The sequence below is a fragment of the Schistocerca gregaria genome, chromosome 1, assembly GCF_023897955.1.
Source record: "Schistocerca gregaria isolate iqSchGreg1 chromosome 1, iqSchGreg1.2, whole genome shotgun sequence".
Taxonomy (NCBI): Eukaryota; Metazoa; Arthropoda; class Insecta; order Orthoptera; family Acrididae; genus Schistocerca; species Schistocerca gregaria.
The window spans coordinates 160,826,198-161,345,356 of record NC_064920.1 but is presented as its reverse complement, the minus strand read 5'-3'; the positions used below and the strand labels follow the sequence as shown (position 1 = coordinate 161,345,356).

The window sequence follows — 519,159 nt, the reverse complement described above, 5'->3', positions numbered from 1 at the left end:
TACATCAGTTTACTGCTTGAACATTAAGCTATTTTTCGACATAATCACCATTTCTGTTGATTCATTTTTGTAGACGCTGTGGCAGTTTTTGTATGCCCATGTCATACCAGCTCGCCGCCATGCTGTTCAGAAAGTTGAGAATTAAGGCACGTGAAGGTTAATTAACTAATCTCTGTAAATTAGTTATTATCTTCTTAGACATGGACGTTATATAAATATCTTTGCAAGAATTGCTCGAAAGTAGCCCCTTTAATTTATTTTATGATCATTACATGCAGGCATAGAAGTAAGGACGTACATGACATAAAATATTACTAAAGAATCATCGATAAAGTAAGTTAACGCCTAGTATGTCTACAGATATGACTTGTTCCTGTGTGAAAGTCACAAGTATCAGTAATGTATCCAATGTATATTTATTCCGTTTTAGATACTTGAAAATGCCATAAGGCCGAAATATTTCAATTGTACATGAAGTAAAGAGAGTGGTAGCTGCAGGTATCTCGAAATTATTCAAAAAAGATGTTCTGTAAGTTCTCTCTGAAGCGCTGTACTGCTAGAGCTCCCGACCCAGGCGATCTATGAAGGCATCCGATTACCATTTTTGAACAGTCTTTCATGCTTGACTTCAACCAGAGTAATTCACATTCGGGGTCCATGATAACCTCACTAGATATTATGGAGTTCTTTGTTGCAATAAATACGCTATCGTCATTGGCGGCTAACCTATCCCTATGATAAATGTTCTAATCTGAACTTAAAATTTCGTTGCTGTTCACGTCCGATTCCATCAGAACCAAATCGTGGATCCGCACCTGGTTGTCACTGGGAAATGCAAGGTTTATTCATTGGAGGGAGTGGGAAGGAAGGCTGCGAGACACTGAAAGATGGCTACTGATTCCGCTGTGATGTGCATACACAAACTCTGAGTCTGAGATATCATAGCCGGCCGCGGTGGTCTCGCGGTTCTAGGCGCGCAGTCCGGAACCGTGCGACTGCTACGGTCGCAGGTTCGAATCCGGCCTCGGGCATGGATGTGTGTGATGTCCTTAGGTTAGTTAGGTTTAAATAGTTCTAAGTTCTAGGGGACTGATGACCACAGCAGTTGAGTCCCATAGTGCTCAGAGCCATTTTTTGAGATATCATACGCAAACTCTGAGTCTGAGATATTATTATCAGGTAGCGAGCGAACAGTTGAGAGTAGTTGGACGCAGCCTTCGGTGGAGAGAGGCTGCGCAATAGATGAAGTCACAGGCTGGTGTGATCGTGCTAGTAGCGCCGGAAGCGACTTTGGTATTAATTGAGGATTTTTGATAATCGGCGATTTTGCTACCCGTAATTGTTGCTTGCTTGAGCACTGGATGGATTTTGTCAGATTTGAGTATGCATACATTCAGAGTAATATTCGTATCTTTGTTGTGACCAGATACATGATTATTGATTATAGACATTCAGGAATACTTAAAAGCTGTTGCTAATCAGAATAGTGACGTGAAGCAAAGGCCTTGGTAAAGTCTGTTAATGTTTAAATTGTCAATTTGCAGAACATAGCAAATTAAAAGTATTTATTGGTCTTTTCATTTTTACACCACTTAAGGTTTGTTAAAAAAACCTCCTGACCATCTAATTTATATATTAAAAATGGCAGTAGTTGTATCACTAGTTGTGACTGTGCATTGCACTCTGCATGGATTGCAATATTTCTCTGAATTATTTTCGCATTTTCTGCAAGCAGAATATTCACGCAATTGCAGCGGCAAGACGAGGTAAGTTGTCCGTTGCGTGCAGAAGCACTATTTTTTTTCAATCATAATACTGATAATGCCAGAGATGGAGTTTTATACATTTCCACACGTCTTTCACGAAAACAATAGTAAGTACAAACTCATGAACTAAACAAATTTTCACCACTATCTGATCAAGTAGCCGATCATTCACATATAATGCGAAATTGACCTCTAGATATCATGAGGGGCAGTTGTGCAAAGGAAGATGGGGAGTATTGTGTTGTTAGTAGCAGGAGAAAGGGTCGCTCAGGGGAGTTCAGTGATCTCAAACGTGTTTTAGTCATTGGCCATCACCTGAGTAATAAATCTATGGGAGAGATTTCAATCCTTATAAAGCCACCCAAGCTGACTGTAGGTGATGTTCATTGCGAAGTGGCAACGCGAAGGAAGAACCACAGTTAAATCAAGACCACACCGACCTATTATACTGAAGCAAAGGGGCCTTCGACCATTGCGAAAGTTGCTTGTAAAAAATCGTACTAAATCAGCGGAAGGAATCTGTGGTATCGATAGCTACGATGCCACGGCGTAGGTACAAGTTCTTAGGTTGGCACTACGACACCGAAACCGACGACAGCGCCCTCTAGCCGGCGCTGTGCAGCTCTACGAGCGCCGCTCCAGATTCACCCCAGTTGATCGCAAGTTGACGACCAATAACTACCTTCTACTTCATAGAGGGCGAGCCACTACAGATTTTGTCTGAGTAGCTTTTGTGAGCTTTGATACATCCGGCTTCGCACCTACGTGCTCCTCAGTACAAAGTTAGGTATTCACGTTATTATGTATTCAAGTTAATATTATTATGACATAGTAAAACCACTTTTACCTTAACAGCAGTACCAAGAGATTTTTACCTCACCTGCTCCTACTCGCTTCCTACAGTCGGCCTACCCTTCAGTTAACAGTAGCAGAGCCACAAAACTGGCGACGAGGATGAGATCCAGTTCTTTTATCCCGCCTGGAAGGTGGCTCGTGGCTCTGCTCTGAAGGGTAGGCCGAATGTAGGAAGCGAATAAGATCAGGTGAGGTAAAAATCTCTTGGTACTGCTTGGGGTTAAAAAGAATGGGATATAATGGGTCGAGTAGGTCCTCATAAGCCACAATTTTTACCAAGTGAGGTGGTGTAAAGAGCGAGCCACTGGACGGTAGATGACTGGGTACGATTGATTTTCAGTGATGAATCACGTTATGCCCTGTGGCAATCTGATAGAAGGGTTTGGATTTGGCGAATTCCTGGAGAACGTTACATTTCATCATCTGTAGTGCCAACAGTTAAGCACAGAGGAGGTGCTATTACGGTGCAGGGATCTTTTTCGTGATTAGGGAGTGATCCTGTTATTGCTCTTAAGCAAATACTAAATGCGGAAGGGTATGACACGTTTTACAGCATTATGTGCTGCTTACAGTAGAGGAAAAGAGACAATGATTATAGGTATCAGCATGACACAGCACCCTGCCATAAAGCAGCACCTGTGAGGCAAAGGTTTGTAGACAATATCATTCCTGAAATGCACTGGGCTGCCCAGAGTGCCGACCTGTACCCTATGGAACACTTTTGGGATAAGCTAGAACGTAGACTTCGCTCCATACCCTAATGTCCAACATCAGTGTTATCTCTGGTTTCGGGTCTTGAGGAAGAGTGTTCTGCCATTCCTCCACAGGCATTCAGACAACTCACTGGAAGTCTACCCAGCAGAGTTCAATCTGTCATAAAGGTGAAGGGTGGAAACACCCCTTATTAATGTCCACTAATGGGTGTCCAAGTAATTCTCATCAGACAGTATACAGTAATGTGAGGCAAAATTTGATAGCTCAAAGTAGCAACATTTGTGACTTCATTCTGGGCAGGAATGTGATGGGGCATTGTCATGGAGCTTGGATGGCTTTCTAGGAAAACCTCTGTAATATCGTTGGGAGGTTTTGGATGGTATGCTCCTGTGATAGTTTGCCCCTTACGAACATAGTTTGCTAGCACCACACCACAGTGATATCAAAAACCACTCAGTGTCACAGCGTCCGATGATGGTTGATTCAGTCTTTGCCTTCTTCGGCGGTGGTGTATCCACCTGTTTCCAATTCTCGCTTAGCCCCTTTTTCTTGGGGTCATAGTGACTACTGCATCAAAGAGAGCAGGAGCCCCTTGTTCTCGAGCCAACTCTTACTCTCATAATAGTTCAGTATACCCTATCCTTTAGTCTACTGTTTGTATCGACAATCAAGTACCTTTATGTTCTGATTTATAATAAATCTCATTGCAATATTTAATCCGCATATCATTTCGTAGACAGATGCAGAATCCCATTTCCTGTCGTTTATTATGATAAAATTTTTTGCTGAGTAGATTACAATTTTTATTAAATTATTGCGAATGTGCACTTCTTATTTTACCAACTAGCAGGATCGACCATCAGTTCCCTTCGTTACCGTTGTGCACATAATTAAATAGGTGGTAGGTAAGGAGGGGGTCGAGTGCATGTCTAGTTCTTATGGAGAATTCTCCAGAATTTAAGAGGTATAAACTCTTCTCCACCCCAGCACCTCGCACAGCTTCTGCCAGATGGTTTTGAACAGTCCCTGGTGGTTCGAATCTATACACGAGAGCAAAACTTGCAGTCGCGCTACCGCGTACAATGGGGATGCAGCCACATCCGGGAGTATCAGCAGCATTAAAGGATGTCAGGACCTGAAGCTCATCGCTCTGTGAACTGTAGTTTAAGACCGCGAAATTTGTGGGAATAACGCCCCAAGGAAAGGGCTGGTATCATTGACGCCCTTTTGCCACTTAAGAGGCATTTTCTTGTCGATCATGAGTTGTTGTGAGTTTGAAATGTTTTCCTGGGCGCGATTTCAACGCTGGGTGTCGCTGTTACGAGTTACCTCGCAGAGGCTTTAGACGAAGAGGTGAAATATGAGCAAGAGGAGGTGTGACGAACGTCCTATCGTGTGACACTCCGAACTCTGGACTTTTTTTTCGCATGTATCGACACCTTGCTATTTGAAACTTCGCCTGGCCCGTGGGTAACATTGCAGGGCACCGTGCACTTGCACAACTACATAAGAATATTGTGGACAACTTTGAGACGAATTTCAAACTTCTGTGTCGGAATGGAAGACAACTATAGAGTTTAGAGAAAGAGATCCTTTAAATGTGTTGCACAGTGTGGAAGGTTACAAGCCGTCTTACTTACCTCCTTCCATTTATACGATATTTATCTGCCCCAACTCACAACTGGCGATAGGCAGGACACTTTTGTTGCATCTTCTTAAGGGTCATTATGTTACTTTATTAGGGGAAAACGTATTTCATAAAATTACAGTGCTCGTCGGCAAAGGGGCTAATACACTACTGGCCATTAAAATTGCTACACCAAAAAGAAATGCAGATAAACGGGTATTCATTGGACAAATATATTATACTAGAACTGACATTACATTTTCACGCAATTTGGGTCCATAGATCCTCAGAAATCAGTACCCAGAACAATCACCTCTGGCCGTAATAACGGCCTTGATACGCCTGGGCATTGTTTCAAACAGAGCTTGGATGGCGTGTACAGGTACAGCTGCCCATGCAACTTCAACACGATATCACAGTTCATCAAGAGTAGTGACTGGCGTATTGTGACGAGCCAGTTGCTCAGCCACCATTGGCCAGACGTTTTCAATTGGTGAGAGATCTGGAAAATGTGCTGGCCAGGGCAGCAGTCGAACATTTTCTGTATCCAGAAAGGCCTGTACAGGACCTGCAACATGCACTCGTGCATCATCCTGCTAAAATGTAGGGTTTCGCGGGAATCGAATGAAGGGTAGATCCACGGGTCGTTACACATCTAACATGTAACGTCCACTGTTCAAAGTGCCGTCAATGCGAACAAGAGGTGACGGAGACGTGTAACCAGTGGCGTCCCATACCATCACGCTAGGTGATACGCCAGTATGGCGATGACGAATATACGCTTCCAATGTGCGTTCACCGCGATGTCGCCAAACACGGATGCGATCATCATGATGCTGTCAACAGAACCTGGATTCATCCGAAAAAATGACGTTTTGCCATTCGTACACCCAGGTTCGTCGTTGAGTACACCATCGCAGGTGCTCCTGTCTGTGATGCAGCGTCAAGGGTAACCGAAGCCATGGTCTCCGAGCTAATAGTCCATGCTGCTGCAAACGTCGTCGAACTGTTCGTGCAGATGGTTGTTGTCTTGCAAACGTCCCCAACTGTTGACTCAGGGATCGAGACGTGGCTGCACAATCTGTTACAGCCATGCGGATAAGATGCCTGTCATCTCGACTGCTAGTGATATGAGGCCATTGGGATCCAGCACGGCGTTCCGTATTACCCTCCTGAACCCACCGATTCAATATTGTGCTAACAGTCATTGGATCTCGACCAACGCGAGCAGCAATGTCGCGATACGGTAAACCGCAATCGCGATAGGCTACAATCCGACCTTTATCAAAGTCGGCAACGTGATAGTACGCGTTTCTCCTCCTTACACGAGGCATCACAACAACGTTTCACCAGGCAACGCCGGTCAACTATGTATGAGAAATCGGTTGGAAAGTTTCCTCATGTCAGCACGTTGTAGGTGTCGCCAACGGCGCCAGCCTTATGTGAATGCTCTGGAAAGGTAATCATTTGCACAGTATTGTCACAGTATCTTCTTCCTGTCGGTTAAATTTCGCGTCTGTAGCACGGCATCTTCGTCGTGTAGCAAATTTAATGGCCTGTAGTGTAGTTCAAGCTTGTGAATGCGTGTGAAAGGCACAGCCCGCACACTGCTCTGAATGCAGCAGGTGTGTCGTGGGCACTCATAGCTTTGTGCTGGGCTGTAAGTGTCAAGGGGCCATCGACGGAAGCTCACGGAATCTACAGATCCTTTTCAAGAAGTCGGGCTTAGTGGTATGTAGCACGACTCGCCTCTTGAGATGACAGAGGGCAACAGCTTCAATGCTTGTTGGGACATCACAATTTATCGTGAAAACAGAAGTGTTAACCTACGCTCTGATCCGCCGATCGTTGGCAGACGTCAGACGGGAATTTCTAGTACAAACTAGAGTGAAAGATATGCTCTGACTGGCCCGTGGATGACGACATTCGAGGGTGGGGATTCGTTAAACGTGGCATTGACACGCTATTGGCGGGAAAGAGTTACATTTTTTTCTGATTGGCGCTTGCAGACAGATTGGCGCAAACTGCCGCGTCCGTTGCTGGGGGAAGAAAGTGAGACACTCTTGTTTTGATGGTGGACGGAGACAGGTCGCTGGCTGGAGACGTCGTGGATGTTGGAGGCATCCAAGTCCTGACAACCGAGGTTCAGATTCTCCACTACGACCACGGCCCTCCAACTTACTGCCACAGCAGACTGGTGAGAGTATACAGCAGTTCGTACTGATGGCGATTAATGTTTAGTCAGGAAGCATACCGTTGCTCCTGTAAACCCGATTCATGCCTTAGTATCGTTTGATGTCGTATTCAATCGACCACTGGAGTTTCTAACCTAATCGTTGGGCTGTAGTGGATTAATGATTCAATGTGCAGCTAGGATACAGTAGCCAACCCTCCGCTTGCTTATTTTGTTAGTTTCCGTCAGCAATTAACTTTTTTTTGTAGAATGTTTGAAGCAAATACTCCAAGTGGTTGTTAATATAATGAATAAACGGTTATTTGAAGGAGCACGTGGTTCCCTTCAATTCACTGAATTATTCTACTGACTGAATGGATAGTTATATAGAAGTATTATTGCAATTTCCCATATTATGATTTTATGTTAGGGCATTCCAAGATAGCCATTCCGTTGCATAATTTACCGTTAACATAGGGTCTCAAGGGGAGTGTGACGGAGTCTGGGTAGGTACATTACTCTGACAGGTTTCACAGTCGGAGACTCCAGGACATATTTCAAGTGTACAATGTTTTCTAAATCGTTGCTCTCGCCAGTGGCAAAGCTCATGCTGTAATTTGATTTTGGGTCCAGAGGTATCTACAGCTGATTATATTCATCAGGAGTTGTGCCTAGATTATGGACCTTCCGTAACGAGTGGAAGAAAGACTGGGCAAAGAGTGTCCGTACACATGTACATGAGGAAGAGCGGTGTCGGTTCTAGGCGCGCAGTCCGGAACCGTGGGACTGCCACGGTCGCAGGTTCGAATCCTGCCTCGGGCATGGATGTGTGTGATGTCCTTAGGTTAGTTAGGTTTAAGTAGTTCTAAGTTCTAGGGGACTAATGACCACAGCAGTTGAGTCCCATAGTGCTCAGAGCCATTTGAACCATTTTTGAAGAGCGGTGTGGCAGGTCCATTATTAAGACCAGTCGTGCCGCAAGTGTTACACGATCGACGGTTGGCACCGAAAAGTTCAGACGTCGTAAATTGTGTCCAAGATGGGAACCGACAACGCTTGCCCACCAACTCAAGAGCAAAGAATGTCAATCGGGCCAGCGTTTATGGACTACCGAGGTTATTTGCTTTCCCGCATTGTTACGGGTAACGAGACTGGGATGTTCTATACCGTCACTGTATCAAAGCAGTAGCCAATGCGGTCGAACCAGTCAACTTCATCGAAACCAAAAATATTAAGGCATTTCCCGTACTTGATGAAAACTGCTGGGGACCATTTTGTGGGACGAAAAGAAAGCTCTTCTGGCATACATGGAACGTAGCTCTACATGACATATCCTGCGAAACCCTGATTATCCAGAATCGACGACAGAGGTAACTGGGATAGAGACCCGTGAAAATAAGCGTTCAAATGGTTCAAATGGCTCTGCGCACTATGGGACTTAACTTCTGGGGTCATCAGTCTCCTATAACTTAGAACTACTTAAACCTAACTAACCTAAGGACATCACACACATCCATGCCCGAGGCAGGATTCGAGCCTGTGACCGTAGCAGCAGCGCGGTTCCGGACTGAAGTGCCTAGAAGCGCACGGCCACAGCGGCCGGCAAGTATTGGGTTTAAATAGGACGTGAGGCAAGGATGCATTCTATCTCTCCTTATTGTTCAATTTGTTCATTGAAGAATTAATAATGGAAACTATACAATGGTTCAGGAGCGGGTGTAAAATTCAAGGTAAAAAAATTGGCATAACGAGATTCGTTGATGATATTGCTATTCTCAGCGATACTGAGGAAGAATTATAGAATCTGTTAAATGGGATGAACAGTTTAATAAATGTTATTTTGGAAGCAAAATAACACAAAATGAAACAAAGAAGATATAAGAGTAAGAATCGGACGAGCACAGATGAAGAGCACCTTCGTCGTTAAAAGAACATAGGTCTTAATCTGAGGAAGAAAGACCTGAGATGTATGTCTGGAGCACGGCACTGTGTGGCAGTGAATCATTAACTGTGGCAGAACCACAAAAGAAGAAAGTCAGAGCATTTGAAATGTGGTGTTAAAGAAGAGTCTGAGAATTAACAGTGCTGATAAGATAAGAAATAAGGAAGTGCACCGCAGAACTGGCGAGGAAAGGAATATGTGAACGACACTTGCTAGAAGAAGGGGCGAGATGATAAGACATGCGATAATAAATCAGGGAATTCTTTCATTGTAGTAGACGGAGCTGTAGAGGGTAAAAAGTCTGGAGGAGAAGACAGAGACTGGAATCTACCAAATAACTAATCTAAGATGCTGCCTACAAGTGCTAGTGTTAGATGGAGAGGTTGGCAAAGAAGTCGTAATGGACCACAAAGAACCAGTCAGAAGACTTATGGAAGATCGGGGGTTACGGTAGTATTAGTGTTGAACGTTAGAACCTGGAAAGCGTGAAGTACACTTAGTTCACCCAGTTGTTGTCATAAAATCCTTCCATGGCATATTCCGCCAGAGTTGGAGCGCGAATCAAAATATCTGTTGTTTTCAGAGGTTAGTGCAGAGAGTTGCAGCATGAAGGTCGCTTCACACTTGCCGGAACAGAGCGTATAATCAAAAAATTTCACAATACATTCCAAATGGTGACACTCACGCGGGCCATCAACAGAATGGGATGGAACGTCAACGTTACTGTTTGTCGGGAAGAAAGTTTTGAAGTTGTGTTGGCTAGAGAAGTTTTAGCATACCTGGACAGAAAAGAAGTCTTACTGTGTACAAACAAGAACATAAATTGGTCAACTAATATTCATTAAATAATCGTTTTTTACTGTGAATCTGGCCATCAATGTCTTAAGACAAGGGTTAGAGAACAAGCTATTTGGTGTATCTTGTGCACAGATGATACTGTATTATGTAGCACCAACAAGGATGAAATAGAAATGATAGTGGAAAGTTGGACGGAGACTTCGGCAGACAGAGGAATGAGATTATCTCAATACAACAGTCAAGTAACAGAAGACAAACACAGTAATTGCTCTGATGTACTTGAAGAACGACCAGGCGTAATCGGACAGAACGAAGAAAATGGAGTGCACGTGCACATTAGAACAACAAGAAGAAATAATTCTGTTGAATGGACAAAACATGAAGGAAGTCGACATTTTTAACTATGTGTCAGTCTAATATTCTTTTGGCGTCTGAATTATGAGTTAATGGCTTTAGCCTTTTTTTTATTTTATTTTTATTTTTTTTAAAACTAAAGTGGTTGTGCCCTTTAGGCATAAGACAGTGTGGCATATTAAGCCGATAACTAAGTTCAAGAATTTGTACTGTAATGTTTGGTCAGATAAATAAAGTTATATGTGTTCGAACGTAACTGACAGCCGCTCATTTTTGCCCCTCTCCACAATTTCAACTACCTGGCCTGTCCTGCGGGTTTAGCAGGGCGTTTCAACTACCAACAGGAAACAGAGAAAACTATGTACTAATGAAGAAACGATGATATATGTGCCAGTGACGCATTACAAACAGGTGTCTGATAAGACAGCATCGTATTTTCGTAACAACGAAGTTAACTTATGTTTCCGGACAGACAAACCTCTTAAAATACTACCACGCAACAACACTGACAATAACAAGAATACATTTGCAAATTCGGGAGTATACCAAATTAAGTGCAGTAATTGCGAATAAGTTTTCAAAAGGCAGACGAGACGAGATTTTGAGACTAGATTTAAAGAACGCTCACATCTTCATAGCAATAAGATAGGTTTCTGTGCACACTCGGTTTAACGTAAACCCTCTATGGAATGACCGCGATGAAATCTTAAAATTTTACGTAGAGCACATAAGTGGTGCACATTAGAAATATTGGAAGAGCTTGAAATTCAGCGCACTACATAGTGAATCCTATAAATGTGCTGAACGATCATAATGGCTTCTCCCAGTGCTCCTTATTCGGTTGTACAGAGCAGTGCTGCCCTAACGTCATTTTATTTTATTGCAGGTTCATTTTAAAAACTTTTAATGTCAATTGTTTCATTCTCTTAATCATAAAGACGGGGTCGCACAAATTAATTGCATTCCAAACAGATTGCACGCTTAAAATGTAAGACTTGAAAATGAACATTTATATTATACAACTTCTTCTTTGCTATGACTGTGGATCACAACATAGGTACATTTATATACAATGATAGAATCAGTCTACAGACTGAAACAGACCGTCGTTCTAATATAACTCTAAGCACGGTTCAATAGAAACTCTTTCTCGTAGCACTGTTCGAAGACAAAATTCACAAGCGTGCAGTCAAACGCAGATTGTAACTTGAAGGTTTTAAACTGGTTATCTGCAACTCTGTTTTCGCCGCACGCTGTGCACTTCTCGCTGCGTACTGTGGACTAGGCAGGAACTGGATCGTAAGCTGGCGATAGAAACTGACTCGTCTCCGTGTGTTGGTCTACCTCAAGACAGGCCGACAACGACGTCGCGGAGAACTTTAGTGAGAGCGTCTTGCTACCTTTACTTTCGTCTCCGTGGCCATCGATCGCTCTGGTAGCAAGGAGCACCTTTGTGGTGTCGATAGCAGCCTCCAGCGCTATGGCAATCGACTGTACTACGACATCGTTTTTAGTAATGACTCTTTCGTCCAAATTATTTTCATTAATTAAACATGAATTATAAATTATACTTCATGGTGATTCTACCAGTGTCTAGTGATGGCAATTCACATGCGGTAATAGCGCGTAGAGGGCAGGCAGGTTGGATGTACCGAGAGTCGCCGTCAATTGTTTCGTGCAGTAGAAGAAGAAACCTGAAGACTAATGGATTGGTGTATAAGTCAGTAGTGAGATCTGTAATGCTGTACGGAGCAGAGATATGGACATGAACTAAGGCACATTGTAAGGCAATGGATGTGGCTGAAGATAAATGTTAAAAAGAGCTTGTGTCACCACCAGAGCCGTTACGATCAGAAATGAGATAAGAGGCAGCATTAAAATGCTGGAGATGTCAGAGATGGTTCGAGAGAGAAGACTGTGATAGTATGGACACGTCGTGACATGGTAGTGGAAGGTGACGGAGGAAAAGGAAGGTCAGGAAGAAAATGGATGTAAACGAGGACTTGTCGGAGAAACATCTAAAGGAAAGGACTTTCCAAGGAAGACGCTGAGAAAGCCAGCTCTTCAGAAGGCGGAAAATACAGTCGTTTTTAACATTACTTGGTACTTGGAAATAAGAAACCACAATGGATAAGGTAAACAGGCTCTATTCGTGATTATTCGTCGATGTGTTTGTGACTGTACATTTTCGCTAGAAAACAAATGTTTGGACGACAATTGCCCTGTTGCGTCATTTTCACCAGTTTACCGGACAAATTTTATCATGAACTTCCTGTATGAAGTTCATTTTTGCCATTATTGTATTTTATCACTGTTAGTTCCTTAATTCTGCCACTATATTCCAACTTTTATTTGTTATAGATGGGGCAAGAAGAGCAAAATACAATTATCAGAAAATGGGAGGAGTTATAAGATAAACTTAGAAAGAAAACTAACAAGTGCATAGTAAATCAAATCAAATAATTAGCTGTTAGTGTTTTCACAAAAGGAATAATGGTCATAGTTCTTACCAACACAGGGTTTGAACTGAGTGTAGCTTCGAAAAATTTCTTTCTTAGACTATGAGGAAAAGAGGAGGGATAAACCTAACCAGTATGTGACATTAATTAATAGGAACCATGCAGACAAGCTGAAGATCCATGTAGAAACGAAATTGCGTGGAAGGATAGTGGAATATTCCTTTCTTGTAGTTGAAGATCTGTAGAATATATTTTGAGATTTGAATTTTTACAGAAGGATGCACAGATCAACTTTTCGGCTGAAGTGTTGAAAGATATGTGTTCAGGAAAAGTAATGGAGGTTACTCCCAGGCTATGAAGGTTCTGTGAAGATTAAGATGCAAGTAGGCCTCTATATCCAGTACACATGGAAAAATGAATAAACTGTGTGTGAAGTAGGCGATCCGAGGCAAAGTAAAAGAATGAGATTATCTAAATACAGTACATGCAACCAATACGATGCGCACTTTGTAGCTGCTCAGATGTATTTGAAGAACGACCCGCCCTAATCGGAGAGTAGGAACTTCATTTTTAAGTGAAGCGCTATGAAACCTTTTGCCATTGTAATATTCTCTGCCATGGACAAAGAGTTTGAAACTTCCTGGCATATTAAAACTGTGTGCCCGACCGAGACTCGAACTCGGGTCCTTTGCCTTTCGCGGGCAAGTGCTCTACCATCTGAGCTACCGAAGCACGACTCACGCCCGGTTCTTACAGCTTTACTTCCGCCAGTACCTCGTCTCGTACCTTCCAAACTTTACAGAAGCTCTCCTGCGAACCTTGCAGAACTAGCACTCCTGAAAGAAAGGATACTGCGGAGACATGGCTTAGCCACAGCCTGGGGGATGTTTCCAGAATGAGATTTTCACTCTGCAGCGGAGTGTGCGCTGATATGAAACTTCCTGGTAGAGCACTTGCCCGCGAAAGGCAAAGGTCACGAGTTGGAGTCTCGGTCCGGTACACAGTTTTAATCTGCCAGGAAGTTTCATATCAGCGCACACTCCGCTGCAGAGTGAAAATCTCATTCTGACAAAGAGTTTGTTTAACAGTTTTTGGGTCACAATCGCTGTATGTGTGAAGAATATTCACATTAGTGGTTTCGGCACGTACTTGGCATCTTCTGATGTGTTTATTCCACTAATAACTTTCGTAAAGATGAATAAAGAACAACATGAAGTCATTTAATATATTTCAATGACTCGTGATTTGATGAAAAGAGTAAAATAAGAATATCGCCATGTGCTATTATACTGAGCGTGAAGGGTATAAATGCAGTTATTGTGGTTATTGGTACCTTAATTACCCACTTCAGTGTGTTAGCAGCTATTTCTCTGCATCTAACAGTTTTGCTGCAAACACGTCACAAGGCTTACTACCTTATGTTTTCTGCACGATCCTCACTGTACCGCTAAGTGGGCTATGTTTGTTAAGATGCACTAAACATTCTGCGTCCGCGTGTTGGCACTAACTTAAACAGCTAACCTGCTGCCCAGGCGGAAACAAGCATTAATGTCTTGCTCTTGCCACACGTACTTGGATGGCTCAAAGGGCTCTGAACACTATGGGACTTAACTGCTGAGGTCATCAGTCCCCTAGAACTGAGAACGATTTAAACCTAACTAACCTAAGGACATCACACACATCCAGGCTCGAGGCAGGATTCGAACCTGCGACCGTAGCGCCTAGAACCGCTCGGCTACAGAGGCCGGCTACTTGGAGGTACGAACGAACCTAGAAATATATTACTCCTAATGGCTATAATTATTAGTCTGCAAGTGAAGTAAGTACTGATGTAATGTGGTTCAGTGCATTGCCCTCAGTCAGCAATAAAAATATTTGCCCTTATATCCCTAGCACGATAGTTGGGTTTGGGAGAGAGGCAGGGGGGAAAGCACAGGCAAGGTGGGGGATAAAAGCATACTTTACGTCTGCTTCATGTTTCTGTGGTCAGATGTTTCTTAAAAAAAAAAAGATAGGTAACAATGCAATTCTATGAAAGGTAGGAGTGCTAGTTCTGCAAGGTTCGCAGGAGAGCTTCTGTAAAAGTTTGGAAGGTAGGAGACGAGGTACTGGCACAAGTAAAGCTGTGAGGAGGGATCGTGAGTCGTGTTTGGGTAGCTCAGTTGGTAGAGCACTTGCCCGCGAAAGGCAAAGGTCCCGAGTTCGAGTCTCGGTCCGGCACACAGTTTTAATCTGCCAGGAAGTCTCATATCAGCGCACACTCCGCTGCAGAGTGAAAATCTCATTCTGGACTTCATGATGTTCAACGTACCTAACGTTTATGTAGTTGGACGAAGATGTTTAGTGGAGAAAGCATAGTGAGGATTTGCAACTACCTGCTGAAACCGTCAATGTGAATATTTTTTATATATCTAAGCCAGGGGTTCACAAACCACAAACTATTCTGTTGTACCCCCCTTCGGAAACATAAATTATTGTACTCCCCCCTCCCCATTTTGCTTCCCTTTCTCAGCACTTCTCGTGCTTGGCACTAAAGGGCCGTGGTATTGCAACTTATCATGTACAATAATTATTATTATTATTATCATTAGAGAATGAAAGATCGCGATGTTCAAATAACGGCAGAACAATATTCAGCATTCAAATCACAATTTAAAAACTTTGTATTCAAATTCATCATCCAAAAAGGAAACACACCTGAGTAACAAATGCACACGGTTCTAAATTCGGAAATTTTTTTATATTTTCACATTTATTGGGCTGTGTGTGTTTCTTCATCAGAAGAAATAGATCCAATCTTGGTTGGATCTTTGAACAGCAATTGCAGACCGCCTTCCAGCTGCAGTCATGATGAATGCCAGTAACTGATGCGAAAGGTAATAACACATCTTCTGCCTTTCTTGCTAAACTGGGATACTCGTTCAGAAACTGTGGCCATAAATTTTGAAAAGACTTTTTACATTCACTTAGAAGTGTTCTATCACCTGAGAGTTCTATTAGCTCCTGTTCTATTGTTGACAAATGGTCTGTTATGATCGTATCGAACGTATTGTGGATCGAGTCATACACAGATAAAGCCTCTGGGAAATTTTTCTCGCATTGTTGACGAAAATTTTCGAGATGTACTACGCTAATTCTATTACGATTACCTCCATCCAATTCATTTTCCTCCACAATATCAACCAGACAAGAAAACGTCTCGCACTTACCTTTCTCCATCTGATCCAGTTTTTCTGAAACGAAAGCACTTTCATACTAAGGAAGATGATATTACTATTTCAGCCTTGAAGTGATATATTAAAATCATTCAGTTTCTCAAAAATGTCGGCCAGGTAGAACAATATTACAAGTCATTTTTTATCCAGAAACTGAGCCGCAGTTGTGGGACTGCTACTCAATTGGAGAAGACGAAGTTCATCCTTCAGCTCCACAACGCGGCCAAGAACATTATCACGAGACGTCCAAGCTACCTCCAAGCGCAACAGAAATAAACCATGAATGGAACCCATCTCCTCGAAAAAAAGTAATAATAATAACCTTTTGTTTCAAGATCGTGCCTTCTACTAAATTTCCACCACTGACTGCATCATTCAGCACTGCATTCACTACCGGTTGTACTACTTAATAAGCTAATGCCTCCCTCTGTATCACGCAATGTGTGAATATTACAGAAGGAGAAACAACACACACTGTTGTCATGAGCTCCTTTTTATTTCTAGTAAATACTGCCATCCCATCGGCACAAAAAACCAAAATAGTTTGTCCATGCCAGATTGTTGTCAACAAAAAAGGAATTCACAAGAAAGAAAGCATCCTCGCTTGTAGTCCTCCGTTCCATGCATTTACAAAACGGAAAGTTTTCGTGCATTTCATTTTCATAACAGTAACGTACAAAACAAAGAAGCTGGAAAGATTTCCGATATCAGTACTGTCATCAAATGGCTCTGAGCACTATGAGACTTAACTTCTGAGGTCATCAGTACCCTAGATCTTGAACTACTGAAACCTAACTAACCTAAGGATATCACACACATCCATGCCCGAGGCAGGATTCGAACCTGCGACCGTAGCGGCCTCGCGGCTCCAGACTGTAGCGCCTAGAACCGCTCGGCCACTCGGCCAGCGTACTGTCATCAAACTGCAGAGCTAATTTTGGGCTTATGGAGACGAGGTGACTATTTGTTCTTGATGTCAGTAACTATTACGTCGATACAACGAGCCACGCTATCATGTAACAGTGGTGTCGATTACAGACTTCCGCCAGACCTTTACCCTTGCTTGATTTTGCACATTTTGGCGGCTACAAAAGGACGTAATTTCTCGACAATAATGTGTGGTGATTTGAATATTGCAATGAAATAGGATCAGCCACTTATCCACTGGAAGGGCGGAACTTCTACCACTTTATTTTAAATTCGCTCTAGAATTAAACTGCTACTCACTACCTGTGAGCTGACACTGGAAGCCTGTTTGAAATCGGGTGGACAGTCAAAATGGCAGTGAATAACAATCTGTTCTTGTAGTTGGCATTGCAAGGAAATGGCGGTCGCATTCTCAAGCGGCTTAATGTCATTATCGGTTGTTAAATGTTCGGTAAGTACACTACTGGCCATTAAAATTGCTACACCACGAAGATGACGTGCTACAGACGCGAAATTTAACCGACAGGACGAAGATGCTGTGATATGAAAATGATTAGCTTTTCGGAGCATTCACAGAAGGTTGACGCCTGTGGCGACACCTACAACGTGCTGACATGAGGAAAGTTTCCAACCGATTTCTCATACTCAAACAGCAGTTGACCGGCGTTGCCTGGTGAAAAGTCATTGCGATGCCTCGTGTAAGGAGGAGAAATGCGTACCATCACGTTTACGACTTTGATAAAGGTCGGAATGTAGCCTATCGCGATTGCGGTTTATCGTATCGCGTCATTGCAGCTCGCGTTGATCGAGATCCAATGACTGTTAGCACAATATAGAATCGATGGGTTCAGGAGGGTAATACGGAACGCCGGTCTGGATCCCAACGGCCTCATATCACTAGCAGTCGAGATGACAGGCATCTTATCCGCATGGCTGTAACGGATCGTCCAACCACGTCTCGACCCCTGAGTCAACAGATGGGGACATTTGTAAGACAACAACCATCTACAAGAACAGTTCGACAAAGTTTGCAGCAGCATGGACTATCAGTTCGGAGACCATGGCTTCGGTTACCCTTGACGCTGCACTACAGACAGGAGCGCCTGCGATTGTGTCTCAACGAACCTGAGTGCACGAATGACAAAACGTCATTTGTTCGGATGAATCCAGGATTTGTTTACAGCATCATCATGGTCGTATCCGTGTTTGGCGACATCGCGGTGAACGCACATTGGAAGCGTGTATTCGTCATCGCCATACTGGCGTATCACCCGGCGTGATGGTATGGGGTGCCATTGGCTACACGTCTCGGTCACCTCTTGTTCGCACTGACGGCACTTTGAACAGTGGACGTTACATTTCAGATGTATTACGACCAGTGGCTCTACCCTTCATTCGATCCCTGCGAAACCATACATTTCCGCAGGATAATGCACGACCGCATGTTGCATGTGCTGTACGGGCCTTTCTGGATAGAGAAAGTGTTCGACTGCTGCCCTGGCCGGCACATTCTCTAGATCTCTCACCAATTGAAAACGTCTGGTCAATGGTGGCCGAGCAATTGGCTCGTTACAATACGCCAATCACTACTCTTTATGAACTGTGGTATCGTGTTGAAACTGCATGGGCAGCTGTACCTGTACACGCCATCCAAGCTCTGTTTGACTCAATGCCCAGGCGTATCAAGGCCGTTATTACGGCGAGAAGTGGTTGTTCTGGGTACTGATTTCTCTGGATCTATGCACCCAAATTGCGTGAAAATGTAATCACATGTCAGTTCTACTATAACATATTTGACCAATGAATGTCTGTTTATCATCTGCATTTCTTCTTGGTGTAGCAATTTTAATGGCCAGTAGTGTAGCTAAGGCAGCGGGTGATGGGTGACAGGAGCCATGTGATGAAATACGATTCATGACGTTTCTCAACATTCCTGCTGACAGCATCGACTGTCTGTTCTGGTGAAATAAGACAGCTACCCAAGATCGGCTAGCTTCCTAACTTTGTTCTTAGGAATAAGAATCTGACGCTAGCAGTATGTGTTCACAGGAAGTCTTATTATTACGTAATATGTAATATAAATGTTTCGCTGAATGCCGATGCCCTCTATTACTCACTGCGCCCCCAGAAGGAGGGGGAGGGCAGCTCCGCACTTTGCGGACGGCAGATCTAAGCCACGGTGGCGTAACAAATTACTATACGAACGTTTACAAATGTTGCATACTTCCAGTTGGTAATATGTCAATTTCTTAAAAACCGATGCCCAGTCAGTTGATTAAAAATGGGCCAATAGATCAAAAACAAAGTGTGAAATCAAGCAGATGTTATATTGGCTGAAAATTAGTGATTCGAAAAGCCCAGATTGTAGTCCTCCATTAATTGTTTCGAAAGCAGGATGAGGAAAAGTCCATTTAGTTTTGGATGATTTATTAATTAACAAAGTATTGGTTCTAGCCAAAATACGTAAAATTTGGAAGAGCAACTTCGCAAAAGGTAAATATTTGGCGAGTATAGACTTAAAATAATCACAGTGGAAAATTCACAAGACAAAACAATCACGCAGATATAGAGCGTTCATATTTACAGGAAAGAGCTATCAATTATGACTTTATCAATTCTGAGTCTTGCCATTTCGACTAAGCGTGAGTGTTATGCATCTATAGCAGCCTTAGATAAACTGTTGGCCTCCGAATTGTTGCACAGAGTACGTGTGCACAAGTCCCGAATTTCCTTAGCGTCGTTGAAAGACGGAAACTCCAGAGGACGAATCTATCTGCTACTAAGTGCACTGAGCCATGAACTGATTGGTCCTTTCGTGCTAGAAGTTTGTCCTGCGGAAATTAGAGCTACTTCGGTAACTATGTCTCCTGCTGTTGTTGATGCTGATGTTGTTTGTCTTGTTTCAGAAGACGAATCAGTGTAGCGTCAATGATGCAAGATGGTATCCTTTTTCACTCGTCGCCAATTTTGTATCCACAAGGTAGCATAATCATCGACGGAGTAAGAAGCAACAAAGTGGAAGAGGATCCGAGCAGGCACGGAGGTCGACGTAAAGAAGAAACGACAAGTGTCCCAGGTGTGACCCTCACAATGACAACAAGGGACGGACAACTGAACGACAAGCAAACAGATTCCAAAGAGCGACCAAGCGTGAGAACAGGACAATGCGGTAACGTAGGACAGACAACCGGAGTCAGATACACACAACAGAAGCGAATACCAGTCTGATGGATCATCGGCCGTGCAGCCGTTTCATCGCGGCCTCGACGAGAACCACCGGCAGGAACATTCACGTAAGGAATTACACGTGTCGCTATCTTCCCAAGTGCACCGTGTCACACACAACTACTGCCGCCGGCTGTCGGCCACTAGGAACCCCCTGAGTGCGAGGTCGCAATTTCAGTATTTAGGGACGTTAATTTGAAAGTATTGTGTCAACAATTATGACACGAAAAATATTAGCTGCTAATGACTCACCATTTGCATCCGGAGGGCGACAGAAGATGAGTGTCCGGGAGGTGCAAAGATCAACCTCCTATGGGATGTATGTCTTACACGTCACAAAATGGACATCGTCGACATTCGAGAAAACCATTAACTTACGTCATGAACAACGAATGCAAAATGGGGCGCCACAGGGATTACAAAGGTTCGCACCATCAGGATCGAAGGCGAACTCCTTGGGAGTTACAAACCGTCCGGAACGTTCAGCTAGGTATTCACTCTCAAAGAATGCGTATGGAGTCATGTTGTGATGAAATGATGAGAACTAAAGGAATGAGATAGCATGCAACCTAATACGAAACGCTCTGTCGTGAAGGTTATCGTGAAACTATCATTTAAGGCGTAGCTGCAGATAGTACGATAATTATGTTTTTAAGCACGAAAAAAAAAACCATAAGAGACTGAATTTGTCCAGTGGTTTCAGGTGGTATGAGTTGCAATGTCACACACCTTTCGGAAGGGACAGTTTGCTCTAAAGGAGTATGATTGTTTACACGCTGACCAGAAATCAAGCAAAAGCAAGTTATTTTAACCAGTTATTGGCCATTAGCATTGCTCATACCACTGCTGTAGTTCTCTTTCGACCTACTTCCTCATTCTTGCTCGCTGTGACGAATATATACCCTACTGCTAATGCAAAATCGCGTACACGAGAAAGAATCGTATTGACCAGAGCACGTACAATTTCTCGTAGAATAATAAATAACTTTCCGGCCAATTTATCACCCATAATAACAGTCGGCATAATTGTACACAAATGTGTTAAATCTCTGATGTTAGTTGCTCTTGATACAATTCTCTTAGTACCTCTAACTTCCAGCGTTCGTTTTATATGCATTTCCTCTTCAAATCCCGATTGGTAAGAGTTAAAAACAAAGTCCTTACTCAACGACGGGATAAGTTTGTCTATGTCATCTACAAGTTTTCTGGCTGCTTCCACAGTTCAACGTGCATCTTAAAGTTGATGCTTTGTTTGAAATTTCGTTGTCTTATTTCTTCCAATTCTGTAGCACTATTCGAAGTTATACATCCATGAAATGACTGTAATCTATGCCACGCGCAATTTGAAGTGCATTACTTAGTAGGACGCTGCCGTGTACATCGTCTGAATTGTATCGAGCATCCTTGAAAGGCGCAAACACAAGTTTCTGTAAGAATAGCGCCTTGTCTTCCCTTGATTATCCATAGTTTTTCTCATGCTCTACGCGGTCTCATTGCTACTGAGTTATTTGAAACCTGTTCATCATTGTTTTTTTACTATGCTCCGGATGATCTTCCATGAACGTAATTATGTTTAGTACGTGCTCCTTTGACAGCCTTTGTCCTTTAGTACGTCTCACTGGAGACGGGATTTGTGGCACGCTGTCCGGCTTAATAAGTCACAGCTGCAAAATACTAACGCGAATTCTTTACAGACGACGTGAAAAACTGGTAGAAGCCGACCTCAGGGAAGATCAGTTTGGATTTCGTAGAAATATTGGTACACGAGAGGCAATACTGACCTTACGACTCACCTTAGAAGAAAGAATAAGGAAAGGCAAACCTACGTTCCTAGCATTTGTAGACTTAGAGAAAGCCTTTGACAATGCTGACTGGAATACTCTCTTTCAAATTCTGAAGGTGGCAGGGGTAAAATACAGGGAGCGAAAGGCTATTTTCAATTTGTACAGAAACCAGATGGCAGTTACAAGAGTCGAGGGACAAGAAAGGGAAGCAGTGGGGGGAAGGGAGTGAGACAGGGTTGTAGCCTATACCCGACGTTATTCAATCTGTATATTGAGTAAGCAGTAAAGGAAACAAAAGAAAAGTTCTGAGTAGGCATTAAAATCCATGGAGAAGATATAAAGACTTTGAGGTTCGCCGATGACATTGTAATTCTGTCAGAGACAGCAAAGGACTTGGAAGAGCAGTTGAACGGAATGGACAGTGTCTTGAAAGTAGGGTATAAGATGAACATCAACAAAAGCAAAACGAGGATAATGGAATGTAGTCGAATTAAGTCGGGTGATGCTGAGGGAATTAGATTAGGAAATGAGACACTAAAAGTAGTAAAGGAGTTTTGCTATTTGGGGAGAAAAATAACTGATGATGGTCGAAGTAGAGAGGATATAAAATGTAGACCGGCAATGGCAAGTAAAGCGTTTCTAAAGAAGAGAAATTTGTTGACATCGAGTATAGATTTGAGTGTCAGGAAATCGTTTCTGAAAGTATTTGTATGGAATGTAGCCATGTATGGAAGTGAAACGTGGACGATAAATAGTTTGGACAAGAAGAGAATAGAAGCTTTCAAAATGTGGTGCTACAGAAGAATGCTGAAGATTAGATAGGTAGATCACATAACTAATGAGGAGGTATTGAATAGAACTGGGGGAAAGAGGAGTTTGTGGCACAACTTGACAAGAAGAAGGGATCGTTTGGTAGGACGTGTTCAGAGGCATCAATGGATCACCAATTCAGTATTGGAGGGCAGCGCGGAGGGTAAAAATCGTTGAAGGAGACCAAGAGATGAGTACAGTAAGCAAATTCAGAAGGATGTAGGTTGCAGTAGGTAGTGGGAGATGAAGAAGCTTGCACAGGATAGAGTAGCAGGGAGAGCTGCATCAAACCAGTCTCAGGACTGAAGACCACAACAACAACAGTCCGGCAGGGATGATGAACTACGTGGCTCGACATCAGTATCAAAATCGCTTTCACTGGTTAACTACCTATCGTCATCATAGTATTGCCCGCATAGTCGAGCGTTTATGACGCCACATAGTCCACTGACTCATCTTGATAACGCGGTAATATTTCATCCGCCACTTTTTTCTCACTCTGCGCCCGAGGCAGGATTCGAACTTGGGACCGTAGCAGCAGCGCGGCGTCGGACTGAAGCGCCGAGAACCGCTCGGTCACAGCGGCTGGCCGCTGTAAGAGTCCCACGTTTGACAACCAAAATATGTCCTGCTGTAAAATGAAATGGCACTCCAGACCACCGCTCCTGGTTGTAGCGTCGTGTGATGAGCGACCTCAGGTTGGTACCCCACTACTGTACACAGCTTCTCCAGGCACGACCTCACTGGTAATCTGGGCTCAGTTCGTAGCGGGACTCATCACTGAAGACAATTTTACTCCAGTCAGTGTGATTCTACGCTGTCGCTTTGCAGGGGATATGGATAACTCTTCTCCCCATCCTTTCCCAATTTAAACTTGTATATTGACAGAACGTTAAACCCTAATTTTTCGTTGAAATGATTCCACGTTTATTTCCAGTAACATCAATGGTAAACTGCACCTACATCTACATGACTGCAGTTCACACTTAAGTGCTCGGTGTAGGCTTCATCGAACCACCTTCAGACTATTTCTCCACCGATCCACCAATGAATAGCACACGTGAAAACAGAACAATTAAATCTTTCTGTGCGGGCTCTGATTTCTCGCGTTCCATCATTTTTCTGATTTTACTAGTTCTCCCTTTGTAGGTGGCGTCAACAAAATATTTTCGCATTCAGAGGAGGAAGTTGACGATTGAAATTGCGAGACAAACTCAAGTTCATTGCAGCCAAAACGCCTCTGTTTTGATGATTGACACCCCAACTCCCATATCAAACGGTAACAGTCTCTACTATATTTCGCGACAATGCAAAACGAGCTGCCCTTCTATTAATATTTTCGATGTCCTCTGTCAATCCTCTCTGGTGAGGATCCTATATCACGCAGCAGTACTCTAGAAGAGGATGGGCAGGTGTAATGGATACTGTCTCCTAAGTGCATCTGTTGCATCTTCTGACTCTTCCACCAACAAAACACAGCCTTTGGTTTGCGTTCTCCACAACATGATCTTTATGATCGATCCTTTTTAAACTGTCTGTAATTGTAATCCCAAGTTATTTAGGTCTGTTGACAGTTCTGTGGAGTGGAGATGTGATATTCAGGTTAGTAGTGACAAGTTACTATCTAGTAGTCTGTAGACAAATTTGTTGTAATGCTACGTACTTGTTAACAGTATGTATGCATTTTGCCGTTCAATGCACAATTTATTCTGTGTTCTGAACTGCTTTTGTATTCATGACCTGTGTGTTTCGTATTCCTTTGTACACTTTATACGTCCAAGGTGAGAATTGTGCAATTACCCTGCAGAAAGAAAGTAAAGTGAAGCGATCTTACTTGTTTGTAACATAGTTCTCAACAGACGTTATTAGCTTGCTTACAGTTTTGAAATCGCAGTAGACCTAAGAATGTGAATCTAAAAGATTTGTAACTTGGACTCAACAGATTCCTGTTAGTACTCATCTGGAAGACCTCACACATTGTATTGTTTAGAGTCAATTGCCACTTTTCGCATTTTGGTTACATTCCTCTAAATCATTTTGAAATTGGTATTGATCTAGTGATGACTATACTAGGCCTTAAACACCATAATCATCTGCGAACTGTGATCTTTCTGACACGAAATCACGAATCCAGCCGCACAACTGAGACGATACTCCATAGGTAAGGAATCTGGTTAGAAGTCGCTTGTGAGGAACGGTGTAAAGACTCTTAAGGAAATTTAGAAATAATGAATTAGTATGAGACCCTCTGCCAATAGCAGTCATTACTTTGTGGTGAGTAAAGAACCAATTGTGCTTCACAAGAACGATATTTTCTGTTACTGTGCTATGTGTCAACAGATCGTTTTCCCTGATGTAATTCTTAACATTCGAACACAGAATATGTTCCAAAATGCTACTGCAAACTGACGTTAGTAACATGAGTCTGTAATTTAACACTTCTGTTTCCTTTTTTATGTAATGGTATGATCTATACAACTTTACAATGTTTAGGAACACATCCTTCTTCGAGTGAGCGCTTGTATATGATTGCTAAGTAAGGAGCTATTACAGCGGCATACCCTGAAATGAAATGAAATCTGGACTGGAAGACAAGCCTTTATTGAGTAAGTTGTGCCGCTACACTACTTCTACACTATCTACTTCTAAGTTTCTCATATTGGCAGCTGTTCTTGGATTGAATTCTGTAATATTTACTTCTTCTTCTTTGGTGAAGGAATTTAGGAGACCCATGCTTACTTAGTAACTCTGCTTTATTGGCACTTTTATTGCTAACGTTACCATTTCTATTGCACAATGATGCTATTGATTGTGTTGTTGCTGGTGTACTTTACATAGAATCAGAATATCTTTGAGCTTTCTGCCTAATTTCGAGACAGTTTCTTGTGGGAACTACTAAAGGCCTCTCGTACTGAGGGCCGCGCTAAATTTGTAGCTTCTGCGAAACATGGCGAATCTTGGAGATGCTGCTTTCTTTTAAATGTGGCATGCTTTTATCGTTGCATCTGCAACAGTGTTCTGACCTTTATTGTGCACCAAAGGGGATCAACTACGTCTCTTGTGAATTTATTTGGTATAAATCCCTCAGTTTCTCTGAATTTGAGACACATCTGGTCTATGCTATTTTTGAAGGAAGTGGAGATTTTCTCTAGTAAGACGTCAAGTAAATTTTTATCTCGTTATTCAAATAGACATACTTCGTGATTATTTTCGGTGGATTTGGATGTTACAGTATTCAGTCTTACTACAAGGACCTTTCAGTCCTGTATCGATCATGATGTTCCATATTTGCCCAGGTATATTATCACAACCATTTACGCTTCAAGTAAGCTTCTGAACTAACTGCTCAAAAAATGACGTTTTCTGTCTAACACCGACTTTAAACGTTTATTTACACCAAAATTTACCCGCAACTACCTCTTAGCAACTGTCTACTATAAATTCACAGCAAGAAAAATTACTTCCAAATGCAACAAACATGCCACCACCAACAGAATTTAATACATCCTTTCTATACATCATCAGGTCCTTGACAAAAATTTCGGATGATCTTCTCCAGCTTTAGCCAGATTTCACTCCCTATTGTGATTTTTGCTTCAGTGCTTGCTATGACCACTTGGAGCTCTCGTTCTCTCTCAACACAGCTATTATAATATCAACCATAACACCAACGTTCCCTAGACCTACCTTCGTCTTGTGTCTGACTTGCACCCTTTGGGGCTGAACCATTGTTTTTTACATTTCCGCATTCTCTAATCTAAAAACGACCCAATCCACTCTACACAGCACCTGCTACCCCGGTAGCCGCCTCCTGTGCATATCGGCCTCTTGATCTATTAAGCAGAATCCAGTACCCCACCAACCTAAGATGCACGTCGAGGAACTGAAGTCTACTCTGTCCCAGAACCATCTGAGGCACTGATTCAAACCCTCCTCTCCGCTTTGTACCAGAGATTCACAGTTGACCCTGTAATGATGCAACAGATGGTTAACTCTGCATTGATATATAAGCAAGACTGTCTTTGTCACTTCCGACAGCCCCCAGAAACCACAGAATATCTCCTCTGATGTAAAGCAACACACATCATTAGTAGTAATATGAGCCGCCACCTGCAGTTGGCTGCATCCTGTTCTCTTTCTGGCATCTGGAAGCACCCAATCCAAATTCTGGATGACCTCCTCCCCTGCAATATGCACACTGGACTTCTTCCCCTACTTGGTAGCCACATCCCTAAGGGGCTCCATCACACACCGAACTTTGGAGCCCACAACTACCAGTAAAGCCATGCTCTGAAAATACCTGGACATGCAGGTCGAGATGTTTCCTCTGAAACATGGAATATGGCTGCAGCTTTCTCAGGATCTTTATCAGCCACAGACATAGCCTGAAACTTGTTTTTCAGAGAAATTGGGCAGGTCTTTCGATCAGTTCCATGGGAAGTCTTTCACTACTTGCATACCTTCAAAAATCTCTCATTCGATCAATAATGGAGGATCAGCCTCAATGTAGGCAGTAACCACATCAAAACAGTCGACTGAACAAGGGCACATGAGACATGTTGGATGGCCCTTAGGTTCCCACGTTCAGCACCTCATAGTGATGGCCATTGGCAACAGCCTCAAGCTACGTGACCGAAGTCAGCACCGTCTAGAGCTGTGAGTATAGTGTCACCAACTTAGTTTACATCTGAACATTACATTCGCAGCCATGTATGAGGCAGCAGGTAAATAAATATTCTTCTTCGTCGTTTACAAGAGTCTGAAAACTATTTTTGTGGTCAGCCAGGAAGCGACGGAGAACATACTGACCAAAATCTCCAGCTTGCAAGTCCACATTACCCACTGTATTCACTGAAAGAAACTGTTCCTACTTACTATTTACACAGCAGGATCAGGAAACTATCACTACAAATAAAAGTTTAGAGTTTTGAATTACTGATGTATTCAGTAAATGTTCACACGCACAATATACAGGGTGTTACAAAAAGGTACGGCCAAACTTTCAGGAAACATTCCTCACACACAAAGAAAGAAAAGATGTTATGTGGACATGTGTCCGTAAACGCTTTATTTCCATGTTAGAGCTCATTTTAGTTTCGTCAGTGTGTGATCAAATTATTAATTTTCACAATCAACATGTGTGGGCTGACGAGAATCTGTACGCAATTGCGCAATCACGTCATCAACACAGATTTTCTGTGAACGTTTCGGTAGGAATTGTTGGTGATGTCTTGATTGGGCCCCGTATTCTTCCACCTACGCTCAATGGAGCACGCTATCATGATTTCAAACGGGATACTCTACCTGCGCTACTAGAAATTGTGCCTTTACAAGTACGACACAACATCTGGTTCATGCACGATGGAGCTCCTGCACATTTCAGTCGAAGTCTTCGTGCGCTTCTCAACAACAGATTCGATGATCGATGGATTGGTAGAGGCGGACAAATTCCATGGCCTCCACGCTCTCCTGACCTCAACCCTCTTGACTTTCATTTATGGGGGCATTTGAAAGCTCTTGTCTGCGCAACCCCGGTACCAAATGTAAAGACTCTTCGTGTTCGTATTGTGGACGGCTGTGATACAATACGCCATTCTCTAGGGCTGCATCAGCGCATCAGGGATTCCATGCGACGGAGGGTGGATGCATGTATCCTCGCTAACGGAGGACATTTTGAACATTTCCTGTAACAAAGTGTTTGAAGTCACGCTGGTACAATCTGTTGCTATGTGTTTCCATTCCGTGATTAATGTGATTTGAAGAGAAGTAAGCGTTTTCGGACACATGTCCACATAACATATTTTCTTTCTTTGTGTGTGAGGAATGTTTCCTGAAAGTTTGGCCGCACCTTTTTGTAACACCCTGTATAATAATTTCTCAAATGATAGTAATAATATCCCTATCAGAAACAGCACTATTAACAGTTCAGAGGCGACATCTACAGAAAGTTCCAGGTAAAATGGTCTATCGCTATGACTTCTAATCACCAAAAGTTAATCGCTCGCCTCAAAAGTGGAAAATACCTGCAAACGTGCCACTTGCCACGCGGTTTTGTCAACGTTATGGGCAGTACATAGTAAGTTACTTACATGAAATCTAAGCGATCCAGGACGGTGTACATCTACATCTACATCTACATCTACATGACTACTCTGCAATTCACATTTAAGTGCTTGGCAGAGGGTTCATCGAACCACAATCATACTATCTCTCTACTATTCCACTCCCGAACAGCGAGCGGGAAAAACGAACACCTAAACCTTTCTGTTCGAGCTCTGATTTCTCTTATTTTATTTTGATGATCATTCCTACCTATGTAGGTTGGGCTCAACAAAATATTTTCGCATTCGGAAGAGAAAGTTGGTGACTGAAATTTCGTAAAAAGGTCTCGCCGCGACGAAAAACGTCTATGCTGTAATGACTTCCATCCCAACTCGTGTATCATATCTGCCACACTCTCTCCCCTATAACGTGATAATACAAAACGAGCTGCCCTTTTTTGCACCCTTTCGATGTCCTCCGTCAATCCCACCTGGTAAGGATCCCACACCGCGCAGCAATATTCTAACAGAGGACGAACGAGTGTAGTGTAAGCTGTCTCTTTAGTGGACTTGTTGCATCTTCTAAGTGTCCTGCCAATGAAACGTAACCTTTGGCTCGCCTTCCCGACAATATTATCTATGTGGTCCTTCCAACTGAAGTTGTTCGTAATTTTAACACCCAGGTACTTAGTTGAATTGACAGCCTTGAGAACTGTACTATTTATCGAGTAATCGAATTCCAACGGATTTCTTTTGGAACTCATGTGGATCATCTCACACTTTTCGTTATTTAGCGTCAACTGCCACCTGACACACCATACAGCAATCTTTTCTAAATCGCTTTGCAACTGATACTGGTCTTCGGATGACCTTACTAGACGGTAAATTACAGCATCATCTGCGAACAGTCTAAGAGAACTGCTCAGATTGTCACCCAGGTCATTTATATTGATCAGGAACAGTAGAGGTCCCAGGACGCTTCCCTGGGAAACACCTGATATCACTTCAGTTTTACTCGATGATTTGCCGTCTATTACTACGAACTGCGACCTTCCTGACAGGAAATCACGAATCCAGTCGCACAACTGAGACGGTACCCCAAAGCTCCGCAGCTTGATTAGAAGTCGCTTGTGAGGAACGGTGTCAAAAGCTTTCCGGAAATCTAGAAATACGGAATCGACTTGAGATCCCCTGTCGATAGCGGCCATTACTTCGTGCGAATAAAGAGCTAGCTGCGTTGCACAAGAGCGATGTTTTCTGAAGCCATGCTGATTACGTGTCAATAGATCGTTCCCTTCGAGGTGATTCATAATGTTTGAATACAGTATATGTTCCAAAACCCTACTGCAAACCGACGTCAATGATGTAGGTCTGTAGTTAAATGGATTACTCCTACTACCCTTCTTGAACACTGGTGCGACCTGCGCAATTTTCCAATCTGTAGGTACAGATCTATCGGTGAGCGAGCGGTTGTATATGAGTGTTGAGTAGGGAGCTATAGTATCAGCGTAATCTGAAAGGAACCTAATCGGTATACAATCTGGACCTGAAGACTTGCCCGTATCAAGTGATTTGAGTTGCTTCACAACCCCTAAGGTATCTACTTCTAAGAAACTCATGCTAGCAGATGTTCGTGTTTCAAATTCTGGAATATTCCATTCGTCTTCCCTGGTGAAGGAATTTCGGAAAACTGCGTTCAATAACTCCACTTTAGCGGCACAGTCGTCGATAACAGTACCATCGGCACTGCGCAGCGAAGGTATTGACTGCGTCTTGCCGCTTGTGTACTTTACATACGACCAGAATTTCTTCGGATTTTCTACCAAATTTCGAGACAATGTTTCGTTGTGGAACCTATTAAAGGCATCTCGCATCGAAGTACGTGCCAAATTTCGCGCGTCTGTAAATTTTAGCCCATCTTCGGGATTTCGCGTTCTTCTGAACTTCGCATGCTTTTTCCGTTGCCTCTGCAACAGCGTTCGGACATTTTTTGGGTACCACGGGGGATCCGTTCCATCTCTTACCAATTTATGAGGTATGAATCTCTCAATTGCTGTTGCTACTATATCTTTGAATTTGAGCCACATCTCGTCTACATTCGCATAGTCAGTTCGGAAGGAATGGAAATTGTCTTTTAGGAAGGCTTCTAGTGACACTTTATCCGCTTTTTTAAATAAAATTATTTTGCGTTTGTTTCTGATGGATTTGGAAGAAATGGTATTGAGCCTAGCTACAATGACCTTGTGATCACTAATCCCTGTATCAGTCATGATGCTCTCTATCAGCTCTGGATTGTTTGTGGCTAAGAGGTCAAGTGTGTTTTCGCAACCATTTACAATTCGCGTGGGTTCGTGGACTAACTGCTTGAAATAATTTTCGGAGAAAGCATTTAGGACAATCTCGGAAGACGTTTTCTGCCTACCACCGGCTTTGAACAAGTATTTTTGCCAACATACCGAGGGTAGGTTGAAGTCCCCACCAACTATAACCGTATGAGTGGGGTATTTATTTGTTACGAGACTCAAACTTTCTCTGAACTGTTCCGCAACTGTATCATCGGAGTCTGGGGGTCGGTAGAAGGAGCCAATTATTAACTTAATTCGGCTGTTAAGTATAACCTCCACCCACACCAATTCGCATGGAGTATCTACTTCGACTTCACTACAAGATAAACCACTACTGACAGACAGAAACACTCCACCACCAATTCTGCCTAATCTATCTTTCCTGAACACCGTCTGAGACTTCGTAAAAATTTCTGCAGAACTTATTTCAGGCTTCAGCCAGCTTTCTGTACCTATAACGATATCAGCTTCTGTGCTTTCTATTAGCGCTTGAAGCTCAGGGACTTTTCCAGCGCAACTACAACAATTTACAACTATAATTCCGACTGTTCCTTGATCCAAGCACGTCCTGTAATTGCCAAGCACCCTTTGACATTGCAGCCCATCCCGCACTTTCCCGAGGCCTTCTAACCTAAAAAAAACCGCCCAGTCCACGCCACACAGCCTCCGCTACCCGTGTAGCCGCCAGCTGAGTGTAGTGAACTCCTGACCTATTCAGCGGAACCCGAAACCCCACCACCCTATGGCGCAAGTCAAGGAATCTGCAGCCAATACGGTCGCAAAACCGTCTGAGCCTCTGATTCAGACCCTCCACCCGGCTCTGCACCAAAGGTCCGCAGTCGGTTCTGTCAACGATGCTGCAGATGGTGAGCTCTGCCTTCATCTCGTAAGCAAGACCGGCAGCCTTCACCAAATCAGATAGCCGCTGGAATCCAGAGAGAATTTCCTCAGATCCAAAGCGACACACGTCATTAGTGCCGACATGTGCAACCACCTGCAGCTGGCTGCACCCTGTGCTCTTCATGGCATCCGGAAGGACCCTTTCCACATCAGGAATGACTCCTCCCGGAATGCACACGGAGTGCACACTGGATTTCTTCCCCTCCTTAGCCGCCGTTTCCCTAAGGGGCCCCATTACGCGCCTAACATTGGAGCTCCCAACTACCAGTAAGCCCACCCTCCGCGATTGCCCGGACCTTGAAGGCTGAGAATGATCCTCTGAAACAGGGCAGGCAGCTGCATCTGGCTCAGCCAGAGACAGTGCCTGAAACCGGTTTGTCAGACGCACCGGGGAGGCTTTCTGATCAGCCTCCGGGGACGCCTTTCGCTGCCTGCCACGCCTTGGAACGACCTCCCAATCAACCACAGGCGAGGGCTCAGCCCCACTGCGGGCAGCAACCGGGGCAACCACAGCGGCAGACCGATCTGGGGACAGACGGGACGAGGTTGACATCCCCGTGATACCCAAGTCCGGCTCCCCACAGTGGTGCCCATTGGCAACAGCCTCAAGCTGCGCGACCGAAGTCAGCGCCGATTGCAGCTGTGAGCGAAGGGATGCCAAGTCAGCCCTCATCCGAACACAGCAGTCGCAGTCCCTGTCCATTCTAATCGATGTTGAACAACAGTTACTGAAACACGAGTCCGTGCCTAGATAACGCAAGCGAAACACGCAAAGAATGTATCAACTAACCTGTACAAATGCCTAACGACTGCGCTACAATCTGCTGATTTACGATTACAGTAACTAAAACTCGAAATTGCACCTCCTATATGTTACTCACACGCAATTTAAATAAGAATCTACGAAGTAAACACTAAAGCGCGATGCTACAACTGTCAAATACTATAATACGCCCGAAATATATGAATTAAACAATGCAAGTACCCAAAAACACGCAAAGAAATTAATTAAACTATCTAACAAATAAGTAAGCTAGGGTTATACGACTTGCTGCTGCAGCTGCTTATCCCACGGCGGCAGGGAGCACAATGGTGTGACCAACCGACACTGGCTGTTCAAAACAAAAACAGAAGACAGACGACTACGCGAATTTACACTATTCAGGTACTAAGGCGCGATGCTACAACCCTCAAATACTATAATACCCCCGAAATATACGAATTAAACAATGCAAGTACCCAAAAACACGCAAAGAAATTAATTAAACTATAACAAATAAGTAAGCTAGGGTTATGCGACTTGCTGCTGCAGCTGCTTATCCAACGGCGGCAGGGAGCACGAGTTCACTTCCTTCTTTTACCGAAATCATTTTTGGTAGCGGCCTGGCTGTGACATCATCTGAGGCACAGTTGCACGCAGGCGTAAGACTGACTCAGACAGATTGCTATATTAGTGCGAAATTTCTCTCTCACTGCATTCACTGACAACGTATGGAAAAGACATTTTAATTTTTATTACACGCTTGTATTATGGTGCAGTCTTTTGTATGCTACGCACAGGCGCATTATGTTGTCGTAGCGCTGGTAGTGGTGAACTGGGGTAAGCCACGGCGCATTCGCTCGCATCTGTATCTCTCACAATGATAAAGCATTTATTTCGCCACACCTGTTTATACTAAAGACGGTGCAAAACTACACGACACAAATGTGTGAGGAATTTACGATTAAACCACAAAAGCACACAGACAGATTTAAATAACTAACTCGCTCCTAAAATGTTTACCGTACACAAATGATCTGGCCTGGAGCTGTTGACGCAGAGGAGGGTGCCTGACGGTTCTACAGCCGCCACTGGCTGTTCAAAATAGAACAGGCGACAGTGGAGAGACAGACGGCGTGAAAGTACACTACACAGTCACTGAAATACGTTACTATATCCTGTAAACACACAAACACGCAGTACATTTACGGTTAAACTAAAAAAGCACTTGAAACTGACATACATGTCCTCAGATTAATTGCTGTTAAACGTAATTGTATATTTCACTTATGTAACAATGTGCAGATACACATCACATACACTGTCAAGTTCTTAAACTGGAAGAACTATGTCTATGGAGGATGTCATACACCAAGTTACAGAACAAGTTGTTAAGAGTTTGATGATACTGAAACTGATCAAAAATAATTACTTACCTCCATAATGAATACATATCAGTCTAATCCATTAGTTCCCAACCAGTGATCTGCGAGAGCTAAAATATGGTCCAAGAAAGATTTAAAATTTCAAACTTTTATTCGGTTTAAGTTATTAATTCGACGTTACAAGGGCAGTGCAGCACCATGTGCAGAGTGGGTAATGAAGAGCACAGCTGGCTAGCAGGGAGGGAAAGTGATTTATGTCACAATATGGGAACAAGCCCATCAGTCAATCGTACTGTGCACTTTCTTTTGCCCTTCTCGGTGGTGTCACTGATTCTACTTGGATGTTTAGTGGTTTGACAGCATCAGTAGTTCAACGGACTGTTAATCTTCAACATTATTATCAATTTATGACTTATGCAACAACTGAGGGAGGTGATGTAGTGGTTAGCACCCGTATCCCTCCATCCTGATTTAGGTTTTCCATGATTTCCCTAAATCGCTTCAGCAAATGCCAGAATGGTTCCTTTGAAAGGGCACGGCCGACTTCCTTCCCTACCCTTCCCTAATCTGATGGGATCGATGACCTTGCTGTTTGTTCCTCTCCCCCCGAATCAACCAACCAAGCAACTAATGAGAAAGATGTAAGTACACATTTTTCTACATAAGACTATTTTAATCAGGACTAGGTATTATAAAAGGGAATGTAGGCGTCTATATATCTACATATGTGCATATTACAAAAGGTTAACAACAATGAGGTACATTTTGTTGACCACCTAATTTGAATATCACATCACGCATTGATATACAGTTAAAGATAGTAAAAATACATTTATTTATGTCTTATTCTATTATTTATTTGTTTTAATGTGAAAAATACATTATTTTTACACTTTTCCTTGTCATGCTTATATTCAAATGCATTTCTGTTTTATTTTCAGAAAATGGCACCTAAGAAAAAATATGACAGTAGTTATATTCAGTTTGGATTTAATTTGACAGAAAGTAATGGAGAAAATGGCACTTTGAAACAGTCCATCCTAATTCTTCTGTCTGACCACCAGAATTCTTTAAGGGAAATAAAATCATTTGAGATATTGAAATTGATACCACAATCAAAAATGACTCACACAACACAAGACACACTTGTGAAACCTTTTTTTTTTACAGTTGTCGAAGAGAAATAGAAAGAAATAAAAGAATTATCTCTGTTGAACAACAAGGTAAAAACTCGAATGAAACTAATGTCAGCTCATACCAAGGAGCAACTCGTTTTGAAAACTAAAAAATTGCCATACTTTGCCTTGCATTGCAATGAATTGACCAATGATTCTGTTATCAGTTACTCACGATTGTCCACTTTTTATATGATGACAACATAGTCAAAGGAGAATTATTGATTTCATGATAACTGAAAATGACATGAACATCATGGAAATTATAACAGAATATTTTCAGAAACATAACATTACGTGAGAAAAGATCATCAGTTTCTGTATCGATGCCTCTTCAGCTGTGTTAGAACCGCACTCCAGTCTAGAGACCTTAATAAAACAGAAGAATCCTGTGGAATAAACAACACACTGTATCATTTGCCACCAGGCGCTACCTTCCAAGACTATTCCTGAATGCCCAAATAATACAATGCAGTTGGTCATAAATGTGGTTAACATTCTCAAATGCAGTGCCTTAAATAAACGCATTTAAAAAAAACCTTATACTGAAATAGGTCCAGTCACAAGACCATTTTATTTCATATGGAAGATTCTTGACTGTCGAAATGTAACATGCTTGGAAGATTATACAATGTCAGAGGAAAGGCTGAGTTGTTGCGAAGTGAGAAAAAAATAAGAAAGTTAAGAGCATTTTTCTGACTTGACATCTCTGATGCATTTGGCTAACTTCTGGATATTTTCACACACATGAATAAGTTGAGCTTTCAATTACAAGGTTCCTTAAAGATACATTAAAAAGGCATTGCATTTATGTTTTTCTTTGAAGATAAATTTGGAGGCTTTGTTTGCAAAGTTCAGTTATGGATAGATAAGAAAATAAGCAAAAGCAATTATTCTGTTTTCACAATATTAAAATAACTGGTTGATGATAAAATGAATGAAGCAATTAGGGAAAACATACAAGAAAACTTCAAGAGTCATCTGCAAATATTGGCTGATGAATTCAGTCATTCATTCAGTAAAAGAAACTGCAGTTGGCCAAAAACTGACTCGTAACCTTCTTAGCACTAATACTTGAGAAGTTTCAGTAGAAGTCCAGGAAGAATCTTGTTTTTAGGGTTCCATATCTCAATCATTAAAAACAGAATGCTAATAGGATCATTTTGATGTCCATCTGTCTGTCCAACTGTAAAAAAAAACATATTTTCAAAAATGGTTGGATGTATGAAGTTGTAATTTATGTTACATACTGAGGTCTGTGGACCCATATCGGTATAAAACATTGAAGATTCTGAATGAATGCAATCAAAAGATATGACGACTTACATCTCATATTTTATTATTAACAAACATACTCATCAAAACCTATAGGGTACTTACTTCCTGTTGGCCTAGAATTGTGCAATTTGGCAAGAAGTAATGTTTCACACTACCAAAGGAAAACTATCCGAAAATTGTTAGTTTGTAATTATCTCACACAAAAAATTTCTTTTGTTATTTTATATTTGACATGAAACTTGAAAGTAAAACAATCATTAGTTCTCCATTCAGGCTGACTGAGTCAAGCATCAGGCAGGTATTGACTAGATTGTTTACATGATGTATTTCATAATTATCCAACATCAGAGGTTGATAAGCTATTACTGTATGTAAATATGGTGTTTCATATACAACTTGAAATGCCATATCTGTGAGCAGTAGGCCTAAGTCTGCAAATGTTTCTTTCACATACGAAACACAGTATCTATGTACAGTAATCGGTACTAGACATCTAATGATGTATAAATTCCAAAATGTGCCATCTGAGAAATCAAGTGTTGCCCTGCCAATGTTTGACTTTTAGCATTGCTACCCAGTCTGTCTGATTGAACAACTGCTGATTATTACAATAATAGCCGCCTGTCTCCTACATGACTTTATGTCACATATATATTATTGAAATTTAAACATTCTCGAAATCTTGAAAGCCCTGGTACCGATATCTTGCCAGTATCAATGTCGATAACAGGCAAAAATACTTGACATTTTCGATTCCTGGAAGGGACGAACTGTCTATGTACACAATTCAATATGTATGGAACCCTCAGTGTAGGAGTCCCACTCGCACCTGGCCAATTTTTTCTCACTAAATTCCAAAATGACAGAAACTGTATGGAAGCATTTGAATCTGATTCACTTGAGCCGTTATGACGTAAAAAAGCAATTTAATGCACTGAAATTCGAGAAAACAAACTGTCTTATGCTTTTCTCTACAACTTATTGATGTAAACAACGGTTTTCTGCTTTGCTAGTAATTAAACACATGTCCAGTAATCAACTGACATTAAGTGATGATAACCCTCTGGTTTTCAGCTATAATATTTGTCCCAGGGTTGCCAACTTTGTACAGAAGATGCAAGCTCAAAACTCGCATTTAGGCAAACTGATTTTAATTTTCTATTAAAAGTTGTGTTTTCTATTATAATAGCACTGCTGATGCATATTACTTTTGAGTTTAATGAATATGTTAAAAGTTTTGATTAAAGTCAGTTTTCCTCTTGTAACAATTTGTTTTTCTTGAACCTTGTGATCCCTGCTAACAACAAAGAAATCGAATCGGTCCTAGTTATGAAATGTTTGGGAGCCACTTATATAAGTAATATTAGAATTCATCATATGAAGCCTAAGGAACTGGACATTGCCTATCTATGAGAGACAAATGGTTAATATCATAGTTCATCAAAAAGTATCCCAAAATCAGTAATCCAAAAGTAACCACTGAAATACTCAAAAGCAAAGTATAAGTAAAGAGAGATGAGTGAGAATCAGACGACTATCGTGAGTAGGTGACTAAGAAGAAGGTATTAGTCATACTTATTGGAAGAATTAGTCAACGCACATTAAAGTAATGGTGAGAACTTATGATATAGGATTATTCAGAGTGATAAAAACAGGGCTAACATCTTTGGATCTTGTGGAATGGACACAATGATGTGCAAGAAGAATATGGGTCTGCTAGCAAAACATTTAATACCAATACCATTACAAAGAGGTACATCAGTTGTCGCCTAGTGGTTCATGAATTCGCCCAGAACCGAGAATTCTCCATGTCATTGAAGGAGTTATGACATATATTGACACACTGAGGGTAAACATACACCAAATGCAAGAAATGTAATTCTAGAAAGCAAGTGTGTCCTTCAAAGGATTAATGGCGCTAGTCACAGTGATCTTAATGCTAAGAAGCGTTGTAGAACACTGAAGGGTCCTCCCACAGTCTCCTTGTTTGAATTCAACTGATGAGAAAGGTGGTTCAAAAGTTAAAATACTAGGGTCGCATTTGAGAGAGTAGCCATTCAAATCCCCATTAGACCATATAGGTTACTGTTTCTTTGAGAAGGAAATTGTCAGTTTTCTTTCCTTATTCAAGACTGGGATCTATCTCTAACAATCTAAACATTGATCTGAAATTAAAATCAATATTCCTTCGTCTCGGTGCCTCTCAATGTAGTTGTTTTAAAGGGTTCATAATATATAATTCGACAGCTATCCAACAGAGGGTGCTAATATGAAAGCTGCAGAAAAATCACCAGTCAAACCATTGCACAAAGTTGGGAACTACCATAAGGTACTAGAAGACGTCACTTCACTGAGGCTAGAAAACTTTCTTGTCACAGAAAATGTAGACTACCACGAGAAATACCACATGTTTTAGGCAAGGCTACTTAACATCATTTCCCATCTACCAACTGATACCTCAAATATTAAGGAACATAGATGACAAAAAAAGTGTGGCTGTTTGTTGCTGAAACTGTCACATTCATTTCAGAATAATTGATGAACTATTACTTAACTGGAAACTTATAGTTTCAGAATAATAGGTAAAAGTATTTCACAGTTGTATCTACAAGACTGATATCAAGTTACACAAACTGTACAAAAAGCTTCTGAAATTAGTAAGAAGTATAATTATAGAACAGGTGTTGTGTTCTGTGCCCCAAGGGTCATTTCTGAGGCCTTTATTCTTAAAATTGTACAGGGCGTTTCAAAAATACTTTTAGAAATTTTGGGAACTGGTTCCTTACACCAAAACTAGAAAAAAGGTACATATGAATGTAAGTCAGAAAATCCTTCTTTTTTGAGCTATTGGTAAAAGTTTACATTCAATGGCTTTTCAGGTACAGCCCAACAATTTGACTTTTATATGCACCTGTTTGACTCATTGTATCCCAGATGGGGTTGTGTTGCTAGGGAGACTTGTATACATTCGTCACTTGTCTGTCTTCAATGTGTCCATTGTGTTCATGTACTGCAGGTAGTGAGCTAGCTGAATGTGCTGTGGTCAGACTAGCGAGACATTCATTTCATGAGTAAGCAGACATGACTTTAATGTGTGGCTGCAAGAATGATTCTAGATATGAGACTGCACCGCTGTAGGCCTATTGGACAGTGCTTCTGGATCAGAAAGAGCCTAGTCATCCACCTCTGTTGCTCTATACCATCACATTACCAAGAGAGGGTCCGTAGTACCACAAACTATGGATCATGGAGGACTGCAAGGTGTTTGTATGCCTCACCAACAAAAGCTTATTTTACAGGCTGTCGAAGAACAGCCAGGTATTGGTGTAAGACAAGTGCCTTTGGCGTACAATGCACCTCAGTGTTCAACATGGAGGACACTTCATGAGCAGCTCATATTTCCATATCACCCTCAACATGTGCAGGGCTTTATGCCTCCTGATCACCTACCACAAGAGAACTTTTGTTAATGGATTGTTGCACAAACTGCTATTCCATTGTTTATCTCTTCAGTTTTGTTTACAGATGAGGCAACATTTGGAAAAGCTGGAATAACAAATTTCCACAGTCAATAAATAAGTACCGATAATGGTGGCAGTGGAGGGGATGATACCATCCACTAATAATATTGTAATATAATCCTGTCCCATTGCATTCACTCATATTGTTGCACAGGATATTCTGTCTTCTGTATCTTTATTGCTCTCTTTGTTTTAATGATGTATGGTGAATGTTGTGCAAGGGCTTTGAAATTTTTCCTGTAAGTGGGCTTACACAAAAGAGAAAACAAATAAATGAAATTAGAAAATGCTTTACATTTCATAATACCAACAGAAACAAAATGTCTACATCATGTACAGTAAATAACATAAATAGGTTAAACAATGTTATTAAAATATATTTTAATAGTGTAAAAGTTATGTCTGAAAGAACAGACACTACACATTCTTATAAGTATGCAGATTTAACACATCGTAATACAAAAGCTAGGATATTAAACTGCTGTGTATAAAATGTTACAGTATATGAACACACCACAAAGTCTAAATGTATATTTGTCAATATAACACTTTTTTACAGTCACTGTGTTGCTGAATCCTCTCTCTTCTTGTCTCTTACAATCCTGTAAATTGTAAACTGTTATTTAATCAAAGTTCGGACCCTCAAGATTAAATAAGAGCTTCAAGGTCAGTTCACATTGGCCATCACATAATCTACCATCACAACAGAGTGTATTAACACTGTCCATCATGTCATGCCATGTCTGCCATCACATCAGGGTGCATTAACACTGTCTGTCATGTCATATCATGTCATGTCATATCAATTCACTTTGCCCATCAGCAAACAGTGAAAGTGAAGTAAGAGTTATCCTCTGTGATGCAACAACTCAGAGCATGAAACTTCTTGGCAGATTAAAACTGTGTGCCTGACCGAGACTCGAACTCGGGACCTTTGCCTTTCGCAGGCAAGTGCTCTACCATCTGAGCTACCGAAGCACGACTCACGCCTGGCACTCACAGCTTTACTTCTGCCAGTATCTGTCTCCTACGTTCCAAACTTTACAGAAGCTCTCCTGCGAACCTTGCAGAACCCGAGTTCAAGGCTCGGTCGGGCACACAGTTTTAATCTGCCAGGAAGTTTCATGTCAGCGCACACTCTGCTGCAGAGTGAAAATCTCATTCTGGAACTCAGAGCATAGTAATGTAATTGATGAACTAAAAACGACAAATTTTATTAATCACATTAAATGAATTTGCAATTGAGATAACATCTACCATCAGCTGTAGAATGGAAGACAACAATGAAAATTTGTGCCGGACTGGGAGTCGAACTCGAATTTCCTCCTTATAGCGAGCTGTTGCCTTATCATTTGGCTATCCGTGCACGACTCCCAGCCAGGCCCAAACTTCCATAAGTTGTCAATCATGCATCTTCAATCTGTACTCATACACCCATTATGTATATTCCTGCACAGCTCAGACATTGTTCTTGATACTGGCTTGCCCGGTATCAGTAGATAAATACTTTGAATGCATGCATGTCTAAAGGAACTTTATATTGTAATCAGAATCACACAGGCACTGTAGTAGCGTAATTTTATTAATGTCCACAGCAAACTTCGCTGAATATGTTCTTGATAAGTTTTGTGTGGTGAAATGCTTAGAAGTGCAACAACATGTAGTAGCAGGAGAAGGAGTCATTGTTTTATACATCAGTAGATCTCTTTTACAAGTATGTTGGACATATCTTGGTATTACAATTTAAGAGCAACAGAAGTAAAGTAATTCACATATAAGGTTGGGTTAGCTTATGTTAGGTTAGGTTAGGTTAGCTTAGCTTAGCTTAGCTTAACTTAGGGCATTTATAGACTTACAGGTGTAGTATAATAAGGATGGGACAGATAGCCACCTGTGGCCTAATAAGAGGAACCATCCTACCATTTGCCTGAAGTAATTTAGGGAAACCACAGAAAAGCTAAATCAGGATGACTGGATGAAGACTGGAACCTTCACCCTACCAGATACAACCCCACTGTTTAAGACTGCTGCCTCATTCGGATTACCTCTAGTTTGCTATAGTGTTTTACAAATAATTAATTTAATAGTGCAAAAGGTTAGTCCTACACTATTCGTTCACTTCTCATTCTCAGTCACTGCACACTACACACACTTTACTTCCACACACTATCAGCTGATGACAGGACCATTTTGTGCAACACAACTTTTCATTTGCTAGACTAAAAAATTGAGTCAGCATCCCTCTATAATGAGTGACATACTGATATCAGAAAGAGGATGCATTACTTAGCTTTGGGAGTAACTTTTTTCAGGGAAGGAGAAAAGAAGGGAAATATATAATTTCTAAGTGGGATGTTAGATGTTTTATTACTATTGTTATCAGTTATTTGTGTTGTATTTCTTTACCTACTCTGTGTTATTTGAAGGAATCCTCCAGTAAGAAGAATGGATTCCTTTACAGATTTTTTAACTGGTTTTTTTATATAAGTTTGTTTTAGCAAATTTATTTAACCTCCTATATTAATTTATTGTAGTTTTATTACTTGATGGAAAATGTTTTTTGAGTCTTATATTTATTATTTCTTGGAAAATGTAAGTTCAGTTTAGAATTTGTTTCAGTGCCACAGACAGAGCTGGTTGTGCAGTAATTATTAGTGGTCTTTTTTGCTGTGTACAGCTGATTGCTAAATGTACTTACACAGTGTGGTTAAAATCCCCATTGATTTGAACAAGTCTTCAAAATGAGCTCAACTACTATTATAGATTATCATCGTTACAGCCATTTCGTGCAGTCTGAAAACTGTGCTCGTATTTCCTGCATTTGTTGCCCAGAAAAGAATACAATAGCTAAGAACTGATTGTACACAATTTTGTGAATAGTGTGTCACTAAAAGACATTAGCTGTTTCACTCTGATCATAGGACTCATGCTAATAACGTTCTGTTTGCAAGTATGCTTGTGTGTTCACACTGCTTCAGCTGAGAATCAATATTCATTCCTAGAAAGTCTGCATTTGTTACATTATGGGATTTTTACCCTGTAGCGGAGTGTGCACTGATATGAAACTTCCTCACAGATTAAAACTGTGTGCTGGACCGAGACTCGAACTCGAGACCTTTAACTTTTGCAGGCTAGTGCTCTACCATCTGAGCTACCCAAGCACGACTCATGCCCAGTCCTCACAGCTTTACTTCTGCCAGTACCTCGTCTCCTTCCTTCGAAACTTTACAGAAGCTCTCTTGCGAACCTTGCAGAACTAGCACTCCTGAAAGAAAGGATACTGCGGAGACATGCCTTAGCCACAGCCTAGGGGATGTTTCCAGAATGCGATCTTCACTCTGCAGTGGACTGTGTGCTAATATGAAACTTCCTGGCAGATTAAAACGGTGTGCCAGACTGAGACTCGAACTCGTTACTTTTGCCTTTCGCGAGCAAGTGCTCTACCACTTGCCCGCACTTGCCACCACTTGAACTTGCACTTGCCCACGAGTGGAAAAGGTACCGATTTCGAGTCTCTGTCCAGCACACAGTTTTAATCTTCCAGGAAGTTTCGTTTGTTACATTGTCTGTGGGTGTGCCTTCTACATTTAATATGACAATGTCGTTTTCTCTCTTCAAACTAAATTAGTTTCATCTGTTTTCTTTATGCTCAATGTTACTTTATTGTTTATTGACGAATTGTAAACTTCCTTGGGCATATAATTTGCTTTATCTGGTCTTGCTTTCTCAGTGACTATCAAGGCCAGTTCACACTGACTATCACAGCACCATCATGTCACAGCATTGTCATATCAGGGTATATTCGACTGTCCATCACATCATGTCAAATCAGTTCAGATCATGAGATCTCAACTTGCATGGGTGTTCTCAACTGTTTTCTGTCTAGAAAGAAAACGAGAAAAAAAAACAAAGAACGAATTGCAAAAATGTTGAATACCAACTGATATTGACCACAAAAACCAAGACCTAATGAAAGCACGATGAAAAAAATATGTCTATGAGGAGGAAATGAGCATGGTGGTCACATGATCAACAATAGACAATGCCACCATCCATCAAAACGTTGTTCCTGAAAAACCTTGATGGTGTCATGATGTGAAGTGATGACTAGGATGAATGATACCATTTTATATTAGCATATTTTGGTACTGATAGGGGGTTTATTAAAAGTAATTATTTTAGATATGTGTTAACTCTGCTCTTTGTACCCTATCTGCTGGGTTTATTAAAAGTAATTATTTTAGATATGTTGTAACTGTACTCTTTGTACGCTATCTGCTAGGTATGATAAGTGACCTATTGTTAGCACTCTCCCCCTATTATTAATGCTTCTGTGATGCATTCATTTTTGTCAAGAGAACTGAGTGTCACTTTTGTGAATTCCACTACGGTAATTTTCTGTTTCTTCTGTGTTAGCTTTCTTTTGTTGAGGAACACCTCATGCCTGTTTTAAATTCTCTGGAAATAATCCTGATGTGAAGGATTCGATTATTATGTTCGTTCAGGGAGCTTGTATTCTTCCTATACATTGTTCCATTAGACACATTAGTACCTCATCCAAGTCTACTGAATTTTTACTTTTTAGTTTTTGTACGGGTTTACAGACTTTGTGCTCCACTCTACAGTTGGTAGTAACATTATTGTACGTAGCACATAATTATTTACAGGTGATACACTTGCTTTGGGTTTCTGGGTAGTATAGATCATCTGTTATTTTATCGTGCTTTCTTCTCTGTATGTTATTATTCCTCTGTGTGTCTCTCCCTGTTTCCTTTCTTTATGAGATCTGTGACTGATTTGCTTTTATTCTGTGCATATTATTTTATAATTAAATGACCTTTTTGTAGCAATTAGCATCTTCCTATAAATGTTTTATACCTATGACAAAAATTTAGTAATTCTGACTCACTATGACTCTTTCCCATCAAATGGAGGTACTTGAAAGTTTGGGAGGACTTCTTAGTAACCACCATTAAGCATTTATTTTTGTGAGACACTGATACTGATTTGGGTACTTTTGGAAATGTCTTTTCGAAGTTCAGTTTAAATAATGTTGAGAATTTAGAGTATCTCACATCTGCATTTCTTGCTTTATGCACTTCATCCCAGTGTCAGTTTGCTGGTTTCGAAACATAACATTTATTTGCTAGTGAAACTGTACATAGCAACATATTAAATAATATTTATAAGGGAAAAATAAAGCCTGTTTATCTTTTCTATTAGTTTCTTCTTACATAAATAATGTCATAAACAACTGCATTTTTCTCCTTCATTATAACTGACTTTTTCACTTAGGTTGTTATTTAATGAAAGTTGCTTCAACAATTTATATTCTTATTTATATACAGTATGGAATCAGCTCTGCTCTGTTATTGTAAAAAGTAAATAATTTTTTGCTTTCAGATATCTGATCTCACTTGTGGATGAACACTGAGTGGAAAAAATATTCAAGTTGTCATGGAACATTTGCAGTTTGTGTCAAAAACAAAGCACAATATTAAGAAGAGATTAAGAAGGGAAAATGCATGAAATCCCCTAATGTAACATAAGTGAGTGTGGTGAAAATATGTTAACTTCTGATGTTAGCAGACGGTGATACCGTGAATACATTCTTCTCAAGAAACACTGATGTGACAAGACACAACATGATGGTCTGTTGACAGCCTGTGTGAACGCTGGCATTTGAACCCCATTGTGGAATGTTTTGATGTTATGAGACATGTCTCCCAGCCTGAATTAGGCCTATTCCCACTAGCTGTCACGTCATATCACATCAGAATACAGTCTGTCAGGGTGTGTTCCCACTGTTTGTCATGCCATAACAATTTGCTTAGCCCAGTACTGAATGGTGATGAGTTACCATCTGTGATACAAAAAGTATGAAAAGTTTATTAATGGTCAAAGCAAACTTGATAACGTTCATTCTTGATCAATATTGTGCTGAGAAGTAAAACAACATTGCAAAGTATCGACCTTTATCTGCTAGCGAAAATACGTACAAAGATATCAAAGAATATTTATGAAGGAATAAACAGAGTCTGTTTAACTTATCCATTGTGTTTTCTTCTCACATAACTTAACTAATTTTTTTCACTTAGAATGTTATGTCATGAAAATTGCTTCATCCATCTATATTTTGATTTATGTTTAATTTATTCATTTCTTTCGAGTTCTGTGGATCCTTGATGTGAGTGTATGGTTAGGATGTAGAATGTGTCACATTCTTGCAGTAATAACCAAAATCTAAACCCTGATGGGGCCTACAATTTAAATCAAATGTAAACAGATACATGAGATTCGAGTGTTCCAGTAACAGCGTAGATTGTGGTTTTAATAGTGGTTACATGATCGTATTATAAAGCTTAACTTCTAATTCATATAAAAAGCATTCTTTCAATAATTGATATACCAATGCTACATAGGCCAGATTTTATATATATGCTTAAAATGAAATGCATTTCACTAATTATGTTTATGTGTTGTATCATCATCATGATATTCACTGATTGTTTTGTAAATTTTATGATTGTTGTTCACAAGTACACTAGTGAAAAGATGTACAGATATGGCATGGTGAGGATCTCTGCTTGAATAAATTTCTGAAAGAGCCTCTCATGTGCACTTTATCCATAATTTATCCATAATTCTGATGACTCTCTTCCATGTAATATACACCTTATTTACTCGTGTCTGTTTCCCCAATACACAATACAATATGTTGTGTCTAAGGTATGCAGTTACAAACAGATTAAACTAATCAAATTCAGTTTTTTAAATAGGTGTTCTCTAGACAGCAGTTGGGTTCTTTGCCAATCATAATTGTTTTCTTGTCTGCAAATAGGGTGAAGTGTGCTTTTTGAGTTGTACACAATGGCAGATCATTAATAAAGATTAGGAAAAGTAAGGAACCAAGTATCAAGCCTTGTGGTACTCCATATTTCTCTGTGATCCAGTTGGAGCAGGCAGGCAGATGCCTTCTGACTTCTGTTATCTACATATGACTCGAGACCCAGCCTACTTTACCATTTAAGCCTTAGTGCTCAGTCTTCATGAGTATCTTTTGTCATCTACACAGGTCCAATGCTTTAGACACATCACAAAGGAGTCCAACAGATGACATTTTATTATTTATGGATTGGCTGACTCTTAAGAAAATAGCATGTTCAGTTGTAATGGCATTTTGTAATCCAAACTGATGTTTATCAAAAGTGTTGTGTTTATTAAGATGGTCTATGATTCTCTTAAACATAAGTTCATGCCAGAACTTGGCAGGTAGCTGGAGATTTCAGCTTTATCATCTTTTTTGAATAGTGATTTAACAAATACATATTTAACTTGATTTATAAACTCATTAAATATGTGACAGTTAACATTAAGGACAAATTTGCAGCAGTGCTTCAGTATTTTGATGAATATATTAATCCATGCCAGTGGAATTTTTATTTTTCATTTCGCTTAGTACAGTCACAATCTCATTGGTTGTAATATAGGTTACACACATCTGACTGATTTTGTTCTGCACTGCTTATTATAGAAGCTTCATGGCTTCAACTATAGACCCCTTACAACCAATTTGATCCATTACTATCAAAAAATGGTTGTTTAAGATATTGACAAGTATATCATCTTCATCTACGATTCTTCCATTATTGCACACTTTGATACTGTCTGTATTTTCTGAATTTTTTTCTGTTTTCCTTCTGACCACCTTTCATTTATTATATTATATTATATTATTTTTTATTATTTATTTTTATTATTTATTTTATTATTTTATTATTTGGACTGTTAACTTAAGATTTAGTGAACATGCTCTTGGATTTTTAAGTGCATTCTTTAATATGCCACAGCATAATTTGTAGTGCTCCCTCTCAAGAGATTTGCTGTAATTTCTGAGTGAAACATAAAATATTCTCTTTGTTTTAGAAGGTTTCAATTCTCTTATTTAGCAATTACCGTTTGTAATCACTCTGGTTGGTACATAATGAAAGTCTCTTAGGAAATACAGCTTCAAAAAGAGTAACAAATTGATTCAGCAATAGGTTAAATTTCTCACTGACATTTTTAGCCTGATACACTCTAGCTCATTTTAAATGCTGTGAATGTCTGCTAGAGGTTTGGAGATTCTCAGTGTTTATAACTGTAAAAGATTTGTTGAGAAAACTACTCTTATTAGCGGGCCTTAAAATCATGCATTTTTAACAGGTGACTATTATGTACAGTTTGGGCATCAATTTTGTTCTATTAATGTAAAACCGAAACAATTTTTCGTTTCCAGATACCTGCCTTCGCTTCTGGTAGAATACTCAATGGAAAAAAATGTCCAAGTCTTTATGGAACATTTGCAGTTTCCGACGAAAGCAAAGCATAGTAATAAAGTAAATATGAAGAAGAAACAAAAGCACGAGTCCACTACTATAATCGAGCGTTTGAGGGAAAAATTGGTTACCTCCTTATATTAGCAGATGACAACACAGTCAAAACTTTTTTCTCGAAAATCTTCACGTTACGTGACGTTACATGACGGTACGTTGACGGCCTACGTGAATGTTAACATTTGAAAAGCATTGTCAAATATTTTGACGTGACGTGACGGCCAGGGTGAATTGATCGTCACGGTTTCGCGATAAACCCAATACTTTAATATTCAAAACTGCTATTGAAATGATTGCTACGGATATAATAAATTCTGTTTATAGGCACAAAGTAGGTATTTCTATTTTATGGTTATAACAACACCACGCCGGTGTTGTTAGTTATAAGCAAAGGGTTTTGGTACTCATATAATATCATAGATACAATATTATCCTGATTTTTTTTACATCGACTATCGATACATCAGTCACGTTGACAAACCAATAGTGTTGAAAACTTTTGAGGTGCTTTACCATTGTTGATCTTCTTAAATTGTATATTAGCCAGCACAAATTTATTTCAGAATTGCAGGCCACAAACTCCGTAACATTGTAAACTGGGACCCTCATTTATCTACAGCAGTGCCAACACAACATCCGGTACTGACAACTCGTAAGCTGCGTGGTGTGTGGGGGGACAACACACAGCTTCTGTTCAGGGGCAGACTGCTACTTCCTTTTGCCGGACGTGCGCTTCGCACAGCTGTTTGGCTGTTAACCAGCTGCGAGTACTGGGTACGCAAACTCGAAGATGGGACTTAAACCAAGAAAATCGTCGTCAAAAAATCCACCAATCTTTAGTCATGAATTTTTCATTCAGAATCACGCAGATATTGTATCTTGCGTTGCAATGGTGTTCATTATTGGTCTTATGATACAGGTAAGTTGCGCTGATTCAAAGTGTTCTTGCTTGTGTTGTAGGTCAGTATGGTATCAGCATTTTACACTCTTTTGATTGAACTGTTATACACATTAAGCGTTGTTGGCATAAATATTTTGACTTTTGTCCATAAAATCTCTGACAGTCGCTGTACATATGTAGCTAGGCACCGATGAAGAATGTTGCAGTAAACAAATGTTGAGCAATTACACTGTTGCATCTCAATTTAAATTATTTAGAACCATGGGAACACAATGAAAAGCCGATGGTTTTTTTATTTATTTATATAAGAGACATTCAGTTGTCATATATTTTATGCATATCAGAAATACCAAAATTATTTCTTTCTTTGTTATAGGTGACATCACCGTTTGCCTATATGTTCATTGCTGTTCATCATAATGTAACGCAGGAGACCGAAACCCCACCTGGTGAAATACCTGTGGTGCATTATACGTATGGCTTGAAAGATTTGTGTGCTGTTTTCTTTTACTTCCTTATCTGCATTGTAATGCATGCTATTATACAAGAATATGTACTGGACAAAATAAGCCGCAAATTACACCTGTCTAAAGTGAAACACAGGGAATTCAATGAGTCAGGGCAATTGATAATATTCTATCTCCTCTCAGTGCTGTGGGGTGGAGATGTGATATTCAGGTTAGTAGTGACAAATTACTATCTAATACTCTGTAGCCAAAATTGTTGTAATGTTACACTCTTGTTGACAGTAGGTATGCATATTGCCCTTCAATGTAAAATTTATTCTTAAGTGCATTGTGTGTTTGGACTTGGTTTTACTACCAGCTGGCTATTTGCTTGTCATTGTTCTGGGAAGTTCACTTTCGAGGAAAATGTGATATGGTTAATGTTTGTCATTGATTATATATGCTTCTCTTATTCCCAAACTGTTGCTTTATTAACTTTTAGCTATTAGTCATATATGTGCTGTAACTGACTGAACCCAGTTAATTTCTTATGTGTATTTGTTACATTGTAGACATGTTGGAAAATTCAGTAGTTTGTTTTCATTACTGTTAGTAGTGATGAGAGGAATGTTGCATTAAATATATAATGGGGTATTTATTCATAATGCCATTTATTATTATATGGAAGGTGGTGTCAAGCTAGGATGATACACCTGTGGCAACCATTCATTGGTCTTCAGATTAAAAATGCAGGTAAATTTGAAGAAAATATTTTATGAACAAGACATTCTAACCGTGCTGAACTATGGCTCTGAGACTGAATGTTCAAAAAAAGTTGATGGTGCAGTGGAATGCAGGAAGCAGGAGAAGCATGCCACACTGTTCTGACAGACACATCCAGAGAGTCTCTGGAATCAGCTGGCAGGGAGCAGCCCAAGATCATGCCAGCTAATGAGAACTGCTGCAAGCCTACCTCAACATGTTTCAAACTTGAAGAGGCCTCATTGTTTTGTGTCAGAAATGGGTGTTCTGTGACTAGATAGAATTTGTCAGTGGGATATATTTTAAATGAACTTAGTGGGGACGGTGGTGTTATGAAGTCTGTATTGTAATCGAGCCTCATGGGTAAATTGCCAGAAATGTGCATTATTCAATATAAATGTTGCTCAAAGTACAGAATAACCAAGGTATTAGCACCACTATATTGACTGTATTCTCAAATCTGGAGCACCAATACTCCAAAAGTAAGATAATGGATTCACATTTGAAAAACGTGAGTGGATTTTCTCCATTTAGCAAAATATATGCGTCACATCATTACTGTTCTATCAGAAGATGCTCAAAATGGAACAAATGTGTGCTCAAGCTAAACTTTTTTTTAAATTTTATCATGTTTAAAGATTCGATGTTTGAAAAATTGGTTATTTTACTTTGAACGCCTTCCCATTTTTTTATACTTTAGCTGAAAATTCTTTTTTTTTTTTTTTTTAGGGAGGAGTATTTCATGAACATATCCTTGCTGTGGGATGGATACCCACACAACACAATGGTATTCATGTTCAAGTTTTTTTACATTATACAACTTTCCTACTGGCTCCACTGTTTTCCAGAGCTATACCTGCAAAAAACAAAAAGAGAAGATATGCCAGCCCGTATTAGACTGGCAAGCATTTCTCTTGTTTACATTCTTGCAGCATACTTACTAAAGTAAGTTTTTAAATGAAATAATATTTATTTTTATTTGTGTGTGATTTCTGTCTAATTTCTAATGACCACTGTTGTTGATTTCAGCTTCTCTCGTGTTGGAATTTGTCTGTTAGTTCTACATTACAGTTCTGAGGGCATGTCACATGCTGCCAAACTCTTGCATTTCATTGACAAAAGTGAAAATGACAACACAGGTAACTGTTATTTCTTAGTGTTCACTTTTGCGTCACTAATATAATTTGTTGGATTTTAATAACACGTGCCTTATTCTTACAGTTGGTTTCATGGTTGCAAATGTGATGTTTGTTATTGTGAGACTGGGTTCCATAATTCTATCGGTCCTGACCTTCTGGTATGGCCTGGCACTCAGTGACAATCAAGGACTCGATATTGCGACAGGAAATTTCAACATACCAGTGATAAGGCAAGTATAAAACAATGTAAGACATATTAAAGATTTGTACTTGGGATGTGAAGAGCTCGTGTCTGTTAGAGAGATAGAAGTGGGTGGTATTTGGAAAACCAGTAAATACATTACGTCTACTGTAAGTGTTGTTTTTTTTCCTTATTTTATTGCAAAGTAAATTTGATTATCATTTATTGTTCTTGTTTCTATGTTCAATTCCTTTTTTGTACTTACATTGTGGTTTAGAACACTATTGACACATTTGAATCTGAAGCAGTTGGGATAAGTCTGTAGAACGTTACATTTGAGACTATTTGCTTCACCATCGAATCTGTTGACACCTACATCAAAAACCTCTCCAATGCTTTTCTCTCCTCCTAATTCAGAAACAAATCTTCCAGGTAGGGTCCTTCACTCATCCTCTGATTAACACAGCTCCTGCTTCCTAAAAGCTTGGCAGCATTGCCCCCACACCCAGCCATTGAAAATCTCTGTGCATTACTCCACCAAGGCTATAACTTTCTAGAGGTGAAATGAGTTTCTCTCTCCATGATACGTATGTCAGACTCCACCCACTCTCATCTTCCTAGCCACAGCAACATTCTGCTCAAGCCTTGTGCTTTTGCATTAAAGGAGACCACTCACTGAAAAGCAGAAGTGGTGAGTCGTTGGTAGGCACACAAGATGAAAGGAAACTTTCTAGCTTCCAGAGTGATATTTTTTCAAGGTAGAGTAAAATGCGGCTCCAGGGGGAAGAGGGACTGGCAGCAGAAAAGGGGTGTGTAGTGGCTTGAAGGGAGACAGCCAGTTTGCTTACTAGTAATGTGGGATGGAGGGGTGGCAAGTACACAGGCTAGATATGTGATGCATAGTTTTCGGAGCCAGTGGAGAGCGCCACATGCTGAAGGTGATATGAGGATTGAATTGGTTGGTGAACAGGACAGACGAAGTGGAAACTGTTGAGTGGATGCTGTAAGGATAGTGTATTACCAGAGGTGGAGGACAGTATGATTAGTGGAACAAAGAAAGTGTTGCAAGGTTAACTCCCATCTGCATAGTTCAGAGAAGTGGGCGGCAGAGGAAGAATCCAGATGGCTGGGGGTGTGAAACAAACATTGAAACTGAGCATCTTGCACCCAATTGCGCGTTGTGCCTCTGGATGGTCAGCTTTGTTCTTGGCAACAGTTGGCAGTGGACATTCATCCTGGTGGGCAGCTGGCTGGCAGTCATACCGACAAAGCAGAGTGGTGTTTGCAGCAGAGTTGATATATGACACGGCTGCTTTTAAAGACAGCCTGGCCTCTGTTGGAGTCTGGAGGACATTGGGAGAGGTAGGTGTGATAGTGGCAAGGCCATCGACAACAGATGTGTTGTCAACAAGATCAGAAATTGGTTCAGTCGGAGCACTATAGCCAGCTAGAAAGAGACATCCAAGATTGTTGGATGTGTGGATTTTGGGGAGGTTGTAGATGATGGATGTGTGGGGTGTCGTTGCTGTGAGAAGGGAAATGGACTTGGGAGAGGCTCTGAGAAGGGCTAAGGATTTCAGTAGAAGGTGGCAGGTGGGTTATGCTGGGCTTCTGGGATGGGATCACTGTGGCAGCACTTGTAGTCGGCGAAGCCAGCCTGTTAGCGGAGGCCTTCTGCGAAGAAGTCACTGTCTCATCACGATAGTAGACTGCATGGAGGATGCCTTTATCATCTTTGCCACTGTTGAACACGATTTCTCCAAACGTCCTTCAGACTCCAAACCCACCACCTCATTCCTTACACAGTCTAAATGCTGCCACCACCACTACCATAAATCAGCTACAAACGAGCAACCCCTCTCCCTCCGAATCACCCTATGTCACCTTCAACTGGAACAGGTGAACCATATGCCATATCAGGACTTTGATTATCTGTTATTGTGCCCTGAAGTGTGGGACATCCTACTGAAGACCCTTCCTCTTGAAGTGATGTTCCATCATATACCCAATCTACAGAACATTTCAATCCATCCCTATGCTGCTCCCACTACCAACCCGTTGCCACAGGTGCCAAATCCCCATTTTACACCATGGTGCAATACCTGCCCAATAAATCCACCCTGAACTTCCTAATCCAGTCCTGTCACATTCATATCTCTCCCCCCCCCCCCCAACCCTCCCCTCCTCCTTCTCAGCCAGAGGCTGGGCCACCTGTGAAAGCAGCCATGTTGTACACTAACTCTGCTGTTAACACTTCTCAATTTTTTTATGAACTGCCAAATTATTGCCAAGAACACATTTGACCACCCAGTGGTACAACATGCAGGCGATCACAATATTCCAGTTTCAGTGGCTGCTTCACAAGCTGAGCCATCTGCATCTTTTCCTGCACTACCAGCCTCTCTGAATTGCACAGTAGGGAGCTGTTCATGCAATTCATCCTTCGCTCACATAATTGTCGTGGCCTCAATCTTTGACAAACAAGTGTCGCCACAGCCTCCACCCAACAGTTTGTTTCTTCCATCCTGTCACCCTCTTGCTTTGGTTGATTTACAAAGTCCTGCTCTTCATTTGGAGAAACCCCCTCAGTAAATTATGAACAAGTTCTGTTTTAAGTCAAAACAGTGAATGCTACCCAGTCCCTAGTGTTGCCCTCGTGTAAAAAAAACTTCAAAGATATGCCTGTTACTGTAATACCCCATGGGAGTTTGAATGTGGTACGGTATTCCATTTTCTTCACCAGGGCTTAATGGTGCATATGGTTGAAGAACTGTGCAAACACTTGAAGATGTGAGAGGTCCACTTTGTACTTGGTGTATGTTGAGGGCCTGTCAGACATCCAGGTTGATAAGAATTGTCATCCTTGCTTTTGAAGGTGTTCGCATCCTGAGAAATCAAAACCACGGTGTATCATTGTAAAGTGAAGTCATATTTCCCACTCCAATGTGGTGCTTTAAATACCAGCAGTTCGTTGAGCATATGTCTTCCAGTTGTACAGAGGACCTAATTTGTGCAGATTGTATTTGGCAACTACATGAAAACACGCCATGTGGGCTGTTACCTTTCTGTTTTACTTGCATAGACGGCAGCCCTATCTGATCCTACTACCACAACCTTAAGGTCTCTGATACTCTCTCACATTTTGAAGCTTAGGAAAGGTACAATCACTTGTATCCTGTATCAGTGGCATTGACTTCTGCCACAATTGTGATAGGCCATCGGCAGTACCTTGAGTATTTACTCTCTGCTTTCCCTCCACATAGACCTCTGGTAGTCACACATGTAAATGAGCCCATAGGGGAAGTACGCTTTCCTCTCTTGCAGTTCCAGCAGTGCAACCTTCTGGGACCATCACATCTGGCTAAGCAGCAGCTTCATCTCTTGGTGACAGGGTTCATGGTATGAAACTTTCTTGGAAGAAATTTGCAGATCAGCAACGCAGCATTAGCCAGTGGCTGAAGGAACTGCTGGTGGCGGTTTCTGGGACTGTCCCCTCTTCATTTACTATCCCCACAGCAGATAAGTCCTCCCAATAGTCCCCACCCTTTAAAGTAGTTTGAAAAAAGAAGAAATCACAGCATGAGGCTACTCTGGTGATTGAGGAGGTGCCAGGTCGCCCATCCCCTTCCCTCCGCATCATCACCGTCCAAAGCCCTATTCATCAATGCTGTTCCACTGCCACAGATGACAGACAGTGAACCTGCGGTGAGCTTCCCTATGGCACCTTTACACCTAACCAGGTCACCCTCAACAAAATAATTAAGTGGAACTGCAATTTCTATTAGTCACCTATAAACAAAAACAAATGTATCTGGCTCTGTGATTGTGTTGCTCTCCAAGAAAAGCATATTTCACTGATGATTGTTCTCCAACTCTTAGAGGTTACCATAGATTCTGTCTTTCTTCCCTAACCCCTCCTTTCTGTTGAGGATTTCAGTGCATATAACATACTGTGCGGGCATACCGTATTTCCTGGAAGGGGCCTTCCGATTGACCAACACCTTTCAAATCTTTCTCTGATACCCTTTCGTACTGCCCATGAAACTTTTTTGGTTATCAACATTACAATCTTTTCCCCAATCTTGACACTTCATTACAATGGTCGCTATATGATTATCTTCGTGACAGTTATTATTTTCTGGTGACCTGGCACTTCCGTGTCACCGCCTGACAGACCAATTTGTGTGTTGGACTCTGTCATCACTCTTGTCCCCTCTCTGACACAATGCCTTGATTAGTTTGTTGGAGACTTTTCTGATGCAATCACCAGTGCTGCTATAACTGCTATCCCCCTTTCTATAGGATCTCTGCATAGAAGGCCAGTACCATGGTGGACCAAAGACACTGCAACACGTATTTAAGGCTATTGAAAGGCCCTCCCAATTTCTCATGGTACACCCTGCAGAGACTGTCCTCAACACCTTAAACTGGCTCTGTGCAAAGACTTGCCACATAATTAAATGCTGTAAGAAGGAATGGTGGGCTAAGTTATGTCGTCTACCGGGTCACCACAGAACAACTGTTCCAGTTCTCCTTTGTGCTGGTATTTCTACAGATGCACTGGTTCGGGCTGGATGCCTCGCAATTCTTGTTTTTTATACTTTCTTGCACTAAGTGAACTGGTTGAGACCATACAAAAACAACCAGTTTGATTTCAGTTGCCTGAGACAGCAGTCGGTGTTTTTTTTTTTTTTTTTTTTTTTTTTTTGTGTGTGTGTGTGTGTGTGTGTGTGTGTGTGTGTGTGTGTGTGTGTGTGTGTGTGTGTGTGTGTAGGCCTTAACGGCCGAAAGCTATAATTATGAGAGTGTTTTTGTGCTGTCTGTCGGCGACTCAGCATCTCCACTATATGGTGAGTAGCAACTTTCCTCCTCATTATATTACAATAATCAATTAGGTGGTTAAGATACTTTACCCACTCGTTTTGCAGATATAGGCAGCTCTTTTACTGTAAGCCTCTTCATTGTTTTCTTTTTTCCGTTGCTTTCTCACCGTAGCAAGCCATATTAATTAATTATTTGTGTGTTTATATATCATAAAAATGTAGCTTGGCAGTATTAAAATGATGCTCCTTGTAATGGCTAGTAGATATTCATTTTGGATGTCTTTCTATGTTATCAGGATAGCAGCATTGGTAGCAGTTTGCACGCTACAGGCCTGGCTGATGTGGAACTTCATCACACAGCAGCTGAAGAAGCTGCGAGAACAGGCTGCACTGCAGGCCCCTGCACGAAAACCCAAGCAGGACAAGCGAGCCGCCAGCAAGAAGAAGAAGGAGGAGCGTAAGTTAAAACCAATTCTTTGACATGTATGATCAAAACGTGACAGGAGTTTTTGTTTTTCATCAAGAATCTTTATTTATTCATCATCAGTGTCAACTTTATTGCCATTCAGAATATTCCTCTTCGGATGTAATGCACTTGCACCAGCACTTCCTCCATTCTTGGAAGCACCTCTGACTCACTTTTCATTATGGTGTTCAGCTTCTTCAGTGATTCTGTTTTGATTTGATTAGTGATGGCAAAACAATGTCCTTTCATGGTTCTTTTCAGCCTTGGCAATCGAAGGACGTGGCACCGGGCCATGTCTGGTGAATACGGTGCCTGAGGCAACATAACGGTTTTGTTTTCTGCCAAAAAAATCACGAACCAGCATTGAACTGTGAACAGGAGCATTATTGTGATGCAATTTCCACAGGAGATTCTGCCACAGTTCTCTCCATTTTATTCAGATTGCTTCACACAAGCAGTGCGTAACTTCCTGGTAGTATTCCATATTGACTGTACGACCCTAAGGCAGGAATTCATGATGCACTATTCCATTGCAATCAAAGAAAACAGTGAGAATAATCTTCACATGTGATCAAACTTCCCAAATTTCTTTCGCTCTTGATTCTTCAGGTGGTTTCCATTTATACGGATGGGCCTTAATTTCAATATCATACTCGAATACACAGGTTTCGTCACCTGTTATAACCTTCTTTAGAAGTTTTGGATCATTGTTGACCTTAATTAAGCAAATTCCTGTGTGGGTGTCTTCACAACATTGTTTTTGGTCAAAATTCAACAACTTCAGAACAAACTTTGCTGCAACATTCTTTCATGCCCAAAACTTGCAAAATATTTGATTGGCCTGAGACAGACGATACGGTGACATCAGCTACCTCTCTGATGATGATTCAGTCATTTTTCCAGAACCATTTTCTTTACTACTTTCACATTGTCTGCAGCAATAAATTGATGTGCTAGGGCATCCAGGACAGTTGTAGTTTTCAATGTTTTCTCTACCTCTTTGAAGTGTATACACCACTTGTAAATTCTTGTTTTACTCATAGTAGTCGCCAAAAGCACAGTCAATGTTTTTAATGTGGTGTTACACTTTATTCCATTTTACTAGCACTTTATTGCATTTTTCTAGCAAAATTCAATACATTTCTTTGATCCATCTTTTTTGAGAGTAAAAATTCACTGAGCACTTGAAAACACATGTAACATTTTCGACCGTCAATAAAAGCTGAAAATTCAAAACATTTGAAGATACAAACATGCATCAGAAACATGTTTAACAACAGGATAAAAAAAAATTAAAAAATGGGATGTTTAAAGCCCACAAGATTTTAAAAAAAATCCTGTTAAATTTTGATCACATGGTGTACATGCTGAAATATTTTATGTTTTCATTACTACTACTCCTCTGTCCCTATTGGGTGAGATGTTAAAGTGCTCAAGACAAAGAATCCCTATCAGCCCATCAGGTTTTTTGCTGTGTCCTTAAACCATTATCTGGTTAAATGCTTCTTTCAACTATAACATTTTAAATCTAGCCTTCCTTCCTCCTCACCTGCACATGAAATACTTCGTATGTTGTCTTATTAACAGACTTATTTCAGAAACTACTTCTGCAGCTGTATCCTTCCAAAAATATATAATGACAGCATGATGACATAACTATGATGTTCTAAATACTATTTTGTTATTGAAGAACCAATATTGCATAACTGACCCTGAGTTGATATGCTGCATGAATGTGTAAGCACATGCATCCAAGGCACACTGTTCTTGCTTGTTCTTATAGCTCAATGTGACAAAGCAGTTCTTAAGTCAAGAAAATTGACAGTGTTCCACAAGGCGATCTTTTCATCAGAAACAAAATCATTGCTCATTTGAAAGTAAGAACTTGTTTTTGAGATGAACTGATAGCTACCAACCACAGCACCACTACCAGTCTTATGCAGGTATTCTGGCATTTTGCTGGTGTTGCAACCTCCCTATAGAAACCAGCAGCCTCATGGAAGTTCTCACACTTCATTTACACAATTTTTTGCCCTTTCTCGATTGTGTAGAATTTAAACTCACATTTACCTTATTTGGCTAGTGTAGGTTTCTTACAGCTTTGTTTTCATTGTAAAGAATTGGTCAATTGGTCATTCACCAAGTGTGCTGAATCAAATATGCTAACCAATTGGATTCCAGAAAATCAGAAAAACATGTTACATGGTTTTATTTCTACAATAGTGATTTGCATGTGTCTTAGACTTTTTATTTGCCATCATGGTAGGTTTTAATGTGTTGGTTGTGATCGTACAACTTTCATTTCAGTATAACATTAGAGAAAAGGATAAATTGCTACTGATCTCATAAGAGTTTGTTTCATGGCAGACAGACACAATGATAGATTTCAGTGTTATAAACTGGACATTCAGATTTCCATTTAATATACTTCCTCACTGGCACAGAGTCTTTTGTAAAGGTGCAAATTTCTTTTGGTATGCAGGATGGGAACCATCTAACGACGCTTTGGTGTTTGTATCTTTTGTGAAGCCATGTTTCATAATATTTGACATAAAATTCTATACATATTTAATAAATTAGATAACTTTAGAATATTGTATTAATAAGAATTATTAAATTCATAATTTAGTACAGAGTTTGGCCAATTATGGTCCTTTGTGCAGAAAGTTCTCAGCCCTGCTTCAGAAAATACTGTTCAAAATAAATAATTCAGTACTCAGCCATGGAGCTCAACTACCATTTATCTGGATAAATTGATATTAACTGCCCAAAATAGTAAGGAGATTACATAGTATCTTTCCAAGATGTCCTGCCAATGATGGTATAGCTGCTTACAGGGATGTGTCATACCATTTCTTAGAAAAGGAGGTCTTAACAGATAAACATACAGATATTCATATAACAAAGACAATTAAAAAATCCATTTAATATAATTACAGATTAATAGTTTTAGCAACCTTTCGTATACTGTGAAATCTTGCTTTTTGCCAAATTTCATAATTCTAGATCAACGGGAAATACTCCATAGGTTTTAATGAGTGGATCAGTGAGTATATGTGACATAAATGGCTGTATTTTTTATTGCATTGACTTAGAAGCTTCAAATTTTTACTCGTGCAGGGGAATGATTATCTTAATGTGTGACGTAAATTTGTTATCCCTTCCCATTCATGAGAAAAAGGGTTTTCGATGCACGGACAGACCAAAAAGTGATAGAAGAGTTCTATTGTTATGGATTGAGGTACCAAACCCTAAAAAGAGTAAAAAATAAATGTGTACTTCCATGTTCAGAGCATTTTGCTCCTAAAGCTGAAACCATTGAAGATAGAAAAATGCAGTTATTTTATGAATGTGGAGTGAGAGCACATTACATTGTGACAGCACATACATCGTTATCTTAAAACTTACATCCATAAGGCTTAGGCATACTTTTTAGCTTTATCCCTGCCTCATTTTATTTTTATTTTTCGTATTCATTTATATTGAACATTTTGAAACAAGTAAGGAAGTTCTTTTAACATTTCATTCGTTGTTTACAGACAAACGCAAAGAGGAAGATGATGAACTGCCAGAAGTGGATCAAAATACTAAGAAGTCTCTACGATCCAGAGCTACTGCAGTGAAGTCCAAATGATACAGACACTGTGGTAGAGATAAATCATGAACATCACATTCCATCTTGTTGATAGCAGAAGTTTGCACACATTTTCATACCATCATACATCTTCATTTGGTTGTCAGTGAGAGTTTGCACAGTTTGTGAAAGTTAACAGGTCAAAAAAAAAAGAGCTCAGTTATTTCCATGGAATCAAGCAAAGGCAGTCCTTCATTGTTACAGATGCTGTATGTCTTTCACTCCTTTTCATTCAGAATGAAGTCACTGTCTTTTCACTTTTTTCTGCTGTAATCAGTTTACTTTTCTGTCAGTGGCCATGTATATTTGCTGGAGGAGCATGAGAGACCTGGTTGATTATGGTCATCATTAAACTTGTTCATTAGCAGTGAAAACTGAATTGAATATGAATTCATTAAGTGCTAGATGTATCTTTAATGAACACATGGAACATAACTCTAAGCATGTGTGTGAAAATTGTTTTGTGTGGAATTCAAGGAGCTTGCTTTTATCTGACACATCTAACTGTTCACTATATAGGTTTTTGGACAAAATTGTTTTTCTGATTGCTACATTTTCAGATAGATTTATCTCAAAAGTTTAAAAAAAATTAAAAACATTAATGAAATTTTGATGTTAATGCTTGATGCTCAGATCCCTGGATTCTGTGTCTTACTAGCTACATTGTCAACTATAGAAAGTAGCAGTAATGCTTTTGTTATCAAATGTAATGAAATGCTGAGGCATAGCTGGGTGTAGTTCCTTTTGCTCTCTCCCCGCAATGTCATGTTTAAATGTTTTTATGAGCTATTATATAGTTCATATACTGCAACTGTGGACTGTGACATTATAGTACATTTTTCATTGGAAATTAATTGAAGCAAATGTAGAACACTAGCAGGGTGAGTAAAGCTCCCGTGTTCGAGCTAAGGTAATGTAATGTCGTTGTGTTTTTATGAATTGCGTGTATGTTAGATTCCTGATATTGATAACCTTTTTAATGCTTTTAAATGAAATTTTTCACGAATGGTTTCTATTAAACATTGTCTTCATTGGTGTGAATGGAATTGCAAGATACATATCTGAAAATTGTCTTTATATGGCAATGGTGCAATAATGTTTCATGTTGTGAACATGTCTTAAAATTCTGTTATATTGATTGAAGTTTCATTGTATCTATACAGATTCAGGCTCTCTTGACAAGCTGAATAAAGATGCTACTGTGTGAATAAACTGGTTATGATTTTTAACCATTATAATGACTGTTAATAAAATTCAGAATGAAATATTTTGTTCTTGACCATCCTATTATCACATTTTAAATGACATTGCTAAGCTCAATGCTTTATGAGACACATTTAACATTGATGGGTCCAGTATGTAGCAGCCTGTGAAAACATACCACATTTAACAAAATTCAGTAGATTAGAATGGTATTGGTTTAACAAGTGTAATAGTAAAAAAACAACCCTGGGTAATACTAGTACTTAGCCAGCGCTAACATAGTAACAGTAATTAGTAAAAGTGAAATTACTCAGTCAGCAGGAGAATATTACCATCACTACTTAGTGAGACCCAACAATATGCCAAATGAGTATGTCATAATTAATGATGATTCAAATAATTAATTTATTCATGGCTCTGACTTTCAAGTGTGACTCGTAAATTTTCTAGCAAGCAAACTTTTCTGTAAGACTGTTACGGTTATTGGGTCATTATACCTAAAATGTTGGATTTTGGAAAAAAGTTAGATGAATTAAGAGAGAACACATGAAACGTCCCCTTTGAAAAATTTATACACGACTGTGCTTAAACTGACAAACAATATTTTTAGCGCAACGCAATCTGACTTTCAAAAATCCCTACAAAAGAATGGCCCTGACTAACATTAACCTATACGTTTCACAAATCACTTACCTCACAAAAATCTTCGTTACTCAAGCTACTGCAATACAGCGAGCGCCACTACTGCCAGCTAACTAAAAGTTTCAAACTACGGAAGTCACTAACTAATGATAGGCACAGTTAGCAAATGAAAGATTTTAATAGAGAACAAACAATGTATTTACCTTTATAGTCATATAAATCAGTTCATGACACCAATTCTTACAAATTTCAAAACTCCACCATATCTCTCCCCACGTCCACCACTGCTGGCGGCTCACCTCAAACTGCGCAACGCTACGCGCTGTTAGCATCCAGCTGCCGCTGCCCAACACTACAATGGCGAGTCTTATAACAATGCCAACCAGCCACAGACTGCATACGGCACAGCCAGTGATTTTTCATACAGAGCGCTACGTGGCGTTACCAATAAGAAAACGTATACAGCCTACTTACACACAAAAGTAACACTTAAAAGCCTTCTGGCCACTATAATCATAGTAGGATAGATCTGGTAAAACGTAAATAATTAAGGAGTAAAGGAGACCACTCACCCAAAAGCAGAAGCATTGAGTTGTTGACAGGCCATACAAAAATAATTTCTTTTTTATTATTATTTTTCTAACATTTGGAATGAATACTTTCTCAAGCTAGAGTACAGGTAAAGAAAAGCAACAAACACGCAGACGTACATAGTGTTTGCAGTTGACAACGTGTAGCGGTACAGGTGCGTGTGAGTTTGTGCTCTACCTTGAGAAAGGATTCATTCTGAAAGCTAGCCAGTTTTGTTTCTTTTTTTTTGTGTGTGCCTGCTGATGACTCAACACTTCTGCTTTTTGGTGTGTGATCTCCTTTACTCCTAAACATTTTATATTCATATATGCCTTTTATTTTTATAAGGCGTAAGGTAGCCAGAATTCAGCAGAACTGTGAAGGGCATGACTGTAGAATTTTGTGTACAAACAGATGTTCATTCATTCACTCACTATTCATTCATACACCATTTTCTCCATATTCCATTGTGAAGGAAGGCCTTCAGATATGTGGAAGAGTCAAAATACTCATTAACAGGCAGAAACAGTTGCTGGAGGCTGCTTCTGTAAAGTACACTCACAGCAAACTGTGATCTGTGCTAATCTACTCACGTCAATAATTATGGGAATTAATGAGAGATTAGGTTATGAGTTTATTCACACCAGAATAATCAGTTACCTTGAAATAGCCACTGTTCCTCCTCTTATACTACTCAGTCAGGGTTTTTATGTAATACTTGGAGCATTTGCATAACTTTACAGTCCTGATATCAAAAAATATCAATTTGAACAGCGGGAAACGGGTAGGATCGTTGCTTACAGGCTTTTTGAGACATGGTCTTGGAGGATAGCCCTAAAGATTTTATGGACAGAGAAAATTGTGTATAAAGAACTCTTCAACCAAAAGGGAGCAGAGACTGTTGTGGGGAACCATCAAGGACTGGAGGGTGTGATGGCTGGGTACCTTTACAGACATTACCCCTTCATATGATATATGCCAAAGATGGAGAACAATAATTAAAAAAAAATACATTAGAGCTGTGCAGAGTTTATATCCCTGATTCCAGTTATTCTGATCAGTTGCAGAAAGACCTATTAATGAGAGATTCTTGTACTTTGTTTCTGATTGTTTGGGGATTTTCAAGCTTCAGCCTGTTCAAAGTACATACAGACATAACATTGTACACTGATATAGCTGAGTGAGGTACTGGCCTCAGTTTTAGGAGGATTATCTCATGCTGTGTCCGACCGTCCTAATTTAAGTCTTCTGATATTTTCCTAAATCATTTGTCAGATGCTGAGAGAGGTGAAATAGTATTCAGCTTGTTTGTTTGATTGTGGTAGTATGAGTTGTGGACTTTTTCACTGATTAGTGCAGCTTCTGCTCGAACACAAGGATTCAGCACTAAATTAATTTCTGTAAATAAATACCACACTTCTCAGGTACACACATGCAAATATATTATTCCAGTTCAATACAAGGTTCTTAATACAAATACTATTGGCTTTGTAACAGAATTGCAAACATTACTATAACCTTACAGTTCAACATCAGAATTAGGAGAATCAATTTGGCAGTTCAGAATAATATGGCAATACAATCTTCATGTGTCTTCCAAAGTCTATTGCGTCACTGTTCATCTTTGGCTTTAGTTGAGAGCCAATGTTTTCCTCCAACCTGGGTCATCAGTACTGAGAGAGTACAGAAGTGCCCCCACATGTGCTACTTCGCACCAAGTTACTGTGATCACTGTCCCATCTTGAGGAAGGCCCTTGTCATCTGTCTTGCCACACGAAATTAAATAATAAATTTGCACAGCAGTTGCACTGTCCACAAGTCATTATACTGTTTTAATCATTCGTTTGCATAGAGTTACACATCGCTGTGGCATGGTGCATGTTTCAAATAGTCTTTTGTCTGGATAATGGTACATCTGGATACGGTCACCGACCTGGTGTAGCAAGATACGTGATTCATATGATCAATTGACACATTTCCATTGATCCGCAGTCCAACCCCTATGATCCTACATCTGCTGTAATCTCAACTAATGATGATGTTGGGTCACCATGAGAAAACCTAGGTGTTGTCTACCATGGTGCCCACATTCAACAAGGTGCACTGAACGGCGTCCCCCAAAAACACTTGTGCCTGCGTCAACATTGTACTCAGTCATCATATCTGCCACGGATTGCTGCCTGTTGTACTTTACAGAGCAAACAAGCCTCTGACCAAGTTCTGTGATGAGTCATGGATGTCCAGTATCTTGTCACCTCCTTGCAACTTTACCATTTGTCTACCACATTCAGTAGATGCTCATGACTGTAGCAGACCAATTTCTCCTTTTCCGAGATTATTATTCCCAGGTGCTGGGCCATAACAATCTGTGCTTTGTCAAAGTTGCTTGAGTCAGTGGATTTATCCATTTGTGACCTATATTGTCACAAGAATGATTCCTCATTTGTCTGTACTCCGCTTATATATTTTCCTTATTGCGCTACATGCACCCGCATTTCCATCAGGCAGCATTCAGTCTCGCTGTTGGCAGTGCTCATAATGTTTTCTCTCTATATGTATATTGATATTGATTGTTGAATCTGTTTTATAAAAACTTTTCACTTTGCCAAGCCTAGAAGTTCTATCCTGTCAGTATAAAAAGAAATCACTGCTTTAATCTTGGATATTTATCTCATGTCCTTGATAACATTGTGGATTCTTGTTACCCATAAGCATAGTTTTTAGAGAAAGATGACCATTTGTGCCAGTGGTGCACTTTTTTATTTGTCACAGCTATCTCATATATATATATATATATATATATATATATATTCTGCAGTTTTTCTGTTTCCAAGAGGGAATACATTTGTGGACTAAATGGTACTCCCTCTTTTACCGTCCATTTGATGTTATGAAGTGATGGCCTTGCTTTATATACAGTCTCTATTTCTTTTTTAATACCCCGTTATTTTGCTGCTGAAAGTATACTCATAATTAAGAAAATTGTAGCACTAATAATGAATTATTTTCTGTACCACAATCTTTAAGACTGTTCACAGTGTAAAAAAGGAAGACTGGTAGAATTATTCATGGGCTAGTGCTCACAGTAGTATATGGATTACTTCACAGGATCTAAATTTTACTAAAATATCTTGATTTGTGCATAAGGTTATTCAAAGATTTATTCACTAAGCTCTTATTCTGCAAAGACGTGTTTTGTGTCAGCATATTGCTAAATTTGTGTTTCCATTTAAGTGCAGTTCTCAGTCAGATATTTAGGGAAGGACTAAGATAGCCAGCAGTGTCCATAAACTAACCACTCTTTGAGGTTCATGAAAAAACATTGTGTCATGTTAAGCTGTATCTACATCTACATCCATACTCCGCAAGCCACCTGACGGTATGTGGCGGAGGGTACCCTGAGTACCTCTATCGGTTCTCCCTTCTATTCCAGTCTCGTATTGTACGTGGAAATAAGGATTGTCGGTATGCTTCTGTGTGGGCTCTAATCTCTCTGATTTTATCCTCATGGTCTCTTCGCGAGATATACGTAGGAGGGAGCAATATACTGCTTGACTCTTCGGTGAAGGTATGTTCTCGAAACTTGTAACAAAAGCCCGTACCGAGCTACTGAGCGTCTCTCGTGCAGAGTCTTCCACTGGAGTTTATCTATCATCTCCGTAACGCTTTCGCAATTACTAAATGATCCTGTAACGAAGCGCGCTGCTCTCCGTTGGATCTTCTCTATCTCTTCTATCAACCCTACCTGGTGCGGATCCCACACTGCTGAGCAGTATTCAAGCATTGGGCGAACAAGCGTACTGTAACCTACTTCCTTTGTTGTTGGATTGCATTTCCTTAGGATTCTTCCAATGAATCTCAGTCTGGCATCTGCTTTACCGGCGATCAACTTTATATGATCATTCCATTTTAAATCACTCCTAATGCGTACTACCAGATAATTTATGGAATTAACTGCTTCCAGTTGCTGACCTGCTATTTTGTAGCTAAATGATAAGGGACCTATCTTTCTATGTATTCACATCACATTACACTTGTCTACATTGAGATTCAATTGCCATTCCGTGCACCATGCGTCAATTCGCTGCAGAATCCTCCTGCATTTCAGTACAATTTTCCATTGTTGCAACCTCTCGATACACCACAGCATCATCTGCAAAAAGCCTCCGTGAACTTCCGATGTCATCCACCAGGTCATTTATGTATATTGTGAATAGCAACGGTCCTATGACACTCCCCTGCGGCACACCTGAAATCACTCTTACTTCGGAAGACTTCTCTTCATTGAGAATGACATGCTGCGTTCTGTTATCTAGGAACTCCTCAATCCAATCACACAATTGATCTGATAGTCCGTATGCTCTTACTTTGTTCATTAAACGACTGTGGGGAACTGTGTCAAACGCCTTGCGGAAGTCAAGAAACACGGCATCTACCTGTGAACCCGTGTCTAAGGCCCTCTGAGTCTCGTGGACGAATAGCGTGAGCTGGGTTTCACATGACCGTCTTTTTCAAAACCCATGCTGATTCCTACAGAGTAGATTTCTAGTCTCCAGAAAAGACATTATACTCGAACATAATACGTGTTCCAAAATTCTACAACATATCGACTTTAGAGATATAGGTCTATAGTTCTGCACATCTGTTCGACGTCCCTTCTTGAAAACGAGGATGACCTGTGCCCTTTTCCAATCCTTTGGAACGCTTCGCTCTTCTAGAGACCTACAGTACACCGCTGCAAGAAGGGGGGCAAGTTCCTTCGCGTACTCTGTGTAAAATCGAACTGGTATCCCATCAGGACCAGCGGCCTTTCCTCTTTAGAGCGATTTTAATTGTTTCTCTATCCCTCTGTCGTCTACTTCGATATCTACCATTTTGTCAACTGTGTGACAATCTAGAGAAGGAAGCACAGTGCAGTCTTCCTCTGTGAAACAGCTTTGGAAGAAGACATTTAGTATTTCGGCCTTTAGTCTGTCATACTCTGTTTCAGTACCATTTTGGTCACAGAGTGTCTCGACATTTTGTTTTGATCCACCTACCGCTTTGACATAGGACCAAAATTTCTTAGGATTTTCTGCCAAGTCAGTACATAGAACTTTACTTTCGAATTCATTGAAAGCCTCTCGCATAGCCCTCCTCACACTGCATTTCGCTTCGCGTAATTTTTGTTTGTCTGCAAGGCTTTGGCTATGTTTATGTTTGCTGTGAAGTTCCCTTTGCTTCCGCAGCAGTTTTCTAACTCGGTTGTTGTACCACGGTGGCTCTTTCCCATCTCTTACGATCTTGCTTGGCACATACTCATCTAATGCATATTGTACCATGGTTTTGAACTTTGTCCACTGATCCTCAACACTATCTGCACATGAGACAAAACTTTTGTGTTGAGCTGTCAGGTACTCTGTAATCTGCTTTTTGTCACTTTTGCTAAACAGAAAAATCTTCCTACCTTTTTCAATATAGGCAAAACTGTGGTGGCACAGTGTGAAAATCTGAGAGGTCCATGGCATGCTGGTACACAAAAAAGCTTAGTGAGTCTGCAACACTCCATTTGTGGAGAGGTGTTTCATATATTGGTTCTTACTGTATGTTATTTGCATTTTGCACATAGTATTCAAATAATACAGAAGTAACATGGCATAGTGAACATACCTGGATGACAGTATGCATATCGGGCTTATTCTCATGTAAGAGGCCAACTACAGTCAGTGTGAGGTAGTCTGGAAGTTGATGTACAGTAGTGTTGTTTCATGGCTGTGGATAAGACTTGAAGAATGGGGATACTTTCAGCAGCAGTAGTACACACCAAGCTGACCATGTCTGTTAAATTTCAGGTGCACAATAAATCATAAAAATTTAGAGGCTGCCAATTCAACCAAATACCTAGCTATTACAACTACAAACAAATGAAATTGGAAAAATCATATAGCTTATGTTGTTGGGAAGGCAAACCAAAGACCATGTTTTATTGAGGATTGATGGAGGACATAAAAAAAGTCCAAAGAAGGGCAGCTCATTTTGTATTAACATGAAATAGTGGAGAGAGTGTCATGAATATGATAAGTGAGGTGGGTTTGGCACTAATTAAGGCAAAGGCATTTGGCACTGCAGTGTGATTGTTTCACGAAATTTCAGTCACCAACTTTCTCTTCAAAATGTGAAGATATTTTACTGCTGTCAACTTACATAGGGGGAAATAGTCATCATATAAGAGAAACGAGAGCTCACACAGAAAAATTTAAATGTTCAAGTTTCCCATGCACTGTTAGAAAATGGAATGGTAGAGACATAGTCTGAAAGTGGTTTGAAGATCCCTTTGCCTGGCACTTATGTGTGAATTGCAGAGTAATCATGTAGATGTAGATGATGCAACCCTGAACTTCTGTCCATCAGTTCCTGTCCTGACCAGAACCTCATGGCAACCTTTGGGCCAATCATCATCTCCCATCATCATCATCATCATAATCAGTGTTCTGCCAAAAAGCAGATTTTCATTAGGTAACTCTCCATGCTCTCCTGTCTTCTGCCATCCTCTTCAAGTCTGCATAAGTTCCACTTCCCTTTATGTCTTCTATCATCTTGTATCTCCTTCCTCTCAGTCTCTTCCCACGAACTAGGCCTTCCAAAGTGTCTGTTAGCAAGCTCTCCCTTTTCAATGAATGTTCCATCCAATTCTTCTTCCTTTCTCTTAGAACATGTAGGATTCTTCTCTTCTCACCAACACTTTCATTATTCAGTCTTTCCATCCAGCTTAACCACCCCATGCTCCTGCACATCCATCTGAAATACTTCTAGCCTTTTCTCATCCTCTTGTGTCAGTGTCCATATTTCTGCCCCATAAAGTGCCACACTCTAGACAAAACAACACCAAAGTCTTTTCCTCACACCTTTATCCATTGTGCCACACAATAATCTCCTCTTGCTATTGAATGCCTCCTTTGCTACAGCAATGCATATTTTCACCACCTTATGGCATTTCAAGTCTTCAGTCATCATACTTCCAACATGTTTAAATGCTCTTACATGGCTAGTAATAACTTATCTTAATACTTGCCAGTCTCCTTCGTTTGGTAATCACCATACTCTTTGTTTCTGCTGTATTTATTGTTATCATCCCATATTCCACACATTTCATTTAGATCTTTCAGCACTTTATTTACAGTTTGTTTACTTTTTGCTGCTAATACCACATTATCAGCACTTTTCTATGGGACTATAAATCACTGGCTTTGAGAGACTCCACTGCTTCATGACAGATGCATTACTCTCTCAGAAAGCCACTATGTGACTCAGCAAATGTGTATCTTGGTGCAATGACTGACTGGTTCTGTGAATGTTGTGATAGTATCGTAATGACAGATAAGATACTGTTGAATGTGGAGAGTGCTTCTTGACATCTGTTCATTTGCATGTTTTTGGAGAAGGGAAATCAATTCCGTAAAAATCAACTGGATTCTGCAAAAAGAGTGCTTTTGAAAATACAGCTCACTCTGTTTGTCCATGAACCAGAATGTTGCAGACAATGGCAGCCAGATTGAAGCCATGTTCCTTTATGTCTGCAAGTTATTCAGTACAGTTGCATGCTGTTGTTTAGATGACGAAATAAAAGCTTACCAAGTTCCAGATTGATTTGTGACTTATTAAAGTCTTCCTAATAAACTGAACTCAACATGCTATTCTCAAAAGCACAACATTGACAGATGTAAAATAAGTACCCCAAGGGGTGTTATAGGGCAATTCTAGCCTTTTTTTTTTTTTGTAGTTGTAATAGCTAGGTATTTGGTTGAACTGGCAGCCTCTAAATTTGTATGGTTTATTGTGCACCTGAATTTTAACAGACATGGTCAGCTTCATGTGTACTGTTGCTGAAAGTTTCCCCATTCTTTAAGTCTTATCCACAGCCATGAAACAACACTACTGTACATTCAATTTCCAGACTTAATTGCCTAATGGGCAATGTCAGAACCTCTGCAAGGCTATATATAGATGATGCTGAAATACCAGAAGTCTATAGCAGAATGCAGGAAGACCCACAATAAACCAGAGACTGGTGCTGAGACTGGAAACTGACCCTGGATATAGATAAATGTAACAAGTTGAACGTGAACTAGCAAATTGATCAGTTGCTGTTTGATTATACTAGTGACAAACCTCTGAAAATAGTAATAATGGTAAAATATCTAGAAGTAACCATCCATAGCAACCTAAATTGGAATGACTACATAAAACTAGTTTCAGGAAAAGCAGATGCCTAGCTGAGATTCATTTGAATAATTTTAGGAAATATAATTATAATAAAGAAGTGGCTTATAAAAAAATAATTTGGTCATTAATTTGAGATCCTTATTAAGGCAGATTAATGGAAGAGAGAGCAAAGATCAAATTAAAAGTTGTGCATTTCTCCTTGGATTCATTTAGTAAGAGTGAGAGCAGCATGTAGATGCTCAGCAAACTCGAGTGGTAGGTGCTACATGTAAGGCAAAGTCCATCACAGAGTGGCTTACTGTTAAAATTTTGAGAGTGCACATTCCAAGTTAGATATGGCAACATATTTCTTTCTCCCACTTCTGTCGTGAACATGGTTACAATGAGAAAAATCAGGAAAATTGGAACTCATACAAAGTTTTTCCTTCATTCTTTTTCACAAACAGCTCTCACAAGTGGAAGTGGATTGGGGAGGGGAGGGTGGCTGAGTGGTGGTAAAATACCTTCTAACACACTCTTTACAGTGGCTTACAAAGTTTAGATGTAGATGTAGGAACATGTTATAAGCCATACCTATATAGTGAAAACACTCAGCATGGTGGTGCCTATGCTCTTATCTGCCTTGTGTAATGCCAGATGAAACAGCACTACCTGACACAAGTACTTGTAGCATCGGTACATCTAAAGTGTCATTGAGTGATGTGGCACAGCAGCTAGCACACAGGACTCACATTCAAGAAGACGATGGTTCAAATCTGTGTCCGGCCATCCTGATTTAGATTTTTCATGGTTTCCCTAAATCACTCCAGGAAAATGCTGGGATGAATCCTTTGAAAGGCCATGGCTTTCTTCCTTTCCCATCCTTGAAAGAATCAGAGTTTGCGTTCTTTCTCTGATGAGCTGATGGGATTTTAAACACTGATCTGTCCTTCCTTCCTTCTAAAGTGTTCAGTCCACTCCCTTGAAATAAATATGCTTGATTGTTGCATCTCTTCCCTATGAGCAACTTTGACGGGACAGCACATGTTATTAAGTGCCCCTCTGTTTGGATTTCTCCACAGAAAAAGCCACATAAGACTTGACAAATTAACTTCTGGCAGAATTAAAAGAAGAAAAATAATTAAGGTGGGGGCTCTATGACTTTCCCAATGCCTTTGATTTTGTGGACCATAAAACTTTACTAGTCAAACTAAAATATTATGGCATTGATTAAAGCCCTCTTATATAGATGGTATCTTACGTTTACAACAGGAATGAAACTAAACTTAACAAGGAAACCCTTGAGTGTGAGGTTGCAAGAACCCAATGCTATTTACAGCATTCGGTGCCCCACGCATTGTCTACCATGCAACCACAATTTTGGCTGCTAACGCCCACAGGTGACGGGACTGGAGGTATCCCATAGTGAGCGCAGCATGAGGTTATGGAGTGTAGCTGAAATGCTTAGTTGATGAGTAACTCACAACAGTAGTACAGAGCTAGTGGTGTTGATACAAAATGCAGCACTATCAACGATAAACAAACAAAACATTGTATTATATAGACAACTGCAGTTGCTGAAGTTGGCATTTCATCAGAAAGGAACCCAAGGAATTTTGCAGCAAGATGAGTCAATGGAAAGTGTGATGTCATGTATCTTTGACTGTGCAGACAATGTACATAAGGAGTACAATGAGGATGACATGCAAGTGAAAGTGCTACTGAAACATGTGCTGAGCCATTGTAAAGGATAATCATTGTCCAAGGGGTCTGTGCTAAACATAATTACTTACTTGGAAGATCAACTAAGTCTACAGAAATGTGGCCATGTAGTCCATAAGAGAGAGGAAAAAAAACTGGTGTTTTATTTCAAGGATGCTCAATAGAGTAGCATAGTAGCATACTATGTTATGCACATCAAATTGCATGTGACATAGATTACAATGGATGGTTGCATAACTTCAAACAGTGCTACAGAATTGGAAGATGTAACATAACAAAATTTCAAACAAAGCATCAATTGACAGTGCACAACAAACTGCAGAGTCAGTCCAAAAATTTGTTGATGAGATAAACAAACTGATCCCATTGTTCAGTAAGGAATTTCTTTCTGACTTTGACCAATTGGGATTTGAAGAGAAAATGCATATTAAATGAACCCTCGAAGTTAAAGGTACCAAGGAAGTTGTATCAAGATCAACTAACATTTCTGTATCCAGCTACTAGTGCATATGAATGATAGCACGCCAAATGTAGTGTCAACGTGCAAGTGCAATTAAATCAACCATCAACTGTCTCAGTGTGGGCCAGCCACTAGAAGCCTGTAGGAAGCATGCACATGGCATGGTTCTGTCACACCAGGTACTGGTGACTCATGTCTGTACATATGCAGAGCATTGCTGACTCACTCTCACAATATTCTTTTGGTTTGTATTGCTCAAATCAGTTGTTGTGTGTATCAGCTTCTGTTGCACCTTGTGTATGACTCCTTTGTCTTGTTACATGTGGAGTCATGACAGGCTTATTTCAGTTATTGTTCAGAAAAATCCATATTTGTGTTACTTGGATTGGTTTTGTGTAGTACTTGGCTACTACAAGCTCGCTGTTAATGTTGTTAAAGTTTCTTATGATAAGAAAGGGAAAGAAGAGTCAGCAATGACACAAAAATAACAAAACAAACAAGCAAAATGTCAATTAATGTAAACAGACAGATAAAAAATATACTTGCCAAGCATTGGCAGGGAAACACACACGCAAAAGGATTTAACTCCTGGCAGAAGAGTTGAAGGGGAAGGATAAGTGATGAAGGAAAAGGACTGGAGAGGCTTAGGGAAAAGGGTACAGTTCAGAAAAGTCACCTAGACCCCTGGGCCAAGGGAGAATTATCAGACTGGATGAGAAGGAAAGACTGGTTGATAAGCAAAATGTTAAGGTTGAATAAGTCAATGGCGTACAAATTACAGCAGGAAGGACAAAATATTGAGAGGCAGGGGTGTAAGTATCCACTCCAAAAGAAGAAGAAGCTGAGTGCACAGAAGAAATATCCCATTGACTACATGAATAAATGTGTCATTTGGCAGGAATTTTTTGTGGTATGATAAATTCAATGAAATACCATATCTGTGGAAACCACACAGCTTTTGTAGCACAGAACTTGATTTCAGGGCTAGCATGACATGTCCAAGAAGCTTTTATGTGTCTGTAATTTTTTTTCTAAGTTGCCAGAATGATTCATTCATTTCTTCGGGGATGTGGAATGAATCAAAGTACACATTAACAAAAGACAAAGAAATTATAGGCTCTTAATCTCTATACTATATTAAGAATAACTGTCACTATTGTGTTAAATTTTATTGATACTTGTGCTATGTAAATCCAATCAAACAAATTTGTAAGAAAGTTACTACCCTGAAAAAAGCTATCGCTACCTTAGAGCTGTTGTTTATCTGCTATTAACAGCTTCATGTTTAGTTGTATCTGCTTTTAGCAGCTTAATGTTTACATGATTACAGAAAGAAAATATTGAAAGAAAATATTAACCTACATGTGTAGATATTGAGTTCTATTTACATCATATCTCTACCTGTTATACAGCTTTACAATGGACAATGCTGTTTGCCATGTAGCTAACAGAACTTTGCAATCCACACATCTAAACAAATCAGTTAGTCAGTTGTGTGACTATGGCCTCGGGTAGACCATTTGCCGAGTACAAGTCTTTCGATTTGACGCCACTTCGGCGACTTGCGAATCGATGGGGATGAAATGATGATGATTAGGAAAACACAACACCCAGTTCCTGAGCGGAGAAAATTTCCGACCCAGCCGGGGATCGAACCTGAGCCCTCGACATTCTGTTGAGCTGACCACTCAGCTACCGGGGAAGGGGGGGGGGGGGACAATAGTCAAATAATTTGTTGAAAGACAGGTTATGAGTTAAGTTTCCAATTTCCTTTTGACTAAGATTCCCAATATCTTGCTTTATGTTATGTGTGAACTTGGTGAATATCTTCACAACAAAATAAGTGACTGTGTTGGGAAGCCTAGACAAGGAGACAATGTCTACATAAAATTAATTTTTGTGCCTTGTATTCTGAGTGCCTGCATCACAGTTTGGCTGAAACAATTTTTGTTCTTAGTGACAAAAACTGTTAAGGTTAGCTGTATTGGGAAGCATGTATAAGAATTCCAAGATGCTTAAAAAGGCTTCTGTGATATTACTGCTTACTTCTGGTGAATAAACATTGGATTTATTTTGGGTGCACTGCCCCAGAAGATAATTTCATGAGACAATAGGAAATGGAAATATGCAAAGTAAGCCAGCATTCTTGTCTTTAAATCAGCAGAATGAGGGATGCTTGTAAGGGAGGGGCCATGTGGGAACATGGGAGTAGCCACTGATGCATGGTGCATTTACTCAATGCAAGTGCAGTGGACGTTAGATGTAAGTTTTTTTACTTTTTGACAGTATGTTCAATGAGTTTTCTTGTCTGAGTTGGAAAAAAAAGTATTTTGTGCAAAGCTGTATGTGGATTCAATTTGTTGCCTACATAATTGGTGACCCTGGGAAAAATAAGAAAAGCTCTCACAACTGAATATTGTGCAAGAGTTTCACCAAAGATGGAGGAAGCTCACAAAATTCTGCAATCAACAAATGACAAGATATGACAGCCAAAGCAAGAGATTGGGCTTTTAGAGCTTGCAGTGCTGAAGAATGATAGGGAATCCATGAATTTGCAAACTTTGGTAGTAGCAGCCACACCACGAGCATACTGACATGCCAAAGATTTTTCACGCACGAATGCACCATTATCAACAACGCCACAGTTGCAGTTAAGAGAGCCTCCATTCATGCCTAATCAACTAGACATATGTTTTGCGATAATAGAGAATATCTTTGAGCAACAACGCATAACTGAAGACTGCAAAAAATTCACTCTCACAATTAGCAACCTGGATCAGAGGGCAACAGCGACAGTTTCTGATATGATCATACATCCACCCCTTCAACAATCATACACCACACCTAAAATGGCATTGATCGCTCACTGCATGAAATTACCTGAACAGTGACCCAAGTGATGTATCAGGTGAAACACGGGGACAGAAGTCCATCTGAATTCTGGAGACATTTACACACTCTAGTTGACATAAGCATGATACCCAATGAACTGTTACTGCAAGTCCGGCGACAGCAGCTTCCTCACCAAGTTCAACTGATGTTGATTGCTTATAAAGGACAGTCTCTTGACAAGCAACAGCAAATAGTGACAGAGCTTTCAGTACTCTGCAGTCAATGCTTGTAGCATCTGTAGTAACATCATCTGCCACCTATGCAACAGAACACAATGATGACTCACCAGAACGGTTAGAAGAACTGAAGTTAAGCTGTGCAGCCACAGTTTACATACAAAAATCAGGCATCGCTGAGAGTATCAGGAAACTGTAAAACACAATGGAAAATATGACTACTCGGCTACATAACTTGGAGCTGCAGACGTCCCCCAGGTCCATCAGTAACAAGAAGAGGTACACTCCAAACTGGATCAAGCTCACACTGACAGTTTTTACTGGTATCACAGACAGTTTGAGCCACAAGATACAAGAAGATGCACCAAACCTTGTGGGTACCTAGATGGTGAAGGCAGCCCGCTCTAGGTGCCACGGGCTGCTACACTCAGGAACAGCACCATATACAAACGAGGAACCATATGACAGTTGCAGGCAGCAACATGCACAGTCAAGGTAAGGTACTTGAGGGCTTCCTGTATGCTATACCTTTATGCCACTCTGCGTCACCCTTGATTATAAGCTAACATCGTACAGATTATAAGCGGTTGATAGGCTCTCAGGCCTCAACTTCCTGATAGATACTGGCTCAGAAGTGAGCACCTTGCCGGCCCAGAGCTTTGTTAAGGAGGACATGTGGGAGCCTTTGAAATTGATAGCAGTTAACAATTCAAGTATATACACATACTGTTATAAAGAGCTCATGATATATATTAGTTATCTGTCCATTACAAGTGGAATTTTGTAGTGGAAGATTTTTCACAGCAGATCTTAGACGCAGATTTCTTGTCTCATTTTGCAGTCACCATGGACTTAGCAAATAACTCTCTTACTACCGGGTCATATTGAGGCTTGATAAAAGGTTTTTGGTGCAGTGCAGTAGGGGCTGTTTTAGGAGTAGTCAGTAGCTCAGCTATACAATCTCCCCAACAAGAAGCCATAATGACTCCAGTAGTTAAACATAATACAGTGCATTATATACACACCACCCCAGGTCTACCAGTATCAAGACCCATCTGCAGACTAGCCGCAGAGAGATTAGCGGAGACAAAAGCAATATATTTTAGGAGATGCTCCAGGCTGGAGTATTTAGAAGGTCTGACAGTTCTTGGGGGATCCCTTCTCCACATAGTACTCAAGGAAGACAGCACATGGTGTCCCTGTGGTGACTACCACCGATTGAACATGAGAACAATCCTGGACAAGTACCCCATACCAAACATTCAAGAGTTTACCTATGATCTATCAGGTGTGAAAGTATTCTCAGTACTGGATTGTCATAAGGTATACAATCAGGTTCCTGTGCCTCCAGTTGATGTGGCAAAGATGGTGGTTTTGAATTTCTGTTTATGCCATTCAGACTCAAAAATGTGGTCTAATCCTTGCAGAGGTTCATTGATGAAGTGCTCCAAGGATTACCTTTCTGTTATGCATATCTGGATTATATTTTCCTATTCTCAGAGGATATGCAGTCACATCATAGACATATTCAGGAGGTATGACAGAGTCTTGATATATATGGAGCAGTGTCAAATGAACGCAAATATGTCATGGGCAAGAGTCAAGTAACTTTTCTCGGCTACGTAGTCTCAGCCGACGGTATACAGCCATTATCGGAGACAACTTAGACGTTATCTCGGTATGGTCATTTACCAATTACACTCAAACATAGACACTGATAACGAATCCACTGGCTGGAAAGAATACCACAGGAAAGAAAAACCTACAATGGACACCAGAAATAACCAAAGCTTTTGGCAACTTACAAAGAAGCTTAGAGGAGGCACTGTTACTCGCACACCCCATACCTGCAGCACCGTTGAGTATTGTAGTAGACACCAGCCGGGTCGCAACTGGTGCAGCCTTGCAACAATAGGTCAATGGACATTGGCAACCTCTTAGTTTCTTCTCAAAGAAGCTGCAACACTGACAGACAAAATGGGATGCATATGACAGAGAGTTGTTGGCTATATATGAAAGCATCAAACATTTCCGCCCATATATTGAAGCCAGGCCAGTAACAATTTCCACTGATCATAAACCTGTAGTGTCAGTTTTCAGCAACATCAGCTATAAGTGCTTGACAAGGCAGTTCTGGAACTTAAGAGTTTGCTAGTCAATTCACCATGAATATAAGGCACATCAGAGGTGCGGAGAATCTGTTTGCAGATTACTTTCCCCGTGTTTGCGGCGTGACCAGCACAATAAACTATGAAGAACTCATGACATTGCAGGAAGTGGATCTGGATCTACAGAAGTTATTGATAGACCACTCAACAGGGTTACACTTACAGCTGATACTCATGCCAGGAATAAGGCTTATGTTATGCTGTGATATATCATGGCAGAAGCCACGTCCATACATTCTGTGACAATTTCGTTAGGCAGCGTTTGACAGTGTTCATGGCCTGGTATGTCCAGAAGCAAATGCCATGATCAAGTTACTGACAGCACTTTCCATTCAGCCACCAATTAAAAAGGACACCAGGGAATGAACTCGCACATGCCTACAATGCCAGCGCTGCAAAGTAGGATGACATGTTCACGTGGAAAATGGGTATTTCACAGGACCACCAACAAGATTTGTCCAGGTCCATCTGGACTTACTTGGTCCACTCACAGTTTTGAATGGCTATAAATATTTGTTAACAGTGACAGACAGATGCACGAGATGGACGGAGGTCATTCCAATCACCTGACATAGCGGCAGAAATGGTTGCAAACGCATTTGTCTCTCAATGGCTAGCTTGCTTTGGGTGCCACCTTCATATCACAACAGATCAAGGCTACCAGTTTGAGTCTAGTCTGTCCAACAAGCTAGCTAATTTGTGTGGGTTCCAGCACCACCATACAACGAGCTACCGCTAGCAATGGTATAGTGGAGAGGTGGCATAGGACGTTGAAGGCAGCTCTCGTGCATCATCAGAGAAACTGGACAGAAGCATTATCATTGGTTTTCCTTGGATTATGGACCACATATTAGACGAGCATTGGTGCCTCAATGGTGGAAATGATGTATGGGGAACCACTGAGAATCCTGGCAGATTACTTAACTGGAGCCGCATCAGCATTGCCAGTAAAACTCTCACCACCGATACGTGAAATCCTTGAGCATGTGAAAACAGTGAGAAGGCCTATGGTATCCAGAGATTATGAGTGACCGGTTTTCATGCATAAGGCTTTGGCAGACTGTACATGTTATGATCCACACAGATTCAGCCAGAGCAACACTAGAACCTCCATGTACTGGACCTTATTGAATAGTATGACACAACACCCATACTATGGACATCTCACAGAATGACAAAACTATTAGAGAGCCCATAGAGAGGATAAAACCAGCAATGAGTCTTACGATAACGGGAGTATGATGACACTCAACATGATGAGAAGGACGAAAATTTGGAACTCATTACACAGGATATGGCATAAGAACCCATGGCAAGAGGATATGGAACCACAACGCAACAGCCCACACTGGCTCCCTCATCCTTGCAGCAACAAGTTGTCCATATGAGAGCAGGGAGGCAAGTTAAGTTTAAGTACTTATTTATCCCAGATCCCAGGTGCTCCACACTTTAAGGGAGGGACTGTGTGGGAACGTGAGAGTAGCCAGTGATACATGCTGTGTTTCATCCATGGATGTGCAATGGATGTTAGATATAACGTTTTTACTCTTTGACAATATGTTCAATGAGTTTTCCTGTCCGAGTTGGAAAAATAAAGTATTTTGTGCAGAGCTGTATGTGGGTTTAATTTGTTGCATACACGTACACTGTATTCTCAGTTATCTTGCAGTCAGCTTGTTCACAGACCCATGTTGACTGGATCATTTTAGCTTTTAATTGTCATATTTTTCACCCATGCCAGTTTTCACTATTAATTCTGATGGAATCATGTGGTTTTACTCTGAGTGACTTGTGTGTCAATTTGAAGTTCTAGACCTGCATATTTTACTGTTTGTGTTGCGCATCTGCATAATCTTTCATTGAATGTATCAATACCTATTTGTAATCTGATATTTTGTAAACTTTTGAACATGTGCAAGTGCTGTGGTAAACAATTGTAGGCATAAACTTATTTGTGCTCTCTTAAAACTTTTGAGAACAGTTGTTCTATCCTCATTCAAACAGTTGTTGTCTAATGTTGTTGTAAATTACATGAGAAATAAGTATTTTTGAAAATTTTTGGACGCATATAAATCTGTATTTTCATAAGTTAAAGGTAGAAGTGCTTTGGATACATAACTTACTTTGTGGCAACTTGGCATTTGTGGTTCACAGTTCTGCCAAAGAATACACCACCCCTGAGTTTCATTGTATACTGATACAAATAAATATGTGTATTTCAGAATTTTCTGAAGCCACCATTGTCCCTTGCACAAACTATGAACACTTTGTTGTTCATCGGCTTTTGTGGTTTAGCTGCTTTAGCAGATATTCTAACTAAAATATCCCTCAGAGATTGACAGTACAGTGTCAACAGCAGATACCACACAAAGAATATGTTGCAGGAAAAGTTACGCTAGCACCTTAGAAACAGCAACAGCAATTCCAGTCTCTTCTATGGAAGTAAGTGAGGAAGAAACAGCATCAGCTGCAGTGTCTAATTAAGTGAGCCAAAGGAAAAAAGGAACACTAATAATGGAAATTACATCAACAACAGCAGAAGCAACAGGAGTTATCCGTCCCGTTAACAAGAGAAGAGTCTCACCACCAACCCATATAAAGGATTTTTTAAATTATTAATTGGTATGAAGAAAACACTGAGGTAGGAAATCTTCAAGAAGCTGTACTTAGACAGATAAAAGAAAATGAAAAAATTATTTAATGCATTGGAATATAAATGGTCTGAAGACAGATAGTATCAAAATCAAAGAACTGCAAATTATTGCAAATCAAAGTGAAAATATCAAAGTTGTCTGTTTAAATGAGCATTGCTTAACTAGTGACGACATAAAATTTTAAAATAAACTGGAACATGTAGCAAGAAGCTTTTGCAGAAAATATAGATCCCATGGGGCCTCATGCATACTTCTCGATAACCTCATAACATATGAAATAGAGACAGATTTTGATTATTTAAATGAGGAGTGCTCCTTTGAAAGTTTTTCTGTTGAACTAAAAGACATGAACGCAGTAGTCTTATCAATTTACAGAATTCTGGGAAATGCAGCAACTAAAACTTTCTTGTTCAAACTTCAGTGTTTTCTTGATAAACTTAAGAAAGAAAGGAGGAAAAATATTATCATAGCAGCTGATTTTAATGTATATGTGATAAGTCGAGACAGTGCTTCAAAACAGGTTGTTGACATAATTCAGAACTCTAGTTTTAAACTACATTTTTGTGAAATCACTAGAGAAAATGCCAAGTCAGCTACTTGTATAGACAAAATCTTAATGAATTATGTGTTCGACAGTGAAAACAAGTTGCGTTTAGCGTTAGGAATTTCTAACCATTCTGCATTGTTTATTCAGATGACAGAAAAAAATAAACCAAATGTTAAGAAAAGTTTCATGAAAGAGACTTCAGAAAAATAACTTGAATCTATACTGTGACAAGACATGGCCCATAAATGGCCCATAAATAACAGTGTGTCAAGTACTGTGAACTTTGATAATTTTCTAGAGGTATTCAATGAATCATTCCAACCTAGGTTCTGGCATCAAAAAGTTAAAAGTAAACTACACTGGATTACTCCAAGCTTAAAAGTATCTAGTGCTCAAAAATGAGAACTACATAAAGAAATGAAACACAATAAAAACCCTAAATTTGTTAACTATGTGAGATGTTAGGAAGTTGTATTTAAAAGTGCTGTTAAAGCTGCCAAAAGAATGTTAAATGATAAATTCATTTTAGGACGTAAGAATAAGCTAAAGCAGTATGGTCTGTTATAAAATCAGAATTAGGTAAAACAGTTAACCACTAGAAAATTTAAAAAAAAATCAAACAAAACAACAATACTATTTCAAACCTGCTCAAACAGCTCAATTTTTTCATAAGTTTCTCATAAATGTAACAAACTCCAATCTAAATGTGACTACTTATCAAAACAGTGTGAATTTCTGTGGCCTGGACCAGAATAGTGATCCCCTTGTGACATTTAGTAAAGTCTCAGCCAAAGATGTAAAAAAAAATTCCTTAAGAAACAAAACCACTGCAGTGTGGGATGAAACACCCACCAAAGTAATTAAACTTGTATATGATAAAATGGCACACCCTCTGTCCTTAATAATCAATTAGTCATTTGAGCAAGCCAACTTCCCTGATGTGCTTAAGTATACAAAGGTAAAACCATTACACAAAAAAGGATCAAGATAGGATATGGGAAATTACTGTCCCATTTCTATCCTCTTAATGCTATCCAAAGTATTTGAAAAAATAGCTGCAATACAGATAACAAATTTTATTGTGAAACATGGTGTTATTCTTAAAAACCAATATGGGTTTGAAACAGGGAGAGGCATCATGAGAGCTATTAATGAATTCATTAAAAAAAATCTGCTCATCACTAGCCAAAAGCAACAAAGCAGCAGGTATCTTCTGCAACCTTACAAACGCATTTGATTCTTTGAATCACTCCACATTGCTTCATAAACTAGACATATATGGCATTAGACAAAATGCTCTGCAGTGTCTCAGGTAATATCTGACAAACAGGAAGCAACGGGTAATCTAACATTTAATACCATAAATTATGCATCTCAGTGGGATACAATATCACAAGCAGTCCTTCAAGGCTCAATCTTAGGGTCAATATTGTTCCTCTTGTACAGAAATTAATTAACCTCTTAACATTAGCGCAGGTAATGATGAACATGCTAGTTGCTACTGTTGTATGTGTGTGCACTCATTTCTTAGTGTTAATTTCATATTGAGTGTCACACTTTCACCTGAGTATTACATATTAAAGAATTTCCGTGGCATTTTCGTCATTCTGGGTCCAATGTGTGTGTGTGTGTTTGTTATTCAAAATCTAACACTGTGGCACAAGATCTCCATTCTTATGGCCCAGGTGTCGTTATTACCTGTCGTACTTGCATTTACAGTGGAGAGAACCCTGGCCAACAGCATCTGTCGATGAGATAAGTACAGGCTCAAACTACTATAGTTCACTTATTAATGTATCAGGTGTTGTGAGACACAATACTCAGAAATTACTTTGCTACACACATATGTTAATGTCACCACACTTCAAGGCCCACTTTGTTGAAAGACTCTCATTGCTGTCCAAAACAGTATATAAATTGCTTGTCTTTAAAGTTCACTCCTTTACACAGAGTTTGATTTTCAATGAAAATTCATGCAAGTATTGAGTTACAACAATATATAACATGATAGCTTGTACCTATGTCTGACATTCCATCTGTCGCTTATACTAAAAACACAAATTTCTCAAGTTTTAAAATGTCATAAATTTTTCATAAATAGGTTTCTCTTACTGCAGTTTGTTTGTTAGTTTTAACTTATCTTCGTTGACATCACATATACAAATTAATTACATAAGACATTATTATGGTAAAATACATGCATTTGATAGATTTATATTTCATTTTATAGACATACTTTTATCCCTTATGGGAGCTCATTACTTCCTTAGGTAGAGTAGGGAGAAAAACATTCAAGATAGGACAAACATTATGCACTGCTGGCCTAACTATGCTTGGCACCACTTCCTATTTTTGTGAGGAAAGAAAGGAAATATTCATCTACTGGTTCAAAGATTTATAAGAAAATGCTACTCATGGTGGACTAGTTGCCAAAGAACTCTTATTTCAGGGAAATGATGTGTACTTACTAATAATTCATGTACTATCATGGTGTTTCTTCATGTGCTAGTGCTGTTTACTTCAATTCACAGGTACCTTAGTTTTTAATTATGAAGGTGTTTCAACCATTGTAGCCTTATCTTTCTCAAATACCTGGAAATGTCGTTATTTATGCTTTTATGTGATACTATAAAAATTAATTGGTTTTTGTAAAATCACATACTTAAATGTTTATGTGTCCTTTGCTGCAAATAGGTACTGGCAAATGTCATGGAGCTATACTGTGACAGTGCATATTTTCATTTTTCATTTGCCTTATGACCTTAGTATAAATATCCCGTTTCTTCATCTGGTACCTGCTACTCTTGACGTAATTCTCTTCTTGTGCACTGTGATGATGCACTGGTCACTGAAATAAAATAACTTAACTTAAAACTAATTGCATTACATAGCTCGGTGGCTACTGATACATTTGGTCAATGATCCATCCACAGATATTTCCATAGTTTGTTTAACTTTATAGACATTTTTTAATTCTGTTACCCTTTATGATCATTTACACTGCAAAATGAATTATTTGACATTTCCTACGGTATTTCATCACTTATTCTTGGCTTACACGTCTTGTATACTGCTTCATAATGCTTCTTTTTGCTTGTAAATATCTTGTGTATAGCTTACTATTTAATTAAATCTCTCTGTACATGTATCAATAGGTTCCTTAGTTCTTAGACAGCAGATGCAGATGTAATTGCTTAGTATTTCCACTTTCTTTGTATTTAAATAGGTACTTGTACATATCACATTCTTATTTGGTTGCACCTTCTGCCAGTCTGCCACGCACGTGCACAGGTCAATGCCTCCTCTCCTACTTCTGATGTCAGAGTGTATTATTGAGTGTGGACAGCTGAGCCTTAAGCTAGTTTTGTTTATACTTTCACTTCGCATGAAGTGGTGTATTACTTCACATTGCTGTTAATTTTATGCCTACGTGTACAAACCAAAAGAATTACTTATACCTATACACATTACTTTATACTAAAATACACTCCAGAAAAAATTACACTTAGAGCTAAGTACATTATGTACAATTATCTTGTGATAGAAAGAAAAATGCTACCTTGCTTCATCATTCTATAAAAGCTTTTATATCTTTGTGAGGGTGGAGACCCTTGTCTCTCCCTGTTTTCTCATAGACTAATCTGTACATTCTAGGGTAAGGTATTTTTAGTAATTATATATGTTCCAGAATAGAGTAATTGCCACTTATTCAATTTGGCAATTTTTGTCAATCCAGGGTGCATCTGTAAGAAGACTCATTGCCCTTCAAAAAACTGTGTAACACGTTTCAGTTTCTTCTTATAAATTTTCTTTCTATACTCAGCACTACATTCAGCAGTAATCATAGATTGTTTGGTTTTGTCTTGTAGTGAGATTTCTGTAGTGGGTACTTTTGGTACGGGCGATTCTCACTCATTTGTTTGTTTTGTCCGGAACATCAGTTTGTTAGGTGTGAAACCTGTTGAAGAATGTGGAAGGTCATAGACAACTTGCATGAAAGGAGTGACATATCCTGCCCATCGGGTGTATGTTTGAGAGGTACATGTCCTAATAAAATGGTTAAATTCTTTAAAGACTCATTCTACTGGACATCCTTCTGAGTAAAAAAGGTTACTAATACATGTTTTATTCCCTGTGAGGTCATAAATTGTTTCCACTTTTGACCAATGAAATATGATGCATTATCAGTGAGTAGTACCTTTGGTTTACCTATTCTTCTCAAATAGTCTTCCTCAATTCTTTTTCTGATATTTTAGGCTGTTACATTTTTAATGGCATACATTTTGACAGGTTTCGAGAAGATATAGTATAGTGCCACTACGTATCTTACACCTCCTTTACTTCTTGGATATGGACCAGCTATGTCCAGGGATACTATATCTAGAGGTTTTTTTGTGAGTACTGGTTGTAGCTCAGTACATTTTGGCACATTGGACTGTTTTGATTTTTGGCATATTGCACACTTTCTTAATACCTTTTTGGAAAATAATAAAATGTTGCAATTTTTTGGTACATTTGCCTACTCCATAATGTCCTCATACTTGACGTGTGTGTCATATAAATTCGTTCATATAATCTTCAGGAATACACACACACACCACTGATGAGATTCTTCATGTCTCCTACAAAACAAAATGCCCTTGTACTCTTGATACTAATTACTTACCTTTCCACCTTCATCTTGCTTAGAGTTTTGCATGACTTTACTCCATCTCCAATCTTGTTGTTGAGTAAATACAAATTATAGTGATCATGAAGCTCAAGTGTTAACCCTCTCAGACGGTTTACTGCACAACCATATAAGGACTGTGACTATAAGAAGTTTTAACACACAAAGCATAGAAATATTCAATCACTTGTTATCAAGAGAAACTTGGGAAGAAGTTTCTCAGTTGCATGACATGAACAAAAACTTTGAAAAGTTCTCTGATGTCTTCAACTATCATTTTGAAACAGTATTTCCCCTCAAAACACAGGTGGTGAGGAACATAAATGTAAAACATAAATGTAAAAGCAAAGTCATGGATAACAAGAGGCATAAAAGTCTCAAGCAATATGAAAAGAAAATTGATCAGTTACAGAAAAAACCACAATATATCCCTTCTCCTCCCTGGTAGCTGCATGGTCAGCGTGACAGATTTGTCATTCCTCTGGGCCTGGGTTCGATTCCCAGCTGGGTCAGGGAATTTTCTTCGCCTAGAGACTGGGCATTTTGCTGTCCTCTCATCATCATTCTATCATCCTCATCGACTGCAGGCTGCTGATGTGGCATCAAATTGAAAGACCAGCACCTGGCAAACCGTCTGCCCGACAGAGGGCCGTAGCCATATGATTAAATAAAACAAGTTATATCACAAAATACATTCAGGTGTTTAGAAAAGTCATACGTCAGGTAAAAATTATGGCTAATGATAACTTTATAACAGATCCAGAAAATAAAAGCAAAGCAATCAGGACAGTAATAAAGCAGGAAGGAAATAGTAAAAAGGAAAATATCACACTGAACTGTGACAACAAGACAATTACTGACCTGCAGCAGATTGCAAATCTCTTCAGGCAGTACTATGAAGGCAATACAAAGAAACCTAATAATTAATAATAAGAAAGATAGCCCAATTAACCAACAGAATAAAGTAAATTCTGGTCTCCACTCAATCTATCTCTGTGACACATCCCAGAATGAAATCATTCACACAGCAAAAACCTTCAGAAAAACATCCCCAGGAGTTGATATTATTCCAGATTTCATTGTGAAGGAATGTATTATAAACATTGCAACACCCCTTGCTGAGATAATCAACTTGTCCTTCTCAATTGGAATCTTTCCTGAATGTCTTAAAATTGATAATTTGATCCCTATTCATAAAAATGGTGACAAAGCAAATTTGGAAAACTATAGACCAGTCTCATTATTGTCAGTTTTTGCCAAACTCATTGAAACAATCACGTACCGTATAACACATTAATGGAATTTATGGATAAGAACAAAGTTCTTGTTGATGCCCAACATGGTTTTCAGAAAAATAACTCTACAACCATATAAAATTTGCTACAAAATGCTCTAAAAGCACTGGATAATAAACAAAATGCTGCTGGTATTTTCTTAGATCTGAGCAAAACTTTTGAAATTTTGGACCACAGAATCCTGTTGGAAAAACTTCAAAGGCATGGCATTAGAGGCACCACAATGATTCTCTTCATATGACAAATCGGAAACAAAAAGTAGTAATAACATATGATCTAAATGATAACACTAGAACATATTTTTCAGATGCAGGAATAATCAAAACTGGAGACTCTCAAGGATCCATCCTCGGTCCTTTTATTTTCCTTCTGTATATAAATGACTTAGATGAAAGCACAAAATTGCAACTAAATATTTTGTTTGCAGATGACTTAAGTATACTACTTACAGGGGATACACAAACACAGCTACAAGAAAACATAAATAAAGCTGCAGACCAGCTAAATGACTGGTTTGGAGCAAATAAACTAATAATAAACACTTCCAAAACAACTGTGCTTAATTTCTGTTTGAAGGGAGAGGCCTGTGATACTTCTGTGGAAATAAATGCCAGTGGAATTACACCCTCACTGGAGACATATTTTTTAGGCATATGGCTTCAAAACAATTTTAAATGCCAGACACATATAACAAAAATGAATATGACACCGTAAAAAGTATGCTACAGCCTATGCTTACTCGCACACAAAGCAAGCTTCCACACTGTTGGAATTACATACTTTGCCCAGTTCCACAGTATTCTACAGTATGGAATTATGTTCCGGGGTAGCACAGCTGCTAGCTCAGTAACCTTCCAGACCCAAAAAAGAGGTGTAAGAGGAATGCACCATGCAAAACAGACTGACTTATGTAGGCCCCTCTTCCAAAAGTCTTCCATCCTCCCTCTTCCCTGTCTTTTTACTGTAGAAAATTGTAAATACGTGAGGAAAAACATCAAAGAGATAAATAAAAACTGTAATGTCCATGAATGTAATATCAGGCAAAAAGACAAACTTCATGTTCAGTCAGTACGGACAACATCCTATAAAACCTCCAGTGCAAATAGCATAATAGAAATGTACAATAGTCTGCCACATAAAATGAAAGTTATTTCTTCATTTTCTCTGCTTCACAAATCCCTAAGGGCATTCTTATTATATGATGCTTCTTTTCAGTGGTAGAATTCTTAAACCATGTGAAGTACAAGCCAATGATAATCTTTAGAGATTTACTGGACGAATAAATAAATTGAAATAAATAAATAGAAATATAATTTTCATATGCTTACAAAACTTATGGTAATCAGACTGTTGTGTTGTATTTGATTTCTGCATCTTGCTCTATTAATTTACTAAATTCATCTAAACCTTGTAGTAGCCTAGATAGCCATCAACATTTTGACTTCCTTGAATATAAATGATCTTGAAATTGAATTCTTGTAAATAGAGACACGGCCTAGCTAATCTCCGGTGCAATAGTTTACAGATTAAAAGAAATGACAGTGAATGATGGTCACAGTAAACTTTGGTATTTTCACCCCACAAAAAATATTCAAACTTTTTAAATGCCCATATTAAAGCTAAATTTTCCAGTTCTCGCACAGCGTAAGATCTTTCTGCTTTCTATAATGTTTACCTAACAAAACTTATGACTTTGGGTACTCCTTTACCTTCTTGTTATTCTTCTTCTTCTCACATCTGGAACATGCATGCCCCTAGTCCCTAGGATGAAGCATCTGTGCATAGACAAAAATCCTTGGACATGTCAGGGTGGTTAAGAATTTTACATTGACTAATGCCTGCTTAATGTTATTAAAGGCCTCCTGGCACTTATCATTCCATAACCAAGGCCTATTTTTGAATAGCAAGTTGAGTAATGCATCACTGTTCATCAGTTGCTGTGGTATGAATTTACGAAGAAAGGATGCTGGTCCTAAGTAAGCTTTTATTTATTTTTTATTCCTTGGAGCTGAACAATTGCATAAGGCATCAAGCTTTTTCAAATCTTGTAATATACCTTATTCTGACACAACATGACTTGTTCCTTAGCAAAATTAGTTTTTTTAAAAAAAAATTGGTTGATACTCCATATTCTGCAAATCGTTGAAGTACCTGTTCAATCAGCCTGATATGTTCTAGCCAAGTGGGTGTGGCTATTAGCATGTCGTCTGCATAAACAGTGACTTTGCTGAGCAATTCTGGTCCGAAGACCTTATCCAGTGCAAGTTTAAACACACCTGCACTAATGTAAGGTCCAAAAGGTAGAACACAGTATTTGTAACTTCTGCCACCACAAGCAAATGCTGTATAGTTTCAACTTTCTTCATTGGTGTTTAGTGGTAGGACGCCTAGAGGTGGAGTATACTGAAGTGTTTGGTAATGTAAAACTTTAGAGGCTGTTCATCCAAATTGTCTGGCCTTATGCATACTGGTACTATAATTTTATTGATACTTGTACCATCAGGAACTCATCTTACAGATCCATCTGCTTTACTTACTAGTAATATAGGACTACAATAGGGTGAAAATGCAGACTGTATAATTCCCCATTTAATCTTCCCTTACTGCCTCTCATTTTGCCCATGGAATAGGATATGGCATTACACAAAATGTTTCATATGGATACACTTCAAATTTATATTCATAGTCTTTGATTACTCCTGGTTCCTGACTGAAAACATTTGCATACTTAAATAACAAGTTAGAAGGTTCTTGTCATTGCATATCATCTAGTATCTGTGATTCACTTAGTTTCTGCTCTACCATTTTGTAACTAACATCAGTGTTTGCTACTTGTTCAGTATCAAATTTGTTTGTGAAATACACAGTTGGAAAGGAATATTGTACTATTACATTTGACTCTGATTTCTTTTTGTTACTTTTATCAGATGTTTTGACTAAATCAATAGAAAAAACATGATCCTTTACATAAAAGTGGTATTTACCATTACCTATGTCAATCTGTGTTTTATATGTTCTAAACGTGTTCATACCAATAAGGCAATTAACTATAAGTTTGTCAATTATAAGAAAATTGCAGCAGCTATAAGTATGCCTCTGCCCAGTCAATATTAGAAAAAAAATGGCCCCCGATAATTTTGCCAACTTTTCCACAGGCTGAAGCAAGGAATAGGTATCAATGATTGACTGTAAATTAATAGATTTTTAAAATCACTGCAGAGGTGTAATTTTCTGGTAGGTTTTCAGGCTAACTTCAGTGGTGCTGACCATTCACTGGAAGGAAGAGGTCAAATAACACCAAGGGTTTGAAGATGATGTAATTCTGCCTTTACCTGATCTTGTAAATTTATGAGCACTAGGTGGGCCCAAAAAAATGTGCTGAATAGACTTTTAGTCACAATATGAACCTGAATTCAGTTGCACAACCCAGTGCTGGAGAAAACAGAGAGGAGAATTCGGCATGGAGAGCATCTGACTGTTGATATGAAACAATATTATGAAAAGGATAGTTCACTGCATAGTTGAGATGCTGAGTCACAGAGAGGCACAACAAAAAGACTGTCAGAAAATGAACTTTTGGCCAACAAGACCTTTGTTGCCCTCTCCCCTCCCCACCTCAGCCTTCTTCTTACTTCCACCACCCGGTTGCATTTCCCATCATGCACTGCTGCTTGGAGAGCAGTCTCAGCAGCCAGAGAGTGCAATTGTGTGTGTGTGTGTGTGTGTGTGTGTGTGTGTGTGTGTGTGAGTGTGTGTTTTCTATCTCCAATGGAGGCCTTGTTGATATGGAACTTGTGTTTCATCATCAATGAAGAATCCAAACAGTTCAAAAGCACAAAAACCAAACAGATTTTCCATGTAAGAATTGACAGTTGCTAAGAATGTTAATGATAGAACCACAGCCTTGTAACCACAGGTGCAGGAAACTGTCCAAGAATGGGAATCTGTTGATTTTTATAACTCACTAGCCTCTGTGACACGAAGTCAGAAGGGGAGTCCATGTAAGTCTGAGAATTCACCAATGTTGCTGCAGCACCCATATCCAACTGCATTCTAAATGACATGATAAACACACACACTTCAATCTCTAACTTGCTTTGGAACACCATACTGCTGACAAACTGTTCACATCCATGTTTGTTTCGTCCTCACTCTATGTTCCCTTGCAAACTGACTGAAGGCTGGGGGTTGCTAAGGGAATTGATTTCTGAAACTTTGGGCCAGGCTTCTGTCTGACTATCTGGAGCCTGTGAAACATCAAATGACTGAGCTTTGTTCAACACTTCTGTAAGTGCAGGACTTTCACACTGTAGAGCTCACTCTCAAACTTCCCTATCAGAATCAAAACATATGATGGAATCATGAATCATTTGATCTGCATAGAATTCCTTATGAACATTTGTCACAAAATTACAACGAGATCTAAGTCCATGTAGTCCTGCTATCCATGCCTCATTTTGACCGTTTGACCACTTTTGACAGTGGTGAAACTACATATGGGCAGCAATAATGTGAGTATGTTTATACAGTGATAGGTAGAAAATAAAGCACACATCTTATCAAAAGAAAAACTTGAAAGTTCTTGTAAGGGGTGAGTTGACACAACAACCAATACATGCAAGGTGAAATTCATGACAAAAAGAAAAATGGCCTTACACAGCTTGATGTCTGTAACTCAAAATGCCTGCAAATGTTGCCACAGGTATTTCTTGTAAACATTCTGTTCTTCTGTTGCATTTCGTGTGCAGGGAATGACAGTAGATGTGTTGTTGGGGGATGGGGGGGGGGGGGGAGGGCATTGTACATTGTAGTTGTTAAACTCGAAACAGCAGTTGACAACACCTTCTGTTGTTAAAAAAAAAAAGCACTGGCACCATGGAAATTAAACTCAAAGGACTAATGACTGAAGTGGAACACGTGGAGTAAAATCCCATCCTCATCACTCTAATGCCAAGAACACTTTAATTTATTACTTGAACTGTGCATACATATGGGAGGCAATTTACAACACAATGAATGAAAGACTAGGGGCTGGTCAGAGCCTTGCACTCCAGCCTAGAAAGTAATTAATTTCTGGGTACAGCCTTGCACTCCAGCCTAGAAAGTAATTAATTACAACATAACTGCTGTCATAGTAGTAGGCTGGCCTTCAACTTGAGATAAAATAAAGTTCAAACTTCACATGTAAACTATAAAGTGGTGCAGACACAAGTTTCTTAGTTACAGCAGCATTGTTCTGACGTCCCTACATACCCAATAAGTTTTGTAAAAATCATTTATTTACATCCAGGAATGTTCCCTTGTTAGCAACGCACTGGTGTTAAGGACTGATTGTAATTATCCACACTATACAAGCCCAACACAATCTCACTGCTATACATTAATAACGTGATTTCCAATAATTAACATAAAAGGATGGCCCTAAATTGCAAGAAATCTTAACAATAGTTCACATCCAAAAAATATGGATTTAAAGAAATATGAAACTACCTCCAACTATGTTAATTGTCTAAACTCATTTCAATCATTAGTGGAAACCTCATTCTTTTTCACAAGCCACTTACCTCACAGAAAATCTTCATAACACAGCAGTTACAGCAAGTAGCAAAACAGCCAGCTAAATAAAAAGATTATAACTACTACAGACTATATGTACTAGGAGGCATATGATTAACAAAAGAAAGATTTTATTGAAGAGCAAACAATGTATTTAGAAAATTTTACCTTATCTTGCAACACCCAGTTCCAAAAGTCATATAGCTCTCAATAATTCCACTGCCCAAACATTATCAACAACATCCATCCGCATACATTTCCTTTTGTATTTTCTTATAAACACATCACTTTATCTCACTTTACAATGCATCTCCTACCAATACAGAGTCTCCACTAAGAATATCATGTCCATACAATTCCTTATCCACTCACTAACTGCTAGCATGTCCAACCACACAAGCTCTCGCCAAAGGCACAGAGTGCTGTTAGTGATATTAACACAGTCTATAGCACTGCCAACATATGAAGAAGCTACTTACATAGCCCCCCCCCCCCCCCCCTCAAAAAGTTTTACAAAGTGTTTTGGGCAGTGGCCAAGACTATGTTGTTAAAATTTTTGTATTAACAATATCAAAAAGAGCAGATGTACACAAAGATTAAGTAATACGCTGTTGTCAATAAAGTAAAAGTTCTCCTCACAGTACCTAAAGTCATTCCTAATAACTCATCAGAAGAGAAGTTTACTGCAAAAAGGCTGAGCAGTATATGAAAATGCACATATAAGCAGTGCACAGCCATACAGTCTTGAAGAAGCAGTGTTGCCCTCCCCACAGAAACGCAGTGCTGACTCTTGACATGAAGTTTTGAAATAGTGTCATAAGATTGGTAATACCACAACAGAGCAGACCCACAGCAGTATCAGTTGAAGTCTTGAAGAATATTGGTAGAACTAGTGGGTCACCACACAGCAGACCCACTGTAGTCTTAGTAGAGACTATAATAGTAGTGGGCCACCAAAGTTGCAAACCCACTGTAGCAGCCATCTGTTGTGACACTAACACAGTCATATAATCTCTGAGATTTGACACATATAGTACTACCAACAGACAAATGTGTCCATTGAAAAGAATCCTCACTATTTACCTAACTTGGAGAACTGGTGTCTACACAATTACAATTTTACAGAACAAGAATACAATTACAAATGTAAAGAAAACATCATCAAGGTAAAGAACATGATAATACAAATAACATTTGCAGTAATACAGGCTTTACAAAAATAATAGAAATAAGCGTGTATATGAGCATTACAGGAATTATGACATAAGTAAATAAATGATAAATGGGAATATCAGTAAAAGATTAACTTGACACATGACTATTAAAAGAAAACATAACAGAATAAATAATGTCTGAACATCTCCCTAAAGTAAAGAACATGGTACAAAAACAGAGATTAGATTTGAGGATACAATATTCCTCATCATAGTGAATGTAGCCTAGTATTAGAAGGAAAAAATTCTGCCAAATTTATCTTATCAGGTAAACACTAAGAGATAGGGAGAACACAGAGACACAAGGGCACACATAAACATATCAGAGGGATCTGTTTTCAAGTGTAAGTGTGTCAGAGTGTAAGTGTAACATTTGAAACTGAAGTACTTGTGGTGTGCATTTTATACCTCTGCTTCATTTCTCTTAATAATATCCTTCATGCTCATGCTTCCTTTACTTCCAACCAAAACTACTTCATTTCCAACCAAAACTTCATTTAATTCTTGTAGACCTCTCTTACTTCTGCATTTGTTCCCACAAAAATCCTATTTAAACATGCTATCTGTATTTGTACTTTCGAGCAGTGATCATAGTTCCATATTTTTCTTACCTCATTATTTGTTACCAAGAAAATGCTACCTAAGCCTGTTGTTGCTATACCCTATTTATATCTGTTCATTTCCTATTTCAAATAATTGTTTCTCATTATACAATACTCTTTGGTCCTCACAGCAAACTTTCTTATATAGACACTCACTCTTGAGCTAACTTAAATCTACTGAGCTCAGATACATAAAGTAGAGAATGAGGCAATGCAGCAGCACAAAAAAAGTAACACAAACAACAATGACAAAGATGCAAATTGGCAAAACAAGCAGCAGCATATCTATATTAGTAAAGCAAATTCAACAATATAACTAATATTTGGCAATATGCAGCAAACAAGAAAAAGAAATCAGTGGTAAAACTGGCTTAGTGCAGCATAGTAATACAAAATAAAATTCAGTAGGGCACTGCCTGACAAACAGCAGCAGCAAATGCAAATGCAATAACTGTTACCTAAACACGACAAAGCACAAGCAGAAAAAATGTTGCAGTAATGATAGCAATGCAGATAAGGGAAATATATATGTGCATCTATGATCATCAAAACTATGCAAAGTGCCAGCACAAGGAACAAGATCTATACCATCTCCAATGTGAAATGCAATGGTTCTACATCACACCTTAACACACACAAAAAAAAAACAAGTTCTTGAAAAGGAAATTATGTATGCACTTCTCACTATCTCTTCTCCTCCTTATCTTTCTTTCCTTTCCAAATGCTCTTTTTTAAGAATGTGGATCATAAAATTACTATTTAATGGATATGTTAACAGAAAGTGTTCACATTAGCAAACATATTAAATTTTATTTTATAATGCCAATGCTGCGGCACAGCTGGAACCACATATCAAATAAAATAAGCAAATATGTACAAATTAAAGAATAAAAACATCACTCAACAGCCGGTGGCATTTCATAAGTCAAGAAATTCTCTCAACTCTCATAGAGAGACGCTTGTCATGATCAGGTGTGTAAATGTAAGAATATTTCTTGTCAATTCATAAGCATTTCAGTTAGTAGCTCAAAGTTCAAACTTCAAAGTGTAATCACATGTTTACAAGTAGTAGTGTATGTCATGTTTGCTGTGTGTTCTGCATTGAAATGTCAATAGCAAGGTCAATAGCCTCTTATTCCTACAGCTATGCGAGTGCTTGCTGAAGTGCGGTGAGCTTCAAAGTGGCTGAAGCAGCACCAGTAAAGTTGAAAGGCAATGCAGCAATGAGCATATTTCAAGGTGGCTAGCAAGCAGCGCAGCACAGAAAAGCATCACTTCAAGGTCACATATACTCTTTACCAAAATATTTACGACAGCAGTTTCAGCTACAATGACAGTTTTTTCTAAATGTGACAAAGCATAATAGTAACTTGAAGTGAAAAATTTTATAGTAAAGACAGAGTCAGAAAGCAAATTATTTCCCAATAAACGGTTTTCCATGAGAAATATGGTGTAATCCTTTACTTTTCTTAGTATGCTGAGATTTAACATCATCACAATTATCATGCAGTAGACGTTGGATCCTGTAAGGTCCATTGTAAATCAGAAAGGATTTGTGACTCAAATGTATCTTCTAATGTGACAATGAATGGGATTTAATAAGAACTTTTTGACCAATGTGTAGTTTCTTTGCATTTGCCTTACTGTGTAGTTCTCTCCTTTTCTCTGCAGTAGAATTTATATTTTTAAGGGTACAGGGTACTCTTGTGTCTCAATATTATGTTAAAATCAACACCTATTTCTTTCAGGCACTGTTTATAATGTATATGCTATACAAATTTTTTGTTGATACCAGGTAATGCAGCACACGTTCTAGGAAAATTAAAAGTATTTTGAATATTTTTGAACCTTCTTTGGATTATTAAAAAAATTACAAACAAATTGATGCATTTTTTCTCCCAAAATGCTTCCTCAAGCTGAGGTACCATTTAATTCAATGCTGTACATTTGAAGGACACCAAGGTTTACCAGATATGCATGACATGATGGCTGAGGTACTAGACCTATTTAATTCTACCTATTATGTATATTACAAGGATAAAAATATCACATCTTACATTTTAATTTTTATAATTTTTTCCTAATAAAATGTTATTTTTATATAATTTAGTTGTGTCTGTAATAAAGCTTAGGTCTACTACATAATTATGGACTATTGCAAGTTACAGAAAAAATATTAGAGCAACACTTTATAAACTTTAGGAAATATTTGTACCTTAATTCTGAAAAATAAAACATGCAGGAAATTGTGAATGGAGATATGAGTCCAATTAAACTGCGCCTCAGAACATTCCTGAAGCATAGTCTTCATCCTGCAGCATTTCTACATCTTCAAGCTTCCTCTTGGTATTCCTTTTAGCACTTCTTGTTTATTTGGTAACTTGAACAGCGAATCTTTCAGCTTTGTGTACCCATTGTCTCTCACACGCAAGCAATTGATCTTCCATATTAGAGCCACATTTTATGCCTAAATTTCTCAGGACTTGCAACCTTCCTATCACTCCATCATTGAAACGTATCACTGCATCTAGTACACCAACTTTTAATGTATTTAGTCCTACAAAAACATTCATGGGTAATCTTTCCCATATGCAAAGGTTGAAACTTTCATTTGCATTCTGAGTGCCCCAATGAAGACATTTATTAAGCAAAACAGGGTCACTCACGTCTCTAAAAATTGGTTTTATTTCATTCACAACAGATTCAGGTTGGTTGGTTGGATTAAAAGAGGAGGGAAAGGGCCAAATCATGAAGTCATCAGTTCCTTGTTCCTAATAAAACAACGTCACAAGTGAGAGAATAGAACAAAAGAGACTGACAATTCAAAATGGAATAAAAGGATAAATCACAAGAATAATGAAGGGCAATAAACATGTAAATGCACAAAAGGGGTCAAGGAAACCACAGAAATACAAGAAATGGGATGAAGAGATTAAAACAAGAATGCAACACATTAAATCCTTCACCCTAGAAGCACTAGGGTGGAGGACACAGAGGGACAAAGGACATGCACTAAAACTTAAATCAAATGATAAAAGCCACCCTCATGAATAAAACGTAAAACTAAATCAGCCGATGAGGCAACGAGTCCGGTAAACCAAGATTTCGTCGCTGGGCAGTCAAAGAGGGACTTTGTACCAGAATATGGGCCACTGTCAACTGGGCACTGCACTGACACTCAGGTGGTTTTCAAGGTGCAAGAAGTAACTATGGGTGACCCACGTGTGGCCAATGTGGAGCCGGCAGAGTACAACTGATTCCCTGCGAGAGGCTCAAAAGGAAGTCTTCCACACATTCATAGTCTCCTTAATGATACGCAGTTTGTTGTGTGTACTGTTAAGCCATTCCATCTCCCAAAGCCGAAAAGCCCTACAGCATAAATCAGAATACAAGTCAGGTTCAGAGATGCCCATCTCTAGAAGCGGTTTCTGTGTAGCCTGTTTGACCAGCCTGCCGGCAAGTTCATTGCCTGGGATGCCAACGTGTCCTGAGGTTCAAAGAAACACCACGAACAACAGGAATGGTTCAGGGCATAGATGGACTCCTGGATGGATGCTGCCAAATCATAGCGAGGATAGCACTGGTTGATAGCTTGTTGGCTGCTCAAGGAGTCAGTACACAGAAGAAACCATTCCCCAGGGTATGAACAGATATACTGATGTCCACGAGAGATGGCCACCAGCTCTGCAGTGAATACACTGCTGTCATTGTGCAAGGAATGCTGTTCAAAATTGAGTCTGTAGACGTAGGCAAAGCCATCGAGCCGTTGGTGTAAACCAACATGTCAAAAATCGAGAGGAGGTGACAGCAGAGATCGGCAGGAGTAACTGAGTCCTTAGGGTCAGGTGAAAGGTCCAGGTGAATCTGCAGCCTAGGTGTACACCATGGAGGTGTATGCTGATGGACCTCGATGGAAGGTGGTAAAGGGAAGGACTCCTGTCTCCTGTTCAGACAGAAGGGATTGCATGCGAACCACAATCGTTAGCCCTGACCTGGACCACCGATGCTGCAGGTGGAAAAAGCAGACAGTAATTCAGACGCTCAGGAGAACTACAAATGCGTGCAATAACTGGCGAGCGGTTGTGCACCTCGGATCTGCAAGGGAGGGACTCCGGCCTCCACTAGGACACTGGTCACCGGACTTGTTCTAAAAGCTCCTGATGCTAGGCGAATGCCCGAGTGGTACACTGGGTCAAGTACACGCAATGCTGAGGGCGCTGCCAAACCATAAACCAGACTCCCATATTCAAGGCAGGACTGAACAAGGGCTTTGTAGAACTGCAGCAGAGTAGAGTGATCTGCATCCCAGTTGGTGTTGCTGAGACAGATTTTCCGCTTAAGCTGACAAAGGTGAGGTAGCCAAGTTAAGCGGGCGTCGAAAACCAGTCCTAAGAATCAATATGTCCGCTACAGTGAGTAGATCATCATGAAGGTAAGGTTCTGGTTCCAAATGAACTGTATGACGCCAACAGAAGTGCATGACACACGACTTAGCAGCTGAAAACTGGAAGCCGTCGGCACCTTATGGATGGCTCCCTGTTGGCGCCACTCAGCAACATTACTGAAGTAGCAGTACGAAATGCAGAAGTCGTCTGCATACAGAGAGGGTAAGATGGACGCCTTTACAGCTGCCGCTAGACCATTAATGGCCACTAAAAATAATGATACACTCAATACAGAGTCCTGCAGGACCCCTTTCTCCTGGATATGGGGGGAACTGTGGGAGGCATCAACTTGCACATGGAAAGTACGGAGTGACAGGAAATTCTGGATGAAAATCGGGAGTGGGCATTAGAGACCCCACCCGTATAATGTGTCAAGGATACGATGTCGCCAGGTGGTGTCATATACTCTGCATAGATAAAAAAAATACGGCAACAAGGTTTTGTCGTCTGCAAAAGGCTGTTCGGATAGCAGACTCGAAGGACACAAAATTATCAGTGGTAGAGTGCCTGTGGCGGAAGCCACCCTGACATGGAGCCAGTAGCCCACGTGACTCCAGGACCCCACCCAACTGCCAACACACCATACATTCCAGCAGCTTATAGAGAACGTTGGTGAGGCTGATGGGCCGATAGCTATTCACATCAAGCGGGTTTTTACTGCGGTTGAGCACCAGAACGATGGTGCTCTCCCAACATTGCCATGGAAAGATGCCATCGCACCAGATCCAGTTGAAGATGACGAGGAGATGGCACTTGTAGTCAGACGAGACATGTTTAATCATTTGACTGTGGATCTCATCCAGCCCAGGAGCTGTGTTGGGGCAATGTGCAAGGGCGCTGAGGAGGTCTCACTCCATAAATGGGGCGTTATAGGGTTCACTGTGGCATGTAGTGACCGAGAGGACTTTCCTTTCCATCTGCCGTTTGAGGGTGTGAAAGGCTGGGGGATAGTTCTCCGCTGCAGAGACTCGAGCATGGTGCTCAGCAAAGTGCTCGGCAATCATGTTTGCTTTTGTACATAGCACTCCATTGATGGTAACACCAGGGACATGTTGGGATATGGTACCCAAAAAGACGTCTGATCTTCATCCAGACTTTGGAAGGTGACGCATGGCACCCAATGGTCGACACATACCTCTCCCAACACTCCTGTTTCCGTCATTTTATGACCTAGTATATGCAGGCACGGAGCCGCTTAAAGGCTATCAGATGCTCTAGGGAAGGGTGCCGCTTACGTCACAGTAGAGTTGGCCGACGATCTGTAATTCCCTCAGCGACTTCTGGCGACCACCAAGGGACTGTCTTTCGCTGAGGGCACACTAAAGGGCGAGAGATCGTGTTTTCTGCCGCAGAAACGATTATGGTAGTCACCTGCTCAACCATCACATCGATGTTACTATGTGGGGGACAGTCGATGGTGACATCAGTGGTGAAAGTTCCCCAGTCTGCCTTCTTTAAAGCCCATATGGGCAGACTTCCGTGGGCCTGACGCTGGGGCAGTGACAGGAAGTCGTGGAAGTGGTCACTACCACACAGGTCGTCATGTGCTCTCCAGTGGATAGATGGGAAAAATCCTGCACTGCAAATTGATAAATCAATGGCCAAATAATTACCATGAGCCACACTGAAATGTGTGGCGGCCCCAGTATGTAAGAGGCAGAGGTCAAACTGAGACAGTAAAGTTCGACATATCTGCCTCGTCAGGTAAGCACGGTGTCACCCCAAGTGGTTATGGGCGTTAAAATCTCCCAAAAGTAGGAAAGGTTTAGGGAGTTCATCAATCAGTGCAGCTAATACACTCAGGGGTACTGCACCATCTGGAGGAAGATATACATCGCAGACAGTTATTTCCTGCATCATCTGTATTCTGACAACCACAGCTTCAAGAGGGGTTTGAAGGGGCATAGTTTCACTACAGACTGAGTTTAGGACATAAACGCAAAATCCACCTGACACTCGATTATAGTCGCTATGGTTCCTGTAATATCCCTTATAGCTGCAGAGGGCAGGGGTCCGCATTGCCAGGAACCAGGTTTCCTGGAGGGTCATGGAGAAAGCAGGTGTGAAGCTTAGCATTTGCCGTAGCTCAGCCAGGTGGTGGAAAAACTGCTGCAATTCCATTGGAGGATGACACCATCAAGATACTGGGAAGGCATGGAACATTCAATGAGGCAATTTAGACCTGAGGGTCACCTGCTGCCACCGAGTTTTTGCCTGAGTAGTATACATCCATTGTGCCTGAGGGTCCGCTGAGATCCAGGTCCTCAGCAGATGCCATAATCTACACCCCATCCTCAGACGCATAGCTTGTAGGTAGCTATGGTGTGGGTGCCACTGCAAGTTCCTTGTTCTTGGAGGAGGAGGAGGAGGGAGGAGGAGATTAGTGTTTAACATCCTGTCGACAACGAGGTCATTAGAGACAGAGCGCAAGCTCGCGTGAGGGAAGGATGGGAAAGGAAATTGGTGGTGCCCTTTCAAAGGAACCATCCCGGCATTAGCCTGAAGCGATTTAGGGAAATCACGGAAAACCTAAATCAGGATGGCCGGAGACGGGATTGAACCGTCGTCCTCCCGAATGCAAGTCCAGTGTGCCTTGTTCTTGGGAGGTTTTCTTTTTGGATTTCTCTCGCTGCTCCTTGGGTTTCCCTGGCTGGGAGGACTTCACTGAACCAGTCTCTGGGACTGAGGATGAGTGTGAAGCCCTATGACCAGCTGGTTTTGGGCTCTTAAGCGACTGACGGGCGTCATCTTTCCCACTAGCAGAAACCTGGGAAGGGAGTGACCCAAAGGACCCCTTCCTAGCGAGAGGAGTCGAAGAAGCCCTACCCTTCTCTGCCTCAGAAGTGGGGACTGAATTCCCTGATGGTTGGGGGGGAGGTGCTGCTCCTGATGTGGTGGTGCAGGAGCAGCAGGGAGGGAAGTGCCCCCCCCCCCCCCCTCACCATAAACGGCGCAGGTTTAGTCTCCCAATTCTGAGAAGCAACAGAAATTCGAGCAACTGATGGGGTGACTACTGTTCTCGCAGTGGCGGTGTATGAGGAGGTCATAGCCACAGGATGTAGGCACTCAAATTTCCTCTTAGCCTCAGTGTAGGTCAGTTAGTCCAGGGTCTTATATTCCATGATTTTCCTCTCTTTCTATAAAATCCACAGTCTGGCGAGCAAAGTGAATGATGCTCTCCACAATTGACACAGATGGGAGGTGGGGCACATGGGGTATTGGGATGTGATGCACGTTCACAATCTCGACAGGTGGGGCTCGAAGTACTGTGGGAAGACATATGTCTGAACTTCCATCACTTAAAGCACTGCATGGGGGGAGGGATAAATGGCTTGATGTCACAGCGGTAGATCATCACCTTGATCTTCTTGGGCAATCTGCCCAAGATGAAGGCATCGGCGGCAACCTGGTTTCCCACGGACCCCGATGGATGTGCCGTATGAAATGAACATCTTGCCACTCTAAATTCGCGTGCAGCTTGTGGTCAGACTGCAAAAGAAAGTCCCTGCGCAATGTAATACCCTAGACCATATTTAATCTCTTATCAGGCATGATGGTAACAGAAACTTACCTCAACCTGCCACAAGTGAGTAATGCCCATGACTGGGCAGAGGATGCTGTTTTTATCAAAACTGACCCAGAGCGCATTTTGGACAAGCCCTCCACCTCCCCAAACTTGTCCTCCAAATGCTCTACAAAAAACTGTGGCTTCATAGACATGAAAGAGTTTCCATCAACTCTCGTACATACGAGGTACCATGGCAAGTAAGCACCACTACCATCCTTAGGCTGGCATTCCTCCCATGTTGTGGCTGGGGAGGGGAACAGCTTGGGGTCATTTTTCTTAGCACTGAAGTTAGACTTGGCCCACTTACAGACTGCTGGTGGCAGACCACTAGCAAGAGATGACGTACTACGCTTCATGGCATGTCATCCACTGTGATGCCACCCACTTCAACCATGGGCCCTCCCCATGGGCGCCACCCCAGCCACAGCAAAGGCCACCTGGCAGGATGGCCATTGCTGGGAGTCCCGATGCCTCAGGGTGATGGGCATCTACTCCCTGGCATATGTGGTGAGTCAATTGCGCAGGCATCAGCCGAGTGATCCCTGTGTTGTCAGGGGCTACAACCAACAGGGTAAATGGCAGCCCTGCCACAACGGACTGGCTACCGTGCTGGATGTGAGGTGTAAAGAAGTCCATGGTCAATGTTGGCACAGAAAGTGATAGTGCATAGTGCATGGTGGAAAATGCACCCAGGAAGGTGTCCTCACCAAAGAGATGGAGAATGGGTGGGGCTGCAATGTGACGATGAGAAAGTGCACTGAAGATCTCAGTGCACAATGGACACAATGCACCATATAAGGCGCCCTTCCCCAATTGGCTCGCTCTTCAGGAAAAAATCATATAAAGGCCAAAATTTGTGAGACTCGTTTTAGTCACCTCTTACGACAGGCAGCAATACCTCTGGCCTATTCTACAGAAAGAGAATGCTTACAATGGTATATTTGATCACTTTCTTTTGGTTTTTGGTAACAACACCAAGAATCTGCTCCTTTAGGGCAAAGTCCGTTAACAGGGTAGTCATCTGTGGACATGAAAGTAGGTGGCCCATACAGCTTTCTCATTGCTGTAACATCATTAAATGGCCAGTCCATAACAACTCCGAAGAAGATCTATTTCAGTTTCTGTCAATCTGCCTCGGCCAGACAGAGATTTCCCATCATATAGCAACTTTCCTGTCATTTCTCTTTGTAGCATCCTCAATCTAGCAGCCATCCTCTTTTGATCATGTCCACAACAATCCAGTTTTGTTACCAACGTATCACCATAAAAATTGAACTCATTAATTTTTTTCAAAGCTTTAGAGTCCCCATCGCCTACGTACTTTGTATATCTAATGCTATAAATGGGCACCAATCTCTGAAATATTTTTAGAGCTCTATGACACTCCATACCTCCACTATAACCATTATAATTCTTAGAACACTGATGTTCATATGTCCTTCAGTGTTAACATGGTGGGTGTGGAAGTACTTGGATAAGCACTCAACATCAACAACTTCTCCATTCTCCAGAAAAGTAGCACTTACAATACCATTCAAGGAACAATGTCCACAAAGTTCCCATGTCCCAACAAGTGCAACAGCAATGTCCCAGGTTCCACTAATATTTACAGTTTCTTCTACTGCACATTTCATAGATCCTTTAGACACAACCGTCAAGGCACCTAAAAGTATTTTTATATACTTGCTGAACTTACTGAGAGGAGGAAGGTCCATCAAACCACAAAACATTTGAGCAGTCTTTTATCCTTTTCCTATTGCATGCATTGTACACACAAACTTCAAATTCACATCATATGAATTATGCACAATGTTCAAAGTCATTTTTGGGGTAGATTCATTGCAGGATATACAGAGAGCAACTAATTTTGACACTAAACCCTTCCTGCTACTTCATTGTTCAGTTATATCCAGACAGCCTACACCATCACATTGTTTACATTTCGGCATTCCTTTTATTAAAGAAGATAAGATATCAACATCAACAAATTCACTGCAAATAGCATCATTGTTAACAAAAAATTTGAATCACCAAAAGACGTGCCATGTGGGAGTTTCCTCCATGAAGAACTGATACATAGGTTACTTTCAACAGTGTGGCTTGCTTTGTTTGTGAACTAGCTACCAAGGAATTTCCTTTCATTGAATTTCTTGATATGTGGCTTAGTTCGTATTTATTGCACACTAAAGGATATGTACTTCCACAAACATATGTAGCATTTGAGCAACAAACATTCAGTAACACGTGAACAAACTGCTTCAGTGAAACAAAAGTAAATATTAGCGAAGACAATAATTTACAGACACTAGAAACCTGCACTGTTACCAACATATACAATGTATCATACATATCATCGCTGGAAACAGGAAGTTCACAGTTCTTTTCGAAATAATACTGGTTTCTGTAACAGAAATAAAGGGGGTGTGGCTGCATACATGATCGTAACTTTAAATTTTGGTATACATAGGTCATTTTTCATTTGAAACTCTTATCTGTATATATCAATGTAATCAGAAAAGACTATAGAATTCAATAAAGTCATTAAAATTTCGTTTTTTTCACCGTTTATAAGTACCCTGTATCCTTAATAGCCAAATTAATAATGTCTTTATATCAAAGTTTACATGTACTTGGAAAAGGTATAAGCTCTCTGATCATATACAGTGGTTCCTCATTCTTCAGTACAAGGGTAGGTAGTAAAGCAATGGAGTCATCCAGCATTTCATTCAGTACATTTTGAAATAAGTGTACGTATCCATCCCAATAGAGATGCTTCCTGTGACAATAAAGTTTACAAAGTGTATTAATTTCTTCCATAATGTGTTGAGATGGGTTACAATGTGGAGAGTAGAATGAAATAAAAACAGGTTTGATTTTACAATTCCGAATCATGCATGACCAAATAGCAGATCTGAATTGTGGTCCATTATCTGAAATGACCTTGTCAACGTGTCCAACTTCACATAAGAAATTTTTAACAAAGGCGATGGATAAAATGGGTTCCCAGTTTGTTTGGTTAAATTCCTTAAAATGTCAGAATATATTTATTATTATTTTGTTTCCCAAAGATTATAAATTTGAATGTGTATGTAATATGGACCTCCAGTATATTTTAAGGATCTTTTGCTGCAATAAAAACAAAGAATTGCTTTTTAATTAAAATACACATTTATTATGAAATATAAAACCATGAAAGTTCAAAGTAGCACAGTACTAGCGACAGAAGTCACAAACATAGTCCTTTTTCCCTGCCTCCTCACATTCGTTATGAACCCATAAAGAGCCCCTTAGGCATTGCACCTATAATTTGCGATGAACATCATTTGAAAACTTCCTATCACAGAATAGGCAAAGAGCATCGTCTTTATAGGGCTGGAGATCACCAACCGAAAGGTCATATCGAGAATCGCCAGAACCAGTTGAGAGTTCCATGATGTCATTGTCAACACAATCTGAGTCATCACTGTCCATTTCTTCTTGCTTAATCAAAGTTTTTTTTAACTGTCGACTATTCTTACTAATGCCTTTTCCATGACAAGATGCATCACGCCCTCTACTATGAGTTTGCGTTTGGGTTCTAGAACAAGATGGCCGGCCGCGGTGGTCTCGTGGTTCTAGGTGCTCAGTCCGGAGCTGCGTGACTGCTACGGTCACAGGTTCGAATCCTGCCCCGGGCATGGATGTGTGTGATGTCTTTAGGTTAGTTAGGTTTAAGTAGTTCTAAGTTCTAGGGGACTGATGACCACAGATGTTAAGTCCCATAGTGCTCAGAGCCATTTCAACCAATCCAGAACAAGATGGGTGTGATATAAGTCAACTTCCTTTTGATAACTGTTAATTTCCCTCATCCACGGCCACAAAGATTAGCTGCAGCTTTTTTCTCTTCTATGTAAGCTTCTAATTCGTTTTTATATGGAGATCCTGTCACAAGACCAGCAATACACGGTTTTCGCCCACGAGACGATGTTTTCATCTTCTCAGGTTTGAAATGGATATCTCTTGGAGACACACTAAATGCAATTTTAATAGGCTCATGGACATCAATTTCAATAGCATCAAGGTCCTCTTCAGTCTGAACTCTCTTTTCGGGTTCCTGTTGTTGGTTGGTTGGTTGGTTTGTGGGATTAAAGGGACCAGACTACTATGGTCATCGGTCCCTTGTTCCATAAAAACTAAAACCACCCGAAGAGAATAAAAAACGAACAACAGGAAAGACAGCAGACGAAACAGGACAGAGACCAGACAAAACAAATTAAAACACACAGTGTGACGGTGGTTGGCCGACCGTAGAGAAAAAGAGGAAAAGCCGACCACCAAGAACACTTTAAAAACTCAGTTTAAAATCAGAGGCTAAAAGCCAGAATCAACACTAAAAAACAAACACTCAGATTAAAGGATAAAAACCCCCTGCCCGAATAAAACACAAAACCAAGTCCACCATGGCAGAGTCATCTGATAAAAGAGCAGAGAGCGTGTCAGGCATTGCAAAAGTCTGCCTGAGCACGGTTAAAAGGGCGCACTCCGACAGAATATGGACCACCGTCAAGGACGCCCCACAACGACAAAGAGGGGGATCCTCGCGACACAGTAAATAACTGTGCGTGAGTCGGGTGTGGCCAATGCGGAGCCGACAAAGGACGACTGAGTCCCTGCGGTTGGCTCGCATGGATGACCGCCACACAGTCGTCGTGTCCTTGACGGCACGGAGTTTGTTAGGGGTGGTCAGACCCCGCCATTCAGCATCCCAAAACGAGAGAACTTTGCGGCGTAAGACTGCCCGCAAATCAGCCGCCAGGAGGCCAATCTCCAGAGATGGCGCACTGGTGGCCTCTTTCGCCAGGCGGTCAACAGTTTCATTGCCGGGTATACCAACATGGCCTGGGGTCCAAACAAAGACCACAGACCTGCCGCTACGGGCGAGAGTATGCAGGGACTCCTGGATAGCCATCACCAGACGATAACGAGGGAAACACTGGTCGAGAGCCCGTAAATCGCTCAGGGAATCGCTACAGATAACGAAGGACTCACCTGAGCAGGAGCAGATATACTCTAGGGTACGAAAGATGGCGACCAGCTCAGCAGTGTAAACACTGCAGCCAGCCGGCAACGAACGTTGTTCAGAATGGTCCCCTAGAGTTAATGCATAACCGACTAGACCGGCAACCATCGAACCATCGGTGTAGACAACGCCAGAGCCCTGATACGTCCACAGGGCTGGTTTGGAAGGCACCAGTGGCAAGGCATATCCTGCTGTGGAGGATTGGGTCCAGCACCCGCAACGCAGATGGGGATGCTGAGCCATAAGCCAGACTCCCGTAGTCCAGACGGGACTGGATTAACGCCTGGTAAAGCCGTAGGAGAGTAGATCGGTCGGCGCCCCACCTGGAGTGGCTCAGGCATCGCACAGCATTTAAATGCCGCCAACACGCCTGTTTAAGCTGCCGAATATAAGGCAGCCAAGTCAACCGGGCATCAAAAACCATCCCCAAAAACCTATGTGACTCCACCACTTTAAGAAGCTCGCTGTCAAGATAAAGCCGCGGCTCCGGGTGAACAGTGCGTCGCCGGCAGAAATGCATAACGCAGGTCTTGGCTGTGGAAACTGAAAACCATGCGCTACAGCCCAAGACTGCGCCTTGCGGATTGCGTCCTGTAGCTGACGTTCAGAAGCTGCAATGCCAATAGAACTGTAGTAAAGGCAGAAGTCGTCAGTATACAGTGAAGCAGAGACAGTATTTCCCATGGCACCGAGCCCGTAAATAGCTATTAAAAACAGACACACACTGAGAACAGAACCCTGTGGCACACCGTTCTCCTGAACTTGGTAGGAACTATATGAGGCCGCGACGGGCACGCGGAAGGTACGAGACGACAGAAAATTGCGGATATAGATCGGCAGAGGGCCCTGAAGACCCCATCCATGAAGCGTAGAAAGGATGTGATGACGCGATGTCGTATCATACGCCTTCCGCATGTCGAAAAAGACAGCAACCAGATGCTGACGGCGGGCAAAGGCAGTACGGATGGCCGACTCCAGGCTCACCAGATTGTCGGCGGCGGAGCGGCCTCTACGGAACCCACCCTGAGACGGAGCCAGAAGGCCTCGAGATTCCAGTACCCAATTCAAGCGCCGGCTCACCATCCGTTCAAGCAACTTGCAAAGAACGTTGGTGAGGCTAATGGGACGGTAGCTGTCCACCTCCAAAGGGTTCTTCCCTGGTTTTAGAATGGGGACAACAAGACTTTCCCGCCATTGCGACGGAAACTCACCCTCGACCCAAATGCGGTTGTAAAGATCGAGGAGGCGTCGCTGGCAGTCCACTGAAAGGTGTTTCAGCATCTGAGAGTGGATGCTATCTGGCCCAGGAGCCGTATCAGGACAAGCGGCGAGGGCACTTCGAAATTCCCACTCACTGAATGGAACATTGTACAATTCAGGATGGTGAGTGCGAAAAGAAAGACTCCGACGTTCTATCCGCTCCTTAATGGAGCGGAAGCCCAAGGGGCAGTTGGCAGAAGCGGAATTCATTGCAAAGTGCTCTGCCAAGCGGTTTGCAATGACGTCGGAGTCCGTACAAACTGCTCCATTCAGTGAGAGTGCAGGGACACTGACAGGGATCCGATAGCCATAGAGGCGGCGAATCTTGGCCCAGACCTGCGATGGAGTGACATGGAGGCCAGTGGTGGACACATACCGCTCCCAGCACTCCTGCTTGCGTTGGCGGATAATGCAGCGGGCTCGCGCACGCAGCCGTTTGAAGGCGATAAGGTGGTCGATTGAGGGATGTCGCTTGTAACGCTGGAGCGCCCGCCGGCGAGCTTTAATCGCTTCAGCGATCTCAGGCGACCACCAAGGCACAGTCCGCCGCCGAGGGGACCCAGAAGAACGGGGAATGGCAGATTCGGCGGCAGTAACGATGCCGGTGGTGACCGATTGAACCACTGCATCAATGGCATCGTTAGAGAGAGGCTCAATAGCGGCAGTGGAGGAGAACAAGTCCCAGTCAACCTGATTCATAGCCCATCTGCTAGGGCGCCCAGAAGACTGACGCTGTAGCAGTGACAGAAAGACCGGAAAGTGGTCACTACAACACAGGTCGTCATGCACTCTCCATTGGACAGACGGTAAGAGGCTAGGGCTATAGATGGAAAGGTCAGTGGCGGAGTTGTGCCATGCGCCACATTGAAGTGTGTGAAGGCACCATCATTTAAGATCGAGAGATCGAGCTGCGCCAATAAATGCTCAACGATGGTGCCTCGACCTGTTGCTACTGACCCACCCCAGAGATGGTTATGGGCGTTAAAGTCGCCCAGTAACAGGAAAGGTGGAGGCAATTGAGCTATCTGAGCAGCAGGACATGCTGCGCGACATCACCATCCGGTGGAAGGTAAAGACTGCAAACGGTAACAGCCTGTGGCGTCCACACCCGAACAGCGACAGCCTCTAAAGGTGAGTGGAGAGGTACAGACTCGCTGTGAAGAGAGTTCAGGACATAGATGCAGACGCCACCAGACACTGTTTCATAAGCTGCCCGGCTCTTATAATAACCCCGATAGCCACGGAGGACGGGGGTTCGCATTGCTGGAAACCAAGTTTCCTCCAGAGCAATGCAGAGGAAAGGGTGAAGGCTGATAAGTTGGCGGAGCTCAGCTAGATGGTGGAAGAAACCGCTGCAGTTCCACTGGAGGATGGTGTTGTCCATGGCTGAGATAGGCTTGATGGGACTGGGAAGGGAGATTACGTCGCTGGGTCACCTGCTGCCTCCGATTTAGCACCTGTGATAGTGCTTTCCATGGCGTCTGATGGACCGGCGAGATGGAGGTCCTCAGCGGACGCCAGAATCTCCACCGCATCCTCAGACGCAGAGCAGGAAGGTTGCGGTGGGATGGCTGCCACCGCGAGTTCCTTGGGCTGAGAGCTCTTCTTGGGTTTCTCACGCCATTCCTTGGGTCGCACCGGCTGAGAGGGCTTCACCGATTCAGTCTGCGGAACGGAGGAGGATCGTGAAGCCCTACGACCAGCTGATTGCGGGTACTTACAAGGCGTAAGTCGGTCGTCAGGCTTCTCGATGGCGGAAACCTGGGAAGGGAGGGACCCAAGGGACCCCTTGCGAGCGTGAGAAGCCGAAGAAGTTGGACACTTCTCCGGCTTAGAAGTGGGGACGGACGTCCCTGATGGGTGGGATGGTGTTGCTCCTGAGGTAGGTGGCGCAGGAGCAACCCGGTGGGTAGAGCCCCCCACTGGCGAAGGGGCAGGAGGAGTTTTATTACTCGTCGATCCGGCCACAATTGGAGAAACAGACAGGGCTAGCACAGGTGTTGTAGCAGCAGCGTAGGAAGATGTCATTCTCACAGGATGGAGTCGGTCGTATTTCCTCTTGGCCTCAGTATAGGTTAATCGGTCCAGGGTCTTGTATTCCATGATTTTGCGCTTTTTCTGGAAAATTCGGCAGTCTGGCGAGCAAGGTGAATGGTGCTCCCCGCAGTTGACACAGATGGGAGGCGGGGCCCATGGAGTATTGGGATGTGATGGGCGTCCGCAATCTCGACATGTGAGGCTGGAAGTGCAGCGAGAAGACATATGGCCGAACTTCCAGCACTTAAAGCACCGCATCGGGGAGGGATATAGGGCTTAACGTCACATCGGTAGACCATCACCTTGACTTTTTCCGGTAATGTATCTCCTTTGAAGGCCAAGATGAAGGCACCGGTAGCAATCTGATTTTTCTTCGGACCCCGATGAACGCGCCGGATGAAATGTACGCCTCGGCGCTCTAAATTGGCGCGCAGCTCTTCATCAGACTGCAAAAGAAGATCCCTATGGTAAATAACTCCCTGGACCATATTTAAACTCTTATGGGGTGTTATCGTAACGGCAACATCCCCCAACTTGTCACAAGCGAGTAACCGTCGTGACTGGGCAGAGGATGCCGTTTGTATCAGGACTGACCCAGAGCGCATTTTTGACAAGCCCTCCACCTCCCCAAACTTGTCCTCTAAATGCTCGACGAAGAACTGAGGCTTTGTGGAGAGAAAAGACTCCCCATCAACCCTCTTACAAACTAATAAGCGGGGCGAATAACTGCTACTGCCATCCTGAGACTTACGTTCCTCCCACGGTGTGGCCAGTGAGGGGAACGTTTTCGGATCGTATTTCTGAGCGTTAAACTGAGCCCGAGAACGCTTAGAGACTGCTGGCGGCTGGCCACCAGCGAGAGACGATGTACCACGCTTCATTGCGGGTCATCCGCCCTGATGCCACCTACTCCGACCAAGGGCCCTCCCCACGGGCGCCACCCAGCCACGGCAAGAGCCATCTGGCAGGATGGCCGTTGCCGGGAGTCCCGATACCCCAGGAGGATAGGCATCTACTCCTTGGCATACGTGGGGAGTTAACAGCGCAGGCATCAGTAGAGCGATCCCTGTGTTGTCAGGGGGCTACAACCAACAGGGTACATGGCGGCATCACCACAACGGACTGGCTACCGTGCTGGATGTTAGGTAACATGTGGTCCATGGTCGCCTTCGGTGCAGAAAGAGGCACTGCACAGTACAAGGTGTTATCTGCACGCAGAAAAAGAGTCATGCCCAAGAGATGGAGAGCGGACAGGACTGCAGTTCAACGGTGTATAAGCTGGCGAAAGGTCTGATCGCAAGATGGACACAATGCACCTTCCCCAATCGGCTCACTCTTCGGAAAATTTTGAGAGATGGAGGTCAAACCCAACAGGGGACCATCATATAAGGCCGAAAAGTTTGAGACTCCTTTTAGTCGCCTCTTACGACAGGCAGGAATACCGCGGGCCTATTCTAACCCCAGAACCCGCAGGGGGAGTTCCTGTTGTTTTGGTTGGTCGGAAGGTGCAGGAATTGGGACTTCTTCCCCAATGATGAATTCATCATCTTGAAATATGTTTCTTTCTAAGGGATAAATTACTGTTACCCTAAACCCACTTACTGCATTAATGCTGGTTGTACAGTGGAGGTAGGACTTGCCAAAAAGAGACGCTATATCATAGGGGCCGACAGGTTTGCTTTCATGGAGCATCCACTGCCGAATATTCTCACTGTTGTGCACCCATAAAAGTAAGATCCAGAGGTTGCAGTGACAAAATGGTGATGAATTTTTTTTTTGCCACATCAATCACATATATATTCCTTACATGGGAGGAGTGACCATCAAGGATAAGTAGAACAGGCAAAGTCTCTGTTGGCTTTGTTTTTTCAACAAAATGTTACAATCAGTCAGTGAGTATGATTGCTAGAACCCAACCAGATGGGTGGGCTCTCCCAATTGACACAGGAGGAGCACCTTTCATAAGAACGTCTGCCATATTCGTTCTCGGAAATATGAACATCGGGGGAACATAAGAACTTCCCGTACTCTTCAGATGACCATTACTAGAGACCCACGCTCTGCAGCAGTCAGAGAATAAATTTGGCGTTTACCTCTGCTTGTAATTACTTTCAGTATCTTTTTTAACTCTCATCATTTTGCCTACGACTGCAGACACTGACTCTCACATTTTTTTTTTATCCTACACCTGCCTTTTGGGGGTTGGTTTAGGTGCCAGATTAGTCCTAGGCATCTAAAAACGAAAATAAAAACATTTTACAGAGTGCTTATAGTATGGACCCTGGGGTCCACATTATGAACACCAACAAGGGCCATATTACAGTCATGTACACCTTGTAAACTTGCGTAAACAACTTAAAAACAAAATAATACCACACCTTTTAATCTATTTGAAACTGTTGCCATTACTTTCTAGGTTGTATGCATGGTGCTTACACCTAAGTATGTTAATAAAGTGAAATTCGCATACCTCTAAAAATTTTGAACAGGAGCTTGAAAAATATAACTCAACCACTGAACTGACCTGCTTCCAGCGCTCCTACAGGCCAGTGAGGATACAAATAGACTAGTTCCAGCTATCACTACTAGAGTTCAGCTAAATGTTATTAACATATTAAGGGGGGGGGGCAGTTGTTGCAGGGTCCATATTACTGCCACTTCCTCTACAGAACGTCCAGTCGCTTTACGTAATGGTGTGAAAGAAACAAATTTTGAAGTAAGTTCAACAACGACGAAAAGGTACGAAAATGCATTCAATGTTTTAACAAGGGGCCCCAGAAGACCAACTGCAGCTAATTATTTTAATCTAGTAGGAATAATAGGAAACAATGGAGCACTATGTGAGACTGTAGACGGTTCACCTTCGTGACAAAGTTTGCGAATTGACAGACCTCTTCTCTTTTCCATGTTGTTAAAACAGAATGTCGTCTGAAGCATATGATAACATTTTTGTGGACCAAAATGAGTGTAGCTGAAATCAATGTACCAGATAGCTTATTAACAAAATCGTCAGGAATACAAAGAACCCATAGCTTGTCATCAAAGTTGCAACGTTTGAAGAGTAGGTACCGTACGTTATTTCTAACCAGATAATAATGACAAATTTGTGTGTGTCTTTTTATGCCATTTACTGTTAATATCTTTCCAAATCAGATCCTTGTCTTGCTCATGAGCAATGTCCTTTAAATATGCTGTGACGAAGTTTTAGAAAGCTACAATTTGAATGTAAAGAATACTGGAATTTTTCTCAAGGTTAGCTTCTGTTGCTTTGTCAAGGCCGTGAAAGTGCGTCGGCAACAATGTTTTCTGTGCCAGGAATGTAGACTATGGTGAATCGGAGTTCTTGCAGAAATAATGCCCAGTGTTTCAACCTGTCATGATTTAATTTTGAAGACATAAAAAATTGCAGAGCTCGATTATCACTATAAACTTTTATCTGTTTGCCAGAAAGAAAGAAACGAAATTTATCAAATGCCCAAACGATGGTTGAAGCCTCCAGTTCAGTGATGGAATGTTTTTCTCAGATTTTGTTAGCACACGGCTAACAAAAGCGATGGTTTTCTGAACAGTGATGTCATTTTCTATAACTTCTTGAAATAAATGGGCACCAAGACCAACTTTAGAAGAGTCCATGCTAAGACAGAAATCCTGTTACAGATCTGGGTGAGCTAAGATTAGCGCGTTAACTAGCGCTTCTTTCAGAGAATGAAATTCCAGCTGTGCCTGTTTGTCCCAGTTCCAAATAGTGTTTTTGCCAGTGAGAGAACAAAGTTTTGTAGTTACTAAAATTTATTTATACAGGAAACGACGGTAGAAATTCACGAGATCTAGAAAACAGCAAACTTGTCTTTTTGTGGATGGAACAGGAACAGCTCTGATTGCTTCCAACTTTTCAGGATCCGGCTGAATGCCCTCAGAAGAAATAATGTGTCCCAAAATCTTCACCTTTGTCCTACCGAATTCAGATTTTTCCAAGTTAATTGTAAACCCAGATTCAGCAAAAATATGTAACAAACTGTTGCGAATACGATTATGTTCTTTGCAAATGGCTGAAAGCTACTAAAATATCGTCAACGTACGAGGTGATGTGTCGTTTAAAAAACTCAGGTAATATGGAATTTAGCCCACGAATGAATGCTGCAGAAGAAATGTTCAAACTAAGAGGAAGCTTCCAAAACTGACAACAAACACCGAAACAAATTTTCTACATTCTGCATGAAGTTCAATTTTCCAAAAGCTGAATCTAAGATCAACAGAAGACAACACTTTTACGCCACTGAAATTTTGAAGAAGTTCTTCTAACGTTTGCGGCCTGTCTGTTTCAGGAATGATTATGGTATTCATTTGTCTAGAATCTAAGACAAACCTGATCGATCCATTTTTCTTCTCAACAACATGTACTGGGTTACTGTATGAGCTTACCGTTGATTCAATAATGCCGTCGTCGAGTGTAGAGTGTATTTCCGTACTAACACGGTCCCTATAATGTGTCGAAATTACGTATGGTCTGATGCAAAATTTTGTATGCTCACGAACATGAAATTTGTACTGAAATCCTTTAACTGTTCCTGTTTTGTGAGTAAAAACTGTGGAATGTGATTGTAAGATATCAAAAAGGTCCTTCCTATCAGTGTCATTACAGCTCTCAATTGTTTGAATTTTTTCCTGAATTTAAACGTTAGTATCTAATACATCATCAATATCATCTGTCAGTACTTGCAAAGTGATCATTAGTGTCAAATTCCGTCTAAAGTTCCAACCTGTGATCTGACAAAACGTAATAATGCCGATTGATTTCTTCGTCATGGTTTGAAAGCCAAACTTCAAATTTCAAAGCTATTGACTTACCTTCTTTCTCTAAACATATTTCAGTTACGTCAAAGTTTAAAATAGCTTTATACTCATTAAAAAAAATCTGTACCTAATATAATCTCCATCGGCAATAATGGAACAATAAGAAAATTTATAATAAATATGTGGCTTTGACAAAAGAGTTCTAAGTTAGTTTGTTGGCTACGTCTAAACTTTTTCCGAAAATTGCATCTTTTAATTTATTTTTACGTAAAGGAAGTGTGGGCAGTCATTCGATTTGTTGCATTTACTAAAAGCTGTTTCACTTATTACCGACATAGGACTGCCGAAGTCAAGTACTTCCGTAAATTTTATGTCATTTGTTATGATGGGAATTACAAGGTATGCAGTATTGTTCCGTTTCATGTCATGTTCCTGGAGTAAAATGTCCCTAATGTCTTCCATTTTCACATAAGTGATAGTCTTGGTAGGTACGTATTGTCTCATAAGCACATTTTGTAGCTTCCTGCGGTGCGAGTCATTGTCTATCTCTTTGTTGTCACGCGTCGTTACTGGGATTTGGAGGCTTCATTTCTACAATTTCAATTTGTCCAGACGGCTCTGCCCGATTTGAATCACACCAGTTCTGGTTAAATTCAGATATGTTGAAACTTTCCCGTCTCCTGTATACCTCTTTTGTTATTGATAACCTTCCCTTTTACAATAAACTATGAATCCTTTCCTTAGGATTTCTATCTCTTGCTTAATAATAACAAATGAAATCTTCCCTTTGAAATTTATTCTCTTTCTCAATCTTCGCATTCAAATATAATTGCCGCTTTTTAAAAGTTATTTTCGGATTATTTCGACGAAACATAGAACGTGTCGTCGTCGTGTGGCCCTCAGACGTTGTCTGCAATAACCCAGAACTGTTCCTTACCTTTTTTTACTGTTACTGGATCCCCATCTGACTGCTACATCGAACTGCGATATGAATATACTTACCCTGTTTTACTATACTCTGTTAGCTGATGGTGGGCTTTCATAATAAGTGGCTGTATTTTTTACCAAAGCTGACGTTATTCTTTAATAACAAAGCTGACGTTATTCTTTAATTAATTTGACTTAAGTTACGTAATTCATAGTTAAACTTTTTCTTGACAACAATAAAATTTTGCAAAGTTTTACATTGATGGTTTTTGGGATGGATTATAATTAGAAATGCAATATTGCTGGCAAAAGTTAATTATATTCTGAATGAAATGATTTTACAAACGATCAAATGGGACTTACTTTTTACAATAATCTTACAACTAGTCTTGAGTTTCTCAAAAAATTAATTCAATAATATTAGTTTCCCTTATTATAATAGTTAGCTGATGTCTCTGTAAATCCGTTCATAATCTCTCGTAAATCATAGCTAGTGGCTGGCAGGCATACCGCTCCTCTCAGCCTCTCGCTTCAGATCTGCTACCAAATCGCTTACTACTGACTTCCCACGAACGCTAAAGTGCGGTCTCTCCTGCCAACAACGCTTTCTGGTGCAGACAATCCCTGCTACCATTACAAAATGTATCAATGCGCGGTCTTTCCCACTCTTTTCTTAAAATGTATCCATACGTGGTCTCTCCTGCCCTTTTAAAAATTATATCAATTTGCTGTCTCTCTTGTCAACAATACTTTGGTGCAGACATTCCCTGCTACCACAATTATTTCCAACATGGCAAATATTACTTATTCCTACTTAATCCCATTAATAAAATGTAAACATCTTTCATAAATTGTGGTTTGACAATAGACTATAGAAATATACACGTCTTACAATGTTACGACTATAACGTCTCTCGTCGGTAATTTATGTAGTTTCTTTCTTGTCGATTAGGTGGTAGAGAATTTCTCCCGGAATCGTAATTACGGGGTGGACTGTTGCGTCTGAAGTCATTTTGTTTCGCTTGATAATAATTATTCTGGTTCCCATATTGTCTATTTCTACATTTCTCTCTGTCATAGTCATTACCACGCAAATGTGATCTGCCTCTATAATTATTGTTTTTCAGCCAATGTCATACGGGTGGTGTCTGTTTTGGTGGTGATTTGCGTTATAACGGTAGACTTGTCGTGTACTGTTACTGTTTCTGTAGTCACGAAATTGTGACGTATATGAGCCGTAATTGTTGTTGTTTTCCTGTTTTCGCATCATGTGATTGTCCGTGTATACTTCCAGTTCTTGTAATAGTCCCCGATATCATCTTTATAATGTCCAGCCAATAACATGTCTTAAGTGATCACGCAATTTAATTAAGCAAGTGCAAATAAGTTCCGAGAGCCTGTATGGGTTTGACAAATACTGATTCTTGTGTATTTTCAAAATATTTTACAGGGCTGGAAAATTTAGACTGTTCGAAATGCTTCATTAAAATACTGTGTTTTACTTGATCTTGTGTAGCCTGAGACCAATATGCAGAAAGGAAGGCATCATAAAAATCTCCTACACTGTGACAGTCGCGAATAACCGATCGCATTCTTACAGCTGGTTCATTTTCTAAATAGCCACACACAAATTCTAACGTTGCTCTAATGACCAATTGGCAGGGAAACAATGAGAAAATTGATGAAGCCAAATTGGTGGAGGTATGTCATTACTAGAATTCTTGAATGTTTTAAATTATAGTCAAAGTCACAGTGTCGGCGAGTCACAAATCGGTCATTGTTACATCGTGCCAGCGGTTCCATCTGTCGACTAAGATCTCCGAAATACCATGTATTATTACCGTGTGACTTTTCCGTATTTCTAAATCCCTCTTCCCATGTCGGAACGCGAGTATCCTCTGAAATATGTAATTCGTTTATCAGCTGTGCTAACTGATCTTGTACTTCCCGTATTTGTCTTTTGTGTTGCGTATTATTTTTTTTTTTTTTTGAGTCTGTTTGAATTTCCTTATTTCCTCGTACTCCTATGTGTCAGAAAAGGCTACCGGTCTTGCATCATTGAAATCATCATCTAGCTTCGTAGATAAATTTGTTAATTGATCCGAAAGTTCGGCTATTTTTCCGATAATATGCTGATTTCCTCCGTGTGTTTTATCTGAGCCAAGTTTCAGAGTGACCAATTGTGTCGTAATCATATCTATTGTGTCTTGTAAGTTTTCCTAATTTTTTACAAGTTGCGCAACCATATCAGCAGATGCAACAGTGTCAATTTTAGCTTGCAAGTTGTCATAATTTTAGTGTACAGTGGACTGCAGTTCTTTTATTGCTGCTTCTTAATTTTGTAAAAAAACAGGCTGAAAATGCTCACAAATTCTTGTTTTTACGTCTATAGAAATGTTTTGATATTTCGATTCGATTTTGTGTATCTCAGCGATTAAATCTTCACGTGTTTGTTTATTTTCGTCAGTTGTGTCTAACTTTTGAAGTTGTTGCTGTGTTTCTTTCTGATTTTGTTCCATTGCTTCTAACTTTTGAAGCTTTTGGTCTGTTTGATCGAATTTTCGAATTAATTGCAATAACAAGGCGTTAGCGCCTGAAACATTTTCCTCTGTGTTTTTTGTCAGTGCGTTTGTATCGGCAATGTTCGTATTTTGAAAAGCAGAGAATGTCTCTTGACTTCATTGAGATAAGTGTATTGATGCAAGCTGTATTGGTGAATCTACGGTATTTCCAGGATTTTGTTCTGTTATTTCGCATTCCTGAGGCGAACTGTTACCGACTGATCGATCGTCAACAGTTCCCTGTTCACTGATTATTTCAGTTTCTCAAAAAATGGTTCAAATGGCTCTGAGCACTATGGGACTAAACATCTATGGTCATCAGTCCCCTATAACTTAGAACTAATTAAACCTAACTAACCTAAGGACATCACACAACACCCAGGCATCACGAGGCAGGGAAATTCCCTGACCCCGCCGGGAATCGAACCCGGGAATCCGGGCGCGGGAAGCGAGAACGCTACCGCACGACCACGAGCTGCGGCCTTTCAATTTCTACCCGGTTGTTCACCGGCTGGTCCATGTCCCCATTCATCCCTACCAAATTATTACTTTGAACATTTGTCGGATTGTTAGTAGGTGGTGCTAACAAGCTACGCTCGTCGTCACTGTGATTTCTCAATTTGCTTTGCAGCCTAGTCTTACGCTTTTCACTCTCCATGATTATCACACTATTTTACACAGTAACACGAAAAAAATATGAAAAGTAAAAATAAGAAGAAAACCAAAATAGACTGAAAATAATAAACATATGGTTCAAATGACTCTGAGCACTACGGGACTTAACATCTGTGGTCATCAGTTGCCTAGAACTTAGAACGACTTAAACCTAACAAAACATCCATGCCCGAGGCAGGATTCCACCTGCGAACGTAGCAGTCGCGCGGTTCCGGACTGAGCGCTTAGAGCCGCTCGGCCACCGGGGCCGGCAATAAATATATAAGTAGTTGCAAAAGCGACTTCGAGATACTTAGTGCAGTCCCACATTTATGCCACAACTACTTTGCTCATGACAATACAGTACAAAAATAAGAAACAACAACTACAAAGGAAATTTCATACATGCAATTACGCGCTAGCAATAAACAACTATTTCTAACGATGCACTAATTATTAAAACTACAAGGAAGCCAGAAGATTGCAGTGAAGTAGCATCGGCTAAGAGTCGTCAGGTGAAACTAACACTTTAATTTTTTTCTTATTAAAACACTGACCTACAGAATTTTCCCTGACAAAGACAACTCAAATTTAAACTTGTCATTTATTACCCCTAATATAAAGCCCAACGCAATCTGACTGCTAGACATTGATAACATGACTTCCTATAATTAACACAAAAGAGTGGCCCTGAATTGCAAGAAATACTAACAATAATACAAGTTAAAAAATATAAAATTAAAGAAATACGAAACTACCTCCAACTCCGTTAATTGTCTAAACTCATTTCAATCTCGAATCCTGATAATGGAAACCCCATTCTTTTTCATAAGTCACTTACCTCACAGAACATTTTCATAACACAGCAATTACAGCAAGTAGCAACAACAGCCAGCTAAATAAAAGGACTCTAACTGCTACAGACAAATTACTAGGAGGCATATGATTTTGTTGAAGAGCAAACAATGTAATTAGAAAATTTTGCCTTATTCATGTGACATCTAGTTCCAAACATTATCAACAACATCCATCCTTATACATTTCCTTACGTATTTTATTATAAACACACAATTTCATCTCACTTTACAATGCATGTCCTACGAACACAGTGTCTCCGCTAGGAATATCATATCCATACACTTCCCTATCCACTTGTTAACTGCAAATCCGTCCAACCACAGAATCTCTTGCTGAGGGTGCAGAGCGCTGTCAGCGATATTAACTCGGTCCAGAGCGCTGCCAACATACAAACAGGCTACTTACAACTATAACAGATAGTCCTAACATGTCATTTACTGAACACCTAAGAGAAAACTGGAAAAGTATCAATATTAGTAATTTTCACACTGGCGAAAAGATTGTGGATTTGTTTTTTAATGAAAGAGAAATTAAGGAGATGTTAGACTTTTTTGAAAGCGAATTAGGTAACGAACAGTGATTAACCAACAATGAGAGATTATATAGTGAACTCAGATTTCTGTGTAATGCAAAAAGAACTGAAATTATACCCTAATGGAGCCATGTACCAAACAATAGGGGTGGCAAGAACAATTTGTTGCTCAAAAATGTTTCTTCTGAGATTATAAGTTGAACTATCCATTGAAAATAAAGATGTATTGAGAGACGCCCCTCTATTCTTTGTAATGTCTATATCAAATGATCACTTCACTGCAGAGGGGCTATAAAAGCTGCTCATAGGGATCTCAGTTTCTTTTAATCTGAAGCCATATGAAAAGGTAAGTTCCAAAGCAGTTACAAGCAAATTTAGTCCTCATTTGTAGTATTTACCTGAACTGTTATCTCTCTTATAGTTTTTTCATGAATAAACACATAAAGAAATGTCAAAATGGTAGCAAATATGCACAGATAGAATCTACAAATTTAAAAAGGTATCATTATTTGTTTCTGGAGGATTGGATGGGTCATTACATGATATGTTTAACATTATTCTGAGCATAATTTACTATTAATTTTTGTTCATTAATTTACATGTCCTGACTAAATTTGATCTTCATTTCAAATAAAGTATTAGCCGACTTCCTGTAAAGCAAGAGCAATGATCTACTTTTCTTTTCTGAAGATTATGGGTTGACACTAGTTTCATTCAAGAATGCCCTTTAGCATGGACGACCAGGGCTTCATATAAAGGATAGTTAAGGAGTTAATGAGTGTACTGAAATGTGTCAGTGAATGTAGATGAGGAGCAGAAGGAATCTGTATTGGGTTGTATTCAAGATCATTGTAGACTGAAAGAATGCAAGAATGAGAAAACATTCTCTAGAATAGTCAACATATCCTAAGAAGCAAACGGTATTTAATTCTGATTTTATGCAGTCCTCAAAAACTTTAACACTGGCTAAAAATATAAAACCTAGAATTCCCAATATTAAAATTTTTCGCTCTAGTCGGCATGGGTTAACGTCACCCTATAGAGATGACTTTTTTTTTTTTCAGAGTAAATCTAACCAAATAGAAAACATTTAGGAGGTGAGTGTAAAATTCTTCGAAAAAAAAAGAATTTTTGCAGCAAAATAAATAACACCCTAACGACTGTCTATCTGCTAATTTTCGCTTCGTCCAACGTTTGTCTGTCTTTGAGGCTTTAGTTACTATTAAATACGCAGACATAGCTGTCGAACGACGTCGGATCTTTTTCATGCTTCACACTTTTATTCGGCATAATGGGCCTGCCTATCTAAATCATACTGTACGATACTCTTGAACTGTTCTTACTGATGCTCGAAGTTCAAAAGTAACAGATAAGACAGTTGGCGCAACAGCGTCAGTCGTAAATAAAACTAAAACAGCTAAGATAAACATGTCTAAGTGCCGAGTCAGCAGATCCCAGTACGTATCGATTCTGTGTTTAAACACTAAAATGAATGGCAGGTGTTTGAATGTCAGCAGCGAATATTCAGAAGACTCTGAGAGCGTGAATAAGTCGTTTCTGTAAATTGTCGGGAAGGAATACCTTCGTCTCAGTTGATCAGGTTGTCTGCCAGTTGTATTTCAATAGCGTCCTTGACACTGAGTCCCTATAGGATGAGTTTGTGGCTAGTATCTAGACTTTACCGTTATCCATGAAATGGCCAGAGGATATACGACGTACAGTCACCACAGATTTGTTGCGCCGTAGAATGCGGTTGTCTGATTGCTATTCGATGCATCGGTCTTGTACGCTGCCTTTAGTTTGTGCTAACTGTTACCACACTAACAAGAAATTTTATAGGTATCTGCCTTTTGTAAAAGCGGATCATCCTTCGTAGATCTCGGACGGTGGGCGGAAGAAAATCCACTTTATGCTTATTCATTATTTCGTCAGTTTCTGAAGAAACATTTCTCACTCACGGAAGAAATGCTGTAGCATTTACATCTCCTTCTTCTTCCAGTTATACGACAAATGTTAAGGTAATTCTTACACGGCACATTTGAAAAAACTGAGAACTTTTATTTGGCTACTCGTGTTAACTTTTCATTCCACCCAAAAAATATCACTGTGGAATTTGGTCTCACTAGCAGAAGGGGAAAGGGTGTCCATGGGCATTCAGAATCAGAATATCCAGAAAACAAATGAGACAACAACGTGTTATTATTCCTGTATAATGAATGCACTCCTGTCTGCCCCTGGTAGCTGAGTGGTCAGCACAGCGGAATGAATACCTAACGGCCCGGGTTCGATTCCCGGCTGAGTCGGTGATTTTCTCCGCTCAGGGACTGGGTGTTATGTTGTCCTTATCATCATCATTTCATCCCCATCGACACGCAAGTCGCCGAAGTCATGTCAACTCGAAGGACTTGTACCAGGCGAACGGTCTACCCGATGGGAGGCCCTAGCCACACGGCATTTCCATTTCCAATGGACTCCTTAACCAAAGCATGTTTACTTAAATACCGGCTTGGGTGGCCGTGCGGTTCTAGGTGCTTCAGTCTGGAACCGCGTGTCCGCTACGGTCGCAGGTTCGAATCCTGCCTCAGGCATCGATGTGTGTGATGTCCTTAGGTTAAATAGGTTTAAGTAATTCAAAGTTCTAGGGGACTGATGACCTCAGGAGTTAAGTCCCATAGTATCATTTGAACCATTTTACTTCAATTTTTGTTATAATTTCGCAGATGACTCTGGCAGACCGTTCCATTCCGCCATCTGCGCGACAGCTGGATGGTCGTTGGTGCATGAGACCATACTGCAATACATCTCCCCAACGCATGCCACAGCCACACGTGGGCAACGGAATTGAAATCAGGGGTACGGACAGGAGAGTCCATTCGCCGAATGTCTTTTCGTTTCAAGAGCTCCCCGACCTGCGCTGTTCGATGCGGAGTGCATTTTCACCCGTAAATATGACGTCAGGTCCGAATGCACCCACAAAAAGACGCTCATATGGAAGGAGTACAGGGCGTGCTCAAAAAGAAACCGAATTTTTGCTGTATCTGATTTATTGCTTATTGTAAAACATTTTAAGCACTGTCCCCTCCAAAAAAGGTCCCCTCACTGGCAATACACCATTCCCATCGTTCCTCCCAGTTTTGTAACGCCTCCTGGAACACATTTTGTGGGATGGGACGCAGGTTTCTCGTCGCATTGTCCTGTATCTGCCCTGTGGTTTGGAAACGACGTCGTTTCAACGTGTTCTTCAGTGTGAGAAACAGGAGAAAGTGTGCTGGGGCTAGGTCCGGAGAATACGGTATGTGGGGCACAACGGGAATGTGGTGCCGGATAGCTACAGACAAGGAGTGACACGTGGTCTGTTGCATTATAATGATGCAACATTCAACTCTGATTTTCCCAAAATTCAGGCCTCTTCCTGCACACAGCATCCATCATGCACACTAGGTAGACTTCCCCATCTGACCACATGGCACAAATTCATGATGGATAATGCCTTTGCAGTCGAAAAACACAACCATCATCAGCTTGATCTTTGACCGACTCATGCATATTTTTTTGGGCGAGGCTACCCTGTGCCCACCGACGACTGCATCATAACTGTACACCCACGTCTCATCACCTGTCATGATGTTCTCACAGTCATTGTCATTAACAGCGACAAGCAGTTCCTCGCACATTCCTGATCTTCAATCAACAAACGCGGTACGAATTTTGCACTGACACGATGCATCTCAAGTTTTTCACTCAAAATTTGGTGGCATGATCCTTCTCTGAAGCCCACCTCCTCAGCAACATCCCGAACAGTTAAACGACGATTTCAGCGAATAACAGCACGAACGTTATCCACACGATCGTCATCTGTTGATGTGGAAGGACGTTCAGACCGACATTCTGCCCTATTGAAAATGTTTCAACCGCTCGTAGCACTGCTTGGCTAAACATTAGAAATGTCTTTGACATTTCAAACACACACACGTTGTTTCAAGCTCCTTCATTGCACTAATCCGACGACCAGGCTGTACACGTGCTTACTACAGCGGCTGTGGTCCGTTTGTTAATTGTCCGAGCGACACGAGGCAAATGGAAGTTTGTTTTCTAACCCTGCCGCTAGGTGCGCTCAGTAGCTGCAGTGCGCTCTGGTTGGAGCGCTATTTCAAAAGTTTGGTTTCTTTCTGAACACAGCTCGTAGAGTGTCACAATAACGCTGACCAGTGAGTGTGCTGCGCTCACAAAGATCCGGAGATCAGTACGCCAATGCAACATTGTGCTTCCCCATACAATAACACGGGGACCACATAATCGACCATGTTCGACAATATTCCTGGGTGCTTTTTCATGAAGAACACAAACGAGAACCAAATATTATTTTGTGTCGTATTTAACTGTGTTTTCGCTATCTTCAGTCTAACCCTTTCTTCTTTTTGCATTTCAAAAGGAAATGTGATATGCGCCTTACACTAAGGTGGCAGAAGGCACAGGATTGCAAAAGTGTTGCTTGTGCTGGATTTTGTGCACTAACTGATCTCTCGTTTATGTCCCATAGGTGTTCGATGGGATTGACGTCGGGCGATCTGAGTGGCCAAATCATTCACTCGAAATGTCCAAAGTGTCTTCAAACCAGTCGTGAACAACTTTGGCTGAGTCACATGCCGCATTGTCATTCCTCAAAATTCCATCATTGTTTGAGAACACGAAGTTCATGAATGGCAGAAATGGTCTCCAAGTAGCCGAACAGAACCATTTCCAGCCAAAGATCGTTTCAATTCGACCAGAGGACCCAGTCCACAGCCCGGACCGTTATGGAGCCACCGCCAGCTTGCACAGTGCCTTGTTGACAAATTGGATCCATGGCTTCGTGGGATCTGCGCCACACTCGAACCCTACCATCAGCTCTTACCAACGGAAATCGGGTCTCACCTGCGCGAGCCATGCTTTTACAGTCTTCTAGGATCCGATCGATATGCTCACGAATCCAGGAGAGGCGCTGCACGCGATATTGTGCTTCCATGGCCCATTACGGTCAAGTTCGCCGGACTGTCCTAACGGATACGTTCGTCGTACGTCCCATACTGATTTCTTCAGTTATTTCACGCAGTGTTGCTTGTATGTCAGCACTGACAACTCCACGCAACTCTGTCATTAGGTGAAGGCCGTAGGCCACTGCGTTGTCCATGGTGAGAGGCAATGCCTGAAATTTGGCATTCTCGGCGCACTTTTGATACTGTGGATCTCGGAATATTGAATTCCCTAACAACTTCCGGACTGAATTGTCTCATGCGTCTAGCCCCAAATATCACTCCACTTTCTGTTAATTCCCGTCGTGCGGCCGTAATCACGTCGTAAACCTTTTCACACGAATCACCTGAGTAGAAATGAAAGCTCTGTCGATGCAGTGCTCTTTTATACCTCGTGTAATCTATACTGCCCCCATCTGTACACGTGCATATCGCCGTCCCATGACTTTTGCCATCTCAGGGTAATATTCCCCAGAATTTCGCACATACTACCAGAAAATTCATAAGAATACGTTGAATTTTTCGTATGACATAATTGCCCCCCCCCCCTTCCTTAAGACAGAATACGTTGAATTTTTCGTATGACCTAATTGTCCCCCCCCCCCCCCTTCCTTAAGACATGAAGTCGCACGGTATTTTGGGACGGAAAATGAACTTCAGGAACGTTCGAAAGCCGCTATATTACAGAATTTTTAATGTTTAAATCAATGGCGATACACACACGCTCTCTCGAAATTTTAAGGAATTTACAAGAAGATTTACTGCAAATATAGAAAAAATGACATAAAATAACGACGTAGTGTTGCGATGCTGCTATCGTGAAAATTTCTGTATCCCGCCTGGAAGGCGGCGCGCGGATCTGCTCCTGTGATCTGCAAAATAGGCCGAATGAAGGAAGCGAGTAGGAGCAGGTGAGGTAAAGCACTTCGGTACTGCGTGTGAAGCACATTTACTATAGGCAAAAACAAGTTAATAAGTGGTTACATAACTTTGCGATGATGAGCACGTAGGTGCGAAACCATATTCCCGTCGTAAGTAGTACAAAGTCTCAATAGCGAGCCAACACTCTGAAGTTGAAGCGATGTATCCAGGCCGTCTGCTCTTGATGTAACGGGCAGAAAGCCGAGCGGCGCTCGTTGAGCGCTACAGCGTCGGCTAGAGGGCGCTGTGGTCGGCTTAGTTCGTCCACTCATGTACCTGCGCTGTGGCATCGGATCTGTCGATACCATAAAAACCACTGGAGAAATCTTAACAGCTGTTAATCAACCATTGTCGAAATATCTCTTGTACACATTTCATCCGCAACGAGGCGACAAATAGCTACAGTATCACTTGGTATTGTTGTGCCATTTACCTTTTCTTCTCGCCGTTTATGAATTTCTAACTAAACCGTGTAAATCTTAATACTCGCTCTATTTTCAGAGCGCTGTTTCCTTATCTTTACTCTGTATATCACATAGAGTCATTCTTAAACACGAATTCCAACTTTTTTTTGTTGAAATTTTGCTTTGTTGAGAAAGTCTCAAATATCACTTTTTAAGTAAAAATCTGAATGTTAAACCTGAGGCTTATTTACAGAGTTAAGGAGTGTTTGTGATATGGGACTTGCTCAAGAGAGCAGTTCCACCTTCAGTCTTGCCAATATGTTTCAACGAGAAACTTAGTTCTCTTCGCAGCTCTTATGACATCAGTAGATTCTGCGTCCATCATTCAGAGTACTACGAGGGTGAAAGAAATATAATTCGGATTTTTTATTTTACGCTCATGTTTCTAAGCGAAGAGTGGCGCGATCTCTGTTCGTCGTTATTTTGGTTTCAAGCGATTGTATTCCACAGCTCGAATGTGGTACTGCCGTTTCTTCAGTCAGGATCGCAATGTCAGAACAAGAGGTAACGTCATCTATTGCGCAACGCATTATAACCAAGTTTCTCACATCAGAGGACGTAAAACACTGAAATTTTGAGAACACTCGCGGCCAACAACCTGAGAAAGACAAGTGTACGCATGATTCAAACAGTTTTCGCGAGGACGAGAACCAGCTTACACTGTAGCTCACTGACGTCTCTCGAGGACCAGCATGGCTGAGGAACTTATGGAAGACAAATCACCAAAAACAGTTACTGAAATTGCTACTGAGCTTGGCATAAGCTACGGTAACAGATTTCGGAAAGTTTTCGCAAGGTGGGTGCCTCGTGTTCTCACTGCAAGGTACAAATTTCATTACCTAGAGATGTGCGAACGGCTGCTGGCACGCTACCAAACTGAAGGGGAACATTTTTTGCACTGGATGGTGACCTGCGATTGAACGTCAGTGCACCATTACTCCCCGGAATCGAAAAATTCAGTGTGGAATGTCGCAAGAAAAATAGGAATCTCCACCCATCAAAGTCAAAAACCGTCTCTCGAAGGGGGAGGTTCTTTTCACTTTTAGAGGAGTTCTTCTCATCGATTTTCTCCACGAACGTGTTTCTGTGAACGCTGCATACTATTGCCAAATTTTGGGTCAAACGAAACTTGGATACCGTTAGAAAAGGCACGCGTTTCCAATCCGGGAAGTGGTCGTGCTTCATGACAACGCTCGACCCTGTGCAGCTGACCGAACAGAACCGGTGTTTTGAACCGCACTGGAACATTCACCCTACATTCCGAAATTTATCGCCTCGTGATTTTCATTTGTTTAGACCGCAGTCGCAGATCAGAGATTTGACGACGATGGAGCTGTCGGAGAGTCCGTGCGCAACTGGCTGCTCGTTCATTTTACGAAAACCGGATCAAAATCTGCCTAACCGCTGGTAAAAAATGCGTTTCCCGTTCAGCGGACTATACAGAAAAATAAGTTCGGGTACATGAATTTTCATTAAGATTAAATAAACTTATAAAAAGAAATCCGGTTTATATTTGATTCAGCCGGCCGAAGTGACCGAGCGGTTCTTGGCACTACAGTCTGGAACCGCGTGACCACTACGGTCGCACGTTCGAATCCTGCCTCGGGCACTGATGTGTGTGATGTCTTTAGGTTAGTTAGGTTTAAGTAGTTCTAAGTTCTAGGGGACTGATGGCCAAAACTGTTTAGTCCCATAGTGCTCAGAGCCATTTGAACCATATATTTGATTCACTTTCGTAAATGCAGCTACAGCAATCAGAAACTATGTAATAAGAGAAAAGTGAAAGGTACGAAGAGCAAGGAAAGTAATTTTGTGTACCATTGTAATTTAGGACGCTGTATTAGCAGTGCAAACAGATGGACAGTGCGGAGACGTACAATATCAGACGCAACTGTTTGAATGCCGCGGCTTGGATGCTGCGATAAGACGGCGGTGCGTCTGCGCACGAACGCTCGTCCACCTTCCTGAGGCAAAGCTCGTGCGTCGCGTCTCAGTCGATGAAGTTGAGCGCAGTACTTGCGAAGTTGTCGCCTGTGGGACGCCGTAACCCTTCCAGATTGCGAACTGCGCTGCAGGTATGGAAACTGCATTTCACTGATCGCCTTAAAATTGTGTGTTGACATCACATATGAGTCATAAATTGCCTATCAGATATTGGCAGACGTACGTAAATGTCGAGAACGACTATTTGATCGTTGCCCTCTGCAATACCTGTTTATCGGCGTCTAGTTAGACTCATATGTTCGTCTACGTTTGGTGTTCGTACAACCGTTTTACTGCGGTCGTGACATCAATTTCTGTTCTTAATATTCAGTATTTGCAGCAGTTGTTTTGATGTATCAGAACGGAGCGTTATTGGTAGCACTCGTTCATCTGTGCGTTTGTTCTTCACTCACACAAAGTGTTGAGTACTATCGACAAGGGATTTCAAATTGATTCCGTACTTCTAGATTTCCAGAAAGTTTTCGACACCGCGCCTCATAAGTGGCTTGTAATCAAATTCCATGCTTATGTAATGTCGCCTCAATTATGTAGCTGGATTCGAGATTTCCTGCCAGAGAGGTCACAGTTCGTAGTAATTGACAGAAGGGCAACGAGTAAAAGAAGTGATTTCTGGTGTTTCCCAAGTTAGTGTTATAGGCCCTCTGTAGCTCCTTATCTATACAATGTTTTAGGAGACAGTCTGAGAAGTTCTCTTAGATTGTCATCAGATGATGCTTCGTTCTTCGTGTAGTAAAGCCATCAGAAGATCAAAACCAATAGCAAAACGATTTAGATAAGATTAAGATATCTCTATGATGCGAGAATTGGCAGTTGACCCTAAATAATGAAAAGCGCGAGGTCATCCACATGAGTGCTAAAAGGAGTCTATGAAACTTCGGTTACACGATTAATCAATCAAATCTAAAGGGAGTAAACTCAACTAAATACCTAGAAATCACAATTACCAGCAACTTAAAGCGAAAAGAACACACAGAAAATGTTGTGGCCAAGGCGAAGCAAAGACTGCGTTTTATTGGCAGAACACTTGGACGATGCATTAACGGAGTACAACTAGCACGTTCAAAGAATGCAAGCACGTTTTGCACTATCGAGAAATAGTGGAGAGAGTGTCACTGAAATGATACAGGTTTTAGGGTGGAAATCATTGAAATAAAGGCGTTTTCCGCTGTGGCAGGATCTTCTCATTAAATTTCAATCACAAACTTTCTCCTCCCGATGCGAAAATATTTTGTTACCGTCGATCTATATAGGGAGAAATGATCATAATAATAAAATAATGCAAATAAATGCTCGCACGGAAAGATATAGGTGTTAGCTTTTTTTGCGCGCTGTTCGAGAGAATTTTTGTGAAGGTGGTTCGGTGAACCTTCTGCCAGGCAATTTGTCTGGTAGCCATGTAGATGTAGATGTATCGCCACCCACCAGCCACCACGCTATTGATAAGCCAAGAAGCATATAATGTGTAATTAATGGTATTATTGTGCTTTCTGCACTCGCATTCGGCAGAAGCGGCATTCAGATAAGCGCACGACCATTCAGTTGAGATTTTTAGTGATTTCCCTAATCGATGACGACGAATGTTCGGATATTTCCGTTGAAAAGAATGCTATGAAATTTCTTCTCCATCCTCGTTGAATGTGGGCGTGTCTCCAAATCTACTGACCTCGTAAAGTATGTTAACACCGAATACTCCTTAAATCTGTTGCGTGTTCATATGAAGTATGCGAACTGTTTTCTTCGACTGTGATTTTCGTTACCATTTTTCTTAGTCGTCTACCAATATCTGTATACTCTGCGCGTAATTGTAAACTGTGTGAGAAAAGATACTATTTATTGCAGCATATTAAGCTCCTGGCAGAGGGTTCATCGAACCACCTTCAAGCTATTTCTCTACCGTTCCAGTCTCTCGAAAAGCACGGGAAAACGAAACACTTTATCTGTAGTGCGAGTTCTGATTTCTCTTATTTTATTATGATGATCATTTCTCTCTCTGAGGAGAAAGTTGGTAATCAAAATTTCGTGAGAAGGTCCTGCCGCTACGAAAAACGCCTTTGTTTTAATGACTGCCACCACAATTCATACCCGTGGCATTTTCTCCCGTATTTCACGATAATACAAAACGAGCCGCCCTTCTTTGGAATGAACGTCCTACGTCAGTCCTACCCGATGCGGATCCCTCACCACACAGCAATACTCAAAAGAGGTCGGACAAACGTAGTGTAAGCAGTCTCATTAGTTGACCTGTTGTATTTTCTCAGTGTTTTGCCAATAAATCGCACTCTTTGCTTTCCCCGCAACGTTATACATGTGATCGTCCCGTTTTAATGTATTCGAAATTATAGCCCCTAAGTATTTAGTTGAATCTGCAGCTTTTAGATTTATGTGGGTTATCGTGTAACCGAAATGTAGTGGATTCCTTTAGTACTCGTGTGTACTACTTCATATTTTTCATTATTTAAAGTCAATTGCCACATTTAGCACCTTACAGATATCTTGTCTAAATCGTTTTTCAATTGGTTTTCGTTTTCTGATGTTTCTGAAAGACGGCAAATGACAGCATCATCTGCAAATAATCTAAAGGGCTGCTCAGATTGTCTCCTAAATCGTTTATGTAGATCAGGAACACCAGAGGACCCGAACACTTGCTTAGGGGAACACGAAATATTACTTCTGTTTTAGTTGATGACTTTTCGTAAATTGCTACGAACTGTGAATTGTCTAACAGGCAATCACGAATCCAGTCGCACAACTGATATGATGCTCGATAGGAACGCAATTTGAATAGAAATCACTTCTGATGAACGGTGCCACAAGCCTTCTGGAAATATAAAAATATGGGATCAATTGGACATTCCCTGTCGATAGCTCTCATTACTTTGTGAGAATAAAAAGCTAGTCTCGTTTCACAAGATCGATATTTTCTGAATCCGTATTGCCTATTTGTTAATAAATCGTTTCCTTCGAGGTGATTGTTAATGTTCGAGCACAGCGTATGTTCCAAAATGCTACTGCAAATCGGTGCTAGTGATATGGGTCTTTAATTAAGAGGATTACTCCTACTTCCTTTCTTGGGTACTGCTGCGACTTGCGCAACTTGTCAGTCTTTAGGTACGGATCTTTCGACGAGCGAGCAGTTATATATGATGATAAATATGGAGCTATTGTATCACCATACTGTGAAAGGAACCTGACTGGCAGAAAATCTGGACCGGAGGCCTTGCCTTTATTAAATGATTCAAACTGCTTCGCTACCTCTAAGTTACTCCAAGTTACTCATGTTGGCAGTTGTTCTCAGTTGTTCTTGATTCGAGTTCTGGAATATTTACTTCGTCTTCTTTTGTGGGGGAATTTTAGAAAACCCTGTCTAGTAACTCTCTTTTAGTGGCGCTGTCATCAGTAAAATCACGATAGTTATCGCGCAGTGAAGGTACTGGTTGAGTGTTGCTGCTGGTGTACTTTGCACACGACCACACTCTCTTTGCCTTTTCTGCCAGATATAGAGACAGAGTTTCGTTGAGGTAACTAAAAGCTCTCAAATTGAAGTATGAGCTAAATTTCGAGCTTCTGTACAACATCACCTTGGGGATTTATCGTCATTTTAAATTTGGCGTGCTTCTTTTGTTTCTTCCGCAACAGTGTTCTGACCTGTTTTGTGTATCATGTGGGATCAGTGCCATCACTTATTAATTTATTTTGTATGTATCTCTGAATTGCCGTCGATACCTCTTCTTTGATACATGAAATGTATTCTCAGTAACGAATACGAACAACCATCAGATGCATAAGGAAATGGCGACAATGAAAATCCGTGCCGGAGCGGGCTCGAACCCGGATTTCCCGCTCCACACGAGCGGTCGCGTTAACAAAATGGTTGAAATGGCTCTGAGCACTATGGAACTTAACATCTGAGGTCATCAGTCCCCTAGAACTTAGAACTATTTAAACCTAACTAACCTAAGGACATCACACACACCCATGCCCGAGGGAGGATTCGAACCTGCGACTGTGCACGACCGATGGACAGAGACAAACCTCCACACAATGTTATTTCCACAACACAACTTGTTCTCGTACGGGCATTATGTAATTTCGTACACGGGAGGACACTTTAATAGAGGATAGCTGCTTGGCATCGGTGGATAAATACAACACTGCAGAACCTGTGGTGTTAAGAAGAACGAAGCATTCTTCCTTCGGACATACATGTACAGGTTGTGACGCAGGAACGACGACATGGATGTCTGGGTCTGTCTGTGAGACGTGCATGTATAGTATAGTGTTTCCTTACTTTAAACTACATACGATGAGAATTTAACATTAATTATTTTCATTGCGTAGTTAAGACCATTATATGCTGAATACTTTGTAGGAGGTCAAATAAATGTTTGATTTTATTTTAGATGAGCGCCAGGCTCCCTACAAGTTTATAATTTCACGAAATAAAGTCCAGGCGAGAATTGACATATCGGCCCCAAATGGTATCGCTGAAAATATCTGACGTCTCGCAAATTTCAATTACTGAAATACTTAAACTCAAATTAAATAAGGCTTTGAAATGACTTCCTGGCCTCTGCTGTGAAGGGTAATTGCAAAATAACATAATATTTAAATCTTCCGCGTTATGGCGGCTAGTTGTTGCTAGTCAGCGATAATGGCTTCTGGGCGTTGTAGCAGCTGAAAAATACTAATTAATCTCTGTCAAGTGAAACATTAAGATGAGTTGCTTGCATTATCTTGAAATAATAACATGAGCTATTTTTATACATGGATTTTAAGCAATAATTTATGTACACGCCTTAACACCGTCTAGAAAAGAAAACGATATCTACAGGCGTTAAGCGCTACACACAATCTCTATATAACAAAGGAAGCAGAAGAAGATCGATTTGTTTTGTTCATCTTATATATAGTTACACAAATATATATATATATATATATATATTAGTGCGATATTAAATCTCAGCGATAAGGTCTTTTTCTCATCAGAGTATTTACGTTTTTTGTGAATATTAATCGTACATTTCTTCACAAATGTCTCTTAGGTCTTGTTTTATTTTCAGAATGAGATTTTCACTCTGCAGCGGAGTGTGCGCTGATATGAAACTTCCTGACAGATTAAAACTGTGTGTCCGACCGAGACTCGAACTCGGGAGTTCGAGTCTCGGTCGGGCACACAGTTTTAATCTGCCAGGAAGTTTGTTTTATTTTTTTCGCTTTTTTTTATATGCACTGCACACGCACTGTACGTAAAAATCACCTAAGGGGCACTGCTATCGGTTAAGTCGATGGCTGTCGTCAAACGGAAAATCCGGGTTCGAGATCCGGTCCGACACAGATTTTCACTGTCGTCATTGTCTTACACAGCTGGTGGCTGTTCGTATTCGCAACTGCGAATAAGTTTTCATGTATTTCGTAGTGGCTGTAGCCGCCGCAGCTCTTCTTAACAACACAGGCATTGCAAATCCTATTTCTTTGAATTTGAACCACATTTGGTCTACAATGACACAGTCAAATTGGAAAGAATGGAGACTGCTTCCTAGGCCTGTTTCACACGTATGCGGTTCTATTCGCTTAGGTTCGTTTTCGGTAACGCCGACAAGTCTGAAACCGTGCTGCGTTTTCTATTCGGTACCTAATACAAACAGTAGGCATCGAATACTCCCTCGACACGTACAGGTTTCATCAGGTTTTTATACGGTGGGAGCTCATGTACATGGAACAGACAGCAATCAAGGCGGACACTCGATTCAGGTATTTTAAACCCGATAGCGAGTAGATTATCTCTTATCATTACTTTTTTGAAGCTGTTGTCGCAGTTTTTCTGATAAAATGAGCGGTTTGCCAGGTGTTGATGAGTCTGGTTTCGGCAGTGCAAGCTGAACTAGTGCTGTGGGACAAAACTTGTGAAAACTACAAGGATTAGTTTAACGCGCAGGAAGCATGGAAAGACGTTTGTGTTAAAATGTTCAACAAATTTCATGAATTTGATGTCACTAAAAAGAAAGATTTTGATAAGTACCGAAAAATTCATTTTTGTCGAATAAGAGACGTAGTTCATTAGGGCAATTGGGAACTTCCCGCGATTTTGAGGAAATTTAAAAGAAAATGATTTGAAAATGAAGAAAATAAGCAATGAAATTTATTTAAAACAGATATAAATTTGTTATGCAGTACACGGCTGATTACATTCGCTCATAAATGTATCTTGGTGTTGAAGGCGATCCCTTAGCTTCACGCCTAACTCACCAAATGATTTCGTAGACGTCTTGAAGAAATTAAAAATGTGTCTTCGTGCTCTTTTAGCTTCAGGAAAATTGTGTGAATACTCCAAACTCCTGCCGTAAAGTGATGAGAGGGTGCTGCCAGTAAATTATAGTATTCCTCCTTGGTTTGTTAATTCTTCTACAGGGAAATAACTTGGCAACTACTCTGCTTCTCTCCGGGATCACTGCTGAGCCGATATACGAGACAAAACCTAATTTCAAACGTTTATGGGTGAAAGGACTTCATTCGTTCTCCGCTGCAACAGAAAACTAACCAAACCGTATGGAACTGCATACATGTGAAGTAAGTCTTAAGAAGATGTCAAGCGAATTTTTTACTTCCTTTTTTAATAGAAGTACTTTGTGCTAATTTTTGATATATTTTGATGTTACGGTATTCAGTCTAACTAGAACAGCCTTGTGGTCACTAATCCCTGCATCTGTCACGATGATACCTATTTACTCAGAATTATTTGTTGCTAAGGGGTCAAGTATGTTTTCGCAACCGTTTACACTTCCGATGGGCTCTTGAACTAATTGTTCAAAATAATTTTCTGAGAACGCTTTCAGTAAGATTTCAGACGACGTTTTATGCCTAACGCCGGCTTCAAACATGTATTTTCACCGACATATAGAGGGTAGATTGATGCCACCACCAAGTGTAATTGTATGAGTGCGGTACCTATTTGAAAAGACTCGCAAGTTTTCTTTGAACCGTTCAGCAGCTCTAGCGCGTATACCAAGGGGTCGGTAAATGGAACAAGTTATTAATTTATTCTGGTTGTCTTATAATGATTTGAGCTTCAGAACTTTCTAATAGCTCTTGGGGCTCTGGTCCTTTCCCAACACAATTAGACTACAATCATTTTTCTTTTTTTAGTCTCGGTTTTCAGGCTGGTTTTATGATGCCCGCGACGAATTCCTCTACTGTGCCAACCTTTTCATCTCAGAGTAGCACTTGCAACCTAGGCCCTCAATTATTTTCTTGATATACCCCAGACTGTCTTCCTCTACAGTTTTTACCCTCTACAACTCCCTCTAGTATGATGGAGCTTATTCCCTGACGTTTTAATAGATGCCCTTTTATCGTGTCCCTTTTTCTTCTCAGTGTTTTCCATATCTTCCTTTCCTCGCTGGTTCTGTGGATAACCTCTTTACTCCTTACCTTATCAGTCCATCTAATTTTCAACATACTTCTGCAGCATAATATCTCAAATACTTCTATTCCCTTCTGTTCCGGTTTTCGCACAGTCCATGTCTAACGGCCATAGAATTCTGTGCTCGAAACGTACATTCTCAGAAATTTCTTCCTAACATTAAGAGCTATGTTTGATAGCAGTAGGCTTCTTTTGGTCAGATATGCCCTGCAAGTCGAGGAATCTGCAACCTACAAGTTCGCACAGCTGTCTGAGCGTCTGATTCAGACCCTCCACTCGGCTCTCTACCACAGAAACATCCGAAAAAAACTAGTTAATTTGTCATCACCATTAGAGACTTCTCTGCATTCGGCGATCGTTCATGATCATTTATTTCACTTTTTCCACGACTTCATCGGTTGCTGATGTGCGGGAGCGTCTGGGACGTTCGTCGTCTTCAACGTCTTCACTATCTAATTCGAAACGGTAACACTACCGAAAATTAAGGTAACCCACACCCGGGGCAAAGGGGAGGCCCCCTCTCCCCAAACCTCAGGGAAAGGAAGAAATGTAGTAGTCAGGTGCTTTCCTCCAAGGAAATGATTTAAAAGTCGGTGTTACGCAGGTTCTTAACAGACTCAGAACTCGAACTTTTTTATGGCTACTTACAAGTCGCCATTCGCCTTCCAAAACATTAAAAATACGCCATATGCCCCCGGTCTAGCTTGTTCGACCTCCCCCCCCCCCCCCCCCCCCCCCATCGCTACTAACTATCGTATGGAGGCCCTTCCCGTAAACTCTTGTTTTACTCGTGGCATACTTACCAAAAGCAGTATTTAACATTTCTAAATCTTTGCTGCATCCTATTCCGCCCTTATAGCAAAATTTAATTCAAATCGACGACAACTACCAACATGTAACCTCTTTTACAGCTGACAAGATTAAATATCCGATTTGGTAAAAACTGTACAGATACTTTTGAGAAATCTTAGCGACACAAGAACGATAAAACTGCACGAAATAGACTGATGCAAGACACTAAATTACAAAACTGACTTTACCTTCTTAACGCACATCGTCTTTAGATGACGTGACATGCTCCAGATGTTCACCATAAATCTTATAATCGCCACTGTCACCTATTTCTATTTGTTACTAGCTTAGCTCCCGCTGCTTCGCCCGCGTCGACTATATGGAGCGCAGACTGTTTTGTTTTCTTTAATCGAATTTTTATGTTGACAAATTCCAACATCTTCTAAAAGTTTCATGCTAATTAAGGCCGTAGAAGCATGTACTTCTGACGAGAAAGTGATTCTGGTACTTGGAGTCGGAGGTCTTCGTTAATCCTGCCTTTAGAGTTCTTGTGATGATATTTCTATTAAAACTTCCATCCCCTGACTCACATTTCTTTAGAAGTCACATCGAATATCCATAGATTTATCTTTAACTGTGTTTTAATGTAACTAAATATTTTCATAAACAGTTTCATTCCTATTTCGCCCACTTTGAGTTGAATATCCAAAACCTCTGAAACATGTAATTTTTTTTAATTTCTAACCGAGAAGCCAAATAGGTAACTTTGCGTTCCGCCTTGCGTCAAGTTTTCTCACGGGGGAGCCTCGTCAGAGAGGTTCACCGCATGAGCGTCTTGGGAAGTAATTCCAGTGGTGGTTTCCCGTTGCCTTTCACTTATGAGTATGAAATGATAATGAGGACAACACAACACCCAGTCCCTGAGCGGAGAAAAACTTTTTTAACAATGATTTATTTTTAGAAAAGCTGTCACCCGAATAGAGATTAAATTTCCAAAAACGCTGAAACAAGTATTTCTTTATTTCTGACCGAGAAACCAAATATCAATTTTCGTAGTTCTAGCTTCATAATCACCATTATAGCGACATATTTTCAAAAAAAACATTTCATACCCTTAGGGGTGGAATTTCGAAGATTTGCATCTTAAACGACACCTATATAATAAGGTCAACACCCTCTCCAAATTTGAAGTTGCTATCCTCAGCGGTTTGGCTGCGCGATTATGATTCAGTCAGGTCACATCTTTTATACGTAGAGATTGGCACTGTCTTGCATTTATCCATACGTTACATGTGCCTCGATGGGTGTTAGTGGTACCGCGCCAGCAGATACACGTCAGCAGCGTCCACCACTGTGGGACAACCGGCTAATATATATATATATATATATATATATATATATATATATATATATATATATATAATATAAATCGGCTGTATGGATACTACATAAAGTACACATACGATGTGTCAGCTTTTTTCTCACAATCTGCGATATTCAGGGGTGGTTTTGCTGGCAACATTGCGTTCCTAACGTAGATGGTTATTCATCTTGGGGTTGCAGTTCAGATTTCTGACCGTGTTTGCTTTCGAACAGTGACAGGTCATGCACACTCTTACCCCTGTGCTACAGTGTAGTGGCCTATAGCCTTTTCACTTACAAGGGTATTAATCGAAACTAAATTGAATACACACCGACGGAAAAAAGTCGTAAGACTAAAGAGAGTTGGGCAACATAAACGAAAGTTGGTAGGTGTGTTTCTTTCATCTGAAAGACGATGCCTACTCAAATTTCGCGCCGGTCGCATAATAGTGGCGCTAGTAGTACCACTATGAAAATGCAAATCCGGTTTACTTTAAACACACGCTGTAACGGTCGTGAGCATTAGTTACCTTGAGATACGACGTGGTGAGTTGATGTTAGTCAAGAATGCCTTCAAGGCGACAAAGACGCCATTGTGAGTACCTCACTGAGTTTGAACGAGGTAGTGCAACAGGGCTACGAGAAGCTGGATGTTTCTTTTCTGTGATATTCCAGAAAGGCTTGCCGGGAATGTAGCCACGGTACATGACTGCTGGCTTCGGTGGTTGCGAGAATATACGGTCGCAAGAAGACCGGGCTCTGGACGCCCACGTGCCACTACCGAGAGGAAAGATAGGGTGTCGGCTTATGTCGCTGGCGCATCGTACTCCATCTGCAGCAGCAATCTGAGCAACTGTTGGTACCACAGTCAAATAATGAACTGTTACAAATCGGTTACTTCAAGGACACTCCGAGCCAGACGAGCTGTTGCGTCCGTTCCACTGATCCAAAACCACCGCCATTTGCGACCTCAGTGGTGTCAAGTGAGACTTCATTGGAGGGCAAAGTGGAGGTCTTTCTGTTTTCTGATGAAAGCTGGTTCTCCCTCGGTGTCAGTGATGGCCGTGTGTTCGTTAGAAGGAGCCCAGTTGAAGGCCTACAACTAACTTGTCTGACTGCTAGACACACTGGACCTCAACTGGAGTTACTGGTCCGGGGTACGATTACGTATGAGAGCAAAGGCACTATCGTGATTATCTCACGCATAGTGACTGCAAAATTATACCTCAGTTTGGTGTGCTACCAATCCACGGGTTGTATTCTAACAGGATAACGCTCGCCCACATACTACTGTTGTAACTCGAGATGCTCTACAGAGTGTTGACATATTGCCTTGACCTGAACGGTCACCAGTTCTGTCTACAATCGAGCACGGACGGGACATCATCAGACGACAACTCCAGCGTCGTCCACAACCAACATTATCCGTCCTTGTATTGACCTACCAACTGCAAAATGCATGGAACAATATTCCAAAAAATGACAGCCGGCACCTGTACAACACAATACATGCGTATTACACATGATATTAATGTACCAACGTTTCACATTTTCAACGGCTTAAATTGGGCTTACATTAATTTGCGATCTTGCGAGGTGAATCATTCAAATATGTTACCTAAACAAACCTATTCCCGAAATTTCACTACTCAACATTTATTAACTTTTGGTGTTGCGGTTTTTTTCCGTCAGTGAATTAATTTTACGTTTATAAGCTGAACTGTTCAAATACTTTCATATTTTATAAAAATGGCTCTGAGCACTATGGGACTTCTGAGGTCATCAGTCCCCTAGAACTTAGAACTACTTAAACCTAACTAACCTAAGGACATCACACACATCCATGCCCGAGGCAGGACTCGGTTCCAGACTGTAGCGCCTAGAACCCCTGGCCACCCCGGCCGGCTTTCATATTTTATAATTAAAAATTTAACATGGCGAAGAATAATATAAAACGAAAAAAGCAATGATGTCAGCAGAGGAAATCGAACCTGAATCAACAAACTGTCCATGCGTGCACTTAACCAGTAGGTTACGGAGCTGAGATATATACTTCTGCTCGAAAATCCTTTGAGAATTTAAGTGCTATTGGCGAATTTGACCCTCTCACACCTGCCTCCACATTACCTCCATATATCGGCGAATAAAAAAGTTTTGAGTATTTATGATAAAAGATGCACTGATCAGCCAGAACATCATGACCACCTCCCTGATAGCTAGTATGTCCATTTTTTGGCACAGGTAAAAGTGGCGACGCGTCGTGCCATGCAAGCAATGAGGCCTTGGTAGGTCTCTGGAGAGAGTTGGTACCACATCTGCACAAACACAAGTCACCTACATGCCGTAAATTCTGGGGAATGGGTGATAAGGTCTGACGCCACGTTCAATCACGTCCCAAATGTGTTCGACTGGGTTCAGATCTGGGGAATTGAGGGGCCAGCACATCAATTGGAACTCGCCACTGTGTTCCTCGAACCACTCCATCGCACTCCTGGCCTTGTGACTTGTTGAAAAATGCCACTGCCGCCGGGAAACATGAGCGTCATGAAGGGGTGTACGTGGTTTGCAACCAGTGTAAGATCCACCCTGGCAGTCATGGCGTTCAAAATGGTTCAAATGGCTCTAAGAACTATGGGACTTAACAGCTGAGGTCATCAGTCCCCTAGACTTAGAACTACTTAAACCTAACTAACCTAAGGACATCACACACATCCATTCCCGACGCAGGATTCGACCCTGCGACCATAGCAACAGCGCGGTTCCGGACTGAAGCCCCTAGAACAGTCACGGTGTCTAGCACGAGTTCTGCTGGACATATGAATGCCCACGTTAAGGTTCCCCGGAACACAATGGAGTCGCTGCCAGCTTGTCTCAGTCCCGCAGTACAGGTGTCAAGGAGCTGTTCCCCTGGAACCGCATTGACATGATAATGAAGGTAACGGGATTCATAAGATCAAGTAAAACTCTGCCCTGCATCAAAATGCAAGCCGGCTGCTGTGACCGAGTGGTTCTAGGCGCTTCAGTCTGGAACCGCGCTGCTGCAATGGTCGCAGATTCGAATCCTGCATCGGGCTTGGATGTGTGTGATGTACTTAGGTTAGTTAGGTTTAATTAGTTCTAAGTCTAGGGGACTGATGACCTCAGATGTTAAGTCCCATAGTTCTAGAGCCATCTGAACCATTTCCAACATCCAGTGCCAATGGTAACATCCCCATTTCAGTTGTGGTTACTGATATCGTGGTGTTAACATTGGCATATGCGTGTGTCGTCGGCTGCGGGCGTCAATCGTTAGGAGTGTTCGGCGCACTGCGTTTTCAGACACATTTATGCTGTGCCCAGCATTAACGTCAGATGTTAGTTCCGCACAGTTCGCCGCCTGTCCTGCTTTAACGGTCTGCTCAGCCCACAACGTCCGATATCAATCACGAGGAGCGGCGGCCGCCCCCCCCCCCCCCCTTCACCACGAGTTATGGACGTGGTCTCACCTCAGTTTCGCCACGTTTTGAAGACACTCACCACAGCACTGCCCAAACACTCGGAAAGTCGCGCAGCTTTCGAAATGCTCGTGCCGAGCTTCCGGGCGATCACAACCTGCCCTTGCTCGAAGTCAGATAGACCGCCTGTCTTCCCTATTCTGCACACGGACAGCACGCTCACTAATACTACATCCATCTTGTGTGTGCCGCACTAGCGATCATTCCTCGCCAGGTCACGCTGCTATCGAATGACAGGTTTATATCGATAATAGGTCGTTGGGCACAATGGTCTGGCTGATCAGTCTACATGCCTGTTTGCATTTGGTTTTTACCTCTGCAAACAATTTAAAATTTTGTGCATCGCTTTACTTACTTTGGTTCTGCACATTATCTATGATGGATAATGAAAACAAATTCTTTCTTTTGTCAAGTAAGGATATGAAATCTCAAGACAAGCAAAAATTTAATCTTTCCACTGAATACTTTTCTTAAAATTGGACGGTAAGAGTGTCGTAGTGACTGGAACGCCATCTGTCAGCACAGGTAGCAGAATTAGGCGAGCAGTACACCGACAACAAAGACGCTCTCAGCGTGGAATATAGAGAGCAGCGAAAGTGTCGAATTTTATAATTAATAGTTTACCATGGAGAGAAATAAAATAGAATAAAAAAAGTTGGTAGCAGTGAGATTTTAACCCAAGCCATGAATTAGGAGCCTGTGTGGTAAATCACTTTTTTTTCAGGATTTTCTTTCTTTTATGAAGCTCGAGAGGGTGTCGGGGGCAAAGAGGACAGCGGTCGCCTTCCGAGGCCTGGCCATAATGCCCCATTCCCACCCTCTCAGAGACAAGAAAGGAAAGGGGTCTCACAGGATCAAGAGAGATTTGTTTGAACAAATTTATTTAGTTATTTGTCAGTACTTTTTCTTAATTATTTATTTATTTAGCTTTTTTATTTTTTATTATTTTGTTTGTAATCGGGTCTTACTACCGCCACCAGGAGCTTCCGAGTCCTCTTCGCGCAAATTAGTGGAGAGGGGACTCTCTCTAAACCGTTTCCTCAGAGTATCAATCATGTTGCGTGAATCGTGTTGAAGTGCGTCGTCGAGTACTTTGAACGCCCCAATGGGCAGAAGGATCGTCGAATAATTCCCCTAAATAATTCCATAGTCATGTCCGATACAACGCATGGCAGCAGAACGTCTCATGGCACGTCATCATGTGGAACCACAAGTCGAGAGCGCGTTCAGACACAGCTTGCAAAATGTAGTACAGCACCATGACCTTCAGCCAGTTGACGGCGTTCGTCCTGGCGGTAGAAAAGTAAACAGTATCTGGGCATAGTAGTCGGGGTAATACACTCTGGCTGTCGTCGCAACAGGAATACCAGCAGATATAAGATACCAGCAGCTGCCCGTCGCAGCTCATGTCAAGCAGTGTGTGTCTGAATCGACGACTGCGCAGTGCGGGCACAAAGGGTCGTCCATAGCATGGATGGAATGGAGCCGCTGGCGATTTGCTAATCTGTCGTGCACCACCACGTACCACAAGAACGAGTGTACGTGGGCAGATATGCGGTGTGGATGGCGCGACACACGCTTGTCCAGCGGATTGTCAGGTAGTGCTGTTCAACGTTGTTGAGGGGTTTCGTGCCTGGTAGATGTGGTAATAGTCTCTCGTGCTCGGTACGCTCGTCGCCGGTAGATCCTCGATCACGTGGCTCACTTAGACCGGGAAATCCTGGATTTGGGCGAGAGACAGAGCTGTGTGTCCCACGGCGACCGGAGGTCGAAGATCTCGGGGTGCGACAATCTGAAGCAGCGTCCTCATCAAGCTGGTGCTAGCCGCGGTCCACGTGAGTCGGTCGTACAGAGGTATAACGCCCATGCCAGTGGAGGCCCCATGAAAGTAGTGTAGCGGACTTTGAATATGTGACCTGTGCTCACAAAATGGGTCATAGTGACAGTTAGGGGACGAATGCAAAATTATTAAGTTTGGACTTTAGGTAAGTGCTGACGTTAACGCGTCCGGAGAATCAATTCGACGTTGAGGAATTTGCCGTCACCCAGCAGCGCATCTGACCATTGCAGTAGCTGGCGAAATGTGGCTGGCGCAGTTCGGCGAACTCTACTGGAGAACTGCATCCCCAATGCGGTCAGTGTGGGAACTTCTGGAAGGGGATTGCTGCGTGTGGACAAGGCCCCTTCCGACATCCATATACGTCACCTTGCGCATGTAGACGACTGCCTGATATAGCGCCGTAGTGACACAACCGCTGAAGATTTCGTCGTTCGACCGTTCCTTGAGCATCATGTGGTCAGCAAGGTCACGTCGCATATGCAGATCCCTTCCAGTCGTTGGCGAAGGCCGTGCTTGCAGGTTCGAAGGCCACCGCAAATAAGACTCCCTTTCGCACTAACCGCCAAGAGTGATGTGTTCGATCTGGTAGCTATTGACCATAATCCGAGAGCGGGCCCTGTGGATTAAACATAGGCTCACCCCTGCCGACGCCTGCGAGAGGTCTATGTGTTCAAGTACAGCGCTAAGGAAGCCATGGTCGATACGGTCAAATGTGTGATACAAATCGACGGCGACAAGGGCGCCTCGGAGGCGGTAGGCCGCCACCAGCGCCATGACGTCACGGTAGGCGCCAAATGCCCTGTAGATGTTGTTGTCGCCGCCTAAATATGTCTGGTCAGGATGGATCATGTGTCCGATTGTGGCCTGAAGACGCGTGCGAAGGATTCGGGCAAAATGTTTATAATCCGTGTTTAGAAGCGTAAGCAAACAATAATCGTGACAACAGTGAGAACCGCTATAGTATCGTGATGCCTTCCAGGAAATCCATGGGGACGGTGAAATCGTCGTGGAGGACGTCTTGAAACATCTGAATCCACCTGAGCTCCCATCAGGCGACAGAAGGCACGGTAGAATTAATTTGGTAAGCCGTCTGGTCCCGGTGATCGGACACCGTGTTCCAAGGCTGCTGTTAAGTCTTCAACAGTTATGGGAGCCAGGAGGGCGTCGTCCTGGGATACTACTTTGGGGACAGGCAAATCGCACAGGATGCCTTGATACTTTTGGATGGTCCGTGAGTCCTCGACATAAAACGCCCTGTAATACTGGATGAATGCTGCAGCGATGGCACACTGTTTGTTGATTCATCCACCCATTCCTGTTTGGACTGATGTTATAAGCTGGCGCTCACGGTGGCATCTCTGATGACGTTATATGCGGATGCCATTTCGGTGGCTCCGAGACGATTAACCGCTTTCTGCCGGTCACGTGATGTTCCTCAGCACTATGTAATAAAATTCCAGCCTAACCCGACGCCAGCATGCTCTGTCATGGAGACATCCCATGAGCGTCTGTCGAAGGGCCACCTTGGCGCAGTCGAGCCACCAATGTAATCTGGAAGGATGGACGTGCACACTCCGAAGGCAGCGGTTCCGTGTAGCAGCGGTCTCCCGCCGACATGCGTCATCGCACAGGTAGCAAACATTCAGCGTCCATGGACCACAGCTTCAGTATTTGCGTTGATGACGGAGTGTGATCGAACAAATGGTCAGTGAAGGCTGTCGGCCACAGTTCCGCGTCCCTTGTTGTTGCTCAGAGGCTTTGGGAGATGTAGATCCAGTCGAGGCGGCTAGCAGAGTGGTCGGTGAAGTACGTATAGCCACGGCAGTTCCCAACGGGGAGATGCTTCGGAAACTCAAACAGAAATCACTGGAGGAGGGAAACGTTGTTTTCGAGGAACGTGATCCAAACGCTTTAGCTGTGATTTGTGAACTGTACTAATTGCTAGCATGCAAATTGTATATATCGAAGGACACTGCTTATTTGCTTGTCACCAACTGCTTGCGACCCATTTTTGTAAATACGCAAAGTATTGTCACTTTAATTTACTCTAATAAAGTCCATTAATAAGATGACAGTCAAGTCATTTTAATACTACGAGGAGCATTCAGTAAGCACGAGGGCAATCCCAAAAGTAAGGTCTCCTATTTTTTTATAAGTACATAGACCTGTTTATTTCTACAATAGTTTACATCAGTTTAGAGCTTGAACATTTAGCTATTTTTCGACATAATCAACAATCTGTCGATGCATTTTTGTAGACGTTGTGGTAGTTTTTGTATGCCCATGTCATGCCAGCTAGCCGCCATGCTGTTCTTTCACGTCGTCGTGGGAACTGAATCGCTTTCCGACCAGATATTCTTTTCACCTAGGGAACAGGTGATAATCACTGGGCGTCAAGTCAGACTATAGGGTGGGTGGATGATTATGTTCCACTGAAACTGTTGCAGAAGAGCAACGGTTTGCCGCGCGATGTGTGGGCGAGCGTTGTATTGGAGAATGTGTACGCCCTTGCTCAACATTCCTCTCCTCCGGTTCTGAATTGCCCGTTTGAGTTTTTTCAGAGTCACTCAGTACCTGTCAGTGTTAATTGTAGCCCCAGTGAGCGTAAAGTCGACCAACAACACCCCTTTCCGATCCCAAAAAACGGTTGACTTTACCGGCAGACTGTGTTCCGCGGCTTCGGCGAAGAAGGATGCCTCCACTGGCGTGATTGTTGGTTGGTCTCAAGTGTAAAGTGTTATGCCCAGGTTTCGTCCCCCGTGACTATTGAGTCCAGAAATCTGTCCTGATCGGCTGCAAGGCGGTGAAGAATTACGCAGGAAGCAGCGACTCGTTGTCGGATGCGGTCCTCAGCCAGCATGCGTGGCACCCATCTTACGCACACCTTCCAGTATTTCAATGTTTCCGTTAAAATTCTGTGAGTGGTGCTTCGGGAAACCTCAGGAACCAACGTTCAGAGATCATCCAGGGTGATCCGCCGATCTTCACGCACGCTTTACTCAACCTTCAACACTGTCTCCTCAGAAATTGACGGTCTCCCGCTCCTTTGTTCGTCGCGAATTTCGGTCCGACAAGTTGCGAACTCCCTACACCACTTACGAACATTTTTGACATCCATGCACGACTCACCATACACTTCTGTCAATGGGCGACGGGTTTCAATCGGCGCAGTGCCCTTTGCGTTCAAAAACCGAATAACTGCACGCAATTCGCACTTGGCGGTAACACCCAACGGGAGCTCCATTCCGAATGGCTGCCAAGCCAAGACTGAGCCCCTCAGCGCGGCGTGCGCATGTTTACACACAGGGCGTGATGCACTCATCATAACACTGTGACCAACTGCCATACAAACAGAGTTCTGTACTTATAAAAATAACTTTTAGGATTACCGTCGTAATCCAACATATTTTTTCTGAATGCAATTTGGTTTATTCAGGATTCCAGTAAATCATACTATTCCCCAATTTTTTGGACACAAATCAAATCTGTATTTTTCAAAATAATCTTCGTTCAATGTGAAGGCCTTACACCACCTTACTGGAAGAAACCCTACACCCGCATGGTACCACACTATTGGTCGGCGACGGATCCAACCTCTTGAAGCGTCGATAATCTAGCCATCATCCATTTACTGCTTCCCGCGGAGTGCGTCCTTCATTGGACCAAACGGATGGAAGTCGGGAGTTGCGAGATCCGGGCCATAGGGTGGATGAAAAATACAATAAAGTTTTGTGAGCTCCTCTCGGGTGTGAGATCTTGCGTTGTCATGGAGAAGGAGAAGTTAGTTGGCATTTTTGTGGCGACGAACAAGGTCAAGTCGGTTCTTCAGTTTCCTGAGGGTAACACGATACACTTGCACCATGAGGGAGGACATGAAACAGAATAAACCCTTCAGTGTTCCAGAAGGCCGTTGCCATGGCTTTACTGGTTGACAGTGCGGCACTGAACTCTTTCCTTGGAGGAGAGGTGGTGTGGCGCCACTCTATGGATTGCCGTTTTAGTTCGAAGTGATGAACCCACTTTCCATCGCCTGTGATGATGTTCGACAAAAAATTGTCACGATCAGTCTCGTAACGCGCCAGTATCTCCACACAGATGGTCTTTCGTTGCTATTTGTGGTCTCCTGTTGTGCAGCAAAGAACCCAGAGGGCACACACCTTTGAGTACTCCAACTGGTGTACGAGTGTGTCGGCAGTACCAACTCTGATGTACAATTGAGCAGCGAAGTATTTGATTGTGATCCGTCGACCACCTCAAATGAGTGAGTCTGCACATTCTAACATTGCAGGAGTCAAAGCTGTGTTCGGCCGATATACACGTCGGATATAGGACATATTACACGAGCCTGTTGCGATGATCGCAGAAACCTCGCCCAATGGCTCACTGTGCTTTTGTTCATTGTCAGGTCTCTGTAGACATTCTGCAAGCACCTATGAATACCTGTGACGCTCTGCTTTTCCGCCAAAAGAATCTCAATTACAGCTTTCTGCTTGGAACGCACCTCCGTTACAGATGCAGTTTTTAAGTCCACGTACAGGGTCGCCACCTATCGGAACTTGATCAAACCATATTCGACGAAGTCCTACAACAGATTTTGTGTTTTTTAACCGAAGGTGCGTGAGAAAAAATATATTGAACTACATACTGAATGCCCGTTGTATTCATCACCATAAAATTATTATTTTTCAGATAATTGCGATGTAAAGAAAGGTACTATCTGTGTGAAGCCCTGGCCCGATGTAAGAGATGGCCTGATGACGCAAATCAGATCAAGTTAAGTAAATAAAAAAAAATTAAAAAGCGGGAGATTGGCACTGCAGTTCACTTTCCTCCATTTCACGGCTATACTGTGCCCCCCTGTGTCATCGTACCTTTTAGATATTATTCTCGCATCTGGCAGATTTCATTGTTGAGCAACATGGTGTAATTGGATATAACATGTGATTTAGATTCATCAGCAAGCGCTACACGAAGACAATTTTAGAGCCTTGAACACTACCTCACACTGCCCAAAATCCATTTATGACTCAGGTCAAACAGTTCTTCCATTTCAGTATTAAAAATATGTCTTTTAGTTCTTATTTCAAGTTGATCCAACTTAGCATTCGTTTTGTGTGACGAAGCCCCTTTCGCGCTGATAAAGCACCATTCTCCTTACTTTCCAGCCAGGGTACAATGTCACCAGTGACGGTGGAGAAGATTACCGAGCCCTGCAAGTTAGGAGAGGGGCCACACTGGGATGCAGACAAGAAGGTCTTGTACTTCGTCGACATCGGAGGAAATCGGGTGCATAAGTACGACCCGGCGACTCGTACTCTGAAGAGCCTCACTCTCGGTAAGTACTGTTTTACTCCTTTGTACACAACACGCCGATCAGCCAAAACTTTGTGACCACATGCTCAGTAGAGTCTTGGTCCAATTCTGGAACGCAATACAGCAACGATTGTACGAGGTACTGAGTGGACAAGACGTTGGTGGGTTTGCAGAAATGCAGGGTATTGAGGAAACTGGATAGTTTTTTTTATTTTTTTATTTCCTCCGTCTCAGTTGCATTGATATAAAATTCAGGCGTAGTTGTTACCTGGTCCTGGCTGATGCACACGTTTCCAAACCACACGTCTAAACATGATTAAGTACACGTCGTAGAATGATGTGTACAAACAGTATGTGTGTCCATATTGCACGTATTCATATGTTTATAGACATACCTTGCTATTAAATGTAATTATCCAACAATGTTGTGCCAAAAGGCACAAAACGTATTCGGTGGGCAACCAAGTATTCTCACTGATCTCAGCGTGCACGTCCGCTGGTGCCGAATGACACAACCAAACTGACAAATGCTACCTACAGTAGTCAACGGGACACCTCTATTGGTAAAGAAATGTAAATGTCGTGGAACTAAGGCCCCCCGTCGGATAGACCGTTCGCCGGGCGCAGGTCTTTCGATTTGACGTCACTTCGGCGACTTGCGCGTCGATGGGGATGAAATGATGATGGTTAAGACAACACAACACCCAGTCCCGGACAGGAAAAAAATCTCCGACCCAGCCGGGAATCGAACCCGGCCCCTTAGGATTGACATACTGTCGCGCTTACCACTTTTTAAAAAAAATCTTATTTTGTTCGTTGCATCTCCTCGAGGCGGACGTCATAAGACATCCATGTAAGTCCGTCGTTGATCCATTAACTAGGTATTTTTATTACAGAGGACATATAACCCTCTGAGGCGACCACGCTGAGCTACCATGCCAGCGATTTCTCAGCTGCTGGGGCAGACACCTCTATTGGTGCCGCCCTCGTACATACGTGGATGGCACTGTGGTTGTTTGTTGGTTTTCTATGGTGCTGCCCTAACCATTGTCTTTGTTATTGATAAGATTTTAAAAGCAAAGAAGTATCAAATTTACGGTATAGAAAATGTTGACAATTTTGTTTTACAAAATAACGTGGTATCGAAATGAAAATAGGCATTTTACGTTACAGGAAATGTTAATTTTGTTTTCGTAAATAACATAGCGTCAAAATGGAACATACAAAGCCAGGAGGCGACGAAATAGCGCGCCCTCCTGTATACAACCTAAGATTTTTGTGGCAGAGTAAAGTACGAAGCATTACTATCTTGCGTACGGGAAGTCAATCCTAAAGCGTAAAATATGTTGTTCCGTACTGCATGTTGGCCACATACTGTGTAAAATAGAGTAATGAGAAAGATATAAAACATTTACAGCTTCACAAATTACATTATTAGCGTAACCTTTGATACAAAAGCCACAGTAACGCATTAAATAAACATTACACAGCACCACACTGAGCGTCACCCGATACAAGCATCATTCATGGTGCGAAGGCCACATTCAAAGTCAAAACTTATTTCTGCATTGATCATAAAAACCAATAGTCATAGGTAAAGGTGTCATAAGATGTTGATTGTATAGCACTACATAGGACTACATTACAAAAACCATGTTACAAATATTACGCACCACCGTGGGTCGTGCAGGTTTTCGTCGTACACATTTGAACAAGTGTATCAAATGATTACGAATGCCTGCACCCTAAGCGCGATAGTAATACACTAACATATTCTTTTCGCTTAGGAAGGAAATAAACATGAGTACCATTGACACATATAGCACAGCACATTTTTGTGTGACCAGTGCGTACTGTATCATACAATGCCTGTCTGAGCAGAAAGCATATGTTGTCAGTCTTTCTTCGATTTCTACTTTTATTACGGGAAATAACTGTCCGCCATCGTAGCTGAGAGGTCAGCACGCCGGCTTGTCATGTCGGGTGTCGGGTGTCGGGTTTGAGTGGCGGGGGGAGGGGGGGGGGTGTCCGATACCCGGCTTGATAGGAGATTTTCTCCGCTCAGAGACTGGGTGTTTGTGTCGTCTTCGTCACCATCATTTCATCCTCATCGACACCCAGGTCGCTGACGTGGAGTCACCTCAAAAGACTCGCACCAGGCGATCAGTTCTACACGCAGAGCGCCCTCGCCGCACTACATTTCATTTACAGGAAGTAACTGGAATGAAAAACCGACAAACGGTTATTTCAGAAACCGGTTATTTTAAGTCATGTGGATAGAACCAAAAATCGGTTGTTTCAGCAATAGCCACCATCCCTCCTTGCTTCGAGCAGCCGTTCGCCTGGATGACGGCACATCTAAAAGTAAACAAAACTCCTCCCTCACAGGACATGAAGGCCCAAAGGTACCGACTGGCCGCCGTGTCATCCTCAGCCCACAGGCGTCACTGGTTGCGGATATGGAGGGGGCATATGGTCAGCACACTGCTCTCCTGGCCGTATGTCAGTTCCCGACACCGGAACCGCTACTCCTCAGTCAAGTGGCTCCTCAGTTTGCTTCACAAGGGCTGAGAGCAGCCCATTTGCCAACTGCTCGGTAGACTGGATGGTCACCCATCCAAGTGCTAGCCCAGCCCGACAGTTCTTAACTTCGGTGATATGACGGGAACGGGTGCTACCACTGCAGCAAGGCCGTTGGCGTGACGGCGTATTAGGTCACTACAGTTCAGCTAGGGAAATCCGACCACGCAACCGTTTTCGATTGATACGCGTTCCAATCTGTAAGATGCCGTGCCCCACTGCAGTCGAAACTGATGGTGTCGTCCGATTAACATAACATGTGGAGGTCGTTTGCTATGGAATTCCATGTTCAACGATTTGCGCTAAATAGTGTGCTGCGAAACGCCTCTACCTTCTCCAGCACTGTATTCTGTCATTCGGTCTACCCCAGGTCGGCGCCTATCCTGCTTTACAAAGCAGCAAAAATGGTTCAAATGGCTCTAAGCACTATGGAACTTAATTTCTGAGGTCGTCAGTCCCCTAGAACTTAGCACTACTTAAACCTAACTAACCTAAGGACATCACACACATCCATGCCCGAGGCAGGATTCGAACCTGCGACCGTAGCGGTCGCGCGGTTCCAGACTGTAGCGCCTAGAACCGGTCGGCCACTACGGCCGGCAGAAAGCAGCAAGCCGCCGACCTCCACGTTCCGCGATGGGACATGGAAGCCCAACAACTTGTCCCCTACCTGTCGTATCATCGTCGCACAACCACATTTTATAGACGCTCACGAGAGAAGCACGCTAACAACCTTTCAGCTTCCCGGTCTCGAGGTTCTCGTTCCAGGCAATCTGCTCCGTTCGTCAGATTCGTTTGTGGCAGTGTATTGTCCCTCTTGCGAACCATGTCGTGGCTACAATGATTCCCCATTTGTCTCTGTACCGGTAACTTACATGGCCGAGTCACATTAATCTGACCAACGCTTAGGTTCGATGTAAGCCTAAAACGGTTCACGAGCTGCCTTGGTTTAAGTATACAGCACGTGCAAAACGCCACTACCGAAAACCAGCGCCAGGCAACTGTGATGCACCTCGGGCCACAGATGACAGGGGTGAACGATGGCTGTGAAGTGTTGAGCAGCTGACCTCCCAGATGAACCAAGGGGCTACCAACAGTGTCTCTTCGACGACTGTTGGGCGAACGTTGATGCCTGTGGGGCTCAGCAGGAGGCGACCCAAGCTGACGGCTGTTCGTCTGCGACGCACACTGGAATTCGCACGCGAGTACACCAACTGAGTGGCGACTGTTGGTCCTTTCACACGAATTACGCTTCATGCTCCATCGGACAGATGACCGTTGGCGTGTAAGGGCGTGAAACATTTGAAAGCAAACAACCAGGAGGGAGCATTATGCCCTGGGGAATATTTTCGCGGCGTTTCCTGGGTGATCTGATTCTGGAAGGCACAATGGATCAAGTATGGATCTATCCATGGGGACCGTGTCCACTACTACATGCGGATTATTTTTGCCCCGGCACGATGGCATCTACTAGATGGACAATGCAACGTATCACACAGTTTGCAGTGTACGTGTGTGATCCGAAGAGCAGCAGAATGACTATCGTACTACCCTGCCCATCAAACTCTCCGAATTTAAAACCAGTCGGGAATCTATGGGACCACATCGATCGGGCTGTTCGCACCATCGAGGAAAGGCAATGCTCTTCTTGCGAGGGAACACTAATGAGAACATTTAGAGAGCCGGCATTCTGTTGCATTTGCCACACATTGAAGGACCACGAAGGTAAGGTAGGAGAAATTAGGGCTTATACGGAGGCACATAGACAGTCGTTTTACCCTCGTTCTGTCTGCTAGTAGAACATGACTATCAGTGGAACGGGGTACCCTCCACCATAGGGTGGATAGCGGAGTACATGTGCGTCCTTAAGCGCAAACCTAGCGCACCTGGTCGCAACCATGGTGTCGGCATGGCTCCACATCCCTGTCGATAGCTCTGCACCTGTCGCACTGCGCTACAACAGCTGGTTATTCGGGCTTTTGACAAGTGGTCACAACGTGACTGGGCACTGCGTTTTCCTCACTGTGTCACGTGGCCATAACGCAATCAGGCGGCATGCAGCCTCGCGATGGGCGGTGGTCATAATGTTTTGCTCATCAGCGTACTTTCTAGTGGGATATTTTATCAAATTAACAGGACGTATAGAAGAGAACTCTGTGAAGCGCTCACACCTGTTATATTTGTCAATAATTATTCAAATAAGAATTACCACAAATCGTTGGTGTGTAGCGGTCTGCGACACAGGGTCCATTGTTCGACGTGACGGCAGTAATTACATTTATTACAATGAAATGAATGCCCTTAGCTGCATACAGACGTTGATATAAGTCAACGGGGGACAGTTGAAAATGTGTGCCCCGACCTGGACTCGAACCCGGGATCTCCTGCACACATGACAGGTGCTCCATCCATCTGAGCCATCGAGAACACAGAGGATAGTGCGACTGCAGGAACTTTTCTCTGGCATGCCTCCCGTGAGACACATTCGCAACTTATTGTCTATCAGTATATTCATAGAACCCCTGCCCATTATACTCATTACTCGCGGCTTTATCGCCGATTCCTGTAAGAGTTCGGGCACTGTTTGTACTTATTACGCTGTTCATTCCATTCAGCAGATCATGTAATTCCTCTACAATTCCACTTAGAATAACAATGTCATCAACGAATCTGACCGCTCCTAGTAGCTGAGTCATCATCGCTACAGAGTGTCAATCCTAAGGTTCTAGGTTCGATTCCCGGCTGGGTCGCAGATTTTCTCCGCTCAGGGACTGGGTGTTGTCCTAATCATCATCATTTCATTCCCATCGACGCGCAGGTACTGCAGACTTGCACCCGCGCGAACGGTTTACCCGACAGGTGGCTCTAGTCACACGACATTTTTTTTTACAAACAAATCTTAACACTGATATCCTTTCACCTTGAATTTTAGTTCCACTCTTCAACGTTTCTTTTACTTCCATCATTGCTTCTTCGGTGTATAGATTGAACAGTAGGGACGAAAGACTACATCACTGTCTTACATCCTTTTTAATCAGAGCACTTCTCTTATGGTCATCCGCCCTTATTATTCCCTCTTGACTCTTGTACATATTGTATATTACCTTTCTCTCCTTACAGCTTACCCCTATTTTTCTCAGAATCGTTTTACATTGTCGTGAGTTTCTTCCAGGTCAACAAATCCTATTAACATGCCTGAGTTTACTTTAGTCTTGCTCCCATAATTAACCGCAGTGTCAGAATTGCCTCGCTGGTGCCTTTACCATTCCTAAAGCCAAATTGATGCTGATCTGACATCCTCAACAAACAAGCACTATATGACATAAATAGCACGTACAATAAAGGCTTTGTTAACCAGATGTCTTGACTGCTGGTAAATCTTCCAGGTTGTATGGTCTTCAGCCATGAAACATTTTCGTTCCGAACTTTTCGTCGGCAAGTCTAAAAAAAAATGGTTCAAATGGCTCTGAGCACTATGGGACTCAACTGCTGTGGTCATCAGTCCCATAGAACTTAGAACTACTTAAACCTAACTAACCTAAGGACATCACACACATCCATGCCCGAGGCAGGATTCGAACCCGCGACCGTAGCAGTCGCACGGTTCCGGACTGCGCGCCTAGAACCGCGAGACCACCGCGGCCGGCGGCAAGTCTCAGCTGAATCAGGAGCGCCTCTGGTGGTGTCCAGTGCAGCTCTGAGCATAAAGATTAGTAACTACGAGCTAACAACCCGGATGATTTAGCAGCATCTTTAAAGAACATACAGTACAGAGACCTGAAAACTGTGAATCTCCTTCATTTAATGCAAATACCGCGCATGCGCCCAGCCAGAATTGTAGCGCTGCCGCGGGAAGGAATACAAACGGAACTTACATTCTGGGTGTACTTCATGTTTCAACCACACTACTCATTTCAGAATAATAGGAGCACCATAATTAATGATCAGATTCGTCGTGAGCCCTAAACATGAAATTGTCATCGTCGTACTTTCGTGACAAATGCACGTAATTTCACCAATTTTCGAATGTATTAATGTAGATAATGTTTCGAAATCGAAATATCACGAGCCAGTTACTTTCCTGACAATGAATGGACTGTCACAATGCACACAGAGCCGTGGAATTAGAACAACGCCATACCCAAAAATCACTCTTTTTGAAACTGTGTTGTGACAGTTCAACTCCGTCACGGACGCGAGCAGATCCGAACGCCCATCCAACCGGGCTGTCGCAGCTCGAGCTCGCCGCTTTCAGCGTTCAGCAGACGCTTCGGCGATGACGCCTTCTCGTCTGCTCTCAGTCACTGTGTGGCGGCCAGCAGTTTACCCGGCACGTAAAAACGGCAGAAACGACTTTGGCTCCATGGGGGACGTCTTGCTGGGTGTACCGACCTGACGCGAGCTGGAAATCGTTAACGGATCTTCCGCCCGGTATATGGTTCAAATGTCTCTAAGCACTATGGGGCTTAACATCAGAGGTCATCAGTCCCCTAGAACTTAGAACTACTTAAACCTAACTAACCTAAGGACATCACACACATCCATGCCCGTAGCAGGATACGAACCTGCGACCGTAGCAGCAGCGAGGTTCCGAACTGAAGCGCCTAGAACCGCTCGGTCACAAGGCCGGCTCCGCCCGATATATGATGCCTGCTCCGTTTCTCTTGTGTTTATGAAATGTTTGCTTAACTTGCTGGGGAGTTGTACAGTGGCAAGCTAAGGTCCACAGTGTTACTGGCGCTGAGTCACACGAGATGAGTGTGCACATTACAAACTGTGGCCATTTATCAGTAGCTGGAGTTAAGAAACACGTGTTATCTTGTGCTATCTGTTGGATGGCCGTCACTGCGCATTAATTCAAGAACATTCATCAGTATCAGTTGCTTGTAAGATTCATATTGATCGGTATATATTTTGCTGGACCCTTTTATTTAAACTGAGGTTCTGTCACGCCTTACGCTGGGTCGTTTTTGCAGTGATTCGAGTATCGTTAACTTGATATTTAAACTGTACGATACTGTAACTGTTCTCGTTTTAAGCGAGTGTCGGCGTCAGGTTACGTCCTTAATTTTCTTATTGCCTAAATCTTATTTAATAAATCGTGGAAGGGTTGCACAACAAAAAAATGACTGAGCACTATGGGACTTAACATCTATGGTCATCAGTCCCCTAGAACTTAGAACTACTTAAACCTAATTAACCAAAGGACATCACACAACACCCAGTCATCACGAGGCAGAGAAAATCCCTGACCCCTCCGGGAATCGAACCCGGGAACTCGGGCGCGGGAAACAAGAGCGCTACCGCACGATCACGATCTGCGGACGAGTGCACAACATCGTAAATGATATTTTGGTTGTTTAAATTATTGTACATTTTGCAGGTCATTATGTCATAAAATAATTAAGATAGAGCATTTGCATTTTACATCTTTGAGGGTCTTTTTAAACGCTTACTGTAAAATTGTAATTCAATTTCGGTATTAACATTGAGCAATATTGTAACGCACACCTCTCTAACCCAACATCACCACTCCCTCTACCGCACATATATTACCTCTTTCGTACATGAATATTTCTTTATTCTAGCTCTTTTAAAAACTAATCTCACTGACATAACAACTTGTTTTCCCTTGCTAGCCTTGATATACAGTTCTGAGCAACAAGGTCTGTGAAGTTTTCAGGAAGTCGTTATTCCTTAGTATTTTTTGTCGTCTAGCAGAAACTGCAGCTTAATGACACGTTTAAACATATCATCGATGTCATATTTATCGTATGCAGTTCTTCTTCTTTGGGATAACTGAGTCTCATTCTGCTCAGCGTCGTGTCCCTCCTGTCGTTGTTTGTATAACGTCGACTTGCTTAACTTTTAACAATCTGCGTACGTGTCGACTCACCTTTTTCTTCACTTGTGTCATCTCCAATATACAGGGTGCCACCAGGGTGCCACCTAACTATTGCCACCTAGCATAACTCCGAAAGTATGATAATAGCTGAAAAGTTTGTGGGACAGATGTTGCATGGGACAATGAGGCCCATAATATTACATTGGTTTTTTGTTGCTAGGTGGGGTCGCATCAGATATATGAAGGTCAACTTTTTATTTGGTTAATTGGATGATATAGTCTGGTACTTATTTTCGGATAGCGGCTATCGAGACGAATCCAATGATGTGTAACATTAAGGTATTTGAAGGTCAACGAAAGTCACAAAGATGGCATGAACGTCCAGTTAAAGAGGTGTTCGAAGTGACGACCATTGGTATCAGTGCAGTGCTGCAATCTTATCATGGATTGACTGGTATTCCTTATCACTTCGGCACTTATCGAAGCACATGATCTGACAATTCTCTCTCGCATATCGTTCAAATAGTAAATATTTGCCGAATACGGCGTATCCATCTAACGTGCCATTCACATGTAAACAACATTCGACGGTTTCGCAATACAACACTAACACGAACAGTAAGACTAGTATTGTCGAATGAAGCGAATGTCGATGTATTCCTTCGAAGAACAAGTCGAAATGCTTCTCATTTGCGGAGAATGCCAACGAAATTCAGTGATAGCTAGAGACTTATACTTTTAAAGATATCCTCAACTTACTCACCCTACACGTTGTACATTTAAATATGTGTATAATAAACTGAGAGCAGCTGGATCTTTAACGCATCGGAAACATATCTGTCACAGGGAAGTTACTAATGAGGAAACGGAAATTGGTACTCTTTCCACTGTGATTCGAGATCCTTTTGTTAGTTCGCGTCAAATCACAAGGGAATCTGGCATGAGTCAGAGTAGTGTTGTTCGTGTTCTGCATCGCCATAAATATCATCATTACCGTATCAATCTTCATCAAGAATTAACTGGTACCGGTCGTATGCGTTGTATTGAATTCTGCCGATCGGCTCAACTTCAGATTCAGAGGGATGACACATTAATTAATTTGATTTTATTTACTTACGAGGGTACTTTCACGAACCACGGAAACGTTAATTTGCATAACTTGCATTACTGAGCAATTGAAAATTCATGTTGCCTGCGGCAAGTTGCACACCAAAAACCGTGGTCGATGAATGTATGGTGTGGAATTCTGGAGGAGAAAATTATATTTCGTCGAAGGAAATCTTAGTGGTAGAAACATCAGGTCTGTTACTGGAAGAAATACCTTTAGGAACAACGAACAGAATGTGGTATCAACATGATGGGTGTCCGGCACATTTTTCGGTTATGGGTAGAAATGAGTTGAATTGGACGCGGAGGAGATGTGTCGTGGCCGGCTCCCTTGCCAGGTTTGACGCCTCTGGATTTTTTCTTGTGGGGATTCGTAAAACACATTGTTTATAAAGACGTTCCAACTACACCTGAAGATATGCGAAACAGAACTGTCTGAGCATTTGCTTCGGTAAGTGCTGAAGTGATAAGGAATACCACTGAGTCCATGATAAGAAGATTGCAGCAGTGCATTGATACCAATGGTCATCACTTCGAACACCTCCTGTAAATGGACGTTCATGACACCTTTGTGACCTTTGTTGGCATTCAAAGAACTTTCGGTTACATCATTGGATTCGTCTCGATAGCCGCTAGCCATAGCATCCATCAAAAAAAAGTTGACCTTCATATCCCTGAAGCGACCCCACCTAGCAACCAAAAACCAACATCGTATTATGGCCCCCATTTTCCCATGCAACTTTTGTCCCACAAACTTTTCAGCTCCTGTCATACTTTCGGAGTTATTCTAGGTGGCAATTGTTAGCGACTCACCCTGTTTGTTCAAACGGTAACAGCGGCCATTGTGACTGTCTTCTAACACATTTCTGGCGATTACTTTATGTACTTTCTCTCCACAGTGAGAACCCTAAATACTATGAAATGAAACGTGGATTTAAAACGTTTGTAAAAAAAAAAAAATACTGAAGCCACACGGAAGGAGAAGAGGATATTCAATGAAACTAAACTGGTTGAAAGGATATATGTTACTTCTGCGATTACAAAATCGAGTCAAAATTACAAAGAATTTGGCAAAATGAGCCCACTTACCAGTATGACATTGGAGTCCCTCTCTCTTGGACGCATGCACTGATTCGGTTGGGAAAGGTGACACGGAGCCATTGTATGCTCTCCTGAGGCAAGCTGGGCCATAGCTGTTGTAAGTTGTCCTCGATATACTAGATACTGACTGATTGATTGTTGAACTGAGAGGGCTTATGGGACCAAATGGCGAGTTCATCAGTCCCGCGATTCCTAAGTTAGTCACAGAAGAAAGACAGTCCGCAGAAACTGGACGGAAACAGTCGGGGGTGTCAAATTATAAAATAATGAAGTTAAAACACACAGTAAAATGCATAAAGTTGAGACCAACTCTAAAAACTGGAGAAAAGAGGGCAGTCTTTCCATGGGGGATTGGTCATGGGGTCCCAGACCGAGAAGACAAGACGGGAGGCCCAAATCACAACCACTATGCCCCTGATCCAAGAGTAAAGTACAACCTTATACCTGGAAATAAAAACCATTTTCACGAAAGAAAGTGAGCACCTGTTCAACCATTCATGAATCGGCTGCTAATATTAAATTTAAGGAATCGGAAAGGCTGTGCGTAGCACAAAGGGCCAAACAAAGGGAGCATTCCATCAATATGTTGGATACTGTCAGTCTGGCTCCACAACCACATTGTTTCCTCCTATGTAAAGAATTCCCCCCCCCCCCCCCCCACAGTGGGTGAGCCTAGTATGACCAATGCGTAGACAGCATAGAACAGTGAACTCCTTCTGAGAGGAGCAGAAGGAAGCAGGCCAAACTGCAGTAGACTCCTCGATTGTGCAGAGTTTATTACTATGAGCAGTAGCGCACCAGATGTCATTCCATTTTTGGGCAAAGAGAGATCTGATGTAGATCTGCATATCCGCAGCTGGAATCATGAAAGGAAATTGGCCGGCCGTTGTGGCCGTGCGGTTCTAGGCGCTTCAGTCTGGAACCGCGTGACCGCTATGATCGCAGGTTCGAATCCTGCCTCGAGCATGGATGTGTGTGATGTCCTTAGGTTAGTTAGGTTTAAGTAGTTCTAAGTTCTAGGGGCCGGCCGCGGTGGTCTCGCGGTTCTAGGCGCGCAGTCCGGAACCGTGCGACTGCTACGGTCGCAGGTTCGAATCCTGCCTCGGGCATGGATGTGTGTGATGTCCTTAGGTTAGTGATGTTTAATTAGTTCTAAGTTCTAGGGGACTGATGACCACAGCAGTTGAGTCCCATAGTGCTCAGAGCCATTTGAACCATTTTAAGTTCTAGGGGACTGATGACCACAGATGTTAAGTCTCATAGTGCTCAGAGCCATTTGAACCATTTTTGAAATGGGAATCAAGTATTGGCTTCTCTAGCCAGACAGTGAGCCAGTTCATTCCCTGGGATGTCGATATGACTTAGGACTCAGAGAAGGCAACTGAGCAGGAGCCACAGCCAAGGGCAGAGAGAAGGTCATAGATAGCAGAGATCAAACGGTGACGAAAGTAGCATCAGTCGATAGACTGCAGGCTGCTCTTTAAGTCTCAACAAATTAAAACACTGTGGAGGGAGGCCTGAGAAACGTTTTAGAAGCATCATTGAAGAGGTTTGGTGGCACTCAGGATCTCTGGAAGGATGGCACGTACAAGATGCTGGCAAACCGTATGGGCAACAGAGATCTTAGGACCCTGGAGTAGATCAGTCCTAATCTGTGGTCTAAGCACTATCCAAGGGAGGGTATGGGAGAAAAGAAATGGTGCATTCTAGTGAGTGGAGATCCGAACAAAGGGAACTGAGACATGTGCCAACCGGCAATCCTACATTTGGGCGGGTGTCAGGAGGGAGGCATCCCTCATTGGCAAAGAGGACAGGGTATACACGATGGACAAGGAATTTGCGAATGGCGATGGCATAAGAAAATGGCTCCATCTTATTTGTAGAGGGAGGATCCCTGCTTCTGTGAGGAGACTGTCAACAGGACTAGTGAAAAAAGCGCCAATAGCTCAACTCACCCCACAATGGTGAACAGGATCAAGCAGTTTCCAAGTGGAAGGAGCTGCTGAGCCATAAACCTGACTACCAAGCTCTCGTCTTGTCCAGACTAGATTATGGTAAAGATGGAGAAGAGTGGCATGGTCTGCATTCCATGATGTTTGTGCCAGGAGGCAGAGAGCATTAAACTTCTGCATGCATGTATCTTTATGTGGCGAATATGGGGCAGCCATGTCAGCTTTTTTTATCAAAAATAAGGCCCAAGAAACGGGACTGTGCTCCAACATCGAGGAGCTGATTACCTAAATGAAGTTTGGGATGGGGGTGTACTGTGGGTCGACGACAAAAATGCATAACCTGCGATCTGGAGGGAGAAAACTGGAAGCCATGGGAGGTGACCCACGCAGAGGCCCGTCTGATGGCGCCTTGGAGCCGGCGCTCAGCAGATGCTACCGAGTGGAAGCTGCACCCTACGCAGAAATCATCGATGTACAATACTGGGGTAACCAGAGGCCCAACAGAGGTTATAAGCCCATTGATAGCAATGAGCAAGAGCTTGACACTTAGCACATAACAATGTGGGATACCATTCTCCTGAATCCCTGGTGTGCTAAGTGAAGTGCCAAACCAAACCTAGATGAGCCAGTGAGATGAAAACTGATGGATAAAAATCGAAAGGGGACCATGGAAACTGTAGTCATGCAGGGTAACTAAAATGGGATGGTGTCTAACCATGTTGTATGCCTTATGTTGATCAAAGAAGACCGTGACAAGGTGCCAGCAGTTAATAAAACTCTGTCGGGTGGCTGTTTCCAATCTGGGTAAATGGTCAATTGGAGATTGTGCTGCCCAGAAACCATATTGATATGGGAACAAATGGCCCCGAGATTCGAGTATCCAGCATAATCTGAAGCTAACCATCCTCATGAGCAATTTACAAAGTACATTCGTCGGGCTAATTGACGGTAGCTGTCGAGAGTTGTTGGGTTCTTCCCAGGCTTAAGGATGGAGATAACTATACTGTTTCGCCATTAGGACAGAAAAACACCCGTAGGCCAAATGCGGTTGATGACCCTGAGGAGGTTTGCCGCTGGGGAGCGTCCAAGTGTTGGATTATCCAGTTGGGGATGGAATCCATGCCTGTGGCCATGTTTAGTGAAGAGGTAAGAACCTGCAAGAATTCCCATTCAGTGAAGAGTTAATTATGGGGCTTAGTGTGGTGCGGGATGAAACAGAGGGGGGTCTTTTCAACTCTGTGTTTCTGCTGGAGAAAAGTAGCAGGATAGGAATAGCACATCAATGCCATCGCAAAGTGTGTCACAAGGTGTTCTCCAAGGACCATGGATCAGTAAACAGAGCACATTGTAGGTTAAGACCCTGGACAGTTGACTGCAGTTGACTGTCACTGGCGGCAAAGAAGGCTATCGAGCTTGGAGCAAACCTATGATGAAGAGGCATGCGTCCCCAAGGAGGAAACATAGCGCCCCCAGTATTCCTTTTTACTCTGCTTAATAAGGTAACGAGCCTTAGCATGGAGACGCTCAAAAGTGAGGAGGTTGGGCTGTGAAGGGTGTTGTTTAAATCGCTGCAGCGTAAGTCGGTGGTCCTGGACAGCGACGGCAACATCCTTGTTCTCCCACTGTACCAGTCGACGACGAGGTGGACCTGTAGATAATGGTACAGCAGTGTCAGCTACATGAAGGATCGTGGCAGAGACGCCTTGCACCACTGCATCAATGGAATTCGAGAGGGAGGCATCTAAGTGCGCAGCAGGCATATATTAAGGCCAATTGGACCTGCAGATTGCCCAACATGGGGTTCTGTCTGCCTGACGGCAGCATGGGAGCAATAGACTCCCCGGAAAGCGGTCACTGTCGCAAAAGGTCACCAAAGGTGACCAATGTAGCGAAGCCACCAGAACAGTGGAGGAGACGATGAGAGAGATAGCAGCAAAGGTGCCTTGAGTGTCACTGATGTGGGTAGGGGAACTATCAGTGAGGAGACACAAATTGAGGTACGTAATAAGTTGGTGAATTAGAAGACCCCTATGCGTTGAAGTGGCACTCCCCCACAGTGGGTGGTGGGCATTGAAGTCCCCAAGGAGGAGAAACATGGGCGGGAGTTGCTGGATTAAGGCAGACCTTTAAATATAATGAAGTGGCTTGCCTGGACAGAGGTAGACATTGCAAATAGTGAATGTCAGTCACTAATGACAATGGATTGAACCAAAGTGCAGAGCCATCAATGCTACCCCAGGGCCGACAAAGTTCCGACAGAGTGTCCGATAACCATGACATGTTGGAGAGTGGTCATCACAGAAATGAGTTTCCTGAAGAACAAGACAGAATGAAGAATAGGAGGAGCCAAGATGTAGTATTTCCGGTAGTTGACGATATTATCCCACTGGATGATTATGTGGAGAGAGTCCAGGTTAGAGATAAAGAAGATGAGAGGAGTTCATGTCACCTGGCCAGTGGTCATCACCAACAATGATGGGATGACGTGCATAAATGTCAGGTTGCAAAGGGGGAAATGGCACCTCTGTGGCACCAGGGGCGGGGCATGACTTGGGACTTATGTTTCTTCTTCTCTTTCAGAGATAGAATAGGGCAGCCCACAGAGGGAGTACAGGCATCTGCGAGATCTGGAACCAAAGGAGAGTTGGCGACCTTGGGGGGGGGGGGGGGGGCGCAAATGGAGCATCTTATGGCCGAGTGGTGGTAGGAGTTTTCCAGCCTGAGAGACTCTAGGCAGTGGGGTCCCGGGAGGGAGCCCAATCACCAGCAGGTGCTGAAGAAGGAGGGCACTTCTTCGACCAGGCAGGGGGAGCAGTTGTCAGATGGGAGGTCATGGGAACTGCAGGGGAGGAGGAGGGAAGGGGGGGATGGGGCTGGGGCAAGGAAGAGGTAGAATGGGAAAAGGATGTAGCAGAGGCAAAAGTTGAAGATGAGTCTACTGTAAAGTGGGAAGACATATGCCCAAAACGCAATCACCAAAACCACCTAATGGGTGGTGAGACATACAGCTTCACGTCACACCTGTAGCACATAACCTTGACCTTCTCTGGGAGGATATCCCCATTGAAAGCCAAAATAAAGGTGCTGGTATCAGTGTGGTTGTCTCTGCAACCTTTCTGCACACTTCGAACAAAATGAACACCATCTCACTCCAGATTAGCCCAGAGTTTTTCATCAGTTTGCAGGACGAAGTGCCTATGAAAAATTACTCCCTGGACCATATTCAGAGATTGGTGAGGAGTAATAGACACTGATGAGACATTGCCAAGACGATCAGAAGCGCGAAGAGCTGCAGATTGATCAACAGTGAGTCTGAGCATATCTTAGTAAGAGACTCCACCAAACTTGTCCTCTATTATCTCCAGAAAAACAATGGCTTTGTGGCAGTTAATGTGTCCCCATCCATCCTAGTACAGATAAGATAGCGGCGAAAGTGTTTCAACTCAAGATGGCGAGCCTCGTCCAATGGTGTAGCCAGGGAAGGGAAGGTTGCTGGCTCATACAAAACAGCATTCAATGGTCCTTCACCATTCGAAGAGACGACCATTTGAGAATGGCCAGATTTTTGCAGCTTGGTCCTCTTCATGGGCCAAGCATTCACCACAATACCACCAGTTCCAACCAGATGTTCTCTCCATGGGAGCAACCCAGCCACAGCAAGGGCCATCTGGCACAGCAAGGGCCATCTGGCACAGCAGCTGTTGCTGGGAATTCCGACGCTCCAAGAAGACAAGCAATCACTCCTTGGCATACATAGGGAGGGATCAGCTCAGGCATCAGTAGTGTGATCCCAGTGTTGTCAGGGGACTCAGCCATTTGGGTACATAACGGCCTCACCACACAGAATGGCTACATGTGCTGGTGACCTAGCAGGGTGGAAGGGGCTATAGCAGAGAAGGGTCAGGGGAAGGAAGGGGGAATAGGAATCCACACTGCAGATGCTAGGGAGTGAGTTATTTCCCCAGTGGCTCACACTAAAAAGAGAAAATTTAGTAGTGGAGGTCAAACATCAAGTGGGGACCTAAACACCAAAAAGCATGAAAGAACAAGCAGAAGGAACAAAATTGCAAACAATACAGGAAACCATTTAGATAGCCAGGTCGATACAAATCAGAACACCGAGAGAGGGAAAGGGGGGTGACAGGGAAGGAGCGGGGTGAAGAAAATGCACCCAGGGAAGGAAGAATTCTCTGCAATCGCTCAGGGCCCTGTGTACGCCTTGCATGAACTCACAAAAGAATCGTGAGCCCCAGGGGGTGGGGGGGGGGGGGCTGTGTACTGACACTGGGAACAGAAGTGACGTCCGACCTGGTCCTATTCATGTTCTATTGGGGACAGAGGACAGATCTAATAATTTTTCTAGTCGTAAGGGTACCTTTCATCACGTAGATGGTTCACAGAGACATGCGCCATGTGTGGACAAGCTTTGTCCTGTTGAAAAATGGCATCATGATAGTATCATATGTGAAGTAAGACATGACGATGCAGGATGTCCTTGACGTACCTCTGTGACGTCAGAGTTCTCTCAATAATTGCCAGACGTGAACTGAGTTCAAACATGATGGGTCCCCACACCAGGGCTCCAGGAATAACACAGCTGTGCTTCTCCAAAACATTGGAGAAATGTAAACTCTGCACAGACCACTGCCGTCGTCGCCGATAGTCATCGCTGAACACATTGCTACGTCATTCATCATCAATCCACACTTCTTGGTCATGGCACCACTCCAGATGTAGGCCTTTGTGTTGTGATTTTAATGGCAGCCAATGTCCGTGGCTCATGGTCTTGCGGTAGCATTCTCGCTTCCTGCGCACGGGGTACCGGGTTCGATTCCCGGCGGGGTCAGGGATTTTCTCTGCCTCGAGATGACTGGGTGTTGTGTGTCTTTCATCATCATTTCATCCTCATTCACTCGCAATTCGCCATAGTGGTGTTAAAGAACTTGTGGAGCGGCGGACGAACCGCCCTGCGAGGGGTCTCTCGGCCACCAATGCCATACGCTCATTCAATGGCAGCCAACAAATAGGATGATAATTCCCTAGTCAGGCTGCTACCAGTCCCTGACCAATGGTGGGGGATGACACAGATTGCTGCCAGGAGTCCATTACTTGTTCTTGTATGGCAGGCACAGATGTCAAGGGGTTACCATGTGTTTTATGCACAGTGCGACGATTCTCCTTTTGGTGTCAGACTTGGTCGACAGGAATATTGATGACGAGCATGTTTGCCATTCCCATGCAGTCCAATAACAAGCCACTGTCGCTTCTGAATATATCACAAATTTGGACACTGCACGATTTGACTGGCTGGCCAAATGGAGATCAACCAAGAGGCCCCTCCCAAACTGCTGACAACATAGTCTCACACGAGCATGCGATATCTCCTTCAGTGATCACTCATCTGCCACTGTTCATGCACTGTTTAAAGCAGACCAGTGATGGTAACAACACTAAACGTGAACAATGCTAATGCACTCTCATCATTGTCCAACCTGTCACAGTGAATTGCAATTCCAGTAATTTAGATACCTGCCAATGGTGTGTAAAGTAAGAAGATGGATTAAGATCTGACCATACCTTCTGGGTACCTGATTTTTCTCAGGCAGTTTATTTATTGCTGTGACCACATTATTTATGGATGACTCTGCGATTCCCCTTGTCGAGTTACAGAATATCATAAAATTGCAGTACAGATGACACGATTAGATTAGATTCAGTTTTCGTTCCATCATCATCATCATTTAAGACTTATTATACCTTTCAGCGCTCAGTCTGGAGCATAGTCCCCCTTATAAAATTCCTCCATGATCCCCTATTCAGTGATAACACTGGTGCCTCTTCTGATGTTAAGCCTATTACTTCAAAATCATTCTGAACCGAATCCAGGTACCTTCTCCTTGGTCTACCCCGACTCCTAATACCCTCTACTGCTGAACCCATAAGTCTCTTGGGCAACCTTGATTCTCCCATGCGTGTAACATGACCCCACCATCTAAGCCTGTTGGCCCTGACTGATACATCTATAATTCCCAGTTTTTCTTTGATTTCCTCATTGTGGACACACTCCTGCCATTGTTCCCATCTACTAGTACCTGCAATCATCCTAGCTACTTTCATATCCGTAACCTCAACCTTATTGATAAGTTAAGCTGAATCCACCCAGCTTTCGCTCCCGTACAATAAAGTTGGTCGGAAGATTGAACGGTGCACAGATAACGTAGTCTTGGTACTGACTTCCTTCTTGCAGAAGAGAGTAGATCGTAGCTGAGCGCTCACTGCATTAGCTTCGCTACACCTCGCTTCCAGTTATTTCACTATGTTGCTATCCTGTGGGAATATGCATCCTAAGTACTTGAAACCTTCCACCTATTCTTTGTTCCTCCTATTTGGCACTCGATCCGTTTATATCTCTTTCCCACTGACATTACTTTCGTTTTGGAGATGCTAATCTTCATACCATAGTCCTTACATTTCAGATCTAGCTCTGAAATATTACTTTGCAAACTTTCAATTGGATCTGCCATCACAACTAAGTCATCCGCATATGCAAGACTGCTTATTTTGTGTTCACATATCTTGATCTCACCCAGCCAGTCTATTGTTTTCAACATATGACCCATAAATAATACGAACAACAGTGGAGACAAGTTGTAGCCTTGTCATACCCCTGAGACTACTCTGAACCATGAACTCGATTTACTGTCAACTAACTACTGCCTGACTATCTAAAGACCTTTAATTGCTTGCAAAAGTTTGCCTCCTAACCCATAATCTCGTAGAACAGACAATAACTTCCTCCTAGGAACCCGGTCATATGCCTTTTCTAGATCTATAAAGCATACATACAATTCCCTGTTTCACTCGTAACACTTCTCCATTATTTGCTGTAAGCTAAAGATCTGGTCCTGACAACCTCTAATAGGCCTAAACCCACACTGATTTTCATCCAATTTGTCCTCAACTAATACTCGCACTTTCCTTTCAACAATACCTGAGAAGATTTTACCCACAACGCTGATTAAAGAGATACCTCTGTAGTTATTACAATCTTTTCTGTTTCCGTGTTAAAAGATTGGTGTGATTACTGCTTTCGTCAAGTCTAATGGAACCTGTCACGACTCCCACGCCATTTCAATTATCCTGTGTAGCCATTTAAGACTTGACATTCCATTGTATTTGATGAGTTCCGACTTAATTTCACCCACATCAGCCGCTTCATTGCACTGCAACCTATTGACCACTTTCTCCACATCCTCAAATGTGTTCCTATTTCCATCATCATTTCTACCCCATTGTACATCGAAATCGTTCCATACACCCATAAAATGAAATGATTCTCGTGGGTGTGGAACATGTCAGAAAGTATAACATAAAAAACATAAAACACTTGAATATACACTGAAGAGCCAAAGAAACTGGTTAACCTGCCTAATATCTCGTAGGGCCCCCGTAAGCACACAGAATTGCCGGAACACGACGTGGTATGGACTCGACTAATGCCTGAAGTAACGTTGGAGGGAACTGACATCATGAGTCCTGCGGGACTGTCCATAAATCCGTAAGAGTAGAAGGGGGTTGAGATCTCGTCTGAACAGCAGGTTGCAATGCATCCCAGATATGCTCAATAATGTTCATGTCCGGGGAGTTTGTTGGCCAGCGGAAGCGTTTAAACCGAGAAGAGTGTTCCTCGAGCCAGTATGTAACGATTCTGGACGTTTGTGGTGCCGCAGTGTCCTGCTGGAATTGCCCAAGCCCTTCGGAATGCACAGTGGACATGAATGGATACACGGGATCAGAGAGGATGCTTATGTACGTGTCACTGTACGTGTCACCTGTCAGAGAAATGTCAGGGGTCCCATATCACTCCAACTGCATACGCCCCACACTATTACAGAGCCTCCACCACCTTGAACAGTCCCCTGCTGATATGCAGGGTCCATGGTTTCATGAGATTGTTTCTCTACCTGTCCAAGTCCATCCGCTTGATACAATTTGAAACGAAACTTGTCCGACCAAGCAACATGATTCCAATCATAAACAGTCCAATGTCAGTGCTGACGGGCCCAGGCGAGGCGTAAAGTTTTTTGTCGTGCAGTCATCAAAGGTAGACCAGTGGATCTTTGGTTCCAAAAGCCCATATCGATGATGTTTCGTTGAATGGTTCGCACACTGACACTTGTTGATGGCCCAGCACTGAAACCTGCAGCAATCTGCGGAATTATTGCATTTCTGTCACGTCGAACAAGTCTCTTCAATCGTCATTGGTCCCGTTCTTGGAGGATCTCTTTTCCGGCGTCAGCGGTGTCAGATTTGATGTTTTACTGGATCCCTTGATATTCAGAGTACACTCGTGAAGTGGTCGTACCGGACAGTGCCCACTTCATCGCTATCTCGAGATGCTGTGTCCCATCGCTCGTGCGCCAACTATAACACCACGTTCGAATTCACTTAAATCTTATAACCTGCTATTGTAGCAGCAGTAACCGATTTAACAACTGCGCCAGGCACTTGTTGTCTTATATAGACGTTGCCGAGCGCAGCACCGCATTCTGCCTGTTTACATATCTCTTTATTTGAACATGCATGCCTGTATCAGTTTCTTTGGTGCTTCAGTGTAATACTTACTATCCTGATTATTTGTCAGGAGATTGTCAAAGTAAGTACATGCATTACAGTGAACTGGAACTGTTAATATTTGCAGAAATAATGCACTGTCGGAATGAAGCACTGTTATGTACTTTTAATAATTTTAACATACACAAAATAGCTAATCTTGACTGTTGTAATGAAGTACTGTGAAAACTGAAATCTAACAGTCATTTTTACTTAAGCTGGTCTAACAGTCCCTGTTGGGATCATCCATAGATTAGGAGTTACATATTAGAAAGTCTTTCAAACTGTTTAACCATGCTTTATCTGAAACCGAGTTTTTAGTGGTCGCTGGCAATTTGTCAGGATAAAATGTGTGTTCATGAATACTGGATCCCATTTTGGACCAAGGTAAGTGATTGTAGGTCTTTTTTGTAGATTGTTCTTGTTCCTAGAATTAATATTATGTATTGAGCTATTGGTTGGAACTAGAGATATAGTACTTGCAACAAATTTCATAAGGAATAAATATACTGAGAATCAGGGGTTAGAATACAAAGTTCCTTGAAAAGGTTGGTACAAGATGTTCTTGAATTTACACCACAAATAATTTTATTACACACTTTTGCACACTAAAACGTTTTGCTTGGTTTGATAAGTTACGACAGAATATGATCCCATACGACATAATAGATAGAAAATAAGTGGACTATGCAAGTTTTTTTATATTTGTATCTCCTACATCTGACTATTCTCACTGCAATTACAGACTTGTCTAGGCGCTTCAGCAATTCTGTGGTATGTCCTTCCCAACTGAATTTATTGCTGAGTTGTAATCCTAGAAATTTGACACTGTCAACCCCTTCGATCTGTATGTCTTCATATTTCATACACATGCTGGAAGGAAATCTCTTACAGGTTCTGAACTGCGTATAGTGGGTCTTTTCAAAGTTTAATGACAGTGAATTAGCTCTAAACCTTTATTGATGTCAGTGAAAATTTGATTAGCAGCCATTTCTAAGTCTGTACTTGACTTGCTACTTATTACAATGTTTGTATCGTCTGAAAACGAAACAAGCTTAGCATCTGGCAATGTAACAGATGAGTGGTCATGAATTTAGATAAGAAAAAGCAATGGACCCAGGATGGAACCATGAGGAACACCACATGTAATTAATTTCCAATTAGATGAAGACTGACTGCTTACTGCACAGGTATTTCGTAATGACACTCTGTTTTCTGTTAGACAAGACTCAAACTGATTTGCAGCATTGCCCGTAGCACCATAATGTTCTAATTTACTTAAGAGAATGCTGTGACTCAAATGGCTCTGAGCACTATGGGACTTAAATTATGAGGTCATAACTCCAGAATGCTGTGGTTTAGATGTTTAAGGCTTTCAGCAGGTCACAGAAAATGCCAGTAGCCTCTAATTTATTAGCTAATGTATTAAGTACATTCTCACTGAAAGTGTAAATAGCTTTCTCTATATCAGAACCCTTCAGAAATCCAAACTGTGTCTTGGACAATATATTATTTGCAGTCAGATACTTAAGGAGACACTTGAGCACAGCCTTTTCAAATATTTTTGAAAATGCCAGCAAAAGTGAAATTTGTCAATATCTTTATGGTATCTCTTTATCCTCATTGTAAAGACACATAACTTCAGCATATTTTAGCCAGTCTGGAAACATTCCACTGATAAAAGATTGATTACACAAATAACTTAAGATAGAACTCAGCTCACATGAGCACTCTTTGATTAAGTTTGTTGATATGTTATCATACCCAGTAGAATACTTAAATTCTAAGGAGTTTTTGATGCTACTTCTTTGGGAGACATTTTAGTGAACTTATTTTTAAAGACTTGTCTTAGATACTCCATTGCGCTATTCACTAAACCTGGTAATACCAAGCTGTCAGTAATAGAAATAAAGTACTTGTGTAAGAAGTTTGCATTTGTTACTAATGTCTCATTTATTTTCAGAGCTATCTTTTCCTCTTCCTTTTTGGTCCCACCTGCCTCTGTTTTCCCTATATCCCACTTTTTATTTTGTTACCTGATGTAATTACCTTTTTCTCATAATAAAGCTGCTTAAATTTCTGGATTACTTGCTTCAATATTTTGCAGTATTCTTTGTAATGCATTACAATGCAGAGCTATTCCTAGATAGTAGATACAGTTTCCCTTTTTGTCCCACATGATATCTTTATTGCTCGTGTAAACCATGGTTTATTTTCAGACTTCTGTCTGATTTGACTTACCTTTATGGGAAAACAATTTTCAAAAGTGGAAGTAACTTTATTAATGAATGCTTTGCATTTCCGTTTGAGTCAGAAGTATCTCGTTCATGTCTTTGAGCAAGTCCCTGAATTTCTCAATTTTTGATTGACTTATTACCTTCCTGTATTCAGATTTAATACATTTTGTATCCTGGCAAGTTTCAACATTTAACACAAGATGCTATATATCATGATCAAGTAGTCCATTTACTATTGGTTTTTGTGATATGACTTTTTCCCTAGATTTGTTTACAATGGTATTATCATTAGCAGTCTCTGAGCAATTACATATCCTAGTTGCAAGGTTCACAGAAGGAACTGAATTGAATGACAGTGTTATTGATTGCAATGATTGTTCACTGACAGAGCTTTTCAATAAATCCACATTAAAAGCACCAGCAACAATATTTACTTGTTTTTTACTGTGAGATGGGACAACACACTTCCAGATTTTTTATGAAGAGGTGAAAATTTCCAGAAGAGGATCTGTTTATTATAAATGACTTATGAAATACTACTTCAGTTGCACAAGCTTCTAAGTGCTGCTCTGAGCAAAATGTATTAAAACAAATATTCTAAAAATTAAAACAGCTTCTGACAACTGTGGCAACTCCTAGTTTCCCCATATTTTCTCTGCAAAAATAAAAAAACTAACTTGAATCCTGTGACATTTAACATATCTATACCAGTGGTCATTTATGGTCAGAGAGGAAGTATATATCAACTGATTTGCTCAGCTCTAATTCTTCAAAATAATAAGCACTTCATGAAACTTACCCCTTAGTCCTCCGACAATCTGATGCACTAAGGATAACTGACTGAGCACTGGCTGAATGACAACCGGATGAACCTAAATTTGCGCTCAATATTTAAGTATCTTGAGTTTCAGTCAAAGGTTGTGTACATTAAAATTTGATTTCTGGCTAACTGTTTCATCAACGTGAATGTCATTTTCAGTTTGTCTCTGCACATCTTTCGTTTCTGCCCTCCCTACCCAAAAAGACTGCTGTTCTGTCACTTGTAACCTCTAGTACTTCACCACTTGCGATAGTACCCCTCCTTAAGTTATCTGCTATTAGCACAGACAGTTTTCCCTTCCTTTTCCTGATGTAGTGAAGGCCATGCCTAGAATAATCCCACCTAGTGATAGTCAACAGGAACCACATCGATATGAGACCCCAAACAGCTGTTCCCTCTCTAAATTATTGCCTCATAGCTGAATCTATCTTTCCCAAGACCCTCAGTTGAATAATCAGGGTTCCTGTCTATGATGTTGCCTACTCCATCCACTATTACCAGGTGTATTCCCTTGTGAAGTGTCCGCCAAACTGAACTTACATCCTCTGTCACCTGACCTGGACTTGCACTAGTTAAAAAAAAACTAGTGACCTGGTAATCTGACCCTAATCCATCCTGTAACAGTTGGATAACACCTCAACCTAAAGACAAAACTTTCTTCTTCACCTTTTTGCCTGATCTCTTACTTTTCAAAGACTTAGTTGTGTCCTGTCTACTCCTACATCTACTGGTGGCCCATCAGTTTCCAACTGTGACAACAGATCAAACCTGTTTTCCACGTTCACAACAACAATGTCTGAGAAAGTCCTATTCCTATTCTATAACCTGTTGTCACTTCCCACCTCCCTTTTTCCCTTCTCCCCCCCCCCCCCCCCCCCTTAGCCTTTCAAGATCTTGTTTTCCTTTATGTAGTTCTGTCTCAAATGCAACAATCTTCTCCTGTTCCACTATCTTCCTATCTCTACAGCAAATTCTACACAACCAGTGAGCCTTGTTTATTTCCCCAATTCCCATACCACTATAGTCACCCACATGAAAGGAACTGCAACAACTCTCACCCCACCACACCCTGGTACTAACAATCCTACAGCAAGTCGTACACTTCCCACTCATGGCAAACAAATTTTAGCTTTAGTCTAAGTTAAATAAGAATAACTTACTAGACTGCTTAATTTATGTATTAAATTTCTGAGAAAGTTTAGGTCTAAAGTTCGGATACTAATTCAAAACTTCTGGAGAAACAGAAATGGTTAAACTGTATTGTTTACATGTCAAAACAAAAAGTAAACAAGAAGTGAGTGTACCTTATACAAACTTGTCACTTATTTCGGTACTTTTCACTTCAGCTACTTAATAGAGAATCTAATGGATATCGTGTAAGAATACCATAACACCACAAGCTGTTCTTCGTTGAAATAAACACGTAAAGTACAGAATGAGATTTTCACTCTGCAGCGGAGTGTGCGCTGATATGAAACTTCCTGGCAGATTAAAACTGTGTGTCCGACCGAGACTCGAACTCGGGACCTTTGCCTTTCGCAGGCAAGTGCTCTACCAACTGAGCTACCGAGTTCGAGTCTCGGTCGGACACACAGTTTTAATCTACCAGGAAGTTTCATATCAGCGCACACTCCGCTGCAGAGTGAAAATCTCATTCTGGAAACATCCCCCAGGCTGTGGCTAAGCCATGTCTCCGCAATATCCTTTCTTTCAGGAGTGCTAGTTCTGCAAGGTTCGCAGAAGAGCTTCTGTAAAGTTTGGAAGGTAGGAGACGGATACTGGCAGAAGTAAAGCTGTGAGTACCAGGCGTGAGTCTTGCTTCGGTAGCTCAGTTGGTGGGGTCAGGGATTTTCTCTGCCTCGTGATGGCTGGGTTTTGTGTGATGTCCTTTCAGTCTGCCGCCGGCAGTGCTGCGAGGCGGTCACGAGCCAGAGCGCTGCAGGCGAGGCGCGCGCGGTGTGTTTGTGTTTACTTCGGCCGTTGTAAGTGCCGTTTTCCCTTCTAGACCTCCATGGCGCACAACTATCGGAAGAAGACATTACGTTTCAACTTTTGTTCCGACTTTGCCCGACCCAAGGCCCTGGAGGTAGAACGATTTATTCGCGATGAAGTTAAGATACCACCAACGGATCTAATTGGTATCCACTTGTCGATAGTTAGCAGTACCGTCTACGTCAAAATGATCAACGATGCGGCGTGCGACAAGGTGCTTCAAGAGGCAAAACGTGGACTGCGCTTCTGCCATTCCGACGGCAACGTCGGACCCGTTACCGTCGATCACGCAGGTCTCGGCACACGGACGATAAGGATCTTCGAACTGCCGTTCGAACTACCTGCAGACGTCGTCATCGAGGCGCTCCGTCCCTATGGCAACGTTGTGGAACATGTTGCCGAACGATGGGTACAATTTCAGACCTATCCCGTTTTAAACGGTGTTAGACAGGTCCGCATCGAGTTGCAGAAACACGTGCCTTCTTATCTACGTATCGGAGGCTGCCGTGCCATTATAATGTACGACGGCCAACCTCGAACCTGTTCCGGTTGCGGGAAAGAAGGTCACCTACGGTCTGAATGCATTCAACGACGTGTCGCGCAGCTCCCGTTGTCGGAAGCGTCCGTCACACCCACTATGACCGCCCTACCGGTACCTTACGCAGCGGCTCTTGCCACGTCTACAGTTTCGTCCAGTCCGTCGCCCGTTCCTTCCGATCGGCACGTCCCACCGTCCCAGTCACCTATGGACGGTGCGGACACCTGACAACCTTGCCGCCGAACAGGCTCCCGCACCGGACGCTGAGGAGAACAGTACTTCTTCACAACAGCTGTTTGACAATTTCATTGTATCCACCGACGCATTCGAATCAGGTCGACGCTCTTCCTTGCCGTCGTCCGACACTGAGGAACACGTGCGCAAACAACTCTCGCCACGTAGGCGCAAACGCCGTCGCCGTTCACCCACGGGCTCTCAAAGCGTCGCCACCCGCGACGACGAAGACGACACCCAACCAACCGACATTTCCATGCAGAGGTCGGCGGACAACTTTCACGATGATCACGACATTTCGCAGGACGGGACCTCTATGGAGGTCGCCACGCACAATGTAACGATCGGTGCGCCGGTTGAGACGCCTGTCTCCCCGCCGACAACTCCAGATCTCTCTCACCACGACGCAATTCCCATGGACATTGGACGGACCCATGGCATAGGAGCATGGGCCGACGAGATTGAGGAAGATACGCCCCCTCCTCCGGATGAGTTGCCTCCGCCGGACAAGGCTGCCTGTTAACATCAAAAGCGAGGCCCTGCACCTGATGGGACGGGACTTCCTGTCGGTGCCCTCCTCTTACTTGCCTTGGTGATGGTAGATGGGCGTCCACCACCACTGAAACAAACGTATCGGTTTGCGACGCTGAACATCAACATGATCGGCACTGTACCGAAGCTGCAACTCCTATGTGACATGCTTCGGGCCTCTGACGTCGACGTCGCCCTTCTTCAGGAAGTACGCGTTGCCACACTACCACCAGTCTACGGCTACGACTCATACACGTCCACATGTGATCAATCAGGGCGTGGAGTGGCTTTCTACACACGCGAAGGAATCCAACTCAAGGACACGACAATCCTTCCCTGTGGAAGAGGCATGGCTGTTACCATCTTCGACACGCGCGTCATCAATATCTACGCTCCGTCTGGCTCCACGAACCGTCGGCAGCGGTCCACTTTCTTCGAACATGACGTGGCGCCCCTGTTTTCTGGACGCTATGATCGCCTTATCATGGGAGGCGATTTCAACTGTGTCCTCCATCCGCAGGACCAAATGCCTGGTTATTCGCCATGTCCGGCGCTTCTCACCTTAATCGAAGATTTTCACCTAGTGGACGTTTGGGAGAAAATTCATGGCAATACCCCCGGTTTCACCCATTATACAGCACATTCTGCGAGCAGACTGGACCGGTTATATGTCTCTGCCCACCTCGGCAATGACGTCGCCCAAACTGAACGGTGGCCCCTTGCATTCTCGGACCACTGCGCCGTCATTTGCTCCCTGGCTCTGCCACCTCAGTCAGTGTGGCGCAGCAGAGGTTACTGGAAGCTTAGTACCTCCTTCCTTAATGATCCACACTGCCGACAATGTATTGCCACTACGTGGGCGTCTTGCGAAAGACGCCTTCCGCAGTACACATCCACGTTCCATTGGTGGCTCAAATGTGCCAAACCTGCGATCAGAAAGGCCTTCATACAATGTGGCAAGGAAGCAGCAGCATGGCTTCGAGACACCACAAATTTTTACTACGCCGTCCTCCGTGAGCTCGATGCACTCCCTCCATCACCTGACACCTACAGGGAACGACAACGTACCAAAGCTCGTCTCCTCTCTCTTCAACGTGCACGACTGCATGGTGTCGTGGTGCGTTCCCGACGACAAGACCTCCTGCACGACGAAACCCCATCCACAATCCATGCCGCATCCGACCACAGTCGTCGAAGTCGACTCTTCGTCTCCCACATCACGACCTCCGATGGTGTTCACCACACAACACAGGCGGCGGTGGTGTCTGCCTTTGCTGAACATTATCGCCAATTTTATGATGATGAACAGATGGCGACGCCCATTCCTGATGATCTCCGTCCTTCCCCTGACCGGACACTCACCGTAGCGGAGTCAACGTCCATGATGTCTGCAATCACCGCAGAAGAGGTAGTAGATGCGATCAACAGAGGGGCCAAGAACAAATCACCAGGACCAGATGGTCTCCCAGTGGAGTTTTACCGGGCGTTCACCACGTTGATGCTTCCTCGCTGGACGGAAATGATTCAGGAACTCTTTACTCCATCCTTCCCAATTCCACCTGAATTCGTCACTGGCATTCTTCTACCTGTGCCTAAACCGAAGGGAGGGTCTCATGTCTCTGCATATCGCCCCCTTACACTCCTGAATGCAGACTATAAAATCTATGCACTCCTCTTAGCAGCGCGCATGCGCACCGTCTTACCTACGGTCCTTTCACCTGAGCAGACTGCACGTGGTTGCGGGGCCACCTTACAAACAGCCCTAGGAGAATGCCGTGACCTCATTGCACTGGCGTCGGTTTGTCGCCTTCGTGCAGCACTGGTATCCGTCGATTTCACGAGTGCCTTTGATCGCTTTCGACACCCATTCCTCCTCATGGTGGCGACACGTATGGGGTTCCCATTACTTTTTGTCGATGCCATTCGCCGGTTACTACTTCCCGCCGTCTCGATGGTACAAGTCAATGGGAGGCTTGTAGGACCGATTCCTATACGCCGCTCTGTACGTCAAGGATGCCCTTTGTCTTCTTTACTATATGCCATTGCACTTGAGCCCCTCATCACTGGACTTACCTCTAGACTGCAGGGCCTCACTTTGCGTGACTACACTTTTCACTGTTATGGACATCTTTCTGGTAGCATTCTTAATGTCCGTAAATCGACTATGATGCACATTGGGCGCGGCCTCCCGGCTATGGTGCCGAACCCACTCCCAGTCAGTACCACCCTTCGTTACTTGGGTATCGAATTTACGAGCTTCACACACCGCACAGTGGCCCTGGCATACCGGCGGCTTTTGCAGTCGATTCGGCACCATGTCCGCGGTCAAGTGCACCGTAACTTAAACCTACTCCAACGTGTGTCCTATGTCAACATGTATGTAGCCCCTAAACTGGTACACGTCGCCCAGATCCTCCCAATGCCGTTACTCCTTGGCCGCCGCATCCAATCAGCCTTTGCATATTTCGTGTCAGCAGGGGCACTTTTCAAAGTCCGCTACAGCACTTTAACATTGCCTCCTGCAAAAGGTGGCCTCGGACTCGTCAACGTGCGGGCACGATCTTCTGCACTCTTTGTCCACACTCTGTTGCGGCACTGGCAGGGGACGGTTCCGTCGTTAACACTCAGTCTCTTAGATATCCTCCGACCAGTTTCTCTCGATCCACCTATCAATGTGGCACCTATTTCTCCATTACTGTACCACGTCGCCAATTGTTTCATAGAACTCAGCTACGTTCGGGCCGATCTTCCAGTCGCCCATCCTCCCCGTACAAAAGATTATTATCGTTTGTTTATGCTGTCCAACCCTTGCGACCCCATGGTGCTACGGCATCCTGACATTAACTGGCGCACAGTTTGGGAGTGTGTGCATGCACCCTTTTTACCGTCGTCTGTGTCTGCACTCTGGTATGTTTTAGTTTATGGAAAGTTCCCGACTAACAGTCGACTTTATCGCATAGGACTGGCCACCTCCCCACTCTGCCCTGACTGTCAGCTCGAAGACACCGACGAGCACCGTCTTACGTGCCCCCTGAAACAAAACGTATGGCTCCTCATCCAACGAATCGTGGGCTTTTACCTCCGTGCCCCGCCAACGACGGTAACCCCGGATTTCCTGTTGTTGCCCCAGACATTTCACTACCCTCTTGCTAAGCACCATACTCTCATCTGGTTTCGAGGACTGGCTTTAGAATACCTCTTTCAAAATGGTCCCCATACAGTCCTTGACTTCTGGTACAAAGTTGTGACCTCGCATAGCACCCTCACCCGCAAACCATCTTACCGACAAACTTTTGCCGGTTATCTCCGCAGCGTCTTCCTTGACCCCCCTCAAAGCTGGGGTGTACCATGCATACCTGTCACATGATGCAACACCCTTATCCACGTTCCCATGCATCGACCAAACAAATAATAAAAAAATAAATAAATAATAATAATAATAAAATAATTAAAAAAAGCAGAAAGACAGAATATGTTATACTTTGTTGTATTTAATGTTTTTTTCTTTTTAATGTATTTATTTATTTTTTTGCTTAACTAACAGTTATCTGTATATGTTTAAATGGAATGGTACCTTGAAGAACTCTTGCATAGTGAATATATATGTACTTTCAGTTTCTTCAATACAAATTATTACAAAAAAAGAAACAAAAAAAGGATGTTATATTTTGTTGTATTTAATGTTATTCTAATAAAAAAAAAGTTGGTAGAGCATTTGCCTGCGAAAGGCAAAGGTCCCGAGTTCGAGTCTCGGTCGGGCACACAGTTTTAATCTGCCAGGAAGTTTCACGTAAAGTACAGTATACGATAACGTAAACAAGTCCTAGTCCAAAGTTCGCGCCTATGAAATGTTTTCTTTTAGCGGAAAGTACGCTCAAAATGTGAAACATTTAATTGATACCTTACAGTAGGTATTAATTTACTTATTTATGATACTGCCTTGGTGAATTGTTATTACTCAATTAAAAACTTATCTTTATGAGGACTCTGAATGTACATCACCAACAAAAGATGTAGACAATTCTCTTTGAAATGCATCTGCAAAAATAATAATACCACAAATGACTTGAAACCGTGTTAATGCTGAATAGAGTTAGTAATGAGTCGCATGTTAACTGCTTGAAGATGATCATTTCATCTGAAGGAAAACCATGCTGAAAGATTAAAACACTGATTATTTTCTTTACAGAGGGAGTACATTTCATTATTCCAGTTAAAGGAAAGGCCGACAAATTCGTTATAAGCATGGGTCGTAATGTGGTGCTGATGACGTGGGATGGGGAGAGCACCGAACCAGCCGCCCTGGAGGTGATCGCAACGGTGGACGACGAGGACGGAAGTCGGGACAACAAGATCAACGACGCTAAGGCGGACGCTGCCGGCACACTGTGGTCAGGTAAACACTATCATATCGCCCTACTTCGTTTCGCAGTCGTTACAGAAAGTTAATAACTCCGGAATCTTCTAGAAGCCGGCCAGTGAGTGAGTTAACTGCAGTGATATATCGATGAGAATAACAATATGGCCGCCATCAGTGTTGCCATCATACCGTTTCTCGAACGGAAATACACAGTGCCATCTGAAGCAGCCAGACCAAACCATTGCCTGTCGCACCACTCTGCAAGTAACTAACTGGTGGTAACTGCCGTTAATGGTCGGTGCAGTTATTTGTATAATGGCGTCTTGTGATGTTATTCTTATGCTGTCAAGCAAGAGGTACATCACGACGTCTTTTGAATCATTTAAGAGTTACATAATTTCAAATGATACTGAAGACCAGTTTAAACCAAAATTCAATAGATTATAACAATAAAATTCGTAGATTCACATATAAATGATGTTTATCACATATTGATTTTATCAGATTGACTTTGGCTTGAAACATAAAAAAGCGAAAATCACTAAAAAATGCCATAATAAAAGTTGTGCAGAATATGTTTGGTGTGTAGTACATCAGAAACTTGCATGTGGTTAGCAAATTACAAACCTGGAATTGATTTTGCCAAGGCGCAATATTTCAGAAGTTATTGGTGTAGTTTTGGCTATATATTACTTAACAGTAACTTAAACGCCATTTCTTAGCTGAAACATGTATGGGGGTATTTTGACCTCGCACTTCGACAGATTCTTCATACAGTATTTCCAAGCAATTGAAGTAAGTATTGAAGTTCGTATTAAGCTTTGTGGATTTAACTGTAGCTGGTCAAAAGATTCTTAATCTGTCAGTCTTTAATTAACGAAGTTAACTTTCCGAGTGACGGATTAATTTAAGATAATTTTAAAAAGCGTTAACAGACAAATTGTTCAAATGGCTCTAAGTACTATGGGATTTTAACATCTGAGGCCATCAGTTCCCTAGACTTAGAACAACGTAAACCTAACTAACCTAAGGACATCACACACATCCATTCCCGAGGCTGGATCCGAACCTGCGACCGTAGCAGCAGCGCGGTTCCGGACTGAAGCGCTTAGAACCGCTCGGCCACACCGGCCGTCTTTAAGCACTTTCTTGCTTCCCACTGTTGAAGAGCAATTCGAGGATGGCGAATGTACCTTTCAACACAGTCGATCACCTGTTCAAAATGCACAGCCTGTGGTGGACTGGTTGCACGACAGTAACATCCCTGTAATGGACTGGCTTGCATAGAGTGCTGACCTGAATCCTGCAGAACACCTTTGGGGTGTTTTGGAACGCCGACTTCGTGTCAGGCCTCACCGACCGACATCGATATCTCTCGTCAGAGTGCAGCACTCCGTGAAGAAAGGGCTGCCATTCCCCAAGAAACCTTCCAGCACCTGATTGAACGTATGCCAGCGAGAGTGGAAGCTGTCATCAGGGCTAATGGTGGGCCAACACCATATTGAATTCCAGCATTACCGATGGAGGGCGCCACTAACTTATAAGTCATTTTCAGCCAGGTATCTGGATACTTTTGATCACAAAGTGTATTAGCAGATAGCTTTACGGTCACGACTGAATGATAGGGATGGGAAAAACTAACCGGTTAAAACCATTACCTGTATTTTCGTTCTGAGCGACCAATATTTTCGGTATTTGTTGGGTATTTGTTGTAATAGGCTCTTTTTTCTTAGAAATAATCGAATTAAAAAACCTAAATATCAATTAGCCATAGTATCACTGCTCAAAATCTTTCATTTTTAAATAAACATTGTTTTAAAAAAGAGTAATTTTACCCATATAATTTCCATTGGTTTGAAATATTGCATTGTACAGAAAATGGGAAAAGCGATCAGCGCTGTTTTAATAAGAATGCAGTCAGAAACGAGCAACAAAGAATGGTACACGACTGGGTATAGCTTCTCCGAGACGATGTCCCTGTTGGCGTGCGTCGTGGCTTAAGGTACGCGTGTTACGTGCAATGTGCAAAGCTTGCTCTGTGGTGGTCTATACAGTAGTTTCTCTATGTGGTCGCGGATATCCGTCGTATTGCAGAATGGCACCAACCCTAGTCTAGAAATATTTTTACGAAGTTGCGTAGCAATGAAGTACAACGCCTCATTTGCTCTAAAACATCAAAAATTGTCTTCCATTTCTACGAAACAATGTACAAGGAAGGAAACTATGGTAACAGTAATAAATTAGAAACCAAGCAATTCATTCACAGTAGACAATAAAAATAGAAAGTAGCTGATATGCTGTCTGTTTCTAGATAGCAGGACTTTAACTGTTTGTAGCCTTTGAAAACAGACAAATTAAAACGAAAAGTAGAGTTCTTCAACCTCAGTTTTCACGTTTCAGTACTAACTACTCGTAATGTCCAAATAGTGTTATGATCTCCGATTACAACATGACTTCTGAGCCGAGTTTTAAAATATTAGAATCAATACGAAAATATTTATTTATGTATTTATTTTTGTAGTTTTCGACCACCTACCATGTCTCGAGAAAAGCAGCGAATAGTTGGAGTAAGTTGTTTTACTTGCCTACTTAATTTAAATTGTTCAATATTTGTTCGATTTCTACGTTTGTTACAGGAAATAATAGGAATAAAAAACCGAAAATCATTTCAGAAACTGATTATTTTGAGTGGTTTTAGAAGTCAAGTTAAACTGGCTTGCAAAAAAGCGATATACCCGAAAACGTGAGTGCTGAATAAGTCGCCGGCCACAATCGGACGGACAGGTCAGCGTCCACCAGGCGCAATTGCAAAACTGGACATTAGAACAAGATGCTGGAAGTCTGGACTCACGGCCGACCTCAAACTATTTTCAATAGTTTCTCCCAAGGGGAGGGGGGGGGGGGGGGGGGAGGAGTGGCGTGGCTGCCCTTGGGACAGCGATTTACCTGGTACTACGGCAGACTACCATCACTTACAAAGTCAGACAGTATCCAGCGGTGTAGCTGAAATTTAGTGATTCCCTTCAGTACTCACGTGGGTGACTTCATACTACTGTTTCGGGGTCATTATTGGCTTTGCTCCGCCCTTCTTCATTTATAACCATCCCCCCCCCCCCCCAAAAAAAAAAAAACACCAGCTCCATGCCTCTCCTTTTAGGTCAATCCCTCCGTCTGTTGTCTTCCAGAACCGATATACTTCTACTTGGTACCTTTCCTTCAACCACAAGCGTCACCCATCACATCAGTCAAGTGCGCTGTTCCGCAGCACCGATATGCAAAAATATGTTTACAAAGACCAGGCTTGAGGTGAACCGATGGAACAAAGAGAGAGGCCAAACCTGTCCAATACATGTTCTACTACATTCGAAATCAGATTATATCATATTGAAAATCGATACTTGTTGCATATTTCAGTACCGTCTTGCCAAATAGCCGATCTTTGACCATAATTTTTCACTGAAAATGCGAGCAGGACGCAGTTTTATTACAGATTTTCTTGCATTTCTAGAATGCAAGGGATTGTGCTATGAATTACGAATACGTTCAATTTTCTTCAAAAAGTACAATATTCTTAATACACGTCTAAAAAAGATGTCTTCTCTAACTCAAAAAAGTGAAAGTTATTTGTCGACAGACATTTAAAATTATTGATTATTTTTGTTTCAGGGACGTTGGGACCAATAGTAAATAATGAGATCACTCCAGAGAAAGGAATATTATTCAACCTTGCCAAGGACAGAAGCACTAAGACGCACGTAACAAAAATCAGCATTTCAAACGGTTTTGCGTGGAGTCCGGATAACAAAACCATGTACTATATAGATTCTGCCACAGGAAAAATAGATGCCTTCAATTTTGATATTACCGAGAGCAAAATAGGTAAACCACATACATAATTGAAGTTGCTCTAGTGTCCTCAAATTGAGGTTTGTCTGACTAAAGTGTTTCTTTTGCAGGCAATAGAAGAACCGTTTTCAACTTTAAAGAAAATGGCGTGGAAGGACTGCCAGACGGACAAACTATTGACACAGACGGAAACCTATGGGTGGCGTGCTTTGGCGGCAAGCAGGTAGTATTTTCACTTCTGTTTTGTCAGAGACTAACCTTCGTAGCCCATGTCGCCAAAACACGTGTGTGGTGGCTCTAGACTCGAAAGTAGCTCGTTGGAACTCTTTTGGTATAACAAATTTTCGCTGACAGTATAAGACTGTCAAAGCGAGGAGACGTGACGACTTGAAGTTCCTGTTCTCTAGACGTGGAGAGAATGTCTTGGGTCAAATTCGAAACCTCTCTGCAGTGTGTCACGGAATGAGAACATGAGACACTGTCAATTGTGATCCGTCATAGTGTTGCATTCCTCTCATGCCTAGTCCCTAGTCCATACTGATACCATGATTGTCCAGAAAGTAAGTTTCTAACGGTCATGGAATGGTAACCACCGTGAAAATCGGGAAGTTTCTATTCGCAACACGTTAACTGCATCTTCCACCAACTTGTCTACACAGTCCCCCTCCGTAGCGTTGTTCCAACTTTACAATACCTTCGTTATAGAAGGCAGCCGCCTACGCTTTCCGGCAATTCTAAATGCTGGTCTGCAGCACGTTGTCTGTGCCGAAACGTTGTCTTCAAAGCCTGTGGTTCATGTCTGCAGAGATGAACGCCAGAGGGGACCAAGTCCGGGCTGTATGGTGGGTGATCAAACACGTCCCGTCGGAAACGCCGTAGGGACTTCCTCATTGTCCCAGCAGGGGGCGGCTGAGAAGTGTCACGAAGCAGGAAATACATCAATTATGTTATGTGGGTTTGCATGGGAACTGGGAACACACTTGGCAGGAGGCACTATTTTCTGGGCAGTTTTACGTTCTCACTGTCCGCTCAGAACTGCGAAGTGAAACGTGACACGGTCGTCTGATATACTACAGACACTGCTTAACACATCTCTGCAAAGCTTCACCGGATTTCCACTGTGGTTTTCATTTCGCGACCGATCGGAAGTTACTTTCTCCATATTGTGAATGCATAACTAATTCTGTTAAGTTTTCACAACTAAACCACTGAAACAGTTTCGATGGAATTTCGTGTGAAGATAGCTTTAACACCGAGGAAGGGCGTAGGCTGCTTTAGAAAGCGTGTGGTACAGAATATTCATTGAATTGAAGAGTACAACGAGAATTACGGAAGCATGTTTACGCTTAGAAAAAACCTATTTACTCTTTGACTTTTAAACATTATTTTGTAAAAATATATTTATTGTTTGATTTAGTCTACGCAAAACGATTCAAGGTAATGAATACAATGCAAAAGTGTTTTATTCATACTTCCATATTATTATTATAAGCGTGAAAGTAACTGTGTCACCATTTCATGCCTAGAGTGCTGAATCGATTTCGATTAAATTTGATATGGGATATCTTGAATGCCAATGAGGAACAAAGGCTACTTCAGAAATTAAAAGTGACAATAAAAAATGGCAAATCTGTTGTGTGAAGTACATGTTGTACAACGTATAGCTATTAGTCAACCACAATAATATTACACCAGGTGCACCAGGGAGCGAGAACACTGTGGCTGGCTCATCATGAGTTAGCACCTAATTGAGATTGATAGTATAAGCAAAAGTGACTGGAAAGCATTGATAGTGCGATGAAATTTCCAGAGTCATCATTGTACTTGTTTACTGAAACGTCACCGCATGTTTCTGATAGCGGCCAAGTGCAATAATATGGCGGGTGTCTTCATTGCACTTACAATATCTTACTTACTTACCATTGCTCATCACAACAAAACTACTGATATGCGGGCAGTACCGCAGATAACAGCTAGTATCCTAACGCAGAAGTAGATGCATCACTTGTGACTAATGACATTGGTTCAATATGGATACACTGGGTAAACGCTTTTCAATGAAGGTGGCAAGATGTCAGTTTGGCCATGCATTAACCCCATGTTTAAGCATTTAGTCTAGTGGCAGTCAAAGTGGTCTCTACCGCCCACTAATCAGCATTCCAGTTTTCATGGTGGGCAGCATGTGGTAGAGATTGTAAAAAGACTTTCATTAGGTTTTCATAAAATTTTGACATAAGTATTTGGTAAGTAACTATTATTATGTGCTTTCACTTGCTGTAATTCTCAGTTATAAATTTTATAAAGTGAAGTTACGTCCCTACTTCCTCAATCACCATTACTGTGGAACCAGTGTGCAGTTAGAAAATTTTGCTAGTAACAGAGGCACAAAAGTGGGCAGTAGATAATGAAGGTTGACTACCACTGATCTGGACAGTCTCCAGTCTGTTCCGTAATTGGATTTGTTCTGATGATGTTCCTCGCAGTCGGTGTTGCATCCAGGCTTAGGCAAATCATGTCTGCCTTCTGGTATGATTACGCGTAGCTACCATTATTAAATGAAAAGATGCAATGACATCACAGAGTGTTTAGCGCAGTGGGAAGTTTGCAGAAATACACCTATGATATTAATAAACTTAATTAGTTCGAAAATGGAAAAGAGTTTACATTTTTAGTCAGCACCAAAATCTCGTCTAAACGCGCACTACAAAACCTATGTAACTTCAATTTTGTAGGTTCTCGTGCATTCTGTCGCCGTCAACTGTGTATCAAGGACTTTCTGACATTTTCTATTTAAAAATGTGCTATTGTTATTAATGTTTTTTGTTAAAGTTTTGACTATTTGGCGCCCTTTCTGCGGGGCATCCACGCTCTGATCTATATGTCGCACGTAGCAAGCAGCTCCCCACACCACAGACCTAATACAAGCGGCATATGGCACAGTATATGCACTGCTCAGGCTGTCAAGCAGTGGGTACAACCCCCCTCCACAGTTTGGTAACAGCGTAAGCCAATGTTTGTGAAAGTATTGGGATGTCCTAACCACCATAATACTTTAAAAATCTAACTAAAGAAAACACGTGGAGGCGCGATTATGACCTTGTAAACTGCTGTGGGACAGGGACTTCAATCTCACTGTAACCCTTGGAACTATTTGAGAAAGTGGGCTATGTGCAGGCACCGGGTTTTGCCCTCTCTCTTCCCTCCATCCATAAAAACACGAACACAACACTTTGCAGTAAAGAACTCACCACCAGTGAAAGAGACACTTCTGGACAAGCAACTGCAAATCAACTCCCCAGGACGTCAATATGGGATCTCCACATCTACCTCAAGTCCCGAGTACAGGACTGACTTCGACTTTATGGCAGAGGAGATGAAGGGAAGTAGTAAATACTTCGCAATGGTGTCTTCTTTTGCGAAACGGCGCTGGGCCACCGAGCCACTGTTATCAAAATGATGTCGGTTATTGTATTATAACACGACACTGTCACCATCGAACAGACCGTCATGGCCACGAGATGATAGTAGTTGTGGATTCATGTACAGAAGCATAGGCGTAAAACACGCTGTTTCCTTATTGTAATTTCCTTTCTTACGTCGTTTACTCCTCTAGATGAGTGATGTGTGTGTTGTTTACGCAAAGGTGTGGCCAGTACCTGCGTCGTATAGAAAACCAGTGAAAGCAGCAGTGTGAACCAGTCAATCACACCTTATTTTGGACATTATGGACGTAAATCAACAGTTTAAAACGACTTCGCCGATAACACGCATGGAAAAAAGGAAGGTTCGTGTTTAACACTTTGTCGAAGACAGAATGATTAGATAACCTGTTCATGGAAATCATGGGAAACCTAAATCCAGACGTCCAGACGGCGATGCAGGCCTCAACCAGAATGTTACCCCTCTGTAACGCTCAGAAGGTAGTCTACGCGACTATACACTGTGTGACAAAAGACATGAGATAACTACTAATATCGTGTCGGACCATCTTTTGCCCGGCATAGTGCGTTAACTCTACGTGGCATGAACACAACAAGTCAAAGGAATTCCCCTGCAGAAATATTGAGCCATGCTGCCTCTGTTGATACCCATAATAGTGAAAGTGTTGCCGGTGCAAAATTCTGTGCAGGTACGAACCTATCCATTATGTCCAATACATTTTCGATGGGATTCATATTGGGCGATCTGCGTGCCCAAATCATTCGCTCGAATTACGCAGATTGTTCTTCAAACCAATCGCCAACAGTTGGGGCCCGGTGATTTGGCGGGCTGTAAATGGTCTCCAAATAGCCGGACATGACTATTTCCAGTCAATGATCGGTTCGGTTGGGCCAGGAGGCCCCGTCCATTCCATGTAAACACAGCCCACATCACTACAGATCCACGATCAGCTTACATAGGGCCTTGTTGACAACTTGGGTTCGTGGCTTCGGGGGTCGAACCCTACTGTCAGCTCTCATCAACTGAAATCGGTACTCGTCTGACCAAGCCGCGGTTTTACAGTCGTCTGGGGTCGGAGCGATGTGGTCAAGACCCCAGGAGAGGTGCTGCAACTGTCGTTCGGTTAGCAAAGGCACTAAGGCCTTCGAGTCGGTTGTCAGCTGCCGTAGCCCTTTAACTACAGATTCCGACGCACTGTCTTAACGGATTCGTTCGTCGTGCATCCCTCGTTCATTTCTGCTCTTGTTTGACGCAGAGTTGCTTGTCTGTTAGCACTGACACCTCAATGCAAACGCCTCTGGTGAAGGTTGTCGGCCACTGTGAAGTCCGTGGTGAGAAGTAATTCCAGAAATTCTCAGTACACTCTTTACACTGTGGTTCTCGGAATATTAAGTTCCCTAACTTTTCCGAAATGGACTGTCCCGTGCGTCTAGCTCCAACTAAGATTCCGCGTTCAGAGTCTGTTAATTCCCGTTGGGCGGCCATAAAGACATCGGAAAGCTTTTCACAGGACTCATTTGAGTACAAATGACAGATCGTCCAATGCAAGTCCTTTCACACGACTTGTCACCTCAGTGTCTTATCGCCAAAAGTTTTCGAAATACAATCCAGAAGAGAGCAGTTTTAAATGCATTGGTACACAGAGCAAAAACATTTTTTGACGAGGACCACCTGGCTTCCGAAATTAATCATCTGAAGTACGTGTTCCAGAAGAACAGCTGTTGTTAATGCGATATGAAGTCAGCGTTCTTCAAGAAAACATTTACGGGATGAACCATCCATAGCATTCCATCCTTTCTACGGTGCCACATCCATAAAAAAAACAGACCCCTGGGAAGATGAGCTATAAGACCTATTTTCAGACCGCCTAAAAACATGGTGATGCTACGCCCTATTAAGGACAGTCTTGGCCTAAGGATTCCTGTTATTTGTAACATCCCTTGTGAATGCGGAAGCAGTTACATCAGTCCACCAGTACCGTTTCCGACTGTTGTGCAAGGCGTCAACGGCGTATCAAAAATCGCGAACTTGAGAAATCTCTAGTTGCTGAACAAAACCTTAGAAACATACACGAAATACTCTTTAAGGAAACAAAAGTTTCGTCCCAGGTTCCTGCATAGCGGAATTGTGTAATTTAAATGGCTCTAGAAATATGAATATTCGAGGAGAACTTCAGCCAGTGGATATAATCTTAGCGGTGCATGGGAGCTATATCTCGACAGAGGGAAGAAGCAGCAGACATTTGTCGGAATGTTTGCGCTATTACAGGAGCGGTGTCGCCACCACTAGACGCTGACATTATCTGCGACGGCATTACGAAATTACTGACCAATCACAAGCCGTCTATGGGCTACATAAGGCTACCAGAGCAGCAGTGCAGACAGCTGTTTCTGACGAAGACCATTGGGGTGAACATCGGTAACTCGAGGATTCCTCTGATTTGACGCCGCAAGAAATCAGAGGATGTTTATACAGCAGTGCCACCACGAAAGACTTCGTTCTCGTATTAAGTAATTTGTTCCCCTTTAGGACCTGACATCTGTATTCAAAAATTTCTGTAGTGTGGACCGGTTGGTCAAGAACGTCTTAAATACCGTCAACTGCCTACAGTGCCTGTTCACAATAACTACGTACATCCACCGTCTATACCTAAATCTACAAATCTCGTATATGGCTACTCTGTAAATCACACTTACGTGCCTACAGACAGTTCATCGAACCACCTTCACACTCTCTATTATTCCACTTTCGAACAGCATGCGTTATTATGATGACCGTTCTTTGCTATGTAGGTCGGCGTAAACAAAATATTTACGCATTCAAGTTGGTGTCTGAAATGTCGTGAGGTGATCCCGTCGCAACGAGAAACGCCTTTATTTAAATGATATCCACCCCAAATCCTGCATCATGTGAGTGACACTCTCTCCACTATTTCTCGATAGTACAAAACGTGCTGCCCTTCTCTGAATTTTCTCGATGAACTCCGTTAATCCTGTCAGCCAACGATCCGACACAGCTCTGCAGTGCTCCAAAAGAGGACATACAAGCGTAGTGCATACAGTCTTTTAAAGAAATCTGTGTTCTGCCAATAAAAGAGTCCTTGTTTCACCTCCCCCGCAACATTATTTTTGTGATAGTTCCAGTTTAAGTTCTTTGTAATTGTAATTGCTGCGAATCTAGTCGAATGGATAGTATTTAAACTTGTGTGATTTATCGTGTTACCGAAATATAACAGATTACTTTTTATATCCATGTGGAGGACCTCACACTTTCCCTTATTGAGAGACAATTGTCACTTTTGGCTCCAGACAGATATCTTTTCTAAGTCATTTTCGATTTGTTTTCGATCTCCACGGTAAATGACAGCATCATCTGCAAACAGTCTAAGAGGGCTGCACAGACTGTCTCCTAAATCGTTTATATAGATAAGGAGCAGCAGAGGGCCTATAACACTATCTTGGGGATCGCCAGAAATCACCTCTGTTTTTCTCGATGACTTTCCGTCAGTTAATACGAACTGTGACTTCTCTGACAGGAAATCGCGGATCCAGCCACATAGCTAAGACGACATTCCATAAGCACGCAATTTGATTACAAGCCGTTTTTGAGGTACGTTGCCAAAAGCCTTATTGAAACCTAGAAATACGGAATCAGTTTAAAATCCCTTGTCGATAGCACTCTACACCCCATGTAAGTAAAGAGTCAGTTGTGTTTCACAAGAATGTTTGCTAAATCCGTGTTGACCGTCACTAGACCTTTCTCTTCATAATCTTCGAACACAATATATGTTCCAAAATCCTGCTGCATATCGACGTTTATGATACGGGCCTATAATGTATTGGATTACTCCTATTTCCATTCTTTGAAAGGGCACGGCCGATTTCCTTCCGCATCCTTCCCTCACCCGAGCTTGCGCTCCGTGTCTAATGACCTCGTTGTCGACGGGACGTTAAACACTGATCTCCTCCTCCTCCTCCTCCCTATTTCTATTATTGAGTATTGACGTGACCTGCGCAGCTTTACAGACTCGTGTGTGAATTTAAAAGCCAACATGGTACCCAACCCGACGTGGTGGGGTCGTAATACACCCTTTCAGTTGAGCCCTTTGACAACACAGGGATAACACTTCTGAAGCCTGAGCTTTTCAGGAACTTCGACAATGGCCATCGCGCCAGATGACCTTTGCTGCTGCTGTGTGACGCCTGTGAGGAGAGTCCTTTAATGGAGTAGGTAGCATCAGTACGGATGTTTCGCAGATGGCACGCATAAGACTAAACCAGCATAATGGCCTTGCTACGCCGAGGAAACGGACAAGACTGGGAAGAAAATAATTTGTTCAATAGCTGGTGTGTACTATAAGAGACGGAAATAGTTTTACAGTGTCGAAACCATTATTTTTCATTTAACAAATGGAAGACAGATTTGGAGACGTGTACTCATTGCATCACTTTTGTCTAAAGCTTCCTCTGCTGCATAATCTCAAGTACTTCAGACATGTGGAAGACTGGGTGATACACGAGTGACTATTACTCAGCATAAAACTTTGAATATGACACAAGGAGTTATCTTCCACAGAGACCTTACACTCTAGACAGACAAGGAGTCACGAGAATGAGATTTTCACTCTGCAGCGGAGTGTAGAGGTAGAGCACTTGCCCACGAAAAGCAAAGGTTCCGAGTTCGAGTCTCGGTCCGGCACACAGTTTTAACCTGCCAGGAAGTTTCATAAGGAGTTACTAGCTAATATAGAACGGCAATGCGTATATTTTGTCCAGTTTGTACAGAGGGGTCCAAAAGACGACCAAATAGATACAGTAACTTCCATCTTGCATTTGCAGGAAAAGACCTCCCAAAAAAAGTTGAAGTTTTGGTGTGCAGGTGTGACGTGAAACCTTACATCCCACTTTTTCAAAGCCTAATCTACCAGCACTTCCTCCTCTCGTGGCCCAAAAATGTCAGTGCAGCCCAGGAAGTGAACATCAAGCAATCGGTAGGAAAAAACTATAAAATTTCATTTATGTAAGGATATGATAAATTGAATATTTTCAGTTGAAAATGCCACCACACAATGCTATTCTCCCGTTGGCCCTTTACTTATTTTTCCTTCAGTTCCGGCGGTACCAGGCCTCCTTCACTTACGCAGTCGCCAACTGGCAGTTTCCTAATCACACAACTTATTACATTCTTTTTGCATATTAGGGGTTTTCACTCCTAACACCCGCCCTTGGGAGGCATTACCAGTTGGAATGCACACTGAGGCACACTGCCAAGATCTCCACCTAACCTGCTTAGAATTTGCTCTCCGTTGTTTTTTTCTGCACAATCCCGTTTGTTTAATACCCACACAACGAATAGAACCGAAACATTTCGAGGTTAATATTTTCGCACCCATGAGCTTTAAACATACATTAAATCTCCTTGCTAACACAACTGATGAGAGAAATGGGGCGATAACTAGAAGGAAGGTGTTTGTCGTTCCTGGGTTTAGGTTGGATACGACAGTGTTTCCACGTCAGCTCTGTGAAACGTGTCCTCTACCCAGATGCGAGTGTACGTATGAAGGAGAAAGTGCTTGCTTGTATGAGAAAAGTTCTGCAACATCTGAATGTGAACACCGTTCGGCCCTGGGGAGGACGGCTGGGGTGAAGAGAGAGCATGATCCAGCTCCCTCATAGTAAAGGCGGCACTGTAGCACTCACGATTCCAAGGAGAAGAGGTGTCGCCCGAGCCTCCTCCACTCGCTTCCGATGGTTGAAGGCAGGATGATAGTGGCAGGAGCTCGAAATCTCCGCAAGATAGCGGCCCAAGATGTTCGGGATAACAATAGGATCCACTATGACATCATCTGCTACTGTCAGGTCGGATATTGGGGAATGGGCCTTGGTCCAAAAGAGCCGTTGGAGGTTGGCCCACATGATGGAAAAGGGAGTGGAACTTTAAAAGAACTAGTAAATGAAATCCGCTAGCTTTTTTGTTATCCCGAAGGTAACGAGGACGCTGTGCACGCAACTGTTTGTCATCTTAGGGTGACGGTTAAAAACGCTGAGAGCACGTCTCCGTGCGCGAACGACAATGCGGCACGCCTCAGTCCACTAAAGAGGAAATGCGAGCAATACAACCTTCTACTGTGGTAAGGATACAGATCTCAAATATATTCTACCTGGTCATCACAACTGGGGAAATGTTGTTCTCTGAACGTCGCGAAGGGAAGAGTAAAGCCTCTTGTCAGAAAGCTGCCATTTCAATGTGCACGGAGGTGGTGTAGGAGTCAGCAAACGGAGAGTGCAGCTCCAGTGAATATCAGAACGGACCACTGAAGATGATGGGCAAGCTGGACACTGCAGAAGGAGAAGTCCAATTGGGGGTAGGTGTGCGTGGAGTCTGAAAGAAACGTGGGCACTCCCATGTTAAGGCAGACGAGGTTGAGCTGACTGAGAACGTCACCCAAGAGGGCACCTCCCTGACAGGTACTGTGAGATACCCAAAGGAAAAGGTGCACAACCGAGCGAGGTGGCGCAGTGGTTAGACACTGGACTCGCATTCGGGAGGACGACCGTTCAATCCCGCGTCCGGCCATCCTGATTTAGGTTTTCCGTGATTTCCCTAAATCGTTCCAGTCAAATGCTGGGATGGTTCCTTCCCTGTCCTTCCCTAATCCGATGAGACCGATGACCTCGCTGTCTGGTCTCCTTCCCCAAACAACGCAAGGCAAGATGGTGCACATTAAAGTCACAGAGCAGCAGAAAGGAGTGAGGTAGTTGCCCAATAATCTGGAGGGAGTCCACCCTTGTGACACCAAATGATGGTGGGATGTAGACGGTAAAAAGAGAAAAGGTGGCGTCAGGAAGGAAAATGCAGACTGTAAGAGATTGACGTTGTGCAATCAGGAAGATGGATTGTATATGAACGTCATCCCAGATGAGCAGCATGATTCCCCCATGAGATGGAATGCCACCCTCAGGGGAGAGGTCAAAGCAGACCGGGAAGAAATGCAGGAGCTCAAAGTGGACGTGAGGACGCAATTTTGTTTTCTGGAGGCAGAGAACAAATGGACGCTGTGATTCTAAAAGCAGACGCTTTGTTAGACCGAAGGCGGCAAACTTTCCATTGGTTGAGAATCATGACGAGGAAAATGGAGGAGGGAAAAACGAAGTGGTGTCACCTGAGCGTCTGCCTAGTGTGACTTCGAAGACTCACTGCTACAGGGTACAGAGGCTGGAGGATCCAGCTCCATGAAATCTATAGAGGCATTGGCATTCTCCTTCTGTCATTCTGCAGTAGTACACATCTGTCGAGACATAAACAACGGTTGAATTATTCGAACTTTACATGCAAATGGAGCATCTATATTTTTTATTTCCATTTATTTGTATGTAGGGCGAGGAATTTACTATGGATCTTTATATATATGCACAGGGGAGGAAAAGGGTTGGCAGTGCGCACCGGTGACACGAAGGCCGGCTGGGAGAGGGTATTACATGGCGACGCCGTCGAAGAGGATCTCCAAGGCGGTGAAGGAGAAAACCATTTGCCTTTGTTTGACTTCTTGGAGCCTTACCGGTTAAGAGAGGACGACTCAGATATTTGTTGGCTGAAGGGGCATAGGAAGTCTTCGCAGGAGTATTCCTTCTGTCTTGTTCGGCCTGCTGCTTGTGTAGAAGGTGACTTCGCCCTGTGAGGATAAAGTTTTGTGGCTTGTTGCAAAGCTCGAGGAGGAGACAGGGATGCTATGAGGAGACAGAGATACTACGATGACACTGCGCGATTTTACAACCGTGGTGATGAATTTGAGGTTGCATGTCTGCGTATCATGTCCTACGTGGAGCGAGAAGCGGCAAGAACAGTACTATAAGTGCCAGATGGTAGAATGCAGGGTTTCCGACTAGCAAACATCTTGCAAGCTACCACGTAAGGCACTTTTTCCTTCACCCAGATCTCCTGGACAGCCCATTCATAGAGACACACGGGGCAATCTCGGAAAGAGGATGCATAGTTGCCATTACAATTGATATAGAGGGGAGAAGGAGCATTGCCCTTGTGAGCATCCCTACCGCAGGCTACACATTTGGCCAGGTGCTGACAGGACACTTGAGTATGTTTATAAAATGACACTGGTGGCAGCGCACCGCGGTTGGAATGTACACTAAGACTGCGATAACTTCATAAGTTGCTTTTGTCTTGGATGGAAGCACCACTCCATCAAAAGTGAGAAAAAGAATGTTTGTGGGCACTAAGGAGGCATCTACCTTTTTCATAACCGGATGGAATGTAATGACACCCTGATCAGAGAGAAACGTTTGGATGTCTGCCTCAGACCATCGAGCAGTCTAGTGTAAATAACACCACGTGAAGAATACAACGATCAATGAGCCTCGACACAAATAGGATATCTGCGAGGAGAGAAGATCCAAGCAGTAGTGGTGCTTGAGAATCATAAGTAGTCTCCAAAAGCAACGTGCCATTGCATAGATGAGAGCAGGATTTCACAGGGACGGCAGTTGTATCAACACCTTTCTGAATAAGAAACGGATTTACCGTAGCAAATGACTGATCGTCTTCGGTATGTGAAACCTCGAGGAACTGTGGTGCAGCTGGGAGGGTCTTTGTATCATTAGCCTCATTCCGTTTACATTTAGTGGACAGACTATGAAGATTATGATACGCTCAATGCGAGGAAATCCCTCACGATTGCCAGACTCCTTCCAACGGGGGTTCCCTCAGTGGGGGAGCACTCGAATTAAATGATTTTTTATACCTCAGGTCACACCTCCAGAATGCCTGACAATTTGTGAAGGTAGCAGCTCAGGCAGTCACCCTCCCCTGGGCCTGGCCTGTACCAGGGAGTACGAACAAACCCTAGCTGTCGACTCGGGACTGGGAATTACGGGTTACGCATCAAACGTGTGGCCAGCCTACAGGAGCGCACCGGGAGGAGGAAGAAAAAAAAATGAAGCAGAGGAAGAATAGGGGAACGCAAAAAGAAAAAGAAAGAAAAGACATTAGAGACTATTATAGTGTCATGCTATTGAAAATGCAGAAGACATTTCCAAAAACATCCCAGACATGTTCCCAAGGGAGGGGAAAAAGAATAGCAAGACGATAGGCACGGAGCACGGAAGGGGAAAGATGCTTTAAAGGCTGGGGCCCCTTGGTAGCGAAGAAAGAACTCGCCAGAGAGCCCCCTGGAGGAATTCATGCTGGTTGTTGTCCCGTCCCCATGACAATTAACAAGTTTGTTTATTTTTTTATTTCGCTTCTGGACATAACGAGATGGAGTGCTCAGGATAAATGGGACACCCTGCGTTGCTTTGCACTATGTATATCTCGCGGAAAGACGAAAGTAAAATCAGAGAGGTCCAAGTTCAGACAGAAGCTTATCAGCGCTCTTTCTTTTCGCAGACCATTCATTACTGGAACACGAAGAGGGTGACTTGATAATACCGTAACCCGCGTGTACTTCGAGTGCCGTGGTTACCTTTAGCAATCATACACCAGTCACCAGAAGTTTTACAGCTCTCTGCTGGATCGCAATTGGGAGTTTAGTACACACTGTTCAGTGGTAGAGGTCCATCAATATACGACAAGAAGTGCCGATTTTCCTGCGCAACAGTTGGAAAAACTACTGAACTTTTAGTTGTATATGAAAAAGTGAGTTACTCAGGTTGTGCAAAATCCAATGATGTCATTTAACTGCTAAGCAATCGGTTTATTCAACTAATTTATGTTTTTTGCTCGATTAATTCTCTAAGCAGATCACATGTATATATCTTCCAACTACATTTCGATTTCTCAGGTCATGCATACGATTTCTCTATTTCGGAGGTATTTTGACCACTGGTTATGGTTACCCAAGGATCACAGATACAGAACTTATTTAACAATATCAATATTGATGCCAATAACAGTGTGGAACTAAGAAATATATATACGTTAACCATCGTTATATAGACGAAGGCTCATTTGTAATTGTTAATGTGCCTACAGCTAAAAAAAAAAAAAAAAAAAAAAAAAAAAAAAGTCGGTCATGTGTTTCTCAAATTCTAAGCTGTTACGGCTCAGGTAGCAATTCAGGTACAAAACATGTCAAATGTGTCTCTAAACAAACATGAAGTTTGTTTGGCTACAAGTGCCAGATATTGTCTGGATAAATGAAGAACAGATAACTTTAATTCTACCTGCAATGCATGTTATGAAACGAGGTTTTAGGTTAAGATGGATGAAATTTAAATTATTTTGCTCAGCTAAATTTGGAGCTATGTATGTGGTATTCCGTCTTAGTACCTTTCATTACAATTATTTACAATTTTGATGATGGACCGCACTGATCTAATTACCATGCGTGTGCTTTTTCTTTTAAGAGTGGTACGTTATTTCTATTTTGAACTGCAATTTCCTTAACCTTTAAGATAAAGGGAGTCAAAGGACTTGATCCATACAGTGACTATTTCATTTCAACATATTTATTTGCACCATACACTCCTGATAATGGAAAAAAGAACACAATGACACCGGTGTGTCAGACCCACCATACTTGCTCCGGACACTGCGAGAGGGCTGTACAAGAAATGATCACACGCACGGCACACCGGACACACCATGAACCGCGGTGTTGGCCGTCGAATGGCGCTAGCTGCGCAGCATTTGTGCACCGCCGCCGTCAGTGTCAGCCAGTTTGCCTTGGCATACGGAGCTCCATCGCAGTCTTTAACACTGGTAGCATGCCGCGACAGCGTGGACGTAAACCGTACGTGCAGTTGACGGACTTTGAGCGAGGGCGTATAGTGGGCATGTGGGAGGCCGGGTGGACGTACCGCCGAATTGCTCAACACGTGGGGCGTGAGGTCTCCACAGTACACCTATGTTGTCGCCAGTGGTCGGCGGAAGGTGCACGTGCCCGTCGACCTGGGACCGGACCGCAGCGACGCACGGATGCACGCCAAGACCGTAGGATACTACGCAGTGCCGTAGGGGACCGCACCGCCACTTCCCAGCAAATTAGGGACACTGTTGCTCCTGGGGTATCGGCGAGGACCATTCGCAACCGTCTCCATGAAGCTGGGCTACGGTCCCGCACACCGTTAGGCCGTCTTCCGCTCACGCCCCAACATCGTGCAGCCCGCCTCCAGTGGTGTCGCGACAGGCGTGAATGGAGGGACGAATGGAGACGTGTCGTCTTCAGCGAAGAGAGTCGCTTCTGCCTTGGTGTCAATGATGGTCGTATGCGTGTTTGGCGCCGTGCTGGTGAGCGCCACAATCAGGACTGCATACGACCGAGGCACACAGGGCCAACACCCGGCATCATGGTGTGGGGAGCGATCTCCTACACTGGCCGTACACCTCTGGTGATCGTCGAGGGGACACTGAATAGTGCACGGTACATCCAAACCGTCATCGAACCCATCGTTCTACCATCCCTAGACCGGCAAGGGAACTTGCTGTTCCAACAGGACAATGCACGTCCGCATGTATCCCGTGCCACCCAACGTGCTCTAGAAGGTGTAAGTCAACTACCCTGGCCAGCAAGATCTCCGGATCTGTCCCCCATTGAGCATGTTTGGGACTGGATGAAGCGTCGTCTCACGCGGTCTGCACGTCGAGCACGAACGCTGGTCCAGCTGAGGCGCCAGATGGAAATGGCATGGCAAGCTGTTCCACAGGACTACATCCAGCATCTCTACGATCGTCTCCATGGGAGAATAGCAGCCTGCATTGCTGCGAAAGATGGATATACACTGTACTAGTGGCGACATTGTGCATGCTCTGTTGCCTATGTCTATGTGCCTGTGGTTCTGTCAGTGTGATCATGTGATGTATCTGACCCCAGGAATGTGTCAATAAAGTTTCCCCGTCCTGGGACAATGAATTCACGGTGTTCTTATTTCAATTTCCAGCAGTGTAGATAAATCATTAAGAGAATTACAACCATAAATCAGATAACAATTTCTTTAAGAAACGCCATTCAGGCAAACTTCACAAACTGATTGTTATATGAAACCACAAGCGAATTAATCTCTTTGCAAACATTTAAAAAACCGCCACTCGGGCCAAGTAAATCATTTAAAGTAAACTTTAATCAAATAATCAGGAAATCAATTATTATTTCCACACAGATTGAAAACCGCCCCTCCCGGGCGAGATATTACCAAACAACTTTACAAGGTTATAGAGAGTTTGATCAATAATAACCCAGTTATTTCTCCATCAAAATTGACATTCGCCACTAAGATTGAATTGCACCGTAACTTTAGAAAACGGTTTCAATGAAGACACATTCTTCTAGAAATTCCTCAAAATTCTTAAGACAAATATCTAAAACATTTAACCCGGGCAACCTTGGAGAGACACCACAAGTTTTAGAAAACTGCAGCTTGTACAGTAACTGAGGCCCGAGATTGCGAGGCCGCGACTTGGCAACTAACGGTGGAGGCGACTGAGTATTTATCTTCGAATTAAGATGTGGATTCCGTTTGTACTTCCGCCCCGTTCAGAACACCGAAATCTGAACCAAACAGCACACGCGAGCTCAGGCGAAGTCCACCGCCCGTACACCCGCTAGTAATTCAAAAGGGGAGGCTCTGCACTTCGGTGGCCCACTGCTTCCGATCTCTGAAACATAAATCAGAAGCGATTACAGGGAACCAAACAAGCCTTCCTTCACCTTGATACTCAGACTTATACAGAAAACTACTTCGGTAAAATTGATAATAATAAAACTGGTTCCATTCCTTTAAGCAGAACCACGTACACGAATGATGCAAAGGGAACTGGCTCATTAAAACCCAAGCAGCACATGGAGCACCTTATTTGGGCCTGTAAGGTACCACACGGCAATCTTTAGACACGGAATACAGATTGTTCACTAAGGCTGTGCACACGTATCAATGTTTTAGAAACTTGCCATCTGAAGTAAGAATACTATTAAGGGGCGAAGCCCACACTTAATAAGAGGCATGAAATATCACATCACAGTCCTTGCAACGCTTTGCTGCCTCAAGAACAATCATCATTATGTTTCACTAATCGTTGAATTACTTAACTTGATGCCAGCTGCTGGATCGATGTGACGAAGACACAAGAGGTTGCTTAATCCGATGGTAACAGCGTGTTCCCTCACGGAAGCGAGAACACGCATAGCTTCACGAGTTTGCCAAGAAGCCACAGCGCCGGCCCGCTGTTACTGACCCCAGTACGATCAAGCACCAACTGCCTCCCGTACTCAAGCATACGTTGTTGTCCCCTTCTCTCTCCATACTACCCGCTATAACCTGAGCCGGCCCAGGCTCCAAAGACAAACCTGCCAGAGGGAATCGATGGTGCCTAACCAAAGATAGCCCTGGCACCAGTCCCGCCACGGCTCGATGAGGCTTGATAGAGCACGTAAGAAAACTTTAGATCAGTGTATTTATTTCTGGGTGGTCGAAGTTTCAGTCTGTTTTTGAAATATTGACTACAAATGGAGTGCTAGCTGATTGTTTTGGTGGCTGCATAGGCCAGTCATTGTTCCCCTCATATCCTTGCTAACTTTGACTACGTTCATTCATTCCCATAACTTCCTCTGCATTTTACGGATTTTATTGTATGAATTATTATGTAATCTTTTCATACAAGTCTCTGTGTTCACTAACACAAGTGCCACAGATGTTAGAAAACGTTTGAATGTGAAAATTAGTCAAAGTGTACGCATTTCACATAAATGATTGATTAATTAATGTATTATATCCGGTGAATATTTGCAGCTGTTAAAACTGTCATTATATACACGGAAGAGCCAAAGAAACTGGTACACCTGCTTAATATAGTGTAGGTTCTCCGCGAGCACGTAGAAGTGGGATGGACTCGACTAGTGTCTGAAGTAGCGCTGGAGGGAACTGACACCATGAATCCTGCAGGGCTGTCCATAAATCTGTAATAGTACTGGGGGGTAAAGATCTCTTCTGGACATGAGGATGCAAGGAATCTCAGATATGCTCAATTATGTTAATGTCTGGGGAGTTTGGTGGCAAGCAGAAGTGTTTAAACTCAGAAGAGTGTTCCTGGAGCGGCTCTGTAGCAATTCTGGACGTTTGAGGTGTAGTATTGTCCTGCTGGAATTGCCCAAGACAGTCGGAATGCACAATGGACATGAATGGATGCAGGTGATCAGACAGGGTGCTTATGTACGTGTCACCTGTCAAAGTCGTTTCTAGTTGTATCAGGGGTCCCATGTCACAGCAACTGCACACGCCCCACACCATGACAGAACCTCCACCAGCTAGAACGGTCCCCTGATGACATGCAAAATCCATGGATTCATGAGGTTCTCTTGATACCCGTACACGTCCATCCGCTCGATACAGTTTGAAATGAGACTCGTCCGACCAGGCGGCATGTTTCCAGTCATCAACAGTCCAATGTCGGTGTTGACGGGTCTAGGCGAAGCGCAAAGCTTTGTGCCGTGCACTCATCAAGTGTGCACGAGTGGGTCGTCGGTTCCGAAAGCCCACATCGATGTTTTGTTGAATGGTTCACATGCTGACACTTGAGATGGCTCAGCATTGAAATCTGCAGCAATCTGCGGACGAATTGCACTTCTGTCACGTTGAACGGTTCTCTTCAGTCTTCGTTGGTCCCATTCTTGCAGGGTCTTTTTCCGGCAGCAGTGATAACGCAGATTTGATGTTTTACCGGATTCCTGGTATTCGCGGTACACTCGTGAAATGGTCACATGGGAAAATCTCCACTTCATCGCTACCTCGGAGATGCAGTGTCCCCTCGCTCGTTCGCCTCTTATAATACCATGTTCAAAGTCAGTTAAATCTTGATAAACTATCATTGTTCCAGCAGTAACCGATGTTATAACTGTGCCAGACAGCTACTGTCTCATATAGGAGTTGCCGACCGTTTACATATCGCTGTATTTGAATGCTCAAGCCTATAGCATGGCATTTCAGTGCAAACTGAATGAAAAGTCCAGCAGTCCACAGTACCTGTTTTTATTGAGCTCTATTAGAGATTCGTATGCGGGTCTCTAATTGACTTCAATAATAACAGCTACTGCGAACTATTAGACTTTCCATTCAGTTTTACATTCTAATTGTTGTAACACCAGTATACAGGGTATACACACTATTAGCCATTAAAATAGCTACATCAAGAAGAAATGCAGATGATAAACGGGTATTCATTGGACGAATATTTTATACTAGAACTGACCGGTGATTACATTTTGCAGGCCGCGGTGGCCGAGCGGTTCTAGACGCTTTAGTCCGGAACCGCGCGACTGCTACGGTCGCAGGTTCGAATCCTGCCTAGGGCATGGATGTGTGTGATGTCCTTAGGTTAGTTAGGTTTAAGTAGTTCTAAGTTCTAGAGGAATGATGACCTCAGATGTTAAGTCCTATAGTGCTCAGAGCCAGTTTTGATTACATTTTCACTGAATTTGGATGCATAGATCCTGAGAGCAACCACCTCTGGCGGCATTAACGTCCTAGAGTCAAATAGAGCTTGGATGGCGTGTACAAGTATAGCTGCCCATGCAGCTTCAACGTGATACCACAGTTCATCAAGAGTAGTGACTGGCGTATTGTGACGAGCCAGTTGCTCGGCCACCATTGACCAGACGTGCTCAATTGGTGAGAGATCCGGAGAATGTGTGGCCAGGGCAACAGTCGAACATTTTCTGTATCCAGAAAGGACCGTACTGGACCTGTAACATGAGGTCGTGCATTATCCTGCTGAAATGTAGGGTTTCGCAGGGATCGAATGAAGGGTAGAGCCACGGGTCGTAACACATCTGAAATGTAACGTCCACCGTTCAAATTACCGTCAATGCGAACAAGAGGTGACCCAGACATGTAACCAATGGCACTGGGTCACACGCCAGTATGGTGATGACGAATACACGCTTCCAATGTGCGTTCACCGCGATGTCTCCAGACAGGGATGGGACCATCATGATGCTGTAAATAGAACCTGGATTCATCCGAAAAAAATGACGTTTTGCCATTAGTGCACCCAGGTTCGTCGTTGAGTACATCATTGCAGGCGCTCCTGTCTGTGATGCAGCGTCAATGGTAACCGCAGCCATGGTCTCCGAGGTGATAGTCCATACTGCTGCAAACGTCGTCGAACTGTTCGTGTAGATGGTTGTTGTCTTGAAAACGTCCCCATCTGTTGACTCAGGGATCGAGACGTGATTGTACGATCCTTGACAGCCATGGGGATAAGATGCTAGTGATACGAGGTCCTTGGGATCCAGCGCACGGCGTTCCATATTACCCTCCTGCACCCACCGATTCCATATTCTGCGAACAGTCATTGGATCTCGACCAACGCGAGCAGCAATGTCGCGATGCGATAAACCGCAATCGCGATAGGCTACAAACCGACCTTTATCAAAGTCGGAAACGTGATGGTACACATTTCTCCTCCTTACACGAGGCATCACAATAACTTTTCACCAGTCAGCGCCGGTCAACTGCTATTTGTGTATGAGAAATCGGTTGAAAACTTTCCTCACGTCAGCACTTTGTGTCACCACCGGCGCCAGCCTTGTGCGAATGCTCTGAAAAGCTAATCATTCGCTTATCACAGCATCTTCTTCCTCTTGGTTAAATTTCGCGTCTGTAGCAAGTCGTCTTCGTGGTGTAGCAATTTTAATGACCAGTACTGTATAATGTAGCGTATGAATTGATCAATGAGTCATGTGTGACCACCCCAGTTGTGGCTGCCCTAGTTGAAAAATAATCTGTAAAGTATACCTGGTTTACGGTACTACAAAAATACCTTCTGCCACGGCACAGATGGCTGTCAGAATAAAGATGCTCATGTTGTAACCACCGCTGCTTAACATATCATCATACTCCCATTATATCTTCTTTCAATTGGAATGTTATTTTTAAGCGGGGCAAGTACCTGCTTGTAAACACTGGGTAGGAGAACAATGGTAGCCGGTGTTTGCAGGTGATCCAGGTGGACCCACGCACGGGCAGGTTGCTGCGGCGGGTGGAGATCCCGGCGCTGAACGTGACGTCGGTGACGTGGGGCGGCGCCGGCCTCGACGAGCTGTTCGTCACGACGGGCTCCATCGGAATGGACCGCCCCGACGAGCTGCCCATGGCCGGCTACACCTTCCGCGTGACCGGGCTCGGCGCCCGGGGACTCCCCGCCCAGTCCGTCGTCCTCTAAGTGTGTCTTCACTCAGTGTAACAGAGATTGGGGGCTATAAATAAAAAAGCCTCGGTGCAGGCCTATACGCTATAATAAGACCAAACTATTTTATCTCTGTGTTCAATTAATTTCTTTATATATATATATATATATATATGACGGTAGTATCTGTTCCCGAAACAACAGTTACCTTTGATGACCATGCAGCTTTGATAGAATGAAATGATAATTAAATGGACACCCTAGCTCCAAAGAGGCGTTGTTCTTTCGGGAACAGATACTATCGTCATATACAGGGTGTTACAAAAAGGTACGCCCAAACTTTCAGGAAACATTCCTCACACACAAAGAAAGAAAATATGTTATGTGGACATGTGTCCGGGAACGCTTACTTTCCATGTTGGAGCTCATTTTATTACTTCTCTTCATATCACATTAATCATGGAATGGAAACACACAGCAACAGAACGTACCAGCGTGACTTCAAACACTTTGCTACAGGAAATGTTCAAAAAGTCCTCCGTTAGCGAGGATACATGCATCCACCCTCCGTCGCATGGAATCCCTGATGCGCTGATGCAGTCCTGGACAATGGCGTATTGTATTACAGCCGTCAACAATACGAGCACGAAGAGTCTCTACATTTGGTACCGGGGTTGCGTAGACAAGAGTTTTCAAATGCTCCCATATATGAAAGTCAAGAGGGTTGAGGTCAGGAGAGCGTGGAGGCCATGGAATTGGTCCGCCTCTACCAATCCATCGGTCACCGAATCTGTTGTTGAGAAGCGTACGAACACTTCGACTGAAATGTGCAGGAGCTCCATCGTGCGTGAACCACCTGTTGTGTCGTACTTCTTAAGGCACATGTTCTAGCAGCACAGGTAGCGTATCCCGTATGAAATCATGGCGGTGAATCGAGGAAGTACAGTACATACGGACGAAACAAAAATGAGCTCTAACATGGAAATTAAGCGTTTCCGGACACATGTCCACATAACATCTTTTCTTGTCTGTGAGGAATGTTTCCTGAAAGTTTGGCCGTACCTTTTTTTGACACCCTGTATAATTGAAATATGGCTTCCCGGCCACTGATTTTCTTGTGCGAAAGCCCACGCTATGCTCGTACGGGACTTAGTAGATCAATCTGCCACGAGTAATGAGTATGATGGACAAATATCTACTAGGCTCACTACGAGTGTAGTGGTGTGGAAATGTTGGGAATGTGGGTCTCACGGGGAGCCTGCAAGGGATAAGTTCCTGCAGGCGCACTATCCTCTGTGCCCTCGGTGGTTCATATGGATAGCCGACACGGTAGCTCAGCGTGTTCGGTCATAGGGTTACCTGCTCTCTGTAATAAAAAGAACTGAGTCAATATATCAACAGCGAATGTAAATGGATGTCTTACGACGTCCGCCTCGAGCAGATGCAACGAACAATAGCGAACAAAATGATTTATATGTATCAAAAAAAGATGGATACAGCGTCTGCCATGTAAGTAGGAGATCCCGGGTTCGAGTCCCGGTCGGGGCACACATTTTCAAAATGTCTCCAACAAAGTATATCAACACCTTTTTTGCAGCTAGTGTGTCCATTTAACTATCATTTAATTTCTTTTTAAGAAAGTTTCCGTCGAAATGGTCTTATTTACTTTAAACAGTCTCCTAGCGGACAAGATTCATCCAGCAGGTTGCAATGCAGCGAGTGGCCGGGATATGGAAACCTTTTTTAAAAATTTTAAGTTACTGGCTGTCGGTTCGAGGTTATACGGGATTCTTACTTTTGAAAAAAACGATACGACAGTGTGGTTGTGGCGACTTTAGTGTCTGTTATGATGATACGAATGTAAGGATAACACAACACCCATTCCCCAACAAAGAAAATCTCCGACTCGGCTGGGAATCGAGTGGGCCCCTTTGGTCAGCAACCAGCCGCACTGACCCCACAGCTACGCAGGAGGACGATGTTGAAACTTTTTACGCTCACACAAAACATCTCTTCACAAAGAACAGGCCCCCACTTCTCCACGTTGATTACGCAGCGCTGTTCAAGCTCACTGCGACTCTTGGGAGCATGCCTAGGTTCTGTGCGATGTCTACCTTCTTCACGTGTGCATGCACAGGCACTTCGCACAAAAGCAGCGTAATCGGCAGCGGATACACACAGTGCGATGAAATAACTGCTGCTGTTCGCGTTTTCGTCATAGCCTAGAATGGGATTTACCAATGGCCAAACTAGCCTGTAGCAACAGGGCGCCATCATCGTGCGAGTGCGGTCTTCATGGCAGGCGATAGCATGTGGGAATATCTTTTTAACTTCTTTATTTTGGCTTTGGGTTACAAGGACCGAATGCCAGCAGAGCTGATAAAGTGCCAAGAGAACATAATTGCAGAACAGTGAAACGGCACAAAATTACGAAGCTAGCACACAAACACACTCTTAAAGTAAAATAAAAGCGCAATTATACGTACACCAGACAGCCGGCGGCAGTGGTAACAATGACATTGGAGCAGAATTACAAGGAGCACTATATAGTAACATTATGACAAACATGTATATGCTTTTACAGTAGAAGACAAAAACGAAAGTGCGAACATCATACAACATACAGTAGGTACAACAATAGCTGCCGGCTGCTGTCACCGAGCGGTTCTAGACGCTTCAGTCTGGAACCGCTCCACCGCTACGGTCGCAGGTTCGAATCCTGCCTCGGGCATGGATGTGTGTGATATCCTTAGGTTAGTTAGGTTTAAGTAGTTCTAAGTTCTAGGGGACTGATGACCTCAGATGTTAAGTCCCATAGTGCTCAGAGCCATTTGAACAATTTTTTAATAACAATAGCTGAAGACCAAAATTGCAAATATCAAATAACAATACGAGACATGTAGCACACAAACAGACGTACTTAAAGCAAAAAAAACAACACAAAATGACAAACACAATGCAACCAACGGTATGTACGAGGTTTGTCCGGAAAATACGTATAAAAGTTGAATAATGTCTTTATGTTACAAGTTGCAGTCACCGCCAGGTGGGACTACTGCTGTAATCAATCCCATCAACGCTCATTTCGAGTCAGAGCTCTCTGCGTGAAGGTGGGAGCGTGCGGCAGCTTGTTGAAAGTTACCCTTTTTCGCCTGCCGTCGGCATGGAGCTCTCTCTGATTGAGGAAGAGCGCGTCAACATCAAGTTTCTTGCAGAGCTAGGCAAGAATGGCCGTGAGATGTTTGAGTGTTTGAAACAGGTTTACGGAGACAATTCCCTGACGGAACCAACCGTGAACAAGTGGTTAAAATGGTTCCGGGATGGCCGAGGAGAAGTGAACGATGACCCTCGCCCAGGACGCCCGTCGACATCGAGTTCCGATGCAAATGTTGAACGAATTCTGGCAGGTGTTCTTAAAGACCGTAGATTGACAGTCAGAATGATTGCTGACGAGCTGTCAATCCCCAAAACAATCGTTCACGAAATACTGACACAAAAACTTGAAGAAATTGTGTGCGAAAATCGTACCGAAACTCATGACGCCAGAACAAAAAGCAAAGAGGGTTGAGTGCTGTGAGGATTTGTTGGAAGCAGAGGAACGGGGAGACTTTCTCAACCGAGTCATCACTGGAGACGAGTCCTGGTTTTACGAATTCGAAGTGGAGCAAGGAATGGAAACTAGCAGGAGAATCGGGAACAAAAAAGTCGCGAAAATCAAGGTCCAATGTAAAGACAATGTTGATTGTTTTCTTTGATTCTAGGGGCATTGTTCACAACGAATTTGCCCTCCTGGCCAGAGAGTGAACGGAAATTTTTACGTTGAAGTTATGACACGTCTCAGAGCTCGTGTGGCCCGAGTTCGACCGGAGTTGGCAAAAGGGGGCAGGTGGATCCTCCATCACGACAATGCGCCCGCTCACACGTCGCTCGTTGTGCGGGAGTTTTTGGCCCGAAGCTCAATCACCGTGACAGACCACCCGCCTTATTCACCCGATTTAGCCCCGTGTGACTTCTTCATGTCCCCGAAATGCAAAATGGTGCTTCGGGTCGGCACTTAGGAGATGTGGAAGCCACAAGGCGGAAACGACACAGCAACTGAACATCACAACTGAAGACTTTCAGCAATGTTATCAACAGTGGAAACGGCGTTGGCAGAAGTGTATCGCGTCTCAGGGCGAGTACTTTGAAGGAGATCATATTTTAATACCCGAATAATTGTAAAATAAAGTTATTATTCAACTTTTATACGTATTTTCCGGACAAACCTAGTACAATAGTGCTGGCAGAACAGTGACAAAATACACAATAGAGCGGAAGTGAACGTTTATTGTACAAATGGAGGTCTATATGCAAATTAACACCGTGGGGTAACATGGGGCATTTCACAGACTTAACAATCCTCCATCAAAACATGCAATCAATAAAAAATAAAATACAAGCATTAGAAGTTGAGCTCCAATCTTTGAACTGCACAGTAGTTTGTATTACTGAGCACTGGTGTACAGACACAGAAATCCAACATGTAGTATTATCATTGTATGAAAGAGCAAACTCTTACTGCAGAACTACTTCAAGGGGTGGAGGATCATGCATTTATATCAGAAAAGGAACACAGTTCAAATCTAGACATGACCTCAGTACAGTAAGTGAAGACAAACACATTGAAATATCAGCTATTGAATTATCAGGGCTCGATATCACCAAGAAATTAATCATTTTGTGTGTGTATAGATCTCCCAGTGGTAGTGTGGACACTTTTTTCAATAAATTAACAGAAGTTCTAGATAAAGTCTCAAGTACAAAGGTCAACATAATTCTGTGTGGGGACATAAACATCAACACTAATATCATAAATGAATCCAGCAGCACCTTCATAAATATCCTTCAAAGTTTTGGCATGTCCGTATTGGTCAATAGTGCAACAAGGGTTACTACAATGACTGCATCAGTAATTGACCATGTGGCCACAAATATAGACAGGGAAAAATGTGATGTAGCTGTAAAAGATCTCGGACTATCAGACCATCTCTGTCAAATAACAACAGTAAAATCAGGCATCGAATCATTCCCTAAACTACAAGCCTATAAACGACATCTATCAGAAATCAAAATAAAAGATTTTTCAAAAGAACTAGAAAAACAAAGTTGGGATGAAGTGTATAAGGAAACCAATGTGAATATGAAATTCTCCAAATTCTCCACATTGTTTAAATTGAACTTTGAAACAGCATTTCCAAAAGTATGCATGACTGTATCAACATCTCACAAAAACAGATGGATAACAGCAGCTATTAAGAAGTCCTCCCAAACACTTAAACACCTCAGTTCCATGAAAAAGATTCACAATGATCCAGAATTCTTAAATTTCTATCATAGATACAAAAAGATTTATAGGAAGGTGCTGATTGCTGCAAAAAAGTCATTTAATGACAAAATAATATATAATGCAGAGAATAAAAGCAAAGCAGTCTGGGATGTTATAAAAAAGGAAACGGGGAGAGGCAAACAAACGCAGAATAACATACTGCTAAGGGAGGGGGATAAGGTAATAAATGATCCACAACACTTAGCAAACTATATAAACGAGCATTTTTCAAGTATTGCAGAGAAGTTACAGCAAAAATTCCCCAAAACAAATATAACACCTGCAAAAATTGTTGCACTAGATACAATGATGTTACTTCCAACCACAGAGAATGAAGTCAATAAAACTGTTCAAAAGCTAAAAAATAAAAAGTCAGAAGGCTTAGATGATGTACCAATGTGTGTACTGAAACAATGCATAGGGATTATACAAGGCCCATTAACAAATATAATAAATGAATCCTTCACATCAGGGACATTTCCAGAGCAGCTAAAACAGGCAAGAGTTGTACCTTTGCTTAAGAAAGGTAATGCAGAAGACATAGAAAATTACCGGCCCATTTCCCTGCTGTCAGCATTCTCAAAAATAATAGAAGCAATTATGAAAGACAGATTAATGAATTATCTGAATAAATACAATCTTTGAAGCAAATCACAGTTTGGTTTTCGAAGTGGCAAAAATACGGAGTCAGCCATAGTAGAATTCACAAAAGTTGTACTTAATGCTCTTGATAAAGATGAGTGTGTCACAGGCATATGTTTGGATCTTTCTAAGGCTTTTGATACAGTCGACCACAAGATTCTATTAAATAAATTAGAAGCATTAGGAATAAGAGGGGTAGCTAATGACTGGTTTCGATCATACCTAACAGATAGGGTACAAAGAGTAGAGATAACACATACTTCAAATAGATCTAAACATTTAGTAAAATACTTATCAGAACCAAAACATATTAATATAGGGGTTCCACAAGGTAGCATATTAGGACCAATACTATTCCTGATATACATCAATGACTTTCCCAGTAGTGTTACTCATGGTGAGAAAATTCTCTTCGCTGATGACAGCAATATTATAGTCACTGAGAGAACAAGAGAACTCCTTACCGAGAAAGCAAATGAAACTCTCAAGGAAGTTTACGATTGGTCAATAAGCAACAAATTGACATTAAACATAAAGAAAACTAATGCCATGAACTTCAGTTTGAAGAGGAAAAATGACAATGTTAAATGAAATGTAGATGGCACCTCTATAGACTGTGTAACAAATGCAAAATTTCTAGGAATGAATATTGACTCTCAGCTGAAGTGGTGCGAACACACAAAGGTACTTGCAAACAGAATGTCATCAGCATGTTATGCCCTTAGAATTCTATCATCTGTGTGTAACATGCAGTGTCTTTTAGTTACATATTATTCATATGTACACTCAATTCTTAGCTATGGCATTCTTTTTTGGGGAACAAATCCACAAAATATGAACACAATTTTCAAACTCCAGAAAAGAGCCATAAGAATAATAACCAGAAATAGTAGTCGAGCTCATTGTAAAGATCTGTTCAAAACACTGGGAATTTTAACTGCTCCATGTGAACACATTTACCAGTCAGTTGTACACGTCAAAAGTAACATTGGCAATTACTGCACAAACAGCTCTGTCCATGACCATGCAACAAGAGATAGACTCAACTTACATTTACCAAGAAAAAATAAACATAAAACTCAAAACAGCATTTTCTACCAAGGAATAAAACTGTACAATAAATTACCAAAAGAGATTAAAGAAATTTCAAAAATACACTTATTTAAGAAGGCAGCTAAAAAGTACCTGTTATGCAATACATTTTATACATTGAAGGATTACTTAGATAAAGCAGAGTAGGGGTTTGATAAAAAAAATGTTATACAAACAAATAATAATAATAATGATGATTATAAAACATCCAATATTCCACATAACACCTTCACTTTATTATTTTTCTTCTTTTTTCCTTTCTAGAGACACTCTCCCCTCAAGCTATGCATAGCACAATACTAACACCTCTTCCTCTTTCTGAGCTCAACATCTCACTCATTATGAAGGGATGCTGACTCAGTTTTTCAGGATAGCAAATGGGAACTTGCAGTACAGAAAATGGCCCAAGGATCACCTGTGTGTGTGTGTGTGTGTGTGTGTGTGTGTGTGTGTGTGTGTATGTAGTGAGCGAAGTGTTATGAAACAATGTGTGTATAGTGTGTGCAGTGACTGATAGTGAAATATGAGTGAATAGTGTGGCATTACATTATTTAATGAGTTATTTGTAAATAAATTATTGTATACCAGGAGTAAAATCTAATGATTGTCTCTAACTAGAAGTCTGTAAATATATGTGTATACGAATTAGCTTATTGTAAATTGATCTAAGCTTGCAAATACTTTGACATGTCCTATATCCTTGTAAAAAGAGATCTACGGATGAATAAAACTACTACTACTACTACATTAAAACACAAAATTGCGCATCTTACTAAGAACCAGGCTGATGCCATGTGAAAATTAAGACTTCGGCAAATCAAATTAATTTTGAATGCCGGTGGTTTTCCAATTGTCCGTTAGCAAGTTATATCTGTCAAAATGGTGCAGTAAAACAGGGACTCTGGCAGGAAGAAGGTAACCTCTTGCAACCCATTTCTTATACAAGTCTCATTGTGCAGCCGTGTACTTCGAACATGCCAATATGCTGTGTTTAGGATCCGCTATTGCCGTTGTGACTTTATAGCAGTGTCCAGTCACAATAGTCTTCAACTGATACAGATGCGCGGGGTAACACCGTGTCCTAGCATCGTGCGAATGATAGAAATCACTTGACATCTACAAACCTGTACTGGGACGAACCATGGCCGAGAAGAGATGTTCGTTTGTATGGCCGCCAGTTGGTCGCCGTTTGAGTGCTGACAGACATGCCATTCACAGTTCCAAGCGTGAGAAGAGGCCTTCCATATCTTAGATGTGGGATCAGATAAGCAATTGGTGTTGGCCGTAACAGGCATTCTGTAATACTCCTCTTGGCAAGGCGATCAGCAGTTTCATTATGAAGATTGCCACGATGTGCTTTAATCCAGAGTAATTCTACGGCAGTGCGCAATGTCTATGCGTCTCTAACGGCCGCCAAGACGTCCAGAACATATCCATTATTCTGTTTATCAAACGCGGGCTGTTGCAAATTCTGCATGACACTTTGAGAGTTTGTAGGCACCAGGACGAAGTAGAATGTCCAAGTGCAGTAATGAATAGCTTTCCTGATGGCCTGTAGCTTCGCCGTGTAGGCAGAATATTCAGGTACAGGGTGTTTCAAAAATGACCAGTATATTTGAACGGCAATAAAAACTAAACGAGCAGCGATAGAAATACACCGTTTGTTGCAATATGCATGGGACAACAGTACATTTTCAGACGGAGCAACTTTCGAAATTACAGTAGTTACATTTTTCAACAACAGATGGCGCTGCAAGTGATGTGAAAGATATAGAAGACAACGCAGTCTGTGGGTGCGCCATTCTGTACGTCGTCTTTCTGCTGTAAGCGTGTGCTGTTCACAACGTGCAAGTGTGCTGTGGACAACACGGTTTATTCCCTAGAACAGAGGATTTTTCTGGTGTTGGAATTCCACCGCCTAGAACACAGTGTTGTTGCAACAAGACGAAGTTTTCAACAGAGGTTTAATGTAACCAAAGGACCGAAAAGCGATACAATAAAGGATTTGTTTGAAAAATTTCAACGGACTGGGAACGTGACGGATGAACGTGCTGGAAAGGTAGGGCGACCGCGTACGGCAACCACAGAGGGCAACGCGCAGCTAGTGCAGCAGGTGATCCAAAAGCGGCCTCAGGTTTCCGTTCGCCGTGTTGCAGCTGCGGTCCAAATGACGCCAATGTCCACGTATCGTCTCATGCGCCAGAGTTTACACCTCTATCCATACAACAATCAAACGCGGCAACCCCTCAGCGCCGCTACCATTGCTGCACGAGATTTTTGAAATAAAAAGTACGTAGCTAAAGTGTGATTAGGGAAAACGTTGATGACTGTTAATGCATTAGAATATCTTGAAGTTTCATTTACAATATCGTAGCACTGAAACATGCATTACAGAAGTAGGGCCTACTCCGCAAGAGCGTAACAAAGCCAAGGTAATGAGCACGTATGGTCTGAAGCAAACCCACATGTAAGTCCAACGCAATTTCCAGCAGCAATTTAGCATAAATGTGTGGTGTGGTGTAATCAACACACACTTTACTGGACCATTCATTTTTCCAGGACATCTAACAGGCGAGACGTACTTACAATTCCTTCAAGAAGAAAAGGCCCCCGCTTGCTTGGGCGCGCCTCCACATTTCATGAACGCTGTAGCTACACATTTAAATTCCCCAGAAATGCATAGTTGGTGGTGCTACACGTCTGTGGCCATCCAGATCGGCCGATTTATCACCAATGGGTTTTTGTGTATAGGGATGGATGAAAGACATAGCTTATGAGGACGAGTCAATACACATGGTCATTACTTGCTCGCATTATGCATGCAATATACGAAATTAAGAACAACTCTGTGAAACTGAAAAGAGCAAAAAATCTGTTCATACACGTGCAGCTAAGAGTATTGAACATTTATTGTGAATGTATTGTGAAATTGAATGTACACTGTACAACTTCCTTAAAAATAAACGTTGTTTTTTCCGGTTTAAAATGAGTTCACGTGTACTATGGTATTTATTGACACATAGTATTATCTGGCACATTAATACAGTTTTAGTTAATTACCATAATTTTTCTAAAATTAAATTCTCTACAACATCTGTTGAAAACTTTGTGCAGTTGTCTGGGATTTAAAAAACAAATTGGGCTGAGTAGTCAATAACCTAAAAATTTGCGAAATTACTTCTTTGCTTCTCCGGATGTTCTGGAAACGTACTGCACATACACGACTGGGAGATGTTTTATTAGATTCACCAGATCAATAACAAGAAAATAAACGGAAATCGTGCTTTACTTTAAATTCGTACAGTTTTGCGATGGCTTCACATTAGCGAAGTTGCTAGATTTCAGGCTAAGTCTTTTATCAGCCGTAACTCTGTAACTAAACATTTGCGGACCTATGTTTATAAGAATTTTTTTTTAAATTACTTGTAGAATAACATATTAAAATATTTCGAGATCTTCGTGAATTACCCTGTATGCACAATGGTCAAACAGGCATTTCAACAAACTGGAAAAAGAAATAAGCATTATTAAACGAAGTGCTCAGAAAGAAGGCATACATTTTTAGCAGTTACTTCAGTCTGTGTGACATCTGTTGTCTAATCTATGCAGGGTGTTAAAAAAATGTTGATTATTTTGAGAGGTGGTTGCACCCAGCAAAATAAGGAAAAAAGTCCGTAAAGGGGTCTAAATTGCATACCTTAAGAGCTGTGAGCACACGTTCGTCCTCGTTGCTGTGAACCACATCTCTTCTATTGAGCGAGCACTCACAGACCTTAAGGTATTCATAATAGACCCCATATTTTAGTCATTTTTCTTGTTTTCGTGGGTACTACCACCTCTTAAAATATTCGACACATTTTTTGACACCCTCTAAGTTGCACATAACTAGTTTCAGCATTTGCCATCGTCAGATATGTCAAAATGAAACACTATTTACTCTTAAGCTACTTTCAACTAACGTTGTAGAAGTAAGTATAGCTTAATTTTGACAGACATGCTGACGACAAACATCGAAGAAATGGTGGATGGGCGGATGACATACGGGAATAAGCGGATGCGTACAGACAAAAATTGTAACAAATGCAAGAATATAGAGGAGGCCTTTTTCCAGCTTTAGATTCAAAGTGGATGCTGTTGTTGCCGATTAAAAGTAAATAGAGGGCATTACAGATGGAGCACAAACTCGGAGGTAGGAAATCGGCCTCGTCCTGTTAATAGCAATTAGCCCGTAGTTCACTTTACGCAGTTAAGAGTAAATGCGGGTTACCGAGATCTGATGACCCGACGAGCATTTTAAGGGTTTTTGTATGTCCATCCTTCTGACTGACGGTTGAAGGGACTTTTTGCGTTTACTTATGTGATGAAACTGAACATCTGCAGCAGCACTTTCAAGGTTATTTGTCATATAACGACTAATTTCAGTGATCAATGCACCACCTTGAGGTCTCAGCGGGAGCTGGAGAAGGGGAAGGTGATAGGTGGTAAACTCCAATGGTATGCACGTTGGCCACTGATGGGATCGCTGAGTGGAACGTAGCCTACAAGTCATGAGATGCACAAAGTCTGCTTAACACTCCACCCTCCCACAATGTTTAGAGCAGGCATTGGGAATATTGTGTGAATGCACCATTTGTATGTAGACATATATAATTCATTTCACGTGGATTCACGCAAAGTAGCTCAGAACAACTCCAGTCTTAAATATGTGGCGCAACTTAGCGATTACAAAACATTTTTTACACTACCTAGCATTAATGTAGAGCTGAAATAATGGTAAGTTTAACTTTTCGTTCAGCTGAAAGGCACGTGATTTTTAAAAAGAGAACCACGTCTCAGAATTTGCACAATTATTTACTTTGAAAAGGTAATTAAAAACAACAGTTCATAACAGAGGAAATCGCTAAATGCAAAAGATGAGAAATAGACTTTAAACTTGTCTACGATGTAAGCTATGCTGCATTGGAGCGATCTCACGAAACCAAAAGTGGCTTTGTGTCTTACGATGATGTAAGTTGGTAGCCCAACGTCCCATGATCGAATGCCACCAAACGACTTAACTGCTGCAAATTTTGTCGTGGCAAGAACGCGCATACCCTCGAACCCGTGTAAGTTTTGGGTACTGGATGTTTTGTTACTGTTTCAGAATGGAGTCTGCACCTCATACGGTACCGGGCGTAACGTATTTGAAGAAGGTGCATTTGGTACACGAACATCAGATTCTGAAGACCATGACTGAAGGTATGGTTTGAACTTGTCCATCGGTTGCGAGGTCTCTTGGAGTGGCTGGTTAACATTTCCGTAAATATCGTCGGGGAGGCGGGTACCGCTTGCACTCCTTGTACCAACCTGTCATGTGATGCCCAAGAGAGTTTTGAAATTTTAGAGCAAGTGGGTAATTCACGTTGGCAGGTTTTGCGCTTTTCAAGCTTGTTGTAATCATTCATACGATCGTATCTTGGATTTGAATTTGGTAAATACGGCGGACGTCTCTTGTCCGCAGATTCAGTGTACACTCCAATAGCCAACAAGTTTACTGAATTGGAAAGGGCAGATGTAAGGTGATGTTCCGCAGTTACAGGGTGTGATTTATTGAACTATATGAAATAAAATCGTCATAACTTCTGAACGATTTGCGTTAGGACGTTCAAACTGCATGGTAGGCCGCGGGGCATTATGGGAATTGTATGATATGGTTTAGCGATTGTTGTTGTTGTTGATGTCTTCAGTCCTGAGACTGGCTTGATGCAGCTCTCCATGCTACTCTATCCTGTGCAAGGTTCTTCATCTCCCAGTACCTACTGCAACCTACACCCTTCTGAATCTGCTTAGTGTATTCATCTCTTGGTCTCCCTCTACGATTTTTACCCTCCACGCTTCCCTCCAATACTAAATTGGTGATCCCTTGATGCCTCAGAACATGTCCTACCAACCAATCCCTTCTTCTGGTCAAGTTGTGCCACAAACTTATCTTCTCCCCAATCCAATTCAATAATTCCTCATTAGTTATGTGATGTACCCATCTAATCTTCATCATTCTTCTGTAGCACCACATTTCGAAAGCTTCTATTCTCTTCTTGTCCAAACTATTTATCGTCCATGTTTCACTTCCATACATGGCTACACTCCATACAAATACTTTCAGAAATGACTTCCTGACCCTTAAATCTATACTCGATGTTAACAAATTTCTCTTCTTCAGAAACGCTTTCCTTGCCATTGCCAGTCTACATTTTATATCCGCTCTACTTCGACCATCATCAGTTATTTTGCTCCCCAAATAGCAAAACTCCTTTACTACTTTAAGTGCCTCATTTCCTAATCTAATTCCCTCAGCATCACCCGATTTAATTTGACTACATTCCATTATCCTCGTTTTGCTTTTGTTAATGTTCATCTTATATCCTCCTTTCAAGACACTGTCCATTTCGTTCAACTGCTCTTCCAAGTCCTTTGCTGTCTCTGACAGAATTACAATGTCATCGGCGAACCTCAAAGTTTTTACTTCGTCTCCATGAATTTTAATACCTACTCCAAATTTTTCTTTTGTTTCCTTTACTGCTTGCTCAATATACAGATTGAATAACATCGGGGAGAGGCTGCAACCCTGTCTTACTCCCTTCCCAACCACTGCTTCCCTTTCATGTCCCTCGACTCTTATAATTGCCATCTGGTTTCTGTACAAATTGTAAATAGCCTTTGGCTCCCTGTATTTTACCCCTGCCACCTTTAGAATTTGAAAGAGAGTATTCCAGTCTACATTTTCAAAAGCTTTCTCTAAGTCTACAAATGCTAGAAACGTAGGTTTGCCTTTCCTTACTCTAGCTTCTAGGATAAGTCGTAAGGTCAGTATTGCCTCATGTGTTCCAGCATTTCTACGGAATCCAAACTGATCTTCCACGAGGTCGGCTTCTACTAGTTTTTCCATTCGTCTGTAAAGAATTCGTTTTGCAGCTGTGACTTATTAAACTGATAGTTCGGTAATTTTCACATCTGTCAACACCTGCTTTCCAAGGCCCCCGGAGTAGACAACATTCATTTGGATAGGTTAGTCAATAAGCAAAACTGGCGCATCTAGGGGACTGTGAATCCGCATTTGGCGATCGAGAAGTCTCTCCACTCTGAACGGGTGACTGTGTGGTGTGCTATGTCCAGTCACGGAGATCGTTTCGATATTCCAAGATGGCACTGTGACTACCGAAAGGTACTTGTAGGTTTTACAAGATGATTTCATCCCTATTCTACAAAGCGATCCTGATTTCGACAAGATGTGATTCATGCTAGACGGAGCACGACACTATCGAAGCAGGAGAGCGTTTACTGTCCTGGAGGAGCTCTTTGGGGACCGCATTCTGGCTCTGGCATGGGTTCGATTGGCCGCCATATTCTCCGGATCTGAACACATGCGACTCCTTTTGGTGGGCCTATATTAGGGACAAGGTGTACAGCAAGAATTCCAGAACCATTGCTGAGCTAAAAGCAGCCATTCAGGAGGTCGTCGACAGCATCGATGTTCCTACACTTCAGCGGGTCATGCAGAAGTTCGCTATTCGTCTGCTCCACATCATTGCCAACAACGGCAGGCATATCGAAAAAGTCATAACCTAAATCCGTATACCCGTAGTGGCGTTTACATGTTGAATAAAGAGTGTGTACGCAGAAGTTTGTAACTAATATAGTTCAATAATTGTCACTCTGTAAGTTAAAGTACTGCCACTAGATGCCTTCCTAAAAGACAATTTCCATTCCTTCCGAACTGACTATGCGAATGTAGACGAGATGTGGCTCAAATTCAAAGATATAGTAGCAACAGCAATTGAGATACTCATACCTCATAAATTGGAAAGAGATGGAACGGATCCCCCGTGGTACACAAAAAAGGTCCGAACGCTGTTGCAGACGCAACGGAAAAAGCATGCGAAGTTCAGAAGAACGCGAAATCCTGAAGATGGGCTAAAATTTACAGACGCGCGAAATTTGGCACGTACTTCGATGCGAGATGCCTTTAATAGGTTCCACAACGAAACATTGTCTCGAAATTTGTTAGAAAATCCGAAGAAATTCTGGTCGTATGTAAAGTACACAAGCGGCAAGACGCAGTCAATACCTTCGCTCCGCAGTGCCGATGGTACTGTTATCGACGATAAAGCGGAGTTATTGAACGCAGTTTTCCGAAATTCCTTCACCAGGGAAGACGAATGGAATATTCCAGAATTTGAAACACGAACATCTGCTAGCATGAGTTTCTTAGAAGTAGATACCTTAGGGGTTGCGAAGCAACTCAAATTGCTTGATACGGGCCAGTCTTCAGGTCCAGATTGTATACCGATTAGGTTCCTCTCAGATTACGCTGATACTATAGCTCCCTACTTAGCACTCATATACAACCGCTCGCTCACCGATAGATCTGTACCTACAGATTGGAAAATTGCGCAGGTCGCACCAGTGTTCAAGAAGGGTAGTAGGAGTAATCCATTTAACTACAGACCTATATCATTGACGTCGGTTTGCAGTAGGGTTTTGGAGCATATACTGTATTCAAACATTATGAATCACCTCGAAGGGAACGACCTATTGACACGTAATCAGCGTGGCTTCAGAAAACATCGCTCTTGTGCAACGCAGCTAGCTCTTTATTCGCACGAAGTAATGGCCGCTATCGACAGGGGATCTCAAGTTGATTCCGTATTTCTAGATTTCCGGAAAGCTTTTGACACCGTTCCTCACAAGCGACTTCTAATCAAGCTGCGGAGCTATGGGGTATCGTCTCAGTTGTGCGACTGGATTCGTGATTTCCTGTCAGGAAGGTCGCAGTTCGTAGTAATAGACGGTCATCCGAAGACCAGTATCAGCTGCAAAGCGATTTAGAAAAGATTGCTGTATGGTGTGTCAGGTGGCAGTTGACGCTAAATAACGAAAAGTGTGAGATGATCCACATGAGTTCCAAAAGAAATCCGTTGGAATTCGATTACTCGATAAATAGTACAATTCTCAAGGCTGTCAATTCAACTAAGTACCTGGGTGTTAAAATTACGAACAACTTCAGTTGGAAGGACCACATAGATAACATTGTCGGGAAGGCGAGCCAAAGGTTGCGTTTCATTGGCAGGACACTTAGAAGATGCAACAAGTCCACTAAAGAGACAGCTTACACTACACTCGTTCGTCCTCTGTTAGAATATTGCTGCGCGGTGTGGGATCCTTACCAGGTGGGATTGACGGAGGACATCGAAAGGGTGCAAAAAAGGGCAGCTCGTTTTGTATTATCGCGTTATAGGGGAAAGAGTGTGGCAGGTATGATACACGAGTTGGGATGGAAGTCATTACAGCATAGACGTTTTTCGTCGCGGCGAGACCTTTTTACGAAATTTCAGTCACCAACTTTCTCTTCCGAATGCGAAAATATTTTGTTGAGCCCAACCTACATAGGTAGGAATGATCATCAAAATAAAATAAGAGAAATCAGAGCTCGAACAGAAAGGTTCAGGTGTTCGTTTTTCCCGCTCGCTGTTCGGGAGTGGAATAGTAGAGAGATAGTATGATTGTGGTTCGATGAACCCTCTGCGAAGCACTTAAATGTGAATTGCAGAGTAGTCATGTAGATGTAGATGTAGATTTGGTGAGCAAACTAAGTTTAGGCAAGGGTGTGCTAAATTACCAAATCCGTTAGTATCGATTATGAACTGGTATAAAAGTTTGTCTTTGGTAAACACTAAGGATATTATGAAGCTGCTTTTATTAACTGTGTAGCATGTGCTCCTTGGAAGTCAATTAATAAAAGACTCTTGGTTCAAATAAAGATGAATAACTACGAATAATAATAAATGCCGGCCGGGGTGGACGAGCGGTTCTAGGCACTACAGTCTGGAACCGCACGACCGCTGCAGTCGCAGGTTCGAATCCTGCCTCGGCCATGGATGTGTGTGATGTCCTTAGGTTAGTTAGGTTTAAGTAGTTCTAAGTTTTAGGTGACTGATGACCTCAGAAGGTAAGTCCCATACTGCTCAGAGCCATTTTTAATAATAAAAATGTAAAAAGATATTCTAAAGTTTTTGATGAGAAAAAAAAAAGATATGAAATATTTATTATTATGTAAAAATGAATGAATGCATGAAAAAATGGGGAAGAAATGGCTTTAAATATTTATGTTATTTACTCTTTCAGTTACGAACTTTGTTGTAGAACCCCTTATTTACGTGTGGTAATAAAAATTCATTTAGACAGAATTAAGCACATATAAAATTACGTGAACCTTAGCAACCCTCTCATGTTGATAAATTCAAACTAACTGATTAATAACATTTATGACTGAAAATTATTGAAATTAAATTTTTTACGTATTTCGGCCTTGGCACGTATTTTCTAGATGCAGTGGGTTTTTAAAATATTTACTGAATTTATTCCCGGCTTTAGCTACGGAACACAAGACTGTCTCTGTTAGCATAAAATGGTTAAATATTGCCAAGCCGACGTGAATGTTGGATTATCACTGACAAAACACACTTCAGTATACGTTTAAGTTATTTGGTTTAGAAATGGAAAGAACCAACAGATCAACAACTTCAACGTTAATAATCCGCCTATGAATGCACAAATGTAAAACCAGTAACAAATTCAGTCAGCCTCAGAATCGCTGCAAAAGAAAAATATTTCTAATTCACTGCTAATTTTACCTGCTCCCAATTTACGGGTTTGATTAATTTTATGTTGTTGTTGTTGTTGTTGTTGTTGTTGTGGTCTTCAATCCTGAGACTGGTTTGATGCAGCTCTCCATGCTACTCTCTCCTGTGCAAGCTTCTTCATCTCCCAGTACCTACTGCAACCTACATCCTTCTGAATCTGTTAATTTTATAGCAGAACAATTTTTTAAATGCGCCGCCGCTGCAAATCGTTCGGTCGCGGCACAGCCCAGCAACACCAACGATAATCGCTAAAAGTGCAGAAAATTCTTTAAAGAAATATTATAGATGACATGGGCAAGCTAATTTACATTAGTAATACACAATTTTGTTAAATTATAATGTATTTAGACCGTAACAATAATTGAAATTACACACCTTGATGATTTCTCCTCTAATGGCGGCATTCAAGTAATGCTACGTCACAGGTTCCTCTCTCTCTCAGCTGTTGAGGAAGACGGCAAAGAATGCACATTATGTAGTGCTTTTTATATTATTGCTGATTGTGAATGTCTCTTTGTAATCTTACATTATTTTCCTCTGTGGCTATATTTTACATTTTTTCATCGCAGATATTAGCATATTTCGTAATTACACTATGAGTATAGAAATATTACAATCGAGAATATTATTACAGAAAATATTACAATAATAACCAACGTCCTTTACACAAAATTAAATAAATTTTTTTGTTAAACAATTACAGTACATTCGAATTGCTTCATAGCGGCGTACATAGTACAATTAAATGTCATTTCATTTTATTAATATTGTGTGTGCTGCCAGGGAACGTGGGAACGTTACAAGTTATGTTGCCAAGAAAATGCGGCAGCGAATCTATACATCAAAATTTATATTCTTTGAAGCAAAGAATTTAACGCTTCATAGTACAGTGTAATACACAGATAATACCTGGAACTCTCTCTCTCTCTCTCTCTCTCTCTCTCTCTCTCTCTTATACTCTGGTCTGAATAACATGAACGCCGGCCATTGCCTACGTAAGTGTAAACTATTGTAGTAACTTTATGCCAATTGCTTGTTATCTAGTGTAAAATTGTTTTTAATTAAGTATTTAGTGTACCCATTCTTCCAAAGTATATATTTTTGTAAGTCTTCAGATAACTGAGCCAAGTTCAGCGCTGCGAGGTTGGTAGCATTGTCGATAGGCATTAAACACCAGAGCTAACAAAGAATTGCTTTATAGCTTCGTGCACGATATACGGCTGCTAGTACGACATACATGTACTCTGCAAATAAATTACAAATATAGCAATAACAATTGTTTTAAAAAATATTAAGAAATTCAACCAGGACTATAGTTCAGTGATTTCTTTACGGCGCTTCTCGGGCGATGTTCTATTAATATCTTTTGAAGAATTAAAGCGAAAGAACACTAAGCAAAGCTGAATACAATATTCGCAACACGACTGCACGATAATTAATTTCTCATGCTTTTCATGTGTGATAAGTCCCTAAGATAGAAATTCTATTTGTAATATTCTACGTACGTAGTTACGTGGCATACATTTAGATGCTTCACGCTGAATCATAGAAAATGAAATCAGCGTTTGGCGTCATTGGCCGGGAGGCCCCTTACGGGTCAGGTCCGACCTCCTTGGTGCAGGTCTTGTTACACTGGACGCCATAGTAGGCGACCTGCGCCCCGAATGGGGATCAAATGATGATGAAGACAACACAGCACCCAGTCCTGAGTGAAGAAAATCCAATCCAGCCGGGAATCGAACCAGTCACGGCAGTCCGTCATGCTGACCATTCAGCTACCGGGGCGGACAATCATAAATAATAAAAAAGATGTATTGATTGTGAAGAATATCTAAAAGAACCCAATACACATTATTCCATTTACTGATATATAAATACGATCACTACTAAAAAAAATTAATAAAATGGTTCCCTATCTGGGCTTGAACTATTTTATGTATTTACCTGTTTGTACACTCCTGGAAATGGAAAAAAGAACACATTGACACCGGTGTGTCAGACCCACCATACTTGCTCCGGACACTGCGAGAGGGCTGTACAAGCAATGATCACACGCACGGCACAGTGGACACATCAGGAACCGCGGTGTTGGCCGTCGAATGGCGCTAGCTGCTCAGCATTTGTGCACCGCCGCCATCAGTGTCAGCCAGTTTGCCGTGGCATACGGAGCTCCATCGCAGTCTTTAACACTGGTAGCATGCCGCGACAGCGTGGACGTGAACCGTATGTGCAGTTGACGGACTTTGAGCGAGGGCGTATAGTGGGCATGCGGGAGGCCGGGTGGACGTACAGCCGAATTGCTCAACACGTGGGGCGTGAGGTCTCCACAGTACATCGATGTTGTCGCCAGTGGTCGGCGGACGGTGCACGTGCCCGTCGACCTGGGACCGGACCGCAGCGACGCACGGATGCACGCCAAGACCGTAGGATCCAACACAGTGCCGTAGGGGACCGCACCGCCACTTCCCAGCAAATTAGGGACACTGTTGCTCCTGGGGTATCGGCGAGGACCATTCGCAACCGTCTCCATGAAGCTGGGCTACGGTCCCGCACACCGTTAGGCCGTCTTCCGCTCACGCCCCAACATCGTGCAGCCCGCCTCCAGTGGTGTCGCGACAGGCGTGAATGGAGGGACGAATGGAGACGTGTCGTCTTCAGCGAAGAGAGTCGCTTCTGCCTTGGTGCCAATGATGGTCGTATGCGTGTTTGGCGCCCTGCAGGTGAGCGCCACAATCAGGACTGCATACGACCGAGGCACTCAGGGCCAACACCCGGCATCATGGTGTGGGGAGCGATCTCCTACACTGGCCGTACACCTCTGGTGATCGTCGAGGGGACACTGAATAGTGCACGGTACATCCAAACCGTCATCGAACCCATCGTTCTACCATTCCTAGACCTGCAAGGGAACTTGCTGTTCCAACAGGACAATGCACGTCCGCATGTATCCCGTGCCACCCAACGTGCTCTAGAGGGTGTAAGTCAACTACCCTGGCCAGCTACATCTCCGGATCTGTCCCCCATTGAGCATGTTTGGGACTGGATGAATCGTCGTCTCACGCGGTCTGCACGTCCAGCACGAACGCTGGTCCAACTGAGGCGACAGGTGAAAATGGCATGGCAAGCCGTTCCACAGGACTACATCCAGCATCTCTACGATCGTCTCCATGGGAGAATAGCAGCCTGCATTGCTGCGAAAGGTGGATATACACTGTACTAGTGTCGACATTGTGCATGCTCTGTTGCCTGTGTCTATGTGCCTGTGGTTCTGTCAGGGTGATCATGTGATGTATCTGACCCCAGGAATGTGTCAGTAAAGTTTCCCCTTCCTGGGACATTGAATTCACGGTGTTCTTATTTCAGTCTCCAGTATTGTATATGTTTATAACATACAATGTGTACTGTTTGATGAACAATATACACGACTGAGTCTGCATCTACATAGACAGGACAAAATGAAAAATTCAAGTAAACCAATTAGTGGAATTCAATCTTGCGTCAGTGCCTAGAACTAGGGAGATGCGTGAGGCAACAAAAAGTTAATCAAGGTAAGGATACGATTGCATGGTCTCCCAAATTTCATGAAGTCGGGCAATTAGGTATCTGGGGGCCATACATGAAGCTTAACTTACGTAAATGAAAGATAGCTTCTTTGATTATTCTGTATAAATTCTGAGATTTTAAACGCCGTAGTATAGTTTCTGGTGGTTAAAATCAAAACATGTTCAAATGTGTGTGAATTCCTAAGGGACTAAACTGCTGAGGTCATCGGTCCATAGACTTGCACACTACTTAACGTAACTTATGCTAAGAACACCACACACACCCATGCCCGAAGGAGGACTCGAACATCCGGCGGGAAGGGCCGCGCAATCCGTGACATGGCGCCTCAAACGCGGCTAAAATCAATTTTTTAGGTGACACAGTACAGAAGTGTACTTAAGGTGTCTCGGTGTTAAAGTAAAGATAGAGCTTTTAGATAGCAAAAAACAATCTTCTAAGTGAAGTAGTACAAAGTGTGCTGACAGTGCCTTAGTTTTAAAGTGCAGGTAACGTTTGCAGATAGTGTAAATCAACCTCTTAAGTGACTTAGAGCAGAATTGTACTTACGGTGTCTCCTTGCTAAGTCACGAACAGGTTCATGTGAATGAGTTCCATTTGCTGCAAGTGAAAGAGTGAAGATTAATTTAATACAGTCAGTGATTTGGCAGTAGTACTTTACATTTGTGGTATACGTATGTTTTTTGTTTGTGTTTTTTTGCTGTGTGTATTGTGTTTTTGTGGTGGGAATTTGTAAAGTATAGATCATAGGTAGACCACGTAAGAAAGACAAGGCTGAAGGTGAAGCATCATCCGAAGTCGAGATGACGGAAGATATGCAAAAAGGGAATTTAAGAGAATTAACTAAGGAGATTGATTCGGGGATCCAAAATTGGGAAACCGACGCCATGTCAAGAGAAACTGTTCTGCCCGGGTGTAACGCGGAAGCGCTTTAACAGCAGACAAGCGCTGAATCAGCCGGCGCTATAAACAAAATCGAACCGGCCACGGCATCAGCTGACGTAATGTCGCTGCCGTGGCAGGCCAATGACTTTTCGACGTTATTGTTAGCGCAGCTTGACGTGAGGAAAAAAGCAAAGGAAAGTGAGAGAGAGGAGAAACAGAGACAGAAGGAACACAAGAGGGGGGAGAGACAAAAGGAATTTGAGAGGGGACAGAAAGAAAAGGACAGAGATGACAAACTTGTCGAAAGATTTAATAAAGTTTTAGATGATAGAGATCAAGCCATTTGAGTTCATTTCAAGATGGAAATGGATGATCTCAAAGAACAAATGGCGAACTTGATTATTCAATCAAAAGAAATGACAAAAAAGTTCGGTGAAAAGGACAGGAAAGTAAACAGTCTCGACAATACTCAGCAAAAGCTAGACGTAAAGGTTAAAGACACACACTACTACTGTGGATGAGTTGTCGCAAAATATGGAGCAGAAAGTAGAAGGAGAGGTAACGACCGCTGTTGAAAGACTGAATATATGTGGGGAAAATCATGAATTTCCTCCAGAGATGAACGAAATGTCACTACATATTGCAGCTCTGGAGAAAGAGAATAAAAGGGAACAAGACAGTCCTTCGAATGCTAGCTGCATGCACGGTAATGCACACACAGATGAAGAGGCGATTCTAGAAGTCGGTCAAGGGGTGGGCTAATTACGTAGGGGAGGGGGTGTGGGGGAAGGGCGTTTGGGGGAATGGAATATTGTTTAACAAAAGGAGAATTGGAGTCCTCCACCGACAAATTGGTGAAATTTGGTGTTGCTTAAAGTAGTTTTTGGTAACTGTTTTAGAGTTCAGGGTAAAAACGTGTCTACAGAATGTGTGTGCCCAGGAAAATAATACAATTGGCCCAGATGTATGGCGATTTTGAAGTTTTTGTATGGAGTCAGGAATTTAAATGTTGGTAGGCATACCTGGCATGTATATCTTTCTAGATTATTGTAAGTGGTACTCGTATATTAACGTACATCCAAAGTATATTAATAAATAATAAGACGCCCATTTTAAGTTAAATGATATTTATTGATTTAGATAGCTATTTGCCCATTTTTTGGTTAAAATGTGTTTGAAATAAATTGAAACCTATATTGCTACATAATTATAAAAAATAATTGAATCTGTTAAAGTAATGTATTCACTGACTTCTGAAGTCATTTTATCCAGTGTAATATGATACCCCAAGGGGGGGGGGCTATAGCCCCCCATAGCCTCCCCCTTGCCACCACCCCTGCATAATTGCTAGGCGGAATAAACCGTTGTACCGCGAGAGCGCGGATACTGTCAATTCTCGCGCTTAAACAGGCATTGTTGGTGCAGCAGAAGCAGGCGTAATGCCAACTGTTGCGCAAGTTAAGCACGAGGAGTCTCTAATTAAACACCGGCAGTTACAAACACTCGCAGAGGAGAGGAAATCTGTCCATCCTGTGATATTTATTAAGAGTTTCAAAAACGTGTTGTCGGTACCTCGGGCAGAGAAGCAAAGAATACAATTCATAGTTTCATTTATAACCGGAGACGCTATTCTCTTGTCCATGGAAGTTTCGGATAATTGTGAAACATATCCGGGCTATGAAAAAATGTTCGTGTCAAGGTTTTGATCAGCCACTATTTAAGAAAGGTTACATAAGTAGAGGCACAGCCCCGAGCGGTGCCAGGCACGTCAGGGGAATTTGAAAAAATATTTTTACAGGTATCTCAACAAGACAAGGTATTGGAATAAGTCGATGCCGGCACGAGATGTGCTACGCATAATAAAGAGTCGGCTTCCTATACCTATCCGTGAAAAGCTTGTGCACGTGCTGTAAATAGGTTGTTCAGGTTTTTATGTTGGTAACGCCACGTAGCGCTCTGTATGAAAATCACTGACTGTGCTGTGTGCAGTCTGTTGCTGATTGGCATTATTGAAATATTCTCTATTGTAGTGTTGGGCAGTTGGATGTGAACAGCGTGTAGCGTTGCGCAGTTGGAGGTGAGCTGCCAGCAGTGGTGGATGTGGGGAGAGAGATGGGGGAGTTGTGAGAGCGGATGATCTGGACGTGTGTCCGCCAGAAAGAGTAAATTTCTAATACTGGATATCATGAACATACATCTTTTGAACACTATTAAGGTAAATACATTGTTTGTTCTTTATCAAAATCTTTCATTTGCTTAGTATGCCTATCAGTAGTCAGTGCCTTCAGTAGTTTGAATCTTTTATTTAGCTGGCAGTATTGGCGCTCGCTGTGTTGCAGTATATCGAGTAACGAAGATTTTTGTGAGGTAAGTGATTCATGAAAGGTATAGGTTATTGTTAGTCAGGGCCATTCTTTTGTAGGGATTATTGAAAGGCAGATTGCTTTGCGCTAAAAATATTGTGTGTCAGTTTAGTGATGATCAGAATAAGTAAAGAGAGAAATGTCTGAGTACGTTCAGTTTTGCTCAGTTGTTTGAAAATCAAATAACGTAAGGGGTTTGTCAGCACAGTAATTCATAAACTTTTCTAATGGGAGGTTTCAGTGCCAAACACAGACCTAAATCTTTCTATGGCAACGATTGACTCGTTCGACCTAATACAGGAAAACGCAAGGCAGAGTGAGTTCGGTAACGGAAGTCATAATAATAACAATAAGAAAAATGGAAACAATGGAGGGAGCAGTCCAAAGGAGAACGGATATGCACGGGAAAATGATTACGAGACAGACAATAGTTCTGGCAGACAAAATACCCAGGGTAACCAAAGTGGTTACAATAACGCGAACAGGTCACCTCGAAAAATAGTAACAACAACAACTTCAACCGAAAATGACGCAGAGAAAGAAACTATAAATCATCCTTTCCTAACAAAAGTATGAGGACAGTCAATGAGTAGTGGCATAGTTCTGGTACTGCGAATTCGCTAGCGCAACAAGGCAACTCCGCTAGGAATGTACCTGTAAACAATACAAATGCATTTCCTATGCCATCGCATAATGGGACACCGCATTGGGTACCGCCGCCTCAACATGTACAACAGAACTCGCCGCAACAGCAGGAGACGGTGAGAATTGTAGAGGTTGTGGACGAGACACAACCCAGTCATGCGAACGTGTCAAACACAAACAGGCCGATGTAAGCCTTACGCATTTGGCCGGGTACGCAGAGGGTGGTGAGGAAGCTGGGAGGGGGGGGGGGGGGGGGACAAGATGTGCCTATACAGATGTTAAGGTATAATGAAGGTATTGGTTTAAGGCAGGAACTAATTGCTGAGCCTAGAAAGTGTAGCCACCAAAATGTTGAGTTGATGCAAGCTGCGATACAAGCAATGATGAACGGAGTACCACTGAATGTACTGATTGACACGAGTGCAAACCAAAGAGTTTTACAAATGTGCGAATCAGTTGATAAGGCTACCATCAATGCCAGTTCAGAATTGTAGAATACTAGGGACGATAAGTGGTCGCATGTAAATAATCAAAAACCAGGTGTAGCCCTTGTTATACCTGGTAAACGAAGCACTCGAAAGATCATTCCTAGTGTTCAAGAATTTAGCGGTTCCGTGCATTCTTGGTCTTGTTTTACTGCGAGAGAGGAAAGCAAGAATTGATCTTTCTCGTCATTCCTAGTGTTCAAGAATTTAGCGGTTCCGTGCATTCTTGGTCTTGTTTTACTGCGAGAGAGGAAAGCAAGAATTGATCTTTCTCGTACGGTATGCACATTGTTAAATAAGGGTAGAAAGCACTGAACTGGCATTGATTAAGAAGCATAGTACTTACTGTAGACAGATTCGGGTAGCTTTTGTCAGACCCAAGATTCAGCACTTTAGAGATAATTACTCTATGGAGGGTTATCCGAGTTAGGTACAGGAACGTGAAGCAGAAAGAATAGCAATACAACAAGAAATTACTGTAAAGGTCACTGAATCGAGTTACCTCGACCAAATCCAGCAGCGTGAACTAGCTCACCTTCTAGACAAATTTGTTACTTCGTTCTCAGAAAAGCCTGGGCTCATTCATTAAAGATTACGTATATGAAATGCAAGTCAAAGAGCACCAAACGTTTTGCCGTGCCACGTACTCTGTTCCTTGGTCAAAGAAGGAAACCGTATCAAAGGAAATACAAGATAATACTCAGTTGGTAGATTATAGAAACTCCATTGTCACTCCATAGTAGTCCACTGCTGGCTGTAGCGAAGGTTGATGGAAGCAGGCGCCTTGTGCTAGATGCACTCAATATTAATATCATGTGTAGTATAAAGTATGTTTGTAATGTTGTGTGATTCACGTATGACTGTGAAAACGAAGAATCATTCTACATATGGATTTACTATGACACAGCAAACCTGTTTGAATAACGTGCAAAAACACGCAAGATTTGTTATTGTACTGCAAAAGTAAGCAGACTGCATCGTTCACAGTTACCTGTGCTCATTTCCAGTTTTTCTCATAGAGTATAATTAGGTCAGTGTCTATTTGTCATGACTTACAGAATATTCAGAGACTGTGTTTCAGTGTTGTAAACAGACAAGAGAGTTGGGAATCATGATACCGTATCCTTGCACGTATACCCGATGACATAAAAAAATTGAATGAATCAGTTTCAAATAGTATGCATAAATGTGAAAATCACTTGAACTCAGTAGTCCAGATGATCTAATTGTCACACTTTGCAACACGAAGGAAAACTAACTCCTTAAGTAACTCAGAGTTGTGGAAAATGCTGTAACAAAGATATGAACAGTGCGTACAGTATAATCCAAGTGAGATAAGAACTATCCTTGAAGTAGACTTTCTTTCTGTACAATGTAAGAACAAAGTGATTGAAAGCGCATTAAAGGTGTTCTAATAAAAAACTTTTTGTTACGGACGCTTCACATAAGCGTAATGTTATAAAGACTGTTTGTTATCAACACTGAATTTAGTTAAATGGCCTATGACCGTTGCGAGAACATTCTAAGATGTACTGCATCGATTGTGCATGTGAGTATTAAAGGAGTGTGTTTCAGCTACTGCAGAAAGCAACAGCCGCATCAGGACATCTGAACGTTACTACAACAGGTGTGCCAACCACGAAAGACGAACTTACTAATTTCCTGCACGTCTGCATTTAACGATCACCACAGTGGCAATACAGTGTGTATTAGTGGAAACTAGTGCATAAAAGCAGTGTACGGTAGTGTTTCTGTGAAAACTGTACTCACAGCAAGAAACCTACTACCCTAATGTGTTTAAGTACTCGACTAGCGACGTTCGGAACTACACACATAGAAACACTGACAATACTACACGTGGGACATAAGTGTGAATGATCGCTAATGACAACCTCTTTGCAGCGCGTTATTAACTCCCGTCATTGGCTGAAAAGCGTTACTCGGTGGAATATTGTTACATGTACACGCACGGGACACACGGCGGGGAGCGACGACGCAGTCGAACAGCTGGTCGACGCCTAGGGAGGAGCCTTCGCCAGGCCACAACACAGCACGCCCGATCGTCAGTCAACGACCTCGCGCTGCGAAGGGCGCATTTCCTTTCATCGTGCCATCTCACCGGCTACATCTTACATCGGAGGAGTCAACTCGACTATAAAACAAAAATTGTACAAACTTTGTAAATATGCGTTACGATTGTAAATGTCTGTAAAACGTATTCTGAACTGAGCTAATGGCTCAGAGGCATGAAAGTTAAAGAATTTGGTTTAAACAAACAGAAACACAAATAATATGCAAGACCCGTTAATATTTAATGTTTTGATGCAGTAGTCAAATATCGTCAACTATTTTCTGAGAAATCTGTTACTTTTAAAACCACCTTTATCAAAAGACATCAACTTTGACTCACAAATGAGTAGATACAAAGTTCCGGAGAATGTTTCAAATAGGAATAACTAGAAGACACCGGACGGAGTTTTTACACCCCGGTTTTCCGCTCCTGTAATCTAGACAGGCGTGCACAGCTATGAAATTCCGGGGGTTGTGTGTTCATACCATGTGGTTCCTATTTGAAGATCAGTTTACGAGTTAAAGTGAGCTAGTAATCAATGCCCATAACAATAGTGATAATGTATACACACAGAGTGATTTACGAAGATATGCAAATATTTTAATATGTTATTCTAAAAGTTAAACTAAAAAAAAGCAAGTAGTGCCCATCTGTACTGACTTCGTCCTCATAAACTATGTCTTTCATCCATCCTTATACACAAAAATCCATTGGCGATCTGGGTGGCCACAGACATGTAGCACCACGACCAATACATTTCTGGGGAAAATGTTCTTTTAAGTGTGTAGTAACGGCGTTAGTAAAATGTACTGTTGTTATTATGTTCTTTCACTGAATGATACAGAACACTAACTCGTGCCAAGGCTAGGAAACGACTGAAACAACTCACCAAAGGTTGCCAACAATGACATAAACATTTCTACATTCTTAATGGTTCAAATGGTTCAAATGGCTCTGAGCACTATGGGACTCAACTGCTGTGGTCATCAGTCCCATAGAACGTAGAACTACTTAAACCTAACTAACCTAAGGACATGTTTTATTAGTTTCACCAGACCAATAACAACAAAATAAGTGGAAATCGTGCTTTATCTTAACCTCGAACAGTTTTGCGATGGCTTCATATTAGCGAAGTTGCAGGCAAAATCTTTTATTAGCCGTAACTCGGTAACTAAACATTTGCGGAGTTATGGTTATATGAACTGTTTTCTTTAGTTTTACTTGTAGAATAAGATATTAAAATATTTGGATATCGTCACGAATCACCCTGTATATGTATTCTTGTCAAATGATATTTAACATGCAATTTACTATGTCGAATGTAACATGGTTAAAATTTTCGATGCCTAATGAACAATATTCGATGTAACCCAAATAATTACTTATCTATGACGAACAATTTTGATGTCAAATAAACACTCTTTGATGTGAAGTGGTTACCAATGCACATTGGGTACACTGTGAACAGTTACAACACTGAACATGTTTAATGTACAGTGGTAACGGTAAAGGTGAAATGCCTGTTCAAAAAATGTTGATTTTGAAACATCCCAGGAGGCCGTTGCACCGTGTGCTTCAGGGAATGTCAAATAATAAAAGACTCTTGGTTTAAAGAAAGGCCGTCCGGTGTGACCGTGCGGTTCTAGGCGCTACAGTCTGGAACCGCGAGACCGCTACGGTCGCAGGTTCGAATCCTGCTAGGGCATGGATGTGTGTGATGTCCTGATGTTAGTTAGATTTAAGTAGTTCTAAGTTCTAGGGGACTGATGACCACAGATGTTAATTCCCATAGCGCTCAGAGCCATTTTTTTAAACAAAGATTAATAACTACGAATAATAATAAAAATGTAAAAAGATATTCAGCCATTACGTTGCCGAGAAAATGCGGCAGCGAATCTCTGCATAAAAATGTATATTCTTTGAAGCAAAGGACATTATTTAACGCTTCACAGCACAATGAAATTCTTGTATTCTGGTCTAAATAGCACGCACGTCGGCCATTGCCTACGTAAGTGTAATACCTTTATACTAATACTATATTATACTAATAATATAATAAACTACACTCCTGGAAATGGAAAAAAGAACACATTGACACCGGTGTGTCAGACCCACCATACTTGCTCCGGACACTGCGAGAGGGCTGTACAAGCAATGATCACACGCACGGCACAGCGGACACACCAGGAACCGCGGTGTTGGCCGTCGAATGGCGCTAGCTGCGCAGCATTTCTGCACCGCCGCCGTCAGTGTCAGCCAGTTTGCCGTGGCATACGGAGCTCCATCGCAGTCTTTAACACTGGTTGCATGCCGCGACAGCGTGGACGTGAACCGTATGTGCAGTTGACGGACTTTGAGCGAGGGCGTATGGTGGGCATGCGGGAGGCCGGGTGGACGTACCGCCGAATTGCTCAACACGTGGGGCGTGAGGTCTCCACAGTACATCGATGTTGTCGCCAGTGGTCGGCGGAAGGTGCACGTGCCCGTCGACCTGGGACCGGACCGCAGCGACGCACAGATGCACGCCAAGACCGTAGGATCCTACGCAGTGCCGTAGGGGACCGCACCGCCACTTCCCAGCAAATTAGGGACACTGTTGCTCCTGGGGTATCGGCGAGGACCATTCGCAACCGTCTCCATGAAGCTGGGCTACGGTCCCGCACACCGTTAGGCCGTCTTCCGCTCACGCCCCAACATCGTGCAGCCCGCCTCCAGTGGTGTCGCGACAGGCGTGAATGGAGGGACGAATGGAGACGTGTCGTCTTCAGCGATGAGAGTCGCTTCTGCCTTGGTGCCAATGATGGTCGTATGCGTGTTTGGCGCCGTGCAGGTGAGCGCCACAATCAGGACTGCATACGACCGAAGCACACAGGGCCAACACCCGGCATCATGGTGTGGGGAGCGATCACCTACACTGGCTGTACACCTCTGGTGATAGTCGAGGGAACACTGAATAGTGCACGGTACATCCAAACCGTCATCGAACCCATCGTTCTACCATTCCTAGACCGGCAAGGGAACGTGCTGTTCCAACAGGACAATGCACGTCCGCATGTATCCCGTGCCACCCAACGTGCTCTAGAAGGTGTAAGTCAACTACCCTGGCCAGCAAGATCTCCGGATCTGTCCCCCATTGAGCATGTTTGTGACTGGATGAAGCGTTGTCTCACGCGGTCTTCACGTCCAGCACGAACGCTGGTCCAACTGAGGCGCCAGGTGGAAATGGCATGGCAAGCCGTTCCACAGGACTACATCCAGCATCTCTACGATCGTCTCCATGGGAGAATAGCAGCCTGCACTGCTGCGAAAGGTGGATATACACTGTACTGGTGCCGACATTGTGCATGCTCTGTTGCCTGTGTCTATGTGCCTGTGGTTCTGTCAGTGTGATCATGTGATGTATCTGACCGCAGGAATGTGTCAATAAAGTTTCCCCTTCCTGGGACAATGAATTCACGGTGTTCTTATTTCAATTTCCAGGAGTGTATAATACTATACTAATACTTTATACTAATTACATGTTATCAAGTGTAAAGCAGCGAAATCGACAGCATTGTTGCAGTCACTAAATGCCACAGATAAAAAAATTTTCCTTTACAGCTTCCTGCACGATATACGGCTGCGAGTACGATATACACGTACTCTGAAATAAATTTCAAAAATAGCAATAACAGTTGTTTTAAAAATGTTAAGAAATTCAACCAGGACTACAGTTCAGTGATTTCTTTACGCCGCTTCTCGGCCGATGTTTTATTAATTGCTTTTGAAGAATTAAAGAGAAAGAACACTAAGCAAAGAAATTATTAACAGTTGCATATAATATTCACAACGCGACTGCACGATAATTAATTCTCATGCTTTTCGTGTGTGATAAATCCCTGAGATAGAAATTCTATTTGTTATATTCTACGTACGAAGTTACGTGGCATTCATTTAGACGCTTCACGCTGTATCATAAATAATAAAATAAAACCAATTAATAAAACTTTCGGTTTAGAGTAGCACTTGACCATTTCACAGCTTTCACATACTTATATTTTCCATACACTGTATTCAGTGACTGTAGGATTCGGAAATAAATTAGTGGCTGAAGCTATTGAGAGTGGCACTTCAATAAGATTTACGTAGTAAAATTGTTCATGATAAGTTGTGTGTCCGTATAATGGAAGACCTGACAAATGAGTAAGTTTCTCCAGTGCTGGGAGCGCAAAAGGGGCTCAGTACTTATGTGGAGAGTATTCGTGAAGTCTGTATTGTGCTATCGGTGAAATTATCGGAAGCTGAGATGGTACGCATATTCACTGACGGAACGCGTCCGCAGGGTTGCTCCTCTATGATGATACGCAATAAACTGACATCGTTCGCTAATCTGTATGAGACGACGTCAGCAGTTGAAAACATGAGGTTTCAGGACCACGTGAGTTAGCCTTGGAGGGAGACAGCTGCTGGACCGTTGAAAGCGTGCGACCACCGAAAAAGCGGTCGCCTGTTTTCGATGGCGTCAACCTAGTCATTTGCTCCAAATTCTGAACAGGTGTATGCTCTAGTCGATTCTGGCAGTTCGGTATCTTCTGATCAGTTATGTGCACTGGTTGATTCTGGCAATTCCTTTTTTTTTTTTTTTCTTGTTACTGCAAGTACTATATTCAGCATCGTAGTGTGAGAGCGCTTGGCCCAATAACCCATCCATAGAGGAAGTGTTCTACGGCCAATGGTAGTTTACTATCGATAGTTTGGCTGTGTCACTTGAAGGTTAAGAGTGGCAAGTTTTCGTGGCCTCTCTAATTTCTGGTTGTCAGAGGGTTGACTACTTAGGTAACATTCTGGTGTGATTTTTTAACTGAGACTGAATATATGTTAACGTATGTTGGTAAACATTATTTTTTTAATCAGAGAAGGCGGTATAGGTTCCCTTTTGTCAGAATAGCATTCAGTGAAGGATTTGTGGAGTCAATAATGATGTCAGTACGTTTAACTTGGCTCACTCAAGCTAAACTAAGTCTGTTCATGTGCTACGTCTCCTTGAGAAATTTTCTGACGTACTCTCCTATTAATTGGGGGTTACTAATAAGATTCAATTCCGCTTTTAGTTGAACGATCGTTCACCTGTTAGATATGCTCCGCATCGGTTATCGTCGCCGAAAGTGGAGTTACGTAGGTTTGCGGATCAGATTTTGAAGGAGGAGGCATTAGGCACTAGGTGTCTTCCTATGCGTCATCCATTTTCCTGGTACCTAAGGCAGGTGGGCCAGGATACCACCTGGTAATAGACAATCCTGCCTTGAATCAGTAAGTGATGCTGGAATCTTTCCAGTCCCAGATTTATATAATTGTTTTTCTTAGTTTTCAGGAGATTTTAAAAGCGTTATTCATATAACCACGCTTACTATCAAATCCCGTTGGCGGAAGAGGATAATGCTGCTACCGCTTTCTGTGTTGATTACAATCTTTACAAATACAGTCGCGTTCCCTTTGGGCTGACTGTGGGAACTACGGTTCTTTCGCTGTTATTGGACTCAGCCTTGTGGGAGTTTAAGTTTCGTTGCCTCTACAACTATTTTAATGATGTTGTGATGTTCTGCAAGACTTTTGATGAACATCTTTGGCACCTGAGTCAGGATTTAGACCGTTTGAGGGAAGCTGGCTTAACCCTTAAGCCATCTACAGTCAACTTGGTTAATAGTGAGATATCCTTCCTTGGGAACATCATGTCGGGTACAGGGGTAGCGATAGATAAGAGTCGAATTAAAGCTATTTATGATACGAAACCACCTGGGACTGATGACCTTCGCTGTTTAGTCCCCCTTAAACATCCCAACAACAACCACCACCTAGGGACAAGAAGGGCGTTGCCCACGTCTTTGGAATAGTAAACATATTCTGCATGTTCATTGTTAAATTCGTTCAGGTTGCCACACCCTTTAATCAGTTCCGCAAAAAAGCTCAAAGTTTTTGCTGGACTCATTTAGAACACGTAGCGTTCGATTCCCTGAAGAGAGTTTTAGGTAGTGCTCTCGTTTTAGAAATACCGAACTTTTTGCGATCCAAACTGATGCCACGAACAATGGACATGCTGCTGTGTTAGTCCAAGAGGAGGAGTTTGAGCGCAGGCTACTCGCTTATGCTTCACAGTGTCTGTCGCAGTCGGAACAGAAATACTCAGTACATATACACTACTGCCCATTAAAATTGCTACACCAAGAAGACATGCAGATGATAAACGAGTATTCATTGCACAAATACATTATACTAGAATTGACATGTCATTACAGTATCAAGCAGTTTAGGTGCATAGATCCTGAGAAATCAGTACCACCTATGGCCCTAATAACGGCCTTGATACGCCTGGGCATTGAGTCAAACAGAGCTCGGATGGTGTGTACAGGTACAGCTGCCCATTCAACTTCAACACGATACCACAGTTCATCAAGAGTAGTGACTGGCGTATTGTGACGAGCCAGTTTCTCGGCCACCATTGACCAGACGTTTTCAATTGGTGAGAGATCTGGAGAATGTACTGGCCAGGGCAGCAGCCGAACATTTTCTGTATCCAGAAAGGCCCGTACAGGACCTGCAACATGCGGTCGTGCATTATCCTGCTGAAATGTAGGGTTTCCCAGGGATCGAATGAAGGGTAGAGTCACGGGTCGTAACACATCTGAAATGTAACGTCCACTGTTCAAAGTTCCGTCAATGCGAACAAGAGGTGACAGAGACGTGTAACCAATGACACCCCATATCATCACGTCGGGTGATACTCCAGTATGGCGATGACGAATACACGCTTCCTATGTGCGTTCACCGCGATGTCGCCAAACACGGATGCGACCATGATGATGCTGTAAACAGAACCTGGATTCATCCGAAAAAATGACGTTTTGCCATTCGTGCACCCAGATTCGTCGTTGAGTACACCATCTCAGGCGCTCCTTTCTGTGATGCAGCGTCAAGGGTAACCGCAGCCATGGTCTACCGAGCTGATAGTCCATGCTGCTACAAACGTCGTCGAACTGTTCGTGCAGATGGTTGTTGTCTTACAAGCGTCCCCATCTGCTGACTCAGGGATCGAGACGTGGCTGCACGATCCGTTACAGCCATACGGATAAAATGCCTGTCATCTCGATTGCTAGTAATACGAGGCGGTTGGGATCCAGCACTGCGTTCCGTATTACCTTCCTGGACCCACCGATTCCATATTCTGCTAACAGTCATTGGATCTTGACCAACACAAGCAGCAATGTCGCGATACGATAAACCGCAATCGCGATAGGCTACAATCCGACCTTTATCGAAGTCGGAAACGTGATGGTACGCATTTCTCCTCCTTGCACGGGGCATCACAACAACGTTTTACCAAATATAATAAATATATAAATAATTCGAGTTGGAAACCGATAATCAGGCAGTGAACTGGGTGTTGGCTAGGCCTCGAAAGACTGGTCGTATTGCCTGCTGGATGGTCCAGATTTCAGCCTTCAAGACATCTGCATAGCTCTGAAAATCTGATTGCCGGATGTTCCTGGAGGAGCTGTCCATTTTGGGTTCCAATGGAAGCTCAGAAAATCTGATTGCTGACGCCGTGAGTCGGATGTTCCAGGAGGTGCTATCCAATTTGCTTCCAATGGAAACAGGTCATCAGGCACACGAGACCGCCATGATGCATGCTTGCCTGTGTGAGCGTGAATGGTGTGTGTCTCTCTTTTACTAATGAAGTCTGTGGACGAAAACTTAACACAAGTGTCTTATACTTGCGCCTGTCTGCAACCTGAAGTGTCTCTTTTACGATAAGCAGCAATCTGTCATCTCATTCTGGCATCTGATTAACCTATTATTTGTTTTAGATGCTCATTCTTGTTAATTTCGCTCTCGCTGTTATATTCTGCGGTAGCTACTTTTTCCAGCAATTCGTAATCAATAATGTACACTACTGTCCATTAAAATTGCTATACCACGAATATGACGTGCTACAGACGCGAAATTTAACCGACAGGAAGAAGATGCTATGATATGCAAATGATTAGCTTTTCAGAACAATCACAAAAGGTTGGCGCCGGTGGCGACGCCTACAACGTGCTGATGTGAGGAAAGTTTCCAACCTATTTCTCATACACAAATGGCAGTTGACCGGCGTTGCCTGGTGAAACGTTGTTGTGATGCCTCGTGTAAGGAGGAGAAATGTGTACCATCACGTTTCCGACTTTGATAAAGGTCGGATTGTAGCCTATCGCGATTGCGGTTTGTCGTATCGCGACAATGCTGCTCGCGTTGGTCGAGATCTAATGACTGTTGAATCGGTGGGTTCAGGAGTGTAATACGGAACGCAGTGCTGGATCCCAACGACCATGTATCACCAGCAGTCGAGATGACAGGCATGTTATCCGCATGGCTGCTACGGATCGTGCAGCCACGTCTCGATCCTGAGTCAACAGATGGGGACGTTTGCAAGACAACAACCATCTGCACGAACAGTTCGACTACGTTTGCAGCAGCATGGACTATCAGCTCGGAGACCATGGCTGCGGTTACACTTGACGCTGCACCATTTATCTATCCTCTGCAGGTTTCGATAATTGACTAATGATTGCTTGCGATTAACAAAGTAGTACGTATAGGTAAGAATTTGCACATCTGAAGTTCATTACAGGACTAGACAAAGAAATGCTCACCAAGGTGACTGCAGTGAGCTCAGCTAGTGGTCAGCGAGTGACTCATGACGGCAAAAACCAGGCACAGCGCTCTGCCGGAAATACTTTTACGGGGAAAACATCTGCTGGGAGAGGCAGGTTGTTGCCTTCATGTGACCACGACTCGCTGCGCAGTTCGTTTCACCTTCATAAAACGTACTTAAGCATTTTATTTGCAGTCGTAAAAAGCCTCGTCTCCGCTTCTAGAGAAAACGCGTTGACAAACAAATGACAAGTCTGAATTGTGATTACAGCCCAGTGCTTCATAAGCTTCTAAAAGTCTGTCCTGCCGGAAAAAGGATACAAGTTTAAAGTCCTAACGAATAAGAGGTGAAGTACAGATGACTGACACGTCTCTATCTAAATGACTTGGCGGCACTGGTGTCATCGGTGATTTCGTCTGAACACTTAAACCTACGTCATTAACAGATGTGCCTAAACTTGTACTGCATGTGTCGTAAAGACGAACATTAATCTGAAATGAAGTAACTCGGGAACGGCGAACAATAGAAGGCTGCAACAGGTCGCTTCTTTATTGGTGTTTCTCTTGTTTCTGTACGAAAATTTCTTCTGTGCAGCTCATTACGCTGCTTTTACCATTTCTGCGTTAACTACTGAAACTTTCATCCATGTGAACTTCCTTACTGTAGCGAAGACGCTTTCTCGTTCTGCAGACTCCCCAAGTCACCCCTACCCCACGTCCACATTGCATACCCAAATTAAAAGTTTGTTGATGTCTCAGGAGGTATTCTATCAACCCTGCTCTTGTGCTCTTGTTTGTGCCATAAATTACTATTGTCACTGATTCGATTCGGTACCTCATCCACCAGTTATGGCTGAGCGGTTCTAGGCGCTTCAGTCCGGAACCGCGGGACTACTACGGTCGCAGGTTCGAATCTTGCCTCGGGCATGGATGTGTGTGATGTCCTTAGGTTAGTTAGGTTTAAGTAGTTCTAGGGGATTGATGACCTCAGATCTTAAGTCCGATAGTGCTCAGAGCCATTTGAACCATATGAACCACCAGTTATTCGATCTACCCATCTAATCTAGAGCATTTCCTTCATAAAGGACTTCCCAACATATATATTTGCATTCTACGGTAATAGCCTTTTCTTTTTGAGGATAGTCTCTTCTATTGTTTCCAGTCTACCATTTTATTTTCTCTTTATTTCTGCAGTCATCAGTGCTGTGACGAGGCCTTGCATCTTCTCTGCCAGCAACCAACGTCACAGAGAGATTATGCGGTCACAGACCTCACAGGGAACGGCTCTTCAAATGACAGACAAGCGACGGTCGCACATCGTCCGGCCTCTAAGCGGCAAACCAAGCCCTGCGGACCTTTCCTCCTCCATAGGAAGTAATAGCTGCACCATCCTGGTTTCAGGCAGTATTTCGACCAGCACCCGGGGTACGCTCGGAATGTTTTCGGGGCCATGAGGCGATTGCGAAAGCATTCCGACAATTAGGATCTCACACTGAAATCGCCGTAAACGTCGACCGACGCCTCCAGGAGCTGCCAGCTATGAACCTACACCACTTGCGGCCTTCGAGCTATGAGCAGCCATTTGGCTGTAATACAAGGTGCGGCGCGTAAAACCAGTCCGTCGTACGCAACGATAATGCTCCAGTGAGCGAGCCGATAATAATGTAAAGCACATTAACCTGGCTTCACACAACGAGGCTTTTTTCTCAACTGGTTTCGTCAAGGTTCACTGGCTGCGGCTGCAGATGTCTTACACAACAAAGTTCCGCGCAGTGTCGGTATATCAGAGAGAATGACTAGTTTCGGAACTTGTTTCAGTAGAAATTTCCTGGACGTTCTGTGCCAGTAAAATGCACCGTACAGGAATTGATTCAAAAGTGGTGGCGTACAGGATCGGATTAAAATGGTCCCAGAAACAGATCACACCAGAATTAACACCTGTATTAAAGAGATTGGTGCCGGAGATAATGACAGGATGTCCTCGCAAGTCAATCAAGAGATTGAGACAACAGGTTCATGCGAGTAAGAGAAGTTGCGTACGTGTTTTGAAGAGACTGAAGTTAAAACCGTACCGGATAGGTGTTGTGCAGGAACCGAAGGAGCCTGACATGCAGAAGAGAGTGCATTTCTGTTCATGGATGTAGAAAAAATGGCAATGAGCGTTTGGCGTCATTGGCTGGGAGGCCCCTTGCATTGCCGGCCCGGCCGCCTTGGGTCTTATTACATTCGACGTCACATTGGGCGACCTGCAAACCGGATGGGGATGACATGATGATGAAGACAACACAACACCCAGTGCTTGAGCGAGGAGAATCCCCGACCCAGCCGGAAATCGAAACCGGGCCCGTAGGACGGCAATTGGTCACTGTGAACAGTGCGCTATCGGTGCGGACATGCCTGTAGAGAAATGTTGCCAGTGATGTCTTAGACCCACTGAGGCTGATGATGAGTGACGAGGTGTGGTTCTCCCTGTCTGGGTTCATAAATTCCCAAAAGAACTGGTGTTGGTTGACAGAAAATCCACACGCGATGCACCAGGTGCCCTTGCATGACGAAAAGATTGAGGTTTGGTGTGCCATTTCCGGCACACGCGTTATTGGGCCCATATTGTTTGACACGACAGTGAACAGTAACTTGTATTTTTGAATCCTGGGGGAGTTTTATTAAAATTTGACAGAAGAGGGGCGCCAGTTATGTTACTGTCAGTAGGGCGATGCAAAATTCCGCACATCAGCTGCATCGTTGTCCCGTGTGCATCAGATGTTTACACCACAGAGGACAATCAGCAAAGGCCTGGGGCCTCCTCGGTGAACAGACGTGTCCATTTGTGACTTTTACTTTCGGGGGCTGTTAAGTGGAACAGTAAACGAAACAAATCCACACACAATTGTGTAACTGAAGGCCAGGGCCCAGGATGCCATCAGTAGAATCACAATACAAGAACTGGCTAGGGCATATCTAAATCTCCTCAAGCGTGCTGACATGTTCGCTGAAGTGGGCGGAGGACACTTTCAGCACCTACTGTAAACAAGAGTAATCATATTCAATACATTACATTTCATTTTATGTTCATGTGTTGACTTTACGGCCCGGTTTTACGTGCCACACCCTGTATTTGTCTTTGTTTTTCATCAGCAATAAACCGGGCTTAAATTTTTGTGTATCCCTTGTAGGCTTTGTGTGTAGCACTCTTGGAGTATGGATGTATGCTCCTGGAAATTCTAACTTACTCCTAAATTTTCAGGCTTTCAGCCTTCATACTTATTATTCGTTCAATATTCAAGAAGTGACTTGTTTTCAATTATTGCACCCTAACCATCGGAGAACTTTCTTTATATGTTTTAGAAAAATTTCATATTCGTTTTGCACTTGTGTATTTTTCCTGCGCTACCTTCAGCTGACTTTTCAGTTAGTTTTCTCCTCCTACATCTACATAAGTACTCCCCAAGTCACCTGGCGGTACGTGGCCGAGCGTACTTTGGCACCGCTGAGTGATCTCCCTTACCTGTTCCATTCGTGATGGCACACAGGAAGAATGATTGTCGATGAGCCTCTGTACTAATAATTTTCTCATGGTCATTTCGTTAGATGTATGTGGGAGGAAGTAACACGTTGTCCAACTCTTCCCATAATGTACTCTCTCGAAATTTCAATAGTAAACGTCTCTGTGATACACGACGTCTCTCACGCTGCGTCTACCACTGGAACCTGTTGAGCATCTCTGTAATGCTCTCGTGCCGACTAAACGACCCCGTGACGAAGCGTGCCGCTTTTCTTTGGATCTTCTCTATGCCTTCCATCAGACCTATCTGGTAACGGCCCCATATTGACAAACAACACTTGAGACTCGGTCGAACAAGCGCCTCGTGTGAATAAGTTCCATTTCCGTAATATTCTTCTTCTGAATCTCAGTCTGGCACATGGTCATTACATGTCAGGTCGCTCCGAGTAGTTACTCGTATATATTTTACGTCGAAATATTTTTCGACGGACACTGTTTTCAGCAATTTGTCATCAGTAGTATAGTTGCACAGTAGCGGATCTGTTTTCCTATGTATGCGCAGTATTTTACACTTATTTACGTTATTTTCCTAATCAAGTAACGCGCACCATCACCCCTCTTAATAATACTACTTCCTTTGGCCTTGGACCGAGCGAGGTGGCGTAGTGGTTAGCACACTGGACTCGCATTCGGGAGGACGACGGTTGAATGCCGCGTCGGGCCATCCTGATTTAGGTTTTCCGTGATTTTCCTAAATCGCTTCAGGCAATTGCCGGGATGGTTCCTTTGGAAGGGCACGGCCGACTTCCTTCCCCCTACTTCCCTAACCCGATGAGACCGATGACCTGTTTGGTCTCTTCCCCCAAAACAACCCAACCCAACCCTTTGGCCTTGTGTCACTTTTATTGCTGACCTTGGTACAAGAAGTCGATAGAAATGGATTTCAAGCTCGGTTTGGGAGAGAATATGGTGGTATATTGACCACGTCGCTTTCAAAGAAAACATCTTGTTCGTCACTTTCAGTGATATAGGCAAAGCCTCAATCAAGATGGTCGGACGCAGACTTGAAGCCTCCAGAATGCCAGTCCGCAGCTCGTGGTCGTGCGGTAGCGTTCTCGCTTCCCGCGCCCGGGTTCCCGGGTTCGATTCCCAGCGGGGTCAGGGAATTTCTCTGCCTCGTGATGACTGGGTGTTGTGTGATGTCCTTAGGTTAGTTAGGTTTAAGTAGTTCTAAGTTCTAGGGGACTGATGACCATAGATGTTAAGTCCCATAGTGCTCAGAGCCATTTGAACCATTTTTTGAACAAGAATGCCAGGTGAGTGTCTAACAACAACAACACCTCGTTCTGAACATTCATGGTGGTGTCTGTTTTTTCTATATCGTGTCTGCCTACCACTTTCGCGCAACGACGCTCTGAGCGTGTTTTTTAGGGAATTGACTAGTTTGAACCTGGGACCTGTTGCTGGTAAGGAGACGCCAGACCACACATGACATGTAGAATTCAGAAGAGTTCAGTGAGACTAGCGATGATATAACCAAATACTAAATGATCTCAGCGTCAGCTCCACTGCACTCCCTGTAAAAGAATCTTAATAGTAACTAAATATAGTGGAAAGGGTTCAAGGCTTTCCTATTTTTAGTTAGCTGGTAAAATAACGTCGAAAAAGCAGTTAAGTTTACCATTGGAAATTTTATTCTACTCACAAAACATTGTTTATAAATTGCACTATTGATAAAAGGAAATGTTTTAATACAGGATGGTAGAAACCAACTGCGTTCAACAAAACTGTGAACGAATATTCCCTGAATGGGTTTCCAAGTTCTACAATGGATCGAAGGATGACCTATGCCATATCACATCTATAATGTAGGTTAAATTTAAGTTTCACAAAAGAAAAAACTATCAAAATGGTCTACAGTGACCCTCAATTATCTTTAATTACTTATCTAACTTGTCGTAAATCACAGTGGCTGATGTGGCTTCTCAATAACTATATAAAAGAAAAATCATCGCGTTTCAGATCTGTTCTTCAAGTGGCAAATGTGAACACCATGAGTTTTAATTAACGATCACCACTAGTATTACGCAAAAAAGGGGTGTAACAGATGAGTCTTCTGCAGTTCTGAGTGAAGCCTTATGCGTTCAAAAATGCGGCATCGCGTGCGTTCATTACCTTGTCGGTGTTAAGGCAGCGTCAGGGCAGCGGCGGGCAGCACAGCTCCGCTCACCACGCCATCTCGGAAGCAACTCTCTTTACTACTATTTACCGAAGTTGGTTTAAAAAAACTATCTGGCTGTGTTTTCATCTGACCAATCAGGGTCTCAATGTTAACCTTAAGCTCCGCCTACAAAAATTCTGTCTGTCCAATGAGAAACGTTATACTTTTTGTGGTGGGGCAATGTTTTAAAAGTTTGCAACGTAACAGATACGCTAAAAAGTCTCACGCTAAACCTGCAGCTGGTGTGGTCCTTTTAGCGTTATCGTAAGATCTATACTGTTCTTCTGGAGGGCTCTATCTTTTAACATGGGCTGGGGGGTGGTCCTTGACGTACCTGAGACACGAAAAAGTCTCACGCTAAAACTTGCGGGTGGTAGTGGCCCTTTTTGTGTTATCGTAAGATCTATACTGTTTTTCTGGAGGGCTCTAGCTTTTAACATGGGCTGGGGGGTGGTCCTTGACGTACCTGAGACGCGAAAAAGTCTCACGCTAAAACGTGCGGGTTGTGTGGCCCTACTGGTTAGCTGGCGCCGTAGGTGTCCAGACCTTCCCTTATCGTAGGGCCTTCTAGCTTAACACGCTTCTGCTCTCGGCTTCTGTCCTCGTTTCTCCCCTCGGAACTGTGTCTGCCTCACGGTGGGAAGGTACAACATGCATTTAGGCATTCTTGTGTTAGTCTGTGGTATTCCATTTGCTCACTCGTTACTCGTATTACTTTGGTTAATTTAATGTCACGATTTATTCGGAGCTATGTGACATACTACTGGATTTGCTTATCATGTCAGGATTTTCATGGAATGTGTTGGATTTGTCTGACACCTTACATATATGATATACTTGGTTTTTTGCAGAGTCACATATGAGGGGAATGTAGAGATATTTCTGTATTTAGAATACAAAACAAGTGAAGCTTTTCTGAGATTTTGAAATGTTTGGAATTTCAACACTTGTGGGTCATCTACATCCAACTATATCCCAAAGGCTTCTTTGAATCTTCTAGAAATATGCTTATGCCTTGTGGGCAAAATTGGACAGACACCATACTAGGTGATGGGGCACAATGTTGAGACTGACCTGGGTAATACTACACTGACATTAAGGAAATGGAACTGCACAGTTTACTGTCTGAGGGGACGTATGTGCTGCTCGACAATGCTGTAGTGTTTTAATTATTATTTTACGTCTTTCATTCCCAGCTTGTGAGATCACGGCGGGGTACTGTAGGACTTTGTTCTTCTCAGCTAAGTATGCCAGCGGATTTGCAGTTCCTGCATTCGCCAATGTGGTATTAACATTGATCTGCTAATTATTATAAACAATAAGCATACGCAACTAGGAGAGGCATTCGGTAACTCTGGGCAGCCTCAGTCTATTTTTAACCCTGTTATTATACAGCTTGCCTAATAACGACAGTAGTTCTACAGTGTTACAAGCTGAAATGTGTGTTTGTTTACGATCAGTATGAAACATACCCAGAGGAACAAATCGTGGTGACACCTTTCAAGGAGTCCGTACGAAGTTCCCTCTCCGTTTTTATTCGTAATAACAGGTTGTGTAGGGCACTACTAGGACTTCAACATGTGTACACAGAAAGACGCAAGTCTCAACAATTTGCGAGAATATCGCGTTTGATAATTTTAGGCGTGGTTATATACTTTGAATGATCGCTTGTATTCAGTGAGGCCACAACCGAGGGAGAAGCGCTTCGTTTCATAAGCTTGAGGTTCCTGCAAGGAATCTCCCTGTCAGTTTTTTTTTTTTCATTCCCATGTAATTCTCGACAAATGTGACTGTGCAGACTATCAATATCCAACGATTAATTTATTATGAGGAGTGGCCAACTCCATCCTGAATGCTCTCTCGCTAGACCATAATTTTGTAATTCAGTAGAAAATAGCCGCTGCCTTTTTTGCCTGCTTCTCTTCTGGTTTCGAAATCGGCTGACAAAGGTGAAGCGGCTTCTTCGGTTTCTTCAAACATACCTCCTTCGGCAATTTCTTGATGGGTTATTAGTTCGTCTTGTCCAACAAGTTGTTTCTCCATTAGTATTTCAGTAGCACTGCGAAATATTTCTTCATCAATTTCCATGTTTTCTTGTGATTTTACTGCAGAAGAGTTTAAAGCGACGAGATTGTCTTGGAAAAAGAGATGTTCATATGCACGAGTGACGTTTTCGATCACACTTTTGAAACACTATTGTAAAGCGGTTCAGCTTCTCGATCAGGTTCTCTTTCTCTTGCTGACGAAGTACCAAAATCGAGAAAATGGGTTCATTTTAGGTACCGTACCTAAGCGTGCACCAGGAAACAAGGCTCATGGTGGCTCGAAACGTACTTGCACGGACAGCGGGAAAACAGGCTTACGGTGGACTGGAACGTACCTGCGGGAATACAGTTATAATGGGAACTACTCCCAAAATTTTGGAGAAAAATCAGATTTTTCAGGGCAAAGATTATGAAAATAATAAATGATTCATTACATACTGATAATTTGCACAGTCATAATAAACCTGTCTTTAGAATTACGTCGGAATGAAAAAAAAAACTACCGACAGCGAGATTAGATCCATAAACCTTGCACTTACAAAATTAAGTGCTTACTCGCTCGGCAGTGGATTGATCAAATACCTATATCCATGAAAAGTAAATATGCTCCCCTACAATTTTCAAGCTCGATATCCTCGAACATGGCTGAGAGCTTCACCTTCCCATCTACGTACGTTGACGTTCTGCACACCCTGCCAATTGATCCAAATCAGTGCGGGGAAGTTCTTACGCTCGCCTTTTTAGTTCAACAGGAAACTGAAGTCCGCGGCACAGCTTTCTTCCTGGTGACGCCAGCTGGCACTGGCCAATGGCTGTGTGTCATCAGGGAGCGGCCTACTAGCTAAATTTCTACCTATCTTAGGCTGCACGACTCATGAGCGACGTGCTATGCTAACATCAGGCATATGCTACTTTCTCTGTTCGTTGCCCTGTACTCGATGGGATGCATCTGCACCTGTATACAGGGTGGTCCATTGATCATGACCGTGCCAAATATCTCACGAAATAAGTGTCAAACGAAAAACTACAAAGAACGAAACTTGTCTAGCTTGAAGGGGGAAACAAGATGGCGCTATGGTTGGCCAGCTAGATGGCTCTGCCATAGGTCAAACGGATATCAACTGCGTTTAAAAAAAAATAGGAACCCCAATGTTTAATACATATTCGTGTAGTACATAAAGAAATACGAATGTTTTAGTTGGACCACTTTTTTCACTTTGTGATAGATGGCGCTGTAATAGTCACAAACGTATAAGTACGTGGTATCACGTATTCTGGGGTAGCAATTACAATCATTGCGATCTATGTATAGAGCGACGATGTTGCCTTTGCACATACCAAGCGGCACAGTACCTCAGTTCCCCCTACCTCAACTTTCCAGTGAAATGTTGTACAGCAATAGGAGGAACGGTGTCTGACAAGTTCTGGGTGGATGTCGCCCCTACCGGAGGATTTTCCACATTTAAGCCACACATCATCTCTCTGAAGCTCCTCCTTAGTAGACATAGCATCCAGCTCGTGGCAAGTTGACAAGTGAGAAATTTCTCCTCTTGCTTTTCGGCTGATTTCGGTTGGATGTGAGTCAAGGCTGAAGTAGTGTTCCACCCATCGTTGCAATTGGTGATTACAATCTGTGATGACTGTCCCTCAACCCTCCGTCAGGCGCAATTCTGAGACTCCTGTGCTCAGGTGCAAGGAGACTAACCTTTGCAGAGTGCGCCTGAGAACTGTCTTGAAGACGAAATGACAGTTATGTGATGTTGGCTGCATAGCTTCAGGCGAAATTTCTCGCCAGGCCCTCGAACTTGGCGGGAGACACTATTGTTCTAGGTATCTTTATGTGCTCCCTGTGTGCTCAGAACTAAAAAGAACGATGTAACGGATCGCCAGGCAAACTAGAGACATTGCCCAACACACCTGTGCAAAACTTCATTGGATTTTCACTGTGGTTTCCATTTCGCGACCGATCGTCCATTAGTTTCCGAATAGCCCTCGTAGATCACAAGGTTGACTATGTATATCATTTTAGGATCATTAAGAGCAAAATATTTTATTCCATCTTTATTTGGTTTTGTGGGTATGTACTGCCGAAAAACACATCTAGCACGAAAACCTGGAAGAATATCATCTGTTGTGACATTATCCCCAGGACAACTGCTCTTTTGATCATTTTCCATGATCTTTTCGAAAACTTGAAGAATAAGAACTAGCCAATCCATTTTTTTCCTCTCGGCTCTGATAGTTTGGTTGTCAAAACGAAGGCAACATATCAGACTCTTAAAAACCGTTTGACATTCATCACGAGACTGAATTTTTCAATGCTGTCACTCTACGTCCCGTAGAGATCCTCCAGACTTTAATAATTCTCTCTATATTCACCTGCTAGGAACAAAAAGCCAATAAAAGATCTTAGTTCAATTACATCTGTGGAACAGACGTCCCTGTCTCTGGAGAAACGATCCTTGGTAGTTGTATTGATTTGTGTCATTGACCATTGTCTCAAGGATGTCGTCTGTAAATAAATTATTCCAACATTCTACTAAATTTTTAGCGTTTTTAGCATTTCTTATGACTCCTGGAAGGTGAGTGATGATGTTTTGAGATCCCATGCGATACGTTTTACCAGAGGGCTTTTTGACCCACATGGCCTTCTTATCTCTTCACAAATAAAAGTTCCCTTTTTTGTTGCCTTCATCTTCAGCTGTATCCTCACCATCTTGCTCCACTACAGAATCGTCTTCACGTTCTTTCACCTCGTCTTGTGAGCCAGTGTCAGTGTCAACATCGCGTCACGTCAGTAGTTCCTGTATTAGAGATGACGTGAGTTAGGCAAATTGTAATAATTCCGAGTTATATCTATGGAGAATCTGAAGTGTAAAAACGAGAACACGAGGTTATTTGTGTATTCACGTGCAATGTGCCTGAAATACCGAGCTCAGTATACTATATATTTTCTCAAAATTCGGGTTACTCATCCATCAAGTGAGCAAAATAAGAACGCTGATGAAGAAGAACCAAAAATTCACACCTCTTTCAGTGAGATGTAATCGGGTGCAGTGAGTTTGATACGCCACTAACTTTACATCTGCTTTCCACGAAAGTCGCGCGAAAAATAATGCAGGGGGCTGTAAACAGCACTTGAAGATATGAAGGTACTAATGGTGAGGAAATCCCAGGCCGCCTAATTGGGGTGAGGGGAACAAAAGCATGTCAGCTGTGCCTATGAGGCGATTGGACGCGACAGAGGGTTTATTGGGACAGTCTTCTTCGGGGTAAGCTCACTGGCCCTTTTGTTACTATAATACATTTCACTGATGTTCCCAGCAGTACCACATTCTAGTGTACTTGCGCAAAATTTCTCCCAGTATGTATTTACTAAGTTACTGGTGGTGCACTGACGATTGCCTTTGCTTTGCTTTGGTTGGATCCCTATGGTTTGTGCTGAAAGTGTTTGGGTGTCAGTTGACTGTGGCACTCTTCATCCACTAATAAGATATAAACAGGGCAGTTACTCACCTGGTGTTAATAACTAAAAAGCAAACTTGTATGGCTTCTGCAAGTCCTTGATAGGTCTATGGAGGTATGTGGGGCGAAATGTCTGCTCACAGGTCACGCAATTACAGCAAATTACAAGATTGTGGTTTGTTGGTATGCAGCTGGCACCCAATATGTGTTCCAATGCGTCCAGACCAGGGGCATTTGCTGGACAAAACGTCAGTGTGGGTTCACTGTCATGGTAGCACGATTCTGGCAATACGACATAGACCGTCATTCTGTTGGAAGATACTATCACCATCAGGGAAGACTTCGCACATGAAGGGATGCAGGTAGTCCGCAATAATGTTAACATAGTTCACTGGTGTAATGGTGCCTTCCATTAGTAACCCAGATGCCGTGGAAATTCAACAAAGTGCACCCAGTAAAACAATTCTGCTCTCACCGACCTGCACCTATGGCGCAGTGCACGTTTCGAGCAGCTATTTCCCTGCATGATGGCGTCTAAGGACAAAACTATCGACCTGGTGCAGCAAGGAAAGTTCTTTCGACCAGGTGATACGTTTCTATTCATCCACAAAGCTCAGTGATGCTGTGCCCACTGCAATCTTAACTGGTACGTCGTTGGATGAACAAAAAAACACATAGGGGCCGTGTGCTGAGGAGCCTCATGTTCAAGAATGGACTTTGGTGTGCTCCGAAACACTTGCGCCTGCACCAGAATTGTACTCTCTCATCAGATCTACCACAGATCGCTGCCTATCCTGGATTACAAAATGGAGGATCCTCCAACCTCTATGTTTTACATGAGTCGTGGTCGTCCAACACGATATGGCTTACTCGTTATTTCATCTTGCTTCAGTCACTTTCTGTAGATGCTCACGACAATAGTAAGCGAACAGACGTACAGATTCCCCGTTTGAGAGATTATTTCCAGCCGCAGGGCCATAGCAATGTGTCCTCTGCCAGAATCGGTTAAATCAGTGGATTTCCGTATTTGCGGCCAGAATCTTCGCTATAATGACTGCCCATACATCTCCTTTTCTCTTACATTCTTTCCTTACTGTGTCAAGAGACCGCCCGCAACACCACGGGGAAGCATTCAGTTTTGCAGTGGACTTTGGTCATAATATGTATACGTGAAGAATAAAGAAGTAGAATGTTAATAACATTTGTTTTATTTAAAGACCTTTAAGATTTTTCGCGTAAAATTGGGACGCGTATTTCTCAGAATGCTTTTGTAAAGTATTTAATTAAGGTTTTAATTATCTTTGGATTTTCAAACTGAAGTTAGTTCTGAAGGCATTCACTAGTTCAAATAAAACAAAAGTAGAGAAAATTCTATTTCCTGTAAAAGAAGTATTGGCTGCTCTCAGTGCAATGTGCGCCAACTTTTACGCGAGGTTTTTGAAATTAATTAATGGCCGCCTGCAGGAATGCTCATGGTATACTAGAATAAATTCCTTAAATATTAAACAAAATAATTGGAATTAATAAAGACGCATAAAGATTCTGATTAAACCACACCATGTGTCCAGAGAGATGTTTGGTAATTTTAAGGCATGAAATTCAGTGACTTGCACAATAAGCAATGACACCTATAACGCTAAATCCAAATACAACTCCGTAGAGGTCCAGAACTAAAGGTAATGATGTTACATGCTTCTTCTAGATAAAAGAATAGAAAATAACAGAGAGTAGCATGGAATCAAATTCATAGAGAGGAAGAACTGCTACCGCACAAAGAATGTTACTCCAGTCAGTAAACTGGCACGCTGCCAAAATGAAAGGTATATTATAGTTGGCTCATTTGACATAACGAGAATGACTCCATCTAGCAGCCAAAAACCAGAAACAAGCGTCGCTGTGCCAGAAATAATGAAATACTGTTGATCAGTACAGTCCCAATCTCCTCAAGATCTCCTTTCATACATACCTACCCTCTTCTCGTTTCTTTTCTCGTTATTCTTCTACTCCTTTGTCCACAGCTCGTGGTCTTGCGGTAGCGTTCTCGCTTCCCCCCCTACAGGGTCCCGGGTTCGATTCCCGGCGGGGTCAGGGATTTTCTCTGCCTCTAGATGACTAGGTGTTGTGTATCCTCCATCATCATTGACTCGCAAGTCGCCAATCTGGTGTCAACTAAAAAGGACTTGCAATAGGGCGTTTAACTCCCCCGAATGGGGCCTCCCGTCCAACAATGCCATACGATCATTTTATTTCATTTCTACTCCTTTTACTCTTCATCCTTGTCATTCTCTTCTTCGCCCTGCCACTTCGCCTCCCTTTCCCTCTGGCTTCCGGCAGCCAGAAAGACCACGCCCGCACGATAATTGCTCCCCGGTTGCCATAGGCTAGTTAGGCCTCTGGTAAATCCCATACTTGTCTATGAGAAAGTGCGTACAACAGCAGTCCGCTGCTGAGTAGGCGGCTAGTGTGTGAAGTGCATCTGCATGCACATGCGAGAAAGGAAGGGATCGCAGAGAATCTAGACATGCTCCCAAGAGTCGCAGTGAGCTTTAACAATGTCGCGCTGCGCGATCAACGCGGAGAAGAGAGAACCTGCCCAATGTGAAGACATATTTTATGTGAGTGTAGCGGTTCTACGGATCGTACTCCTGTGTAACTGTGAGGTCAGAGCGGCTGGATGCTAACCGAAGGGCCTTGGTTGATTTCCAGACTTGTAGGAGATTTTCTCTGCTCGGGAAATTAGTGTCGTGTTGTCTTTACATTCGTAAGGTCATAACTGACACAAAGTCGCTTCAACCACAGTGTCGCATCGTTTTTCCACTAGTGAGATGGCTGTGTGTCCTCGAACCGAAAAACCAAGAAACTGAAATTTTAAAAAAGGTTTCCAAATCTGAATTGCCACCTGCTGGATGAATTTTGTCCGCTAGAAGACTTTTTTTAGGTTAATAAGGACATTTTGACTGGATTTTTTAAAAGAATTTGTTTAATTGGACACAAGTAACAATAGCATAAAAATAGTTTGATCTTATAGCGTATCATCAGGCCTGCATCGAGGTTTTTATTTATTGCCTCAGATCTCTGCAACACTGAGTGAAGATACGCTCAGAGGACGACAGTCTGCGCGGGGAATCCCCGAGCGCCGAGCCCGGTGACGCGGAAGGTGCAGCCGGCCAAGGGATGCTCTTCGGGGCGGTCCAGGCCGAAGGAGGCAGTCGTGACGAACAGCTCGTCGAGGCCGGCGCCGCCCCACACCACTGACGTCACGTTCAGCGCCGGCATCTCCAGCCGCCGCAGCAGCCTGCCCGTGCGTGGGTCCACCTGGATCACCTGCAACACCGGCTACCATTGTTCTCCTGTCCAGCAAGTACTTGCCCCCCTTAAAAATGAAAAGACAGCAAATAAAATGAAGAGACAACAGGGACATGTTGGTATATTAAGCAGCTGTAGTTACATCATCAGCTTCTTTATTCCGCGAGACAGGTATTTTTGTACTGCCGTAAACAGGTATACTTTACAGATAATTTTAAAACTATTGCAGTCACAGCTGAGGTAGTTACACACTGCTTGACCACTTCATACACTATATCCAGGTGTATACAGGGTTGTCCATTGATTGTGAGCGCGCCAAATATCTCACGAAATAAGCATCAAACGAAAAAACTACAAAGAACGAAACTCGTCTAGCTTGAAGGGGGAAACCAGATGGCGCTATGGTTGGCCCGCTATGTGGCCCTGCCGTAGCTCAAACGGATGTCAACTGCCTTTTTTTAATAGGAACCCCATTTTTATTACATATTCGTGTCGTACGTAAAGAAATATGAATGTTTTAGTTGGGCCACTTTTTTCGCTTTGTGATAGATGGCGCTGTAATAGTCACAAACGTATAAGTACGTGGTATCACGTAACATTCCGCCAGTGCGGACGTTATTTGTTTCGTGGTACATTACCAGTGTTAAAATGGACCGTTTACCAATTGTGGAAAAGGTCGATATCGTGTTGCTTTGTGGCTATTGTGATCGAAATGCCCAACGGGCGTGTGCTAGTATGCTGCTCGGTATCCTGGACAACATCATCCAAGTGTCCGGACCGTTCGCCGGATAGTTACGTTATTTAAGGAAACAGGAAGTGTTCAGCCACATGTGAAACGTCAACCTCAACCTGCAACAAATGATGCCCAAGTAGATGTTTTAGCTGCTGTCGCCGCTAATCCGCACATCACTAACAGACAAATTGCGCGAGAATCGGGAATCTCAAAAACGTCGTGTTGAGAATGCTCCATCAACATCGATTGCACCCGTACCATATTTCTATGCACTAAGAAATGCATGGCGACGACTTTGAACGTCGTGCATAGTTCTGGCACTGGGCAAAATAGAAATTACTGGGACGATGACAGATTTTTAGCGACGAAGCGTCATTCACCAACAGCGGTAACGTAAACCGGTATAATATGCACTACTGGGCAACGGAAAATCCACGATGGCTGCGACAAGTGGAACATCAGAGACCTTGGCGGGTTAATGTATGGTGTGGCATTATGGGAGTGTCGTCGAAGCACTATATCATGATCCGCACGTTCACCGGATCTGACGTCCCCGGGTTTGATTTCCTTCTGCGGGGAAAGTTGAAGGGTCCACCGACAACGCCTGACAACATGCGTCAGCGCATTGTCATTGCAAGTGCGAACATTACGGAAGGCGAACTACTCGCTGTTGAGAGGAATGTCGTTACACGTATTGGCAAATGCATTGAGGTTGACGGACATCATTTTGAGCATTTATTACAATAATGTGGTATTTACATGTAATCACGCTGTAACAGCATGCGTTCTCAGAAATGATAAGTTTACAAAGGTACATGTATCACATTGGAACAACAGAAAGAAAATGTTCAAACGTACCCACGTTCTGTATTTTTATTTTAAAAAACCTACCTATTACCAACTGTTCGTCTAAAATTGTGAGCCATATGTTTGTGACTATTACAGCGCTATCTATCGCAAAGCGAAAAAAGTGGTCCAACTAAAACATTTCTTTACGTACTATACGAATATGTAATAAAAAATGGGGGTTCCTATTTAAAAAAAACGCAGTTGATATCTGTTTGACCGATGGCAGCGTTATCTACCGAGCCAACCATAGCGTCATATAGTTTCCCCCTTCAAGCTAGACGCGTTTCGTTCTTTGTAGTTTTTTCGTTTGACAGTTATTTCATGAGATATTTGGCCCGGTCACGATCAATGGACCACCCTGTATATACTGGCGTTACAACCATTAAAATATAAAACTGAATCAAAAGTCTAATAGTTCGCAGTAGCTGTTTTTATTGAAGTTGATTTAGCAGAGTTCAATAAAAACAGCTACTATGCACTGCTGGATTTTTCATTCCGTTTTACACTGAAGTGCCAAAGAAACTTGTATAGTCATGCGTATTCAAATACAGAGATATGTAAACAAGCAACATACGGCGCTGCGGTCGGCAACGCCTATATGACAAGCGCCGGGGGCAGTAGTTAGATCGGTTACAGCTGCTTCAACGGCACGTTATCAATATTTAAATGAGTTTTAACGTGGTGTTATAGCCGGCGCGCGAGCGATGGGACACAGCATCTCCGAAGTAGCGATGAAGTGGAAATTTTTCCTTACGGCCATTTCACGAGTGTACCGTGAATATCAGGAATCTGATAAAACACTAAATCTCCGACATCACTGCGGCCGGAGAAAAAACCAGCAAGAACGGGACCAACGACGCCTAAAGGGATTCGTTCAATGTGACAGAAGTGCAATCCCTCCGCTGATTGCTGCAGATTTCAATGCTGAGCCATCAACACGTGTCAGCGTGCGAACCATTCAACGAAACATCATCGATATGGGCTTTTGGAGCGTGAGGCCCACTCATGTACCCGTGATGACTGCACGACACAAAGCTTTAGCTTCGCCTGGGCCCGTCAACACGACACTGGGCCGTTGATGACTGGAAACATGTTGCCTATTCGGCCAAGGCTTATTTCAAATTATGTAGAGCGGTTGGACATGTATGGGTATGGAGATAACCTCATGAATCCATGTCAGCAGAGGACTGTTCAAGCTGGTAGAGGTTCTGTGATGGTGCAGGGCGTGTGCAATTGGAGTGATATGGGACCCCTGATACGTCGAGATACGACTGTGACAGGTGACACATACGTAAGCATCCTCTCTGATCACCAGCATCCACTCATGTCCATTGTGCATTCCGACGGACTTTGGCAATTCGAACAGAACAATGAGACATCTCAAACGTCCAGAATTGCTACAGAGTGGCTCCAGAAACACCCTTCTGTATTTAAACACTTCCACTGTCCAACAAATTCCCCAGATATTAACATTATTGAGCAATTCTGGGAAGCCTTGCTACGTGCTGTTCAGAAGAGATTTTCACCCCCTCATACTCTTACGGATTTATGGACAGCCCTGGAAGATTCATGGTGTCAATTCCCTCCGGCAGTACTTCAGTCATTAGTCAATTCATGCAACGTCGTATTGTGGCACTTCTGCGTGCTCACGGGAGCCCTACACGATATTCGGCAAGCTTACTAGTTTCTTTGGCTCTTCATTTTATATTATGACAGTTTTAACAGCCGTATTTAAACACGTGATACAATGCGTGACTCGATCAACGAATTATGTATACTAGGTACGCTTTACCAATTTTCAGATTCAAAGGTTTTTTAACATCTGTGGTATTTATATTAGTGAACATAGAGGCTTGTATCAAGGGATTACATACTAATTAGTACAATAAAATTCTTAAATGCGAAGGAAGTAATGGGAAAAAACGTATGCGGCCAAAGTTAGCATGGATATGAGGTGTATAATTACCGACCTATAGATCCACCAAAATTGTCAGCTACCACTACATTCGCAGCCAATATTTCAAAAACAGAATGAAACGTTGACCACGCAGAAACATATATATTGCTCTAAAAGCCCGCATCTCGTGGTCGTGCGGTAGCGTTCTCGCTTCCCACGCCCGGGTACCCGGGTTCGATTCCAGGCGGGGTCAGGGATTTCCTCTGCCTCGTGATGGCTGGGTGTTGTGTAATGTCCTTAGGTTAGTTAGGTTTAAGTAGTTCTAACTTCTAGGGGACTGATGACCTCAGATGTTAAGTCCCATAGTGCTCAGAGCCGTTTGAACCATTGATCTACAGTTTTCTTAAGTGCTTTATTAAGTTTCATAAAAAAAACCACACATGGTATTCAAATCAATATTGTCGATCACAAAAAATTTTAAATAATTATAATGAAAGGTGATAAAATGGAGTACCACAAACATAGCTCAAAATGTAGCTCAGCAAAATACTTTCAGTTTCATCCATCTTAACCTAAATCCTCCTTTCAAAATATCCACTGCAGTTAAAATTAAAGCTTCTTCATTTCTCTGGCACTTGTGGCCAAAAGAACTTCATTCCTTGTTTCTGGAGACAACTGACATTATACTTTATACCTGAATTACTGCCTGAACCACAACAGCTTGCAATTTGAGCAGTATATAACTGACCTTTGTTTTTCTTAGCTGTAGGCACATTAACAATTACAAATGAGCCTTCGTTGATATACCAGTGTATGTGTTACTCAGTTCCACACTGTCATTTGTATCAGTTCTGATATTGTTAATAAATTGTTTATCTATCATCCTGGGGTAACAATAACCAGTGGTCAAAGTATCTCCAAAAAGACAAATCATGTGCATCACCTCTAAAACAGCAATATAGTAGGAAGATATACACATGTGATGAAAAAACAATCTGTTTAGAGAATTAATCGACTAACATACATAAATTAGTTGAAAACACTGGTCGCTTTGCCATTAAATGACATAGGTGCATTTGGTGAAACCTGAATGTAACTCACTTTTTCGTATACAACTATAAGTTACAACAGGTTTTTCCAACTTTTGCGCCAGAAAATCGGTACTACATGGCACAATTTAGCATGTATGGATGAAATTTTACCAATGAACAAATGGCTCTGAGCATTATGGGACAACTTCTAAGATCATCAGTCACCTAGAAGTTACAACTACTTAAACCTAACTAACCTAAGGACATCGTACACATCCATGCCCGAGGCAGGATTCGAACCTGCGACCGTAGCGGTTGCGCGGTTCCAGACTGTAGCCCCTAGAACCTCTCGGCCACCCCGGCCGGCTTATCACTGAACAGTGTGTACTAAACTCCCAACTGAGATCTAGTAGAGAGCTATAAAACTTCTGGTGTATGAAACTTCCTGGCAGATTTAAACTGTGTGCTCGACCGAGACTCGAACTCGGGACTTTGCCTCTCGCGGGCAAGTGCTCTACCATCTGAGCTACCGAAGCATGACTCACGCCCGGTAGTCACAGCTTTACTTCTGCTTTAATCTGCCAGGAAGTTTCATATCAGCGCACACTCCGCTGCAGAGTGAAAATCTCATTCTGGAAACGTTCCCCATGCTTTGCCTAAGCCATGTCTCCGCAGTATCCTTTCTTTCAGGAGTGCTAGTTCTGCAAGTTTCACAGGAGAGCTTCTGTAAAGTTTGGAAGGTAGGAGACGAGATAGTGGCAGAAGTAAAGCTGCGAGTACCCGGCGTCAGTCGTGCTTCGGTAGCTCAGATGGTAGAGCAATTGCCCGCGAAAGGCAAAGGTCCCGAGTTCGAGTCTCGGTCGGGCACACAGTTTTAATCTGCCATGAAGTTTCATATCAGCGCGCACTCCGCTGCAAAGTGAAAGTCTCATTCTTCTGGTGTATGATTGGTAAAAGTAACCGCGACAGTCGTAGTATACCCGGGTTAAGGTATTCTCAAGTCAACCTTTTCATGTTTCAGTAATGAATAGTCTTTTGAAAGAAAGACTGTTGCTACGATTCTGTCTGAACCTCTCTGATTTTACCTTCGTCTTTCCGCGAGATATATGTAGTGCGAAGCAATGCAGGATGTAACATGTATTCTGACCACTATGTCCAGAAGCGAAATAAAAAGTAAAGAAACTTATTGAGCTACCCTGGCGTCACCAACCAGCATGAATACCCCCCAGGGGCTCACCATTCTTTGGCGAGTTCATGCTTCGCTACCAAGGGGCTCAGACTTTGAAGCATCTTTTCCCTTCCGTGCTGCTCATCTATCATCTAGCTATTCATTTTCCCCTTCCTTGGGGAACATGTTTGGGGTGTTTTTGGAAATGTATTGAATGACGTGCACTTCATTCACCATTCAGTGCTCGCATTTTATATTTCTAATCCACGCATTCTCGTATTCGGTAAACTAATAATTCAGGTAATATTAATAATATCTATGGGTTCCCTGATTTATTTGACGATTTTTACAGCTTGTCTCACACTGATCTGTGAGAGGAGCTTGGCGCCAGGAATTTTCTTCATTTATGGGCGAGGGCAGCAGTCTTCCTAGCAGCCATGAAGGCTCCCCGTTTCCTATCCTTTTTCCGATCGCCAGGGTAGCACCTGGTGGCGTTTGAAAGTTCAGCAGTGGCCAAAGTTTCTCCTGCTATCAGTTCCCCAACCTGCCTTACCAACCTTGTAACTGATATTTCTTCTCAACTTTAACGCCGCGAGGTCGCCTCCCTGTGAGATTCCGGCCCTCTGATTGGCCAGTTCCACTTCGTCCGACAGTAACTCTTTCAGTTCTCCTGTGTAAAATTCGACTCAGAATTTATGTCTTCCTAGCGTGAAAACTTGTGCCCTTTGTCCTACGCCACGTGGTGAGTGTCTGGCGCCCCTTCATATTTCGTTAACGTAGTCGGACCGCGAGCCAAAGTTATATGAATAGTTTTGCGTCTTGATGGTTGTATTCCTTTAGTACAGGAGGCTACCTAGCGATTCACCCACAGTAGCATATTTCTTAGTCTTTGGCTAATTCATGGTGGTGGTAGTTGCATGCCTGCAACCCCTTCCTTTAGTAAATTGAACCCCATTTCATAATACGGCGATCGTCCCTAAAATTCCTTGTCCCCTGCTATCGTGGCTTATTATGAACGAGCGTTGGGGCAAGCTGCTGAACTCAATTCTTTCTTCCCCCAACCCCATTTGATTGTGTAATTGTTCAGTATTCAACTGTTAAATAAATGAGTCCTTTAATCTGTACATTCTCCCTTTCATTGCATGAAACCATCCTTAGTGTCACAGTGGAATAATGAAGAACTATAATGGTTGCTACAAGGTCGTGCAGGTCTCGCGCCATTAATGATAGGATCAAGATTCAATATCGCGAGCCTGGCACGACCATTTTAACGCATGGCACCGATAATAATAATAATAATTTTCAATTATCCCCCATGGATAAACTGGGAAGTGTTCACGGCTCAGTGTGAGTACGTGAGCACTAAATCCTCTTGATGTGGTGGAAGTAGTGGCCTCTGTTTTACCTTGCTGGTTTAAAAAAAAAAGGAATATTAAAAATTACAGCCTCTACACAGAGGGATCGTAATCTGTAAAAATAAAACGAGCCACGGCTTTTAGTATTCCGTATTTTCAGTAGGATGACATCAAGCAGCCTGTCCATTATTTTTTGTCTCTTTTTTCTCTTTTTTCTTTCTGTGTTCCCCTTCTCCTACTCTTTTTCTGCTTAGGCGTTTGATGTTCCTCTTATTCTTCTTCCTCCCTGTGAACTTCTGAAGGCTGGCTGTTGTGTACAGAGTTCTGTGTAGTCAGCACGTACACAACTTTCCCACTAGAGCGCGCCCTGCTGAGCACAACAATGCAGGCGCAGCGCTCGTCCATCTCCGCACTACGAGATGGCGCTGCCTTAGAGACAGACCAGATTCTGCTTACGCCGATCCACGTATTAATATGTAACGCAGCCAATGAGGTTGCTGCAAACGTAGAACCTTTTCTCCTTGTGGATCACACTCGCGCAGTGATACATGAACGCATGTTATAACGAGTGCACAGACCTCTGATTAGTCAGTCTGCATTTGTCTGCAACAGTCCTTACGAGTTCTTTTTTTTTTGTCATCAGTCTACTGACTGGTTTGATGCGGCCCGCCACGAATTCCTTTCCTGTGCTAACCTCTTCATCTCAGAGTAGCACTTGCAACCTACGTCCTCAATTATTTGCTTGATATATTCCAATCTCTGTCTTCCTCTACAGTTTTTGCCCTCTACAGTTCCCTCTAGTACCACGGAAGTCATTCACTCATGTCTTAGCAGATGTCCTATCATCCTGTCCCTTCTCCTTATCAGTGTTTTCCACATATTCCTTTCCTCTCTGATTCTGCGTAGAACATCCTCATTCCTTACCTTATCAGTCCACCTAATTTTCAACATTCGTCTATAGCACCACATCTCAAATGCTTCAATTCTCTTTTGTTCCGGTTTTCCCACAGTCCATGTTTCACTACCATAGAATGCTGTACTCCAGACGTACATCCTCAGACATTTCTTCCTCAAATTAAGGCCGGTATTTGATATTAGTAGACTTCTCTTGGCCAGAAATGCCTTTTTTGCCATATCGAGTGTGCTTTTGATGTCCTCCTTGCTCTGTCCGTCATTGGTTATTTTACTACCTAGGTAGCAGATATCCTTAACTTCATTGACTTTGTGACCCTCAATCCTGATGTTAAGTTTCTCGTTGTTCTCATTTCTTCTACTTCTCATTACCTTCGTCTTTTTCCGATTTACTCTCAAACCATACTGTGTACTCATTAGACTGTTCATTCCGTTCAGCAGATCATTTAATTCTTCTTCACTTTCACTCAGGATAGCAACATCATCAGCGAATCGTATCATTGATATCCTTACACCTTGTATTTTAATTCCACTCCTGAACCTTTCTTTTATTTCCATCATTGCTTCCTCAATGTACAGATTGAAGAGTAGGGGCGAAAGGCTACAGTCTTGTCTTACACCCTTCTTAATATGAGCACTTCATTCTTGATCGTCCACTCTTATTATTCCCTCATGGTTGTTGTACATATTGTATATGACCCGTCTCTCCCTATAGCTTACCCCTACTTTTTTCAGAATCTCGAACAGCTTGCACCATTTTATATTGTTGAACGCTTTTTCCAGGTCGACAAATCCTATGAACGTGTCTTGATTTTTCTTTAGCCTTGCTTCCATTATTAACCGTAACGTCAGAATTGCCTCTCTCGTGCCTTTACTTTTCCTAAAGCCAAACTGATCGTCACCTAGCGCATTCTCAATTTTCTTTTCCATTCTTCTGTATATTATTCTTGTAAGCAGCTTCGATGCATGAGCTGTTAAGCTGATTGTGCGATAATTCTCGCACTTGTCATCTCTTGCCGTCTTCGGAATTGTGTGGATGATGCTTTTCCGAAAGTCAGATGGTATGTCGCCAGACTCATATATTCTACACACCAACGTGAATAGTCGTTTTGTTGCCACTTCCCCTAATGATTTTAGAAATTCTGATGGAATGTTATCTATCCGTTCTGCCTTATTTGACCGTAAGTCCTCCAAAGCTCTTTTAAATTTCAATACTTGGTCCCCAATCTCTTCTAATTCGACTCCTGTTTCTTCTTCTATAACATCAGACAAATCTTCACCCTCATAGAGGCTTTCAATGTATTCTTTCCATCTATCTGCTCTCTCCTCCGCATTTAACAGTGGAATTCCCGTTGCACTCTTATTGTTACCACCGTTGCTTTTAATGTCACCAAAGGTTGTTTTGATATTCCTGTATGCTGAGTCTGTCCTTCCGACAATCATATCTTTTTCAATGTCTTCACATTTTTCCTGCAGACATTTCGTCTTAGCTTCCCTGCACTTCCTATTTATTTCATATCTCAGCGACTTGTATTTCTGTATTCCTGATTTTCCCGGAACATGTTTGTACTTCCTCCTTTCATCAATCAACTGAAGTATTTCTTCTGTTACCCATGGTTTCTTCGCAGCTACCTTCTTTGTACCTATGTTTTCCTTCCCAACTTCTGTGATGGCCCTTTTTAGAGACGTCCATTCCTCTTCAACTGTGCTGCCTACCGCGCTATTCCTTATTGCTGTATCTATAGCGTTAGAGAACTTCAAACGAATCTCGTCATTCCTTAGAACTTCCGTATCCCACTTCTGTGCGTATTGATTCTTCCTGACTAATGTCTTGAACTTCAGCCTACTCTTCATCACTACTATATTGTAATCTATGTCTATATCTGCTCCTGGGTACGCCTTACAATCCAGTATCTGATTTCGGAATCTCTGTCTGACCATGATGTAATCTTTTCCAAGTATACCTCCTCCTCTTGTGATTCTTGAACAGGGTATTCCCTATTACTAGCTGAAACTTGTTACAGAACTCTTTCTCCTCTTTCATTCCTTGTCCCAAGCCCATATTCTCCTGTAACGTTTTCTTCTACTCCTTCCCCTACAACTGCATTCTAGTCGTCCATGACTATTAGATTTTCGTCCCCCTTTACATACTGCATTACCCTTTCAATATCCTCATACACTTTCTCTATCTGTTCATCTTCAGCTTGCGACGTCGGCATGTATACCTGAACTATCGTTGTCGGTGTTGGTCTGCTGTCGATTCTAATTAGAACAACCCGGTCACTGAACTGTTCACAGTAACACACCCTCTGCCCTACCTTCCTATTCATAACGAATCCTACACCTGTTATACCATTTTCTGCTGCTGTTGATATTACCCAATACTCATCTGACCAGAAATCCTTGTCTTCCTTCCACTTCACTTCACTGACTCCTACTATATCTAGATTGAGCCTTTGCATTTCCCTTTTCAGATTTTCTAGCTTCCCTACTACGTTCAAGCTTCTGACATTCCATGCCCCGACTCATAGAACATTATCCTTTCGTTGATTATTCAATCTTTTTCTCATGGTAACCTCCCCCTTGGCAGTCCCCTCCCGGAGATCCGAATGGGGGACTATTCCGGAATCTTTTGCCAATGGAGAGATCATCATGACACTTCTTAAACTACAGGCCACATGTCCTGTGGATACACGTTACGTGTCTTTAATGCAGTGGTTTCCATTGCCTTCTGCATTCTCAGGTCTTTGATCATTGCTGATTCTTCCGCCTTTAGGGGCAATTTCCCACCCCTAGGACAAGAGAGTACCCTGAACCTCTATCCGCTCCTCCGCCCTCTTTGACAAGGCCATTGGCAGAATGAGGCTGACTTCTTATGCCGGAAGTCTTCGGCCGCCAATGCTGATTATTTCTCAAAATTTAGGCAGAGGGGGTTCGAACCCGGGACCGGAGACGTTTTGATTATGAATCAAAGACGCTACCCCGAGACCACGAGTTCTACATTTGTCTGGACCACTCTATTGTCAAGTTTCAGTCTGCACCCAATAAGATTACCATATTCCTCTACATAGCCATGAAGATAAATGTATAGACACTTTTGTCAAGTATCAGGGATATATGTGAGAATAAGATTAACGTACCAATACCAAAGGAACTTCTGATCGTCAATTGTAAATAGCATCCAGAACCAAGTTAAGTAATTTTTATGCTTGTTATTATTTTAATAAATGTGTGTGAAAATTAATCAAGTTATGTTTAAAGTTGGTCACCGTCAATCTGCTACTCTAAGGGTGCAAGTGGCATTTCTATTGTCTGACCTAACGGCAGAAGATAATTTCTATCGTCTGACCTGACGACAAAAGATAATTTATATCGTCTGACCTAACGGCAGAAGATAATTTCTATTGTCTGACCTAACGGCAGAAGATAATTTCTATTGTCTGACCTAACGGCAGAAGATAATTTCTATCGTCTGACCTAACGGCAGAAGATAAACACGCCACGATAAGACCACGAGACATATTGCTGACACTCGCCTACTTCGTTAGAGCGACAAGTCAAATAATCTGATGGTGTGTGTACTGAAGGTCTTACAGTACGCACACCACACCGGACATGCATCTGATGCGTAACAGGTAACTGGGTAATACGCATAATTCCCAGCCCCGAGTCAACGGCTAGGGTTTACATGTACTCCCTGGTACAGGTCAGGCCCAGGGAAGGGTTACGGCTTGAGTTGTTACGTTTACAAATTGTCAATTGGTCCCTGTGTCAGCTGTACAGGTGGTGTGACCTGAGGTGTGAAAAATCATCTAAGTCGGGTGCTCCCCCTCTGAGAGGAGCCCCCAGTTGGAAGGAGTGAGCCATCGGAAGCGGGAAACCATGAGGATTTTCGCGCAATGAGCGTATCATCATCTTCATAGTCTGTCTACTAAACGTAAACGGAATGAGGTTAAAGATTCAAAGACGCTCCCAGCTGCACCACGGTTCCTCGTGGTTTCACATACTGAAGTCAGTCTGACCTTAGCTATGGTAAATACGCTTATTATTCAGAAAGGTGTTAATACAGCTGCTGGCCCTGTGAAATCCTGCTCCTGTCTATGCAATAGAACATTGCTTTTGGGGACTACTTCTGATTCTCAGACACAACCACTGCTTGCAGTTTCGCTCCTCCATGGCTATCTTGTTCGTGTCGAGGCCCATCGAAAGCTGAATTCTTCACATGGTGCTGTTTACACTAGGCTGCTCAATGGTCTGACCAAGGCAGAGATGCAAACATTCCTCTCTGGTCAGGGTGTCATTGCAATCCACCATGTGATGAAAAAGGTAGATGCCTCCTTAGTGCCCACACGCAAACTCTTTTTCTCACTTTTGATAGGGTGGTTCTTCTATTAAAGATCAAAGCAGGTTATCAAGTTATCAAAGTCCGGTCGTACATTCCGAACCCGATGCGTTGCTAGCAGTGCCATAGTTATAACCAACTTGAATGTCCTCTCGACACCCGGCCAAATACGTAACCTGTGATGGCGATGCTCACGAGGGCATTTGTCTGCCTCCTGCTCCCCACTGTATCAACTGTAATAGCGACCGTGCTACCTCTTCCAGAGATTGTCCCGTGTATCTCGATGAACGGGCTTCCAGGAGACCTGTGGGAAGGAAAAAATGCCTTACTCGCAAGTCGTTAGCTAGTCGGAAACCCTGCGTTCTACAATGTAGCACTTACAGTACTGTTCTTGCAGCTTTTCGGTCTACGAAACACATAACGATGCAGGCATGCAACCTCAAACTCAGCACCACGGTTGTAAAATGGCCAAGTGTCATGTTAGCATCCCTGTCTTCCCCCCCCCCCCCCCCCCCCCCCCAGCTGAACTTTCACCTCACTGGGCGATGTCACCTCATACACGACCAACAGGCTGGAAAGGACAGAAGGGATGCTGCCATGAAGACTTCCTATGCCCTTCCAGTCAACAAACATCTGAGTCTTCCTCTCCCAACTGTAAAGGCTCCAAGCAATCAAAGGCAAACGGTCTCCTCCTTCACCGACCTTGAGATCCTCTTCGACGGTGTCGCCACGTGATACCCTCCCTGGCCGACCATTGGACGCCGCAGATCAACAGAAGGAGAATGCCGATGCCTCTGTAGATTCCATGGAGCAGGATCCTCCAGCATTTGTGCCCTGTAGCAGTGAGTCTTTCAAGGATGGCACTCGGCAGACGCCGAGGTGACAGTACTTCATGTTTCCCTCCTCCCCTTTCTTCATCATGACTCTCTTCCAGTGGGATGTTCATGGCCTTCAGTCCAACAAAGTCGACTTACAGATGCTCTTAGAATCGCAGCGTCCGCTTGTTCTCTGCCTCCAGGAAACAAAATTGCGTTCTCACATCCGTTTTGAGATCTCACATTTCTTCGCAGTCTGCTTTGACGTACCCCCCCCCCCCCCCCCCCCCCCCTCTAGGGCGACATTCCATCTTAAGGGGGAGTCAAGCTGCTCATACAGGACGGCATTCATAGTAAATCCATCTCCATGATGTTGCAGCTGTTGCATTTTCTCTCCTCACTTGAACATTTCCCTTTGTAACGTTTACATCGCTCCATCAAGGGATGTCACCAAGGCAGACTTTCTCCAGCTTATTGGGCAACTACCTCAACCCATTTCTACATCTGCGACTACATGGTTACTCTGCAATTCACACTTAAGTGCCTGGCAGAGGGTTCATCGAATCATTTTCATACTACTTCTGTACCATTCCACTCTCGAATGGCACGTGGGAAAAAGGAACACCTAAATCTTTCCGTTCGAGCTCTGATTTCTCTTATTTTATTATGATGATCATTTCTCCCTACGTAGGTTGGTGTCAATAAAATATTTTCGCATTCGGAAGAGAAAGTTGGTGACTGAAATTTCGTAAATAGATCTCGCCGCAAAGAAAACCTCCTTTGTTTCAGTGGCTGCCACCCCATCTCGCGTATCATATCAGTGACACTCTCACCCCTGTTGCGCAATAACACGAAACTAGCTGCCCTTCTTTGTACTTTTTCAATGTCCGGCGTCAATCCTACCTGGTAAGGATCTCACACCGCGCAGCAATATTCCAGCAGAGGACGGACAAGTGTAATGTAGGCTGTCTCTTCAGTGGGTTGGTCTCATCTGCTAAGTGTTCTGCCAACAAAGCGCAGTCTTTGTTTCACCTTCCCTTCAATATTATCTCTGTGGCCTTTTCATTTTAAGTTGCCCGTAATTGTATTTCCTAGGTATTTAGTGGAATTGACAGCCCTTAGATTTGCGCGATTAACCGTATACCTCAACCCATTTCTGCTGGTCAGCGACTTCAATGCACACCATCCCCTTCGGGATTCTCCCAGAACCTGTCAGAGATGTGCCCTCTTGGCTGCCCTTCTCGATAAGTTCAACCTCATCTGCCTTAACATGGGAGCACCGACGTTCCTTTCAGACTCCACGCACAGCTACTCCCATTTGGACCTATCCTTCTACACTGCCCAACATGCCTATCGTCTCCAGTGGCACGCTCACGAGCGACCGTTTCCCGTGTGCTCTTCTTTTGCTGATTCCTACACTACCTTTGTGCACTCCCAAATGGCAGGTTTCTAGGGCTGACTTGAGGCTTTACTCCTCCCTGGCGACCTCCGACGAACCACATTTCCTCAATTGTGATGACCAAGTAGAACATCTTACATACGTTATCCTTACCACCGCAGAACGTTCCATCCCTCGCACTTCCTCTTCACAGCGCCGTGTCTCGGTCCTTTGGTGGGCTGAGGCGTGCTATTCACGCGTGGAGACGTGCTCTAAGCGTTTTTAACCATCATCCTACTATGGAAAGCTGCATTCGCTATAAACATTTGCGTGCGTAGTGTCGGCGCGTTCTTCGGGATAGCAAAAAAGCTAGCTGGATTTCATCCACTAGTTCTTTTAATAATTCCCCTCCCTCTTCTATCTTGTGGGCCAACCGCCGATGGCACTCAGAGACCAAAGCCCATTTCCCAGTTTCCGGCCTGACAGACGACGTCATCTTGGAGCCTATTGGTATCTCCAACACCTGCGGTGATATCGAGCTCCTCCCACTATCACCCTTCCTTCCTCCATCGGAAACGAGTGGAGGAGGGTCGGGCGATACGCTTCTCTTCTTAGAATCGTGAGTACTACAATGCCGCCTTTACTAAGAGGCAGCTGGATCATGCTCTCACTTCATCCCAGTCCTCCGCCCCAGGGTTGGACGATGTTCACATTCAGAGTTTGCAGAACCTTTCTCCTTGATACATACAGACGCAATTGAGTGGAGGGCACGTTTGCTAGTCGCTGTCGTGAAGCCACTGTCATACCCACACCTAAGCCTAGGAAGGACAAACACCTTCTTTCTAGTTATCGCCCCATTTCTCTCAGCAGCTGTGTTTTAAAGGTGATGGAATGTGTGATTCATGCCCAGCTGGTATGGTGGCTCGATTCTCGCAATTTACCAACCACTGCATAGTGTGGATTTCGAGAGCGCCGCTCTGCAGTTGACCATCTCGTCACTTTGTCAACCCATGTCATAAATGTTTTTCTGCGGAAATCCCAGATTGTCGCCGTGTTTTTAGATTTGGAGGAAGCCTACCACACATGCTGGAAGACAGGTATCCTTCGCACTCTCTACACGTTGGGCTTCTGTAGCCACATCCTCAATTTCCTTGAGGAATTTTTGAAATACCATGTTTTCAAGGTCCATACGGATTCTGCCTTGTCAGACACCCTTGTATGGGAAAACGGTCAGCTTCAGGGCTCTGTCCTGAGTGTCGTCCTCTTTGTTGTAGCCATTAATCCTATTGTGGCCTTCAAGTTTTTGTATGTATTTCTTTTGACTGAAGGTCTTGGGGACCATGGCTGTTCACTATTCTAAGAAAATGATACGCCTACAACCGTATTTATGATCTTATTTATTCTGTAGCTACCAGTTTCGGCGCTTCAATGCGCCATCTTCACGCTGTAGTTGATGCTAAAGGGATTTACACAATCAGGGCCTGATGACCTCAGATGTTAAGTCCCTTAGTGCTCAGAGCCATTTGAGCCATTTACAAAACCCATATATACTCCACACCAGTGGCCAAAATAGCTGGTTTACGTAGACTATCTGTAAACTTTGGTGTCAACAGTCCAACCATCAACTGCCAACTGACCGGAGAAACATTGGTATTTTGAATGTTTCTCCCGTTCTGATTTATATTCTTGTATTTTTTTTTTTTTAATACTGGGCAGGCTGGCGAACGTGGAGGATGGTGTTCTGTACTGTTCACACGCAAAGGCAGTTGTTTTCAAGGGCGACCTTCGTGATGCGCAGTGGGACGTAAGGTTTCACGTGACGCCTGCACATTACAACTTCAACCTTTTCTGGGAGGTCTTTTCCTACAAATGCAAAATGGAAGTTTCTGTATCTATTTGGTGATCTTTTGGAGTGTACAAGTCTGACAAAATGCACGCCTTGCCGTTCTATATTAGCTCGTAGCTCCTTTCTGTCTGGAGTGTAAGGTCTTTGTGGAAGATAACTCCATGTCTCATATTCAAAGATTTATGTAGAGTAAGGGTCACTGCTGTCACCCAGTCTTCCACATGTGAAGTGCTTGAGATTATGCAGCAGAGGAAGCTTTAGCCAAAAGTGATGCAATGAGTACACTTCTCCAAATCTGTCCTCCATTTGTTCCACGAAAAATAATGGTTTCGTCACAGTAAAAATATTTCTTGTGTCTTATAATAGACACCAGGTATGAATATATTGTTTTCTTCCCAGTCTCTTCCCTTTCTTCGGGGTAGCCGGGATAGGAACTGCAGTTGAAATATCTATGCCTATCTGTTGAGATAGCTGAATCAGTACGGCTTCTCTGCCGAGAGTTCACTTCCACGCACCGCTAAGATTACATCCGCTGTCACGATTAAAATTCGCCTCGAACATTATTTCTACAGCCTTTTCAATTACACAGTCCCAATATGTCATCGGGCCACAAATGTTCGCGTTTGGTTTCAAGAACGTTCAGACAGTTCAAGCGAATGATTTGGCCACCCAGATCGCCCGACATGAAACCCATCGATCATTTATGGGACATAATGGAGAGGTCAGTTCTTGCTCAGTGTATAATGGCGTAGACTACCTTCTTCCCCTGAGCGTTACACAGCGAGGTAGCATCCTGACTGACATATGGATTTAGGCTTCCCATTATTTCCAAGAATCGGTTATCTAATGATACTGTCTTTGAAAGGAAGTTGGACACGAATCTTCTATTTTTCCATACGTTTTATCACGCACGCCATTGTTAAACGATGAAGTCGGTTTAAATTGTTCCTTTATGTTCATACTAAGGTGTGATTGTCTGGTTCGTAATTGAACCGGTTTTCTATACGACGCAAGTATCGGCCATAGCTTTGAGTAAAGAACACGCACATCACTTATCTCGAGGAGTAAACGACGTAAGAAAGGAAATTACAATAAGGAAACAGCGTATTTTACTCCTGTTCTTCTGTACATGAATCCACAGCTGCGATCATCTCGTGGCCATGACATTTTGTTCGATGATGACAATGTCGTGTGGTCCAGCGCCGTTTTTCAAAGGAAGACACCATTTCGAAGTATTTACCACTTCCCTTCATCCCCTCTCCATAAAGTCGAAGTACTGGGGAGTTGATTTGCAGTTGCTTGTCCGGAAGTGTGTGTTTCACGGGTGGTTATTTCTTTACTGGAAAGTGTTGTATTTTTATGGATGGAGTGAAGAGAGAGGACAAGACACGGTCCCCTGCACGTAGCCTATTCTCTCAAATAGTGCCAAGGGTTACACTGAGATTGAAGTCCGTGCCTCACAGTAGCTACACTGTCATAAACGGGCCTCCACGTGTTTTCTTTACTTAGATTTTTTAAGTATTATGGACATTTAGACATCCCAGTCCTTTCACAAGCAGTGCCTTGCCGTGTTAGAAAACTGTGGAGGAGAGATGCACCCACTGCTGGACAGCTTGAGCACTGCACTTACCGTGCCGTTTGCCGCTTGTAGTGCGTCAGCGGTGTGAGGAGCGAGGCCCACGAGAAAGACAGGCCGCGGCGCGTACGTCACGAAGGTAGTCCTGAAGTCCCTCGCACGCTCTCAGCTCAGCAGACAAACTGCGTTTCTAACCCTGTTAACTTGCAATTGCATGTTTATCTACAAATGAGAATTCCATCTTCTGCTGTGAATCCGCTATTATGGAGTCTTATTATTAGAACTACAACGATCGAAAGTCCATATGCCTACTAACAATTTGTTACGGCTGTGCTGCGTATAATAAAATTTTATCAGTTGGATGAGGCACGACATCTTGTACGAAATGAGGACTGTTAAGCAGCTGGATGCTATACCGGTATACGTACTGTTATATCATTTATGCAGAGCGCTAAAGCCACTGCACAGTCGTGTATTTTGTTGTATTAGTAGAGATCAGTAACACTCTCCAAAGCCAGATTTCAGTAGAATATGCAATTCTGGTTAGTGCGTAATCATCCAGTTACGAGTTGACACGATTAGAGCTGAGCGAGCGAGCTAGCTCAGGCCTACCCTCATGACGTACACACCGCGGTCTGTCTTTCTCGAAGGCCTCGGCTACTCTCTAGGTGCGTCATACAGATCAGCAGTGGATGACCTACAGAAAGGGCGCCAAATTGTCACTACTTTAACAATAATTAGTGATAACAGTAATTCAGTTTTATACAGGAAATGTCAGGAAGCCCTTGATGAAGAAATGACTGGGACAGTCGATAGAGAATACACGAGAAGGTAAAAAGTTTTACGAAGTTACATAACAGGTTCTGTAGTGCGCAAAGTGCTTCACTCCCGTTTAGGCGTGATCCAGGCGAGATCTCCGTGCTGACTAAAAATGTAAACTTTTTCCGTTCTCGAATTAGTTGGTTGGTTTGTGGGGGTTAAAGGGACCAGACTGCCTCGAATTAGTTATGTGTATTAATATCGGAGGTGTATTAGTGTAAACTTCTTAGTGTGGAAAACACACTGTGATGTCATTTCATCTCTTCATTTAATAATGGTAGCTACACGTAATCATACCAGAAACCACACTTTATCAGTCTAAGCCTGGTTACAACAACGACTCTGAGGGACGTCATCACAAATTGTATTATGGAACAGGTTGGAAACTGTCTAGATTAGTGATAGTCAACCGTTTTTACCGACCGTGCACTTTTGTATTCCCGTTACTAGTAAATTTTTCTAATTGCACACTGTTTCCACAGCAATGGTGATTTAGGAAGTAAGGATGTAACTTTGCTTTACGAATATTTACTATCAAAAACAGTCTTGATCACAAATTATGTATTCCGGTGACCGGTTTCGAACACTTCATCTTCAGAAGATGACCACAGTTGTGGTCGAAACCGGTCACCGGAATAAATAATTTCTGATCAAGACTGTTTTTGATAGTAAATATTAGTACTAATATTGATCACTGTTTGCTCCCACAATGTATTAAAAAGTAACTACTTGGCGAAATTTATCAAGCAGAATTACAGAAAGTTAGGGCATATAATATATTATTATTTACCAAATACTTTGTGTCAAAATTTTGTAAATACCTAATGGAAATATTTTTAAAGTCTCTACTACCTGCTGCCCATCATGAAACCTGAAATGCCCATTACCGGGCGGTAGGGATCAGTTTGACTACCACTAGTCCAGATGCTTACACATGAGGTTAATGCATGACGAAACTGACATCTTGCCATCTTCAGTGGAAGGGTTTACCCAGTGTAGCTATATGGAACCAAGCTCATTAGTCCCAGGCGATGCATCTGCTGATATATAAGGATAATAGCTGTTATCTGTGGTAGTGGTCACATATCAGTAGTTTTGTTGTGATGAGCAATGCTGAGTAAGTTATTGTTCGTTTAATGAAGTCAGCCGCCCTCATGTGTCTGCTGTTCCGAGAAGCATAACTCGTGACATGCGCCACCTCCCCCCTCCACCAGCCGCACGCCTGCCAAGTGCAATGCACGATGAGGTGGCACACAAAGTGTCGCTGCCAATTGGTGTGTGTGGGCATTGGACTGCTGAATTACTACTCAGGCACCATATTATTGTACTTGGCCGTTTTCGGAAACATACGGTGACGTTACAGTAAATAATTACAGTTATGAATGTGGAAATCTCATCCCACTATCAAAGATTTCCAGTGAGTTTTGCTTACACTATAAATCCAAATCAGGCTGTAACTCGTTATAAGTCAGTCAAAGTGCTTTCGCTCCCTGGTGTACCTGGTGCTATTTTGTGGTAAGTTCCTACGGACCAAAGTGATGAGGTCATCAATTTCTAGACTTACACACTACTTAATGTAACATAAAATAACTTATGCTAAGGACAACACACATATCCATAACCGAGGGAGGGCTCGAACCTCCGACGGGGGAGGGGGATGGGGCGAACCGTTACTACCCCGTTCCGCAGCTAATAGCAATATATTATACAACACGCACATCCTACAACAAACTGAATATTCTTTTATTGTCACTTTCTAAATTTCTGAAGTAGCCTTTGCTTGTCATTGGGAGTCAAGCCATCTCCATACTAAATTTCATCTACACTCCTGGAAATTGAAATAAGAACACCGTGAATTCATTGTCCCAGGAAGGGGAAACTTTATTGACACATTCCTGGGGTCAGATACATCACATGATCACACTGACAGAACCACAGGCACATAGACACAGGCAACAGAGCATGCACAATGTCGGCACTAGTACAGTGTATATCCCCCTTTCGCAGCAATGCAGGCTGCTATTCTCCCATGGAGACGATCGTAGAGATACTGGATGTAGTCCTGTGGAACGGCTTGCCATGCCATTTCCACCTGGCGCCTCAGTTGGACCAGCGTTCGTGCTGGACGTGCAGACCGCGTGAGACGACGCTTCATCTAGTCCCAAACATGCTCAATGGGGGACAGGTCCGGAGATCTTGCTGGCCAGGGTAGTTGACTTACACCTTCTAGAGCACGTTGGGTGGCACGGGATACATGCGGACGTGCATTGTCCTGTTGGAACAGCAAGTTCCCTTGTCTAGGAATGGTAGAACGGTGGGTTCAATGACGGTTTAGATGTACCGTGCACTATTCAGTGTCCCCTCGACGATCACCAGAGGTGTACGGCCAGTGTAGGAGATCGCTCCCCACACCATGATACCGGGTGTTGGCCCTGTGTGCCTCGGTCGTATGCAGTCCTGATTGTGGCGCTCACCTGCACGCCGCCAAACACGCATACGACCATCATTGGCACCAAGGCAGAAGCGACTCTCATCGCTGAAGACGACACGTCTCCGTTCGTCCCTCCATTCACGCCTGTCGCGACACCACTGGAGGCGGGCTGCACAATGTTGGGGCGTGAGCGGAAGACGGCCTAACGGTGTGCGGGACCGTAACCCAGCTTCATGGAGACTGTTGCGAATGGTCCTCGCCGATACCCCAGGAGCAACAGTGTCCCTAATTTGCTGGGAAGTGGCGGTGCGGTCCCCTACGGCACTGCGTAGGATCCTACGGTCTTGGCGTGCATCCGTGCGTCGCTGCGGTCCGGTCCCAGGTCGACGGGCACGTGCACCTTCCGCCGACCACTGGCGACAACATCGATGTACTGTGGAGACCTCACGCCCCACGTGTTGAGCAATTCGGCGGTACGTCCACCCGGCCTCCCGCATGCCCACTATACGCCCTCGCTCAAAGTCCGTCAACTGCACATACGGTTCACGTCTACGCTGTCGCGGCATGCTACCAGTGTTAAAGACTGCGATGGAGCTCCGTATGCCACGGCAAACTGGCTGACACTGACGGCGGCGGTGCACAAATGCTGCGCAGCTAGCGCCATTCGACGGCCAACACCGCGGTTCCTGGTGTGTCCGCTGTGCCGTGCGTGTGATCATTGCTTGTACAGCCCTCTCGCAGTGTCCGGAGCAAGTATGGTGGGTCTGACACACCGGTGTCAATGTGTTCTTTTTTCCATTTCCAGGAGTGTAAATCGATTCGGCGCTCTAGGCGCGAAATTTTAACGTAGCTACTTTCACGCTTGCAGTATTAATTTGGAAGTATGGATAAAAACACTAAGAGAATTCTATATGCACTGTATTCATTACGTTGAATAGTTTTGAGTAGACTATATCAAACAATAAAAGCGTTTACAAAATAAAGTTTAAAACTCACACAGTAAATAGGTTTTTTCTAAGCGTAAATATGCTTCCGTAATTTTCGTTGTACTCTTCAATTCAATGAATATTCTGTACCACACGCTTTCTAAAGCAGCCTACGTCCTTCCTCGGCTGGCGCAGTGGTTAGACATTGGACTCGCATTCAGGAGGACACGATGGTTCAATCCAACGTCCGGCTATCCCGATTTAGGTTTTCCGTGATTACTCTAAATCGCTCCAGGCAAATGCCGGGATGATTCCTTTCAAAGGGCACGGCCGACTTCCTTCCTTGTCCTTCCCTAATCCGATGAGACCGATGACCTCGCTGTCTGGTCTCCTTCCCCAAAACAACCAACCAACCTTCCTCGGCGTTCAAGCTATATTCGTTCCAAATACCATCGTAATTCGTTCAGTGGTTTAGTTGTGAATATTTAACAGAGTTAGTTATGCACTTATAATATCGAGAAAGTAAGTTTCGATCGGTCGCAAAATGGAAAGCACAATGGAAATCCGATGAAGCTTTACACATATGTGTTGGGCAGTGTCTGTAGTATGCCAGTCGACCGTGTTACGTTGGGCTTTGCAGTTCTGAGCGGACAGTGATGACGTAAAAATGCCCAGAAAACAGAGCCTCCTGCCAAGTATGGTTGCCTGCCGAGAGCGTTCCACTGTTTCCATGTAAACCCACATAACATAACTAATGTATTTGCTGCTTCGTGACAGTTTTCGGCCGCCCTCTGCTAGGGCAATGAGGACGCTCCTGCATCGTTTTCGATGGGAAGTGTTTGATCACCCACCATACAGCCCGGACTTGGTCCCCTCTGGCGTTCATCTCTGCTGACATGAACCACAGGCTTCGAAGACTACATTTCGGCACAGACAACGTGCTGCAGACCAGCGCTTAGAATTGTCGGAAAGCGTAGGCGGCTGCCTTCTATGACGAAGGTATTGGTAAGTTGGTATAACGCTACGGAGGGCGACTGTGTAGACAAGTTGGTGGAAGATGCAGTTAATGTGTTGCGAATAGAAACTTCCCGATTTTCACGGTGGTTACCATTTCATGACCGTTCGAAACTTACTTTCTGGACAATCATGGTATCAGTATGGGCTAGGGACTAGGCATGAGAGGAATGTAACACTATGACGGATCACAACTGACAGTGTCTCATGTCCTCATTCTATGACACACTGCAGAGAGGTTTCGAATTTGACCAAAGACATTCGCTCCAGGTCCAAAGAACAGCAACTGCGTGCTGTTAAGCCTCCTCGCTTTGACAATCTTATACTGTCAGCGAAAATTTGTTATACCAGAAGGGTTTCAACGAGCTACTTTCGACTCTAGAGCCACCACATTCACGCGTTTTGGCTACCTCGGCTACGAAGGTTAGTCTCCGACCCAATAGAAATGAAAACACTACCTGCTTGCCGCCAAAGCACGCCACCCATAGGTTTCCGTCTGTATCAATAGTTTGTCCGTCTGGCAGTCCTTCCACGCCTTGTTCTTTAAAGTCGAAAACGGTTCTTCTGTTGCCTGCAAAAGAAACGCTCTCGTCAGCACAAAACTCAATCAGAGAACACTAGAGTAGCTTGAATTCTATGTGTAATTTACCTATTTTGCCCTCGGTAATATTAAAATCGAAGGCATCTATTTTTCTAGTTTGAGAATCTATGTAGTACATGGTTTTGTTGTCTGAACTCCACGCAAAGCCGTTTGAAATGCTGATATTTGTTGCGTGCGTCTTAGTGCTTCTGTCCTTGGCAAGGTTGAATAATATTCCTTTCTCTGGGGTGACCTCATTATTTACTATTGGTCCCAACGTCCCTGAAACAAAAATAATCAACAATTTTAAATGTCTGTTGAGAATTTGACAGGACTTCAATTTTTTTAAACGTGTATTAACAATACTGTACTTGGTGCTCAAACTTTCACATACTCGCACTTCATAGCACGATTTTTTGCATTCTAGTAATGCAAAAACGTCTGTAATAAAATGTCCTGTTCTTATTTTCGGTGAAAACTTGTTAAGGGTGGGCTATTTTGCAACACGGTACTGACATAAACATAAAGTACCGATTTTCAATATAATATAATTGGGTTTCGAATGTAGTAGAATATATATTTGACGGATTTGGCCTGTTTGTTCGGGCCATCGCTTCATCTCAAGCTGGGCGTCTTAAACATATTTTGCATATCGGTGCTGCGGAACAACGCACTTGAATCATTGGTGATGTGTGATACTTATGATAGCAGGGGAATTGCCAAGAAGAAATATGAATTCAACCGTGCAGGAGGGATTGACCAAAACGGAGCGGGATGGAACTGGTGTTTTGTCTTTTTTCTTTTTACTTTTGGGAAGGGCTATAACCGAAGAAGTTGGGAGTAAAGCTAATAATGGCCCAGATACCGTAGTGTGAAGTTATCCATATGAGTACTAAATGGAATCGCTAAGTTTCGTTTACACGATAAATCACACAAATCTGCTGGTTTGAATTCAACTAAATGCTTGATGATTACATAGCTTAAACTGGAACCATCACATATATAATAGCGTGGGGAAAGCTAAGCAAAGACTGCAATTTATTGGGCAGAGCTCTTAGAAGATACAACTAATCTTCTAAATAGTTTGCCTACACTACGCTTGTCCGTCCCCCTCTGGAGTATTGCTGCCCGTGTGGGATCTGCTTCAGATAGGGTTGACGGAGGACATCGACAAGGTTCAAGGAAGGGCGGCTCATTCTGTATTATCGTGAAATATGGGTGGCAGTGTCACGGATATGATATGCGACTTGAGCTGGCAATCATTAAAACAGACATCTTTTGTTGCGGCAGGATCTTGTCACGAAATTTCGATCGGCATCTTCCTCCTACGAATGCGAAAATTTGTTGGCGCCAAACCACATAGGGAGAAATGATCATTGTAATTAAACCCGGGCTCACTCGGAAAGACTTAAGTGTTCGTTTTTCCTGTGCGCTGTTAGAGAATGGAACGGTAGAAAAATAGGTGGAAGGTGGTTCGATGAACCTTCTGCCAAGCAGTTAATTGTGAATTGCAGAGTAGTCATGTAGATGTTGATGGGATGTGTTGGTTGGTTGATTCGAGGAAGGGGACCAAACAGCAAGATCATCGGTCCCATCAGATTAACGAAGGATGGGGAAGGAAGTCGGCCGTGCCCTTTCAAAGGAACCATCCCGGCATTTGCCTCATGCGATTTAGGGAAATCACGGCACATCTAAATCACGATAGCCGTACGCGAGTTTGAACCGTCGTCCTCCCGAATCCCGAGTGCTAACAACTGCGCCACCTCGCTCGGTCCAAAAGAGGAGGTTAAATCTAGATAAGACGGGTGGATAATCATTTGCTTGTCCTATCACGTCTACCCACTCAATAGTTATGGCGGCTATCGCTGAAACAACCGTTGTATCGCTTTCTTCCTCAGAATTTAACCTGACTTTTAAAACAGCAAAACAAATAGTTTCTGAAATGAACGACTCTTAGCTTTTTATTTCTATTATTTCCTGTAATAAACCTAGAAATCAAACAAAGACTGAAAAATTCTGACTCTCAGTTTCAAGATAAATACACTAACAATGTTAAACAAGTAAATAAGGCGAAACTCACTCCGTCCACCGTTCGCCGCTTTACTCGAAAAGTCATAAATGGTTTAATACTACTAAACAATCATCAGTATTCCCCTAACGATACTAATATTTTGAAACTCTGCTTAAAATCATGTTGTAATCGAGGATCACACGAGTAGTCGGTACTAAAAGGTGAAAAAAGTTTGAAGAACTCTGCTTTTGGTGTTACTTTGTCCCCTTTTAAAGGGCTACAAGCATATAAAGGCATATTATGTAGAGCAAGGCAACAGATCTGCTGTTTTCTATTTTTATTGACTACTTTGAATGAATTGCTAAGTTTTTAATTTATTACTATTAGCATAATTTCATTCCTTGTGTTTTGTCACATAGAAATGGCAGAAAAACCTTTAATGTTTTAAACCAAATGAAGCATTGTACTTAACTGCTACGTCACTTTGTAAAATTTTTTCTAAACTGGGGTTGGTGCCAGACCAGAACACGCGCTGCACGTTTAATCGAAGAATAGTCCGTTAGGAAATGCAAGAGTGAATATTTTATTGTGATGAAATGCATGGTGGCATCACTGCAATGAATTATCATTTCTACTGAAACTGTTTGGTCAAGTATGAGGTGACGACAGTAAATCGATGCCTGTAATTGCATGGTGTGTAATACCATTTTATTTTTTTCTGGCAATATCAATTTATATGAATATTATCCTTTCTTCATTACTAATCAGAAATTGGTACATCGCCACTGAAGACGGCAAAGATAGACTTTTAAAATTATTTTAAGAGTTATCATAAGGGCAAGAATATTTTTATTTGAAAGTATGACATCACCTGCAGTCATAAGAAGAGGCAATAATTTCTTCCATCCTGCAAGACATATTACAATATATATATATCAAGATTTAATGGATGGACTGTGTGATTGGGAACCACAGAAAAATTAGAGGTAAAACATAATCAACGTAACTTAATAGTGGCTTCTACTAAATATATATGTGTGTAATAATCGAACAACTGCCTTTTTGTTAAGCATCAAGTTTGCTGCAAAATACGGTTTGTGTGACTTCAGTATTTGTACGTTGCATTTTTTTTTTTTTTTTTTTTTTTACGTTGCGGGGAAGACTGTTCATGGCAGCAAATTTAGTTTCAACAAGAATTCATGCTTTAATTCCAACTCACCAAGTAGTAATCATCCCTCGTTATGTAAAATCCATGCCAATTCGTACTCTTAGCTGTTGGGCTGCCTCCCAGCACGGTTATTCCAAAATCGACCAACAGAAATAGCACAGTGGAGAGCACTGGAGACAATAGAGCGCCACTCGGAAACTCTCCACAAGCGTAGGTTCAGATCTGTCAGTTCCCGTGGGGCAATATGGAGGATTCGTTGGCTGCTACGAGGTCGAAGTTGTTGCGAGGCCTCCGGAGGCAGCTGTCGGCAGTCTCGCCCTTCGATTTACGACTGTTGATATTTTTAAAAATATCGGTAATCCGATACATCGATATTTAAATAAAATTTCAGTGTCACTCATCGATATAACGCAAGACAGTGTCTATATATATTGATGGGAAACATCGACGTACGAGCCTATAAAAATATCGGCTGCACATTGTAAATATACTGCCTGTTTTACAGCTGTATAAGAATAGATTTATTAATAGATATTCTCTGCATCAACAAACTACTAGCAGTCTGCCTACTCCCTTAGAGTAATAACTTAAAGGAAAAAGATGCACTTTCATGCTTGACGGTATCCACTTTGTGAACAATGGTAACTGCATGTAAGTGGCACAACAAAAGGTGTCCAATTCGTCCTGTAAGGAATCCGTCATCCCGCGAACATAGATATTAGTATCCGACACCCAGGTCGACAGCAGACAGGAGTCGATTGTCGAGCGGTGCAGGGGACAGAGAGATTAGTGTCGGGTGAAAGCAGTACTGGAAAGACGAGTAAAAATAAAAAAATGGCGGTCGAAATGAGTACGGTGTCAATGGCGGATGTGCCGAGTGTGGAGTAAATTGTAAAATCAGCGGAGTGTGACAAATGAGCGCGTCGCTTTATCGTCGTGGGGTTGACCATCATCACTACCAATTCGCGAGTGACATAAAAACAAAAGCGACATGTCCCGAATACGTGTTTCGCGCCAACCGCGTTTGCCAACAACAACCATGGATTGCAGTGAGTATTGTTGTAAATGGTAACCATCATCATTGCGTGTGACGAAGTACTTAAAATCAGCAACCAATAAGAGATATTGTTGTGGTTGGCAGGAGAGCCAACACCGTGTTACTAAAGGAGGCCGAAATGCACGCGTTTTAGCTCACGTAGGCTGGGCGTGACGTCTGGAACATAAGGAAATTAGAATTGAAACAACGGACGTAGCTGGTGGAATACTTAACTTTAATCCATTAATTACGAACGTCGGTCTGGACGGTACATGATTCTCAATATCAATAGAAACTGATAATGGAGCCTTGCTAGGTCGTAGCAAATAACGTAGCTGAAGGCTTTGCTAACTATCGTCTCGGCAAATGAGTGCGTATTTTGTCAGTGAGCCATCGCAGGCAAAGTCGGCTGTACAACTGGGGCGATTGCTAGGAAGTCTCTCTAGACCTGCCGTGTGGCGGCGCTCGGTCTGCAATCACTGATAGTGGCGACACGCGGGTCCGAAGTATACTACCAGACCGCGGCCGGCTACCACCTAGCGAGTGTGGTGTCTGGCGGTGACACCACAGATATAACCGCATTTAAAGGTATAAGGCGAAGGTAGCAACTGCCTCAGAATTTGTGTGTTAATAGAAAATACATATCAGTTTGTATATCGCAACCTTTGTGGTCTTTAATAATAGAAAAACTTTCAATCATTAACTATTCCGACTGAGAACAGCCATACTCTGTTGTAACAGCCCCGGAACCACAGCAGAAAAACCGATTGCCCTTTCATCCATTAAGCACACGGTTATATATTCATAATAATTAACTGTTTGGCGGCTTCGGTAAGTCACACAAAACCCAATAAAGGATATAACGGGAATGTTTCAGTCCGTCGTTCGGTTTCGTCTCATATCGTATTTGTGCGGAACACTTCCCGTCGACTTCCCTGTTTCTTCATTTCTGTAAACGTCAGCGACCCAGCAGTTGTTATGTCAAAATTGCGTCGTGAAGATCAACGTTCCAGTTCCTACTGGTAGTACCGAGCGCCTATTACGTCAGCGTTTCCCCTCCCTCGTCTCCGCCTCCCGCAAAGACCAATCTTGCCATTTAGATTTTTATTCATCTTCAGCAACTGTTTCTGAAGAATGCCGATGAGAAAAAATAGCAATCTAATTGCGTTACAAAGTTTTTTCGAGCATCTCATGTTCTATGCCTTCACATTGAAAATCTTGTTATTCAATTTACATCCCCCACCCCCCTCACCCCCAATGCATTCGGACTACTTTATGACACTTACACTCGCTCCACACGGTCAAAGAGAGAGACTGGAAGAAAGCTCGAAAAGTAGTAAGACTCCTATACACAGCAAAATCAAATTACAGGGTGTTTCAAAAATGACCGGTATATTTGAAACGGCAATACAAACTAAACGAGCACCGATATAAATACACCGTTTGATGCAATATGCTTGGAACAACAGTACATTTTCAGGCAGACAAACTTTCGAAATTACAGTAGTTACAATTGTCAACAACAGATGGCGCTGCGGTCTGGGAAACTCTATAGCACGATATTTTCCACATATCCACTATGCCTAGCAATAATATGGCGTAGTCTCTGAGTGAAATTACCCGAAACCTTTGACAACGTGTCTGGCGGAATGGCTTCACATGCAGATGAGATGTACTGCTTCAGCTGTTCAATTGTTTCTGTATTCTGGCGGTACACCTGGTCTTTCAAGTGTCCCCACAGAAAGAAGTCACAGGGGTTCATGTCTGGCGAATAGGGAGGCCAATCCACGCCGCCTGCTGTATGTTTCGGTTAGCCCAAAGCAATCACACGATCATCGAAATATTCATTCAGGAAATTAAAGACGTCGGCCGTGCGATGTGGCCGGGCACCATCTTGCATAAACCACGAGGTGTTCGCAGTGTCGTCTAAGGCAGTTTGTACCGCCACAAATTCACGAAGAATGTCCAGATAGCGTGACGCAGTAATCGTTTCGGATCTGAAAAATGGGCCAATGATTCCTTTGGAAGAAATGGCGGCCCAGACCAGTACTTTTTGAGGATGCAGGGACGATGGGACTGCAACATGGGGCTTTTCGGTTCCCCATATGCACCAGTTCTGTTTATTGACGAAGCCGTCCAGGTAAAAATAAGCTTCGTCAGTAAACCAAATGCTGCCCACATGCATATCGCCGTCATCAGTCCTGTGCACTATATCGTTAGCGAATGTCTCTCGTGCAGCAATGTTAGCGGCGCTGAGGGGTTGCCGCATTTGAATTTTGTATGGATAGAGGTGTAAACTCTGGCGCATGAGACGGTACGTGGACGTTGGCGTCATTTGGAACGCAGCTGCAACACGGCGAACGGAAACCCGAGGCCGCTGTTGGATCACCTGCTGCACTAGCTGCGCATTGCCCTCTGTGGTTGCCGTACGCGGTCGCCCTACCTTTCCAGCACGTTCATCCGTCATGTTCCCAGTCCGTTGAAATATTGTATCGCTTTTCGGTCCTTTGGTTACATTAAATCTCCGTTGAAAACTTCGTCTTGTTGCAACAACACTGTGTTCTAGGCGGTGGAATTCCAACACCAGAAAAATCCTCTGTTCTAAGGAATAAACAATGTTGTCCACAGCACACTTGCACGTTGTGAACAGCACACGCTTACAGCAGAAAGACGCCGTACAGAATGGCGCACCCACAAACTGCGTTGTCTTCTATATCTTTCACATCACTTGTAGCGCCATCTGTTGTTGACAATTGTAACTACTGTAATTTCGAAAGTTTGATCGCCTGAAAATGTACTGTTGTCCCAAGCATATTGCAACAAACGGTGTATTTCTATCGCTGCTCGTTTAGTTTTTATTGCCGTTTCAAATATACCCGTCATTTTTGAAACACCCTGTATATTCTAGTGCAATTTGAAAGAAATACTTCAAATATTTACAGAAAATTGCGAAAAAAATATATAAAATAAAAATATCAGCATTCGACGTTATCATTTCAACATCGATTTATCGCTGAATGTGATTTCACCAATTTATATTGATACATTGAAGAAATACCGATATTTTATCAACAGCCCTACTTCGACTGCAGGTCGCTGCCACTCACGTTCCCATACCAGCAGCACGCTTGCCAGCATCAACGTACCCTGCCTCCAGCATTAATGGTCCGTGGTAGAAACTTGCCTTCCCATGGCCGAAGATCGTGCGCTGCTGGATCCACGAGAGGTGGTGCGCTCTCATTTGTTGTGAGCCGTCTCTTAGCTTCTCCGTCTTTTACAGCTCCGGGAGCGGCACCCTGCTGTGTGAGTTCGCCTTTCTGCGATGTTAAGTTCTACGTAGCAGTCTAATACACTGAAGAGCCAAACAGACTGGTATAGGCATGAGTATTCAAATACACAGATATGTAAACAAGAAGAATATGGCGTTGCGGTCGGAAACGCCTATATAAGACAACAAGTGTCTGGTGCAGCTGTTAGATCGGTTACCGCTGCTACAATGGCAGGTTATCAAGATTTAAGTGAGTTTGACGTGGTGTTACAGTCGGCGCACGAGCGATGGGACACAGCATCTCCGAGGCAGCGATGAAGTGGGGATTTTACCGTACGACCATTTCACGAGTGAACCATGAATATCAGGAATCCAGTAAAACATCAAATTTATAACATCGCACAGGCCGGAAAAAGATCTTGCAAGAACGGGACCAACGACGGCTAAAGAGATTCGTTCAATGTGACAGAAGTGCAACCCTTCCGCAAATTGCTGCAGACTTCAGTGCTGGTCCATCAACAACGTCAGCGTGCGAATCATCATCGATACGGGCTTTCGGAGCCGAAGGTCCACCCGTGTACCATTGATGACTCGTCTGCGCGGGTCAACACCGACATTGGACAATTGATGACTGGGAACATGTTGCCTGGTCGGAGGAGTCTCGTTTCAAATTCTATCGAGCGGATGGACGTGTATGGAGACAACCACATGAATCCATGGACCCTGCATGTCACTTGGGGACTGTTCATACTGGTGGACATTCTGTAATGGTGTGGGGCCTGAGCAGTTGGAGTGATATGGGACCCCTGATACATCTGGATACGACTCTGACAGGTGACACGTACGTAAGCAACCTGTCTGATCACCTACATCCATTCATGTCCATTGTGAATTCCGACGGACTTGGGCAATCCCAGCAGGACAATGCGACGCCCCACAGTTCCAGAATTGCTACAGAGTGGCTCCAGGAACACTCTCCTGAGTTTAAACACTTCCGCTGGCCACCAAACTCCACAGAGATGAACGTTATTGAGCATAACTGGGATGCCTTGCTATGTGCTATTCAGAAGAAATTTCCACCCCCTAGTACTCTCACGAATGTATGGACAACCCTGCAGGATTCATGGTGTCAGTTCCCTTTCTTCAGACACTACTCGAATCCATGCCACGTCGCACTGCGGCACTTTGAGTGTTCGCAGGGGCCCTACGCGTTATTACGCAGGTGTTTCTTTGGTTCTTCAGCGTGTAAAGCTGTCCGCGGGCTAAACACATGTGGCGCTGAAACCTCTGAAACTCGGTCCACAGTTTCCGCAAGCTTGTTGAACTTGCGGTGCAGAATTTCAGTGGGATCAGAGTTTGGCTGGAGGTTGTGCAAATTGTAGACTATAGCCGACTGTAATTTAATTTTATTAGCAGTGTGAATTACACAGTTAAAAGAATCCATGCCACAGACGAAACAAACTAGCAATTCTCAGTCAATTTTCCGAATGCCTTAACATCCCTTATTATAATATAAGAATTAAGGAAAATAATAACAGAAACATTAAGGGGGCAAAAATGAATATACAGTTCCAAAATGTTAAAATAATATACCTACACACTGTAGAGTCACATTGAGACCACGGGCTATGTTCGACTTTATCGTGTAATAACGACTCACAGACGGTAGGTGGCAGCATCAGAAGTGGAGGATACATAAAGCGACTCTGGGATACGTGGAAAACAGAGCAGTCGTTGTATGGCGGAAACGGAGCGATTTATCTGTCCAAAAGGCCATGATCATTGGCTTTCGGCCCAAGGGTAGAATCGGCTAAGTTTGTCAACAGTTCACGTGCTGCCATGGTCAAAGCATACCATATATGGCAAAATGCCCCCATCTGAAATTGGCACCGAGACAACTAACAATTACGGTGCATCAAAGGCCATAGAAGACAGGGGTCAATGACAGTTGTGGAGACGTGTACCGGCGAGTATACGTAACTCTGTTCACCAACTGACCACCCAAACGCTCCAACGCTGTGTCCTCAACGAGCGTTCAGCGAACGTTACTGATTGTGGACCTCCACAGGAGGCGCCTGGTTCATGCACCCATGCCAACCGCTGTTCATCGGCGATGAAGGCCGGGATATGCACATCTGCACCACAACAAATACTCTCTTCCAAATTCTATAGGTGGCAGGGGTAAGATGCAGGGAGCGAAAGGCTATCTACAATCTGTACAGAAACCAGATGGCAGTTATAAGAATCGAGGGGCATGAAAGGGAAGCAGTGGTTGGGAAGGGAGTGAGACAGGGTTGTAGCCTCTCCCTGATGTTATTCAATCTGTATATTGAGCAAGCAGTAAAGGAAACATAAGAAAAATTCGGAGTAGGTATTAAAATCCATGGAGAAGAAATAAAAACTTTGAGGTTCGCCGATGACATTGTAATTCTGTCAGAGACAGCAAAGGACTTGGAAGAGCAGTTGAATGGAATGGACAGTGTCTTGAAAGGAGGGTATAAGATAAACATAAACAAAAGCAAAACGAGGATAATGGAGTGTGATCAAATTAAGTCGGGTGATGCTGAGGGAATTAGATTAGGAAATGAGACACTTAAAGTAGTAAAGGAGTTTTGCTATTTGGGGAGCAAAATAACTGATGATGGTCGACGTAGAGAAGATATACAGGGTGTTACAAAAAGGTACGGCCAAACTTTCAGGAAAAATTCCTCACACAGAAATAAAGAAAAGATGTTATGTGGACATGTGTCCGGAAGCGCTTAATTTCCATATTAGAGCTCATTTCATTACTTCCCTTCAAATCACATTAATCATGGAATTGAAACACACAGCAACAGAACTTACATTGTTGGATGAACCATTCGAAAAAGTGTACCCATGGAGGCCAATCAGCTGCTGATAGTGTCGGCGCACGCTGGACATGGTACGGAAACAACTGATTCTCCCGCAGCACTCTACATACAGCGTCGTGGTCAACGTTACCTTGTACAGCAGCAACTTCTCTGACGCTGACATTAGGGTTATCGTCAACTGCACGAAGAATTGCCTCGTCCATAGCAGGTGTCCTCGTCGTTCTAGGTCTTACCCAGTCGCGAGTCATAGGCTGGAATGTTCCGTGCTCCCTAAGAAGCCGATCAATTGTTTCGAACGTCTTCCTGTCGGGACACGTTCGTTCTGGAAATGTCTCGATACAAACGTATTGCGCCACGGCTATTGCCCCGTGCTAATCCATACATCAAATGGGCAACTGCCAACTCTGCATTCGTAAACATTGCACTGACTGAAAAACCACGTTCGTGATGATCACTAACCTGTTGATTGATGCTACGTACTGATGTGTTTGATGCTGGTCCTGTAGAGCAATGAGTCGCATGTCAACACAAGCACCGGAGTCAACATTACCTTCCTTCAATTGGGCAAACTAGCGGTGAATCGAAGAAGTACAGTAGATACTGACGAAACTAAAATGGAAATTAAGTGTTTCCGGACACATGTCTACATAACATCTTTTCTTTATTTGTGTGTGACGAATGTTTCCTGAAAGTTTGGCCGTACCTTTTTGTAACACCCTGTAAAATGTAGACTGGCAATGGCAAGGAAAGCGTTTCTGAAGAGAAATTTGTTAACATCGAGTATAGATTTAAGTGTCAGGAAGTCGTTTCTGAAAGTATTTGTATGGAGTGTACCCATGTATGGAAGCGAAACATGGACGATAAATAGTTTGGACAAGAAGAGAATAGAAGCTTTCGAAATGTGGTGCTACAGAAGAATGCTGAAGATTAGATGGGTAGATCACATAACTAATGATGAAGTATTGAATAGAATTGGGGAGAACAGGAGTTTGTGGCACAATGTGGCAAAAAGAAGGGACCGGTTAGTAGGACATGTTCTGAGGCATCAAGGGATCACAAATTTAGCATTGGAGGGCAGCGTGGAGGGTAAAAATCGTAGAGGGAGACCAAGAGATGAATGCACTAAGCAGATTCAGAAGGATGTGAGTTGCAGTAAGTACTGGGAGATGAAGCAGCTTGCACAGGATAGGGTAGCATGGAGAGCTGCATCAAACCAGTCTCAGGACTGAAGACCACAACAACAACCACAACTTTACGTCCATTGAATGACGACAGGTTACCTTTTTAAATGAACCACGTTTTACGCTCCATCGAACAGCTGGTCAGTGGCGTGTACGACGTAAATGTCAGAAAGCAAAGGGTCAGTATGATCTGAAGATAGTTTCGTGGCATTCCCTGGGTGACCACATCATTCAAAAAGGCTCAGTGAATCAGCACAACTACGAGGGGCATTTGAGAAGTCCGTTCAAAGTCCGAGAGATGGCACCATCAGCGTGTATCGAGGTCACGTTTAGTTAGTAGCATCTTTGGAAAGAGCGGACACCAAGTTTTAGCCATATTTGTCTATTTCTTTGTGCTAGGCATTCGTGTGTATCAAGGAAGTCGAGTGATTGTCAAAAAAATGGACGAAAAAGAATTTCGTGTGGTGATTAAACATTAGAAAGACAAAACGCCTCAGGAGACTAAAGAGAAGCTTGATGAACATTACAGTGACTCTGCACCTTCGATTAGAACAGTTTATAAGTGGTTTCAAAATTTTCGGAGTGGCCATATGGGCGTAAATGATGCTGAACGTTCTGGACGTCCTGTGGAGATTACGACGCCAGAAGTCATTGATAAAATCCATTATACGGTGATGGATGACAGAAGAGTTACGGTGTATGAGATTGCTAGTGCTGTGGGCATCTCGAATGAACGGGTTCATAATATTTTGCATGAACATTGGGACATGAGAAAGCTATCTGCAAGATGGGTTCTGCGATTGTGCTCTCTTGACCAACGGAATCGTGTGAAGTGTTGCAAGGATTGTTTGTAACTGTTCAGGAAGAATCCGCAGGACTTTAAGAGTCGTTTCGTCACTGTGGATGAAACATGGATACATTACTATACTCCTGAGACCAAACAACAATCTAAACAATGGGTTACCAAGGGAGAATCTGCACCAAAAAAGGGAAACACCATTCCTTCGACTAGAGAGGTTATGGTGACTGTCTTTTGGCATTCGCAAGGGATAATCCTCATCGACTATCTGGAAAATGGTAAAACTATTACAGGTGCATGTTATTCATCGTTATTGGACCGTTTGAAAACCGAGCTGCAAGAAAAACGCCTGCGATTGGACCACAAAAAAGTCCTTTTCCATCACGACAATGCACGAGCACACCCCTTAGCAGTTGTGGTCGCCAAATTATTGGGAATAGGATTCCAACTCGTTTCACATCCCCCCTATTCTCCAGACTTGGCTCCCTCGGACTACTATTTGCTCCCCAGTTTGAAAAAATGGCTGGTGGAGCTAAGATTTTATTCAAACGAGGAGGTGATTGCAGCAACTAATAGCTATTTTCCAGACTTGGACAATTCTTATTATTCGGGAGGGATTAACTAATTAGAAGAGTGTTGAACGAAGTGTGTAAGTCTAAAAGGAGACCATGTCGAAAAATAAAAAAGGTGTACCCCAAGTACGTAAGTAGTTCTTATTTTCGCACGGATTTTTCAAACGCCCCTCGTATGCACCTATTCTTGGAGACCACGTTTACCGCTAAATGTAGGTTGCCGACTACCAGCAGACAATGCAGCACAGTGTATGTGGGTGGTTCGAAGAGCACCTGGATGAGTTTACTGTGTTCCCCTGGTCACCAAACTCCCCGGATTAAAACCCAATCGGTCAGTTCGAGCCATGGATCCTCAACCGAGAAACCTTGCGGAGATGGCCACAGCACTAGAGTTAGTATGGTTCTACAGCCTTCTCAGGACCTTCCAAAACCTCACTGACGCTCTACTTGCACGTACCCACTGCAAAAGGTAGTCTGGCGGGTGGTCACATTAATGTGACTGGACCATGTGCAATAGAAACTTTAGGATGTAGCATTAAATTGCTAGACATTATATACCTCTTTTCATTTCAGTCTTTTTTAGTTATATTTACTTTACAAACATTTATTGAAAGTCAGGACCACCTCTTATTTGCAGTGACGTAAAAGATTTTGTGAGGCAGTCTCCATGAACTAAACCAATAGTTCGGCAACTTTAATCGAAAATTTAACTTCACTATTCGCTAATCCGTTGCTAAAAAAGTTAACTTCGTTAAACGTTGAAGCATAAATTTATAGGAGATTTCACGGTCTTTAAAGCTAACCATTAATCGTTAACCAGTAACAGTAAACTATGTTGTGGGCGTCGTGAAATGAGCAAGTGAATCAAATGTACTACTGTTGCTTAAATAACGTTTTGGTTGCGGAAGTTTGGGTAGGCCTTCGAGGGTAAATAAAAAACATTCCAGTCATTTAGTTTTATAATTATTTAGTTATTAATATTGTTGTTGTTGTTGTTGTGGTCTTCAGTCCTGAGACTGGTTTGATGCAGCTCTCCATGCTACTCTATCCTGTGCAAGCCTCTTCATCTCCCAGTACCTACTGCAACCTACATCCTTCTGAATCTGCTTAGTGTATTCATCTCTTGGTCTCCCTCTACGATTTTTACCCTCCACGCTGCCCTCTAATACTAAATTGGTGATCCCTTGATGCCTCAGAACATGTCCTACCAACCAGTTCCTTCTTCTGGTCAAGTTGTGCCTCAAACTTCTCTTCTCCCCAATCCTGTTCAATACTTCCTCATTAGTTATGTGATCTACCCATCTAATCTTCAGCATTCTTCTGTAGCACCACATTTCGAAAGCTTCTATTCTCTTCTTGTCCAAACTATTTATCGTCCAAGTTTCACTTCCATACATGGCTACACCCCATACAAATACTTTCAGAAAAGACTTCCTGACACTTAAATCTATACTCGATGTTAACAAACTTCTCTTCTTCAGAAACGCTTTCCTTGCCATTTCCAGTCTACATTTTATATCCTCTCTCCTTCGACTATCATCAGTTATTTTGCTCCCCAAATAGCAAAACTCCTTTACTACTTTAAGCCTCTCATTTCCTAATCTAATTCCCTCAGCATCACCCGACTTAACTCTACTACATTTCATTATCCTCGTTTTGCTTTTGTTGATGTTCATCTTATATACTCCTCTCAAGACACTGTCCATTCCATTCAACTGCTCTTCCAAGTCCTTTGCTGTCTCTGACACAAATACGATGTCATCAGCGAACCTCAGAGTTTTTATTTCTTCTCCACGGATTTTAATACCTACTCCGACTTTTTCTTTTGTTTCCTTCACTGCTTGCTCAATATACAGATTGAATAATATCGGGGAGATAATATTAAATGAGACAAAAGACATCTCCACCAATGCACTGCTCTTTTATTCGTCGTGCGTGCAATGCTGCTTCCGTGTGACTTTGTGTATATAGCTATCCATGACTTGTCACCTCAGTGTATACTATTTGGTTTTATAGATCTATAACTCTGTTCCATAGAAACAATAACAAGACATCTGCTTTGTTTATGAAGAAGTAATCCTTGTTTTGTCACAATTTCATCTGTCACAGTTGTCAGAATAGCAATTTATGATGCAGTTCTTGCATTTAATGGTAAGTATGCTGAGCGATGGAGGGGCGAAGGTATTGGAGAAAACAGGTTCTAAAATAGGAAATTTCACTCAAAACATCTCAAGAAAAACGGATTTACTGTGTCTCTCTGCAAATGAAAAGTCTGTTGAAGACCTGGTAAGAGAACAAAGGCAGAAAATAAGAAATAAGAAGAGAAGCCTTGTACGGGGAGGGGTTCCTGAGTACAAATCTGGAGCCTTCTGAAGATGTGATACAAGAAAAAAACAAACATTAGGTGGAACTTCAAAACGAATTTAGTGAAAATTAGGTTTCTCGAAGTTTATGCACCTTCTTCTCAGAATCTATGAAGGCTAGAATAATGAAATTTTGTGTATAAAATAATATATATTTTATGTAAATACATATTGATTATAAAAATATATTATGTGCAGTACATTTATGTATTTAAATATATATAATATAAAATATATTTACATAATACACTGAGTGTTAGAAAAAGGTACGGCCAATCTTTCAGGAAACATTCCTCACACACAAATAAAGAAAAGATGTTATGTGGACATGTGTCCGGAAACGCTTAATTTCCATGTTAGAGGTCATTTTAGTTCCGTCAGTATCTACTGTACTTCCTCGATTCACCGCTAGTTGGACCAATTGGAGGAAGGTAATGTTGACTCCGGTGCTTGTGTTGACATGCGACTCATTGCTCTACAGTACTAGCATCAAGCACATCAGTACGTAGCATCAACAGGTTAGTGTTCATCACGAACGTGGTTTTGCAGTCAGTGCAATGTTTACAAATGCAGAGTTGGCAGATGCCCATTTGATGTATGGATTAGCACGGGGCTATAGTCGTAGTGCAGTACGTTTGTATCGAGACTGATTTCCAGAACGAAGGTGTCTCAACAGGAAGACGTTCGAAGCAATTGATCGGCTTCTTAGGGAGCACGGAACATTCCAGCCTATGACTCGCGACTGGATAAGACCTAGAACGACGAGGACACCTGCAATGGACGAGGCAATTCTTCGTGCAGTTGACGATAACCCTAATGTCAGCGTCAGAGAAGTTGCTGCTGTACAAGGTAACGCTGACCACGTCACTGTATGTAGAGTGCTACGGGAGAACCAGTTGGTTCCGTATCATGTACAGCGTGTGCAGGCACTATCAGCAGCTGATTGGCCTCCACGGGTACACTTCTGCGAATGGTTCCTCCAACAATGTGTCAATCCTCATTTCAGCGCAAATGTTCTCTTTACGGATGAGGGGTCATTCCAACGTGATCAAATCGCAAATTTTCACAATCAACATGTGTGGGCTGACGAGAATCCGCGCGCAATTGCGCAATCACGTCATCAACATAGATTTTCTGTGAACGTTTGGGCAGACATTGTTGGTGATGTCTTGATTGGGCCCCATGTTCTTCCATCTACGCTCAATGGAGCACGTTATCATGTTTTCATACGGGATACTCTACCTGTGCTGCTAGAACATGTGCCTTTACAAGTACGACACAGTATGTGGTTCATGCACGATGGAGCTCCTGCACATTTCAGTCGAAGTGTTCGTACGCTTCTCAACAACAGATTCGGTGACCGATGGATTGGTAGAAGCGGACCAATTCCATGGCCTCCACGCTCTCCTGACGTCAACCCTCTTGACTTTCATTTACGGGGGCATTTGAAAGCTCTTGTGTACGCAACCCCTGTACCAAATGTTCAGACTCTTCGTGCTCGTGTTGTGGACGGCTGTGATACAATACGCCATTCTCCAGGGATGCATCAGCGCATCAGGGATTCCATGCGACGGAGGGTAGATGTATGTATCGTCGCTAACGGACAACATTTTGAACATTTCCTGTAACAAAGTGTTTGAAGTCACGCTGGTACGTTCTGTTGCTGTGTGTTTCCATTCCATGGTTAATGTGATTCGAAGAGAAGTAATAAAATGAGCTCTAACATGGAAAGTAAGCGTTTCCGGACACATGTCCACATAACATATTTTCTTTCTTTGTGTGTGAGGAATGTTTCCTGAAAGTTTGGCCGTACCTTTTTGTAACACCCTGTATATAATATATACATTATACAAATATATTCTTATATTTGCAGTATTACAACTAAAGAAATTATTAAAATTCGCTTACTCGATACATTCAAAAAACCTCATGAGAGAAGCTAAGTATATGGAAGGAAATTAAACAGGAAATTTTGTAGGAAATTTTGTAGGAAATTTTGTAGGAAATTATTGAATAATTTCTGTGAGAGAGGTACATATATTTTAAAATATTTTTTTAAATTCCGTAAAAAGTTAAATATAGATAATCCAATAAACTTAACAGTAGACGTGTTAATTTCATGTAAAGCATGGTACAAAATTTGACCTCCGTATCTTAAAAACTGTGGATGTGGTGCGTCTTTTAGACAGCGTGTGTTTTTCATGAACGTCTCCTCTCAAGGGCAGTTACCGGCAGTTACTAGGAGAATGAACGGTGCGACAGGCGGTGGTTCGGTCTGACATCTCCATTTGACACTGTTTATTTTCGTTTCTGACTAATTATGTCGTGGCAACACTGATGGCGGCCATTTTGTTGTTATTCTCGCCGATATTTCTCTGCAGGTAACTAACACTCTCTCACTCACTCACTTAAAGACTCCTAGAAGATCCCAGAGTTATTAACTTTCGTTAAAGGGTGGGAAACAAAGCAGAGCGATATGATAGTGTTTACCTGACCACAGAGTGCCGGCAGCGTCCGCCTTAGCGTCGTTGATCCTGTTGTCCCGACTTCCGTCCTCGTCGTGCACCGTCGCGATCACCTCCAGGGCGGCTGGCTCGCTGCTCTCCCCATCCCAGGTCATCAGCACCACGTCACGATACATGCTTATAACGAACTTGTCTGCCTCACCTTTAACTGGAATAATGAAAGTTACGCCATCTGTAAATAAAAAAATCAGTTTTAATCTTTCTGCGTGGTTTTCCTTCAGATAAAATGGCCATCGTCAGGTCGGGACCCGTTCAGCATAAACTTGCTATCAGTCATTTTTATTATCCTTTTTCAGGTGCGTTTCAAAGAACTTCTTGTCGCCGGCACTGCAGTTTTATGGCGTTCTGTAACTCGAAAGGGCGAATGGCAGACCCAGGCATCGCGAGAACTAACTTGGTCACATCAATAAATACGCTGGCTGACAAAAAATGTCAAGCATCCAGAAGACATGGTCAGATCATGCAACTTCATACAAGTAGACACAATTGGCAGGTATCTGAAACACCGAAATTGCCATTCACTATGACAGGTAGAACTACGACCAGAGTGCATTAGCTCTTATCGTGTTTAGTGTTGTTAGCAGGTCTAGTGTGGTATACACGGTGAATCATCTACTTGTGCAGCATATGTTTCGGATATAGAAGATACTATCGTTGGTTTTCGCAGACCTGAATTGCGGGCAAGGGAGCGTATTTGCAGCCAATACACAGATTTTGATACGGCGACAAAAGTCTACATCTACATCCATACTCCGCAAGCCACCTGACGGTGTGTGGCGGAGGGTACCCTGAGTACCTCTATCGGTTCTCCCTTCTATTCCAGTCTCGTATTGTCGGTATGCTTCTGTGTCGGCTCTAATCTCTCTGATTTTATCCTCATGGTCTCTTCGCGAGATATACGTAGGAGGGAGCAATATACTGCTTGACTTTTCGGTGAAGGTATGTTCTCGAAACTTTAACAAAAGCCCGTACCGAATTACTGAGCGTCTCTCCTGCAGAGTCTTCCACTGGAGTTTATCTATCATCTCCGTAACGCTTTCGCGATTACTAAATGATCCTGTAACGAAGCGCGCTGCTCTCCGTTGGATCTTCTCTATCTCTTCTATCAACCCTATCTGGTGCGGATCCCACACTGCTGAGCAGTATTCATGCAGTGGGCGAACAAGCGTACTTCCTTTGTTGTCGGATTGCATTTCCTTAGGATTCTTCCAATGAATCTCAGTCTGGCATCTGCTTTACCGACGATCAACTTCATATGATCATTCCATTTTAAATCACTCCTAATGCGTACTCCCAGATAATTTATGGAATTAACATCTTCCAGTTGCTGACCTGCTATTTTGTAGCTAAATGATAAGGGACCTATCTTTCTATGTATTCGCATCACATTACACTTGTCTACATTGAGATTCAATTGCCACTCCGTGCACCATGCGTCAATTCGCTGCAGATCCTCCTGCATTTCAGTACAATTTTCCATTGTTGCAACCTCTCGATACACCACAGCATCATCTGCAAAAAGCGTCAGTGATCTTCCGATGTCCGATGTCCAGTTTTTTACAACAGTTACAAATTTTTTAATGGGGCAATGCCTTTGACAGTAAAATCCTAAAAGTAGCGTAAATGAAAAGTAGTTTACGAGTTATCGTGTTGTGAACATCGTAGACACCGACAGCTGTTTGTTGTACGCCATATACCTGATACCATGGAACAATGTTAAGTATGTTTGCATTTGTTGTGTGTACACTACGATTGCACTGCAACCGTACTCTCACGTATTGTATGAGAGTGGAAGCAGTGACGTGCTTTGAAGATGGTGCAAAAAAATGCAAAAAAACGAACATGCTCATGGTTTATGGTGAATGTAGGAAGCATGAGGTTCGTTAGTGCACAGTGTACGCCGAAAAATATCCTAACAGATGTCACCGTGGTCAACCTCTTCAAACAATTACACTTGATATGAAACGGCGTATTACTGCCGCCTGCGCTGTAGTTTCCGCTGAAACGCTACACTGAAGAGCCAAAGAAACTGGTATACCTACCTAATATCGCTTAGGGCTCCGCGAGCATGCAGAAGTGCCGCAACACGACGTAGCTTGGACTCGACTAACGTCGGAAGCTGTGCTGGAGGCAATTGACACCCATGAATCCTGCAGGGCCGTTAACAAATCCGTAAGAGTACAAGGTGGGAGGGGGAGGGGGAGAGGGGGGAGGTATCTTCTGAACAGCGCGTTGCAAGGTATCCCTGTTCCTGAACCCGCTCTGCAGCAATTCTTGACGTGTGGTGTGTCGCATTGTCCTGCTGGAATTGCCCAACTCTGTCGAAATGCACAATGGACATGAATGGATGCAGGTGATTAGACAGGGTGCTTATGTACGTGTCATCTGTCTGAGTCGTATCTAGACGTATTACGGGTCCCATATCATTCCAATTGTACACGCCCACACCATTACAGAGCCTCCACCAGGCTGAACAGTCCCTTGCTGAGATGCAGGGGCCATGGGTTCATGAGGTTGTCTTTATACTCCCACACGCCCATCCGCTCAATACAAATTGAAACTTGATTCGTCCAATCAGGCAACATGTTTTCAGTTACCAACAGTCCGATGTCGGTATTGACGGGCCTAGGAGATGAGTAAAGGTTTGGGTGGTGCAGTCGTCAGGGGTACACGAATGAGCCTTCCGCTCCGAAACCCCATATCTATGATGTTTCGTTGAATGGTTCGCTCGCTGACACTTGTTAATGGCCCAGTATTCAAATCTGCAGCAATTTGCGTAAGGGTTGCACTTCTGTCACGTTGAACGATTCTCTTCAGTCGTCTTTCAAATGGTTCAAATGGCTCTGAGCACTATGGGACTTAACATCTGAGGTCATCAGTCCCCTAGAACTTAGAACTACTTAAACCTAACGAACCTAAGGACATCACACACATCCATGCCCGAGGCACGATTCGAACTTGCGACTGTAGCGATCGCGCGGTTCCGGACTGAAGCACCTAGAACCGCTCGCCCAACAAAGGCCGGCTCAGTCGTCGTTGGTTCCGATCTTTTTCCGGTCGCAGCGATGTCGGAGATTCGGTGTTTTACCGAATTCGTTGTATGTACAGTACACTCGTGAAAGGGTCGTACAGGAAAATCCCCACTTCATCGTTACCTCGAAGATACTGTGTCTCATCGATCATGCGCCGACTGTAACAACACGATCAAACTCACTTAAATCTTGATAACCTGCCATTGCAGCCTCAGTAACCCGTTTCCATTCGTTGACTGAGCACAGGAAAGACCATTGTTTACACGCCTCTATGATGCCTATTGTTAGTCTAGTATATTAACTGATCTGCTCGACACGATACGCAGAAGCCTGAAGAATGTTGGTAATTTTCGCCGTAAAATTCGATTCTTCGAATTTTGTAAGCAGATTTTCGCGAGATATACGGCATCTTTCTTTGGGAGGCTGCTATTTAATATTTTTGATCCCCTCTGTTATACTCCTTCGCTCGTGAAACAAACCTTTCACCATTTTTACAGCCCTTCTTCGTATACCCCCAATATCTATAGCTATTACGACCTGTTAAGACTCCCACACACTAGGGCAATATTTCAACTTCTGCAATAAATTGTTTTATAGGCTATCTCTTTGGAAGAGAAACTATGTCCTGAAACTATGTCCTTAATGTTATGTAGAAACTGTAACTCGTTCCATCTAAGTATGCCTGGTTAGGTGTAAGAGAGGGCCTGAAGGCCCAAATCTTGCCAGGTAAAATAAATGCATAAATAAATAAATAAATACAGTTTCAAATAGTCAACCAGTAAATCGAAGGTTGCCATTTGCTGTAGCTACGAATCAGTGCATGTGGTCGTTTCGCTTAATATCGCTGAGCATTGTTACTGCAGACACTATATTTGTGGCCGACCGAAGTGACCAAGCAGTTCTAGGAGCTCTTTCTCTTTAGGAAATCATCGAATTTTTCTGACACTGTAATCATATGTTTGTCTCTACATATACGAGGGTCACTCCAAAAGAAATGCACACTACTTTTGTAAAAACACAGTTTTCATTCTGGATATGTGGAAGTTTTACAGTCTGCAGGTACATCCTTCCCGCTTGTTTTCGAACTTAGCTCAACCTGTTCCCGTGAGTGGCGCCGTCACAGCATGTCTTCAAGATGGCTGCTACACTTGACGTTCGTCAGAAGCAACTTGATGTCATAGAATTCCTGTGCTGTGAAAACGAGACAGTGGGAAACATCCACAAGAAATTGAAAAAAGTGTATGGATATGCTGCTGTCGATCACAGTACAGTCAGTCAGTGGGCAAGCAGGTTACGTGATGAAAGCGGGCACGGCAACATTGAGGATTGTCCTCGCAGCAGCAGGCCTCGTACTGCATACGAATTGATGACAGCTGACAGACGCAACACAGTGAACGAATTGTCACGTACATTGGGATAGGGGAAGATTTGCAGAATACTGAAAGTGTTGACTTTAAAAAAGGTTTGTGCCAGGTGGGCTCCCAGGATGTTGACAGAGGCTCACAAAGAAACAAGAAAAACGGTATGCAGCGAACTTTTGGAACAGTATGAGAATGGTGGAGATGAATTTCTTGGAAGAATTGTGACAGGTGATGAAACGTGGCTCCATCATTTTTCACCAGAGACGAAGGGGCAATCAATGGAGCGGCATCATGCAAATTCGCCCAAGAAAAAAAATTCAAAACCACCCCTTCTGCTGGAAAAGTTGTGGCTATGATGTTTTTCGATTCCGATGGTTCAAGGCGCTACAGTCTGGAACCGCGCTACCGCTACGGTCGCAGGTTCGAATCCTGCCTCGGGCATGGATGTGTGTGATGTCCTTAGGTTAGTTAGGTTTAAGTAGTTCTAAGTTCTAGGGGACTGATGACCACTGCAGTTAAGTCCCATAGTGCTCAGAACCATTTGAACCACTATATTTGTGTGACGACATTGATTCTAGTTGTGACTCAACATCAGTGCAATAGAAGGTTGCATTTCTGCGTTTCATAGAGAGCATAGGTTTAAAAGTTTTTTTACTGAGGTCTAATTGATGACAGGCTCTCGGGTTTCCAGCTGGGGGGCAGTGTTAAAATACTGCAACGTTTCGACGAATGTCGCCCTCATCAGTCTCTGGTGACGAGTCGAGATATGCGGGTGACGTAACATTTATACAGGCAGTTGTTCCTCTTCCACCTGGTTACTGTCAGCTGAGTACTGCTCAGCTGCGGGGACTGCGGGCGAGCAGTTCGCATCTCTGTGTGGGCATTATCTCGACACTTCGACACAAAATGATGAGTGTGATACTCGTCGATACGTCGCGGAATTTTTAACACCCGCACCTGTCTGCAAACTGGAGAGCTTTCCATAAACAGCATGCGCCGGGAGAGCCTATTACATTCCCAGAAGAGATCTAATTGAGGGACTGATTAAAAAAGTCCAAAAGAGGACTTTTTGAATTAATATCCCCTTGCTCTTCTGTCACCACACCTATTTTATAGCGGAATTTGTTTCGTCAACAAAAGCCTCACAGATCCGAAGAAATATCCATTTGAAAATCTTGGTCTTCACAAAAAAAGGCTATTCCCTTATTATTTCTACAAATGTCAGGCAAGTCCAGGATTTGTAGATCTCCTCTTCTCACGTTGCTGCACTTATTACTAAGCAGCACATTCAGAGGAAGTCTTCAAATGGTTCAAATGTTTTAAGCACTATGGGACTTAACACAGGAAGCGCCCAACAGTTGCAGACGAAGAAGGAATCATGCAGCTGAGTTTTCCTTCAAGTTATGAATTGAAGGTAGAGATATTCCGATTTGTAAAGTAGCATTCCTCAGCTTTCATGGAATAACCTAGCACAGACTGTAAAGAATACAGAGCAGTATTGTAATGCATGGGCAGTCTCCAAAAGACAAATGAGGTTCCCACGAAAAACATACCACAAAAAGATACCAAAGCTGATTGATCAGGTGATTGAATGTCATTTAATGTGCGTTAAAGCAAGACGTTCATACTTCTCTCTGCGTTATAACCCAAATCGGAAATACTCGCTAGAAGACTTAACCATAAGTTATCTGCATCTTTAATTTTTATATAAGTATTATATCACTCTTTCATATAAAACCTACTGCACAGTGTTTAAAACTGTTATGGGCTTGTTGTTAGATCACTTTTCTACTTCCACTCCTTATTTTCTTTTATTCATATTTTACACGACCCGTTTAGGGAAATGATTCCCATTTTCAAGTGTGTTCTCTCTTTGTACTATGCCATTTTTACATAACATTTTCGATGTGTGAGGTTCTGCTTTGTTTTGTTGACTTTACTGCAATCTGTCAAAAACGTGCAATTTTTATTAGTTATCGATTTTTATGTGTGGTTATTGGCGAAATATCGAAGAACTTGTACTTACAGTTTTCTTATGGACCATTTATGCAGAGTCTGACACATGTTAAACTTTCAGTGCACATTATACATCGAGAATAATTTACATAAACAAACAGTTACAAAGGTGTTTTTAAATGTAGTTAACAGAAATAATGTTACAAGTCGTCCACAGAGTATCTAAAAACAAATCCATTGTCTTCATAGTCACAGGTTTTCAAAAAAACCATTTATAAAGGGAAACAGAAGATTAAAATTGAAAGTACATTTTGAATATCCCCGATCTGACACATGTACAGTATGTAACTCACTGAACAGAAAAATAAAAGCTGAGAAAAGAGATTTTGAGAAGAGTCTGAGTAGCGTAAAAGACGTTACACTTGGAAAGATCTCTGTCCTTGTAAGCATGAAACCTAACTATATTCTAAATTCAAAACAAGGACTCATTAACGGTACTTCATTTGATCATATGCAAAACTTGCTCCTACTGCACTTACAGTCAAATGCCATTTACTGATTCACTGTCTGGCACTTGATTCGGTTTCAATTTATTGATCTTGAATGTGAACGAAGAAAAGGTTCTAATGGAGCTACATCCGTGATTTAGAACTACATAAACAACATTCCATGATCTTGTTCTGCTTAGTATTGGGTGTCCGCGGAAGACCAAAAACACAGTTACGGTTCAATTCTTTTACAGTCAAGTGCAGATCATGGAGATCTACAGGAGGGTCACATGCTTATTTCCAGTGCGACGCCACAGCTGTTTAGCAAATGATCAGGTCTTCACATTGATAAGACATGAGAAGCGGAAGACAAAGACTGCAGATACTCCTAAAACTTGAGTCAGGAAAACTGTTGAAGCCCATACATCACCCTCCTACATTGTAGCTGAAAATAATGCAACGTGATGATTTCACAGACATTAAACGTACTATTAAGCCATTAAATTTGAAAACGCCCAAACTTCCACTCAAGTTGCAGCAGGTACGAATGACTCGCAAATGATATGGAAGACAGGTTCTGTGTTTCATGGAGAAGATCTTACTTTGACGTGAGGAATACACATAATTGTTAAGAGGAGTCCTACTGCAGAATAAATTATACTGTTTTCGCTCTACATCAGCTTTACAACAAGACGGCAGGTATTCAGCTAGCCAAAGACAGAGGGAGATCTTTGTAACTTCACTCATTTCCTGGAAGAAGAAAACAAAGCCTTCTACAAGGATCTACTTCATGGTGCCCCAGATGAAAATTGTAATGAAGAGGAGGAGACTGAAGTTAATATTGTTTATGATGATAATGGTAACAGTGATGGGTGCGAGGATGTATAACATCTACGAGGGTCATTCAATAATTAAAGAGACAAATTGGACTGGAGAAAAAAGCATTTATTTCTACAAAACAATGCTTTTTCTACTTTTCAACATAATCCCCTTGACCATTTATGCATTTGTTCCAACGGGCTACAAGTTTTTTAATTCCCGCTGTAAAGAACTCTTTATCTTGATGTTTGAACCAATTTCCCCACAAACTTTTTCACGTCCTCTTTGTCCTGGAGCCTCTTCCCACGTAATGCCTCCTTCATTGCACCAGACAAATGGAAATCACTATGTGCTAAATCAGGACTGTAAGGGGGATGAGGCAGTACTTTACAACCAATCTGTGGATGGTTTCACGGGTTAGTTGAGCAACATGATGACGTGCTGGAGAATCACACCTCTCCTCTGAGATCCACGACGTCTCTCTCTCATGGCACGCTTCACCTTGTTTAAAAGCAAATCCGAGTAGTATTGGCTGTTCATCGTACTCTGCAGTTCGGGATAATCAGAAAAAACTGGACCTTCAGCATTCCAAAACACCATCAACATGACTTTTCCTGCTGACGCTTGGGTTATGAATTTTTTCTTCACAGGTGAGTTGGTGTGCTTCAACTCCATGCTTTGTCTATTTGATTCTGGGTCTTAATAGTGAACCCAAGTTCCATCACAAGTCAAAATTTTGTTGAGGAAGTGCTCACCTTCTCTTTCATAACGTTCCTTTAGCTCTGTGCACACTCTCAAAGTTGTTCTCTTGTATAGCCGCACCAACTCCTTTGGAACCCATCTTGCAAATGTTTTGCGGTACTTGAGCTTGTTACAGGTGATGATATTAACTGTACCAGTACTAACTTGAACCTTATCAACTATCATTCCCATAGACACACACCGGTCAGCACGAATAATGTCATCAATTCGACTGTCAAGTGAGGGAGTTGAAACTGCAACTGGTCGGCCAGAATGGTGTTCTTCAGTCACTGAGTCGCGACCATTTCTGCATATCTCTAGCCACTTGTAAAAATTTGCACGATTCATACAACCTTCATCATAAATCTTAGACGTTCTGCGGTATAGATCCACTGGTTTCTCGTCTTCAGCAAGTAAAAAGCTAATAACAGAACTTTTTCAACTAATGTGGACGTCTCAAGCGGACTCGCCATCTTCAAACGTTATTTTTGACGTTATAAACAAAACAATAGTGATAAATCAGCTGATTAGAGCTCTCCCAGTGACGCCAACTTAAAGCTGTAAAAGCACCAAACTTGGCCTACTAACAGTTTTTTCCCCAGACCAATTTGTGTCTTTAATTATTAAATGACCCTCATAATAATGGGAAATATAGGAATAACAGGAATTCTATTTTCAGTTTGTTGTAAAGAAGACGGTATTGTCTTGTGTTCATTGTAATGTATTCCCAGACAGCATAAATTAGACCAGTGAAAAATATTACAACTTTTTTCTTAATTTTTTACGAAGACCGGACAAGTCCAAAGGAAAGAAAATGATCTCTAGACTGTGTGTGGTGTCACCGCCAGACACCACACTTGCTAGGTGGTAGTCTTTAAATCGGCCGCGGTCCGGTAGCATACGTCGCGTCGGACCCGCGTGTCGCCACTGTCAGTGATTGCAGACCGAGCGCCGCCACACGGCAGGTCTATAGAGACTTCCTAGCACCCCCCCCCCCCCCCCCCCCCCAGTTGTACAGCCGACTTTGCTAGCGATGGTTCACTGTCTACATACGCTCTCAATTGCAGGGACGACAGTTTAACATAGCCTTCAGCTACGTCATTTGCTACGACCTAGCAATGCGCCATATTCAGTTACTATAAGAATGTATTCTGAACAGATAATATTGTGCATCATGTACTGTCAAGAGCGACGTTCATCATTAATGGATTAAAGTTAACTATCAAACTAATTACGACCGCTTTCTGAATTCTAATTCCTTGTCATGTTCCAGACCTCACGCCAGCCTGCGTGAGCTAAGACGCGTGCATTTCGGTCTCCACTAGTAACTCGGTGTTGGCTCTTCTGCCAACGCAACACTGTGTATTTAAAAACGAACATTATTGAAAAAGATGTTTCTATTTGTTATGCTATGAATACCGTTTGGACTTTTCTCGTGGTTCAAGTTAAAAGGGGAAAAGTTTCCTTTTTTATTCCTGAGAAGTGACAATTTTGTACTTGTCCAGGTTTTGCAATAAACCTCTCAACTGCTGGTCTTTGAACCATCCAAACTGTATCTTACTGTAAATTACTTATTTTCTGCATTTCATAAGCAATATATGTAATCACTGTCGTCCTATATTCCTTTTTGATCACTTCGAACAGTGAACCCCATGTCGCAGACCGCTTCATATCAATGATTTGTTGTAATTCTTATTTCGATAATTACTGAGAAATATGAAGGTCGTGAGCGCTTCACAGCGTTCGCTTATACACATCCCGTCAACCTGATAAAATATCCCACTAGAAAATACACTGATGTGCTAAAACATTATGACTGCCGCCTACCGCGAGACTGCATGCCGCCTGATTGTGTCACGGCCACGTGACACTAAGGAAAATACACTGTCTAGTCACGTTGTGACCGCCTGTCAAAAGCCCGAATAAACAGCTGCTGCAACGCAGTGCGACAGGTGCAGAGTCAGTGAGGAAGGTATCGACAGGTATGTGGAGCCATACCGACTCCATTGCGGTGGCCAGCTGCGCTAGGTCTGCGCTTGAGGACCCACATCTACTCCGCAATCCACCCTATGATGGAGGGTACCCCGTTCTACTGCTAGTCATTTCCTTCTATGTTCCACTCGCAAACAGAACGAGGGTAAAACGACTGTGTATGTGCCTCCGTATGTACCCCAATTTCTCCAACCTTATCTCCGTGGTCCTTACGTGCAATGTACACTCCTGGAAATGGAAAAAAGAACACATTGACACCGGTGTGTCAGACCCACCATACTTGCTCCGGACACTGCGAGAGGGCTGTACAAGCAATGATCACACGCACGGCACAGCGGAAACACCAGGAACCGCGGTGTTGGCCGTCGAATGGCGCTAGCTGCGCAGCATTTGTGCACCGCCGCCGTCTGTGTCAGCCAGTTTGCGGTGGCATACGGAGCTCCATTGTAGTCTTTAACACTGGTAGCATGCCGCGACAGCGTGGACGTAAACCTTATGTGCACTTGACGGACTTTGAGCGAGGGCGTATAGTGGGCATGCGGGAGGCCGGGTGGACGTACCGCCGAATTGCTCAACACGTGGGGCGTGAGGTCTCCACAGTACATCGATGTTGTCGCCAGTGGTCGGCGGAAGGTGCACGTGCCCGTAGACCTGGGACCGGACCGCAGCGACGCACGGATGCACGCCAAGACCGTAGGATCCTACGCAGTGCCGTAGGGGTCCGCACCGCCACTTCCCAGCAAATTAGGGACACTGTTGCCCCTGGGGTATCGGCGAGGACCATTCGCAACCGTCTCCATAAAGCTGGGCTACGGTCCCGCACACCGTTAGGCCGACTTCCGCTCACGCCCCAACATCGTGCAGCCCGCCTCCAGTGGTGTCGCGATAGGCGTGAATGGAGGGACGAATGGAGACGTGTCGTCTTCAGCGATGAGAGTCGCTTCTGCCTTGGTGCCAATGATGGTCGTATGCGTGTTTGGCGCCGTGCAGGCGAGCACCACAATCAGGACTGCATACGACCGAAGCACACAGGGCCAACACCCGGCATCAAGGTGTGGGGAGCGATCTCCTACACTGGCCGTAGACCTCTGGTGATCGTCGAGGGGACACTGAATAGTGCACGGTACATCCAAACCGTCATCGAACCCATCGTTCTACCATTCCTAGACCGGCAAGGGAACTTGCTGTTCCAACAGGACAATGCACGTCCGCATGTATCCCGTGCCACCCAACGTGCTCTAGAAGGTGTAAGTCAACTACCCTGGCCAGCAAGATCTGCGGATCTGTCCCCCATTGAGCATGTTTGGGACTGGATGAAGCGTCGTCTCACGCGGTCTGCACGTCCAACACGAACGCTGGTCCAACTGAGGCGCCAGGTGGAAATGGCATGGCAAGCCGTTCCACAGGACTACATCCAGCATCTCTACGATCGTCTCCATGGGAGAATAGCAGCCTGCATTGCTGTGAACGGTGGATATACACTGTACTAGTGCCGACATCGTGCATGCTCTGTTGCCTGTGTCTATGTGCCTGTGGTTCTGTCAGTGTGATCATGTGATGTATCTGACCCCAGGAATGTGTCAATAAAGTTTCTCCTTCCTTGGACAATGAATTCACGGTGTTCTTATTTCAATTTCCAGGAGTGTATGTTAGAGGCAACAGAATCGTCCAGCAGTCAGCTTCAGATACCTGTTCTCTATATGTCCTCAATAATGAAAGTTCCTGGCAGATTAAAACTGTGTGCCCGACCCAGACTCGAAATCGGGACCTTTGCCTTTCGCGGGCAAGTGCTCTACCATCTGAGCTACCGAAGCACGACTGACGCCCCGTCCTCACAGCTTTACTTCTGTCAGTATCTCGTCTCCTACCTTCCAAACCTTACAGAAGCTCTCCTGCGAACCTTGCAGAACTAGCACTCCTGAAAGAAAGGATACTGCGGAGACATGGCTTAGCCACAGCCTGGGGGATATTTCCAGAATGAGATTTTCACTCTGCAGCGGAGTGTGCGCTGATATGAAACTTCCTGGCAGATTAAAACTGTGTACCGGACCGAGACTCCAACTCGTGACCTTTGCCTTTCGCGGGCAAGTGCTCTACCAACTTTTTTTTTTCTTTTTTTTTTTTTTTAAATCTCATTTTGTTCGTTATAGTTCGTTGCAATTGTTCGTGGCGGACGTCCCCTGACGCCCATTGAAGTTCGTTATTGATCCATTCACTCAGTATTTTCATTACAGAGGGCAGCTAGCCCTCTGACCGAACACGCTGAGCTACCGTGCCGGCAGCCAACTGAGCTACCCAAGCACGACTCACGCACCGTCCTCACAGCTTTACTTCTCTGCCAGTACCTCGTCTCCTGCCTTCCAAACTTTACAGAAGCTCTCTTGCGAACCATACAGAACTGGTAGAGCACTTGCCCGCGAAAGGCAAAGGTCCCGATTTCGGGTCTCGGTCCGGCACACAGTTTTAATCTGCCAGGAAGTTTCATATCAGCGCACACTCCGCTGCAGAGTGAAAATCTCATTCGGGAAGCTGATTGGTTGCCAGCGTGCTTCTGCCGTGAGGGTCTATAAAACGTGGTTGTGCGACGGTGATGCCACAAGTAGGTGACAAGTTGTTCGACTTCCATGTCCCATCACGGAACGTGGAGGTCGGCGACTTGTCTGGTTTGTAAAGCAGGACAGCCGCCGACCTGGGGTAGATCGAATGACAGAATACAGTGCTGGAGCAGGTACAGGCGTTTCGCAGCACACTATTTAGCGCACATTGTTGAACATGGCATTCCACAACAAATGAGCTCTACGTGTAATGTTAATCCGACTACGCGATATGGTGCCACTAAAGCGGAGTTACTAAATACAGTTTTCCGTAATTCCTTCACGAAAGAAGAAGTAAATATTTCAGAATTCGAAACCAGAACAGAATGACATAAAAATAAATATCTTAGGTGTTGCGAAACAACGCAAATCACTTAAGAAAGGCAAGTCTTCCGGTCCAGATGGTAAACCAATCAGGTTCCTTTTAGAGTATGCAGACACAATAGCGCCTTTTTTAGCAATCATATACGAACCCCTCACTTCACGAAAGCTCTGTTCGTAAGGACAGGAAAGTAGCACAGGTCACACCAATATTCAAGAAGGGAAATAGCAGTAACCCATCGAAATACAGACCCATATCACTGACCTGAATTTGCAGTAGGGTTTTGGAGCATGTACTGTACTCGACCATTATGGATAACCTCCAAGAAAATGACTTATTGATACATAACCAACACGGATTCAGAAAATATCGTTCTTGTGCAGTACAGCTAACGCTTTATTCTCATGAAGTAATAAGTGCTGTCGACAAGAGATCTCGGGTCGATTCCATATTCCCAGATATCCAGAAGGCTTTTGATACCGTTCCTCACAAGTGACTATTAATCAAATTGCGTGAGTATGGAGCATCGTCTCAGTTGTGTGACTGGATCCGTGATTTCCTCTCGGAGAAGTCACAGTTCGTAGTGATAGACGGTAAATCATCGACTAGAACACAAGTGATATCTGGCGTTCCGCAAAGTAGTGTCATTCGCTCTCTGCTGTCCTGATTTACATAAATGATTTAGGTGATAATCTGAGCAGCCCCCTTCGATTGTTGCACATGACGCTGTAATTTACCATCTAGTAAAATCACGACGATCAGTTCCAATTACAAAATGATCTAGACAGAATTTCTGTGTGGTGCGAAAAGTGGCCATTGGCACTAAACAAACAAAAGTGCGAGGTCAGCCACATGGTTACTAAAAGAAATCCGATAAATTTTGGGTATACGATAAAACGCACAAATCTACGGGCTGTCAATTTGGCTAAATACGTAGGAATTACAATTACGAGCAACTTAAATTGGAAAGGTCACATAGATATTATTGTGGGGAATGCGAAACACTTTGTTGGCAGAACACTTAGAAGATGCGAGAAACCCACTAAAGACACAGCCTACATTACACTTGTCCATCCTCTGCTGGAATATTGCTGCGCAGAGTGCGATCTTTACTAGGTAGGATTGACGGAGGACATTGAAATAGTGCAAAGAAGGGCAGCTAGTTTCGTGTTATCGCGCAATAGGGGTGAGAGTGCCACTGATATGATACGCGAGTTGGGGTGGAAGTCACTGAAGCAAAGGCGTTTTTGTTTGCGACGAGATCTATTTACGAAATTTCAATCACCAACTTTCTCTTCCGAATGTGAAAATATTTTGTTGACACGCACCTCCGTAGGAAGAAATGATCATCATAACAAAATAAGAGAGATCAGAGCTCGAACGGAAAGATTTAGGTGCTCCTTTTTCCCACGCGCCATTCGAGAGTGGAATGGTAGAGAAGTAGTATGAAAATGGTTAGATGAACTCTGTGCCAGGCACTTAAGTGTGAATAGCAGAGTAATCATGTAGATGTATTATCAGTTACGACTGCAGTGGGGCACGCCATCTTACAGACTGGAACGCGTATGACTCGAAAACTGTCGCGTGGTCGGATGAACCCGCCCCCTGCCCCCCCCCCCCCCCTCTCCTGACATGACAAGCCGGCGCGTTGACCTCTGAGCTACGGTAGCGGACAGTTATTTCCCGTAATAAAAGTAGAAATCGAAGAAAGAATGAAAATATCTGACAATATATGCTTTCTGCTCAGACAGGCATTGTATGATACAGTAGGCACTGGTCACACAAAAATGTGCTGTGCTGTATGTGTCAATAGCACTCATGTTTATCTCCTTCCTGAGCGAAAAACTCCACTGGTGTATCACTATCGCGTTTAGTGTGCGGGCATACGTAATCGTTTGATACACTTGTTCAAATGTGTACGACAAAAATCTGCACGCCTAATAGTTGTAACATGGTCTTTTCCGATGTAGTGCTGTGTAGTGATATACAATCAAAATTTTATATAATAATTTACCTACGATTATTGTGTTTGTATGATCAATGCAGAAATAAGTTTTGACTTTGAATATGGCCATCGCGGCATGAATGATGATCGTGTCGGATGAACTTCAGTATGGTGCAGTGTAATGTTTATTTAATGCGTTACTGTCGGTTTGATATCAAAGGTTACGCTAATGACGTAATTTTTAAAGCTGTAACTGTTTTATGTATTTCTGCTCATTTTATTTTAGACAGTATGTGTCCAATGCAATGGGAAACAACATATTTTGGGTTTTAGCATTGACTTCCTGTATGCAAGGTAGTAATGCTTGATACTTTACCCTGCTACAGAAATACAGGGTTCCACACACGAAGGTACGCTATTTTGTCGCCTCCTCTCTTTGTTTGTTCCATTTGGACGCCGCGTTATTTTCGAGAAAAAATTAATATTTCCTGTGAAGTAAAAGTGATATTTTCATTTGGATGCCACATTATTCTGTAAAACAATATTTTCAACATTTTCACCCCTAAAAAAGACAATGGTTGGAGCAGCACCTTAGAAAACTAACAGGTAGCAACACCAGTAAGCGCGTACGTGTGACGGCAGCACCTACAGCGATCTCTAGTTCACTGCAGTAGGTAATATTTGTCAGTTTGACTGTCTCAGCCGGCATCAGCGGACGTGTAGGCTAAGATCAGTGCCCACCGTATACTTTCTGTGCCTTTTGGCACCATATTGTATGAATAACTACGTTTAATAGCAAGGTACGTCTTTAAACATATGAATACGTACAATACGGACATACATACTGTTTGTCCACATTATTCTATGAAATTTACTTAAGTCATGTTTAGACGTATGGTTTGAAAACGTTTGTAGCAGCACGAAACCGGTAACAACTACAGCTGAATTTTCTGTCAATTCAACTGAGACGGACGAAATAAAAAAAAGGAAATGATCAAAGTTCCTCAATACCGTGCATTTCTGGAAAACGACCAAAGTGTTGTCGACTCGGTGTTTCGTATATCATTGCTCCATTGCCTTGGAAATTTGGACCAAGACTGTTGAGCGTGCAAAATTTTGGCTCATCTGTGTATTGCGTGCAAACGAGTAAAGCAGTACTTACCGAGAGTGATGCTCTTCAGAGTACGAGTCGCCGGGTCGTACTTATGCACCCGATTTGATCCCACGTCGACGAAGTACAAGACCTTCTTGTCTGCGTCCCAGTATGGCCCCTCTCCTAACTTGCAGGGCTCGGTAATCTTCTCCACTGACACCGGCGACATTGTACCCTGGCTGGAAAATGAGGAAAATACTGCTTAATCAACGCGAAAGGGGGTCCGTCAACGGAACGCCAAATTATATCAAATTGAAATAAGAACAAAAAGACGTGTTTTTTAAATATTGAAACGGAAGAACTGCCGTGAGTCATAGGTGGAGTTTGGGCACTGTGAGGTAGTGCTCTAGGCTCTGAAACAATCGCCATGTAGCAGTTGCTATACAATCTAAGTCACATGTTATATCCAATTACACCACTCTGCTTAATAGTGACAACTTCCAAATGGTTCAAATGGCTCTGAGCACTATGTTACTCAACATCTGAGGTCATGTCCCCTAGAACGTAGAACTACTTAAACCTAACTAACCTAAGGACATCATACACATCCATACCCAAGGTAGGATTCGGACCTGCGACCGCAGCGGTCGCGCGGTTCCAGACTGAAGCGCCTAGAACTACTCTGAAAACTTCCAGATGCAAGAATAATACCTAAAAGGTACAACCACACATCAGGCACAGTATATCTGTGAAATGGAGGAAAGCGAACTGCAGTAAAAGTTAATGCCACTCTCCTGCTTTTTAATTATTTTTTATTTACTTAACTTGATCTGGTTTGGGCCATCAGGCCATCTCTTACATTGTGTCAGGGCTTCACACGTATAGTACCTATATTTACATTACAATTATCTAAAAAATAACAATTTTATTATGATAAATACAACTGGCGTTCAGTATGTAATACAATACATGCGAAATTTGTTGTAGGACTTCGTGGAATATGGTTTCATGAAGTTCTGATAAGTGGCGACCCTGTACATGGACTTAAAAATGGCGTCTGTAAAGGAGGTGCGTTCCAAGCAAAAAGCCGCAATTTCGTTTCTTTTGGTGGAAAACCAGAGCATCACAGGTATTCATAGGTGCTTGCAGAATGTCTACAGAGACCTGACAGTGAACAAAAGCACAGTGAGTCGTTGGGCGAGGTATCTGTGACCATCGCGACAAAGTCGCACAATATGTGCTACATCCCATGTGTTGACCGGCTGCACACACTTGTGACTTCTGCAATGTTCAAACGTGCATACTCACTCATTCGAGGTGATCGACGGATCACAATCAAATACTTCACTGCTCAATTGGACATCGGTGTTGGTAGCGCTGACACACTTCTCCACCAGTTGGGGTAATCAAAGGTGTGTTCCTGCTGGGTTCCTCGCCGCCTAGCAGGAGACTACAAAGAGTGACGAAGGACCATCTGGGCGGAGATACTTGCACGTTACGATCATGACAATTTTTTGTCAAACATCATCGCAGGCAATTAAAAGTAGGTTCATCACTTCAAACTGGAAACAAAACAGCAATCCATAGAGTGGCGCCACGCCACCTCTCTGCCTGAGGAAAGAAGTCAATGCCGCACTTTTAGCTGGTAAAGCCATGGCAACAGTCTTGTGGAACTGTGAAGGGTTTATTGTGTTTGATGTCATCCCTCATGATGCAAGTGTATTGTTCTACCCTCAGGAAATTGAAGAAATGACTTGGTAGTGTCTGTCACCACAAAAATGGCAACTAACCTCTCCTCCTTCATGACAACACAAGGGCTCACACCTGAGTGGAGCTCACAAGACTTTATTGGATTGTTCATCCACCCTACGGCTCAAATCTCGCACCTTCTGACTTCCTTCCGTTTGGTCCGATGAAGAATGCGCTCCACGGGACGCAGTATATTGATGATGGGGAAGCGCAAAATATATTTTTGTCCAAAAAAGTGGAGAATAGTATGATTTACCGTATTCCTGAATAAACCAGTTTACTTTCAGGGAAAATGTGTTGCATTACTTATTAAATGCCCCTCGTAGTGTTAAAATGATTTGACTGCCTGTACTGACGATGCGAGTAAGTTGCAGCACTCTTTCTTCAGGCCACATGTGGCTCGACGGGACCATCCGACCGCCGTGTCATCCTCAGCTGAGGATGCGGATAGGAGGGGCGTGTGGTCAGCACACCGCTCTCCCAGTCGTTATGATGGTTTTCCTTGAGCAGTGCTGCTACTATTCGGTCGAGTAGCTCCTCAGTTGGCATCACGAGTCTGAGTGCAGCCGGAAAAATGGCAACATTACATGGTGGCCAGGATGGTCACCCATCCAAGTGCCGGTCACGCCCAACAGCACTTAACTTTGTGTGATCTGACGGGAACCGGTGGATCCACTGCGGCAAGGCCGTTGCCTATAAGTAAGTAATACTACGTGCTAAATAATAATGGCATAATAACAATAATGTTCGTGACTGATATGGAAAGGATTTAAAGGTGCAAAAATAGATGTGTTCTAATATAGCGAGTTCTGGGGAAAGGCAATTTAAGTAAACTGCACCACTGTGAATATTAAGAAAAGAGGAAGATCCGACTGGGAAGAAGGATATGCTACAGTAACGAGTGCTGGCAGTGGCAATTGTAATCATTATTGTTGTCTTAGTAGATGTGTCATTAACTGTAATCTGAACCTGGGGTTGTCATTTAGTTCTCTAAATAATGCAGGAGGTTATTTCATGGTCAGTTTCCTCCTACTGAGGAGGACATCGTGAAAGTGGCTCAACGACGGAAAGGATTTTGCTCTGACAGTAACAGCTGTTTCTGCCATGTTGTGCAGACAAGAGCGTTGAGGTCGAGGAGGGACATGTTGGACAGTGTACGTTGATAACACAGTAGAGAAGAAAACTCTGTGCTGTGTTTGGATTTCACAAGGAAGAAAAACGAAGAACATGAGAAAATTCCGCAAGGAAGAATAAACAATAAAATGAGAAAACTCGCTTTGTGGATGAGTTATACTTTATTAAGCTACTAAACTGCTTCCGGAACTTCAACTTGTGAACTGGTGTTGAGTACATCGTTTCCCAGGAATCGCCGAAACGTCGAGACACTATTTTGAACATTTTGAAAAAACGATTGGCCTGGGAACTGGTAAGACCAATACCAATGTTACCGGTTACAGCCAAAGCATCCTTCAGCTTCTGGCTGGTGGTGATTCATGCAGAAGTTTGATGTGCAAGGTGTTACAATCAAACCTTCGCTACAGTGCAGACGGAAAACTATTTACCGTATGGCTACCCGACTTTATAGGAATTATGTTTAAACTGTGCACTGTAGGATTTGCCTTGTTAATAGTGTTAGTGTCATGACTTGCTGGTAGGCGACGCTGGCGAGCGTTATATACAATGTCCTCTGGCCACAGATAATATGCAAACTGCGGCTGTACTAATATCAGATTTTAATGCTGGGCAGAGTAAAAGTGCATCTCAACACACCGCACCGAACACTCCTAACGACGGGTCTCTGCAGGGGTTGACCCATGCCTGTGCCAATGTTAACACCACGGCATCGGCAACTACAACTGCAATGGAGACGTAACCATCGGCACTAGCTGTTGTCGCTGTGGCGAACCGCTGCATAGTCGATTGCATTATGCTCAAGGGAACATTTACATGGGAATTCTTGAGACCAGTGGAGCTCGTGAAAGGCACCGTAATGGCCAAGGACTGTCGTCCACTGATTGCAGACCCTATACATCCCTCCATGACTATCATGTCCCCGATGGCAGTGGCACTTTTCGACCGTATAATGCGCCAAGTCACAAGGCCAGGGAGTGTGATGGAGAAGTTCAGGGAACACAGTGGGAGTTCCAATTAATGGGCCGATCCCCGCAACTCGCCAAGTGTGAATACGATCTGGGATGTGATTGAACGCGGCGTCACAGCTCATAGCCACCCTCCCCGGAATTTACGGGAATTGGGTGCAGGTGTGGTGCCAACATCCTCCAGCGCCCTACCGAAGCCCTCATTGCTTCCATGCCGTGACGCATCGGCACTGCTGTCTGTGCGAAAGGTGGACATACTGGTTGTCAGGTGGGAAGGCATGATGTTTTAGATAATCAGTGTACGTCTTGAAGAGGAAATTGCCTACCTCAGAGTTAAGATACGAGAGTAGGCTCACTCCGCTGCCTATTGCAGCAGAGGCGCCAGGTGGAAATGGCATGGCAAGCCGTTCCACAGGACTACATCCAGCATCTCTACGATCGTCTCCATGGGAGAATAGCAGCCTGCATTGCTGCAAAAGGTGGATATACACTGTACTAGTGCCGACATTGTGCATGCTCTGTTGCCTGTATGTATGTGCCTGTGGTTCTGTCAGTGTGATCATGTGATGTATCTGACCCCAGGCATGTGTCAATAAAGTTTCCCCTTCCTGGGACAATGAATTCACGGTGTTCTTATTTCAATTTCCAGGAGTGTAGTAGTTAACATCATAAATAAGTGACACCGCTTTGTATCAACATGTGGTGGTAACTCTGGAGGAGTCAGTAATATAGATGTATCACTAGCAAACAACAAGTCACTAGCACACCTAACAAAATGGGAAGTACTGAACAAAGCAACACACGGTGACCACAGTACCACAATCATTCACACAGACACTTACATGAGCACACACACACCACGACCTCAAAACATCAGCGATTTCTTCTAGGCAGAGCAAACTGGCAGAAAATTAGACACATTGGGACATTTTCCACTACACGCTATCAAAGGTAGCATAGACTACAAAACGCATGTTCTAACAGGCTTACTCCAAAGAGCGCAGTCAGTAGCCATTCCGAGAGCGAAATCCCCAGGGAAACATGGGCTGCTATGGTCTATAGAGTTGACAAGACTACAGAAACAAGTGACAAAAGAATATATTATCAAAGAGTCAAGACAGCCCAAAACGACAACTTAGACTTGAACCATACCGTAAGGGGAAACAAAAATACATGAAAGAACTTAACAAAACAAAACAACAAAAAACCACTTGCACAGCTTTGTTAGGACACAACTGCAGAATAACATACGCGGAGAACTGTTTAAGTTAGAGACAGAACGAATTTAGACCCCAACAGTTCTGTCAACGTTAAAGCAGGCAGACAGTACGACGACAGAGGGCTGGTGGTGCTTGGCAGAGTTTCTGCCGAGATAGCTCCTCCCTGATGACGAAGAAACAGAGTAAAGTGTCGTAACATGGGGTAGCTTTTGATTTAAATTTAAGAATTAAACACTACTTTTACACTTACATTAAAATATTGGATTCTAGGATTAGGTTTATTTGGCTTTTAGTCTGTTAAATGTAAATCTTTCTTTTGTGGTTTATCTTTAGAAAATCCCAGAAACGGTTCCCAATACGGGGGAAATATGACAATAAAATCAGTTATTACTAGAACCAGTTTAACAAAGTTTCCATATACAGGTATTTCACTGCTTTAAGTTTTTCGGTCAGGAAAAACATACTCTTATTTTCTTACTTGACATCAACTAAAGTAAATCAAAGGAAAAGAACTCAAATGATCACATAGGGTTTATTATTCAGTTATTTGCACTTTGCACGTGAAGTTCTTTTTCATGTTACTTGAACAGTTTATGTGAGACAATTTCAGGCCTTTCTGACAACGGATTCACTCTTCACCTGGCCGATAATCTAAAAAAAAAAACCTGCACAATACACATTTTCAGCATGAGATTCATCTCGCTTTTGTTTCCGCAATCATCATTCTCTAAAAGAGAAGAAATTCTGAATCTTCTGGAGAAGATGAAGTTGGAAGATGTAAAAACTTTTCTTCTTCTTTTTTCCATTTGTTTGGCATGACTAGTTGACATTCTCTGTGCATAGGAATCCTTCTTTCTAATCTTCTGAGACCCTCTAGTCTGTGTAGGCCTTACAGATTTTTGATTATCAACTCTGACGATATTCTACATTTGACTGCTTACCAGTTACTGTATATATGGCGCTGGAGTTATGATCTTCGCTGAACCTGCTCTAGAACTTCTTTGGACAGCAGCATTAGAAATAGATGGCAGAGGACACAATTCTGCAAATCGCACCATCAAACTCTACGAATGAATTTTTGGTAACGATAAGGTTGAGTTTTGTTCACAACAACCTGCCAAGTCGTCAGCAGTGGCATTAGAATTGGATGGCGGGAAACACACATCTGCAGAACTCAAAATATCCCTTGCTGAAGCTGTAAGCCTATCATCAGTTGTTTGAAGTCCATTGACAGATGACTGTTGATCTTGGCGCTCGGTAAGTGCTTCATTTCCGGAGTATACGGCAAAGTCACAGCTTCTGAACACATCTTGGTTCAGTAGATACATTCCAGTATTTGTAAAACCGTTAACTGCCGTTACAGGAGTTGCAGCGCGGAATATACCCTGCCAATAATTTTCCAACCTGGCGTATCGTACCTACGAGAGGGAAATTATTTTTTAACGACGGCTCAGTTTCCTGGCAGTAGAATGTCTTGAGCGGTTTGACAGAAGCCAAGCCTAGGAGTTCCATCTTATGAGAGGTGTGATGTGGAAGGAATACAATTGAAACCCCATTTTCCCTTCCAAGCTAAATGACATCCATATTTCTAGTGTGGGAGTGTGTCCGTCAACTGTAAGTTCGACAGGGTCTGATTTTGTCGTTTTTACCACTGCGATAAAACGTCTGAACCACTGTGTGAAAATATCTGCCTGTCTCAACCCTGAAATATGACAGGCATGGATCGACCCTGGTGGATTTCCATCCATGAGCTCTACTTGCATGTATTTTCGTGGAAATACAATTAAAGGTGAAACGTAATGTCCAGAAGCATTCGTACAAGCTACAGTAGTAATGCGGCATTCACGTTCGCTGATGTCAGTGATGTCACTGATATTTTTCATTTTAAAAGAAATCACTTTAGCGTTTTGGTGTTGCACTACACTGGTCCCTGTTTCATCACAATTATATACCCCATTAGGATTGAAATTGTCTGCACTTCCGGTTCAAATATGTTGAAAAACATACTCACGTTCTCCTCAGAAAACTATTTCAACGAGACATCGAAATTCCCTGTGGCATTACAACAGACAGTGTTGATGAACGGCGTTTAAAAATCCCTACAACCACTTTTTACCGGTAGTCTGGATTTCTTCATTGAACTTATTTGGGATATTATTTACCACCGCTAAGCGGTAAGCCAGTCGTCTTAAATCATTCCTGGTTTACCCAAAAAATCTCTACTCCACTAACACGCAATGCCTGATCAGGTCACATTCAATATCCGGTGCAAATATAGACTCTCTTCCTAAGTTTGCAGTAACATTTTCATTGTCAGATTTGTGGAACGCGGAAACGCCTAGCTATTTTTAAGAAGTCCATGTCTTACATCAAAACGACTTCCACGGCTCCGTTCATTTCGTCTTTATCCCAAACTTTTCTTTTCTTCAGTGAAGCCAATTAATAAGAAAAATATATAATATATTATATCTTCATTTCAAAAATATTATAAGGAACTTATTCGACCATAAAAATAAATTTCTAAATAAGCTCCTCCAGATATGGAGTGCCGCTCATTACATGTCACTAACTATCCCAGATTAAGCTCCCCGCCGTCTTTCCTTCATAATCACATACTATATAGATGTACGGAAGTGAATAAATACTGAAAGAACTTGTACTTACCATTAAAACGAAATAAATAAAGCACTTATGTCAAAACCTCCATCTTCCAAAAACGATGGACCCTGATTACCGTAATACTACAAAATCTTTTCAGATGGCAGATGTAAACAACGCATGCAACGAATACAGTTCACAAACCACTTCCAGTCATAAAATGGCGCAATGGCGCACATAGAACAAGCTCTGATACTTGCCAGTAGACGTCAGGTACCAACAGTAATAATAAGTGGGTACCCCATATTAGGCGTTGGTGTCTTATTATGAGTCTTTACCCTAATACCAACAACGCCGTACGCCTTACATGACCAAATGAGCAATTACGAAAATGGCGATGTTACCATTCCTTTCGCCCGTGAAGACGTAGCGCTAGCGATAGCTACACTTAAAAATAGAAAGGCTCCTGGCCCAGATGGAATACTTCAGTAAACTCTTAAAAATACTGCCACACAGATCACCCCCTTTCTGATGGACAGGCTAAACAAAGCCTTACAATAAGGTACAGTACCTGCTCTTTGGAAGACAGCCAACGCGGTCATTATCAAGAAATAATAGGACAGGGAGCCAATTGACCCAAAATATACATTCCAGTCAGCCTCCTAAACACGTTGACTGAGGTCAAGAAATTCAGCTGGCCGTTCTTCTTCGTCTCCGTAGTCTCCATTGTATTTTAGGACTGACTCTATTGGGATGTAACAGGAAGACACTGAACTTCTCTGCACCGGGTGTTCATACTACGTAAATGTCATTGACGTAGCGCAGTTTCTGACCGGCCACGTCCCGTACCCAGCACATTTAAACCCCGCGGGCCTGAGCAACGCTACGCGTACATGTGGGGCATATGATTCCCTGAACACGTGGCATTACATTCCGATACCCTCACACACATAAGACCTGTAAAAAATATAATGACATCAAAGAAATGTTACGCGAGCCAGACAAATGGTGTGCTCGAGATAACATCGTTGATAAGGTTTCAAGACCATTGCATGACACATATAGACCAGAAAATCCATGCGGCAGATCTCAAACAGACAAGCAACAAGCACACATAAGACCTGTAAGAGGACACAAACTCTGACACAGTCGCAAGAACTAGTGTAGGGGCAGGCACCGAAAATGACACAAACAATAACATCAGGTACAGTCTCATAACACAAAACGTATAACACATAAAGTAGATAAGATAATTATAAGAAAAGCAGACATAGCACGTGATTGGCTCTTGTATCTAAACTCTATTTTAAATGCGATAATTAAATTATGCAAGGGAAAATGACTAATGTAGGCAACGAGATAATTATTACATCTAAGGAATACGCCACACGGGAAGGCGAGGCTCGAAGTTTAGGTTCCGAGGCCTCCCTCCAACTAATTATACTGGAACTGACATGTGATTACATTTTCACGCAAATTGGGTGCATAAATCCGGAGAAATCAGTACCCAGAACAACCACCTCTGGCCGTAATAACGGCCTTCATACGCCTGGGCATTGACTCAAAGTGAGCTTGGATGGCGTGTACAGGTAAAGAGGCCCATGCAGTTTCAACGCGACACGACAGTTCATCAAGAGTAGTGACTGGCCTATTGTGACGAGCCAATTGCTCGGCCACCACTGACCAGACGTTTTCAATTGGTGAGCGATCTGGAGAATGTGCTGGCCAGGGCAGCAGTCGAAAATTTTCTGTATCCAGAAAGGCCCGTACAGGACCTGCAATGTGCGGTCGTACATTATCCTGATGAAATGTAGGGTTTCGCAGGGATCGAATGAAGGGTAGAGCCGCGGATCTTAACACATCTGAAATGTAACGTCCATTGTTCAAAGTGCCGTCAATGCGAACAAGAGGTGACCGAGACGTGTAACCAATGGCACCCCATACCATCAAGCCGGGTGATACGCCAGTATGGCGATCACCAATACAGGCTTCCAATGTGCGTTCACCACGATGTCGCCAAACATGGATGCGACCATCATGATGGTGTATACAGACCCTGGATTCATCGGAAAAAATGACGTTTCGCCATTCGTCCACCCAGGTTCGTCGTTGAGTACACTATCGCTGGCGCTCCTGTCTGTGATGCAGCGTAAAGGGTAGCCGCAGCCATGGTCTCCGAGCTGATAGTCCATGCTGCTGCAAACGTTGTCGACCTGTTCGTGCAGATGGTTGTTGTCTTGCAAACGTCCCCATCTGTTGACTCAGGGGTCGTGAAGTGTCTGCACGATCCGTTACAGCCATGAGGATTAGAAGCCTGTCATCTCGACTGCTAGTGATACGAGGCCGTTGCGATCCAGCACGGCGTTCTGTATTACCCTCCTGAACCCAGCGATTCCATATTCTGCTAACAGTCATTGGATCTCCGAACAACGCGAGCAGCAATGTCGCGATACGATAAACCATAATTGCCATAGGCTACAATCCGACCCTTATCAAAGTCGAAAACGTGATGGTACACACTTCTCCTCCTTACACGAGGCATCACAACAACATTTCACCAGGCAATGCCGGTCAATTCTATATGAAATCGGTTGGAAACTTTCCTCTTGTCAGCACGTTGTAGGTGTCGCCACCGGCGCCAACCTTGTGTGAATGCTCTGAAAAGCTAATCATTTGCATATCACAGCATCTTCTTCCTGTTGGTTAAATCTCGCGTCTGTAGCACGTCATCTTCGTAGTGTAGCAATTTTAATGGCCAGTAGTGTTTAATCGTCATAACTTCTGGACGGTTTGCGTTTGGACGTTCAAATTGCACGGTTGGCCGCGGGGCGTAATGTGAATCACGGTATGGCTTGTTTTAGGGACGAAGGCCATTTACATTTGGTTGGGTTCGTCAATAAGGAAAATTGAGGCATTAGGTGGACTGAGAAGCTGCATTTCGTGATTGATAAGTCGCTTCACCCTCAGCGGGTAACTATATGGTTGGCATGTCCTCTCACACAGTGATGGGTGTGATATTCCTTGCTGTCGCCGTGACTGCCGAATGGTACGTGAAGGTTATGGAAGATGATTTCATTCCCCTTCTACAAAGTGATTGAAGAAGAATAGTGATATTGTGGAGGTGCACTTTGGGGACCGCATTCTGGCTCTGGGGTACTCGGAGACCACTGAAAAAGGCCTCTACTGGCCGCCATATTCTCCGGATCTGTACACATGCTGCTCCCTTTTGTGGGGCTATATCAAAGACAAGGTGTACAGCAATAACCCCAAAACCACTGCTGAGCTGAAAACAGCCACTCAGGATGTCACTGAGAGCATCGATGTTCCGACACTAGAGAAGGTCATGCAGAATTTCGCTATTCGTCTGCCCCACATCATCGACAATTATGGCATGCATATCGAACATATCATTACCCAAATCTGAATATCTGTAATGACGTTTACATGTCGAATAAAATGTGTGCATTCAGTAGTTTGAAATTAATTTAAGTTTTTTTACATAGTTCAATAATTGTCACCCCATACAACATGTGGAACTGCATTTAGTTATAGTAACACAAATACTGCAATGGATATGCCCTACATAAGCAATTAAAACGTGTAATAAGTAGTGCTAGTTTCATAGACAGTACAAACCAGTACACACACATAGACGCCCATGATGTATTTCATTTAGCAATGTAAGAAGACATAATTTTGTGCTCTACTTTAGGTGGGTAGGCTCGATGTTTCTGCCGAGGCCCTCCCACCTGGAATGGCGACACGAAGCAAAGAAATTGCTGGTCGTCCCTTTCCTATCTTTCTAAATGTCCTTTTAAGTTGCTAATATTTATTCTTTTAACACCCCTTTTTCTACAACTAATTGAATTTTCTTTGTACCTCATTATTGTTACCCGTGTTTTATTCCTCAAAACAAATTTTATTGGTAATGTGAAACAATGTACACTGAGCAGCCAAAGAAACTGGTACATCTGCTTAATATCGTGTAGGGCCCCCACGAGCACGCAGAAGTGTCGCAACCCGACATGGCATGGACTCGGCTAATGTCTGAAGTAGTGCTGGAGGGAAGTGACGCCATGAATCCTGCAGGGATGTCCATAAATCCGGAAGAGTACAAGGAGATGGACATCTCTTTTGAACAGCACGTTGCAAGGAATCCCAGATATGCCCAATAATTTTCATACCTGGGGAGTTTGGTGAGCAGCGGAGGTGTTTAAACTCAGAAGAATGTTCCTGGGGCCACTGTATAGCAATTCTGGACGTGTGGGGTGTTGCAATGTCCTGCTGCAATTACAGAAGTCCGTTGGAATGGATAATGGACATGAATAGATGCTGGTGATCAGACACGATACTTACGTACGTGTCACCTGTTAGAATCGTATCTAGACATATCAGGTGTCCCATATCACTTCAACTGCACAAGCCCCACACCATTACAGAGCCTGCACCAGCTTGAACAGTCCCCTGGTGACATGCAGGGTCTATGGATTCATGAGGTTGTCTCCATACACGTCCATCCCGTCAATACAATGTGGAATGAGACTCGTCCTATCAGGCAACATGGTTCCAGTCATCAACAGTCTAATGTCGGTGTTGACGGGCCCCGACGAGGCATAAAAAAAATGGCTCTGAGCACTATGGGACTTAACATATGTGGTCATCAGTCCCCTAGAACTACTTAAACCTAACTAACTTAAGGACGTCACACACATCCATACTAGAGGTAGGATTCAAGCCTGCGACCGTAGCAGCGAGTCATAAAGCTTTGTGTCGTGCAGTCATCAAGGGTACACGACTGGGCCTTCAGCTCCGAAAGCCCACATTGATGACGTTTCGTTGAATGGTTCGCACACAGACAATTGTTCATCGCCCTGGATTGAAATCTGCAGCAATCTGCGGAATTATTGCACTTTGTCACGTAGAACGATTCTCTTCTGTCGTCAATGGTCCCGTTCTTGCAGGACCTTTGATGTTAGAGGTTTGATTTTTACCGGATTCCTGATAATCTCGGGACACTCGTGAGATGATCGTACGGGAAAATCCCTACTTCATCGCTACCTTGGAGATGCTATGTCCCATAGATCGTGCAGGACTATAACACCACGTACAGACTCGCTTAAACGTTAATAACCTGGCATTGTAGCAGCAGTAACTGAACTAACAACTGCGCAAGACACTTGTCTTGTATAGGCATTGCCGACCGCAGCGCCATATTCTGCCTGTTAACACACAAATGTATTTGAATACGCATGCCTATACCAGTTTCTTTGTATAAAAAAAAAAAAGTGTGAAATTTTATGGGACTTAACTGCTAAGGTCATCAGTCCCTAAGCTTAAACACAACTTAACCTAAATTATCCTAAGGACAAACACAAAAACACACACACACACACACACACACACACACACACACACACACACACACACACACACACACACCTATTCCCGAGGGAGGACTCGAACCTCCGCCGGGGCCAGCCGCACAGTCCATGACTGCAGCGCCTAAGACCGCTCGGCTAATCCCGCGCGGCGTTTCTTTGTCCCTTCAGTGTCCTATTACATGTAAAATTGTATTATGTACGACATGCTTTTTAAAATATCAGGCAGCAAGTCTTAAAATATGCAATAAATGAAATGAAAATGAAATGAAATGAAATGAAATTTACCAACGGGACACTAACACACATTGGAGGCTGAAGATAAACAAAGCGAGGGAGGTAGACAACATCCCGCCTGAAGTGTTTTGGGCAGCAGAAAAGCACTATGCAGTGAGATTGTAAGCTGTGGTGGATGCAGATGATCGTCACACTGAGCAGTGTTTTTAACCTGGAACATAAACATAGTACATAATTATCAAATGTTACCCTCTCATGTGGAAATTAGAATGTGTTTCTTTCAATGGTTTATTCGTTATTTCCCTTCTGCATGTCCTTACAAATGTTGCTGCGAAGTTTCACTTCCTGCGGTCCCTTGTTTTTGGATTGGGGGCCTCTCAAATACAAAAACTTTTATTATGACCACTCTGTACGTGTCTGGAGTACACTTGTCACTGAAATGCCTCTCAGTACTAAATGACTGTTTCGTAGAATCACTCAAGGACTTCATTAAGGTAAATTTGTAATAACGATCAAACGTTTGCCTTAATACCTTATTGTGAGAGAACTAGCAATTTCGAAATTTTTATACATCTACGATTAGTGTTATGGGACGATGGAAGTAATCATTAAAAAGAACAGTTGACAAACTGCTGTCACTGACGACCGAAACACATGTAATGAAGCTTAGGAAAAGTTTATAAATCTTAGATCTTTTTGTGGTGTCACCGCCAGACACCACACTTGCTAGGTGGTAGCCTTTAAAACAGCCGCGGTCCATTAGTATACGTCGGACCCGAGTGTCGCCACTATCAGTGAATTGCAGACCGAGTGCCGCCACATGGCAGGTCAGTCTAGAGAGACTCCCTAGCACTCGCCCCATTTGTACAGCCGACTTTGCTAGCGATGGTTCACTGACTACATACGCTCTCATTTGCAGAGACAGAGGTTTAGCATAGCCTTCAGCTACGTCATTTGCTACGACCTAGCAAGTTACTATTGATATTGATATTGTGAATCATGTACCGTTCATCATTAATGGATTAAAGTTAAGTATCAAACTAATTACGTCTGCTTTCTGAATTCTAATTCCTTGTCATGTTCCAGACCTCACGTCACTATAGTCCTTCCCTCTTCACGCCAGCCTGCGTGAGGTAAAACGCGTGGATTTCAGCCTCCCCAAGTAACACGGTGTTGCCTCTTCTGCCAACACAATACTTTTGTGGAACACAATTATGACTGACTGCTGCTCATTTCCTAAAACGACGCTAGCAGCGACGATTCAATTATTTTCTTCGTATTTTACAGATATTCGAAGATTTCGAATTTTTTTTTTTTTTCAGGACTAATCACGTGTGATTACGTGCTCGTCGGCAACATCTTGCCAACTGTCTTTTTCAAATTGCAGTGTTGAAGTTTTCTACTTTCTTATCTCTGGTGGTAGCTGTTCCACATTTATGAAATTGATGATTCTCTCGTTTCTCCAATTCTCCATTCCGGTAGACAACAAACAAATCGAATGAATCTTCGTAAACTTTCGAACTCAAGCGAAATCACGTCGTTTCTCGGGACTCGGCACAGCCCCGTTGTTGAAGTGGGAAAGAGGGAGCAGTTGAAATGGTAGCACTTACGTACAAAGACAGAGACAGAGGCAGATACAGACCAATCATACGAGACATTCTCCAACTCCGGCGGAAAACACCGACAATATTTGGGCCACATCTCGGCAAACTACCAGTAAGTACCTGTTGCATCAGTAATATTGCAGCCACATTGCAGAAATGTTACCGAATGAGGTGGCGCGGTGGTTAGCACACTTGACTCGCATTCAGCAGGACGACGGTTCAATTCCGCGTCCAATCATCCTGATTGAGGTTTTCTGTGATTTTCCTAAATCGCTCCAGGCAAATGCCGCTACGGTTCTTTCTACAGGCACGGCTGATTTCCTTCCCCATCCTTGACACAATCTAAGGTTGTGCTCCGACTCTAATAACCTCGTTGTCGACGGAGCGTTAAACCCTGATCTTCCTTTCTTCCTTTCTTTCTTACAGAAATGGTGCTTGTAAACGTTCCTTTACTCATATGTGCTCATTACTATCGCACACCTTCGAGCGCAACTTAAACTACGTTTTGCCGCTCAGTGTGCCAGCAGCAGCGTTCGCAGTTCGTATCTACAGTTCAACAGCTTGTGCGGTGTGTTTCTGGGGCACATGTAGCGAACCATTCCGTCAGCTGCTTAGGGAATTTCGAAAATCACTCAGGCAGGCCACATCAATGGTGGCATTGATTCTACACTCTTCCCTGTGTCAGGAGTGAATAAACTACACTCATGCTCATAGATTAAGGATAATGCTGATACATGGTGAAACAACGCTCTGGTGGACGGTTTGTGGGTTTAAATCGCCTCCGAGTATGACCATGCGGTGCGTTTGACCTGCGGTCGTCACACGGTGGCGCTGGCAGCAGTCCACATACGCAGAGGTGACTTGGTGCATGTCAGAGTACGATGCACCTATTAAGTGTGCAGACGTTTTCAGACATGCTAATGGTGATTGTGTGTTGAAAATGGCTCAAAGAATACTTATTGATGACGTTATAAGGGGTAGAATATTAGGGCGACTGAAGGCTGGTCAAACACAGCAGGTAGTAGCATAGGCCCTCCGTGTGCCACAAAGTGTGAACTCAAGATTATGGCCGCGATTCCATCAGACAGGAAACGTGCGGCACGTCCACAGTGTACAACACCACAATAAGACCGATATATCAGCATCAGTGCCCGCAGACGGCCACGGAGTACTGCAGGTAGCCCCTACTGCAGCCACTGGAACAGTTGTCTCCAGACACACAGTCTACAGACGACTGAACAGACATGGTTTATTCGCCCAGAGACCTGTAAGGTGCATTCCACTGACCCCTGGTCACAGGAGAGCCCGTAAAGCCTGGTGTCAAGAACACAGTAGGTGGTCATTGGAACTGTGGTCTCAGGTTATGTCCACAGACGAGTCCAGGGAGAGTCTGAACAGTTATTCACGCCGGGTTTTCATCTGGCGTGAACCAGGAACCAGATACCAACCCCTTGATGTCCTTGAAAGGGACCTGTATGGAGGTCGTGGTTTGATGGTGTGGGGTGGGATTATGAGTGGTGCACGTACACCCCTGCATGTCTTTGACAGAGAAACCGTAACTGTCAGTTGTACCGGGACGTCATTTTGCACCAGTACGTCCGCCTTTTAGGGGTGCAGTGTGTCCCACCTTCCTCCTGATGGATGATAACGCACGGCCTCCCCGAGCTGCCATCGTGGAGGAGTACCTTGGAACAGAAGATATCAGGCGTATGGAGTGGCCTGCCTGTTCTCCAGACCTAAACCCCATCGAGCACGTCTGTGATGCTCTCTGTCGACGTATCGCTGTACGTCTTCAAACCCCTAGGACACTTCAGGATCTCCGACAGGCATTGGTGCAAGAATGGGAGGCTATACCCCAGCAGCTGCTCATCCACGTGATCCAGAGTATGCCAACCCGTTGTGCGCCCTGTGTACGTGTGCATGGTGATCATATCCCATTTTGATATCGAGGTACATGCGCAGGAAACAGTGGCGTTTTGTAGCACATGTGTTTCGGGACGGTTTTCTCATCTTATCACCAATACCGTGGACACACAGATCTGTGTCATGTGTGTTCCCTATGTGCCTATGCTATTAAAGCCAGTTCTCTGTAGTGGCACGTTTTGTGGCACCACATTCCGCAATGATCCTTAATTTATATGGTTGAGTGTGTATGCAAAGCTGTCCGAGCTGGTACGATCTATCCTTCATATACATAATTATCCATTTATAATTCTGGAAATAGGTTTTCGCCTATAGTAAACATAGTTTTCTTCATCAACAACCATACCTGTTTCGGTTAAGTTTCATCATCGTCAGTGTACTCATGTTGTTTTTTGTCGAACAGTAAGTAAATGTTTAGCATGGTATTTAAATTCATAACGTTATTACCAAAATGTGTACCTTAATATTGCATACTGATGTTTGTGTAGCTACACTAGTGGCCATTAAAATTGCTACACCAAGAAGAAATGCAGATGAGGTTACATTTTCACGCAATTTGGGTGCATAGATCCTGCGAAATCAGTTCCCAGAACAACCACCTCTCGCCGTAATAACGGCCTTCATACGCCTGGGCATTGAGTCAAACAGCTCGGATGGCGTGTACAGGTACAGCTGCCCATGCAGCTTCAACACGGTACCACAGTTCATCAAGAGCAGACGTTTTCAATTGGTGAGCGATCTGGAGAATGTGCTGGCCAGAGCAGCAGTCGAACATGTTATGCATCCAGAAAGGCGCGTACAGGACATGCAACATGCGGTCGTGCATTATCCTGCTGCAATGTAGGGTTTCACAGGGATCGAATGAAGGGTAGAGCCGCGGGTCGTAACACATTTGAAATGTAACGTCCACTGTTCAAAGTGCCGTCAATGTGAACGAGACGTGACCGAGACATGTAACCAATGGCACCCCATACTATCACGCCAGGTTATACGCCAGTATGGCGATGACGAATACACGCTTCAAATGTGCGTTCACCGCGTTGTCGCCAAACACGGATGCGACCATCATGATTCTGTAAACAGCACCGGGATTCATCCGAAAAAATGACGTTTTGCCATTAGTGCACCCAGGTTCGTCGTTGAGTACATCGTTGAAGGCGCTCCTGTCTGTGATGCAGCGTCAATGGTAACCGCAGCCATGGTCTCCGAGCTGATAGTCCATGCTGCTGCAAACGTCGTCGAACTGTTCGTGCAGATGGTTGTTGTCTTGCAAACGTTCCCATCTGTTGACTCAGGGACCGAGACGCGGCTGGACGATCCGTTACAGCCATGCTGATAAGATGCCTGTCATCTTGACTGCTAGTGATACGAGGCCGTTGGGATCCAGCACGGCATTCCGTATTACCCTCCTGAACCCACCGATTCCATATTCTGCTAACAGTCATTGGATCTAGACCAACGCGAGCAGCAATGTCGCGATACGATAAACCGCAATCGCGATAGGCTACAATCCGACCTTTATCACAGTCTCACCTTACACGACACATCACAACAACGTTTTACCAGGCAGTCCGGTCAACTGCTGTTTGTGTGTGAGAAAACGGTTGGAAACTTTTGTCATGTCAGCACGTTGTAGGTGTCGCCACCGGCGTCAACCTTGTGTGAATGCTCTGGAAATCTAATAATTTGCATATCACAGCATCTCCTTCCTGTCGGTTAAATTTCGCGTCTGTAGCACGTCATCTTCGTGGTGTAGCAATTTTAATGGCCAGCAGTGTATTTGTCGTCTGCAGTACAAGTGATATTTGTCCTCAGTGCTTCATCTGCAGCTAACCATGATTACTCTGTTGTACAGAAGTATTGCAGATACGAGAGCCGTTCACTAAGTAATGCAACACATTTTTTTCTGAAAGCAGGTTGGTTTTATTTAGGATTCCAGTACATCAAATTATTCTCCACTCTATTATCTACACAACCCAATTTTTCAACATAATCTCTGTACAATGCGACGGATTGGCCTATATGCCCGTACGGCACCATTCTAGTGGTTGACGTCGGTGCCATCGTCCTGTTGCATCAGTAACCTTCACATCATCCAAGTATGCTTCTCGCTGAGTGCATCCTTCATTGGACTTACAGATGGATGGCGGAAGCTGGAGATCGCAGCCGGAGGGCGGATGAAAGACATTCCAATGGTTTTGTGAGCTCTTCTCGGGTGTGGAGACCTGTGTGAGGCCTTGCGTTGTCATGGAGAAAGAAAAGTTCGTTTGCACTTCGAGGCAACGAACATGCTGAGATTCTTTCTTCAGTTTTCTGAGGGTAGCACAGTATACTTCAGAGTTGATGGTTGCACCATGAAGATGGACGTCAAACAGAGTAACCCCCCACAAGAACTGATAATTAAATCAAGACCATACGCTGTCGACAGGCGTTGATGTACATCAATGGGGACAGTTGAAAATGTGTGCTCCAACCAGGACTCAACCTGGGATCTCCTGCTTACATGGCAGACGCTCTATCCATCTGAGCCACCGAGGGCACAGAGGATAGTACGACTGCAGGGATTTATCCCTCGCACGCTCCCCGTGAGACCCACATTCCCAACTTAATGTCCGAAACAACAGTTACCACCTTCATGCAATCTGACCGAGTCCCAGAACAGATATCATCTCCATATATAGTTCAGGCTAACCGGCCATGACCTTCTTCCATGCAGATGCACACTCATTGCCTGAAGTCTTACGAGACTATGTCAGATTGTCTGCCGCGAGTATTGGCTTTAGTGGGCAGGGGCACTACGGATGTAATGTGTGGATATTAAGTTGGGAATGTGGGTATCACGGGGAGCGTGCAAGGGATAAATCCCTCCAGTCGCACTATCCTCTGTGCTCTCGGTGGCTCAGTTGGATGGAGCGTCTGCAATGTAAGCAGGAAATCCCGGGATTGAGTCCTGTGCAGGGGACACATTTTCAACTGTCCCCGTTGATGTATATCAACGCCTGTCAACAGTGTATGGTCTTGATTTAATTATCATTCCTTTCTAGAGCGCTGCACGGCCACCGATGGTATCTGATCGTTCGGACATGTCGGAAAGAACAGATACCATCTCCATATATAGTCATAGAAGAAAGTCGCCCTGACTGTACCGGCTGAGGGACAGCGTTGGAGGAGAGGAGGTTTGGCGCCTCTCTATGCTCTCCCGTTTTGTTTCCAGTTCGAAGTGATGAACCCATGTTTCATCGCCTGTGACGATGTTCATAAGAAGTGATCACCATCAACCTCGTAACGCGCAAACAACTCCTCGCAGACGGTCCTTTGTTGCTCTATATGTTTTTCTGTTAGGCGGCCAGGAATCCAGGGGGCGTACACCTTTGAGTATCCCAACAGGTGGATGAGTGTGTCAGCACCACCAACAGAGACGCCCCTTGTTGCGATGGTGATAAAGGCGTCGAGGAACGATTCAACGTGATTTTGTTCACTCCCATGTTTCCGTCGACTTTCTGCTGTGGCCACTGAATATTTGCGATGCTCTGATCTTCCACCAACAGAAACTCAATGATAGCTCTCTGTTTGGAACGCACCTCCATTGCAGACGCCATTTTGATGTCTACGTATAATGCTGCAACCTACCGCAATTTCATGGAAATGTAGGGGTTGAAGCGGAAATGTTGTACCATGATTCACTACAAATTTCACATTTTTTAAACCGAAATTGACCTAGAAAAGAACTGTGTTGTATTACTTATTGAAGTCTCGTCGTACTTAGCGAAATGTTAGTCCTAAAATGAAACTATTGTTCTCTTTGTTAGTGTTATATTACTGCATTTATTTATTAGGTCTACAACTCTGCTTCCGCCGTTTTGCAATAGACGGCAGTAGCGGCAAGTGGGGTTCAGGTTGTTGGTCGTAGGTGTAGTACAACAGGCTTAGGCATCTGTAACCATAATGCCATAAAAACATTAGTCGATCTGTGATTGCATCATAAGGTTATTCTCGATTAAGTACGTCAACTTACGTACTCATTTCTCGCCATTTGCGGGAAGTTTTAATCTTCTGGTTTAACATACAGAAATCTGCGGCTGTGGCTCTTAAACAGCTGGGTAAGACCAATGGTGAAGGAACTATTAGTGGAAGAACGTGCAGAGAATGTTTTCAACGTCTTAAGAACGGTGATTTTGATGTCGAAGACCGGCATGGTGGCGGAAGACAGAACGTTTTCGTAGCTACTGAAATAGACGAAGACAGTCACAGGACCTCATTATCGAAAGCAACCGATGCGTTAGAGCCCAGCACTGGAACACAAACGGCCACAATACAGCGATAGACACGTAAAGGTAATTTTGCAGCAGGTCAGTGCTCGACCCCATGTCGCAAAACCCGTCAAAATATACGTGGAAACGTTGAAATGAGAAGTCCTGTCCTTCCCGCCGTATTCCCCATACGTTGCTCTCTCTGACTACCGCCCTTTTCGATCAGTCGCCTACAGTCTAGCTGACTAGCACTTACGATCATATGAACAAGTGCAAAATTGAATCGATTCATGGATCTCCACAAAAGACGCCCAGTTCTTCCTCCATGGGATTCGTATGCTATCCGAAAGATGGGAGAATGTAGTGGCGAGCGATGGGCAATACTATGAATCATAATTTTTTTGTAAGTTTTTCACAATAAAGCCCCGAACTTCGAGAAAAAAGCGACGGAAGCAAAGTTGTAGACCTAGTATATTATATTCTGCTGTCAATACTGATTTTTATCTTTTAACTATTGTTTGACAGGTTAATGTAACAACTTTCGACAATATTTTGGAGACTTGTTACCTGCGACATTGTTTGTAAGTTGGTGAGTGTGTGACGGGGAGTGGTGGAGAGGGGTGGGGGTATGGTAGGTTTGTATGTAATTTGTTTGTCTTGCTTTTTGTTGTTTTCACGTTGTCACAACTCTAAGCAAACTGTAGTTGTTATTGAACTGTGCCACTGTTCATGAAATGTATTCATCTGTTCAACCATGTTGTTTTGAGTGTCCTGGGCGAGAATCTCTTACTTTCGTATCTGTTCTTTGCTGTCAATACAGAGTCCCACTGCGGACTGCTCTGTTTTAATTGATTATTTCTTGACCTTCTTTACGTACGCAGTGGGTTCAAATAACGGTGGTTCAGGCCCATACCTATGATCCAGGCTGTCAGTATCGAATTGTATTGTTGTGCAGACTTACGCAATAGTTATCTGCATTTCTTTTATGGAGGTCCGATATGTTCTGCAGTCTTTGAAACCCCAAAATGACTGTATCAGCATAATTGGAAAGCCTCAGTTTCTGTTAAACTTACTTGAGCAATGAGCGTGTTTTTGATTTTGTCATAGATCTTCTTATGTACTCATAAACAGCTAAGAAAATTTAAATATTGCTGTACACTATTCTTATTTCTCATTATTTAGTGGAGTCTTTTTAATAAACTTGCATTACACGATAATTTATGAAAAAAACGTACGCGTCAAACATAACTATGGTCCAAGATATTCTTAAACAGGGTGTTTGTCTTAAAGTACTTTACATTGGTGGTGCAGTACTTAAATATCTGAAATTAAAATAGCTCTATTTAATACAATTGTAGGTTTTGCTTCAGTGCATAATGAATAATAAGCGTAAAAAAAGGGTGGGAGACTATATCGCCTTTATGCCCAAGATAACGAAAAAATGGCTCACATCGAAATAAGTATATGAAGACAGTAACTGTTCTCGGAAGAACAGATTACTGTTGTTGACCGTGCAGCTTTTCCTTGGAATAAATGATGACTAACTGAAACCCTCAGCTACCGACAGGTGTTGTTGATATACCTCGATGTGGACAGCTGAAAACATGTGCCCCGACCGGGACTCGAAGCCGGGATCTCCTGCTTACATGAGCCACCGAGGACACAGATGAATAGCGCGACTGCAGGGACTTATCCCTTGCACGCTTCCCGGGAGACTCACATTCCCAGCTGTCCACAATTCTACATATGTAATTTTCCATATAGACATTTGCCCATTCATTCGTTACTCGCGCACGCTTTGGCTATTACCGTAAGAGTTTGGGCAACCTGTGCGCATTCGCACAGACGAAGGTCAATGGCTGGGTAGCCTGTAACTATATATATGAAGACAATAACTGTTCTCGGAAGAACAGATTACTGTTGTTGACCGTGCAGCTTTTCCCTGGAATAAATGATGACTAACTGAAACCCTCATGTAAGCCCAATTTACGCCATTGACAATGCGAAACGCTGGTAAATTAACAACTGGTGTAACAGCGGAAATTTCGAATGCAAGCATGCAAACGTGCATTTATTGTGTTGTACAGGTGCCGGATGTCATTTCGTGGGATACTGTTGAATACCTATTGTAGTTATTAGGTCAATACAGGGACAGGTAATGCTAGTTGTGGATAACGCTAGAGTTGTCGTCCGACGATACCCTGTCTGTGCTCGATTGGAGACAGATCTGGTGATCGATCAGGTCAAGGTCATACGAGGTGCGACAATAAAGTAATGAGACTGATGTGAAAAAAATGTTGCTTATTGTTTAAGTTAAGTTTAGTGTTGTCTCCTTCAAAGTGGTTCCCTTCTGATTGCACACACTTTTTCCAGAGCTTCTGTCATTGATGGTAATATTCCTGGAACTCATCTTCTGTAATATCCTCCAAGACTCTCGTCACAGCTTTTCAGATATCTTGTGTTTGAAAATGGTGTCCCTTGACCGCCGTTTCGACTCTTGGAAATAGTCGCACGGAGCGATATCTGGTGGATAAGGTGACTGTGGTAGAACTAACATTTGTTTTGAGGTTTAAAATTGCTGTACTGACAGTGCAGTATTGGCTGGCGCATTACCGTGGTGCAGAATCCAATTATCAGGAATGCTGGCACGGACACGAAGAACTCTTTTACGAAGTCTTTCTAAAATTTCTTTGTGCTAGTATTGGTTAACTGTTTGTCCAGGAGGCACCCACTCTTTATGAACAATTCCCTTGGAATCAAACAAGCACACAAACATGCATTTCACTTTTGACTTTGACATGCGAGCTTTCTTTTGGTGAGAGTAATCCATTTGAGCACCATTGAGAACTTTGGCGTGTTGTCTTCTCTCCAAAAGCCTTCTGAAGCTTACCATAAGTTGTTGTCGAGTTTTCATCCAATTTAACGCAAAAAGAAATGACATACCATTGCGCTATTTTATGCGGTTCCATTTCCGTGATGAGAGACACAAACAAGTGTTAACGTATTACAGCACAACTAACGACTGAGAAGTTGCATCGATGTGCTGCTTGGACTAGAAGCAGCTTATGGATCAAGGTCAAAGATATTGTGCCTACGCAAGCCTGCAGGGTTGCTGTATCTTGCAAATAAAATCAGTCATTACTTTATTGTCGCACGTCATATGTCGACACTCTATAGAGCATGTTGAGTTAAAACTGTGGTATGTGGCCGAGCATTACCCTGTTAGAAAAGACCCCATGGAATGGTAGAACAACAGTTCGAATCACCAAGCTGAGGTACAATTTTGCAGTCATGGTGCGTGGGATAAGCACGCGTGTGCTCTTGCTGCCTTACTAATCGCACCCCAGACCAATAGCTCCAGTTGTAGGTCCAAGTTGGTAAGTTGGTTGCAGGTCCTCAACTGGCCTCTTTTAACGAGCAAAAGGCCATCTGGCACCGAGGCAGAACCGTCTTTCATCAGAAACCACAACAGACCTCCTCTTTGTCCTCCAATGAAGTCTCACTTGACACCACTGAAGTGGCAAATGGCCATGGTTTTGTGTCAGTGGAACGGGCGCTACAGGTATCCTCGAAGTAACCGATTTGTAACAGCTCATTATGTCACTGTGGTGCCAACAGCTGTTCATATTGCTTCTGCAGATGGAGTACGATGCGGCAGAGCCATGCGCCGAACACCACAGTCTTCTACCTCGGTAGTGGCACGTGGCCGCCCGGAGCCCGGTCCTCTAGCTACCGCAGCCAGCAGTCGTCGTGTACCATGGCTACATTCCCGGCAAGCCTCTCTGGAATATCACAGAAGAAACATCCAGCTTCTCGTAGCCCTGTTACACCACCTCGTCCAAACTCAGTGAGGTACTGACAATGGCGTCTTTGTCGCCTTGAAGGCATTCTTGACTAACATCAACTCACCACGTCGTATCTCAAACGTAACTACTGCTCACGACCGTTGCAGCGTGTGTTTGAAGTAAACCTGGTTTCTCGTTTTTACGGTGGCGCTACTAGCGGCCCTCTTATGCGATCGGCGCGAAATTTGAATAGGCATCATCTTTCAGATGAAACAAACACAGCTACCAACTTTCGTTTATGTAGCCCAAATCCTCATTAGTCAGTGTGTACTCCATCTACATCTACGTGATTACTCTGCTATTCACAATAAAGTGCCTGGCAGAGGGTTCAATGAACCACCTTCATGCTGTCTCTCTACCGTTCCACTCTCGAACGGCGCGAGGGAAAAACAAGCTCTTAAATTTTTCCGTGCGAGCCCTGATTTCTCTTATTTTATCGTCATGATCATTTCTCCCTATGTAGGTGGGTGCCCACAGAATGTTTTCGCAATCGGAGGAGAAAACCGGTGATTGAAATTTCATGAGAAGATCTCGTCGCAACGAAAAACAAAGGCTGTTTTAATGATTGCCACTCCAATTCACGTATCATGTCTGTGACACTACCTCCCCTATTTCGCAATAATACAAAACGAACTGCCCTTCTTTGTACTTTTTCGATGTCATCCGTCAGTTCCACCTAATGCGGATCCCACACCTCACAGCAATTCTCCAAAATAGGGCGGACAAGCGTGGTGTAAGCAGTCTCTTTGGTAGACCTATTGCACCTTCTAAGAGTTCTGCCAATGAATCGCAGTCTTTGGTTTGCTCTACCCACAGCATTATCTATGTGATCGTTCCAATTTAGGTTATTTGTAATTGTAATCCCTAAGTATTTAGTTGAATTTACAGCCCTCAGATTTGTGTGACTTATCGCGTAATCGAAATTTAGCTGATTTCTTTTAGTACTCGTGTGAATAACTTCGCACTTTTCTTTATTCAGGGTCAATTGCCACGTTTCGCACCATACAGATATCTTATCTAAATTATTTTGCAAGTCGTTTTGATCATCTGATGACTTTACAAGACGGTAAATGACAGCATCATCTGCAAACAATCTTGTCTACTATGTCGTTAATATAGATCAGGAACAATAGAGGGCCTTCCTTGGGGAACGCCGGATATTACATCTGTTTTACTCAATGACTTTCCGTCTATTGCTACGAACTGTGACCTTTCTGACAGAAAATCACGAATCCAGTCGCACAACTGAGGCGATACTCCGTAAGCACGCAGTTTGATCAGAAGACGCTTGTTAGGAACAGTGTCGAAAGCCTTCTGGAAATCTAAAAATATGGACTCAATTTGACATCCCCTGGCGGTAGCACTTATTACTTCATGAGTATAAAGAGCTAATTGTGTTTCACAAGAACGATATTTTCTGAACACATGCTGACTATCTGTCAATAAATCGTTTTCCTCTAAGTACTTCATAATGTTCGAATACAATATATGTTCTAAATCCCTACTGCAAATCGACGTTAGTGATATAGGCCTGCAATTCAGGGCATTACTCCTACTTCCCTTTTTGGGTATTGGTGTGACTTGAGCAATTTTACAGTCTTCAGATACGTATCTTTCTGTTAGTGAGTGGTTGTATATAACTGCTAAATATGGAGCTATTTTATTGCCATACTTTGAGAGGAACCTGACTGGCATACAATCTGGACCGGAGGCCTTGCTTTTATTAAGTGATTTAAGCTGCTTTGTTACACCGAAAATATCAACTCCTACGTTTCTCATCTTGGCAGTTGCTCTTGACTGGAATTCAGGAGTATTTACTACGTCTTCTTTGATGAAGGAGTTTCGGAAAACAGTGTTCAATAACTCTGCTTTAGTGCCACTGTCATCAGTGACTTCACTGTTGTTATCGCGCAGTGAAGGTATTCAAAAAAATGGCTCTGAGCACTATGGGACTCAACTGCTGTGGTCATTAGTCCCCTAGAACTTAGAACTACTTAAACCTAACTAACCTAAGGACATCACACACATCCATGCCCAAGGCAGGATTCGAACCTGCGACCGTAGCAGTCGCATGGTTCCGGACTGCGCGCCTAGAACCGCGAGACCACCGCGGCCGGCGTGAAGGTATTGGTTGTGTCTTGCCACTGGTGTGCTTTGTCACCAGAATCTCTTTGGGTTTTCTGCCAGATTTCGAGACAGAATTTCGTTTCGATTACTACCCTTGTAAGTGAAAAGGTTATAGGCCATCACACTGTAGCATAGGGGTAAGGGTTTGCATGACCCGCCACTTTTTGAAAGCAACACGGGCAAAAATCGGAACTACGACCCCAAGATGAATAGCCATCTACGTTAGGAACGCAATGATGCACACAAAACCACCCCTCAATATCGCAGATTGTGAGAAATAAGCTGACACATCGTTTGGGTGCTTTATGCAGTATCCATACAGCCGATTACATGTACATGTAATCCATGTACATGTACATGTAATCCACAGTGGTGGACGCTACTGACGTGTATCTGCTGATGCGGTACCCCTAACACCCATCGTGACACGTGTAGCGTATGGATAAATGCAAGACAGTGCCAGTCTCTATACATAAAAGAAATGTTCTGACTGCATCGTCGCCCAGCCAAAACCGCTGAGGAGAGCAACTTCAGATTTCGAGAGAGTCTTGACCTTACATTAGGCGTCGTTTTAGAATCAATTTTTCGAAATTCCACCCCTAAGGAGATGAAATGTATATTTGAAAATATGTCGTTATAAAGGCAATTATGAAGCTAGAACTACGAAAATTGGTGTTTGGTTTCCCGATCACAAATAAAGAAACACCTGTTTCCGAATTTTTGGAAATTTAACCTCTATTGGGGTGAAGTAGTGGGTGAAAGTTTTTCTAAAACTAAATCGTTGTTAAAGAACTACCAAAGCATTTTAAAATTACATCCGTGAAAATCGATATTTGACTTTTTGGGTACAAATAAAAAAATACGTGTTTCAGTGTTTTGGAAATTTAACCCCTAAGGGGGTGAAATAGGAGATGAAAATTTTTATGAGGATATTTCGTTCTAAACACATTTTAAAGCTGAATTTATGAAAATTTGATTTTGGCTCTTCGGTTAGAAATAAAAAATTACGTGTTTCACTGTTTTTAGGAATTCAGTCCCTAAGGGGATGAAATAGAGGATGCAAATATTGGTGAAAAAAATTAATTCTGAAAGCATTTCTAAAGCTAAATCTAAGAAAATTTGTATTTAGCTTCTTGGTTAGAAATTTAAAAAACGTGTTTCAGAGGTTTTGGAAATTCAACTCAAAGAGGGTGAAATAGGAATGAAAATTTTACTAAAATATTTCTTTATATTAAAACGCAGTTAAAGATAAATCTGTGAATATTGGATTTGACTTCTAAAGCGATTTTAATGGAAATATCATCACAAGAAGTGAAACGTAGGATTAACGAAGACCGACTCCAGGTACCAGAACGCTTCTTCGTCGGAAGTACATGCTTGTACCTCCTTAATTAGCATGAAAAAATTAGAAGGTGTTGGAATTTGTGAACATAAAAATTCGCTTAAAGAAAACAAAAAAACCTGTGCGCACCATAAAGTCTGCGCGAGCGAAGCAGCGGGTGCTAAGCTAGTAACAAATAGAAATACGTGATAGTCTCGATTATAAGATTGCTGGTGAATATCTGGATCATGTCACGTCGTGTAAAGACGATTCACGTTGAGAAAGTAACGTCAGTTTTGTAATTTGGTGTCTTGTATCAGTCTCATTCGTGCAGTTTTACCGTGTGGTGTTGCTCAAGATTTCACAAAAATATCTGAACAGTTGTAGCCAGGTTGGGTATTTAGTCAAGTCCTATAAAAGAGGTTACATGTTGATAGTTGTCGACGATTTGTATTAAATTTTACTGTAAGGGCGGAATAATGTGCAGCAAAGATTTAGAGGTGGGTATGCTATGAGTAAAACAAGGTTTACGGCAAGGGCGAGCTGTAGAGGGCGGGGAAAGGGTGAGGCGAGAGGGACAGGCTATACCTAGGGGAATGGTGTATTTTTAATATTTTAGAAGACGAATGGCCACTTCTAAGTAGCCACAAAAAAGTTACAGTTCCGAGTCTGTTAGGAACCTGCACAATACCGACTTTTAAATCATTTCCTAGAAAGAAAAACACCTGACTGCACTACATTTCTTCCTTTCCCCGAGGTCTGTGGAGAGAGGCACCTCCCCTTTCCCTCGGGTATGGGAACCTTAGTTTGGGGGTGGGGTTACCGTTTCGAGCTAGATCGTGAAGACGACGAAGACGGCGAACGTCTCAGACGCTCCCGCACATCAACAGCCAATGAAATCGTGGAAAAAGTGAAATATATGATTATGAACGATCGCCAATCAGAGAAGTCACGTATGGTGATGGCACCTTAAGTGGCTCGCGCCATGAAGTTTTTTCTAGTGTTTCTGTGGTAGAGAGCCGAATGGAGGGTCAGACTGCTCTGCGACCGTGTAGGCTGCAGATTTTTCGACTTGCTCCATAGGGTGGTGGGTACCCGGGTTCCACTTAATCGCTACGCGGGTAGCGGAGACTGTCTAGAGGAGACTGCCCGTCTCTTACGTTAGAGGGTCTCGGGAAACTATAGAATGCACGTCAGTTTACTAGGGTGTAGGGCAAACACGGGAAAGCCGCCGAATCAAGAAGAACGGAAGAATGGAAAAGAAAATTGAGGAACCGTTAGCTGACTATCAGCTTGGCTTCAGGAAAGGGAAAGACACCAGAGAGGCAGTTCGAGCGTTGAGATTTACAATGGAAACAAGACTGAAGAAAAATCAAGACACAGTCATAAGATTTGTCGAGGTGAAAAAGCGTTCGACAATATAAATGGTGAGATGTTCGAAATTCTGAGAAAAGTAGGGGTAAGCTATGGGCAAAGATGGGTAATATACACTGTGTACAAGAACCGCGAGGAAACAGAAAGAGAGGAAGACCAAGAACAAAGTGCAAGGATTAAAAACGGTGTAAGGCGGGGATGAAGTCTTCCGCTCCTGCTGTTAAATATATGCGTCGAAGAAGCAATGGTGGAAATAAAAGAAAGGTTCAAGTCTGCAATTAAAATTTAAGGTGAATGGATATCAATGTTAAGATTCACTGGTGACATTGCTATCCCCAGTGAAAGCGAGGAAGAATTACAGGACCTGTTACATGGAATGAACAATGAGTACAAAAAATAAACTGAGAGTAAATTGAAGAAAAGTGAAAATAATGAGAAACAGCAGAAATGAGAACAACGAGAAATTTATCAGGATTGGTGGTGAAGCAGATGAAGTTAAGGAATTCTGATACCTAGGCAGTAAATAACCAATGACGGACGGAGCAAGGAGGATGTAAAAACCAGACTACCATTGGCCAAAACGACATTCCTGACCAAAAGAAGTCTACTAGTATCAAACACAACTCTTAATTTAAGGAAGTAATTTCTGAGAATGTACGTTTGGAGTATAGCAGTCTCTGGCCGTGAGTCATGGACTGTGCGAAAACCGGAACATAATGGAATAGAAGCGTTTGAGATTCCATGCTACACAAGAATGTTGAAAATTAGGTGAATTGATATGGTAAGGAATGTAGAGGTTCCCCACAGAATCGGCGAGGAAAGCAATATACGGAAAACACTGACAAGAAAAAGGGTCGGGATAATACGACATTTATTAAAACATGGGAGAGTAACTTCCATGATACTAGAGGGAGCTGTAGACGGTGAAAACTATAGAGGAAGACAGATTGGACTGTATCAAGCAAATAATTGACGATGCAGGTTGCCACTGCTACTCTGAGATGAAAACGTTGGCATTGGAGAGGAATTCATGGCGGTCGTATCAAATCAGTCAGAAGGCAGAGGAAAAAGTTGTAAACTTCTAGCTGTGTTGTAAAAGAACGAGAACCCCAAGTGCTATTAGAAAGCACTGAAGCTCAATGGAAAGGATAGATTAAATACAGTGCACTGTTTATTGCTATCAGAAGTATATCACCTAGTAATGAAACTGAAGTCGATACTTGTTGCGAGTTAGTGTGGGTAGAGGTTATAGTGGACGACCAGAGTAAATTAATAACTGATTCCTTTTACAGAACATCCAACACAGACGATACAGTTGCTGAACAGTTCAAAGAAAACCTGCATGTCATTTCAAATAGATACCCCCCCCCCCCTCATACAATTATACTTGGTGGTGGCTTACATCTACCCTCGACATGCTGGCGAAAATACATGTCTGAAGCCGCCGTTAGGCATAAAACGTCGTCCGAAATCTTACTGAATCCGTTCTCAGAAAATTATTTTGAACAATTAGTTCAGGAGCACACCGGAAACATAGTTGAACTCGTAGCAACAAATAATCCTGAGTAAAATCATGACTGATACAGGAATTAGTGACCATAAGATTGTTGTAGCTAGGCTGAATACCGTAACAACAAAACACAAAAGACTTCTTTTTTTAAAAAAACGAGTAAAAGATTCTCTTGACACCTTCCTAAGACTTATACGTATGCGGTTTCATACGCTTTGGTTAGTTTTCGTTTGCGACGGAATACGAGTGAAAGCCTTTCACACATACACGATTCTCAAACGATTCAAATTAGGTTTTGTTTTCTTTCGTATATGGTCTGAGTAGTGATAATGGAGAGAAGTGAAGCTGTTGGCAAGCTGTTTCTCTATAGAGGAATAAACATACGAAGGTTGAATATTAGCATTTAGTGGAAGTACCCTCTCATCACTTTACGACAGGAATTTGGAGTATTCTGCACCATTTTCCCCAAGCTACGACAGCACAGTTTTTTAATTACTAGAGGATGTCAATGAAATGATTTGATGAAATACAATTGAAGCCAAAGGATCGTCTTCAACGCCAAGATACATTTATGGAGGAGTGTAATCAACCGTGTACTGCATTATAAATTGATATGTATTTTAAATAAATTTCATAGGTTATTTTCTTAATTTTCAAATCACTTCCTTTCAAATTGCGAGGAATTCAGGTGAACCGCTCATTTTACCAGAAAAACTGCGACGACAACTTTCAAAAAATAATGAGATGAGATAATTCACTCGCTATCGGTTTAAAACAGACTGAATCATGCGTGTGTGACTGCGTTGATTGCTTTCTTTTCCCTCGACAAGAGTTCGTACCGTATAAAACCTAATGAAACCTATTTGTGTCGAGGGAATATTCGATGTCTACTGTTTCTATTAGGTACCGAATAGAAACCGAAGCACGGTTTCACACTAGTTGGCAGCTACCGCAAAAGAACCGAAAATGGACCGAAGCAAATAGAACCAACCGCAGACATGTGTAACAGGCCTGAGACAGCCTCCATTCCTTCCAATTTGATTATGTAATCGTAGACAAAATGTGGTTCAAATTCAATGAAATAGGATATTACAATGCCTTTGCCGACCGTTGTGGCCGAGCGGTTCTAAGCGCTTCAATCTGGAACCGCGCGACCGCTACGGTCTCAGGTTCGAATCCTACCTCGGGCACGGCTGTGTGTGATGTCCTTAGGTTAGTTCCAGGGGACTGATGACCTCAGATTTTAAGTCCCATAGTGCTCAGTCATTTGAACCATTTGAAGAATGCCTGTGTTGTTAAGAAGAGCAGAGGCAACTACAGCCGTTATGAGATACAAGAAACGTATTCGCAGTTGCGAATACAAACAGCGATCAGCTGTATAAAGGAATGATGACAGTGAAAATCTGTGCTGCACTAGGACTCGAACCAGCGTTTCGCGCTTGAAGACAGTGGATCACCTTAACCGGCTTAGCTATCCGTGCAAGACAGAAAGCGAGACCAAACCTTCCATATATCGTCGATCCTGCGTCGCTGCCTGTACGTGCACGCACGCATGTCCGAAGGAAAATGACACCTTTCTTCTTAACACCACACGTATTGTAATATCGAATTTATTCGCTGATATCATGCGGCTACTTTCAATCAAAATGTCCTCTCCTGTGCGAGAATTACATAATGAATATATGAGAACACGCTGTGTTGCAGAAATGAGAATGTATGGTTGTTCGAATTCGCTACTGTGAATACATTTCATGTATCAAAGAAATAGTATCGACGGCAATTGAGAGATGTATAGCAATCAGATAAATAAGAGATGGTTCTGGTCCCACATGATACACAAAACAGATCAGAACATTGGTGCAGAAGAACCGAAAGAAGCATGCCAAATTTAAAAGAGCGCAAAGTCCCCAAGGTGAAGTTTTGCACAAGCTCGAAATTTAGCGCGTAATTCAATGCAAGATCTTTTAATAGTTTCCACAACGAAACCCTGTCTCGAGATCTGGAAAACCCAAAGAGATTCAGGTCGTATGCGAAGTACACCAGCAGAAAGACTCAACCAGTACCCCCACTGAACGATAACAATCGTAATTTTGCTGCTGACAGCATAAGTAAAGCAGTTACTGAACAGGGTTTTCCGAAATTCATTCGCAAAAGAATCGAGAACAATTGCCAACGTGAGTGCCTTAGTAGATATAGCGACTATAGCGAAGCACTTTAAATCACTTAATAAAGGCAAGAGCTCCAGTCGAAATTTTTCAGGTTCCTTCCAGAGTATGTTGATACAATAGCTCCATATTTAGCAATCGCACGTTGAAAGATCCGTGCCCAAACTCTGCAAAGTCGCAGCAGTACCCAAGAAACGAAATAGGAGTAATCCGCTTAATTAAAGAAATTAAATCAATAAAATGTGTGTGAAATATTATGGGAATCAACTGCTAAGGTCATCAGTCCCTACGCTTACACACTACTTAACCTAAATTATCCTGAAGACAAACACACACACCCATGCCCGATGGAGGACTCGAACCTCCGCCGGGAACAGCCGCACAGTCCATGACTGCAGCGCCCTAGACCGCTCGGCTAATCCCGTGCGGCGCTTAATTAAAGACCCATATCACTGTATTAGAGGACAAAAATAAGGATGTAGAGGCTTATCTCACTAGGAGTAAGATATTGAATACAGGAAAATTAAAGACCTTTGGAGAAAAGAGAACCACTTGCACGAATATCAAGAGCTCAGATGGCAGCCCAGTTCTAAGCAAAGAAGGGAAAGCAGAAAGGTGGAAGGAGTATATAGAGGGTCTATACAAGGGCGATGTACTTGAGGACAATATTATGCAAATGAAAGAGGATGCAGATGAAGATGAAATGGGAGATATGATACCGCGTGAAGAGTTTGAGAGAGCACTCAAAGACCTAAGTCGAAACAAGGCCCCGGGAGTAGACAACATTCCATTAGAACTACTGATAGTCTTGGGAGAGCCAGCCTTGACAAAACTCTACCATCTGGTGAGCAAGACGTATGAGACAGGCGAAATACCCTCAGACTTCAAGAAGAATATAATAATTCTAATCCCAAAAAAAGCAGGTGTTGACAGATGTGAAAATTACCGAACTATCAGTTTCATAAGCCACGGCTGCAAAATACTAACATGAACTCTTTACAGACGAATGGAAAAACTGGTAGAAGCCGACCTCGGGGAAGATCAGTTTGGATTCCGTAGAAATGTTGGAACACGTGAGGCAATACTGACCTTACGACTTATCTTAGAAAATAGATTAAGGAAAGGCAAACCTACGTTTCTAGCATTTGTAGACTTAGAGAAAGCGTTTGACAATGTTGACTGGAATACTCTCTTTCAAATTCTGAATGTGCCAGGGGTAAAATACAGGGAGCGAAAGGCTATTTACAATTTGTACAGAAACCAGATGGCAGTTATAAGAGTCGAGGGACATGAAAGGGAAACAGTGGTTGGGAAGGGAGTGAGACAGGGTTGTAGTCTCTCCCCGATGTTATTTAATCTGTATATTGAGCAAGCAGTGAAGGAAACAAAAGAAAAGTTCGGAGTAGGTATTAAAATCCATGGAGAAGAAATAAAAAGTTTGAGGTTCGCCGATGACATAGTAATTCTGTCAGAGACAGCAAAGGACTTGGAAGAGCAGTTGAACGGAATGGATAGTGTCTTGAAAGGAGGATACAAGATGAACATCAACAAAAGCAAAACGAGGATAATGGAATGTAGTCGAATTAATTGAGGGTATTAGATTAGGAAGCGAGACACTTAAAGTAGTAAAGGAGTTTTGCTATTTGGGGAGAAAAATAACTGATGATGGTCGAAGTAGAGGGATATAAAATGTAGACTGGCAATGCCAAGGAAAGCGTTTCTGAAGAAGAGAAATTTGTTAACATCGAGTATAGATTTAAGTGTCAGGAAGTCGTTTATGAAAGTATTTGTATGGAGTGTAGCCATGGAAGTGAAACGTGGAAGATAAATAGTTTAGACAAAAAGAGAATTGAAGTTTTCGAAATGTGGTGCTACAGAAGAATGGTGAAGATTAGATGGTTAGATCTCATAACTACTGATGAAGTATTGAATAGAATTGGGGAGTAGAGGAGTATGTGGCACAACTTGACATAAGAAGGGACCGGTTAGTAGAACATGTTCTGAGGGATCAAGGAATCACAAATTTAGCATTGGAGGGCAGCGTGGAGGGTAAACGTCGTAGAGGGAGACCAAGAGATAAATACACTAAGCAGATTCAGAAGGATGTGGGTTGCAGTAAGTACTGGGAGATGAAGAAGCTTGCACAGGATAGGGTAGCATTGAGAGCTGCATCAAACCAGTCCCTGGACTGAAGACCACAACAACAACAATCACTATACTCTCATCACCATAAGAATAAACGCGATGATTGGTCAGAAGCCGTACCACACGCACACTGGTTCAAATGGCTCTGAGCACTATGGGACTTAACATCTGAGGTCATCAGTCCCCTAGAACTTAGAATTGCTTAAACCTAACTAACCTAAGGACATCACACACATCCATGCCCGAGGCAGGATTCGAACCTGCGGTTTCGCGGTCCCAGACTGAAGTGCCTAGAACCGCTCGGCGACAACGGCCGGCTCCGCACACTGGTGTTACGCTCTTGGAAGTAGGTACTATTTAGGTATTACATATCTTATTTCTAAGTTACGTTAAATGAAACTTTAAGATATTCTAATGTGTTAACAGCCATCAACATTTTTCTTAATCGAGGTTCAGCTATCTAGCTTTTATTTCAAAAATCATCTACAGTCACCGTCTCTGCACTGTTGTGTTCTGATTGTCGCGCTGTTAAAATGCAGTGTGATAGTGAACACGCGTCTGGAACACGGTTAAAAAGTGCCGTGAAATAGGTTGTTCTTAACGTCTTTCATAAATTTACAGAAAAAAAGGGTCTTTGAAATTTTCCAAGGGACTGTATTTGATGTAGAGCCAAGTCGGTGGCGTTGTAGCTTCATAACCTGGTACAGTTCATGTATCACTGGTTCAAGTCATGCCATAGTTATTTTTCTCATTCAATGTGAAACACCTACATCTTGTAAAATTCATAATCGTTTTCAAGAATAATGCACATCTTATCGTTTCCAGTTACACAATGCACGCGGAATTCCTGTTTTCATTTCAAATGTAAATTCTTAATTATCGATATTGCATGAAACATTGTTAATAAAGGTTGCTTAAATTAAGAACACATAACAATTTAATTTTCTGGACAAAAATGAAAAACCAAATACTCTTTATTTGGACTTTGTCCATTGTTTTATCACTGGCTAGCACACTGGCCTCGCATTCGGGAGGATGACGGTTCAATCCCGCGTCCGGCCATACTGATTTAGGTTTTCCGTGATTTCCCTAAATTGCTTCAGGCAAATGCCGGGATGGTTCCTTTGAAAGGGCACGGCCGACTGACAAATGCTGCATTTTTACACTTGCGACGTACTTGAGCTAACGCACCCAGCTTTTTCACGTGTTACTGTGGAACATTGGCGGAATATATAATGGCACGTCATAAAAGAAAAGGAGAAAAAGCGGCGTCTGGGTGGTCTCGTGGATTCAGTTGTTGATCGACTCGTTATCAACGTAGCAGACGGCAGTTCCAGAACAGAAATGTATTTCTAGGATTCGGATAAGGAAGGAGCTAAGAGATTACCACAAGACTGACTGTAATTTATGCCTTCAGTGGCTTCAGTATTCAACAATACGGTGAAATCCTAGCAGTATGCTTTTGCATGAAACGTAGCTCGGCCAGGAAAATTATCCTGTGTGTAAGTTAGGAATTTTCATCACTCCTGTTTGTAATTAAAATATTACGTTAGGTGAGAACGAGAGCATTTTATGCTTTTCGTCTGGTCACCTAACAAGCGTGTGGTAGTGCTGGAGTTTTGCAGAATATTGTTTCATTATCTTTAAAAATTAACTGTCATTCGAAGCTATGTTCTGTGTCTGCTCGTCTCTTTTTACGTTTGAACTGCAACTGCTCACATCTTTGCAGGTTAGTTGGACCAGCTGACTGGGCAATGCTGTCCAAGTTTAATGCGCCGGTTAATCTGTTGTCCCGGCTTATCGCTTTGTTTGTGTGCATGTAACAAAGCATTAAATGCATTCTTATGATCGTACATGATTGTACTGGACGCATCTTGGCTTCCGCTTCACGTGAAACGAAATCCAACGAGACTGACAGAAACGTCTAAGAATACATGGTATAATGTTTGCATCAGTTTTATTCTTACGATGAAAGGAGTATAGCGTTGATTTGCAGTATGACTTTGGATGCTGTGCTCGAACGTTAAGAATCGCCTCGAAGGGGACGATTTATTAACAAATACGAATTCAAAAGGTATCGTTCTTGTGAAACACAACTAGCTCTTAATTCTCACGATGTAATGAGTGCTATCGGCAGGGATCTGAAATAGATCCCATATTTTTAGGTGCCCAGAAGGCTTTTGACACCGTTCGTCAGAAGTGACTTCTAATCAAATTGCGTTCCTATGGAGTATCATCTTAGTTGTGCTCCTGGATTTGTGGTTATCTGTCAGAAACGTCACAGTTCGTGGTAATTTACGGAAAGTCATTGAGTAAAACAGAAGTAATATTTGGTGTTCTGCTAAGGAAGTGTTATAGATCCTCTGGTGTTCCTGATATACCTGAACGATTTAGGAGACAATCTGAGAAGCCCTCTTAGATTATTTGCAGATGATTTCTCGTCTTTCAAAGCCATCAGATAATCAAAACCAATTAAAAAATGATTTAAACAAGATAACCATAGCGTGCGAAAAGTTGCAATTGACTTTAAATAATGGAAAGTGTGAACGATAACCCGTAAAGGCTGTAAATTCAGCTAAATACTTAGGAACTACAGTTACGAATAACTTAAAATGGAACTATCGTATTGATAATGTTGTGGGGAAAACAAAAACTGCCATTTATTGGCAGAACACTGAGAAAATACAACAGGTCAACTAAAGAGACTGCTTACGTTACCCTTGTCCAACCTCTTTTGGAGTATTGCTGTGCGGTGCAGAATCCATACTAGATAGGATTGACGAAGGACATTGAAAAAGTCCAAAGAAGGGTGACTCGTTTTGTATAATTTCGAAATACGGAAGATAATGCCACGGATATGAATTGGTGTGGCAATCATTAAAACAAAGGTGTTTTTCGTCGCGGCAGGATGTTCTCACGAAATTTCGATTACCAACTTTCTCCTCAGAGGAAGAAATGATCATCATAATAAAATAAGAGCTCACACTAAAGATTAAGTGTTTCGTTTTTCCTCCGCGCTGTTCGAGACTGGGAACGATAGAGAAATAGCTTGAAGGTGGTTCGATGAACCCTCTGTCATGCACTTAATTGTGAATCGCAGAGTAATCATGTAGACGCACCTGTAAATGAAGAAGGAATAAGAAAAACTCTTTACTATATGTTGCAATAAATAGTATCTTTTCGCGCGCAGTTATCATTGCGCCCAGGGTATACAGATGTTGGTAGACGACTAACAACAAAAATAACGAAAATCGTTGTCGAAGAAAACAGTTCGCATACTACATATGAACACTCTTCAGTTGTAAGGAGTATTCGGTGTTAACACCCCTTACGAGGTCAAGAGTTGGAGACACGCCCAGATATAACAAGGGTGGAGAAGAAATTTCATAGCGTTCTTTTCGACGGAAATATCCGAGCATTCGTCGTTATTGATTATGGAAATCACCAAAAATCACAATGAAATGGTCGTACGGTGATCTGAATGCCGCTTCTGCCGAATGTGAGTCCAGAAAGCACAATAATACCATTAACAACTTGGCTTGTCAATAGCGTGTTGACTGGTGAATTCGATATGTCTACATCTTCATGACTACGGGCCAATCACACTTAAATGCCTGGCGAAGGGTTCATCGAATCACCTTCACATTAATGCTCTCTAAAATTGCGCAGAAAAAGCGAACACCTATATCTTTCCTTGCGAGCTCCGATTTCCCTTATTTTATTATGATGATAATTTCTCCATATGTAGATCGGCGTTAACAAAATATTTTCGCATTCGGAGGAGGAAGTTTGTGATTGTAATATCAGGAGAAGATCTCGCCACAGCAGAAAAGGTCTTTGTTTTAATGATTTCCACCCCAAATCCTGTATCATGTCCGTGACACTCTCTTCATTGCTTTCCGATAATACAAAACGTGCTGCCATTCTTTGGACTTGCTCTTTGTACTCCGTTAATCCTATCTTGTAAGGATCCCACACCGTGCAGGAGTACTCCAAAAGAGGACGGACAACAGTAGTGTAAGAAATCTCTCTAGTAGATCTACTGCATCGTCTAAGTGTTCTGCCAAAAAAACGCAGTCTTTGATTCACCTTGCCCACAACATTTTCTATGTGTTCTTTCCACTTTCAGTTGCTCGTAATTGTAATTCTAGGCATTTAGTTTGGTTTACTGCCTTTCGATTTGATTTATTAACCGAAGTTCAACAGATTCCTATTAGCACTCATATGGAAGACCTCGCACTTTTCATTATTTGGGGTCAACTGCCAATTCTCGCTCCATACAGATACCTTACCTACATTGTTCTGGCACTGGTTTTGATCTTCTGATGGTTTCGCTAGACGATAAATGACAGTATCATCTGCTGAGAATCTGAGAGAACTGCTCAGACTGTCCCCTAAAATGTTGTATAGTTAAGGAGCTGCAGAGCGCCTATAACACTAACTTGAGGAACACTAGAAATCACTTCTGTTTTGACGAAATAAAGCTTGGGTGAACAGCCTGGTATGAATGTGCATAGGACACAATATTTCGGCAATTGACCACGTTGCCATCATCAGGTGGAATCACTTCTGTTTTACTCGATAACTTTCCGTCAATTACTACGAACTGTGACCTCTCTGGTAGGAAATCACAAATCCAGTCACAGGGTTATTTGGTAAGCGTGATAGCGTTACGGAGATGTTTAGCAAACTCAAGTGGCAGACTCTGCAAGAGAGGCGCTCTGCATCGCGGTGTAGCTTGCTGTCCATGTTTCGAGATGGTGCGTTTCTGGATGAGGTATCGAATATATTGCTTCCCTCTACTTGTACCTCCCGAGGAGATCACGAATATAAAATTAGAGAGATCGCACGGAGGCTTTCCGGCAGTCGCTCTTCCCACGAATCATACGCGACTGGAACAGGAAAGGGAGGTAATGACAGTGGCAAGTAAAGTGCCCTCCGCCAAACACCTTTGGGTGGCTTGCGGAGTATAAATGTAGATGTAGATGTAGATACGATATTCCATAAGCACGCAATCTGATTACAAGCCACTTGTGAGGCACGGTGTCAACAAACTTCTGGAAATCTAGAAATACGGAATCAATTTGAAATCCCTTGTCGATAGCACTCAACACTTCGTGTGAGTGAAGAACAAACGCACCGCTGAACGAGTGCAGCGGAGCTATCGCTATCAATAGCGCTCCGTTCTTCAAAACAACTGCTGCAAATACTGAATACTAAGTACAGAATCTATTGTCACGACTGCAGTAAAACGGTTGTACGAACACCAAACGTAAACTGGAACAGATGGAATTCATCTAGCTGCCGATAAACAGGTACTGCAGAACGCAACGATAAAATAGTCGTTCTCGACATTTATGCATGTCTGCCAGTATCTGATAGGCAACTTACGACTCATATGTGGTGTCAACACACAATTTTAGTGCGATCAGGGAAATGCAGTTTCCATACCTGCAGCGCAGTTCGCAATCTGGAAGGGTTACGGCGTCCCACATGCGACAACTTCACAAGTACTGCGCTCAACTTGCTCGACTGAGACGCGTCGCATGAGCGTTGGCCCAGGAAGGTGGACGAGCATTCGTGCTCAGACGCAGTTAGCTGACTCGCACCGCTGTCCTTTTATCGCAGTATGGGGCTGAGGTATTCAAACAGTTGTGCCCGATACTGTACGTCACCGCACTGACCATCTGTTTGCACAGCTAATACAGCGTCCTATTTACAATTATACACAAACTACTATCCTTGCTGTTCGGTCTACGCATTTTTCACCTTTCTCTTTTTATTAGACGTTTTCTGATTGCTGTATCTGCATTTATGAGGGTGAATCAAATACAAACCTGATTTTTTTTTTTGTAAATTTATTTAACCTTAAGGAAAATTCATGTACACGAACATATTTTTCTATATAGCCCCTGAACGGGAAACACATTTTTGCTAGCGGACAGAGAGTTTTTTGGTCCTATTTTAGTACAATGATGGAGACTGTGACAGCAGCTAGTTACGCACGAACACTCCGACAGCGCCATCGTCGTCAAATCTCTGATCTGCGACTGCTTCCTTCAGCGGTACAAACAAATGAAAATCGCGAGGCGATAAATTCCGAATGTAGGGAGAATACTCCAGTGCGGTGCAGAACAATTCCAGAACTTTTTGCTGGGTCAGCTGCGTAGGGTCGAGCGTTGTCATGAAACACGACTATATTCCACTTTAGAAATTCGTAACTTTTCTGACAATATGAACGTTTCGTTTGGTCCAAAATTTGGCCGTAGTACGCACCGTTCACGGGACCATATTCGTGGAGAAAATCGATGAGGAGAACTTTTCTACAACAAAAAGATTGCAAATGGTTCAAATGGCTCTGAGCACTATGGGACTCAACATCTGAGGTCATAAGTCCCCTAGAACTTAGAACTACTTAAACCTAACTAACCTAAGGACATCACACACACCCATGCCCGAGGCAGGATTCGAACCTGCGACCGTAGCAGTCCCGCGATTCCGGACTGCAGCGCCAGAACCGCATGGCTACCGCGACCGGCAAAGATTGCAAGAACCTCCCCCGCGGAGATACGGTTTCTAACATTGACGAGTACAGTTTCGTCTTTTTTTGCCGCCAATCCGTGCTGCATTTTTCGATTCAGGGGTGTACGACGGGCGTTTGAAATGTCCGTCCAAAATTAAAAACTACTAACGTGTATGGGGTAAACCACTTTTATTTTTCGACATAGTTTCATTTTAGACTTACACGCTTCGCCCAACGCTGTTCTAATTTGTTGATCCCTTCCGAATAATAGGAATTGTCCAAGTCTGCAAAATAGCTATTAGTTGCTGCAATCACCTCCTCGTTTGAATAAAATCTTTGTCCCGCCAGCCATTTCTTCAAATTGGGGAACAAATGTAGTCCGAGGGAGCCAATTCTGCAGAATAGGGGGGGATGTAAAATGAGCTGGAATCCTATTTTCATTAATTTTGGGACCACAACTGATGAGGTGTGTGCTGGTGCAGTATCGTAATGGAAAAGGACATTTTTGCGGTCCAATCGCCGGCGTTTATCTTGTAGCTCGTTTTTCAAACGGTCCAATAACGATGAGTAATATTCACCTCTAATAGTTTTGCCCTTTTCCAGATAGTCGATGAGGATTATCCCTTGCGAATCACAAAAGAGTCGCCATAACCTTTCCGGCCTTTTTTGGTGCAGATTCTCCCTTGGTAACCCATTGTTTAGACTGTTGTTTGGTCTCAGCAGTATAGTAAGTATCCATGTTTCATCCACAGTGATGAAACGAAACTTGAAGTCCTGCAGATTCTTCCTAAATAGCTGCAAACCATCCTTGCAACTCTTCACACGATTCCCTTTTTGGTCACGCGTGACCAATCGCGAAACTCATCTTGCGGATAGCTTTCTCATGTCCAAATGTTTATGCAAAATATTATGTACCCCTTCATTCCAGATGCCCACAGCACTATCAATTGCACGAATCTTAGCTCTTCTGTCATCCATCACCATATCACGAATTTTATCAATGATTTCTGGAGTCGTAATCTCCACAGGGCGTTCAGAACGTTCAGCATCACTTGTACCCATATGGCTGCTCCGAAAATTTTGACCACTTTTAAACTGTTCTAATCGAAGGAGCAGAGTCACCGTAATGTTTACCAAGCGTCTCTTTAGTCTCTTTGAGGCGTTTCGCCTTCCATAAAGTAATGTTTAATCACCACACGAAATTCGTTTTCGTCCATTTTTTGACAGCCACTCGACTTCCTTGATTCATGCGAATGACGAACACGACGAAATAGACCAATATGGCTGAAACTTGGTGTGCGTTCTTTCCAAAGATGCTACTAACTAAACATGACCTCGATACGCGCCGGTGGTGCCATCTCTCGGACTTTGCGTGGACTTTTCAAACGCCCCTCGTAATGGGCGCAGGTCACAGTACGGTGCAAAAAAAGTTCCCGTTCTGTTTGGTAGAGTGTCGCAGCCGTTTGCACATCTCGAGGTAATGAAATTCGTGGAGTGCGGTGAGAAGGCGAAGCACCCACCTTGCGAACACTTTACGAAATGCACTACCGTACGTAGCTTATGCCAAGCTCAGTAGCAATTTCAGCAACTGTTATTCGGCAATTGTCTTCCATAAGTTCCTCAGCCGTGCTGAGCCTCGAGCGGCGACGGTGAGGTGCAGTCTCAGCAGTTTCTCGTCCTGGTGAAAACTGTTTGACCCATGTGCACACTTGGGTATGCCGCAAGTCTTTTCAAAATTTTATGACATTGCGATTCGGGCTGGAGAAGCGGCAGGACTGCGTTCTAGATGTCGAGGACAATCACTGGAAATGAAAGTAGTAACGAACAGAGATCACGCCACTCTTCGTTTAGAAACATGCGCGTAAAATAAAAAAAAAATCCGGTTTATACTGTGTTTAACCCCGTAGTACTCAAGAATGCTGGACGCAAAATCTACCGACGTCATACGAGCCGTGAGGAGAATGTTAAGTGTCTCGTTGAAACATATGGGCAAGCGTGAGGATCAGAGAGATGTATACTTAGAAAATGGTGTTTGCGATTTAGAAACAGAGTAAGTGGTCTTTCTAAACAAAGAAGAATTTTAACTATAACGAAATGTTGGAATATGTTTAAGAATGACTCTGTGTGATTTACAGAGTAGAGATGAGGGAACAGCGCTCTGAAAATGAAGCTAGTATTACGAGTTATACGGTGAATTCAGAAATTCAAAAAGGACGAGATGGAAAGGTAAGTGGCACAACAGTACCAGCTGATTGTGTAGTTATGTGGCACCTCGTTGCGGATGAAATGTGTACAAGAGGTGTTTCGAACGCGGTTAATTAACAGCTGTTAACGTTTCTTCTGTGGTTTCCACGACAGCACCATGGCAGCGACACATTGTTATTTTAAGTCATTTTTTTTCTTTCTTTGCAGTAAATCTCTTTGTAAGTTTCTTAAATTTTCCAGAGAGAGTGGGTAACGCCATTTACTTGAGTATTAAAAGTGCTGTGACATAGCTGCATGTTAGTATTTCTGAAGTTCATTTTCGTTCAAAAATACCGTGGGAATTCACATCTTAAAAAGGGGTGGGGGCATTTGGTCATATGGAAAAATTATCATATTCTTGTGAAATTCCTTTTAGTATCCGTTCTGGAGAATTTACACTGAGGTGACGAAGGTCATGGGACGGCGACTTGCACATGAACGCATGGCGGCGTTATCGCGTACACAAGGTATAATTGCTGAAGCTGTCATTTCTACTCAGGTGGTTCGTGTAAAAAGGTTTACGACATGAGTAAAAAGGTTTACGACATGATCATGACTGCACGACGGGAATTAATAGACTTCGAACGCGGAACTATAGCTGGAGGTAGTCGCCTGTGACAATTCATTTCGGAAGTCGTTAGGGAATTCCGTATTCCGAGATCCACAGTATCAAGAGTGTGCCGAAAATATCATTTTTCAGGCATTGCCTCTCACCATAGACAACACAGTGGTCTACGGCCCTCACTTAACGACCGAGAGCAGCGCCGTTTGCGTGGAGTTGTCAGTGCTGACATACAAGCAGCACTGCGTGAAATAACTGCAAAAGTGAGTATGGGACGTACGACGAAAGTATCCGTTAGGACAGTCCGGCGAACTTGACCGTAATGGGCCATGGTAGCACAATATCGCCTGCAGCGCCTCTACTGGGCTTGTGAGCATATCGATCGGATCCTAGACGATTGCAAAAGCTCAGATGAGTCCGGATTTCCGTTGGTAAGATCTGATGGTAGAGCTCGAGTGTGGCGCAGACCCCACGCAGCCATGGACCCAATTTGCCAATGAGGCAAGCTGACGGTAGCCCCGTAATGGTGTGGGCTGTGTTGATGTGGAATGGACTGGGTCCTCTGATCCAACTGAACCGATCATTGACTGCATATCGGCTACTTGGAGATCGTTTGCTGCCATTTACGAACTTCGGGTTCCCAAACAGCCAACGGCCTTGCCGCAGTGGTTACACGGGTTCCCGTCAGATCACCGATGTTAAACGCTGTCGGCCTGGGCTAGCACTTGGATTATGGGTGACCATGAGGCAAACTGAGGAGCTACTTGATTGAGAAGTAGCGGCTCTGGTCTCCTAAACTGCCATACGGCTGTGAGAGCGGTATGCTAACCACATGCCCCTCCATCTCCACATCCAGTGACGTCTGTGAGTTTAGGATGACACGGCGGCCGGACGGTACCGTTGGGCCTTTCAAGGCCTGTTCGGAGGGAGTTAGTTTAGTAGTAGTTTAGTGTTCCCAAACAACGGTGGAAGTTTTATGGACGACAATGCGTAGTGTAATTGGACCACAGTTGTTCACGATTGGTGTGAAGAACATTTTTGATATTTCGAGCGAATGATTTGGCCACCCAGGCCGCGCGATGTGAATCCCATCGAACTTTTATGGCCCATAATCGAGAGATCAAATAGTGCACAAAATCCTACACTAGCAACACTTTTTCAATTATGGTTGACTATAGAGGCAGCTTGTCTTAAAACTTTTGCAGGGAACTTCCAACGACTTGTGTCCATGCTACTTAGAGCTGCTGCAGGACTACAGGCAAAAGGTGGTGCGACACGATATCAGGAGGTATCCCATGCCTCCTCCCACCTTAGTGGCCGGCCGTCGTGAACCGAGCGGTTCTAGGCGCTTCAGTCCGGAACCGCGCAGCTGCTACGGTCGCAGGTTCGAATCCCACCTCGGCATGAATGTGTGTGATGTCCTTAGGTTGCTTACGTTTAAGTAGTTCTAAGTCTAGGGACTCATGACCTCAGATGTTAAGTCCCATAGTGCTTAGGGCCACTTTAGTGGATGGTGCACGTCAAACTTACATTTTATATACAAGAAGAAGAGAGCGTTTAATTTCAAATAACAAAAACACAGTTAAATACGATAGAAAATAGTTTTTAGTTCTCATTTGCGTTATTCGTGAAAAAACACCCAGGAATATTGTCGAACATGGTCGTTTTGGTGTTCCCCTTGTTACTGTATGGGGAGGCCCAATGTTGCATGTGCGTACTGATCTCCAAATCCTTCAACACGACACACTCACCGCTCAGCGTTATTGTGATACAGTGCTCCGTCCCCATGTGCGTCTGACTGTGGGTGCATTCCGACCTGACGTCATACACTCCTGGAAATGGAAAAAAGAACACATTGACACCGGTGTGTCAGACCCACCATACTTGCTCCGGACACTGCGAGAGAGCTGTACAAGCAATGATCACACGCACGGCACAGCGGACACACCAGGAACCGCGGTGTTGGCCGTCGAATGGCGCTAGCTGCGCAGCATTTGTGCACCGCCGCCGTCAGTGTCAGCCAGTTTGCCGTGGCATACGGAGCTCCATCGCAGTCTTTAACACTGGTAGCATGCCGCGACCTCGTGGACGTGAACCGTATGTGCAGTTGACGGACTTTGAGCGAGGGCGTATAGTGGGCATGCGGGAGGCCGGGTGGACGTACCGCCGAATTGCTCAACATGTGGGGCGTCAGGTCTCCACAGTACATCGATGTTGTCTCCAGTGGTCGGCGGAAGATGCACGTGCCCGTCGACCTGGGACCGGACCGCAGCGACGCACGGATGCACGCCAAGACCGTAGGATCCTACGCAGTGCCGTAGGGGACCGCACCGCCACTTCCCAGCAAATTAGGGACACTGTTGCTCCTGGGGTATCGGCGAGGACCATTCGCAACCGTCTCCATGAAGCTGGGCTACGGTCCCGCACACCGTTAGGCCGTCTTCCGCTCACGCCCCAACATCGTGCAGCCCGCCTCCAGTGGTGTCGCGACAGGCGTGAATGGAGGGACGAATGGAGATGTGTCGTCTTCAGCGATGAGAGTCGCTTCTGCCTTGGTGCCAATGATGGTCGTATGCGTGTTTGGCGCCGTGCAGGTGAGCGCCACAATCAGGACTGCATACGACCGAGGCACACAGGGCCAACACCCGGCATCATGGTGTGGGGAGCGATCTCCTACACTGGCCGTACACCTCTGGTGATCGTCGAGGGGACACTGAATAGTGCACGGTACATCCAAACCGTCATCGAACCCATCGTTCTACCATTCCTAGACCGGCAAGGGAACTTGCTGTTCCAACAGGACAATGCACGTCCGCATGATTCCCGTGCCACCCAACGTGCTCTAGAAGGTGTAAGTCAACTACACTGGCCAGCAACATCTGTCCCCCATTGAGCATGTTTGGGACTGGATGAAGCGTCGTCTCACGCGGTCTGCACGTCCAGCACGAACGCTGGTCCAACTGAGGCGCCAGGTGGAAATGGCATTTCAAGCCGTTCCACAGGACTACATCCAGCATCTCTACGATCGTCTCCATGGGAGAATAGCAGCCTGCATTGCTGCGAAAGGTGGATATACACTGTACTAGTGCTGACATTGTGCATGCTCTGTTGCCTGTGTCTATGTGCCTGTGGTTCTGTCAGTGTGATCATGTGATGTATCTGACCCCAGGAATGTGTCAATAAAGTTTCCCCTTCCTGGGACAATGAATTCTCGGTGTTCTTATTTCAATTTCCAGGAGTGTATTTATGGGTGAAAATTCACTCCGCATCGAACAGCGCAGATCGAGGAGCACTTGAAACGAAAGAACATTCGACGAATGGATTCGCCTATCCGTACCCCTGACTTAAATTCCGTCCACCACGTGTGGCATGCTTTGGGGAGATATATTGCAGTGTGCTCGCATGCACCAACGACCATCCAGCTGTCGTCATCCGCGCTGCCAGAGTGATCTGTGAAATTATAACAGAAATTTAAGTCAAAAACCTGTCTACATTGGGTAAGGAGTGCATTGAAAATACACTACTGGCCACTAAAATTGCTACACCAAGAAGAAATGCAGATGATAAATGGGTATTTATTGGACAAATATACTAGGACTGACATGTGATTACATTTTCTCGCAATTTGCGTGCATAGATCCTGAGAAATCAGTACCCAGAACAACCACCTCTGGCCGTAATATCGGCCTTCATACGCCTGGGCATTGAATCAAACAGAGCTCGGATGGCGTGTACAGGTACAACTGCCCATGCAGCTCCAACACGATACCACAGTTCATCAAGAGTGTCCGCCCCCGGTAGCTGAGTGGTCAGCGCGACAGACTGTCACTCCAAAGGGCCCGGGTTCGATTCCCGGCTGGGTCGGAGATTTTCTCCGCTCAGGGATTGGGTGATGTGTTGTCCTAACCATCATCATTTCATCCCCATCGACGCGCAAGTCGCCGAAGTGGCGTCAAATCGAAAGACTTGCACCAGACGAACGGTCTACCCGACGGGAGGCCCTCGTCACACGACATTTCATTTCATCAAGAGTAGTGACTGGTGTATTGTGACGAGCCAGTTGCTCGGCCATCATTGACCAGACGTTTTCAAATGGTGAGAGATCTGGAGATTTTGCTGGCCAGGGCAGCAGCCGAACATTTTCTATATCCAGAAAGGCCCGTACAGGACCTGCATCATGTGGTCGCCCATTATCCAGCTGAAATGTTGGACTTCGCAGGGATCGAATGAATGGTAGAGCCAAGGTTAGTAACACATCTGAAATGTAACGTCCACTGTTCAAAGTGCCGTCAATGTGAACAAGAGGTGACTTAGACGTGTAACCAATGGCACCCCATACCATAATGCCGGGTGATACGCCAGTATGGCGATGACGAATACACGCTTCCAATGTGCGTTCACCGCGATGTCGCCAAACACGGATGCGACCATCATGATGCTGTAAACAGAACCTGGATTCATCCGAAAAAATGACGTTTTGCCATTCGTGTACCCAGGCGCTCCTGTCTGTGATGCAGCGTCAAGGGTAGCGGCAGCCATGGCCTCCGAGCTGATAGTCCATGCTGCTGCAAACGTCGTCGAACTGTTAGTGAAGATGATTGTTGTGTTGCAAACGTCCCCATCTGTTGACGTGGCTGCACGATGCGTTATAGCTACGCGGATAAGATGACTGTCATCTCGACTGCTAGTGATACGAAGCCGTTGGGATCCAGCACGGCTTTCCGTATTACCCTCCTGAACCCACCAATTCCATATTCTGCTAACAGTCATTGGATGTCGACCAACGCGAGCAGCAATGTAGCGATACGATAAACCGCAATCGCGATAGGCTACAATCCGACCTTTATCAAAGTCGGAAACGTGATGCTCCTCCTTACACGAGGCAACAACGTTTCACCAGGCAACGCCGGTCAACTGCTGTTTGTGTATGAGAAATCGGTTGGAAACTTTGCTCATGTCAGCACGTTGTAGGTGTCGCAACCGGCGCCAATCTGTGTGAATGCTCTGAAAAGCTAATCATTTCACATCACAGCATCTTCTTCCTGTCGGTTAAATTTAGTGTCTGTAGCACGCCATCTTCGTGGTGTAGCAATTTTAATTGCCAGTAGTTTAGAAATGCCGTGTGGCTAGGGCCTCCCGTCGGGTAGACCGTTCGCCTGGCGAAAGTCTTTCGAGTTGACGCCACTTCGGCGACTTGCGTGTCGATGAGGATGAGATGATGATGATAAGGAGAACTCGACACCCAGTCCCTGAGCGGAGAAAATCTCCGACCCAACTGGGAATGGTACCCGGGCCTTCAGGTACGACATTCCGTCGTGCTGACCACTCAGCTACCAGGGGCGGACAGAGGTTCATTCAATATGCAGGAATAATAACACGTTATTGTCTCTTTTGTTTTCTGGATATTCTGATTCTGAATGACGATGGACACTCTTTCCCCTTCTGCTAGTAAGCCAAATTCCACATAGATATTTTTTGGTTGGAATGGAAAGATAAAAAGAGTAGCCAAATGAAATTCTCAGTTTTTTTTAAATGTGCCGTATAAGAATTACCTTAACATTTTTCGTATAACTGGAAGAGGAAGGAGATGTAAAGGCTACAGCATTTCTTCCGTGTGTGACGAATGTTTCTTCAGAAACTGAGAAAATAAAGAATAAGCATACAGTGGATTTGATCTACTGCCCACCGTCCGAGATCTGTGAAGAATGATCTGCTTTTACAAAGGGTGGGTAGCTATAAAATTTCTCGTTAGTGCGGTAACAGTTACGGCAAACCAAACACAGTGTATAAGAACGGTGCCTCGAATAGCAACCACACAACCGCTTTCAACAGCGCAACAAATCCGCAGTGACGTTATATATCCTCTGCCCATTCCATGGATGACGGGAAAGTCAAGATACTGGCCACAGCTTCATCCTATAGGGATTCAGTGGTCAAGGAAGCTACGGAAATACAATTGGCAGACAACTTGCTCAACCGACACGAAGGTATTTCATCCCGACAATTCGCGGAAATGACTCATTCGCGCATCCAGAGTCTGTTGAATTTTCGTTGCTGACACTCAAACACCTACTGTCCGTTTTAATGATTGAACACAAAATCGATATGCACTAGGATCTGCTGACTCGGCACTTAAACATGTTTGTCTTAGCTGTATTAGTTTTATCTATGACTGGCACTGTTGTGCCATCTGTCTTATCTGTCACTCTTGAACTTCGAGCATCAGCAGGCAAAGTTTAAAAGTATTGTACAGTATGCTCTAGATAGACAGGCCTATGTGCCGAACAAAAGTGTGAAGGATGGAAAAGACCCGACGTGCTTCGACAACCGTGTTATAAAGCTGCGGAAAGAGAAAAATTGTAAGTTTAAACGTAAGCAAAGCCTCACAGACAACCAAAAGTTGGACGAAGCGAAAATTAGCTAATCGACTATCATTAGGGTGTCCCTTATTTTACCTTAAAAAATCTTTTTTCGAAAAATTTTACGCACACCCCTTAAATGTTTTCTATTTGGTTAAATTTACTCGGAAAAAATTTCGCAAATTTTAATATTTTAATATTGGGAATTTCAGGTTTTGTGTTTTTAGTCAGTGTAAAAGTTATTGAGGACTGCATAAAATCAGAATTAAATATTATTTACTTTTTAGGATGCGTTTACTGTTTCTCTTTCTTGCAATTCGGGTGCAGTCCACGATGATCTTGAATTCAACATAATACAGATTCCTTTTGTTCCTCATCTACAGTCAATAGCCCACTAAAATACTGCATTCATTTAACATACCTTTCAACAGAACCACAAACAGCTTTTAAATCCGTAACTATCGTTTAAGGTCTAAATGTGAAGTCTTAGTCGTCAATGTCAAAGGGCATTCTTGAATAAAACTGTTGTCCGTCCATAATCTTCAATAAACAGAACAGATCATTGCTCTTGCGTCACACGAAGTCGGCTAACGTTTTCTTTGAAATGAAGTTCTGATTTAGGCAAGAGATGTAAATTAACGAATAAGAATTAATAATAAATGATAACCAGAATAATATTAAACTTACCATATAACGACGTATTCAGTTGTCCACAAAAAGAGTAATGCCTTTTACCTTTTTAGATTCTATCTCTGCAAAATGTATTTGTACGTCTTTCTAATCACCAAAGAGCGACGAGAGAGATAACTGTTCAGATAAATATTACAAATGATGACTAAATTTTCTTATAGCTGCTTTGAAATCGTGGAATTTACCTTCTCATATGATTTCTGATCAAAACAAGTAGAAATCCTGATCAGTAATTTTTACAGCTACACTGCGCTGGAGCCACTGTTTGACATTAGACATTTACAGAGAATAGGGAGGCGTCTCTCAATGTATTTCCATTTTCAATGAAAAGTTTAACTAGTAGCCTTAGAAGAAACATTTTTGAGTAATAAATTGCTGTTGCCTTCCATATGGCTTGACACATTGCTCCAGGAGGGTATAGTTTCAGTTTTTTTCTATTACACAGACCTCTAAAAGTTCACCGTTTCATCTCTCACCTGTATCCTTGTCCTGCTCCTTGCTGATGTCCTTAAAGCTCGAGGTTACATAATTATCAAATGCAACCTTCTTCGCATAAAACAAACTGTAGTTGTTGTTTACCATTGGGTTGGCCTCACTTGTTTCTATCCCCACAGGCGGATGTGACAGCGCATCGGCAATGATGTTCGCTGGTATGTGAGTGATCGAAAAGTTATACTCCTGCCACAAGAGTGCCCATCTCGTTAGACGTTTGTTTCGGAGTTTCGCTGTGAGTAGGAATTCCAAGGCTTTGTGGTCGGTGTATACTCTTGTTTTCTCCCATACAAGAAAAAACGAAATTTCTCGAAGCCGAAAACAACCGCCAAAGCTTCCAATTCAGTAACCGAATAATTTCTTTTACACTTGCTCAGGACTCGGCTTCCAAAAGCAATGGTTTTGTGCACCATGTTTTTCCCTTGCTGATGTCCTTGGAAAATCACTACAGCAATCCCAGAGTAGGAGCTGTCTGACGCCATGCAAAAGCCCTCCTCCAGGCTGGGGTGCGAAAGAATTGGCGCATTAATCATCGCAGTTTTGAGGTCTTGGAATTCATCATCCTCCACGTCGTCCCATTCCCACGGCGTTTTTTTTACTGTGAGCTGGCATAGCTAATTTCTTCACATGGACGAATCGTTTATAGAAATTTGCGATGCCAAGGAAACCACGTAATTGTTTCTTGGTTGTTGGCGTGGCAAATTTCGTAATTGCCTCTATTTTGTCCGGGTCTGGTGTGATTCCTACCGCGGTAATGATATGTCCGAGGAATTTTACTCGTGAGGTTCCTATGCATGACGGCGTGATGTTGGCGGTTACGCCGCATTTCTTAAAGGTCTGTAGGATTTCTCTGAAGATCGCCTCCCCACGTTGGTTCTGCTATCGAGAGGTCGTCAACGTAGGTGGTGATCCTTTCGTAATGAAATCGTTTAAGATGCTATCGAACCCTCTGTTGAAGGCAGATGAAGACACGTTTAGCCCGAATGGCAGACGTTTAAATCGATAGCATTTCCCGAATGCAAGGAACGCCGTGTATTTCCTACAATCTGGGTGGAGCGTAATTTGCCAGAAACTCGACCGCTGGTCAAGAGATGAAAAAACCGTAACACCATGTAAATTTTGCAGGAGTTCCTCCAGTTTTTCCGGACGATCTGTCTCTGGCTCAATGATTGTATTGATTTGGCGCGAATCCAGCATCAAACGTATCGAGCCGTCAGCCTTCTCTGCACTGTGAGTGGGTTGTTGTACGTGGAACTTGTTGGTTCAATGATGTCTTCGTGAAGAATCCTCTCCTTCTCGAGAGAAACCTTCTGTCTGTAGGCGTGTGGGATTTGGTAGGGAGACACGAAGAATTTAGTGTGTTCCCGCACCCGAAAAGCATACATGAAATTTCTGATTGCTCTGGTTTTCGGTAGAAAGACATCCACGTTCCCTTTAATGTTCCCTCAAGCTCTTCTTTTTCCTGCGTCGGGATGTTCACTAAATTCCCTAGCATGCGATCAATAGCATCACGCACCTTTTCTCGAATTTGCTCAATATCTTGAGTGTTGCGGCTGCACTCATGGTGCCACGATTGATTTTTTTTTTCTTCCCGTCTTTTGTTCTGCGTAGTTTAGATTGAGGCATTCGGCAGGGATTTGCGCACGTATTGCGTGGTCTGCGAAGGAAATCTTCATAGCACCGTCTTTATGTAAAGTCAGTTCTGCTCGCCCTACTTCCAATATGGCCTATTGTTGATTTAGAAAATCCATGCCGAATATTATCTCAATTGCCAAAGAAGGTACGACCAGAAAGTTCGCTTCTAAGGTATGCCCCATTGAAGTTTGAATTTTGGTTTCGATTTGATCGATGTTTTACCCCATTTCGTTCATCTTCATTCCTCTTTGCCGAATCTGGCCAGTTACGGTCATTATTTCTACTTCTTTCCCGCAAGTTGTGAATATCATTCACGTACTCGAGTTCGCACAGAGAGCTTTTGAAAGCTTCGATTGAACCGCTGCATCTACCGATGAGCAGTTGCTGGCAACGTAATGGTAATTTAACGTAGCAGTGCCTTATAATTTCTTTGGGACTGTATGGTTTATCCAAGAATCGGTTCTTCTTGGCCAGGGATTCGAAGAATTTGACAGGACTGCGGAATCCAGACGCTTCTAAGTCCTTTCCTAACATGATCTCCTGTTTTAGCCTCTCCTGTGTGTCTTGCGACCAATACGCGCTAAGGAATGCGTCCTTAAATTCTTGGTTGGAGCGAAAACTCTGTGCAACTCCGCGCATATGTTCTACAATCGACCGTTCTAAGAAACCACAGGTAAACTGGAGCATGTACTTCAGTACGTGATTGTACTGTGCTATCCAGATCTTTGGATGTAATGCGTTGCTTGCCTCCTTGTCGATTTGAAAATTCTGGATGGTCAAGAAAATTTTGTGGTCGAAAGGTTCGACGTATCCGCCGTACGAATTTTCTCTCTCGTCTGCAGCGCGTGTTTCCATGTGTCCCTGCCCAAATGATCCTCGTGCACTGTTATCTTGTTTCCCTCGTGTTTTCAGATTCGCGTAATAACGTTTCTGACCTCCGCAAATGTGTACAATTGTTTTCCGGCTCGATCTCTGACATGCTGTGTACCGACGGAGCATTTTCTATTACACATTCCGCCGCGGCAGCAGCATATTCCTGCTGCATTCGCCCATATGCAGGGGGTGTGTCCTCATGTAGCGGTTCGGAGAGTCGCAAAACATTTTCTTCACATCTGGGATTCTATCGATGGCGCTCTACCGGACGAGGTTGTGTTTGCAATTGCGCGATCCTTTCATGTGCCTACCGATCGCCCTTAGCCAACTCGTCTTGTTGCGCGGCGATTCGGGTCTGCTGATTCTTAACTTCAGAGCTTTCAGCCTGTTTGACTTCTATCTGTTCAATTCGCTTCGTCGCCTCACTCATTTTTTCCTGCGTTTCTTGAACTACACTCCTGGAAATGGAAAAAAGAACACATTGACACCGGTGTGTCAGACCCACCATACTTGCTCCGGACACTGCGAGAGGGCTGTACAAGCAATGATCACACGCACGGCACAGCGGACACACCAGGAACCGCGGTGTTGGCCGTCGAATGGCGCTAGCTGCGCAGCATTTGTGCACCGCCGCCGTTAGTGTCAGCCAGTTTGCCGTGGCATACGGAGCTCCATCGCAGTCTTTAACACTGGTAGCATGCCGCGACAGCGTGGACGTGAACCGTATGTGCAGTTGACGGACTTGAGCGAGGGCGTATAGTGGGCATGCGGGAGGCCGGGTGGACGTACCGCCGAATTGCTCAACACATGGGGCGTGAGGTCTCCACAGTACATCGATGTTGTCGCCAGTGGTCGGCGGAAGGTGCACGTGCCCGTCGACCTGGGACCGGACCGCAGCGACGCACGGATGCACGCCAAGACCGTAGGATCCTACGCAGTGCCGTAGGGGACCGCACCGCCACTTCCCAGCAAATTACGGACACTGTTGCTCCTGGGGTATCGGCGAGGACCATTCGCAACCGTCTCCATGAAGCTGGGCTACGGTCTCGCACACCGTTAGGCCGTCTTCCGCTCACGCCCCAACATCGTGCAGCCCGCCTCCAGTAGTGTCGCGACAGGCGTGAATGGAGGGACGAATGGAGATGTGTTGTCTTCAGCGATGAGAGTCGCTTCTGCCTTGGTGCCAATGATGGTCGTATGCGTGTTTGGCGCCGTGCAGGTGAGCGCCACAATCAGGACTGCATACGACCGAGGCACACAGGGCCAACACCCGGTATCATGGTGTGGGGAGCGATCTCCTACACTGGCCGTACACCTCTGGTGATCGTCGAGGGGACACTGAATAGTGCACGGTACATCCAAACCGTCATCGAACCCATCGTTCTACCATTCCTAGACCGGCAAGGGAACTTGCTGTTCCAACAGGACAATGCACGTCCGCATGTATTCCGTGCCACCCAACGTGCTCTAGAAGGTGTAAGTCAACTACCCTGGCCAGCAAGATCTCCGGATCTGTCCCCCATTGAGCATGTTAGGGACTGGATGAAGCGTCGTCTCACGCGGTCTGCACGTCCAGCACGAACGCTGGTCCAACTGAGGCGCCAGGTGGAAATGGCATGGCAAGCCGTTCCACAGGACTACATCCAGCATCTCTACGATCGTCTCCATGGGAGAATAGCAGCCTGCATTGCTGCGAAAGGTGGATATACACTGTACTAGTGCCGACATTGTGCATGCTCTGTTGCCTGTGTCTATGTGCCTGTGGTTCTGTCAGTGTGATCATGTGATGTATCTGACCCCAGGAATGTGTCAATAAAGTTTCCCCTTCCTGGGACAATGAATTCTCGGTGTTCTTATTTCAATTTCCAGGAGTGTACTTTTCTTTACCTTGCGTTGGGAGAGTTGTGAGTGACTTTTTTTGTCTTACACACATCCGTTCATGCCAGTTTAACTTGTTCTTTGCCCACTGATGCGTCCTTTCGGGCTACTTGCGCTACCAATCGCGCTATGTTAGCAACGCACTTCGCCTGGTCCGCGACCTCAAGCGTGTCTACTGTCGTTTTTTTGACCTTCTCTAGCTCTTCTTGGAGTCCTACGATCTCTTCCTTGACTCCATCTATGCCGCCTGTCGCCGTTCTTACGAGCAATTTGTGTCTTTCCTCCTCTTCATCCTGTCTCTTTTTCTCTGCCTCTTGCCTCTTCCTTTCTGTGTCTTGCCTCTTCCTTTCTGTGTCTCGCCTCTTCCTTTCTGCCTCTCGTCTGTTCCTTTCTGCCTCTTGCACGAATTGCATGAGAGCCTCCGACTGAGATCCACCGCGAGCACCTCCCGGACTAGATGAACGAGATTCTGTGATTCTATGACGTGTCGTTCGTGACTCTGGTCTGCCAGTTTCACTCGTACCAGCAGCCCCTACACTTCGTTCTGCTGCGGTCTCCCGTTCACGTTTGTCACGGTCGTCATACTCTGCACGTTCCACGTTCGACATTTCTGCCCGGTCTGCAACTGCATTTACCTGAGAATCCCGTGAAATATCCGCTTGGTCATCGCTAATAATCTGACGTGGATCTATGGCTAACAAAGCACAATTAATTCTGCTACTGCCGGCCGCGGTGGTCTCGCGGTTCTAGGCGCGCAGTCCGGAACCGTGCGACTGCTACGGTCGCAGGTTTGAATCCTGCCTCGGGCATGGATATGTGTGATGTCCTTAGGTTAGTTAGGTTTAAGTAGTTCTAAGTTCTAGGGGACTAATGACCACACCAGTTGAGTCCCATAGTGCTCAGAGCCATTTGAACCAATTCTGCTACTCTGTAGCAAACGTGCCTTGCTTCTTGTAAGCATGCACTCTAATTCTGACCCAAACGAATTCAAACACATTCCTACGCCATACAGATTCTACTCTAAATTACGCTCCCGTGAGCTACTGATTCCCAGTTCCTGACAACCACTTCTAGTAACAGCACGCTTGTCAATACTCACAGACGAAAATCTCAATCAATCCTAACAAATCAGCACAACGCCGTTCGCTGTCAGAAACAAAACAATCAAATGACACAGAAGTCAAAACCAAAACTTGAAAATACACACACTCAATAATAAATATTAGTATTACGTCGAAGCGCCTGCAACGCGGATCTATTCTACCCGCTGCACCACATTAAGCATGGGGAACAGAAACTTCACTGTGCAACACTATTTACGATCTGACGCTCACAGAAGGTGCCATCAATTCCAAATTCGGCGCAAGGGACGTCAAATTGAATGACTACGCTAATCAACGCGATTTGACAGTCACAGAAGGTGCCATCAATCCGAGATCCTGGCAGGAGAGGTCAAAATGAAAGTTATCCTGGCAGGGTCATACACAAAGTTAATTCTAAAAAAGGTTCAAATGGCTCTGAGCACTATGGGACTTAACTTCTGAGGTCATCAGTCCCCTAGAACTTAGAACTACTTAAACCTAACTAACCTAAGGACATCACACACATTCATGCCCAAGGCAGGATTCGAACCTGCGACCGTAGCGGTCGCACGGTTCCAGACTGTAGCGCCTAGAACCGCACGGCCACCCCGGGCGGCAGTTAATTCTAGCAGGGTGACTATATAAACGTGAAGATTTGATTGAGAAGGTAAGCAAAATTTAGTTTTACTGACAACATTTATTTTCCCAACAACAAAAAATGGCAGAAATAATTCAAGTTAAATAAATTATGTTAGAATGTCGTAAAGAACTAAGTGACGGTTTAATAGCACAATGGACAAGGATCCTGGGTGGCAAAAGTGAGTCAAGTACTCCGGCCCTAAGAAATGTGGATAACGCTATTTGTGTTAATCTGACGCTGAGCAGACTTTGATCGATGATCTAAAGAAGTTTCTATTGGTGCAGCTGAGAGCAAGTGGCGGTTGGGATATGTTCGCCCTAAAGGCCGGAGCAGCAGTATGTTACCCTGTTTGCTTCGTGCAGCGATATAACTTGCAGCTAGCAAGACGTGTGTGGCAGTGGCAATGAGTAAGGCGGCACCTGTGAATCGATCGCGGCCACGAAAGAAATGCAAAATCTCACGATCTAGCGATCAGGCAGACGCAAAGAAACCTCTAAAGAAACGGAGACTACCGCATGGTAGATGTAATACAAAGCGCAGGGCTACAGATAAGGTCTCACACACTGGGTGCAGCAGCTAAAACGTCACTGCACAAATATACGTTGCCCGCCACCTTCTCGCCATGGCAACCGTAAGGTGTTTGTACACAAAGACTTATACAATTGCTCTCACGTAATGTTGCGAACAGACTCAGTCAAATCGCCTTTACAACTACCATATATGCGCCCATTTCAGGTGCTGAGTAGAAATAAGTATACAGTGGACATAATGTACAATGGTGTTCCTACAAAGGTATCGAATGAACGTGTCAAGCCAGAGAGTTTTACCCTCTCCGACCTCTGACACCACGCCTGTGCATCAACACATGATGGGCGCAGAGCATACCAAAACACCGCTCAGTACATCGTCCGAGACAGGTGAATCATCACCACAAACAACAACGTCACCGCCCCCGAGACACCCGACGCACACCAGAGCTGGACGTCGAATAAAATTCAAGTATCAAGATATCCCTGGGCTCCGCACTTTAAGGGGGAGGGGGGGGGACTGTGTGGCAGTGATATTTTTCATGTCTGGTGCAAAGTGATATCAAAAATGCACGAGATTTTTTTTGGTCATGTGTTGTTTTTTTGTCTTTGCCGTAAGACTATAGAGTCCCCTAGTTTTTTGTTACTTCTCTGTTGTTTTTTTTTAGTTTCTTCTCATTGTGAGTTTTTGCGAATAAATTTTTTTTTCGTTAACTCATTATACTGGACGGTTATGCAATTATTTGTTGTAGGCAAGTCGCCTAAATAATTGGTGACTCCGATTAAGGAACTGTAAAACTTTCGTTAGCTACGTCGAACATTAACTGCAAAAGCAATGAACGACGACGGCAAACGATACGGTTTGATAACGAAAGAAATTCATAGGCTTCAGAATGAGATAGAAACTTTACAGTTGCATATTTCGAAAGATATGAACTTCAAGCATATACCGAACCAAAGGAATGACGTTGGTTCAACAACCATGGCACACACCAGCAAGGCAACATCATCGGAAACTGGGACTACTGCAGCACAACCACAGCAAGTAACAGCAATGGTACTACCCGCTGGTTTCAACGCGTCACCAACTCAACGGTTGCAATTACGAGCGCCCCCATTCATGCCTTCTCAGCCACACACATGGTTCGCGGTAATGGAAAATATATTTCTACAACAAAGAATAGTCAGTGATCACGAGACGTTTACCTTGGTGATAAGTAATTTGGACCATCAGACCTCGGCTTTGATATCTGACATTATAGTGAACCCGCCTAATGAAGGGGCATACTGTAGACTGAAAGAAGAATTAATTTCTCGGTGTGTGAAGTTAGTCGACATCAAAGACGTACTGTACCAAGAGAAACGGGGAGATAGGACCCCGTCAGAATACTGGCGTCATTTACGCAGCCTGGTAGATAGTTCGACAGCCTCTGATAGACTGTTACTCCACGTATGGCAACAACAGCTACCAACGCAAGTAAGAACTACACTAGCTATATACGGCGAAAGATCAGATGACAAACTGCTGCTCGCTGCAGACAGAATTTACGAGACGTACGAGCCTACTGCAACAGTCGCAATGACGTCGACAGATGCCACGTACGGTAACTACCATTACCAGCAAGACCAAACTGGCGATATATCAGTAAACTGTGTCGCGGTCGCAACGCGACAAACAACAAAAAGTTCAAACGAAATTAGAGATTTAAAAACTGCAATAGAGGATTTTCGAACGCAGCTACGCACGCTACAGCGAGCAAATGGTTCAAATGGCTCAAATGGCTCCGAGCACTATGGGACTCAACAGCTGTGGTCATTAGTCCCCTAGAACTTAGAACTACTTAAACCTAACCAACCTAAGGACATCACACACATCCATGCCCGAGGCAGGATTCGAACCTGCGACCGTAGCAGTCGCACGGTTCCGGACTGCGCGCCTAGAACCGCGAGACCACCGCGGCCGGCTACAGCGACCACAAGTTATCTTTAAGTACAAGAGAGACCGGGCTGGTCATGAAACACGAAGTCAACAAGAGGACGAGCGTAAGGTGTGTTGGTACCATAAACGTTTTGGGAGAGATGCTACAAGATTTACATCACCGTGCGCCTAATCAGACAACCAAGGTATGTACAGAAACAGTGAAGTTTTTTCATGTCAGTGACAGCAATCGTCAATACATATGCCTCCTGCTTCGAAAATATTGTATGTATCAGACATACTTACGGGTACAAGGTTTTTGGTGGATACCGGGTATGATATTAGTTCGCTTCCTGTCAGCCATGCACCACACAACGAAAAAGACCTACCGCCACGTTTGAAGGCAGTGAATAACTCGGCGATTAACACGTACGGGCGTAAAGTGTGCAAGATTGATATGGGTTTTTCCAAATAGTTTACTTGGTCTTTTGTGATAGCTGGTATATCAGAACCTATTTTGGACGCTAATTTTCTGGCACATTTGGAATTGACGGTCGACTTACAAGGAAAACGTTTGTTAAATCTGACAGACAACAGTGCAATATCAAACACTAAAGGGCATACAACCTATGAGAAGCTACAGGTGATTGGCAACTCTGTAGCCGAAGAGCTACATGACGAAGAGAAGAATCGGAGATGTTCTGGCAGACAGACAAAAGAAGTTAAACATAGTGCGGTCCACTATATTCGTGCCACGCCAGGACAACCAGTTTCACGACGAGCACGTGGAATCGCACCAGAGAGATTGACAAAAACAAAGGCGATATTAGAGGAAATGTTACAGTCGGGAATAATTCGCCGTGGTCTTCACACCTTTCTTACGTACTAAGAAAGATGGGTCATGGAGACCGTGTGAGCATTGCCGAGCATTAAACTCAAGAACCATTCCAGGTAGATACCCAGTACCTCATATACAGGACTTCACATGTACTTTGGCCGGCGCGAAAATTTTTAGCGTCCTCGACTGCAAGAAAGCATACAACGAGATACCGGTGGCTCCAAGAGATGTTCAGAAGACAGCAGTGATTACACCATTTGGATTATTCGAGTTTTTATTTGTGCCTTTTGGCCTTAAGAACGCAGCACAGACTTGGCAGCGTTTTTCGACGAGATGATAAAGGGATTAACGTTTTGCTTTGCTTATCCTGATGACGTCTTGGTTTTCTCTCCGGATAGTCAAACACATGAACAGCATCTGTGTCAACTTCACAAGCGTCTATCTGACTACGGAGTCGTTTTAAACGAAAATAAATGAGTCGTGCACAAGAACCAAGTCACTTTCCTCGGCCATCTGTGTCATCAGAAGGTATATTGCCTCTGCCAGAGAAGATCGCGTCGATACAGGCCCTTCCGAAACCGACAAACTAGCAAGAGCTACGACGATACATGGGAGTAATAAATTTTTATAGACGCCATCTGCCAGCAACGGCTACGGTGCAAGCACCACTCACTGATGCACTCAAGGGACACGACGCCAGAGGTCGACGAATAATTAAGTGGACACAAGAAATGGACAAAGCCTCAGCAAAGCAGTGTTGCTCGCTCACCCAGTTCACTGTGCACAGCTAGCTATTGTTGTAGACGCGAGCCAGACAGCAACAGGGGCGGCGCTGTACCAGGGCGTAGAAGGGCAATGGCAACCTCTACGGTTTTCTCTAAAAAGTTACAGACTGCACAACAGAAGTGGAGTGCGTATGACAGAGAATTTGTCGCGATCTACGAAGCAATTCGAATCTTCCGCCCACAAATAGAGGCTAGACCAGTGACTGTATTTACAGACCACAAACCCATAACATCGGCTTTTAAAAACACCAGTGGTATGTGCTCACCAAGACAGTTCCGTTATATTGAGTTCATAAGTCAGTTCACGACAGATATACGCCACTTCAGAGGCGCAGAAAATTAAGTGACTGACTATTTTTCACGTATTTACGGGATTTCAGAAATTATAGACTATGATAAACTTGCAGTGGAACAGACCAAGGATGCAGAGCTACGACAGCTGTTAAACGACCCGTCTACAGGTCTGAAGTTCGAGCAAATTTTGGTGCCTAACTCCAAGCGGAAGCTGTGGTGCGACTTTTCTCAAGGCAGACCAAGACCATTCATTTCAGAAATATTGCGCAAGACGGCATTCGACAGTGTCCACACACTATCGCACCCAGGAGTCAACGCTACAATCAGGCTGCTGAAGGAGTGCTATGTGTGGCCTTCTATGAAAAGAGACGCGCGCCTTTGGGTACATTCCTGCATGCCTTGTCAACAAAGTAAAGTAGGACGACATGTGCGTGCTGATATTGGAGATTCTCAAGGTACCTCTGCTAGATTCGCACACGTTCACGTGGACCTGGTTGGACCTTTCCCACAGTCAGAGGGTTACAGATATTTGTTTACGGCCATAGATAGGTGCACAAGATGGGAAGAAGCAACTCCAATAGTCGATATTTCAGCCGAAACTACTGCGAAGACGTTACTGTGTACGTGGGTTGCCCGTTTTGGATGCCCCCTTCATGTCACAACTGACCAAGGACGTCAGTTCGAGTCTACGTTGTTCCTCGAGCTATCCAAAATGTGCAGTTTCTAACGCCACCATACGACTACCTATCACCCTGCCAGTAATGGTATGGTCGAACGATGGCACAGAACACTCAAAGCAGAGAGATGGACGGAAGCATTAACATTAGTGTTGTTAGGCCTGCGGACAGCTGACAAACCCGATATTGGTGCATCAGTTGCCGAGATGGTTTACGGCGAGCCGCTACGGATTCCTGCAGATTATTTAGTACCAACCTCACTACCTGGCTCAGAGGGTCTCACACACTGGGTGCAGCAGCTAAAACGTCACTGCACAAATATACGTTGCCCGCCACCTTCTCGCCATGGCAACCGTAAGGTGTTTGTACACAAAGACCTATACAATTGCTCTCACGTAATGTTGCGAACACACTCAGTCAAATCGCCTTTACAACTACCATATATGCGCCCATTTCAGGTGCTGGGTAGAAATAAAGATACCGTGGACATAATGTACAATGGTGTTCCGACAAAGGTATCGAATGAACGTGTCAAGCCAGCGTGAGTTTTACCCTCTCCGACCCCTGACACCACGCCTGTGCATCAACACATGATGGACGCAGAGCATACCAAAACACCGCTCAGTACATCGTCCGAGACAGGTGAATCATCACCACAAACAACAACGTCACCGCCCCCGAGACACCCGACGCACACCAGAGCTGGACGTCGAATAAAATTCAAGTATCAAGATATCCCTGGGCTCCGCACTTTAAGGGGGAGGGGGGGGGGGGGGACTGTGTGGCAGTGATATTTTTCATGTCTGGTGCAAAGTGATATCAAAAATGCACGAGATTTTTTTGGTCATGTGTTGTTTTTTTGTCTTTGCCGTAAGACTATAGAGTCTCCTAGTTTTTGTTACTTCTCTGTTGTTTTTTTTAGTTTCTTCTCATTGTGAGTTTTTGCGAATAAATATTTTTTCGTTAACTCATTATACTGGATGGCTGTGCAATTATTTGCTGTCGGCAGGTCGTCTACAACACAATTAAGTTCTTAACATAATGAGAGATGGCACTGAGGGACCAATGAAAGGAGAGTTGATCCCAGTGTCTATTGTTTCGGTATAACAGTCAGCAGTGCTACATTCCTTCGTGTACCTATCACCAAAGATATGCTTTCCCATGGCACTGTCCTTTGCCATTAATTTCCGATAAATTATAAATATGTCTCTGGGCCTTACAATGTCTAAGCTTCTCAATTCTCACGGCACTATATTAATTATGGGTTCGAATCCTTTCAATGCTTGTTTAGCACAAGTTTAGTCTTTTAACGGGCACTATTTTTCAGTTGTAGTTTATTAGCGGAATCACCTTGACGCCGAGCGGCAAAGGTACTAGTGTGATATGATCCAAACTATTTTCGGTTTCAGTACTCTTTAATAATTCGGATACAGCGAATAAAGTCTTAATTCAACATAAAAGTTTCCGTATTGTCAATAAATCTCTTCACAATCGTAAGTATACGATCGTAGCGTTTCGTTTAAGACGTACAATCACCATTCACTTGAATAGCAATGCTGGTACACCCAATCACCTCTAATTGACTGCATCTCTGAATTTATCCCAAAATAATCTATTCTCCACCACTCCAATGTCTAATCCAGTTCGAATCACGCAATTTAATTAGGCTTCTAATCCCAAAATTCTGACTACCACGGAAGAACTGCGAACACACTCGCCACCGCTGAAAACAAAAACTCAAGAGACCTAATAAATTTGGACATTGGTTTATATATTACATTCAAAACAAAACGCAGCTCTGATATGTCTTCCTTGGATTTCCTTTGTACTACTTTGCGTTATTCTATTTCGAATATCTACTATTTGTAAAATTATAACTAACTATTACTTTGAGCGGTTCTAGGCGCTTCAGTCCGGGACCGCGCTGCTGCTACGGTCGCAGGTTCGGGCTTGGTTGCGTGTGATATACTTAGGTTAGTTAGGTTTAAGTAGTTCTAAGTCTAGGGGACTGATGACCTCAGATGTTAAGTGCTGTCCCATAGTGCTTAGAGCCATTTGAACTCGCCGGCCGCGGTGGTCTAGCGGTTCTTGGCGCTCAGTCCGGAACCGCGCGACTGCTACCGTCGCAGGTTCGAATCCTGCCTCGGGCACGGATGTGTGTGATGTCTTTAGGTTAGTTATGTTTAAGTAGTTCTAAGTTCTAGGGGACTGATGACCACAGATGTTAAGTCCCATAGTGCTCTGAACCCTTTGAACCATTTAAACTACTACCGTTTTTTGGCTCTTAGGTCATTTCCTATTACAGAATTTAATCTAATACTCGTTTTTGTATAAAGACCCTCTCAAGAGCGGTTAAAAGAGTTACAATAACCAGTTTGAAATGATGAATTCTGCGAATATACTGCGAGGCCACATGTGTGGCTCCTGTGGGCATCTTGAGGACAATGTTAGAATCATTACAGCACATACAGAGGCATGTAAAGTCATTCTTACCCTGGAACGGGAAGAAGCCTTAATAACTAGTACAGTGGTAAGGATGATCTGCTGTGCTCTTTACAGTGGTGTAAAGAGTATGGATGTAGATGCAGATTTATACGATGTGATCAGGTACAAGGATTTAACACAAATTTTGTAATCGGATACTTTCATGTTCGTTCTGCTATGGAAATTAATTACACTATTCCACAGTACGAAAGCAATGTACTTTCTGAATACAGTTCGAACGTAAACTGTCGCCTCGCCTACATCCAGGGCAGGGGCAAACGCTTGACGTTGTCGAGCACCATCCCTCCCCTCCACTCCCCCAATGTAATGCTCCTTTGCTGCAAAAAGGCCAGTCAGTGAGCTTATAAGCCAACACATGCATACACTCTAAGGCACACACACGATGACATCGCGAAAGAACTACCCGAAAGGGACGAAAATCGGTAGATGTGATGTACATATACAGACAAGCAATGATTGAAATTTCAGAGCAATTGTATGATTTATTCGAGAGATACAGTTTCACAAATAGAACAAGTCAGTAACAAGCTGGTCCGCCTTTGCCCTTAAGCAAGCAGTTATTCGGTTAGTACTGGTTGATAAAGTTGTTGGATGTACTGAGAGATATTGTGCCAGATTCTGACCAGTTGGCGCGTTATATTATCAAAATCCCGAGCTGATTGTTAGGGCCTCCTCATAATGCTCCAAGCGTTCTCAGTTAAGGAGAGATGCGGTGACCTTGCTGGTGAAGGTGGCTTTGGCAACCCAAAGACAAGCAGTAGAAATTCTCACCAAGTGCGGGTGGGCATTATCTTGTTGAAACGTAAGCCCAGGATGGCTTGCCATGAAGGGCAATAGAACTGGGAGTAGAATATCGTCGACGTACCGCTGTGTTGAAAGGCTGCCAACCAAAAGGGTCCTGCTATGATAAGAAATGGTACCCCAGACATTCAGACCGTCAGTCCTGGTTTTTGGGACATATGAAGGGCAATGGTCATGTTGGTATCCAACACTGTCTGGGGTATCACCAGACACTTCTTTGCTGGCCATCAGGGCTCTGGTCGAATCGGAGCTCATCATGAAGACAATTCAAGTTTCCAAGCCGACATCGTGTCCAGAGACATCCCATACAATGGTCGGATACCAATCTGATTGCCGCCCGCCATATGGCCTGACAACCAGCAGTGATGGTCTGGCGTGCCATTTCTTTTTGTAGCAGGATCCCTTTGGCTGTCATCCGCGCCACCCTTATAGCACAGTGGTACGCCAACGACATTCAACGCCCCATTTTGTTGCCTTGCATGGCGAGCGATCCTGGGATTACACTCCTGGAAATGGAAAAAAGAACACATTGACAACGGTGTGTCAGACCCACCATACTTGCTCCGGACACTGCGAGAGGGCTGTACAAGCAATGATCACACGCACGGCACAGCGGACACACCAGGAACCGCGGTGTTGGCTGTCGAATGGCGCTAGCTGCGCAGCATTTGTGCACCGCCGCCGTCAGTGTCAGCCAGTTTGCCGTGGCATACGGAGCTCCATCGCAGTCTTTAACACTGGTAGCATGCCGCGACCTCGTGGACGTGAACCGTATGTGCAGTTGACGGACTTTGAGCGAGGGCGTATAGTGGGCATGCGGGAGGCCGGGTGGACGTACCGCCGAATTGCTCAACACGTGGGGCGTGAGGTCTCCACAGTACATCGATGTTGTCGCCAGTGGTCGGCGGAAGGTGCACGTGCCCGTCGACCTGGGACCGGACCGCAGCGACGCACGGATGCACGCCAAGACCGTAGGATCCTACGCAGTGCCGTAGGGGACCGCACCGCCACTTCCCAGCAAATTAGGGACACTGTTGCTCCTGGGGTATCGGCGAGGACCATTCGCAACCGTCTCCATGAAGCTGGGCTACGGTCCCGCACACCGTTAGGCCGTCTTCCGCTCACGCCCCAACATCGTGCAGCCCGCCTCCAGTGGTGTCGCGACAGGCGTGAATGGAGGGACGAATGGAGACGTGTCGTCTTCAGCGGTGAGAGTCGCTTCTGCCTTGGTGCCAATGATGGTCGTATGCGTGTTTGGCGCCGTGCAGGTGAGCGCCACAATCAGGACTGCATACGACCGAGGCACACAAGGCCAACACCCGGCATCATGGTGTGGGGAGCGATCTCCTACACTGGCCGTACACCTCTGGTGATCGTCGAGGGGACACTGAATAGTGCACGGTACATCCAAACCGTCATCGGACCCATCGTTCTACCATTCCTAGACCGGCAAGGGAACTTGCTGTTCCAACAGGACAATGCACGTCCGCATGTATCCCGTGCCATCCAACGTGCTCTAGAAGGTGTAAGTCAACTACCCTGGCCAGCAAGATCTCCGGATCTGTCCCCCATTGAGCATGTTTGGGACTGGATGAAGCGTCGTCTCACGCGGTCTGCACGTCCAGCACGAACGCTGGTCCAACTGAGGCGCCAGGTGGAAATGGCATGGCAAGCCGTTCCACAGGACTACATCCAGCATCTCTACGATCGTCTCCATGGGAGAATAGCAGCCTGCATTGCTGCGAAAGGTGGATATACACTGTACTAGTGCCGACATTGTGCATGCTCTGTTGCCTGTGTCTATGTGCCTGTGGTTCTGTCAGTGTGATCATGTGATGTATCTGACCCCAGGAATGTGTCAATAAAGTTTCCCCTTCCTGGGACAATGAATTCACGGTGTTCTTATTTCAATTTCCAGGAGTGTAGATTTCAGCAAGATAATGGCCACTCGCTCACACCGAGAGTTTCTGCTGCTTGCCAAACTCTGCCTCGGCCACTAAGATCGTCGGATCTCCCTCCAACTGTGTACGTTAGGAGCACTGTGGGCAGGGTCCTGCAACCAGCTTGGGATTTTGACGATCTAACTCTCTAATTGAATAGAATTTGGCACGATATCCCTCAAGAGGACATCCTACAACTCCACGAATCAGTGTCCAGCTGAATGACAACTTGCGCAAGGACTAGCAGCTGACAATGCGTTATTGATTTGTTCAGTTGAAGTTATCTCTCTTAAATAAATCGTTCATTTTTTCTGAAATTTTAATCATTTGTTTGTCTGTACATGTACATCACATCTACCGGTTTCTGTCCAGTTCACATAATTCCTTCGTGGTGCGTCGTTTGTTTGTCTTAGAATGTATTTTGCTCTCCCAATCATAGAGCAGTATTTTTCCTACTGTGAAAACAAAATTAGCATGAACCCCAGTGTGTGTGTGTGTGTGTGTGTGTGTGTGTGTGTGTGTGTGTGTTTTGGGGCTTATGGGCGCTCAACCTCAAGGTCATGAGCGCCCTGACACACATTAAAAGAAACACATGTGCAAAAATTTAGTAAAATGGATGCATACACGTAAAGAAAGCGGGAAAAGATGCAAAATGCTGTGTAAGAAAATAGAACGTAAGGAAAACGAGAACGGAGCGTCACCGATTGCAGAGGAAATTGTCAGTGGCTGGCCATTTACGTAAAATATGGGCGAGCCAGTCAGCCTATGAACAAATTAGGACTCTGTCCCTAAAATCTTGGTAAAAACATTGGACAAGTTGGGGCTTGTTTGGGGGAAGAGACACCAAACAGCGAGGTCATCGGTCTCATCGGATTAGGGAAGGATGGGGAAGGACGTCGGCCGTGCCCTTTCAAAGGAACCATCCTGGCATTTGCCGGGAGTGATGTAGGGAAATCACGGAAAACCTCAATCAGGATGGCCAGACGCGGGATATTGGACAAGTCACAAAACTTTGAAACTTAAATCAGATTCGGTTGAGCATTTCCTAAAAGAAATGGCAAATCCCCCGGCAAGTCAGCCGCGGCCCCCTGGTCAGAAAATAAAACGCAGTCCAATAAAACGTGGCGCACAGTGACCTGGACGCCGCAAGCACCACACATTGGAGGGTCCTCTCGGCGGAGCAGGAAGCCTTGCGTCATAGAGCTGTGGCCTATTCGAAGCCGAGTGAGGAGAACCTCGTCCCGTCGATGGGGCTGAAAGGAAGTACACCACAGACGCGTTGTGGGCTTGTCTATACGGAGCTTATTGTCAGTCATTACCAGCCACTCATCCACCCACCGACTCATGACCCGTGAGCTCCATAGCGAGGTGAGTGCGTGCAGTGAGATGAACCCCAGAGCCGCCCATCTCTTTCTCTGTAAGCCTCTTGGCGACGAGTAAATTTCGATATTTGTACCCACTTGGTACAATGGACACTCAGATTAAGTGCCACAATATTATCTCCATGTTTAAATTGTCTTTATTTATCAAACTATGTAATGATGTTGACATTATTGGTGGAAGATAGAGGTTAAAGTACATTTGGCGCCTAAAACACAACTGTGGACTGTCAAATTAATTGCCACAATGTTATTTCCACATCAAAAGGGTCTGTGTTACTGTTCTATAACAGTACAAAACACTTATGGCTAAAATGATATTGTCACATCGTAACCACACTCAAGTCCAAATCCGAAAGCAGAGTAGTTAGTGAGATAAAACACTTAGCACTGGAAGCACGTTTACTATGAACGCTACATAAGCCAGAACAGGACTAAATTTTAGGTTCGGCAACAAACACGGAATATTCCACATTACACAAACTTTACGAAATTTGATATTTCAAGATCCTTCGAGAAATCATAAATACTAACCGAAAAAATGCTGGTGGTCAAGCTTAAACTGACAACCCACAGCACAACAGCCAGCAAGATAATGTTAGTATATTTCATCAAAATATTGGGGGACTGAAGAATAAAATTGACGAGCTTCTGCTATGTTCAGAAAATATAGAAACTGAGAATGGAATAGATGTACTATGCCTGTCTGAGCATCACATTGTCACTGATATGCAAAAGGTTAGCATCAATGGGTACAAATTAACTGCACATGTAAGTAGAGATAATATGATGAGAGGAGTAGTTGCAATATATGTGAAAAGCTTCCACAGCGCAAAAAATTTAGAAACTAAAAAATTTTGTATAGAGCAACATATGGAAGCATGTGCCACTGAACTAAAACTAAATGATGGCACTTTCATAATTGTAACAGTGTATTTTGTGTAGAGCAACATATGGAAGCATGTGCCACTGAACTAAAACTAAATGATGGCACTTTCATAATTGTAACAGTGTATAGGTCCCTGTCAGGGAATTTCCAGCTATTTCTAGAAAACTTGGATGCTTTGTTGTGCTATCTGTCAGACAGGGGGAAGCAAATTATCATTTGTGGGGATTTCAATGTTTATTCCCTGAAAGAGTCTAATAGGAAGAATGACCTTGTGGTATTACTCAGTTCTTTCAATTTGAGCTCCGTCATTGATTTTCCTACACGGATAACAAAGAACAGCAGGACATTGATAGATAACATTTTTATAGACCAAGATAAGTTTAAGGACATAAATGCTTATCCTGTTGAGAATGGTCTTTCAGATCATGGTGTACAGCTAGTTACAGTACATGACATAGCTCCATGTAGTATATCAAATCAGAATTTCAAAGCAGTGCGTTCAGTTAACAATATAAATACTGCAAACTTTAGGGAAAGCCTAAAACAGCTAGACTGGGATGAAGTGTATATGGAACCCGATGCAAACTTGAAATATAACTTATTTCACGATACATTTTTAATGGTATTTGAAAATTGTTTTCCAAGAAAATAGTTAAACATAATTCCAAGAAAACATATAAAAAACCTTGGCTAACTAAAGGAATAAGAATATCTTGCAACTGTAAAAGAGAACTGTATCTAACAGCAAGAGGGAGTACTGACCCTGAAATTGTTCAATATTATAAAAACTATTGTGCAGTACTAAGAAAAGTTATTAAAAAATCCAGAAGCATGTGTATCATGTCTGAGATCAGTAACTCTGATAATAAAATTGAAGCAATTTGGAATATTAATGAAAGGGAAACAGGGCAACCAAGAGCACAGGAAGACTTTAGTGCCATAAAACTGAATGACAAGTGTACTAACAAACAATCAGAAATTGGAAATATTTTCAATAATAATTTTTTTAAATGTTGTGGAGAAAACAGGATCTAGATCTTCACTAGAAAAGGCAAGGCTTCTAATAGAAGAGGCCATACCTGTGCAGTTTGAAACAACTGTATTTCCACCAACCTCTCCTTCTGAAATCAGTAAAATAATAAGCCCACTGAAAAGTAAAACTCTTATGGAATTGATGGCATTTCCAGCAAGATACTTAAAGCTTGTTCCCCACAGATAAGTAGGATTCTCAGCCACGCATGTAATAGCTCTTTGGAGCAGGGTGTTTTCCCCGATAGACTGAAATATGCCATTGTAAAACCATTGCATAAAAAGGGGATATGTCGGATGTCAACAACTATCGCCCAATCTCTCTTCTGACAGCTCTATCAAAAATTTTTAAGAAAGTAATGTATTCAATAGTAGCCTCCCATATTTGTAAAAATACAGTACTAACAAAATGTCAGTTTGGTTTTCAGAAAGGCTTTTCAACAGAAAATGCTATATACACTTTCAAGGATCAAATATTAAATGCTCTGAATAACTGGACATCACCCATTGGTATTTTTTGTGATCTCTCAAAGGCCTTTGACTGTGTAAATCATGGAATTCTTTTAGATAAGCCAATTCATTATGGTTTGAGGGGGGCAGTGCACAAATGGTTTAATTCACACTTAACTGGAAGAATGCAGAAAGTTGAAATAAGTGGTTCATGTAATGTTAACACAACAGCTGATTCCTCAAACTGGGGGGAAGGGGGAGGGGGGGCTATCAAGTACGGGGTCCCACAGGGTTTGGTCTTAGGTTCTTTACTGTTCTTGATATACACTCCTGGAAATTGAAAAAAGAACACACTGAATTCATTGTCCCAGGAAGGAGAAACTTTATTGACACATTCCTGGGGTCAGATACATCACATGATCACACTGACAAAACCACAGGCACATAGACACAGGCAACAGAGCATGCACAATGTCGGCACTAGTACAGTGTATATCCACCTTTCGCAGCAATGCAGGCTGCTATTCTCCCATGGAGACGATCGTAGAGATGCTGGATGTAGTCCTGTGGAACGGCTTGCCATGTCATTTCCACCTGGCGCCTCAGTTGGACCAGCATTCGTGCTGGACGTGCAGACCGTGTGAGACGACTCTTCATCCAGTCCCAAACATGCTCAATGGGGGACAGATCCGGAGATCTTGCTGGCCAGGGCAGTTGACTTACACCTTCTAGAGCACGTTGGATGGCACGGGATACATGTGGACGTGCATTGTCCTGTTGGAACAGCAAGTTCCCTTGCCGGTCTAGGAATGGTAGAACGATGGGTTCGATGATGGTTTGGATGTACCGTGCACTATTCAGTGTCCCCTCGACGATCACCAGAGGTGTACGGCCAGTGTAGGAGATCGCTCCCCACACCATGATGCCGGGTGTTGGCCCTGTGTGCCTCGGTCGTATGCAGTCCTGATTGTGGCGCTCAACTGCACGGCGCCAAACACGCATACGACCATCATTGGCACCAAGGCAGAAGCGACTCTCATCACTGAAGACGACACGTCTCCATTCGTCCCTCTATTCACGCCTGTCGCGACACCACTGGAGGCGGGCTGCACGATGTTGGGGCGTGAGCGGAAGACGGCCTAATGGTGTGTGGGACCGTAGCCCAGCTTCATGGAGACGGTTGCGAATGGTCCTCGCCGATACCCCAGGAGCAACAGTGTCCCTAATTTGCTGGGAAGTGGCGGTGCGGTCCCCTACGGCACTGCGTAGGATCCTACGGTCTTGGCGTGCATCCGTGCGTCGCTGCGGTCCGGTCTCAGGTCGACGGGCACGTGCACCTTCCGCCAACCACTGGCGACAACATCGATGTACTGTGGATACCTCACACCCCAGGTGTTGAGCAATTCGGCGGTACGTCCACCCGGCCTCCCGCATGCCCATTATACGCCCTTGCTCAAAGTTCGTCAACTGCACATACGGTTCACGTCCACACTGTCGCGGCATGCTACCAGTGTTAAAGACTGCGATGGAGCTCCGTATGCCACGGCAAACTGCCTGACACTGACGGCGGCGGTGCACAAATGCTGCGCAGCTAGCGCCATTCGACGGCCAACACCGCGGTTCCTGTTGTGTCCGCTGTGCCGTGCGTGTGATCATTGCTTGTACAGCCATGTCGCAGTGTCTGGAGCAAGTATGGTGGGTCTGACACACCAGTGTCAATGTGTTCTTTTTTCCATTTCCAGGAGTGTACATTAATGACTTACCATTCCATATTGATGAAGATGCAAAGTTAGTTCTTTTTGCTGATGATATAAGTATAGTAATAACATCCAAAAACCATAAACTAAGTGATGTAATTCTAAATGATGTTCTTCACAAAATTATTAAGTGGTTCTCAGCAAACGGACTCTCTTTAAATTTTGATAAAACACAGTATATACAGTTCCGTACAGTAAATGGCACAACTGCAGTAATAAATATAGACTTTGAACAGAAGTCTGTAGCTAAGGTAGAATTTTCAAAATTTTTAGATGTGTCCATTGATGAGAGGTTAAACTGGAAGCAACACATTGATGGTCTGCTGAGACGTCTGAGTTCAGCTACGTATGCTATTAGGGTTATTGCAAATTTTGGTGATGAGAATCTCGGTAAATTAGCTTACTATGCCTACTTTCATTCACTGCTTTTGTATGGTATCATATTCTGTGTTAATTCATCATTGAGTAGAAAAGTATTCATTGCTCAAAAACGTGTAATCAGAATAATTGCTGGAGCCCACCCACGGTCATCCTGCAGACATCGATTTAAGGGTCTAGGGATCCTCACAGCAACCTCACAGTATATATATTCACTTATGAAATTTGTTGTTAATAATCCAACCCAGTTCAAATTTAATAGCAGTGTGCATAGCTATAACACCAGGAGAAAGGATGATCTTCACTATCCAGGGTTAAATCTGACTTTGGCACAGAAAGGGGTAAATTATGCTGCCACAAAAGTGTTTGGTCACCTACCAAACAGCATCAAAAGCCTGACAGATAGTCAACCAACATTTAAAAATAAATTAAAAGAATTTCTAGATGACAACTCCTTCTACTAATTGGCTGAATTTTTAGATATACATTAAGGGAGGGAATTAAAATGCCCAGACAAACTTTCAGGTGTTCAGTTCTGCTAGTGGTTTCTGAGTGAAATGGAATAAGTTTTACATTTATTCAGATGAGGCCTAGCTCGCCCTGTTAGGATATGTGAACACACAAAACATGCAGCATTATTCATCAGAAAAACCTTATTAGCACTTTGAACAGCTGTTGGATTCCCTCAAGATTGGTGTCTCAAGCAAAATGTCTGGTGTCTGCATCATAAAATTATATTTCACCAAACTCTGAACAGTAACTTATATGTTGAGAAACTGTTTAATCTACTTGTGGATCAACTCTAAGAAGATGAACAACTGTACGGATATTTTCATTAAGATGAGCAAAAGTGTATGCCACTATCATAACCTTGTCATGAGTGCATGAGGTGTTTAGCGAGGAAAGGACAATCAGCAGAGAAAGTACAGTCTCCTGGTCACCTTGATTGTCTGATCTGTCACATTATAATTTTACCTGTGTGGCAAACTGAAACAAGAAGTGTACTCAGATAATCCTCACACACTGGAAGAGCTACAGCAGAACACTAGAAACACTATTGCCCTCAGTCGAAGCTGCTACGTGTGTCTCAGTTTGATGAATCAAACACAGCACTGCATTGACACCAACAGTGGCCATTTACAGCAGCTTCCATGATGTTTACTAACAAGGGCAAATCTCACATCAGTCTTGCTGTGAATACTTTCCAGGCCAGTTTTATTTGGCCCACACTGCATCATGCACTATAGAGCTTGGCACATTTGCTCTCAAAAGCATTACATTGTGATCATGTATCATAATATGACAGGATATTGTATTTATCTCCTTCCAAGCATTAATCCCCAACTCTTAGCCCTCTATGTAATCATTCATTGTGTGGTATGCATTACCTATGAAATATGTGTTACTGCCTCTTTAGCTAGATCTAGCTCAGAAATATTTTTCATATCCATGGACAGTTTGTTATACAATTCTATTCCCTGACAGAAAATACTGTTTTGAGTTTTTCGTTCATTTTTCCTTGGTAATTAAAAGTCCAAACAGGCTCTTGTTCCATGAAAATATATGGAACTTCCCCTGAAATGTGCAGTAGGTTAATGTATGTGCTTACTTTGTGCAGTTAGGTCACCCAGATTTTTAAATAGTTCTTTACATTGGCTCTGACTACTACTTTCAATTATTACTCTTATGCTCTGACTACTACTTTCAATTATTACTCTTATGGACCTTTTCACCACTTTGAAAACTATGTTCATGTTTTGTGCCTTCGATCCTCGGAAGAGAAACTTAAGCGAAAACTGAATGTATATTGTGAATGGTATGCTGCCACACTGGCTGTTACAAACTCATTATAGGACCCTAAAAGCATAACCTTCCATCAGCTTTCTTTTTAACATACCTTTGTGTGCTCATTCCACATCAATTGACAGTCGGTATTCATCCCTAAGCAGTCTGCATTTGTTAGCCAACCTATAGGTTCATCATCTATGCTCAATGTGATAGAGTTGTTTTCCCTCTTTGTTCTGAATGAAGTGCTGTTAGTTTTGTTTATGTTCAATACCAAACTGTAAAGATTCTTGAGTATTTAATTTGTTTTCTCTATTAGAGTCTTAGTGTTTTGTCAGGGAGTATGATGTTGGTGTCATTAGCAAAGAAAACTTTTTCTCCATGTTGTATGCTGTCTGGGCATGTGTTGCCCATAAAAAAGTTGCCATTTATGCAAAATGATGACTCCTTGATGTGAAGCATTGCTTTTTGCAGCTTGTTAAGAGTTAATCTGTAATTTCAGTTCAGTGTGAATTTTGTTTAAATTTTAATTGTGATCCCCCATGCAGCAGTTATTCAAAATAACTGCATTTGTGTGCAAAGGGAAAAGCTGAGGACAACAAAAGGTTTGAAGGGGATGTTGACCTTGTCAGAGTTCTTACCTTGGTAGTCCTAAGAAGCCTGTTTGGGAAAAAAGTCTAGAACTCCTGGTGTCAAAGACGACAATGCAGAAGGTTTTTATAAGAAAAAGTTTACACATGCATCCATAACCAGATGACTATGGTGTACATTATAACTTTGCAAGTGAAGTGTTTCAGTGGAAGATGATCCAAAATGTTCATATCTGGGGGTCAGAACATTCTTGTGAACTTGTACAATACCAAAAAGATCCCACATCTATGTCTATATCAACATACATACTCCCTAAGCCACCATATGATGTGTGGCAGAGGGTCCCCTATACCGTTATTAATCATTTACTTTCTTGTTCCACTCCCAAATAGAGCAAGGGGAAAATGACTGCCTATATGCCTCTACATGAGCTCTAATTTCTCAAATCTTATCTTTGTGGTCCTTATGTGAAATGTGTGTTGGAGGCAGTTGATTCACTCTGCAGTCAGCTTCAAATACTTGTTCTCTAAATTTGTTCAGTAGTATTCCTTGGAAAGAAAACCTCCTTCCCTCCACAAAATTAAAGGTTTTCTATACTGTGTCTCGAAGTCCAGTGGGCAGACCTTTTTTTCACTAAAAGTACAGTAATGGGGATGGCTTGTTGGATGTGTTGCAAGAAAGCCTCTTTCCTCAATTAGAAATTGAAGCAGAAAACTTTCTTTGGCAACAAGATGTAGCCTCTCCCCATTGGCATCTCTTTGTATAAGAGTGCTTGAACATCAAATCCCCGGCTATTAGATTGGTCATAATGGTCAACATGACAGAACTTCTTTTCTGCTGGCCTCCATGTTCCACTGACCTAATGCCATGCAGCTTTTTCCTTTGAAGCTTTATAAAAGATTGTGTCTAGATTCTGCCACTACCTAATGATTTTCCAGAGTTGAGACACAGAATTTTAGAGGCTATGACTTAATTACTCTGGACTTATTAACGAAAGTGCGGGAAGAATTGGAGTTAGTATGGTTGTGTGCTGTATAATTAAAAGTGCACATATTGAACATTTTTGGGTTAGTTTACCTTCAGTTTGATGTATAATTTGTTGTAAATAGTTTAAATTAAACTGATGTAATATTCCATTGAAATTGGGACATTCTTTTATGGATACCCTGTATATTAAGGACAGAAATGGACCCAATACACAGCCCTGAGCATAGCTGTGATTATGTGTTTCTCGTCTGACAATTCTCTTGTTAAAAATATATCCTCAGAAGATGTGTGAACTCTATACCTTTTACACCCTATTTTCCAGGCACGACTGAAACCACCTGTTTGCTATTCCTCTTACTTTTAGTACTTCCATTTTGTTTAGATGTACTTTATGGCCAACAGTGTCAAAAACCTTGGACAAGTGTAAGAATCCTTGTCAAGATTTTGAAGTACCAGTACCATTTTTGTGACCTTGGTAGAGACTGATGTTATACTCACCTCATTTGTGAACCCAAACTGTGCTTCATTAAAAATGTTGTATTTATTCATGTAACTATCTTCATGACTGATGCAATTAAACATACCAATTTTTACTTGTAATTATCTGAATTACAATAACAAAGGCAGTGAAAGTAGTATACGACATTCAGAAACTGAACAGAAGACAGTATTTCCCCTATGGGAGGGTATTAAGTCATAGGTAGGAAATGGATTTGAGTTTTACAACAAGAGAGGGATGTTTAAGAAAGCAGAACTGGCTACCTTGTGTACATCTGCTTATAGTTGGAACTTAACATCATGGACATGAATTCCACATTTTCATCTAGCTCTAGTACTGATATAGATCATGAGGCACAGACATCAGAATCATCCAGTAACATCAATGTCTAGCAGTGTTTCAGTGAGTATGTGCACCATGTGACATGTATTATGAACCTAATGGTCACACATCAAAGCATATTAACAGCTTTTTTGTGGTTTGCCCTTATTTAGCATTAATCTTAGGAAAGGACAGATATCATTTATCAGTGACAGTTTATATGCTTATGTGCTTATTTTTGGCTCCCCACTAAAGCTATAAACTCTGTCATTACGAATGAATCATAACTATCTTGGTTTTCACTTGCTTACATCTAAGTTATCTTCCCAAGTGATCGATTATTTCTCTCTATAGTGCCAGACAGAAAAAAAGTAAGGCAGAGCTTTCAAAACTGTTGAGTTAGTAACAGTTGTGTTCATCTTTAATGTAAATTAGAATGCTTCTTAGCTGTTCACAACCCTTGATGATCAGCAACAGGAGAGGAATTAAATAAACAGAAAAGGTTTTGACTGGTAAATGCATGTAATTATTAATTACTGCATGCACACAATTCTATATTCTACAACATATAGCAACAGAATTTAAGTATATACCACTCATGACAGGTGGTTGGCAGTTCCGAAGGAATTTTTTGATGGTAGACAGTATATGAAAACTGCAATAGCCATTCAACACTAACACAACTTGTTTCGTCTAAACTACATAAGATAATATTGCTTTATAACTTTTCACAGAAGACTTTAGTTGTGCAAATTTATTAATTCATCTCTATATTACTCTTCTTTCTGCCAACAAAGGAGAAGTGAAGGTTATACTTTAACAACCATCATACCCATTATTGATACATCACAAGCTGAACTTTAACAAGAATTTCAAGAAAAATATGTCATTGCATTCACCTCAAGCATTTACAGTAAGTGTAGAAACGTTTTATCAGAGTTGCTAGACAAGGAAGTGAATGAAGTCCTCCAGTATCATATCTGATGATTAAAAAAAACCATACTAATAGAAAAGTATTCTTAGCATGATTTTCATCAATGAAGAATGCATCTTTTTCTTTTATGAGAGGAAGTGTTCACATTTATTGCTACTTTCTTTCTTTTTGGTATCACAACAGTGTGCCCAGTGTTTGTCCACAACTAAATGACCAAAAAGAAAGTTATGTGCATTATTCTTATACATTTTAATGGCTGTTAATGTGACCGGCTCAATGAGATGACACATCTGCCACAGGAAACTTCCCACACCAAATATTATGCACTGATCCAGGACTACGATTGACATCCCTGATGACAGCAAATACATTTCTTGTGTTTGTCGTCAGATAATATTGTGCATGTCACACAAAACTTCTTTGAAATACTCCTCTCCAGATGCTTACAGTGGCTACTGCTGCAAGATGCAGATGCAGAAAAGTTCTTACAGCAGAATTTGCAGTAGCTCTCACCTGCATCCAGGCATTTTTGTGTTAAATCTATACATTTCACTGCAGTTGGTCTGTTGTTGAAGGTTCTTGTTTCTCCTGATGTAATGACATCCAGTGTCAAGTTCCAGGCAATGCTTAACTGAAATCACACGTCACTGTTGAAGAGATTGTCTGCTGTACATTTACATACATGACTTCATTAATAGTGCAGTCTCACATTGATGGTTCAGAGGATCAAATTCATTATATAAAACATGTGATGCCCTGTGTTTAGACAATGCTCCACTACTGTTGATATGTCAGCTTGGACCAGGTATGCATGTCAATTGTTTTCAACACTGTTCTTGCATAGTGCTACATTTCTGCCCAATATAAGTCTTCCCACACTGTCATGGAATATTATATATGTTGCACATTTTAAAGCCAAGATCATCTTTTATAGAACATAACAGCTTTCTGAATTTTGCATCTCTTTTGTATCTCTTGAAGGTTCTTTTGATTATTGAAAACACTGTCCAGTTATTGCATGAAGACCTTTGTAGTAGTTGCCTCTGTATCTTAAGTTACTTCCCTGGATTAAACTCACTCTGATCCAACTGCATTAAGTATCCACTTTTCAGAATAACTGATCTTTTGGAATGGCATTCCTAGGTATTGTAGTTCACCTGGTAGACTGTTGCTATCAGAGACCACATGGGCAAAAGATACTACCACATTTTACAGGGTGATGACAACACATCGTTTGTAAGGATGAATTTCAAGTCCAAACTCATTTACTGCTCCAGTTCTTTACTCATTCACACCTGAAATTCACTATAAGCCTCACTTGGTGATGGAACAAAGTGTAGATGAACCATTTTTAAATAATGGGTTAGACACTGCTACAATAGCTGTATGTTCCCCCTTAGGTAAAGAACAACAAAAAATTATTCAGTACACCTCTCAACATTTTCTCAGAAATACTGCAATACCCTTAATTTAGTTTAGTTTAGTTAGCATCCTTTGCAGCACTTACATGACATAGGAACTGCCATAATACCATACAGCATGTGCACAGCACAGTTTTACAAATTTATATAATGCATATAAGATTAACATTTTATAATGTATTTAAAAGTGACATACTGAACTAATACATGGTCGTATACATGTTCTCTGAACAAGTAAATCATGATTTGAAATACATACTGTTCATTGTGAGAAACACATTTTTCACATCATTTAGAATTAAGAGAGTATACAAACAAAATACAAAATTTGCACTGAGAGTAGTATGATTGAAATTATAGTGAAGAAAACACAAGTCTTTGTCAGTGATTTAGAGATTTAAAATGGTCCTAAAGGTTATAACACCTATATTTAACAGGTAATTTTTTAATTGTGACTTAAAATTTCCCTCATTTTTGATTCTCCTGATGCAAATTGGGAGAGCATTATACAGCTTTATTTCATAACGGCTCACATGTTTTTGAGTTTTTGATTTTCTTGCTGTTCCTTCATGCAGATTTTTACTGACATGTGTGTTGTAGTTATGGAAATCTGAATTCACATGTAAACCACTCAGGTGTATTCTTGTACACAATACACTTCTGAATATGTACAAAGATGGTACTTGTGGGTACTTTTAAGTGGACAAATAAGGGCCTGCAATGTGTTTGTGGAGAGCTGTGTGTAATAATTCTAAAGGTTCTTTTCTACAAAAATGTCTCAAGTGAGATTTTGTTGCATCCAGGATATTATTCCATAAGATATAATAGAATGAAAATGAGGAAAACATACAAATCTTGCACATCCTATACTACTAATTCTAGAAATTATTCTCAGTTCAAAACATATAGAATTGAGTTTTTTGAATATATATGTCATGTTCTTTCCAGCTCAAGTCATGATCAATGCAGATGTCCAGAAATTTTGTTGACTGTACTCTCTCTCTCTCTCTTTCCTTGTCACATAGTAATAATCAGATGTCGTCCTTCTCACTTATTTTACAGTACTATATGTAATTCTTTTTATTTAAAGTATGTGTCACCTAACTTATTAGTATGAAACCACTACTGCACACTTCAGAAATTTTTCAGCTGTAGTGGAGAAGGATTTTCTATCATTAACTGTAATTATGTTAGTAGCATCTGTTGGGGCTTTCAGTATCCTTTATATGGATGAAGAATAATATAGGGCCAAGAACACTACCCTTTGGGACACCTGCTTCCACTTTCCTAGCATTGATACGAACTTTTTTTTTGCCTGTCTTGAGGTAAATTCCAAAACATGAGTTTTATCTGGGAAATAGGATTCAAACAATTTCCTTCTAATTCCTCTGATGCATAATGCCCCCAGTTTGTCAAAGAGAATTTGGTGGTTTTCTGTATCAAAGGTCTTCAAAAGATCTAGGTTGATTGCTACCACACTTTTGTTATAATCTAAATTTCTGACAATCTCTTCTGTATAGGCCTGTACAGCTGTTTCTCTGCAGTGACCTATAAGAAAACTATGCTGGTTGCAATGCAGAAGATTGAAGGTGTCAGGGTAGATTATCAGTCCAATTTTCGTCTGCTTCAAAGACTTTTGAAAAAGATTGAAGGAGGTATATAGATCTGTAGTTTTCTACCTTACATGCATCTCAATTTTTTAACAGTGGTCTAACCGTAGACATGTTCAGACTCTGTGAAAACACACCCTTACTGAATGATAAATTGGCAATGTGTAGCATTGGTTTCAAAATTTGTGAGGCAATTTTATTTTGTCAGTGACACTGGCACTTCATGTTCATTTGTGAGACTTATTCTCTTGGTACGGACTACTTTTGGTGCTGTTATTTTGGTTTGCTTGGTAAAGTTCTTGCTTAGTTTCTGTGGTACACTTAGAATGCAGTTATTAATGTAATTAGGCAAGCCTTCCATCTTTATTTTAATGTTATTTCTAGATTTAAGTACAATATCCTGTTCCTTACAACTTTTTCCTATTTCTCTTGTTGAAATTTTCCATATAATTCTTGTTTTGTTTTCTGATTTCCTTATTAATCTATCATTAATTAGTACTTTTGCTAGATTAATTGCCCTTCAGTATTTTTTTTAAGTTTCCTACATATTTTTTAAATTAGGTTGAGTAAAAGTTTTCCTTTCAGAACTGAGTCTTTTTATAGAAAAGAGGAATATTACCATGCCAGCTGTCGTGTCACTGGCCAATATGTAGTCAAATAATCATGTGATAGACTGAATATTCCATCTGAACTGACAACAAGAGTGTTCTCACTACAGCAAAACAGTTTAGCTCTAATTCAGTTTTTAATGAGTGAACATGTATACATATTTAAATAATTTTTCCATCAAAATGATTTTTACCTTTGTGACAATTTTCTGTTAGCAGAGAATTGAGATATGTTAAAATATTGGTCGTACTTCAGTTTAGCACACCATTTATTTGCATGATAAATCTCTACCATACATATTTTTTAATGATTGTGCATAGAGCCATGAGATATTTCCTCCTTTCAAACCCATTATTGGTATACCTGAATGTCAGTATCTGAGCTAGCCCCACGGAAATATCTGTGATTCCTTTACACCAAGCTCTATACTATTTACTCAAAAATTGTGCAAAACCTAGCTTCTTCCCGCTGTAAAAATCATCCTCTTTAAGTCCTTCTTGCATGACTAATGACCTAATAACTTGCACTTCTGTTTCAGGAAAATCATTTTGGGTGAAGTTCGAAAATGATTAAGGTATTTTATATTCCTTAAAAATATAGTTCCTGGAAGAATATACAGGTAGGTTTATGAGAGAGGGAGGTAATTTTGTGTTTTCCATTAACTCATTAACTTATCTATAACCGACTATGCTTTCATGTGGCATGACAATTGTCATTCTAATCTCCATCATTTCTGCCAACTGTGACTACTAAATGAACTTCTCCATTTATTCAGGACATGTTACTGACATCATGTAATTGCCACATTAACAACATACTACAACACAAAGCTAGAATGGATAATTTAGAAACAATTGTTGGAAGAAAAAAAGGCCAATAATTTTGCAGACAGAGAGATTATGTGTACTGGTACCTTAATTTGAAAACATCAGCTACTATGTGGTAATATTCCCATGATAAGATATGAAAGTGGTTCATGGTGTGGGTTCCTGTAGTCATGTCCTAGTTCATGAACGAGGGGCAACGTATGAGTGGCCAAGTAAGTGGTCCCGACAGTCGGGATACCAGTTACTTTGGAATAAGGCTGGGCATCTCAGACATATTCTGAGTCTTGGTCACCTTTGTGCTCATACGGCAAAGACTACCAAATCCACCGGTTAGTCCCTCAACCGTTAGGGGTAAAACTCAATGGGACTCGGGGCAAGTAAGGCTAGCAACCTGCTTCCCCGATACTTTAAATATGATGCTAGCAACAATCAGAGCAAAATGCCTCGTACCTTTGGAGGTGACGGAGTCCCACCTCTAACTGACAAACCAGGGACTCCTAAGATACGACTTGGCAAAAAAAAATGGTAATGAGATGGGGAGCTATTAATATCAATGGGGGCTACCCTGGGAAGAATGTAGAGCTGGCAGAGGCTGCAAGTAAGATGGGGCTGGACGTTTTAGCTGTTACTGGCATTCGGGTAAAGGGTGAGAAAGAAGAGGAAGTGGGAGAATACAAAGTCTACCTGTCAGGAGTCAAAGCAGGAATAGCACAATTGGGTGTAGGGCTTTACATCAGGAAAGAAATGGAACCCAGCGTAGTTGCAGTAAGGTATGTAAACGAACGACTGATGTGGATAGATTTGACAGTGTCTAGCAAGAAAATTAGGATTGTGTCAGTATATTCGCATTGTGAAGGGACAGATCAAGATAAGATGGATAGTTTTTATGAGGCACTCAGTGATGTAGTTGTTAGAGTAAAGGACAAGGACAGTATTCTGCTCATGGGTGATTTTAATGCCAGGATTGGAAATCGAACAGAAGGGTATGAAAAGGTTATGGGTAAATTTCGAGAGGATATGGAGGCCAACAGGAATGGGAAACAACTCTTGGATTTCTGTGCCAGTATGGGATTAGTAATCACAAACTCCTTTTTTAAACATAAGAACATTCACCGGTATACTTGGGAAGGCAGGGGAACCAGATCTGTCATTGACTATATAACAACAGAACAGGAATTCAGGAAGGCTGTGAGGGACACAGGTGTATTCAGGGGATTCTTTGATGACACTGATCATTATTTAATCTGCAGTGAAGTTGGGATTGTGAGGCCAAAAGTGCAGGAGGTCAGGTCCATATGTAGGAGGATAAGAATGGAGAAACTTCAGGATAAGGAAATCAGGCACAAGTACATAACAGCAATCTCAGAAATGTACCAGTTAGTTGAATGTAGTCAACAATTACAGTCACTGGAAAGGAATGGACAAGGTACAGGGACACAGTACTAGAAGTGGCTAAAGAATGTCTGGGAACAGTAGTGTGTAAAAGTAGGATGAAGCAAACAGCTTGGTGGAATGACACAGTCAAGGCAGCCTGTAAAAGGAAAAAAGAAGGCATATCAAAAATGGCTACATACTAGAACTCAGGTAGACAGAGAAAGTTATGTTGAAGAAACAAACAAAGCCAAACAGATAATTGCAGCATCCAAGAAGAAATCTTGGGAAGACTTTGGAAACAGGTTGGAGACTGTGGGTCAAGCCGCTGGAAAACCATTCTGGAGTGTAATTAGCAGTCTTCGAAAGGGAGGTAAGAAGGAAATGCAAGTATTTTGGACAGGTCAGGAAAACTGCTGGTGAAACCTGTGGATGCCTTGGAAAGATGAAGGGAATATTTTGAAGAGTTGCTCAATGTAGGTGAAAATACGATCAGCAATGTGTCAGATTTCGAGGTAGAATGGGATAGCAATGATGATGGAAATAGGATCACATTTGAGGAAGTGGAGAAAATGGTCAATAGAGTGCAGTGCAATAAAGCAGCTGGGGTGGATGAAATTAAGTCGGAACTCATCAAATACAGTGGAATGTCAGGTCTTAAATGGCTACACAGGATAATTGAAATGGCCTGGGAGTCAGGACAGGTTCCATCAGGCTGGACAAAAGCAGTAATCACACCAATCTTTAAACATGGAAACAGAAAAGATTGTAACAACTACAGAGGTATCTCTTTAATCAGCGTTGTGGGTAAAATCTTCTCAGGTATTGTTGAAAGGAAAGTGCGAGTATTAGTTGTGGACCAATTGGGTGAAAATCAGTGTGGGTTTAGGCCTCTTAGAGGTTGTCAGGACCAGATCTTTAGCTTACGGCAAATAATGGAGAAGTGTTATGAGTGGAACAGGGAATTGTATCTGTGCTTTATAGATCTAGAAAAGGCATATGACTGGGTTCTTAGGAGTAAGTTATTGTCTGTTCTACGAGATTATGGAATAGGAGGCAATCTTTTGCAAGCAATTAAAGGTCTTTACATGGATAATCAGGCAGCAGTTAGAGTTGACGGTAAATTGAGTTCATGGTTCAGAGTAGTTTCAGGGGTAAGACAAGGCTGCAACCTGGCTCCACTGTTGTTCATATTATTTATGGATCATATGTTGAAAACAATAGACTGGATGGGTGAGATTAAGATATGTGAACACAAAATAAGCAGTCTTGCATATGCGGATGACTTAGTTGTGATGGCAGATTCGATTGAAAGTTTGCAAAGTAATATTTCAGAGCTTGATCAGAAATGTAAGGACTATGGTATGAAGATTAGCATCTCCAAAACGAAAGTAATGTCAGTGGGAAAGAAATATAAACGGTTTGAGTGCCAAATAGGAGGAACAAAGTTAGAACAGGTGGACGGTTTCAAGTACTTAGGATGCATATTCTCACAGGATGGCAACATAGTGGAAGAACTGGAAGTGAGGTGTAGCAAAGCTAATGCAGTGAGCGCTCAGCTACGATCTACTCTCTTCTGCAAGAAGGAAGTCAGTACCAAGACTAAGTTATCTGTGCACCGTTCAATCTTCCGACCAACTTTGTTGTATGGGAGCGAAAGCAGGGTGGTTTCAGGTTACCTTATCAACAAGGTTGAGGTTATGGATATGAAAGTAGCTAGGATGATAGCAGTACTAGTAGATGGGAACAATGGCAGAAAGGTGTTCACAATGAGGAAATCAAATAAAAACTGGGAATGAACTCTGTAGATGCAGCAGTCAGGATGAACAGGCTTAGATGGTGGGGTCATGTTACACTCATGGGAGAAGCAAGGTTACCCAAGAGACTCATGGATTCAGCAGTAGAGGGTAGGAGGAGTCGGGGCAGACCAAGGAGAAGGTACCTGGATTCGGTTAAGAATGATTTTGAAGTAATAGCTTTAACATCAGAAGAGGCACCAATGTTAGCACTGAAAAGGGGATCATGGAGGAATTTTATAATGGGGCTATGCTCCAGACTGAACACTGAAAGGCATAATCAGTCTTAAATGATGATAAGATATGAAAATGTCAACAATAATAAACATTGTGACATGATGGAAATTGTCATTAAGAGTTTATTCATATCTTTGCCAGTGTTGATGAGTGGGGTATAATGGAAATATAAAGGATAACTTACACAATGTGTGCAAAATGTCCAGTTCATTTATTTATTTATTTATTTATTTATTTATTGGTCCTTTTTTCATCATTTTGTATGCAGGATATAGACTGATGGAAGACATTTTGTATATCACAATTACCATTTAAACAAGGTGACAATGTAAATAACACTCAAATGAAACTAGTTTATATCCAAAGTTCAGAGAATAATAAATACAACTAGATAACACAATAAAAGAATAATAGTTTTTTTTTAGGAACTCAGTTAATGAGTAAAATCAGTGTTCAACAAAGTAGACATTTATCTGTAATTTAAACAGTCTAGTGTCATTCAACAACTCTAAATAACTACGTACAGAAAGCATTCTATAATTTCATGTTAATCTTTACAGATGCACAGCCTGGTTTCTGGAAAGGTAAATCTAGCTCAACAGCAGCTCTAGCTCTGGTTACTAGGATAAACAGAATTCTGAGAAAAAATAATCTGTAGTGCTGACAATTTGTGACCTTAGTAAGGCATCTGACTGTATTCCTTGTAAGGTACTCCTAAATATGCTCAGTAAATATGAAGTTGGAGGCACTGTTCTAGCAACCCTCAAATCTTATTTGAAAAACAGAAGGCAGAATATATCAGTCCAAGGAGTACTATCGTGTGAACAGAAGTTGGAATAAGGCTTGCTACAGGGACTGGTAATGGGCCCCCTCTTGTTATTAGTATTTGTAAATGATTTAAGCTCTCTTGGAGAATACTTGCAATCAGTAGGTGGCACAACTCTTTACTTGAAAGTTATTGGTGCCAGCGAAGCTTGAGAAGAAGTAGATGCTTTGTTCAATGCTGCACAGGAACAGTTTGTTGTAAACAAAATGAAAATAATGAATAAAAATGGAAATATTGATATGTAGCCTCAGTGACAAAGGATAGCTAAGGAGTGCAGGAACTGTGAAGCTTCTGGGGTTCACGGTGGATAGTAAGCTCACTTGGCAGTAACGTACTGCACATACATGTGACAAACTGTCATGAGACATGTACCTCCTGAGGAAACTGAAGCCTGAGATAACTGATCAATATCTGCTGACAGTGTATTATTTGCTGTTCCACAGTTATATCAGCCATGGCCTGTTACTATGGAGTCACTCCACAGGCTGCAATAAAATGCTAATACTACAAAAAAGAGCAATACGAATATTTACAAGAAGCAGAAAACTAGGCCACTGCAAACCCATCTTCATATGTCTAGGAGTCATGATGATTTTGAGTCAATACATCTTCACCTGTCTCATGTATGTTAAAGAAGACTGATAGAAACTCACCAACAGGAGTGACATCAACAATTATAACACATGTGGTAATGAAAACACAGACATCCTAAGCTGTCTACTCTCCATGACACAGGGCACTTTTCCAGCAGTAGCTATTAAAAGTTCAACCATATCAGTACTAATATGCAGTCCTTAGAATTGGTGAAACTGAAGCAGTGAGGCTCACTTAACCTGTGTCAAGGGGAGGCAAACGCAAAAGGATAAGTGTTTATTAATTGTCAGCAATTCAAATGTATGGTGAATTTCGGTATCTCTTAGGGAAATGGCAGCAATGGATGTGAAGGGATGCCAGAGTCAATCAGCGTGTGTGCCTGGAAGACTCACTCAACATGCTGAAGAGGTTATTCCAGCAGCCATTGAGAGAAAGGGGTGCAACCAAATGAAAATTGTGACACACATTGAAACACACAATGCCTGTTGTCTGGGCTCCAAGGTCATACATGGGTCCTTATAGCAACTGCCACAGAGGGTTGAGAAGACCAATCTTGCTCACAGAGTTTCATCAAGGCTTGCAATTTGTAGAGTTGTCTCCAGGTAGCTGACTGTGTGTAGGGTGGACACAAGGATTTTCAGATCAGGCAACTCACCATCCAGTCCAGATAGTGATAGCTGCAGGTCACATGGAAGTGCCAGTATAAGATCCAGAGTGCTCTCTATAGGCAGTAGCATTAAAATCCTATAGATTAATCACCAAAGCATTTGCAACAAAGTGCCAGAATTTGAAGCACTTCTATGAAGTTGTGGAGTTCACGTTACACTACATACAGAAAGGTGGTTAAAGCCAGAAATTGATAGCAATGGGGTATTTGGGGAAAATTTAAGCTTATTCACTGTTATAGGTTAACGATAAATGGATGTGGTATATTTCTCACAGTAAGCAAGAAACTCAACTTGAACAAGATAGAAACTGAAACTGCATGTGAGATTGACTGGGCAAGAGTCAAAATTAAGGGTTGACATCTTATAATTGTATACTTCTGTTAAAGATCATTTTTGCCCCCAGATGTGAAAACTTTAGAGAAAATATAATTTCACTAGAACATGAGTTCTCAGTCATGCTGTCATCAATGGAGGAAACTTTAATCATACACCAATGAATTGGGAAAATTACAAATTTGTAAGTGGTACACATGACAAGATGGCCTGTGAAACATTACTAAATACATTCTCTGTAAACTACTGGAACAGGCTGTTCACAAGCCCACTCATTATGGAAATGTGTTGAATCTAATGGTAACAAACAGACCTGATCTCTTTGAGGATGGCTACACTGAAACTGGTTTCTGTAAACATAAGACAGTTATGCATCAATGATTGTCAAAATACAAAGGGTAACAAAATGAGTAGATGGATTTACATAATCAGCAAAGCAGACAGAGAGATGGTAGTGTTGTATCTCAATAAGCCACTCAAAACATTTCAAGCTGGAGATGAGCGTGTAGAAGAACTAAGCTTTGGTTTTGAAGAATGATTGACCATTCACTTGACAAAATGATTCAAATGGCTCTGAGCACTACGGGACATAACATCTGAGGTCATCAGTTCCCTAGAACTTAGAACTACTTAAACATAACTAACCTAAGGACATCACACACATCCATGCCCGAGGCAGGATTCGAACCTGCGACCATAGTTGTCGCAGGGTTCCAGACTGAACTGCCTAGAACCGATCGGCCAATCTGGCCGGCTATTCACTTGACCGATATGTACCTAGTAGAACAGTTCATGATGAAAGGGGCCATCCATGATATAATGTCACTGTAAATAAACTTTTAAAGAAACAGAATATTGCATAATAGATGAAAAACCAAACACGGGGCTGTAGATAGGGAGGTGCCGAATGGAATTCATTTAGCTGTCAAGAGGGCAATGGGAGAAAGCATTCAATGACTACCACAGCAAGATATCATTGAAAGGACGCTCTCAAAACCCCCAGAAAACTCTGGTCATATGTAAAGGCTGTTAGTGGTACCAAGGTTAGTGTCCAGACATGCATGGAAGAGACAAGTACTGAAACTGAGGGTAGCAAAGCAAAAGCAGAAACACTGAATCCAGTTCAAATGTCCCTTTACAAATGAAAATCTAGGGGTACTGCCCAAACATAATTCTCGCACCACTGCAAAGATGAGTGATATATATGTTAGTGTCTGTAGTGTTGAGAAACTGCTGAAACCTCTAAAGTTGAATGAAGCTTCAGGGCCCATTAGAATCACTATCAGAATCTATACCAAATTTGCAGCATAGTTAGCCCCTCTTTTAACTGGAATCCATCATAGATCCTCAAACAAAAACTGTGCTCCATAATTGGGAGAAACTATAGATTACACCAGTCTACAAGAGGGGTAGCAGAAGTGATCCACAAAACTACCATCTGGTCTCCTCGAAATCCATTTGTCGTGGCAGCTTAGAACATATTCTGAGCTCAAAGATAATAAGGCATCTTTAATGCAATGAGTGACTGCCGGGACTGCCCCTTTGTATAGGCCTGATTACAGTGACTGGAATCTTCCAAAGGTGGTTGAAGTGATATATGCTCACAAAGGTGAGTTGGGTCACTCACAGCAGCTCCTGCAATGGACCAGAATTGGTGTGAATGTCCAACTCCTGATGACAATGGCAAAGACAACTGTTGAAAGCTTGAGTTTTATTTGAAATGATGTGACTTTTAAACTGAGAAGACTTTGTTCAACTCTTTTGTATATGTTGATCAGTAAACTTTACTCTTCTCCTGTTGGCATACTGATTGTGGCGCAAGAATCTGGTGAGAGTGCAATCAGTATTGTGCAAGTACAGGCTCTTAGACAACTGTACTTTAATTTTATTAGCAGTATGAACCTTAAGATTAACAGAGAACATGCATATGATAAAACAACCTGGAGTTTGCACTCAACTTTTCAAACAACATAACACCTGACATAATAATATAAAAATTCAGGAAAATTAAGTTCTCTGCCCACAGTAATAATAAAAATGTCAAGGGGGTACAAATCAATATGCAATCAGAAAATTTTAACTTAATGTACATTTATCATCCAATATAAATACTTTACCCAACTGAGATTAGCTTTACAATCAGGACTCTTAGTATAAATTACAATAACACACACTAGTCAATGAGGTGGCAAAGTGCACCTCTTGCCCCCACTATCTAACACCCTAGGCAAAAACAAACAGACAACATGGGCAACATGGGCAACATACACAATCCACAGTGATAATAATTAAATGTGCATCTAGGAACATAGAAACTCAAGTCCTAAGATAATTCACTGTTTTGGAATATTATAGCATCCCTTTGCCTCACCAGGTTTCATCAAAATGCAGTATATTTATACAAGGTTCTGCTCCTCAACTATAGGCTCATTTATGGCCCCACCATTTTGTAAATTAAAAATATCTGCAATAGACAAAAACCCATCACAGACACAAGACTAAAGTACAAATACACTGTCCATGTCCTCCATGTGAAGCCCTACTACAATCTGATTTATGATGATGACTTCTTATTCCAGGAAACTCAAGAGCTACCTGATGATGGGGAATCTTTGGCAGAAGGAGCTATGTTCATTACTCATCATAGTGAAGAGGATGTCACAACACAACCAGTATGTGATGATCCACCAGTTTTGCCAAAGACAGGACCATTAACAAAATCTAGATCCAGAGTGCTGTAGTCAGCTCCAATGAGAAATTCTGAAACAGTTGTCACTGTTTCACCAGCAGACAGGGTAATGCCACAAGGTGAGGTGAATGCAGTGTGGCATAGTGATTACCATTGCTAACTGCTGTCCTGTGGGTCACCAGTTCAAACTTGACCACCTGCAATTATTTGTCATTTAGAAGGAACTCGAAATATCTTTGCATATTCAGGAATATTCAATTTTTTTGTAAATAGCAACACTCACAATCTAGTTCTGTCCTGGCTGTATGTCATGTTTATAATAAAAGTGCTGCCACTACTAAGTGTTGTATTTTATTGATGAGCTTGCTTTCAGATTTGGACTTGAGTGTGGTAACGATGTGAAAATATCATTTTAGACACATGTTTTTTCTGCTGTTACAGAACAATGACACAGATAATTTTGATGTAGAAATTACAATATAGCAGTTAATTTGAGAGTCTATAGTCATTTGCATGTGCCAAGTGCACCAGTACACCAGTAGTGTCAATGCCTTCAAGTATTTTGATAAATACAACAACAATTTAAAGATGGAAATAATATTGTGACACTTTATTTGAGGGTCCATTGTACCTTGCACCAAGCGGGGTACAAGTATCAAACTTGAGTCACCACCAAGTATGGTATAAAGGAAAAGATTGGGGACTCTGAGGCTCACACTAATTTCAATTTAATGGCTGGAAACAAACTGGGCTGTGATTGTGGGAACAAAATATATGTGTCACCTTATAAGCTCTCTGAGTGACCTTTTACAACAAACAAGTGTTGCTTAGGGGAGTAGAGGATAGGTATGGCATGTGATGATGTCATGCTCCTGCCCTGCATGTAGGCGAGCTGACAGTTCAGGTTCATATTGTATCCAAAAAGTACACTGTTTTCTCACTGTGGAGAAATGTCATTTATGTCTATAACAGGAAGACCATAGAAGTATCCTGTTACAACATTTGTGTTCAGTGACTGGACCATACCACATCTTATAAATCTACATCTACATCTAGACTCTCTAAACCACTGTGAAGTGAATGGCAGACTGTTTGAATGCCTCTGCATGCACTGAATCTAACACAGTCCTCAAGGTGCCCAGAGGAGTGATACGTAACGGGTTGCAATATATTCACAGATTCAACATTGCAAACTGGTTGTTGTAACTTTATAACTAGTCTTTCTCTGGATAGTTTTCTTGTATCTTCAAGTGCCTAACAGTTAAGCTTGATCGGCATTTCCATGACTCTCAACCACAGGTCAGACAAACCTGTGACTCCGGAATGAGATTTTCACTCTGCAGCAGAGTGGATGGCTCCCAGGCAGCAGTGAAGTTCAGAGGATCCATATCCCCCACCTTTCCAATTGAAACATGCTTACGACAGGGAGACGCTCTTTCATGTGTCCTCTTCAACCTTGCATTAGAGAAAGTGGTTCGGGAGAGTATTTTACATCTATACAATGGTCTCCAAATGGTTCAAACGGCTCTGAGCACTATGGGACTTAACACCTGTGGTCATCAGTCCCCTAGAACTTAGAACTACTTAAACCTAACTAACCTAAGGACATCACACACATCCATGCCTGACGCAGGATTCGAACCTGCGAGCGTAGCGGTCACGCAGTTCCAGACTGAAGCGCCTAGAACCGCATGGCCACACCGGCTGGCACAATGGTCTCCAATTCGAACACAGTGAAGTAAAATTCCTGGCTTATGCAGATGATATAGTGTTGCTGAGTGAAACTGAAGAAGAACTGAAAGACATGTACAGATCTCTCAGGCACAGTGCCAGCAAAATCAGGCTTTTGATTAACCAAGAGAAAACCGAATATATGGAAATAGGTCGAGTCATAAACCCAAATCCTTACTTTGAAATTGACCAACATTCTAAATTCAGAAAAGTTCTCCAGTTCTTATACCTTGGATCATGTTTCAACAGTAAAAATATCATAACAATGGATATAAATGAAAGAATAGCCTCAGGGTCAAGATATCTGTACTCACTAATCAACCCACTCAAAAGTAAAGCTTTGTCAATCGCCACAAAGATGAAGTTGAACAATATTATTATCTGTCCCATAGTACTGTACGATTCAGGATGCTGGGTGCTTACAAAGAATGAAAGAGAAAATTTGAACGTTTTCGAAAGAAAAGTAATGAGAAAAATCTGGGGACCTGTGTTGGAGAATGGCATATGGAGAATTCGAAAGAGCAATGAAATTTATCATTTAATGAAGCAACCCACTATCATCCAGAAATTAAAATGTATGAGACTGCAAATGGGCTGGACAAGTGGCCAGAATGGAAAACAACAATAACCAAGAAAGCATTTGAAGGAACTCTCCAGGCAACAAGACCATTGGGCCGACCTCGTACAAGGTGGAAAGATGACACAGAGAAGGATATCGCAGCATTAGGAATTTCCTCAGGGTGGAGAGAGGCTTTGACAGATAGAAGGCTGTGGAAGCAGATCGTTGATGCAGCGTGTGGTCTACAGGGCCTGTGATCGCTGAGAAGAGAGAGAGAGAGAGAGAGAGAGAGAGAGAGAGAGAGAGAGAGAGGAGTGTGTGCTGATATGAAACTTCCTGGCAGATTAAAACTGTGTGCCGGACCGAGACTCGAACTCAGGACCTATGCATTTCACTGGCAAGTACTCTACCAACTGAGCTACCCAAGCACGACTCATGACCCATCCTCACAGCTTCAATTCTGCCAGTACCTCTTCTCCTACCTTCCAAGCTTCACAGAAGCTGTTCTGTGAAGCTGTAGAACTAGCACTCCTGGAAGAAAGGATATTCCAGAGACATGGCTTAGCCACAGCCTGGACGATGTTTCTAGAATGACACTTCTACTCTGCATCGAAATGTGCGCTGATATGAAACTTCCTGGCAGATTAAAACTGTGTGCTGGACTGAGACTCGAACTCGGGACCTTTGCCTTTTGCAGGCAAGTGCAAGTCTGGTAGAGACTCGAACTCAGGACCTTTGCCTTTTGCAGGCATGTGCAAGTGTGGTAAAGCACTTGCCCATGAAAGGCAAAGGTCCCGAGTTCGAGTCTCAGTCTGGCTCGTGAGACGTGCTTGGGTAGCTCAGTTGGTAGAGCACTTGCCCGTGAAAGGCAAAGCTCTCGAGATCGAGTGTCGGTCAGGGACAGTTTTAATCTGCCAGAAAGTTTCAAATGTGTGACTGTTCGTGCTGCCCTTCTCTGTATTCATTCAATATCCTATTTCGAACAGGTCCCACACACTTGAGCAGTAGTCTGGGATGGATCATACGAGTGATTTGTAACAATCACCTTTGTAGATTGGTTGAATTTCCCAAGTATTTTCCAAAAACCGAAGTCTGCCATCTACAGATATTTGTATGAGTTGATCTGTTCCGGCTGAGGCTCGTTGATAATGTAATCGTAGGATACCATGTTTTTTCGTTTTGTGAAGTACACAGTTCCATATTTCTGAACATTTAAAGCAAGTAGTCAATCTCTATACCACCAATATTGAATATTTGTGTAACTTTTGCAGATAGTACTTCATTATAGATAACTGCATCACCTGTGAAAAGTGGGAGGTTACTAAAACGTATCCTGCAAAGTCATCAATATACAGTATGAACAGCAAGAATCCCACCACGCAACGCTGGACCACACAAGAAGTTACTTCATCTGTCAGTGACATTCCATCCAAGACAACATGTTGTGTACTCCCAAGAAATCCTTGATCCAGTTGCAAATTTCTCTCGAAGCCACATACGTTAATACTTTTGATAATAGGGGTAAGTATGATGCTGAATCAAATGGTTTTCGGAAATCAAGAAATACTCCATCCACCTGACTGCCTTGATCCACAGCTTCAAACCATCGACCTTTTGGAAACCATGCCGATTGGCAATTAGACAGGCATTTTATTCGAGATATCTCATGTTTGAGCTCAGAGTTTGTTCTAAGATCCTACAACAAAAGGATAGCAAGGATATTGGACGGTAGTTTTGTGGATCGCTTCCGCTATCTTTCTTGTAAAATAGTATAATCTGCACTTTCTTCCAAGTATTTGGCACGGTTTTTTCTTCGTGTGACCTATGATAGATTGTGGTTGAAAGAGAGGATAACTCAGCCACAAATTCTGTATTGAATCTGACAGGATTCTCAGTCAGACCCGGGAGCTTTGTTTAGTCTTAGTGGTTTCAGCAATTTCTCAACGCCGCTGACACTAACATCTTGACCACTCACCTTTGCAGCGGTGTGAGAATTAAACTGGGGCAGTGCCACTTGATTTACGTTTGCCAAGTAACATTTGGAAACCGAAATCAGCGTTTCAGCTTTAGCTATAATACTCTGAATTTCATTCCCTGTCTCGTCCATAAGTGACCTTGGCATCATTAAAAGCTATTATTATATCCAGACTTTCTTTGGATTTTCTCAGAGATCCTGTGTTAATATTCTGTTATGGTAGTCTTTGAAAGCTTTATGCCTTGCCCTCTTGACATCCAAACGCATTTCATTCAACATCTCCCCATCTATAGCACCATGCCTTTTTTTGCATCTACTCTGCAGTAGTCTCTGATTCTTCATGAGTTTCTGTACATTCACTGTATACATTGATGGGTCCATCACTATACGAACTGTTTTACTAGATACATATCTATCAAGTGTATGATCAACTGTTCTTGTAAACTTCAGCCACAGTTCCGCATGCTCCTCTGCAGCGCCAAGTCTTCTGAGATCCTTATTGAAATACGACAGTACTGCCTCTTTGTCTGCTTTGCTGAACAGTATTTGGGAAGGCGAATGGAAGTGATAATGATGTCTTGTAGTTGGCCACCATTGCTACGTTGACACTCAGCCAATCTGCGTTGTCAATCGTTCAAGGCACGTTCAAGCATCTGTATAACAGTGTTTCTGACTTCTGCATAATTTGTATCTTTCTGTTCCGCAATTGTGTATAAACGTTTAGCATACACACTGAGTATCAAGAACGTCCAAAGAAAATAGGCCGATAAGCAGGGAGATCTGAAAGGCCACAAAATGTCCTCACTCCTTGAAATGACTTAGTTACCAAATACTTTATGCGCTGTTGCCACTGAATATGTGCACAATGAGATGCAGCACTATCTCACTGGAATCAGTAGTCATTTGCAGGAAACTGTTCAAGTTCAGATCAACTGTGGCACCATGGTAGCATACTGCTGAGATGTGACACTGGTTCCTCGTCCATGTTCATCCTCAGCGCATGGCACTGTGACTTTCTCGCTGTGTGAAGGGCGTTGATGGTGTTCATGGGGATTATCCTCGCACCAGTAACGACAGTTTTGTTTGCTGACACAACCAATGAGATGAAAATATAACTCATCACTCATCCGTAGTAAATTCTTTATTGTCCGTAATGTTAGTCAACAGTTCAACAGACAGAATTGTTCGTTTTTCTTAATCACTTTCATGTAGGCCTACCGGTAACTGTAACAATGATTTACTCATCATTGAGTAAAAGAGTGTTCATTGCACAAAAGTGTGTAATCAGAATAATTGCTGGAGCTCATCCAAGATCATCCTGCAGACACTTATTTAAAGAGCTAGAGATCTTCACTGTAGCCTCACAATACATAGCTTCACTTATGAAATTTGTTATTAACAATCCGAACGAATTCAAAAGTAATAGCAGTGTACCTGGCTACAACACTAGGAGAAAGGATGATCTTCACTACTCAAGGTTAAATCTAACTTTGGCTCAGAAGGGGGTAAATTATGCTGCCACGAAAGTCTTTGGTCACTTACCTAATAACATCAAAAGTCTGACAGATAGCCATACAGCATTTAAAAGGAAATTAAAAGAATTTCTTAATGGCAACTTCTACTCATTAGATGAATTTTTGGATATAATAAGTGGACAATTTCCCCAACCACCACAAAAAAATAAAAAATATTGAGTGTCACCTAATATTTTGTGTAATGTAATATCTTGTATAGACACCTTTTATTAACCTGACACGTTCCACATCATACAAAGTGTCGTATTCACGATCTATGGAACAAGTACTAATCTAATCAAATCTGCACAACCAGTATTTTGTTCGGTGGCAACTTTAAATCATTCTGTAAAATTCTGTGCACACTACAACTGGACATTCCCACTACTGTCTCAGTTTGTCTCACAGAACGCTTTGGACTGTTGGTTTCAACCTTTTCACCTCCTCTTTTCGTTCCTGTGAGCGACAACTTCTGGGCCTTCCTGGCGATTTCAGCTTAGTTCCGTCTAATGTTGAAATTATGGTATTTTTATCTACCAGCAGCAACACGGTTACCGTGTCTTTAATAGGCGACCACAGCCACAGCACGTTCAAGCCCACTACGGTGCTCCATCTCAGCGAATGGCATATCTACCTGAACATATGACAAACGTTCAGTGTTGCCAACAATACCATTCCACTTTTAGAGACTGTTTTCCGCTAAGCCCTGTATTGACTGTCGTCTATTATTATTTTAGTATCTGACTAGTAGTATTTACGCTACGGTCGCAGGTTCGAATCCTACCTCGGGCATGGATGTGTGTGATGTCCTTAGGTTAGTTAGGTTTAAGTAGTTCTAAGTTCTAGGGGACTGATGACCTCAGAAGTTGAGTCCCATAGTGCTCAGAGCCATTTGAACCATTTTTTAGTAGTATTTATTGTTTTTCACTTTTGTGAACGACTTCAATTGACAAAATGCTTCATCTTCAGGCGTGGTAACCTATGTACGATACGTATTTAAATGTCTCAGGTGATCATAAAGTAGTATTACCTGTTATGGCTGCACTGCAACTGGCGAGCTCATATAAAATGCCGAGTATAAGAGATATCATAAGATGAAAGGCGACATTGTTGTAAGAAAACTGTTGGGTTATGTAATCGATATTCAAGGAAGACTGTGCTGAAATTCTGATGCCACCATCGTGTTTTCGCTTGGAAATCACTACAATAACATAAGAAAAGTTAGGGTGCGTACTGCGACATATACATCTATTTCTCCCTCGCTCAATAGCCGAAGGGAATAGTACACTAAATTGCTAATAAAGGTACGGCGTAGTAATCTTCACCGTGCATTTTACAATGGCTTGCGGTATATGTATGTAGATGCGGAAAAAATACTCGTACACGTATTAGGGGAACCTTCTAAAGCGTAAGACGTAGTTTTGACAGCAAATATACTGAAATACGAGGGTGGTTCGGAAACTATGTTTCCGTTTGGTGATAAAAATGGAATCGAATAAAGATAAAGAAAGCAATTTATTTCATAGAAATGTGTAACATTTATACTACTTTTCAACATAGCCCCGTAATTTTCCAGGCAGTTCTCAAGCATGATATAAGTTTATGTATCCATTCGTCACTGAATGTTTGCGCCTGTTGCCCTACTAAGTTTAGGCACCCAACGTGCTCAAAGTTTATGAAAAGCAGGTTTTTCAGTAATAATCTCGTAAATTACTGTTCGTGAAATTTGTGGAAGTTGGCGAGCAATAGTATTAATCGTAAACCTACTGTTTTTCTTAATCATTTCTTGCGCTATGCTATCCAGTTTCTCAGAAACCACAGATGGACGTCCGCTTCGTTCTTCATCATCCACTTGATCGCTCCCTTCCTTAAACTGTCGGACCCATCTTCTCAGCATTGGAACACTCATTACATTTGCTCCGTAAACCTCGTAGAATTGCCGATGAATGGCACTTGGGCTAACGTTTCTAGCATTCAGAAAACAAATAACAGATCTCAGTTCAGAGGCGGCGGGATTTTCGATAACGATGCCATTATAAACAATCACTACGAACGACACAGCACACGGCGAGCTCGAAATGGCGTCATTTTGTTCTTTTGAAGCAGAGATACTACTGCACATGAGCGGAACAGCGATCGTAGCAGTGCCGTGGAGAGAAATCGTAATGGAACTTACTTTCTGAACTACGCTCGTATTGCGGAAGGGACAAATAGCTAGCTGACGGTAATGCATGGAAGTTCTTTACAGAATTCTAAGAGATAAAAAAAGTGACGCAAGGTTCTACCGGCAGGGGTGGGACTGGGGTGGACATTTGATATTATAAGACACGGAAGAGCAACTTAGATGCATACAGCTCAACACAGCAATGTGTGGTAAAGCATGGAGCAGATGTTTAGCAAGAAGTCTACGTCTCATGGCTGTTGATATCCTACTGTTCTTGAAATTGCTACATAATGAGGGGCCATCAGTAAGGGAGAAAATATAGTGCGTATATGACCTATATTTATCCAGCAGAATTATTTAAGTACTGAACAATAAAAAATTTTACCAACTTAGAATCAGCGAATGCTGAAACCATGACAAATTGTCATCCGAGAAGAAGGATGTTGTAGCATCAAACCCACTTTAGTGTGACCTCAGTGAATGATATTTGTGTTAATTGCCAGATGAGGCTGAAGTTCACAGGTGATGGGTCAGACCACACCCTACGTAAATATTAGACAACACTCTCGGATTACTGATAGTCATTACAGAAACTGTTCATTCTCTGCATATAAATCTTTCATTGAATCTATGGACGTACATTCCCTGTCAGAATATAGCCTGAAATAAGTGTATAAATAAAGGAATAACTTTGAACTATACAGATGGGCAGTTTCAGAACGGTTATGATGGCATCCTGCTATGGCTTATGCTTAAGTAATACACTGACGGAAAAAAATTGCAACACCAAAAGAAATTAATGTAGGGTTACGAAATTTCTGGAATACATTTGTCTATGTAACATGTGTAAATGATCAACATTGCAAGATCACATACTAATGCTGGTACATTAATGACCAGTGTGACCACCCTTGTGTTGTAGAGGTGACGGATGTCAGTTCGTGGGATGGAGTACTATGCCTGTTGCAATTGGTCGGCCAGTACACGGATGGTCAATGCTGTTTGTGGATGGCGCTGGAGCTGCCGTTCGATGATCTGGTGATCAAGCAGGCCAAGGCAACATGTCGACGCTTTGTATAGCGTGTTGGGTTACAACATCAGTATGTGAGCGAGCGTTATCCTGTTGGAAAACACCCCCTGGACTGCTGTTTATGAATGGAGGCACAGCAGTTCGAATAACTAGATTGACGTACACATTTGCGGTCAGGGTGCGTGGGGTAACTACGAGAGCGCTCCTGCTGTCATAAAAATCGCACCCCAGAACATAACTCTAGGTATAGGTTCAATTTCTCTAGCACGCAGAAGGTGGGTTGCAGCCGCTCACATGGCCACCTCCAAACCAACACATGGCCATCAGTGGCAGCGAGGAAGAACCAGGTTTCATCAGAAGACTCAATAAACGTGCACCCTACCGTCCAATAAGCTCTCATAACACCACTGAAGTCGCAAATAGTGGTGATTTTGGGTCAGTGGAATGCACGCTACAGGGCGTCTGGCTCGGAGCTGTCCTTGAAGTAACAGATTTGTAACACTTCGTTGTGTCACTGTGGTACCAACTGCTGCTCAGATTGCTGCTGTAGATGCAGTACGCATGTGGTCGTACGGAGCCCGGTCTTCTCAGGACCGCACATTCTCCTGAGCATCGCTGCCAGCAATCATGTACAGTGGCTACATTCCTACCAAATCTTTTTACAGTATCTCAGAAGGAATATCCAGCTTCTTGCAGCCATATAACACGACCTCGTTCATCTACATCTACATATATACCCCGCTAACCACCAGGCGGTGTGTGGCGGAGGGCACAATTCTCTCCAAAGGCTTAGTTCCCCCCGCCTGTTCCACTCGCGGACCGCACGAAGGAAAAACGACAGTCTGAACGCCTCAGTACGAGCTCTAATTTCCCTTATCTTTGAAGGGTGATCATTGCGCGATTTGAAAGTAGGTGGTAATAATATATGCTCTACATCCTCGGCGAAGATCGGAAACGGAATTTAGTGAACAGCCCCTTCCGCTTAGCGCGCCGTCTATCTGCAAGCGTGTCCCAATTCAAACTTTCTATGAGGTTTGTAAGACTCTCGCGATGGCTAAAGGTACCAGTCACGAATCTTCCTACTCTCCTTTGGATCTTCCCAATCTCTTGAATCAGACCCAACTGTTAAGGGCCCCATACAGACGAACAATATAAACTAACGTATTGTATTTCCTTTGTTGAATGACAGCATCGCTTCAGGATTCTACCGATAAATCGCAATCTAGAGTTCGCGTTGCCCGTTACTTGTGTAATCTGATCATTCCATTTGAGATCATTCCGAATAGTCACACCCAGATACTTGACAGGTGTTACCGCTTCCAAAGAGTGGGCATTTATTTTGCACTCGTACATTAATGGGGATTTTCGCCTTGTTATACGCAGTAGGTTACACTTACTAATATTGAGAGGTACCTGCCAGTTATTACACCAAGCATTTATTTTCTGCAAATCCTCATTGATTTGTTCAGAACTTTCGTGTGATACTACTTTCCTGTAGACCACAGCATCATCGGCAAACAGTCTAATGCCGCTGTCAATACCCTCAACCAGATCGTTTATGTAAATCGTAAAAAGCAGCTGACCTATTACACTGCCCTGGGACACACCTGCAGTTTCTGTTGAAGTCACCCCGTTCAGAACGACATACTGCTCTCTATCTATCCAACCGCCTATGTCATCGGATAGGCCGTAAGGGCCAGTGTGGAACTACATATTTATATGGATATGCTGTCTGATCTTTCGGACATGTCCATATAAGTATTTAGTTCTGGCAATACCGGCCATGACCTTCTTCTTCTGTGCCGATGCACACATGTTACCCGAACTCTTACGGGACTTGGTAAGAATGTCTTCCACGAGTAATGAGTGTGTTGGGTAGGGACACTACGAATGTAGTGTGTGGAATGTGGGAGAATGTGGGTCTCGAAGGAAGCGTGCGCGAGATAGTCCCTGCAGTCGCAATATCCTCTATGCCCTCGATGGCTCAGATGGATAGAGCGTCTCCCATGTAAGCAGGAGATCCCGGATTAGAGTCCCGGTCGGGGCACACATTTTCACTTGTCCCCGTTGATATATTATCTCAACGCCCGTCAGCAGCTGAAGGTATTAATATAGAATTCTAATTTAGTGCGGAACTGAGTCGACCGCCTTTCGAAAATCGAGAAATATGGCATCAACCTGGGAGCCGGTATCTAGGGCCTGTTGTATATCATGCACATAGACGGTCAGATGTCACTTGCGTGACCACTGTTTGCTAAAACCGTGCTGATTTCTGCAAATGAGCTTCTCAGAATCTAGAAAGGTCATTATGTCTGAATTCAAAATATGTTCCATGAGTCTACAACAAATCGATGTCAGTGCAATTGGCCGGTAATTACGCGCATCCGATTTTCTACCCTTTTTATAGATTGCCATGACCTGGGCCTTCTTCCAGTCCCGTTGATCTCTCCGCTGTTCCAATGATCTTTGATAGATGATGGATAAGAATGGTGTTATATTTGTAGCATTGTCAACATAAAATCTTAAGGGGATACCGTCTGGGCCAGATGGCTTCCTGGCCATCTTAGCTGTTTTACAATCCCAGATACACTAAACACTATGTCAGCATATCCTTGGGTTTGTTCGATAATTGAACGAAGGAAAGCCACGGCTGCAGAATACTTACACGAATTATTTACAGACGAATGGTAAAACTGGTAGAAGCCTACCTCGGGGAAAATCAGTTTGATTCCGCAGAAATGTTGGAACACGTGAGACAATACTGACCCTACGACTTATCCTAGAAAATAGTTTAAGGAAAGGCAAACCTACGTTTCTAGTATTTGTAGACTTAGAGAAAGCTTTTGACAATGTTGACTGGAATACTATCTTTCAAATTCTGAAGGTGGCAGGGGTAAAATACAGAGAGCGAAAGGCTATTTACAATTTGTACAGAAACCATATAGCAGTTATAAGAGTCGAGGGGCATGAAAGAGAAGCAGTGCTTAGGAAGGGAGTGAGACAGGGTTGTAGCCAATCCCCGATGTTATTCAATCTGTATATTGAGCAAGCAGTAAAGGAAACAAAAGAAAAATACGGAGTAGGTATTAAAATCCATGGAGAACAAATAAACACTTTGAGGTTCGCCGATGACATTGTAATTCTGTCAGAGACAGCAAAGGACCTGGAAGAGCAGTTGAACGGCATGGACAATAACCTGAAAGGAGGATATAAGATGAACATCAACAAAAGCAAAACAAGGATAATGAAATGTAGTCGAATTGAATCGGGTGATGCTGCCGGAATTAGATTAGGAAATGAGACACTTAAAATAGTAAAGGAGTTTTGCTATTTGGGGAGCAAAATAACTGATGATGGCCGAAGTAGAGAGAATATAAAGTGCAGACTGGCAATGACAAGGAAAGCGTTTCTGAAGAAGAGAAATTTGTTAACATCGAATATAGATTTAAGTGTCAGGAAGTCGTTTCTGAAAGTATTTGTATGGAGTGTAGCCATGTATGGAAGTGAAACATGGACGATAAATAGTTTGGACAAGAAGAGAATAGAAGCTTTCGAAATGTGGTGCTACAGAAGAATGCAGAAGATTAGATGGGTAGATCACCTAACTAAAGAGGAGGTAATGAATAGAATTGGAGAGAAGAGAAACTTGACTAGAAGAAGGGACCGGTTTGTAGGGTATATTCTGAGGCACCAAGGGAACACCAGTTTAGTATTGGAGGGCAGCGTGGATGGTAAAAATCGTAGAGGGAGACCAAGGGATGAGTACACTAAACAGATTCAGAAGGATGTAGGTTGCAGTAGTTACTGGCAGATGAATAAGCTTGCACAAGATAGAGTAGCATGGAGAGCTGCATCAAACCAGTCTCAGGACTGAAGACCATAACATCAACAAAAGGTTTAGAATTTCGGCTTTCTGTTTATCCTCATCAGTTACATTACCCAGATTGTCAGCAAGAGAAGGTATTGAATTATTTGTAGCGTTCATAGGTTTTACGTGCAACCAAAATTTTTTGGGGGTATTTTTAAAATCTGCAGATAAAATATTGCTTTCAAGTCAGTGAGGCGTTGATAACGTCTTTGTCGCCTTAGAGGCGTTATTGACTAACATCAACGCAGCACGTCCACTCTCAAAGGTAACTAAAGCTCGCAACCGTTACAGAGTGTATTTAAAGCAAAGCTGATTTACATTCTCGTCCTGGCGCCACGAGATTAGCACGGATGTTCCTTAAACCACTGTGTCGTAGGCAGCTCGCTGTATCTTAGCGAATAATAACCGCACGATCACTGTGAAAATAAGTTCCCACAATAACCGTATCAACCTGTTTTCACCTCCCCGAATTTTCTTTATTGCTGTATATCTAGAGTCTGAGTACTACGTAACCACACAAAAAATGTTAGTTCCCAGAGGAGACCTCACGCTACTCCGTGTAACAGCTTGTAGCCTTAATAATGGCCTCAGTTTGGAAGGGAAGAGACATCTACGTCTACATCTCTACCTTGCAATTCTGAAATTCATATCCGTGACACTCTCTCACCCATTTCGCGATAATACAAAACGAGCTACCCTTCTTTGGGATTTCTCAACGTCCTCCGTCAGTCTCATCTGGCAACGATGCACAATGCATAATGCAGTACTCTAGCTGAGGACAGACGAGCGTAGCGTAGGCAGTTACTTTAGTGGATTTGTTTTTATTTATTTATTTATTTGTCCATATAGATCTCTTTTTCAGTACATATATTGCACACAGGATATTGGACAGAAAGCCTTTTTAGTTATTGGTTTTTCAAACATCAAACATACATTATTTAAATTTTTATAACCAATTGGATTACACAGTTAATAATTACATTTTTTTTAAAAAAATACTGTATATTTATGACTCAGTCCTACAATTAAAGATATAATTTACACTCTTTTACGTAAGATACTGTGAGATTGAATAGTGGCAGTTTTTCCAGAAGGTAGGCTGTTGCAGACTTTCTAAAGCTTTTTAGTTCAAGAATAGACTTTATATGTCTTGGAAATCTGTTGTAAATTTTTGTTCCTGCATGATATACACCTTTTTGTCATAATGTGGTGTTACAATGATTAACATGTATGTCACTGTCTGACCTGATACTGTAATCTTGGACACTTTTGTTTTGAGGAAAAATGTTTTCTTTTCTCAGTTCGATTTGTTTGACATGCATGACTACTTCCAGTATATAAATGCAGCGAAGGAGTAGGATCTTCAGATCTTTAAAGAAAGGTCTGCATGGTTTTCTGCTGCTCACTTGTTTCATTATTCTTATAATTGCCTATTGTTTCCTAAAACCTTTTATGTTTCCCCATAAAATGATACTTCAGTATTGAATGTACACGAGCAAAGTAACCAGCCCTAACTGTTTCTGAACAAGTACTGTTGCAAAGAAGTCTTACTACATAGCTCACTCTTGCTAGTTTTGAATTTAGGGATGAGATGTGAATCCCAAGAAATTTAGTTTCATTGACAGCACTAATGTTTTGGTTATCTATAAATATTATGGGTTGTGCAGCACTTTTATTTTGATCAGTGTGGAAATTCATGAGTACCATTTTTTGGGGATTAACTATCAGCCTGTCTCTGGTAAACCATTCAGACACTCCTTTTGTAATGTCTTTAGCAGATACAGTAAGATTTTCTTCTTTATTCCATTCAATCAATAGACTGGTGACATCTGCAAACAGTACTGGTTCAGAATCCCTAACATGTGATGGTAAATCATTAATGCAGACAAAAAAAGAAAGAGACCTAAAATGGAGCCCTGTGGAACACAATGACTTAGTCCACATGGTTCTGAAAGGTGTACCTGGAGTTCATTTCCTTCCGTGTACTTAATTTCAGTTACCTGAAGGCGATACCCAATCTTCTGAGTGTTTTGTGTGTCTTTGTTTTCCTTTCCTCAAAAATTATCTTTGTGATCGTTCCAATTTAAATTGTTTGTAAGTCTAACTCTTAGGTACTTAGCTGAATTGACAGCCTTTAGATTTGTGTTATTTATCGTGTAACTGAAATTTTGAGGTCTTCTTTTAATATCCATATGGATGACACTACACTTCTTCTTTCTCAAAGCCAACTCTACTTTTCACACCACATAGATATCGTGCCTAAGTCATTTTGTAATTAGTTTCGATCTTTTGATGACGTTACTAAATGGAAAATGACAGCATCATCTGCAAACAGTCTAAAAGGGCTGCTCAGATTGTCCCATAAATCGTTTATGTAGATCAGGAAGAACAGGGAGCCTATAACACTTCCTTGGGGGATGTCAGATATCACTTCTGTCTTACTTGATGACTTTCCATCGAATACTACGAACTCTGACGGTTCTGACAAGAACTCACGAATAGAGACGCACAACTGAAACGATACTCGATAGGCACATAAATTTGATTTGGAGTCTCTTGTGAGGAACGGTGTGAAAGGCTTCTGGAATTCTAGAAATACGTTATCAGTTTGACATATTCTGACGACAGCACTCATTGCTCCACGCGAATAATTGTGTTTCACGAAACCGGTTCCTTCTGAATCCGTGCTGTCTGTATGTGAACAGACAGGTAATTCATAATACTCGACCACACCAAAATCCTAATCGGTCTGTAATTCATAGGATTACTCCTATTTCCGTTCTTGAGTCTGCAAGTTTCTTCAGATGCGCCATGTCCTGCTGAAGCTACTCATACATGATTACATCTCGTAGATATACTCGTACCAAATTGCGATGATGTTCACTGATATATTTCACCTATTGGTCCAAATAATCCCAAGTATTTCCTGTGGGATATAGATCAGGTGATTCACTGGGTTAGTTGGGGGGAGATAGGGAGGACCCTGCGGTAACGCCCACTCTACATTAACGCAGTCAGATTAAAATCAGAGGTCAACCTTCTGCTTCCTACTTTCCAGACACGAAGTGAATCGTTGTTGATCTTTTTCCCTAATCCCGTAACGTTCTTACTTACGTAAATCAATCAAAGGCTCTTTCAAAGTAAAATAAAATACATACTCTTCTCAGCCTATCGTTAAGGTCTGCTGGTGCCTTTTGCACAAGAGAATAAACTGCGCTCTCTCCGCGTGTGACAGACATCAAACCCGTAGAGACGCTCCACCGAAAGTTGTGCCGTCAGTGGACCAAGGAGGCGAACAGTGCATCAGTGCGGGACACGCACTGGGGAAGACAAATAAGAAAAGTGTGAGACAGGACTCGTACATAGCATTGTCGTCGAGACGATCTCGGAGAAATGGCATACAGACAGACTCACAGGTCACTCCTCAGCATCAAGCGTCGACGATGGTTATGAAATGTACGGAATACTCATTTCCTTTGACCTTCAATTCTGTATTACCCTTGAGCTGTATAGCTCTTATAAAGAACGTCCGATCATAGTTCCTGTTGAGTGGCGGTTTCTGGGCGCGGCAGCTTATTGTTAACAAATTTCCCGAGGTCAGCTGTCAGTTGTGATGCGGTGAATTTTGCCTCGAGTTTCAGCTACACAGACCGTGTTAGTGCATGCAGTCGGCGAGTGGCATGGGATTCCCAGGACCGGCCTGTTCGCAGTGCAAGAGGACCGCCTCCCATCCGGCAAAAGAGTCGGGCCTTCCCCGACTGGCTGGCCACAACTTGTTGTCGGCACCTGGGCAACGCGCTCTTCTGTGAACACACGTCTCGCGGAAACCTAATGGCCAATAACGTGGCCTTCACGGTGATCCAGCCAGAAGTTCGAGGCTGTAGCGGTGTATCTCCACAACAGAGTTTTGCTTACGGTATAAACATAGGAGCATCTAAGAGAACACGATTGTTCTCTTGAAAAGAGACTTTAAATTTCCAATTGTAAAACGACTGACACACGACATCTGTATGCTGCGGAAAGCGCAATCTTCTGTGAATAACGAAAAGTGTGAGGTGATCTACATGAGCCCGAAAACAAATCAGTTGAATTTCAGTTAAACGATAAATCACGCAGATCTAAATGTTGTCAGTTCAGCTAAATACCTAGGAATAACAATCACGATCAGCTTAAATTGGAACGATGGCATAGGAATGTGGTGAGGAAGGCAAGCCAAAGACCGCGTTTTATTGGCAGAACACTTCGAAGACGCGACAGGTCTACTAAGGAGACTACCTGCACTACATTTTCCGGTTTTTATCGAGTATTGCTGAGCAGTACGTGATCCTTACCAGAGACGATTGACGGAGGATATCGAAAAAGTCCAAAGAAGCGCTGGTTGTTCTGTATTATGACGAAACAAAGGCGAGTGTGTCACAGACTTCATAAGCGAGTTGTGGTGTCAATCATTAAAACGAAGGCGTTTTCCGTTAAGGCGAGATCATTTCACATCTTGCAATCACCAAATGTCTCCTTTGATTGCGAAAGTATTTTGTTGTCGGCATCCGACATAGGGAGAATCACCGTAATAAAATAACAGGAGTCAGAATTCGTACGGAAAGATTTGTGTTCGTTTTTCCCACGCGCTGTTACAGAGTGAAACTAGAGAAACTGTCTCAAGGTTGCTTGAAGAAACCTCTGCCTGGAGCATTATAAGTGTGAATAGCAGAGTAGTCCTGTAGATGTAGATGTAGAACATGAACTCAAACAGACTGTCAACCTCATTGATCTTAAAGTTAGAATTGCAATATAGGAATTTCCATTATATACGAAAATTGGAACTTTAATAGTGGCAACTATTTATTTACAGCTCGTACAAAATAGATACGTGTTTCAAAGTTTTACTGACCTTCAAAGTAGTCACCAGCATTGTGTATAACCCGTTGCCAGCGATGTGAAAGTCGTAGGATACTCTTAGCAGTGCCAGTTGTGTTGACAGTTCGAGCGGCGCGGTGTATTGCCCGACGAATTTGGAGCAGTTCTGAAGTGAGTGCCGTGAACTGTCTCTTTCTGTTTAGAAAGCGAATTGAACTCACTAGGGCTCAAGTCAGGGTAGTGCAGTAGGTGGTATAGCACTTAGGAGCCCCATCAGTCAAACAAATCAGTAACAGCTTGCACTGTACGTGCTTGAGCATTGTCCTGCAAAATGATGGTCAGGTCCTGCAGAAAGTGTCATTACTTCTGTCTCTATGCTGTTCATTTTTGGAACATAACCTACGAACAACTTAGAGACAGAAGTGATGACACTTTATGCAGGACCTGACCAGCATTTTTCAGGACAATGCTCAAACACGTACAGTGCAAACTGTTACTGATCTGAAACTTCCTGGCAGATTAAAACTGTGTGCCCGACCGAGACTCGAACTCGGGACCTTTGCCTTTCGCGGGCAAGTGCTCTACCATCTGAGCCACCGAAGCACGACTCACGCCCGGTACTCACAGCTTTGCTTCCGCCAGTATCCGTCTCCTACCTTCCAAACTTTACAGAAGCTTTCCTGCGAACCTTGCAGAACTAGCACTCCTGAAAGAAGAGTGAAAATCTCATTCTGTTACTGATCTGTTTGGCTGATTGGGCTGCTAAGTGCTATACCACCTACTGCGCTCCCCTGACTTAAGCCCTCGTGAGTTCAACTCGATTTCTAAACTGAAGGAAACAGTTCACGACATTCGCTTCAGAACTGCTCCAAATTCGCCGGGCAATAGACCATGCCGCTTGAACTGTCAACACAACTGGCACTGTTAAGAGTGTCTTACGACTTCCACATCGGTAGCAACGGGCTATACACGATGCTGGTGACTACTTTGAAGGTCAATAAAACTTTGGAACACGTATCTATTTTGTACGAGCTGTAAATAAATAGTTGCCACTATTGAAGTTCCAGTCCTCGTATAAAGTGAGGGAAGGAGATTACAGTGTAATGTGACGTCGACAACGGCGGCATTAGGGACAGAGCGCAAGCCTGGGTTGGGGAAGGAAATATGTTCTGCCCTTTTCAAAGGAACCATCCCGTCACTGCTTTAAGTGAATAAGGGAAATCACGGGAAACCTAAATCAAGAAAGGCTGGCCAACTTTTTCAACAGAGTTCCTCCTGAATTTAAGTGCAGTGGTTTAACGTTGTGTTTACGTGATATATGCCTCAAACGTACAACACAACAAGCACACACACACACACATACACACACACACACACACACACACACCACTACTGAACGTAATACATCGTGCCATCCCCTTTGGCACAAAGTTGCTGCTTTCAGGTCCAACATATCCACAGTGGTCAAATTATAGACATTTGAGGAAACTGTAAAAAGAAATAAAGATTATTAAACTAAGCGATCAGAAAGAATGCATGTATTTTAGTGGTTACTTCAGTCTGTATCACATTCATTTTCTTATTTATACAGGGCGTTAAAGAAGAGTAGAATATTTCGGGAGGTCATTGCGACCCAGCAAAAAGTAAGGAAAAATCGCATACCTTAAGAATTTTTTTTTTCTTTCTATGAGCCTTTGTCCCGTGTCAAATCGGGGTCGGCCTTCTTATTACGGATTTGGCAGTGTTAGTTTCTGAGGCGTGGCCGGATGCCCCTCCTGCCGCCACCCTGAACCCCCCCAGGACGTAAGCAGTGTACCCCAGCAGTCTGCGTCTAGTGTAAGGCGTGGAATACTGCGAACGTGTTCAAAGGTCTGTGAGTCGTGTAATTGAGCTGGAACGTGGGGACCAGCCTGGTATTCACCATCAGGATGTGGAAAACCGCCTAAAAACCACATCCATGCTGGCCAGCAGACCGGTCCTCGTCGTTAGTCCGCCGGGCGGATTCGACCCAGGACCGGCGCGCCTACCCGTGTCCAGGAAGCAGAGCATTAGCGCTTTCGGCTACCCTCGCGCGTGCCTTCAGAGATATGAGCACTTGTTTATCTTCGGTATTGTGAACCACATCCCTTGTATTGATGGACCACTCATAGCCCTTCAGGAATTCATTATAGAGTCATGTTTATTAAATATTTTTTCTTCTTTTCGTGGATACTACCACTTCTTGAAATATTCGACAGTTTTTTTTAACACCCTATACATTGCACATCACCAGTTTCAGCTTTGTCATAATCAGATATATCAAAACGAACAGCTATTTACTGCGAAATTACTTTTATCTAAAGTTTTAAAAGGAAGTACTACTTTATTTTGACAGATCTGTTGACAAACATCGAAATAATGGTGGATGGGCAGGTGACATGAGGGAGTAAGTGGATGCGCACAGACGAAGATTGTAACACCTGCAAGAGTATAGAGCAGGCCTTTTTCCAGCAGAAGATCTAAAGTGGATGCTTCCGTTGCCGTTAAAAAGTAAGTCGATGGCATTATCGACAGAGCACAAACTCAGATTGAGGTAGGAAATTGGCCGTGTTCTGTTAAAAGCAATCACCCCGGAGTTCATTTTACGCAGTTTAGAGAAAACGCTGATTACCGAGATCTGGATAATGCGACGAGGATTTTAAGAGTTTTTGTACGTCCATCCTTCTGATTGAAGGATTGAAAATTGAACACCTGCAGCCGTAATTTCGATGTTATTTATTATATATCTACCAGTTTCGATGAGGGAAGAGGGGGGGGGGGGGGGGTTCGCTGAGTGGAACGTAGTCTACAAGTCATGAAACGCACGAAGTCTGCTTTCGCGAACACTCCTCCCTTCCACAATGTTTAGAGCAGGTACTGGGAACATTGTGTGAATGAACCGCTAGTACGTAGGCCTATATATAATTCATTTCGCATGTATTCGAGAGAAAATCACGGGAATCCACGCAAAGTAGCTCGGAACAACTCCAGTGTTAAACACGTGGCGCAACTTAACAAGTACATAACATTAGCAGTGACTTTACAATGCCTAGAATTAATGTAGAGTTGAAATCATGGAAAATTTAACCATTCATCCAACTAAAAACCACTTGATTTTCCAAAAGAGAACCAAGTTTTAGAGACTGCACAATTTTTTACTTTGAAAAGATAATTAAAAACAACAAATCATAATAGAGGAAATTGCTAAATGCAAAAGATGAAAAATAGACTTCTAAGGTGCAATCTATGCTGCATTGGAGCGATCTCACCTAACGAAAAGTGGTGTTGCGTCTTATGGTGATCAATTTGACAGACCATCGTCCCATGATCGGTTGCCACGAAACGATTTAACCGCTGCATACGCTCGGACCTGTGAAAGGTTTGGGTACTGGGTGTTTCGTTACCGTTTCAGAATGGAGTCTGCAACTCATACGATACTGGGAGTAAAATATTTGAAGAAGGCGCGTTTGGTACCTGAATTTCAGACTCGGGAGGTCATGACCGAAGGTACTGTTTCTGAACTTATCCAACGGTTGCGAGGTCTCTTGGAGTGGAGGGGAGGGGAGGTGGGTACCGATTGCACTGATTATGTCAAGATGTCATGTAATGCCCGAAAGAGTGTTGAAGTTTAAGAGGAAGTGGGTCCTTCTGTGTGGCAGGTTTTGCGAGTTCAGGCGTTCTGTAATCATTTACACAATCATATCTTGGATTTGAATTTGGTCAATACGTGGTCACCTGTCGTCCGCAGATTCAGCAATTACAAATTGATCTGTGTTCATTCCAACAGAGAATAAGTTTATTTAATTGGCAGGGGGAGATGGAATGTGATGTTCCGCTGCTACAGGCTGACAATTATTGAACAATATGAAATAAAATCGTTATAACTTCTGAACAGTTTGCGCCAGGACGTTGGCCGCGGGGCATGGTGGGAATTGTATGGTTTGATCTAGTGGCGAAGCTCACTTTCATTCGGATAGGTTCGTCAATAAGCAAAAATGGTGCATTTGGGGGGCTGAGTTCTGCATTTCGCGATAGAGAAGTCTCTTCACCCCCAACAGGTGGCTGTATGATGTGGAATGTCCATCCACGGAATAATCGGTGCGATATTCCTTGATGGCACTGTGATTACCAAACGATACGTGAAGGTTTTGGAAGATGATTTCATCTCCATAATCCAAAGTGACCCTGATATCGACAAGATGTGGTTCATGCAAGACGGAGCTCGACCCCATCCAAGTAGGAGAGTGTTTGGTGTCCTGGAGGAGCCTTTTGGGCACCACGTTCTGGCTGTGTGGTACCCAGGGGCCACTGGCATAGGCCTCGATTGGCCGCCATATTCTACGGATCTGAAGACATGCGACTCATTTTTGTGGCGTTATGCTAAAGACAAGTTGTACAGCGGTAACCCCAAAACCATCGCTGAGCTGAAAACAGTCACCCAGGAATTCATCGACAGCATCGATGTTTCGACACTTCAACGGGTGATGCAGAATTTCGTTATTCGTCTACGCCACATCATCGCCAATGATGGCAGGCATATCGAACATTTCATAACTTAAATCCGAATATTTGCTGTGTCTTTTACGTGTTAAATAAAGTGTGTGCAGGTCCTAACTAATTTACTTTTTTTTCCGTATAGCTCAGTAATTGTCACCCTATCAGTTAAGGTATGGATTTGCAAACTGTTAATGAGCAAATTAAGTTTTCGCAAGGGTTTGGTAAATTACCAAATGCGTTATTATCGGTTATGAATGGGTATAAAATATGTCCTTGGAAAATAGTAAGGATATTATGAAACTGCTTTTATTAACTGTCAGTTTAGAGAAGCACCTGACCATTTCACGGCTTTCACATAATTATGTTTTCCAAATACTTTCAGTGAGTGTAGGGCTTTGAATTAAATTAGTGGCTGAAGCTGTTGAGTGTGGTATTTTAATAAGATTTTTGTAGGATAGATGAGAATGTTACCCGAGTGCAGGGAGCGCAAAAGGGGCTGACTACTTATGTGGAGAGTATCCGTGAAGTTGGTACTGCGTTGTCGGTGAAATTATCAGAAGCTGAGATGCTCGGCATATTCATTGAGGGAACAGTCCGTTCTCGGTAGCTCAGTGTTTGCCGGCACGGTAGCTTAGCGTGTTCGGTCATAGAGTTTAGATACCCTCTCTAATAAAAAAAAAAATTTAAAAAGAACCTGAGTGAACGGATCAACGGACACCCTGAACGGGTGTCATCGGACTCCGCCACGACAAAATTCAACGAACAGTATAGAACAACATCAGATTTTTTAAAAAAAGAGGTCAGCGCACCAGAATGTTAATCCTAAGGGTCCGGGTTCGATTCCCGGCTGGGTCGGAGATTTTCTCCTCTCAGGGACTGGGTGTTGTGTTGTACTTAATCATCATCATTTCATCCCCATCGACGCGCAAGTCGCCAAAGTGGCGTCAAATCGAAAGACTTGCACAATGCAATTGGTCTACCCAACGGGAGACCCCAGTCACAAGATTTTTTTTTTCTGTGTGATGGTATGCAAGAAACCGACTTCGATCGCTGATCTGTACTAGAGGATGTCAGCAGTTGAAAACTCTAGATTTACGGACCAAAAATGTGATTTAGGGGGTCAGGGATTTTCTCTGCCTCGTGATGGCTGGGTGTTGTGTGATGTCCTTAGGTTAGTTAGGTTTAAGTAGTTCTAAGTTCTAGGGGACTGATGACCTAAGATGTTAAGTCCCATAGTGCTCAGAGCCATTTGAACCAATGTGATTTACCCTTGGAAGGAAGCAGGTGCTAGACAGTTGAAACCGTACGACCACCGAGCAGTACACAAAAACGAGTTCAGGAAGTTGTCTGTTTCCGTTGGCGTCAACACGGTCGTGTGATCCGCGATTGCTATTAGGCTGTTAGGAATAAATGAGGCCGTCGTTCGGTGACGCGATGTCAAACGGACCGCGAAACGCCACCACAGCTCAGAAAGTTCATGAGTTGCGGGTAAATTCTTTACAATTTATCTGTTCCTTTTTAAATTCTCAACCGGTATGTGCACTGGTCGAATCTATCAGTTCAGAATCTTTATTGGACACCAAGTACTATTTTTGGTGCGAGTGGGAGTGTTGGTCAAATAACCCTCCCTTATCCCCCCCCCGCAGAGGAAGTGTTCTACGGCCAATGGTAATTGTAAGTTATATGTTTATACGTTTAATACCTTTGACAGTGACGTGCGCCGTCTGTAAGAGACTCTGTGGCTGGTCGGACTCGCAGTTTGAGGTAAATAGCCAGCAGTGATGGAAGTTGGAAATTAATAGTTAGCAGTGATTGAGGTTAGAGGTCTGAAGTGGTAGCGCGAGTGTACGGTCTGGACGTGTCCGTCATAGAGATTTAAAATTATTGACGATTATATAATATCTTAGAACTGGATGACACGGACGATTAAATAATTTTTGAACTGGTTGTCACATGATGCGCAATTCACTCCCGACGTCCATGCCGACGCCCATCGTTCCAACCACGACACCATGCAGTGTGGTACAGGTGTGCCCAACAATGGACCGCTCAGGATAGGCATCACATTCTTTTCACCGATGAGTATCGCATATGTCTTCAAGCGGATAATCTTCGGGACGTGTTCGGAGGCAATCCGGTCAGGGCCAACGCCTTAGACACACTGTCCAGCGAGTGCAGCAAGGTGGAGGTTCTCTGCTGTTTCGAGGTGGCGTTATATGGGGCCGACGTACGCCGCTGGTGGTCATGGAAGGCGCCGTAATGGCTGTACGGTAGGTGAATGCCATCCTCAGATCGATAGTGCAACCATATCAGCAGCATATTGGCGAAGCATTCGTCTTTATGGACGACAATTCGCGCCCCCATCGTGCACATCTTGTGAATTACTTCGTTCAGGATAACTGTAAGTAGGCTGTTTAGATTTTTTTATATTGGTAACGCCACGTAGCGCTCTGTATGAAAATCACTGGCTGTGCTGTGTGCAGTCTGTGGCTGGTTTGCATTGTTGTCTTCCATTGTAGTGTTGGGCAGCTGGAAGTTAACAGCGCGTAGCGTTGCGCAGTTGGTTGTTGTTGGTTGGTTTGGGGAAGGAGACCAGGCAGCGTGGTCATCGGTCTCATCGGATTAGGGAAGGATGGGGAAGGAAGTCGGCCGTGCCCTTTCACAGGAACCATCCTGGCATTTGCCTGGAGTGATTTAGGGAAATCACGGAAAACCTAAATCAGGATAGCCGGACGCGGGAACGCAGTTGGAGGTGAGCCGCCAGCAGTGGTGGATGTGGGGAGAGAGATGGTGGAGTTTTGAAATTTGTAAGACTGGATGTCATGAACTGCTATATACATTATGACTTTTGATGATATTAAAGCAAATACATTGTTTGTTCTCTATTGAAATCTTTCATTTGCTAACTGATCCCTATCAGTAGTTAGTGCCTTCCGTAGTTTGAATCTTTTATTTAGCTGGCAGTAGTGGCGCTCGCTGTATTGCAGTAGTTAGAGTAACCAAGATTTTTGTGAGGTAAGTGATTTGTGAAACGTATAGGTTAATGTTAGTCAGGGCCATTCTTTTGTAGGGATTTTTGAAAGTCAGATTGCGTTGCGCTTTAAATATTGTGTGGCAGCTTAAGCACAGTCTTGCACAATTTTTCTGAGGGGACGTTTCATAACGACATCGCTCGGTTAGAGTGGCCAGCATGTTCTCCAGACATGAACCCAATCGAACATGCCTGGGATGAATCGAATAGGGCTGTTTAGGGATGACATGACCCATCAACGACTCTGAGAGATCTACGACGAATCGCCGTTGACGAGCGGGACAATCTGGACCAACAGTGCCTTGATGAACTTGTTGATAGTATGCCACGACGAATACAGGCATGCATCAGTGCAAGAGGACGTGCTACTGGGTATTAGAGGTACCGGTATGTACAGCAGTCTAGACCACCACCTCTGAACGTCTCGCTGTATGGTGGTACAACCTGCAATGTGTGGTTTTCATGCGCAGTAAAAAGGGCGGAAATGATGTTTATGTTGATCTCTTTTCCAATTTTCTGTACAGGTTTCGGAACTCTCGGAACCGATGTGATGCAAAACCTTTTTTTATTATGTGCGTTACTGAATTTGCCTGTATCCGACGTGTGTTAAAGCGTTCTTTGAAGGCAGCGGGCAGCAAGGTCGTAGAGGCTGTTTGGAGGCTACGCCGTTCGTTGCGTGCCAACGTAACTGTTAATTGAAGATTTTGTAAACTATTCAGACAGTTATGTAAGTCTTCAGTCTTTCGTGGACGTTGTCACTGAAGTTAAAATCTTCTGAGTTATTAGACCGCGTCATTTTTCTTCTAAAATGATCGACGTTTCGACACCTTTTCTGGGATCTTTCTCAGGATCTTCTGGTGTCCACTACTGCTGGAACACTAGCAGTAGTGGACACCAGAAGATCCTGAGGAAGATCCCAGCACAGGGGTCGAAACGTCGATCATTTTAGAAGAAAAATGACGCGACCTAATAACCCAGAAGATTTTAACTTCAGTATTCAGACAGTTGTTTGTTGGTAATTTATTGTTGAACAAATGTATATAATTTATGCGTTTTATGGGTTTGTGTCCACGGTCCTTCCACGACAGAACAGGCGCTTCAGTCCGGAACCGCGGGACTGCTACGGTCGCAGGTTCGAATCCTGCCTCGGGCATGGATGTGTGTGATGTCCTTAGGTTAGTTAGGTTTAAGTAGTTCTAAGTTCTAGGGGCTGATGACCTCAGATGTTAAGTCCCATAGAGCTCAGAGCCATTGGAACGACAGAACAGGGCGTGCTTAAGTTTTTGGTCCAGCAGTAGGAGTGGGACTTCTTAGCCCTTAAGCGTTCCATCTATCCCTTTGTTCAAAGCGCCAACGTACTGTACCTGGCAGACCAAAACATCACTGACGCTCGAGATGCGACACCTCGAACGATTAGAACCACACGAGAACGTGCTTAGAATATACGTTGCTCATCCCAAAACCAGTGATATCAACCATTCGGAAGCAATACAGCGCTTCCTACAGCGAAAGACGTTTGAATGATCAGCTATTTAGTATCTAGGAGAGGATCCTTCGTAGCGCGGAGAAACAAAATAGCTATATGACAGGACCGAAAATGCACCAAAGAATCAAGATGTTGACATCGTCGTCATGTGTCCTTCTTTAGGCAATACACGACAAGGATCGTTGATTTTTTAAGACTACAATGTGAAATATCACAAGTAAAGTTACACGATCGTCATTCCGTCGTCAGACTTCATTCTGTGTTTTCCAATCAAGTGCAAGGCAAGTTACAACGTGCTTGGCGAAAGGCAGGTTATGACATTGACACATCGTCATCGTTTGGAAACGTAGTTAGCGTGGCTTTTGAAATGTGGAAAAGTACCCTTAGTCAAATGTGCAAATTGCTCTGTTCCCGGCTGGTCCCGGCGGAGGTTCGAGTCCTCCCTCGGGCATGGGTGTGTGTGTTTGTCTTTAGGATAATCTAGGTTAAGTAGTGTGTAAGCTTAGGGACTGATTACCTTAGCAGTTAAGTCCCATAAGATTTCACACACATTTGAACATTTTTTTGCTCTGTTCCGCTTTGACATCTACATTAAAATCCCACACCTGTACTTTTAAGATACGAATAGCTCTGGAATAGTATCAGGCCATTAGAAAAAAATTTGTTGTTCAGACAGGGTAACTGTTTTAAGCAGAGAGAAATATAGCAAACCAGTCATGAAACTGAAATGTGTGTGTTTTGGTTTCTCCGAATTGCCAAAATTCCTCTCTTAGACGTTAAACCAATAGTTCCCATACCCGATTCTTTAAATAATCGAACTCGGGCGTATGAATCACCTTCAAATATATGATTATTTTAATAAAGACTGGATGAGTTAGCGTTTTAAGAAAAACTAGTTTTCTTGCATCTCAACTCTTATGATGCCATATTTCCGGAACTATGTGTCGTACAATGGTGTAATTTTGCACGTACATCCAAGGTATATGTGGATAGTGTCTGAAAAATGTATGGCGAACAGAGTTCGTAGTAAAGAAGTAATAAATTGTAAAGTTATGCCTGCTGCTGCAGTTTTACTGCAGGAGCAACGAAAAAGCACTAAGCGATAAACTTTTTTCCTTTCATCACTTTGTGGAGGATGCCAGCGAGAAAAAGCCTTATAAAGATTCTAAATTGTGTCTGATGTTTGTTGGAATTCGGTAAGTGCTCTCAATCTCAAGTGCTGGATGATTATAGTCTGGGTAATTTGTGTGCCTCACGACATACAGGGTGGATATAATGAAACTTTCACTACTTGTGCCAATGTAAACGGAAAGCTATTTGCCGTAATGGGAGCCAGCTTTATAGGAATGATGTTCGGACTGTAATGTGCGCTGCAGTGTTAGTGCCATGACTTGCCGTTAGGCGCCGCTACTGGCACGTAGGGTCGAATCTCGAGCGTCAGTGTGCATTATTGTTTCAGACAGTCGACATGGGTCTAGACAAGGTGAGCAGTACTTTACTCATGAAGCTGTTCTATCAGGTGTGAGTGAACACTAGGGTGAGTGCGGCATAGAAATTGACTTTGGAGAAGCTCGCGTACTGGTGAAACAGCCTCTTACTTTCAGGAGGAAGATTAGAGAGCACTAGAAATAGCCAAGCGACCAGCCAACATGAACAGAAAAACACGGTTACCGACTTCCGACGTCTTGGCTGCCAACAATAACAGCGTTACGGGACGACAGGTCACGCGAAGCAATACACTCGGGTGCACGGGCGCGCCTCAGCCGACGCTAGAAATCAGGAAAACAACGCCAGGTCACAACTGCCTCATGTTTTTTCATTCGCCGATTTCTACCAATCACAAGCAGTAATGCAAACACCAATCAAAACGTCGGTTTTCCACCAATGAAAAGAAATAATAAAAACCACAATAAAGAAATTGTAACATCCCTCTCCTCCATCCTTAACAGTCTATTAGAATTAGATAGCCGGCCCGTGTGGCAGAGCGGTTCTAGGCGCTTCAGTCTGGAGCCGTGCGACCGCTACGGTCGCAGGTTCGAATCCTGCCTCGGGCATAGGTGTGTGTGATGTCCTTAGTTTAGTTAGGTTTAAGTTGTTCCAAGTTCTAGGGGACTGATGACCTCAGATGTTAAATCCCATAGTGTTCAGAGCCATTTGAACCTTAGAATTAGATAACAGTCAGCAAGTTTTCTCATTCAGCAGTAAACAAAAACACCCTGAAGGAGGTCACTTGCAACAGTGCCTGAAACGTCGGCCGTTTTACAACTGAAAATGCGATCACAACAGCAGAATTTTTTTTGACTATAATAATTCATGCATAGTGTAAAATAAATACAGAAAGTAGCTAATTCGCTGCCTGTGTCTACATAATATGCCTTTATCTGCTTGTAGCCCTTGAAAACGGACAAATTAACAGGAGAAATATAGTTGTTCAACGTCAGTTTTCACCCTGTAGCACTGAGTATTCGTAATGCGTAAAGAGTGGTATGAACCCCGACTACAACATAAGTTTTGAGCTGAGTTTCAAAAAATTGGAATCAATACGACAACACTGGCTATTTTTTGCAATATTCATGAAAACAGCGAATGTTGGACGGATCAAGTTATCTTGCATTTTATCCGCGCGGGTTTAGTCGAGCGGTCTAAAGCGCTGCAGTCATGGATGTGCGGCTGATCCCGGCGGAGGTTCGTGTCCTCCCTCGGACATGTGTGTGTGTGTGTGTCCTTAGTATAATTTAGGTTAAGTAGTATGTATGCTTACGGACTGATGACCTTAGCAGTTGTCCCATCAGATTTCACACACGTTTGAACATTTTTTCTTGTATTTGCCTGTTTGATTTAGTATTTTTATTCTAAGTATGCTGAAACCGAGTGAGTCAAACTTTTTCAGTCCTTGTTGGATTTGTGATCAAAAGTCAGTATAAATTTGAAAACTCAATAAATTACTGAATAATGTAGATAGAGATGTACAAATTGGCACACATGCTTGGAATGACATGGGGTTTTATTAGAACCAAAAAAATACAAACGTTCAAAAAATGTCCGACAGATGGTGCTTCATCTGATCAGAATAGCAATAATTAGGATAACAAAGTAAGACAAAGCAAAGATGATGTTCTTTACAGGAAATGTTCAATATGTCCACCATCATTCCTCAACAATAGCTGTAGTCGAGGAATAATGTTGTGAAAAGCACTGTAAAGCATGTCCGGAGTTATGGTGAGACATTGGCGTCGGATGTTGTCTTTCAGCATCCCTAGAGTCGGTCGATCACGATACACTTGCGACTTCAGGTAACGCCATAGCCAATTTTTATCTCTCTATCTACATTATTCCGTGGTTTATTAAGTTTTCAAATTTATGCTGACTTGTTGGTCACCCGGTATGTTTATCACAGGAAATAATAGGAATAAAAAACTGGAAGTCGATTATTTCAGAAACTGGTTATTTTGAGTAGCTTTAGCAATCAGGTTAAACTGACGTTGGAAAAACCTATATAACCGAAAACTGGTTGTTTCAGCAATAACCACCATTCTTAGGCTGGATCTCTGTGAGTAACTGCACTTTAATTATAACCACCTGGCATCATACACTTTCAAGAGAGAATGCATTGCAAGTAAGAAAGTGGGAAAAAGCCATTATGTCACACGGAGTTAGTTAACAGTTTTCCAAGGAAGTAGGTGTAGTGGAATTGCCGCATTGTCTGAGCTAGGAGCTGTGCAGTTCTCTGTCGGTGAGAAACGAGACGGCTAGAGGTTGGCGTTCTGGGAAGAGGCGAGGGACGCGATTAAAAAGCAGTGATAAGACGCCCGTTAAATGAATCAGGTTTCCGAGCTAAGAGAACAAAGTTGCAAAGCAGGCTGCTGGGGAAGAACGAGCGAGAAATGTTGATCCCAGCTGCGGCACGGCTTGTGAAACAGTCGGACCTTGACCTCCCCCAAGGACACAGGCAGACGCAAGCGAAAGCCTCCAGCAGTGGTAATTAAGTCTGCCACTCAGCCTCCGAGCCTGCTGCAGGCCTGCAACCAGCCGGGGAAACGCCGTGGCGCGGGAAGGTGGTGCTCTTTCTGCGAAAATTAGCTTTTGACTTACGTCAGGTGACGCTGGGGAAATTAGATTAGGAAATGAGGCGGTAGGGGCGGTGGACGAGTTTTCTTGTTTGGGCAACCAAATTTATTGGCTACAGAATGAGAAAAGAGGCTGTACAGGGTGTGACTAAATTTGACGTTGAGGACATGCAGTGAGAACCAAGACGGCTTAATGTAGCGCACACGCAAGATACCGCAACGCACGTTAAACATCAGACATCTTCGGCACCACTGACTAGGCTGCTATGTACAGGGTGATTATAATTAAACTTTAAAAACGCTGTAGAAATAACACCACTGGTTAGAATGACTTCAGATAGCAACAATATAATACACTACTGGCCATTAAAATTGCTACGCCAAGAAGATGACCTGCTACAGACACGAAATTTAACCGAAAGGGAGAAGACGCTGTTATATGCAAATGATTAGCTTTTCAGAGCATTCACACAAGGTTGGCGCCGGTGGTGACACCTACAACGTGCTGACATGAGGGAAGTTTCCAACCGATTTCTCATACACAAACAGCAGTTGACCGGCGTTGCCTGGTGAAACGTTGTTGTGATGCCTCGTGTAAGGAGGAGAAATGCTTACCATCACGTTTCTGACTTTGATAAAGGTCAGATTGTAGCCTATCGCGATTGCGATTTATCGTATCGCGACATTGCTGTTCGCATTGATCGAGATCCAATGACTGTGAGCACAATATGGAATCGGTGGGTTCGGGAGGGTAATACGGAACGCCGTGCTGGATCCCAACGGCCTCGTATCACTAGCAGTCGAGATGGCAGTCATCTTATCCGCATGGCTGTAACAGGTCGTGCAGCCATGTCTCGATCCCTGAAACAACAGATGGGGACGTTTGCAAGATAACAACCATCTGCACGAACAGTTCGACGACGTTTGCAGCAGCACGGACTTTCAGCTCAGAGACCATGGCTGCATTTACCCTTGACGCTGCATCACAGACAGGAGCGCCTGCTATGGTGTACTCAACGACGAACCTAGGTGCACGAATGGCAACCCGTCATTTTGTCGGATGAATCCAGGTTCTGTTTACAGCATCATGATGGTCGCATCCGTGTTTGGCGATATCGCGGTGAACGCACATTGGAAGAGTGTACTCGTCATCGCCATACTGGCGTATCACCCGGCGTGATGGTATGGGGTGCCATTGGTTACTCGTCTCTGTCATCTCTTGTTCACTGACGGCACTTTGAACAGTGAACGTTACATTTCAGATGTGTTACGACCCGTGGCTCTACCCTTAATTCGATCCCTGCGAAACCCTATATTTCAGCAGGATAATGCACGACCGTATGTTGCCGGTCCTTTACGGGCCTTTCTGGATACAGAAAATGTTTGACTGCTGCCCTGGCCAGCACATTCTCCAGATCTCTCACCGATTGAAAACGTCTGGTCAATGGTGGCCGAGCAACTGGCTCGTGACAATACGCCAGTCACTACTCTTGATGAACTGTGGTATCGTGTTGAAGCTGCATGGGCAGCTGTACCTGTACACGCCATCCAAGCTCTGTTTGACTCAATTTCCAGGCGTATCAAGGCCATTATTACGGCCAGAGGAGTTTGTTCTGGGTACTGTTTTCTCAAGATGTATGCACCCAAATTGCGTGAAAATGTAATCACATGTCTAGTACAATATATGTGTCCAATGAACACCCGTTTATCATCTGCATTTCTTCTTGGTGTAGCAATTTTAATATCCAGTCGTGTAATTATCGGAGAACTTACATATACATCTACATCTACATGGAGGCTCTGCAAATCACATTTAAGTGCCTGGCAGAGGGTTCATCGAACCACCTTCGTAATTCTATATTATTCTAATCCCATATAGCACGCAGAAAGAATGAACTGCTATATCTTTCCGTACGAGCTCTGATTTCCCTTATTTTATCGTGGTGATCGTTCCTCTCTATGTAGGTTTGGTGTCTACAAAATATTTTCGCATTTGGAGGAGAAAGTTATTGATTGGAATTTCGTGAGAAGATTCCGTCGCAACGAAAAATGCCTTTCTTTTAATGATTTCCAGCCCAAACCCTGTATCATTTCTGTGACACTATCTCCCATATTTCGCGATAATACAAAACGTGCTGTCTTTCTTTGAACTTTTTCGATGTACTCCGCCAGACCTATCTGGTAAGGATCCCACAGCGCGCAGCAGTATTCTAAAAGAGGACGGACAAGCATAGTGTAGGCAGTCTCCTTAGTAGGTCTGTTACATTTTCTAAGTGTCCTGCCAATAAAACGCAGCCTTTGGTTAGCCTTCCTCACAACATTTTCTATGTGTTCTTTCCAATTTAAGTTGTTCGTAATTGTAATACCTAGATATTTAGTTGAATTTACGTCTTTTAGATTACACTGATTTATCGTGTAACCAAAGATTAACGAGTTCCTTTTAGTACTCATGTGGATGACCTCACACTCTTCGTTATTTAGGATCAACTGCCAGTTTTCGCACCATTCAGATATCTTTTCTAAATCGTTATGCAGTTTCTTTGGTCTTCTGATGACTTTATTAGTCGATAAACGACAGCGTCATCTGCAAGCAAACGAAGACGGCTGCTCAGATTGCCTCAAAAAAAAAAAAAAAAAAAAAAAAAAAAAAAAAAGGAATGGCTCTGAGTACTATGCAACTTAACTTCTGAGGTCATCAGTCTCCTAGAAATTAGAACTACTTAAACCTAACTAACCTAAGGACATCACACACATCCATGCCCGATGCAGGATTCGAACCTGCGACCGTAGCGGCCGCGCGGTTCCAGACTGTAGCGGCTAGAACTGTTCGGCTACCCCGGCAGGCAGATTGTCTCCCAAATCGTTTATATAGGAACAGCAAAGGACCTATAACACTACTTTGGGGAACTCCTGAAATCACTTCTGTTTTACTCGATGACTATCCGTCAATTACTACGAACTGTGATCTCTCCGACAGGAAATCGCAAATCCACTCACATAACTTCTATTCAATAAGCACGCAATTTTACTACGAGCCGCTTGTGTGGTACAGCTTTCCGGAATTCCAGTAATACGGAATTGATTTGAAATCCCATGTCAATAGCACTCAACACTTCATGTGAATAAAGAGCTAGTTGTGTTTCACAGGAACGATGTTTTCTAAGCCCATGTTGACTGTGTATCAATAGACCATTTCCTTCGAGGTAATTTATAATGTCCGAACACAATATATGTTCTAAAATCTTGCTTCATATCGACGTTAACGATATGGGCCTGTAATTTAGTGGATTACTCCTACTACCTTTTTGGAATATTGGTGTGACCTGTGCAACTTTCCAGTCTTTGGGTACGGATCTTTCGTAGAGCGAACGGTTGTATATGATTGAGTATGGAGCTAATGCATCAGCATACTCCGAAAGGAACCTAATTGGTATACAGTCTGGACCAGAAGACTTGCTTTTATTAAGTGATTTGAGTTGCTTCACTATTCCGAGGATATTTACTTTCACGTTACTCATGTTGGCAGCTGTTCTCGATTCGAATTCTGGAATATTTACTTCGTCTTCTTTTGTGAAGGCATTTCGGAAGGCTGTGTTTAGTAAAAATGCTTTGGCAGCACTGTCTTCGATAGTATAATAGGGGGAAAAAGAATGGCAGAAGAAAAAGATAGTGTGAAACCTGATCAATAGATGGCGCTGTATGTGTCAGAATATGTAAATGAAAACACCTGTCAAAGAGCATGACCCTTTAAGGTTGGTATAAACATACCGGGTACACAGCTTTTCCTCCTTTCGCGTCTGCGACGTTCGCCGTGACTGTCTCAATGTGGGATCACGCTCTGCTTGTAAAGCTATATTACAAGAATAATGACTGTGCATTCGTCGCTCTTCAGAAGTTCCGGACACTGGAGGGTTTGAAAAAAGGCGTTGGTCCGATGACGGCTGCGGGTCTAGAGAGGGAGGAAACTAATCGATTCCTTGACAGTGGAAGCACTGGCCACAGCAATGCAGGAGGAGACGAGTGGTGGTATGAAAACATGTAGCTCACGGAGAATTGCCCGAACACTGGACATACTCGTGAGAGAGGTACTTAAAATCCTACGAAACATCCTTGTTTGCTACCCATTCAAAGTTACCCATGTGCACGAGTTGTTTCCTGTTGACCGGCCAGCAAGAGAGACCATTGCTTTAGAATTTCTTGCTCGCATGGAAGTGCACAGTAATTGGCCGTGGAAGATGTGGACAGACGAAGCCCACTTCCACCTGACAGGATATGTCAATACACAGAATTGTCGAATATGGCCAATGAAAAATCCACACGCAAGTCACCCAAGTACCACTTCATCCTGAAAAGGTCACTGTGTGGTGCGGGTTTATGGCATCATTTATCATAGGACCAAATTTTTTCGAAGAGACAGGTGCTTCCGGCACTGGTAAGCGCCATGAGTGTCTTTTGCGCAACCTCGTCATTCCAACTCTCCAATAGCGTGGATGTGTGGATGGGATCATTTTTATGCAAGACGGCCCACCTCCGCACTTTGCAAATCCAGTTAAGCAGCTGCTGAAGCGCCATTTCGGAAATGCTAGAATTATCAGCCGCCATTTCCCTACAGCCTGACCGTTCCGATCACCTGATCTTGATCAGTGTGACTTCTTACTGTAGGGCTATCTGAAAGATGTTGTCTTCAGCATTCCGATTGCAAACCTAGCTGCATTGAAGGCACGCATTGCGCAAGACATCCTGACCGTGGCCCGAAAAACATTTCGATCAGTTGTGGAACATGCTGTTTGTTGTAGAAAACGGTCGACAGGATGTTGAACATGTTTTGCGCCAGTCACACGGACATTAATAATCCGATTTGATTTTGATTGATGCTTTTTTGCGGTTTTTGGCCTTAGGACAGTTAAAAACTGATGTGAGTTACGCTTTTTAGGAGGTTTTTGGTGTCAGGAAATTAAAAACCGATTTCTCCTATCCGATGTGATATGACCTTGACTTGATCGTTGGGCTCACGTAACTAACAGTATCACACTTGTACACCCATGCACACTGAGTTGTACAGTTTGTTTAACGTCAAACGTACACCTTAGGCGTTATTGTATGACTCATTTGTCATTTGTAGTCGACAACTATTAAATTGGGATGCTCAGGTGTTTACAGTGCCATCTATTGCTACATTTTGTAACTATTTTTCTTCTGCCATACGTTTTCCTCCTCCTCAGATAATACAGGATGTTTACAAATGAATACCGGGGTTTTAACGCTTTATAGTATTTATTATAATAAACTTACTGTTACAAATGATATGTCAAATGGAAGAGCAACTTAAATCGTTCTACCAAGAACCTTATAAAAGTTAAATGTGAGCACCATTTGTCACACGGCACACAGCAAGTCTATAGCCGAGTTGTTCCCAAACGTTGATAAGTGTGTCTTCAGTGATTGTGCAACAGCTGCTTCAATCCAGTTTCTTAGTTCAGGGAGGTCTGCTGGTAGCGGATGCACGGACACACGATCCTTGATAAAGCTCCAAAGGAAAGTGCAGGCCATGAAAAGCAAGCCCTGTCATTTGGATCCTTGCGGCCTATCCAGCGCTTCGATACAGTGAAGTTCAACCAATCGTGTACTTCGCTACGCCAGTCAACATTTATAAGGTTCCTGGTAAAACTGTTTGTGCTGTTGTTTCATTTGGAATATCATTTATAACAGTAAGTTTAATGTAATAAATATTATAAAGCGTTAAAACCCCGATATTCATTTATAAACACCCTGTATTCCGTTGCAATTTGACGTCATTCTGACCAGTGGCACTATTCTTATAGCGCTTTGAAAGTTTAACTTTAATGATGATCACTCTGTACATCTTTCATCTATGATCACCTGATCTTCCATCGACACAATAGGTTTGTTTACGTGGCATTCAGTTGCGTTTGTGATCTGTACAGAGAGGTTCGTACTTGATGTTGCACTTGTGGTCTTTGTGCATACTGTACTGCAGTACAGTAGTAATTATTCGATACAGCACAGAATGTAAGCTGTACGTACATTACATTTTTTTGTGTGTTGCTGTGGACTACACGTTTACGAAATACGGAGGCATGATGTTAGTGTCAGGCGAAGTTCGGGAGATTTCCACACCAGTGGTACATTCACCATCAGTAGGGCGGACTGTTGTGCTGCACAACGGCACCGGGTGTCCTACTTTGAGGAGGCTGAATTCCAAGCAGTAGAAGACGACGCAACGACGGAAACAGAAATATGGGTGGAGGAACCATTCCTCCCGTGATCAGAAAAATGGGAGCGTTCCGCCCTGCCCCACAAGGATTCAGAAAAAGATGGGACTCATTCCTTCCATTTAAAGCAGGTAGATGCATGGTTCGCAGCTGGTGACGGTCCTTCAGCACATCGGGCGACGAGGCCGTAGTGTGTGGGCAACCACGGAACCGTTAGCAACAGTCACTCCACTGGTTGGGCAAAGTGCGGAGGAGAGCCATCTTGCATAAAAATGATCTTACCCACACATCCACGCTCTTGAAGGGTTGAAATTATGTTGATGCGCGAAAGACTCCAGTAGCGTTAGCAGTGCTGGTGCAAGTAACAGGTCCCCAACGGGCTGGCTGGTGTCCTCCAAAAAGTACGGCCCTACGATAAACGATGCCGTCAACTCGCACCACGCAGTCACCTTTGCGGAATGAAGTGGTACAAGCTGATGTGTGAGCGGAATTTCCGTTGCCCATTTCTGCAATTCAGAGTACTGACATGTCCTTGAATATGGATAAAGCGTCGTCTGTCGACAGAATGTTCCATGGCGATTCATTGTCCACTTCCATGCGAGCAATAAATTCCAGAGCGAGCGTATGTCTACTGACAGGGCAGCAGCAAGCAACTCCCGAACATGAATGATATTGTATGGACAGCAACGTTTCGTAGGATTTTATGCACCATGCTCGCAGGCATGTCCAACGTTCGGACAATTCTACATCTACATCTACATTTATACTCCGAAAGCCACCCAACGGTGTGTGGCGGAGGGCACTTTACGTGCCACTGTCAATACCTCCCTTTCCTGTTCCAGTCGCGTATGGTTCGCGGGAAGAACGACTGCCGGAAAGCCTCCGAGCGCGCTCGAATCTCTCTAATTTTACATTCGTGATCTCGTGAAGCAATATATTCGATACCTCATGCAGAAACGCACCCTTTCGAAACCTGGACAGCAAGCTACACCGCGATGCAGAGCGCCTCTCTTGCACAGTCTGCCACTTGAGTTTGCTAAACATCTCCGTAACGCTATCACGCTGACCAAATAACCATGTGACGAAACGAGTCGCTCTTCTTTGGATCTTCTCTATCTCCTCCGTCAACCCGACCTGGCACGGATCCCACACTGATGAGCAATACTCAAGTATTGGTCGAACGAGTGTTTTGTAAGCCACCTCCTTTGTTGATGGACTACATTTTCGAAGGACTCTTCCAATGAATGTCAACCTGGCACCCGCCTTACCAACAATTAATTTTATATGATCTTTCCACTTCAAATCGTTCCGCACGCATACTCCCAGATATTTTACAGAAGTAACTGCTACCAGTGTTTGTTCCGCTATCATATAATCGTGCAATAAAGGATCCTTCTTTCTATGTATTCGCAATACATTACATTTGTCTATGTTAAGGGTCAGTTGCCACTCCCTGCACCAAGTGCCTATCCGCTGCAGATCTTCCTGCATTTCGCTGCAATTTTCTAATGCTGCAACTTCTCTGTATACTACAGCATTATCCGCGAAAAGCCTCATGGAACTTCCGACACTATCTACTACGTCATTTATATATATACAGTAGAGCGCCGATTATCCGAATGTCGGTCAACCGAACGACCGCTTCACCGAACTGTGTACTCGCTCGCACCTGTTACTCTCCCACCCTACCGTCCATCATCCCCCTCACTCCCAAACCAAGTTTCCCACAGTAGTCGCCGCACTGGGCCACCGCTGACGGAGCATTGCCTGTTGTGTACACCTCACAAAAGCGTGCCTGGGTTGAAACGTCCCCTTAGAACAATTTATACACGACTGTGCTTAAACTGACACACCATAGTTTTTAGCGCTACGCAATCTGACTTTCAAAAATCCCTACAAAAGAATGGCCCTGACTAACATTAACCTATACATTTCAAAAATCACTTACCTCACAGAAATCCTCGTTACTCAAGCTACTGCAATACAGCGAGCGCCACTACTGCCAGCTAAATAAAAGATTCAAAATAGGCACAGTTAGCAAATGAAAGATTTTAATAGAGAACAAACAATGTATTTACCTTTATAGTCATAATATATATATCAGTTCATGACATCCAGTCTTACAAATTACAAAACTCCGCCATCTCTCTCCCCACGTCCACCACTGCTGGCGGCTCACCTCCAACTGCGCAACGCTACGCGCTGTTAGCATCCAGCTGCCGCTGCTCAACACTACAATGGCAGACAACAATGCAAACTAAACACAGACTGCGCACGGCACAGCCAGTGATTTTTATACAGAGCGCTACGTGGCAGCGGCGTTACCAAAAAAAAAAACCTAAACAGCTTACTTACAGGGTGGATAGTATGATTTTTATGAAGTCGTTTCTGGACGTTTTCGTACCCTCTGTAAAAGCTCATCAGCTAAATAATGGGAAGAGTGAGAAAACACTACTTCTCCTTGACAATGCACCAACTCATCCGTCATGTGATATTTAAAACGAAAAAGACCAGTTCATAAAGGTAATATTTCTTCCACCTAACGTAACCTCCTTATTACAGCCCATGGATCAAGGCGTTATTGAGACTTTCAAACGATATTACAGGAAATAAGTTACTGTTAGAAAGAGAAGAGGATGGAGAAGAAAGTATATTAAGAAATCATAAGAATATTGACTTGAAGGACGCGTCCTACATTATCAGCGCAGCATGGAATAGTGTAAAGGAAGAGAATTTGCAGAAAGCCTGGAATAAAATTTTGGACACAAGAAAATTCACAAGGTATGATTGAAAATGACGAACAGAATGATATGTCCGAAATTCTCGGTATGCTAAAAGAAATAGATTGCCACGAAAGTGAGGAAGAAGACCTACATGAATGGATGAATATCGATGACGCAGATCCAGGACACCAAATCATGCAGGACAGAGAGATTGTAAACGTCGTCACTGATAAAGATGACGCCTCCAGCATCTCATCAATCAGTGTTCCAGAAAGCGAAGATGAAAGTATACCAACAGTTTCTGAGGCGTTCACTTTTTTAGATACTGCCTTGCGATGGTTTGAAGCCCAAGATTAAAGTGACAGTTTCAGATATCTGTAATGAAAAAAGTACGTGACTTAGCTGCTCGTAAGCATGTAGGCTTGCTTAGACAGACCAAAATAAAGGATTTCTTTTAAACGTTAATTTTGTACACTGTGTGCATTGTTCATACAAAATGCGTATGTAATATGTATATATTTTTGTTTAATAAACTGTGCCACATGCTATATATTCCTGCTGAAGTTGCCTTTGTATGTTACTTTGATGGGACTTCATATCTGAGGTCATCAGTCCCCTAGACTTAGAACTACTTAAACCTGACTAACCTAAGGATATCACACACATCCATGCCCAAGTCAGATTCGAACCTACGACCGTAGCAGCAGGCTTACATCGTTTTCAAACCGAAACGGTTAATTACGAATACTCTGTATAATGTCCATTAACTAGCCCGAGTATTGTGAACTGTTGATAAAAATTTGTGCGGCACTTGAATGATACATCATCATATATTGTGTCACCCTGAGTAAGTATTTTAACGTTTTCAGGTTCAGAAAATGTCACAACTTTTATCTCGGTGTTATTTTCTAGCAAGAAATTTGTACCGTCTTTAGTTTCCATATTTAGCGTGTTGATAACATCATGAACCTCTTCAACACTTTTCGGCAATTTCGGCAGAATTTTACGCCTGCCTTTGTAAACAGATTTCCGAAAGCTGTCGACATCTCTGATTGTTACTGCTTGCCTATCTTCTCCTTTGAACTGATTGTAAATTATCTTTGACGGTCTCCCACAAATACGCTACTGGCCATTAAAATTGCTACACCAAGAAGAAATGCAGATGATAAACGGGTATTCATTGGACAAATACATTATACTAGAACTGACATGCGATTACATTTTCATGTAGTTTGGGTGCATACATCGTGAGAAATCAGTACCCAGAACAACCACCTCGGGCCATAATAATGGCCTTGCTACGCCTGGGCATTGAGTCAAACAGAGCTTCGATGGCATGTGTTACAGCTACCCATGCAACTTCAACACGATACCACAGTTCATCAAGAGTAGTGACTGGCGTATTGTCACGAGCCAGTTGCTCGCCCACCATTGACCAGACGTTTTCAGTTGGTGAGTGATCTGGAGAATGTGCTAGCCAGGGCAGCAGTCGAACATTTTCTGTATCCAGAAAGGCCCGTACAGGACCTACAACATGCGGTCGTGCATTATCCTGCTGAAATGTAGGGTTTCGCAGGGATCGAATGAAGGTTAGAACCACGGGTCGTAACACATCTGAAATGTAACGTCCACTGTTCAAAGTGCCGTCAATGCGAACAAGAGGTGACGGAGACGTGTAACCAATGGCACCCTATATAATCACGCCGGGTGATACCTCAGTATGGCGATGACGAATACACGCTTCCAATGTGCGTTCACTGCGATGTCACCAAACACGGATACGATCATCATGTTGCTGGATTCATCCGAAAAAATGACGTTTTGCCATTCATGCACCCAGGTTCGTCGTTGAGTACAGCATAGCAGGCGCTCCTGTCTGTTATGCAGGGTAACCGTACCCTTGGTCGCCGAGATGATAGTCCATGCTGCTACAAACGTGGTCGAACTGTTCGTGCAGATTGGTTGTTGTCTTGCAAACGTTCCCATCTGTTGACTCAGGGATCGACACGTGGCTGCACGATCCATTACAGCCATCAGCCATGCGGATAAGATGCCTGCCATCTCGACTGCTAGTGATACGAGGACGATGGGATGCAGCACGGCGTTCCGCATTACCGCCCTGAACCCACCGATTAAATATTCTGCTAACAGTCATTGGATCACGACCAACGCGAGCAGCAATGTCGCGATACGATAAACCGCAATCGCGATAGGCTACAATCCGACCTTTATCAAAGCCAGAAACATGATGGTACGCATTTCTCCTCCTTACACGAGGCATCACAACAACGTTTCACCAGGCAACGCCGGTCAACTGCTGTTTGAGTATAAGAAATCGGTTGGAAACTTTCCACATGTCTGCACGTTGTAGGTGTCGCCACCGGCGCCAACCTCGTGTGAATGCTGTGGAAAGCTAATCATTTGCGTATCGCAGCATCTTCTTCCTGTCGGTTAAATTTCGCGTATGTAACACGTCATCTTCGTGGTGTAGCAATTTTAATGGCCAGTAGTGTATCTTGTGTGGCTTTTCTTTTCAGGTTACAAGTTATTTTTCTCACTGATATTTGTCACAAGGTATTTCCACATGGTTGCGGTCTATTTGAGTCTCCACAGTATCCAGCTCCTCAATATAAATAGTTCTAATAAAGTTTCTGCAAACACTTAATGTTGCAGGGCCATCGCGCTGCTGCACGTTTCAAAAAAATTGGCAATCCGAAAGTGTTATCTTTCAGAAGTAACGTTTTCCTTAGCGTTCTACTTAATGAAACTGCAAGTGCTTCGGAGGACACATTGACTCTAAACCGATCTGACGTAGTCTCAGACATAAGACCGCACAGTACTGGAAGGTCTCGACCTGCAGGCCAATGGTTTGTTCGGCAGGAGTGTGTCCTGTTACCTGCTAACCCACCTGGTTTTGGGAAGAATGGGTCCTGCACCTAGAAACACTTCCCACAGATAATCCTTTTCACAGATACCCGCGTCCTGCCTGAACCGTGAATTTACTTTCCAAACCTTTTCTTAAGAATTTACTTTATTTACTACCGAGTCATCAAGAATATTAACGCATTTAATCACACTATGTGAGGGTGGAAGTAGTTGCCATTGGGTAACTGATGAAAACAAATTAATTTTTTTCAATAAATGGAAATTTTATTCCTAAAAGCCCTTTTTTTAAAAAAAAAAAAAAAAAAAAACAGATTTAAAATTACAATCAGAAAGCACCCTGTAAATATCAAGTTACAGTTTATTCAGAGGCAGAAATAACACTTTTTTTTTTGACAGTATGAGCTTTCGGGCTGATGACCCTGCCGATCCCTTTTAAGACGGCCGTAGTCACGACCGCTTGCAAGAACCTCTGAAAAACTACACTGGTGGAATCTACAACACACCAGATTACTTTAAACTAAAAATTTTAACAACTCACACAAACACATAAACTATGCATCCCGTAGGAGGGATGGAAGTGGCACAAAACACTCACACTAAAAATTACTTGCCACCGAAAGTGCAACTGGCTTTCAAAAGAAAACTCTTACGGTGGAAGGGTGGCAACTTTTTATACTAAAATGACCATTAAAATAAAAACCCATGAAATGCAATCTTATATAAAATGTACAAACGTGCTCTACATTACACATATACCGCCTCTCAAGATGATGGGCAAGATAGAAACATATTTCGGGAATTCGGCCTTTACACCTTAAGCAATAAATTCGTTAACACCGAAACCGACAAACATGACAGAGGCAGCTTTTAACGTATGGCATATCGACAGACAGACAGACACTAACTGCCTAACAAATGCGGACGGGAGAGAGACGAGCAAGCTGGGGGCGAGAGACTGACCATGAAAACAAGTAGAATTTAACAAGTAAATGAAATCACATATCACCAGTCACTTAACTTCTAACAAACTGCGATTTCTGACGAAGACCTGGCGCAGCACCCCGCAAAACGCTCTCCCGAACCGTCCGCTGCCAGCCGCTTCAACGGACGCAGGAAGGCGCGCCGATCTCCCGTCTCACGGCGTCGCAGCTCGCCCCGGCCAGCCCGATGTCGTGGCTTTCGCTCCTGTAGCTCTCGTGTCGGCTGCGAAGCCACTACGCCTCGCTATTAGGCGCGGCCCACTGGACTGACGTGGCGACCTCACAGGCGCCGACGCTCAAGACGGACAAGTAATCTTGTGTCCCAGTGCGCGACCGACCAACCGATCAATCCAACCGCCAACTCGTTTTGACTGGCGGCCTAACGCGCAGACTCAGATGCGGGAACTCAACCCCGACCGGGCGACCACTACCTGAGTTCTGTTACTGGCGGAGTGGCAACACACTCATTTTCTGGCTTTAAAGGTTGATCCAAACGACAGACATACTAACACTCCGACGACAGACCGACACTAACTGCCGCACAAATGCGAACGAGAGACAGACCAGCAACTGGAGACGCGTGACGGACCTAGCCTCACTCCGACTGACCAACTGGCGAGCTTATAGCGCCCCTTAAATGCACGTAAACACCCAACCTTTCCCCTTTCCCACCAGAGGGAGACACCAAAGCTGCGATTGCCACAGCGGCGCCACCGCCAGAAACGGAGGGCGACTGCTTCACACAAAGCGCTGCGGCGCGCTCTTCAAAACAGCAGTTTTTTTACCACGGCTCACTGCCACCCCTATTTAGGGTGTTCGTGATTTCCCTAAATCGCTTCAGATAAATGCTGGGATGGTTTCCTTGAAAGGGCACGGCCGATTTCCTTCCCCATCCTTCCATAATCCGAACTTGTGCTCCGTCTCTAATGACCTCTTTGTCGACGGGACGTTAAACCCTGATCTCCTCCTCGTGCTTCTCCTTCTTTTCACAGATGAAGCCAGATTCATCAGGGAAGGCGTTTTCTATTCCCACAGCAGTGACGTGTGCACTGATCAAAACCTACTTTGGAGGACCAACGATTTGGGCAACAGTCAATACGTCGTGGTGGCCTCATTGCTTCGCTTGCTTGTCCGTCCGATTTGAACCCTCCAGACTACTATGGCCGGCATCTGTGATCTAGGGGCAGTGTCTTTCCTCGGTCTCAGGTTCGACACCCATCACCGCTTAAAAATTTTGATTAATAATCAGCACTGGCGGTCGAAGACTTCCGGAATAAGAAGTCAATCTCATTCTGCCAACGGCCTTGTCAGATAGGGCAGATGAGCGGGCAGAGGTTCAGGGCACTATCTTGTCCTTGCGGTGGGAAACTGCCCCTAAAGACGGAAGAATCAGCAATGATCAACGGCATGAGGATGCAGAAGGGAATGGAAACCACTGCATTAAAGACACATAACGTGTATCCACAGAACATGTGGCGATGTAATTGTAAAAGTGCCTCAATTATCTCTCTACGGCAAAAGATACCGGAACAGTCCTCCATTCGGATCTTCTGGAGGGTACTGCAAAGGGAGAGCTGACCGTGAGGAAAAGACTGAATAGCCAATTAAAGGATAATGTTCTATGGGTCGGGGCGTGGAATGTCAAAAGCTTGAATGAGGCAGGGAAGCTAGACAATCTGAAACGGGAAATACAAAGGCTCAGCCTACATACAGTAGGAATCAGTGAAGTGAATTGAAAGGGTAATACGGTACATAAAGGGAGATGAAAATCTAATAGTCATGGGGCACTGTAATGCAGTTGTAGGGGAAGGAGCAGAAGAAATTGTTGCAGGAGAATATGGACCTGGGACAAGAATGAGGGAGGACAAAGATTAATTGGGTTCTGCAGTAAATTTCAGATAGTAGTAGCGAATACTCTGTTCAAGAATCACAAGAGGGCGAGGCATACTTGGAAAATGCCAGGTGATACGGGACGATTTCAGTTAGATTACGTCATGGTCAGTCAGAGATTCCGGATTGTAAGACGTGCGCAGAAGCACATATGTACTCAGATCGCAATGTAGTAATGATGAAGAGTAGGCTTAAGTTTAAGAGATTAGAAGAATTAGTACGCAAAGAAATGGGATACGGAAGTACTAAGGAATCACGAGATGCGCTTGAAGTTCTCTAAGGCCATAGATACAGTAATAATGAATAGCTCAATAAGCAGTACAGTTGAAGTAGAATGGCAATCATAGAAGTTGGAAAGAAAAACATAGGTACAAAGATGGTAACTGCAAAGAAACCATGGGTAACAGAAGAAGTACTTACGTTAATCGATGAAAGAAGGAAGTACAAAAATGTTCAGGGAAACTGAGGAATACAGAAATACAAGTAGCTGAAAAATGAAATAAATAGGGCTAAGACGAAATGTTTGCATGAAAAATGTGAAGAAATCGAAAGAGAAATGATTGTCGGAAGTACTGACTCAGCGTACAGGAAAGACAAAACAATCTTCGGTTAAATTAAAAGCAGGGGCATTAACATTAAGAGCGCAATGGGAATTCCACTGCCAAATGCAGAGGAGAGAACGGATAAATGGAAAGAGCACATTGAATGCCTCTATGAGGGGGGCTGGGTGGGGGTGGGGGATGGGGGGAAGATTTGTCTGATGTAAGAGAAAAAGAAACAGGAGTCGATTTAGAAGAAACAGAATTTAAAAGAACTTTGGAGGAGTTAAGATGAAATAAGACAGAAGGGTTACATAAAATTCCATCAGAATTTCTAAACTCGTTGAGGGAAGTGGCAAGGAAACGACTATTCACGTTGGTGTGTAGAATGTATGAGTCTGGCGACATTCCATCAGACTTTCGGAAAAACACCATCAACACAATTCCGAAGAAAGATTCGACAAGTGCGAGAATTATCGCACAATCAACTTACCAGCTCATGCATCTAAGTTGCTTACAAGAATAATATACAGAAGAATGGAAAATATCTTAGATGACGATCAGTTTGGCTTTGTGAAAGGTGGAGGCACCAGAGAGGCAATTCTGATGTTGCTGTTGATAATGGAAGCAAGACTAAAGAAAAATCAAGACACGTTCATAGGATTTGTCGACCTGGAAAAAGCGTTCGATATTACTAAATGGTTCAAGATTTTCGAAATTATGAGAAAAGTAGGGATAAGCTATAGGGAGGGACGGGTGATGTAGAAAATGTACAAGAGCCAAGATGCAATAGTAATAGTGGACGACCAACAACGAAGTGCTCGGATTAGGAAGGGTGTAAAAGAGGGGTGGAGCCTTTCGCCTATACTGTTCAATCTGCACATCGAAAAAGCAGTGATGGAAATAAAAGTCAGGAGTGGGATTAAAATTCAAGGTGAAAGGATATCAAAGATACGATTCGCTGGTGACATTGTTATCCTGAGTGAAAGTGAAGGAGAATTACATGATCCGCTGAATGAAATGAACAGTCTAATGAGAACAAGACATGGATTGAGAGAAAATCGAAGAAAGTCTAAAGTAATGAGAAGTAGCACGAATGAGAACAGCGGGAAACTTAACACCAGGATCGATGGTCATGAAGTAGATGAAGTTAAGGAATTCTGCTACCTAGACAACAAATTAACCAATGACGGACGCAGCAAAGAGGGCATCAGAAGCAGAGTAGCATTAGCGAAAAGGGCATTCCTGGCCAAGAGAAGTCTACTAGTGTCGAATGTACGTCTGGAGTACAGCATTGTGTGGTAGTGAAACACGGACTGTACGTGGGAAAACCGGAACAGAAGACAATCGAAGCATTTGAGATGTGGCGCTACAGACAATATTTGAAGAGTAGGTGGGCTGATAAAGTAAGGAATGAGGAGGTTCTGCGCAGAATTGGACAGGAAAGGAATGTTTGGAAAACACTGAACAAGGAGAAGGGACAGGATGATAGGACATCTGTTAAGAAATCAGGGAATGACTTCCATGTTACTAGAGTAGAGGGCAAAACCTGTAGAGGAAGGCAGAGATTGAAATACATCCAGCAAGTAATGTAGGTTGCAATTACTACTTTGAGATGAAGAAGTTGGCACAGGAGAGGCCGCATCAAACCATTCAGAAGACTGATGATACAAAAAAAAAAGACTGCTACGTGTTGGGTCATATGAAATCCTTTATTTACGACACCCCTGTGGCGTACTAGGAAGACCTGCTGGAGTGGATAAAAGTTGCGGCGGGTGCTGGACGACCAGGGACTGGTGATCGTGTACCGGAATACAGTTCAGATGTACTGTCTCTATGTTGCCGCTGGCGGTCGTCACAAAGCGCCCTCCTTGTTAGTGAACAGAGACGACAAGCAACAGGAATCAGAGAGCAACGTGTATTGGGGTATTTTGCGTGTAGCAGAAAACGGAACATTGCCGAACCTGAGTTCCTATGCTGAACTTAACTGTCTTGGTCCTCACTATAAGTGTTCAAACACTATAAAGGGATGTTAATTACATCCTGTGTAATGAAAACTGGAAATTGTAAGAAAAGCTTTTCTGAAAAATAGAGTACGCTAACATCGTATTTGCATTTAAATCATTTCTGAAGGTATGTATCGGGAATGTAGCGTTGCAGGTAAGTGAAAGGTGGACGATGAACAATATAAGCAAGAGAAGAGACTTTTGGAATGGTGCTTTACTGTATGCTGAAGGTGAATCAGATCAGGTAACCAACGTAGTAGTACTGATTGGAAGGAAGGAGAAAAAAAATATGGCACACCTTGACTAAAACAAGGGATAAGCTGATTCGACACGTCCTGCAACGTAATTCTCAATATGGAATTCTCAATATGGTAACAGAGGGAAGTGTGGGGAGTGAAACTCATCAGTGTTCACATGACTACGGAGTACAAACATTCTCTATCTCCCCCACACCTTTACTGTGCTGGCCTGAAGCCATCTACCACATCAATACGAGCTAATGCAACACTCAGGCTGAAATCTGGAGACCGATCCATTTAATTACAGCACCCCACTGTAGCGATCCCATTTGGGTTAAGAATGGTGATTGGTGTTGACATGAATGAACATACAGTGCGTTCTCAAGGTACTTCACTAGTAGTAGGATGCAGTTCTCACACACTTTTGATATTAAATTAGTGGACTAATTATTTAAATTGATCAATTAATTAGCCCCTCGACTTCCGGGAATTCTGCATCCCATTGGTGGGTCCCTCTCTCGTTACTCTGGGAAATGCCCAGCTCCCCCCACCCCTTTTCCGTCCCCTCCCCTCGTCGTCTCTCCCATCCTCTCCTCTCCCCTAAGCCTTCACCCCTCCCAGAAAAAAATTGGCAGGAAAAATCGCGCAGTCTGTGATAAACTGTTGGACTGGAAGAATTTCATGATGCGAAATTGAAATCAATGTCAATTACGTTGCGTGGGATACATTGCTTATTTATAAAATTCAGTTTGCATATCCTTTAGTTAATCAGTTTGCGTGAGGCAGAACTGTGGGTCTCTTTATTTGATGGGAAAAGCTCGCAATTTGTTCAGTTGATAAGATGTTGAAGTCATACAGAGAGGAGTTTAACAACTGTATTACCTGTAAACATGCAGCCAAGGACTGTGTCTACAGCACACTATATGAGAATCGAAAGGGAAAGATAATGGAGGAACGTAAGAAGAGGAATACTTTTCAGCAAGCATTAGTTATGCAACACGAGGGTTTGAAGTTGCTTTTTGCATCGCATGCAGGTAGTTGCTTGTGCTGGAACAGTCTACATTTTTTGAAATGCCCACTTCATATGTCTAAGAGACGAATGTTCACTCTTCAGTAGCCACAGTCCGACTGACCTAATTCACTATACCATCACCAGAATGCTCTCGAAATAGAGATGTCATGGGTGAAAAAGTTGGTTCAAATGGTTCAAATGGTTCTGAGCACTATGGACCCAACTGCTGTGGTCATTAGTCCCCTAGAACTTAGAACTACTTAAACCTAACTAACCTAAGGACATCACACACATCCATGCCCGAGGCAGGATTCGAACCTGCGACCGTAGCAGTCGCACGGTTCCGGACTGCGCGCCTAGAACCGCGAGACCACCGCGGCCGGCGAAAAAGTTGGCTGGAACCAATGAGAATGCTGCATCCCGTCACATGATCGAGACAGCACGGATATGATGTGAGCAGCTCACTAGTGTCAGTCAGTGGAACGATTATGAGATGTCAATAGCAATAGCAACTGAGATCATACAGCGGCCCACTCCAGGAAAGGAAGAGTAAGTACTAATTACATGTCTTTGTTATTGTTGTTGTTTCTTCTTTGTCCAGCTCCATTTCCTTATCTCACAAGTAATGCTTCTTCTTCTTCTTCTTTGTTCAGCAGCTGAGAGTGTTGAGACCTGCAGAGGTGACCTCTAGCTTGTCAGGTCCTGCAGGGACCTCCAGCTGGTCAGGACCTGCTGTGGCAGCCAGCAAGTGGGAAACTGTAGCGCTTCTGGTCAGTATGTTGTAGCAGGACGAGAAGCTTATAGTCCACGCCACTCATCGATGATGACACCCAGCATGTCCCTGACTAGCAGAAGTCCATCGAGGGTTTCAAACAGCATGGTGCAGGTGACTACTGGACTCCAACATATGCACCATCCATTGAGCTGTGGAACATTCCAGTGATACTGCAAGGACAAAGTGTGGATGTGGTGGATGAGAAGATACCAGTTGCTCCCTGTGCACTACCACTATTCACTCGCCCATATAATTTAAGTGCTAGATGAAAGTGAGAAGCAGTAGACTGTCAGTGGTCTGCGGTGATGGAGATAGAGTTTAAAGAGTTGTTTACTGAGTTGGAATGGGAAGAGCTATGTTGTGAGATACACTGAATCAATGCTCAGATGATTACGGCGTATAACCCATTTCTGTCTCCCCAGACTTTCACTGTGCTGGCCTGACGCTATCCATCACATCAATGCAAAATGACGCAGCTGTCAGAGTGAAATCTGGAGACCGACCCATTTATTTACATCACACCACTGTAGTGATCTTATTTGATTAAGAATGGTGATATCTATTTTGTTAGAGAGACTGGGACGATGATTACCGTGTATTTGAGAGTTGTTAACAGTCTACATGTGTGCAGTGTACACGTAAATGAATTAGACCACTGGTTTATTTGATGTGTGAATGCAGTGCCAAAGTCGACTCTGATAACTATCGAGTCGATCCACGCTAGATCTGCTGATGAAATACCTGAGTTTTGTGATGCTCCCATCAGCATATGAGAAACAGGAGCAGAATTTATTGAATACAAGAAACGGTTAATCGGGAAACACTGTGACAAATGTACCAGTGGATTTTTTTGTCGATATAGTGCATCCTATGTACCACTTCTGAAGTGAAAATAAAATATTTATATTATCGCAAATTGTATGTTATTTGTTACTCCATAACCATCTCATTATCGTACGCATTGTAGCTCAGTTGGTAGGGTGATTGCGCTATAGTGGCTACATATGTTATTATTATTATTATTATTATTTCTATTGCAAGTATTTTTTTCTATAAAAGTTCAGTGCACGCCAATTCCTGATGTAGTCAGAACCATGTCAGGGTGGGTGAAGCAATCCTGTCACAGGAACTTTGTTGTAAGTGACTGATCCTGTGATGGTACAGAAGAAAAAGAATGTGATACTCCTTCCTGATAACATGTGAGCGATAATTGTAGGTTCATCTAGCTACAGGAAGGCAAATGTTCTCATGTCGCTTCTAGCACACCCAGATGGATTCCGCTTTGAGCATGGACGCATGTACTGAAAAACGCTGTTTCAGGCCTGATGTCATCTATTACAGGAGATAATGGCAAGGTGCCCAAGGTGTGACATACACGACACTCACTGAAAACAGTGATACTGCTTCACTGGAAAAAGTAAAGCCGAACAATGTGCTGTTATTCGACGATGTTGCTGTGGACAAGCAGGATCAAATTCGAAGATATTCTGATTTGGTCGTTATGTGAGCGTGGACGTACTTTATTTGAGTCAGACATATTCCAGAATCCCAAAACAGTTGGTGAGAGAGAATACAAACCTCATTATAGCCTTTGAAGAAGACAATCTGAATTTAGAGCACATATAAGAACTGATAAGTCATTCAACGAATTTGTAAAAACATGTGGAGATTGCTGGAATCACACACACAGTACAGGTTTCTTGTAATTGATAAAACAAGGAAACTGAATGATGCTAGATATAGAAAAAACTTGCAAGAGTTTCTATGTCTATAGCTATGACAAGAGGTGATTACGTCAGTATACATCGCACCATGGACAAGTTGGCATGAATGTTGAGCACTCAACCTGAGAGGATGCTTATACATAGACAGAACATTCGCTTCCACATGAATGGAAGAATTCAGGATCTCCAAACTAAAGTTGGCAATGTATGCAGGGAACTAATGGCACATTGTGCGACTCTTATGTGACCGACCGATCATCACACCAAATGATAGGGCTAATGTAACTGAAAAGACAGTGAATGACTTAACTGTAAAGGTTGGTAGAATTGAAAACAATGTATATAAGGTATATCCCGCACAGAACTCTGCTTAGTATATAACAAAATGTCGACTAAAGTCATTGAGGTACAGAAGGCCATTCTAGAGAAATTATGGCTGTTAAGATTAGGGTGTTTGGAGAGGGATTAAACACTAAGAGAAATCTTTTATCCAGTTACTGAATCTCTTACGCAGCTCTCTATAAAATTACGTGATGACGATGCTATTGTCGAGTTCATTAACCATCACAGTGATGATTGGATAGACAGAATATTGCGCGCCAGCGGGGTAAACCATACATACTGGGCCCACAGTCTATAAGTTTAAATGATAACACCATAAAGATTAGCGATAGGGAATTTCAAAGAACACCAGGTCTACTTAACCTTATTTTCCTAATACCTTCGAAAACCCTAAATTATTCAGCTAAATATCTAGAAACGTATAGTGAAATATTGCATTAGACTGATCTACGTAAGAAAGCAAATGGAGGACCAAAAACCCAAAGCAGTGTGAAATATAAAACCATTATAAAACCCATATTAGACGGTGAAACTAGCAGTTATGGTATTGAAATTCAGCACAAAAGAGCGAACAATCGATTCCCACAGTATATATATATAATGACGATTTCAATGAGGCAATACAACGGCTACGATTGCTCATGACATCAGCTACCACTTGTAAAACACCTAATTGCAATGAGGTTGTAACAATAATTTCACAGCTTTGAGGGAGAGGTGTCATCGAATAAATATGGAGACAGTAGTTCGATAACTTCACAAACCAGCATCCAAAACATGTCCTTGTAGACAAGTTACGATTCAAGATTTGGATGACATATGGTAGGCTGATCTTTTAGATATGAGGGGGTATTCACATGTGAATAATGGTTTCAAGTATATTTTAATGGTCATTGATGCATACTCTAAATTTGCCTGGGCATTACGTGTGAAAACGAAAACGGAGAGATGTTGCAGAGGTGTTTGAGCATTCGTTGCACACAGGAAGGAACTCACGTCCAGACAACCTTCAAACAGATCATGGTGGGGAGTTTTATAATAGGCGAGTATCGTGGAGCGTTTGATCAGAACAATAAATGCGTAAATGTCGATGTATTTTAATCTTCACGATTCATGCAACTGGATAGATATCCTTTCACAAATAATTGCATAGTGTGGTCGAACAAAACATAGCACAATAAAAGTTATGCTAATTGATTTTTATGATAATGGACTCCTAGATATGGCATACAATCGTAATAATTTGCTGGATCCATACAAATAAAAGTTTAATATGAATGATTTAGTACGTATGTCAAAACAAAAGACGGAAATTGAGAAGTCATACTTCCAAACTGGTCAACTGAGATATTCGCAGTTTCCAAGGTGCAAAGAATGAATCCAAGAACTTATATCTTAAAGGATAGTAGTGGCACTGAAATCACAGGATACTGTTACGCATAGGAAGTGTAGAAAAACTCAGAACCCGATGTATTTTTCGTAGAGAGGATTAAGAGACGTCAAGGTAATACAGCACTAGTTAAATGGCTTGGTTTTCCTGCAGCACAAAATAGTTGGATTGACGTTGACGATTTGCCACATGACAAAGTACGCAGACCACAATCACAACAGTAGCTTAACATGCATGATAAGAGACGCATTAGAGGTGGAATCAGTGGTATTCTCGACAAACTGCTGGTTAAATTATACATTCCTGGATGTAACTGCTGGGGACCTGGAACAAAGCTTCAAGAGTAGTTGGCACAGAGTGATAAGGCATGTTTGGAACACGAGACTGTACATGCAGCAAATAAAGATCTCACAGGACGTCATTCGGCAGATTCAATTTAAGCTGATAAAACCAAGGCAAAACATGCAAGAAGAGACGTTGGCGTAGGACAGAGTATTGCAGCATTTGCACTTGAAAAAACCGTTTGTGGTAAAATTAAGTTGGGTTTAGGACGAATTTCAACTAAGTTATGAATGCAGCCTGTTGTGCACTAAAAGAAGGAGCAGAAGAAGATGATGAATTTGATGATGGATAATAAAATGAAGCAGGAGTGATTAAAAGACAGTATCCTGGTAGCGATGCATGCAACTAAATGCGCTCTGAAGCATAAAGGAGCGGTTAAAGTATCCAGGCTTTTGCCAATAACCAGAACGTCAGGTGGAATTAAAAAAAATGGTTCAAATGGCTCTGAGCACTATGGGATTTAACATCTATGGTCATCAGTCCCCTAGAACTTAGAACTACGTAAACTTAACTAACCTAAGGACAGCACATAACACCCAGCCATCACAAGGCAGAGAAAATCCCTGACCTCGCCGGGAATCGAACCCGGGCGTGGGAAGCGAGAACGCTACCGCACGACCACGAGATACGGGCTCAGGTGGAATTGTCTGCTTCTTCAGTCTGCATATTGCGTTCATAGCATACACAGAAGATGTTGGTGTTATAGAGACATTCTCAGCAACCATTTCATCACTGAGTTCTTTCTAGGATGTGAAGTGTGCTAAAACACGGAGTGAAAAGTGGTTACCATGTTTCTTCGATGCAGTTGAGTGGGATAGTCGTAGTATACCCTATAAAGGTATGGTGACGTCACTTCGATTATTTGACTACATGCATATCATCACTTATGTTAAAGGCAAGCAGAAGATCACATGGGGGTCCTGCTGTCAAGAAGAAGATGTGCCAAAATAGTTTTGTGTCTGCTTACGAAAATGTAAAATTACTTTTATGTTGGATAAGAAATAGACGAATTTGTACCTTATATCCCGTATACTTTTTTTACTGGTTTCATCCTGATCACACTTTGAGAGTTATGTAGTATACAAATTTGCCCAGATACTACGTCTGTAATTCTTCTTAAGCGCAGGTCTGCTATATATCTCTAGAATTGGGCACAGTGACGTTCCACCTGTTCCAATACGTGCAGCATGATAAGCTAAATCCCATGCAATTAATACACACATTTCGTTATTCTTCATCTTAAACTTCACCGTTAACAGCAGTCATGTTGAAACCTAAAGTCACATGTGTGTCTTGCACACCCTTTATATATACAGTGTGTCCCAGCTATCTTGTCCACCCAAAATATCTCTGTAACAATAACAGCTACTGGAAAACGACTTTCACCGGTATCAATGTAGGGCTGGGGCCCATGAATGTACATATTTGGAAACATTCTAAAACGAAAGCATATGTGTTTTTTAACACAAACTTATGTTTTTTTAAATGGACCTCCTATATTTTTTCTTCAACAATCCATACCATGACAAAGCACATACACAATGGTGTTGATTGCATCGCAATACTCCCATTACATCTCGAGATATTGAGACGCAACGTTGACGCTTGAAACACCCGACATGCGCTGCTAGCTCATGTCCTGAGGCTCAGGCGTGAACCCCATGCTTCCCGTAATCGCGATGTCATTGACATGTGTAATCACACCTCCATACTTATCAAGAGGTCCGAAACGAATAATACTGTCTGCTGCCATCAACTCTCATAAGCACAGAATGGTTTCCTTCTTGCACGTTTTACGTATCTACGTACACAATATGAACCAGTGCCGATCGGTGTACACCCGTCAGGTTGTCTTATTTATCCTGCACACACAAAATAAGGTTTATCTAATGCGTTATATGACCCATTGTGCCTGTCGCGCAGGGCCTGGCTCTACCTAGTCAAGTGTCCAACGTAGTTCCCACTACTGCCACAGTTACCACTTCGCCTTGTTTGTGATTTGCGACCCATGCAAACTCCTGTACTCCACCACCCTCCGAGCATCCATTTTGTTGTTGCTTTGGCGTGCAGTACACCGCTTGCCAGTGTAGTCGTGCATCAGAGTAATCTAGTGACGGCACGGAGGTAGTACACACTGTGAATAAACGTTGTGTTCTGGAACTTATACTGACAGTATAATGTAAACACATGAAGATATGGTAGAAATGCTGCTGATCTATGGAGAATGTACGTTGACGGGAAATACGTTATGAGATTGCTTGTTTGTTGATAGTACTGTTAGCGAACATTATGATTATTAAGTTAATATGTCTGTTTTCTACCCTACTCTACATACCTGTACTGTACCCTGTTGTAGGTGGACGAAATGCTGTTCAGGCAGAACGACTGTACAGAAGACGATTCCCTGACAAGCCATCGCCTTCGCGCCGGATGTTTGGTCGTCTCACATCTCGTCTACATGAAACGGGAAGCTTAAATCCAAGACATCAACATCGTCCTAGAACACGCACAGATGAACGTGCTGAAGTTGCTGTGCTCGCTACCATAGCTGTGAATCCTCAAATCAGCACACGTCAAATTGAACGTGAAGTTGGTGTGTCGAAATCAAGTGCACAGCGTATTCTTAAACGTCATAAATTTCATCCTTACGATGTTCATTTACACCAGGATCTTCATGGAAATGACTTCCGCAATAGGGTAAACTTTTGTCGGTGGGCTCAGCAGAAACTTCTGACTAATCCAAATTTTTTTGCACATGTTCTCTTTACCGACGAGGCATCATTCTCCAACAAAGGAATTATCAATATGAGGAGTATGCATTATTGGTCCGCAGACAATCCAAAATGGCTCCGTCAGGTAGAGCATCAACGTCTGTGGAAAGTTAATGTTTGGTGTGGGATCATTGGAGATACCATTATCGGACCTTTCTTTATAAATGGCATCCAAAATGGCAGACAATACTCCAGATTTATACGACACAATCTTCCTGTTCTCTTGGACACCGTACCTCTGAACCGGAGAATGATCATGTGGTATCAGCATGACAGATGCCTTACGAACACGACGACTTCTGAACCGTAAGTTCCCTGGTAGGTGGATTGGACGAGGTGGCTCAGTTAGGTAGCCTGCCCGATCTATGGACCTTACACCGCTGGATTATTTTCTTTGGCGAGCAGTGAAGGATGCTGTTTACCAACATGAACCAACAACACCAGAGGACGTGAAGCAACGCATTATTGATGCTTGTACAGTCATAAAAGAGGAACAGTAGCACGAAGTGGGGCATGCTTCATCCGCAGAGTGACCCTATGTATGCAAGCCAATGGGCATCACTTTGAGCATGAGGTGTGAACGCTATGTTTAGTATGTAGTGCTGGTATCACAGTGGAAGTTTCTACAAAGGGTCATTTTACCAAGTGATGTTAAGAAACATTTGTTTGCAACAATTTGTCATTTAAGGCATTAGATAAACATAACATTGATAATTATGTGATAATAAAACTAATTTGTTAAACATGTTTACATTCATCTTCTATGTCCTACCTGAACTTACCAAATCAAAACATTTTTACCTAAACAACGGTAAAACTTCTAGTCCACTTGCTCGTTTCACTAAAACCATCAACATGAATTTTACTATTACGAGCGAATGATTAACTGTCACTTGCGCTAGATCTACAGTAAAGTAAAGTTTTAACGTTGAACGGCATTACCTTTTTAGTAACGGATTAACGATAAGCGCAGTTAACTTCGTGACTAACGTTGCGGTTCACAGATATGTTACAGAACCGCCTATGGGATAAATACCTGCTGGAATGTACGACGTTAATGCAGGATGGCAGCAGACCGTATTATTCGTTCGGACCTCTTGATAAGTATGGAAGTGTGATTACGCGTGTCAATCACATCTCGATTACGGGCAGCATGGGGTTCACGCCTGAGCCTCAGGACGTGCGCTAGCAGCGCATGTCGAGTGTTTGAAGCATCAACTTCGCGTCTTAATATATCGGGATGTAATGGGAATATTGCGATGCAATCAACGCCATTGTGTATGTGTTTTATCATGCTATGGATTGCTGAAGAAAAAATATAGGAGGTCCATTTAAAAAACATAAGTTTGTGTTAAAAAACACATATGCTTTCGTTTTAGAATGTTTCCAAATATGTACATTCATGGGCCCCAGCCCTACATTGTTACCGGTGAAAGTCATTTTCCAATAGCTGTTATTGTTACAGAGATATTTTGGGTGGACAAGATAGCTGGGACACCCTGTATAGTGCAATGGGACATAGGTATTCTGTAAACAACAACATAGAGCTAAGGTATCAAATTTCACTTATTCATTTCTTACAGAAATTGAAATGGTATTTGGTTCTTGAGGTAAAATTTGATTCTTCTTTAAAAATACTGATACAGTTTGATTCTTCAGATACAGTTTGGTTGTTCAGATGCGATTTGGTTCTTCTCCACAAAGCTCATACAGTTTTGTTCTTCATATACAATTTGGTTCTTCAGATACAGTTTGGATCTTAACACAATATTTTTCAATGCAGAGATAGCTTTTTATTTACACACTATTAGTAATACTAATAACTAGAAAAAGGATACACAGTCCACCCAGTGGTAGCGCTGATTATGTTTTTATAGTTTTCAGGGCACACGTGCACTGTCTGAAAATATTCACAATTTATTCGAAGAGTATCACTGGTTGAAATTATTCACAATTTTGGTACACTAAAAACTAATCAGACTTGGATGGCTAGCAGCAGGTGAAACCTAATTTACATGACATGCTGGGACTATTTACAAGAGTTCTCTTCTGAAAGCGCTATTTACAAGTATGCATTGTATCTGCACACATGATATGCATACATGTAACAACATTTTTGGTCTATTTACACTATCACCGCACATGTGGTGTGCACATATTTACAAGTGCACATAGTGCACAACTATGTCAATACATATAGTATGCACATATATTTACACTAAAAAATATTTACCCTGTAACAAATGAAACATACCATTCCATATACAGCTACTATTCACACACAGTATCACTCTCTCTCATTCAAACTACTCTCACAGACGAACAATGTGACTATGGGTGAGTTTCAACCCCATCCTCACTAAGGACCTGCTTATCGTCATGAGGTGACAGACTGATTTTAGATTGCAGCGCAGTGTACACATAATTGTTATTGAAATCTAATTAACTGTACAGTATGCTGCAGCTGTAGTGGAGCACTGCAATCACTGCTGTACAGGCACTGCAACTAATCTTCAGCAGTAAGGACCCTTGATGCTGCACAATACACATCCTTTGCCAACCTCTGGCCTGCACCTCCCAATGTGCAACATGCATATGTTTTGGGCCTAAGACCCACAAACTTCACAATCAGCAAACCATTCTACTCGTATTTCATAACGCCGATAACCTTCTTGTTCTGTGAAACTGAAACGTCCCCTTAGAAAAATTATACAAGACTGTGCTTAAACTGACTCACAATAGTTTTTAGCGCAACGCAATCTGATTTTTAAAAAATCCCTACGAAAGAATGGCCCTGACTAACATTAACCTATATGTTTCATAAATCACTTACCTCACAAAAATCTTCGTTACTCGACCTACTGCAATACAGCGAGCACCACTACTGCCAGCTAACTAAAAGATTCAAACTATGGAAGTCTCTAACTACTGATAGGCACAGTTAGCAAATGAAAGATTTTAATAGAGAACAAACAATGTATTTACCTCACTAGTCATAATATATATAGCAGTTCATGACACCAATTCTTACAAATTTCAAAACTCCGCCATCTCTCTCCCTACGTCCACCACCGCTGGTGGCTCACCTCCAACTGCGCAACGCTACGCGCTGTTAGCATCCAGCTGCTGCTGCCCAACACTACCATGGCAGACAACAATGCAAACCAGCCAGTGATTTTCTTACAGAGCGCTACGTGGCGTTGGCGTTACCAATAAAAAAACCTAAACATGCTACTTACATAGCCCCCATGCTCCCCACAAAAAAATTTTACAAATTGTTTTGGGCAGTGGCTAATAATGACTTGATAAAATTTTTCATAATTATAATAACAAAGAAATGAAATGCACACACTTATCGATACAATGTTGGTCAAAAGCTAAAATTGTCTCACAGTCCATAAAGACAGTCCTGATCATTCATCAAATTAAATTGCAGTGTTTTTCTCAAAGTGTGAGTAGTAAAAGAAAATGCACACGGAAGTAGTGGATTTCTAAGCAGTCTTGAAGAAGTAGTGTTGTCCTTCCAACGAAAGACAGTGCTGACTCTTGACATGCAGACAGGTAATGGTCCACAGCAGAGTCAGTTGACGTTGAAGACTATCGGTAGGTAGGTCATCACAGAGCAGACCCACTGTAGTTCTGGTAGAGATTACTATTGGTGGGCCACCAGAGGTGCAGACCCACTGCAGTCCTTGTAGAAATAATGGTATTGGTGAGTCATCAAAGGTGTAGACCCACTTCAGTCCTTGTAGAGATAGCCAGCAGCCATCTGTTGCGACTGTGCAGGTGCACAATCACCACCGAAGAGTCTTGCAGAGAATATAGCAAGTCCATAACCACCACTTGTGCACTCACAAAATTTTTTGAAATGTCCTTTCAACCAGCAATGCTGTTATCCAGTCCCTTACTGAATTATTAACACACGTGCAAACACTATCAGTCCCTACTTCTCACATATTGTCCATATACTATGACCAACAGAAACGTGTGCAGTGAAATGTAATTTACAAGTTACTTAATTTGATGAACTGGTGTCAATTACAATTTTATAACATAAGAATACAATAACAAAGGTACAAAATATATCATTAAAGAACATAACAGTACAGATAACTTTTGCAGTAATACAGGCTTTACAAAAGAATCGAAATACCAAATACATCAGTGTTACAAAAATTATGACATAAATACATACATAAAATATCAGAATAACTTTTGAAACATCAACTTCACACATGAGCATTAAAACAGAACAGATAAATAATGTCTTAACATCTTTACAAAGTAAATAACATATTATCAGAAAAATTCTACAACGTAACTCTCATCAGATAAACACATAAAGACAGGAAGAACACAAATGCCCAAGGGTACACAAACACATAATGGGATAACACAAGGAAAGGGCAGGGTTTGTTTTACTGCAGTATTTTGCAAACAAAACTTTCTTTACTTCTCGGAGATCTCCCTTCGTTCCTCATTATTTCCAAAAAGTCCTATCTATACCTGCTTTTGTACTTTTCTCACATAACCTCTCAGTGCATTTCTTCAAATCCATCGCAACTCATTCTCTTATATAGGCTACCCCCTCTTAAGCTAACTTAAATCTACTGAGCTCAGATGCTTAACTAAGGGACGAGGCAATGCAGCAGCACGAAACAATTAATACAAACAGCAATAACAAAAAAAATGGAAATTGGCAAAAAAAGGCAGCAATATTACAACTAATATAAGGCAATGCGCAGCAAACAAGAAAAATAAATCAGTAATAAAATTGGCTTAACCTAGTAATACAAAGTGACATTCAGTAGCACTATGCATGGCAAACATCCGCAGCAAATGCTATAACTTATACCTAAACATGAAAAAACCCACAAGCAGAAAAAATAGCACACTAAAGACAACAATGCAGATAAGGACAATGTCTATTCACATCTTAATGTCTATGCATTTAAAGTGGTGCACCACAAAAACTAATGCTACAACAAATTACCAAGTACTTGAAAAGAAAATTATATATACAGTTACTGTTATTAGTCGCTTCTTATTGCTCTTTCCATTCCAAGAGCTCCATTTTCGCAGAATGTGGATCATAAAATAATTATTTAATAGATCTGTCGACAGAAAGTGTTCACATTAGCAAATGCAATTAATTTTATAAAACCAATGCTGTAACACAGCTGGAAAACAGATATCAAATGAAACAAGCAACTATGAAAGGCAAAGCATAAAAATATCATTCAATAGTCATGTGACATTTCATAAGTTAGTACAAATTCTCTCAACTCTCGTAGAAAGACGTTTGTTATAATCAGGTGTCAGATGTAAGTATCTTTCTCAGTAATGAGCGTGTCGTATTTGCGGTGCTTTCTACAAAGGAATGTCAATAGCGAGGATAATGGCCTTTTTTTTTTACCTGTGTCTCTGAGAGGCACACACTACTGGCTCTCTTTTGTCAGGTGGTTGTCGTGCAGCTGGATGCCCACGACGCATTACGTGCAGGTGGTCACTTAATTGTCTTACCGATATATTTACGACACCAGTTTCCGCTACAGTGGCAGTCTCATATAAAAATATTTTCACAGGTTGAGAGTTTGCGTTACAAATGTGTAGAAAATAAAATCCTATAAATATAACAGTGTCCAAAAAATTTTCGTCGGCATTGTAATACATTCGCGCATTTACATACATTTCATAGCTCTTAAAGTACGATTCTTGGTTTCCAAGAACCTTTTTCACAAACCAGAGTCCCTAACCTCTACTCATTATTTCTTACCTTATTCGTCGACACTTCTTCAATATTCCATCATAACAGATAAGTAGCATAATCAAATAACTCATATAGCATCAGCTTATTGATCATAAACATACCGCAATAGCGTAATACACATAGTCATCGTAATAATAACATCATAACACCTCAGTCAAATTCTCAAAATCGTCGTAGCTTCCTCCAATAACTTCAAAACCTAAAAAAATTCTCTGCTCATATCAAAAGTGTCATCTGCCTCAAACGTACTTTAAAAATCATGATCCCATACCAAATACATCATTCAAACCTCTCATAGTATCACAATGGTTCTGAAAAAATATGAACAGTTCACAAAGTACAGACAAAATACAAGCTCGTAAGTGTGAAATTTTCCAACTGTGTAATTACGTAAACATCTGTCACTGATGTAGTAAAATAAATGTTTGTCTCTCCCAGTTAAATGATCAGATAGCTGTGTAATTAATGTGTAAGAGAAATATGGTACCAATGTGTAAAGTTGTATAAGCAAGTACCATATTAGCTAGGGCTCCTTGTGCTTGCCATACACATGGTACACAAAGTAAGCGTGTACCCCCCTGAGGATTAATGTAATTATACCCCCAGGTGTTACAGATTACAGCAATGGAATGAAATGTATCACAAAAAACTTTCTTTTTAATTCAACAATATTGATAAATAAATGGTTTAAGTACCAAATTAATCACTCAAATGCGTGCCCTGTAGTGCTAAATGTGCGTTTTGCTGTAAGATAATTCTGTGGAACTGTCGTAGTTATCGTCCTCTGTAAGCAAAGTTCTGCTGAAGTCAATGTACTTACCTCATCATAAACGAAGGTGAAATGCTTTCCGTATAGGTATCGTAGTTATTACTACCTTACCGTGATCAAGAAAGTACTATATGTAACGTATTGTTGTGCTACGATAAAGGCTGTCTCATTGTAGCTATACCACAAAAGTTACTACTAAAACATGTTTTACTTTCCAGAATAATACAGAAAAACTGTGCAGATATAAAACAGATACACCGCAAAAGCAACAATGTAAATCGTGTCACATATTAGTAGCGTCGTGATATAATCGTGTAGCTATTAGAGAAACCAAATTCTAAGTCATCTTTAATCTCACCGAATGAACTTCAAATAAAGAATGTGTTTTCAAGTAAACCAAAATGTTGCATTAAAATCTTATTAGCAGTACTGGTAAATGTTCTAAGTATGTAAGCCTTATAGTCGTTACGTAATCGTGCAACTAACAAGCAAGAATGTACACACACAATAACACTGTGACGTCTGTCCACTATAACAATGCACTCGTAAATACTGTCTAAATAAGTTCTCTAAGTTCTAGACTGGATAGTTAACTTCAAAACATTGTTGCATATTAACAGATTCTTAGTCTGACAAAGTATACTAGAAATGTGAGTGAAAAGTTTTATGGCAAAGACTAATTTTAAAAAACAGATTATCTCTCAATAAATGGTTTTACATGTGAAATGTAGTACAATCCTTTACTCTTCCTAGTGCTCAGAGTTCACTTGAACGCAATTATCATGCGTTATACGACGGTAAATAATACTGGAATTTTTCTCAAGGTTAGCTTATGTTATTTTTCTCTGAGCCAGCTGGCGCACGCGGCTGCCTGCGGTGTGAGTCATTGTCTGTCTCTTTGTTGGCGCGCGCCGTTATTGGGATTAGGAGACCTAATTTCTACAAATTCACCTTGACGAGAAGCTTCTGATGGATTTCAGGTCTGTCGTTTTGTCGGTAGTTTACATAGTTTCTTGTTTGTCGGTCAAGTGTTGGAGAATTTCTCCCTGAATCGTAACTGCGCGCTGGACCGTTGCGTCTGAAGTTATTCTGTCTCCCTTGATAGTAATTGTTTTGGCTCCCATATTGTCTGTTTCTACGATTGTCTCTGTGATATTCGTTACTACGGAAATGAGATCTTTCTCTGTAACTATTACTCTGCCAGTGGTTGTCATATGGGTGGTGTCTGTTTTGGTCACGATTTGTGTTGTGAGAATGGCCTTGTCGTGTCCAGTTATTGTTTCTTTCATCGCGGAATTGCGACGGATGTGACCTGTAGTGATTGTTGTGTTCCTGTTTTCGCGTTCCGCGATTGTGAGTGTCAATTTCTAATTCTTGTAAGAGCCCCTGAAAAGCTTCAATGTTGTCTTTGCAACGTCCTGCCAAAATAACATGCCGTAAATGTTCCGCTAATTTGATTAAGCAAATGCGGATGAGTTCTGAGGGGCTGTATGGGTTTGAAAGATACTGATTCTTATGTAACATGTCTTCAAAATATTTGACAAGAATGGAAAATTCAGATTGTTCGAAATGTTTCATCATTATGATGTTATGTTTTACTCGGTCTTGTGTAGCTTGAGACCAATATGCTGAGAGGAAGGCATGATAAAATTCTCCTTCACTATGACAATCGTGAATGACCGATCGCATTCTTACAGCTGGTTCATTCTCCAAGTAGCCACACATAAATTCTAATCTGTGCTCTAATGACCAGTTGGGAGGAAAACAATGAGAGAATTGATGGAGCCACGCTTGTGGATGAATGTCGTTGCCAGAATTCTTAAATGTTTTGAATTTACGTGCAGTAATGAACAGCTTATAGTCAAAATCATCGTGTCGGCGGGTAGCATATCGTTCATTGTTACGTCGTGTCGGCAGTTCCATCTCAAAATTCGGCGCACCTTGCCAATGTCTTTCACAATTTCCGAAATGCCCTGTGTTATTATTTTGTGGCTTTTCCGTATTTCTAAGTCCCTCTTCCCGTGTTGGAGCGCGACTGTACTCTGAAATACGTAATTCTTGTATTACCTGTGTCAGCTGATCTTGCACTTCCCGGATTTCTCTTTGGTGTTGTGTATTAATTTGATTCTGATTTTGTTTGAATTTGCTAATTTGTTCGCACTCTTCTGTATCATTCAGATCATCATTTACCTTTGTAGATAAGTTAGTGTACTGATCTGAAAGTTCGGCTACTTTCTCCGATAGTGAACACATTTTCTCAGTGTGTTTTTCTGAACCAAGTTTCAGAGTGTCCATTTGTGTTGAAATCGAATCTACTGTGACCTTTAAGTTTTCCTGAGTTCTTGCAAGTTGCGTAACCGAATCGGTGGATGCAACTGAGTCCATTTTAGCTTGCAAGGTGTCGTGATTTTCACGAACAATAGCTTGCAGTTCTTTTATGGCTGCTTCATGATTCTGTAATGCGTTTTCATGCCGCGAAAAAATAGGTTGAAAATGCTCACAAATTTGTGTTTTTACGTCATTACAGATTTTTTGACATTTCGATTCAATGTTATGTAACTCAGTAGTTAAATCTTCACGTGTTTGTTCAAGTGTGGTGTCTAACTTCCGAAGATTTTGTTCCATTGTGTCTAACTTTTGAAGCTTTTGCCGTGTTTCTCTGGTGTTATTCCATTGTGTCTAACTGTTGCTGTGTTTGTCTCTGGTGTTGTTCCATTGTGTCCAACTTTTGAAGATTTTGTTCCATTGTGTCTAACTTTTGAAGATTTTGTTCCATTGTGTCTAACTTTTGAAGATTTTGTTCCATTGTGTCTAACTTTTGTAGCCTTTGTCCCATTTGTTGCATTAACTGTAATAACAGTGCACTGGTGTCTGAAACATGTTCCTCAGTGCTTTTCGGCAGTGCATTTGAACCGGCAATATTCGCATTTTGAAAAGCAGAAAATGTGTCTTGATTTATTTGAGAAAATGGTGAGGACGCAAAATCTGAATCTACAGTATTTGCAAGATTGTGTCCTGTCATTTCGGAATCCTGAGGCGAGCTGTTGCCGACCGATCGATCGCTAATCCTTCCCTGTTCACTAACTGTTTCACTGCCTACACCATTATTTGCAGCCCGCTCCATTTCCCTATGCGCTATTACCAAATTACTACTTTGAACGTTAGTGAATTCATTACATGGTGACGCTAACACACTGCTTTCGTCTTCACTGTCATTTCTCAGTTTACTTTGGAGCCTAGTGTTACGTTTTTCACACGCCATTATTGTCACAATTTTTCACACGACAACACAGAAAAACACAATCTGAAGAACAAAAATAAGAGAACACATTAACATAGCACCGAAAATAATATCTAGTTAATTGCAAGCGCATCTGTGAAATACTCCGTGCAAAACTACATGCATGCCACAACTATTTTACTGTACAACAATGAAAGACTGCAACTACAAAGGAAATTCTCTCTATGATTACGCACTAGCAGTAAACAAAAGCTACACAAATTACACAAACTACAAGGAAAAAATCAGAAGATTCCAGTGAGGTATCCTGGCAGGGTCGCCATATGAAACGTCCCCTTAGAAAAATTATACAAGACTGTGCTTAAACTGACACACAATAGTTTTTTGCGCAACGCAATCTGACTTTCAAAAATCCCTACGAAAGAATGGCCCTGACTAACATTAACCTATATGTTTCACAAATCACTTACCTCACAAAAATCTTCGTTACTCGAACTACTGCAATACAGCGAGCGCCACTACTGCCAGCTAACTAAAAGATTCAAACTACGGAAGTCTCTAACTACTGATAGGCACAGTTAGCAAATGAAAGATTTTAATAGAGAACAAACAATGTATTTACCTCACTAGTCATAATATATATAGCAGTTCATGACACCAATTCTTACAAATTTCAAAACTCCGCCATCTCTCTCCCCATGTCCACCACCGCTGGTGGCTCACCTCCAACTGCGCAACGCTACGCGCTGTTAGCATCCAGCTGCCGCTGCCCAACACTACCATGGCAGACAACAATGCAAACCAGCCAGTGATTTTCTTACAGAGCGCTACGTGGCGATGGCGTTACCAATAAAAAAACCTAAACATGCTACTTACAAAACACATAGGAAAACATGTCGAATGCACTGGTGTGGCACTCTTTACTCCATACGGACTGCAGCCCTTCACCCGAGAGATGAAGCTGTCTCTATCCATAAAAAGTAACTTAGAATCAGCAAAATGAATTTTTGCAAACTCATAACGGAATCGGTTCATGTGGAGTTTGGAAATGTCTAATATGCAAATCCTCAAATAAATGGGTTTCATGAACTTTACTGTAGCTTGGGTATATCCTCAACAACAAAGTTCTTATTGAAAATAGTGACCCATTTAAAATTTGATGTGGCAATACATTTCCTTACGTCCCAACGCCCATCCCCAGCCCTTGTCATCAGCTTGGTGATGGAGCCTCCAGCAGAACTAGTTTTTCTGGACGAAGTGGCAAATGACTGTGCGCATTATGGAATCAGCAGCCACAGCCTGGGTATTTCCAACTAATGCAATGCATTCGTCTTTGGACAGTCACTGAGGCTCGCCAATCGGCAGAGATTGTTGCATGCTACACCCATACAAGTTATTCACAGCCAAGTACATAATGCAGCTGAAATCGTCAGATGCTTTGAACCTCTCATCCATCCTTGGGTTATTTGGCTTGGCATTCCTATGCAGACATTGGCAAAGTCCACCACGGATTTCTCACTTAAAGAAAAGAAGCATTTCAATGTCGTTCAATAGTTAGATGTTGACTCATTTTCTTGACCATAGCATCCCAAGACATCCCAGGTGCTGTGTAGTAAAAGGCAGGATCCAGAGCATACGTGGTGATATACACTCCAGAAATTCTCAAAAACATCTGCAAGTAAATGCACATCTGTGTACATGTAAACTTTTGCACACTCTACTAAAGTAGAGACGTTTAACTCCTACCAAATATTCACAACATGCTCTTCCTCTGCATTTATTATGGTATCGCTTGTAAGGTTACGGGTGAATACAGTTATGTAGGGTAGTACAGTGTTATTGAGATTTCCCATACAATCCAGATACTTGTGTGGGAAAACTCTCTTCCTTGTCACAATATGAAACTTTGTCATTGGAATACACACGTCGAGTAATGTGCATATCATCCTGAAGCTGAGTTTGAACAAGTTTCTGGAGTGGCGCCTGCATAAAACGTAATGTGTCCAGGAAGTGGAGCATAATTCTTGGCATCATTTGTCTGGAGAATGAGATATATTTCTCAATGCTCTCAGGCAGTACACTGACCTGCTACTTCGTCATAACGAAATCGGCCAAGTGCTCAACACGAAATGAGCATGACACCCACTCTAACTGTGGAAAAAGGAGGGTTAGTGCCATGCTAGCTTATACTTCAGAGTGTATTTGTTATGAGCTGCACCGCGGACCTTCTCTGATAGGTGACAATGGTCCCTATGAGTTTCTTTTTCCAATCTCATGGCTGCCCACAGGTCTGATAATCAACTGACTTCATTCCCCTTTGCTTTAGTCATGGAAATGTTGGTGCTGTAAAACTTATCAACCTCCCATGCAAGTTTTTCAAACTCAGTGAGCAGCTGTATCCTAGGATTATTCCCAGCATAAGATTTTTGATGGCTAGCAGTTGAATCATACGAACATACAGCCTAGCCTGACATGCAGCCATATATGGCATGTGTTTTCCTGTAAAGGTGGTGTGTGAGGCTGTATGGTCGCCTCCATAGTGTGTCATAGGTGAGGAGTCTCTCAAAGTCAGCATACGCTGAAAACGTGCATCACTCCTGATATTGGGCATTCCTAAACTGTCAGATTTTGTTTTCCTCAGTGAGCATCACAACTTGTACCAATTCCCAGGTAGAGCAGTCCACAATATCCTTTACTAATAAGCTGCTTGTGAAAAATGCACTCACGCACTTAAGGCATAAATACTTTACATGATGATTATGATGTCCCCCCCTCCCCCCTCCCCCCATGAACCATGGACCTTGCCGTTGGTGGGGAGGCGAGTGCCTCAACGATACAGATAGCCGTACCGTAGGTGCAACCACAACAGAGGGGTATCTGTTGAGAGGCCAGACAAGCGTGTGGTTCCTGAAGAGGGGCAGCAGCCTTTTCAGTAGTTGCAGGGGCAACAGTCTGGATGATTGACTGATCTGGCCTTGTAATATTAACCAAAACGGCCTTGCTGTGCTGGTACTGCGAACGGCTGAAAGCAAGGAGAAACTACAGCCGTAATTTTTCACGAGGGCATGCAGCTTTGCTGTATGGTTAAATGATGATGGCGTCCTCTTGGGTAAAATATTCCGGAGGTAAAATAGTCCCCCATCCGGATCTCCGGGCGGGGACTACTCAAGAGGACGTCGTTATCAGGAGAAAGAAAACTGGCGTTCTACGGATCGGAGCGTGGAATGGCAGATCCCTTAATCGGGCAGGTACGTTAGAAAATTTAAAAAAGGGAAATGGATAGGATGGTTAAAGTTAGATATAGTGGGAATTAGTGAAGTTCGGTGGCAGGAGGAACAAGACTTCTGGTCAAGTGAATACAGGGTTATAAATACAAAAACCAATAGGGGTAATGCAGAAGTAGGTTTAATAATGAATAAAAAAAATAGAAGTGCGGGTAAGTTACTACAAACAGCATAGTGAACGTATTATAGTGGCCAAAATAGACACGAAGCCCATGCCTACTACAGTAGTTCAAGTTTATATGCCAACTAGCTCTGCAGATGACGAAGAAATTGAAGAAATGTATGATGAGATAAAAGAAATTATTCAGGTAGTGAAGTGAGACGAAAATTTAATAGTCATGGGTGACTGAAATTCGACAGTAGGAAAAGGAAGAGAAGGAAACATAGTAAGTGAATAAGGATTGGGGCTAAGAAATGAAAGAGGAAGCCGTCTGTTAGAATTTTGCACAGAGCATAACTTAATCATAGCTAACACTTGGTTCAAGAATCATAAAAGAAGGTTGTATACATGGAAGAATCCTGGTGGTACTAAAAGGTATCAGATAGATTATATAATGGTAAGACAGAGATTTAGGAACCAGGTTTTAAATTGTAGGACATTTCCAGGGGCAGATGTGGACTCTGACCACAATCTATTGGTTATAAACTGTAGACTAAAACTGAAGAAATAGCAAAAAGGTGGGAATTTAAGGAGGTGGGACCTGGATAAACTGACTAATCCAGAGGTTGTACAGAGTTTCAGGGAGAGCATAAGGGAACAATTGCAGGAATGGGGGAAAGAAACACAGTAGAAGAAGAATGGGTAGCTCTGAGGGATAAAGTAGTGAAGGCAGCAGAGGATCAAGTAGGTAAAAAGACGAGGGCTAGTAGAAATACTTGGGTAACAGAAGAAATATTGAATTTAATTGATGAAAGGAGAAAATATAAAAATGCAGTAAATGAAGCAGGCAAAAAGGAATACAAACGTCTCAAATATGAGATCGACAGGAAGTGCAAAATGGCTAAGAAGGCATGACTAGTGGACAAATGTAAGGATGTAGAGGCTTATCTCACTAGGGGTAAGATACATACTGCCTACAGGAAAATTAAAGAGACCTTTGGAGAAAAGAGAACCACTTGTATGGATATCAAGAGCTCAGAGGGAAACCCAGTTCTAAGCAAAGAAGGCAAAGCAGAAAGGTGGAAGGAGTATATAGAGGGTTTATACAAGGGAAATGTACTTGAGGACGATATAATGGAAACGGATCAGGATGTTGATGAAGATGAAATGGGAGATACGATACTGCGTGAAGAGTTTGACAGAGCACTGAAAGACCTGAGTCGAAACAAGGTTCCATGAGTAGACAACATTCCATTACAACTACTGAAGGCCTTGGGAGAGCCAGTCCTGGCAAAACTCTACCATCTGGTGAGCAAGATGTACGAGACAGGCGAAGTACCCTCAGACTTCAAGAAGAACGTAATAATACCAATCCCAAAGGAAGCAGGTGTTGACAGATGTGGAAATTACCGAACTATCAGTTTAATAAGTCACAGCTGCAAAATACTAACGCGAATTATTTACAGACGAATGGAAAAACTGGTAGAAGCCGACCTCGGGGAAGATCAGTTCGGATTCCGTAGAAATGTTGGAACACGTGAGGCATCACTGACCTTACGACGTATCTTAGAAGAAAGATTAAGGAAAGGCAAACCTACGTTTCTAGCATTTGTAGACTTAGAGAAAGCTTTTGACAATGTTGACTGGAATACTCTCTTTCAAATTCTAAAGGTGGCAGGGGTAAAATACAGGAAGCGAAAGGCTATTTATAATTTGTACAGAAACCAGATGGCAGTTATAAGAGTCGAGGGGCATTAAAGGGAAGCTGTGGTTGGGAAGGGAGTGAGACAGGTTTGTAGCCTCTCCCCGATGTTATTCAATCTGTATATTGAGCAAGCAGCAAAGGAAACAAAAGAAAAATTTGGAGTAGGTATTAAAATCTATGGAGAAGAAATAAAAACTATGAGGTTCGCCGATGACATTGTAATTCTGTCAGAGACAGCAAAGGACTTGGGAGAGCAGTTGAACGGAATGCACAGTGTCTTGAAAGGAGGGTATAAGATGAACATCAACAAAAGCAAACCGAGGATAATGGAATGTAGTCGAATTAAGTCGGGTGATGCTGAGGGAATTAGATTAGGAAATGAGACACTTAAATTAGTAAAGGAGTTGTGCTATTTGGGGAGCAAAATAACTGATGACGGTCAAAGTAGAGAGAATATAAAATGTAGACTGGCAATGGCAAGGAAAGCGTTTCTGAAGAAGAGAAATTTGTTAACTTCGAGTATAGATTTAAGTGTCAGGAAGTCATTTCTGAAAGTATTTGTATGGAGTGTAGCCATGTATGGAAATGAAACATGGACAATAAATAGTTTGAACAAGAAGAGAATAGAAGCTTGCGAAATGTGGTGCTACAGAAGAATGTTGAAGATTAGGTGGGTAGATCACGTAACTAATGAGGAGGTATTGAATAGGATTGGGGAGAAGAGTAGTTTGTGCCGCAACTTGACTAGAAGAAGGGATCGGTTGGTAGGACATGTCCTGAGGCATCAAGGGATTACAAATGTAGCATTGGAGGGCACCGTGGAAGGTAAAAATCGTAGAGGGAGACCAAGAGATGAATACACTAAGCAGATTCAGAAGGATGTAGGTTGCAGTACGTACTGGGAGATGAAGGAGCTTGCAGAGGATAGATTAGCATGGAGAGCTGCATTAAACCAGTCTCAGGACTGAAGACCACAACAACAACGATGATTTTTTTACAGTCTGTATGTAATGTTCGGGAGATATCTCTGATCCATACGTAGTGATAATTTTCTCTTATGGAGAACAGCGACATGTTTACATGCAGCTTGCCCTGACCATCAATTTCAGAGAAACGAAGGGGTCCGACAACTTTGTTTGTACCTTTACCATCTTTATCTGGCGTCTTTTCCTTCAGGCTATAAACATGAACTGATATCACAGTATCCTGAGCCTAAAATTAGTAATGTCCTTTAGGAATGGACCTTAACAGGGAACTGGATACCGCCGCAATTATACTCACGGAAGTTATTACCCGCATGAGATGGATGGTGTCGATTTTTCTTATAATTTCTTTCACAAGCCACAACTGACCATGTGAAACAATAGATGTCATGGTTATTTTGGACAATAAAACATACCTTCTTATCAGCTATAACCTTAGGAAGCTCAGTACAGCTGGTACTATTTATCGGATCAAAGACATGTCTAGGAATTCTAGCTGTAGTTTTCAGCTGAGTACTTTACCTGAGCCTCTTACTTCCATCTCAGAAAAGTTGGCCTGCATAGCACTCAAGGTGGAATCATGAATCCACTTTGCGATTGAGGTACCCCATGATATCGCACCATTCCCCTCCCCCCAAATGTACACAATGCTTGTCTCCTCAATGCTCGAATCCTGTCTGGAGGGATGCATGGGTTTGCAACATAGCACTACTTGGCACTTTACGGTGTGGTGCTCTGGATTATTAATGATTTTGAGAAGCTCTGCCTCAAGAACAAGAAGGAACTTTCAGATAACTGGTCAGGTCTCAATGTCCTCCTTGTGGGTTCTCTGCACAGGAATATACGATGCACACCACAAGTGCACTCCCAGTCCCCTCATAGTTTAGCTGTGGCGTCACATTACTATCCTGGCGTCAGTCTATAGTAGGGTGGGAGAGGGAATTGTCGGAATTGTCGCTAGTCACTGGATCACATTACTACCACTATGACTATCAGTTGAGGGCTGCAACCATCCTGTGGGCAAAGTCAGTTGTGGCGTGGAGTGGTGAGGTTTGTGGCACAGTGCACCAGGCTTGCGAGGCTACACACAGTGAGGTGCAGTCATGCCAAGCCAGTGTGAGCATCTGGGCTGTGAGGATGGCTGCCTTGTGATGCCTGCAAATCCGAGACTTGATCCATCTACCTGCAGTGGCAGTGCCCTAGTTGCTGGAGGGGTGGGAGCCCATGGACGCCAAGGCAGCGTGACGGTGGCAGCAGCGGCTAGGGCAGTAGCGGCGGCAGCGACAGCGACAGGGATGCGGTGTCTGAGGCAGCGACGGCTTTTGGCTCGCCATCTGTAGAGAAAGATTAACGAAAGGTAATTACACATGTTATGAACTAGACTTCTGCTGCAAGGAAAGAACCCACAAGGAGGATATTGTGACCTGACCAGTATGCTACAAAAAGCAAACGTGGGTACATAAATCACCTGAAGCATTGGTGATGTCACCCTGCCTCCACGATGACACCACTTCCCAGACATCGTCATCAGGGACTGCCTCCTCCCAGTCAGGTATTGACGACTGGGATTCATGGAGCCAAAGCTCCTACTCCATTTCTTCCACCCACTGCAGCATCTCCCCATCTGGACCAGTCCAGATCATTGATACCGGCTACAACAACAACAACAACAACAATGTACTGACATTAAAACACATATATAGCACCATAAAAAACAAAATTTTAACGAAAACAACATGTACTTACACGAAATCAGTGATGTATTCATTGGGGGTAGAGGAACACTACCCTCGATAACCATGAAACCACAACAACAAGAACAAATCTACTTAAAAACGTATATATGCTGCTCTGGGGATTTTACAGGCTTGACACCTTGCAGCCTGTCAGCCTCCAGCTGTTAGTCAAGCTCAGCGAGCGTTTCCGGAATGAATGATGTAACAACAAGAAAAATTTTTTCTAACTAAAATATACTTCTGATTTGCTAAACCCAGACTATGAAAGAACGAAAATGTACTTCGCAATCTTAGCTCTTGCTCCAGTCAATAAACCATGTAAACACAGTCCACTCCAACATGGAACCACTACCAGCTTGCAAAATGCCTTGTTGACAACTCCAGTTCATGGCTCTGAGGAGTTGGGCCACACTCGAACTCTGCCATCAGCTCTTACCAACTGATGTTGGACTCATCTGACGAGGCCACGGTTTCACAATCGTCCAGGGTCCAACCGATATGGTCAGGAGCCCAGGAGAGGCGCTGCAATCAAAGTCGTGCAGTCAGCAAAGGCGCTCTCGTCGGTCGTCTGGTGCCATTGTCCATTAACGTCGATTTCGCTGCACTGTCCTGGCGGATACATTCGCCGTACGTCCCATATTGATTTCTGCGGTTATATTCACACAGTGTTGTTTGAGTAGTGGCACTGATTCCATCATTGTTTGCCAACATGAAACCCATGAATGGGTGCAAATTGTCTCCAAGCAGTTATTTTCAGTGATTGATCGGTTCGGTTGGACCAGAGAACCCAGTCCAATCCATGAAAACGCGGCCACCACCAGTTTGCTCAGTGACTTGTTGACAACTTGGGTCCATGACTTCGTGGAGTCTGCTTCACAATCGAACCCTACCATCAGCTATTACCAAACGAAATCGGCACTCATCCCAGCAGGCCACGGTCCAACCGATATCGTCACGAGCGCCGCAGAGGCTGTGCTGTTAATATAGGCACTCGAGTTGGTCATTTGCTGCCATAATCCATTAATGCCACATTTCCCCGCACTGTTCTAAAGGACACGTTCGTCGTACGGTCTGCATTGGTTTTTGCCCGTTATACCACGCAGTGTTGCTTTTCTTTTAGCACTGACGACTCTAAGCAAACGCCACTGCTCTCAGTCATTAAGTGGACGCCGTCGGCCACTGCGTTGTCCGTGGTGAGAGATAATGCCTGAAATTTACACTACTGGCCATTAAAATTGCTACACCAGGAAGATGACGTGCTACAGACGCGAAATTTAACCGACATGAATGGAAGATGCTGTGATGTGCAAATGATTAGCTTTTCAGAGCATTCACACAAGGTTGGCGCCGGTGGCGACACCTAAATCGTGCTGACATGAGGAAAGTTTCCAACCGATTTCTCATACACAAACAGCAGTTGACCGGCATTGCCTTGTGAAGAGCTGTTGTGATGCCTTGTGTAAGGAGGAGAAATGAGTACCATCACGTTTCCGACTTTGATAAAGGTCGGATTTTAGCCTATCGCGATTGCGGTTTATCATATCGCGACATTGCTGCTCGCGTTGGTCGAGGTCCAATGACTGTTAGCACAATATGGAATCGGTGGTTTCAGGAGGGTCTCGATCCCTGAGTCAACAGATGGGGACGTTTGCAAGACAACAACCAATCTGCACGAACAGTTCGACTACGTTTGCAGCAGCATGGACTATCAGCTGGGAGACCATGACTGCGGTTCCACTTGACGCTGCATCACAGACATGAGCGCCTGCGATGGTGTACTCAACGACGAACTTGGGTGGACGAATGGCACAACGTCATTTTTTTTTAAATGAATCATGAGATGGTCGCATCCGTGTTTGGCGACATCGCGGTGAACGCACGTTGGAAGCGTGTATTCGTCATCGCCATACTAGCGTATCACCCGGCGTGATGGTATGAGGTGCCATCGGTTACACGTCTCGGTCACCTCTTTTTCGCATTGACGGCGCTTTGAACAGTGGACGTTACATTTCAGATGTGTTACGACCCGTGGCTCTACCCTTCATTCGATCTCTGCGAAACCCTACATTTCAGCAGGATAATGCACGACTGCATGTTGCAGGCCCTGTACAGGCCTTTCTGGATACAGAAAATGTTCGACTGCTGCCCTGGCCAGCACATTCTCCAGATCTCTCACCAACTGAAAACGTCTGGTCAATGGTGGCCGAGCAACTGGCTCGTCACAATACGCCAGTCACTACCCTTGATGAACTGCGGTATCGTGTTGAAGCTGCATGGGCAGCTGTACCTGTATACGCCATCCAAGCTCTGTTTGACTCAATGTCCAGGCATATCAAGGCCGTTATTACGGCGAGAGGTGGTTGTTCTGGGTACGGATTTCTCAGGATCGATGCACCCAATTCGCGTGAAAATGTTATCACATGTCAGTTCTAGTATAATATATTCGTCCAATGAATACTCGTTCATCATCTGCAGTTCTTTTTGGTGTAGCATTTTTAACGGCCAGTAGTGTAGTATTGTCGGCACACTCTTGACACATTAGATCTCGAAATATTGAATTCCCAAACGATTTCCCAAATGGAATGTCCCATATGTCTATCTCCAACTACTATTCCACTTCAAAGTCTTAATTCCCATTGCGGCCCATAATTTCGGAAACCTTTTCACATGACCTGAGTACAAATGACAGCTGTGTCAAAGTACTGCACTTTTATACCTTGTGTACGCAGTACTACCGCCTTCTGTATATGTCCACATCGCTATCCTATACCTGTGTCAACTCAGTGTAGTCCCAAGTCTGACACATTCACTGCATTAAATTTATCGCGATAGCGCTATGAACTCTGATGTACAGCGAGTATACACATTGCGTTTACTCCACCGCCATCATTTGTATAAATTTACACATTACGAAGTATTCTCATCTCATCTTGGGAAAAAGCTGTATCGTTTTCTCACCGAACCCAGAGACGCTTTTAACCTATTCACTGACCTCCGTGCATTGGTCCATTTTGATTGGAAATGTGCGTTACATATCTCCTGCACCATTATGGTCTAGCAACTTCCGCATATACTGGAATTACACAATGCCTAATCTCATATCTCCTCGAAGGGAAGAACGGAAGGAAGATTAGTATTTAATTGTCCCTTCGACAACGGGACCATGAGAGACAGAGCATAAGCTCGGATCGTGATCGCTAAGAACAGGAAAGGAAATCGGCCGTACCCATTCAAAGGAATGATACCGGCCTGGAGCAATTTAGAGAAACTACCGAAAGCCTAAATCCGTATGGTCGGAGGAGAGTACAGAATACTAAACAATGCGCCACCTCGCTCCGTACATATCCCTGAGTTCCTCAAAATTGACTACCACGCAGTAAGAAGAGGCAGGAAGCGAGTAAGATTATAAAAATTAGCAATAATTGCTCGTGTGATGAAATTTGATTAAATGACGACGCAAGTTTATTCCTGTTCGTGACTGTGCGAGGTTATATCGTTGGCTCAGATGTTCGCCAGGCTGTTTAAACCGCCGACAACGACGTGTTGCTTTTATCCGCGTATCAGACATACCAAGGTCTTAAAACGGATTCCTCGGAATGCGGCCGCAAATAAGGACGTATGGGTTGTAAGGTAGGATAAAACAAGTAGATTCCAGTGGAAAAGTGTGTTTTTACTGATGAAGTGAGCAATAAAGCTTATACATTCCAACTGGCTTGTTGTTGTAACCATGCAAACTGACAGTTTTCTTTTTCATATAATGGCCTGGTTGTCATTAGTAACACATGAGAACTCCAAGGATATTCAATATTTAAGCATACTACATCAGATCAACTGCTTCTTCTAACTCAGTGAAACACATTTTCTAAGGACGCTGAAATGTTATTGACTGTTGCAACATTTAGACGGACATGGAGAAATAAAGTTGACTGGGATATATTACTTGAAAATCTTAAAATATAGGGGTAAAGTCCAGAGAATTTGACGATTATTTACAAGTTGTACAAAGATCGGAACGCATGAAAGGACTGCGGAAATTGAGAAATAAGTGAGAAAGGCTTTGAACCTATCTGCCATGTTATTCAATTTGAAAGTGGTCAGTAAAACAAACCGAGGACAAATTTGGAAAAAGAAAGTTCAGCGAGAGAAAGCAAAATCTGTCAAAGGTGGCAAAGGACCTGGAAGACAGCTTCTTGGAAGGAGATAAATATCAATAACAATAAAACATGGGTAATTTGATAGAATAGGAAATGAGTCGCTCAGGTTAATAGACCCATTTTGCTATTTGATTAGCAAAATAACTGACTGTGGAAGAAATAAAGGGGATATCAAATGCAAACTTGCAATTGGAAGTAAATGAAGAATTTATTAACATTTAATATCAATTGAAGTGTTAGGAAGTATTTTCTGAAAGTACTTTTTTGGAGTGTAGTCTTAAATGGATATGAATCAGGACGATAAACGGTACAAATAGTAAGAAACTATGTTTTTTTTAAATGTCATGCTACAGAAGGTTGCTGAATATTATGTGGGTAGATCAGTAACTAGTGAAGAGATATTGAATCTGATCAGGGATAAAAGAAATGTGTAATACAATTTCACTAAAAGGAGTAGGCCAATAGGATTCTTGATAAGACATTAAGGAATAGTTAATTTGATAATGGATGGAAGTGAAAAAGAGGGGTGGGAGACTATAGAAGGAATAAGACGTTGGACAACAGTAAGCAAGCTTAAATGGATGTAGGCTACAATAGTTATGGAAAGCTGAACATACTTGCCTGGGAGAGACTAGCATGAAATCAAATTGTTGTCCGAAGACTAACAATAACGTCTGAGCACTGTGGACGTGACAAGGTTCGAACATAGGTAGCCCTGATCTGGATCAGGTAAACGTTCCAGGAACTGTGGTTTTGTTCATACTTGTCATTTTGCGAGCAACTGCGGTGTATATTTTTTTAAAAATAAAATTAGTTGTCAGCGGCGCAAATGGAATACTTCATTGCACTGAACAGGTTTCGACATATTGATCTGCCATCTATGGGAGTTCAGGACTGACTCATCCATGTTATAAACCAGTATTGAATTTCCGAGGATGACAGATTCATCTGTCAAAACCAGTTCAGTGCAATAAAACTTCTGTGAACTGTTGGTAATAACTGCTGTCAATGTCTCCAGCAATGATTAAGCTCTGTGCAGTGGGTATGTGTACAGGCTGGGAGCGTAGAATTGGAGAGCTCCCAGTTGGGAAAGTGCCGTAGCTGGTACATTCGGCTGCCCACACACTTCACAGGTGCTTAATGAGAGTTATGGAAAGTGGCTTAGCGTGCCAAAGGCCGTCGAGTAACTGCTGCATTATCAGTATGTGGGTAACACTACTCTTGACAGAGTGGCGCGGCTCGTACAGCTCGTGTGGCAAACCAGCTCAAGAAGGGTAGATTTATAAGATCCCTTCTCCTCAAAGAGGTCAGTTATCATTTCACAAACCTCCTGCACCAGTGCGTGGACCAGATGAAATGGTAACACTTCCACCTTGACGGAGGGTCTTCGAGATATGGTGCCAGAGGCATTTCCAATGGGGCAGCATATGGAGATGGCCGGATATGCGTTGAAGAACCTGAAGCTGCAGATATCCAGCAGGTGAGTTTGGCTATCTTCCCTTCCCAAGATACTTTGAAGTCCTTGGCGATGCTGACCCTATTTCCAGAGGCGGAAGTGGTTCAACATGAGCAGCAAACGGTTACCTTAAGTTTCTTTTTATTTATGTTCATGCCATTAGAAATTTCAAGTTCTGTCTCATTAAGTGATGTAACCAAGGCCTTGGCCTGTGACTAGTCTGCCCACATTACAAGCATGGTCTGCAAGTTGCCCATGCTCTGGCTCTGCCAGAGACCAAAACGGCAGCAGTACGGCAGGCACAGCATATCAACCAAAACAAGCTGAACTGTGTCCAAAACAAGTGCTAGCTTCGCCACAGGACGCGCAAGCCTCGAGACAAGTGGAGCGCACATCCTGGATAGTAGGAAGCACTGCGTTGCCTCTGCGAATTATGTGCCATCCAAGTATCAAGCAGATATCACTCCAGCAGGGGTGTATTTGGGTCAGAGCCTAGGTGCTCTTTGCCAATCCAGTCCGCTGAACCACTGCGAGCAATTCCGAAGCAGAGTAACCACCATGTACATCTGGCCAGCCTGACCTGGAGGATACCACATTGCAGCCACAGGAGCAGCCAGACATTGCTCAGTGAATTTCACCTCCTCTGACTTGACCTTGCGTGGACTCGGTGCTCCAAGACTGGTATTCTTATGAAAACTTACACCATTGACTGCACTCAGCAGTTGCCGTCGCTGTACTGCCGATCAGACTTCGACTTTGTCACACTTCTTCAACAGAGACAGTGTTAACTGGACATAAAACATAATATGCCTGCCATAACCTAGTTTAATGTCTTCTGACGTTGTGATTCCTTCTGTGTAAGTTGTAATCTTTCAAGGTGCTTTTATGAACAGAGACTAAATAATCTTCATTGTTTATCAATCATTAATTTGAGTTTAAGTCCATTCGACACACTAAGCTAGCATTGAACAGAGTTTCTTCGTATTTTTGTATTTTTGAGTGGAATGAAACTAAAATGGTATATCCACTGTTCATTAGGTATGATGTTCCGTGAAGGAACAAAATTGATTTAGATCATGTCGTGTGAGCCGTGACAACCTATGGAAGATTATGTCCGAATGTGGATATCCTTATCACCTAATAGAGATAGTGAAAAGTGTTTACAAAATGTACCACTGTACTGAACATAGGTAGGCATCGAGTATCAGGGATATGTTAGACAAGGGAATGGACTTTTTAATATTTGCATTGGCTTCATTCTTCGTAAATGGAAATGTAAGTTAAAAAAAGGAATTAAGATCACGAATAAAGAATACCTGAATGTACTTTTGTTTGCTAATGATATCGTTATTATTCAAGAGAATGAAAATGACCTCTAAAGGTCAGTGTGTCAGCTGAACGAAATATGCAAGAAATCAGCTTTAAAGTGTCTAGTTTAAAAACGAAAATAATGGCATTTCGAGGAAAATATCCAGTTAGATCACAAATTATTTTCGATGATTCAGTTTCAGAACAGGTTTTAGGCTGTTCTGTAGGCTTTGATTTTGATTCCGATACTGAAAATAAAATACACGAAATTCAAAGCTGTCTGTCGTACCATTATCAGAACATCGGGCCGTCATTAAACTCTATAAAGTTATCCTATGGAAGCGATAGCTGGGTTACCATAAAAAAGCAGGAAAATAAAATTGAAGCAGCATAGATGAGGTTCCTCAGGAAGATGAAGGGCTGCTCAAGAAGATCGTGATTAGAACTGAAATATTAGAACACAATTAGACATTTATAGCTTGAAAGAAGAAATTCAAAAATATCGTGAAATCGGTGACAACACCTCATTAGAATGCTACATCACAGAATTCCCCAAAACATCCTAAAGTGCAAGCCGAATGAAAAAAGAGATATTGATAGACCACACAAAAGATGGGAGCAATTTTGTTCGCGAGTTCGAAACAGGTAACACACTAATCCTTGAAAGAAAGATGATGGTGATGATGGAAATAAAATAATGCTGACTACGAGCTAGGACAATCAGTTATTGAGGCGTACTTCCCCATAGGACAGGTAATTAAGCACCGGGCCTGTTCCCGCACGAATAGTTAATCCCTCAGTACGTTTCAGTGAAAAGCGAAAAAAGTTACATTTATCCTAATTTTATAAAGAAAATATATAAATGTTTGCATGTTTAATATTAGTGATAGATAGTAAACATGAATACACTACTAGCAATTAAAAGTGTTGAAACGCCTACTAAATCACGCAAGACTAACAGGTAATTAGGGTTGTTGAAACGATCAAGAGAATAGCGGTCGGATTCATTTCACAATTGTAATTTATTATCAGTAGTTCAAAAATACACTTTTGAAAGAATTAAATTTGCTTCACGGCTGAAAGCCTCCAAACAGATGCTGTAGAAAAAATTGAATTTTGTAGAGACATGGCACACAGTTAAATTTACGAATAAGATAAATCGTATACATATATGAGGTCAGCATTCGGAGCGGCTGAAGGCAGCCGAATTAAATCTTCAAAATTCCAAATATGCTATGATGATTACTGAAGGCAGAGGGCCACAATGTTTCAAAATGCTAAAAGGGCTGATGACCTGCAAGGTGCACAGAAAAAGATAAAAAACGCAATAATATGGCTGAAGGCCGCAAGGTTAAATTCTGAAAATTAAGGAAATATATATATATATATTGCAAGAACCGGTAAAACAATACATTAAGTTTACAAATTTCCCTTTGCAACACCAACGGCGGAAGGCCCACAATAACTTGTAAAATCTTTCAGAAGAAATTACAATAACCTTTCAAGAGCAGAAGGTAATAATGTTTTGACTTGAAGGAAACTCTGAGTGCACGTTTCCAGGGCTGAAGGCCCTCAATTAACTTTGCCCAATTGAAAGTATAAAATACGGTAAAGGCCAAAAAAACCTTTTAAAATAAATTACAACAACATTAACACTGCCAAAGAATATTTAAGGGAACAGCACTCATGAGCCTCCAGGGGATCGGTCTGCTTTAAATACAGATTTTAACGGTCGTGAGGGTCAGTTACCTTTGAGATCGGAAGTGGTGAATTGGTGTTAGTCAGGAATCCCTTTAAGGCGACAAAGGCGCCATTATCAACACGTCACTGAACTTGAACAAGGTCGTGTAATTTGGCTATGAGGAGCTGGATGTTCCTCCTGCGATATTGCGGGGAGACTTGGCAGGAAGGTAGCCACAGTACATAAGTGCAGGTAGTGGTGGCCACGAGAATGTACGGTCACAGAAAGACCGGGCTCCAGACAGCAACGTGCCACTATCCACTACTTAGCTGAGTGGTAGGCTCTCTTTTTGTAATGAAATAATAATCAATCTATAAAAACAATACAAAATGAAAAAAAAATTTAATTAAAATGTTATAAATATTAATGAAATAAAAAATAAAACAACATAGACAAACCCACTACATCCTCTTCCTGATCCTTCGATCCTCGGACACGTTCGCTGATCGGGCGTGGCGGCGGGATGGCCAGGCTTCGGGTGTCGACCCTGCCCTACCCGCCGTCCTGCTCCTGCAGCGGTTCCTTAATCAAAAAAAGTGGTCAGCGCGACGGACTGTCAATTCTAAGGGTCCGGGTTCGATTCCCGGCTGGGTCAGAGATTTTCTCCACTCAGGGACTGGGTGTTGTGTTGTCCTAATCACCATCATTTCATCCCCATCGACGCGCAAATCGAAAGACTCGCACCAGGCTAGCGTACCCGACGGGAGGCCCTCGTCACACGTCATTATTATTACTACCCACTACATAGAGTGAAGACCATAGTGTTCGGCGTACGACTATGCACATCGCACTGCATTTGCAACAGCAGTTTCAGCAGCATTTAGCTCCACAGTGATACAGTGAACTGTACAAACCGGTTACTTCAAGGACAGCTCCGAGTAGACGCCCTGTAGCACGCATTCCACCCACCCCAAACAATCAGCAACTGTGATTTCAGTGGAGGGCAGAATGGAGGTCTGTTGTGTTCTCTGATGAAAGCTGGTTCTGCCTCCGTGCCAGTGATGGCCGTGTGTTTGTTGGAAGAAGGCCAGTTGATGGCCTGTAACCAAGCTGTTTGCGTGCTAGGGCCACTGGACGTACACCAAGGGTGCAGTTTCGTACGATAAAACCGATCCAGCAAGCTAAAATGAGTGCATTTTAATCCAAGTAGAGAAACCTCTGCCATTGTGATATCTCGCGATTCTCCAGTGATGTGCTCATAGTGTCGCCGAGGTGAAGAGCAGCGAGTGGAGTGCTTGGGGAAAGTGGATCTGATTAGCTTTCCTCGACTTCTTATTACTATTTACTGCGTTCAACTTGTTACAGTTTGTTAACCCTTTGTGCACCACATTTAGAAACAGGGAAATGAATATTTACTGTATATGTTGCACATATGCCATATCCATTGCAAAACTTTTTTTGAGCTATTGGTTAATAAATAAAATAATGTTTCCAAATGGGATCATTAGAAACTACATAATAATTCCTCAAAAAATGCATACATAACTGTATTGTAAACTTACCGTATTTCTTTCCCTTGCCCTTGAGGAACTACGTAAAGTTGGTTCCATAACCAAGAATTTCAGTATACACAGAACTAAACACAACAGTCATTGTTCACTCACAAATGCAGTAGCACAACTCACGTTTTCTGTTCTGCATTTCAAACAAACGGCGAGTCACGAAAGGGCCAAACTTGGAACTACGTTAAGCGATGCCAGACGGTATCATTGGAGCATTGGGAAGTTAAAAAAAGCCAGGAATACTTAATGATGCCACTTGGAATCGCAGACGCAGAAAGGGGTAAGTTCAAATGGTTCAAATGGCTCTGAGCACTATGAGACTTAACTTCTGAGGTCATCAGTCCCCTAGAACTTAGAACTACTTAAACCTAACTAACCTAAGGAGATCACACACATCCATGCCCGAGGCAGGATTCGAACCTGCGACCGCAGCGGTCACGCGGTTCCAGACTGTAGCGCCTAGAACCGCTCGTCCACTCCGGCCGGCGGTAATTTTTCCTGCCTGGTGGCCTCTAACGCCTGCCCTTGGGGTTAGTGTATGTAACGGCAGTGTACGTTTCCTCGCCTTGCCGATGCAGTACGGTAAGGCTTGTAGTTTTGACAGATTTCTTGATTGTAGGCCAGTTGGTGATTCTTCTGCTCTGGTGGTAGTGATTCCTTTCTGGTTCCGGCCGCTCTAAACACAGTATTCCGGGGACTTAGTACAGACCGCCGGTTCTGGCTTTGGCGTATTGTTCCTTCGTTGCATTTGGGTTATCGGACGTCAGGTAGCTTCAGCAAGATTATCATTAGTCATTCCTTAGACTGCCACTAGTCTGAGTTACCATCTTATAAAGTGAACACAACTCTTGGCTGCCTATCCCATCGCTCGCGAAAGTGTTTGTTGCCAGACCATCTCAGAGGTCAATTCCTGAAGCACCATCTGTGGCCCTTTGGTTCTTGTAAGTCATGAAGTCTGATGGCCAGTAGTTCACTTCAATGCTCCTTCAGCCCACGCCTTCTGCGGGTATAATCTGCCTCAGTGCCCTTTAAGGAACTTATGTACTGGTCCTTGTGTTTTATTATTGCATTATTTATTACAATACCTTGTAATGCCTACATTATAGGTTATATATGTCTAGTTATTAGACCTGGTCGCCTTCTGGAATAAATCTAGCAGTGTAGTGTTCAGTGGATGTTAAGGGTTGTGTTACAAAGTTTACCACAATCTTATTTCACCTGTTTGGTGTTCAGCTGCTTGTTTCTTAATTAACCTTTGCTATTGTATTTGCTGTTTTACAGCAAGTTTCTAAATTTTTTATATTATTGCCGTTCTGGCGTGTGTACCCTTCAGACGTAATTGTGGTCACTTGCCTTAAAATTCTAATTTGGTATTTGTAGTTACGCAGTAAGCCTTTAAAACCTTATTTACAGCCATTGCTGGGGTCTGTTTTTGTGGCGACTTACCTTTAATATTTCAATACTTATAATTTGTAAGTTGCAGAGAGATTTAAACAATTCTTAATTTATTGCCATTCCAGACATGTAAGGCCTTCGGCCCAGATCACAGTGGCTTGCTTTTAAAACATTATCTGCTGCATCTGTATTTAATGGTGATTTGCTAATTTGTAACTCACTGAAAACACTTCAAATGGTTCAAATGGTTCTAAGCACTATGGGACTTAACAAATGAGGTCGTCAGTCCCCTACACTTGAAACTACTTAAACCTAACTAACTTGAGGACATCACACACAACCATGCCCCAGGCAGGATTCGAACCTGCGTCCGTAGCAGCAGTGCGGTTCCGCTCTGAAGAGCCTAGAACCGCTCGGCCACAGCGGCCGGCTGAAAACATTATTATTTACACAGTTGTTTATTCCTTCATTAATAACGTGTGGCATTTTTATTTATTGTTGTGTCTGGAATCACTGGTTTAAACTAAATTGCGTGTAACTGTAAAAGGCGACCAATAGTAACTGATTCCGGCTCTGTCGTCCGCGGCTCGTGCATCCTTGGTTCATGTCTTCCCTCGAGTGAAAAGTTTACTTTCTTTATAGCCGGCACGGTAGCTCAGCGTGCTTGGTCAGAGGGTTAGCTACCCTCTGTAATAAAAAAAAAACTGAGTGAACGGATCAACAAAGAACCTGAACGGGTGTCATCGGACGTCCGCCACGAACAAATCCAACGAACAATATAGAACAAAAAAACAGCCGGCACGGTAGCTCAGCGCATTCGGTCAGAGCGTTCTCTGCCCTCTGTAATAAAAAACTGAGTCGACGGCTCAGAACTGAATTTTAACGTATGTCATGGGACATCCGCACCGAACAAATGGAACGAACAAAATCGAACAAAATGAGAACAATAAAAAAAAGTGGTCTTGCGGTAGCGTTCTCGCTTCCCGCGCACGGGGTCCCGGGTTCAATTCCCTGCGGGGTCAGGGATTTTCTCTGCCTCGAGATGACTGGGTGTTGTGTGTCTTTCATCATCATTTCATCCTCATTCACTCGCAAGTCGCCGTAGTGGCGTTAAAGAACTTGTGGAGCGGCGGCCGAACTGCCCCGCGAGGGGTTTCCCGGCCACCAATGCCATACGCTCATTATTCATTACGGCTCCGTCCACAATCGTAACCGAATCCTGTCTTCCCTTGGCTACCAGGTTTCATGGGTGTATATGTTTTGTTCTTGAAACCGATTGCTGCCTTACGTGGACGTTCGTGTTCTACGGAACTATCGCATCGCGCTGATGGGGCGCTTCAGTTTGATGCAGCTAAGAGAGAGTGGAATAACGGGGAAAAGTTTAATTTAAAACTAAAATTAACCGCCCCTGGCTACATGTAGTTGGAACGATAGGCCAACTGTAAGGCATTAACTACAGTAACAGCCCTGCTCTTTTTTCTGCCAAAGCCTTGAAAGATAGATGCACGTCAAAAACGCAATGGATCTGTAAAACATGGAACTCAGGTGCAAAAACTGTTAAATAATAACTAACGCCAAGTAGCTAATGTTAAATTACTCGCCTACACTGCAGAATTACATCAACAAAGGGGGAAAAAAATAAAATGAAAAAATGATGTAATCATAAACATTTTCATTTACGTCATCAAGTATCGCTACTACTGCGTTGTTGAATCCTGTTTTTAGGAGCAGCCTGGAGTGCGGGGTCTACGTACGCCACAGTCCGCGCCGCTTCGCTGCCGCAGCCATTGGGGCAGTGCGCCCGGTGTGACGTCACGGGTGGCCGTGACCTGCCCACCGCCGGGCTGTCGGTCGCTGGGAGCCCCGGGGCACATCGCGTCCCCTGTGCATTGCAGACGAGACAGCTTACCGGACTAACGGCCGCAGCGCCGCAGAACACGTTGCTGCGTTACACATCCAGTTTGTTTTAAAATTCCTACACTACTGGCCATTAAAATTGCTACACCACGAAGATGACGTGCTACAAACGTGAAATTTAACCTACAGGAAGAAGACGCTGTGATATGCAAATGGTTACCTTTCCAGAGCATTCACACAAGGTTGGCGCCGGTGGCGACACCTACAACGTGCTGACATGAGGAAAGTTTCCAACCGATTTCTCATACACAAACAGCCGTTGACCGGCGTTGCCTGGTGAAACGTTGTTGTAATGCTTCGTGTAAGGAGGAGAAATGCGTACCATCACGTTTCCGACTTTGATAAGGGTCGGATTGTAGCCTATCGCGATTGCGGTTTATCGTATCGCGACATTGCTGCTCGCGTTGGTCGAGATCCAATGACTGTCAGCAGAATATGGAATCGGTGGGTTCAGGAGGGTAATACGGAAAGCCGTGCTGGATCCCAACGGCCTCGTATCACTAGCAGACAGGCATCTTAACCGCATGGCTGTAACGGATCGTGCAGCCACGTCTCGATCCCTGAGTCAACAGATCGGGACGTTTGCAAGACAACAACCATCTGCACGAACAGTTCGACGACGTTTGCAGCAGCATGCACTATCAGCTCGGAGACAAGGCTGCGGTTCCACTTGACGCTGCATCACAGACAGGAGCGCCTGCGATGGTATACTCAACGACGAACCTGGGTGCACGAATAGCGAAACGTCATTTTTTCGGATGATTCCAGGTTCTGTTTACAGCATCATGATGGTCGCATCCGTGTTTGGCGACATCGCGGTGAACGCACATTGGAAGCATGTATTCGTCATCGCCATACTGGCGTATCACCCGACGTGACGGCATGGGGTGCCATTGGTTACATGTCTCGGTCACCTCTTGTTCGCATTGACGGCACTTTGAACAGTGGACGTTACATTTCAGATGTTTTACGACCCTTGGCTCTACCCATCATTCGATCCCTGCGAAACCCTACATTTCAGCAGGATAATGCACGACCGCATGTTGCAGGTCCTGTACGGGCATTCCTGGATACAGAAAATGTTCGACTGCTGCCCTGGCCAGCACATTCTTCAGATCTCTCACCAACTGAAAACGTGTGCTCAATGGTGGGCGAACAACTGGCTAGTCACAATACGCCAGTCACTACTCTTGATGAACTGTGGTATCGTGTTGAAGCTGCATGGGCAGCTGTACCTTTACACGCCATCCAAGCCCTGTTTCACTCAATGCCCAGGCGTATCAAGGCCGTTATTACGGCGAGAGGTGGTTGTTCTGGGTACTGATTTCTGAGGATCTATGCACCCAAACTGCATGAATATGTAATAACATGTCAGTTCTAGTATAATATATTTGTCCAATGAATACCCGTTCATCATCTGCATTTCTTCTTGGTGTACCAATTTTAATGGCCAGTAGTGTAATTATCTCTCCTGTTAAACATACAATTAATTAGCTATCGAGATAGAAATCCTGCTTTGTCTACATCTACATACATTACCTGGAAAGCACTGTGAAACGAATCGCATAATAGGGTTTCATCTCCCTCTACGTATTACAGAATCCGAATGTGATATAATTCGAGTGAGGTTTAAGCATTATAGATGAAATAAACATGGGAGCTAGATAACACATGTTTTGAGTGGGGTCCGCCTTTAGCAAAACATAATTTTGTTTTTTGTCCCAGATATGTTTAGCTGCAGTTGCAGCATCATCAGTGATTTTTTTTTATTGTTATGGCTGTTAAACATAAGGAATGGTATTTACTGTTTAAATGCATACAAATATTAGTTTCTAAATCGTAATTACAGGTTTTTGAGGAGCACATAAAATTGTGTATTCGTACCTTCTTATCACATGGTGTAGTTTTCCTGCTGTATTACGTTTTTATAGTGTCTGTTTTTCTTTACAGTTTGTCACCTGCTACTATATACGACTTAATGTAGGCAAAACATTTATGCAAAAATTACGATTTCTAGACTGTTGTGGTTATGCCTTAGTTTCATAATTTATGTGAAAGGTTGCGTGTGTGTGTGTGTGTGTGTATTTACATTGTTTCACACCTTCTACTGTTCCACTGTCCACCACTTGTTATCACAGCTGATAGACAGTGACAACTCAAAACACTGAACCTGACAATAAAGAAGATGACGAAAAAAAAAACCGTAAATGAAACATAATGTAAATAGACACACACACACACACACACACACGCGCGCGCGCGCGCGCGCGCGCGCACACACACACACACACACACACACACACACACACACACAAACAAACAACCTTTCACATAAATGAGCGGTTCCAAACTGTACACTAGAGCAAAACTTGCGGTCTCTCTGCACTCCAAAGGAGGTGCGATCACGTTCAATGGAAATGCAGCACCGCATTGTTCTTAGAGAAGGGTTGAAACGTCCGAGGGCGCGGGTCGTGTCAAAAGTTGTCAAGAACATCTTTCTGTTGCTCATAGCATTACGAACAATCGTTTTCGACAGCGAAATGTGTGGTAATCAGCGGGTTAGGGAAAGGTGTGGTTTCACTGACACCCTTTATGCCATTCCCTGAGGCCTTTTCGTGTCGATTCTTGAGCGGCGGCGTGTCTGAAATCCTTTCCTCGGCCATACATAAGAAAACCGCGCGATTGCAACGCTGGGTGCTATGGTTCTTACAGTCATCGCAGAGACGTCAAAAGTAGGGGTGAAACGTGGATGAAAAGAGGTGTGACGACCTTCCCATCTTGTGAAACGTCCGCGGCGGGGTTGGGCAGAACTGTTGCGGCATTTAGTGCTGATGTGACTTCATTAACCCACCTTACAATTCACTTGAACTTCCGAGATATGGCTATTTTTTCGTAGGCGTCGACGCCTTGCTGTTTGAAGAGACGCCCAGCGCGAGGTGGATGTTACAGAGTGCATGCTTTTACATAACTGCACAGGTTGGCTATGGGCACTTTTAAGCTGAATTTCAATCTTTTACGTCGCAATGGGAAGCAGTTATGGGGTTTCGAAAGAGTTATCCTCTAATTTTATATATATAGTGGCCATAAACAGTCTGAAATGCTTGTGGTGGTGGTGGTGGTTAGTGTTTAACGTCCCGTCGACAACGAGGTCATTAGAGACGGAACTGCTTGTAAGGGTGTTACAGGGTAGTTCGTGGCGAGGAATAATTGTTAAGAATAAATTCGATACGTTGCGCCGTTTCAGGGCTACTTAGCATTGGAGTTAGTCAACCAGGCCGTTCTGCGAGCAAATCGAAGCAGCCGTCAAGGTACTCGTACAATCAGTGTCAGTTGTCCTCATAGCGTAAGTGATAGCGCACGAGACTGCTCAGCCTTTGGTTGGGGTTAGATCCTTACTACCGTCCCATGACTAGTTTCTGTATCGCTCTCTTGTTCGGTTTTAGGAAACCGTCTTTGGCGGGTCATTTGAATTCGCGCGAGCGACAGCCTGATTGACTGCCTTAAATGCTAATTATCTCGGAAACGGCGCAGCGTATAAAATTTTCTACTTAACATTTATTTCTCAGCACAGCCTCCACACGGGATGGTAATTCCGTCGTCCATCTGCTACAAGTCTCTGACCCATTGTGCGGGACAACACTGAATGTCGCAGTTGCTCCCGGATGGAAGGCACTGATTTGGTTACGGCGATGAACCCTTGTGATGGTCAGACCGGAGCCTCGATGACGAGTATGAGTGCCCTCACGTTCCCATGCAGCGCAACATCGGTCCACGGTCGCGTTCGAATGCCACGCAGTCTGGATGTTGCACGATTCGAGCAGCCGACCAAATTTTCCACAGTGAGACACTTTTCAAATCTTTCAGGTTCTGATAACGCTGTCTCACACGAGTACGCGGCATCTCCGTGCCCTTTGCAGCGATCAGTCAACACTTGATGGTGGTCACGCCCTTTATACACCTTACCAGGCCTGGTAACAACACTAATGCACTGCACTAGCCGTTCTTACTGTCATGAAGAACCGCAACTCTAATCATTTATATACCAGCTGACAGTATGTACGTATACCAGGTTACATTGATATACGAATGTGCCTTCTGTGTGCTTCACTTTCTTTGTCAGGCAGTGTATTCTTCAGTCGCCTGTTACACCCTCCAATGAGCAGCCAGTGAAGCTGGCGGCGCCTTTTAACTGGCTTGAAAACGGCGATCGTGCTCGTTGTTCACAGCGCGATGGGAGAAGTAAGCTAATCGTTCGAGATCAACAAAGACGGAAGTCGAGCTCAAGAATTTGACCAGACGCACTGCGTGAATTCTCGGAAATGAAGAAGATAAAATATCATGCAGTGATAATATTTTCTGCAAAAGAAGATTTAACGCCAACAACAATTCATCCGAGGTTCATCAACGTGTATGGTGAATCTTGTCATTAACTTTCACCGTGAAGAAATGAGCTACCTAATTCAAATAATCTCGTGAAGGTACCCGAGGTGATCCACGTGAAGGACATCCGAAAAGTTTAACCATGCCAGAAGCCGTCGAAAGAGGTGCACGATGTGAACATGGAAAGCAACCTACGAAGGTGTATGAAACTGTCTTGACTGCAGCGATTTCAAAACATAGTGTCGGCTACATCTAGTGCCAGGAATTACACATGAGAATGCTTTGAGCGAGATGACCACCGCGCCTGGTCACGATCGATCAGAAAACAATTTGCGCAATTTCCGAACAATGTGTGCTTTGTTTTCGTAAAAACAAGGGATATTCTACATCAGTATGTCACATTAAGTGAAACCTGGATTCATCTCTTCACACCAGAATGTAAACAATAATCGAAACGCTAACAGAAGCCGTTTCTTCCTTTCCATAGAAGGTGAAGACTATGTCATCAACAGGAAAAGTAATGTGACATTGTGTTTTGAGATACTAAAGAAATTCCTTAATGATTATCCTCAAAAAGCTAAAACAATAGCGGGGGAAGCTCTTATAACCTTCTAACGGATTTTTTTTTTTTTTTTCGTTTTTAGAGTCACCAATCATCTACTGGTTTGCTACGGCCGGCCACGAATTCCTCTCCTGTACCAGAATTTTTATTTCAGAACAACACTTGCAACCTACGTGCTCAATTATTTGCATGACATGTCCCAATCTGTCTTATTCTTCAGTTTTTACTCTCTAAAGCTTTCTCTAGTGTCATGGAAGTTATTCCCTGATGTTTTAATAGTTGTCCTATCATCCTGTCCCTTCTTCTTTTCAGTGCTTTCCGTATATTCCTCTTGGATTCTGCACAGAACCACCTTATTCCTTACCTTATGAGTCCACTTAATTTTCAACATTCTTCTGTAGCATCACATCTCAAATGCTTGTAGTCTCATCTTTCCCGGTTTTCCTACAGTCCATGGTTCACTACCGTACAATGCTGTGCTCCAAACGTACATTCTTAGAGACTTCTTCCTCAAATTGAGGCGTACGTTTGATATTAGTAGTCCCCTCTTTGCGAGCAATGCCCTTTTTGCCAGTGATAATCTGCTTTTGAAGTCTTCCTTGCTACGTGCGTCAAGGGTTATTTTGCTTCCTAGGTAGCAGAATTCCTAAACTATATCTCCTTCGCGGTCAGCAATTCTGACATTTAGTTCCTCGCAGTTCTCATTTTTGCTACGTCACAATACTTTCATCTTTCTTCGATTTACTCTCAGTCCATATTCTGTACTTATTAGACTGTTCATTCCATTTAACAGAACCTGTAATTATTTTTCACTTTCACTGAAGATGGAAATGTCACCAGCGAATATTAACATCGATATACTTTCACCTTGAATTTTAATCACACTCTTGAGCCTTTCTTTTATTTCTCTCATTGCTTCTTCGATGTATAGATCAAACAGTAACGGCGAAAAGGTTCAAATAGCTCTGAGCACTATGGGACTTAACTTCTGAGGTCATCAGTCGCCTAGAACTTAGAACTACTTAAACCTAACTAACCTAAGGACATCACACACATCCATGCCCGAGGCAGGATTAGTACTTGCGACCATAGCGGTCGCACGGTTCCAGACTGTAGCGCCTAGAACCGCTCGGCCACCCCGGCCAGCACGGCGAAAAGACTACGCCTCTGTTTTTAACCGGAGAACTTCGATCATGGTCATCCACTCTTATTATTCCCTCTTGGGTCACGTACATATTTTACACTACCCGTCTTTCCCTATAAACTATCCCTATTTTTCTCAGATTTTCTAACATTTTGCACCATTTTACATTATCGAACGCCTTTTCGTGGTCGACGTGTCATGATTTTTCTTCATTCTTGTTTTCATTATCAACCATAAGGTCAGGACTGCCTCTTTAGTGTATAATATGGGTAAACATTGTCCGAATGATTTTAGGAAAAAACCCATCGTTGGAATGGAACTTTCTCTCTAAGTCATCTTGAGTTAAATAATTATGCCTGAATGGCTGCTAGTGAGCCCTCATAAACACATTCTTAACATTTTTATAGCTTCCTAGCCCTGTATGTGCAATCAGTTGCTGTCGCTACGATTCGGCCATTTAGTCAGCTAGGATCTGGGAGTCACCAAAATTCCTAGAAAACCTTTTGTCAGCCATTCAGTAAACAGGCAGTTAGAGAGTGTCGAGTGTAAGTCATAAAATTTGCTACATTATCCGCTATAAATGAGCGGAAACGTCGATGTACAATATTTACTCGTTCTGATTGTATTTTCGCTGACCTGTGTTAGTTAGCTCGCTCTGCAATAAGTGGGATCAAGTGGCAGCTGCAGTAGTTACGAAGAGATCAGGGGTCTTGTACTGGATAGCAAGAGCACTCATACGATAGCTTGTAGGGCATTTGGGTCGAAACCTTGGGGGCATGGAGTAATTTTAATACTTTGAAAGACAAATGGCGACTCGTTAGTTCCAGTTCCGGTTGTGTTAAGAACCTCCGTAATACCGACTTTTAAATCATTTTATTGCAAAAAAAAAAACCTGGTAACACTACTTTTTTTTCCTTTTCCTGAGAGCTGAAGGGGAGACGAAGAAGGCAACCCTGCTTGCCCCGCGCATGTGCGTCATTGCAGGATAAAGTAGAGTAGACAGCCATGCCAAACCTGTCTTGCGTTCGAAGACAGCAACCAGCAGAGAACGAATTACAGGCAAGTTATTCTGCGTGTCCATTATCCGCAGCAAGCACAGAAATATTCGTTTTGTAAATAAAAAACCGCCATTTCTTGCTGCAATGTACGAGGGTCAGTCAAAAAGTAATGCCTCCTATTTTTTTTTCTACGTTTAATTGTCAGGAAATTTAAATGCAATTACATAGGTTGAAAACCACAACATTGAGGATCATTTTGTCATTTTTCAATGTAATCTCCGCCCATCTCTACAGTTTTGGTCCATCTTTGAACAAAGGCATGTATCCCAGCACGGTAAAAAGCACAGCTCTGCTTCCTAAGCCATTGAAGCACGGATGTTTTGACGGCCTCCTCATCTTCAAAATGAATCCCACGATGAGCTTCTTTTAGTGGCCCGAACAGATGGAAGTCTGATGGTGCCAGGTCAGGGCTGTATGGGGGATGAGTCAAAACTTCCCATCCAATTTTGACAATCTCGTCAGAGGTGTGACGACTGGTGTGTGGTCTTGCATTGTCATGCAAAAGAAGAACATCTGCCATTGATTTTGTTGGGCGAACTCGCTGAAGACGTGCTTTAAGTTTTTTGAGGGTTGTGACGTATTGAACAGAATTTATTCTGCATCCCTGCTCCAAAAAATCAACCAGAATCACACCCTCTGTATCCCAGAAAACTGTTGCCATAACTTTCCCTGCCGATCGCACAGTTTTGAATTTTTTCTTCCTCGGCGAGCTTGTGTGACGCCACTCCATTGACTGCCTCTTTGATTCGGGTTCAAAAAAATGCACCCATGTTTCGTCCCCGGTTACAATTTTTTTCAGAAACTCATCTCCCTCCAAACGGAAGCGCTGCAAGTGTTGGGAGGCTATTGTTTTCCTTGCCTCTTTATTCTGATCGGTTAACATTCTTGGAACCCACCGTGCACAAACTTTTGAGTACCCCAATTGTTTAATAATCGTGATCACACTGCCTTTACTAAGAGAAATAATGCGACACACTTCATCTGCAGTCACCCGACGGTCACCACGAATGATGTCATCAACTTGCTGAATGTTGTGTGGAGTCACTGCACTCACCGGCCTGCCGCTCCGCTTTTCGTCAGTCAACGGTGTTTGCCCTTCAGCTTCCTTACAACGACGAACCCATCGTCTAACAGTGCTGACATCCACTGTCACAACACCATACACCTTCTTCAGTCTTTCATGAATGCGTATGGGCGTTTCACCTTCTGCATTCAAGAATTCAATCACACAACGCTGTCTCAAATGAACATCGATGTCGGCCATCTTACAAACTTCTGCTGTGCTGCCACCTGTTGACACAGAAAGTTACTACTGCAGTGGATTGCAGAAGAAGGTTTGAGGAATGGCGCCAAATTCAAATTTTTCACTTAACTTAATTTTTTTAAGTAGAAAAAAAATGGGAGGCATTACTTTTTGACAGACCCTCGTACACTAGTGTCCAAAATTAAAGCAACAAACTGAAATTTTGCAAGATTGCGTTTATTTTGAAACAAAAAAAGTATAAAAAGGTGATAGTAGAGTAGAACCAATGTAAAGAATACAGAACGTAATCATCTGCAACATGCATAACGCCAGGCAAAAATGTCCTTCGTTTTTTTTCAACTTAACGGCTTTGCACATACACTCTGACAACTGGTTAATGTGCTCAGTCTGGGGTGTGACCACCTCTGACACCAACGCAGGCCTGACAACTACAGGACAAGCTGTGAATCATGTCATCAATCTCTTGTTGAGGCAATAACGCCCATTCTTCCTGCAGAGCTGCTCACAAGTCTTAGAGAGATACTGACATGATGTAACTCGCCTCCATAGTGCAGCCCAGACATGCTCTATGGGATTCAAATCGGAAGAGCGAGCAGGCCACGCCATGCGTGTAACATCTTCCGTTTCCAAGAAAACATTAGCCACGTGTGCTCTATGAGGTCGACCGTTATAGTCATCAATACGATTTCTAGGTCCACAGCACCTCCTAACATCCACGCATGAGATCCCAAGTTCTCCTCATGATACCTGACTACAGTTAAATCTTGCTGATTCATCCTTACAACTTCATGAAGAGGAATCGAGTGGTCAATATAATCCCTGCCCACATCATGAGAGATCCTCCTCGTTATCGGTCTCTTTCCACAATATCTGCGTCCCAAAATCGTGTTGTCGTGCACTCCAGATGCGAATCTGCCGAGAATCACTCTCCAGACCAAATCGTGTCTCACCTGTGAAAAGTTCATTGACCTGCCCTTCGACCGCCCAGTCGCATGTTGACGGCTCCACTCTAGACATTCCCTTCTGTGAAGACACGTCAGAGGTAAACAGACAGCAGGTCTCCAACAATAACGGCCACGCTGCTGACGCATTCCGTACACCGTTTGCCTCGATACAACAAGTAAAGGGGATGTTGCGAAGTCAGATGCCAGTTGCAGTGCAGTACTAAGGCGGTACCGTGGTGCACTTACAGCCAAATAACGCTCCACTCTTTCAGATGTCACAATTGGTCTCCGGGATACACTTTCGGGCTCTATAAACTGTCGCCTCGTCCGAGAAACTACAGAACGATTCACATTAAGCCATCGGGCCACATCAGTTCGCGACTGTCCTGCTTCTATTCTTCCTATGGCCCTCCATAGCAGAGAGTCTGTAGGCGTCTTCTCTGTGCCATATTGTACAGTCTGTAACTGTCCACACAGTGACGTGGATGTGGGACTATCCTGCAAACACTACCCCGCTTGAGAGGTGCCGTGCAGGACACGATAGTAACGACATCCGTCGACAACTTGTATGATTATATCGTGAATACAGGACGGGGAAAAGGCAGTTTGTTGGTTCAGTTTTGGACACCAGTGTATTTTATTTCTTCCAGACGCTTTTCGCTTTTTACTTTCAGGCGACTTCAGTGGAATATAGAATAATGCAGTTTTGTTTTGATATTCCATATTTGCAGATTATAAAACAGCTCACCTCTCGTTTTTACGTAAATAAGTGAATACTTACAGTTATTCGCGTTTCTGGTTGGCGTCTGTGTTCCTGTCATCGGGTCACACGACGGACGTAGCACAATAACTTCACTTACGAAATACGAACTCATTTTATATTATGAACTTTATAATTCACAATTTTCGTACTGTTTGCCCTAATTGCTATGGAGCATTATAAGTCTTTAGTATTATCTGTTGTGTATGCTGTGTTTATGCGCAGTCTTTTGAAAACGTTGTGATTTTGTCTGTGAATTGGTTTTTGTATGTTATTGTGCATCATCTTGTATTTTCTCTCATATTTTCCTGATTATTCTGTGTAGTTGTTATGGTACTGAGTGCTTGCGATTGTGATTGGTTGTGTTGTGCTGTTGTCTGTGGTTTTGTGTTTTCTGCTTTTACTTTACTTCTAATTTTTTTGTTTAGCTTTGTGACTATGTTTCTATAGTTTTTTTTTTCTTTTTTTTCTGAGTGGCGCTGTGTTGAATCTATGGAGCATGTGTCGAAGTGCTGCTTGCTTTTTTGAGTGTGGGTGGTTTGAGGGTTGGGGAATTATAATGTCAGTTGCTGTGGGTTTACTGTAATTTTCAAACATATGTTTATTGTTTTTATTTATTTTTATAACCAGAAAGTTAATTGGGTTAGTCTGTTCACTTTCAATTCTTGATATTATTTTTAGATACCTTGTTGATGTCAGAACGTAATTTTTCAATTTACATTTGTGTTTCATCTATTAAGTAGGGGATTTGGTCCGTATACCCGAACTAGTGTAATAAGTTGTTTTCTTTTGTTACTATTTTCGTAAAAATACTCTGTTCAGATGGTTTTAAAAATATTTGTTAAGGTTCTTGAACCTGGAGATCCCATTGACAGTTCATCTTCTTGTAAATATAATTATTAGTTATTGCATTGGAAGTAATTTTGTTCTGTTATGAGCTTTATTAATGTGAGTATTTCATTAATCTGTTCATCAGGGAGCTGAATATGTGTTTTCAGGTTTTGATCCATGATGTCTATTGTTTTTCGTACCGGTATGTTGGAGTACATGCTTTTTGTACCAAATGTGAGGTGTGTTACTGTGTCTGGGATTTTTGTATCTCTCATTTGTTCTGTCAGCTGTGTAGTGTTTTAATGATTCTGCCTTATTTCACTTTGAAATTTTCGGACAGTAATTTTAACATGTATCTTGCAAGCTTTTAAGTGGGGGATTTTCAGAATATAGGCCTCACAGGGAGATTCAGTTTGCAGATCTTTGTTTGGCTTTGGAGGACATGTCTAATGGGATTAATCTGTCAGCTTTCTTTTATGTGTGTTATCTAGTATGATATCTATACTTTTCAGGGTGTTTTTACTTTTATCTGGAACCTGTTCGTTGTGTCTGATTTTAATTTTATAATGTTATTTTGTGAGATTAATTGTTGTTTTTTCAGTGTATTGTTCTTTGTCTATAAGTATTACTGTGTTCCTCTTGTCTTCTTTTGAAAGGTTGGCATTTTCATTCTGAAGTTTTTTCCTAAGTTTTCTGAGTGCTATAGTTTCTGGGTCTGTGTTGTTTTTGTGTTTTCATGTTGGTTACTATATTATCGATTTCTTTTTTATTAGTTCTCTAGTTAATTCAATGGTGAAGTTGTTTTCTCTCCTCTCTCCCCTTGTCAATATACTTTGTATTTCTGTAATTGAGTTTTCTGTGTCATTTTCATCTATTTGCGCTGTATTTTAATCCGTTCTCCAACTGCTGTCTCTTTTTTTTTACTTTTTATACAAACAGAAATTCACACGTAAAACCATCAACACGTTCAAAAGACAGTGCAAAAAAACAGTTACACAACAAATAATTCTATCCAAAAATGTACCCCAAAGCTGACAAAATACGCAGAGATATACCACAATGCAGGTGTTCACCCATTACAGGGTACACTTGTGATGGAAGATGCATAGACAGACAGGCAGAACATTTGAAGCCGGATACAAATAATATATGAGAGCCTGGAAGTGTGGGACAAACTTCTCCACATATGCAAAACAGCTAAGAGAACACAAACACAAAGCAATCTCTAGAGACGAAGACATGAAAATAACTAGAATCAACAATAAAAAATACCTCCTAAAGACCAATTCACAGAATCCGTCCAGCACAGCCACATCAAGGCGCATTCACACAGGCCGTCACGTCAAATCAATTCAAGTCTCGTGATCTCAACTCCCATCGCTATCCTAAACTGTTTTATCGTGGTAACTGCGATATCTGCAAGTTGATTTTCAGCTGTTTCTACACCCGAAGTGCATATGCACAACGTGCTAGCTTACATGTGTGGATATTTGAGTCCGTCGTCGGCTGATATTCGTATCCGAATTTTCATTTCTCTCCTGAGATTTCCTTTGTCACGGTCCAGGCGTGGAAGTGTCGTTGATGGCTTAGCAATCCAGGCGGCCACAGACATTACAGCTGATGGAAGGTGGAGGACGTGGCTGAGCCTGGAGGAGTTTACGTCTCCGGCGTTTGTTATTCTCCATTCTTGGACGTTCCAGCTCGAAGTTTTGAAGAGCATTTGAGGTAACTGAGCGCCAGCGACTTCGATCTTCTGCTATTGTGGACCAGTTACTCGGATCGATGTTCAAGTCTTTCAGATTTTTCTTGTACTGATCCTTATAACGTTTGAGAGAGGCACCTCGTGGTCTTTTACCTGTGCTCACTTCGCTGTACGTCATTTGGCGTGGAAGTCTGTCATTTTTCATCCGCTGGACATGTCCGGCCCATATGAATTGATGCCCAATTATAAGAGCTTCCATATTATACATTTTTGCTTTCTCAAGAACAGCCGTGTTGGATATGAAGTCATCCCATTTCAGGTTCATGATATATCTTAGCTTCTGTTGGTTGAAGCCTTCTAGTTTCTTCAGATCACAGCAATATAACGTCCAGGTTTCGCAACCATATAGCAGGGTGGAAATGACTACAGCTTTGTACCCCATCAGTTTGGTGTACAGTGTTAGATCTTTATTCATGAAGACACGCTTTGTAAGGCGTCCAAATGATACATGGGCAGCACATAATCTATTCTCCACATCTTTTCCAGATGAGCAGTTAGATGACAGTATGCTTCCTAGGTAGAGGAAATGGTCCACTTGTTCCAAAGGTGTAACATAAATGGATATGCTGAAATCAGGAACGGAAGAGCCAGGAGTTGGCTGCGCCATCACCTTTGTCTTTCGAATATTGATGGAGAGACCAAATCGTTCGTACGCCCTGCTGAAGGAATCAACTGACAGCTCCAACTTTGCAGGTGAATGAGCTGGAGAAAAATTGTCACCAGCATACTGCAGCTCTGTCACACGAGTAGTACTGGTGAACCTTTTTGAATGGAGTCTGGACTGGTTGAATAATCCTCCATCGAACCTGTGCTTTAGTTCTATTCTTGCATTGTTTACGGATGTCTCGTAAAGCATAGCTGCCAGATACAGTGGAAATAATGTTGGTGCAAGAACGCATCCTTGTTTAAGCCCACTTGTTATTGGGAATTCACCAGTTGTTTCATTCTGGCAGAGGACCTGTCCAGTCATGTCATCGTGGAGAGCTTGAATCAAGTCAACAAAATGTTCAGGGCAGCCAAAGCATTTAAGACCATCCACGTGGCTTCTCTGGGAACTGTATCAAAGGCCTTTTCTAGATCGTAGAAAACAAGTAGTAAAGGCTTTTGCTGTTCTCTGCACTTCTCCTGTAGTTGTCGTGCACAGAAAATCATGTCAATTGTCCCTCTTGAAGGTCGAAACCCGCATCCAGACTCAGGTAGTATAGTCTCTGAAAGTGTCTGGAGGCGATTTAAAAGGATTATTGCAAAAATTTTGCCAGTGACAGAGAGTAGAGATATTCCCCGGTAGTTACCACAGACGCTTCTGTCACCCTTCTTGAAGATGGGGACAATTGTGGAGTTCTTCAAGTCAGCTGGTACCTTGCGGGTTTCCCACATTAATAGAAAGATTGAGAAGAGTCTAGTTTTAGAGGCAAGCCGCCACCCTCAATAAGCTCCATCGGGATGCTGTCGGGTTCAGGAGACTTCCCAGGTTTCACACTCTTGAGTGCCTTGCAAAATTCTTGAAAAGTTTCAGGATCAGCCATCCAGGGTTGTGGAGAGTGCTGTGGGACATTTTTGAGAAAATCTGCAGCGGCAGTAGTAGGGCGGTATAACAGTGAGCTGAAGTGCTCTTTCCAACGATTTAAGATGTCCTGACTTTCAGTAAGAATGCTGGAGTTGTTAGCAGCTTTCAGTGTTTCTGATAAGGAGCGGATAGGTCCATACAGCTCTTTAATACCAGCGTAGAAGCCACGCAGGTTCCTTGCATCGGAAAGATTTTGGAGTTCTGTAGCTTTCTGTTGCCACCATTTGTTCTTAATTGCTCGTATTTCACTATGACATTTCTGCTTGAGTTCTTGAAAATGTGCTTTAGTTTCTGCGCAGGACGGATCTTGAGCAAGGAATAGGTAGATAAGCATCCCGCATTGCATTGATGATGGCTTGGATTTCTCCATGGTTGTCATCAAACCAGTCACTTCTTTTCCGCGCACTAAACCCAACAACATTCTCAGCAGTTCTTTTGATGATGTGCTTTTATGTGGTCCACTTTTGTTCGACATCATCTGTGATTGCTGTAGCTTTGTTAAGTTGTTCAGACAGTATGTCTTGGAAGTGTGAGCGAACGTTTTTGTTGTTCAAGTTGCTTATGTTGAATTTTTTGCATGGTGGGTTTGAAAGTGGGGTCGTGGCTTACGTTACTTTGGTACTCTCAAACGGCTGACTAAAAGTCTATGGTCAGCACTCATCGATTTTTAGTGCTGCTTTAGTGATGAGAATTTCTTGTCACGCTGTCGACTAATAACGCAGTCTATAAGATGCCAATGTTTGGAGCGTGGGTGTGTCCATGTAGTCCTATAGCGGTTAGGCAAGAGGAATTGGCTATTGGAGATGAAAAGCTCGTGCTAAGCTCATAGACCAAGAAGTAACAACCCATTTGAATTGCAGTTTCCGACCCCTTGTTTACCCATAACGTCTCTCCAAAAACGGTTGTCCGTTCCCACTCTGGCATAGAAATCACCATGTAAAATTAATTTATCTTTAATGGGTATCTTAGAGAGAGTACTGTTCAGTTGGTGGTAGAGCTGATTCTTTGTGTCTTCATCACTGTCTAAAGTAGGAGCATATGGGTACTCTAAGACTCATCAGTCTTTCATTAATTGAGACAGGTGTAAGTCCAAGATCTTTCACTATTTTCGTTTTTGCGGCAAATCCTGCACCATGGATGCGTGGTTCTCCTGCATCCTTTCCCTTCCAGAAGATGGTGTACCCTGAACGCACCTCACTAATGTGTCCCTCACCTGAGACTCAAGGTAACTATGTCTATGTCTAGCAGGGCTAGTTCTTGGGTGATAAGAGCGGTTCCTCTCTCTGACCTGTAATTGTTCACGTCCAGGAGGGTCCTGACATTCCATATCCCTATTGTCATATTCATTTCATTCTTCTTTTGTTTACGTCCGCAGTATAAGGAGTGACCTACTGGGTACGTATTCCCAGGCCGGTTCAAGTGTGACTTCCGATGTTTTTCTAGGGCCTTCCTCATTCAGGGTGGGCAGCGGTCATCCTAAATAGGCCTGCCCAGTCGCAGATGCAGGGCCGGATTCCCGAGTAATCACACGGGATTTCAGGAAGGCGACCATCACACACCTGCCGCCAATGTGCAGGTCCAGATTAGTAGCTTCCAGCCTCACTTGGAGCCTGCTACCATCGTCCTTATCCCATCGCCATTGGTCTTTAGAGAAAATGACAGGAGAAATTGCCATTCGAGTGAATTTGTTTAAGGTGGATTACAGCTTGCGAGGAAGTGACCCACACACTATAATTCTGGAACAATTCATCACGGCACATATGTAGGTGACATGTGACTTCAGGTACCAGAACTGCAACGGACTGCCGCGAGCTCAATGATGGCTGAGCGGCGCATTTACAGCCAGTTCGTCTGGCATGACCTCTTCCGCCTCCACGATCGTTGAGAACCACATTTGAGTCCACATTTGTACGAAAACGACATTTATTGAACTCTAATGGTTTGCAGCTTGCAGGTATAGCTTGTACATCTGAGAAGGAACACAGAAGCGCAGAACAACACAAAAAAGAGTGTGGGTCCAAAAAATATCATTACGCGGTACGGAAATGGTATTTCACACACACTTTACAAAGTGCTCGAGGAAGAGGAAACTTCATTTTATATTCTAGAAACTAAATTTTTTTATTTGTTACGTCAAATTGGAGCCATAATTACTAAAAGAAACGCAGTGTTATGAGCTGCCATCACGTCCCACGAAAACTTAGTTTAAGCTTAAGTTTCGTTGTTAGTACACTGCAAATTTTTGAGCAATAGTCAAATATCCCTCAATACCTTTCCCTTCAAGATTTATGAGTTTTCTTTACGTCTTGTATATGGCTTTTAATAGTTAAAATGCCTTATTTGCACTAGGGTTAGCTACTGAAACCACATATGTATTGACCACTGATGCCTGCAAAACTGTTTCGTTCACAATTTAGGGAGCTATATAACAATAAATATTTAAACATACAACTTGCAGTGTTTGAAGGTTTCAGGGTATTTCTTTACGAAACACTACGAATGCCCGACAGTATACAAATAAATTCCACCTACTAATCAATCTGATTCTATTCACAGTACTTTTCTCACTTCAAGTTGCAGCCATGTTGCATGCATTTCATAGTAAAATATTAAATACCGTACAGGAATGAATAAAAACCCACATTATAAACGTAGTCGAAGGCAAGTAATTTAGTACGCTCATGTCATACAATTCAGACTGCTGTTTCAGTGCTTCAATTAACCTTTCGTCGTTTACTATAAATTTTAACAAAAGAAATAACGAAATGAAAAAAATAACGAAACGAAACAGTTTTGTAACAAATAACGAACAAAAAACAACTGGTATTAACCACTAATACCAGAACTAAACCAAATACGGATATCTGCACATGTCAGTATATCGGGAGGAAATGCGCTTGGGCGTAACGTGATCAATAACGGACGGATGACGTCAGCCGTCAAAACTTTCTTGCCAAGAAACCTTGACTGTGTCATGACATGGCATGGGACGGCCAGTGTGGATGCCGCGATCTGAAATGCATCGCAGAATGTTTTGACGGGACAGGACGTGGCGTGAGGGCCTGTGTGAATTGGCTTTAACCTTGCGAGAAAATTACCACGTACAGAAAACGAAAGCAGAAAAGAAAATCCTGTTCAAAGTTCAAATACACGTCAGACAACCCATTTTTACACTAATAGATAAAATAATTAAGTAAAACTCCAGTAGAGGATAATAATAATAATAATAATAATAATAATAATAAATAATAATAATAATAATAATACCACATCCCCTTTCCACCCACTGGCCCATGAACCCCTCCACAAAACATTTAAACAAAAACTCAAATCAGCTGAACACCAAAATTTTCAACCACTCTCTGACAGCTAATACAATCATATTCAACTCTGCAACTCGCCTGAATAACCACCGACTCTCCCCCGCCTCGCCACACCCTCCCCCTCCCCCCCCCCCCCCCATACACACATACATAACAAAAAGAAACGTACATATAAACTCTTTCTCTCTATATACCTATATACAGAACAGCAATGAACAGATGTTAGTTTTCAGCATATACTCTATACTCCGTTAGGTTGGTAACATGTACATAAAGAAGTCAAACAAGATGATACGAAGTGAAGACACACTATTTACGACTTTAAACCAGTTTTCAGTAAAATAAATGCAACTAGGGACAGAAGACTATTAGTCCCCCACAGCAATTAGGGCAAACGATATGAAAATAGTGAGTGAAGAAGTTCGTAACATGAAAACGTGCTTATGTTTCATAAGGGAAGTTATAGTGCGACCTCCGTCATGTGACCAGATGATAGGAAATGCAGAGGCCAACAAAAAACGTGAAGAACTGTAAGTAATCACGTATGTGAACTGTTTTATAGTCTACAAATATCGCATATCAAAACAAAACTTTATCATTCTACATTCCACTGAATATGCCTGGAAGAAACAAAATACAATGCAGCAAGGAAAGGTGGTTTTTATTTACAAAATGAATATAGGCATTGTATTTACCGACACTCAGTAGCTAATCCGCTGGTACAAGATTATCGTTGTTTTTGCTTGTCTTCCTAACTTGTGGACAATTCGATTGACTAAGTTTTCCTCTGTCTTGGGCCGTCCGTTCTAGACGCGCGGTCTAGGGCACCTTGTCACTGTTTGAGAGGCTCCCCGCCCCCTTCCCCCACCCCCACTCGTCGGAGATTCGAGTCCTCCCTCGGGCATGAATGTGTGTGTTATCCAAGGCGTAAGTCAGTTTAAGTTAGATTAAGTAGTGTGTAAGCCTAGGGACTGATGACATCAGCAGTTTGGTTCCATAGGAACTTACCAACACCACCACCTATGTCTCGAATCTGTCAAAGGTCGTTGCCTGACGGGTGATTTAAGCTTGCATTGATACTGATACTCTCGCTACATTCCTTGATTCAGTGATTCAGTGTCTGGCAATAAACCATTAAAGGGACTCGCTGTTGTTCCTGCTCGACTTGTGTAATGACGTATGAACAGGTGCGGACAGACTTTGCTCGTCGATTCCGGAAAACAGGCCCAAACAGGCTTGCTATCAAGACCCCAGTCAATAAATTCCAGCGTACTGGTAGTGTTGCAGATAAATAACGTCCAGGGAGGCCGGACATAACGCCAGACACCGTGCAAACTGTGCAGGATGCGATCACACGTAGCCCTTCCGCATCTACCAGGAGACTTGTAGGGAGGTTGGTATTCCTCAAACCACTGTATGGACAGTTCTTCGTTACAAGCTGCACAAACGTGCCTACCATATCCAGGTCGTACATAAGCTCGAAGCGGAGGACTACGTAGCCAGACAAGCTATGTGTCATGACCTGCTACAAGCTGTGGAAAATGTCTTGTTCAGTGATGAAGCTACATTTCATATCTATGGACATGTGAACTGACACAACTGCAGGATATGGTCAGGTGTGCTGCAGGAGTGGCAATGGGACACAGCAAAAGTGAATGTGTGGTTAGGAATAACGAGGTCAATAGTCTACGGGCCCTTCTTCTTCGCAGAACAAACCGTTACTGGAACCACATGCCCAGATATGTTGGAACAGTTTTTGGAGTAGCAGTTGATACCTGGTGGGATTATGGATACTGTTGTTTTTCACCGGGATGGTACACCACCCCACTTTGCCCTCGTTCTTCGGGATTATCTGAATCAATCATTTCCCGGCAGATGGATTGGTCGTGCTTCTCCGCAGATGTGGGCACCACGCTCTCCTGACTTGACACCCTTGGACACTTTTGCATGGGGGTTTATCAAGTCTAAGCTATACCAGGTGAAGATCTGTAGCACTGAACGCTGCTGAGATTACACCAGATCTACAGTGGAGCGCTGGGGGGGGGGGGGGGGGGGGGGGGGGGTGTCCGGACAAGCAAGGTGGTCACATTGAAATGTACTGAAATTGTGCCCTATTGTGACATAAGTTGCAGTGATATTACATACTGGTTAATAAAATTTGTGTAAGTACAAAATGTTTAGTGACTTCAGAATTACCCTGTTCCTCACATTAAATTCGTTACACGAAAATTCGAAAAACCTGCATTGAGCCTCTACAAGAGCGATCGTATCCAATGACGAACCAACTACAACGTTTCAGCAACGTCTTGTCACCTCAAATAAAGTTACTCGCTATCTTCGATCGTTCTTGGATAGCATCAATTCTTCACACAAAATACACGCAACCCGTACTCCGCATTTCCGTAAGGACGATCGTTAGCTCATCGGCTGTGCAGCCAAGTCCACGTGTGATCTTGGAAATCAATAGCTCGAAACTGCTCTCCACATGTGACTGTTCTCGGTTTTATATTATATTCTCACACACAAAACGAACATTCGTTCTGACATTTAAGAGCAACATAGCAGAAATGGGAAGAGGACATGCATTAATTCGGTACCTTAGCCATAAAGGAAATCTGCGGACCTTGAGATAACGTTATGGGACGGAACAGCCAGTTCTGTGTCAGTATTTGCCCCTTTATGAAACCAGTTACGAATGCCTGATGTGAGGTATTCCTCGTTGTGGACGATGCCTATCGAGGAATGTTCCCCATCCGCGTAATGGAGAGTTTCCTCAGCGCCTGAGCGCTTCTCCACAAATGCTGCCGCGGCCTTCAGCGCTATCTGCACGACGCATCTGCTAGCTGCCGGGAACATCAGACACGCTCTGCAGAATTCTCCGACTCAGAGGCCCTGTTCTTTACCTCCTCACAAACCCGCACGGCTCCCACTCTGTGTTTGCGGACAGCGATCAGAGGTTTCGGGAACGCTAGTAATCCTCTGTACCTCCGTCTAACAATACAAACATGTTAGAAATTAGATTTATATTAATACCTTCAGCTGCTGGCGGGCGTCGATATGTGTCAAGGGGGACAGGTGAAAAAGTGTGCCCAGACCGGGATTTGAACCCGGAATCTCCTGATTACATGGCAGACGCTCTACCCGTCTGAGACACCGAGGGCTCAGAGTACAGCGCGATGCAGGGGCTATCTCGCGCACGCCTCCCGCGAGACCCACATTCTCACCCTGTATGCCCACACACTACATTTGCAGTGTCCTTCTCCAACACACTCATTACCCGTGGAAGACATTCTTATCAAGTCCCGTAAGAGTTCGGGGAATATGTGTGCATTCGCACAGAAGAAGAAGGTCATGGCCGGTATTGTCAAAACTATACAGGGTGTTACAAAAAGGTATGGCCAAACTTTCAGGAAATATTCCTCACACACACATAAAGAAAAGATGTTATGTGGACATGTTTCCGGAAACGCTTAATTTCCATGTTAGAGCTCATTTTAGTTTCCTCAGTATGTACTGTACTTCCTCGATTCACCACCAGTTGGCCCAATTGAAGGAAGGTAATGTTGACTTCGGTGCTTGTGTTGACATGCGACTCATTGCTCTTCAGTGCCAGCATCAAGCACATCAGTACGTAGCATCAACAGGTTAGTGTTCATCACGAACGTGGTTTTGCAGTCAGTACAATGTTTACAAATGCGGAGTTGGCAGATGCCCATTTGATGTGTGGATTAGCACGGGGCAATAGCCATGGCGCGGTACGTTTGTATCGAGACAGATTTCCAGAACGAAGGTGTCCCGACAGAAAGACGTTCGAAGCAATTGATCGGCGTCTTAGGGAGCACGGAACATTCCAGCCTATGACTCGCGACTGGGAAAAACCTAGAACGACGAGGGCACCTGCAATGGACGAGGCAATTCTTCGTGCAGTTGACGATAACCCTAATGTCAGCGTCAGGGAAGTTGCTCCTGTACAAGGTAACGTTGACCACGTCACTGTATGGAGAGTGCTACGGGAGAACCAGTTGTTTCCGTACCATGTACAGCGTGTGCAGGCACTATCAGCAGCTGATTGGCCTCCTCGGGTACACTTCTGCGAATGGTTCCTCCAACAATGTGTCAATCCTCATTTTAGTGCAAATGTTCTCTTTACGGATGAGGCTTCATTCCAACGTGATCAAATTGTAAATTTTCACAATCAACATGTGTGGGCAGACGAGAATCCGCACGCAATTGTGCAATCACGTCATCAACACAGATTTTCTGTGAACGTTTGGGCAGGCATTGTTGGTGATGTCTTGCTTGGGCCCCATGTTCTTCCACCTACGCTCAATGGAGCACGTTATCATGATATCATACGGGATACTTTACCTGTGCTGCTCGAACATGTGCCTTTACAAGTACGACACAACGTGTGGTTCATGTACGATGGAGCTCCTGCACATTTCAGTCAAAGTGTTGGTACGCTTCTCAACAACAGATTCGGTAACCGATGGATTGGTAGAGGCGGGCCAATTCCATGGTCTTCACGCTCTCCTGACCTCAACCCTCTTTACTTTCATTTATGGGGGCATTTGAAAGGTCTTGTCTACGCAACCCAGGTACCAAATGTAGAGACTCTTCGTGCTCGTATTATGAACGGCTGTGATTCAATACGCCATTCTCCAGGGCTGCATCAGCGCATCAGGGATTCCATGCAACGGAGGGTGGATGCATGTATCCTCGCTAACGGAGGACATTTTGAACATTTCCTGTAACAAAGTGTTTGAAGTCACGCTGGTACGTTCTGTTGCTGTGTGTTTCCATTCCTTGACTAATGTGATTTGAAGAGAAGTAATAAAATGAGCTCTAACATGGAAAGTAAGAGTTTCCGGACACATGTCCACATAACATATTTTCTTTCTTTGTGTGTGAGGAGTGTTTCCTGAAAGTTTGGCCGTACCTTTTTGTAACACCCTGTATACTTATATGGATATGGTGTCTGTTCTTTCGGACATATCCATATAAGTATACAGACATGTCGTCGAGAAGGGAGGAAACAATGCAGATTTGATCAAAAACGCATTTTATAACAAAAACAAAAACGTATACTGGACAGGTACTTCATCGGTTAAAAAGGAATATGGCATATGAATTGCGAAGTGATATTTGTAGAATCATTCCAAAACATCTTGAAATTTTAGAATGGTTCAAGATTTTTTTTTTTTTGAGTCATCAGTCTTCTGATTGGTTCGATGCAGTCCTCCATGAATTCTTCTCCTCTGCCAACCTCTTCATCTCAGAGTTACACTTGCAACCTACGTCCTCAAATA

At 42.7% G+C, this 519,159-nt stretch overlaps 3 protein-coding genes across 6 annotated transcripts; 2 read left to right on the top strand and 1 right to left on the bottom strand.

Moving 5' to 3' along the window:
• Nucleotides 1-48,807: 48,807 nt before the first annotated feature.
• Nucleotides 48,808-62,046, top strand: LOC126335645 (translocating chain-associated membrane protein 1). Its single transcript, XM_049999104.1, has 7 exons — nucleotides 48,808-49,348; nucleotides 49,707-50,008; nucleotides 51,268-51,483; nucleotides 51,568-51,677; nucleotides 51,760-51,907; nucleotides 56,978-57,138; nucleotides 60,687-62,046. The coding sequence occupies exons 1-7, from the start codon at nucleotides 49,220-49,222 to the stop codon at nucleotides 60,779-60,781; spliced, it is 1,161 nt and encodes a 386-aa protein (XP_049855061.1). The 5' UTR covers nucleotides 48,808-49,219; the 3' UTR covers nucleotides 60,782-62,046.
• A 68,354-nt stretch (nucleotides 62,047-130,400) lies between these two features.
• LOC126335630 (regucalcin-like) lies at nucleotides 130,401-461,650 on the top strand. 2 transcript variants are annotated; one of them, XM_049999095.1, is made up of 7 exons: nucleotides 130,401-130,499; nucleotides 150,502-150,671; nucleotides 182,389-182,595; nucleotides 186,226-186,438; nucleotides 186,516-186,628; nucleotides 206,788-207,027; nucleotides 461,640-461,650. In XM_049999095.1, exons 2-6 carry the CDS (start codon nucleotides 150,512-150,514, stop codon nucleotides 207,010-207,012), a joined length of 918 nt encoding a protein of 305 aa, XP_049855052.1. In that variant the 5' UTR covers nucleotides 130,401-130,499; nucleotides 150,502-150,511; the 3' UTR covers nucleotides 207,013-207,027; nucleotides 461,640-461,650. The 2 variants fall into 2 exon arrangements, with proteins under 2 accessions (XP_049855052.1, XP_049855044.1); XM_049999087.1 differs by lacking the exon at nucleotides 461,640-461,650 and having other exon boundaries at nucleotides 206,788-207,087.
• LOC126335608 (regucalcin-like) lies at nucleotides 257,626-356,887 on the bottom strand. 3 transcript variants are annotated; one of them, XM_049999063.1, is made up of 7 exons: nucleotides 356,757-356,843; nucleotides 329,093-329,252; nucleotides 315,830-315,999; nucleotides 299,383-299,589; nucleotides 281,712-281,924; nucleotides 281,521-281,633; nucleotides 257,626-257,988 (listed from the first exon to the last, which is right to left on the bottom strand). In XM_049999063.1, exons 2-7 carry the CDS (start codon nucleotides 329,152-329,154, stop codon nucleotides 257,764-257,766), a joined length of 990 nt encoding a protein of 329 aa, XP_049855020.1. In that variant the 5' UTR covers nucleotides 329,155-329,252; nucleotides 356,757-356,843; the 3' UTR covers nucleotides 257,626-257,763. The 3 variants fall into 3 exon arrangements, with proteins under 3 accessions (XP_049855020.1, XP_049855027.1, XP_049855035.1); XM_049999070.1 differs by having other exon boundaries at nucleotides 257,633-257,988; nucleotides 329,108-329,252; XM_049999078.1 differs by lacking the exon at nucleotides 329,093-329,252 and having other exon boundaries at nucleotides 257,633-257,988; nucleotides 356,757-356,887.
• Nucleotides 461,651-519,159: the final 57,509 nt, after the last annotated feature.

Coding starts and splice junctions, on each gene's coding strand:
- LOC126335645 (XM_049999104.1), top strand. CDS start 49,220: ATGGGACTTAAACCAAGAAAATCGTCGTCAAAAAATCCACCAATCTTT. Junction 50,009..51,267: donor GGTGGAGATGTGATATTCAG/GTTAGTAGTGAC, acceptor TTTTTTTTTTAG/GGAGGAGTATTTCATGAACA. Junction 51,908..56,977: donor TTCAACATACCAGTGATAAG/GCAAGTATAAAA, acceptor CTATGTTATCAG/GATAGCAGCATTGGTAGCAG.
- LOC126335630 (XM_049999095.1), top strand. CDS start 150,512: ATGTCACCAGTGACGGTGGAGAAGATTACCGAGCCCTGCAAGTTAGGA. Junction 150,672..182,388: donor TCTGAAGAGCCTCACTCTCG/GTAAGTACTGTT, acceptor TTTTCTTTACAG/AGGGAGTACATTTCATTATT. Junction 186,439..186,515: donor TATTACCGAGAGCAAAATAG/GTAAACCACATA, acceptor TTTCTTTTGCAG/GCAATAGAAGAACCGTTTTC.
- LOC126335608 (XM_049999063.1), bottom strand. CDS start 329,154: ATGTTGTCTACCTCCCTCGCTTTGTTTATCTTCAGCCTCCAATGTGTG. Junction 316,000..329,092: donor TGTGTGTTAGTGTCCCGTTG/GTAAATTTCATT, acceptor CTCATTTTCCAG/CCAGGGTACAATGTCGCCGG. Junction 281,925..299,382: donor TGCCGGCACTCTGTGGTCAG/GTAAACACTATC, acceptor TTTTTGTTTCAG/GGACGTTGGGACCAATAGTA.